We start from the raw sequence: 517,132 nt of genomic DNA on the forward strand, positions 1-517,132 counted from the left end.
TTTTTGAATGCCTCAGACTCCACCAGCTTGTATGGTAAAAGTTGGCGGGCTAAGAGTTCAGACAAGCCAGCTGTCAGACGCCGGGCAAGGGGGTGACTTGGTGACATTGGCTTCTTACGCTCAAACATGTCCTTGACAGACACCTGACTGTGGGCGGATGAGCAGGAACTGCTCCGGAAGAGAGACGGATTGGCGGATGGTTGAGATGGGGCAAGGAGCACAGCAGTGGTTTACGTGGCTGATGATGCTGGACCAGGAGGAGGATTGCAGCTTTGAGTTTGTGTGCTGCTTGTCCTCATGTGTTCATCCCATAGGCGTTTGTGATGTGAGATCATGTGCCTTCGCAAAGCAGTTGTACCTAGGTGGGTGTTGGACTTCCCACGACTCAGTTTCTTTTGGCACAGGTTGCAAATGGCATTGCTGTTCTCAGAGGCAGACACATAAAAAAATGCCACACTGCTGAGCTCTGCGATGACGGCATTCTGGTGGTGGTAACAGCATGCGTTGATTGGCATGCTGTCTGGCTGACCCCGGGTGCCGATGCATGCTGTCTGACTGTGCCACTAGCTCCTTGTGACGACCTCCCCCTGCTTCCAACTCATCTCCTCCTCCTGCTCCTCTCTGTCTCCCCATCTGAACTTTCCCCCTGTTCTTCTTCTCTTCTACCAGGCGCCCACGTGACATCCACGGACGCATCGTCATCATCAACCCCTTCACTTGTATCTGACAACTCAACAACGGAAGCAACGGCGGGTACAACATCATCATCATCACACCGTGCATCGTCCATGTCTGTAATGCTGACTGACTGAGACATATCACAGTTATCTACATCCTCTGTCAATGATGGTTGCGCATCACTCATTTCTTCACACTGGTGTACATAACTTCTTACAGATCAAGTGAGGCGGCTGTGATGCTAGTGTCGGTGGTGGCGGCAGGCGGGCGAGTGGTAAGTTGAGAGGTGCCCGAAGCTAAGCTAGAGGAGGATGGTGCGTCAAGGTTAAGAGCGGAAGCTGTAGAAGATTGGGTGTCCTGTGTTATAAAGTCAACTATTTCATCAGAACTTTTCGTGTTCATGGTACGTGGCCTAACACTGGGCATTATTCTATGGCCAAAGGGAATCACAGCACCATGACCATGACGGCCCCTGCAGGTTGGCCTGCCTCTGTCTGTGATTTTTTTTTTCAATTAGTGATACTATAAGTGCAAGCTACTGTGAGTGGGCACAGTATACACTGTGAGCCTGACACAAAAAACCAGAATGATATTTAACAGTCAAAAAATTTTTATGTTTCAAATGTACACTGACACTACTATTAAACAATATAATATGAGTGGTGGCACTGGACAAGTGGGCACAGTATACGCTGTGAACCTGATACAAAAAAGCAGACTGTTTCAGAGTCAAAATAGTTGTTTTATTTTTAAAATGTACACTTACACTACTATTACACAAGATAATATGAGTGGTGGCACTGGGCAAGTGGGCACAGTATACGCTGTGAGCCTGACACAAAAAAGCAGACTGATGTTTCACAGTCAAAATAGTTTTTTTATTTTTAAAATGTACACTTACACTACTATTAAACAAGATAATGTGAGTGGTGGCACTGGACAAGTGGGCACAGTATACACTGTGAGCCTGATACAAAAAAGCAGACATGTTTCACAGTCAAAATAGTTTTTTTATTTTTAAAATGTACACTTACACTACTATTAAACAAGATAATATGAGTGGTGGCACTGGGCAAGTGGGCACAGTATACGCTGTGAGCCTGACACAAAAAAACAGACTAATGTTTCACAGTCAAAATAGTTTTTTTATTTTTAAAATGTACACTTACACTACTATTAAACAAGATAATATGAGTGGTGGCACTGGACAAGTGGGCACAGTATACGCTGTGAGCCTGACACAAAAAAGCAGACTGATGTTTCACAGTCAAAATAGTTTTTTTATTTTTAAAATGTACACTTACACTACTATTACACAAGATAATATGAGTGGTGGCACTGGGCAAGTGGGCACAGTATACGCTGTGAGCCTGACACAAAAAGCAGACTGATGTTTCACAGTCAAAATAGTTTTTTTATTTTTAAAATGTACACTTACACTACTATTACACAAGATAATATGAGTGGTGGCACTGGACAAGTGGGCACAGTATACGCTGTGAGCCTGACACAAAGAAGCAGACTGATGTTTCACAGTCAAAATAGTTTTTTTATTTTTAAATGTACACTTACACTACTATTAAACAAGATATGAGTGGTGGCACTGGTCAAGTGGGCACAGTATACGCTGTGAGTCTGACACAAAAAAAGCAGACTGATGTTTCACAGTCAAAATAGTTGTTTTATTTTTAAAATGTACACTTACACTACTATTACACAAGATAATATGAGTGGTGGCACTGAGCAAGTGGGCACAGTATACGCTGTGAGCCTGACACAAAAAAGCAGACTGATGTTTCACAGTCAAAATAGTTTTTTTATTTTTAAAATGTACACTTACACTACTATTAAACAAGATAATGTGAGTGGTGGCACTGGACAAGTGGGCACAGTATACGCTGTGAGTCTGATACAAAAAAGCAGACATGTTTCACAGTCAAAATAGTTTTTTTATTTTTAAAATGTACACTTACACTACTATTAAACAAGATAATATGAGTGGTGGCACTGGACAAGTGGGCACAGTATACGATGTGAGCCTGACACAAAAAAAGCAGACTGATGTTTCAAAGTCAAAATAGTTTTTTTATTTTTAAAATGTACACTTACACTACTATTACACAAGATAATATGAGTGGTGGCACTGGGCAAGTGAGCACAGTATACGCTGTGAGCCTGACACAAAAATCAGACTGATGTTTCACAGTCAAAATAGTTTTTTTATTTTTAAAATGTACACTTACACTACTATTACACAAGATAATATGAGTGGTGGCACTGGACAAGTGGGCACAGTATACGCTGTGAGCCTGACACAAAGAAGCAGACTGATGTTTCACAGTCAAAATAGTTTTTTTTATTTTTAAATGTACACTGACACTACTATTAAACAAGATATGAGTGGTGGCACTGGGCAAGTGGGCACAGTATACGCTGTGAGCCTGACACAAAAAAGCAGACTGATGTTTCACAGTCAAAATAGTTTTTTTATTTTTAAAATGTACACTTACACTACTATTAAACAAGATATTAGTAGTGGCACTGGACAAGTGGGCACAGTATACGCTGTGAGCCTGACACAAAATAGCAGACTGATGTTTCACAGTCAAAATAGTTTTTTTATTTTTAAAATGTACACTTACACTACTATTAAACATGATAATGTGAGTGGTGGCACTGGACAAGTGGGCACAGTATACGCTGTGAGCCTGATACAAAAAAGCAGACTGTTTCACAGTCAAAATAGTTTTTTTATTTTTAAAATGTACACTTACACTACTATTAAACAAGATAATATGAGTGGTGGCACTGGGCAAGTGGGCACAGTATACGCTGTGAGCCTGACACAAAAAAACAGACTGATGTTTCACAGTCAAAATAGTTTTTTTATTTTTAAATTGTACACTTACACTACTATTAAACAAGATAATATGAGTGGTGGCACTGGACAAGTGGGCACAGTATACGCTGTGAGCCTGACACAAAAAAACAGACTGATGTTTCACTGTCAAAATAGTTTTTTTATTTTTAAAATGTACACTTACACTACTATTAAACAAGATAATATGAGTGGTGGCACTGGACAAGTGGGCACAGTATATGATGTGAGCCTGACACAAAAAAGCAGACTGATGTTTCACAGTCAAAATAGTTTTTTTTTATTTTTAAAATGTACACTTACACTACTATTACACAAGATAATATGAGTGGTGGCACTGGGCAAGTGAGGACAGTATACGCTGTGAGCCTGACACAAAAAGCAGACTGATGTTTCACAGTCAAAATAGTTTTTTTTATTTTTAAAATGTACACTTACACTAATATTACACAAGATAATATGAGTGGTGGCACTGGAGAAGTGGGCACAGTATATGCTGTGAGCCTGACACAAAGAAGCAGACTGATGTTTCACAGTCAAAATTGTTTTTTTATTTTTAAATGTACACTTACACTACTATTAAACAAGATATGAGTGGTGGCACTGGGCAAGTGGGCACAATATACGCTGTGAGCCTGACACAAAAAAGCAGACATGTTTCACAGTCAAAATAGTTTTTTTATTTTTAAAATGTACACTTACACTACTATTAAACAAGATAATAAGAGTGGTGGCACTGGGCAAATGGGCACAGTATACGCTGTGAGCCTGACACAAAAAAGCAGACTGCTGTTTCACAGTCAAAATAGTTTTTTTATTTTTAAAATGTACACTTACACTACTATTAAACAAGATAATGTGAGTGGTGGCACTGGACAAGTGGGCACAGTATACGCTGTGAGCCTGACACAAAAAAGCAGACTGATGTTTCACAGTCAAAATAGTTTTTTTATTTTTAAAATGTACACTTACACTACTATTAAACAAGATAATATGAGTGGTGGCACTTGGCAAGTGGGCACAGTATACGCTGTGAGCCTGACACAAAAAAGCAGACTGATGTTTCAGAGTCAAAATATTTTTTTTTATTTTTAAAATATACACTTACACTACTATTACACAAGATAATATGAGTGGTGGCACTGGACAAGTGGGCACAGTATACTCTGTGAGCCTGACACAAAAAAGCAGACTGATGTTTCACAGTCAAAATAGTTTTTTATTTTTAAATGGACACTTACACTACTATTAAACAAGATAATATGAGTGGTGGCACTGGGCAAGTGAGCACAGTATACGCTGTGAGCCTGACACACGCTGGCAGTGGCAGGCTGGCCTGGCAACTGCAATAAGATTACACTAGCAGACTGATGTAAAAGTTTTTTTTTTTTAAATTTACACTACTGTTACACCAGCCAGATATGACTGGTGGTGGCACTGAGCAAGTAGGCACAGTATATGCTGTGAGCCTGACACACAGGCTGGCAGTGGCAGGCTGGTCTGGCAACTGAAATTAGATTACACTAGCAGACTGATGTAAAAGGTTTTTTTTTTAATTTACACTACAGTTACACCAGATATGAGTGGTGGCACTGAGCAAGTAGGCACAGTATATGCTGTGAGCCTGACACACAGGCTGGCAGTGGCAGGCTGGCCTGGCAACTGAAATTAGATTACACTAGCAGACTGATGTAAAAGTTTTGTTTTTTTTTAATTTACACTAATGTTACACCAGTTAGGAGTGGTGGCACTGAGCAAGTAGGCACAGTATATGCCGTGAGCCTGACACACAGGCTGGCAGTGGCAGGCAGGCAACTGCTATTAGATTACACTAGCAAACTGATGTAAAAGTTTTTTTTTTCTAAATTTACACTACTGTTACACCAGATATGAGTGGTGGCACTGAGCAAGTAGGAACAGTATATGCTGTGAGCCTGACACACAGGCTGGCAGTGGCAGGCTGGTCTGGCAACTGAAATTAGATTACACTAGCACACTGATGTAAAAGGTTTTTTTTTTTTTTAAATACACTAATGTTACACCAGATATGAGTGGTGGCACTGAGCAAGTAGGCACAGTATATGCTGTGAGCCTGACACACAGGCTGGCAGTGGCAGGCTGGCCTGGCAACTGAAATTAGATTACACTAGCAGACTGATGTAAAAGTTTTTTTTTTAAATTTACACTAATGTTACACCAGATATGAGTGGTGGCACTGAGCAAGTAGGCACAGTATATGCTGTGAGCCTGACACACAGGCTGGCAGTGGCAGGCAGGCAACTGCTATTAGATTACACTAGCAGACTGATGTAAAAGTTTTTTTTTAAAAAAATTACACTACTGTTACACCAGACAAATATGAGTGGTGGCACTGAGCAAGTAGGCACAGTATATGCTGTGACCCTGACACACAGGCTGTCAGTGGCAGGCTGGCCTGGCAACTGAAATTAGATTACTCTAGTAGACTGATGTAAAAAAATAAAATAATTTACATTAATGTTACACCAGATATGAGTGGTGGCACTGAGCAAGTAGGCACAGTATATGCTGTGAGCCTGACACACAGGCTGGCAGTGGCAGGCTGGCCTGGCAACTGAAATTAGATTACAGTAGCAGACTGATGTAAAAGTTTTTTTTTTTTAAATTTACACTACTGTTACACCAGATATGACTGGTGGTGGCACTGAGCAAGTAGGCACAGTATATGCTGTGAGCCTGACACACAGGCTGGCAGTGGCAGGCTGGCCTGGCAACTGAAATTATATTACACTAGCAGACTGATGTAAAAGTTTTTTTTTTAAATTTACACTACTGTTACACCAGATATGAGTGGTGGCACTGAGCAAGTAGGAACAGTATATGCTGTGAGCCTGACACACAGGCTGGCAGTGGCAGGCTGGTCTGGCAACTGAAATTAGATTACACTAGCACACTGATGTAAAAGTTTTTTTTTTTTTTAAATACACTAATGTTACACCAGATATGAGTGGTGGCACTGAGCAAGTAGGCACAGTATATGCTGTGAGCCTGACACACAGGCTGGCAGTGGCAGGCTGGCCTGGCAAATGAAAATAGATTACACTAGCAGACTGATGTAAAAGTTTTTTTTTTAAAATTGACACTAATGTTGCACCAGATATGAGTGGTGGCACTGAGCAAGTAGGCACAGTATATGCTGTGAGCCTGACACACAGGCTGGCAGTGGCAGGCTGGCCTGGCAACTGAAATTAGATTACACTAGCAGACTGATGTAAAAGTTTTTTTTTTTAAATTTACACTAATGTTACACCAGATATGAGTGGTGGCACTGAGCAAGTAGGCACAGTATATGCTGTGAGCCTGACACACAGGCTGGCAGTGGCAGACAGGCAACTGCTATTAGATTACACTAGCAGACTGATATAAAAGTTTTTTTTAAAATTTACTCTACTGTTACACCAGCCAGATATGAGTGGTGGCACTGAGCAAGTAGGCACAGTATATGTTGTGAGCCTGACACACAGGCAGGCAGTGGCAGGCTGGCCTGGCAACTGAAATTAGATTACACTAGCAGACTGATGTAAAAGTTTTTTTTTAAAATTTACACTACTCTTACACCAGATATGACTGGTGGTGGCACTGAGCAAGTAGGCACAGTATATGTTGTGAGCCTGACACACAGGCTGGCAGTGGCAGGCTGGCCTGGCAACTGAAATTAGATTACACTAGCAGACTGATGTAAAAGGTTTTTTTTTTAAATTTACCCTAATGTTACACCAGATATGAGTGGTGGCACTGTGCAAGTAGGCACAGTATATGCTGTGAGCCTGACACACAGGCTGTCAGTGGCAGGCTGGCCTGGCAACTGAAATGAGATTACACTAGAAGACTGATGTAAAATAAAAATAATTAAATTTACACTAATGTTACACCAGATATGAGTGGTGGCAATGAGCAAGTAGGCACAGTATATGCTGTGAGCCTGACACACAGGCTGGCAGTGGCAGGCAGGCAGGCAACTGCTATTAGATTACACTAGCAGACTGATGTAAAAGTTTTTTTTTTATAAAAAATTGCACTACTGTTACACCAGCCAGATATGAGTGGTGGCACTGAGCAAGTAGGCACAATATATGCTGTGAGCCTGACACACAGGCTGGCAGTGGCAGGCTGGCCTGGCAACTGAAATTAGATTACACTAGCAGACTGATGTAAACATTTTTTTTTTAAATTTACACTAATGTTACACCAGATATGAGTGGTGGCACTGAGCAAGTAGGCACAGTATATGCTGTGAGCCTGACACACAGGCTGGCAGTGGCAGGCAGGCAGGCAACTGCTATTAGATTACACTAGCAGACTGATGTCAAAGTTTTTTTTAAAAATTTACTCTACTGTTACACCAGCCAGATATGAGTGGTGGCACTGAGCAAGTAGGCACAGTATATGCTGTGAGCCTGACACACAGGCAGGCAGTGGCAGGCTGGCCTGGCAACTGAAATTAGATTACACTAGCAGGCTGATGTAAAAGTTTTTTTTTTAAAATTTACACTACTGTTACACCAGATATGACTGGTGGTGGCACTGAGCAAGTAGGCACAGTATATGCTGTGAGCCTGACACACAGGCTGGCAGTGGCAGGCTGGCCTGGTAACTGAAATTAGATTACACTAGCAGACTGATGTAAAAAAAATAAAAAAAATTTTACACTAATGTTACACCAGATATGAGTGGTGGCACTGAGCAAGTAGGCACAGTATATGCTGTGAGCCTGACACACAGGCTGGCAGTGGCAGGCTGGCCTGGCAACTGAAATTAGATTACACTAGCAGACTGATGTAAAAAAAATAAAAAAAAATTTACACTAATGTTACACCAGATATGAGTGGTGGCACTGAGCAAGTAGGCACAGTATATGCTGTGAGCCTGACACACAGGCTGTCAGTGGCAGGCTGGCCTGGCAACTGAAATTAGATTACACTAGCAGACTGATGTAAAAAAAAAAAAAATTACACTAATGTTACACCAGATATGAGTGGTGGCACTGAGCAAGTAGGCACAGTATATGCTGTGAGCCTAACACACAGGCTGGCAGTGTTAGGCAGGCAGGCAACTGCTATTAGATTACACTAGCAGACTGATGTAAAAGTTTTTTTTTAAAAATGTACACTACTGTTACACCAGCCAGATATGAGTGGTGGCACTGAGCAAGTAGGCACAGTATATGCTGTGAGCCTGACAAACAGGCTGGCAGTGGCAGGCTGGCCTGGCAACTGAAATTAGATTACACTAGCAGACTGATGTAAACGTTTTTTTATTAAATTTACACTACTGTTACACCAGATATGACTGGTGGTGGCACTGAGCAAGTAGGCACAGTATATGCTGTGAGCCTTACACACAGGCTGGCAGTGGCAGGCTGGCCTGGCAACTGAAATTAGATTACACTAGCAGACTGATGTAAAAGTTTTTTTTTTTTTTTTAAATTTACACTAATGTTACACCAGTTATGAGTGGTGGCACTGAGCAAGTAGGCACAGTATATGCTGTGAGCCTGACACACAGGCTGGCAGTGGCAGGCAGGCAACTGCTATTAGATTACACTAGCAGACTGATGTAAAAGTTTTTTTAAAAAAAATTTACACTACTGTTACACCAGATATGAGTGGTGGCACTGAGCAAGTAGGCACAGTATATGCTGTGAGCCTGACACACAGGCTGGCAGTGGCAGGCTGGCCTGGCAACTGAAATTAGATTACACTAGCAGACTGATGTAAAAGTTTTTTTTTAAAATTTACACTAATGTTACACCAGATATGAGTGGTGGCACTGAGCAAATAGGCACAGTATATGCTGTGAGTCTGACACACAGGCTGGCAGTGGCAGGCAGGCAACTGCTATTAGATTACACTAGCAGACTGATGAAAAAGTTTTTTTTAAAAAAATTTACACTACTATTACACCAGCCAGATATGAGTGGTGGCACTGAGCAACTAGGCACAGTATATGCTGTGAGCCTGACACACAGGCTGGCAGTGGCAGGCTGGCCTGGCAACTGAAATTAGATTACACTGGCAGACTGATGTAAAAGTTTTTTTTTTTAATTTACACTAATGTTACACCAGATATGAGAGGTGGCACTGAGCAAGTAGGCACAGTATATCCTGTGAGCCTGACACACAGGCTGGCAGTGGCAGGCAGGCAACTGCTATTAGATTACACTAGCAGACTGATGTAAAAGTTTTTTTTTTTTTTTAAATTTACTCTACTGTTACACCAGCCAGATATGAGTGGTGGCACTGAGCAAGTAGGCACAGTATATGCTGCTATTAGATTACAAAGAAAAAAAAACGACTGATGTAGCCCTAAAAAGGGCTTCTTGGGGTGCTGTCCTTACAGCAGAGATCAGATGAGTCCTTCAGGACTGTAGTGGACACTGAATACACTAGCCTAGCTATCGATTTCCCTATTAAATTAGCAGCAGCTACACTGTCCCTCCTCTAACTAGCAATGCAGCTTCCGAATGAATCTAAAATGGCTGCTGTCCATGAGGTGTAAGGGTCTAGGAGGTAGGGTCTGCTGCTGATTGGCTGGAATGTGCCTGCTGACTGTGAGATACAGGGTCAAAGTTTAGGCAATGATGACAAATAGGGGGCGGATCGAACATCGCATATGTTCGCCCACCGCTGTGAACGCGAACATTCTATGTTCGCCGGGAACTGTTCTCCGGCGAACTGTTCGCGACATCACTAGTCAGAATGTCTACCCATATTCCCAAAATCCCAAGCACATGATCACAACATAAATTTCACCTTCTGGTTAATTATAGGCGCCTTTTTCCAAGTCCACCCCCTCTCACATGATCCATTAAAGACCTTATTTAACTAATAAGAGTGCCATAATAAAACACACCTACAAGTACGTAACTTTAATCCAAAATTGCAACATAACATAATCCAGATATTATCCAGTAGTCATATATTGTTATTTTTATTCATACCATAATGATTTACTTAATTTATATTGAACAACATGCTCAGTAAATTGATTCTGTAAATGTTGTCCTAGTTCCAATATTAATCCACATTAGTATATTTGCAGTTTTACATTTCAATACCTAAGGGCCAATTTATTAAATGGCAGGCAGACATGATTCGATATAGTGAATCAAGTCCGCCCGATATCGCTAAATGCCGACTCTCGGCATTTAACATTGCACAAGCATTTCTAGTAATAATGCTTGTGCAATGCCGCCCCCTGCACTTTCGCGGCCGCTAGCAGGGGTGTCAATCACCCCGATCGGATCGGGATGATTGCACTCCGCAACCTAAAAAGTGGCAGACGAGTTAAGAAGCAGCGGCGGTCTTAAGAGGAGCGGAAGGGAAGACTTGCGCGGAAAAAGCAGAATCTGCTGCTTAGTAAATATACCACAGAGAACAATTAAAATCTAAAGCGCCAGTACAGGCAAAATATACCCAAGAAAAAGAGAGCATGCAATTTAGTGTTTATATAAAAAATAATTTATTCTTCAACAAATGTCACAAAAAGAACCTAAAAATAAAAATATGTATAACATGAGATGAAAATCTCCTAGGTATAAATTAAACCTTATACAAGAATTCAGACAATAAAATATGTGATTGGCCAATCTCTATTAAAATGTGAGTAATCTATAAAAGCATTTACACAAGGAAAATTACACATATATTGTAGGTTACTAATGTAAGCAACTAGAACTGTATGTATCAGAATATCAAGCAATTTGTAACACAATATCTATCATCAAATTATCTACTGATAATCTAAGAGTATGTGCGCTAAGTGCATAAACCAAATAGCTTCCGTTAATTGTGATTTACTGGTATCCGTGATTCCTTTAGTGTAGCACACTGTTTTTTAGTGCTCTAATGGATCCACTAGAAACTACAGGTACCTGTTTAAGTGATCCTTTTAAGTTCAGCTCTTAGAATGGAATGAGCTGTCTTCTTTGTCCGATGTCAACTTTTAGAAGAAAATGCCTCCAAAATAAGACAAGCAGTGTAACTGTTTTTGCTGATCTTGAAGCCGCGCTGTAAACCCCAGCTACAAACACTTCTGTCTCTTGCTCAGTTATCACCTATACCGGTTAGGGCACTGATTAGCTTAGTATTATGGGAGTGTCTTGTTTGAGCTGTGGGGTGCCGGCTCTACAGCTGATCCTTTCTTTTCTTCCTCTTGATGCACACTAGGAGATCCGCAACGCGTTTACGCTGAAATTACTTCAGCCTTTGTCAAGCTTGATCTCCTTTGAATCCTATGGCTTTAAATAGCCCTCCTTCCATTTCAATTGGTTAGGAATTTCAGCCAATGTGTGTCTAATTGGCTTCAGCCAATATGTGTCTAATTGGCTCAGAAATGTTTGTTAAACATTTATAAACATTATATTTCTTGAATTTATGTATATTCAGATATTGTATATTTGGTAAGTTCTAATAATTAGTCATAAACATGTATTTCTCTGAGATTTAAAATTGAATGATTGTATAAGATAATGAGAGATATTTTCAACAAACGTTGATAAAAGAACTAAGATGGAAAAAAAACAAAAAAAAAACATAATTTTGTTAAACTAAACATTTAAGATATTGAGGTTGGAATTAGTCATAAACAAGTATCTCTCTGAAAACTAAAATTTGATTAATTATATAAGATTGTAAGAGATATTTTCAAGAAACGTTGATACAAGATCTAAGATGATAAAAAAAAAAAAAAAAGTTTATTTTTGAAAAACTAGTCTCAATTGTAGAGATATTTAGGTTGGAATTCAGAGATGTCCTTGGTAAGGACTAAATGCTACACAATGGTCTAAATTTGTGGGAAAAAAGGTGGTGAAAACAATATATATGATAAAATTTGCAAAAAAGTTTTTAAAAGAGGATTGGGATAATTTCACTAATGTAATACAGTTTATACTGATTTGTATATAACTTTTCTCTAGAATTTCCAGCTTCTATTTTTATAGAAGGTACTAAATTTTGATATAATTTTAAATATATTTTGATTTTATTTAGGTTTTTAAGAAGCAGTTCAGGTTAAAATCTAAATTTAACCCTTTAGGCTTTAGGGTTTGTAATTCAAATATCCATTTGGCTTCTTTTTGCAGGAGTGCATCGGATAAATTACCACCCCTCTTTTTTTCTTTTAATTTAGTTATCGCTGTGAAGTTAAAATATTTCAAATTGTTATTGCAACACATCCTAAAATGTTTCGCGATAGGTAGATCTTTATTGCGTTCAAGATCAGCAAAAACAGTTACACTGCTTGTCTTATTTTGGAGGCATTTTCTTCTAAAAGTTGACATCGGACAAAGAAGACAGCTCATTCCATTCTAAGAGCTGAACTTAAAAGGATCACTTAAACAGGTACCTGTAGTTTCTAGTGGATCCATTAGAGCACTAAAAAACACTGTGCTACACTAAAGGAATCACGGATACCAGTAAATCACTCATATTCATCTGCACCTTTGTGGACATTTTACTGATATGCTGACTTAGCCATATTTAACAGAAGCTATTTGGTTTATGCACTTAGCGCACATACTCTTAGATTATCAGTAGATAATTTGATGATAGATATTGTGTTACAAATTGCTTGATATTCTGATACATACAGTTCTAGTTGCTTACATTAGTAACCTACAATATATGTGTAATTTTCCTTGTGTAAATGCTTTTATAGATTACTCACATTTTAATAGAGATTGGCCAATCACATATTTTATTGTCTGAATTCTTGTATAAGGTTTAATTTATACCTAGGAGATTTTCATCTCATGTTATACATATTTTTATGTTTAGGTTCTTTTTGTGACATTTGTTGAAGGATAAATTATTTTTTATATAAACACTAAATTGCATGCTCTCTTTTTCTTGGGTATATTTTGCCTGTACTGGCGCTTTAGATTTTAATTGTTCTCTGTTGTCCTTTCCCCTGGGGATTTAGGAGAAATATCCCCTTAAATCTTAAAGCATATATACCCTAACCTTTGCGCAGTCTGTATAACCTTTTGTAGATTAGTAAATATACCCCCAAGCCTTGATGGGCATTGTGCACTTAAGGATAAAAAAATCTAGTGCTGCAGAATCTGTTGCCACTCTAAAAATAACTGATAATATTAATAATAATATTAAAAATATCTGTTGTATACAAAACAAAATCACTAATAATATTTAAACGTTTAAATAGTCACATTTATTAAAACAAATAACTTAAATCACAAACAAAAACAATAATGGGAATAAATGTGATATAAAAGGATATCGTGTAGACGATCCTCAAATACTCAAAAGAGAAAAAGAAATGCAAATAGTGTGATATTGTTTAAACAACTTAATATAAATGGCTACTCCCATAAACCTGAGCTATCGTCAGCTCAGGTATGATTGCAGTCCTGAGTACAAAGCTGCCAGGATCAGCTGTTTCTGTGCCTGTGCCTCTTCACAATCTCCAAAGAAAAGAAAATGTAAAGATAGTGTGATATTATTTAATACCAACTCAGATACTACAGATGTTTGAAATATTACTCACACTTTCCGGGAGCTAGTCATAAGCTCCACTTCAAATGCAGACCTGATCTTTGGCTGTCAGGTAAAGCCTTAGTGAATGATTCCGGAACTGCTTCCAAACAAGTATTTATTAAAAATTATAAAATGTATCAAAATTAAAAAATGCAATCTGGATAGCGTAGTCATTCAGGGCTACAGTGCAAAAATGTTACAATTTACAAGTTACACTTGGGGCCCCATTTATCAATCTCCGGATGGAGCTTGAGGGCCGTGTTTCTAGCAAGCCAGTTATGAAGCAGCGGTGTAAAGACTGCTGCTCCATAACCTGTCTGCCTGCTCTGAGCAGGCGGACAGACAATGCGTCAAATTCAACCCGTTCGAGTACGATCGGGTTGATTAACACCCCCCTGCTGGTGGCCGATTGGCTGTGAATCTGCAGGGGGCGGCGTTGCACCAGCAGCTCACAAGAGCTGCTGGTGCAATGCTGAATATGGAGAGCGTATTGCGCTCCACATTCAGCGAGGTCTGTCAGACCTGATCCGCACTGTCAGATCATGTCCAACAGACCTTTCATAAATAGGGGCCTTAGTCTGTTACAGAGACAAGGACTCTGGCTAGTATACGGAGACATTGTTTTTTTTGTTTTTCTTTAATAAATACTTGTTTGGAAGCGGTTCCAGAATCATTCACTAAGGCTTTACCTGACAGACAAAAGATCAGGAGGGATATTTATCAAGCCGTCAACCGCAAATACGCTGGAATTCCACAGCGTAATTGTGGCGAGCTTGATCCGACCTAGTTATCAAAGCCTACAGACCGGCAAAAGTTTGAATTTGTGATGTAACATACGATCCACTGGTCTCAATCCGACACAGATCGATGCTTACGTCATTACAGATGTTCCGAATAAAAATTCAGCACTATTTGACACTTTTTCAAAGTTATCAAACTTCTAACAGGTACGCTCGCGGCTATTCTGGCCCAGCGTACTTGGTTTTCAATCCGCCACCCTAGAGGCCGCGGATGCCGTAGGAAACAATGTGAGTCTGAAAGCAGCGAAAGCTTATGTTCGCTGCTGCCCGATATCCCATTGATTTCTATGGTAGAATAAAATTACGTTTACACCTAACACCCTAACATAAGCCCCGAGTCTAAACACCCCTAATCTGCTGCCCCCGACATCGTCACCACCTACATAATGTTATTAACCCCTATCTTGCCACTCCCCTATCACTACCACTTACTAAACCTATTAACCCCTAAACTGCCAGCCCTCCACATCGCCATAAACTAAATTAAGCAGTTAACCCCTAAACCTAACAACTCGCTAACTTTACTTTAAATATTAACTCATCCCTATCTTATTATAAATTAAAACTTACCTTTAGAATTAAAATAAACTATATTAAACTATTAATTAACTTACCTTAACAATTATCCTACAATTATATTAAATTACAAATTAAATTAACTATATTACACTTCTAAAAACCTAACCCTACTCAAGTTATTTAAATCTACAAAAAAGAATTACTAAATTACAAAAAAATAACAACTAAGTTACAAAAAAATAACAACTAAGTTACACAAAATAAAAAAACACTGTTACACAAAATAAAAAAGAAATTATCAAATATTTAAACTAATTACACCTAATCTAATAGCCCTATCAAAATAAAAAAGCCCCACCAAAATAAAAAAAAAACCCTAGCCTACAATAAACTACCAATGGCCCTTAAAAGGGCCTTTTGCGGAACGTTACCCCAAATAAATCAGCTCATTTACCTGTAAAATAAAATATAAACACCCCCAACAGTAAAACCCACCACCCATACAACCATCCGCCCCAAATAAAAACCTATCTAAAAAACCTATGCTCCCCATTGCCCTGAAAAGGGCATTTGTATGGGCATTGCCCTTAAAAGGGCATTTAGCTCTTTTTCAGCCCAAAGTCCCTAACCTAAAATTAAAACCCACCTAATAAACCCTTAAAAAAACCTAACACTAAACCCAGAAAATCGACTTACAGTTTTCGAAGGCTGGACATCCATCCTCATCCAAGGGGCAGAAGTCCTCAGGGAAGCCGGCATAAGTATTCATCCAAGCAGGCCAAAGTCTTTATCCAACCGGGCAGAAGTTTTCATCCAGACGGCATCTTCTATCTTCATCCATCCGGCGCGGAGCGGTTCCATCTTCAAGACATCCGGTGTGGAGCATCCTCTTCTTATGACGTCTGTTGCAGAATGAAGTTTCCTTTAAATGATGTCATCCAAGATGGTGTCCCTTACATTCCAATTGGCTAATAGAATTCTATCAGCCAATAGGAATTAAGGTGGAAAAATCCTATTGGCTATTGCAATCAGCCAATAGGATTGATCTTTCATCCTATTCATTCTATTGGCTGATTGGAATAGCTAATAGAATGCAAGCTCAATCCTATTGGCTGATCCAATCAGCCAATAGGATTGAGCTTGCATTCTATTCGCTGCTCCAATCAGCCAATAGAATGCGAGCGCAATCCTATTGGCTGATTGGATCAGCCAATAGAACGAAAGCTCAATCCTATTGGCTGATTGCAAAAGCCAATAGGACTTTTTCCACCTTAATTCCTATTGGCTGATAGAATTCTATCACCCAATTGGAATGTAAGAGACGCCATCTTGGATGACGTCATTTAAAGGAAACTTCACGCCAGATGTCTTGAAGATGGAGCCGCTCTGTGCCAGATGGATGAAGATAGAAGATACCATCTGGATGAAGACTTCTGCCAACGTGGATGAAGACTTCGGCCCACTTGGATGAAGACTTCTGACGGCTTCGCTGAGGACATCTGCCGCTTGGATGAGGATGGATGTCCGGTCTTCGAAAACTGTAAGTGGATCTTCGGGGATTAGTGTTAGGTTTTTTTTTTTTTTTTAAAACAGCTTTATTAAACATAAAAAAGAATCAGAAATACAACAAAGAAATGGCATAACATAACATTATCTGTTGTAGAAATATTACACCACATAACAAGAGGTAGCATAAGACCTACACACAATGAAGTGCACATGTTCGTCTACAGTGTCTGACTTGTCCGACTCAAAGGAGCAAGCAAGATCGTACAATTGCATTTCCGAATGATAATGAGAACGGAGGGAGAGGAAAACTAGACACCCCTCCGAAGCAGTAAAGCATGGTATCAACAAATTTTTCAATTTTACAGAGATAAAAGAATATATAAAGATTCATAATAAGTAGAAGGGAATAGACAGAGAAGAAATAGGGGAAAGAAGAGAAGGATCCATACATTTGGAAAGGGGGAAGGAGGAGAGAGAGGAAGAAAAGAAGAGAGGGGAAAAAAAAAGGGGGAGGGGAAAGGGAAAGGGGGAGTGCTCGAGCATAGGACAATGTGTAGTAAATTAAGCGGTAATTGAGGCGGGCATGGCCTCAAATTGGGGTGTCCTTCCATACCGCCAGCATCATATCATGGGTTGCCAGCTGATTGATTTTAAAGTAATGCAGTCTCTCTAAGTTTAACAAGTCGTCCACTGAGGCATACCACTCATCCAGGGAGGGGGTTTGTTTGGACTTCCATTTACAAGGAATTAATCTCTTGGCTCCCGTAATTATTATTAGGAGAAGCGCTCTAGCAAAGTCATTTTTTAATTTAGGAATCTGCAACAGGAGTAAGGTCTCAGGGGCATCAGGTATCAGAGTCTGCACTTTGTGTGACATTGTCTTAAGGACTGTCAACCAGAAATCCCTTAGCAAGGGGCAGGACCACCAAATATGCATAAGAGAGCCAAGTTCTCCGCATCCCCTCCAGCAGTAGGGGCTTGCCGAGGGAAAGTACTTATGCAGTCTCACTGGGGTGTGATACCACCTGGTTAATAATTTCAGGTGTATTTCTTGTACTGTCGCCGATACTGACGACCGCCGCGCAAGGGTAAATGATTTCAGCCAATTGTCTTCGTCAATAGATCTGTCGAGGTCTCTGCACCAAGCTTATGTAAAGGAGGGGAGTTGAACATCTGGGGGAATGAGTAAGAGTTTATAAACTTTTGATATCAGCCGTTTGGGAGGTGTAATATTTGTGCACAGCTGTTCAAATGAAGTAAGGTCCCTGTTAAACTTATCTTTGTGTTTATGATGCATGAGAAAATGCGCTAACTGGTGATATCGCAGCCATGATGAAAAAAGAGTACCGCAATGTGTCGACATGTCTAGTTGTGTGCGCAGCCTGCCCTCATGTATAGCACAGTGTAGAATACCGTCTCGCAAATGGTAAAACGTACTCAATCGAGTGCCCAAAGAGTGATATGGAATATCAGGGTTTTCAATTATTGGGATCATGGGGGAGTGGACTGAGGAAACGTGGGTGGAGGTAGCTAATAACCTATCCCACTCCTGAAGGGTTGCTTGTGTTAAGTGATATTTCTGCACGAGGGCAGGACACCTCAGCGGCGGAAGCCACGCAAGGGCTCCAATGTTATGTTGTTTAAAAATGTAGCCATCAAGGCGAACCCATTGCTTTTGCGTGTCATTTCGCGACCACTCAACCACTCTCTGCAAAAGAATTGCTCTCCTATACAGTGATAGATCAGGGAATCCCAGCCCTCCTCTCTCGCAAGGAAGATATAATGTCTTCCGAGGCACTCTTGGTTTCACTCCTGACCAAATAAATTGCTCAAGAGATCGTTGTAGCTGTAGTAGGTAGTCACCAGGCAGGGCAATAGGCACAGTCTGTAGGATGTACAAGATTCGTGGTAAAACATTCATTTTAATCAAGCCTATTTTCCCTAGCCATGTTAACATTTTGCTCTTCCAGGAGGATAAGTCAGTGATAATATCCTGACAAAGGGGTAAATAGTTGTGTTTATATAGGTCAGAGGGGTTTGCGGACAGATATACACCCAGATATTTTAATCTGGAGGCAGCTACAAGTATGTGATAATTTTGGGCTATTTCTTGGACAAGTTCTGGGGGGGAGTTAATGTTCAGTAGCTCTGACTTGGATAAATTGAGATGAAAATCAGAAAGCTCTCCATATTTTTGCAACTCTCCGAGTAACTCTGGGATCAATGTGTCAATTTTGGTGAGGGTGTAGAGGATATCGTCCGCATAGAGTGCTTGTTTAAATTCTTTTTCACCTACTTGCATCCCACAAATCTTTGGGTTTTCCCTAATTTTTTGTGCCAATGCTTCAATAGAGAGAGCAAAGAGGAGCGGAGATAGCGGACAGTCCTGCCTAGTGCCGTTCATAATATGAAAGGTCTTAGACAAGGTGTTATTTATCCGGATCCTAGCATTCGGTGCAGAGTATAATGCGAAAGTCATGTTGATAAAGGGGTTACCAAAGTTCATCGCCTTCATGACCCTTCTGAGAAAAAGCCAATTCACCCAGTCAAAGGCTTTCTCCGCGTCGGTCGAGAGCAGGACCATTGGCCTACCCTCGACCCGCGTGTGGGATATCAATTGTAGGACTTTATTAGTGTTGTCCCGTGCCTCCCTGCCAGGGACAAAACCCACCTGATCCAACGATATCAGGGAAGGGAGAAATCTATTTAGCCTCTTTGCAAGCACCTTCGCATAGGCTTTAATTTCCGTATTCAGGAGTGAAATTGGGTGAAAATTGGCTGGGGAAGTAGGGGTTTTTCCCTGTTTAGGGATGACAGTGATGTGTGCCTCTAGGGACGTAGTGGGGAGTGTGGGGTGTTTAATAAGATTATTAAATAGTAGGAGCATGGAGGGACCCAGAGTGTCAAAAAAAGCACGGTAGTATTTGGGAGTAAACCCATCGGGGCCAGGGCACTTCCCGCCCAGAAGATCTGTCAGGGCTTGGGCTAGTTCTTCAAGAGTGATGGAAGCATCAAGAAACTCCCTGTCACTAGTAGAAAGCCGGGGGATAGACAGAGAGGACAGATAATTGTCTATCATGTCCTGTTTTTCTAACTCAGTCAAATCTTGGTGTCCGGCCTCGCGTGACTGCGAGATGTTATCGAGCTTAGTGTAATATGTATGGAAAGAATCTGCTATTTGTCTGGTTCCCTTCACTACTGTACCGTCTTCCCTCTGTATCATATAGATATGGGATTTAATTTGCTGTCTACGGATGTTTCTGGCTAAGAGTTTACCAGGCCTGTTGCCCCCTTCATAGTATTGTTGTTTTGTCTTAAACAGCTTATGTTGTAGCGTCTCCAATTGGTGATGGGTAAGAAGTGATCTAGCCTCGGTCAACGACCTGCCTATAGCCCCATTCGAGGGATCTTGTTTATGTGTGGTTTCTAGTTCAGACACTTTTTGTAAGAGTTGTGTATGTTTTATTCTCTGCTGTTTCAACAAATGGGCCTTATGTTTAAGGAACTCGCCTCGAATAACACACTTGTGCGCTTCCTAAAAGCTGGTGATAGAAGTATGTACAGGGTCGTTATGTGTCATGTAGTCCGTTAGTGATTTTTGGATTGCAGATTTAATGTCCTGTCTCTCTAGTAAGTGATCGTCCAGTTTCCAAATATAAGACGTAGGGGGAAGGTCAGGCCATTGGATGTTACAAATTTTAGGAGCATGATCTGACCATGTAATAGTGTCTATTTTAGAACTAATGGCCATGTCTAGTCCAGTCGAGTCAAAGAGAAAATAATCTATACGGGAATATTTATTGTGTGGAGGGGAGTAGTAAGTATAGTCCCTCCCAGATGGGTGAAGTGTTCTCCACACATCATGTAATTGGAGATTCGCAATGGTTGTCCTAACAGATTTAATTACTTTAGAGGGAATACTTGCTAATCCGTTGGACGTGTCTACGCACACATGCAAAGGTACGTTAAGGTCCCCTGCCAAGAACAAAGGGCCCTAAGAGTGGTCAAGAATTAACTTCAAGACTTTAGACATGAAATGATGCTGGTCGGCATTTGGGCAGTAGACAGTGGCCAGCGTGATCGGGTGATCATACAGTGTGCCAGTAATCAGCAGAAACCTACCCTCGGGGTCTCTTTCAACATGCATAATTTGCAGAGGGACTGAGTGGTGAATCATAATGCCCACCCTGCATTTCTTGGACGGGCCTGAGGTGAACAGGGCCACAGGGTACTGTTTATTCTGCCACTTTGGTTCGTGTCCCCTACGAAAATGAGTTTCTTGTAAAAAGAGGACATGACTATGGTGTTTTTGCAGTTCACAGAAAGCTATTGACCTCTTTCCTGGGTCATTCAGACCTTTGGCGTTAACAGAGACAAAAGTAAGGAAAGGGAGGGAGAGAAGGGGGTATAGGGATGAGAACATATCAATATAACAAAACCCTAGTAAAATGGTATTCCTGGCATTAGGCCAGAAGACCCTATGTCAACAGTATAAGGCAAGTAAACAACAGGGTAAATACAAGGTAAATAACATTTCCAAAGAATGCCGTTGTAACATGGAGGACCCATGATGAACAAAATTTACATGAGGTGATAGGGGAAGGGGGAGGGGTGAGAACAATATATAAGAAGGCTAGTGCTTTCCTAGTCTCATGTAAGACAAATAAACCTGACTTCAGTACAATAAGTGATACCTTATCTGGAGACTAAGAGCCAGAAGAGTCACTTAAAGGATACGAATGTCCGTGTAGATAAAAGTCAGAAAAGGTCCCTTCAAGCATTTAAGCATAAGGAGGATGTTATTTCTTCAAAAGACAAAAGGCAAAAAACTGCGGCGTTGAAAAGTTAATGTGGGGCATCATCATCAATGGATAAAGTGGCAAAGAAGGCTTGAGCATCTGATCCAGGACGGAGAACAGCTGTCTTGTTCTGCCAGGAGGCAATAATGGAAACAGGGAATCCCCACCTATATGGGATCTTGTGAGCTCTCAGTCTCTCTGTGATATGCAATAGATCTCTCCTCTTCGAGAGAGTGGTTGGGGAGAGGTCAGAGAAAATCTGTAGTGTTTCACCTGCATGTTGTACCGGTTGTTTGCTACGTGCACAACAAAGAATTTCTTCCTTTTCTTTAAAATGCAAAAAACTGACAATTATATCCCTAGGGGGCGCCTTAGGGGGTGGCTTTGCCCTAAGCGCTCTATGTGCCCGCTCTAATGCTAACTCAGGCGAGGCCGGGGTGTCTTTAAGAGTGCGAAACAGGCTCTGCAGGTAGCCTTCAATCGCCGGGGGATGGATGGTTTCAGATACTCCCCTGATTCTTAAATTGTTGTGGCGGCCTCTGTTATCAAGATCTTCTATCTTGTCAGACATGAGCTGTATGGTGTCAGATTGTCGCTGCATCTCAGTTTGCATTTGTATTATGGAGCTTGATGTCTCATTATGTTTTGCCTCAGATTGTGTAACTCTGTTGTCCAGAGAGCTAATGTCTTTTTTTAATTCATGAAACAGATTTCTCATTTCTTTAACAGCATTTTTAATGTCCTCTTTGGAGGAAAGAAGCTGTAGATCCTCTTTAGTGATAGGCTGTGAGGCAGGTAAATCAGAATTTTGCAAGATAGGAGGGGAAGCATTTTGGCTGTCCTCCATGCTGCTAGACAGCTCCATGTTAGGATGGTCAAGGTGTTTCAGGTAGCCACTAAGTGTGCGCACAGGGAGATCTTTTTCTGATTTAGATTGTCTTTTACAAGGCATAGATTCCCTATTAACTTGAATGTAGGAGAGAGCAGGATTGAGCAAAGCTGTAATAAAGTTCAAAAGTTTCCCACTGGGGAGTTAGGCTGAGGACCAGGTGACAGGCTCTAGCAAAGGAGATGTCACAGAAACAGTTAGTTCACAAAGCTGAATAATTGTAAATTAGGTGTTTTTTGTGAGCTCTGCGAGATGTCTGAGGAAAGTAATCTCACTGACCGTCATAGATGTGTCCCCCTGAACAAGGCTGTTGCGGTGTGTCACAATAAAAAATTTTAGCCAGGCCTCTCACCGCGCGCCAAACACATATACAAAAATGGGAAGCAGGCTAATTTATCAGGGCCACTGTTTTGAACTAATAGCCTCCGGCCTCTGCCATCCACTGCTATGAGCAAGTAGGGATCGGGTACCGCTAGAGAATGCTGATCGTGGTGCTAGGTAAGAGATTGTGCGGTCTGTTAGGGCCGGTGTTGTGATCAGGTGTGTGCGCGGTTAAAGTTACCCATATAGTTGCGGGCCTCCGATGTCACTCAGTAAGTTGTCTCTTCTGCATACAACTTTCAGGCAAATATGCCCAAGCGCTCCAGCGTTATGCACAGGGCTGCAGGCCTCTCCGGGAGCTCCGGTTTGATGCGTCACTCCTACAACTCCTGATTAAAAAGGCAGAAAAAGTTCCGGTTTTCACACAGAAAGCCTCTTGTTGTTTAGAGTAAGTGTTCCCATCAATGAACAAGGGAGATAGGGAAGGGAAAAGCCATTATATTGTAGATGCACTGCCTAGGGATTTAGGAGCTCACTCAGAAGACAGCCATCCGCCTGCGTGGCTTAGCTCCGCCCTCCTAGTGTTAGGTTTTTTTAAGGGTTTATTGGGTGGGTTTTAATTTTAGGTTAAGGACTTTGGGCTGAAAAAGAGCTAAATGCCCTTTAAAGGCATAACCCATACAAATGCCCTGTTCAGGGCAATGGGGAGCTTAGGTTTTTTAGATAGGTTTTTTTTGGGGGGCTTTTTTATTTTGATAGGGCTATTAGATTAGGTGTAATTAGTTTAAATATTTTGATCATTTATTTTTTATTTTGTGTAACTTAGTGTTTTTTATTTTGTGTAACTTAGTTGTTATTTTTTTGTAACAGTAAATCTTTATAGTAGATTTAAATAACTTGAGTAGGTTAGGTTTTAAATATGTAATATAGTTAATTTAATTTGTAGTTTAATGTAATTTTAGGATAATAGTTAGGGTAGGTTCATTAATAGTTTAATATAGTTTAATGTAATTGTAGGATAATAGTTAGGGTAGGTTAATTAGTATTTTAATATAGTTTATTTTAATTCTAAAGGTAAGTTTAAATTTATTATAAGATAGGGATGAGTTAATATTTAATGTAAAGTTAGCGGGTTGTTAGGTTTATGGGTTAATAGCTTAATTTAGTTTATGGCGATGTGGGGGGCTGGCGGTTTAGGGGTTAATAGGTTTAGTAAATGGTAGTGATGTGGGAGGCCAGGGGTTTAAGGGTTAATACATTTATTTAGTTGCAGAGGGGTCCGGGAGTGGCGGGATAGGGGTTAATAACTTTAATAGAGTTGCGGTGGACTCTGGGAGCGGAGGGATAGGGGTTAATAACTTTATTAGCGTTGCGGTGGGCTCCGGGAGTGGCGGGGTAGGGGTTAATAACTTTATTTAGTTGTGGTGGGCTCCGGGAGCGGAGCGATAGGGGTTAATAACTTTATTAGAGTTGCGGTGGGCTCCGGGAGCTGGGGGATAGGGGTTAATAACTTTATTTAGTTGTGGCGGGGTCCGGGAGCGGCGGGATAGGGGTTAAACATTTTAGTATAGTGGCGTTGTTTAGTGACAGTATAAATAAAGTTGGGAAAAAGCCGAATAGCAGTGAGATCGATGACTGTTAGTTAACAACAGTCCACTGCTCATCGTCCCGTACTTGGTGCACGGCTTTTTGACAGCTTTTTTTATAAATAAGGAGAGCGTATTCAGGTCCGCGGCCACAATGCTAGGCGATGTTAGGCGAGCGTATTGGTGCCGTCGAATGCAGCATAGTTGACGGCTTGATAATTCGACCTCTAGGTCAGCATTTGAAGTGGAGCTTATGACTAGCTCCCGGAAAGTGTAGCTCCCGGAAAGTGTGAGTAATAACATCTGTAGTATCCAAGTTGGTATTAAATAATATCACACTATGTTTACATTTTCTTTTATTTGGAGATTGTGAAGAGGCACAGAAACAGCTGATCCTGGCAGCTTTGTACTCAGGACTGCAATACTCAGGACTGCAAATGACAATAGCTCAGGTTTATGTGAGTAGCCATTTAACACGTACAATTTATATTAAGTTGTTTAAACAATATCACACTATTTGCATTTATTTTTCTCTTTTGAGAAATTGAGGATCGTCTACACGATATCCTTTTATATCACATTTATTCACAAATAGTCACATTTATGTAAGAACAAAAAAAGTAAAATTATTGTTGCTACTTAGAGGGATATGAAACCCAAACATTTTCTTTCCTGATTCAGATAGAATGCAAATTTTTAATAACTTTCTAATAGACTTCTATGTTAATTGTTTTCTTTGTTCTCTTGGTATCTGTTTTAACAGCAAGGACATATGCTTAGGAGCTTGCCCATTTCTGGAGCACTATATTGCAGAAGTTTTACAAGAATGTTATCCACTAGAGCACTAGATTGCAGAACTATTTCCTGCCATGCAGTGCTCCAGATGCCTACCTGGGTATTTATTCAACACAGAATAACATGGGAAAGAAGGGAATTTGATAGCAGAAGTAAATTGGAAACTTTTTTAAAATGGTTTGCTCTGTCTGAATCACAAAATATATCCCTTTAACTAAACATAATTTTAATGCTGACTTCCTCTCTGATGAAATACTATATATATAGGCTACAGAAAATGTAAACCATCTGGCTTTATGGAAGAATAACCATAGAAGTAAGTAGATTGTATTATAGTGATCTAAACGTAATATCTTGTATTGAGTGGCTGGTAACGAACTCAAATGGTATTATGCAGAAGATTAGTGATGTTGGCAGGCAGAACTGAGCATATTGCAATGTTCTTTGACTTTTTCTATTCAGAATTAAGATAGCCTGTGAGTAGATAAGAAAAAAAAATCTTTAGGTTATATGTTAAACAGAATGCTGATTTTCTGGTGCATTTCATGTAGTTCCATGACATAATGTAATAATATTTTTTTCATCTTGGCTTTGACATTGTTATGTAACAGTTGCCGTGTTACTGTGCACATTGTGTAGAATCAATGAACTGCCTAGCATTCAGCCAAATTCCCTCTAGCCTTGATATTGTGCTATAGTTGTAGTTTTTGCAATATAGCAGTATAGGAAAGCCACTATTATTAAAACAATGTGTAGAACTGAAGAAATATCTGAGGCTTGGTGGATAAACCTAATTTATCCACTTAGGACACAGAAAGAAGAATGTACATATAAGAAGAATACAAAGAACAAGAAGTCACAAACCCCCAGTGGGGAAGGCAAAACATATAAACAAATGCATGTGATAAACACAAAACGCTTTATTCTTGTGATGGCTACACCCAATAACTTATCCTGCAAGGTCAGCACAAAGAGATACTGCAAAGTTGTCAATAACCAGAGCTCAACATCAAATTAGTTTATATTTATAGATGCAGAAATTTTATTTCCATGCCTGTGATTTTTACAGATACACAAAAAATGTGCAACCTATGGATTACAGGGCCAAAAAACCGTACTGTCTTCTACAATGTCATAGCTGATTATATGACAAGTTAAATCATTCATGATCTAATAAATCACTAGGCGTTAAGCGTGCCGGGGTGCAGTCTATTGTTATAGAGTGTGGTTCTCCCATAGAGATCAATGAAAAATTAAGAATACAGATTTTTCATCTAACACTCGATCTCGCGAGAAATACACACTGCTCTGTCATGTTACGTATACAACATAATGAACAAGATAAACAGTCAGCTCAAATGTACAAACAGCAATCGCTCACACAACATAGCACATACGCATGCAACATTCATAATCATAAACAACAAATACTACACAACATTTACACTAAACAAGGAATAGGAAAATACGTTGCGATCTGCAACACGGAACAAAACAACATGAAAAAATAATTGCACACTGATACACAAACAAAATATTTGCATTGACGATTACGAAACATTATTACAAATAAACATTTACAACACTTAAAGGGATACTGAACCCAATTTTTTTCTTTTGTGATTCAGATAGAGCATGCAATTTTAAGCAACTTTCTAATTTACTCCTATTATCAATTTTTCTTCATTCTCTTGCTATCTTTATTTGAAAAAGAAGGCATCTAAGCTTTTTTTGGGTTCAGAACTCTGTACAGTACTTTTTTATTGGTGGATGAATTTATCCACCAATCAGCAAGGACAACCCAGGTTGTTCACCAAAAATGGGCCGGCATCTAAACTTAAATTCTTGCATTTCAAATAAAGATACCAAGAGAATGAAGAAAATTTGATAATAGGAGTAAATTAGAAAGTTGCTTCAAATTTCTTGATCTTTCTGAATCACGAAAGAAAAAATTTGGGTTCAGTGTCCCTTTAACAAATACAAGACCATCAGAAAGCAACATTTCGATTTGGAGATAAAAAATTTGGAGAATGTTATGCAAAACGATCACTTTGACATCATCACATTATACACATTCCACAAATACATATGTGCATTTACAAACTCAATATGAGCATGCACAAATTAAAACAACTACTACACATTGCACACATACAAATCAAAAATAAAGCACACCTGAACCTCGTTTATTTTGCAAACCGGTACATCATTAAAAATTTACATAGGGTATATAAGCACACTCTAAGCATGGCTTCTTCTGACTGTATTGCTTTTTCGAGTTAGGTACAGTTCTAGGCGTTGGAGGGTTTTGTGAGATTAAAGAGAGATTAGAGAGAGATTAGAGAGAAAGTTAGTGTGAGTGTGAGCATTAGTGTGAGAGTTAGTTTTTGAGAGAGTGAGTTAGTGAGAGAGAAAGAGAGTTTGTTTGGGTGAGTGTGCAAGTGCTGTTTTTCGGTACATTCCTTATATAAACACATTTACACACAAACACATTCAATACATACATACACTTATCACTAACACTACATGCACTCCATACCCCAATTTCTTTAATCCTACACTCCATATCCCATTCCCTTTCATCCCATACCCCATTCCCTTTCATCCCATACCCATCCCATAGTTAGATTTTGTTTGATTTACACCAATTTATTGTTTACATAGCCTCATTTTTGTCTTTTTTCCCATATACGTTTGTCTGTTTAATACCCCTTACCCTCTTTTTTATTTCATTCATACTTTGAGCACTTTTTACTTTTAGTTCATTATTTTGACCCCATTTCATTTGTGCACCTTAACCTTTTGATTGAGTATGGCGAGATGAAGGGATAGAGGGCAGATTAGCCCAGGGCTAGTAGAGCTCCTTAGGCAGGACTATAGGGATGATCTTAGGGAGGAGGTTATGCAGGAGTTTAGGCAGGAGAGAGGGAGGGGAAGAGGAAGGGGGAGAGAAACTAGAGAGGAAGGGGGAGAGGAAGAGGTGGGTGAACTCAGCCACATTGTGGAAGATGAACAAGTGGCTGGGCCCAGTGGTGTTCATCCTAGAGAAGGCGCTTCACAGTCCAGGGAACAGAAACTCACATCGCAGGGGAAGCCCAGGCAGAGGGAGGAGATATATGCCATGGAAGAGAAGGAGGCCCTTATAGAAGGTTATATGGAAAGGGCTACAAGGCTGCAGGCACACCCCAGTGGCATCACTAGGGTTGGTGCATTTCTACATTGTATTTCTTTGAATTTCAATAAAATAAAAAATAAAAAATCTTGTGTAGTCACCCCCTGGAGGGTGTCACCCGGGTGCGGCCCGAACCCCCTGCACCCCCCTAGTGACGCCACTGAGCCACCCCTTCAGATAAGAGGAAGTTTGGGATGGAGATCACAAATGCTGGTAATGCAGTGGGGGACTATCAGAGGGATGTCAAATCTATACAGCACTGTTACCGGGACTGCAGAGTTGAACTTAAGAAGAAGCTCACAAGGGATAGAGAATACCATTCAGGGACCAGTGGCAGTCCGGAACAAACATTTGTGTACTGCTGCTGGGAGGACATGCTGTGTCCCAACATCTCCAAGGTGGTCATAGTTGGTTTCGGAGGAGTTGATACCAGGAAACCTGCGCCTCTCATCTGCCGATAAGTTAATATACTAATCTCTTTTACATCTACCTCATAACCCATTAACACGCAAAAATCATTGCCTTCATTCGTTTCTTCCATGAGACAGCCAGCAATAGATATTTATTTGCTCTTTATCATCTATGTTTCAACAATGTACATGATTAACACAATCCATAATCGATGAAAATCACGGTTTGAAACTTGTGTTCTCATTCGCAAATGTGGCAAATCAAATATTGCGGGACAACGTAATCCAATCAATGGACAAATTTAACACCTTTGTATGTGATGTCTTACGCAACATGGCGCATCCGAGATCGTGTAAAAACGTAATTCAATCAAAGGACAGATTTAACACCTTTGCATGAAATGTCTTACACAACTTGGAACATCCGAGATCCAGTAAAAACATAATACAATCAAAGGACAGATTTAACACCTTTGCATGTGACGTCTTACAAAACATGGCGCATCCAAGATCACGTAAAAACGTAATACAATCAAAGGACGGAATTAATACCTTTGCATGTGAAGTCTTATGCAACATGGGGCATTCGAGATCGCGTAATAACGCCATCCAACCAAAGGATGGATTTAATACCTTTGCATGTGACGTCTTACCCAACATGGTGCATCTGAGATCACATAAAAACGTCATCCATTTGAAGGACGGATTTAACACCTTTGCATGTCAATAACAAACGTATTTATATTTAAAAAAATAGTATTTGCTATATTGTTATCTATGAAGCGTGTTTGTTTCATGTAATGCACAGCTTCATATAATGTAACGCTAGATAACATAATACTGTGATATATGAAATATAAACCATTGCTGGTAATAAGTAAATATTTCATTAGAATAGTAAGATTAGGAAATATTTAGGAAGCAGCAGGGTTTAACATAGAAATAATGCTACTATATACATTACGAAAATGTGGATTGTTTATACATTGTATGTTACCTATAGCTAGGGTGACCATATTTCCGCTTTAAAAAGGGACCCATATGAGAAAAACATATGTCAGGGATGTTTTCAGAGCTGTTTAAAGAAATAATTTGTATAAGAACCCTGACATATTATATGTGTCACTTATTAAAGCAGCAATATGGTTAGCCTGTAGCAATATATCGTTGGATAATTAAATATAATCACAAATAATATAAAGAGATTAATTATCTAAAATTTGTGCATTACACACAGTGATTTCTTTTGTTATACTACTACAATAAGATGTAAGGACAATTGGAATATATGTGTTGTCAACATTCAGATAATAGTCTGTTTTATATAAAAACAAAGGCCAACACAGCCCCTTTGGAGTCATCTAAAAAGGTGACATAGTGCATCACAGTCCTTTCAGGGAGTTGACAAGGGCAAACAAAGGCCAACATAGCCCTTTGTATAAATCTGACAAGGTGAAATAGTGCAACAGGAACAACAAGAACTTCAAAATGGGCCAAATGGCAACAAATAAAAATAACAATATAAAAACAGAACAAAATGTGGATGGAGGAGTTATTTGTGCTCCCTCGGGCCAGCTCCGGATCTTCCACTTACTGGGGCATCAGCATTACCTTCATCGTCCTGCGCCTCTCCAGCTGTGGCTTCATGCATTGCCTCTAACCACATTATTCTGTTCATAGTCATGCGATGAAGCCGCAGCTGGATAAGCATGGTGTTATGCATCCTTCCCAGCAACTGATTGGAATTCAGCATGGTCTGCTCAATACGCGCTAGAGCCTCTAGCGTCAACCATACTGAGTCACAACCTAAACAAAAATAAATATTACAGATTAATAGTAATTACAGAACATAGACAAATTGAGCAAAATTGTACGAATTAAAATACAAATCACTATTATAATAAAATATGATATAGAGAAGAAGAATTACACATTAAATATGTTCTTCATAGATAAACCATTAAGATATTAAGAAAACTCAAAACCCTATCAATCTGAAAAAAAGTATTTCTTTGGTTTATGACACACTGTGAAAAGGGCGGTAATAACAAATCCAAAATATTGGCATATATACATAATATATATCCAACAGGATGTTGATTTCCTAAAATGTAAATTGTAACTTGGAGACATTTACATTAATCTAATAAAGAAAAGTTTATTAGGGAGAAGTCAGGATGGGAAGGGGTGGGAGAGGGGTCAGGATGAAAAGGGCTGGGAGAGGGGTCAGGATGGGAAGGGCCAGGAGGCTGATGCCCAGAAATGGAAGTTCCATCTGAAATATATAATACAAATTTATAAATATATATATTATATATGAAAATATAGTATTATCTTGAGAGAAATCAATATTCACCATCATTTAAAATCTGTATTCTTGTTCTCATAAAATATTTATACAAAGTCACAATAATAACTATGTTTAAAGGTATTGATTGATTGGAATCAAGTCTAATTAATAATAATATTTAATTGATCCTTGAAACTCTGATTGTTCACTGGTACTTTTCATGGAATGTTTGATCAATACATTAAAAACCATATATGTCAAAGTCAACATTATGTGCTAATCTTTATGATTTTATAATATGATATTTATCTTTTTGATAATATATCAGTACGCATGTATGCATTTGAGATTAAAATGCCATAGAGTTCTTTAAGACACATGCCCGTGGATTGACTTTGGAGACTCCAATAAATGGATAATATGGGAGTGTGTAATATCAAATCTAAATGGCCACTCCACATAGCCTTTGAAACAAGGCAAATACTGATTACCATATAGATTAAGATGATTGCCTTTGTAATTTTAAAAAGAATTATTTTAAACTTGATGGTTCAATCAATTACTATTCAGAATCGATACACGGTAGATACTACCGTTCATATTAAATATTAAGAATAGAATGGTATCTATCTGACATTACTTTTACAGAGTATGTTTTGTGAATATCTCTTTTACATTAGGATTAAATGTATGTCATCCCAATATTAATAGACACATTCAGAATTGCATTTTTTAGGTTAAATGTTTGAGTGAAATTGACAGTCTACACATAAATCATTTGCCAATCCCTTTACATATCATACATCATGAAATTCAATCAATGAATTTCAACACGATTATGTTTTATGTATACTTAGAAGTGGCTGAGAAGCTCAGAACAATGATGACATAATGAGATCTGCATTTAGGCACTCAGATGAATAGCAATGGCTGTCTGTACAATCATAAGATTGGGGTTTGGATGTAATATGCATGTGACATCATGATGTCATTCATGACAATTCATACATAAATAGAAAAATAAATAAAAACATATGTACATGCTGCATGATATAGAAAGGGGGCAGTAGTGTATTTAAAAAATAATGGAATAATATATTTTAAAGGGACAAAGCTAGATACTATATTTTTCTTCAATAGTGTGATTTTGAAATGATAAACATTATATACATGTTATATATATTTGACGTACCATCAGACTCCGAGGGATCCACTTCCTCCTCCATTACACATGTTGTTACACCAATCTCTGTAAAACATAATATGTTTTGTACACATTAAAATCAAATATTATAACATGTGTTACTGGTGCTCAAGGACACACATCAGTCTTGCATTAAAGAGATACTGAACCAAAGTTAGTAATTTCATTATTTTGATTGAACATGCAAATAAAATAAAATATATAATTATCGATGATTAATAATTAAATGTGATTGTTTGTATTTTTAAAATCCAGAAAAAAGCATAGTACATGGAACATTGAATAGTTCTCATGTGTGTATCGCTTGATGATTGTTGTCTACATTTATACAAAATATCAACATGTGCTAGCCATGTTCTGAAGCACAAAGGTGTAGACTAAGAAGCTTTGAGATCTTAATATTAAACTAATAATATATATATATATATATATATATATATATATATATATATATATATATATATATATATATATATATATATATAATTAGAGGAGTACATTATAATTTTTATTTAAATGGAATGCTTCATCATAATCATGATCAGAATATTTCTGAAAAAGACACCTCTAATGAAGTATGAATGAGTCAATGGACTTACCAAAACCCTGCAAAGGCAGGTCTGCATCAGTGCTGGATCCCTCTGAACTTGTCTCAATATTTAGTTCTATTAATGATATAAATAAATATTATGTAACACAATTTGTACATAAGCTTTAAATATACATATTTGGTATTTAAAAATAACATTATTCTAAACTATTTAAAATAATATCTTTTGAAATGTGAAGACTAGACCACTAATATGAAAAATAAATTTATTAGTTCATCAAGGTGAGAGGAAAGTTATGTCTTTCACATATGTCCGATTTCTTCAAATATTAGACAGCCAATTCTTATCATATTAATCTATGGCATATCTAAAAATAACTATTGGCCCCTGTTTGTAAAAAAATCCAGACAGACAACACTTTCAATAACAACTGGTGACAACTAGAGCATAATACATGTGGCACATATATAAATGTGTGCAATGTACAGTAATCTGGTTTCTGACACAACACATATTGATCACAATGCAAGACATAAAATATATTTTAAACTATGTCATCATGGTGCTGTTAGAATTTGCTTATATATAAAGGTAGTCCGAGAGTGAAAAATGTGATTTAAATCACAGTATTGTTTCATCAAAACAGTGTAATAATTAATAAAGATATTGTTTATCTATAGATAAATTCAATATCAATATTTGAGAATGTCACTAAAGGAATTGTCTATTCCATATCTTGATGTAAACAATGGGGAAGAGCATGCAATTTAAATCAAATATATAATTTCCTTCTATCATCATGAATATTTTATTATCCTTCTCTCTTAATGATAAGAAGAAAATATCAAAGCATATGAGATGTATATTTATATATTCTGCACATGTGTAAGAATGTGTTAGTGTTGTCTAAATGTAGCCATCAACTGTCAAGCACTACCCAGGTGCAGAATACAAAATGGGCAAGACCCTAATATTACATTCAAATAAAGATAGCATGAATCAGAGGAATATCTTTGAATACTAATAAATTGAGATTTACAGGGAGTGCAGAATTATTAGGCAAGTTGTATTTTTGAGGATTAATTTTATTATTGAACAACAACCATGTTCTCAACGAACCCAAAAAACTCATTAATATCAAAGCTGAATAGTTTTGGAAGTAGTTTTTAGTTTGTTTTTAGTTATAGCTATTTTAGGGGGATATCTGTGTGTGCAGGTGACTATTATTGTGCATAATTATTAGGCAACTTAACAAAAAACAAATATATACCCATTTCAATTATTTATTTTTACCAGTGAAACCAATGTAGCATCTCAACATTCACAAATATACATTTCTGACATTCAAAAACAAAACAAAAACAAATCAGTGACCAATATAGCCACCTTTCTTTGCAAGGACACTCAAAAGCCTGCCATCCATGGATTCTGTCAGTGTTTTGATCTGTTCACCATCAACATTGCGTGCAGCAGCAACCACAGCCTCCCAGACACTGTTCAGAGAGGTGTACTGTTTTCCCTCCTTGTAAATCTCACATTTGATGATGGACCACAGGTTCTCAATGGGGTTCAGATCAGGTGAACAAGGAGGCAATGTCATTAGATTTTCTTCTTTTATACCCTTTCTTGCCAGCCACGCTGTGGAGTACTTGGACGTGTGTGATGGAGCATTGTCCTGCATGAAAATCATGTTTTTCTTGAAGGATGCAGACTTCTTCCTGTACCACTGCTTGAAGAAGGTGTCTTCCAGAAACTGGCAGTAGGACTGGGAGTTGAGCTTGACTCCATCCTCAACCCGAAAAGGCCCCACAAGCTCATCTTTGATGATACCAGCCCAAACCAGTACTCCACCTCCAACTTGCTGGCGTCTGAGTCGGACTGGAGCTCTCTGCCCTTTACCAATCCAGCCACGGGCCCATCCATCTGGCCCATCAAGACTCACTCTCATTTCATCAGTCCATAAAACCTTAGAAAAATCAGTCTTGAGATATTTCTTGGCCCAGTCTTGACGTTTCAGCTTGTGTGTCTTGTTCAGTGGTGGTCGTCTTTCAGCCTTTCTTACCTTGGCCATGTCTCTGAGTATTGCACACCTTGTGCTTTTGGGCACTCCAGTGATGTTGCAGCTCTGAAATATGGCCAAACTGGTGGCAAGTGGCATCTTGGCAGCTGCAAGCTTGACTTTTCTCAGTTCATGGGCAGTTATTTTGTGCCTTGGTTTTTCCACACGCTTCTTGCGACCCTGTTGACTATTTTGAATGAAACGCTTGATTGTTCGATGATCACGCTTCAGAAGCTTTGCAATTTTAAGAGTGCTGCATCCCTCTGCAAGATATCTCACTATTTTTGACTTTTCTGAGCCTGTCAAGTCCTTCTTTTGACCCATTTTGCCAAAGCAAAGGAAGTTGCCTAATAATTATGCACACCTGAAATAGGGTGTTGATGTAATTAGACCACACCCCTTCTCATTACAGAGATGCACATCACCTAATATGCTTAATTGGTAGTTGGCTTTCGAGCCTATACAGCTTGGAGTAAGACAACATGCATAAAGAGGATGATGTGGTCAAAATACTAATTTGCCTAATAATTCTGCACTCCCTGTAGATTACAATGGAATTCAATCTCTGAATCGTGATTCTTCTTTTTAAATACAATTTAAATCGAATTAGAGGATACATGTTAATATAGATCAATGTGAATGGATTAGGCAATGTTATGTCCAAATTTGTAAGACAAAAGTAAAGTATAATGAGACATACCAGAATGGGACAAACCCGGGCTAGATGGTCCAGCACCAACATCCATCTCTGTAAAATATTCAATCAGGATTGGATATCATTAATAAAAATCAGAACTTTGACACAAACAATCATACATTGTTTTTCAAATTGACAAAGATAAACATTTAAATTCTTCACGTGAGTTCATTGTTTTCAAAAATGTATTTATAAATAAAGAGATCATGCATATTTAGTTCCAAGCTTTTATGTTGTTGACTGTCCCTTTAAGTCATTTTATGTCTTCTTGCATTGTCATCAATTGTTAGACATTGAGCGGTCAATTTTTATTTTTATATTGCTAGTATAGCTTTTGTAATTTATAAGATTGAAAATCAGGATACTGTATTCTTCACATTTATACTTGTCAGGTTAGGTAAAGCCCGGAATCAGACCCAAATGCTAGAGTGAACTTAAATAACACGCTAGCACACAGTATAAACCAGGACCCCACGAAAGCTTCTATAAACAAGGTACTCACACTATAGTGAAAGGTTGCTCTCAGGTTTTAGAGTTGGTGTTCTAGGTAACTTGATAACAGACGGAGTGGGGTCAGGAATAGATGTAGTCGGACTGACTGTGTACAGCAATGTGTAATCAGATAGTTTAGGGATAATCAACAGTGTAGTCAGGTAAACAGTGGTTGGCAACTTGGAATGAGGCAGATTAGGGTTAAACAACAGCGTAGTCATGTGGGCAGAGTTTGGCAGCTTGCAACCAGGCAGATTTGGGTTTACCAATAGCGTAGTCAGGCAAGCAGAGGTTGGCAACTTGTTCTCAGGCAGATTAGGGTTAAACAGCAGCGTAGTCAGGCAAGCAGAGTTTTGCAACTTGTAATCAGGCAGATTTTGGTTTAGCAATAGCGTAGTCAGGCAAGCAGAGGCTGGCAACTTGTAATCAGGCAGATTAGGGTTAAACAGCAGCATAGTCAGGTGAGCAGAGGTTGGCAACTTGTAATCAGGCAGATTAGGGTTAAACAGCAGCGTAGTCAGGCAAGCAGAGGTTGGCAACTTTTAATCAGTCAGTAAAGTATTTGCATAAATGTAGTCAGGCAGGCATAAGTTTATAAACTTGATTGCAGGCTGAAAATTCAAAAACAAGTGTTCAGGAAGTTCAAAAGATTAGAGTACTCACGAATAAACGGGCACCAGAGGATCAAGCCGACAGAATAAGAACCCCGCCTGACGTCACCAGAGTAGGATGGATCAGTATGTAGCGCAAGAGACAGAACTGCAGGAAAACCTGGAAGATAGGAAGCGGAGCATGACAATGCCCCCTCCTCAAGGATCCCTCCAGGGGACACAACCAGGCTTGGTAGGATGCCTCAAGTGAAAAGCCTTGATAATAGCAGAAGCATGAACATGAGAGGCAGGTTCCCAGGATCGTTCAGTAATGGGATAACCCTTCTAATGAATTGGTAATACAACCGGCTGCACCGAAACTTGGAGTCCAGGATCTGACTGACCTCAAATTCAGAAGTCAGGGAGGAAGGAGAACAGCATACCTGTTTGTGGGGCATAACGTAAGATTTGCCAAATCTTTTCAATCCAAGTGATCATACATCCAAGCACTTTAGCCACCAGAAGAAATCTTTGTTGAAAAGACCTTTATTCTCAGTTAGTTGGGTCCGAAAGTTTACAGGAACAATGTTTCGAACCTACAATAGACTCTTAGTCATGTACCTGACTAAGAGCCTATTGTAGGTTTGAAACCTTGTTCCTGTAAACTTTTGGACCCAAATAATGAGAATAAAGGTCTTTTAAACAAAGATTTCTTCTGGTTGCTGAAGTTTGGATGTATGATCATTTGAATTCAGAAGTACCATCCACAAGTAGAGGTGGAGGAGGTTTGAGTTTGATGGAGAAACGTTTTTTTACTACCGGTTTGAGAAGAGAGATGTGAAATACTGGATGGATCTTAAGGGTCTTGGGTAAGGCCACTCGATAAGCTGAGGAACAAACGTTGGAAATGACTTGGAAAGGTTCAATGAATTTGGGACCTTATTTTGTACGGGTTTGCTTTAGATGAATAAATTTGGTGGATAACCACACCTTGTCACCAGTGCAGTATAAAGGAGCTTTGCAGCGTTTGCGATCAGCACATTTCTTGTATTTTCAGTAAGAAAGGAATAAGATTTGATGGATACATTGCCAATTTCTGCAGAGGTCGTTTACGGTACGATCAGCACCAGGAACTTCAGAAGTACTAGTAGACATAGGAAAGGTTGTAGGTTCGAATCCATAAGAAGCCTTGAAAGGAGATGTTTGTAAGGAAGAATTGAGGTGAGAGTTGTGAGCTAATTCCGTCAAAGGAAGAAGCTGTTACCAGATGGAGTGTTGATGGTTTACATAGTGCCTGAGGAAAGATTCCAGGGATTGATTCACACGTTTGGTCTGACCATTGGTCTGAGGATGATGTGCAGTAGAAAGAGAAATGTTGATTCCGAACTGTTTGCAAAGAGACCTCCAAAATCGTGGGACAAATTGGACTCCTCGATCAGAAACTATGTCTGATGGAAATCCATGTAATCGGGTGACATGAAGGATGAAAAGCTCAGAGAGTTTCTGAGTGGAGGATAGTCCTGGTAAAGGAATAAAATGAGCTGACTTGGAGAACCTGTCTACAACTACACATTGTCAGGGTTTTTCCCTGCTGTGATTGCCATGTGCTGCTGGCAGCCATTTTACTCGCCTCTCTTGCTGACTTTGGTGCATACTGTGTGATGCTGCTCATTTCCTGCACTTCCTTTTATGGCCAGACTGATACCTGGCTTGTTCCTTACTCTGCTGTTCTCCTTGTTCCTGATTCTGGCTCATCTGACTACTCGCTTTGGCTCCTGACTTGGCTCGTCTGACTAATCGCTTTGGCTCCTGACTCGGGTCATCTGACTACCAGCTCTGGTTTTGATTCCTGGCTTGTTATTTGTTTTGTGGACTTTTTATTATTTTTTGCTATTAATAAAGGTGTGATTATTTTTGCACTTCATGTTTCATTCTGATTCCTGGCACCCTGACATTATGCAAGGGCCATGAATCCTGATGGTCCTAATAATCCACCTTTACCTGCCATAATTTCCAGGATGGATGAACAATATCACCGCTTGGATCAATTTGCACTAGCCCTGCAAACCCTGCTGACTCGCACTGCACATTTGGACCAAAGTGTTCCACAATTTATGGCTGCTCCTGTTTCCGCTGCTGCATCTAGTCCTACCAGGAGCATGTCCGGTTCTGCACCTCTACCGCAGCGATATGGAGGCTATCCTAATCAGTGCAGAGGGTTTTTGAAGCAGGTGGGCATTTTCTTTGAGATGTTACCTCAGGCATTTCCCTCTGACAGAGCTAAGGTGGGATTTCTCATCTCGTTACTCTCTGACACAGCTCTTGCCCGGGCTAATTCCTTGTTGGAGACTAATAAACCTGTGATTTCAAATTACCCTGAATTTGTGGCCTCCTTTTGAAGGTTATTTGATGTTCCGGCTCGCTCCTCCACTGCTAAACGACTCATGTCCATTCAGCAAGGTACAAGATCTGTTACTCAGTATGCCATTAAGTTCCATACGCTTGCCGCAGAGGTAGGTTGGAACAATGAATCCCTTGTTGACACCTTCTTTCATGGACTCTCTGGTGCGATTAAAAACGATGTTGCTGTCAGAGATTTACCAGAAGATCTCGTGGCATTGGTGGGTTTTTTTATACTAATTTACATCAGACTAAGTGAGAGGCCCTCTTTCAAGGAGCGCTTGCGGAAGCCTCCTGTTCCGTTGTCTCCTACGTGTTCGTTCCCACCCATGCCTCCCTCCCCTCCCATGCCTCCTGGTCCCGAGTCACCAGGTACTGCTGAGCCGATGCAGTTGGGATTCACATGTCTCTCTGCGGCGAAGAGGGCCTTTAGGAGGAGGGAGGGGCTCTGCCTCTATTGTGGGTTACAGGGCCACCTTTTGAAGTCTTGTCCTACACTGCCGGGAAACGCTCACACCTAAGGTGCTGTCGGGGGCAGAACGTGGGTGGTTTATCCTCATCCCTGGAACCGCTTAAGGAGAAACCTTTGGTCACGGTTGTCCTTTCCTGGGTGGACTCCTCCATAGTCACCCAGGCTCTTGTTGACTCTGGTGCTGCAGGCTATTTCATTGACAGTGCTTTTGTATCAAAGCACTCCATTCCTGTTTTGCCTTGGTCTGTTCCACTTGCTATTGAGGCCATTGATGGCAGGCCCTTTCAGCCTGCACTTGTAACTCACAAAACTGCTCCGTTATCCATTGCTGTCGGAGCTCTCCATTTTGAAACCCTCAAGTTCCAGGTGATAAACTCTCAGCATTTCCGGTTATTCTGGGTTATCCCTGGCTCCAAAAGCACAATCCCAGTCTCGACTGGCGCAGGTCTGAAATTTTGTCGTGGTCTCCGCAATGTATTTCCACTTGTCTTTGGAAACCAGTTAAAGTCTTGTGCACATCTTCGGTATCTCAATTGCCAGAGGAGTACCGAGAGTTCCTAGACGTTTTTGACAAGGTGCGTGCCGGTACGTTGCCTCCTCACCGGTCTTACGATTGTGCCATAGACCTGCAACCCAGAGCCATTCCTCCTTGGGGCCGGGTTTACCCTCTGTCTGTCGCGGAAAATTATGCTATGGAAGAGTAGGTTGCCGATGCTCTGTTGCGGGGGATCATCTGCAAATCCTGCTCTCCTGCAGGGGCTGGCTTCTTCTTTGTGAAGAAAAAGGGTGGTGAGTTAAGACCATGCATTGATTATAGGGGTCTTAATGATCTTACCATTAAGAATGCTTACCCTATTCCACTCATTACTCTTTGACCGCCTCAAGGGAGCTACGGTCTTTACTAAACTTGATTTTAGAGGAGTGTAAAATCTCGTTAGGATCAAGGAGGGTCACAAATGCAAAACAGCATTTAACACAAGGAGCGGGCATTATGAGTATCTTGTAATGCCCTTTGGCCTATGTAATGCTCCTGCTGTTTTCCAGGAATTTATTAATGATGTCCTACGAGATATGTTGCAACAGTGTGTTGTGGTGTACTTAGACGACATCCTCATACACTCACCCACACTTGAGGCTCATCGTTCTGAAGTTACATGGGTTTTTCAGAGACTACGTGAGAACGGCCTGTTTTGTAAACTCGAGAAATGTTAGTTCCATCAGACTCAAGTAACCTTCCTAGGTTATGTTATCTCCGTTGCAGGGTTCTCCATGGATCCTGACAAGTTATCTGCAGTTCTGCAGTGGCCTCGCCCAGTTGGTCTTCGGTCTATTCAACGTTTTTTGGGTTAGAAAATTACTATAGAAAGTTTATTAAAAACATTTCTTCCTTGGTCAAACCTATCACAGACATGACCCGTAAAGAGAATGATCCACTCCATTGGTCACCTACTGCCATTAAGGCATTTGATAGTCTTAAGACTGCCTTTGCTGCCACTCCAGTTCTGGCTCATAATAACCCTGTCCTGCTTTTCATTCTTGAGGTTGATACGTCTGAGACTGGAGTAGGTGCCCTCTTGTCTCAACGTCCTACGCCTGACGGTTCCTTGCATCCGTTTGGTTTCTTTTCTAAGAAATTGTCTCCAGCAGAGTGCAATTATAAAATTGGTGACAGGGAATTACTGGCCACAATTTTGGCACTGAAGGAATGGAGGCATCTTCTTGAGGGTACTAGAATGCCAGTGCTCATTCTTACTGACCACTAAAATGTAACTTAGCTATCTGAAGCAAAACATTTGTCGCCTCGACAGGCCAGGTGGGCGCTATTTTTGTCTTGGTTTAATCATGTGGTCTCCTACCTGCCTGGTAGTAAGAATGTTAGGGCTGATGCCCTCTCTCGACAATTTTCACCTCTGTCCAAGGAGGAGTCTGTACCTACTCCAGTTATACCTCCTGAACATATTTTGGCTACCATACGTACTAATTTGACTTCTCCCTTGGGGGAGGAGATCCTTGCTGCACAAACCAATGCACCTCCTGAGAAACCTAGTGGTAAGTGTTTTGTTCCTGAGAATCTTCAAACTAAACTTTTGCACACTTACCACTATCCTTAAGCCGCAGGTCACCCAGGCAAGAACCAAATGATTTGGTCTGTCACTCGACAATTCTGGTGGCCAGCTCTTCGTTCTGATGTTGCTGCGTATGTTGCCTCCTGCTCAGTTTGTGCACAGAATAAGACTCCTCGACGTCTTCCTGTGGGTCTTCTTCAACCTATTGCTAATGGTGAGCATCCTTGGACACATCTTTCCATAGACTTCATTGTCGAGCTCCCTGTTTCCAATGGCAATGCTGTTATCCTTATGGTGGTTGACCGTTTTTCTAAAATGTCACGTTGCATTCCCTTGAAGAAGTTGCTTACCACTCAGGAACTTGCTTCAATTTTTGCCTGGGATGTCTTCCGTTTACATGGGTTACCCAAGGTGATAGTGTTGGGGTAGCCAGTTTGTCTCCAGATTTTGGCATTTCTTTTGTGCTCAAATGGGGATCCAGCTTTCCTTCTCCTCAGAATATCACCCTCAATCCAATGGGGCTGCGGAATGGTCTAATCAAGCTCTGGAACAGTTCCTCCATTGCTATGTCTCAGATCACAACAGTAATTGGTCTGAACTGTTACCTTGGGCAGAGTTTGCTTGTAATAGTGCTATTAATGCTTCCTCCAAGTTATCCCCGTTCATGGCAAAATATGGGTTTCAACCATCCTTGTTGCCCGATTCATTCATGTCTCAGGGTATTCCGGCTTTGGAGGAGCATCTCCGGCAACTCCGTTCCACATGGGTGCAGATTCAGGATTGTCTTCATCATTCTATGCAGTGCCAAATGTTCCAGGCTGATCGTAGGCGTTTGCCCGTGCCTTCCTACCAGGTTGGTGAGAGAGTTTGGCTGTCCTCCCGCAACTTGAACCTTCATGTGCCTTCCAATAAACTGGCTACCTGTTATGTTGGTCCTTTTCTAATACTCCGACGGATCAATCCTGTGGCCTACGCTCTTGACCTTCCTCCTGCAATGCACATCTCCAATGTTTTTCATGAGTTCCTCTTGAAACCATTGGTTTGTAATCGGTTTACCACTGTGTTGCCTCGTCCCCATCCTATCTTTGTTGACAACCATGAGGAGTATGAGGTCAGCAGCATTAGTGACTCTCGTATGTCCAGGGGCCGCATACAGTATTTGGTTCACTGGAGGGTCTACGGTCCGGAGGAGCATTCATGGGTTCCCTCCTCTGATGTTCATGCTCCCGCCCTCCTCCGTGCCTTCCATGCTCGTTTCCCCAATAAGCCTTTTGGCCTCCCGCAGGGGAGGGGTCGTTGAGGGGAGGGTACTGTCAGGGTTTTTCACTGCTGTGTTTGTCCTGTGCTGCTGGCAGCCATTTTACTCACCTCTCTTGCTGACTTTGGTGCATACTGTGTGATGCTGCTCATTTCCTGCACTTACTTTTATGGCCAGACTGGTGTACATCATCCATGTGAGACAGGATGCAGTCTCAGAATTGTGATGTCATCACTTATTACTTAAAGGGCCTCTGTTCAGTATGCTTTGCCCTTGCGTTGTCTCAGACCTGTTTGTGAGAGCTCCTGTGTATTACCTGGCTGTCTGACGTCCCTCCTGGTTCCTGATCCCTGGCTTGTTCCTTGCTTTGCTGTTCTCCTTGTTCCTGATTCCGGCTCGTCTGACTACTCGCTTTGGCTCCTGACTCGGCTCGTCTGACTACCAGCTCTGGTTTTGTTTCCTAGCTTGTTATTTGTTTTGTGGACTTTTTATAATTTTTTGCTATTAATAAAGGTGTGATTATTTTTGTACTTCTCGTCTCAGTCTGATTCCTGGCACCCTGACACACATATGTTCTTATTTCCAGCAGAAACAGGAAGATCTGTAATAAACTCCATGGATATGAGGGACCAGGGGTAATGTGGTACAGGTCGAGAAGACTGTTTTTTGGAAGCACAAGAGTTACAAGCTCCAATGTAATCCTTAACGTCTTTACTCATGGAGGGTCACCAAACATGTTGTCTAAGTTTCCACAGGGTATTGTTTACTCCAGGATGACCAGCCATTATACTATCATGAGCCCATCATAGAAGTTTAATGCAGAGTTCATGGGGTACATACAGGATTCCAGGAGGAAGTTTGTAAGAAGGCGGTACCTTATCTTGAGCTGAACATAGTGCCTGCATAGGGAATGAGGATAATTGAGCAAGAACACTGAATGGACATAGTATGGGTTAAAAATTAAACAGCACAGAATCAGTAGGTTGAAATAGCCTGGACAAAGCATCAGCCTTGGAATGTTTGGTACCAGGAACATAGGAAAGTACAAAATTAAACCTGGAAAAGAACAAAGCCCACCAAGCTTGCCGAGAGTTGGAGCATTTAGCTGTATGGAGGTACAGGAGATTCTTGTGGTCAGTTAGGATGAGAAACGGCTGACTAGTACCCTCAAGCCAATGTCTCCAAGTAACTCTTTGTTCCCTACATCATAGTTTAGATCAGCTAGATTGAATTTCTTAGAAAAGAACCCAACAGGATGTATTTTGCTGGTGATTGGGTTACGTTGGGAGAGAACAGCTCCAGGAGCTATAGAGGAGGCATCCACTTCAAGGATGAATTGGAGTTCAGGATTGAGATGACAGAGGATAGGTGCTGTAGAAAAAGCTGATTTCAGAGTTTCAAAAGCCTGAATTGCAGTGCTAGATAATTTCTGCAGTTTTGACCTTTCTTGGTTAGAGATGTGAGAGGAGAAGAAATATTAGCAAAATCTTTTATAAACTTTCGTTAGTAATTGGCAAAGCCAAGAAACCTTTGTAAGGATTTGAGGATGGTAGGTCTGGGCCAATTTTTGATTGCAGAATGTTTATCAGGGTCTATTTCAAATCCAGATTGGGAAATGATAATACCCAAGAAGGGAATAGAACTCTGGTGGAAAGAGCATTATCCAAGTTTGTTGAATAGAGAGTTCTCACATAGTCTTTGGAGTACCAATTTTACATGTTGAAGAAGTTCTTGTAAGATTCTGGAGTAGATTAGTATGTCGTCAAGATAAATGATAACAAATTGGTTTAAGTAATCTCTGAAGATCTCATTTACAAAGTGTTTAAACACAGCAGGTGAGTTGCACAATTCAAACGGCATTACGAGATATTAGTAGTGGCCGAATCTAGTGTTGAATGCAGTTTTACATTTGTCCCCTTTACAAATCCTAACTAAATTATAGGCCCCTCGAAGATCTAATTTGGAGAAGATGGAAGCACCTTGAAGTTGATCAAATAGCCCAGGGATGAGCGGTAGGAGATAATTGTTTTTAACAGTAATTTTGTTTAGGGCACGATAGTCAATCCATCTTTTTTTCCGATGAAGAAAAAACCTGCTCCTACTGGTGAGGATGAAGGACGAATAAACCCCCTGGCCAAATTGTCCTTAATGTATTCTTCAAGTGAAACATATTCCTAACAAGAAAGAGGATATGTTTCACCTCTAGGTAGAGGAGCTCCAGTTAATAGATCAATAGGACAATCAAATGTCCGGTGAGGAGGTAGAGTTTCAGCATCCTTCTTAGAAAAGACATCACAAAAAGCATGATATCGATTTGGTAATGAATCAGGGACGTCCAAAACAGCCAAAACTGAGCTAGAAGATTTGGAGGGACACTGCAAACAGTGTTTGAATCAAATAGTTCTCCAGGCGATAAGTTCCCCTTTGGACCAAGAGAAAACAGGATCATGGAGCTGTAACCAGGGTAGTCCCAAAATCAAAATAAAGTGGGGAGAATAGATGACATCAAAACTGATGATTTCAGAGTGGAGTATTCCCACAGACATGCATAGAGGTATAGTGGAATATTGAATGGATCCGGAGCCTAGAGGTTGACCTCTGATCGCAGTGATCTTGATCAATTGACTCTTGGCAAGAAGAGGAATCCTGAGAGAGTCGACAAATCTTAAATCAATAAATATTCCTGCAGCTCCTGAGTCTATGAGAGCTTGAGCTCGGAACTTGTTACTTCCAATATTGAGAGTAACAGGAACAAAGAGTTTTGGATTGAGGGATGACAAGGGGTTTTGGCTTTACTCTGTCCCTCGATCAGTAGTTAAGCCCTGGCTTTTGCTGGCCGGGTGGGACAGTCTTTCAACAAATTACCTTTAGTACCACAGTACAGACACAGTCCTAGAGTGCACCTTTAAAGGCGTTCTGCTTCGGTCAACTTGATTGCTCCAACTTCCATGGGTTCTACAGACTCAGATGTATTGGAGTTGGAGGTGGGCAGACTAGGAGAACGAGAAGGCAGACGAAAAGTTGATTTAGGATATGGTCTCCTGTTCTGGTCTCTCTCTTGAAGTCGCTCTGAGTACTGGGTGTCAAGTTGGATACATAAGTTGATAAGGTCTTCTAGAGAATCTGGAAGATCACGAAACACAAGTTCATCTTTTAAACGTTCGCAAAGTCCTTTGCAAAAAGCTGCATGCAGGGCCCCATGGTTCCACATAGTTTCAGCGGCTAAAGTCCGGAATTCTATAGCATATTGAGCTACAGAAAGGGAACCCTGTCTTAAATCCAACAACCCAGCCTCTTCTGCGGCAGACCTTCCAGATTTATCAAAAACTGAAGAAAAAGTTGACACAAACGATTCCACATCATTAAGCAGGTGGTTGTCTTTTTCTAAAAGAGGCAAAACCTAAGCCAAAGCTTTACCTTTCATGAGGGAAATCAAAAAGGTGATCTTAGAAGAAGAACTGAAAAACACATGAGGATTATTTCTGAAGTGTAAGCGACACTGGTTAAGGAATCCACAGCAGTCTTTAGGATTGCCGTCGTACTTATCAGGCAGTGGGATTTTAGGAATCAATTGTCCTACAGGTTGAGGCGGATAGTAGACAGTGTTAGAACTGGCAGCAGCTGTGGCAGGGGTTGAAGCAGCTTGAACAGGAGTGGAGAGATTATGCAGAAGAGCAGTAATCTGATCGAATATAGTATCTAGAGATTGCAGGTATGCAACGTGGGTTCCAAGAAGCTGTCCTTGGGGAGTCACCGCCCTGGATAACTCAATAGAGTCCATAATTGGACCGTTTGTTATGTCAGGTTAGTTAAAGTCCGGAATCAGACCCAAATGCTAGATTGAACTTAAATAACACGCTAGCACACTGAGTATAAACCAGGACATGACCCCACGACAGCTTCTATAAACAAGGTACTCACACCATAGTGAAAGGTTGCTCTCAGGTTTCAGAGTTGGTGTTCTAGGTAACTTGATAACAGGCAGAGTGGGGTCAGGAATAGATGTAGTCAGACTGACTGTGTTTGGCAATGTGTAATCAGATAGTTTAGGGATAATCAATAGCTTAGACAGATAAACAGTAGTTGGCAACTTGTAATCAGGCAGATTAGGGTTTAGCAATAGCATAGTCAGGCAAACAGAGGTTGGCAACTTGTAATCAGGCAGATTAGGGTTAAACAGCAGCATAGTCAGGTGAGCAGAGTTTGGCAACTTGTAACCAGGCAGATTTGGGTTTAGCAATAGCGTAGTCAGGCAAGCAGAGGTTGGCAACTTGTAATCAGTCAGATTAGGGTACAACAGCAGCATAGTCAGGTGAGCATAGTTTGGCAACTTGTAATCAGGCAGATTTGGGTTTAACAATAGTGTAGTAAGGCAAGCAGAGGTTGGCAACTTGTAATCAGTCAGTAAAGTATTTGCATAAACGTAGCCAGGCAGGCAAAAGTTCATAAACTTGATATCAGGCTGTATAGGGTAAGGCAATAGCGTTGTTAGGCAGGCAAAAGTTCAATAACAAGTGGTCAGGTTGTTCAGAAGATTAGAGTACTTACGAATAGCCACAGCAGTTTAAACAAACAAACGGGCACCAGAGGATCGAGCCGCCGGAATAAGAACCCCGCCTGACATCAGCAGAATAGGATGGCTCAGATAGTCGATCCATCTTTTTTTCCGATGAAGGGAAATCAAAAAGGTGATCTCAGAAGAAGAACTGAAAAACACATGAGGATTATTTCTGAAGTGTAAGCGACACTGATTAAGGAATCCACGGCAGTCTTTAGGATTGCCGTCGTACTTATCAGGCAGTGGGATTCTAGGAATCAATTGTCCTACAGGTTGAGGCGGATAGTAGACAGTGTTAGAACTGGCAGCAGCTGCGGCAGGGGTTGAAACAGCTTGAACAGGAGTGGAGCGATTATGCAGAAGAGCAGTAATCTGATCGAGTATAGTATCTAGAGATTGCAGGTGTGCAACGTGGGTTCCAAGAAGCTGTCCTTGGGGAGTCACCACCCTGGATAACTCAATAGGGTCCATAATTGGCCTGTTTGTTATGTCAGGTTAGGTAAAGTCCGGAATCAGACCCAAATGCTAGATTGAACTTAAATAACACGCTAGCACACTGAGTATAAACCAGGATATGACCCCACGACAGCTTCTATAAACAAGGTACTCACACTATAGTGAAAGGTTGCTCTCAGGTTTCAGAGTTGGTGTTCTAGGTAACTTGATAACAGGCAGAGTGGGGTCAGGAATAGATGTAGTCAGACTGACTGTGTTTGGCATTGTGTAATCAGATAGTTTAGGGATAATCAACAGCTTAGACGGATAAACAGTAGTTGACAACTTGGAATCAGGCAGATTAGTGTTAAAAAACAGTGTAATAAGGTGAGCAGAGTTTGAGAACTTGTAACCAGGCAGATTTGGGTTTAGCAATAGCGTAGTCAGGCAAGCAGATTTTGGCAACTTGTAATCAGGCAGCTTAGGGTTAAACAGCAGCATTGTAAGGTGAGCAGAGTTTGGCAACTTGTAACCAGGCAGATTTGGGTTTAGCAATAGCGTAGTCAGGCAAGCAGAGGTTGGCAACTTGTAATCAGGCAGATTAGGGTAAAACAGCAGCATAGTCAGGTGAGCAGAATTTGGCAACTTGTAATCAGGCAGATTTGGGTTTAACAATAGTGTAGTCAGGCAAGCAGAGGTTGGCAACTTGTAATCAGTCAGTAAAGTATTTGTATAAATGTAGCCAGGCAGGCGAAAGTTCATAAACTTGATATCAGGCTGTATAGGGTAAGGCAATAACGTTGTTAGGCAGGCAAAAGTTCAATAACAAGTGGTCAGGTTGTTCAGAAGATTAGAGTACTTACGAATAGCCACAGCAGTTTAAACAAACAAACGGGCACCAGAGGATCGAGCCGCCGGAATAAGAACCCCGCCTGACATCAGCAGAGTAGGATGGCTCAGTATGTGCATAACGTTGCTAGGCAATGTAGTGCAAGAGACAGGACTGCCGGAAAAAACGGAACCCCTTTACAAATTCTAACTAAATTATAGGCCCCTCGAAGATCCAATTTGGAGAAGATGGAAGCTCCTTGAAGATGATCAAATAGCCCTGGGATGAGCGGTAGGAGATAATTGTTTTTAACAGTAATTTGGTTTAGGGCACGATAGTCGATCCATCTTTTTTTCTGATGAAGAAAAACCTGCTCCTTCTGGTGAGGATGAAGGACCAATAAACCCCCTGGCCAAATTTTCCTTAATGTATTCTTCAAGTGACACATATTCCTAACGAGAAAGAGGATACGTTTTACCTCTAGTTAGAGGAGCTCCGGTTAATAGATCAATAGGACAATCAAATGTCCGGTGAGGAGGTAGAGTTTCAGCATCCTTCTTAGAAAAGACATCACAAAAAGGTTAGGTAAAGTCCGGAATCAGACCCAAATGCTAGATTGAACTTAAATAACACGCTAGCACACTGAGTATAAACCAGGATATGACCCCACGACAGCTTCTATAAACAAGGTACTCACACTATAGTGAAAGGTTGCTCTCAGGTTTCAGAGTTGGTGTTCTAGGTAACTTGATAACAGGCAGAGTGGGGTCAGGAATAGATGTAGTCAGACTGACTGTGTTTGGCATTGTGTAATCAGATAGTTTAGGGATAATCAACAGCTTAGACAGATAAACAGTAGTTGACAACTTGGAATCAGGCAGATTAGTGTTAAAAAAACAGTGTAATAAGGTGAGCAGATTTTGACAACTTGTAACCAGGCAAATTTGGGTTTAGCAATAGCGTAGTCAGGCAAGCAGAGGTTGGCAACTTGTAATCAGGCAGATTAGGGTTAAACAGCAGCATTGTCAGGTGAGCAGAGTTTGGCAACTTGTAACCAGGCAGATTTGGGTTTAGCAATAGCGTAGTCAGGCAAGCAGAGGTTGGCAACTTGTAATCAGGCAGATTAGGGTAAAACAGCAGCATAGTCAGGTGAGCAGAATTTGGCAACTTGTAATCAGGCAGATTTGGGTTTAACAATAGTGTAGTCAGGCAAGCAGAGGTTGGCAACTTGTAATCAGTCAGTAAAGTATTTGCATAAATGTAGCCAGGCAGGTGAAAGTTCATAAACTTGATATCAGGCTGTATAGGGTAAGGCAATAGCATTGTTAGGCAGGCAAAAGTTCAATAACAAGTGGTCAGGTTGTTCAGAAGATTAGAGTACTTACGAATAGCCACAGCAGTTTAAACAAACGGGCACCAGAGGATCGAGCCGCCGGAATAAGAACCCCGTCTGACATCAGCAGAGTAGGATGGCTCAGTATGTGCATAACGTTGCTAGGCAATGTAGTGCAAGAGACAGGACTGCCGGAAAAACCGGAACCCCTTTACAAATTCTAACTAAATTATAGGCCCCTCGAAGATCTAATTTGGAGAAGATGGAAGCACCTTGAAGATGGGCACGATAGTCGATCCATCTTTTTTTCTGATGAAGAAAAAACCTGCTCCTTCTGGTGAGGATGAAGGACAAATAAACCCCCTGGCCAAATTGTCCTTAATGTATTCTTCAAGTGACACATATTCCTAACGAGAAAGAGGATACGTTTTACCTCTAGGTAGAGGAGCTCCGGTTAATAGATCAATAGGACAATCAAATGTCCGGTGAGGAGGTAGAGTTTCAGCATCCTTCTTAGAAAAGACATCACAAAAAGCATGTTATTGATTTGGTAATGAATCAGGGACGTCCAAAACAGCCAAAACTGAGCTAGAAGATTTGGAGGGACACTGCAAACAGTGTTTGAAACAAATAGTTCTCCAGGCGATAAGTTCCCCTTTGGACCAAGAGAAAACAGGATCATGGATTTCAGAGTGGAGCATTCCCACGGACATGCGTAGAGGTATAGTGGAATATTGAATGGATCCGGAGCCTAGAGGTTGACCACTGATCGTAGTGATCTTGATCAATTGACTCTTGGCAAGAAGAGGAATCCTGAGAGAGTCGACGAATCTTGAATCAATAAATATTCCTGCAGCTCCTGAGTCTATGAGAGCTTGAGCTTGGAACTTGTTACTTCCAATATTGAGAGTAACAGGAACAAAGAGTTTTGGATTGAGGGATGACAAGGGGTTTTGGCTTAACTCTGTCCCTCGATCAGTAGTTAAGCCCTGGCTTTTACTGGCCGGGTGGGACAGTTTTTCAACAAATTACCTTTTGTACCACAGTACAGACACAGTGCTAGAGTGCGCCTTTAAAGGCGTTCTGCTTCGGTCAACTTGATTGCTCCAACTTCCATGGGTTCTACAGACTCAGATGTATTGGAGTTGGGGGTGGGCAGACTAGGAGAACGAGAAGGCAGACGAAAAGTTGATTTAGGATATGGTCTCCTGTTCTGGTCTCTCTCTTGAAGTCGCTCTGAGTACTGGGTGTCAAGTTTGATACATAAGTTGATAAGGTCTTCTAGAGAATCTGGAAGATCACGAAACACAAGTTCATCTTTTAAACGTTCGCAAAGTCCTTTGCAAAAAGCTGCACGCAGGGCCCCATGGTTCCACATAGTTTCAGCGGCTAAAGTCCGGAATTCTATAGCATATTGAGCTACAGAAAGGGAGCCCTGTCTTAAATCCAACAACCCAGCCTCTTCTGCGGCAGACCTTCCAGATTTATCAAAAACTGAAGAAAAAGTTGACACAAACGCTTCCACATCATTAAGCAGGTGGTTGTCTTTTTCTAAAAGAGGCAAAACCTAAGCCAAAGCTTTACTTTTCATGAGGGAAATCAAAAAGGTGATCTTAGAAGAAGAACTGAAAAACACATGAGGATTATTTCTAAAGTGTAAGCGACACTGGTTAAGGAATCCACGGCAGTCTTTAGGATTGCCGTTGCACTTATCAGGCAGTGGGATTCTAGAAATCAATTGTCCTACAGGTTGAGGCGGATTGTATACAGTGTTAGAACTGGCAGCAGCTGCGGCAGGGGTTGAAGCACCTTGAACAGGAGTGGAGAGATTATGCAGAAGAGCAGTAATCTGATCGAGTATAGTATCTAGAGATTGCAGGTGTGCAACGTGGGTTCCAAGAAGCTGTCCTTGGGGAGTCACCGCCCTGGATAACTCAACAGGGTCCATAATTGGCCCGTTTGTAATGTCAGGTTAGGTAAAGTCGGGAATCAGACCCAAATGCTAGATTGAACTTAAATAACACGCTAGCACAGGACATGACCCCACGACAGCTTCTATAAACAAGGTACTCACACTATAGTGAAAGGTTGCTCTTAGGTTTCAGAGTTGGTGTTCTAGGTAACTTGATAACAGGCAGAGTGGGGTCAGGAATAGATGTAGTCAGACTGACTGTGTTCGGCAATGTGTAATCAGATAGTTTAGGGATAATCAACAGCTTCGACAGATAAACAGTAGTTGGCAACTTGGAATCAGGCAGATTAGTGTTAAACAACAGTGTAATCAGGTGAGCAGAGTTTGACAACTTGTAACCAGTCAGATTTGGGTTTAGCAATAGCGTAATCAGGCAAGCAGAGGTTGGCAACTTGTAATCAGGCAGATTAGGGTTAAACAGCAGCATTGTCAGGTGAGCAGAGTTTGGCAACTTGTAGTAGCAGAGTAAAAAGGATGCTGGAGTCGCAATTGTGCAATAGATGTGACAGCTTTATTTCATCCGATAAAACAGGTTACAATAGTGACAGCCCTTCCATAGTGAACAAGCTTACGCGTTTCGGCAGTTATGCCGTTATCATAGCTCACAGACTCCCTCCTTACTTTGGGCTAAAAAAGGGTGTAAAAACAGACTATTGTTTGAAAGGCTGTGACCAGTTTAACTCATTCTTAACTGGTAGACTTAATGTCTCTATATGTAATGTTAAAGACCAAAATACGCTGCCTGTGATACTTAAGAATTATGTGCACTGTGAAAGATTAATTATGTTTTTATTAACCCCTGTGCGGGGGTCCTAGTATTTATATGACATAGTATTTAATAAGTATGCCGACTAATGTTATTGACCCTTATACTAAACTTAGTGGATCACTCAATCTCCTATTTCACTATCCTATACAATTTAGGTGCTCTCCCTTACTAACAACACTACTAAGTCTTAAATGTTATGCTTATACCTATTACCTTTGGTATTTGAAAAATAGATAAATATTATGTAATTTATACTGTTAATGCCAGTGTAGTTGAATCCTAGACCTAAGGATTTTTTTAGAACTGTAAATAGTTATTCATACTATATAAAGAACACTCTGATAGATTCTAAAAATAAGGAATAGTTGAACATAAATATTTTGCTTTACCTTTTTCTTTAGTTACTAGTATATACTAGTGTGAACAGAGTGTTTAAGGCTATGCTGTATTAGATCCAATGATTGATAAGATCATAAGCTGAATTTAGTCCTGTAGGATATCTTGTCTTCAATTTAAATATCCAGAAGACTTCTTTTTTTGCAAGTATGGATTTTCTGTCTCCTCCCCTCCGCCCAGCATCCACTGTTTCTATTATTGTCTATTTAAAGTGTGTACCTTCTTTGTTGTGGAACAATTTAAAATGCTGGACGAGAGGGGTGGTCAGAGAGCCTGCCTTGATGTCCAAAAGGTGTTCCCTAATCCGCTCCCGTGTCTCTCTTGTGGTCATACCCACGTATTGTAGGTTACACATGACACAGCCAGCTAAATAAATCACAAAACTGTTTCTGCAATTCATACACTGTTTGTGATTAAATGTTGCATTGGTGACACTACATCTGAACCCTTCTCCTATTAAGAGATGCTCATATGCTTTGCATGTTTGATTACTGCACCTGTATACTCCTTTGAACCGGAGCCAGGAGCTAGATTGCTCCCTCCTTGTACTTTTTAATTAAGTCGGGGCCAGTAAATTGCCCATGGTGACTCCCTTTCTAAATGAGCACTTACAACCCCTTTCCACCATGTCAGCTAGCGCATTGTCAGCGGCCAGTAATTTGTAATGCTTTCTTATTATTTGACATATTTTGTTATATTGGGTGCTGTAGTCTGTTACAAAATATATCTTTCCTCCCTTAACTGATTTTGATTCTGCTTTCTCCAGCAACTTCCTTCTGTTGGAGGAAGTTACTTCTTCTCTTGCTTTTCTGATAACGGATGATTGATATCCTCTCACTTTTAAGCGTTCTGCCGATTGATCAGCATGAATCTCAAACTGTTCAGAATTGCTGCAATTGCACTTAAGCCTGGTGAATTGGCCCTTGGCGACTGACTTAAACACCGGTTTCGGATGACTGCTCCTGGCGTGGAGTAGTGTATTTCCTGTTATTGGTTTTCTGTAAACCTCGGTCTCAACCCAGACCTTGGGAATGCCCCTCAATATGAGATCCAGGAAGTTAATCTGATTCCTGTTTAGTTCAAAAGTGAACTCCAACCCAAGGTCATTGTTGTTTAACCATTTCACAAAGGTCTCAGCTTCTGCCTCTGTGCCCCTCCACACCAGGAGCAGATCATCTATGTATCGCCGGTAGAATTGAATATTTCTCCTGAAGGGGTTCCCATCTCCATAGATGCGGGACAGCTCCCACCACCCCATGTAAAGGTTGGCGAAGGAGGGTGCAAACTTGGCACCCATGGCTGTCCCGCATCTCTGGAGATAGAAACCCCCCTCGAAGGAGAAATAATTGTGTGTCAACAAATACTGTACAATTCTAAGTATGTAATCTATTACTTCATTTGAAAAGCCAGTATTCCTACTCAAGAAATATTCAATGGCTTCTAAGCCCTTATCATGCGGTATGGAGGTGTAAAGTGCTCTAACGTCAATGGTGAGCCACAAATCAGTCTCCTCCCAAGCCATACTTTCCATCAATTTCAAGACATGTGTTGTGTCTTGCAAAAAAATGGTTAGTCCCCCCACCATGGGTTGCAGTATGCTATCAAGCCACTGTGAGATCCTCTCTAGGAGTGATCCTATGCCACTCACGATGGGTCTACCTGTGACCCCTTCCAGGGATTTATGTACCTTAGGTACATGATTAAAAATTGGGGTCACAGGATTGTCCACCAAGAGGAAGTCACAGGTAGACTCATCCAGGATTCCCAATTCTTTACCATCATTGAGGATCTGTGCCAATTCTCTCTTATACCTGGTGGTTGGATCCCCTCTCAAAACCAAATAGAATTTGTCGTCATGCAGCAGTCTTTCAGCTTCCACAACAAATTGGGTACGTGACATTACCACAACCGAGCCACCCTTGTCTGCATTTCTAATAACCAGGTTCTCATTGGTTTGAAGTTTTTTCAAAGCTTCTTTTTCCTATAGGATTACCATGAAGGGGTTTGTTTGTTTTTCTCATACTTGGGGGAACGGACTCTCAATGTTGGCAACTTGTAACCAGGCAGATTTGGGTTTAGCAATAGCGTAGTCAGGCAAGCAGAGGTTGGCAACTTGTGATCAGGCAGATTAGGGTAAAACAGCAGCATAGTCAGGTGAGCAGAGTTTGGCAACATGTAATCAGGCAGATTTGGGTTTAACAATAGTGTAGTCAGGCAAGCAGAGGTTCGCAACTTGTAATCAGTCAGTAAAGTATTTGCATAAACGTAGCCAGGCAGGCGAAAGTTCATAAAATTGATATCAGGCTGTATAGGGTAAGGCAATAGCGTTGTTAGGCAGGCAAAAGTTCAATAACAAGTGGTCAGGTTGTTCAGAAGATTAGAGTACTTACGAATAGCCACAGCAGTTTAAACAAACAAACGGGCACCAGAGGATCGAGCCGCCGGAATAAGAATACCCACCTGACGTCAGGAGAGTAGGATGGCTCAGTATGTGCATAACGTTGCTAGGCAATGTAGTGCAAGAGACAGGACTGCCCAAAAAAAACGGAAGATAGGAAGCGGAGCGTGACAATACTAATTAATGTATACATTTGACCAACAAGTCTAAGGTAATGCCACTGTTACAGCAAACACATGTTCATGTCTCTGCACAATTATATCTTCCATGATCTTTGCGCAATAATTAAAAGCGTAATTGTGCATCCGTGATTATGAATTGATTTGGATCTAGTAGTGGCTTTCGAATATATTTACAATTGTGTGTATCACGATATTCCAATAGGATCATTATAAAGATGGAATGATACTAATTAATATTTCTAACTTTTGTATGAATCGATATTAAATGTATGAAATTGCGGAGGATAGGGATTTCACAGATGCGCAATTCCATTTTAGCTCTGTGACGAATATATTTGGGAGAGCGCTAAAAAAACATTATTCCTATTTGATGTGTGACGAATCTAAATTCAGATGTCTACCATCATATGTAACATCTGTTGGGAGATCTATATAGGTTTAATATATGACTATATAGACATTGCTTAAATATATACTCAAATAATAATATATTATATGAAGTCTGATATTTACCTAGTTCAGCCTCTGTAGTGCCTTCTCCGAGGTCACTGATTGGAGCTACACTGGCCTCCGAGTCAGGAGTTTCAGAGCCAGCAGCTGGGGACTGTGAAGGGGCCGAGGAGCTTGCAGAAGCAAATCTGCGGGGGAAACGGAGATTGAGGATGGCGCATAAAGTCTCCTCATAAGGTGATAGGAAAAGTTTCCGTAGGGGTGGATCCTGATTCTCACCTCTACAACGGGCTTTTGCCCACTCCCTCATGAGGCGAACTTTATTGCAAAGCCGCAACCTCATATCCCAGAATCTCTGCATGATTTGATCCATGGTCCTCTGGACGTCATACACCAAATTCACAGAAACGGTGATAGACACCCAGAGGGCCCTAATAATCGATGGCTTCATCCAGTCCCAAACAGCTGTGGATAATACTCCTCGACTGCGTTGACCAGTGCAGTACTTTACCTGTGAGACATCCTGTTGGTTTTCTTGAAATAATATATATATATATATATATATATATATATATATATATATATATATATATATATATATATATATATATAAATATATATATATATATATATATATATATAAAATGTTATAAAGAGGAAAATAATGTAAACCCTATACAGCACTCTCACATATAGCCTAAAATAATAATGATAAAGTAGGAGCTGCAAGTGTCCCAAAGCAAACACACAAACACAGATGTCAGTTATGATGCAACAAAATAATTTAATTGTCAAAAATTTAAAAAATGTGCCTGAAAGTAAGTAAGGATAACACTATTCTTCATCCAAAAATAATACTAAGCATATGCGATTCATTCATTACCCAACATACAAACAGGGAAGCTCAAAAGTCCAGTTACACGGTGTGTCCACTGAATAAATAAAAAGTAAATCCTTACTATTGTAAAATTGCAGGCAATAACATGCAGCCAAATAAGCACAGTCCTCCTGATGTATACCTCTGGTTAAATCCTATGTGGGAAAATACCTAGTGGTTATGAGCGTACTTGCAGATATTAATGACACATGCGGGGCCAAACTTGAAACCAATAGTCCCTGTATTTTATCCCCACCACTCACTCAAATCCAGAGGGAGCTGACCAAATGCCAAAGGGGCTGAGTTTACCATTCAGCAGGGAATGCTGGCATCCTGCTCCATGTCAGATGTAACGCTTTCACATTTCTCGCTACCCAGTGTTACCTGAATATAGAGTCTCAAGGAATCTTCACCCCGTGTCTCCTCCGTGCAAGATTTGCCACCACTCACCACAAATCCGTTCGTGTCCACGTTATTACGAAGTTGAATAGGAGATCAGTCAGAGGTGATTGTTAGGATAGGACGCTGTAATTCCAGACAGCGTGGAAGTCGTCTACCAGCCGATTAACAACCGCTACACGTGTTTCACCCTACGTCATAGAGGGCTTCCTCAGGCACAGTGAATCGATATCCGCTCTAGAGATTCAGCTCTATTTACCAAGAGCCCCACAGGTGAATTGAAACAGCATTAATTATAGCAAAAAGTAACTAAAGAAAAAAAAACAAATGTAACTTGATTAAATAGAACAAACTAAAATAGTAACAAACACCGTTGCTCAACCTGACATAAATATAAATATATAGATTAACACATAGCTGCCAGATAATAATAAACAGTCTAAGCAGGCATGTGTGAATAGTATATTCAAATTATAATGACACCCATAAAGAGGATTCAAGGGACCTATCAAGTGAGTCCATAGACATCAATATAGTAATGGAGTAAGGATCAATATATCCTGATATGTACTATAGGTTTGGTGGTATATATAATATAACCACATGTACCCTACATACTATTATAATTATCCATTACTTTAAGTACTTAGAAAGGGAGCAAAGTTTAATTCTTCATTAAGTCCAAATGGTTGCAATGAATTTAAATTATATATCCATCTGCATTCAGATTTTAAGAGTAAATTATCCCAATCACCCCCTCTTTCACTGATGACTATAAATTCTAGGCCCATGAATTTTAAATCATGTACCACTGTCCTTAATTTTCTCATTGAGAATATCCCTTCTGTGCTCCTTTATGCGTTCCCTAAACTTTCTATAGGTTTTGCCTACGTAAAATCTGGGGCAGGAGCAAAAGGCGACATAGACTACCCCCTCGCTGCGGCATGTGATATGGCCCTTTATTCTATGGGGATGACCCCTGATGTCAATCATCAACTGGCCATTTAAGATATGTTTACACATTTTACACTTGCCGCATTTGTAACAGCCATCTTTCTTTTGGTGTTTGCCTAACCAGTCATTGTTTCCTTTATAATGGCTGTAAACTAGTTTGTCTTGAAGTGAGGGGGCTCGTCTGGCTGTCATTAAGGGATAATTCCCAACAATTTTGTGGATGTCTGTGTCTGTAGTAAGAATATTCCAGTGTCTACATAAAACCTTTCTTAGTTCTTCCCATTCTGAGCTCCCCTGTTTGTACATTGGGAAATGAATGAATCGCATACTGTATGCTTAGTATTATTTTTGGATGACGAATAGTGTTATCCTTATTTACTTTCATGCACATTGTTTACATTTTTGACAATTAAAATATTTTTTTGCATCATACCTGACATCTGTGTTTGTGTGTTTGCTTTAGGACACTCGCAGCTCCTACTTTATCATTATTATTTTAGGCTATATGTGAGAGTGCTGGATAGGGTTTACATTATTTTTCTCTTTATAAAATTAATTATCTTTTAAACCTCCGTGCACCTGGGTACTCATCTCAGCATTTAGGGTAGGTGGGTTCCAGATCACAGTCATTACAATCCTATGCTAGCTGGTATATCTAATCAATATATATATATATATATATATATATATATATATATATATATATATATATATATATATATATATATATATATATATACTGTATATAAGTACACCAACAGACATTAGAGAACTGCCAAAAATGGCAACATGTAATGGACTTTTATATGGGGAAGTAAACATGAGATACACCATGGGACATGGTATCTGTACATCTGATTGGATAAAATACTGTAATTTTGTTAGCATGTCTGCAAAGCCATACAGACTCAAGTCATGTTTTTGTGATGAACTCTGATTGGTCGTATCTTAATGGTTCATAGATTCATATCCTTGTAACTTCCATACAGATACCTCCTGGGGGTGCTGTTACTACATTTGTTATGTAGACTCATTTAGATTGTATTTTTACTCACGATAGTAAATATAATCCAGTCACATTAGTAAATGTTTATGACACATTTCGATGTTTAATATTGATCAAGTTCTTTAATAAAAGTTTACAAATATTTTATGTTTTCATTGTTTATTAAATAAATATTGTGAATCATTGTGAAGTATTGACGGTGCTCTATTAAATGTATTTACAATCCCAATAATGCACATCGATTGTGTGCTAGTGCGTGAAATTATATTCGACTTTACATAGATGCGAATCTCGTGTTGAAAGATACGTTTACCACGCTATATTTCAAAAATCGTGAAATGCGTAATTTGTATTTATAATGGACGTTACTTTGAGAAAATAAAGGGAATAATTTAAAATGGAAAATCAACGTTTCTGTTCCTTATTTATAAAAATCAAATAGAGCATGTATTTGTCTGAAATGCTCACATATAATTTTATTTTTCAAGGTGTCTTTATTGTTAAGGAGCAGATATGCAATAGTGTGAAGTATTTAAAGACATCTGGCTAACCATTGCAACTATGCATTGTTGCACACCCACAAATAAGTAGAATCTCCAAGTAATGGCTAAAGTCCATTTTTATTTTAGATTCAACTCTGCTCTGTCTGAATCATGGTTGCCTTTCCCTTTCACTACAAATGAAATAGTCATCACAAGCTATTAACTAAAACTAAATAGTTGACATAATAGCCGATATTCTAATAGTAAATATGCAATGGAAAATTTAAAAAAAAAAATATGAAGTCATGTCTAAATATAATATTATATTTAAATAGATGAGTGTATACCCCATGAAAGGTTATATACATTTAAAGGGACAGTAAACCAAAAATAGATATTTACTTTAATACACATTCCACATTTTGGCATACTCAATCCTGTTATATGAATAACACTTGACCTGTGTAAGGACGTTGTATGTAAAGTGTCCACATATCTCTATCCTTTGATGGAGCTTTTTAATGATTCATGGCAGACTCTTAAAGGGACAGTATACTATAATATTTTGATCACTTAATGTGTTTACAATTCCTTATTATTTTATTAGCAGCAGAGTATATAATGTATTACATTAAATTGTTCCTGTTTGTCTATGAATAGTTATTTTGAAGCCACGACAAAATAAAAATTTCTTAGCTTGTAGATATAATCTGATCTCCTAACTTTATCCCATTGTTTACATATACATACTTCTTAGGTATAGCCTGATGAAACAGTGCTGGGACACTGAGAAACGCGTTGCTGTTATTTTTAACCTTTTAATAAATTGTTGAACTCTCATTTTGCTGCTGAACCATCATTTGGAAACACTCCCCTTCTACCTGGAGGTTTATTTTTATTTTTATGTTTCCTTGACCTACTGGTTATTTGGCTTGAGCCACCTTACAGATTAATCCGAACTCTTGCCTCTGCCTATTATGTGTTGTGCACCCACGATCACAGAACCTGGGATCTCTGGACTCCCTCTGGTGGGACGAGGACACCATCTGTTTCCTGTATCTACACTGAGGTCTACCAGACGACCGTTTGGTTCCAGATTTTCTGTATTGCACAGTTGTGCTTTTTACCACGTGAGTAGGATTCCTTATCAATATCTATATCCTCTGTGTTACAGTCTGATTTGCACAATGTGGTGCCCTCTATCTCTTTTTCTCTAGATCATACTTCTTATATCTGCAAAATAATCAACCTATTTTTTTATTTTTATTTGTATTACCTTATATATTGTATGCCCCACTGGGAGTGAAGTGTCTTATAATGGTTGTGTTTACAAAGCTTTGCCTTAAGGACAAAAACATTATAAATAGGTAGAGATACCATAGGAGAAATAAACTATTTTAAAATAAAAATTAAGGGTAACAGAAATACTTGTAAACAATTTTATACACTCCAGCAGGTAAAGAGGATAATTGTGAGAAATTATGTGTTCAAATATCTATGAGTTAACTGTCCCTTCAAATAACTCCACTAAAGTGAAAAGTCATCAATTTGGCATACAATAACTAGCTCTGTCTAAATGTGAAAATAAACTTAGCTGTCATGTTTTCTTTAAAGATAATTTAATCTACCTAGGTTACCTTGCAAATAATGAGGCAATAATAACTAAGCTATATTTATTTTAAGATTACGTTAAAGTTTTTTTTTTTTAGAATGTGAATATAAAATTAAACTACACTGTCACTTTAAGCTAACAAGTTCCCCCTACACATTTCTTAAAAGTGACATGACCAAAGTTGTTATGTATACTTTATACTGCATAGCCTCGCCATTAACATTTTAGTATTTGTACATCTCTAAATCACACAACCAAAAATTAGATGGCTGTATCTAACTCCACCTTCACTTTTCTAAGATACAAGAATTTAACACTCATTATCTGCTTGAGCTGTGTTGATATTTAAATTTTTTACAAAAAAATTAAACTGTATTATATTTAATATTAGGCATGTGCTTGTAAAATAGATACTTTAACAAACAGTCATGGGACTAATATTTTGTTTACATGTCCTAATATTAGAACAATGTATTTCTTATTATCTTACTTGGATAGAGAATATATATATATATAAGAGATGTATTTAAATAAATGAAATTAAAAAATATACGCCTAGATTTAGAGTTTTGTCTGTAAAGACCCGCGGTGCTAACGCTCCTTTTTTTTACAGTGCACCCTTAAGACAATGCTGGTATTTAGAGTTGTCTGAATGGCTGTGTTAGCCTCAGAAAAGGGAGCGTTGAGCATAATTTAGCTCCACTTCAACCATCAATACCAGCGTTGCCTACGGTAGCAGTAAGCTGGAAAAACGTGCTCGTGCACGATATCCCCATAGGAAACAATGGGGCTGAGCTAGCTGAAAAAAAAACTAACGCCTGCAAAAAAGCAGCGTTCAGCTCCTAACGCAGCCCCATTGTTTCCTATGGGGAAACAAAAGTTATGTCTACACCTAACACCCTAACATGAACCCCGAGTCTAAACACCCCTAACCTTACACTTATTAACCCCTAATCTTCCGCCCCCGCTATCGCTGACACCTACATTATATTATTAACCCGCTCCGGACACCGCCGCAACCTACATTATAGCTATGAACCCCTAATCTGCTGCCCCTAACATCGCCGACACCTATATTATATTTATTACCCCCTAATCTGCCCCCCCAACGTCGCCACACTCCATCCTCGCAAACACTATAATAAATTGTATTAACCCCTAATCTGCCCTACCTAACATCGCCGCCACCTACCTACAATTATTAACCCCTAATCTCCCACCCCCAACATTGCTGCTACTATAATAAAGTTATTAACCCCTAACCTAAGTCTAACCCTAACCCTAACACCCCCCTAACTTAAATATAATTTAAATTAATCTAAATAAATTTACTATAATTAAATAAATTATTCCTATTTAAAACTAAATACTTACCTATAAAATAAACCCTAATAAAGCTACAATATAACTAATAGTTACATTGTAGCTATTTTAGGATTTATATTTATTTTACAGGCAACTTTGTATTTATTTTAACTAGGTACAATAGCTATTAAATAGTTAAAAACTATGTAATAGCTACCTAGTTAAAATAATTACAAAATTACCTGTAAAATAAATACTAACCTAATTTACTAATTAATTAAATAAATTACCTACAATTAGCTAAACTAAAATACAATTAAATAAACTAATCTATAATACAAATAAAAACAAACACTAAATTACAGAAAATAAAAAATTTTACAAGACGTTTAAACTAATTACACCTAATCTAAGCCCCCTAATAAAATAAAAAAGCCCCCCCAAAATAATAAAATGCCCTACCCTATTCTAAATTACAAAGTAATCAGCTCTTTTACCAGCCCTTAAAAGGGCTTTTTGCAGGGCATTGCCCCAAAGTAATAAGCTCTTTTACCTGTAAAAAAAAAAATACAACCCCCCCAACATTAAAACCCACCACCCACATACCCCTACTCTAACCCACCCAAACCCCCCTTAAATAAACCTAACACTAACCCCTTGAAGTTGCCTGTAAAATAAATATAAATCCTAAAATAGCTACAATGTAATTATTAGTTATATTGTAGCTATATTAGGGTTTATTTTATAGGTATTTCGTTTTAAACAGGAATAATTTATTTAGATTAATTTAAATTATATTTAAGTTAGGGGGTGTTAGGGTTAGGGTTAGACTTAGGTTTAGGGGTTAATAACTTTATTATATTAGCGGCAACATTGGGGCAGCAGATTATGGGTTAATAATTGTAGGTAGGTGGCGGCGATGTTAGGGAGGGCAGATTAGAGGTTAATAAAATTTATTATAGTGTTTGCAAGGTGGTACATTTATTATAGTGGCAGCGAGGTCCGGTCGGCAGATTAGGTGTTAATAAGTGTAGGTAGGTGGCGGCGACGTTGGGGGGGCAGATTAGGGGGTAATAAATATAATGTAGGTGTTGGCGATGTTAGGGGCAGCAGATTAGGGGTTCATAGGTATATTGTAGGTTGCGGTGGTGTCCGGAGCGGCAGATTAGGGGTTAAAAATTTTTATTATAGGGTTTGCGATGTGGGGGACCTCGGTTTAGGGGTTCATATGTAGTTTATGGGTGTTAGTGTACTTTATAGCACAGTAGTTAAGAGCTTTATGTTCCCACGTTAGCCCATAAAGCTCTACTGACTTTTTTTGGCGGTAGGAGTCTTGTCGGTAGAGGATCTACCGCTCACTTCTTCCAAGACTCGTAATACCGGCGTTAGGCAAATCCCATAGAAAAAATAGGATATGCAATTGATGTAAGGGGATCTGCGATAGCCTCGAGTCGCGGAAAGAAAGTGAGCGGTAGGCCCTTTCCTGCCTGACTCTAAATACCAGCGGGCGTTAAAAAGCAGCGTTAGGACCCCTTAACGCTGCTTTTGACGGCTAACGCCAAACTCTAAATCTAGGCGAATGTATGTAAAGATATTTATTACAATAAATCTATATTCATTTTGGAATTCATCAAAAATGAAAATCTGTAAGAAAAATAAAGAAAAATAAATATTAGAATATGAAATCAATTATGTTATTTAATGAACACATGACTAAACAAATATTATGTAAATATAATAATTGAAAATTCATTTTCTGTCTATGCTCTAACATGTATTGTTTGTTTTGATATTAAAGCCAGGTTCAGACTGGAGATCTAGATCTATATCATCTACAGTATATCTATCTATCTACACATAATTTAAAATTAATCCCATAAAATTGTCTAATCAAGTGTTGAATTACATATTAAAATTTAAAATTTGTCAAAATAATGCCTAATATCCAATTTGGTTCAAATATTCCTAATTATTCAATTGCATGAGGGACATAATTGAATGTAAAATTTCCTGTCCCTTCAAAAACTAATATACCTTAATGTCAACTATGAAATGTATCCCTTTATCTGTACGATTGATCACAATCTGGGTCCTCTCTAGCACAAAGTAGGGGGAATATATTAAATAAATGTCTTAAAAAATAGGACATGTTTAAAATTGTCTGACACATTCAATATATTATGAATTAGTTGCACATTATTCCTCCTATGATTCTTAATAGCATGCATTGTGCAAACTAACCTGGATGTATGGTCTTTAAAAGTAGATTCTATTTAAAATATCAGTTTATCTTCATTATGTGTCATATTTATCACTTTCAAAATAGAGGATTGTGAAATACAATCTAAAAGAAAAGAGGAAACATAAGTGTTTCCCAAAGGATGTATCCTGCATCCCCAGTCTTGTTCCAGAGAATTGTGTACACTTACTATTTGAATGTATTATTATTATTATTATTATTATTATTATCGGTTATTTGTAGAGCGCCAACAGATTCCGCAGCGCTATTAACAAAGGCGGAGTACAACAAAACAATTATAGGGATCAATTGTGTACAGGGCCTTGCCAAGAGTTGCACTGTTTTAGTCAGCTCTTGAGAAGGTAATCAACAAACAGCTGGACTCTTAGGCTTACATACTAAGGGGGTTCAGAGGATAGCAATGGAGGATAGGAACTGGCATAAAGAAAGGTTAGCGTAGGTTGTATGCATCCCTGAACAGTAGAGTCTTTAGGGAGCACTTGAAGCTTCAAGATGGGAGCCAGTCTGGAGTAGTCCTGTAAATGGGAGTGTGATGAGGTGACGAGAGAGGAGGAGAGTAGGAGGTCGTGAGCAGAGCGAAGGGGACGGGAGGGATAGTATCTGAAGACAAGGTCTGAGATATAGGGGGGAGCAGTGCAGTTAAGGGCTTTGTATGTCAGAGTAAAAATTTTGTGTTTGATCCTAGAGGCAAGAGGAAGCCAGTGAAGAGATTGGCAGAGAGGTGCAGCAGATGAAGAGCGACGTGTAAGGAAGATGAGTCTGGCAGAGGCATTCATTATGGATTGAAAAGGAGCTAGGCGGTAGGTGGGGAGACCAGAAAGGACAGGGTTGAAGTAATCGAGGCAGGAGAGAATGAGAGAGTGGATTCAAATCTTAGTTGTGTCTTGTGTAAGGAAGTGTCTAAATTTAGAGATGTTTTTAAGGTTGAAGTGGCAGGCTTTAGCCAATGACTGAATGTGAGGAGTGAAAGAAAGATCTGAGTCAAATGTGACCCCGAGACATCGGGCATGCGGGGTAGGGGTAATGATTGAGTTGTCAACAGTTATAGAGAGATTGGGGGTGGAGAGTTTAGAAGTAGGGGGGAAATAAGGAGCTCAGTTTTGGAGAGATTTAGCTTGAGGTAGTGAGAGGACATCCAGTTGGAGATGTGAGAAAGACAGTTAGTGACATGGTTTAGCAAGGAAGGAGAAAGGTCTGGTGCAGAGAAGTAGATTTGGGTGTCCTCAGCATATGATGATATTGTAAACCGTGGGACTTTATTAGGGAACCTAGTGATGACGTGTAGATTGATAAGAGAAGGGGACAGAGGACAGAGCCTTGCGGTACTCTGACAGAAAGTGGTGACGGGACAGAGGAGGAACCAGAGAAGGCTACACTAAAGTTACGGTTTGACAGGTAGGAAGAAAGCCACAAGAGGGCTGCGTCACATATGCCGAAGGATTGGAGGGTTTGGAGCAAGAGAGGGTGGTCAACAGTGTCAAAAGCTGCGGACAGATCAAGGAGGATAAGCATAGAGAAGTGGCCTTTGATTTTGCTGTAAGTAGGTCTTTGGTAACCTTAACAATTGCTGTCTCTGTGGAGTGATGGGGATGAAATCCAGATTGCAATGGGTCCAGGAGGGAGTTTATTGTAATGAAATGGGATAGGCGTGCATAAGCTAGTTTTTCGAGAAGCTTTGATGCAAGAGGGAGGAGGGAAATAGGGTGGTAGTTGGATGGGGAGGTAGGATCAAGGGAAGGTTTTTTTGAGGATAGGTGTGACCAGTGCATGTTTCAGCGATGAGGGAAATATACCAGTGCTGAGGGAGAGGTTGAAAGTGTGTGTGAGTATAGGGGTAAGGGTGGCAGAGAGGGAGGGGAGTAGCTGTGAGGGGATAGGGTCAAGGGGACAGGTAGTGAGGTGAGAGTGCAGTATAAGTGCCGAAACTTCTTCCTCAGTAATAGGGGAGAACGAGCTAAGTTTAAGGTTACGTGGGTTGTGGTTGATTGAGAGCATTTGAGGGGGTGAGAGAATGGAATTATGTTGAGAGCTGATTTCATTTCTGATGGAGTCGATTTTGTTATTGAAGTGGTTGGCAAAGTCTTGAGCTGACAGAGAAATTGTATTAGGAGGTGGGGAGGGTGGAGAAGAGTATTGACAGTGGAGAGCAAACGTTTTGGGTTTGAAGAAAGATTAGAGATAAGAGTAGAGAAGTAGTGTTGCTTATGGAAGGGAAGAGTAGTAGGAGTTCAAGATAACTTTGTAATGTTGAAAATCAGCAGAACTCCTATTTTTCTCCAGTGCCGCTCAGCAGTATGGGAACATCTGGTTAGGTATCGTGTCAGAGGAGTATGCCAGGGCTGAAGATGAGTGTTTGATTTCCGAGCTATGGTAAGAGGGGCGAGATTGTTAAGGACGGATGTAAGGGTGGAATTATAGTGGCAGATAGATTGGTCAGGGCATGAAAATGAGGAGAAGGATGAGAGGAGAAGTTTGAGGGAGTTAGAAAGCTGTTGTTGATCTAATGATATAATGCTTCTGTGAAGTTTGGAGTGAGGAGCAGAAGGAGGGAGAGTTGTAGGGAGGGATGATATGTAGCAAGTAAGGAGATGGTGGTCAGAAAGAGGAAAGGGGGAGTTTGTGAAGTTTGAGAGGGTGCTTCAATAGCTAAGGATCAGGTCAAGGGAGTGACCATCTTTGTGAGTGGTAGAATCAGTCCACTGTGACAAACCGAAAGAGGAAGTGAGTTGCAGAAGTTGTTTTGCAGAGGAGGCAGTGGGATTGTCAAGAGGGTTGTTGAAGTCACCAAGAATGAGGAAAGGGGTGTCTGAGGAAAGGAAATAAGGTAGCCAGGCAGCCAAGTGATCTAGAAATTGAGTTGAGGAGCCAGGAGGACGGTATATGACTGCAACACATATAGAAAGAGGAGAGAATAAGCAGTGGCCGGACTTTTAGCCAACGGACACTTGGCCGATGGACACTTGGCCGACGGACATTTGGCCGACGGACATTTGGCCGAAACACAAGTGGCTGTCAGATAACAGTCCGGCCACGAGATAGATAGATTTGATAGATAGATAGATACATAGATTAGATAGATAGATCAATAGATGCAATAGATACATTTGATAGATACGATAGATAGATAGATTTGATAGATAAATAGATAGATTTGATAGTTAGATAGATAATTTCCCAGACAGAGAATTACAAAACGTGCGCCCTGGGACCCATGGTAAGGTTCCCAGAGGCAGTTGCGGCGCCTGAGGCTCTGATTAGAACAGAGCACTGTGGAACGTATCTGCCCTCGGCCGAAATCGGAACATTCTTTAGCTTTCTGTCTGTCAGCCAAATGTCCGTCGGCCAAATGTCCGTCTGCCAAATGTCCTTCTGCCAAATGTCTTTCTGCATTTTGTCAGAGCACCGAATAAGCGAATCATGTGGGTTTCGAATGAGGAAAATGTGAGGGAAGAGATGGGATGTATTTGTTGAAAGGTGCAACGAGAGGAAAGTAAAATACCTACACCACCTCCTTGTCTATTACCAGACCTAGGAGTGTGGCTGAAGTGGAGACCCCCATGTGACAGAGCAGCAGTGGATGCTGTGTCTAGGGGAGAGAGCCAGGTTTCTGTTAGGGCCAGAAGGTTGAGGGAGTGGGAGATAAAGAGGTCATGTATAGAAGTGAGTTTGTTGCAAACAGAGCAAGAGTTCCAAAGTGCACAAGTGAAAGGGGAAGTGGCTTTTGATGTAAGAGGAATGTGAGTAAGGTTGTCAGAGTTTTGTTTTTTGAGTCTGTGGGATGTATACATGGATGTGCACGGCTAGGCAGTTGTTGGGGACCAAGATTAGGGGAGATGTCACCAGCAGTTAGTAAAAGCAAGAGGGAGAGTGACATGAGATGAGATACAGATTTGCAGTAGTGAGACTGCTTTTGACACAAGGTGCAGGGGGGAGAGAGAGTGTTTAGGAATAGGTAAAGTTCATGAGTACAAAAGTAAGGTGAGTTTAAGAGTGATGGGCTAATGAACAGTGCAGCTGGAGAAGGAGAAGGAGTAATTGAATAATGTAGTTTGTTACAGAAGGCAGCAAAAAGGAATAAGAAGATATTAGGCATTTTTACAAAAGAGGGAACCAGTTAAACACATAAGGCACAGTATTACAGTAGCAATTGCATAAGAAAACAGTAGGGTATATCAAACATAATATTACAAAAGTAACGTGTCTTTGTATTTTTTTCGAAGTCAGCACAGTTGAAAGACAATGCCAAAGACATGATCACATTGGTATTCTTCACTTTCAGTCTGGTATTCTTTATTTTCAGTCTGCTATTATTTACTTTCAGTCTGTAGATGAAGTCAATCTCCCTAATGGAAAATAAATTGTACATCAAATCTGTAATAAAATGTTACATAGTTCTGCATCCCTCCCTAACTATTTCCTAAAATATTTATATCAATAGCTTACTAAGCGTATGTAGCCTCTTACGTTTTATGTTCTAACAATCAAGTGTGAAGCAGAGTCACATAAATTATGCATACTCAACCTCTGATGTATGACTCAATTCAATGTGCTTCAGAGTATCCCTTTATCTGCTGTCACATTAATCCATTTCAGAATATATAAAATCTAATAATATATAAACTGAGTAAGACGTGTAAACTAATAGTGTGCCATATGATGGATCAGGGGCCACCCCCTCCCCACATCTGGTTCCATACAATGTGTATACTTACAATGTGAAGGTGTCTTTATATGTTTGTCAAAGTCAGCACAGTTGAAAGACAATGCCACAGACATGATAACATTGGTATTCTTCATTTTCAGTCTGTAGATGAAGTCATCTTCCTAATGTAAAATAAATTGAAAATCAAATATCTAAACAAATTGTACATCATTTTTCATCCTTCCCCCTAACACTACCTATTTCCTAATATGTTTATAGCAATAGCTTACTAAGCATATGTAGCCTCTTTTGTGTTATGTTCTAACAATCAAGTGTTAAGCTGAGTCACATACATTGTGCAGACTTAACCTATAATTTATGACTTTGGCAATATTATGTGCTTCAGAGTATCCCTTTATCTGCTATCTGTGGCATTTATCTCTTTCAGACTATCTAAAATCTTATAATGTCTAAACTAAATAATACATTGAAACTAATTGCCAATGCCAGAATCATCTGATGTATAAATTACCTATGATAATAAAATAAATTTTAGATTTTATTATAATCATTTCTTGAACAATCCTAACATGTTCATACGATTCTACTTTAATTTTCCTAAAAATCTCACATATTCGCAATGCTCCTATATAACATAGTATTTACCATCTGAAGTGGCGGTTGATGTTGTTGGCTCTGACATTGACCCCCTTGTTCCAGAATGGCCCCTCTAGAACTGGGTTGTCCTCCTTATCTTGGAGAAGGGCTCGGGGCACCTGGACGGCTTGCAGCATCCCAGCCCACTGAGCTATATTATGCAGGACGCTGCAGGCTATAACGATCTTCGCCACCTTACTAGGGCTGTATTGGAGGACTCCTTCAGACCTGTCTAGGCATCGTAACCACATTTTGAGGAGCCCAAACATCTGCTTCACTACAGCCCTAGTCCGCTTGTGGCACTGATTATTGCGTACCTGGGCGTCGTCTGTGGGGTTATGTATAGGTGTAATGAGCCAAGGCTGGCTCATGTAACCCGAATAATCTATAAATAATGAACATGACAAAATGTCAATATTATAAATATTGATATGAAAATACATTTAAATAAAATGATACAATGCATTTGTGCATACGAAAATCGCCTAAACTAGACATTTGCAGAGAGACAAATAAATGGTTAAATTGCATCCTATGTCTGCACATTTAAGCTATGACCTGCTACATATCTGTTTTCCACTAGACATTTGCTGAAAGAGACAAATAAATGGTTAAATTGCATCCTATAACCATTTATTTGCTGAAAGAGACAAATAAATGGTTAAATTGCATCCTTAAGCTATGACCTGCTACATATCTGTTTGGAGCTCAAACTAGACATTTGCTGAAAGACAAATAAATGGTTAAATCGCATCCTAAATCTGCACATTTAAGCTATGACCTGCTACATATGCATTTTTCGCTAAAACTAGACATTTGCTGAAAGAGAGAAATAAATAAGTAAATTGCATCCTATATCTGCACATTCAAACTATGACCTGCTACATATCTGTTTTGAGCTAAAACTAGACATTTGCGGAAAGAGAGAAATAAATGGTTAAATCGCATCCTATAGCTGCACATTTAAGCTAGGACCTGCTACATATCTGTTTGGAGCTCAAACTAGACATTTGCGGAAAGAGAGAAATAAATGGTTAAATCACCTCCTATGGCCCCAATTTATCAAGGTCTGTAGGACCTGATCCGACAGTGCGGATCAGGTCCGACAGACCTCGCCGAATACGGCGAGCAATACGCTCGCCATATTCAGCATTGCACCAGCAGCTCACAAGAGCTGCTGGTGCAATGCCGACCCCTGCAGACTCGCGGCCATTAGGCCGCCAGCAGGGGGTTGTCAATCAAACCGATCGTACTCGATCGGGTTGATTTCCGGCGATATCTGTCCGCCTGCTAAAACTAGATATTTGCTGAAAGAGACAAATAAACGGTTAAAGCGCATCCTATATCTGCACATTTTGCACATTACACAAACATTACAGTGGCAATTGTCTAACTTCTGAACCATGCTGTGCACAAGTACTCCCCAACGAGCCACCCATGGGGAAACTGTCTGTCCTCAAACTGCTGCCAGAGTGAGGACTGCCTGAGGATACGGGCACCATGATAGGCCCCCAAAATTCGCACACACCTGCATAATCCTCATACGTTAGTCGCAGATGAACTGCACGTTCAGACTATGAAAATGTTTGCAATTTCGGAAGGGCTGATCATCTGCTGGAGCACACAGCGCAATGTGAGTGCAATCTTTTGCTCCCAAGATATTGGGCATTTGAGCTATTGCATATAATTCCCTCTTAAATCGCCTCCAATCATCCTCATTTTGAGGAAATTCTATGTAAAGCTTACAAACTCGTACCATGGCGTTCAGAAACTTGTCAAAAACCACAGTGAAGGTACCCTGAGACAACCCATGCATGTACCCCTCTTTGGATTCTTCCAGAGGCCAGGACATGTATGCAGCATAGCATCTTGGTCATGCCAGGGATTGCAGTCTGCATACGTTTACGTGGCTCCAGATGAGGTTTAAGTACTTTGTAAAGGCCCATGAGTTGCTCTCCATTGAGCCTATACTTGTCAAAAACCTCAAAGTCGCTCATGTTCTCAAAGGTGGGCCTCACCCTCAACACGAGGACCTCTAATCAGACGTTTCCCATGCCTCTCTTGGAGACACTGAGCACGCCTGACTCTGTTGTACAAAACTTGTACAACAGCACCTGCACAATCTGAGGATCATCCATATTTGCAAAGCCAAGCAGCACAAAGCCAAACAGCAGAGCAAACACACAAGGAGTAACAAGGTATGCAAAAACACAAAAGCGATTTGATACAATGTCAATCACAAGGGAAGCTTTGGCCAAGTTGTTTGGGGATTTATAGTGCAAAATGTCCAATGGTAGCGAGTTCGTAATGATTGCTGATTGTATACACTTGATTGTACCTGAGCGCCGCAAATGCTTTCAAAGAGGGCGTTTTTTTTGTTTTTTGATGAAATTTTGTTTCCCCCCAAGAAATCCTAATGTTAAAGTGTAAAATGTAACATATACAGTGCATCTTCATGATGTTTGTTCATATGCGTAACAAATACTTAGTAAACGCGATGTTATAGTAAAAAAACATGTCCACGCTAACATGATTGAAAGTGCATACTTGTGTATAATGTGTTCATAGACATGGCATAGAATCTGATTGATCAATGTTGCTGCAATATTGTTGCAAAATGATAAAATAACGGCTGACATCTATAATATTATATATACTAGTCCTAAAGCCCGTTCACACAGGCCATTTTTGCAGTACAGCGGTCCCACCCCTTGCTCTCTCTCCTCCTCTCTTTTGTGCTCTCTCCCCCTCTCTTTTGTGCTCTCTCCCCCTATCTTTTGCACTCTCTCTCGCTCCAACTCTCTTTTGCTTTCTCTCCCCCTCTTTTGCGCTCTCTCCACCTCTCTTTTGCTCTCTCTCTCCCCCTCTCTTTTGCGCTCTCTCTCTCTTTTGCACTCTATCTCTCTCCCCCCTCTTTTGTGCACTCTCTCTCCCCCTCTCTTTTGCACTTTCTCTCTCCCCCTCTCTTTTGCGCTCTCTCTCCCCCTCTTTTGCGCACTCTCTCCCCCTCTCTTTTGGGCTCTCTCTCCCCCTCTTTTGCGCTCTCTCTCTCCCCCTCTCTTTTGCGCTCTCTCTTTCCCCCTCTCTTTTGTGCTCCCTCTCCCCCTCTTTTGCACTGTCTCCCCCCCTCTCTTTTGCGCTCTCTCTCCTCCCTCTCTTTTGCGCTCTCTCTCTCCCTCCTCTCTTTTGCTCTGTCTCTTCTCCTTTTTTTTGCTCTCTCTCTCCATCCCTCTCTTTTGTTCTTTTTCTCCATCCCTCTCTTTTGTTCTCTCTCTCCCTTCTCTCTTTTGCTCTCTCTCTCCCCCCTCTCTCCCTCTCTTTTGCTCTCTGTCTCCCCCCTCTCTTTTGCCCTCTTTCTCTCCCCCCTCTCTCCCCCTCTCTTTTGCTCTGTCTCTCCCCCCTCTCTTTTGCTCTCTCTCCCCCTCTCTTCTGCACTTTCCCCTCTCTTCTGCTTTCCCCCCTCTCTTTAGCTCTTTCCTATCTCTATTTCTCTCCATTCTCTGTCGCGCCGACCGCGCCTGGCCACACCCCATCATGCTCCGACCATGCTCAGCCCCGCTCGGTCACTCCCACAGTCCCGCACTGGCCACGCCCATGCTCCCGCCCGGCCACGCCCACTTTCACCGCAAACAGCATGGATTGTCAGGTAAGGCCAGGTGTTTTTGTCCTTGTGCTGTCTCTACTGCGCATGACAGCTTCGGACAAACACACTTGGCCTTTTATATAATAGGATAAGTGATTGGCGAGATGTCAATATTTTACGTGTCCTATTGAAATTGCAATAGTAATGAAGATCTTCCAACGCTCTCGACTACGTATATGTAATATTGTAGTATTGAGTGACAAACTGATGAAAGGGGCGGTACAGTCCTAATGCTGGAATCTGTATGGTTGAAGCTTAGAATTATGTCATCATATTAGCTACATGCCTGTCTTGTTTCCAAATCTTCGTTCTCTTGTTGTATTTTTCAATATTCTTATTGTGTGATGATTAAAATGATAAATGTGTGTTTTGCTGTCGTGTGATGTTTGTTATGTACATATATGTATGTATTGTGATTCTCTCCCACATATATTCATTTATATAAAGCAGTATAACATTATTGTTCCTTCCAAAAAAGCATCAACTCTAATATTTTCTAATGATATCTTATTATTCTATGTAATTCCTAATGGAATATAATTTTTACATTGTGATGTTAAAGGGACACTAAAGCCATAATTTATCTTTCATAATTCAGAGAGAGAATCCAATGTTAACCAACCTTCCAATGTACTTATCGGGTTAGCGCATATGAGAGTATGGGTTCGGGTTGGCGTGCGAGTCGGGGATTCTATGGGGCAATAGGTTATCTTTTGTGCAACCGTCTAAATGCACTAGAAGTAAGCTGTTTGCTCGTGTCTGGTTAGCGCAAGTGTGATAACTTTTTACTTTCAACTCATAATAACAGCGCAACCTGACGTGTGCAAAAAGTTTGCTTCAATTAGCGATTTAGTGGAAGTGCTAAATAGCGCTCCACTTGTAATCTGGCCCTAAATGGGTTATTTGGTTTTGTGACAGCTCATTCTGTATAAAAAGGCCACTCCTAACTCCTACATGGATACTTACTGGTTTTCTAGAGACCACAATTACTGTTTTTCTAGAAACCCAAAAACTATCCTTCAGCTTCAATTTTCATGAACATGCTCTGCTGATCAACATTCTGTTTCCCAGTGATATCAGCAAAAACATGGTAATAAATATCCGCATGTGCAGGTGACACAAGGATAAACAGGCAACTGTGGTCACTGGTTATAATCACCATTACTTTTGGAGGAAAGTGGAATATTTAAAGATATATACAGTATGTGTATATATATATATATATATATATATATATATATATATATATTTACAGGTGAACTAGAAGTGCATAAACATATTTGTTTTGGATGAATAATTCATCACGGAACATAATTATTTATTTCATCTGATAGTCATTAACCCTTTTCATGACAGAGTTAATTTGTCATCGGAACAACGCTAGGCATGCCCTCCAGACCACAATTGCATCCTGGAAGCAGTTGCCTTCAGGACAGCCAAACGGCTAGGACGTTCTATTCCGTCCTAACAGCGTTAAAGCCTATTCCGCCCTAACGGTGCTAAAGCCCAGCGTGGTTAAAACGGAATAGAATGTCAGAACGGCGTGAAAGGATTAAAGGGGTTGTTAACAAAAAGCCACTTGTCTGCTATTACCTATGGGAAATGACTGCACAGCAGCAGAAGAGCAGCTGGAGAGCAGCTTATACTTAAACAAAGTTAAGACAGTAGTTGGTGCTATTGCTATAAGCCAGTAGCTTTTATTATTTTTATTTATTTATTTTAATGGAGTCAGGAGTGGTCAATAACAGAAATGAAAGTTACATACTTATTGGCTGACTCCAGAATCGATCACCTGAAAAGGGCATTGCTAAATTGTTTTTGAATTGTGTCATTTTTTTGAAGGATTTATCACCTGAATAGTGTAAATTTAAACTTTTTAAAGCCTATCCCACATACATAAAAGCCTATCCCGCCTTTAAGATCATGAACTAAAACTCAACTCACATTTTTTTTGTTGTTGTTGTTGTTAAAAGGACATTCATTGATCCTTTTCAGACAAATGCTACAAATATGAACACATTGCTTGTTTTTGTGTTTATCCAAAAACAAATGCATGTGTCTAGTTAACATCTCAAAAAATAACATTTTGAAATGATGTATTTTAACAAATTACTATTTATTATTTAACTTTAAAATAAAAACATATGGCCTAGTTTCCATTGAGGTGGTAAAGCTTGGATACTGTATGTAACAGGAAAAATCTCTATTTAAAGGGCCATGATACCCACATTTTTTCTTTCATGATTTAGAAAGATAATGCATTTTGAAACATCTTTCTAATTTACTTCTATTATCTAATGTGTTTTATTCTCTTGATATTCTTTGCTGAAAAGCATATCTAGATATGCTCAGTAGCTGCTGATTGGTTGCTGCACATAGAAGCCTCATGTGATTGGCTCACCCATGTGCATTGCTTTTTCTTCAAATAAGGATATCTAAAAAATGAAGCAAAATAAATAATAGAAGTAAATTGTAATGTTGTTTAAATTTGAATGTTCTATCTGAATCATGAAAGAAAGATTTTGGGTTTAGTGACCCTTTAATGGAGATAAATGCTTTTATCACCAGTTTCAACAATTTACCATCTCAATGGAAACTAGGGGGCGTATTTATCAATGTGCGAGTGGACATGATACGCAGTAGCGTATCATGTCCGTCGCACATCGATAAATGACGACAGCATACACTGTCAGCATTTATCATTGCACCAGCAGTTCTTGTGAACTGCTGGTGCAATACCGCCCCCTGCAGATTCACGGCCAATCGGCCGCCAGCAGGGGGTGTCAATCAAACCGATCGTATTCGACAAGTTATGGAGCAGCGGTCTTTAGAAACAAGGAGCTTGATAAATATGCCCCTAGGCCTTTGTCTGTAAAACAACCATCATGCCACTTTAACCTGTTTTTCCTGTTTTAATATTTTGAAAGAGGTATTATTCATTGTGATTCAAAAATAAGAAATAGAAAATTCCACTTGCAAATCATATTTTTGATAGCGTTTCTGTAATACTGTGAAGTATATTCATTAATATTTATTGAAAGCATGTGTGTCACCTGGGATTAACATTGTCTTGTTGATTTAAATTGGATCAGTGATTGTCAAAAATATTCTGTAGATGATCTCCTTGTTATTATAAAGGAATTTAAGTCATCATGCAGGAAACCTGAAAAAAAAAATAAGCAAAAGTAATTAAATTTTATCCTAAATAGAGTTTCACAAGAATATTTTATGTACACTTGAGAAACTGAAATGTGCTCAGTGATGATAATTTAGGTAAATATGAAAAGCTAGGAGCATTGAATAATAAATAAAATTGGTTTCAACTATTTGAAGTCTCAGATAAGTAAACCATTATATAAACCCTCTATTTTGCATATTGTTACAGATATTTTACAATTAAAAAATTATATTACATATTTCTAAATGTCTAAAATGAACTAATTTATACTATGTACTAAACCGAAATAATCTTAATTTTTTTTACACATGGCAATATTTGAAGTACACAATTTTTTCCGTGTCTCTCTCAAGTATAAAAACATTTTAATGTCAAAAAACAAAAATAATTTAGTGCATGCATAAAATGTTTGGCAGGATTCTTCTGTTTTCAGCAGTTTTTTTCTAAAACCTTTGTGTTTTGTTAACATTATTAAACCCTTAAAGGGACACTGAACCCAAAAATTTTCCTTTTGTGATTCACAGAGCATGACATTTTAATCAACTTTCTAATTTACTTCTATTATCAAATTTTCTTCATTCTCTTGGTATCTTTATTTGAAATGCAATAATGTAAGTTTAGATGCCGGCCCATTTTTGGTGAACAACCTGGGTTGTCCTCGCTGATTGGTGGATAAATTCATCCACCAATAAAAAAGTGCTGTCCAGAGTTCTGAACCCCCAAAAAAGCTTAGATGCCTTCTTTTTCAAATAAAGATAGCAAGAGAACGAAGAAAAATTGATAATAGGAGTAAATTAGAAAGTTGCTTAAAAATGCATGCTCTATCTGAATCATGAAAGAAAAAATTTGGGTTCAGTGTCCCTTTAATGGCCATGCTTTTTCGCAGTTTCTGTTCTAAAATCACACAAGCAATTATGGCATTTTTCCACACTATTGGTTTCATCTTCAGTGTCCGTTCTCTAGTTAAAGTGATGGTGGATTTCAGACTATAAGAAAGTTGCAATAAAAAATATATTAGTATGCAAGTAAAACCACATTAATGTTTTTTGTTTTTTTTAAAAAACCTATATATATTTTATAATAAAGGATTTATAATCCTAATTGGTATTGTCTGTTATTCTGTCCCCCTTCATTTCCTCTTTTGGCTGGGCTGCAGGGCCGCCATCAGGGGGTGGAAGGGATGACTCCTGTCAGGGGCCCACTGGGCAAGGGGGCCCCATGAGGCAAGAACAAATATTATTAAAAAAAATAAAAAACATTTTTTTTGTTTTTAGATTTTGGCAGCCACATGAGGAGGCACTACAGCAGAGTGCTATTGAGCATGGGAAATGTCATTACAAGGAGTAAAGTATCAGCATTTGAGAGGATTTCTCAGTGTGCACTAAACCGCTATGCACAGTGTGAGACAGACTTGGCACTTCAGTTTGTACAGTGTGTGCCTGAGTCAGACGGCAGATCCCTTTCATTTGCAGAGGGGGTAGGACTTACTTAGTAAATGTTTTTTATTTCTTTGAGCAATTTTGGATTGTAACTTCAGTGTGGAAGTTGAGTATGGTGAGGCCATGGGTCCACAAAAACACATATTTTATAGCAATATGCAGAAGTGTATTTATGATTATTTGGCAATGCTCTAGAAATTCTATATTTAAAACCATGCAGAAATATTTTCCCCTCAATACACAAATGGTAGGTGCCCTTTTGGCAAATGATTTTTTTATTAATATATATATATATATATATATATATATATATATATATATATATATATATATATTAATTTCCCGTTTACTACCCCTTTATGCAAGGACTTTCCAGATGCCAGGAGGCATTTTATCTAAGATTTTTACATCTGCACAAAATGTTATACTCTCAGGCTAAGATTGATCAGTGTTTGAAATGAGACAGGTTAACTTAACACTGTTCAGTTTACACTACAGCTGACATAATTTTGAAATACATACAAAGAAGCCTAAATCCTGCATTTAACCAGATCTAATGGTATGAGACCACAGTTTATCGTTCCACCAAGACCATATAGAGTAGAGCATTTTCAAAAGCCATAAGTACAGCTGAAAGATGGGAACATTTGTACACCAGATTTTAAGTGGCGCTCTTGGTTGGGGAAAATGGGGAAAAAGAAAACCCAGCCATATGTCAACCTTTCAAAGGTACTTTTCTTCATCTACCCATTCTAACAGATCATTAATGTACAATTTTGAATTCACAGAAGTATTTTTGGTTGCACATTTAAAAATATGATTCTTTAAAATGTGATCTCTTAATTTCTGCTATTTTATTATCATGTCACACACTGTTGATTTAGGGGATGGCAATGTTCAGAAATGTTACCTCCTGTGAGTGTTTTATGTGGGTGCCTGTGTTTATGTCTTTGTGCTTTTGTTGGTGTCTCTATGAGTGTGTATGTATTTTTTTCTGTGGGTGTCTCTGTGAGGGTGTGTGTGTCTGTCTTTGTGCATTTTCTGTGGATGTCTCTGTGAGGGTGTGTGTATGTCTTTGTGCATTTTCTGTGGATGTCTCTGTGAGGAGGTGTGTGTGTGTATGCATATTTTCTGTAGATGCCTCTGTGAGGGTAGGTGTGTAAGTCTTTGTGTATTTTCTGTGGATGTCTCTGTGAGGGGGGTATATGTATGTCTGTGTTTCTCTGTGAGGGTGTGTGCGTATGTCTTTGTGCATTTTCTGTGGGTGTCTCTGTGAGGGTGTGTGCATAGATCTTTGCGTGTTTTCTGTGGATGTCTCTGTGAGGGGGGTGTATGTATGTCTGTGTTTATTTGTGAGGGTGTGTGCGTATGTCTTTGTGCATTTTCTGTGGGTGTCTCTGTGAGGGTATGTGTGTAGGACTTTGTGTGTTTCTGTGGATGTCTCTGTGAGAGTGTTTGCGTATGTCTTTGTGCATTTTCTGTGGGTGTCTCTGTGAGTGTGTTTATGTGTTTGTGTATTTTCTGTGGCTGCCTCTGTGAAGGTGGGTGTGTATGTCTTTGTGTGTTTTCTGTGGATGTCTGTGTGTCTGTGTTTTCTTTGGATGTCTCTGTCAGGGTAAGTGCATATGTCTTTGTGCATTTTCTGTGGATGTCTCTGTGAGTGTGTGTATGTGTATGTATGTCTGTTTTCTGTGGATGTATCTGTCAGGGTGTGTGCATATTTCTGTGTGTTGTCTGTAGGTGTCTCTCTAAGGGTAAGTGAATATGTCTGTGTTTTCTGTGGGTGTCTCTGTGCTGGTGTGTGCATATGCCTGTGTATTTGATGTGGGTGTCTTTGTGAGGGTGTGTGCATATGTCTGTGTGTTTTCTGTGGCTGTCTCTTTGAGGGTGTGTGTGTCTGTGTGTCTTTGCATTTTCTGTAGGTGTCTCTGTGAGGGTGTCTGTGTGTATGTCTTTGTGTGTTTTCTGTGGATGTCTTAGTGAGGGTGTGTGTGTATATGTCTGTGTGATTTATGTGGGTGTCACTGTGTGTGTGTATGCCTGTGTGTTTCTGTGGGTGTCTGTGTGTGTGTGTGTGTATGTCAGTGTGCTTTCTATGGGTGTCTGTGAGTGTGCATGTTTTTGTGTGTTTTCTGAGGCTGTCTCTGTAGATTTCCTTGGGTGTATGTGCAAGTTTGTGTTTGAGTTTGTGTGTGTGTGTCCATTGTCTCTTACTTTTTAGGATATTTTGACCTTACTACTGATTATTAACATTTTTCTACAGACTTTGAGACTAATGAGACCTTTCTGGAAGTCACTAATCCACCACTTAACCTTAAAATGATTGTTTAGGCAGTGCCCTTCCTTTCAGCCACTGCATGCTTTTTTCATCATATAGCTGTCATCTTCCTTGACAAAAAGATAATCAAAACCCCATATTTTGTCTTGTAAATCTCATTTTTTCACAAAACTGTAGTCTACCTCATTACTTGTCAGGTCAATGTAAACAAGTGCTCAGTGGCTGTGTGGGTGTCTGTATCTAAGTGTGTTTGTGTGTCTCTTTGCGTATCCCCTAGAGTGTCTATATGTGAATCCTTATGTGTGAGTGTGTGCTTCAGTGTATGAGTGTGTCTGTTTTTTTCTGTGTTTGTGTGTTACTACCTTTACAACATTTCCAAGTTTGACTACACCAGGGGCGTATTATGACCTAGGCTGACAAGTCATGGCCTAGGGAGGCAAATTTGAGGGGGCAGCACTTTTTGGAGACACTAAAGAATTGGCCCTTTAGTGGTGCCTGACTCCAAGGGCAACATTCAACATCATAGCAGCAGCCGCGCAACAAGCAGTGGATGCTGCTTAGAGCAGATGGAAAAGAATTGGCCAAAATAATGCATGAGGCTATGGAAGTAAAGATTGCTAAAATGCCGCTCCAGGTCCTTTCGAGCTCCAGCAAACAACTGACACTGATGGGCTTATGAGAGAGGAAATAGAATCCAGACAATGCAGTGTGGTGCATGCCATAACAACATAAATATTTATTCCTGACAATTTATATGGCACAGCGCTGGAAAACCCCTATACTGTATGGACAAAGATAAGTGAGTACCCAGGGGAAGAATAATACTAGAATGCTGCTATCAGAAAAAAGACAGAACTTTTAAGGCCACTACAATAACGGGAGTCTATACAGAAAACAATGCACAACAGAAGATCAGACAGCGCTTTCAGATATAAAGCCATAAGACAAGGGTTATAGTGAAGAAAAATAAATGGCAAAACAAAAACAAAAAGAGAAAACCAACAAAGTGTAATCTGATAATAGATAGATATCATAAATCTGAGTGAGTGGTGGTGCTCACCTGGCCAACCCTCAAGTACTATGAGGTATGGTAAATTTTATTTCCCAATGGTGTATAGTTTAATTAGCAAATAATAAGTAGCTAGAGATTAGATGCGGATCTATAGTAAAGGGACACTTCTAAATTGTCATAAGAATAGGACATGAGATAGTATCTCAGCTCAAAAACTGTAGAAAGCGACGTATATATAAATCTAAATATAAACACTGCAAAAATGGAAAATAATATAATTTACTTTAATTTTTAAATTATGATTGAAGCTTAAAAATAATAAAAACAAAATCCAAAAAATATATTTGTAATAAATTGTCCAAAAAATATATTTGTTATTTATTAACAAATTGTGCAAAATTGTAGATTCCAAAAAATAGTAGATATGAATCTGTGGCTTACAACTCACAAAAAGGCAGCTATGTTTATTTGGCACAGTGAAAAAAGATTTCCAAAATGGTAAAAAATAATAAAAAAACTGATGCGTTAATTGGTCCTGAAGTAACCAAATATCCTTTAATCTGGTTAATATTAAAGTGCAGAAATGCCAATAAGGTACGAGATACGTTCCCAAGGTTTTTAACCTCCAAAAAGTTGGTAGTTAAATTGAGGTAAAGTGCAAAGTGCAGTGGTAAACGGATTGGACAATTGAGGTAATGAAATCCAATATGTGCCAATAATGTATAATTGTAATGGATCCTGTATATTTTGTCCCCTAATTCAACCTGCTAAAGATGGCATTCCCAAGTAGAAGTAAAGTGCAAGGTGCAAAAGTTAACAAAACAAACTGACAAAACCAATCTTTGCCAAAAAAGTATACTTTCAGTAAATCTTGTATACTTATTGCTTGGTAGTCAGGTTCATGTAGGTTCAATGAGGGGCTCCTGGATGGTTGCTGAATAATAAATCCTGTTGGCAGTAGAGAAAAGCAGCTCCGGTGTTGGTCTCGATAATCCTACACCACTGGACCGGATGTGATGTCACGCTCTGAATAAGCTCCGCCCTTACGCGTTTCGGGAATTTTGATTAACTTCATCAAAGGGCACATGTGTATATACTTATATATACTAAGTGTGTTTGTGTGTCTCTTTGCGTGTCTCCTAGAGTGTCTATATGTGAATCCTTATGTGTGAGTGTGTGTTTCATGTGTCTATGTGTTTCTGTGTTTGTGTGTTACTACCTTTACCACATTTCCAAGTTTGACTACAGTACACTTAAGAATAAAGTGCATATATGTTTTAGTCACTTGGTCAAAAATTGCACATGTCAAAGGGGGGGGGGGGGCTGATCAATTGTTAAGTAAGGGGCCCCAAAATTTCTAGTGGCGGCCCTGCTGGGCTGTGATGTATAGAGCAGTCCCACCCACTCACTACATAAGCTTTCTAAGGTCTTTAAAGGGGCTTCACTTCAAGATTGTCAAATGACACACATGTTGATTGGATGTTCACTGGAATTGTCATTAAAAAAAAAAGAGTTAATCCAAGTGGGCCGGCATAACATTGCAATAGAAGCATTACTATATCAACTAATTTAACCCTTCAACAGATGGATTAAAAACAAAAAGGTACATATATACTTTTCCAATGCCAAAGATTAAAAATATGGCATTTGATTTGTTAAGGTTTATCATCACTTTAATTGCACCCATACATATTATGCACTGTTTTTTTTTTACAGACAAACAGTGATACCCTATATGGGTATATAAAATAATAAATAGGAATTTAACACTGAAAATGGGAATACATGGGGGAAAACATTTTTTGTAGTTTTCTTTATAGCTATTTCTACAAATCTAGTATAGCTAAAGAAAAATATTGCCAAATAGATTAATTATGTTCTCCTGATTTTAGGAATACATCTTATGTCTATCTTTCAAAATAATTTATAGCAAATATAGGCCAAATACTACAAAGAGGGAATTATTGGTTTAACCCTAAAATTTGCAATGTTTGGACTGTAAGTTAAATAGGGGTCACCCAATTCAAAATTGCTACAAAAGACTACATACCTGTAAAATCCCTGACTTTGTGCAAGTGTACCTAGAATTGATGCTGTTTTGAAGGCAAATGGTGGTCCCACCAAATATTGATTTGATTTTTCTTCTGTTCACTCATTTTAAATTTTGTTAATTGATAAAAATAAACTTTACATATTTTTTTTCACACCTGTTTGTGTTTTAATATCCACATAATTGCAAATGCTTCTGGAGAGGTGTCATAGAAACAGACAGTAGCTTGTGCAAGTGACAATAAAATAAAAATCCTGATTTTTTTTTTTTTTTTTAAATCTAAGCTTTATTTTCTAACTTACCGGTAGGTCATAAAAGGGAAATACAATACAATCAAAATTCTTATGTAGGGCTATATATATGAGTGACGATCTAACTGTAGTGCACAATTGATATTTTTTGTCTTTAATAATAAATAAGCAGCAGAGTGGGAGGGCCCTACGCTACAATTTTTTTTAAAGGAACAGGGAGGATTGGGGCAGCTACACTACAGATAAGGGGGTTTGGGGGTGTGGGGGGTACTAAATGGCGATCGCTGGAGGTGGTGGGATGACTACACTACAGAAATAAAATTAAAAAAGAGGTTTATAGGTTCTGGCAGACAGCTGCCAGTACCTAAGATGGCAGCAATAGTTAGAGGGTTAGAGCGTTGTTTGAGAGATCGGGGAGGTTGAAGGGTTAGGGGGATCCTACACTGCAGAAAAACATAATGTATGTAAGAATTTACCTGATAAATTAATTTCTTTCATATTGGCAAGAGTCCATGAGCTAGTGACGTATGGGATATACATTCCTACCAGGAGGGGCAAAGTTTCCCAAACCTCAAAATGCCTATAAATACACCCCCACCACACCCACAATTCAGTTTAATGAATAGCCAAGAAGTGGGGTGATAAGAAGGAGCAAAAGCATCAACAAGGAATTGGAATAATTGTGCTTTATACAAAAAAAAAAATCATAACCACCACGAAAAGGGTGGGCCTCATGGACTCTTGCCAATATGAAAGAAATGAATTTATAAGATAAATTCATACATAAATTATGTTTTCTTTTATGTAATTGGCAAGAGTCCATGAGCTAGTGACGTATGGGATAGCAAATACCCAAAATGTGGCACACCACGCAAGAGTCACTAGAGAGGGAGAGATAAAAATAAAGACAGCCAATTCCGCTGAAAAATTAATCCACAACCCAAATCAAAAAGTTTTAATCTTTATAATGAAAAAAACTGAAATTATAAGCAGAAGAATCAAACTGAAACAGCTGCCTGAAGTACTTTTCTACCAAAAACTGCTTCTGAAGAAAAAAAAAACATCAAAATGGTAGAATTTAGTAAAAGAATGCAAAGAAGACCAAGTTGCTGCTTTGCAAATCTGATCAACAGACGCTTCATTCTTAAAAGCCCAGGAAGTAGAAACTGACCTAGTAGAATGAGCCGTAATCCTCTGAGGCGGGGATTTACCCGACTCTAAATAAGCATGATGAATCAAAAGCTTTAACCAAGACGCCAAAGAAATGGCAGAAGCCTTCTGACCTTTCCTAGAACCAGAAAAGATAACAAATAGACTAGAAGTCTTTCTGAAATCTTTAGTAGCTTCAACATAATATTTCAAAGCTTTTACCACATACAAAGAATGTAAAGATCTTTCCAAAGAATTCTTAGGATTAGGACACAACGAAGGGACAACAATTTCTCTATTAATGTTGTTGGAATTCACAACTTTAGGTAAAAATTTAAATGAAATCTGCAAAACCGCCTTATCCTGATGAAAAATCAGAAAAGGAGACTCACAAGAGCAGCTAATTCAGAAACTCTTCTAGCAGAAGAGATGGCCAAAAGGAACAATACTTTCCAAGAAAGTAATTTAATGTCCAGAGAATGCATAGGCTCAAACGGAGGAGCCTGTAAAGCCCTCAAACCAAGTTAAGACTCCAAGGAGGAGAAATTGGCTTAATGACAGGCTTGATACGAACCAAAGCCTGTACAAAACAATGAATATCAGGAAGTTTAGCAATTTTCCTGTGACACAGAACAGAAAGAGCAGAGATTTGTCCTTTCAAGGAACTTTCAGACAAATCCTTATCCAAATCATCCTGAAGAAAGTGTAAAATTCTAGGAATTCTAAAAGAATGCCAAGAGAATTTATGAGAAGAACACCATGAAATGTAAGTCTTCCAAACTCGGTAATAAATCTTTGTAGACACAGATTTGCGAGCCTGCAACATAGTATTAATCACTGAGTCAGAGAAACCTTTATGACTAAGCACTAGGCGTTCAATCTCCATACCTTCAAATTTAATGATTTGAGATCCTGATGGAAAAATGGACCTTGAGATAGAAGGTCTGGCCTTAACGGAAGTGACCAAGGTTGGCAACTGGACATCCGGACAAGATCTGCATACCAAACCCTGTGTGGCCATGCTGGAGCCACCAGCAGTACAAATGAACGCTCCATTATGATTTTGGAAATCACTCTTGGAAGAAGAGGAAGAAGAACTTCCGCCTGAGGATCCCTGGACCTGGACAGATACCTGGGAAGTTTCCTGTTTAGATGAGAAGCCATCAGATCTATTTCTGGAAGTCCCCACATCTGAACAATCTGAAGAAACACATCTGGCTGAAGAGACCATTCTCCCGGATGTAAAGTCTGGTGACTGAGATAATCCGCTTCCCAATTGTCTATACCTGGGATATGGACCGCAGAGATTAGACATGAGCTGGATTCCGCCCATGCAAGTATCCGAGATACTTCTTTCATAGCTTGAGGACTGTGAGTCCCACCTTGATGATTGACATACGCCACGGTTGTGACATTGTCTGTCTGAAAACAAATAAACGGTTCTCTCTTCAGAAGAGGCCAAAACTGAAGAGCTCTGAGAATCGCACAGAGTTCCAAAATATTGATTGGTAATCTCGCCTCTTGAGATTTCCAAACCCCCTGCGCTGTCCGAGATCCCCAGACATCTCCCCAACTTGAAAGACTTGCATCTGTTGTAATCACAGTCCAGGTTGGATGAACAAAAGAGGCCCCCTGAACTAAACGATGGTGATCTAACCACCAAGTCAGAGATAGTCGAATATTGGGATTTAAGGATATTAATTGTGATATCTTTGTATAATCCCTGTACCATTGGCTCAGCATACAAAGCTGAAGAGGTCTCATGTGAAAACGAGCAAAGGGGATCGCGTCCGATGCTGCAGTCATGAGATCTAAAACCTCCATGCACATAGCTACTGAAGGGAATCACTGAGACTGAAGGTCCTGACAAGCTGAAATCAATTTCAGATGTCTTTTGTCTGTTAGAGACAAAGTCATGGATACTAAATCTATTTGGAATCCTAAAAAGGTTACCTTTGTCTGAGGAATCAAGGAACTTTTTGGTAAATTGATCCTCCAACCATGTCATTGAGGAAACAACACTAGTTGATTCGTGTGAGATTCTGCAGAATGTAAAGACTGAGCAAATACCATGATATCGTCCAAATAAGGAAACACCGCAATACCCCGCTCTCTGATTACAGAGAGTAGGGCACGGAGAACCTTTGAAAAGATCCTTGGAGCTGTTGCTAGGCCAAAAGGAAGAGCAACAAATTGGTAATGCTTGTCTAGAAAAGAGAATCTCAGGAACTGATAGTGATCTGGATGAATCGGAATATGAAGATATGCATCCTGTAAGTCTATTGTGGACATATAATGCCCTTGCTGAATAAAAGGCAGAATAGTCCTTATAGTCACCATTCTGAATGTTGGTATTCTTACATAACGATTCAAAATTTTTAGATCCAGAACTGGTCTGAAAGAATTCTCTTTCTTTGGAACAATGAACAGATTTGAATAAAACCCCAGACCCCGTTCCGGAAAGGGAACTAGCACAATTACCCCGGATAACTCCAGGTCTGAAATACACTTCACGAAATACTGAGCCTTTACGGGGTTCACTGGAATGTGTGAGAGAAAGAAACTTCTCACAGACGGTCTTACCTTGAAACCTATTCTGTACCCTTGAGAAACAATGTTCTGGATCCAATGATTTTGGATTGAAAAATCTTAGTCTGCCCCCTACCAGCTGCACTGGAATGAGGGCTGCACCTTCATGCGGACTTGGGGGCTGATTTTGATTTTCTAAAAGGCTTGGATTTATTCCAGACTGGAGAAGGCTTCCAATTGGAAACCGTTCCTTTAGGGGAAGGGTCAGGTTTCTGTTCCTTATTCTGACGAAAGGAACGAAAATGGTTAGCAGCCCTAAATTTACCCTTAGTTTTTTTATCCTGAGGCAAAAAGGCTCCCTTCCCCCCAGTGACAGTTGAAATAATAGAATCCAATTGAGAACCAAATAATTTATTACCTTGGAAAGAAAGAGATAGCAACGTTGACTTAGAAGTCATATCCGCTTTCCAAGATTTAAGCCATAAAGCTCTTCTAGCTAAAATAGCTAAAGACATATACCTGACATCAATTCTAATGATATCAAAAATGGCATCAGAATTGAAATTATTAGCATGTTGAATTAGCTTAACAATGCTATACACATTAGGATCTGGTACTTGTTGCGCTAAAGTTTCCAACCAAAAAGTTGAAGCTGCAGCAACATCAGCCAAAGAAATAGCAGGCCTAAGAAGATGACCTGAACATAAATAATTCTTCCTTAGATAAGATTCAAGCTTCCTATCTAAAGGATCTTTAAAAGAAGTACTATCTGCCGTAGGAATAGTAGTACGCTTTGCAAGAGTAGAGATAGCCCCATCAACTTTGGGGATCTTTTCCCAAAACTCCAATCTATCAGTCGGCAAAGGGTACAGTTTCTTAAACCTTGAAGAAGGAGCAAATAAAGTACCCAGACTATTCCATTCCCTAGAAATTACATCTGAAATAGCATCAGGAACTGAAAAAACCTCTGGAATAACTACATGAGGTTTAAAAACCGAATTTAAACGTTTACTGGTTTTAATATCAAGAGGACTAGTCTCCTCCATGTCTAATGCAATCAACAACTCTTTTAATAAAGAACGAATATACTCCATTTTAAATAAATATGAAGTTTTGTCAGTGTCAATATCTGAGGCAGAATCTTCTGAACCAGATAGATCCTCATCAGAGATAGATAAAGCAGAATGCTGTCGGTCATTTAAAAATTCATCGAATTTATGAGAAGTTTTAAAAGACCTTTTACGTTTATTAGAAGGTAGTATAACAGACAGGGCCTTCTGAATAGAATTAGAAACAAATTTTCTCACATTAACAGGAATATCCTGAACATTAGATGTTGAAGGAACAACAACAGGTAATGGATTACTACTAATGGAAATATTGTCTGCTTTTGAAAGTTTATCATGACAACTAACACAAACTACAGCCAGAGGAACAGTTACCACAAGTTTACAACAAATGCACTTAGCTTTGGTAGAACCGACATCAGGCAGCATGATTCCAGTAGTAGATTCTGAAACAGGGTCAGTTTGAGACATCTTGCAATATGTAATAGAAAAAACAACATATGAAGCAAAATTATCAATTTCCTTATATGACAGTTTCAGGAATGGGAAAAAATGCAAACAGAATAAGCCTCTGGAAACCAGAAGCAAAAAGAAATAATGACTTAAGTAATGTCAAGAATCTGGCGCCAAGTATGACGCCCACAACGGACAAAATATTTTTTGGCGCCAAAAACGTCTGCAACAAATACGAGCAACATAGATGACGCAACTATGTGAAAACTCTCGGCGCCAACTAAGACGCCGTAAATGACGTCATTACGTCAACAAACGTAATACTCACGCCAAAAAAAGTCTTGCACCAGAAATGACGCAATAAATTATAGCATTTTGCGCTCCCGCGAGCCTAACAGCCCGCAATTTAAAAAAGAAAGTCAATTTGAAAAATTTTCAGGTAAGAAATATTTTTTTTTTTCATATGTATTTCCCAAAATGAAACTGACAGTCTGTAAGAAGGAAATATACTGATTAACCTGAATCATGGCAAATATAAGTATAAACATATATTTAGAACTTTACATATAAAGTGCCAAACCATAGCTGAGAGTGTCATAAGTAAAAGAAAACAGACTTACCAAAAGACACTCATCTACATAGAGTAGATAGCCAAACCAGTACTGAAACGAGAATCAGTAGAGCTAATGGTATATAAGAGTATATCGTCGATCTGAAATGGGAGGTAGGAGATGAATCTCTACGACCGATAACAGAGAACCTATGAAATAGATCCCCGTTAGGATGACCATTGCATTCAATAGGTAATACTCCCTTCACATCCCTCTGTCATTCACTGCACTCTGAGAGGAACTGGGCTTCAGCATGCTGAGAAGTGCATATCAACGTAGAAATCTAGCACAAACTTACTTCACCACCTCCATAGGAGGCAAAGTTTGTAAAACTGAATTGTGGGTGTGGTGGGGGTGTATTTATAGGCATTTTGAGGTTTGGGAAACTTTGCCCCTCCTGGTAGGAATGTATATCCTATGCGTCACTAGCTCATGGACTCTTGCCAATTACATGAAAGAAATATATATATATATATATATATATATATATATATATATATATATATAAAAGTTTTATTTTTTTATTGGCAGACTATTTGCCAGTACTTAAGATGGAGGAGACCAGTGGAGGTGGGGGAGGGAATAAAGCTGTTTGGGAGAGATCAGGGGATGGGAAGAGTCAGGTGGGAGGGTAATCTCTACTCTAAAGCTAAAATTAACCTTACAAGTTCCCTAATTAACCCTTTCACTGCCAGTAATAATAGAAGTGTGCTGCACAGCTGCAATTAGTGGCCTTCTAATTACAGAAAAACAATGGTAAAGTCATATATGTCTGCTATTTCTGAACAAAGGGGATCCCAAAGAAGCTTCTACAGCCATTTGTGCCATGATTGCACAAGCAATATGTAAATAATTTTTAGTGAGAAACCCAAACTTTGTGAAAAAATTAACCTTTTTTTTATTTGATCGCATTTGGCAGTGAAATGGTGGCATGAAATATACCAAAATGGGCCTAGATCAATACCTTGGGTTGTCTACTTAAAATATATATAGTTTTGACAGGTAAATAAAAAAAAAACAAGGCTCTCTTTCTGTTGCAATGGAGTGATAGCAAAAATGCTGAAAATTCTCTGGTATTTTGGGCAAGTTTTTCTCTGAAAGTCTCGGTAGTGAAGGGGTTAAACAACTATTTAGTTTACTTTTATCATCAAATACGCTTTTTCTCTCTTGGTATTCTTTGTTAAAAGCAAAACCTAGGTAGACTCATAAACTGTTTTCTAAGAAGTGCATTTTGACAGTGTTTCACACTTAGACAGGGCTTGTTCAAGTGTGTCATATAAATAACATTGTGCTCACTCCCGTGGAGTTATTTATGAGTCAGCACTGGTTGGCTAAAATGCAAGTCTGTGAAAAACCTAAGGTAAGGGGGCAGTCTACAGAGGCTTAGATACAAGGTAATAACAGAGGTAAAAAGTTGGTTATGCAAAACTGGAGAATGGGTAATAAAGGGATTATCTATTTTTTTCAACAATAACAATTTTTAAGTAGACTGTCCCTTCAAAACTAACTAAGAACAATTTCCATAAAGAATAATTACTACCAAAACTGCCAATAAAGACTGCTAAAAAGGAGTTTGAGCACAACAAAAAACAAAAACAAAAATCTACTATTATGAGGATTTAAATTAATTTTAATTTTTCAGTGATAGAGTGCCAAAGTGAAAGTATCATTTAGTGTAGTAGATAATGGTATCTCTTCAAGTTGAATCAGTTCTAAAACTGTGTTCATTCAGTCATTCTTGGAGGGAGTTGTTTGTGACTTCCAGTGGTAAGGGATTAGACTCTTTGCCACACTTAGAATATTTAATAATAAGGAGTGAGCTGCTGGATATTGGAGTTTTAGGAGTTTGCGAAACAGTAAAAGGCAGGGGTCTGCAGATATATTTGTGCCTGCCACCCTGCTCATAACATGAAAGATTTTGGACCAATAATCTCTTAGCTTTGGGCATGACCACCAAATATGTAGTATTGTCCCTTCTCTACTGGATCCCCTCCAATATTTGTCACTTGATTTTCGGTATATGAGTTTTACCTTGATTGGCATCAAATACCACCTGCTCAGAAATGTATAATGCATTTCTTGGCTTGTTGTTGATATTGAGGCTTTAGGGCCTATTTATGATGGTGCGAGCGGACATGATCAGATATAGCGGATCATGTGCGCTGCACATCGATAAATGCCAACAGCATACACACTCAGCATTTATCATTGCACCAGCAGTTCTTGTGAACTGCTGGTGCAATACTGCCACTAGCAGGGGGTGTCAATCAACCTGATCGTATTCGATCTGGTTGATTTCTGTCAATTTCTGTCCGCAGCCTCAGAGCAGGCGGACAGGTTATGGAGCAGCGGTCTTTAGACCGCTGCTTCATAACTTCTGTTTCCGACGAGTCTAAAGGCTCGCTGGAAACATGGGGCATCAAGCTCCATATGGAGCTTGATAAATATACCCCTTAGTGTATAAGACTAAAGGCCCTAAGCCACTATTTAGGATTTACCTCCTCTTCCAGATCCTTGTTCAAGGAGGAGACAAATATTGGTAAGGAGGTTTCATCTGGTAGCAATCACAATTTGTATAGAATAAAGATGGTGTGATGCTGTGTCATATTCATCAAACACAACTCTCAAAGGCTGTAAGGGTCCTATTTAGTGTGACAAAGTAATGTTTTAACTGATCGTATCGGTAGCATGGGGAGAACAAGTTTTCATCCCAGTCCCGTAGGGCATCTTGTGGAATCAATCTACTGCTCTCTAAAGCTCCTGACAGTACACCTATCCTCAGCTCATATTTGTTGCAATTTATGCAAGGTTTCACATGATATAGAATTTTCTGTTTTTTCCTGATAGGTAAACATAGGGGAATAGATGTTTTAAATGTAGCTATTGGGTCTAATGAGCTTATCCCATTCTTCTTCTAATAAAGGGTAAGCTGTAATTTCTTTGAGGCATCTATCTTGTGCTATCCAGGCCAGGGTGCCCACATTTCCCATCCTTAAGATGTTGCGATGCAAATGGACCCATGTCTTGTGAGTTGATTTGTGACTTCACTCTACAAGCCTTTCCAAAATAATAGCTTTTTGGTATTTATATAAGCACAGCATCCAAAAGCCCCCTGTGTTTGGGGAGGTAGAATATGTTTTTTTGGGGTAGTATAAATCCCTAGATACTTTACTTTATTTTTGACAATTCTTATAGAATCTAAAAAAAAATACAAATTCTGACATATTTAAAAATTAAGACTTGAATTTATGATAATATATTAGCAACCTCAAATATTATCTCAACTGTGTAGTTCTGGGCATCTTGAGGTGCCTTTATTTTATTATGCAAAGTGCATCCAAATAATGCGACCACAAGCTCACATTTTTCAAAATTTACCTAAGAGCCAAACATTATATGTCTTTGACATTCCCTTCACTCAGGAAATTATTCCCAGTTCTTCAAAACTACTCAACTACCATAGTTTTACCAAACCTGTCTCCCTGGTTCTGCAATGTTAATGTCTGGTGGAATTCTCAAAGAAATGGTCCCTCATTATAAAGCTTGTAATTTCTATTGAACAATTTACTCTTCCCGATCTTAAAGAATTATGACATGACTGCAAATTATAGCCGATGTCAGCAGGTAACCAGCATAAAAAGAGGGTTCTTTAAAGGGACACTCAAATCAAAATTAAACTTTCATTATTCAGATAGAGCATGCAATTTTAAACAACTTTCCAATTTGCTTCCATTAACAAAATGTGCACAGTCTTTTTAAATTTAAACTTTTTACTCCTATTGAGCATGTGCAAGAATTCACTGAATAAACATGTATGCATTTGTGATTGGCTGATGGCTGTCACATGGTACAGGGGGAGTGGAAATAGACATAACTTTTAAAATTGTCAGAAAAAAAATCTACTACTCATTTGAAGTTCAGACTAAGTGCTATTGCATTGTCTTGTTATCTTGCATTTGTTGATTATGCAAATCTACTGTGTTGACTGGTCCTTTAAGGTCAACCTTCATTTCTGAGATATAAGAGATTCCTTTTTAATTACTAAGGTCTGTCGACTCTGTTCTTCCCTATGTTTTCCTTGCCCTAAATGTTGTAGCCTCCTCTGATGTAGATGAATCCAGAAATGTTGAGAAGCAAAGATTTTGTCAGGGCCCATAAAGTTTACTTGTGTGTGGCTTGAGTGATACTACAAAAGAAGATTTAGTAGCCTAGGGTGTGCGGTCTGCTATCTGATATATTTATAGTTCTTTTATGTCACAGTTTTAACCCCCTCCAAATTTTATTGTCTGTTTACTTAACTCATCTCACCCTGACCAGATTCTAACATTCCAATTGGCCTTACCAACTGTCTTTGATTAGAAATTAAGTAAATTTAGTGGACTCAGCTGACTGCCCTACCTGTATATATTGCAGACTAGCTTGGGGAAGTGCATTGCACAGGGGTGAGTGCATTGGTTACAGGGCTGTGTACTTTTAACAATAGCATATGTTCACATTTTCAAAGTGAACATTTTATAAGTGAGGCATTAATTTTTAAGAATTATACAAGAATTAAGTGAACATTTTATAAGTGAGGTATTCATTTTTAAGAATTATACAAGAATTAAGTGAACATTTTATAAGTGAGGCATTCATTTTTAAGAATTATACAAGAATTAAGTGAACATTTTATAAGTGAGGCATTAATTTTTAAGAATTATACAAGAATTGAACAAGGATTGGGCAAGGGGCAAGACACAAGGCAAGTACTCTTGTAATACTATGTTTTATGTATCTCATTGTATCCTTTTGCAAGTGCTGCTGTAACACTGTGTCTTATGTGTTTACTTGGTTCCCACTTTCAGAATAATGCTCAATATCTTCATACTCCTTTTTGCTACCTCTTGTCTCTACAACAAACTACATTACTCAGTTACTCCTTCTCCCTCTCCACCTGCACTGTTCATTAGCCCATCTCTCTTATACTCACCTTACTTTTGTACTCATGTACTCTACTTATTCCTAAATACTCTCTCTCCCCCCTGCACTTCAGTTAAACAACAGTCTCATTACTGCAAATCTGCTTCTCATCTCATGTCACTCTCCCTCTTGCTCATACTAGCTGCTGGCGACATTTCCCCTAATCCTGATCCCTCACAACCTCCTAACCTTTATATATATCCTTGTGTGCCTTTCAATAGACTTCATAAACTAAACTCTGGTAACCTTAATCGCATTCCTCTTACATCTAAAAACCCCTCCCCCTTCACTTGTGCACTCTGGAACTCTCGCTCCGTTGGCAACAAGCTCACTTCTATCCATGATCTCTTTATCTCCCACTCTCTTAACCTTCTGGCTCTTACAGAAGCCTGGCTCTCTACTTCAGACACAGCATCCACTGCTGCACTGTCACATGGGGGTCTCCATTTCAGCCACACTCCTAGGTCTGGCAATAGACAAGGAGGTGGTGTCGGTATTTTACTTTCCTCTCGTTGCACCTTCCAACAAATACAGCCCTTCTCTTCACTCACATTTTCTTCATTTGAAGCACACATGATTCGGCTATTCTCTCCCCTCTCTATACGTGTTGCAGTCATATACCGCCCCCCTGGCTCCCCAGCTCAATTTTTAGATCACTTTGCTGCCTGGCTTCCTTATTTCCTTTCCTCAGACACCCTTGCCCTCATTCTTGGCGACTTCAACATCCCCCTCAACAATCCCACTGCCTCATTTGCTAAACAACTTCTGCAACTCACTTCCTCTTTCGGTCTGTCACAGTGGACTGATTCTCCCACTCACAAAGACGGTCACTCCCTTGACCTGATCTTTAGCTATCGATGCACTCTCTCAAACTTCTCAAACTCCCCTTTTCCTCTTTCTGACCACCATCTCCTTACCTGCAACATTTCATCCCTTCCTACAACTCTCCCACCTTCTACTCCTCACACCAAACTTCACAGAAGCATTAGGTCTTTAGATCAGCAACAACTTGCTATTTCCCTTCAACCGCTCCTCTCATCCTTCTCCTCCTTTTCCTGCCCTGAACAATCTATCCGCCAATATAATTCCACCCTTATATCCGTCCTTGACAATCTCGCCCCTCTTACCACTGCTAGGAAATCACACACTCATCCCCAGCCCTGGCATACTCCTTTGACACTGTACCTACGAAGATGTTCCCGTACTGCTGAACGGCATTGGAGAAAATCAAGGAGTTCAGCTGATTTTCTTCATTACAAATTCATCTTGAACTCCTACTACTCTGCCCTTAATCTCCACAAGCAACACTACTTCTCTACTCTTATCTCTAATCTTTCTTCAAACCCAAAACGTCTGTTCTCCACTTTCAATACTCTCCTCCGCCCTCCTCCACTTCCTAATACAACTTCTCTGTCAGCTCAAGACTTTGCCAGTCACTTCATTAACAAAATTGATTCCATCAGACATGAAATCAGTTCTCAACACAATTCCATTCTCTCCCCCCCTCAAATACTCTCACTCAACCACAACCCTCATAACCTGAAACTTAGTTCATTCTCCCCTGTTACTGAGGACGAAGTTTCAGCACTTATACTGCGCTCTCACCTCACTACCTGTCCCCTTGACTCTATCCCCTCACAGCTGCTCCCCTCTCTCTCTCTGCTACCCTTACCCCTATACTAACACACATTTTCAACCTCTCCCTCAGCACTGGTACATTTCCCTCATCAATGAAACATGCGCTGGTCACACCTATCCTCAAAAAACCTTCCCTTGATCCTACCTCCCCATCCAACTACCGCCCAATTTCCCATCTCCCTCTTGCTTCAAAGCTTCTCGAAAAACTAGTATATGCACGCCTATCCCATTTCCTTATGTTAAACTCCCTTCTTGACCCGCTTCAATCTGGATTTCATCCCTATCACTCCACAGAGACAGCTATTGTTAAGGTCACCAACGACCTACTTACAGCTAAATCAAAAGGCCACTTCTCTCTGCTTATCCTCCTTGATCTGTCCGCAGCCTTTGACACTGTCGACCACCCTCTTTTGCTCCAAACCCTCCAATCCTTCGGCATCTGTGACACAGCCCTTTCGTGGCTCTCTTCCTACCTGTCAAACCGTACCTTCAGTGTAGCCTTCTCTGGGGCCTCCTCTGCCCCGTCACCACTTTCTGTCAGAGTACCACAAGGCTCTGTCCTCGGTCCCCTTCTCTTCTCAATCTATACGTCATCACTAGGTTCCCTAATTAAGTCCCACGGTTTCCAATATCATTTGTATGCCGATGACACCCAAATCTACTTCTCTGCACCAGAACTATCTCCTTCCTTGCTAACCCGTGTCACTAACTGTCTTTCTCACATCTCTTCCTGGATGTCCTCTCACTACCTCAAGCTAAATCTCCTTACACAAGACACAACTAAGATTTTAATCCACTCTCTCATTCTCTCCCGCCTTGATTATTGCAACTCTGTCCTCTCTGGTCTCCCCACCTGCCGCCTAGCTCCTTTACAATCCATAATGAATGCCTCTGCCAGACTCATCTTCCTTAAACGTCGCTCTTCATCTGCTGCGCCTCTCTGCCAATCCCTTCACTGGCTTCCTCTTGCCTCTAGGATCAAACACAAAACTCTCACTCTTACATACAAAGCCCTCAACTGCACTGCTCCCCCCTACATCTCAGACCTTGTCTCCAGATACTCTCCCTCCCGTCCCCTTCGCTCTGCTCATGACCTCCTACTCTCCTCCTCTCTTGTCACCTCATCACGCTCCCGTTTACAGGACTTCTCCAGACTGGCTCCCATCTTGTGGAACTCTCTGCCTCGCTCCACAAGACTCTCTTCTAGTTTTAAAAGCTTCAAGTGCTCCCTAAAGACTCTACTGTTCAGGGACGCATACAACCTACGCTAACCTTTCCTAATACCAGTTCCTCTCCCCCACTGCAATCCCCTGAACCCTCTTAGCATGTAAGCCTAAAAGTCCAGCTGTTTGTAGATCACCTTCTTAAGAGCTGACTACAACAGTGCAACTCTTGGCAGGGCCCTCTACCCTATAATTGTTTTGTTGTACTCCCCCTTTGTTTATAGCGCTGCGGAATCTGTTGGCGCTCTACAAATAACCGATAATAATAAAAAATAATAATAATAATATATATATATATATATATATATACAGCTATGATTACGCCTTGAGTGGCGAAACATGTCAGCAGCAGCCATTGTTTGTCAAGTAATACTTGTGATTCTCCATTGATCGTGTACAACATGGATTTTTAAACTAATAAATCGAGGTTGGAATTGGAGATACCTGCTTGCATCTTGTTTTTCTTCCTATATATATATATATATATATATATATATATATATATATATATATATATATATATATATATATATATATATATATATATATATATACAGGTGGCCCTCGTTTTAAAACGGTTCAATTTACACCGTTTCAAAATAACAACCTTTTTTTCCAGTCATGTGACTGGTTTTAAAATAGCCAGTACGTGCAGCCATGCACTTGTGTTGCAGCAAAGCCATGCAAGCTGAAATTAATCAGTTTAACCAGACCTGAGCTATCGAGCAGATTTAAAAACAGACAAGATCTTCCTGTCTATAACTCAGTACAGATTGGAATGCATAGAAAGAACTGTTTGCAGAAAAATGCAAGTGAAGTCTGTGTTAACGTTTTTTTTTGTAACCAGGGTAGTCCCAAAATTAAAGGAAAGTGGGGAGAAGAGATGACATCAAAACTGATGATTTAAGAGTGGAGTATTCCCACGGACATGTGTAGAGGTATAGTGGAATGTTAAATGTATCCGGAGCTCAGAGGTTGACCTCTGACCATGGTGACCTTGATTAATTGGCAAGAAGAGGAATCCTGAGAGAGTCGACAAATCTTAAATCAATAAATATTCCTGCAGCTCCTGAGTCTATGAGAGCTTGAGCTTGAAACTTACACAACCAACCCCCCAAATAAAATACTAACTAAAAAAACCTAAGTTCCCCATTGCCCTGAAAAGGGCATTTGGATGGGCATTGCCCTTAAAAGGGCAGTTAGTTCTTTTGCAAGCAAGGGTTGGTTGTGTGGGTGGTGGGTTTTACTGTTGGGGGGTTGTTTGTATTTGTTTTTCAGGTAAAAGAGCTAATTAATTTGGGACAATGCCCCGCAAAAGGCCCTTTTTTTTAAATCTTTTTTTCTTTATTAATCCAAATATGACATTACAAACTTTCTGATAAACAAAAACAAAGCGATAAAGCAGATACACATTCAATCTGCAGGAACAAAACTGAAAACAAACATTTGCATGATAAGTCCACACTATGTCCTATTTTGATTTCCGGAAATAACATAAAACACAGTGATGGGGAAGAAAAAAAAAAAAAAAAAATAACCACGCTGGAACCACCTCTCGCGCAACCCCCCGCCCATGCACCGTCTAACGACCGTCTCCCCGCCCGGGGCTCTGGTCCAGATACCCACCCAATCACGGACCCGAATTTATCCAGGACGCCGGAAATTTCCCTAGCAGGACTAGTTCAGAAAAGCTAACAGTGGATTGTACTGGGGCAAGAATCTGCCTTTGGAGCCGAGCGGGATAGGACATAATAATTGGTAACCTTCCCTGAAAAAACTCAACGATTCTCTTCTCAGCGGCATCCGGGAGATGATATGACTCAAATATAATTTGACCTTGGATTTCTTTAAAAGTCCTTGCAAGGCTCGGCACTACCTTCGCTTTCCAGTTTAAAAGGACAAGGTGACGCACTGCCAATATAATCGTATTCAAAATATGAACCACTGGTGAAAAGTTACTATCTACTACTGTAATTAATAAAATTACGTCCTGTAGTGTTAACACAAGATTTGCATCATATAAAGTATTAAACCAAAAACAAATTTTATGCCACAAACTGATTGATTTTAGGACAGAACCAAAACATGTGGAATAAATCAGCCCTTGGATTAGAACATCTGGGACAATTATTTAGTCCAAGAACCGAGAATTTTTGTAATTTAAGCGGATGCATATAGAAATTATTCAAGAGTTTCACGTGCGATTCCTTCCAGGTCATCGAAACCCTACACTTATACACCATGTTGAAGCTCTGGATTATCCTCTCATCAGTAATATCAGGAATAACTGGAAACAACCAGTTACTAATATTCTGCAAGAACTTATCACTTTGTTTAGAGAGCATGATGTCATACATTAAAGAGATAGAAGAGATTCCAGAACTAAATTTTTTGATTAAAGTTCTGATATCAGACCATTCTACCAACATACTACTTTCCCAATTCTGCTCACGCACAAAGTGGCGTATCTGGAAATAAGCAAACAGATCAGACCTGGGAAGATCATAAGATTGAAACAGAAATTCTGCTGTTTGAATCTGATTGTCAGCCCCCAACAATTGCTTGACTAGAGTCAGCCCCTTATGTCCCCATAATTTAAATACCTTGTGATAAATGCCAGGTATAAAATTAGGATTTCCCTGGATAGGGAGATATTCCAAAACAGAAGGATCTAGTCCTAGACAAATGCAAAACCTCTGCCAGGTGATAACAACATTTTTGAATGATAACATTCTACAAATATTAGATGGAAGCTGACTAGAATTACAGTGTAAAAGAGCTCTGAGCGAAAATGGACGTGTATAATAAGCTTCTTCTTGACTAACCGCTAACTAGTTGGTTTCCGCCACCCAATCCATGGCAAATTTCACCATGGCCGCAATATTGTATAACCTGACATTAGGCAATGCTAAACCAGCATGGTTTTGTTTCTGCATGAGCTTAGCTAATGCAATCCTGGGTTTTTTGTCTTTCCAGATAAATTTTGAAAAATAACCATGTAAATTTTTAATGTCTGAACTAGATATAAAGATGGGAAGATTCTGTAGCACATACAAGAGACGAGGGAAGACAATCGTTTTTATTAGGTTCACCTTCGCGAAATTGACAACGGATAAGATACCCAAAGCTGGAGATCAATTTTAATTTTTTTAAACAATGGGGCATAATTCGCGGCATACCATAACTTAGGATTTCTGTGTAACTCTAGCCCCAAGTATTTAATTGTATTAACAACTTTGAATGGAGTCTTTCCAAAACGAGGCGAACTATTATATACATAAGTTCACTTTTTTCCAGATTCACCAAATAACTGGAAAAGGAACTAAACTGGGCAAGAAATTGAAGAATTACTGGAATAGATTGAGATGGCTTACCTACAAATATCAGAATATCATCTGCATAAAGAAGAGTTTTTAAATGGTAGGAGCCCAGGGAGATTCCCGTCAGAGCATCACGAAGTCTAACCGCTAAAGGTTCTACTGCCACATTAAACAAGAGAGGAGCTAAAGGGCACCCCTGCCTGGTGCCACGATGCAGGACTATCTCCTGGGAACGGATTCCATTGACCAGAAGAAAAGAGATGGGTTTGGAATAAATCTTATGAATACAACGAATGAAATTACCAGTAAAGCCAAAATTTTGCAACGAGCAAAATAAATGTTCCCAAACAATGGAATCAAAGGCCTTAACTGCGTCCAAGGTTAACACAGCTAAATCAGAGATTGCGGCCAGACTGGACTCGAGTTCCAAATTCCACATGTAATCCAAGAACGTGATAACCTTTCATATATTTCTCGACGAGTTCCTAGAAGTCATAAAACCGGTCTGGTCCTGATGAATCAAATTCTGTAGACAGCGATTCAACCTGGCGGCAATAATACCGACCAGTATCTTATAATCAGTATTAAGCACTGATATTGGCCTATATGAGGCCATATCCTCTGGGTTTTTGTTTTTTTTAGCTATAAGTGAAATATTGGCCGCTGCAAAGCTTTTTGAGATACCATTTTCAGACAGATAATAATTATTAAAAAGGGCCTCCAGTGCTAACAACAATTCTGCCTTTAATAATTTGTAAAATTCAGCAGGAAGCCCATCTGGGCCCGCTGCTTTATTAAGCTTAAGTTTATCAATAGCGATACCAATCTCCTCTTGCGTTATCGGCTGATTCAGCATTGCCAACTCATCTACTTGGATCTTTGGGATATTAATAATGGACCAGAAAGCCTTTTGACTATCCTGATCGGTGCTAACTGACGAATACAATGACTGATAATAATTAAAAAATGCCTGGGAGATCTCCGCTGGCTTAAAAAGCCTGTCCTCGGCCTTTTTTATAACTGCAATATAATTTCTCTTCTTTCTATTCTTGGTAAGGTGAGACAGGTATTTCGCCGAACACCCGTGAAAACTGTTGTATTTAAGATTCAATCTTACCTCTTCCTCCATAGATTTCTGTTTTAAGAAAATCTATCTTTCCTTTCTGGCCTCAAAATATACTGCCCAATTCGTTGGAGAAGGATCCAACTGAATATTCCTGTAAGCCGCTCTAGCTTTAACAGAAAAAGAACTCCCCTGTTCCTTGATTTTTTTCGAGCGAGTACTCATATAGGCTATGATTTCACCCCGAATCACGGCTTTGGCAGCCTCCCAAAAGACTTCCGTCTTGTGACTATAGTTCGAGTTAAATGATACGTACTCGTCCCAAATACTCTTAATCCAAGATATAAATCTTGGATTAGTATATAAGAAATGAGGGAAGCCAAAGACCTGTACTGATGGGCATGGCTCATGAGTATTAAGAAGGGATAAAGAGATTATGGCGTGATCCGATATCAGAAACTCACCAATTCCCGTTTTTAAACTGATGAATTGACAAAGATTCAGAAATTAGAAAGAGGTCAATCCTCGAAAAAGTCCTATGCGCCTTGGACTCGCATGTGAAAGCTCTGACTGCAGGATTTTGAATACGCCAATTATCAGTCAAAGTCAATTTGCTGCAAAATCTTTTAAAATATTTGGCGTGGTACTTATATTTAGCATAATTCTTTTTTGAAAAACGATCTAATTCTGGGCACATGGTTATATTAAAATCCCCACAGATAATCAAATTTTCCCTTTGAAAGGGAAAAATTTTGTTTTGGATCTGGTCCCAAAATGATAATGAAAATTTATTAGGGGTGTAAATATTACAGAAGATATATTTAACAGATTTTATCATCACCTGTAATAACATATAGCGGGCAGAGGGATCTAACTCAACTTTAATGACTTGATAGTCCAGATCTTTATGGAATAAAACCGCCACTCCTCGCTTTTTAGCTGAAGAGGAGGAGGAAATAACCTCCCCAATCCATTTTATTTTAAGCTTAGCCGCTTCTATTCCGTATAAATGGGTCTCCTGTAAGAAAACCACCTCTGGTTTTTCTAAAGCCAGTGTTTTAATGACTAACTTGCGCTTGGCAGGAGAGGAAATCCCTCCCACATTCCACGAGAGAATTTTAAAGCCCACCGCTATTATCCAATCTATCTAAAACACGTAGCCCTGATCAAACCCATGACGGGAAGTAACAGCCGGGGAGGAGGGGGGGGAAGGAAATGCGCGAGACGGAGCGAGAGAGAAAAAAAAAAAGGACCCCACCAATCCAAAAAAAAATAACTATCAGAAATCTCGCTATTGGCGATTTTTTAGTGGACAAAATCACAAACTGCATAATTCTCACACAATAACAAGATACAAATACTGAGCATAACTTTACATTAAAACAGATAAAAAGAAAAAAAATTAATTGGCAAAAAATCAAACTCACCAAGGAGATTCTATAAACCTGACCTAAAGTCCTAGGTAGCTGCTACCCGTCGACCAGCTCACAGGCAGACCTATACCTAAGATTCTAGGGTTCTCATAAATTCTTTAATCTCGGAAACTTCGTTGAAAATAAATTTGGCTCCCTTATTTTCCACTATGATTTTAGCAGGATAAAATAAACTAGCTTTGATACCTTTGTTAATCAACTGGGAGCAAAAAGGGGCCATGAGTCTTCTACGAGCGGAGGTTTCCGCCGAGAAGTCCTGGAACAGCAAAATCTTGCTGTTCCCGAATTCTAATGTACCAGCTTTCTTAGCTAACTTCAGAACCTCAAGCTTGTCCTGGAACTTTAAAAGCTTGAAAATGCACATCCTGGGTTTAATCGGACCACTAGCTGACTCTCTTCTGGGACCCACTCTGTGGGCCCTTTCAATTGCTAGAGGGAGGGAATGAGGTGCTATACCAATAACCTGGGGGAGAGTCGAGGAGGTGAATTTAATGAGATCCTCAAACTCTGGGGATTCAGGTAGGCCTATAATCCTAATGTTGTTGCGCCTAGAGCGATCCTCTAGATCCTCCAGGCGCAACTGGATACTATTCAATTTAACCTCTTGGGCCTGAATAATAGCCTCTTGAGCTGTCAACCTATCTTCAGTAGCGGAGATTCTATTTTCCGCTTCCCCAATTCTGTGGGAAAAATGTTTAACTTCTGCCGAGAGTGTAACAATCTCTGAAGAGATAGCTCCCAAATCTTTCTTAATACCCTCCAGCTGGGGAGAAAAAAATAGCTGTAAGTTGACCAATCAGGACCTGGGTATCTATTGCTGTAGATATACTCTCAGATGATACGTCTAGACTTGTATCACCCAATTTGGTATTTCTTTTATCCCTGGATTTAACAGGCATTTTGGGTGAAATATTATTACCAAGGGTTACAATTTTTTCCATAAATAGTGAAACATAAAAACAACAAGCACTATGTGCAACAAACAAAAAATAGCTCCCCTGTATGAGGGAAAACAAAAACAGTGATATCACAATAAGTGAGTGGTTATTCTCCTCCTTTTTTTTTCTCTTTACTTTCCCTTTTTTCTCTTTTTCCTCTTTTTCTTCTTTTTATATACACCTATGTGAGTGAAGGTGAACTGATGTGTAACATTAAATCAGAATACCAAAAAAAAAAAAAAAAATATATATATATATATATATATATATATATATATATATAATTAGTGGACTTTACAATATCAGGTGCAATGGTGATAAACTCTATAAATGTGCAGTGACAAGGGCCTAGGCCCTGTGAAAAATGCCCTTTTAAGGGCTATTGGTAGTTTAGTTTAGGCTAGGGTTTTTTTTTTTATTTTGATAGGGCTATTAGATTAGGTGTAATTAGTTTAAGTATCTTGTAATTGGTTTATTATTTTCTGTAATTTAGTGTGTTTTTTTTGTACTTTAGCTAATTTAATTTAATTGATTTAATTGTTGTTAATTTAGTTAATGTATTTAATTATAGTGTAGTGTTAGGTGTTAGTGTAACTTAGGTTAGGTTTTATTTTACAGGTACTTTTGTATTTATTTTAGCTATGTAGTTATTAAATAGTTAATAACTATTTAATAACTATTGTACCTAGTTAAAATAAATACAAACTTGCCTGTAAAATAAAAATAAACCCTAAGATAGATACAATGTAACTATTAGTTATATTGTAGCTAGCTTAGGGTTTATTTTATAGGTAAGTATTTAGTTTTAAATAGGAATAATTTAGTTAATAATAGTAGGTTTTCTTTAGATTTATTTAAATTATATTTAAGTTAGGGGGTGTTAGGGTTTTAGATTTAGGTGTTAATAACTTTAATATTGAGGCTGTGACATTGGGGATGGCAGATTAGGGGTTAATAAGTGTAGGTAGGTTGCTGCGACATTGGGGGCGGGAGATTAGGGGTTAATAAATATAATGTAGGTGTCGGCGATGTTGGGGGCAGCAGATTAGGGGTTCATAAGTATAATGTAGGTGGCGGCGGTGTCTGGAGCGGCAGATTAGGGGTTAATAAATAAATAAAGGAATCAATGGGGCTGAGTTAAGGAGCTTTACGCTGCTTTTTTGCAGGTGTTAGACTTTTTCTCAGCCGACTCTCCCCGTTGATTCCTATGGGGAAATCGTGCACAAGCACGTTACACCAGCTCACCGCTGACTTAAGCAGCGCTGGTATTGGATTGCGGTAATGAGCAAAATTTTGCTCAACGCTCACTTCTTGTCTTTTAACGCCGGGTTTATAAAAACCTGTAATACCAGCGCTGCAGGTAAGTGAGCGGGGAGGGAAAACTGCTCGTTAGCACCGCATAGCCTCTAAAGCAAAACTCGTAATCTAGGCCATTACCTTTCTGATTACAGCATTGTACCATCCTTCTGATATGTGTTTTACATGTATAAGCTGTATTATGACATGTATATATTACCTAAATTAAATAGGATATCGTGGTTCACACTGGGTCCCATCCTATCTCCAAACTGTTCCATTTTACAGATGCAAATATTCCAAAATCCATACTATTCAAAAATCAAACCTTTTCTGGTCCCAAGCAGTTTTGATAAAGGGTTAAACAGTAATTAATAGTCTGGTATTCTGTGAATTAAATACAGTTTAATTATACATGCATGGTTTTATAACATCTGTAATTTAAACTTTTTAATCAACTTTTGCACAGTATCTTTATGTAATCACACAATTTCATACATACTAAAAATATATATATTCAGATTCAGTTACATAAAAATAATATAAATAGTATAAAATAAGAGTAAAATACAAATACATTTTTATACATGTATACGTAGATATAATATATAATAATATATTGTATATTTATTTATTTACATTAGAACATTTAGAATGATCAATGTCACTGTCTGTTCCATCATAGTACAACTCTCCCTTACTCTCTTATTATATTTCTTAGAACTGTAATATGCCTGTTGTAATCTATTAACACTTAATAAAAAATGCATTAATAAAAAAAAAGTTTGCTGTAGCATTTATGACAGGCCAGTATGCCAGTGATAAATTGAAATCAAGTTGAAAGAACACTGTAATAGTTGCAATTTATCACAACTGCAGTTACATTGCAAAAGCCCTGACTAAAAAACATAATTTATGCTTACCTGATAAATTTATTTCTCTTGTAGTGTATTCAGTCCACGGGTCATCATTACTTATGGAATATATTCCCTTCCCAACAGGAAGTTGCAAGATAATCACCCAAGCAGAGCTGCTATATAGCTCCTCCTCTCACATGTCATATTCAGTCATTCGACCGAAACTAGACGAGAAAGGAGAAACTATAGGGTGCAGTGGTGACTGGAGTATTAATTAAAATTTAGAACTGCCTTAAAAAGACAGGGAGGGCCGTGGACTGAATACACTAAAAGAGAAATAAATTTATCAGGTAAGCATAAATTATGTTTTCTCTTGTTAAGTGTATTCAGTCCACGGGTCATCATTACTTATGGGATACCAATACCAAAGCTAAAGTACACGGATGATGGGAGGGACAAGGCAGGAACTTAAACGGAAGGAACCACTGCCTGTAGAACCTTTCTCCCAAAAACAGCCTCCGAAGAAGCAAAAGTGTCAAATTTGTAAAATTTTGAAAAGGTGTGAAGCGAAGACCAAGTCACCGCCTTGCAAATCTGTTCAACAGAGGCCTCATTCTTAAAGGCCCAGGTGGAAGCCACAGCTCTAGTGGAATGAGCTGTAATTCTTTCAGGGGGCTGCTGTCCAGCAGTCTCACAGGCTAAACGTATTACGCTACGAAGCCAAAAGGAGAGAGAGGTTGCCGAAGCTTTTTGACCTCTCCTCTGTCCAGAGTAAACGACAAACAGGGAAGAAGTTTGACGAAAATCTTTAGTTGCCTGTAAATAGAATTTCAGGGCACGGACTACGTCCAGATTATGCAAAAGTCGTTCCTTCTTTGAAGAAGGATTAGGACATAATGAAGGAACAACAATCTCTTGATTGATATTCCTGTTAGAAACTACCTTAGTTAAAAACCCAGGTTTAGTACGTAGAACTACCTTGTCTGAATGGAAAATCAGGTAAGGAGAATCACAATGTAAGGCAGATAACTCCGAGACTCTTCGAGCCGAGGAAATAGCCATCAAAAACAGAACTTTCCAAGATAAAAGTTTAATATCAATGGAATGAAGGGGTTCAAACGGAACTCCTTGAAGAACTTTAAGAACCAAATTTAAGCTCCACGGGGGAGCAACAGTCTTAAACACAGACTTTATCCTAGCCAAAGCCTGACAAAAAGCCTGGACGTCTGGAACTTCTGCCAGACGCTTGTGCAAAAGAATAGACAGAGCAGAGATCTGTCCCTTTAACGAACTAGCTGATAAGCCCTTTTCCAAACCCTCTTGGAGAAAGGACAATAACCTAGGAATCCTAACCTTACTCCATGAGTAACTCTTGGATTCGCACCAATACAGGTATTTACGCCATATCTTATGGTAGATTTTCCTGGTAACAGGCTTTCGTGCCTGTATTAAGGTATCAATAACTGACTCGGAGAAGCCACGCTTTGATAGGATCAAGCGTTCAATCTCCATGCAGTCAGTCTCAGAGAAATTAGATTTGGATGATTGAAAGGACCTTGCATTAGAAGGTCTTGCCTCAGAGGTAGAGTCCATGGTGGACAGGACGACATGTCCACTAGGTCTGCATACCAGGTCCTGCGTGGCCACGCAGGCGCTATCAGAATCACCGATGCTCTCTCCTGTTTGATCTTGGCAATCAGTCGAGGGAGCAGAGGAAACAGTGGAAACACATAAGCCAGGTTGAAGACCCAAGGGGCTGCCAGAGCATCTATCAGCGCCGCTCCCGGGTCCCTGGACCCGTAACAAGGAAGCTTGGCGTTCTGGCGAGATGCCATGAGATCCAGTTCTGGTTTGCCCCAACGATGGACCAGTTGAGCAAACACATCCGGATGGAGTTCCCACTCCCCCGGATGAAAAGTCTGATGACTTAGAAAATCCGCCTCCCAGTTCTCCACGCCTGGGATGTGGATCGCTGACAAGTGGCAAGAGTGAGACTCTGCCCAGCGAATTATCTTTGAGACTTCTAACATCGCTAGGGAACTCCTGGTTCCCCCTTGATGGTTGATGTAAGCCACAGTCGTGATGTTGTCCGACTGAAATCTGATGAACCTCAGTGTTGCTAACTGAGGCCAAGCTAGAAGAGCATTGAATATTGCTCTTAACTCCAGAATATTTATTGGAAGGAGTTTCTCCTCCTGAGTCCACGATCCCTGAGCCTTCAGGGAGTTCCAGACTGCGCCCCAGCCTAGAAGACTGGCATCTGTTGTTACAATCGTCCAATCTGGCCTGCAAAAGGTCATGCCCTTGGACAGATGGACCCGAGATAACCACCAGAGAAGAGAATCTCTGGTCTCTTGATCCAGATTTAGTAGGGGGGATAAATCTGAGTAATCCCCATTCCACTGGCCTAACATGCACAATTGCAGCGGTCTGAGATGCAGGCGAGCAAATGGCACTATGTCCATTGCCGCTACCATTAAGCCGATTACTTCCATGCACTGAGCTACTGACGGGCGTGGAATGGAATGAAGGACACGGCAAGCATTTAGAAGTTTTGATAACCTGGTCTCCGTCAGGTAAATTTTCATTTCTACAGAATCTATCCCTAGGAAGGAGACTCTTGTGAGAGGTGACAGAGAACTCTTTTCCACGTTCACCTTCCACCCATGCGACCTCAGAAAAGCCAGAACTATCTCTGTATGAGATTTGGCAATTGGAAAGCTTGACGCCTGTATCAGGATGTCGTCTAGATATGGAGCTACCGCTATAACTCGTGGTCTTAGAACTGCCAGAAGTGAGCCCAGAACCTTTGTAAAGATTCTCAGGGCCGTGGCCAACCCGAAGGGGAGAGCTACAAATTGGTAATGCCTGTCTAGAAAGGCAAATCTTAGGAACCGATGATGATCTTTGTGAATCGGTATGTGAAGGTAGGCATCCTTTAAGTCCACTGTGGTCATGTACTGACCTTCTTGGATCATGGTTAGGATGGTCCGAATAGTTTCCATTTTGAATGATGGAACTCTTAGGAATTTGTTTAAGATATTTAGGTCCAAAATTGGTCTGAAGGTACCCTCTTTCTTGGGAACCACAAACAAATTTGAATAAAATCCCTGTCCTTGTTCCGTCCGCGGAACTGGGTGGATCACCCCCAGGGCCGCCACTAGAAATTTTGGGGCCCCTTACTTAACCATTGATCAGGGCCCCCCCCCCCCTTTGACATGTGCAATTTTTGACCAAGTGACTAAAACGTATATGCACTTTATTCTTAAGTGTCTATTTAAACTTGGAAATGTTGTAAAGGTAGTAACATACACTGAAACATACACACACACTCACACATAAGGATTCACATATAGACACTCTATCAAACATGCAAAGAAACTCAGACACAGACACCCAAACAGACACTTAGCACTTGTTTACATTGACCTGACAAGTAATGAGGTAAACTACAGTTTTGTAAAAAAAGGAGATTTAGAAAACAAAATATGGAGTTCTGATTATCTTTTTGTAAAGGAAGATGCCAACTAAATGATGACAACAGCATGCAGTGGCTGAAAGGAAGGGCCCTGAACTGCCTAAACAATAATTTAAAGGTTAAATGGTAGATTGGTGACTTCCGGAAAGGTCTCATTAGTCTCAAAGTCTGTAGAAAGATGTGAATAATCAGTAGTAAGGTCAAAATGTCCTAAAAAGGAACAGACAATGGACACACACACACACAAACTCAAACTTGCACGTACACCCAAGGAAACACCAACAGAGACAGCCTCAGAAAACACACAAAGACATACACACACACACAGAGACACCCACAGAAAACACAGAAAGACATACACACACCCTCACAGAGACACCCACAGAAAATACACACCCTCCCAGAGACATACACAGAAAACACAGACATACATACACACACACACACAGACGCCCACCCTCACAGAGACATCCACAAAAATCACAGACATACACACCCACCCTCACAGAGGCATCCAGAGAAAATACACAAAGACAAACACACGCCCACCCTCACAGAGACACCCATATAAAAAGCTCAAAGACATATGCACACACCCTCACATACATCCACAGAAAATGCACAAATACATACACACCCACACTCACAGAGATACCAACAGAAAAAAAAATACATACACACTCATAGAGATACAAACCAAAGCACAAAGACATAAACACAGACACCCACAGAAACACTCACAGAAGGAAACATTTATGCACCTTGCATCCCCTAAATCAACAGTGTGTGACATGCATGATAAAAAAAAATGCAGAAATTAAGAGATCAATTTTTAAAGAATCATATTTTTAAATGTTCAATCAAAAATAATTCTGTGAATTCAAAATTGTACAATAATGATCTGGGTAGATGGGTAGAAGAAGAAAATTACTTTAAAAGGTTAACATATGTTTGTTTCATATTTTCCCCATTTTCCCCAACCAAGAGCACCACTTCAAATATAGCGTACAAATGTTCCCATATGTCAGCTGTACTTGTGGATTTTGAAAATGCTGTACTCTATATGTTCTTGGTGGAACCATAATCTGTGGTACTCATACCATTAGATCTGGTTAAATGCAGGATTTAAGCTTGTTGGTATGCATTTCAAAATTAAGTCAGCTGTAGAGTAAACTGAACATTTTAAGTTAACCTCTATATGTTCTTGGTGGAACCATAATCTGTGGTACTCATACCATTAGATCTGGTTAAATGCAGGATTTAAGCTTGTTGGTATGCATTTCAAAATTAAGTCAGCTGTAGAGTAAACTGAACATTTTAAGTTAACCTGTCTCATTTCCAACACTGAGCAATCTAAGTCTGAGAGTATAACATGTTATGCAGATGTAAAAATCTTAGATAAAATGCCTCCTTGTATCTGGAAAGTCCTTGCATAAAGGGGCAGTAAACTGGAATGTAATATATATCATTTGTGTATTGAGGAGGAAATATTTCTGCATGGTTTTAAATATAGAATTTCTAAATCATTGTCAAATAATCATAAATACACTGCTGCTAAAAAAATGTGTTTTTATGGACCCCTGGCCCCACCATACAACTACTACCACACTAAAGTTACAATCTTAAATTGCACAAAGAAATAAAAAACATTTGCTAAGTAATTCCTACCTCCTCTGCAAATGAAAGTGATCAGCCGTTCTGACTCAGGCACACACTCTACAAACAAAGTGCCAAGTCTGTCTCACACTGTGCATAGCGGTTTAGTGCACACTCAGAAATCCTCTCAAATGCTAATACTTTACTCATTGTAATAACATTTCCCATGCTCAATTAGTACTCTGCTATAGTACCCACTGGTGGCTGCCAAAATTAAAAAAAAAATTTTTTTTTTTTTTTTTTTTTTTTTAGTCCTTGCCTCATGGGGCCCCCCTAGCGCATTGGGCCCCTGACAGGAGTCACCCCTGTCACCCCCTGATGGCGGCCCTGATCACCCCCATTACTAGGAGGTCTTGTACGCAGCGTAGGAATGCCGCTTTCTTTATCTGGTTCTCTGATAACCTCGAAAGATGAAATCTCCCTTGAGGAGGAGAAGCCTTGAAGTCCAGAAGATATCCCTGAGATATGATCTCCAACGCCCAGGGATCCTGGACATCTCTTGCCCATGCCTGGGCGAAGAGAGAAAGTCTGCCCCCCACTAGATCCGTTTCTGGATAGGGGGCCAACCCTTCATGCTGTCTTAGAGGCAGTAGCAGGTTTTCTGGCCTGCTTGCCCTTGTTCCAGGACTGGTTAGTTTTCCAGGCCTGTCTGTAACGAGCAACGGTTCCTTCCTGTTTTGGGGCGGAGGAAGTTGACGTTGCTCCTGCCTTAAAATTTCGAAAAGCACGAAAATTAGACTGTTTGGCCTTTGATTTGGCCTTGTCCTGAGGTAGAGTATGACCCTTACCTCCAGTAATGTCAGCGATAATCTCTTTCAAGCCGGGCCCGAATAAGGTCTGCCCCTTGAAAGGAATATTAAGCAATTTAGATTTAGAAGTCACATCAGCTGACCAGGATTTAAGTCATAACGCTCTGCGCGCCTGGATGGCAAATCTGGAGTTCTTAGCTGTTAGTTTGGTTAAGTGTACAATGGCATCAGAAACAAATGCGTTAGCTAGCTTAAGTGCTTTAAGCTTGTCCATAATTTCATCCAATGGAGCTGAGTGAATGGCCTCTTCCAGAGACTCAAACCAGAATGCTGCAGCAGCAGTGACAGGCGCAATGCATGCAAGGGGCTGTAAGATAAAACCTTGTTGAACAAACATTTTCTTAAGGTAACCTTCCAATTTTTTATCCATTGGATCCGAAAAAGCACAACTATCTTCCACCGGGATAGTGGTACGCTTAGCTAAAGTAGAAACTGCTCCCTCCACCTTAGGGACCGTCTGCCATAAGTCCCGTGTAGTGGCGTCTATTGGAAAAAAATTTCTAAATATAGGAGGAGGGGAAAAAGGCACACCAGGTCTATCCCACTCCTTGCTAATAATTTCTGTAAGCCTTTTAAGTATAGGAAAAACATCAGTACACACCGGTACTGCATAGTATCTGTCCAGCCTACATAACTTCTCTGGAATAGCAACTGTGTTACAGTCATTCAGAGCCGCTAAAACCTCCCCTAGCAATACACGGAGGTTCTCAAGCTTAAATTTAAAATTAGAAATTTCTGAATCCGGTTTCCCTGGATCAGATCCGTCACCTACAGAGTGAAGCTCTCCGTCCTCATGTTCTGCAAACTGTGATGCAGTATCGGACATGGCTCTTGTAGCACCAGCGCGCTCTATTCTTACCCCAGAGCAATCGCGCTTGCCTCTTAATTCTGGCAATTTAGATAATACTTCTGTCAGGGTATTATTCATAATAGTAGCCATGTCTTGTAAAGTGATTTGTATGGATGCCCCTGATGGGTTAGGCGCCACAATATCACGCGCCTCCTGAGCGGGAGGCGAAGGTACTGACACGTGAGGAGAGTTAGTCGGCATAACTTCCCCCTCGTTGTCTGGTGATAATTCCTTTATAGATAAAGACTGACCTTTATTATTTAAAGTGAAATCAATAAATTTAGTACACATGTTTCTGTGGGGCTCCACACTGGCCTTTAAACATAGTGAACAGAGAGACTCATCTGTGTCAGACATGTTTAAACAGACTAGCAATAAAAACTAGCAGACTTGGAAAACACTGTAAATAATTTTACAAGCAATAAAGAAAAACACTACTGTGCCTTTAAGAAGCACCAAAAACTGTCACCGTTGAAATAACAATGAACCAAATCAGTTATAGCAACAAAATTTTCACAGTAAATGTATTAAGTTAGCAGAGCATTGCACCCACTTGCAAATTGATGAATAACCCCTTAATACCCAAAACGGTTTTCTATAAGCAGTATAGAAAAAAACGTTTTTTAATACAGTCCAAACACCACTGTCACAGGTCTGCTGTGACTGATTACCTCCCTCAAAATGACTTTTGAAGTCCCTTAAGCTCTCTGGAGACGACCTGGTTCATGCAGGAAGAAGCAGGAAGATTAAGCCTAAATTTTTACTGCGTCAAAAAAGCGCTAAAATAGGCCCCTCCTACTCAATATTACAACATAGGGAGTTTCAGTTAACTGTTTCTATGCAGAAAAAAAACGGTCAGCTATGTGGAAAAATTTTTTGCCCCAATAAGTTTTTATCACCAAAGTACCTCACAAAAGATTACACATGCCAGTAAAATCGTTTTAAACCTCCTTTTGTTAAGAAGTATAAATTTCTATTGATAAGCCTGATACCAGTCCTCCTACTGCATTTAAGGCTTATAACATCACTTCAGTATTAATAGCATTTTCTCAGTCAAGTTCCATTCCTCAGAAAATTACTTTACTGTGTATATTTAAATCAGCCTCTTAACAGTCGCTTTCACTGTAATAAAGGCTTTACTTACATTACATTGGTATCAGCAGTATTTTCTTAGTCAATTCCATTCCTTAGAAAAATAATTTACTGCACATACCTCATTTGCAGGATTCCCCGCACGCTATTCCCTTTCTGAAAGTTACCCCACTCCTCAGAATGTGCGAGAACAGCCAGTGGATCTTAGTTACTTCTGCTAAGATCATAGAAAACGCAGGCAGATTCTTCTTCCAAACACTGCCTGAGAAATAAACAGCACACTCCGGTGGCATTTAAAATAACAAACTTTTGATTGAAGAAATAAACTAAGTATAAAAACACCACAGACTTCTCACAACCTCCTAACTAGTTGAGTTGCAAGAGAATGACTGTATATGACATGTGAGGGGAGGAGCTATATAGCAGCTCTGCTTGGGTGATCCTCTTGCAACTTCCTGTTGGGAAGGGAATATATTCCATAAGTAATGATGACCCGTGGACTGAATACACTTAACAAGAGAAAAAGGGAAAACATACTTGCCCTATAAAATAAAATAGAAATTTAGAAATAATCATTCAGAAATTATAAAGAAATAGCTACCACTCCTGTGGACTTTTTCTAAGTAAATCCTTTACTTAGAAAAGACTGCTATTAAGGGCTTAGATGTAAAAAAGCTGACTATGGTAAATAAGGAATACAACTCTAAATAAATCACATTAAAGAAACAGTAAACACTAAAAATGGTATTGTTTAAAAAGATAGATAATTCTTTTATTTACCCATTCCCCAGTTTTGCATAACCAACACTGTTATAGAAATATACTTTTTACCTCTGTAATTACCTTCTATCTAAGCCTCTGCTGACTGCCTCTTTATCTCAGATCTTTTGACAGACTTGCATTTCAGGCAATAATGAGTGCTGGCTCTTAACCCCTTAGCGACCAAGGACGTGCCAGGCACGTCCTACAATAAGTGTAAGTTAATGACAAGGACGTGTCTGGCACGTCCTCTGGTGTTTCAAGCACTGGAAGTGATCGTGATTGCTTCCAGATGCTTTTAGGGTATTGCAGTGATGCCTCGATATTGAGGCATCACTGCAATACCCTTTTTTACCCACCGATGCAGAGAGAGACACTATGCTTCTCTCTGTCTCAACCTCCCCATGTAATTCCTTTGGGTTGTAAGCTTGAGAGCCTCTCTAACTGTAGCTCACCTTGTATAAAAGTGCATCTACAACTGATGGGCAAGGCAGGGCAGGGCACTCCACTCCTTTTGCTTATGTTTGTCAATGTAATTGTAGTAATTTACATTGTACAGTCTTACACAATGTAAGTTTTTATTGTATTGTACCCTCATAATTGTGATGCATTTCTATAGTGCTCCATAAAATGTTGGCGCTTTATAAATAAACGCTAATAATAATAATAAATCACCTATAACACCCACACCTGATTATAACAGTTCTTATCAGCAGGGGTATAAACATAAAATTGTAGCTTTAAAGTCAGGAGACAAAATTAATTGCCCTCTCAATGCTTAATTTCTTTTTCATCCATTTCAGTTTTTTTTACTATTACATAACCAATGGACTCAAATTTACTGGCTACCTTGCTTGTCTGAAACCAAGAATAGGACATTCTTATCAGGATACTATAAATACACAAACAGATTATATAGGGTCCAAAGTCTAAAGCCACCAACTGGTTTTATTTGATCATTTATTAAAATGTAATAAAACAATGTTATCAGTTGATACATATTATTCAAGAATTTATTATTTAATATTGAGATAAATAATGTTGTATCTCTGTGTTAAATTATTATTAGATATTGGCATTTAGATGAATATCCTTTTCACACACCATTTGTGCATACCTTTTTAAACGGTTGTGACACTATATATTTCATTCAAAGAGTAATATCCTAGCACATGTGTGAATTGTATTTGTCTTATAATAATTAACACCTGACATTAATTATTTTAGTATGGTTCTGCTAGTACTTCTACAAATGCCATTGTTATGGCTTCTGTCTGTATAAAATAAGACACCATAGCTTCTGCTAGGAGCAAGGTTGGTGACAGCATAATAATCATCAGAATTTGCCTGTGGCCCTAGGCAACCAGTTGCCCACTAAAATAGTCAAACATTTACAAAAAAAAGCTAACATTAATTCTATACGTGCCTGAAAGGGACATGAAACCCAAAATGTTTCTTTTAGTATTCAGATGGAGAATACAATTTTAAAAAAGTTTCTAATTTACTTCTATTATCAAATGTGCTTTGTTCTTATATTATTCTTTGTTGAAGAGATACCTAGGTAGGTAGAATGCACATGTCCGAAGCACTTCATGACAGGAAATAGTGCTGCCAACTAGTGCTCTTGCTAATGTATAAATTGGTTGCAAAACTGCTGCCATATATTGCTGCAAACATGTGCACACTCCTAAACTTACATCACTGATTTTCAACAAAGAATTACAAGAAAATGACGAAAAGTTGAAGTAGATTGTCAAGTTGTTTACAATTGTATGCTCTATCTAAATCATTAAAGATTTTTTCATGTCCCTTTAATTCAATGGCTAAGCAACAATATTTACCATATACTGGCATGTTAGTTGTTATAAGAGACATATTTAGAAACAATCATTTCTTCACTGTGTTTTTTATTATGCCAGTAAAAATAAATATTGTGAATAACCACAGAAAATCTGAAAGCAAATAATTCCTATTTTTCAGATCCTTATCGGATCAATAAAGGCCCAGATTACAAGAGGAGATTACAAGTGGAGCACTATAGATCGTGCGCCCATGCTAAGAATAGCACACATTCTGATATTACAATTGACAGAGAATGTTAACAGGCCGACATGCTTTTAGCGCTATGTTATACAATATACTTTTAAAGGATAGCACAGCCATGCTAAATATGGCTTAAATTACGAGTTAAGTCAGGCAACACAAAACATCGGTAAAAAAAAGCTAGCACTACTGGAAACCTGAAGTAAAGTGTTTGCTGCAAAAAAATGATATCAAAACAAATGTACAATATCATAAAATAAATTATTTCACTCATATTTATAAATATTCATTGTCATTAATTTGATTAAAATAAATGTTTAAAAAGTGTTTTAAAGAGATATTGTATATGACAAGGTGTTGGATTGGGAAGGGCTCAAAGGTGTCCATCATTTTTCGATAGATAGATAGATAGATAGATAGATAGATAGATAGATAGATACTGTAGATAGATAGATTTGCGGATTTGCATGTGTGTATGTATATATGTGCATATACAGTATGTATGTATATATATATATGTATGCATGTATGCACATAAATATACATAAACATACACTTCTGAGCCCTTCCCAATTCAACACCTTGTTATATACCCTATCCCTTTAAAACTGTTGGAACAATAAAAATATTGTCATTTAGAGAATTTATTTGAAGAACTAGTCAAAATAACAAAAAAGATGCAGTTTTTTTCAGACCTCAAATAATACAAAGAAAACAATTTTACATTAATTTTAAAACAACACAATACTAATGTTTTAGCTTAGGAAGAGTTCAGAATCAATTTGTGGAGGAATAACCCTGATTTTTAATCACAACTTTCAAGTGTCTTGGCATTCTCTCCACTAGTCTTTCACATAGCTGTAATTTTATTACAAGACCAGAGACTCCTATTTTATGCATTAATCTTTCTTTACTACTCAATGCAGCCTTTTAAAGAACAATAACATTAAGATAAATAACATAATACATAATAAGAAGCTAACAGAAGCTTATTATAATGAGAGAAAAAACAGCCAATCAGCACAGAGAATAGGCTATAAACTGAGTACACAGCAAACACAGCACAATATTATATCCATAACATTGACTTTGTATATTTTATTGTTTATAATTCGTTGTTAAAAAAATTTGTAGCCTCATTTTCTAACCTTATTAATCGTTTTGCCTACTTTTCTCTTTTATCTTAATTTTTTCGTTTACAATAGTTTATTATTTTTTCCCTCATTGTATTCCGCTTGTCAGCTATGTGTTCCGGTTTTCCTATGGACCCCTCTGACTCTTTTTCCCTTTGTGGCTAAACCTTTATCTCAAAATTTTTTAACTTACTGTCTCCTCTCCCTTCCTGTTCTATCTCGGCCACTCCGACGCCATTTTGTGGGCTGTCCCCCCTCCCCTCCCTTCCCGCCCATTCACGCTGACGTCTCTGTATTTACCTCAGTCAATCAGCTGCAAATTCCTGGGAGGTCGAGTGGTAACATTGTTTGCCGTTACGCTCGACATTGCTTTCAGTCACTAAAAGATTTTCTCTGTTTCTAGGCTTATATTGCCATCTACTGGTTTCTTTATATATATTATAGGCGTTCTGGTAAAAATATTTTTAGGTGAACTAAACATTTGCTACTTAATGTAATAAAATCATTGGCCATAAACAAACTAACTATTAGTCAAAGATAAATCGTTTTGCCATAGAATATATTTCCTAATATAATATATTTTATATATTTACATATTATTAAGGGAGTTTATTTTAATTATATATTTATTCTTTCACTTTGCATTTGCTTCAGACATATTCTAATTACCATAATGTCTGAAATGCAAGCAGATACATCTCCCTTAACATTACAAACTGTACAGAATATGATAGATTCTTCCATGAATAATTTATTTAATAAAATGTCCTCTTTGATGGGAGAAAAACAGAAAAAGATTTCTTTAAAAAGAAAAAGCCCATCTATTGCCTATAAAGCAAGCAAAAAACTTATTGAAAAATCTTGTCAGCTCTTAACTGAGCCCTCTATTCCTCACAGCAAAGGAAGAAAAACCGCTATCAGTAGAACCCTGCACCCCGAGGGTAACCAAACGGGGGATACTTACATATGCAAAAAATTAAAATGTAATAATAAAGATTTTTCAAAAATCCCATCTTCAGAATCAGATGATTTAGATGGTGATGAATATACAGATATAAATTCTGACAATTTCAATGAGTCGGATAATTCTGACGGCTCTCCCGCAGCCAAAAAACAGAAGAAGAAATCTAAAAACTGTCACAATTACAGTGAAGACGAGGAAGATTTTATTGATTGCCTGGGCAACCCTAGATTTAAACCAGACGAACTACACCATCCCCGGTCCGCCGAGTGGTGTCCCCCCATTGACTTAGCCAAATTTATTGATCATCAGTTACGTAAACCCCTTAAGAAACAAACCCGTAACAAAATGAAGGCTGAATGTCCTCGCCCCCTTTTACCTAAAAATGCCTCTATCACTCCAGAGGTTGATCCCAAGATTTTAAAATTTATTGGCACCCCTGGGTACAAATTGAAAAAAGGGGTAGACAGATCCTGGAAAATTTGCCAGGACAAACTTCTGGATTCTGTCGGCCCCCTGACTAAACTGTTTGAACTGTCAGAACAGGGAGTTGCAGAAAATTGTCCTTTGGATCCCTACGTAGTAAGAGAATGGGTCCAAAGATTACTTTGCTTTATCGGAAATACCAACTGTGCCATGTCTGGTGAAAGACGCCGTAATATTTTAAGGAAAATAGACCCCAAAATCTCAGATTTTTCCTCAAGCAATATCGCATCTGATAAAAATGGTCTTTTATTTGGTGATTTATATTTAAAAGATCTTAGCCAATACGTAAACACTTTCTCCAATTTGAACAAAGTAAAGACTTCAGTGAAGAAAATTTTCTACCCTAACCACAGTTTTTCTGACAAGGCCGGGAGAGGCAGAGGCCGCTTTCCCGGCCGCCAATCCTATTTCTCAAGGTCTCACTACTTTCCCCATCAACCTCAATACCAACAACAGTTCCAGACTCAATTTCAAAGAGGTTATTCAGAACCATCTACCTCCTCCTTCTTCCCGACAAGAGGTCGCCCTTGGACCCAGAGAGGTTTCAGGACCAGAGCCAGAGCTAGACAAGCTCCTGGTAAGTTCACTATTTCCTCCTCTCCCTTTTTTCCCAGAAAAAATTGGTGGCAGACTCGCCCTGTTTGCCCAAAATTGGGCTTCAATTACTTCAGATCCTTGGGTCTTACAAACAGTTTCAGGTATTTTCATAGAATTCATTTCTCCCCCAGTCCAAGTCTTTCTTCCTCATCCCATTCATTTTTCTCAGGAAGACGCTCTTTTGGTCAAAAAGGAAATTTCAACTCTTTCTTCCAAAAAAGCAATTCTTCCGGTTTTTCAACCCCGAGATATTTACCTAAGCAATCTATTTTTAGTAAAAAAGAAAAACAATCAGTTCAGACCGGTCATAAATTTAAAGACTTTAAACGCTTATGTAGTATACCATCATTTCAAGATGGAAGGAATTCACTTACTAAGAGAGTGTTTAAGAGAAAACGATTGGTTGGTTCGTCTAGACCTTACAGATGCTTATCTAACTGTCCCAATCGCTCAAGAACATTGGAAATATTTGACTTTCCGTTGGGAAGACCAATTTTGGAACTTCACTTGTCTTCCTTTCGGCCTGTCTTCCGCCCCTTGGATCTTCACCAAGTTACTCAAACCTGTAGTGGCCTGGTTGAGACTTCGAGGTATTCGTCTGATAATTTACTTAGACGATATTTTAATAATGGACCAATATTTTTGTTCTCTTCAGAATCACCTAACTTCCACAATTTCCTTACTAGAATCCTTAGGCTTCATTGTGAACAAACAGAAGTCAGTTCTTTACCCTACGAAATCCTTAATTTTCCTAGGATTTCAAATCGATACAATGCTTTCCACTTTGAGCCTTCCGTCAGACAAAGTGAAGAACATCAAAAAAGAAATTTCCAAAACTTTATCAAAAGATTCAGTCCCCATCAGAACTATAGCCAGAATAGTAGGTTTACTATCATCCTCTATTCAGGATGTTTTTCCTGCCCCCTTACATTACCGAGAACTTCAAAGATTGAAAATTCTTCATTTGAGGAAAGGGTTTTCCTATTCTCATTTGATTCCTTTGTCTTCAGAAGCCAAAGAAGAACTCTCTTGGTGGCTTTCTCATTTGGAAGCTTGGAATGGGAGAGCCATTTTTGGCAGAACTCCCGATTTTGTTATAGAATCCGACGCCAGTCTTTCAGGCTGGGGTGCGCGTTGTGGTCCTTCCATCACGGGTGGCAAATGGACATTGGAGGAGAAACGTTTCCATATCAATTGTTTGGAATTATTGGCTGGCTCGTTTGCAGTCAAAAGTTTTGCCAGATTTTCTTCTCCAGTTTCTATTCTCCTGCGCATGGACAATATTTCCGCGGTGCAGTATCTCAATCGTTTGGGAGGCACCAAATCGAGAAATTTGTCCAACATAACCAAAGAGTTTATTCATCTTTGTTTAGACAGGAATATTTCTATCAAAGCGGAATATATTCCAGGTCAGTCGAACGCAGCTGCAGACTGGGGATCTCGTTATTTAACAGATTCCATCGATTGGAGATTAGACAGGAAGATGTTTCTTTCCCTTCAATCTATCAGAGGTCCCTTTTGTTTGGACCTTTTTGCGTCCAGGACCAATTTTCAAATTTGCCCATATTTCAGCTGGCGCCCGGATCCGGAGGCAGCGGCCATAGATGCTTTCCTTCATCCATGGCCCCCTCAGAAAGCTTATGCTTTCCCTCCTTTTTCAATGATCCCGAGGACAATTTCAATAGTTCGCAGGGATCTTTTATGCCTGACAATAGTGATCCCCTTTTGGCCAACCCAGTCATGGTATCCCTCCCTTCTGGAGATGTCCATCTATGCCCCAATTATTTTTCCTCCGCTTCCTCATCTGTTAGTCAACCCAGAGGGCGATTATCACAGTCTAATTCTCCAAGGGTCTCTTCTCCTGATAGCATGGACAATATCAGGGGACCCTGGTCCCTCCGAGGCCTTTCGGAGGGAGCTAGGTCCCTCATTGAAGATTCCTGGGCCCCAGGCACCTACAAATGCTATTTTGCCGCATGGTCAAGATGGTCTAGCTGGTGCCTGCGAAGGAACTTGGATCCCGTTTCTTCTGATTTGAATAATATTATTAACTACCTTTCCCATCTTTTTGACTCAGGTCTGGCTTACAGAACCATTAATGTTCATAGGTCAGCTATTTCGGCCAGACATAGTTTAATTAACAACTCTCCTGTCGGCAAGCACCCTTTAGTTTGTAGAATACTTAAAGCCATTAGATTAAAACGTCCTCCTGTTCCCAAACATGAGTTTTTCTGGGACGTTGATCTAATTTTTTCTCTTTTCAAATCTTGGCCTGATAATAATTTGTTATCTCTAAAACAACTTTCTGCTAAACTAGCTACTCTTCTCTGTCTTATGTCTTTCAGGAGAGTATCTGATGTGAAAGCTTTAGATTGGAACTCTAAACGTTTCTCTCCTGAAGGAGTTACCTTTTTTCTTTCTCGAAGAACTAAAACTTTATCTACATCTATTTTCTATCCTTATCTTCCTTCCGAACCTTCTCTGTGTGTGGTTGAATGTCTAAAGTCATATGAATCTAGAACCTTAACTTTTAGAAAATCTAACTTTAACCAACTTCTAATTTCTTTTATTCCTCCTCACGCTCCTATTACTTCTACCTCTATTGTTAGGTGGGTTAAATGAGTCATGAAAGAGGCTGGTATTAACATTTCTTTCACAGCTCATTCCGTCAGAGGTTCTGCTGCTTCAAAGGCCTTTTTAAAAGCGGCCCCTCTCCAACAAATTTTACTTGCTGCAGATTGGTCTTCTGACTCCATTTTTAAACAATTCTATTTCAGACCCATTCAACATGCCTCTCTTAACTTGTTTTCTTAATATGCTTTAAACTTGCATAAAATAGGAGTATCTGGTCTTGTAATAAAATTCCGATTATCCTAATATTTTGAAGGTATAATCTAGATTTTATTAAAGACACAGAGACGAATATTTTCCCTCCTCAGAAATAATTATGTATTTTTTCTCCCACCCTATCTTATTATTATATGTTATTAATATTTTTTGTCTTTAACAGTATCCATGTAATTTCAATCCACTTTCATCATCTGAATTCTTCCCTATAACTCAAAAGTTCCAACATCCAACCATTGAATTCTGGACACCTATTTGGTCTTCAATCAAGTTCAACTGTTCATGGAACTCCTTCTATCAATTCTACAGGAAAATGACTTTTACTATCCTTTGTTGTTTCAGACTTTTTGGTTTCTTCATGATGCTTAATATTTTATTTCTTTTGAGCATCAACTAGAAAGAGGGAGAGTGTTTGCTGTGTACTCAGTTTATAGCCTATTCTCTGTGCTGATTGGCTGTTTTTTTCTCTCATTATAATAAGCTTCTGTTAGCTTCTAATTATGTATTATGTTATTTATCTTAATGTTATTGTTCTTTAAAAGGCTGCATTGAGTAGTAAAGAAAGATTAATGCATAAAATACTCCTCTCTGTGTCTTTAATAAAATCTAGATTATACCTTCAAAATATTAGGATAATCGGAACTTTATGCCACTCCTGCCTCAAACATTCAAGCAACTCAGCTTTGTGTAATGGCTTATGTCCATCCATCTTCCTCTTGATCACATTCCAGAAGTTTTCAAAGGGATTCAGGTCTAGAGATTAGGCTGGTTATGACAGGGTCTGGGAATAAAAAGCAGCACTATTTTACGTTATTTTTATTTATTTTTCCAAGGGGACTACTGGGATACTCCTTTCCCCAACATTTTGATTTCAGAATTTAATTAAATGAGTTTGTAATAATAATAATAATAATAATAATATATCAGCATGCCTGTGGCTCTTACTTGAGTGCTACTTATTTACTTTTAGCTTGTAATGGGAGCTCAAGAATAAGAGTGCTATTGATTTAACTTGAGTGGTGTTAGTGCTCAATAGCACTAATATTTTAGCGCTCCATTTGTAATCTAGACCAAAGTGGGGTTTATGGGAACACCATCTGTTATTCTTTATTGATAATCTTTTTCGCTATGTTTGATTGTCCTTTAAGCAAAAACATTTGATGTGTAGTACTTATTTTATATGAATTTTTGCTTGAGGACAAAATAATAATATGATGCAGTCATATATTAGAGAAAAATAAATTTTTCATGTCTTGCACAGTTTTAAGCATAGCATTTCTACTGTTAAAGCCATGTTGCTGCTAGCATTATGTTTTCTTGAAAGGATTCATTACAGAACTGCTTGCTGATAAATTATTACTTTTAAGTTTAACAGAATAAGTTTTATCTGAACAAAAGACTGATACATATGCTTCTTAAAATAAAACTGTCTATGCAACCGATAATTCTGTATCAGGATATTGCTTCATAAATATGAAAGAGATTTATATGAGAACAGGTATATGTCCCTATTTGCAGAATTTCCCTTAGCTCCACCCATGGAACTCCCAGACATTCCGACAAACTACCCAGACACACCCACTGACAAACCAAACACACTCAAAATCCAACCCACTAATCCCCCATAATCTCAACCCTCCTAATACAGCCCCACCCACAAAATGGTGATAAGCCCCCATCAACCTCCTGTGACCCTGATACACAGCCACTTTATACGTGTACGGATTGTTATTTCACTTCTCACTGGTGAAGCACAGTTATGGGCTAACCAATTAATTCTTACTCACAGCCCTATCATTGAGTCTTGGAATCAATTATTACAAAGCCTTGAGTCACAATATTAAGACCCTTACAAGACCTCTACTGCACAAGCAAATGTCTGTGTCCTTAAACAAGTTGGAAGAATACATAATTGAGTTTCATCCCCTTACCACACTTACAACTTGGAATGAAGCTGTTCTCCTGGATCAATTCCTGATGGGCATGTCTGATACTCTGAAAGATTAACTAGCATGAGTAGGGGTCCCTAAGACTCTAGAAAGCCTAATCTCTTTGTTGATTCTGACTGGACGCCACCTTAGGGAGAGGTGCATGGAAAAAGCTGCTGCCTATAGCCCTCCGCTTGCCCTCTGCCTCCACTTTCACCAGCTGCCTCCACTGAAGAACCCATGCAAATAGGAGGTGTCCGGAGTCCCCTATCTAAACATGAAAAGCAAAGAAGAAGGCTGTTAAACCTTTGCTTGTACTGCGTTAAGTCTGGACATGTAGCTTGAATCTGCACTGCCAAGCCCAAGACTACTAGAAGTAAGCAACCTCTTCACCTCCGATCCATTGACCAAATTTCTCTCCTTGCAGTGGGACAAGGAGTTAGTTCATCTACTTGCCATGATTAATTCTGGGCCAGCTGATGTTTTCTGGACACCCAATTAGCCCAAAGACTGCAGATACCCAGTGTCACTTAAGGAAATTCACATACAGCTCATTAATGGGTCACCATTGAAAACTGGTCCAATCACAAAAGACTATTCCATTATTGATCACAATTGAGCCTGGGCATCAAGAGACTGTTATTCTTGATTGGGTAACTTTACCAGTGTCCCCTGGCCTCCCTGGTTAAGAAGAAATAATCCATTAATCAACTGGAAAACTGGAACTGTGCACTTTAAATCCCAATTTTGTTTCCAGCACAGTCCCTAATCAATGCTACCTTCCAACCTGAGATTCCAGTAAAACCTCTTGTTCAAATAACAGAGATGTACCAAGAGGGGGGTACTCTCCCTCCCCATAGGGAATATTATTGCAAAAATAGATCTCCTCCCTGGGGCTCCAATTTCCTTTGGTCGCATCTATCCATTATCCAAACCAGAGTTAATAGTGTTAAAATAATATATTGAAGAAAATCTTCAGAAGCGGTTTATAAACTGTTCAAGTTGCCTGCTGGGACTGGCATATTTTTTTGTCAGCAAAAAGGATGGAGGACTTTGTCCATGCATAGGTTGCAGGGACCTCAATACCATTACTGTAAAAAATAAATACCCATTACCACTTATTCCAGAACTTATGGATCTACTCAGATCAGCAGTTATCTTCAGTAAAATTGATCTAAGAGGTGCTTACAGTCTTGTAAAAGTAAAGAAAGAAGATGAGTGAAAAACTGCCTTTCGTTCCTGTTATGGGCACTATGAATCCATTGTGATGACCTTTTGTATGTGCAACACTTCTGCTACCTTTCAGAGGTTCATCAATTACATTTTTCATGATATCCTGGACATTTATGTAGTAGCCTACCTTGATGACATACTCATTAACTCCTCTTCTGTACAACAACATTATGATCATGTGAGAACTGTGCTATCCCGTATACGAGCTAATTGTCTATATGCTAAACTGGAGAAATGTATCTTTAATACTGATTGAGCAGAATTCTTGGGCTTCATGTTAGCACATGAAGAAATTTGTATGGATTCCAAGAAAATTGCAGATATAATAAACTGGCCCACTCCAGACAGTAAAAAAGCCATTCAATGTTTTGTGGGTTTTGCAAACTTTTACAGTAAGTTTATAAGGGACTTCTCTCATGTTATTCAACCTATTATAGTTCTCACTAAGAAGACCGTCAAATTTCACTAGACTGACAAATACTAGATGAAACAAAAAGCCTTTGATAACTTAAAGTGACTTTTCACCTCCTCACCCATCCTGATTGTACCTGAACCACAACATCCCTTCTATGTCAAAGTTGATGCCTCTGAGACAGCAATTGGAGTAGTATTACATCTACTGGAGGGTGCCGATCACCCCATTACTGTTTTCACGGACCATAGAAATTTGAAATATTTTAATTCAGCTCGTAGACTCAAAGCCAGATAGGCCCGGTGGGCACTCATCTTCTGCCGCTTCCATTTCTTCATTAACATATTGACCAGGAACCAAGAATGTTAAACCAGATGCCTTATAATGTATTGGAGAGGTTGAGAAGACAGAATCAAAGTCAACTTCTATTCTGCAACCAGAACATTTTCTATCTAACAAAGCTTCCTTATGAGACACTATTTGTCTAAAGACTCTAAATCCTGAATATGCTCCTAGTTCCTATCCAGCATCCATAGATCCAGAGTCAGGACAGTAAGGTGGTAGTGCTATCCTCTGAGTTGGTGGCCTGGCATGTGAAAAGATATAAAATCTTACGTACAGTCTTGTCCTGTGTGTATAGTTAACAAAGACTCACAACAACCTCCTACAGGTCTGTTACCAACCTCTTCCTGTGCCAAGCAGACCGTGGTCTGAAATTGCCATGGACTTTATAGTTGATTTACCCTTTGCTAAAGGCTACACTTCAGTTTTAGTGGTAGTTGATCACTTTACTAAAATGGCCCATTTTGTTGCCATCAAGGGTGTACCCAATGCAGATCACACAGCCACCATTTTAATGCTGCATGATTTACAATTGACGTCTAAATTTTGACAGCCCTTTACAAAAGACTGCACATTCACCGGGCCCTATCTTCCATCCCCAAACAGTTGGCCAAACTGAATGCACTATTCAAACTCTGGAGCAGTAGCTCAGATGTTACAATACCACGTTACAGGATAACTGTGCTCAATACCTTGCTTTGGTTAAATTTGCCTATAATAATCAAGTTTATAGACCTACATCCATGTCTCCTTTCCTGTGTACCTATGGGTACCATCCAACCATGTTACCTGGCTCTCAAGTTGGAAACAAAGTATATTTATCCACTGCTCATTTTCAACTTGCTCTTTCATCCAAAAAAAATATGTTCTTGCTTCATTGGACCTTTCACCATTGAGAAAAGTATATCTCCAGTCGCAATTTGTCTCCAGTTGCCATCTTCCTATTGCACCCATCCAGTTTTTCATGTCTCCCTTCTCAAACCTGCAGTGCCAGACCCCTTTCCATCTTGTAAACTACCTACAGTAGGGCCTGTCATGATAGATGGATCAGAAGAATATGAGGTTGAAGAAATTCTAAATGCAAGACTTCACAGAGGAAGACTGGAATACCTCATCCATTGGAAAGGACATGGTACCAGCATCTGAAGTGCATGCTCCTGCATGTATCAAAAACCTTAAAAGGAAGCATCTCAAGCATCTAGTTTTCAGTCGTCTCGCAAGTTACACTTAAGTCTCTGGGTGCTGTGGCTGCAGCCCTCTAGGCATGTGTGGTTGTGCGCTGCCTAGATTTAAAGTGATGGTAAAGTCATTAGTTTAACTTCTTACCAAACATTAACTTGATTACTACAAAATATAATAGTGCTTTTCTATGAACACTACCTTTACTGTAAGTTGTCATCGCTGCCTGTCAGAAATTGCAGCCATCCTATAACCACTACCAATTTATTTTCTGATGTTCCAATATCTTATCCAATCATATTCCTGCCCAACTGGCTCTCTGAAACTAATAGAGGGTGCTAGTGCGCATGCGGTTTGTTGCGAAATACATCAAATCATCTTTACTGTCTTTGTGTGACTGTCTGAGTTATTATACAGCACATGTGCTTATAGCAGTCCTCCTCGTGAGTGCACAAGTATGACATATAGAGGAGGTGGGACTGCTCTATACGTGAATTGGATGCAGGGCGGAAAGCATGAATTAGTGGAGGAAGGAAATACTAATGAAAAGCGATGTTGCAGTCAGTGTTTTTAACATATACATTTTATGAAAATACATTAGATTATATTTTGAAACAATTTATTTTTTGCCATCACGTTAAAAGGACCATGTCCTAATTACAGGAACTAGACGATAGTGTTCAGAGCACCTTACAAAGGAAAGGCTAAGGTACTGAAAAAGCTCCAAGGAGTAACTCCAAATTACTTGGTTAGATATTTGTGAAAAGTCTGCTAAGTAAAAATACAGAATGTTTATTACAACAATTAAAATAATAGCATTCAATATAACAAGATAAGAAACATGGATCCATGCACATATAAAGCATACAATATCCAACTTGTGTAAACAAAAAATCAAATCTAAAAAAAACTGTCTGTTGGTCAGCTCTAATAGTCTAAAGGAAATTAACTCTTAAGTGTCAGCGCTAAACTCGTACGTTCTTCATAGGCTTGCTCATAAGAAATAATAAAGTGTCCAAAATATAATAAGGTGTCCAAAAGATTAGTGTCCAAAGTCTAGTATAATGCCCAAAATAAATTCCTAGTAGAAAATCTTAATAAAAAAAAAATAAGAAAAAATTAAAATAGATGTGATGGCATCAATGGTGGTGAAAAATGTGTACACAAAAACACAGGCAATATGAGAAAAAAAGTCTCTCAGAAAGACAAAAAAAGGTGAATAATACAATGAAAAAAATGAAAACTAAAAAACTAAAAATTAAATTGAAAAAATAAAAAAGATAAATAATCAAACTTGTATTCCTGGTGGTGTGAATCCGTGTAGTGTCTTCTGTGTCCCAGAAGTCTGTGAAAGTCTTATTAAATTATCCTATGTAAAATAAAACACAATAGTGCAAATTGCTTCTAAATATTAATACATATTGGAAATAGGATTACCACTTTAAAGTCAATGCATTTCGGCCTCTTTATACAGGCCTACATGGATTCACACCACCAGGAATACAAGTTTGATTAATTATCTCTTTTATTTTTTCAATTTTATTTTTATTTTTTTATTTTTCATTTATTCATTGTATTATTCACCTTTTTGTCTTTCTGAGAGCCCTTCTTTCTCATATTGCCTGTGTTTTTGTGTACACATTTTTCACCACCATTGATGCCATCACATCTATTTGTTTATTTTGTACTAGTCCTAAAGCCCGTTCACACGGGCCATTTTTTGCAGTACAGTGGTCCCACCCCTTGTGTTCTCTCCCTCCCACTCTCTTTTGCTTTATCTCTCTCCCCCCTCTCTTTTGCGCTCTCTCTCCCCCTCTCTTTTGAGCTCTCTCTCTCCCCCTTTCTTTTGTGCTCTCTCTTCCCCCCCCCTCTCTTTTGCGCTCTCTCTTTCCCCCCCTCTCTTTTTCGCTCTCTCTCTCTATCTCCCCTCTCTCTTTCTCTCTCTCTCTCCATCTCCCCTCTCTCTCCCCCCCCCTCTCTCTCTCCCCTCTCTCTCTCTCCCCTCTCTCTCTCTCACCTCTCTCTCTCCCCTCTCTCTCTCCCTTCTCTCTCTCCCTTCTCGCTCCCCCTCTCTCTTCCCTCTCTCTCTCTCCCCTCTATCTCTCTCCCCTCTCTCTTTCTCTCTCCCCTCTCTCTCCCTCTCTCTTTCTCTCTCCCTCTCTTTCTCTCTCTCTCTCTCTCTCCCCCTCTCTCTCCCCCCCCCTCTCTCTCTTTCCCCTCTCTCTCTATCTCCCCCCTCTGTCTCTCTCTCCCCCCCCCCCCCTCTCTCTCTCTGCTCTCTCTCTCTCTCCTCTCTCTCTCTCTCTCTCTCTCTCTCTCTCTCTCTCTCTCTCCCCTCTCTCTCTCTCTCTCTTTCCCCTCTCTCTCTCTCCCTCCTTTCTCTCTCCCCCCCTCTCTCTCTCTCTCTCTCTCCTTTCTGTCTCTCCCCCCCCCTCTCTCTCTCCTCTCTCTATCTCCCCCCTCTGTATGTCTTTAACTAAAATATTTGTTTTCTATGTGCTGTGTAGCACATACATAAGTCCTGAGCAAATCGTTTGTTTTTTTAACTAAAATATTTGTTTTCTATGTGCTGTGTAGCACATACATAAGTCCTGAGCAAATCGTTTTTTTTTTAACTAAAATATTTGTTTTCTATGTGCTGTGTAGCACATACATAAGCCCAGAACAAATCTTTTTTTTTTATAACTAAAATATTTGTTTTCTACTGAGCTTTCAATTACATAAGTAAGTCCAGAGCAATTTTTTTTTTTTTTTTTAACTTTGTTTTCTATGTGCTGTGTAGCACATACATAAGTCCGGAGCTTTCAATTGACTGCGGCGTGCGGCCAAGTGTGTGGGTAGGTCCTGTCAGCTGTGCGCGTGCAAGGTATAGGTGCGCGTGCGGCCAAGTTTGTGGGTGTGTGGGTGCGAGGGTGTGCGCGTGCGGCCAAGTGTGTGGGTAGGTCCTGTCAGCTGTCAGCTGTGCGCGTGCGAGGTGTCGTCTCAGCTCGGAGGTGCGCGTGCGAGGATCTAAGGCCAAGTGTGTTTGTCTCTACTGCGCATGACGGCTTCAGACAAACACACTTGGCCTTTTATAATATAGGATTAAGATTTTCTACTAGGAATTTATTTTGGACACTACACTAGACTTTGGACACTAATCTTTTGGACACCTTATCATCTTTTGGACACTTTATTATTTCTTATGAGCAAGCCTATGAAGAATGTACGAGTTTAGCGCTGACACTTAGGAGTTAATTGCCTTTAGACTATTATAGCTGACCAACAGACAGTTTTTTTAGATTTGATTTTATATTTACACAAATTTGATATGTTTTTTATGTGCATGGATCCATGTTTCTTATCTTGTTATATTGAATGCTGTTATTTTAAATGTTGTAATAAACATACTGTATTTTAACTTAGCAGACTTTTCACAAATATCTAACCAAGTAATTTGGAGTTACTCCTTGGAGCTTTTTCAGTACCTTAGCCTTCCCGTGTTAGCCGCTCTGAACACTATCGTCTATTTTCTGTCTTCACATTGGTAAGCTAGGTACCATCTGTTCGGAGCTATATGGCGCTAGGTCTCCCGTACAAAAACTAATTACAGGAACTCCCACATGGAGGACTCAGGTGTGGGAGTTCCTATAAAAGCTTACTCAGCTCATCACTCTGGGCTGAGTTATTGCCTTACCTACCTTGTTTCTGGCTCCAGAGACCAAGCATATTACCTGATACCTGTGTATGCTCAAGTTGCTCCTGAAACCAAGCTACCTTATACCTGTGTATGCTCATCTTGCTCCTAAGACCAAGCATACTTACCTAATACCTGTGTATGCTCACCTTTCTCCTGAGACCAAGCATACTTACCTAATACCTGTATATGCTCACCTTTCTCCTGAGACAGCACTAGTGCAGTAAATTCAAAATGTATTCAAGTGCAACAAACAAAAGTGCAACGTATCAAACACTGTTGTCCTGAATCATGACTTTTTGTACCAGGGGAAAAATGGCTCGGATTGTCTCCATCTTGAAAGAAGGAACTCAGACAAATCTGTTCAGGGACTTTTTTTTTATTTTTTAAATGTACATTTTTATTGAGGTTTTCAACAAGTACAATAATAAAATCATGTACATCAAGTATTAGGAGTGTTATTAAGATATCTTAACAATAAAAAGGTTTGAACAATATAAATGTTATAGTACACATTAAAATCAGAACCTCTTTTTAACAAGTGTAGTTTCCTCCAATTACACAAGGAGACACTCAAGAACCCTAAGAAATTTTAAGAACTACAGAGGAGGCATTCTTTCCTATGTATGAGCAATATGGTGAAATATGTAGGTAAGTTACGGTGAATTCAAAAGCTGCAGTTTGACTTGTAATTTACTCATAGAAAAAAGTAGTTGGGGTGCGGTATAGTCGAGAAGAACCGCATAGTTAACCCTCCCAATTTAGGAGGTTCATTATATGGAGGGGGGATGAGGTAGGAGGTGGTAAATTGAGTGTGACAGGCAAAATATATCAAAGAATTGTGTCACTCAAAAAAGGCAAGGGAAGCTATGGTATCATAACTTAAAGTGAACAAGCTTTGATAAAACAAAGCGTCATATCTACATGAAAAGTCTCATGATCACTTGGGTTAATAGCGGATATATAAAAATAAATTAATTGCGTATTGGGTCAATGTTTTACCTGGTATACTAGAACCTAAAAAAACTCAGTGAATAAATTTGACGTGAGTTAGGTAGCTCAGTTAGGATATTATGAGGAGGGAGGCTGTACAAGGTCCAGGACCAGCCTGCACTAAAAACATGTCAAATGCTTAGGTGGAAAGCTGCGCATCATAGTATAGCAAGGATCATGAGGAGTTTTATGAATCATCCTTTGACGCTTACATGGTGAGCTAGATAAAGTAAGCTTGAACAGCTGCAAATTATAGAGCTATGTAACAAGGGTCTATGATAGATTCACAAGTTGACTGGAGTGAGGTCTAGAGGCAAATGGTGTATTGATCTATGGGATAACATTAGGGTATCATATAATGGGGTGACCTGCCCCAACCCTCAATAGTTTGAAGCTATAGGGGAGAGAGAGTAATCCCAATAAAACAAGCAACTATCAGGGTTTTTTCCCTGTTGTTTGCCATGTGCTGCTGGCAGCCATTTTACTCACCTTTCTTCCTGACTATGGTACATTGTGGGGGATGCTGCTCATTTCCTACACTTCCTTTTATGGCCAGACTGGTGTGCATCATCCATGTGAGACAGGATGCAGTCTCAGAATTGTGATGTCATCACTTATTATTTAAAGGGCCTCTGTTCAGTAGGCTTTGCCATTGCGTTGTCTCAGACCTGTTTGTGAGAGTTCCTGTGTATTACCTGCCTGCCTGATGTCCTTCCTGGTCCCTGATCCCTGGCTTGTTCCTGACTCTTTTTTCCTTGTTCCTGATTCTGGCTCGTCTGACTATTCACTTTGGCTCCTGACTCGGCTCGTCTGACTACCAGCTCTGGTTTTGACTCCTGGCTTGTTATTTGATTTGTGGACTTTTTATTATTTTTTGCTATTAATAAAGGTGTGATTATTTTTGCAATTCTCGTCTCAGTCTGATTCCTGGCACCCTGACATTACGCAAAGGCCATGAATCCTGATGGTGCTAATAATCCACCTTTACCTGCCATCATTTCCAGGATGGATCAACAGGATCACCGCTTGGATCAATTTGCACTAGCCCTGCAAACCCTGCTGACTCACACTGCACATTTGGACCAAAGTGTCCCGCAAGTTATGGCTGCTCCTGTTTCTGCTGCTGCACCTATGCCTACCAGGAGCATGTCCGGTTCTGCACCTCTACCTCAGCGATATGGAGGCGATCATATTCAGTGCAGAGGGTTTTTGAACCAGGTTGGCATTCACTTTGAGATGTTACCTCAGGCGTTTCCCTCTGACAGAGCTAAGGTGGGATTTCTCATCTCGTTACTCTCTGACACAGCTCTTGCCTGAGCTAATCCCTTGTGGGAGACTAATAAACCTGTGATTTCAAATTACCCAGAATTTGTGGCTTCCTTTCGAAGGGTATTTGATGTTCCGGCTCGCTCCTCCTCTGCTGCTAAACGACTCATGTCCATTCAGCAAGGTACAAGATCTATTGCTCAGTATGCTATTGAGTTCCGTACGCTTGCCGCAGAGGTAGGTTGGAACAATGAAGCCCTTGTTGCCGCCTTCTTTCATGGGCTCTCTGATGCGATTAAAGACAAAGTTGCTGCCAGAGATTTACCAGAGGATCTTGAGGCATTGGTGTCTTTTTTGATCCTAATTGACATCAGACTCAGGGAAAGGCCCTCTTTCAAGGAGCGCTTGCGGAAGCCTCCTGTTCCGTTGTCTCCTACGTGTTCGTTCCCACCCATGCCTCCCTCTCCTCCCATGCCTCCTGGTCCCAAGTCACCAGGTACTGTTGAGCCAATGCAGTTGGGATTCACGCGTCTCTCCGCGGCGGAGAGGGCCTTTAGGAGGAAGGAGGGGCTCTGCCTCTATTGTGGGTTACAGGGCGACCTTTTGAAGTCTTGTCCTACACGGCCAGAAACGCTCACACCTAAGGTCCTGTTGGGGGCAGACCTTGGGTGGTTTATCCTCTTCCCTGGAACCGCTTAAGGAGAAACCTTTTGTCGCGGTTGTCTTTTCCTGGGTGGACTCCTCCATAGTCACTCAGGCTCTTGTTGACTCCGGTGCTGCGGGCTATTTCATTGACAGTGCTTTTGTATCAAAGCACTCCATTCCTGTTTGTCCTTGGTCCGTTCCACTTGCTATTGAGGCCCTTGATGGCAGGCCCCTTCAGCCCGCACTCGTTACTCACGAAAATGCTCCGTTGTCCATGGCTGTTGGGGCTCTCCATTTTGAAACCCTCCAGTTCCAGTTGATAAACTCTCTGCATTTTCCAAAAGCAAAATCCCAGTCTCGACTGGTGCAGGTCCGAAATTTTGTCGTGGTCCCCGCAATGTATTTCCACTTGTCTTTGGAAACCAGTTAAAGTCTTGTGCACTTCTTCGGTATCTCAATTGCCAGAGGAGTACCGAGAGTTCCTAGACATGTTTGACAAGGTGCGTGCTGGTACGTTGCCTCCTCACCGGTCTTACGATTGTGCCATAGACCTGCAACCCGGAGCCATTCCTCCTTGGGGCTGGGTGTACCCTCTGTCTGTTGCAGAGAATTGTGCTATGGAGGAGTATGTTGCCGATGCTCTGTCGTGGGAAATCATCCACAAATCCTGCTCTCCTGCAGGGGCTGGCTTCTTCTTTGTGAAGAAAAAGGGTGGCGAGTTAAGACCATGTATCGATTATAGGGGTCTTAACCGTCTTACCATTAAGAATGCTTACCCTATTCCGCTCATTACGGAACTCTTTGACCACCTCAAGGGAGCTATGATCTTTACTAAACTTGATTTGAGAGGAGCGTACAATCTCGTTAGGATTAAGGAGGGTCACGAATGGAAAACAGCATTTAACACCAGGAGCGGGCATTATGAGTATCTTGTAATGCCCTTTGGCCTATGTAATGCTCCTGCTGTTTTTCAGGAATTTATTAATGATGTCCTACGAGATATGTTGCAACAGTGTGTTGTGGTGTACTTAGACAATATCTTCATACACTCACCCACACTTGAGGCTCATCGTTCTGATGTTTCACAGGTTCTTCAGAGACTACGTGAGAACGGCCTGTTTTGTAAACTCGAGAAATGTGAGTTCCATCAGACTCAAGTAACCTTCCTAGATTATGTTATCTCCGTTGCAGGGTTCTCCATGGATCCTGACAAGTTATCTGCAGTTCTGCAGTGGCCTTACCCAGTTGGTCTTCGGTCTATTCAACATTTTTTGGGGTTCGCCAATTATTATAGAAAGTTTATTAAACTTTTCTTACTTGGTCAAACCTATCACAGACATGACCCGTAAAGAGAATGATCCACTCCATTGGTCACCTACTGCCATTAAGAACTTTGATAGTCTTAAGACTGCCTTTGCTGCTGCTCTAGTTCTGGCTCATCCTAACCCTGTCCTGCCTTTTGTTCATGAGGTCGATGAGTCTGAAACTGGAGTAGGTGCCCACTTGTCTCAACGTCCTACGCCTGACGGTTCCTTGCATCCGTGTGGTTTCTTCTCTAAGAAATTGTCTCCAGCGGAGTGCAATTATGAAATTGGCGACAGGGAATTACTGGCCATAATTTTGGCACTCAAGGAATGGAGGCATCTTCTTGAGGGTACTAGCGTGCCAGTGCTCATTCTTACTGACCACAAGAATTTAACTTATCTATCTGAAGCAAAACGTTTGTTGCCCCGACAGGCCAGATGGGCGCTATTTTTGTCTCGGTTTAATTATGTGGTCTCCTACCTTCCTGGTAGTAAGAATGTTAGGGCTGATGCCCTCTCTCAACAATTTTTGCCTCTGTCCAAGGAGGAGTCTGTACCTACTCCTGTTATACCTCCTGACCATATTTTGGCTACCATACGTACTAATTTGACTTCTCCCTTGGGGGAGGAGATCCTGGCTGCACAAACCAATGCACCTCCTTAGAAACCTAGCGGTAAGTGTTTTGTTCCTGAGAATCTTCGAACTAAACTTTTGCACACTTACCACTATCCTAAAGCCGCAGGTCACCCAGGCAAGAACCAAATGATTTGGTCTGTCACTCGACAATTCTGGTGGCCAGGTCTTGGTTCTGATATTGCTGCGTATGTTGCCTCCTGCTCAGTTTGTGCACAGACGTCTTCCTGTGGGTCTTCTTCAACCTATTGCTAATGGTGAGCGTCCTTGGACACATCATTCCATGGACTTCATTGTCGAGCTCCCTGTTTCCAATGGCAATACTGTTATCCTTATGGTGGTTGACCGTTTTTCTAAAATGTCACATTGCATTGCCCGGGAGGTCTTCCGTTTACATGGGTTACCCAAAGAGATAGTGTCGGACCGGGGTAGCCAGTTTGTCTCCAGATTTTGGCATTCCTTTTGTGCTCAAATGGGGATCCAGCTTTCCTTCTCCTCGGCATATCACCCTCAATCCAATGGGGCTGCGGAACGGTCTAATCAAGCTCTGGAACAGTTCCTCCATTGCTATGTCTCAGATCACCACAATAATTGGTCTGAACTGTTACCTTGGGCAGATTTTGCTTGTAATAGTGCTATTAATGCTTCCTCCAAGTTATCCCCGTTCATGTCGAATCATGGGTTTCAACCATCCTTGTTGCCCGATTCATTCATGTCTCAGGGTATTCCGGCTTTGGAGGAGCATCTCCGGCAACTCCGTTCCACGTGGGTGCAGATTCAGGATTGCCTTCATCGTTCTATGCAGCGCCAAAAGTTCCAGGCTGATCGTAGGCGTCTGCCCGCACCTTCCTACCAGGTTGGTGAGAGAGTTTGGCTGTCCTCCCGCAACTTGAACCTTTGTGTGCCTTCCAATAAATTGGCTCTTTGTTATGTTGGTCCTTCTTTTTGAATACTCCGACGGGTTAATCCTGTGGCCTACGCTCTTTACCTTCCTCCTGCTATGCGCATCTCCAATGTTTTTCATGTCTCCCTCTTGAAACCATTGGTTTGTAATCGGTTTACCACTGTGTTGCCTCGTCCCCGTCCTATCTTTGTTGACAACCATGAGGAGTATGAGGTCAGCAGCATTATTGACTCTTGTATGTCCAGGGGCCGTGTCCAGTATTTGGTTCACTGGAGGGGCTACGGTCCGGAGGAGCATTCTTGGGTTCCCTCCTCTGATGTTCATGCTCTCGCCCTCTTCCGTGCCTTCCATGCCCGTTTCCCCAATAAGCCTTTTGTCCTCCCGCGGGGGAGGGGTCGTTGAGGGGAGGGTACTGTCAGGGTTTTTTCCCTGTTGTTTGCCATGTGCTGCTGGCAGTCATTTTACTCACCTCTCTTCCTGACTATGGTGCATTGTGGGGGATGCTGCTCATTTCCTACACTTCCTTTTATGGCCAGACTGGTGTGCATTATCCATGTGAGACAGGATGCAGTCTCAGAATTGTGATGTCATCGCTTATTATTTAAAGGACCTCTGTTCAGTATACTTTGCCTTTGCGTTGTCTCAGACCTGTTTGTGAGAGTTCCTGTGTATTACCTGGCTGCCTGACATCCTTCCTGGTTCCTGATCCCTGGTTTGTTCCTGACTCTGCTTTTTTCCTTGTTCCTGATTCTGGCTCATCTGACTATTCGCTTTGGCTCCTGACTCAGCTCGTCTGACTACAAGCTCTGGTTTTGACTCCTGGCTTGCTATTCGACTTGTGGACTTTTTATTATTTTTTGCTATTAATAAAGGTGTGATTATTTTTGCACTTCTCGTCTCAGTCTGATTCCTGGCACCCTGACAGCAACCTCTCCTAGGTTTAACACTATATAGTTATGAAAGAGGGAGCAGTATATGTGGTTAGATAAGGGAACCCTCACTTACTTCTAATCGGAGACAAAAAAGAAGGAGCACTGTGGCGGCATCTACAGGCTAAACCGCATATTTAGTTTTCGGCAAAATCACAGTCAGTGCCAGAGTACTTGGGTTGGGGGTGAGACGGTGGGGGGATAAAACAAGAGGTGACTGGGTATAGATATACATTTAACTACCTTACAGGATTAAAGGATTAAAGAATGGGCTATAGTGCCTATTCTTGACTCCTATTTGTGGAGCTGTAGAGAGCATATTACTAAGACATATATATTTAACCTGGCACAGCTTCTTTTTTTTTTTTTTTTTTCAAAAGGCACAGCTTCTTTTTAATAAGCATTGGAGCTACTCTCCTTCAATAAAATGTAGTTATGTGTGGTGCGCATGGGGCACCACCTCGGCCGCCGGCAGTGCACCCTCACAAAACAAGTAAACAGGAGGAGCAAGAATGCCTTAATTCTAAGGCTAAGCTGTAGGTAATGCTGGCTATAATATTGTAGGACAACAACTGTGTGGCATTATAGTAACCCAAGTAGAGAGAACTAACCCCTAACAAATCACCTGTCACCTTCTGATCCTGAAAGAAAGAAAATATGTGACACTTAAGAAGGTACAAACCTTTACAGTACTATCTGCACAGACTAGGCTCGAGGAGGAAACAGGCCAAACTAGGATATGTGGCTGGGTTGTATAATAAAAAGAAAAGTATAAGGTGCCGGCAAAATACCAAACTTTTCACTATCATATAAAAGGCAACAGAACATGCACAACAATAGGTTGTAAATGTGACACTGCATATACATTGGAAGGTAACATGGTACAAGCAACAGAAGTAAGAAAAGTCAATTCAATGCTAAAAGGTTAATTTAGCACGACAGTCCAATCATAAAGTAAAGAGACATCATGTTGTGTTATTGTCTGTGCTCAGAATAGGACACTTGTAAGTTAGTTTTGTATACCTGTGGTAGGATGGCCACAATCACACATAGTCTCTCTGACAGCCTTTAATCCGGGTGAGAGATAATGCAGTGAGGCGGTGTATCAAAAGGAGGAATCCTCTACCCCACTCCAGATCGCATGATTGGAGATACTCTCTGGGCTAACTGTAACGGCCATCTACACCCATCACCACTCATCACATGAGGCTCCAAAGATAGGTCTAATTGTACAATCAGGGAAAAGGTCCACTCGCTGATTTTAATGCTCTGTGGTTCTCCTAGGGCCTTCTCCGCTGTATACTGTATGTACATAGTCACTGTAGGCGATGTCTCTGCATGGTCCATTATGCTAGGTTAAAGACCCGACAGGTAGAAAGATGGATCTGCGCTAAAGGTCAAAGAACTGACACTAAAGCTAAATCAAAGAGGGTGATATTATTTAATAAGACTAAATTTAATTACATTGAATTATATTAAAAAATAGTAACTTGTTTAAAATCTTTCACAAAATACTCTTTAAAAATATATAATGCATTGGAGCTAAAATCATGGGTTAGTATACACAGTGGATTAGTACATATAAAAAGTTCACAATAAATACAATTGTACACACAGAAGAATAAGATATACGATTGTAGTAATATAAACAAAATAACAGTTAATTGTATTCTAGTGTGCGAACAAACAGTTAAATAAAATAAAAAGCTTGCACAGTAGCGTTATAAAAACTAGATACAGGGGGATAGATACAGTTAATTCAGACACATTTGTGCTATGTTGAAAATTCTGCAGACAAAGGTATACTTTGCAGAGAGTATTGTTTTTTTGTAAGCAGACAAGGTTGTTATGCAAAAGACGAAGGTATACTTTGCAGAGAGTATTGCTTTGCGTAAGCAGACAAGGTTATTATGCAAAAAAGGAAGCAAAAAATCAGAAACGGCACTTTCTTAGAGAGAATTCCTTATCTCATACAAATGTCATAAAGAGGATATCCAAAACTGCATATAGGGTAAAACAGATTTCATCCAGCACTATGTTGCCACATCAAATTCACTGATCAAGTCGAAAACTCTGTAAATATAGACAGAGAGAGAAGCTTTCTCAAAAGTATGCTGATATGGTACACTTGTAAGTGTCAAGCCGAACTTACAGTTTAAGTTTTCTGTAAACCGCTCCGTTCCAACGGGACGCTGTGTCCGCGTCTCATCAATCCTATTTCAAAAAGCCAGATAAGTGGAAATAGTCTGATGATACAGACTATGGTGGCCTAACTCTGCCAAAAACAAGAAGCAACGCATTTCGGATAAGTCCTTTCTCAAGCTTCTGATGAAATGACGGCAAACAGGCTCCTTTTATAGCGGAGCAGTGAGTATTTTAAAGAGGTATCTCACATACGGTATCAAACGGCTCCTACTAACAAGGGATGTACAGTATATAGAATAGAAATAATATAACTTAAAGCATTTTTGAATTTACAGAATTTAAAATTTCCAGTTTAAAACTTGAAATATTTTTTATAAAAAATCAGATTTAGTTTAAGATGACTTCACTAGAAAATTGGGGAAGGAGATTTGATACATAATGCTCCATACCACTTTCACAGAAGGATTATTTCAAAAAATGAATTAATGATAGTTAATATCATTAGACATTTTTTGACATTAGACATAAATTAAATAGAAATAAAATTGATGTCATAAAAAGCAAATAAAATTGATGTCATAAAAAGCAAATAAAATTGGTGACATAAAGAACACACAGAAAAAACACAATAGTAAAAAACACCAAAAATACCTAAAACCTTAAAAGATTTATAAATCAAGAGGAGGCTGGTCTGATATACAGATCTATAGAATAGTCTCTATGGGGATTTTTTCATGTATTATGGTAATAATTCTCCAAAATTCTAAAAAGAAGATGAAATAACATGTGTATTTGTCATATGAAATAATATGAATAATGACACACTTCACCAATGTTACACCATATAGGACCCCTTTGGAACCCGAGACGTCCATCAGAGGACTCAAAAAAGCCTGTATGTGAGATACACATAGTGACACTGTGTGGTCATTCATTAATTCAAAAAACTGCCTAAATCAAAATCTAAATTTATGCCTGCTGGAGCTAAGGTATCTAAATCAAAGATCCATTTTGCTTCAGCTCTTAAAATGGCATTTGTTGGATTTCCTCCTCTCCAATTTTTTTGTAGTCTATCAATAATAGTGTAGTTAAAATATTTTAAATTCCCATTGTTACATTTTTTTAAATGTTTTGGTACTGGGGGGTCCTTGTTTCTATCCTCATTCATATTTTCAATAGATGAAATATTTTCTTGAATGCGATCACGAGCTGACCTCTCCGACTCTCCTACATATTGTGCCCCACAACTACACTATAAAAGATATACAATGCATCTATCGGTACATCTATATGTTCCTTTTATGTTATATTCTTTACCTGTAGCTGAAGATTTAAAAGATTTTTTCTTTGTTGCATATTTACAAGATTTGCATGAGAGACATGGAAAAAATCCTCTTAAATCCTTTCCCCATAAATCTTTTTGTTTTTTTATATTTTGTTTCTTTTTCAGATCAGTAGGCACCAACCTATTTTTTTATTTTTGTTTACTTTTTATAAACATATATATATTGGGGTGTTCAGGTAAGATTGGACCCAAAACTACATCTTTTTTGAGAATGTGCCAATATTTTCCCATAATTTTTTCAATAAACCCTTTATTACAGTTATACTGAGTTATGAAAGGTAAAAGTGCTCCCTTACAAATAACATATTTTTCTTTTTCTTTCTGTTCCTGTTTGCATAGCAATTGTACTCTTGATTTATTCAGACAAAGTAATCTGTCAGCTTCAATTTGTTCTTTTTTGTATCCCCTTTCTTCAAAAAATTTTTATGAAAATATTAGACTGTATTAGATAGTCCTCCTCATTATTGCAATTTTTTCAGATTCTAGTAAACTGACTTTTCGGAATGTTGTTTTTCCATCTATCTAGATGGCAACTGGATGCATGGATGTAGTTATTTGCATCTATTGGTTTAAAGTAGGTCTTAGTTAAAATGTTATTATTTTCTACTCTAATGTCTAAATCTAAAAATTGAATGTTTGTGGGGCTACTGATATAGGTGAAACTTAAATTACTCTCATTATTATTCATTCTTGATACAAAGCAATCTAGATCTTCCCTATTTCCTTTCCAAACAATCAAAATATCGTCAATGTATCTTTTATAGAAAACCAGGTTTGCTCCCAGATCCCCGGGGTCTAAGAAAATATGTTCCCAAAGACCCATAAATAAGTTTGCATAGCTGGAAGCAAACCTGGTTCCCATTGCTGTACCACATAGTTGAAGATAAAAATCTTCATTAAAAGCAAAAAAATTATGATTAAGAATATATTCTATACTATCAAGAATAAATTCCTTTTGTTCTCAAAGTAAGGAATCATCTTTATAACGATAAAATTTCACAGCTTCTAAGCCTTTTTGATGTTCTATGCATGTATATAACGCTGATACATCACATGTTGCCAGAATATAGTCGTCTTCCCACTCCAAATTGCATAAAAAGTTTAGAACTTCTGTTAAGACCCGACAGGGCCAATGCTACAGATCCCCCTGTGATGAGATCCTTGCTGTGTCCAATATTTGTTAGGTGCACAGGAAGAGTAAAGCTCATAGCAATCACCTCGGTTTCTCCTCCGTGTCCCTGTGGCCCATCGGATGCAATCACGTTGGCTGTGGTTACCTTACGTTGCTGAGCCAGGTTGGTGGCAGTTGCCCGCTGTGTAGTTGTATCCTGCCCAGGTTCAGATTGAGTTGTGTCAGTTATTTCCCAATCTATCTGTTCAGCCTTAGGTTTCAAAATTGGAGCATCCCCAGGAGCTGCCTGTATAACACGCTGGGTGTCTGCTTCTGTAGTTCCTCCCCATGCTGCCGCCATGCTGCTCTCGAGACTTAAGAAATGGTTGCGCAGCAGGCTGTGTACCGACTCTAAAAAGGTATAGCTTAAAAGTTCCATTATAGCTGTACCTCGTTTTGCCAACTTCCATACGAGCCCACCGTCCAAGTGAGTGATAAAGGTGATCGTGGCAGTACGTTCTCAGTAATTAGGCCTTCACAGGATCCTGAAAATGGCCGCTCCACGGAGCGCCCATACAAGGGCCCCACATAAAATGCGTTGTTTTGCTAGCTGCAAATGACTCCTAGCCTCTGTGCTTCTTGTTTAGGTGCCTTCAGAATCTAGCTACACTATTTATTGTAAGTTGGGCTAGTCTGAGCGGTCAATTATGATTTTAAAAGTAGTAGATAGTCAGAGCTGTCAAAGCATGCGACCGCTCCGTTTCAGCGTTGGCTCCGCCCCTCCTGTTCACAGACTTTAGAATGGTTTGAATAAAAACCTCTTCCCTGTTGAGAGACTTGGACTGGTTGATAAAATCCCAAATTCTCTAAATCCTGAATACATTGTAAAAAGGCAGCTGACTTTTGCAGCTCCTTTGAAACGTGAGACATATGAAGTCATTTCCAGGGAGGTCTGGTGTGAAATCCTATCTGGTAAACCTGGGAAATAATGTTGATAACCCAGGGATCTTGATCCTATATGTGCCAGGCTTCCTAAAATCAAATTAATCTGCCCTCTGGAAAGGGGGCTGTCCCTTCCTGCTAACTTCTGATTTTTTGCACTGTTTACTCTTGGACCAGGAGGAGCTTGGCTTCCAGGAAGTTTTGTGGGAATCAGACCTTGGTTGGAAGAGTACTTCTGATCTCTGGCAGAGCGAACGGTACTAAAACAATTAGTTTGTTTATAAGTTCTCTTAGACTTCTTGTCTTGAGGAAGGAAAACTCATCTACCTCCAGTAACAGTCTTAATGATAGAGTCTAATTCAGATTCAAAAAGCAATTTACCCTTGAAGAGAATTGAAAAAAGTCTATTCTTAGAGACCATATCAGCAGACCAGGATTTAAGCCATAAGACTCTCCGTAGCAGGATAGCAATGGACATATTTTTTATATAAATTTTAATCATGTCAAAAACTACATTGCAAATAAAATCATTAGACATCTTAAGTACTTTAATGCAGTTACGGACATCAGATAACTGTTTAGGAAGCATCTGAGAATCACACCAAAAGGAAGCTGCAGCGGAGTAAAATAAATGCCAGGTTTCTTCCATTCCTTAGCAATATAATCTGTTGAAATAGCTCCACCTACTTTAGGAACCACCTCCCAGACAGATTATTTTCTGCAAAAGGATACAACCTCTTGAATCTGTTAGAAGGAGTCAAAGGAATGCCAGGTTTCTTCCATTGCTTAGCAATATAATCCATCACCAAGTCAGGAGCTTCAAACACCTGGGGAGCCTTTGGCAGAGCTTTGAAAACCTGGTTTAACTTATTTACAGGTTTTAAAATTTCTGTATTCTGTTCTGACAATTCTAGGGTGTTCAGAACTTCCTGTAGAAGGAAACGGGTATGATCCACTCTAAGGGGTAGATTTATTAAGAGGCGAGTGGACAAGATTCGGTGTATCGTATCATGTCCGCTCGACCTTGCTAAATGCCGACAGCAATCTAAAACAAATGGGGGAGGGGTGCGCTCAAATCAGAGCTGTGAGTGGGACTATCTATAGCTAATAGCTAATAATGTGGTTTCTATTCGTGAAATGTAAATATTTAATATATATTTAAAGGCTCATTACTGGTAGCCTATATGTGTGTGGTTATCCGTGATTTTAGACAATATATATTGTGGGAGATTCCTCAGTAGGATATGTATCAAATATTGTGGGAGATTCCTCAGTAGGATATGTATCAAATTGGTGTGCAATGTGATGTGATACAAATTGGTGTATGTATACACTGTGATACAAGATAGCAATGCTATAATAAAGCAATATTCAAATAGCGGAGAAAAGCGATGTGTAATGTGCAGAAAAAAGACAGGTGCGTATAATGAGTAAAATATATTTTACTACAAATAGATAATAAATCTGTTGTACAGATACATCCTGGTTAGTTTAAAACAAATATGCAAACAAATAAAATGAACAATTATATAGATCAAATCAAATAATGCACTGTGCCATTAAAATTGCTTGTCAGCATAGACAGAAAAGACGTACTAGGCTGGCTGATATATTATGGACACTCTTGTCCGTACAAATTGAGTCCTTGACAAATTATGTCCTTGAAAAGATATCACAATTACAGTTCAGCATGACATATAAAAGATTAAAAGTTTAAAAGTTGTGGCCACAACTATTTGTAGGGATCCAAGGAGCTAACTTCCTGTTTACGTAGCTTATAGTATCCTGTTAATGAAATAAAATATGCAAAGTTCTTATGATGCTCACCCCTACCGGACTACCGATATCCCTTACCTCCTCTTCCAATTCCGTGGGTTATGGGAAGGTTGTTATTGACCCGGGATGGCGTCTCCGTTCGGCGTGTTGCCGTGTAGCTGTGATAATTTGGGAGCGTCTCACCTTTGAATTTCCCGGTCAGTCCTTCCTACCCTGACGTTTACACAAAGTCGTCACGTGGTTCTCGGAGGTCCAATCGGATAGCCGGGTCGTTGGGGGAGTGGTGCAATAGCGGTTTGTGTGGTTTTCTTGCTGGAGCCAAATTCGATCACACTAGATTATAAAATCTACGCGTTTCAGCGCTGGGTATGCGCCTTTATCAAGACTTCCTATTCTTGTGTGTTTCCTCTGGCTCTATTTCTAGTGTTCTGGGCGTTGAAAAACTCCTCCCAAGATATCAAATGACAAGCGATAATTGTCTAGCGATAATTGTCTATGCATCTGGTAGAATTAATGGTAGTAAGAAACTGATAATATCAGAGTAAAATAATGGCACACAAGTGTATAAAAACAATGACATATAAAATAATAACATATAAAATAATAACAATATTGCGCTCAAACATAGAGAGACCCTATTAGAAAGGAAATAGAGACACCAGGACTACATCCAAGACTGGGATAATAGAAAGGAAATAGAGAGACCCTATTATAGACACAATAGAGAGAAATATAACTCAAATTGGAGAAATAGAGAAGAATACAATAAAGACTGGGATAGGAGACACTATTGGAGGGCACCAATATATAATCAAGATACACATTTTCAAAGAAGACCAGATGATAGACACTACTATCATAATGAACACAACTCCTACTACAATAGACAAAACCACTCTAGACATAATGACGACAGACATTACTATCATGAGGGACACAAATCAAATTATAATGGACGTCAAGGAAAAAGTGAGAGAACAGGTAATACACACCAAAACATTGAACTCAAAAACAGATATGAAGTATTAAGTACTACAAATGAAAACAAAAATAACCCCCATTTTTTAGAGATAAGACAAGAACAACCATCCACATCAAAAAATGTCAAGTTAGAGAATCAGGAAAGGTTAAAAAACCAAAAGAGAAGAAGACCAGAGGATGTAGAGGAGGGGGGGGGGAAGAACCCACAGGAAACCACAAGAAATCGAGATAAAAGATAATAAGATTGCAAAAAGTGAGAACGATACCCCCGATAGTAATAATGGTATATTTAATCTAAGTGATAAAATATTAAACAAAGAACAAAAACACATTTTAACAAAAGGATTATCCTTTGCTCCATCTACTAGATTAAATAAATTTAACACCCTAATTAACGCTAACCAATTCATACGCAAACTAACCCTTAAAAGACATTTTTTGAAAAATCCACTAGAAAGGCAAACACCTAAAACAGAATATTTACATACATCACTTAAACCGAAATCACAATACTATCCAACACAAGATAAAGGAAAACATATTGAGATGTTTGAGAAATTGATAAAAGAAGACATACAAAAATGTGAAATTAATAAAAGGAAACCATTAAATCTCACTAAGAGAGAAAAAATTATCCTCAAAGAACTTAAAGATGACCCATCAATTACAATAAAGCAAGCTGATAAGGGAGGAGGGGTAGTAGTATTAAACACTAAAGATTATATAAAAGAAGCAGAAAGAATATTAGGAGACACAGACACCTACAAAAAACTACCATTTAATCCCATTCAAAAACAAATAAAAAAAGTTTGAGAGTATCTTGAATGAAGCTAAACAAACAGAAATAATAAACAATCAAGAACATCAATTCTTAAATATTACACATCCAAAAACTCCTGTTTTTTACTACCTCCCAAAAATACATAAAACTTTAGACCACCCGCCAGGACGAGCCATAATTTCAGGGATAGGCAGTTTAACCTCCAACATGTCACAATATGTAGATACATTCCTACAAAGATATGTACACGATTTACCATCATACCTCAAGGACACCACTGATTTTCTGAATACCATAACAAATATAAAGTGGCAAACAGATTTCACATTAGTCACTTGCGATGTGAATTCGCTTTATACTAATATACAACATGAATTAGGTATTGCAGCTTCAGAACATTTCCTCAATTTAGATTATGAAATGAAAACACCACAAATAAAATTTATTATAGATTGTATAACATTCATTTTGGAAAATAACTACTTTAATTTTAACAACACTTTCTATTTGCAACTAAAAGGTACCGCTATGGGCACGAGGTTTGCACCCAGTTATGCAAATCTATTTATGGGGAGGTTTGAAGAAAAACACATTTTACACTCCCCATGGGGTGCAAACCTCGTGCTCTACAAGTGATTTATCGATGATATATTTTTCATCTGGAAAGGTGACGTTGAATTACTACACCTGTTCCTTGAAGATATCAATTCCAACAATTGGGGAATAAAATTTACTCATGAATACAGTAAAGAACACATACACTTTCTTGATGTCCAAATTAAGATTACTAATAATACTATCACGACTGAAGCATATTTCAAACCCACCGATACTAATAGTTACTTACATCCAGATAGCTGTCATCTCAACAAATGGATCAATAATATACCTAAGGGTCAATTTTATAGAATAAAGAAAAACTGTTCAGAAGATCAAACTTTCCTTACACAAGCTAAGACACTAGAAAAGAAATTTCAGGACAAAGGATATGGAGATAATATAATCAAAGAAGCAAAAGCACAAGCAATAAAAAAGATAGAACAGAATTATTAAAGTATAAGAAGAAGGATGCCAATAAAAATACAAATAATCAAATATCATTCATAACAGAATATAATGAAGATCATAAAACTATAAAAGAGATCCTAGATAAGCACTGGCATATAATTAAGAAAGATCCAATCCTGACAGACATTATAGACCCATACCCTACCATAATATATAGAAAAACAAAAAATTTAAAGAGCATATTAGCACCTAGCCAGTTCAATAAAAACATGAAATCAAGACAACAAGATTTACTAGGAAATAATCTCCAAGGCTTCTATCCTTGTAACAGCTGTAAAGCTTGCAAATTTGGTAAAAAAGATAAAGAAGTGATATCCTCCAACAATAATTATAAACATCTGATAAGAGAAACAATCAGATGTTCAGACATTAATGTAATCTACCTAATACAATGCCAATGTAAATTACAGTATTTTGGACAAACTAGTAGACCTCTATACGACAGAATAAGAGAACATCTCTCAAATATAAAACGTGGTAACTGTAAACACTTACTCTCAAAACATTTTACAGAAATACACCATAAAAAAACAATAGGTTTTCAATATTGGGGTATTAAAAAAGTTTCGAATAACAGAGGAGGAGATATAGAAAATATTTTACTATTAAAAGAAGCAGAATTAATATTCAAATTTAACACATTGACACCGAATGGTCTCAATGCAGAACTTAACTTGAATCCTTTTATATAGAATTAACACAAATAGTTCTATATAATATGTAATTTCCTAACATATCCCAATAGAACTATCCACCATTCTTGTACCATATACAAATATAACATATACATAGAATATAAGGTATAATCTCAACCTTAACATATGGCAATCTATTGACCTATAGTTCCCCTACTAGTGTGATCCTTTTAAATATATACTCATTGTGTCTTTCCATAATTAATTATTTTGATGTACATTCCCATCAATACATCGGTATAGACTCGAATTTGTGTAACAGTAACTATATGCAATTTATAAGCATTTAGCGTAACAACTGTTTGAGCGCAATATTGTTATTATTTTATATGTTATTATTTTATATGTCATTGTTTTTATACACTTGTGTGCCATTATTTTACTCTGATATTATCAGTTTCTTACTACCATTAATTCTACCAGATGCATAGACAATTATCGCTAGACAATTATCGCTTGTCATTTGATATCTTGGGAGGAGTTTTTCAACGCCCAGAACACTAGAAATAGAGCCAGAGGAAACACACAAGAATAGGAAGTCTTGATAAAGGTGCATACCCAGCGCTGAAACGCGTAGATTTTATAATCTAGTGTGATCGAATTTGGCTCCAGCAAGAAAACCACACAAACCGCTATTGCACCACTCCCCCAATGACCCGGCTATCCGATTGGACCTCCGAGAACCACGTGACGACTTTGTGTAAACGTCAGGGTAGGAAGGACTGACCGGGAAATTCAAAGGTGAGACGCTCACAAATTATCACAGCTACACGGCAACACGCCGAACGGAGACGCCATCCCGGGTCAATAACAACCTTCCCATAACCCACGGAATTGGAAGAGGAGGTAAGGGATATCGGTAGTCCGGTAGGGGTGAGCATCATAAGAACTTTGCATATTTTATTTCATTAACGGGATACTATAAGCTACGTAAACAGGAAGTTAGCTCCTTGGATCCCTACAAATAGTTGTGGCCACAACTTTTAAACTTTTAATCTTTTATATGTCATGCTGAACTGTAATTGTGATATCTTTTCAAGGACATAATTTGTCAAGGACTCAATTTGTACGGACAAGAGTGTCCATAATATATCAGCCAGCCTAGTACGTCTTTTCTGTCTATGCTGACAAGCAATTTTAATGGCACAGTGCATTATTTGATTTGATCTATATAATTGTTCATTTTATTTGTTTGCATATTTGTTTTAAACTAACCAGGATGTATCTGTACAACAGATTTATTATCTATTTGTAGTAAAATATATTTTACTCATTATACGCACCTGTCTTTTTTCTGCACATTACACATCGCTTTTCTCCGCTATTTGAATATTGCTTTATTATAGCATTGCTATCTTGTATCACAGTGTATACATACACCAATTTGTATCACATCACATTGCACACCAATTTGATACATATCCTACTGAGGAATCTCCCACAATATTTGATACATATCCTACTGAGGAATCTCCCACAATATATATTGTCTAAAATCACGGATAACCACACACATATAGGCTACCAGTAATGAGCCTTTAAATATATATTAAATATTTACATTTCACGAATAGAAACCACATTATTAGCTATTAGCTATAGATAGTCCCACTCACAGCTCTGATTTGAGCGCACCCCTCCCCCATTTGTTTTAGATTTCTACACTTTCTGATACTGGGAGCATATCAGAATTAGGGGCTGCCCAGTTGAGTTCTGCACATATATCACCACGCACCCGAATAGCAAATGCCGACAGCAATGCCAGCCCCTGCTCACTTTTGGGTGGAATGTCCCTTTAAGCATGTACATATTACAAGTTTCCAAAAAACTTACTTTGTGCCAGCGTTAACCTGAATAATTTTTTACGTGCGCATGCATGTATTCACCCATAGAAATCAATGGCGAAAAAATACCTAACACCCGTGATCGGACAAATGCCATTGCATTTTTGCATTGCCCATAGAAGTCAATGGAGGAAAAGATTGCTGAAAAAACAAACAAACACCCATCGCAACATAGCATATTTGCATTAGAAGATGTGAAATATTTACAGTAAATAGATAGTTAAAAACTTTAATGAATATGAATATTGCATAAATATGTTTTATCATGTTTTCAGCCACTTAATGGCAAAGGGATATAATGCACTTATATATATGTTTATATATGTGTACATATACTGTATATTAATGTTTTTATATGTGTATATATGACTGTAAATACATATATACACATATAAATACATAAATATATATGTACACACACATATATATATATATATATATATATATATATATATATATATATATATATATATATATATATATATATATATATATAGATGCTCAAAAAACAAAGTATTGCAGTATGCAGTGATACCTTTTTTATTGGACTAACATAATATTTAAAAGACAAGCTTTCGAGAGTTTTCCTCTCTTCCTCAGGTCTAAAGCAATACTGATCATTCTGATATAGATACACATCACATACAACAAATGGAAGGGAGGGAGGGGGGTGAGAGGGGGGTCATAAAAGCAGAGAATGTGTCTGAAGGAGAAAATAGCTGAGAATAGCCAGAAAGAGTAAATAAACAGAGGAGAGTAAATAGGCCAGATGAGAGGAAAAACAAAAGGAAAAAGAAACCAATATAGGACAATAAGATGAGAGATTATAGAAAGTTATGGAAGTGTGTGAGAAAGCCAGAGTCTACATTAAGTCCTTCATTTCTGGTATTGAAAATGAAGGACTTAATACTACCACCATTGGTAACGTGTTGTGTCATTTGTTGATGCTTTGAAAATAAAAGTCACTACATATTAAAGGGATAATCAAATCAAAATTAAACTGTCATGATTCAGATAGGGCATGCAATTTTAAATAACTTTCCAATTTACTTTTATCATCACATTTGCTTTGTTCACTTGGTATTCTTTGTTGAAAGCTAAACCTAGATAGGCTCATATGCTATTTTCTAAGCCCTTGAAGGCCACTTCTTATCTCAGTGCATTCTGACTGTTTTTCACAATTAGACACTGCTAGTTCATGTGTGCCATATATGAAATTGTTTTCATTCCCTTTGAGTTATTTATGAGTCAGCAGCAATTTGCTAAAATGCATGTCTGTAAAACAAACAGAGATAAGGGGCAGTCTGCAGAAGCTTAGAAGCAAGGCAGACATCCCAACTCTCCCTGAAGTTCAGGGAGTCTCCCTGGTTGTAATAGTGCCTCCCTGATGCCAGCAAATGGAGTGCAATCTCCCTGAAACTCCAAGTACCATGATCCAATGTGGCCCAAATTCGGAACAGTGTTTCTTTAAGGAATGCTTTTAGTTGCTGGGATGTTATAGAACCCTTAAAGCATGCATCAGTAACCAAAAAGCCCCCACTGATTTTAATAAAATAAAACACAAATACTACCTTATTTACTGCATGTAATTAAACTTTTTATTCTAAAATATTTAGCCATTCAACAAGCATACGATCACTGGAAAATAGGTTTGTTGTATGTGGTTGTGCAATTAGGCTACTTTTTTAATGTGACTTTAGTGGGAAGCTACTTTAATGACAAGTCTATCTTATTTAGGGTTTCAAGGTGTCCAATATATAACTGAGATGGAAGGGGGGTGGCGGTGCAGTAGCGGGTAAAGCCACCTCCCTGAAATGAGTTTTTGCAGGTTGGGATGTCTGGTAAGGTAATCACAGAGGTAAAAAGTGTATTAATATTACAGTGTTGGTTTTTGGTTATGAAAAACTGGGGAATAGGTAATAAAGGGATTTGTGATGAGAGTGGGAAGTGACATCACCAGATTGGGGGCGGGGCTTAGGGCCGTTTGTCTGTGTCGCAGTTAGTTAGTGAGATCAATGCTACCAGATGTATATTCCCATGCTCTACAATAAAATAGAGTTGTACCATCCTTGCTGTGTCCTGCATGTGTCCTGCATCTCATGACATGGTGTCAGAAGTTCTTGCCTGCGCTTCTGTTTCCTGATCGATGACGATGTCAAAGTTTACTCCACCTGAGTCTTTTGACTTCTCTCAGCCTGCAGCTTGGCCCACATGGCGTCAGCGGTTTCAGCGCTTCAGGATTGCTTCCAAGCTGGACAAGGAGAGTGGTGAAGTACAAGTTAATTCTCTTTTATACTCTATGGGGAAAGATGTGGAGCCAGTGTTCAATGCTTTTACTTTAAAAGAAGGGGAAGAATTTGACTTTTAAATAGTTATGAATAAACTCAGTGCCCACTTTGTGCCCAAAAGAAATGTGATTCATGAGAGGGCTTGTTTTCACAAATGTGCTCAGCGTGTGGGAGAATCTGTGGAGTCATTTGTGCGCAGCCTGTATGAACTAGCTGAATTCTGTGAGTTTGGTGTTGCTAAAGAAGAGCAAATCAGAGACAGAATAGTTATTGGAATTGTAGATGCTGAAGTCTCACTGAAGCTACAGTTAGAGTCTGATTTAACATTAGATGGGGCTATTAGGATGGCCCGCCAGAGTGAACTGGTGAAAAAGCAAAGTGCTGATCTAAGGTCTGAGAGTATTGTGGATGAAGTGCAGCAGTTCAGGAGAGCTGCTAGCGAAAGGCACAGTGTGAGCGGTAGACCTAGGGCAACAGATAGGCCCAGAAGTGGATGGGCGCAGCATGCCCGATGAACACGGTGCAACCGTGCCCATGATCAGAGTGTCATATGCCCTGCTAAAGACAAAAAATGTAGAAAATGTAACAGGATGGGTCATTTTGAAGTGGTGTGTAAGACTGAATATATTAAGGAGATGCAGGTGGATAGCGACCAGGAGGGTCAAGAAGTGTCCTTTGTGGGGTCTGTTGTTGAACGGCCGGTTCAGAAGATGATTGGAGGGTTACCCTTACTGTAATGGGAGCCAAAGTGCCTTTAAGATTGACACAGGAGCAGACATCACTGTAATGTCGCTTGCAGCGTTCATAAAACTGCCTCGACAGCCCCAGCTGGCAAAAGTTACAACAAAAGTCCATAGTCCTGGTGGCCGCATTGATTGTGCGGGGAAATTTCTTGCCAGCTGCGAGTACAAGCAAAGGAAATTCACCATGTGGGTGCATGTGATTAGAGGTCAGTGTGTTAACAACTTATTGAGCAGAAAAGCAGCCTGTGGTTTGGGCCTAGTGGCCAGAGTAAATGAGATCTCAGAAGATATGTTTGGTGAATTAGGCCTACTGAATTGCAACCCAGTCCGTATATCACTTAAAGGTGACGCAGTCCCATACAGCATTACCACTCCCTGTAGAATTCCGTTCCCGCTCATGCCTCAAGTGGAGAAGGAGTTTCTGCGTATGAAGAATATGGGGGTTATTGAAGAGGTTGTTGAAGCAACTGACTGGTGTGCACCTATTGTGCCCGTTGCGAAGAAAAACGGGAAGGTACGCATCTGCGTAGACTTGAAAATTCTGAATGAGTCGGTGAAAAGAGATTGATATGTGCTGCTGACACTTGAAGACATAGCTCTGAAATTGGCGGGGGCAAAGTTCTTCTCTACATTGGATGCTTCTAGCGGCTTCTGGCAGATACCTCTAGATCCAAAGTGCCGCAAACTGACTACCTTCATTACACCAGTAGGTTGGTTTTGTTTTTGCAGACTCCCCTTCGGGATATCCTCTGCTCCTGAAATCTTCCAAAGAGAAATTAGTTCTCTCCTAAGAAACCACGTAGGCACGGCAGTCGTCATGGACGACATCTTAGTGTATGGGTCTACATTGGAGGAACATGATCAGCGATTGAGCTGTGTGCTGCAGACTATCAGAGAGTCCAGGCTGAAGCTAAACAAAGAGAAATGCCATTTTGGGAAAGCTGAGTTATGTTACTTTGGGCATATCATCAATAGGGATGGCATCAAGCCAGACCCCGAGAAAATTTGTGCTATTGAACAGATGAAAAATCCTTCTGATGTACATGAGCTGAGACAAATATTGGGCCTTGTAAATTATGTGGGCAGGTTCCTTCCAGATTTATCCAAAATACTACACCCTATCACAGAGTTGCTAAAGAAAGATGTTGCCTGGGTCTGGGGACCTCCACAGGAAGAATCTTTTATGCAGGTCAAGTCCCTGCTGGGGTCTGCCCCAGTGTTGGGGTTCTACGACCCTTCCAAAAGACTGTGGTTAGTGCTGATGCGAGCAGTTATGGGAGCGGCCGCCCTCCTGCAGCTGAATGAAAACAAACTACAGCCCATTGCCTACTGTTCCCGTACACTGACGGCTGCTGAGTCAAAATACGCCCAAATTGAGAAAGAGTGCTTGGCTGCAGTTTGAGCCTGTGAGCACTTTCAGCATTACCTAGTGGGTTTAGAGAAATTTAGTCTGGAGACTGATCATAAACCGCTAGTCCCTCTAATCAATTCCTATGATATTAACAAAACACCCCTAAGATGCCAGAGATTTCTAATGAGGCTGCTCAGATTCAACATTCAGGCAGTGCATGTGCCAGGGAAACAACTGGTTGTGGCAGATACACTATCCAGGCTCCTGCTGGCTGCTGCTGAAGAGTCTTCAATGGAATCAGGTGTGAAAGTGTATGTAGATTCAGTTCTGGCCTCCAAATCCATTTCTTCAGGAAAGCTAGAACAAATAAAGAAAGAGACATATTTAGATACAGACCTTCAAGAAGTTATAAAGTACATATAAGAAGGTTGGCCCGAGAGTCGGGCAGCCTGGATGTCTTTAAGTTCTTACCAGTCAGAAAGGTCGCAGCTCTCGGAGCTGGATGGGTTGGTGCTGTTCCAGGACCGCATTGTTATTCCTGTTAGCATGCGGCAGGAGATGTTAAACAGGATTCACGATGGCCACTTAGGCATTACAAAGTGCAGAGAAAGGGCAGCTACGGCTGTATGGTGGCCTGGTATCAGTTGCGACATTGCAAGCCATGTGTCTAAATGTGCCTTTTGCCGGGAACGCCGGCCCACTCAGAGAAGGGAGACCTTGATTTCTACTCCGCTGCCTGCAGGCCCGTGGCAGAAAATAGCTGCTGATTTGTGCGAACTGCACGGGAAAAAGTTTTTAGTTGTGATTGACTACTATTCCAGGTATTTGGAAATTGCACCTTTGAATGAAATCACAAGTCAAGCCGTTATCACTCGCCTATAAGAGCTTGTTCGCCCGGTGGGGCATACCAATGGAACTGGTGAGTGATAACAGAATGCAGTTCGCTTCCACAGAGTTCAATTCTTTCAGCAGGGAATATGATTTTATACATTCCACGTCAAGTCCACATTACCCGCAGGCCAACGGAATGGCTGAAAGGGCAGGTCAAACAACAAGATTCAATTTAAAGCAATCTGAGCCGTACCTGGCCCTCTTGTCCTATAGGGCGACTTCCATTCAAGCCACGGGGTTTAGCCCGGCACAGCTGATGCTAGGATGCCAAATTCGCACCACCTTACCCTCTGTGGGTGTATTCCGGCCAACTAGCTCTATTCCTCGGGACGAAGTCCTTAGGAGGGATGAAGAAGCAAAGAGGGGCTATCGATTCTTCTACAACAGGAGACATTCTGTGAGGCCCTTGCAGGAGCTGAATGCGGGGCAAAATGTCAGAATTAAACTGGATGATGAGAAGAAATGGAAAACGCCTGCTACGGTAATTGGACGCTCTCCAGAACCAAGGTCTTATGTAGCCCTTACAGATGGAGGGACAGTTACACGCCATAACCGAAAACATCTTCAGCCTGTACCTGAGAGTTTGGAACTGGATGCCTCAGTACCACCGCCGGTGGGATCCCCTGTTTTAAAAGGGATGCCTTCCCCTCAGCAAGATAACAGCGGGGATATGTCTTTGCCTCCAGCGCACTCTCAATCACCTTATTCTGTATCAGAGGACAGTTCATGTAGAGTTACATCAAGCGGAAGAGTGGTGAAACTTCCGGCCCGATATTGGGATTAACTTTAGCTAGAACAGTAACCAGAAGTATGGGCAGAATAATCCCATGGTCACTGTGGACTAGGGTAGTCTACCCCAATGTTCAAGTCAGGATGTAATTCATGTTGTAAATATTTTCTGTAACTTGTTATTTGTTATATACTATACAAAATTGGTGTATTCTTTGTTATTTGTTATATTCAAATGGGAAAAAAAATTGTATGCTGTCAGTATATTTATAAGAATCCTAGCAGTATTTTCCAAATAATATGTTAATATATAGCAGGGTTATAACGGATGTATTTAACAATCTTTCTTTAAACTAAACTCGCAATCAAACATACATTTGCTAAGACAATAAAATTAATCTAAATATCTGAATTCTTTATTATTAGTAAATAACTATGAACACATTTGATATATATATAATTGTAAAGGTCAAAATAGGAGTCAATATTATATGCGTTAAAAGAAAAACTATTTAAAATATGCTATGCAAAGCTCATGCAAATTTATCTTTAAAAATCAGCCTTACTCACAATTGAATTTCGTTCAGTTAACACAATGAGGCTAAATATAAACCACTAAACATTCAGACTGGCACGATTCTAAACAGTGCTTAAAAAGATTGGAACAATTCTTAATTGCTTATAATTAAGACCAATTCTAAGATAACTATATATATATCCTATATTTTACACAGATGAATTATTTAGCATGCAAGATACAAACTTAGCCTTATATCAGATTATGAGCACAGTTAAAATACTGAGTGCTCTTAAATTTAATTGGTATAGCAATCTCTTAATACATTACCAAAATGATATTCAGCTTCAAGACTTGTCCCACCTCATATAAAATAAGTGTAATTGCAATGGAAAAGGAGAAGTATGGCCCACTTTGTTTTATAGTTTGACTGTGTCCCATGCAAACAGTTTCAGTCAGTTACAAACTCAGCAGCCAGTGTACTTTTCTCTCTCCTGCATACAACTTTATTGTGTAATCATAGATGTTGAATATGGGCGGCCCTTCGAAACCTTGTCCCTGCTATTGGTTCACCTTGTGAGTGTGCGTTGCTAAGGAGATGCATCCTTGCAACAACCAATCGTCTCCTGGCTGCAATACCTGCATCTGTCCATCGGGGGGCCACATGACACACAAAACAAATACACCTAGCCATTTCTAAACATTTGAGATTATTTCTTTAAAATATGTAATAACTACCATAATTATCTTCATATTAATAAGTTCGCAATACCAATCACAGACGGGTAAGATCACATTACCTCTCTGGTCATTTTGATATGAAACATGTGTCTAACATTATTTATATTGAATAATTTATATTGCTAACTATTCAATTTTTCGTATTAAACATATTATATTTTACTGCATTAGTAAATTACTTTTGTTAACACAATTGAATTGAATTGAATTTCGTTCAGTTAACACAATGAGGCTAAATATAAACCACTAAACATTCAGACTGGCACGATTCTAAACAGTACTTAAAAAGATTGGAACAATTCTTAATTGCTTATAATTAAGACCAATTCTAAGATAACTATATATATATCCTATATTTTACACAGATGAATTATTTAGCATGCAAGATACAAACTTAGCCTTATATCAGATTATGAGCACAGTTAAAAAACTGAGATCTCTTAAATTTAATTGCTATAGCAATCTCTTAATACATTACCAAAATGATATTCAGCTTCAAGACTTGTCCCACCTCATATAAAATAAGTGTAATTGCAATGGAAAAGGAGAAGTATGGCCCACTTTGTTTTATAGTTTGACTGTGTCCCACACAAACAGTTTCAGTCAGTTACAAACTCAGCAGCCAGTGTCCTTTTCCCTCTCCTGCATACAACTTTATTGTGTAATCATAGGTGTGGAATATGGGCGGCCCTTCGAAACCTTGTCCCTGCTATTGGTTCACCTTGTGAGTGTGCGTTGCTAAGGAGATGCATCCTTGCAACAACCAATCGTCTCCTGGCTGCAATACCTGCATCTGTCCATCGGGGGGCCACATGACACACAAAACAAATACACCTAGCCATTTCTAAACATTTGAGATTATTTCTTTAAAATATGTAATAACTACCATAATTTTCTTCATATTAATAAGTTCGCAATACCAATCACAGACGGGTAAGATCACATTACCTCTCTGGTCATTTTGATATGAAACATGTGTCTAACATTATTTATATTGAATAATTTATATTGCTAACTATTCAATTTTTCGTATTAAACATATTATATTTTACTGCATTAGTAAATTACTTTTGTTAACACAATTGAATTGAATTGAATTTCGTTCAGTTAACACAATGAGGCTAAATATAAACCACTAAACATTCAGACTGGCACGATTCTAAACAGTACTTAAAAAGATTGGAACAATTCTTAATTGCTTATAATTAAGACCAATTCTAAGATAACTATATATATATATCCTATATTTTACACAGATGAATTATTTAGCATGCAAGATACAAACTTAGCCTTATATCAGATTATGAGCACAGTTAAAATACTGAGTGCTCTTAAATTTAATTGCTATAGAAATCTCTTAATACATTACCAAAATGATATTCAGCTTCAAGACTTGTCCCACCTCATATAAAATAAGTGTAATTGCAATGGAAAAGGAGAAGTATGGCCCACTTTGTTTTATAGTTTGACTGTGTCCCACGCAAACAGTTTCAGTCAGTTACAAACTCAGCAGCCAGTGTACTTTTCCCTCTCCTGCATACAACTTTATTGTGTAATCATAGGTGTGGAATATGGGCGGCCCTTCGAAACCTTGTCCCTGCTATTGCTTCACCTTGTGAGTGTGCGTTGCTAAGGAGATGCATCCTTGCAACAACCAATCATCTCCTGGCTGCAATACCTGCATCTGTCCATCGGGGGGCCACATGACACACAAAACAAATACACCTAGCCATTTCTAAACATTTGAGATTATTTCTTTAAAATATGTAATAACTACCATAATTTTCTTCATATTAATAAGTTCGCAATACCAATCACAGACGGGTAAGATCACATTACCTCTCTGGTCATTTTGATATGAAACATGTGTCTAACATTATTTATATTGAATAATTTATATTGCTAACTATTCAATTTTTCGTATTAAACATATTATATTTAACTGCATTAGTAAATTTCTTTTGTTGACATTTATATTTTATTTAGCCTAACAGAAAATTTTTATTTCAATATCAGATGTCAATATTTCATAGTCATATCACATCAAAGCAGCCTCCATACATCCATCTCACCACACTTCAAGGGATGCATTCAAAACTCTACAAACATTTATTTCAAATTCATATGATATGACTTATCTCATCCCATGTATCGTCCTGTGTGTGTCATCTCTTAGTTCCACCTGGAAAACAGGAAAGCATGTTATATATACTATTTTTATATATACTATATATATATACTATATTTGAATTATTTTAAACATACATGGAAAACTGGCATTGTTCCCTTTGCAAAATGTATTTAATTCTATTTGAGTCACCTTCCCCCCAGCTGTGTGTCTGCAGCATATGTCTTACTTTGAATCCACAAGGATTTAGGTGAAAATTCCAGAGGGCTCCCGAGCACATTCTTTTCTCTCATCACCAAATGTCTTGGAGTTATAAAACTCTGCATATATAGTCAAATGAATAGGGTCACTGAGTTATAGTTCCTTTAGGAAAATTTGTTTGTGTGCTTTACACAGCAGGAGGTTGTGCTTCAAAAGCTATGCTGATTTTCAATCCTAATAAACGTACATGCACCTAGCCAAAATCAACTTGTAGGGGGTTTTGAGTTAAATCCTGACATCAGAATTTCTATTCTACAGCACATCTGATAAAATAGACAGCTTTCTATTGTCAGGATTCCATTTCATTTTTTACTTCTCTCACTTCTCATCACATGGTTCTCTCACTTTCATGTTACTTAAGGCTCCACCTGTCAGCAAACAGGTGCTTAGTTATTTTCATTAGCAGGAGTAACAGCTTACACACAGTCTCTGAGCTGCATTGTTTTTCTCAAACCAACTGCTTTCACAAAGGATTGTTTGCTTGGATTACTCTGGACTATTTTCTACAAGGATTACATCCCCTGAAATATCCTGTTTGCATCCTTGGACTTACAGCTAAGTTACCTCTTAATTTTATTCCTTGCATACTATTTGAGAACTTAACTGCTGAATTGCTATTGTACACTTACAGCATCACTCTTAATTTAACTGGAGCTGACAGGCACTGCAGTTTTCTAAATTACTCTGCACACTATTTCATACTGGGGAATCACTGTCTCCTTTCTCACTTCATAAATATATGCTGCTTTAAGAACAAGACTTTGAGCTCTAAGTTTACAAGCTTGAACTGAAGAGGATTTAACTATTTCAAAATAAAAACTGTTACTTGGTTTTGCAACTGCAAGTCTGGGCATCTTGCCAAATTCCTCTCTTACTCTGCAGCAGCTGCTCTCAATAAACACAGTTACAAAGTAGCAGCTACAAGACAACTGAAGCATTCTCTGTGACTTGTTAAAAGTATATCTCTTGCAAACCAAGCTTACTTCTTACAAGGATTAACCAACTCTCTCCTGCATTACATGTTTATTTAATGTAAGCTTAAAAAATAATTTTTGTTCTCTCAAGTTCTTTAAATTAGAAGCATATTTTTCTTCTATAATTTTTTCATTAATTTTTCCATACTGTGCCAGTCTAACAGTATTGGAAATATTGTGCTTAGAATGATTCATGTTGTGATAGTACTAACAGCATTGAACCTCTAACTTAATATTAATTCACCACAGGTTTACTGGTCTATGCTCACCTAAATAGCCCAAAAACCCTGGTGATACAAAACAATAATTGATCTGCAGTTGCGTTCCACTTACATAGTTGAAATAGACTTTACATAACTCCAAGCTATATATCCCAGAATCTCTCAGGAATGACTTGATTAAACAACATCATGATCCTCCTTTGCTTGGACACCCTGGTATCAAAAGGACATTAGATCTCTTATCAAGACTTTATTGGGGGCCAAACATGTCTGATTCCGTCCATAATTATATACAACACTGTGATATCTGTATCACTTCTAAAAAGGATAGAAATAAACCTTATGGTCACCTAATACCTATGGATATCCCTGAAAGACCTTGGGCTCATATAGGTATGGACTTTATTGTTGAACTTCCTTTAAGTTCTGGATTTAATACTATTCTTGTTGTTACAGATATTCTCACAAAGATGGCTTTATTCATTCCGTATCACAAGGTACCCACATCCACGGAGACTGCTCAACTTTTCCTGAATTCGGTTGTACGCTTCCATGGGATCCCGAACATCATAACAACCGACAGAGGAGCTCAATTTACTTCAAAATTCTGGAAATCCCTCGCCCAACATCTACAGATTGATCATCGACTTAGTACAGCCTTCCATCCGCAGACCAATGGTCAAACTGAAAGGTTAAACCAATGGCTTGAACAGTACATCCGCTGTTACTGCTCATACCAACAAACAGAGTGGGCCCAGTACCTATACATGGCAGAATTTGCATATAATAATAGTAAAAACAGTTCAACCAATTTGTCTCCATTCTTTGCGAATTACGCTTTCCACCCTAACTTCTTCATCCATGACTCAATTGCCCCAACTTCTCAACCGGTTGATGACCTTCTACAAAAGATAGCGGAGAATTTTCATTCCTTGCGTCTAAACATCCAGAACGCACAAGCTATACAAAAGAAGTACTATGATCTCCATAGAAGACATAGAAGACCTTCTCCTGTCTATGCAGTAGGAGATAAAGTCTGGCTTTCAACCAAAAATATCAAAATACCTGTTCCCAGTAAAAAATTAGCTGGCTTATTTATCGGACCCTTTACAGTAAGCAATATTGTTAATGCCAATGCAGTTACTCTTGATCTTCCATCATCATTACCTATTCACCCCACCTTCCATGTCTCGCTCCTAAAACCAGCTTCCTTTACCTCAACAACTAAAACTATTCTTTCCCCTGATCCGGTGACCTTGGATGTTGACATATTTGAGGTCCAAGACCTATTGGACTCTAGATACTACAATGGTCAGTTGCAATACCTTGTGAGGTGGAAGGGTTTCTCACCAGATGACGACAGTTGGGAACCGCACACCCACATCAATGCCCCTCGGTTGCTCTCCCGCTTCCATAGAAGCTATCCACATAGACCCAGGCATCAAGCCGAGGATCGGCTTCCTTGAAGGGGGGGGCTTATGTCAGGATTCCATTTCATGTTTTACTTCTCTCACTTCTCATCACATGGTTCTCTCACTTTCATGTTACTTAAGGCTCCACCTGTCAGCAAACAGGTGCTTAGTTATTTTCATTAGCAGGAGTAACAGCTTACACACAGTCTCTGAGCTGCATTGTTTTTCTCAAACCAACTGCTTTCACAAAGGATTTTTTGCTTGGATTACTCTGGACTATTTTCTACAAGGATTACATCCCCTGAAATATCCTGTTTGCATCCTTGGACTTACAGCTAAGTTACCTCTTAATTTTATTCCTTGCATACTATTTGAGAACTTAACTGCTGAATTGCTATTGTACACTTACAGCATCACTCTTAATTTAACTGGAGCTGACAGGCACTGCAGTTTTCTAAATTACTCTGCACACTATTTCATACTGGGGAATCACTGTCTCCTTTCTCACTTCATAAATATATGCTGCTTTAAGAACAAGACTTTGAGCTCTAAGTTTACAAGCTTGAACTGAAGAGGATTTAACTATTTCAAAATAAAAACTGTTACTTGGTTGTGCAACTGCAAGTCTGGGCATCTTGCCAAATTCCTCTCTTACTCTGCAGCAGCTGCTCTCAATAAACACAGTTACAAAGTAGCAGCTACAAGACAACTGAAGCATTCTCTGTGACTTGTTAAAAGTATATCTCTTGCAAACCAAGCTTACTTCTTACAAGGATTAACCAACTCTCTCCTGCATTACATGTTTATTTAATGTAAGCTTAAAAAAGAATTTTTGTTCTCTCAAGTTCTTTAAATTAGAAGCATATTTTTCTTATATAATTTTTTCATTAATTTTTCCATACTGTGCCAGTCTAACAGTATTGGAAATATTGTGCTTAGAAGGATTCATGTTGTGATAGTACTAATAGCATTGAACCTCTAACTTAATATTAATTCACCACAGGTTTACTGGTCTATGCTCACCTAAATAGCCCAAAAACCCTGGTGATACAAAACAATAATTGATCTGCAGTTGCGTTCCACTTACATAGTTGAAATAGACTTTACATCTATATACACACATCCTTTTCATATTATTTTCATTTATGTATATATATTAGTATATATGTCATTGACCTGTACCCTGACATAATTCCCCCTTTCAAATTCAAATATATGTAGGACACATGTGTTTGAATTGGATCAAAGTCAGTGGTACTCGGTGAGGATGTTGGCCATATACATCATAGACAGTCTCTTATGTAGAAAGTTTGTTATTTTGAGCCTTCATGTCCTCATCAGTTAGGCATCTTTAACTACAGTATGTCTTTATTGCATTTGGGGATATGACACTTCATTCTCCCTCTATGACTTGTAGTTGGGATCTGGGGTGACATGTCCGCAATTTATTGATATGGACCCATTTATCTATGAAACTTTCATTTTTGGGGATCCTTATTTTATAGGCCACTGGAGATATTTTGTCACTAATGACAAAAGGACCTTTCCATGAGGGAAGACATTTCTTCTCCCTACCCTGATCTCTTCCAAAGTTATAAAGATAAACTTTATCATTTATTTCATATTCCTTTTTGGACGTTTTGAGATCATAATAGGTTTTAGTGGCAGTTGCGGCTCTTTCTAAATTCCTTTGAGCAAATGCAAAGGCATATTGCAGGTGCTTTCTTAGGTTCTCCACATATTGATGTGTATTGGCAGCGTTTATCAAGTATTGGTCTGATGTACGGTACAGTAGCTGCTAGGTAGAACCATTCTTCTACCAGTCATCAGTTCAAAAGGTAGAAGTATGAATCAGCGCTTATTTCTACCACCCAAGTACAAAAATGGTCCCTCTCACAGAGACCAAGGGAAGTAGAAATATAGGGAGAGACAGTACTGGCGCTAACAGCTAAGTAGTGATTAAACCAATAAAGTGAGTAATTCTCAAAGTAGGTAAGAGGGAGTGATTATACCCAAATAGGAAAGGTAACAATAGTCTATTATTATGGATTTATTCACAAGCAAATAGCAAAAGAGACAAAGTTCAAATATTAATAAAAAACTTCAATATTTATTGTAAAAAATAGGAAGAGATAAATATGCCTAAATAGGATTGCACAAGGAGTGTCTGGTATATAGTGGATGAATTTAAATAACCTAGCTCTAAAGATGAGCTCGAACAAGCAAATTACAATAGGTAGGTATATCAAAACTACACACTAGTGCCTGGTTAATCCTAAATAATCCTAAATAAGAACAATAATAGCAAAGATATCAATAGTAGTTTCAGAGCTACACTTAAGCTAAAAATGATAAAAATACATATAAAAATACAATTAAAAATATATGCAGACTGGACGTCCAGTTGTAGTGATAAAATAGGCACAATAGTAAAATAAGCAGAGATTAAAACCAATTATACAAGTACTAGCTGCCCAATAATAACAGAGTCTATCTATATAGACAGGGAGTAAAGTAAGATTGACCGGTCATAAGTACAAGTTGTGTTGGACGATCAAGTATGGGTTACTGCAAATTGTGAACAGTTCACTCTCATATGCTGTTGATCTTGCTCAGGCGAGCATTGGATCACACTAGCATATGAGAGGGGTACCTGAGGTGGCCGGCGTTATATCCGTTGATGGGGGTGGCTGCCAGGAGCCGTGCACTCTTAGCAATACTCGAGTGCTGTGGGAAATCCCCTTGTTGGATCTTTAGTTTTCTGGGTCTTATCGCAAGCCGCTTGCTTTACCGCTGTCTTTACCGCTGACTTCTTGAAAAAGCCCCAAGGAAGGGGGGAAACGCGTTGAAGTTGGCCCACTGCTTTACTACCAAAGGAAAAGAACTTTATTACCCCAAGCGTGAATTTAAATACGTTTGGTAAGCCCTGCACCTGAATCGGATCTTTTTTGGATACAGTCCAAACCTGAGCCCAGCTGTTGACGACCGCACGCAAACCTCAAACACGTAAGCGGAGACGTCACTTTGTTGCAGCCAAGGGAACCGGAACAGCCCCAGCAGCCTGCACCACACTCGCCTTCATAGAAGACAGCGGTAAAGCAAGCGGCTTGCGATAAGACCCAGAAAACTAAAGATCCAACAAGGGGATTTCCCACAGCACTCGAGTATTGCTAAGAGTGCATGGCTCCTGGCAGCCACCCCCATCAACGGATATAACGCCGGCCACTTCAGGTACCCCTCTCATATGCTAGTGTGATCCAATACTCGCCTGAGCAAGATCAACAGCATATGAGAGTGAACTGTTCACAATTTGCAGTAACCCATACTTGATCGTCCAACACAACTTGTACTTATGACCGGTCAATCTTACTTTACTCCCTGTCTATATAGATAGACTCTGTTATTATTGGGCAGCTAGTACTTGTATAATTGGTTTTAATCTCTGCTTATTTTACTATTGTGCCTATTTTATCACTACAACTGGACGTCCAGTCTGCATATATTTTTAATTGTATTTTTATATGTATTTTTATCATTTTTAGCTTAAGTGTAGCTCTGAAACTACTATTGATATCTTTGCTATTATTGTTCTTATTTAGGATTATTTAGGATTAACCAGGCACTAGTGTGTAGTTTTGATATACCTACCTATTGTAATTTGCTTGTTCGAGCTCATCTTTAGAGCTAGGTTATTTAAATTCATCCACTATATACCAGACACTCCTTGTGCAATCCTATTTAGGCATATTTATCTCTTCCTATTTTTTACAATAAATATTGAAGTTTTTTATTAATATTTGAACTTTGTCTCTTTTGCTATTTGCTTGTGAATAAATCCATAATAATAGACTATTGTTACCTTTCCTATTTGGGTATAATCACTCCCTCTTACCTACTTTGAGAATTACTCACTTTATTGGTTTAATCACTACTTAGCTGTTAGCGCCAGTACTGTCTCTCCCTATATATCAGTTCAAAAGGTGACATCTTGGTAGCACTACTTGGAGTTGCTCTTAATGCCATAAGGACTAGAGGTAGTTTTACATCCCAGTCTTTACCCGTTTCACTCACAAACTTTTTGAGGATTTTAACAATGGACTGGTTGTAACGCTTTACACCACCACTTGAGGCAGCTCTATAAGCAATATGGAGCTTTCTTTTAACCCCTAGTATTTTCCACATTTTGGTCATCACTTCGCTAGTGAAGTGGGTCTCCTGATCTGACTCGATTCTTTGGGGCAAACCAAATCTTGAAAATACGTGGTTGATGAGCAATGCTGCGCATGTTTCAGCATTATTGTTAGGCGCACTGATGCACTCTACCCATTTAGTGAACAGGCATGTCACGGTTAACATGTATTTGTTACCTCTTGATGACCTTGTTACCGGACCAATAAAATCAATTTGTATGTCTGACCATGGCATTACCATCCCCCTCTTCTGCAATGGCGCTCTATGTGTTGGCACAGTGGGTTGGAACTGTGGACAGATTAAACAACCTTGACAGTAGGTTTGAACATCTTTCAACATGTGTGGCCAAAAAGCGTAGTCACGCAATATTTCATACGTGAGTTTGGCACCACGATGACCAGATGTGGGAGCATCATGGGCATGTTGAAGCATTAGACCTCTGAACTTGGTGGGCACTACCCATTGCTGAATGCCAGTTTTAGAGGTTCTAATTAACAACCCATCCTGTAACTTGAATTGTGACCTAGATTTTATTAAGATTCTAAGATCTTCTTTGCCAATACAATCATCTTTTGAGATGGGGTTGCTTTCAGGATCTTCTATGTGTTTATAGAAGATGCCTACAATGGGGTCTTCTTTTTGACTAGTGATCAGGTCCTCACTAGGAGAATCCTGACTCCATTGTACCAAGTTAGGCTCACTCTGTTGTTTTGCCTGGTTTCTGGTAATGGCTTCTACCTGAATTGCACCCATTAAGTGGTCAATATTAAGGAGTTCTCCAGTTATGGCTCCTTGTTTGGCTAATGAATCCGCAAGATCATTGCCTTCCTTATCAGGACCTAGAACTTTGGAATGACCCTTGGTCTTTTTCCAGTGTATGGTTAAATCATTGGATACCACCAGATTATCAATCTCGCAGAACAACTTGCCATGCTTGACTGGTTTGTTATTGCTTTTCTGCATGCCATTTCTCTTCCAAGTTGGCAGGTATTCAACAAAACTGTCACGCACATAATTTGAGTCAGTTATGATCACAAATTCATGAATACCATGTTCAATAGCCATTTCAATGGTTTTGAAAACGGCAGTTAGTTCTGCAACTTGACTGGATCTTGGTCCAATGTTGAAACCTATAGATATATTTGAGAATCCATTTGCCCAAGTTATACCAATGCCAGCGACTAATCTGCGCTCATTATCTATAGTGGCATGGTAAGAACAACCATCAACATACACCCAAGGTAATGTTTGACAATGGTCCTCATTGTACATTTTATATGGAGAAAGCAATTGTTCCTCCAGAAAATCATCTTCTGATAATTCTTCCCCAGGATCTCTAGCAGTACAGTCGTGGAGCTCAGCAAGCCCTTGTGCGACTGGATTCTTTTTATTCTGCTTGTAGTGAATTTCTAGTGGCCAGCCATGTAAGGAAAGAGTCCATGCTGTTATGCGGCTATTTGACAAATTCCCATCTCTTATTCTTTCACTTTGCAAATATAGCAAAGATTGGTGGGCCGTTTCTACAATAATTTTCTCGCCCTGTATATAGCTGCGGAAATTTTGTAGAGCCCATACAGTAGATAAGAGGGCTTTTTCGCAATTGTTAAACTTTATTTCTACTGGGGATAGATTTTTGCTCGCATAAGCAATGGCTTTGTTTAAATTATCATGATTTTGGTATAAAACAGCACTCATGCTTACATCTGTGTACCCTGTTTCTAAGTAGAAAGGTTTACCACCTTCAGGGTATGCTAAGCAAGGTGCTTGTGTGAGTTTTCTCTTGAGCTCTTTGATGGCTGTCTCTTGAGATTCACTCCAGTGCCATTTCACATCTTTCTTTATAAGAAGTAGTAGTGGTTTAGCTAATTCCGCATAATTATCAATGAATTTGCGAGAATAATTTGTCATACCCAGGAATGATCTCAATTCCTTTAAGTTAGTTGGGTTTTTAGAATTCACTATAGCTTCCACCTTTTTCTTCTGGGGATTTAATCCTTCAGAAGTAACTTCATGTCCCAAGAAGTTTACACGAGTGCGGCACCATTGAGCTTTTTGTAGGGATAATTTGACACCTGCCCTTTTAAGTTGGCTGAGGACGTGTTTAAGCTCTGCGATGTGTTTTTCAAAGTCTGTGCTTTTGATTAAAACATCATCAACATAAGATAAGGTCCCCCTTTCCAGTGCATCAGGCATAGCCTTATGCATGAATACAGCAAATTCATGTCCAGAATTTATGTATCCAAATGGAAGTCTCTGGAATGCATATTGAACCTTTTGGAAGGAGAATGCCAGCTTATACTGGTCCTCCTCATGTACCTTGATGGTCCAATATCCCTGTGCACAATCAATGGCAGTGAACATTTTGGATCCCTGCATTTGTGCTAGGCATTGGTCAATATATGGCACAGGCCAGCCAGACATGTACACTCGTTTGTTTAGCTGTCTTAAATCAGCACACAAACGCCATTGTCCTTTGGGCTTGAGAACACCTAGAATAGGATTATTATATGAGCTGTGCACCTGTCGTATGATACCCCTTTCTTCCAAGTTCCTTATGATTTCCGCGAGAGAATCATATGAGGCTAAAGGAAGTCTGTATTGTTTAACAAAGACAGGTGGTGCATTGGGATCTGTTTGTATTCTTGCAATGTGCAAGTCTGTAGTACCACAATCGTAAGAATCCCTAGCGAAAATATCCTTGTACTCCATCAGGAGTTCTCGCAGCTGTTGGCGTTCATCATCGCTGGAACAGCCATTAGCTAAGGATATTTGCTCTTCGACTATTTGCTGCAATCCTGGAAAGATTTCAGGCTGTCCTATTTCATAGGCTTCTTCTAACCTAGAGGTGAGATCCCCTTGATTATAATTTACATTGCTCCCATGACTCTGGGTATTGGGGTAATCTTGCTGTTTGATTGGCTGATCAAACACTAGAGAGGCTTCTTCAATTTTACAGATGCCTTCCTCTGAGCTGAAGGGATAAATAGACTGAATATTAAATAGACCCTCTGGCATAGATGCAAAGGATTGTTCTATTAATTGTTCATCAGTATCCTTCAGGGAACAGCCCAATTACATTATTCTGGAATCCAAAAGTGTAATAACTTGATTCCAGTGCATATCCTATGGTAGTTCCCTTGGATAAGGTTATATCCTGTGGGGTCATGTTATGCACAATAATATGTAATAACAGTTCCAATATTCACCATAGGAGTGTAGGTTACTGTGACACCCAGATTTTGTATTCTATGGGAGATGCAAATCAGTGTTTCAGAAGTTTTTAATTTCTGACCTCTCTTTACCTGTAAGGGTAAAAGAAATTTATCAGTTCCAGCAGGAGTTATAACATTGCTAGATACCTGCATATTCACAGCATATGGCAATTGCTGGTTTGATTTCAGGGCTGCATTTTCATCCTGAAATACTTCAGGGTCCCCCTTTAACCTGCTCCTGAGGCAAGAGTTTCTCAAATCTATTTGTATGGCATATCTATGTAAGATATCATTGCCAATGTATATTTGATTATGGGGAGTATTTAAAACTAAAAACAGGTGCTTCACTGACTTATTTCCTATAGAGATAGATAATAAGCACTTAGCTGTGATGTTATAGCTTTCAAACCTGTCATCCAGGTTGCTGACACTGTGGTCTTGGGGAGAAAGATATTTAATCACTATTTCAGCTATTTGCGCTAATAAACCTTCGCTTATATAGCTAGCTTCCTGTTTTAAGTTTAATTTAGCATACTTGGTTTTACCAAGGTCATGCACTTGTATAGGGATAAATAGATCCTCTTTAACTCTCTCAATCCCTGTGAGGTATTGAGCGTGGCCTCCCCCCTTAGGGATTTTATGATCCCCCTTGTGGAGTGATATGGTTAATACATCGCCCTCTAGGGAAATATTCGCAATCTTTCCAGGTGAAATTTTAAAAGTATTACCATCAGAGCCACTTAAAGGAGTCTGATCATTGATTTGTAAAATAGTGATTTCAGGTACAGAGTTATTCCTGAAATGAATCTCCACAGCATCTGGTTTCTCTTCCACCACGTGACAGCTATGTCGGGTGCGAGATATACCAGATTTTTCATAATCTATAGGCCTTTTAACTTGTGACCAAATTACATTATTTATGCAATCAATTATGGTGCTTAATCACTTCAGGAGATCACTACCAATATAATGACAGGGTGTCTTATGACCCTGTTCCCCAATTTAAATTTTAACCAGGCCGTACCGAAGACTTTTAGAGAATCACCCCCAACTCCTATTAGAGAACCGTCAAATTCTTTTATTTTAGGTTTGTGGGGTGTTAGCTCATTTAGCTGTGTGTAGTACCTGTGGGATAAGATAGTTGCCTGAGATCCGGTGTCAATTAATCCCATGATAGGGTTGGAGACTGAATCTTGCAGCTCAACTAATACATAATACCTTCCTGCATTTTTTACCATTTCACACATAAAGTTGGCGTTATCATACATCTGTGGGCTTCCCACGTGTTACCTGAATTCGCCACGTCATTCGATGCAGAGGAAACTTCATACCTACCTGTTTCCTCTATGACAGGGTCGGCTGGATTCTTTTGTACTGCATCTGTGGAAATAAGGTTAAGAGAGTGCTGCAAAGGAAAGGATTTGTTAATTTTTCCAGGATGAGGTTGCTTGTCATCACGGCTAAATTGTCTGTTTCCGGTCTGTGGGGAGAGAACATGGTTAGTATCATTTATATTTATTATAACATTTTGTATATCTCTCCCCTCCCTTTCAGGTGATACTGCAGTGTTTATGACTGTGCCTGTGGTCCACTGCTGACCACTGGCTGTACCCCTAAAAAAGTATTGTTCGGTTGCTGAGCCGTAAGTTTTTGACTCATATTAGCGACTTGTTCGCTTAACCGAATTTGCTGGGTACTAAGCTGATTTACTTGATTGTACAAGTTACCCCTACTCCTGGGCCTATCTCTTGATGCCCCATAATAATGATTCTTGGACCATTGGTTCCCCTCAGAATTAGAGCTGCTATTTCTATCCTGGCGTGGTTGTTCCTGGGGTGCAATTTGTTCTGCATTATTATTTTGGGGAGCATTATTTACTTGGGGTGTCTGGTTATCCTGAGAATACCTTTGCCGTCTATTGTATCTACCTTTGCGGGGGTACCCATTATTCAGTGGGTATTCTCTTTGGGCGTAATTATTCGCCTGAGTATGTTCCCCGCTTTGGTTATAGTCTCTCTGCGCCTCATCCCGTGTTGGGGGAGGGGTAGAGTTAAACCTCTGTGGAGATGGCCCGTTTTCTCTGGCCACTTCCGCATAGGTTTTCTTTTTAGACTCCAAATTTAGGGGTTCAGGTGACACCCTAGTTTCGGCCACTATTTTAGGATTGGGCTTCTTCTCCCTTTTATCCCCCTGTTCACTGGAATGCTGAATAGAGTATAATTTCGTACTCTCTTTGATCAGCCATTCCAATGAACAGTTCTCCTCAAAATCTCTAGTTAAATTGATTTTGATGGGTGTGGGTAGTGCTTCAAAAAATATATTCACAAACTCTGAGCCTTCAAATACGGGATCATCTTCAGCCATGCTGTACGCATTCTTCAATATAGAAAGGAATTCGATTGGACTTTGATTCGCACTACATTTTAAACCATATACAGCCTTTCTCGCTGCCGTTTTAGTGCGATGTTGTCCAAATTCTTTTCTGCATTGTCGTTTTGTTTCACTCCAGGAACGAATATTCATATCCTTTAGTGAAGCAAAGAATTTGTGATGCTTACTTTCAAATACCCAGGGTAGAAATTCAATTTTTAACTGCTCACTTGTAACACTCATTATAGATAATGCATTTTCAAAGGCCTCTAAGTGGTCAATTATGGAAGTGGCCCCCCCTTTAGAAAATTGGCGTACTGTATTCTTTAGGAATTTAATTATTGTGGGGGTGTCATACACTTTATTTGGTACATCACTGGATCTTACTGGGGACTTCTTGTTTGAGCTAGAGTGCCTTTCATCTGAAGCGTAAAAATTTTCTGGTCCCCCAGAATTATGTAGTTGCCTAGGGGAAAAAGTTACCTCTGGGCCTGAATTAGGGCTATAGTTTGGGTATCTTTGTCTATCCTCCCGCCTGGGATCTTGACTCTCATTTCTGTCCCAGTCCTTATAGCTGCTAATTTGTCTCTGTAATTTATTTATTGCCTGTTCGTATGCTTTTTCAGCCTCATGATATCTAGCTTTTAAAGTTTTATTTTCATCTTGGCACTTTTTATATTCTTCTTCGAAAGCTTTAAAATCAGCTATTAGTTCCTGATTATATTTATCTAAGTCAGAAGACTTTTGGCTAGCATGGAAAACCTCTGTCTTTGCCTGAATAAAGGCATCTTGAAATTCTCGTAATGAATTATTTTCATCCCTTAGCCGCCCTAATTGTCTGTTCTGTCCTGCCATTTGGTTAGACATTTCACAGCCCAAATACATTAGGATCGGCCAAGTTTCGAAAATTAATTCATCATGCCCCCTAAGTTCCGTGCATCTATTTAGTTGCAGTAACATTTGGTATAATTCCCCATCTTCAAACCACATATCTTTAACTAAATGTTTGGCCTTATCTTTACACTCATTAATATACCTGGAGACATCATCCCCAATATCAAGTCTAGTCATGATGTGATTCATGGCGTCTAATTTGAGCGTTTTTTTCTGAATCACTTCATTGACGGAGGACCTTGGGGAGGACACAATTTCATCTTACACAGAAACGCTAGCATTACTTTTTGCTGAAGACATCGTTATTTTAGCGTTGTACTTAATAAGATAAAACGAGAGGGAGAATTTTTTTTTTTTATATCTTTAAAATATCAATATCAATTTTGAAATATGACAAAATTAATATTTTTTATGAATTTTGAAATATGAAAAATTAATATTTTTGATTAATTTTGAAATATGAAAAATTTATATTTTTATGAATTTTGAAATATGAAAAACTAATATTTTTAAGAATTTTGAAATATGAAAAATTAATATTTTTATGAATTTTGAAATATGAAAAATTCATATTTTTGATTAAAAAAAATTATGAAAAATTAATATTTTTACTAATCTTTCAAAAAAATAATTTTTAATAATATTTCAAAATATTAATATTAATCTTGAACATGAAAATCAATATTTCAATTTAAAAAAAAAAAAAAAAAACTTTAATATTTTCAAAATATCAATTCGAAATATGAAAAAAAAAATTCTCTCTTCTATAATAATTTCTAATTACCACAAATATACTATATCAATATGATAATTATTTATAATATCTTGCACAATGCCTCCATACAATATGTCAGTATATTTATAAGAATCCTAGCAGTACTTTCCAAATAATATGTTAATATATAGCAGGGTTATAACGGATGTATTTAACAATCTTTCTTTAAACTAAACTCGCAATCAAACATACATTTGCTAAGACAATAAAATTAATCTAAATATCTGAATTCTTTATTATTAGTAAATAACTATGAACACATTTGATATATATATATAATTGTAAAGGTCAAAATAGGAGTCAATATTATATGCGTTAAAAGAAAAACTATTTAAAATATGCTATGCAAAGCTCATGCAAATTTATCTTTAAAAATCAGCCTTACTCACAATTGAATTTCGTTCAGTTAACACAATGAGGCTAAATATAAACCACTAAACATTCAGACTGGCACGATTCTAAACAGTGCTTACAAAGATTGGAACAATTCTTAATTGCTTATAATTAAGACCAATTCTAAGATAACTATATATATATATATATATATATATATATATCCTATATTTTACACAGATTAATTATTTAGCATGCAAGATAAAAACTTAGCCTTATATCAGATTATGAGCACAGTTAAAATACTGAGTGCTCTTAAATTTAATTGCTATAGCAATCTCTTAATACATTACCAAAATGATATTCAGCTTCAAGACTTGTCCCACCTCATATAAAATAAGTGTAATTGCAATGGAAAAGGAGAAGTATGGCCCACTTTGTTTTATAGTTTGACTGTGTCCCACACAAACAGTTTCAGTCAGTTACAAACTCAGCAGCCAGTGTACTTTTCCCTCTCCTGCATACAACTTTATTGTGTAATCATAGGTGTGGAATATGGGCGGCCCTTCGAAACCTTGTCCCTGCTATTGGTTCACCTTGTGAGTGTGCGTTGCTAAGGAGATGCATCCTTGCAACAACCAATCGTCTGCTGGCTGCAATACCTGCATCTGTCCATCGGGGGGCCACATGACACACAAAACAAATACACCTAGCCATTTCTAAACATTTGAGATTATTTCTTTAAAATATGTAATAACTACCATAATTTTCTTCATATTAATAAGTTCGCAATACCAATCACAGACGGGTAAGATCACATTACCTCTCTGGTCATTTTGATATGAAACATGTGTCTAACATTATTTATATTTAATCATTTATATTGCTAACTATTCAATTTTTCGTATTAAACATATTATATTTTACTGCATTAGTGAATTTCTTTTGTTAACATTTATATTTTATTTAGCCTAACAGAAAATTTTTATTTCAATATCAGATGTCAATATTTCAGAGTCATATCACATCAAAGCAGCCTCCATACATCCATCTCACCACACTTCAAGGGATGCATTCAAAACTCTACAAACATTTATTTCACATTCATATGATATGACTTATCTCATCCCATGTATTGTCCTGTGTGTGTCATCTCTTAGTTCCGCCTGGAAAACAGGAAAGCATGTTATATATACTATTTTTATATATACTATATATATACTATATTTGAATTATTTTAAACATACATGGAAAACTGGCATTGTTCCCTTTGCAAAATGTATTTAATTCTATTTGAGTCACCTTCCCCCCAGCTGTGTGTCTGCAGCACATGTCTTACTTTGAATCCACAAGGATTTAGGTGAAAATTCCAGAGGGCTCCCGAGCACATTCTTTTCTCTCATCACCAAATGTCTTGGAGTTATAAAACTCTGCATATATAGTCAAATGAATAGGGTCACTGAGTTATAGTTCCTTTAGGAAAATTTGTTTGTGTGCTTTACACAGCAGGAGGTTGTGCTTCAAAAGCTATGCTGATTTTCAATCCTGATAAACGTGCATTCACCTAGCCAAAATCAACTTGTAGGGGGTTTTGAGTTAAATCCTGACATCAGAATTTCTATTCTACAGCACATCTGATAAAATAGACAGCTTTATATATACACACATCCTTTTCATATTATTTTCATTTATGTATATATATTAGTGTATATATATATATATATATATATATATATGTAATTGACTTGTACCCTGACAATGCTTTGTCCTTTGAAAAGGGGGAAGATGTGATGAGAGTGGGAAGTGACATCACCAGATTGGGGGCAGGGTTTAGGGCCGTTTGTCTGTGTCGCAGACTCGCAGTTAGTGAGATCAATGCTACCAAATGTATGTTCCCATGCTCTACAATAAAATAGAGTTGTACCATCTTTCCTGTGTCTAGGGTTGCCACCTGTCCCTTAAAATACGGAATAGTCCCGTATTTCAGAAAAAAATAGAGCGTCCTGTTTTGAATCAATACGGGACGGGGTTTGTCCCGTATTTTCTACTGGTTGGCAGCTAGAAGTTAAATTAATTACAAGTGCACGTAAATTCAGCTACTATAAAACCACTCTGAAGTGAAACAAAGTTTGTCCGAAAAACAACGAGCGTTGCATATGGGGAAGTTTTGTTCGTTGCTAGGAGACAGTTATGAAACCGGAAGTGCTATTCACCCACGTAGGTACTACAATTCCAAATGGAGGAGAAGCGCCCCAGAACTCTTCAGGTGGGTGTATTACTGTGTTTTACCGTATTACTGCAGCACAGCACTGTACATATAAGTATATAACAGCTATAATATATGGTTTTCTATTCCTTATCACCAGTGGTTGGTTGGTATAGAGGCTTTAGTACACAATGATTAAATTCTGGGTTTTATGTTCTTATAACGTTGGAACGATAGATGGAATACATTATGTTCTATAGTTTTGCCTAAATACCTGCGCAGTGTCACATTTACAATTCCATTTTTATTTATTTTGTTTCACACATTGCTGAGCTGCATGATTTACATGCATTTGTAAGAAGTTTCCTATCCACTACATTTATAATCTCCGTACAGCTCCACGTTATTACATTACACTGCTCAACTGGAACTGAAGAAAACTACTACATGGCTCAGGGTTATGATACAGGATTAGTCCTAGAGACAGGTAGCAAAAACCAGTGGAGGGGGGCGGCGGTAAAGGCGCAAGTTAGGATGAGCAGATGACACATTGCATTCTACTAATAGTGCATTGTAGTGAGGGATTGGGAGTTGTGGTACATTGTTCTGTGGATAGAAAAAACAATAAATCTGTAAGAAAAACTCTGGTTACGCATAAGGATAATGCAGTCAGGGTGCAGAACTGTGGAATAGAAACACAAGTAATGTAGCATCACGTGGGTGCAAATGGATGTACATTTGCAGGATACAGCAGAGCTTTACTTCATCTAAGAGCTGAGTTATATTATGTGTCCTATACAGGCTCACCTTATCATAAGGCTGGTTTCCTCTGGCAACATCATACTGACCTGACGTTTATCCTTGATGGCTTACATGTTCCACTAGACTCTGTGCTTCTTTTCTACTCAGCTATATATACTGTGTGTATTAATTATACCAGCAGCAGTTACCAGCAGCACTGTAGTGTACATATAACAGCTACAATATAACTATATCCTGTGTGTATTATACTAGTAGCACTGTACATATAATAGCAACAGTATAATATAACTATATGCTGTGTGTATTATACCAGTAGTACTGTACATATAACAGCTATAATATAACTATATACTGAGTGTATTATACCAGCAGCACTGCACATGTAACAGCTATAATATAACTATATACTGTGGGTATTATACCAGTAGTACTGTACATATAACAGCTATAATATAACTATATACTGAGTGTATAATACCAGCAGCACTGCACATGTAACAGCTATAATATAACTATATACTGTGTGTATATACTGTGTGTATGTAGTAGTACTGTACATATAACAGCTATGTACAGCTGCTGGTTTAATACACACAGTATATAGTTATATTATAGCTGTCATATGTACAGTGCTGCTGGTTATAATACACTCAGTATATAGTTATATTATAGCTGTTATATGTACAGTGCTACTGGTATAACACACAAAATATATAGCTATATTATAGCTGTTAAATGTACAGTACTGCTGGTATAATACACACAGTATATAGTTATATTATAGCTGTTATATGTACAGTACTGCTGGTATAATACACACAGTATATAGTTATATTATAGCTGTTATATGTACAGTACTGCTGGTATAATACACACAGTATATAGTTATATTATAGCTGTTATATGTACAGTACTGCTGGTATAATACACACAGTATATAGTTATATTATAGTTGTTACATGTACAGTGCTGCTGGTATAATACACCTAGTATATAGTTGTATTATAGCTGTTATATGTACTATTCACAGAACAGATTAGTCTGATATTATTATTAAATGTAACTTTAATGATTCAGATAGGGTATGCAATTTTAAACAACTTTCTAAGTTACGGCTATTATCAATTTTGCTTTGTTCTTTTGGTATCCTTTGTTGAAGACTAAAGTCAGGTAGGCTGATAGGAGCTTAGGACTGTGCACGTGTCTATAGCAGTCTATGGCAGCAGTATGTATGTATGTAAGGGGGGCGGTCCTTTTTGCAGCCACAAACAAGGATCAAGGCTTAAAGGGACAGTATACACTCATTTTCATATAACTGCATGTAATAGACACTACTATAAAGAATAAGATGCACAGATACTGATATAAAAATCCAGTATAAAATGGTTTAAAAACGTACTTAGAAGCTTTCAGTTTAGCTCTGTTGAAAAGGCAGTTGGAAAGCCCACTGCAAGTGGGAAATAAGACACTCCCCCCTCCCCCTTATTTTGCATATGAAAAGACCCTTTACACAAACAGGAGCAAGCTGGAGAAGGTAGCTGACGGTATTCAAATAAAACTTTGGGGCTTGGTTAGGAGTCTGAAAATCAGAACAATGTTCTTTAACCCCTTAATGACCGCAGCACTTTTCCATTTTCTGTCCGTTTGGGACCAAGGCTATTTTTACATTTTTGCAGTGTTTGTGTTTAGCTGTAATTTTCCTCTTACTCATTTACTGTACCCACACATATTATATACCGTTTTTCTCGCCATTAAATGGACTTTCAAAAGATACCATTATTTTCATCATATCTTATAATTTACTATAAAAAAACATTATAAAATATGAAGAAAAAATGGAAAAAAACACTTTTTCTAACTTTGACCCCCAAAATCTGTTACACATCTACAACCACCAAAAAACACCCATGCTAAATAGTTTCTAAATTTTGTCCTGAGTTTAGAAATACCCAATGTTTACATCTTCTTTGCTTTTTTTGCAAGTTATAGGGCCATAAATACAAGTAGCACTTTGCTATTTCCAAACCACTTTTTTTCAAAATTAGCGCTAGTTACATTGGGACACTAATATCTTTCAGGAATCCCTGAATATCCATTGACATGTATATATTTTTTTTTCAAAGACATCCCAAAGTATTGATCTAGGCCCATTTTGGTATATTTCATGACACTATTTCACCGCCAAATGCGATAAAAAAAAATAAATTGTTATTTACAAACAACTTATGCAATTATAGCATAAATGGTTGTAAATGCTTCTCTGGGATCCCCTTTGTTCAGAAATAGCAGACATATATGGCTTTGGCTTTGCTTTTTGGTAATTAGAAGGCTGCTAAATGCCACTGCGCACAATACGTGTATTATGCCCAGCATTGAAGGGGTTAATTAGGGAGCATGTAGGGAGCTTCTAGGGTTTTAGCTTTAGTGTAGTGTAGTAGACAACCCCAAGTATTGATCTAGGCCCATTTTGGTATATTTCATGCCACCATTTCACCGCCAAATGCGATCAAAGTAAAAAAAAACGTTCATTTTTTCAAAATTTTAGGTTTCTCACTGAAATTATTTACAAACAGCTTGTGCAATTATGGCACAAATGGTTGTAAATGCTTCTCTGGGATGCCCTTTGTTCAGAAATAGCAGACATATATGACTTTGGCGTTGCTTTTTGGTAATTAGAAAGTTGCTAAATGCTGCTGCGCATCACACGTGTATTATGGCTAGCAGTGAAGGGGTTAATTAGGTAGTTTGTAGGGAGCTTGCAGGGTTAATTTTAGGTTTAGTGTAGAGATCAGCCTCCCACCTGACACATCCCACCCCCTGATCCCTCCCAAACAGCTCCCTTCTCTCCCCCACCCCACAATTGTCCCCGCCATCTTAAGTACTGGCAGAAAGTCTGCCAGTACTAAAATAAAAGTTTTTTTTTTTTTTAAGAAAAAAAAAAGCATATTTACATATGCTGTGTTTAGGATCCCCCTTAACCCCCAACCTCCCTGATCCCCCCCCAAAACAGCTCTCTAAGCCTCCCTCTCAGCCTTATTGGGGGCCATCTTGGGTACTGGCAGCTGTCTGCCAGTACCCAGTTTGAACAATCAAATGTGTATTTTTTTATTTTTTTTATTTTTTTTTCTGCAGTGTAGCTCAATCCCCCCACGAACCAACCCCCACCACCTAAATCACACCTAAGGGTTTTTTTTAAGCATGAAATGTCCCACTTTTATTTTGTTTTGGGACACATTTTTTCCGTAGTGTAGCGGTTCCCACCCGCTCCCTCCCCGTGCGCGCGCCCGCGCGCGCCCCCGGACTTACCCGCCCACGATCCCGCTACCCCTCCACATGACCAGGGCCATCGATGGCCGCCACCCACCTCCCACACCGGCTCCCACCCACCAACGATACCGGCCATCGATGTCCGGTGCAGAGAGGGCCACAGAGTGGCTCTCTCTGCATCGGATGGCCGTAAAAGGTTATTGCAGGATGCCTCCATATCGAGGCATCACTGCAATAACCGGAAAGCAGCTGGAAGCGAGCAGGATCGCTTTCAGCTGCTTTCCACACCGAGGACGTGCAGGGTACGTTCTCAGACGTTAACTGCCTTTTTTCTGAGGACGTACCCTGCACGTCCTCGGTCGTTAAGGGGTTAAAAATAAGCAAAATTATACATTTAAAAAAAAAAAAAAAAAAAACTTTATGGGCTTTATAAATAGATCATCTACAAAACATTTATGCAAAGAAAAAATGAGTGTATAATGGCCCTTTAACTGCATCTAGATCTGGGAATTTTAGAATATTCACTGATATAAATAAAATCCCTGGCAGTGAGGTTAATTATACTGCATGGCATTAACAATGTGACAACTGCACATTCTTCTTGCTGCATGCATCCTATGGGAAAAAGCAAGTTCTCAATGTATACTTTAAGGGGTTCTCATTGGGTAAGCTTGGCACGTAAGGTGACCACGTGTCCCATATTGCCCGGGACAGTCCCGCATTTCAAAGGTCTGTTCCGGGTCCCGGTTGGAGGCATTCATTGTCCCGGACTGACTGACTGAAACTGACAGCAGCACACTGATAGCACTGACAGCCACGCAAATTGACTCACTGACTGACTAGACTCCAAGCTTGACTTCCCGCAGCGCAGATAGAGGTGTTAAGACTCCTCCTAGACCTAGACTGTAACATAATCGCAGGGGGCAGACCAGAGGCGCCAGTGGCCAACTGGCTAGTAAATTGAGGGAGCCACTTAATCATATTAATTTATCTTATTATTCACTCACACACACTGCAGGATTGATTCCCCCAAAACACCAACGCCACCCCCTCTGCCGGCGTCTAGTCTACTTTAGTGTCTAGCTTCAGAATCAGCCTCTATATAATGTGATACAATGTCGCTGGCTGCTGCACTGACTACTGGACTGGACCAGACCTGCGTGGAGGACATTACTTAGTGGAGTCAGTGTTGGAGTCGAGACCGGTGCTGGAGACTGACGAGAGAGTGACTGCTGTGCCTGACAGAGTTGGACTGGAGCCAAGTATTAGGTAACGGTGGTTAGGTTACCTCAGTATAATATTTACAATACTGGGTCTAATAGCCTCATGTCTCTACAATGTAGAGTCTACATAGTGCACAACATAATTTTGGATAATGGATTTGAGTTGATACCTAAGCCTTAACCTATTGATTTGATGTCATGTGTGTTAGATGTCATTAGTGTTGCTAATGCTAACGGTGCAGACACATTATGTAATTTCACCTCAATAGATCAATGTCATTTTTTGTCAAAGTTATCTGGAGCAGTTCCAGATAACTTTGATAAAAAATGACACTGATCTGTTGAGGTAAAATTAAATAATGTGTCTGCACCGTTATGAACTGCATACTAAAAAAAAATTACATTTATTTTTTATTTGTTTCATGTTAAAGGGTTAGTCGTATTTAAAAAAATATAATTTTTTTTTCAAGAGCAGTTGTTTTTGTGCATATGTAAATATTTGTATGTGTTTATTTTTGTAAATGCTTGCCCTGTCCACCCAATAGCATTGCAGGAGGTGTCCTTACTAGCCAGGTAGCAACTGAGTCTCAAGTATCACCTGCAGATATTTCCATGTGTACAAAAACAACTGTTCTTGAAAAAAAATTTTTTTTTTAAATATGAATAACCCTTTAACATGACACAAATACAAAAATAAATGTAATGGTTTTTTTAGTATGCAGTTCCATAACGGTGCAGATACATTATTTAATTTTACCTGAATAGATCAGAGTCATTTTTTGTCAAAGTTATCTGGAATTGCATAATAAAAAAAAACATTAAATGTCTTTTTCATTTGTGCCATGTTAAAGGGTTAGTTGTATTTAAAAAATATTTTTTTTTCAAGAGCAGTTGTTTTTGTGCATATGTAAATATTTCTATGTGTTTATTTTTGTAAATGCTTGCCCTGTCCACCCAATAGCATTGCAGGAGGTGTCCTTACTAGCCAGGTAGCAACTGAGTCTCAAGTATCACCTGCAGATATTTCCATGTGTACAAAAACAACTGTTCTTGAAAAAAAATTTTTTTTTTAAATACGACTAACCCTTTAACATGACACAAATACAAAAATAAATGTAATGGTTTTTTTTAGTATGCAGTTCCATAACGGTGCAGATACATTATTTAATTTTACCTGAATAGATCAGAGTCATTTTTTGTCAAAGTTATCTGGAATTGCATAATATAATAAAAAAAAAACATTAAATGTCTTTTTCATTTGTGCCATGACTTAAAGGGTTAGTTGTATTTAAAAAATATATATTTTTTTAAAGAGCAGTTGTTTTTGTGCATATGTAAATATTTCTATGTGTTTATTTTTGTAAATACTTGCCCTGTCCCACCCAATAGCGTTGCAGGAGGTGTCCTTACTAGTCAGGTAGCAACTGAGTCTCAAGTATCACCAGTGCACACATATGCAGCCAGCACTTCCTGCTTGTCTTCATAAATTAAAGGGACAGATTATCATATTTTTTTCTCCCCCTTAATTTATTTCCAATGATCCAGTTTACCTGACCTGAGGGCTAGATTACTAGTGGTGAACTGCACTAGCTGCTGCACGCATATTACAAGTTGTAAGTAAATGCGTTCATTCAAGCACAAACTAAATTTGCGCTCGCCAGAGCAAGGATAGCGTGACTGAAGAGCTTAAAAAAACTGGTACACTCATAAATACACAATCTGATAAAAAATTATTAATATCAATTTTTTTGATAAAGGTTTAAATGTATATGGTTTATGACAAGCTATTTGAATGGAAAGGGCTATATTTTCTAAATATGTGTATGGATATATATATATATATATATATATATATATATATATATATATATATATATATATATATATATATATATATATATATATTAGGTGCAACATATCAGCATGTAATTTAATTGTGCTGAAATCAAGATAATAGACCTACTTACTGTTTGTGACTTAATTTTTTATTTATTTTTGTATCAGTTCATAACAGTATTAAAATCTAATTCCCTTATACCTATCCCTTTAATTTGGACAAAACTTACTTAGAATCAATTTTACACTGATAGTCACCTCTCTCTCTATGAGTACAGACACACACACATGTACTATTTACCTGTATAAATAGGCACACTCACTGATAATCACTTACTAGTAAGTGACTATCAGTGACTGTTCATATTTATACAGGTAAATAGTACATATGTGTGAGTGTCTGTACTCATAGAAAGATAGGTGAGTGTGTATATTTAGTATTTACCTGTATAAATATACACACTCACTCATACTCATTTCTCTCTATGAGTACAGACACTCACACATAGGTACTATTTACCTATATAAATATGCACACTTACTGATACTCACCTATCTTTCTAGGAGTACAAACACTCACACATATGTACTATTTACCTGTATAAATAGGCACACTCACTGATAATCACTTACTAGTAAGTGACTATCAGTGACTGTGCATATTTATACAGGTAAATAGTACATATGTGTGAGTGTCTGTACTCATAGAAAGATAGGTGAGTGTGTATATTTAGTATTTACCTGTATAAATATACACTCACTCATACTCATTTCTCTCTATGAGTACAGACACTCACCCATATGTACTATTTACCTATATAAATATGCACACTTACTGATACTCACCTATCTTTCTAGGAGTACAAACACTCACACATATGTACTATTTACCAGTATAAATTCTAAGCATGCCTGATTCCCAAAATGTCCTGACTGCTTGCAACACCTTACAACATGAAACATAATCAATGAGTACAACAGTGTCAGTCTGCCTGAGTGCCACTATGTCAGTCTGCCTGAGTGCCACTGTGTCAGTCTGCCTGAGAACCAATGTTATATACATGTGAACGCTCCTAAACTCCTATAATCCTATCTCGGTTTAGTCTTTAACAAAGAATACAAAGAAAACAAAGCAAATTTTATAATAGAAGTAGGTTGTAAAGTTGTTTGAAATGACAAACTCTATGTTACTCACGGAAGATTAATTTTGACATTACTGTCCCTTTTTTAAAGAATTTAAGCTGTTCATTTATATATATATATATATAACATCTGCGATCTGAATCGTGCGATTGGTGCTAATATGGATAGCAGCGGGGATGAACAAGGGCCTTCGACTTCTGGAGCAGCAAAATCAAAGAAGATAAAGCGAATGTGTCGTTTCAGAGACTCATGGAAAACAACATACACATGCATTACAACAGTGGCTAGTAACTATCATAGAGCATATTGTACTCTGTGTAGGCGGGAGTTTGGAATTGGTCATGGTGGTGAAGGTGACATCAAAATTCACATATCTAGTGAAGGTCACAAAACTGCTGATCGGGCTGCAAAACAAAGTGGAATGCTTTCCAAATTCATGATTCCCTCTAAGGATATGGCAATGCAAGAAGAAATAATAGCATCTGAAATCTCAATGGTTTACCATTCCGTGTGCCACAGTCATTCATATAGATCTTTGGACTGCACCATGAAACTTCTTCCTGTTATATTTCAGGATTCTGCTAAAGCCACTAAGATGTCATGTGGTCGAACCAAAGCTGAAGCCATTGTGACAAACGTGCTGGCTCCTTACAGTGTGGAAATGGTAGTTAACGATTTGAAAAACAGTTATGCTTATTTCAGTGTTGCATCAGATGCATCTAACCATAGACACACTAAACTTTTCCCCTTAGTTCTGCGTTACTTTAAGCCTTCCAAAGAAGTGGTAACAAGTTTGTTGGATTTTTATGAAGGTGATGAAAGTGCTGCTTTAATTACAGAGCAAATTTTAAATGTGCTTAAAACAAATGGCCTATCTGTGGATATGATGTCTGCATATTCTGCTGACAATGCAAGTGTGAACTTTGGTAAGCATAACGGTGTGTACCAGAAGCTTCATGCTGTAAATGATCGGATATTGCCAGCTGGCTGTCCAGCTCACATACTCCATAATACAGCTAAAAAGGCTTCAGATGTTTTAAATTTTGACGTGGAAAGTCTAATTTTAAAATTATATAATTATTTTTCAATATCAGCCAAGAGAGTTGCCACACTGAAAGAAATGTTTGACTTTGTTGACCTTGAGTGGTCAGAACTTCTTCGCCATGTACCAACAAGATGGCTGTCTCTTTATCCAGCAATTGACAGAGTTTTAAAAAATTGGCCAGCTGTAAAAGCTTACATACAAAGCATTGGTGAGGATGAAACGCCTAAAGTTATATGGCAATTTATTGTGGATGAAGACAGTGAGACAACAGAACAGGACCCGCCATCAGTTCCTGAGTTATATCTCCAGTTTTTACACAACTGCTTGCCTATTTTTCAGACAGCCATATTAAAACTGGAGCGTAATGACTTGATTGCAGTTGAGATTTATGAGATCATGACAACACTGAAAGGCAAACTAATCCAAAGACAGACAGACCATTTTTTTGGATACCTTGTTGGGAAGTCTTTAAAAAAACTACCTAATCTGCAAGCAAGAAAAATAGAATTAGAATTCCTAAACTTTTATGAAAAAGCTGTTCAGTATTTAGAACAGTGGTTTGATTTTTCAGAAAACAACTATTTATCTAAAATCCAGTGCTTAAACTTGAAGGAGAACCTTACATTTAATAACCTGGTGGCAGCAGTTGAAGCTCTAAATTTAGACTCTCTTTCAATAGATGACCTTTATGAGGAATATGCTTGTGTTTGTCCACACTTTGCAACGATTTTTAACAGTACTGAGGCGGATGATTATCTTAACATGGATGTTAAATGGTCAACAATATTCATGAAAGCTGGACCTGAGAAACTTCCAAACCTTTTGAAAGTGGTTTCATTTGTCATCAGCATTCCATGCTCAAATGCAGCAGTTGAAAGAGTCTTCAGCATGATGGGATTGTGCTGGTCTGACACAAGAAATAGATGTAGAATTGAGCTAATAAAATCGGAACTTCAGGTGAAAATCAATTTTGACATGGGTTGTAATTCTTTTTACAGCTTCGTAAAACAAAATAAAAAACTCCTTCAATGTGCAAAAAGTGACAAGAAATACACATTTAGACATCAGTGTTGAAAATAAGGTACTAAGCTCGTGCCATGTGGTCTACTATGGAAGGATTTGAGTACAGTGAGAAAACCATAAAAAATTCTGCTACTTTATTGCAACTTGTTTTGTCGTCTTTTTCTATTTCTTAAGAGATGTCTAACTCATTAAGTATGATATGTTTAGGTAGACACTACCTAGAATCTTATCGGCGGCAATCACAAATAATAAAAACTGCACAGGCAGAAATATGTTTATAGCACTAGAGCATAAATTCGATACAGTGCACTAATGAAAATAAGGATCCCTGATGGGATGGATGGGCAATGTACAAAGTATGCCACAGCTGACTTAGTTAAAGCAGGTACACATTGTGTAGACATGTCTAAAGCGGTGTCCATTTTTTTCCCCTTTCAAAATGTGGCACAAAATTAAAAAGGTATCAAAATCACTTCTTTTTTTGGGGGGGGCGGCCCGGGGGGGGGGGGGGCATCCCTGAATGGCAGTTTGGATATGTGGTCACCCTATTGGCACGTCATCGGACCTGTGGTCATCATAGCCCCCGCTGTTGCAGGTGTCCCTTATTTTTCTGTATTGAAGGTGGCAACCCTAGCTGTGTCCTGCATCTCATGACAGGATTATCTATTTTTTTTTTAAACAATAAACGTTATCAAATAGACTGTCCCTTTAAGTAATAATAATCCTGCTTTGTTAGTGACTGTGTCTAAAGGGGTAAAACCTCTTGGGAGCCGCAGAGTTCTAAAGCTGGTGTTCTAATCTAAAGCTGATATAGCCTGTGAGCTGTAGCGACAGATGCATGAACCAGCTAGTGCTAAATGAAAAGTTAACAAATTAGAGCGTTATTTTTGTTATTTAATCAATATAAAATGGTATTTGGAATGCACACGATATTTCTGACATCATGCTTCGCTAATTTTAAAATAAAGTCAAAGTAAGCTCTATGGCAAAGTAAAAAAATAGACTTGGTGTTTTCAAAAACGCTTGTACTAAAATACTGGGAATAAGCAAGAGAGAAGCTATAATAGTTTATAAACAACAAGTTATCCCGCGTAATTGTTCTTAAATAATGAGAATAAGTAACGTTGCAGTTAAATCTGGACGATTCGGCAGGTTATGGGGATGTGCATTTGTATACTACAATTACAGCATGGTGAAAACGGAACTAATGAAGGAGTTGACTGCAGCCGTCGGATTACTATTTTGAACACACACTGTTTACAACGTCACTAGACCCACGTGTGTACAGCCTGAACTGGGGGAATACCGAGCGAGTTTGTACTGTAAAACAGAATACGTAACGATGGTGAGTTCTGACATAATTGTCTACACGAGTTTGATGTAATCATTACATTAAGTGAATTATATACGGAGTGAAACTTACTAATAAATACTTTGCTTATAATAGGAATTTTAAACTGATACACTAAAGTATGAATTGTTGTATCTGGTATAAGTGATAGAGGAAAATTTGGTTTTCATTTTTTGTTGTGTCACACACGTTGCAGCTATACTATAGACATATATAAAATTCTCTGCTTCTGAAGTTTTCCTATACAGTGCATCCCCAGTTGATAACTTCTTGGATGTAGATTCATACCTTCCAACATTTGTGGCTAGGTATTAGGGACTCAGGACATTTTTGTGGTGGCAGGGGCATGTTTAGAGGGGGTGAGTTTGTGGTTGATTGTGGGAATTAAAGGGATACTGAACCTAATTTGTGTTCTTTCATGATTCAAATAGAGCATGCAATTTTAAGCAACTTTTTAATTTACTCTTATTATAAAAAAATATTCGTTCTCATGGTATCTTTATTTGATAAAAATCAGGAATGTAAGCTTACAAGCTAGCCCTTTTTCTGTTCAGCACCCTGGATAGTGCTTGCTGATTGGTGGCTAAATTTACATTTGCAGCACCACTTTAAAGTATACTTAAAGGGACATGAAACCCAAATGTTTTATTTTATGATTCAGGTAGAGAATACAATTTTAAACAACTTTGCAATTTACTTCTATTATTTAATGTGCTTCCTTCTCCTGTTATCCTTTGCTGAAAGGTTTATCTGGTTAAGCTTAGGAGCAGCAAATAACCTAGGTTCTAGCTGCTGATTGGTGGCTGCAAATTTATACTGATTGTCATTGGCTCACCCATTTAGTTAGAAACCAGTAGTGCATTGCTGCTCCTTCAACAAGTGATACCAAGAGAATGAAAAAATTAGATAATAGAAGTAAATTAGGATTCTCTATCTGAATCATGAACAAAGTTTTTTTTGGGGGGGTTTCATGTCCTTTTAAATAAGTTAAGATTTACATAATTGCTGTTAGGAAGAGACAGTGAACACAAATTAGCGCTGTAGGGGAGGGCTATACACGCAACACAGACCCTGTCAGTCTCTAATAGAGAATTAGTGCAGAAAGCCACCGGCTGGCTAGGACAAGGTTAAAATGTGAGTTAATACTATGTGGGCAGCAGGTTCCAGAATAGCAGCTGCGCACAGAAAAAAACAACTGTGTGCAGCTGTTTAAAAATGCGTTAGATTGTGCCAATAGATAACATTAAGTGGAAGTTAGATATAATTCATCTAGCTATTAGGGCTGCGCATCTTCACTGTTCTCACGATTCGATTACGATTATCATGGTAACGTTTCGATTCGGCGATGCATCACGATTACTGCCCATGATTTTCATGAACTTGTTCTATAATATATATATATATATATATATATATATATATATATATATCTACACACAAAATATATATATATATATATATGTATATACACACACACACATATATATATATATATATATATATATATATATATATATATATATATATATATATAAAAAGCAAAAGAGAGTTCAGGACAAAGTTAGTTGTTAGCTGGATTCATTTGTTGGCAAACAAAATGTAAAGTGTATGAGGTTGCCTGTGTTGCGCTGAAAAAGTTGTAACGAGGAGTAATCGATTGTGGAAGGAGGAGTTAATTCTTACTCTCACCAAGTACCCGCCTGTCGGTACCGCCACCGCTGCACCTCAGGAAGACCGGTCAAGCTTCTACCTCCACACCTTCTACGAACTCTGTTTCTGAGAACCAGGCTCAGACTCCAGTACACAGGCTCAGACTTCAGACACAGGGCACGCCAAGCACGTCCGTGACGTAGATCAATCCATTCCTCCAATCCAGAAGGTGTTCCAGACTTCGGTAAAGGGAACAAAAAGGCTGAGAAAACCGCCTTACATTCCACTGCTTAGCTTTGCTGACAGGCTTACTCATAAAGGGAAAGTTAATTGTAGAAATAAAGGAGCGAGTAGCCAACGTCTAAAAATAAAAGTTCCAATTTTTAATGGTCAATTCTAAAAAGTTTTAACAGGATTCAATAGAAAAGTCTGACATGTTTCGGCCAATGGCCTTAATCTTAGACAGTGATTCTATGTAGAAAACCGCCAACATTTAAAAGCAGTACTTGAACCCTATTGGTTGCTTGAAAAATGGTAATCAATCAGTAACAATTGTGATTACACACATGAATGCAGAGGATACAAACAGAAACAAATTGATAAATTAATTAATTCATCTTAGGTACAGTATAACTTATTTCTGGCACATAGACAATATAAGTTCAATTAGTTAGAATACCTGTTTGCAAAGTTCTCTATACCTTTAGTACACAATTATTAGTATAATTGAAATATATAACTTCATAAAATGAAGAAAGAGAAACCAAATTGAGTTAAATGCAAACGGCAGAATATACATAGAAAAATAATAATAACCAGAAAACAAAACAAAAAATGGGGGAAAAAAAGGAATATAGTGGAACATATACATAGTTCAGGAATATTGGCCTATTAATTAGTGAAGGAACAGGGGCCAAATCGTAATATCCATCTTATATTTAAACAGATTAATAAGCAAGTTGTTTTTATGCTAACATAATAGCAATAGTTAACTGGAATATAGACAGATTATGAACTTTTTATTAGTTCTAATTTAAATAAGAAATAACAATTACTAAGATGTAAAACATAATAAAAATATGTATGAGTATATATATAGTAGAAAAACAAACAAACCCCCCCCATAAACAAAGGGGGAGCATCGGCCATCCATAATTGGATATAAAGATTATGTATATATATACACACACATATATACATATATATGCATGTATGTACAAACATGTGCTGTGTAGTTAGAGAGCGTGGTCTCAAACAATGGAGTACTACAATGCTCCTGTGCACAAGTACATAAATGCATACAGTGTCCCATTGATATGTCCTAATTCTGGTTATTATATGTATATTATATATATATATATATATATATGTGCATAAGAAGACCTAAGAATAAATGAAAAACTAATTTATAATGTGTGATTAAGATGGCAAAAGTGTTGAAAAAAGGAATACATAAGGATTATTCCCAAAAGTTTATTACATCATGTACAGAGTTATAACCTTTTGGAATGCGTGTTTCCAATGTAAAGATCCAAAAAGCCTCTTGTTTTAACAGAGCCTTATTAGTATCGCCACCTCTGGAGGCTACTTTAACTTGCTCAATGACTTTCCATTTGAAAGTAGTATTACTACTATTGTGCGTTTGAATAAAGTGTTTAGCCATGTCTGAGCATGGATCTGACCGTTTTATATCTGACAAATGTTGCCTAATGCGTTCTCTAACTTCTCTTGTGGTACAACCCACATATTGCTTATTTGTGCCTGTGCACCAAATCAGATATACTGCATTTCTGGATCTGCAATTTACACATCCATTAACTTTATATGTTTTATTGGTGACAGCAGATGAAAAATCATCTCCCTTGTGTATAAAGCTGCATGGAATGCAAGCACTATACCCACATTTATACATCCCCTTAGAATTCAACAAGGAGTTGGAACTGGATGGTTTTGTGGGCAATACACTGGGCGAGATCTGATTACCTATAGTCACACCTCTCCTATAGGAAAATTTACACCCTTTTTCTAAAGTTGTTGTTAAGCCTTCGTCTGCTTGAAGCATAGGCATGTGTCTACGTATGATTTTGCAGATTTCTTTGTAGTCCGAGGAGTACTGTGTGACAAACGTCACTTGGTCAACAGGCTCCTTTTTTGTTTTTGATTTATCCGTAAGCAAAATGCTTCTGTCTATAGAGTCAACCTCTAATTTTGCCTTTGTAACGGTTGTCTTACTATAGCCTCTTTGTGAGAGTCTTTTGGTAAGATCTTTACTTTGAATGGCATAATCAGATTTCTCTGAACAGTTTAGTTTAACTCTGATAAATTGTCCTTTAGCAATTGCATAAGGAACTTTGGGTGGGTGGTTGCTCTTACCATGCAAGAGTGTGTTTCCAGATATTGGTTTTCTATATATCTGTGATTTGACTTTATTCGTGTCAGGAGCAATACTGAGTTCAACATCTAGAAAATTGATTTTCATTTGATTAGTTTCAAAGGTGAATTGTAGATCCCAATCATTACCATTTAAGAATTCAACAAAATTCTTAACAGTGGTAGTGCTGCCCTTCCAAACCAAAAGTAGATCATCAATATAGCGATGATAACTCTTTATGCAATGAATATATGGATTAGCATCTCCATAAATCATATGGAGCTCAAACCATCCCATCACCAGATTGGCATATGAGGGCGCAAATTTCGCCCCCATCGCGGTACCTTGTAACTGTAAGTAAAGCAAATCTTCAAATTTGAAGTAATTGTGAATTAACAGATATTGCAGAATTTCTAAAATAAATGCTATAAATTCCTCGGTGTAATTAGACCTTTGTTCAAGGAAGAATTTTATAGCTAGCTTGCCCATGGTGTGTGGGATGGAAGAGTAGAGTGCTACAACGTCAATGGTAAGCCAGGTGTAATTGTCTTCCCATGTGAAATCATCAAAAATCTGAAGCACATGCTTGGTATCTTTAAGAAAACTGGGTAAGGAATAGACTATAGGCTGCAAAATGCTGTCTAGCCATTCAGACAGAGGCTCACAAAGTGAGCCTATGCCTGACACTATAGGTCTACCTTTAACGTTGATGATACTTTTATGAACTTTGGGCAGCACATGGATGATAGGGGTAACTGGGTTATCCACTACAAGAAACTCAAAAGTTTTTGCATCAATATGGCCACTTTCTAGGCCATCATCAAGAAGAGATATTAATTCTTTCTTGAAACTCTGCACCGGATTACATGGTAAAACACGATAGTCATTTGGATTATTGATTTGTCTCATAATCTCACCTTTGTAGGACTTGACGTCCCACACCACCACACTTCCACCCTTGTCAGCATTTTTAATTACAAGGTCAGAGTTAGATTTTAATGAAGACAATGCTAGTTTCTCAGATTTTATACAGGGAAAAACAACTTGACAAAATCTGAGAAACTAGCATTGTCTTCATTAAAATCTAACTCTGACCTACACATTGTCTTCATTAAAATCTAACTCTGACATACACACAATAGTAGGGTTACATATATTCTCAGAACCTCTGCAGTAGGATTACAGTTCCCTGTCAGACTCGCCTGGCATGTATGGGGTTAATGGTGCCTATCTGGGAGTTGCCTGTTCTATGTCACCTGTCTTTATATAATATAAGCCTTTCCAAGCCGCCTCCTCCCCTGTATGTCAGTTTGTTTATTTTTTTTATTGCAAGTACTGTGAGTTTGCCCTCCCTTCACTGACTGCTGCTTTATTTAATACTATTGGTATTGGTAGTACTAGCAGTCAGTGCCTATCGCTGTTCTACGTTAGCAGCTAATTCAGAGGGATTATATGAATTCCTGTGACACTGGCTACCGAGAGCCTCTCTCTGACGTGCACAATATTGCACTACGTAGAACAGCGATAGGCACTGACTGCTAGTACTACCAGTACCAATAGTATTAAATAAAGCAGCAGTCAGTGAAGGGAGGGCAAACTCACAGTACTTGCAATAAAAAAAAAAAAATTTGAACTGACTCGTGCACGCCCCTGAGTCTACATATGTTTTCTCATAGAAAGGATGGAAGTTTAATTCGAGACAGAGGTAAATTTGATGAAAGCAGTAAACTGGGATTTTTGTTTTACAATTGTATTCTCTGTCTGATTACATGTCAGCAATACTGTAAGCAGTGATAAAATGAAATGTATACAAGGGCAGGACAGTGTAGAACAGGGTATTTATTGTGCCGTGGTCCTGTGATTACAGCTTCCAGCCTTGGGTGAGGGTTGTGTAAACCATTTAGTATCACTGATTTCTAATTAGTTTAAGACCTGTGACCACAAGGGCTCCGGCGCCAAAGGAGCTGAGTCTTAGGGCCAGCTCAAACACATCTCTCCCAGTTCGGACCTAGCATTAAATAAAGCAGCAGTCAGTGAAGGGAGGGCAAACCAAACTCACAGTACTTGCAATAAAAAAATAAACGAACTGACATACAGGGGAGGAGGCGGCTTGGAAAGGCTTATATTGTGGCTCCAGAACAACAGTGAAGTTTAAAAACGGAGCGATGAGTAAACCAGAGTGTTCCATTTCCTCACATACCGCGGGGGTCAGGTAAGACACCAACGATTGCTGCTTGCAATAAAAAAATAAACTAACTGACATACAGGGGAGGAGGCGGCTTGGAAAGGCTTATGTTGTGGCTCCAGTACATTAGTCAAGTTTAAAAACGGAACAATGAGTAAAACAGGAAACCGACAGTACAAGACCCATTTCCTCACATACCGAATCCCCTGCCCATGACGTCACTGACCCGGAATCGATTCAGATCTTCACTGCATCGATGCAGAATCGTTCACTGCTGCATCGTGATGCATCGGTGTGACGATTATTTTTGACAGCCCTACTAGCTATTAGCTATTTTTTTATATGAGGGACCAGAATGTACTACAGCTGCAGTGGTGGAATTCAGCAGGTTCTCACAAATTCTTAAAGGGACAGGAAACCTAAAAAAATTCGTTCATGATTTGGATAGGACATACAATTTTAAACAGCTTTATAATTTATTTATATTATCAAATTTGCTTCATTCTCATGTTATCCTTTGCTGAAGGATCTGCATTGCACTACTGGCAGCTTGATGAACACATCTAGTTAGCCAATCACAAGAGGCAAATGTGTGCAGGCACCAATCAGCAGCAGCTCCCACTAGTGTAGGATATGTGTGTTTTCTTTTTCGACAAGGGATACAAAGAGAACGAAGCACATTTAAAAATAGAAGTGAATTTAAAAGTGTCTTAAAATTACCATTCCCTGTTCCTTAAAAGGACACTGAACCCAATTTTTTTTCTTTCGTGATTCAGATAGAGAATGCAATTTTAAACAACTTTCCTATTTATTCCTATGATTAATTTTTCTTCGTTCTCTTGCTTTCTTTGTTTGAAAAAGAAGGCATCTAAGCTATTTTTTGGGTTCAGAACCATAGAAAGCACTTTTTTATTGGTAGGTGATTTTACCCACCAATCAGCAATAACAACACAGTGTGCTCACCAAAAATGGGCCGGCATCTAAACTTACATTCTTGCATTTCAAATAAAGATACCAAGAGAATGAAAATAATTTGATAATAGGAGTAAATTAGAAAGTTGCTTAAAATTGCATGCTCTATCTGAATCGCAATAGAACAAATTTGGGTTCAGTGTCCCTTTAAATTTAGAATGTGTGAAGGTTCTACTATTGCAGCGCAAATTTCCTAACTTTTTGTATTATACAGAAGTTAGAGAACCTGTTGCTAAAATTTTGAAATCCCACCAGAACCTGTTGCGATTTTGGAATCCCACCATTGACTACACGGCTTACATGACACCTAAAATTCTCATTCTACCTTCTTATTTTTTTTTAATTCTTCAGTCTGCATCCATATATTTAATCATTCCCTGGTTCCGCCATTCGTCAAGCGCAACCCAGGTTCTGAACCAAAAATGGGCCGGCTCCTTAGCTTAGATTCCTGCTTTTTCAAATAAAGTTAGCAAGAGAACTAAGAAAAAATTGATAATAGGAGTAAATTATAAAGTTGCTTAAATTTGCACGCTCTATCTGAATTGTTAAAAAAAAAAAATGGAATTTAGTATCCTTTTAACCCTTTGAGTGCTAAGCACTTTCCCACCTGGGTGTTGAGCTGTTTAAAAGTTTTTGTTTTTTTTAGTTTTTTTTAAATACTTTTTAACTTTTTTTTTCCTTCACAGATCCCCAAGACTTACACTGTTGGAAAGGTAAGGCGATTATCTTTCCAACAGTGAGTCTTGGGGGTCTGTAACTGCTTAGATGCCTGAGATACAGGCTTCTAAGCAGCATGCCCCCTTTTCCTATACAGAGGTTTACAAATTCAGCAACATATCTTTTTGTGCAAGGCTATTTGTTTAGATATACTAACCATTTTGGGAACACTAAACAGAATTCTGAGAACCCATGGCTTTCTGTTAGCATTGTAGACAACCCAAAAATTTAAAATCCATAAAATTTTGGATGCTGCATGATCACATCTGTGCAGCTACACATTCAGAGCATATTTGCTTGAGAGTATTCACAATGGCTTGTACCACTGTAAATATGGGTGAAACCCCAACATTTTCTTTCATGATTTTAATTGAACCTACAATTTTAAGCAACTTTTCGATTTACTTCTTTTATCGAATTTGCTTCATTATCTTGTTATCCATTGCTAAAGGAGCACTGGCAGTTAGCTGAACACATCTAGTTATCCAATCACAAGAGACAAATGTGTGCAGGCACCAATCATCAGCTAGCTCCCACTAGTGTAGGATATGTGCATATTCTTAACAAGGGATACTAAGAGAACAAAGCACATATGAAAATAGAAGTTAATTTAAAAGTGTCTTAACATTGCATGCTGTATCTGAATCATGCAAGTTTAATATTGACTTTCCGATCCCTTTAAGAGACAAGAATTTGCTATATACAAAGGGGCAGGGGGCATTTTTTAGTCACCATTGCAAGCTAGTCCTGGTATGTAGTACAGAATAAATGTGTATTAGAAAAGAACATATGTCAAGGTTTTTTCGCCATGCAGACCCACACACTACAGGCTTGGAGTCCTTGAGAGTGCTGCTACAAACATTTAAGATCCTTTATTTGACAGTGATCACCCAGCAGAACAAAACTTGTCTTCATTTGTACTTTGGTACTCAGATGAGCCCTAATGTTTTTTTGACAGTCCCCAAAAACCTGTATGGGCCTCTTTTTCAAATTTGGATACCCTTGATAATCATTTAGTAAGGTTATCACAGTAGCAACATGAGTCACCTGGCTATTTTCAATGTTTTTAACTAAATGTAACAAAAATATAAATTTTTCGGTTGCATTTTGTCACATGCAATGAAATATAAATATAGTAATGGTATATTCTAAATCTGCTGGGCCTTAGGGAAAAAAAAATACAATTAAGGGTTAAACATGACTTCATTCTCGGGAAAACCATAGACCTATTAGCTCAGCCCACACTGCCCCCAGAGAGACTTGAGGTCATTCTATGACATTTAGAACTTACTGCACAGTAATTGTGCACAAGCTCATATATATCCGTCCCAAATAATTACAGCAACATAAACAACACTCAAGAAGTTTATCAATACGCTTATCCCTGTAATACAAAGCGATACAAATCATGCTGAAATGTAACGGTTTGAAATGTTTTTAAAATAAGAACAGAAGGCCTTGTGTATACAATTTGTAGCAAAATGCTAGAGAATAAAAAAAAAAAAAATAAGTCACTGACACTCGGGAACTGCCAACTCCTGCTGAGGGCTCACCTAGCCAGCAAAAGAAGAATTTATACTTATAATGTTTCTGCCTTTGTAGAGAGAATATTTTTTCCCATTTATTTTTTTCATTATTCACAAACTTGTGGGGACTTGAAGTCTTATAACTACAGTTTGTGTAACTTAGTAAGTCACAGGGGCAACAAATCTGTTTAAAGTTTAGGAGCCAGATGGTCATATGTATAGAGATATATGGTGAATAACCCAAAAAGTTAGGAGCCAGGGGTAAAATTTTAGGAGCCAGTGGCTCCCAGGCTCTTGATTTTGTCGAGCTAGAGTTAATGTAAGAGATTTAAAAAATGAGAGCACTAAACTTTTACAAATGTTATCTTGACAGTAACTGTAGCAGGGAAAACTAATTGTGAAATGTTTTGCATGCTTGTTTTTCTACAGGATAAACTATAGGAAAGTAAAAAATACACTTGCAGGATTTCAAGAGAACATGACATTTTTTGACACTTTTAAATATTTTTTTTTATCAAAATGTCTTTGTTCTATTGGTATCCTTTGTTGAAACAAATATGTACATATCCTCAGCAACAGTAATGCACTGCTGGGAGTCATTGGCTCACAAGATGTGTTGAGCTAGCTCCCTGTAGTGCATTGCTGCTCTGCAGTGTTCTCCACTGAAAATGTTGCCAGCTGGGTGACGTTATGAAGTAGCCCGATGGGTGCAGTGTAATATTTTCTAGTATTATATCATTTTCGACTATCAAAACCACAAATTAATTGCATAGATTAACATAAATATATTTAATGCTAATTTGTGTAATAAAAAATCAACATTTTTAATACTGGTTAATTTTAGATTAATGTTAGCTAAAAAAAAAATTGCTGGGTGGTCAGCAAAATCAGCTGGGTGGTGCACCCGCTGAAAAGGTCCTGGAGAGAACACTGCACTGTATTAAACACATATTAATATGCATGCAATATTGCAGTAATAAAGTGCTGTAACACATTAATTCATTTTCTTTGTACAATTTTTATATTCCTTTATTTTTTAGCTTTTGAAGGACATATTTCATGTAGAAGAAAATGTAGGGGCCACTGTGTCTCTTCCAATTCGTACTTATTATTGTAATGTTTGGCTCAAGAATTAAGTGCTGCTGCTATGGCAACAAAAAACAGCATCAATTTAAATATATATTGCAGTATTGGTTTCCATATACTAGTTGCTTGGTTTGGCAGATAATTAAAAAAAGAAACTTTCTACATACATATATTCTTAGCAAATATAATTTTTTAATATAATGTGTTGGATTTGATTCAGTTTTAATGGCTCTATCAAAGGCTTCTGTTAAGACACTTTTAAACCAGTTGCAATTTGTTGGAAAAACATTGTTCTGATAATAAATTTTTACGTTGCTAATGAGTTTGTTCGGATTAGTTATGAATCAACAACAGATTCAATTTATTTACCTTTTAACAAGCCAAAATTAAAATTAGCGTATCAAAGATATTTGTCTTTAATTATGTATAAGGTAGCTGTCAACAAAATACTTAAGTTCTTTTAAAGGGACATAACAGTCCGAATTAAACCTTAATAGTTCATACAGGTCATTCAGTTTTAAAGGGATAGGAAAGTCAAAATTAAACTTGCGTGATTCTGATAGAGTATGTAATTTTACAATACTTTTAAATTGACTTCTATATTCAAATGTAATTTGTTTGTTTGGTATCCATTCTTGAGAGAGAATATGTACATATCCTACGCTAGTAGGCGCTAGCTGGTGATTGGTGCCTGCACACATTTGTTTATTGTGATTGGCTGACTAGATATGTTTAGCTAGCTCCCAGTAGTACATTGCTTCTCCTTCAACAAATGATACAAAAATAACACACATTTGATAATAGAAGTAAATTAAAAGGTTGTTTAAATTGTATTTTCTATCTGAATCCTAGAGAGAAAAAAATAGTTTGATGTCCCTTTTAAGAGAATTTCCATTTATTTTTATTATCAAATAAACTTTGAGAGCTTGGTATCCTTGGCAATACACATATGCCTCTTAAGGGCTCACCAGATATGTCCAGCTAAGTTCCAGTAGTGCATTGTTGCTCTGACGCTTACTTTAACTATGTGTTTTACCCGTTTGCAAGCAACAGTGCAATAATAAAATGCTCTAACACATCAGAGCATTTTCTTCTTTCTACTTTCAGGGTGGTTTCTTGTGAAAGTTCAACACACTAAGGTCTGGATTTACACAGAACTTTCACACCAAGAAATCCGGCTCCGAAAAGAGATGAATGCCACAAGTGGCTGCCTTCTTCCACATTTGGATCCTAATGAAAGATCCAAATGCACCCCCTAATAGGATATATGAAGAATAACCCAAAAAGCTAGGATCTTCTGGGTTTGTCAAGCCCCGAAATAATGGAATTCATATACCAAATAATTTCAGCATTGCAGACATAATACATAGCTTTATGCTAAAAACTAATCCTTATTTCCGGATGAATTACATTTGATCTATAATGTGTCTTAAAGGGATAGTCTTGTCATAATTAACTTTTATGATTCAGATAGAGCATGCAATTAGAAAGTGCTACCCAGGTGCAGAACCAAAAATAGGCCAGCTCCTATGCTTACATTCTTGCTTTTTCAAATAAAGATAGCAAGACAATGAAGGAAAAATGATACTAGGAGTAAATTAGAAAGTTGCTTAACACCTTAATGACCGACAACGTGCAGGCGACGTCCTCAAAAGAAAAAATACAGTTAACGCCTGAGGACGTACCCTGCACGTTGTCGGTCTGGGAAAGCGGTGGAAGCGATCCTGATCGCTTCCAGACGCTTTCCGGTTATTGCAGTGATGCCTTGATATCGAGGCATCCTGCAATAACAGTCCTTGGCCATCCGATGCAGAGAGAGCCACTATGTGGCCCTCTTTGCACCGGACATCGATGGCCGGTATTGTTGGTGGGTGGGAGCCGGTGTGGGAGGCGAGTGGCGGTCATCGATGGGCCTTGTGATGTGGAGGGGGGTGGGATCGTAAGCGGGGGTAGCCGGGGGCGTTCAAGTGCACGAGGGGCGGGGGTGGGCGCGTGCACGGGGAGGAGGGAGTGGGTGGGAACCGCTACACTACAGAAAAACTTTAGTAAAAACAGGGGGAATAAATTACAAAAAAAATTATCAGTCAGGGGGTGGGGGGCTGGTCTGTGTGGGGGGGGGAGTACAGAAAAAAAAACACGAAAAAAATAAAAATAAAACCCATTTTTTTTGCAAACTAAGTACTGGCAGACAGCTGCCAGTATCCAAGATGACACCCAATAAGGCAGAGAGGGAAGGTTAGAGATGTTTGGGGGGGATCCTACACAGCAGCATATGTAAATATGCTTATTTTTTTTTTTAAGATACCTTTTATTTTAGTACTGGCAGACTTTTTGCCAGTACTTAAGATGGCGGGGACAATTGTGAGGGAGGGAAGGGAGCTGTTTGGGAGGGATCAGGGAGTGTAATGTGTCAGATGGGAGGCTGTTCTCTACACTAAAGCTAAAATTAACTCTGCAAGCTCCCTGCAAAGTACCTAATTAACCCCTTCACTGCTAGCCATAATACACGTGTGATGCGCATTTAGCGGCCTTCTAATTACCAAAAAGCAAAGCCAAAGCCATATATGTCTGCTATTTCTGAACAAAGGGGATCACAGAGAAGCATTCACAACCATTTGTGCCATAAGTGCACAAGCTGTTTGTAAATAATTTCAGTGAGAAACCTAAAGTTTGTGAAAAAATGAAATGTTTTTTTTTTTTATTTGATCGCTTTTGGCGGTGAAATGGTGGCATGAAATATACCAAAATGGGCCTAGATTAATACTTTGGGTTGTCTACTACACTAAAGCTAAGATTAACCCTACAAACTCCCTACAAGCTCCCTAATTAACCCCTTCACTGCTGGGTATAATACACATGTGGTGCGCAGCTGCATTTAGCGGCCTTCTAATTACCAAAAAGCAACGCCAAAGCCATATATGTCTATTTCTGAAGAAAGGGGATCCCAGAGAATTATTTACAACCATGTATGCCATAATTGCACAAGTTGTTTGTAAATAATTTCAGTGAGAAACCTAAAGTTTGTGAAAAAGTGAACATTTTTTTTTTTTTTTTTTTTTGATCACATTTGGCGGTGAAATGGTGGCATGACATATACCAAAATGGGCCTAGATAAATACTTACATATATATATATATATATATATTTCCAAAAAGCAGGCACTCACTGGACTTTTCTTAAAACATATAAATTTATTTAAAAAAGTTAAAAGACAAACGTTTCGGCACAGCATTGTGCCTTTGTCAATGTCATAACAAAAAATGAACAAGCAGAGTGCAGCTCCACACCCCAAAATCAAATTGATTTTGTGGTGTGGAGCTGCACTCTGCTTGTTCGTTTGTGTTTTTTATATTTTGTGTAAATATCTCCTGTATTTTCAGTTTGTATCTTTATAAAGAGATCAAAACATAAATATGGATGGTCATTAAAACTTTGCTAAAATAACATATCTAATAGTGGCCTGTCTCAATGAAATTTGCAGCAAATGACAGTGGAGATTTTTATATACACATTGAATATATTTATGCAGGAAATAGTATATTGATTATACCCCAATATGCATATCTAGTTGTGACAATATTCCTATAAATTATTTTAACTCAAAATGAATTGCTTATTAAATTTCACACAGGGATTATACTAGAATAATTTATAAATAGCCAGAACGTTTAATCAATTCAATATATATAATAATATAATTCACTATTTTCAACCCAATATAATCTAATACACTTCACTTATACCCACAGATTGTTACACAATGCTACCAATTCAACATAAACCAATTAATCTAGCATGAAATAACTTCCTATTTAGCCACAATAAAACAAATTCTTAAATATCATAAATACAAACAACTTATGGCATTAAAATACATAAATCCTTTCTTAATAACAATATTTAACACTAGTATACTTACTATCCTGATAATATTAATATTAAATATATATATATATATATATATATATATATATATATATATATATATATATATATAGAATAAGATACCTATTAAATTACAGCTTCAATTGAACTATGGCTATAAAGAATATCTTTGCTATAAAATATTAAATTATAAAAATCCCATTACATTACCAAATACCCATATGAGAGTTCAGCTTTTTCAATCAACATTATTTTCACTGTCATATAAAAGCGTGTGCACAAATCTGGACGTAACTTTGAAATTTGATAGAAAAAAAATCTACTACTCATTTGAAATTCACAGTAAATGCTATTGTATTGTCTTGTTATCTTGAATTTGTTGATTATGCAAATCTACTGTGTTTACTGGTCCTTAATAGGATAACTTATTGCATCTGTATTTATTTCAAAAACTAATTTTCACACCAGGGGCTCCATTGCATATGCAGCGTAGCCCGCAAAAGCCGGCAACGCCAGATTTTACGCGATTTTGGTATTACATATACGGCGTAGCATACAAGTTATGCGCATATTTTTTACCCTTCGGACGTTTTTTTTTTTTTTTAGCCATAGACTAACATAGAACAGACGCGCAATTTGGTATCCAATATACAGCGTAAGGACTTACACGCGCAGAATTCAGAAAATCTACTCCATTTTCATCTCACGACATATTGCAGGCGCAGGAACCCTTGCACTGACTAAAAAAGCAACGTAACTCCCTGGAAGCCTTAACAAACACATACATTTAAGCAGCATCTCAAGGTTAAAGGGACATTATACTATGATATTGTTTTTTTAAGGTTTATTTGTGTATTTGAAATAGTTTGAAGCCACAACATAATCAAATGGATTGAGCTTGTAGGTACTTTATCACATTGTGGACATATACTTGCTTATTTACTTTAAATTTCTTCTCAAAACAATCAACAATACTTGGAGAAGAGAACAATGGGAAATCATAATTGTATTACCGTCATCTCTTTATATATAGGTTTATATATGAATTTTGAATAGCGTAATTATGTGTCATATTTTTATATGAAATCGCGGTTCATTTTTACGAGTGTTAGCCTAATTTGCATAAAACTACTATTTTGACACTTTCCGTGGATAAAATACTGGCTACTTGAGACGACTAAAATGTGTATTTGCGCACATTTCAGAAGATCGTCAATTTGTCCTACTTACGCCAGTTTAGCATCTAACGGCGCAGTATATGTAATACCCCGATGTGCAAGGTGAAATCATGGGTGGCGCTGGTTCCCACGCTTGCGCCGAAACCTGCGCCGTATATGTGATCGTGCCCCAGATTCTGAAAAATAAAAATAAATGTAATTTTATTCTAAAATGTCGTCAATCATTTTAAATTCACTAAAGTAGCTATTTATTTAATATAGCAGACATCCATCCAATATAGTATATTAGGCCTAAGACAATCTTCTAGATTCATATATATATATATATATATTATTTATATAATCTGAGTATTTTAAATAGATCTGAAAATTATACAATTCATTTCAAATTAACTTTTCATATGAACTTTTAACTTCCCCCTATAATACCCAGGGCATTTGAAGCTGACATCGAGTCTAGGGTCTGTGTATTGGAACTCCGTATGGAACATTTAACACCTAGATAATAGATATTTACATTTCCTGGTCATCCTGGAAATGTATCTAAAACTGCAGACTTCCGGTCTCTCTGACCACAGGGGTTCAGGTGAAAAATCCTTTGAAAATCCCCATCTTCCTATCTAAACAAATATCTGTTTCTTTGTACTCTGATGTGTAATCCGCAAACGGGGGTGGTGTCACCCATTTCAGTGTTAGTTACAAATGCTCTGCTGTGATTACAGCCAAATCAAAGTAGATATTAGCTAAAATGAAATATTAATTTATGTGATACATATATAGTTTATCCCATGCCACTCAGCAATACACTAACTTGTGAGAATAGCTGGTGACAGTTACAGGATCATTATACAAGAGCGTGCAGATGTTAGGAAAGGGGGTTTGCAAAAGATCATTTAATAAGAAATGGACTAGAAAGGAAAAATGAACATATACTCAATATTATTCATAATGATGTATTCATACAATTGTTTTCTATAGTAAAATCATGTATTTGAATATTTTTTGTTCTCAGTTATGATTGTAGCTTCAGTGCTAAATAAATATGATGTTTGCTAGATTAAAAAGGATTAAAAAGAAATAAAGGGCTAAATGACAAGTTTTGCGGTATGGTGCAATACGGCTATACCGCTGAAAAATTGGCCATTGCGCGTGGAATGGCCGGTCTCCTGTATTACAAGCTGCGGCGGTATAGCTATACCACAAGTATTTTAGCCTGTAACGCAATGATCCATTCCACACTCAAAAAATTACTTTTGAGTGCGTGATTTTCAAAGTGCTGTATTACAGTTTGTGCGGTCCGGCTAAAATGCTTGCGTTATAGCATATACCGCCCTGATCCATTCCGCAACCTGAGATCAGTAGTTATGGATTTTGCAAAACAAAAATGTTTCACAAAACTCATAACTAAAAGGTTACAAAGTACAAACTACCTGTTAAACCCTAAACTGCCACCCTCCCGCATCGCCAATACTTTATTAAACTTATTAACCCCTAATCCGCCTCCCACCCACATAGCAGACACTAAATAAACCCATTAACCCCTAAACCACCGGAACCCCACGTCGCTACTACTATTATAAACCTATTAAACCCTAAACCGCTGGCACCCCAAATTGCAACTAATAAACTAAACATATATTAATTCCTAAACCGCTGGCCCCCCACATCGCTACTACTATAATAAACCTATTAACCCCTAAACTGCTGATCCCCCACATCGCAACTAATAAACTAAACCGATTAAACCCTAAATCGCCGGCACCCCAAATAGCAACACACTAAACCTAATACCCCCCTCATTTTAAATTAAATTTACAATATAACTATCTTTAAATAAATAAATAAAAACTTATCTGTGAAATAAAAAACAAATAAGTTTAAACTATAAAGTAACCTAACATTACTATTTTAAAACAATAAAATTAACAAAAAATAAAAAAAACTAAATTACAAATTAAAAATATCTTAACACTGCAAAAAAATTAAAAAAAAAAGACATTTACAAAAAATAAAAACTCTAAAATTCCGAAAAATAAAAAAACTCTTAGATTACGAAATTACACCTAATCTAATACCCCTATAAAAAAACAAAATAAAAACACCCCTTAATTTAACAATAAACTACCTATAGCCCTTTAAAGGGACACAAAACCAACAAAACAATTGACCTCCAATAGCCAGATCACTATAAATATGTGCATTTTGTAATTACAATAGCGCTTCATATATTAACCATTTTTTACTTATGGTAGAGAAAAAAAGAAAGCGCCTCATGGTGTGGATAACTCTGAACAGTTGTATAGTAAAATGACAGTTAACGTGTGAAATGATACTCACATGGAAATTGGCAGGCTGACGTTTACAGCAGTCAGTACGCTGAGGTAGGCAAGCTTTGGTCTGTCTCGAAACCAGCTGTCAGCTCTCCACAGAAGACGATCAGGAGTCCATTTTGTTTGCAAGTGGTAAATGCAAATTGCTTCTGGTAGATGCCGTAAGCACCACCCTGGCTGCAGACAGTTTTTGAGGAGGAGGCTACTGATACAATATCGGCAACAGTGTTGACAACATAGGATGAATGCTTAAGAAAGCTGGAAACAGAATGCCCTGAACTGTGCATGGAGATGAAAGTACTTCCTGGTTACATATTCTATTGCATTTTCCCAAAAAAAAACAAGGCTCGCGGGTGCAAAAATTGCTAGAATTTATTGCGTCATTTTTGGCGCGAGACTTTTTTGACGTGAGAATTGTTTGTTTGACGTCATTTCCGGCGTTGTAGTTGACGCCGAGAGTTTTCACGTAGTTGCGTCATCTATGACGCTCGTGTTTGTTGCAGATGTTTTTGGCGCCAAAAAATTTGTCAATTGTGGGCGTCATACTTGGCGCCAGTTTTTTTGACATTATTTAAGTCTTTGTTTCTTTTTGCTTCTGTTTACCAGAGGCTTATTCTGTTTGCATTTTTTCCCATTCTTGAAACTGTCATTTAAGGAATTTGATAATTTTGCTTTATATGTTGTTTTTTCTATTACATATTGCAAGATGTCTCAAGCTGACCCTGTATCAGAATCTACTTCTGGAAAGCTGCTGCCTGATGTCGGTTCTACCAAAGCTAAGTGCATTTGTTGTAAACTTGTGGTAACTGTTCCTCCGGCTGTAGTTTGTGTTAGTTGTCATGATAAACTTGCAAAAGTAGACAATATTTCCATTAGTAATAATCCATTATCTGTTGTTGTTCCTTCAACATCTAATGGTCAGGATATTCCTGTTAATGTAAGAGAATTTGTTTCTAATTCTATTCAGAAGGCCCTGTCTGTTATACCACCTTCTAATAAAAGTAAAATGTCTTTTAAAACTTCTTCAACATGCTAATAATTTCATTTGTGATGCCATTTTTGATATCATTAGAATTGATGTCAGGTATATATCTTTAGCTATTTTAGCTAGAAGAGCTTTATGGCTTAAATCTTGGAATGCAGATATGACTTCTAAGTCAACGTTGCTATCTCTTTTTCTTTCCAAGGTAATAAATTATTTGGTTCTCAGTTGGATTCTATAATTTCAACTGTCACTGGGGGGAAGGGAGCTTTTTTGCCTCAGGATAAAAAATCTAGGGTTAAATTTAGGGCTGCTAACCGTTTTTGTTCCTTTCGCCAGAATAACGAACAGAAGCCTGACCCTTCCCCTAAAGGAACAGTTTCCAATTGGAAGCCTTCTCCAGTCTGGAATAAATACAAGCCTTTTAGAAAATCGAAACCAGCCCCCAAGTCTACATGAAGGTGCGGCCCTCCTTCCAGCACAGCTGGTAGGGGGCAGATTACGATTTTTCAAAGATGTTTGGATCAGTTCAATTCAAAATCATTGGATTCACAACATTGTTTCTCAAGGGTACAGAATAGGTTTCAAGGTAAGACCGCCTGTGAGAAGGTTCTTTCTCTCACGCATTCCAGTAAACCCATTAAAGGCTCAGGCTTTCCTGAAATGTGTTTCAGACCTGGAGTCATCTGGGATAATTGTGCCAGTTCCATATCTGAAACGAGGTCTGGGGTTTTATTCAAATCTGTTCATTGTACCAAAGAAAGAGAATTCTTTCAGACCAGTTCTCGATCTAAAAATTTGAATCATTATGTAAGAATACCAACATTCAAACTTGTGTCTATAAGGACTTTTCTGCCTTTTGTTCAGCAAGGGCATTATATGTCCACAATAGATTTACAGGATGCATATCTTCATATTCCGATTCATCCAGATCACTATCAGTTCCTGAGATTCTCTTTTCTAGACAGGCATTACCAATTTGTTGCTCTTCTTTTTGGCCTAGCAACAGCTCCAAGGATCTTCTCACAGGTTCTCGGTGCCCTTCTCTCTGTAATCAGAGAGCGGGGTATTGCGGTGTTTCCTTATTTAGACGATATCTTGGTACTTTTTCAGTCTTTACATTCTGCAGAATCTCACACAAATCAATTTGTGTTGTTTCTTCAAAGACATGGTTGGAGGATCAATTTACCAAAAAGTTTCTTGATTCCTCAGACAAGGGTAACCTTTTTGGGATTCCAAATAGATTCAGTATCCAGACAAAAGACGTCTGAAATTGGTTTCAGTTTGTCGGAACCTTCAGTCTCAGTCATTCTCTTCAGTGGCTATGTGCATGGAAGTTTTAGGTATCATGACTGCAGCATCGGACGCGCCCCCCTTTGCTCGTTTTCACATGAGACCTCTTCAGCTTTGTATGCTGAACCTTTGGTGCAGGGATTATACAAAGATATCACAATTGATATCCTTAAATCCCAATACTCGACTTTCTCTGACTTGGTGGTTAAATCACCACCGTTAAGTTCAAGGGGCCTCTTTTCTTCATCCAACCTGGACTGTGATTTCAACAGATGCGAGTCTTTCAGGTTGGGGAGCTGTCTGGGGATCTCTGACAGCGCAGGGGGTTTGGAAATCTCAAGAGACGAGATTACCAATAAATATTTTGGAACTCCGTTCGATTTTCAGAGCTCTTCAGTTCTGGCCTCTTCTGAAGAGAGAATAATTTATTTGTTTTCAGACAGACAATGTCACAACCGTGGCGTTTGTCAATCATCAAGGTGGGACTCACAGTCCTCAGGCTATGAAAGAAGTATCTTGTATACTTGCATGGGCGGAATCCAGCTCCTGTCTAATCTCTGCGGTTCATATCCCAGGTATAGACAATTGGGAAGCGGATTATCTCAGTTGCCAGACTTTACATCCGGGAGAATGGTCTCTTCACCCAGATGTGTTTCTTCAGATTGTTCAGATATGGGGGCTTCCAGAAATAGATCTAATGGCTTCTCATCTAAACAGGAAATTTCCCAGGTATCTGTCCAGATCCAGGGATCCTCAGGCGGAAGCAGTGGATGCGTTGTCAGTGTCACTTCCTTGGAATTATCAACCTGCTCATATCTTTCCGCCTCTAGTTCTTCTTCCAAGAGTGATTTCCAAAATCATGATGGAACGTTCGTTTGTACTGCTGGTGGCTCCAGCATGGCCACACAGCTTTTTCTATGCGGATCTTGTTCGGATGTCCAGTTGCCAACCTTGGCCACTTCCGTTAAGATCAGACCTTTTATCTCAAGGTCCCTTTTTCCATCAGGGTCTCAAATCATTAAATTTGAAGGTATGGAGATTGAAAGCTTAGTGCTTAGTCATAGAGGTTTCTCTGACTCCGTGATCAATACTATGTTGCAGGCTCGTAAATCTGTGTCTAGGAAGATTTATTACCGATTTTGGAAGACTTACATTTCATGGTGTTCCTCTCATAAGTTCTCTTGGCATTCTTTTAGAATTCCTAGAATTTTACAGTTTCTTCAGGATGGTTTGGACAAGGGTTTGTCCGCAAGTTCCTTGAAAGGACAAATCTCTGCTCTTTCTGTTCTGTTTCACAGAAAAATTGCTAATCTTCCTGACATTTGTTGTTTTGTTCAGGCTTTGATTCGTATCAAGCTAGTCATTAAGTCAATCTCTCCTCCTTGGAGTCTTAATTTGGTTTTGAGAGCTTTACAGGCTCCTCCGTTTGAGCCTATGCATTCTCTGGACATTAAATTACTTTCTTGAAAAGTATTGTTTCTTTTGGCTATCTCTTCTGCTAGAAGAGTTTCTGAATTATCTGCTCTTTCTTGTGAGTCTCCTTTTCTGATTTTTCATCAGGATAAGGCAGTTTTGTGAACTTCATTTAAATTTTTACCTAAGGTTGTGAATTCCAACAATATTAGTAGAGAAATTGTTGTCCCTTCATTGTGTCCTAATCCTAAGAATTCTTTGGAAAGATCTTTGCATTCTTTGGATGTTGTAAGAGCTTTGAAATATTATGTTGAAGCTACTAAAGATTTCAGAAAGACTTCTAGTCTATTTGTTATCTTTTCTGGTCCTAAGAAAGGTCAGAAAGCTTCTGCTATTTCTTTGGCTTCTTGGTTAAAACTTTTGATTAATCATGCTTATGTGGAGTCGGGTAAATCCCCGCCTCAGAGGATTACGGTTCATTCTACTAGGTCAGTTTCTACTTCCTGGGCTTTTAAGAATGAAGCTTCAGTTGATCAGATTTGCAAAGCAGCAACTTGGTCTTCTTTGCATACTTTTACTAAATTCTACCATTTTGATGTTTTCTCTTCTTCAGAAGTAGTTTTTGGTAGAAAAGTTCTTCAGGCAGCTGTTTCAGTTTGATTCTTCTGTTTATAATTTCAGTTTTTTTTTTCATTAAAACTTTTTTTATTTGGGTTGTGGATTCTTTTTTTCAGCGGAATTGGCTGTCTTTTTTTTTATCCCTCTCTAGTGACTCCTGCGTGGAGTTCCACATCTTGGGTATTTGCTATCCCATACGTCACTAGCTCATGGACTCTTGCAAATTACATGAAAGAAAACATAATTTATGCAAGAACTTACCTGATAAATTCATTTCTTTCATATTGGCAAGAGTCCATGAGGCCCACCCTTTTTATGGTGGTTATGATTTTTTTGTATAAAGCACAATTATTCCAATTCCTTGTTGATGCTTTTGCTCCTTTCTTATCACCCCACTTCTTGGCTATTCGTTAAACTGAATTGTGGGTGTGGTGGAGGGTGTATTTATAGGCATTTTGATGTTTGGGAAACTTTGCCCCTCCTGGTAGGAATGTATATCCCATACGTCACTAGCTCATGGACTCTTGCCAATATGAAAGACATTAATTTATCAGGTAAGTTCTTACATAAATTATGTTTTCTTCGCCATGCGCATGTGCGATTTAACCTTCTCATCATAACGGACGTCACCGCAGGAAAACGTGCAGACCAGCATAATCTATCGGTAAATGAGGAGTCATTGAATACATATGCGCATGCGTGGGTAGACAAATCGATATGTGCATGGTCAGAAGAACGCTAAATAATGAGATGCAAAATGTTTAATTTCTATTGGTAAGTTTGTCGGATCGCGCGCCTCCCATATTTGAGGGTTGTCTGATGTGACGTAATATCCGAAAATACAAATTATTTTTTCTCAAGTTTAAAAGCTTTGTTACAAGCAGCAAATAGGTATGTCATAATATTTATACATGCAAAATTTCATATTTGTGGTCTGTTGGTGCAAAAAATTAGAAAGTTCTTGAATCCTTTAAAAGGGCCTTTTGTAGGGCATTGCCATAAGTTAAACAGCTCTTTTACCTAAAAATTACAAAGTCCCACTTACAGTACCCCCCGCCAACCACCCCCCAAAATACAAAAACTAAGTCTAAAAAAAACCCTAGTCTAAATACCAGTAATCCACCGACACTAAATAAAGTTATTAACCCCTAAACTGCCACCCCGCCATCGCCAACACTAAATACACCTATTAACCCTTAAGCCGCTGACCCCCCACATCGCCAACACTACAATAAACATATTAACCCCTAATCCGCCGCCCCCACATCACAAATACTATACTAAATCCATTAACCCCTAAACCGCCGGCCCCCCACATCCACCAGGCCCCCACATCGCACTACACTAAATTAACCTCTAAACCTAACACCTCCTAACCGTAAATTAAAGTTACAATATAACTACCTTAAAATAAATAAAAACTTACCTGGAAATAAAAAAAAAACCTAGAGAATGGTTTGAGTGGCGCTCATACAAGCTGAGGATACTAGGACATCAAGTTAATAGAATACAATCATCCAAATATTTGTAGTAAAAATAAAAAAAAATGTAATTATCCTTATTATAAGATACTGCGCAGTGTAAATACAATGACACAATTAGTTTCATAAAAAGATGGTAGAAAAGTTGTGGCCACAACTATGTATATTCTAAACAGTATTAAAAACAGTATAAAAATTACAAAAAAATACATCTGAAAGGAAAGTTTAATAGGAAATCAAATATTGTATAATTCTGTAGTTATGTAAATAAACCTCTGAGATGAAAAAATATCTTTTGAAAAAGAATTTAAAATATTTTTTCTTTTTTATTAATAAGTAATTATTTATAGAAATGATAAAAATTATAATATTCTCAAGAGCAGATATGTAGCAATGTTGTGACTTTTATACTACCAAAAAGGAGATTTTTTATATATAAACCATTAAATATGTCATATTTACATCTAACAGATATCTGATTGAAATAACCAAACCTTATGCTTTCAAGATAATATGTGTAAAAAATTGTATTATATAAAATAATAAAAAAATCTTTTTGAAGGTAAAATTGAAATGAGTATAGCTTTAAAAGTTCTAACATATGGGTAACACATACGGGTATTCAAAACCATATAAGAGGAAGAAGCCGCTCCACGAAAATCATCTTGATAAAGGCACTCTGAAACGCGTAGAAGCTGAACTGTGGAGTAATCTTAAAATCTGGCACAAAGATTGCACAACCTGATAGTGACGAAGCGGAACACAAAATTTGAAGAAAGGAATACATCGACGGGACTCTCTAATCGGCTGCTTTAAGTCAACCAACAAAGCTGTGATACCAAGGCAGTGAAGACACTGTGAGTATTCCGCCTGCACACGGAGAATGCCTCTGGCCTGGAAACACAGCTAGGTAAGTCTGCCGCACAGCGATTAAAAACAGCGGATAAGCCTGAAACAGAGACCCGACAACTTGACCGGTCAAGCAGCACACTTACAATTATTCTCAACTTGATAATCGCCTCATACACATTGTTTTCACTGACTTAAAAGATCACTTGTATCTTCACAAACATATCTTGTTTATAAGCGCAAAGAAAAGGATATAAAGCTGTACCTTTAAGGCTATATTTTTTTCGCACATTCACCCGTAACAACATTTCTTATTTTGGACACATTAGGGAAATCAATACAAAGTAATTGACTTATTTGGATACATAGTATCATCATTTTTGATGTTATTTAACTCACTTAAGTATGCTATGTTTTGATACTTTCTTGGACATAACCGAACATTTATAAGCAACTTTGGAGATTTTTTTGTTAAATATAACTTGGTGTTATAATATATGTTAATGAGATATCTGTTTATTTTTGAACTAGCATATCACCAGTCATTAAATCACTCTTTGGATTGCACATTCATCTATTAGATAATATTGATAATAGATTTCACTTATGTGATTGCTAAATATTGTGTACACCTGCTTGAGATATAGCTCAAGTTTCATTTCCCAGCAACTTTTTAATTCACTCCTGTTACCATTTTTTCTTCATTCTCTTGCTATCTTTATTTGAAAAAGAAGGCATCTAAGCTTTTTTTCTTGATTCAGAACTCTGGACAGCATTTTTTTATTGGTGGATGAATTTATCCACCAATCAGCAAGGACAACCCAGGTTGTTCACCAAAAATGGGCCGGCATCTAAACTTACATTTTTGCATTTCAAATAAAGATACCAAGAGAATAAAGAAAATTTGATAATAGGAGTAAATTAGAAAGTTGCTTAAAATGTTATGCTCTATCTGAATCACGAAAGAAAAAGCCAGGTGTGGACAGCGTAATACTTTGTTCTGTTATTTATAAATGTTACTTAAGCTATCCAAATCACAAATTAATTGCATAATTTAACATAAATGTATTTCATAATGACATTGGGCATCAAATGTTAGCTGATTTTGTATTAATATTGGCTTAAATTATAGCCGGGTGGTCAGACTGCGGATTTACTATTATTACTAAGACTCAGAGAATATGAATAAAGAGAATACATGTCCAGTCTGCCTCACTGAAGGTGACTGGGCAGAATAAACAAGCAGCAGAGAAAGTATGTGTCAGTGGGGAAAAATGTGGCAGGGGAGCAACATCCAAAGTAGGGTCATCCCTTGGTCCCACTGACTGGTTAGACCCTTCACTCGCAGGGCAGATTCTACTGTAGGCAGGTGGCATGGCAGTTTACTGGGTGCTGGAGTCTATATTTTTAGGTCTTCTGATGCCTAGTGGTGTTTTTTTTTTTTTTTTTTTTTTTTAATTTCCAATCTACAACTTCCTTTGACAAAGTGATTTAATTTTGTTCAACCAGCTTCAGACTGTACAAATGCTTTACATGCTGATAGTTGTGAGGAAAACAGACTTGGTAACAATATCCTAGTGTTGCATATAACATTCAAAAAAATATCTTAAGAAAATACTATAATGTCTTTTACCTAGTTTGCTTCACGAGGCATGTACCATATGTTACCTCAAGCTTTTTCTATCTTTTATTATTGTTAAAAAGTGGCAGGTTTCTGTGTAGCCTGTGCTGACAGACTAATTCTGAGATTTTGACCATTGTGTTTTTGACAACTTGCCTTACACTTTGAAAAGCTTTCAAAATTAAAGCTGTTTATTGCTGTTTGCGGAGGAGTTTCCCTGCGGAGCCGCCAGCACATTTTTCTTTTGATGGTACATGTCACAATACAGAATAAAACTATAAAGAAAAATGTGTTGATATTTTGGATGATTTTGTCTCTGATTTATGGGCAGGAGTTATGTGGAAGAATGTCTGCTCTTTCTCTTGCAAGGTGTATCCAGTCCACAGATTCATCCTTTACTTGTGGGATATTCTCATTCCCTACAGGAAGTGGCAAAGAGAGCACACAGCAGAGCTGTCCATATAGCTCCCCCTCTAGCTCCACCCCCCAGTCATTCTCTTTCTTTGCCGGCTCTAAGCACTAGGGTCTCTCTCGGGAGGGTAAAGTGAATGTGGTGTTAGAATTGTAGTTTTTATTATCTTCAATCAAAAGTTTATTTTAAATGATACCGGTTTGTACTATTTACTCTCTAGCAGAAAAGTGATGAAGATTTCTGCTGAGAGGAAAATTATTTTAGCATGTTGTAACTAAAATCCACTGCTGTTCTCACACAGGACTGAGGAGTACCAGGAAACTTCAGTTGGGGGGAACAGTTTGCAGGGTGATCTGCAATAAGGTATGTTCAGTCATTTATTTCTAGACAAGACTGAGATAATGCTAGAAGAGACTGACAATATCCCCATGAGGGGAGGGTAAGCTATGTTCACAGACTTAGTAAGGAATTGAATGCTTACATAATAGGGCTAATATACTGGTTGAAACTTATTAAGGGCAATCGATTGTTTAGCTAAGGAAAATCGTTTTGCAAGACACTTTGAAAGCCCTTTTGGGTTCTTTCTGGGGTTATTACCCACATGGCTGTTTTTTATTCACTTAGGAGTGATTTAGTAGGCCTCACAACTCCGGAGTAGAGTGGGAGGGGCCTAATTTCGCGCCTCAGATGCGCACTTAGAATTACAGAGAAGTTCATGCTGCTTCACTTGGAGGGTCCTGCTGCTGTTTGAGGGCCTTAAAGAAGCTATATTCCCCAGATCTGATCCCTATGGGCAGCTACGGCCACAGCAAGGCTGTGGCAAGGTGCTGTAGTAATTTTAACCGGGTGTTGGCTTTAAACTGCTCCGGTTTGGGCATTAAGGGGTTAATCGTTCTGCAACTTGTGGTGCAATCTTTTTAAGGCTTTAGGAACATACTGTGAAAATTTCAAAAGGATTGCTGCATTTTTCACTGTTTTGTAAAATTGTGTGCTCTTTTTATCTCTTAAAGGCACAGTAACGTTTTTTCAAATTGTGTTTTTTATTTGATTAAAGTGATTTCCAAGCCTGTTTGTGTATACTACTAGTCTGTTAAACATGTCTGAACAAGGATTTTCCTTAGTGTCAATGTGTTTAGAAGCCATGGTGGAACCCCCACTCCGAATGTGTCCCACTTGTACTGATATGTCTATACACTTTAAAGATCATATTGTTGCACTTAAGAATGTGGCCCAAGATGATTCTCAGACTGAAGGTAACGAGGGTAGCCCGTCTGCCTCTCCCCAAGTGTCACAACCAGTTACACCCGCGCAAGCGACGCCTAGTACCTCTAGTGCGTCTAACCCTTTTACATTACAGCCTTCTTATCTAAACTGCCCGTGTTACCTGCAAAGCGTGATAGCTCCGTTTTTAAGAACAGATTATGAGCATTTTGACGCTTTGGTAGGCGTATCCGATATACCCTCACAATGCTCTGAAGTAGGAGCGAGGGATTTGATGTCTGAGGGAGAAGTCTCTGATTCAGGAAGGGTTCCTCCTCAGACAGATGCAGATACATTGGCTTTTAAATTTAAACTAGAACACCTCCGCGTTTTGCTTAGGGAGGTATTAGCAACTCTGGATGACTGTGACCCTTTGGTGATCCCAGAGAAATTGTGTAAAATGGACAAGTACCTAGAGGTCCCTGTTTACACGGATGCGTTTCCGGTCCCTAAGAGGATTGCGAATATCGTTACTAGGGAGTGGGATAGACCAGGTGTTCCCTTTGTTCCCCCTCCTGTTTTTAAGAAATTGTTCCCCATATCTGACCCTGTGCGGGACTCGTGGCAGACGGTCCCCAAGGTGGAGGGGGCTGTTTCTTCACTTGCTAAACGCACAACCATACCAATTGAAGACAGTTGTGCTTTCAAAGACCCTATGGATAAGAAGTTAGAGGGTTTACTTAAGAAATAATTTTTTCAACAAGGTTTTCTTCTCCAGCCTATTGCCTGCATTATTCCTGTAACTACTGCAGCCGCTTTTTGTTTTGAGGCGCTGGAAGACTCGCTCCAGACGGAGACCTCATATGAGGAAATTATGGATAGAATTAAGGCTCTAAAGCTAGCTAATTCTTTTATCACTGACGCCGCTTTCCAAATAGCTGTTAGCGGCAAAAAAAAAATCAGGTTTCGCCATTTTGGCGCGCAGGGCGCTATGGCTAAAGTCCTGGTCGGCCAATGTGTCGTCTAAATCCTGGTTTCTCAACAGCCGGGCCGTGGCCCAGTACCGGGCCGTGATAGCCCTGCTGGTGGGCCCAAACCTGTCATGCCCCCACTGCACACTCTTACCCCACTGCACACCAGGTGCAGACTGAGACCAAACAAGGCCCCAGGAAAACTGTCTCACACTGACCCAAATGTATTCAATGTTATGTAAATGAACATGGTAGCCTCCCTGCCCTGCCCCCAACATGCCCCTCAACCTCCAGAGCCAGGACCCCCAACATTAAAGGCCAGATAAAGGGCCTCCAACCTTCAGGGCCAGACCCCACACTCCATGGCCCTCACAGCAACAGACCCCCGGCAGGACCCCCCACACTCCAGGGCCCCCATTAAACCCACACTTAACTGCTTAGTTACTGATAGGGCAACTGAAAACTCCAGCTTAAAGGGACACTGAACCCAAATTTTCATTCGTGATTCAAATAGAGCATGACATTTTAAGCAACTTTCTAATTTACTCCTATTATCAAATTTTCTTCATTCTCTTGGTATCTTTATTTAAAAAGCAAGAATGTAAGTTTAAATGCCGACCCATTTTTGGTGACCAACCTGGGTTGTTCTTGCTGATAAACAAGTGCTGTCCAGGGTCCTGTGCCTTCTTTTTCAAATAAAGATAGCAAGAGAACAAATAAAAATTGATAATAGAAGTAAATTAGAAAGTTGCTTAAAATTGCATGTTCTAACTCCTGGTTTCTCAACAGCCGGGCCGTGGCCCAGTACCGGGCCGTGATAGCCCTGCTGGTGGGCCCAAACCTGTCATGCCCCCACTGCACACTCTTACCCCACTGCACACCAGGTGCAGACTGAGACCAAACAAGGCCCCAGGAAAACTGTCTCACACTGACCCAAATGTATTCAATGTTATGTAAATGAACATGGTAGCCTCCCTGCTCTGCCCCCAACATGCCCCTCAACCTCCAGAGCCAGGACCCCCAACATTAAAGGCCAGATAAACGGCCTCCAACCTTCAGGGCCAGACCCCACACTCCATGGCCCTCACAGCAACAGACCCCCGGCAGGACCCCCCACACTCCAGGGCCCCCATTAAACCCACACTTAACTGCTTAGTTACTGATAGGGCAACTGAAAACTCCAGCTTAAAGGGACACTGAACCCAAATTTTCATTCGTGATTCAAATAGAGCATGAAATTTTAAGCAACTTTCTAATTTACTCCTATTATCAAATTTTCTTCATTCTCTTGGTATCTTTATTTAAAAAGCAAGAATGTAAGTTTAAATGCCGACCCATTTTTGGTGACCAACCTGGGTTGTTCTTGCTGATAAACAAGTGCTGTCCAGGGTCCTGTGCCTTCTTTTTCAAATAAAGATAGCAAGAGAACAAATAAAAATTGATAATAGAAGTAAATTAGAAAGTTGCTTAAAATTGCATGTTCTAACTGAATCACAAAAGAAAAAAATTGTGTACAGTGTCCCTTTAAGGAACGCACCAGGATCAGTGGAGATGCCATTTGTGGGCCCCCCTATTTGCCTGGCTGATCAGTCTGCTTCAGCTGCTTAATTAATATATATATATATATATATATATATATATATATATCTATCTCTCTACCGGGCCCTGGACATGTCCAACTCAAATTAACCGGGCCTTGAGATCACTTTGGTTGAGAACCACTGGTCTAAATCCAAGATTTTGAACATCCCTTTCAAAGGAAAGACCCTCTTCGGGCCTGAATTGAAAGAGATTATTTCAGAAATCACCGGGGGAAAAGGCCATGCTCTCCCTCAGGACAAGTCCTTTAAGACAAAGAACAAAGCTAATTTTCGTTCCTTTCGTAATTTCAGGAATGGCCCCGCTTCATCCTCTCCTGCTGCAAAGCAAGAGGGTAACGCTTCACAGCCCAAGGCAACTTGGAAACCTTACCAGGGCTGCAATAAGGGGAAACAGGCCAAAAAGCCTGCAGCTGTCACCAAGACAGCATGAAGGGGTAGCCCCCGATCCGGGACCGGATCTAGTAGGGGTCAGACTCTCTCTCTTCGCTCAGGCCTGGGCAAGAGATGTACACGATCCTTGGGCGTTAGATATTTTATCCCAGGGATATCTTCTAGAATTCAAGGGTTCTCCTCCAAGGGGGAGGTTCCACATTTCTCATCTGGCTACAGATCAGACAAAGAAAGAGGCGTTTTTACGCTGTGTAGAAGATCTACATACAATGGGAGTGATCCAACCAGTTCCAATCGTGGAACAAGGGCTGGGTTTTTACTCAAACCTGTTTGTGGTTCCCAAAAAAGAGGGAACTTTCAAACCCATCCTGGATCTAAAAATTCTAAACAGATTACTCAGAGTCCCATAGTTCAAAATGGAGACCATTCGGACAATCTTACCAATGATCCAGGAAGGTCAATATATGACTACCGTGGATCTAAAGGATGCATACCTACACATTCCTATCCACAAAGATCATCACCAGTTTCTCAGGTTCGCCTTTCTGGACAAGCATTACCAGTTTGTGGCTCTTCCTTTCGGCTTAGCCACTGCTCCCAGAATTTTCACAAAGGTGCTAGGGTCCCTTTTGGCGGTACTAAGACCGCGGGGTAAAGCAGTGGCGCCTTACCTAGACGACATTTTAATTCAGGCGCCGTCTTTCCAAAGAGCCAAGTCTCACACGGAGATTGTGTTGGCCTTTCTGAGGTCTCACGGGTGGAAGGTGAACATCAAAAAGAGTTCTCTTTCCCCTCTCACAAGGGTTCCCTTCCTAGGGACTCTAATAGACTCGATAGAAATGAAAATATTTCTGACAGAGGTCAGAAAATTTAAACTCTTAACTACTTGCTGAGTTCTTCATTCCATTCCCCGGCCATCTGTGGCTCAGTGCATGGAGACAATCGGATTAATGGTAGTGGCAATGGACATAGTCCCTTTTGCTCGGATATACCTCAGACCACTGCAACTATGCATGCTCAAACAGTGGAATGGGGATTATGCATTATCTCCTCAAATCCAGTTGGACCAGGAGACCAGAGATTCTCTTCTCTGGTGGTTGTCTCAGGACCACCTGTCTCAGGGAATATGTTTCCACAGGCTAGAGTGGGTCATTGTAACGACCAACGTCAGTCTGTTAGGCTGGGGTGTGGTCTGGGACTCCCTGAAAGCTCAGGGATTATGGTCTCGGGAAGAAACGCTTCTCCCGATAAACATTCTAGAACTGAGGGCGATATTCAACGCTCTTCAGACATGGCCTCACCTAGCTGCGGCCAAATTCATCAGATTTCAGTCGGACAACATCACAACTGTAGCTTACGTCAATCATCAGGGGGGAACAAAGAGTTCCCTAGCGATGACGGAAGTAACCAAAATAATCAGGTGGGCGGAGGACCACTCTTGCCATCTCTCAGCAATTCACATCCCAGGAGTAGACAACTGGGAGGCGGATTTTCTAAGTCGTCAGACTTTTCACCCGGGGGAGTGGGAACTCCACCCGGAGGTATTTGCTCAGCTGACTCAGCTATGGGGCATTCTAGAATTGGATCTGATGGCGTCCCGTCAGAACGCCAAACTTCCTCTCTATGGGTCCAGGTCCCGGGACCCCAAGGCGGTATTGATAGATGCTCTAGCAGCGCCTTGGTCCTTCAATCTGGCTTATGTTTTCCCACCGTTTCCTCTCCTCCCGCGTCTGGTCGCCAGAATCAAGCAGGAGAAGGCTTCGGTGATTCTGATAGCACCTGCGTGGCCACGCAGGATTTGGTATGCAAACCTAGTGGACATGTCATCTGTCCCACCATGGACACTGCCAATTAGGCAGGATCTCCTAATACAGGGTCCGTTCATGCATCCAAATTTAGTTTCTCTACGTCTGACTGCTTGCAGATTGAACGCTTAATTCTATCAAAGCGTGGGTTCTCCGAGTCAGTTATAGATACTCTGATTCAGGCTAGAAAGCCTGTCACCAGGAAAATCTACCATAAGATATGGCGGAAATATCTCTGTTGGTGTGAATCCAAGGGTTACTCATGGAGTAAGATTAGGATTCCCAGGATATTATATTTTCTCCAAGAAGGATTAGAGAAAGGATTGTCAGCTAGTTCCTTAAAAGGACAAATATCTACTTTGTCTATCCTGTTACACAAGTGTCTGGCAGAAGTACCAGACATTCAAGCGTTTGCTCAGGCTTTATTCAGTATCAAGCCTGTCTATAAACTTGTGGCTCCGCCATGGAGTTTGAATCTAGTTCTTTCAGTTCTTCAAGGGGTTCCGTTTGAACCTTTGCATTCCATAGACATTAAGTTGTTATCTTTGAAAGTTTTGTTTTTGGTAGCTATCTCTTCTGCTCGAAGAGTTTCAGAATTATCTGCCTTACATTGTGATTCACCTTACCTGGTGTTCCACGCAGATAAGGTAGTTTTGCGTACCAATCCTGGTTTTCTTCCTAAAGTTGTTTCTAACAAGAATATTAACCAGGAAATAGTTGTTCCTTCTCTGTGTCCTAATCCATATTCGAAGAAGGAACGTCTTTTACACAATCTTGATGTAGTTCGTGCTTTAAAGTTCTATTTACAAGCAACTAAGGATTTCAGACAAACATCTTCCTTGTTTGTTATCTATTCTGGTAAGAGGAGAGGTCAGAAAGTGACTGCTACCTCTCTTTCCTTTTGGCTGAAAAGCATCATCCGTTTGGCCTATGAGACTGCTGGCCAGCAGCCTCCTGAAAGAATTACTGCTCATTCTACCAGAGCAGTGGCTTCCACGTGGGCTTTCAAAAATGAGGCTTCTGTTGAACAGATTTGTAAAGCAACAACTTGGTCTTCACTGCATACTTTTGCCAAATTTTACAAATTCGATACTTTTGCTTCTTCGGAGGCTATTTTTGGGAGAAAGGTTTTGCAAGCAGTGGTGCCTTCCGTTTAAGGTACCTGTCTTGTTCCCTCCCTTCATCTGTGTCCTAAAGCTTTGGTATTGGTATCCCACAAGTAAAGGATGAATCCGTGGACTGGATACACCTTGCAAGAGAAAACAGAATTTATGCTTACCTGATAAATTACTTTCTCTTTCAGTGTATCCAATCCACGGCCCGCCCTGGCATTTAAGTCGGGTAAATTTTTTTTTTAATTTAAACTACAGTCACCACTGCACCCTATGGTTTCTCCTTTTTCTTCCTAACCTTTGGTCGAATGACTGGGGGGTGGAGCTAGAGGGGGAGCTATATGGACAGCTCTGCTGTGTGCTCTCTTTGCCACTTCCTGTAGGGAATGAGAATATCCCACAAGTAAAGGATGAATCCGTGGACTGGATACACCGCAAGAGAAAGTAATTTATCAGGTAAGCATAAATTCTGTTTTTATGATATATATCAGGCCTCTATACGGTTATTGTGTAGCTTAATTTCATTCCCAGTTAGGACATGTATACATGCAGATTGCTAAAATAACATTTTATTATTTGATGCTGTCTAATATAAAATATATAATACAAATAAATATAGCCCCCACACTAAATTATATTATAACTTTATTTTGTTCAAGTGTCACTTCACACAGAAAAAGAATCACGTCAACGAATAAAAACACAAAGTCTGTATCATCAAATGCAGAAATCACAGAACTGAATGCAATGCAAATCACAAAGTATAATAGCAAAAAGCGATTTATATAATATAGCAAAATACAATAAATCTGTGATACAAGTGTTAACGGCGAGTGCTCGGTATATTGAGAATACAATCTAAGGCAAAGTTCAGTTATGGCTTGATATATACTGCAGTGACAGTAATGAATATTCCAATTTATAGATGGCATATCTAGTCCTATTAATTAATACAAATCGATCAACAGTCACTGTAATATGCATTGCACATTTTTGATAAAATGCTTATTGGGCCCAGTATGCTCATTGTAATTTATGTTGATAAAGTTCAGACATAAACTGTGTGTATATTCGGCACTTAAGGAACCATTCCCACTGGGCGCAACGATGTAGATAATGAAAATTTTAAAGCAGTCTTTAAATCACTATAATTTTCTTTCCAATGGCATTGAGAGTCCACAAATCCATTCTAATTACTAGTGGGAATTCAACTCCTGGCCACCAGGTGGAGGCAAAGAACACCCCAGCAGAACTGTTAAGTACCACTTCCACTTCCCATAAACCCCCAGTCATTCTTTGCCTTGTACATCAGGAGGATGTGCGAAGATGGTGTCTGAAGATATTAATCCTTTAATGGGTACTTTTCCCTGCAAGCAAGGATTTAGGCTATGCCATGTAATCCTCTTTAGTAAGAATAATGGTGGCTTTTAGTAGTTGGAAGATGGTGAGGTAGTTCCTGCTTACCTTCCAACATTTATGCTACCCTTATATAGAAAACCAGGGTTGGTTACTCTGTTTTTTTTATTCTCCAGGTGCCTATCAGATATCGTCTGGATCTGTCACACCTAGGATTAAGTGTCTACCCACAGCTGAGGTTTCAAGGTCCCTGTCAGAAGCCAGTAAAACTGGCAGACCAGAAGCTGGAGTAGAAGAAAGAAGACTTCTAAATGTGAGTCTTGTATCCCTGCCCTCATGGCTTGTTGTCTAAAGGGCTGATGAGGGTAAGGGACATTTTCATATTTTACTCCTGTGTGGGTGGACATTGAGGCAATTTTCTAGTGAGCTAATATGCTTTGAAAACCCTCTGTGGCGGCAACTGTCTGAATATAGGGACATCAGCTTGCAGGTATCAGGTGTTAATGTGGGTCTGCAGTTAATCCTTTTATGTTAAGGATTTATATGGGACCTTCCTATGGAGTCCTTTTAGGGCTAAGGGTTAATTTTATGGATCACAGTATTGGTCTCCTGGGCAGTCAAGGACCCCTTTATCTGTGTTAATCTTTCCCTTCTATTCTAAGATATACTATTTTATACACACACCTGGGCTCGGCTGTGATTTTTTTTTTTTGGCCTTTTCTCAGTTCTATTTTATGCAGAATCCATATTACATAGCATGTGGACATGTAAGGGAGTTGGTATTTCCTACCTAGGTCTGGCGCGATCAATTTGCTCGCTGCCTAAGAGTGATACACAGCTACTGACGATCCTGGCTCCTCTCAGATCATGGTTAGGACTTTGACTGATTTAGGTTAAGGTAAAACAGCTGTTTAGGAGTTATGCCTTTAAACCCTTAGGGAGCGATCAGTAACGAAGGACCGTTACTAAGAGTGGCCTCCTATTCAGCGGTTTCTAATATTGTTTTTCCTAACCGCTGTTCTTTCGCTTCTAATGCCGGCTTCTTCCTCTGATTGCGGTACTCGTATGGTACACAATCATGTGGTGTATTATGGTGTCAGGGCTCTATCAGAGGGGATTTTGAGGCATAGATTTATTTATTTATTCACTGTAGTACAGTGGTTAATTTTGGAGCTACGAATTTAGGGTTGATTCTAGGTTCTGACAAATGCGTCTTCCAAAAGTGATTAGCTCTTTTACTATTTGAATTCTAGTTAAACGGCTCAGCTGTATGATGTATTATATTTTTAAACAATTGTCACATGGTCTGTGTCATAGTTATAGGCTCAGCCGTGGCGATCACATTGCGTGTCAACTGTGAATCTTGCATGTTTTCAGCAAAGGGCTCTTAGGTACAGTTTTGTGCCCATTAGAGGAGACATAATTTATTATCTTTATACGCATTAAAGATTTCAGTTTCCCGCCATATCCCCATAGACATCAATGGGGAGAGCCGGTGTCTTAAATTAATCCCTCTACCATAGGCATTTGTATACTACGTCACTTCCGGTGACGTTTTATCAGCTGGTGGAGGTTTGTGGCGCTCACTGCGCATGCGCTAGAGGCCCAAACTCCTTACATCAGCTGATGCGAAGATTCAAAGAATGATGTGGCACGTGCACGTTACTGGTTACAAAATCCCAATGAACGTGTTTGTTCATTGGATTTTGTAACCAGAAAGGGTCGCAGAATATGTACACCGCGGTCAACTGTTACTAAATACACACACCATGTACTAGTGACAATTTTCACATATTCACTGTTCATATATATATATATATATATATATATATATATATATATATATATATATATATATATATATATATATATATATATATATATATATAGTGTTATATATATATATATATATATATAACACTATATATATATATATATATATATATATACTATATATATACTATATATAAATATATATATATACTATATATTCATATATCTTCAATACAATGTCAGTACCGTTTCTGGTTACAAAATCCAATGACACGCCGCTTGTTCATTGGGATTTTGTAACCAGTAACGTGCGCGTGCCACATAATTCCTCATCAGCTGTTGTAAGGAGTTTGGGCCTCTAGCGCATGCGCAGTGAGCGCCACAAGCCTCCACCAGCTGACAAAGTGACGAGGTATACACATTCCTACGGGTAGAGGCATAACTTTAGAACACCGGCTGAGAAAAAGCCTAACACCTGCAATAAAGCAGCGTAAAGCTCTATAACGCAGCCCTATTGATTTCTATGGGGAAACAAACCCAGAGTCTAAACACTCCTAATCTGCCACCCCCGACATCGCAGTCACCTACATTATACTTATTAACCCCTAATCTGCCGATCCGGACATCGCCACCACTATAATAAACATATTAACCCCTAAACCGCTGCACTCCTGCATCGCAAACACTAGTTAAATATTATTTACCCTTAATCTGCCACCCCTAACATCGCCGCCACCTACATACATTTATTAACCCCTAATCTGCCGCCCCAACGTCGCCGCCACTTTACTAAATTTATTAACCCCTAAACCTAAGTCTAACCCCAACACCCCCTAACTTAAATTTAATTAAAATAAATCTAAAATTATGCCTGATTATGAAAGTAAAAAAAAAAGACAGATGTGGAAGCAGGGGGATCTTAGTTATTTAGTAAGGGATCTGGGAGGGGGAGGGATGTAGATCATTTAGGGGGGGCAGCTACACTACAAAAAACAAGTATTTAATATAAAAAAGTAAACAAAAAAACTATTTTGGGGGGCAAATTGGGTACTGGCAGACAGCTGCCAATACCCAAGATGGCAGGAAAAATAGGTAGAGGGGGAGGTTTAGAGTTATGTATTGGGGGGGGGATCAGGGAGGTTGTGGGGTAAGGGGGGATCCATCACTGCAGACTGTATGAAAAAAATAAAAAAATAATAATAATTTATTTTTATTTCAGTACTGGCAGACTTTCTGCCAGTACTTAAGATGGCGGTGACAATTGTGAGGTGGGGGAGGGAAGAGAGCTGTTTGAGGGGGGTCAGGGGGGGATCAGGGGGTGGGATGTGTCAGGTGGGAGGCTGATCTCTACGTTAAAGCTAAAAATTAACCCTACAAGCTACCTAATTAACCCCTTAACTGCTGGGCATATTACAAGTGTGGTGCGCAGCAGTATTTAACGGCCTTATTATTACCAAAAAGCAACGCCAAAGCCATATATATCTGCTATTTCTGAACAAAGGGGATCCCAGAGAAGCATTTACAACCATTTGTGCCATAATTGCACAAGCTGTTTGTAAATAATTTCAGTGAGAAACCTAAAATTGTGAAAAATTTAAGTTTTTATTTTTTATTTTATCGTATTTGGCGGTGAAATGGTTGCATGAAATATACGAAAATGGGCCTAGATCAATACTTTGGGATGTCTTCTAAATATAAATATATACATGTCAAGGGAGATATCAGTGTTCCAATGTAACTAGCGCTAATTTTGAAAAAAAGTGGTTTGGAAATAGCAAAGTGCTACTTGTATTTATGGCCCTATAACTTGCAAAAAAAGCAAAGAACATGTAAACATTGGGTATTTCTAAACTCAGGACAAAATTTAGAAACTATTTAGAATGGGTGTATTTTGGTGGTTGTACATGTGTAACAGATTTTGGGGGTCAAAGTTAGAAAAAGTGGTTTTTTTTTTCAATTTTTTCCTCATATTTTACATTTTTTTTATAGTAAATTATTAGATATGATGAAAATAATGGTATCTTTAGAAAGTCCATTTAATGGCGAGAAAAACGGTATATAATATGTGTGGGTACAGTAAATGAGTAAGAGGAAAATTACATCTAAACACAAACTCTGCAGAAATGTAAAAATAGCCATTGTCATTAAGGGTAAGAAAATTGAAAAATGGTCCGGTCATTAAGGGTAAGAAAATTGAAAAATGGTCCGGTCATTAAGGGGTTAAAACTAAATGCTTACATGTTAAATAAACCCTAAGCTAGCTACAATATAACTAATAGGGTTTATTTTTATTTCACAGTTAAGTTTGTATTTATTTTAACTAGGTAGAATAGTTACTAAATAGTTATTAACTATTTAATAACTACCTAGCTAAAATAAATGCACATTTTACCTGTAAAATAAAACCAACCTCAGTTACACGAACACCTAACCTTACACTACAATTAAATTACCTAAATTAAATACAATTACTTAAATAAAATAAAAACAAACACTAAATTACACAAAATAAAAAATGAAATGATCAAATATTTAAACTAATTACACCTAATCTAATAGCCCTATCAAAATAAAAAAGCCCCCCCAAAAAAATAAAAATAAAACCTAGCCTAAACTACCAATAGCCCTTAAAGAGCCTTTTGCGGGGCATTGCCTCAAATAAATCAGCTCTTTTACCTGTAAAAAAAAAATACAAACAACCCCCCAACAGTAAAACCCACCACCCACACAACCAACCCCCCAAATAAAATCCTAACTAAAAAAACCTAAGCTCCCCATTACCCTGAAAAGGACATTTGTATGGGCATTGCCCTTAAAAGGACATTTAGCTCTTTTTCAATTGCCCAAAAGCCCTAATCTAAAACTAAAACCCACGCAATAAACCCTTTAAAAAAAAAAAAAAAACACACTAACCCCCGAAGATTCACTTACAGTTTTGAAGACCGGACCTCCATCCTCCATGAAGCCGGGAGAAGTCCTCAGCGCAGAGGCAAAAAGTCCTCAACAAAGCCGGGAGAAGTATTCATCCAAGCCTGCAGAAGTGGTCCTCCAGACGGCATCTTCTATCTTCATCTGGCACGGAGTGGGTCCATCTTCAAGACATCTGGTGCGGAGCATCCTCTTCAATCGAAGTCTTCTTCCAGAATGAAGGTTCCTTTAAGTGACGTCATCCAAGATGGCGTCCCTTGAATTCCGATTGGCTGCTAGAATTCTATCATCCAATCGGAATTAAAGGTGAAAAAATCCTATTGGCTGATGCAGTCAGCCAATAGGATTGAGCTTCAATCCTATTGGCTGATCTGATCAGCCAATAGGCTTGAGCTCACATTCTATTGGCTGATTGGAACAGCCAATAGAATGCAAGCTCGATCCTATTGGCTGATTGGATCAGCCAATAGGATTGAAGCTCAATCCTATTGGATGATTGGATCAGCCAATAGGATTTTTTCACCTTTAATTCTGATTGGCTGATAGAATTCTATCAGCTAATTGGAATTCAAGGGACACCATCTTGGATGACGTCACTTAAAGAAACATTAATTCTGGAAGAAGACTTTGTATTTTTTTTTCAGATAAAAGAGCTAATTTCTTTGGGGTAATGCCCCGCAAAATGCCGTTTTAAGGGCTATTGGTAGTTTATTGTAGGCTAGTTTTTTTTTATTTTGATAGGGCTATTAGATTAGGTGTAATTATTTTAAATATCTGATAATTTCTTTTTTTTCCCTTTTAGGTTATTTTTAGTTAACTTATATTGATAAATGGACTTTAAAAAAAAAAAAAATGTTAACTAAGATTCTCTTTGGAATGAGATATGTTGATATGTTTTAATTGTAATCGTTTGTCTCTACAAACCATATGTCAGTACTATTTTTATCTTGTGCATGGCATTTTGTAATATTTTTACAATAATCCATCATGACTCTACTCTTTTATTTTCAGGACGTGTTTGTCTTAACAGAGTGTGTTCCCTTAGTATGTACAACCATTTGGTGGCAGTGCACTGTAAATGCATGATCAATTAAATATTGTCATGTATAGCAGGCAATCTCATTTGAGGAGTTCATTTTTTTATGTCATGTACTTAATTTTTAGGGTCTCTAAGAGAATTCCACTATATACTTGGTTATCAGTGTGGCCCTCAGACTCTATTAGTTTATGAAGACTCTCAGGTGGCTCAGTGGAAAATCACGGAGATATTACTTGGGAGACCAGAGTTCCAGGCCTCATGAGGACATGAGATCTCCTATGGCAGAATGGAAATTCTTGACCATATTTTGTATAATTATACATTATAATGTTTTCTACTGGAACTCTGTATAGTTTTCTCTCTCATACTGAGGTGATTTTTCTAGTGTCATGTATGTTGCCTTATTTTAAAGTTAAGGGCTTGTTTAATCTTCTCATATTGAGGGATATATTAAATTGCTCAGGGACTGTAACACAATTTTCCTTTTATTTAGCCTATAGTAGCCTAATGGTTAGCTTGGCTTCCTAGTAAGCGTAAGGTTTGCATTTTGAAACCTGCTGCACCTCCTTGGCACCTTGAATGTGTGCCAGCAATCTGTTTTTAATTAGATTTTTAAGACTTCTTAAACCTTTTTCAGAAGGTAGTCTTTGACATCCTCCAGGATTCTGGCCCTGGTGGCCACTTAAGGACCATTTGTCTCACGGCGCATGCTTCTTGAGACCATTTGAGAGATTGGGAGTCCTGTTATCAACCTTCTGGCTGGGGAACAGTTTGGGGTTCCTCAATAGCATATGTCTACTGGGAGAAAGCAATATGATTCACCCTTTGATCTGTCCTGGGAGCAGGTCCAACTAAGAATGTTCTCTAAGTAACTAACATTTAAGGAGATTATCTGAGCAGACAGACTTTTGCCCAGGGTATAAGTTATTCTTCTTAGTGGGCTATCCATTTGGATCTTTTCTAGATAATCGTTCTCAGACGGGGAATTCCGGAGTTGGATCTGATGGCGTTTCATTTAAACACAAGGTTTTCTTATTCAGATTCAGAGATCCACAGACAGCTCTGGTCTATGCTCTAGCGGTTCCATGGGTCTTCGGTTTCCTTTCCACATTCTTCCTCTTGACTTCCTTTTTCAGGCATAGCTCGTGTCAATCTGGAGCAGGTTTCGGTGATTCTAAATGCTTAAGCTTGGCCTCGCAGAAGTTGGTTTTCGAACCTGGAAGAGATGTTATCTTTTCCTCTGTGAAATTTAACTCTGAGGAGGGACCTTCTACCATGGTCTTTTTCTGCATCCAAACCTAGATGTTGTTCAGACAAGGTTTTTTAGATAAGGTAATGGATTTTTAGTATCACGCTAGTAATCCGGTAACTCTATAGATATTCCATAGAGTAAATTCCCTTTCAGGTGTGAATTTAGAGGTTTCTCTTGGAGTCCAGTGTGGGTTCCTCTCATTCTGTCCTTTCTTTGGGAGGGCCTGGAGAAGGACTTATCGGTCAGTTCTCTGAAAGGCTAGATTTCTGCCCTTTCAATTCCTTAATGTAGGGATGACCTACCAGATGTTCAATATTTTGTCAGGCCTTAGTCAGATTCAGGCCTGTGTTTTAGTCTGTAGCTCCTGCTTGGAGGCTTCTCTTGTTCTTATAGTTCTACAGCAGACTCCGTTTGAGCCTGCACTCTGTTGATATTAAGTTATCTTGGAAGGTTTTGTTTCTTCTCGCTATTTTTTCCGCTCGTAGGGTCTCAGAGCTCTCAGCTTTGAAGTGTGATCCTTACCTTCTTTTTCATGCGTATAAGGCAGTTCTTAATACCAAATTGGGATTTCTTCCTAGGTGGTGTCGGACTGCAATATCAATCAGGAAACTGTTGTTCCTTCGTTCTGTCCTAATCCTTCTCAGAAGGAATGTCTGTGCATTAGCTGGATGTCGGGCGTGCTCTGCAGTTCTGTCTGCACGCATCTAGATATTTTCTTCAACCCTTTTTTGTTATATTTCCTGTAGATGTAGGGCAAGAAGGCCACTTCTCTTCTATTTCCTTTTGGTTGAGAAGTGTAATTCAGTTGACTTATGAGACCGCTAACAAAACAGCCTCCTGAGAGGATTGTGGCTACTTCCACTAGGGCTGTCTCTTCTTCCTGGGCCTTTACAAATGAGGCTTCTGTGGAACAGATCTGCAAGACGGCCTCTTGGTCCTCGTTGCATACTTTTTATAAGTTTTATGTTTTTGCCTCAGCTGAGGCTTTCTTGGAATACCTTTCTTTCATGTAATTAGCAAGAGTCCATGAGCTAGTGACGTATGGGATATACATTCCTACCAGGAGGGGCAAAGTTTCCCAAACCTCAAAATGCCTATAAATACACCCCTCACCACACCCACAAATCAGTTTTACAAACTTTGCCTCCCGTGGAGGTGGTGAAGTAAATTTGTGCTAGATTCTTCGTTGATATGCGCTTCGCAGCAGGTTGGAGCCCGGTTTTCCTCTCAGTGTGCAGTGAATGTCAGAGGGATGTGAAGAGAGTATTGCCTATTTGAATTCAATAATCTCCTTCTACGGGGTCTATTTCATAGGTTCTCTGTTATCGGTCGTAGAGATTCATCTCTTACCTCCCTTTTCAGATCGACGATATACTCTTATATATACCATTACCTCTGCTGATTCTCGTTTCAGTACTGGTTTGGCTTTCTACTACATGTAGATGAGTGTCCTGGGGTAAGCAAGTCTTATTTTTTGTGACACTCTAAGCTATGGTTGGGCACTTTTATATAAAAGTTCTAAATATATGTGTTTAAACATTTATTTGCCTTGATTCAGGATGTTCGATATTCCTTATTTCAGACAGTCAGTTTCATTATTTGGGATAATGCATATGAATAATCAATTTTTCTTACCTTAAAAATTTGACTTTTTTTCCTGTGGGCTGTTAGGCTCGCGGGGGCTGAAAATGCTTCATTTTATTGCGTCATTTTTGGCGCAAAAATTTTCTTTGTCATTTCCGCCGTCATACTTGTCGCCGGAAGTTGCGTCATTTTTTTGACGTTTTTGCGCCAAAAATGACGGCGTAACCGGATGTGGTGTCATTTTTGGCGCCAAAAGCATTTAGGCGCCAAATAATGTGGGCGTCTTTTTTGGCTCTAAAAAATATGAGCGTCATTATTGTCTCCACATTATTTAAGTCTCATTGTGTATTTGCTTCTGGTTGCTAGAAGCTTGTTCATTGGCATTTTTTTCCGTTCCTGAAACTGTCATTTAAGGAATTTGATCAATTTTGCTTTATATGTTGTTTTTTCTATTACATATTGCAAGATGTCTCAGATTGACCCTGAATCAGAAGCTACTTCTGGAAAATCGCTGCCTGATGCTGGATCTACCAAAGTTAAGTGTATTTGTTGTAAACTTGTGGTATCTGTTCCTCCGGCTGTTGTTTGTGATGAATGTCATGACAAACTTTCTAATGCAGATATTTCCTTTAGTAATGTTCCATTACCTGTTGCTGTTCCATCAACATCTAATACTCAGGGTGTTCCTGTTAACATAAGATATTTTGTTTCTAAATCTATTAGGAAGGCTATGTCTGTTATTCCTCCTTCCAGTAAACGTAAAAAGTCTTTTAAAACTTCTCATTTTCCAGATGAATTTTTAAATGAACATCATCATTCTGATTCTGTTTCTGATAATGATTTTTCTGGTTCAGAGGATTCTGTTTCAGAGATTGATACTGATAAATCTTCATATTTATTTAAAATGGAATTTATTCGTTCTTTACTTAAAGAAGTCTTAATTGCTTTAGAAATAGAGGAATCTGGTCCTCTTGATACTAAATCTAAACGTTTAAATACGTTTTTTAAACCTCCTGTAGTTATTCCGGAAGTTTTTCCCGTCCCTGATGCTATTTCTGAAGTGATTTCCAGGGAATGGAATAATCTGGGTAATTCTTTTACTCCTTCTAAATGGTTTAAGAAGTTGTATCCTGTGCCATCTGACAGATTAGAGTTTTGGGACAAAATCCCTAAAGTTGATGGGGCTATCTCTACTCTTGCTAAACGTACTACTATTCCTACGGCAGATAGTACTTCCTTTAAGGATCCTTTAGATAGGAAAATTGAATCCTTTCTAAGAAAAGCTTACTTATGTTCAGGTAATCTTCTTAGGCCTGCTATATCTTTGGCAGATGTTGCTGCAGCTTCAACTTTCTGGTTGGAGGCTTTAGCACAACAAGTAACAGATCATAATACTCATAGCATTGTTAATCTTCTTCAACATGCTAATAACTTTATCTGTGATGCCATCTTTGATATCATTAGGGTTGATGTCAGGTATATGTCTTTAGCTATTTTAGCTAGAAGAGCTTTATGCCTTAAAACTTGGAATGCTGATATATCTTCTAAGTCAACTTTGCTTTCCCTTTCTTTCCAAGGGAATAAATTGTTTGGTTCACAGTTGGATTCTATTATTTCATCTGTTACTGGGGGGAAAGGAACTTTTTTACCACAGGATAAAAAATCTAAAGGTAAATATAGGGCTGCTAATCGTTTTCGTTCCTTTCGTCACAATAAGGAACAAAAACCTGATCCTTCCCCTACAGGAACGGTATCAGTTTGGAAACCATCTCCAGTCTGGAATAAATCCAAGCCTTTTAGAAAGCCTAAGCCAGCTCCCAAGTCCACATGAAGGTGCGGCCCTCATTCCAGCTCAGCTGGTAGGGGGCAGTTTACGATTTTTCAAAGAAATTTGGATCAATTCGATTCACAATCTTTGGATTCAGAACATTGTTTCACAGGGGTACAGAATAGGCTTCAAGATAAGGCAAGAAGATCCTGCAAGAAGATTTTTTCTTTCTTGTGTTCCAATAAATCCAGTGAAGGCTCAAGCGTTTCTGAAATGTGTTTCAGATCTAGAGTTGGCTGGAGTAATTGTACCAGTTCCAGTTCTGGAACAGGGTCTGGGGTTTTACTCAAATCTATTCATTGTACCAAAGAAGGAGGATTCCTTCAGACCAGTTCTGGATTTAAAAATATTGAATCGTTATGTAAGAATACCAACATTCAAAATGGTAACTATAAGGACTATTCTGCCTTTTGTTCAGCAAGGGCATTATATGTCCACAATAGATTTACAAGATGCATATCTGCATATTCCGATTCATCCAGATCACTATCAGTTTCTGAGATTCTCTTTTCTAGACAAGCATTACCAGTTTGTGGCTCTGCCATTTGGCCTAGCAACAGCTCCAAGGATTTTTACAAAGGTTCTCGGTGCCCTACTATCTGTAATCAGAGAACAGGGTATTGTGGTATTTCCTTATTTGGACGATATCTTGGTACTTGCTCAGTCTTCACATTTAGCAGAATCTCATACGAATCGACTTGTATCGTTTCTTCGAGAACATGGTTGGAGGATCAATTTACCAAAGAGTTCGTTGATTCCTCAGACAAGAGTAACCTTTTTAGGTTTCCAGATAGATTCAGTGTCCATGACTCTGTCGTTAACGGACAAGAGACGTCTGAAATTGGTTTCAGCTTGTCGAAACCTTCAGTCTCAATCATTCCCTTCGGTAGCCTTATGCATGGAAATTCTAGGTCTTATGACTGCTGCATCGGACGCGATCCCCTTTGCTTGTTTTCACATGCGACCTCTTCAGCTCTGTATGCTGAACCAGTGGTGCAGGGATTATACAAAGATATCACAATTAATATCTTTAAAACTGAATGTACGACACTCTCTGATGTGGTGGACAGACCACCATCGTTTAGTTCAGGGGGCTTCTTTTGTTCTTCCGACCTGGACTGTGATCTCAACAGATGCATGTCTGTCAGGTTGGGGAGCGGTATGGGGGTCTCTGACAGCGCAGGGGGTTTGGGAATCTCAGGAGGCGAGATTACCAATCAACATTTTGGAACTCCGTGCGATTTTCAGATCTCTTCAGTCGTTGCCTCTTCTAAAGAGAGAGTCGTTCATTTGTTTTCAGACGGACAATGTCACAACCGTGGCATATGTCAATCATCAAGGACGGACTCACAGTCCTCTGGCTATGAAAGAAGTATCTCGAATACTTGTATGGGCGGAATCCAGCTCCTGTCTAATTTCTGCGGTTCACATCCCAGGTATAGACAAATGGGAAGCTGATTATCTCAGTCGCCAAACATTACATCCGGGCGAATGGTCTCTTCACCCAGAGGTATTTCTTCAGATTGTTCAAATCTGGGGACTTCCAAAAATAGATCTGATGGCTTCTCATCCAAACAAGAAGCTTCCCAGGTATCTGTCCAGATCCAGGGATCCTCAGGCGGAAGCAGTGGATGCATTGTCACTTCCTTGGAAGTATCATCCTGCCTATATCTTTCCGCCTCTAGTTCTTCTTCCAAGAGTGATTTCCAAGATTCTAAAGGAGCGTTTGTTTGTTCTGCTGGTGGCTCCAGCATGGCCTCACAGGTTTTGGTATGAGGATCTTGTTCGGATGGCTACTTGCCAACCGCGGACTCTTCCGTTAAGACCAGACCTTCTATCGCAAGGTCCTTTTTTTCCATCAGGATCTCAAATCCTTAAATTTGAAGGTATGGAGATTGAACGCTTGATTCTCAGTCATAGAGGTTTCTCTGACTCCGTAATTAATACTATGTTACTGGCTCGTAAATCTGTGTCTAGGAAGATATATTATCGAGTCTGGAAGACTTACATTTCTTGGTGTTCTTCTCATCATTTTTCTTGGCATTCTTTTAGAATTCCTAGAATTTTACAGTTTCTTCAGGATGGTTTGGATAAAGGTTTGTCTGCAAGTTCCTTGAAAGGACAAATCTCTGCTCTTTCTGTTCTTTTTCACAGAAAGATTGCTAATCTTCCTGATATTCATTGTTTTGTACAGGCTTTGGTTTGTATAAAACCTGTCATTAAGTCAATTTCTCCTCCTTGGAGTTTGAATTTGGTTCTGGGGGCTCTTCAAGCTCCTCCGTTTGAATCTATGCATTCGCTGGATATTAAATTACTTTCTTGGAAAGTTTTGTTTCTTTTGGCCATCTCTTCTGCTAGAAGAGTTTCTGAATTATCTGCTCTTTCTTGTGAGTCTCCTTTTCTGATTTTTCATCAGGATAAGGCAGTTTTGCGAACTTCATTTAAATTTTTACCTAAGGTTGTGAATTCTAACAACATTAGTAGAGAAATTGTGGTTCCTTCATTGTGTCCTAATCCTAAGAACTCTAAGGAAAGATCGTTGCATTCTTTGGATGTAGTTAGAGCTTTGAAATATTATGTTGAAGCTACTAAAGATTTCAGAAAGACTTCTAGTCTATTTGTTTTCTGGTTCTAGGAAAGGTCAGAAGGCCTCTGCCATTTCTTTGGCGTCTTGGTTAAAGTCTTTGATTCATCATGCTTATGTTGAGTCGGGTAGAACTCAGCCTCAAAGGATTACAGCTCATTCGACTAGGTCAGTTTCTACTTCCTGGGCATTTAGGAATGAAGCTTCTGTTGATCAGATTTGCAAAGCTGCAACTTGGTCTTCTTTGCATACTTTTACTAAATTCTACAATTTTGATGTGTTTTCTTCTTCTGAAGCAGTCTTTGGTAGAAAAGTACTTCAGGTAGCTGTTTCAGTTTGATTCTTCTGCTTATAATTTCAGTTTTTTTCATTTTAAGATTTAAACTTTGTTTGGGGTGTGGATTATTTTCAGCAGGAATTGGCTGTCTTTATTTTATCCCTCCCTCTCTAGTGACTCTTGTGTGGAAAGATCCACATCTTGGGTAGTCATTATCCCATACGTCACTAGCTCATGGACTCTTGCTAATTACATGAAAGAAAACATAATTTATGTAAGAACTTACCTGATAAATTCATTTCTTTCATATTAGCAAGAGTCCATGAGGCCCGCCCTTTTTTTGTGGTGGTTATGATTTTGTATAAAGCACAATTATTCCAATTCCTTATTTTTTATGCTTTCGCACTTTTTTCTTATCACCCCACTTCTTGGCTATTCGTTAAACTGATTTGTGGGTGTGGTGAGGGGTATTTCTCCAACATAGGTGTGTCCGGTCCACGGCGTCATCCTTACTTGTGGGATATTCTCTTCCCCAACAGGAAATGGCAAAGAACCCAGCAAAGCTGGTCACATGATCCCTCCTAGGCTCCGCCTACCCCAGTCATTCTCTTTGCCGTTGTACAGGCAACATCTCCACGGAGATGGCTTAGAGTTTTTTAGTGTTTAACTTTTCCATCCAGGAAGGTCAATTCATGACCACAGTGGATTTAAAGGATGCGTATCTACATATTCCTATCCACAAGGAACATCATCGGTTCCTAAGGTTCGCATTCCTGGACAAGCATTACCAGTTCGTGGCGCTTCCTTTCGGATTAGCCACTGCTCCAAGGATTTTCACAAAGGTACTAGGGTCCCTTCTAGCTGTGCTAAGACCAAGGGGCATTGCTGTAGTACCTTACTTGGACGACATTCTGATTCAAGCGTCGTCCCTTCCTCAAGCAAAGGCTCACACGGACATTGTCCTGGCCTTTCTCAGATCTCACGGATGGAAAGTGAACGTGGAAAAGAGTTCTCTATCTCCGTCAACAAGGGTTCCCTTCTTGGGAACAATAATAGACTCCTTAGAAATGAGGATTTTTCTGACAGAGGCCAGAAAAACAAAACTTCTAGACTCTTGTCGGATACTTCATTCCGTTCCTCTTCCTTCCATAGCGCAGTGCATGGAAGTGATCGGTTTGATGGTAGCGGCAATGGACATAGTTCCTTTTGCGCGCATTCATCTAAGACCATTACAACTGTGCATGCTCAGTCAGTGGAATGGGGACTATACAGACTTGTCTCCGAAGATACAAGTAAATCAGAGGACCAGAGACTCACTCCGTTGGTGGCTGTCCCTGGACAACCTGTCACAAGGGATGACATTCCGCAGACCGGAGTGGGTCATCGTCACGACCGACGCCAGTCTGATGGGCTGGGGCGCGGTCTGGGGATCCCTGAAAGCTCAGGGTCTTTGGTCTCGGGAAGAATCTCTTCTACCGATAAATATTCTGGAACTGAGAGCGATATTCAATGCTCTCAAGGCTTGGCCTCAGCTAGCGAGGGCCAAGTTCATACGGTTTCAATCAGACAACATGACAACGGTTGCGTACATCAACCATCAGGGGGGAACAAGGAGTTCCCTAGCGATGGAAGAAGTGACCAAAATCATTCTATGGGCGGAGTCTCACTCCTGCCACCTGTCTGCTATCCACATCCCAGGAGTGGAAAATTGGGAAGCGGATTTTCTGAGTCGTCAGACATTGCATCCGGGGGAGTGGGAACTCCATCCGGAAATCTTTGCCCAAGTCACTCAGCTGTGGGGCATTCCACACATGGATCTGATGGCCTCTCGTCAGAACTTCAAAGTTCCTTGCTACGGGTCCAGATCCAGGGATCCCAAGGCGGCTCTAGTGGATGCACTAGTAGCACCTTGGACCTTCAAACTAGCTTATGTGTTCCCGCCGTTTCCTCTCATCCCCAGGCTGGTAGCCAGGATCAATCAGGAGAGGGCGTCGGTGATCTTGATAGCTCCTGCGTGGCCACGCAGGACTTGGTATGCAGATCTGGTGAATATGTCATCGGCTCCACCTTGGAAGCTACCTTTGAGACGAGACCTTCTTGTTCAGGGTCCGTTCGAACATCCGAATCTGGTTTCACTCCAGCTGACTGCTTGGAGATTGAACGCTTGATCTTATCGAAGCGAGGGTTCTCAGATTCTGTTATCGATACTCTTGTTCAGGCCAGAAAGCCTGTAACTAGAAAGATTTACCACAAAATTTGGAAAAAATATATCTGTTGGGGTGAATCTAAAGGATTCCCTTGGGACAAGGTTAAGATTCCTAAGATTCTATCCTTCCTTCAAGAAGGATTGGAAAAAGGATTATCTGCTAGTTCCCTGAAGGGACAGATTTCTGCCTTGTCTGTGTTACTTCACAAAAAGCTGGCAGCTGTGCCAGATGTTCAAGCCTTTGTTCAGGCTCTGGTTAGAATTAAGCCTGTTTACAAACCTTTGACTCCTCCTTGGAGTCTCAACTTAGTTCTTTCAGTTCTTCAGGGGGTTCCGTTTGAACCCTTACATTCCGTTGATATTAAGTTATTATCTTGGAAAGTTTTGTTTTTAGTTGCAATTTCTTCTGCTAGAAGAGTTTCAGAATTATCTGCTCTGCAGTGTTCTCCTCCTTATCTGGTGTTCCATGCAGATAAGGTGGTTTTACGTACTAAACCTGGTTTTCTTCCAAAAGTTGTTTCTAACAAAAACATTAACCAGGAGATTATCGTACCTTCTCTGTGTCCGAAACCAGTTTCAAAGAAGGAACGTTTGTTGCACAATTTGGATGTTGTTCGCGCTCTAAAATTCTATTTAGATGCTACAAAGGATTTTAGACAAACATCTTCCTTGTTTGTTGTTTATTCTGGTAAAAGGAGAGGTCAAAAAGCAACTTCTACCTCTCTCTCTTTTTGGATTAAAAGCATCATCAGATTAGCTTACGAGACTGCCGGACGGCAGCCTCCCGAAAGAATCACGGCTCATTCCACTAGGGCTGTGGCTTCCACATGGGCCTTCAAGAACGAGGCTTCTGTTGATCAGATATGTAGGGCAGCGACTTGGTCTTCACTGCACACTTTTACCAAATTTTACAAGTTTGATACTTTTGCTTCTTCTGAGGCTATTTTTGGGAGAAAGGTTTTGCAAGCCGTGGTGCCTTCCATTTAGGTGACCTGATTTGCTCCCTCCCTTCATCCGTGTCCTAAAGCTTTGGTATTGGTTCCCACAAGTAAGGATGACGCCGTGGACCGGACACACCTATGTTGGAGAAAACAGAATTTATGTTTACCTGATAAATTACTTTCTCCAACGGTGTGTCCGGTCCACGGCCCGCCCTGGTTTTTTTAATCAGGTCTGATAATTTATTTTCTTTAACTACAGTCACCACGGTACCATATGGTTTCTCCTATGCAAATATTCCTCCTTAACGTCGGTCGAATGACTGGGGTAGGCGGAGCCTAGGAGGGATCATGTGACCAGCTTTGCTGGGCTCTTTGCCATTTCCTGTTGGGGAAGAGAATATCCCACAAGTAAGGATGACGCCGTGGACCGGACACACCGTTGGAGAAAGTAATTTATCAGGTAAACATAAATTCTGTTATTTATAGGCATTTTGAGGTTTGGGAAACTTTGCCCCTCCTGGTAGGAATGTATATCCCATACGTCACTAGCTCATGGACTCTTGCTAATATGAAAGAAATGAATTTATCAGGTAAGTTCTTACATAAATTATGTTTTTTCATGTGGTGGTGCCTTCTGTTTTGGTCCACCTGTCTTGTTCTTCCTCCCTTCCATTCTGTATCCTCTAGCTTGGGTATTAGTTCACACTAGTAATTAGAATGGAGTTGTGGACTTTCCATGCCATTGAAAGAAAACACAATTTATGCTTACTTGATAAATTATTTTCTTTCCTGGTATGTAGAGCCCACAACCTGCCCTTAATTTCATTTTAATGCGGCTTTTCTCCTTTTCAAACCTCAGGCACCTCTATACCTTTGGTATCTTCTCTTTCCGTATTCCCTTAGCTGAATGACTGGGGGTTTATGGGACATGGGAGTGGTACTTAACAGCTCTGCTAGGGTGTTCTTTGCCTCCTCCTGATGGCCAGGAGTTGAATTCCCACTAGTAATTAGAATGAATTTGTGGACTCTACATGCCAGGAAAGAAAATAATTTATCAGGTAAGCATACATTTTGTTACTCTGATCCCTATATGCATAAGACTGTTGTATAATGTCCTGTATGGAAAATAGTATTGTAATCGGCTTTTAAAGGACAGTACCCACTGTTGTTACAACCGCCTATTTAGAACTGTATTAAGACGTGTTCTGGCAGAGTAAGGAACAGTCTTAACCATTTCATGTGCGATCATCCAGTTGTCATCAATGCTACTCGTGTACTGGCGTCTGGCTTGTAAGTGTTGTCAGACGGCTGTACACAAGTGTAAGTCTATTGGCTAGATTACGAGTTGTGCGTTAGAGGCTATGCGGTGCTAATGAGCAGTTTTCTCTCACCGCTCACTTACATGCAGCGCTGGTATTACAGGTATTTACAAACCCGGCGTTAAAAGGCAAGAAGTGAGCGTTGAGCAAAATTTTGCTCCTTACCGCACTCCAATACCAGCGCTGCTTAAGTCAGCGGTGAGCTGGTCGTACATGCTTGTGCATGATTTCCCCATAGGAATCAATGGGGAGAGCCGGCTGAGAAAAAGTCTAACACCTGCCAAAAAGCAGCGTAAAACTCAGTAACGCAGCCCCATTGATTCCTATGGGGAAATAAAGTTTATGTCTACACCTAACACCCTAACATGAACCACAAGTCTAAACACCACTAATCTGCGGCCCCCGACATCGCCGACACCTGTATTATATTTATTAACCCCCTAATCTGCCGCTCCGGACACCGCCGCCACCTACATTATACTTATGAACCCCTAATCTGCTGCCCCCAACATCGCTTACACCTACATTATATTTATTAACCCCTAATCTGCCGCCCCTAATGTCGCCGCAACCTACCTACACTTATTAACCCCTAATCTGCTGCCCCACGTCGCCACCACTATAAAAAACATATTAACCCCTAAACCGCTGCCCCCCACGTTGCCACTATACTAAATGTATTAACCCCTAAACCTAAGTCTAACCCTTACACCCCCTAACTTAAATATAATTACAATAAATCTAACTAAAAATTCCTATCATTAACTAAATAATTCCTATTTAAAACTAAATATTTACCTATAAAATAAACCCTAAGCTAGCTACAATATAAATACTAGTTACATTGTATCTAGCTTAGGGTTTATTATTTATTTTACAGGCAAGTTTGTATTTTTTTTAACTAGGTAGAATAGTTATTAACTATTTAATAACTACCTAGCTAAAATAAATACAAAAGTACCTGTAAAATAAAACCTAACCTAAGTTACAATAACACCTAATGTTACACTATAATTAAATAAATTAACAACAATTAAATACATTTATTTAGCTAAAGTACAAATAAAACACACTAAATTACAGAAAATAATAAACAAATTACAAGATATTTAAACTAATTACACCTAATCTAATAGCCCTATCAAAATAAAAAAAGCCCCCCCCAAAATAAAAAAAAAACCCTAGCCTAAACTATCAATAGCCCTTAAAAGGGCCTTTTGCAGGGCATTGCCCCAAAGTATTCAGCTCTTTTACCTGTAAAAAAAAAAATACAAACAATCCCCCCAACAGTAAAACCCACCACCCACACAACCAACCCCCCAAATTAAAATGCTATCTAAAAAAACCTAAGCTCCTCATTGTCCTAAAAAGGGCATTTGGATGGGCATTGCCCTTAAAAGGGCAGTTAGCTCTTTTGCAGCCCAAACCCTAATCTAAAAAATAAAACCCACCCAATACACCCTTAAAAAAAATCTAACACTAACCCCTTGAAGATCGACTTACAGTTCTGAAGACCGGACATCCATCCTCAAGGAAGCGGCAGAAGTCTTCATCCAACCGTGCCGAAGTCCTCAACAAAGCCGGGAGAAGTCTTCATCCAAGCCGGGCAAAGTGGTCCTCCAGACGGACAGAAGTCTTCATCCAGACAGCATCTTCTATCTTCATCCATCCGACGCGGAGCGAGTACATCTTCAAGACATCCGACGCGGAGCATCCTCTTCAAACGAAGTCTTCTTACTGAATGACGGTTCCTTTAAGTGACGTCATCAAAGATGGCATCCCTTAGATTTCGATTGGTTGATCGAATTCAGATACAATCAGCCAATCGGAATTAAGGTAGAAAAAATCCTATTGGCTGATGCAATCAGCCAATAGGATTGAGCTTGCATTCTATTGGCTGTTCCAATCATCCAATAGAATGCAAGCTCAATCCTATTGGCTGATTGCCCTGGCCCTTACACTTTCTAGAAAATGCCACAAACAAGGAGGAAGTTTGTCTAAAATCCTTAGTAGCTTAAAGATAAAACTTCAAGGCACGAACCACGTCCAAATTATGAAGGACTAGGACACAAAGGGAGCACAATTTCTTGATTGATGTTGCGGTCTAACACGACTTTAGGGAGAAACCCTAACTTAGTACGTAGGACAGCCTTATCCGAATGGGACACCAGATATGGAGGCTAACATTGCAAGGCAGCAACAACTTAATATCAATTTCATGCATAGGCTCAAACGGAGCCCGTTGCAAAACTTTAAAAACCAGATTCAGACTCCAAGGGAGAGCCGAAGATCTGAACACAGGTCTGATCCTAATCAGAGCCTTAACAAAAGTATGATATCTGGAAGCTCAGAGAACATCTTGTGTAGTAAAACAGACAAGGCCGAAATCTGTCCCCTCAGGGAACTGGCCGAAAAACCCTTCTTCAGACCATCCTGGAGAAACAGAATCATTATGCCAAGGACATCCACACTTTTCCCACCAGAATAAGTAGGTTCTCCACACCTTATGATAGATTTGACAAGTAACCGGCTTACGATCTTGAATGAGAGTATCAATAACTCTCTCAGAAAAACCTCTCTTGGCTAGGATTAAGCGTTCAATCTCCACGCAGTCAGCCTCAGAGAATCTAGATTTTGATGAACAAAAGAACCTTGTTCCAGCAGATCCCTGCGACAAGGTAACATTAAAAGGAGAAGATGACATCCCCACTAGGTCTGTGAACCACGTCCTTCGGTGCTACAATGGAGCAATTAGTATTACTGACGCCTGCTCCTGCTTGATTCGGGCCACTACCAGAAAAAGAGGTGGTAATGGCGGAAAAAGGTAGATTAGATTGAACCTCCAATGCACCGCTAATGCATCTATTAGCTCCGCCTGAGGATCCCTGGACCTTGATCCATATCTGGGTAGTTTGGTATTGAGACGACACGCCATGAGATCTATCTCCAGCGTCCCCCACCTGAAGCATATCTCCACAAACACTTTGGGATGGAGAGACCATTCCTCCAGATGAAAGGATTGTCTGCTTCCCAGTTGTCCACACGTGGAATGTGGATCGCTGACAGCAAATAGCTGTGGGCCTTCCGAGATACTTCCCTCATCGCTAGGGAGCTTCTCGTTCCCCCCTGATGGTTGATGTAAGCCACCAAGGTTATATTGTCTGATTTGAATCTGATAAACCAGGAGAAACCCAGAAATGGCCACGCCTTCAGAGCATTGAAGATTGCTCCAGGTTCCAAAATGTTGATCGGTAGGGAGCGTTCCTCCTGAGACCACAGGCCCTGTGCCGCCTTTGCACCCCAAACAGCTCCCCATCCTGAGAGGCTCGCGTCCGTAGTCACAATCTCCCAGGATGGTCTGAGAAAGGATGTCAAATGATCTGGACAGAGCCACCAAGAGTGATTCTCTCAACCAGTTGTCCAGGGAAATCTGTTGAGACAGATCCAAATGATCGCCATTCCACTGCCTCAGCATGCACAGCTGTAGTGATCAGACGGAACCTGGCAAAAGGAATTATGTCCATTCTGGACACCATGAGACCAATTACCTCCATACACTTTAAAGGGACAGTACACTGTAATTTTTTTTTATATTAATGTATTTTCAATGACTTGCTATACCAGCTGCAGAGTATAAAATTTATGAGAAATTGCATTTTCAGGTTTATTTGTGTTTATGAAGTAGCTGGTTTTGTGCTTTTAAACCACAGCCCATTGCAATGGGTTGAGTTTCAGGTAATAGCATATCTCATTATGTTATCGGTTTGCGTACACAGACTTGCTTTCTTATCTTAAATTTGTCTGGAAAACAAAAGCTCAATACACAGAGAGAACAACGAAAATGAACATTTTATTACTTAACTATCCTGCACCCCACTGTGAGTGTCATTTATTCTGCTGGCTGTATTTACTTAGGCTATTCAATAGCTGATACTCCAGTATCAAAACTTTCAGTATAGGTTGGGAAACTACAAGTTAAATCCGCTTTTTAAAAGGCCAAAATAGGGGTAAAGGGGCTACTTGTAAACAATGTAATACACTCCAGCAGGTAAAATGGATCATTGCGAACAATTTAAATGGGAGACATTTTTTGGGTGAACTGTCCCTTAAATACACTTTAAATTTAATAAAATTAAGTTTTGTACATTTTACAAAAGAGCAGTAATTAGATATGGGTTGATTATAACACCTTGCATAAAATGTTTTTGTCAGCAAATTTTGATTTAGTTTTAGTCATAGTCTTTTGACTAAAATGTAATTTTTATTTAGTTTTAGTCAGTCTTTTGACTAAAATGTCATTTTAGTTTTAGTCGTATTTTAGTCATCAGAATTTCTTTAGTTTTATAGTCATTTTAGTCGACAAAATTAACACTGAAAGGGACACTGTATCCAAATTTTTTTTTTTTTTTTGTGATTCAGATTGAGCATGAAATTTTAAGCAACTTTCTAATTTACGCCTATTATCAAATTTTCTTCCTTCTCTTGGTATCTTTATTTGAAATGCAAGAATGTAAGTTTAGATGCTGGCCCATTTTTGGTGAACAACCTGGGTTGTCCTTGCTGATTGGTGGATAAATTCATCCACCAATAAAAAAGTGCTATCCAGAGTACTGAAACAAAAAAAAAAGCTTAGATGCCTTCTTTTTCAAATAATGATAGCAAGAGAACAAAGAAAAAATTATAATAGGAGTAAATTAGAAAGTTGCTTAAAATTGCATGCTCTTTCTGAATTACAAAAGAAAAAATTTGGGTTCAGTGTCCCTTTAACCCCTTAATGACCACAGCACTTTTCCATTTTCTGTCCGTTTGGGACCAAGGCTATTTTTTACATTTCTGCGGTGTTTGTGTTTAGCTGTAATTTTCCTCTTACTCATTTACTGTACCCACACATATTATATACCGTTTTTCTCGCCATTAAATGGACTTTCTAAAGATACCATTATTTTCATCATATCTTATAATTTACTATAAAAAAAAATATAAAATGAGGAAAAAATTGAAAAAAAACACACTTTTTCTAACTTTGACCCCCAAAATCTGTTACATATCTACAACCACCAAAAAACACTGTGCTAAATAGTTTCTAAATTTTGTCCTGAGTTTAGAAATACCCAATGTTTACATGTTTTTTGCTTTTTTTGTAAGTTATAGGGCCATAAATACAAGTAGCACTTTGCTATTTCCAAACCATTATTTTTCAAAATTAGCGCTAGTTACATTAGAACACTAATATCTTTCAGGAATCTCTGAATATCCATTGACATGTATATATTTTTTTTTAGTAGACATCCCAAAGTATTCATCTAGGCCCATTTTGGTATATTTCATGCCACCATTTCACCGCCAAATGCGATTAAATACAAAAAATTGTTCACTTTTTTACTAATTTTGGTTTCTCACTGAAATTATTTACAAACAGCTTGTGCAATTATGGCTTAAATGGTTGTAAATGCTTCTCTGGGATCCCCTTTGTTCAGAAATAGCAGACATATATGGCTTTGGCGTTGCTTTTTAGTAATTAGAAGGCTGCTAAATGCCACTGCGCACTACACGTGTATTATGCCCAGCAGTGAAGGGGTTAATTATGGAGCATGTAGGGAGCTTTTAGGGATACTTTTAGCTTTAGTGTAGTGTAGTAGACAACCCCAAGTATTGATCTAGGCCAATTTTGGTATATTTCATGCCACCATTTCACCGCCAAATGCGATCAAATAAAAAAAAACGTTACATTTTTCACAATTTTAGGTTTCTCACTAATATCATTTACAAACAGCTTGTGCAAATATGGCACAAATGGTTGTAAATGCTTCTCTGGGATCCCCTTTGTTCAGAAATAGCAGACATATATGGCTTTGGCGTTGCTTTTTGGTAATTAGAAGGCCGCCAAATGCCGCTGCATTTCACACGTGTATTATGGCTAGCAGTGAAGGGGTTAATTATGTAGCTTGCAGGGTTAATTTTAGCTTTAGTGTAGAGCTCAGCCTCCCACCTGAAACATGAGACCCCCTGATCCCTCCCAAACAGCTCTCTTCCCTCCCTCACCCCACAATAGTCCCCGCCATCTTAAGTACTGGCAGAAACTCTGCCAGTACTATAATAAAAGCTATACTTGGGCTTTTTTTTGTTTTGTTTTTTTTGGCATATTTACATATGCTGCTGTGTAGGATCCCCCTTAGTCCCCAACCTCACTGATCCCCCACCAAACAGCTCTCTAACCCTCCCCCTCTGCCTTAATGGGCGCCATCTTGGGTACTGGCAGCTGTCTGCCAGTACCCAGTTTAGTAACAAATTTGCCTTTTTTTTTAAAAAAAAATGCCCTTTTCTGTAGTGTAGCTTCCCCCCCCCCCCCAAGACCAACCCCCCACCCCTTCCAGATCCCTTAGCTGTTATTTATAACTTTAAAAGTTTTTTTTTTTTAGCTTTTACCAGCTTTATTTTTCTGTAGTGTAGCGGTTCCCTCCCGCCCCGTGCACGCGCCCGCTCGCCGCCCCCCGTGCACGTGCGCGCTCCCGGCTGTTCCGCCCCCGATCCCGCCCCCTTCCCTCCACTCAGCACATCAATGGACGCCCACCCGCCTCCCAGACTTGCTCCCACCCACCAACGATACCGGCCACCGATATCCGGTGCAGAGAGGGCCACAGAGTGGCTCTCTCTGCATCGGATGGCCAAGGGGGGTTATTGCAGGATGCCTCGATATCGAGGCATCACTGCAACAACCGGAAAGCAGCTGGAAGCGAGCAGGATCGCTTCCAGCTGCTTTTTAGACCAAGGACGTACGCCACACGTCCTCGGTCATTAACTGTATTTTTTTTGAGGACGTGTGGCGTACGTCCTTGGTCATTAAGGGGTTAAGGAGGTCCGGGAGGGCAAGACATGCCGAAGCTAGTTTGCACCGTCTCTGGTCAGTTAGAACTATCCTCATGGATATTGAATCTATTATAGTACCCAGGAATTCTACCCTGGTGCTTAGACTTAGAGAAGAGTTCTCTCATTCCATCTTCCATCCATGTGATCGAAGAAGAGAGAGAAAAGAAACCTGAATGGTCAACTGCTAGACAAAAGGATGGTGCTTGAACCAGAATGTCGTCCAAGTAGGGAGCTACTGCTATAACTTGGGTTCTGGCAACAGCCAGGAGAGCTCCTAGAACCTATGTAAAGATTCTTGGGACTGTAGCTAGACCAAATGGAAGTGCAATGAACTGGAAGTGCTGATCCAGGAATGCAAACCTTAGGAACTAGAAGTGGTCCCTGTGGATTGGAACGTGAAGGTAGGCATTCTTCAGATCTATAGTGGTCATGAACTGTCCTTTCTGAGCTAGAGGAAGATTGGACCTTATTGTCTCCATCTTGAACGAGGGGACATTTTGAAACTTGTTTAAGCTCTTTTGGTCCAGAATCAGGCCGAAAGTCCCCTCCTTCTTTGGGACCACAAACAGGTTTGAGTAGTATCCCAAACCTCTTTCTGCTATAGGAATCAGGACAATGACCCCTAAGGAGGACAGATCCCGCACGCACCCCAGAAAGGCTTCCCTCTTTTCTGGTTTTGAAGGCAGACTTGAGAGGAGAAATCTGCCCTTGGGTGGATGAGATTTGAAACCTATCTTGTATCCCTGAGCTATGACATCCATGTCTCACAGATCCTGCACGTACCTGGACCAAGCATCTGAAAACAGCGACAGTCTACTTCGTACACGATCCAACTCTGGATTGGGGGCCGCCCCTTCATGCCGACTTGTTCTCGGTGGGCACCTTTCTCTGCTTGGATTTATTCCAGGATTGAGCCGGCTTCCAAGTGCTCTTGGTTTGCTCGGGCTTAGAGGAGGACTGCTGGCGTTGGGACTTTTCAGAACGAAAGGAACAAACATTAAATTCTTGTCCTTTAGATTTGTTCTTTTTATCCTGCGGTAGGAAGGCACCCTTGCCCCCTGTCATCGTGGAAATAATGGCGCCCAGGCCTGGACCAAATAAAATGTTTCCCTTAAAGGGGAGGGAAAGTAGTTTAGACTTAGAAGTCATGTCCGCAGACCCGACGCGTCTGCACTGAGAAACTAGAGATTTTAGCATTCAGGCGAATAATCTGCATGTTTGCATCACATATAAAAGAATTAGCAATTCTCAAAGCCTTTATTCTTTCTTGGATAACATCGAAGTTGCACCAGTAGGCCGCAGCTCCAGCAACCAAGGCAACACCCGCTGCCGGTTTAAATAATTATCCTATATGCTGAGAAAAGTTTCCATTTTCTTATCCATCGTCTCTTTGAAAGACAAGCTATCCTCAAAAGGGATAGTAGTATGCTTAGCTAACTTGGAGATAGCACCGTCTACCTTAGGGACGGAACCCCACAACTCCTGCCGATAGTCCGTGACCTGGAACAATTTTTTAAAGCCAGACGAAGGGGAAAAGGAAGATCCCATTCGTTTTTATATATTCACCATCTTTACAGGTACAGAAAAAGTTAGCGGTGCTACCCTGTCCTTGTATACTCTGTCTAATTTAGGGATCAAAGGTTCATCAGGCAACTTGACCGTTGGAACCTCTAATGTCGACAGAACCTTGCTGTTGTAGAAGACACTGGCTTTGGATGACTGACCTTGCTGTTGTAGAAGACACTGGCTTTGGATTCAAACATTAACCTTAACCAGTCCACCACCAGCAGTAATGCTTGAAATCTAAAATGGTAATACATAATCATATGTTTTTTTTTTTTTATCCAAAAACCTAACCAATCAGTAAATAATGCAATTATTTTTAAAGCTATATATTCTTTATGCTATTCTCAGATTTTAAATATATAATATTTAGTAAATAATAATATGATATATTATGTTATTACATATTATATTACTAAATTATTTACGAGTACTACAAATTACAAATCATCAGAATTTCTTCCTGGGCCCTTTTGTTACAAGCTCTACATCCTTTTTTTTACGTTTGTACTTAATGTGTCACTCACTATAACTAACCCATTGTGATATTGTCAGCTCAAAATTGATTCACATTTCCCACCTGTGTGAAACTGTGCATGCACTTTGTGCACTGACTGCAGTCTAGATGTAGGGATGGCCAATTCCATAGCCAGGGCAGATTCTACTTCCATATTCCAATGTTTAGTATTGTATTATCTGTTTTATTTTTGAAAAATGTACTCGTACTGTACTATGCTGCACTATGCTGCTGCTATAAATTGATGTATGGATGTTAAAAACTGGTTGCAGGATTGACCTTCTCAATGCCACATCCCTCATGTTTTTCTGGACAGTCACTCAGCTAAATGACTAACACATGAATCAGTGTGCATTGTACTACCTTTACTGCACTTAGAAACACAAATCATGCTGCTGGACAGTCAGCACTTTTCAGGTTTCTCCATGCACTCTGCTTCATATGTTACTCATACCACAGCTATACTGACTTCCCAAGAAAACATTTTCATTTCAATTAGCTGTGTGGTTGAGTTCACTTGTTTGTTTATGTACTCTAAGTATAACTGTTCTTAGTCTTCTGTTCTGTACTATAGCTGTAAATTAATGTAATATGACAGGCTGCAGGATGTCAGTATTGACCTTGTCAATGACACATCCCCCATGTTTTTATGGGCAGTCACTCAGCTAAATGACTAACATATGAAGCAGTGTGCATTGTACTACCTTTACTGCACTTAGAAACACAAATCATGCTGCTGGACAGTCAGCACTTTTCAGGTTTCTCCATGCACTCTGCTTCATATGTTACTCAGACCACAGCTAGACTGACTGCCCAAAAAAACATGGACAATGTGGTAAGAACTAGCCAGCTAATTTAATTTCAATTACCTTTGTATATGTTGAGTTCACTTGTTTGTATTATGTACTGTAACTATAACTGTTCTTAGTGTTCTGTTATGTACTACAGAATAGCTGTGTGATGTAATATGACAGGCTATAGGATGTCACAAATGATCTTGTTAATGCCACATCCCTCATGTTTGCCTGGGCAGTCACTCATCTAAATTAATAACAAATGCAGCAGTGTGTGCATTGTTACTACCGTTACTGCACTTATACACAAATCATGCTGCTGTAAAGTCAGCACTTTTCAGGTTTCTCCATGCTTACACTACTTCATATGTTAATCGTACCACAGCTAGACTGACTGCCCAAGAAAACATGACAATGTTGTGTCAGAAGACCTAAGAACTGTCTATATCACCCAGCCCTACTAAGTACTAATAAGTATTCTGCTGTGTGCATTTTATGACTTATCAATTGTTTCTGTTACACAAGCACATACAATAGGATTGTTGTGTTCATTACTCCACTCATCAAGACTTGGGTGCTACCATCTAGACTTGTTGCTTCATGTCTCTGTTATACACCTTATTCAGCAGTTTCCCTGCAACATCTGATCTGATAGGTTGTCTGTATCCTGGTCTCAATGACTGAATTATATTAATGAAGTGTGGGTTTTCAGTGATTTTATATACACAGTATATCAAGTAAAAGGGAGTAAAACCCTGACCATCCAGTAACCATCGAAGATAAGTCTCAATTACTGAATTATATTAATGAAGTGTGGGTTTTCAAGCAGAAATTAGGAAATGTTTGTTGTATAAACAGATTGGGCATTTTTTTCATTAGTTAACTTTTTTCTAATCTGCTGGTTTTTATCACAAACATCTTTGGTTACTGGATGGTCAGGATTGTTTCTCTCTTTTTACTTGGTATACTGTGGATATAAAATTACTGAAACCCTATCATGGACAGATGACTCTGAAACTGTAGAACAAGAGGATGGTGGTCTTGAAGGTGGATAGTTTCCAGAGTATCTTGTTGATGATGGATTCCCCTAAAGAAAAAAAGTCAATGATGTTAATTTATTATTTATATAATCTCTGCTTATTTAGAATTACCCATTGTATTTGCTGCACACAAAGGGAATATGTGCTTGTGTCAACTCTTTATTAGTTTGTCAACTGTATGAAAATGACAGTAAAATACAATAACAAATATATTTTTCCTCAAACACGGCAAAACTTCAATACAGTCTTTAAGAAATATGATGAAATAAAAAAAGTTTACCAACCTTAAGATCCTGCCTGTTCAAGCATGTTTTTTTTTGTTGACTTTAACATTAATTCTCATGATGTTTCATTCGGGCCACCAGGCCTTACATTTCTTTGTTGCAGTTTTTGCATTTGGTATGCCTGCCTGTCTTATCCATAGGTAGAGGGACTTCATTAAAATATTACCAAACTGTGTTTCTTTTACGGCCTGCTGCCTTTATAGGTTTTCTCCTTAATAGAGAGAGCAATGTGCTCAAGCTATACTTTCAAATATTCCAAGACTTCTGGTGTTTGCTGCTCAAATGTTTGAACTCCAAACAATCTTCTATTTATTGAACTTCTTGAAACGTATCACTTAAAGTTCCGTTATCCTCTATCAAGTATTCTATTAATTAAATAAAATTAATATGTTTCATTCATCATTTTTTATATTTCGGTGTCTAAAGTTATAAACTTATTATCATTCAATTTTTAAACTTATTTTATTCAAACCGGTAAAGTTTAAGATATGGAGAGTCCACGATGTCATTCAGTTACTAGTGTCTGAAGAAATTAATTCCTTTTTCGGGTACTCTTCCCTACAAACAAGAATTTGGGTTTAGCTGAGTCCACGTCAATCTCTTCAATAGAGTAGTGGTGGCTTTTCAACAGTTAGGAAGTTGTGAGGTAGTCCTTGGTTTGTTTCCTATCCTAACACATTGCTGCTCATGGTACAGAAAGCCACACACTTAATTAATAACCTATTTCCAAAAAGAAAAGGATATTAAAAAACTCACAGCGCTGTGAAAAACGGCTTAAATTAGTGACTAAGTTGTAATGTATGACCAATGTCAAGCGGGCACAATGAGTTAACAATTGTATAAACCAATATGTCCCAGAGAAAATGATTGCATCAAATAGAAATGTATAAAAACTAATTTATTACAATAAATAATAGCAGAGGAAATAAAACACTAATTAGATACGCTGATCAGGCATGTAGGCAAGATGAAGATGACAACACGATAATCCAGTGAGAACAGAAAGGATCTCCAGGTGATTTTCTTTCAGTGTCAGAAGGGAGCTGGAATGAGAATGGATTCCAAATAAAAAACAAGCATAGAGCCACATCAAAGGTGTTCAATTTTACTTACACCGTAGTGGTTCTCTGCGATGGTCCAGGGTACTCCACTGTATGTATGCTTATTTTATTAAATGTTTGCTGTGATAAAGAAGCATGTTATCTCTGCAGACACAAATTCACAACCAGGCATCTGTAACAATTTCTTCTAGATTTTAAAAATGTCCAAAATAATCTTACAGAAACCTCTGAAAGAGTATGCCATGGTAAATGGATTCATGGAATTAAATTACCAAAAAATGTAAACATTGCATGAATATACATGATCATGTTGCATAATTTAAAAACAAATCCTCATTTAATAATGAATAACGATGGACTATAATGTTTCATAAATAGAAAACTATCTTTAGATTCTTCCTCAAAAAGAATATTATAAAAATAAGATTGCTTTCTTTCATGTAATTAGCAAGAGTCCATGAGCTAGTGACGTATGGGATATACATTCCTACCAGGAGGGGCAAAGTTTCCCAAACCTCAAAATGCCTATAAATACACCCCTCACCACACCCACAAATCAGTTTTACAAACTTTGCCTCCTATGGAGGTGGTGAAGTAAGTTTGTGCTAGATTCCACGTTGATATGCGCTCCGCAGCAGGTTGGAGCCCGGTTTTCCTCTCAGCGTGCAGTGAATGTCAGAGGGATGTGAGGAGAGTATTGCCTATTTGAATTCAATGATCTCCTTCTACGGGGTCTATTTCATAGGTTCTCTGTTATCGGTCGTAGAGATTCATCTCTTACCTCCCTTTTCAGATCGACTATATACTCTTATATATACCATTACCTCTACTGATTCTCGTTTCAGTACTGGTTTGGCTTTCTACTACTTGTAGATGAGTGTCCTGGGGTAAGTAAGTCTTATTTTCTGTGACACTCTAAGCTATGGTTGGGCACTTTTATATAAAGTTCTAAATATATGTATTCAAACATTTATTTGCCTTGACTCAGGATGTTCAACATTCCTTATTTCAGACAGTCAGTTTCATATTTGGGATAATGCATATGAATTAATCAATTTTTTTCTTACCTTAAAATTTGACTTTTTCCCTGTGGGCTATTAGGCTCGCGGGAGCTGAAAATGCTTCATTTTATTGCGTCATTCTTGGCGCAGACTTTTGTGGCGCAAACATTTTTTTCTGTTTCTGGCGTCATACGTGTCGCCGGAAGTTGCGTCATTTTTTTGACGTTTTTTTGCGCCAAAAGTGTCGGCGTTCCGGATGTGGTGTCATTTTTGGCGCCAAAAGCATTTAGGCGCCAAATAATGTGGGCGTCTTTTTTGGCGCTAAAATATATGGGCGTCTCTATTGTCTCCACATTATTTAAGTCTCATTATTTATTGCTTCTGGTTGCTAGAAACTTGTTCACTGGCATTTTTTCCCATTCCTGAAACTGTCATTTAAGGAATTTGATCAATTTTGTTTTATATGTTGTTTTTTCTATTACATATTGCAAGATGTCTCCGTTTGTCCCTGAGTCAGAAGCCACTTCTGGAAAAATGCTTAGCTGAGTTTCAGTTCTACCAAAGCTAAGTTCATTTATTTTAAATGTTATAAATGTTTATCTTTAGCTATGGTTTGTAATAAGTTATTATGATATACTTTTACATGCAGATTCCATTAGTATTTATGCTTTATACATTTCCATTCTTAAGTGCAAGAAATGTTTAGAAGATTTATACGAAATATTTTTTCTGATTAAGGCTATGTCTGACTTTGTGCCTTCTAATACGATTTTTAGGTCTTTTTCACTTCTTTTTTAATTATTGAAGTTTCAAATGACCAACAACATACTGATTTATCCTTCTCTGATGATGTTTTTTTCTCTTTCAGAAATTCTCTTCATCAGATATTAACACTAACAAATCTACTTTTTTATATAATTTTTTTTATTATTAAAGTACATTTGTTCTTTGTTGAAGAGGTGTTGATTATTTTGGATATTAAGGTAACTAGTTCTTTAAGACTAGCTGACACTATTTCTGCCTTTTTATTTCTTCTGTGATTTCAGAGGTTTTCTTTCCAATTCCCCATACTAGGGAATGGAATAGGCTGAGAATTTTCTTTTATTTTTAAACTATATTCTTTGTCAGCAGTTAAATTCAATTTGGAGGGTTCTCCAGTTTATTGGAGCTATCTCTACTCCTACTAATTATGCTATTGTTTTTATAGCAAAATAGTATTTATTTTCCTTTATATAGTTGTATCTTATTTTTGGAAAATTATTTAGTATCAGGTACTTTTCTTGGTCCTGTGATATTGCAATTGCTTCATTTTTTCTGTTTATTTTAAGATCAAGTATCAGATCATGATTTATTTTAGCATTGTTAAGGGACAACATTTACTAGACTAGGTGCCGTTGCATTTGTCTTGTTGTTTTGCATTTTGCAAGTCCTCTGTTTTGACTGGTCCTTTAAACTGGACTATCATGCTAATGATTTCATTTGTGTCTTCATTTTATTGAATATATTCGCAAATGAGGGTTAATCTATGTCTTTAGCTATTTTAGCTAGAAGAATTCTGTGATTTAAAAAAAAAAAAAAGAAAATCCATATTTCTTTTGTTCTAAGATAATCAATTATAATTTGATTCAATTCTTAACTGTTACTATGGGCTTCAAGATTGAGTTCTAAGACTAAAACTTTAAGCTTATACTAGTTTGGTTGTTCTTATTAAGGAACGAATCCTGAATTCTTTCCCAAGTAACATGTTTTTAATTGGGGTTCGAAATTAGCTCCCTAATGTTGCGATGCACGTGCCGTATTCCAGCTTGGCTGGTAAGGGGCAGGTTAAGACTTCTTTGAAATTTATTTGGTTCTATTTTGTCCAAATTTCTTTGATTTTATTCCAGTAAGGCTAACACTTTCTTTCAGTGTGTTTCTGTCCTATATATTTTGGATACTGTTGAGGCATGGCTGGGTACCCATGGGGTTCAAGCGCTGCTCAGACCTGGAATCTTCTGGGGTTTTTATTCCAGTTCATTTTCTAGTTACTGGGTTTTGGAGTTTTATTCAAACTTTCTTCTGTTATGTGTGATCAGTCCACGGGTCATCATTACTTCTGGGATATTATCTGCTCCCCTACAGGAAGTGCAAGAGGATTCACCCAGCAGAGTTGCTATATAGCTCCTCCCCTCTACGTCACCTCCAGTCATTCTCTTGCACCCAAAGACTAGATAGGAGGTGTGAGAGGACTATGGTGATTATACTTAGTTTTTAGAACTTCAATCAAAAGTTTGTTATTTTACAATAGCACCGGAGCGTGTTATTACCTCTCTGGCAGAGTTTGAAGAAAAATCTACCAGAGTTTTTCTTATGATTTTAACCGGAGTAGTTAAGATCATATTGCTGTTTCTCGGCCATCTGAGGGAGGTAAAAGCTTCAGATCAGGGGACAGCGGGCAGTTGAATCTGCATTGAGGTATGTAGCAGTTTTTATTTTCTGAATGGAATTGATGAAAAAATCCTGCCATACCGTTATAATGAACATGTATGTATGCTTTACACTTTAGTATTCTGGGGATGGTATTACACCGGAATTACTCTGTAAAAGTACATTAAACCTTTTATTAGGTATTTTTCATGTTAAACGTTTTTGCTGGAATGTAGAATCGTTTGCATTAATGAGGTACTGAGTGAATAAATATTTGGGCATTATTTTTCCACTTGGCAGTTTGCTTGTGTTAATTATGACAGTTTCGTTTCTCTCTCACTGCTGTGTGTGAGAGGGAGGGGCCGTTTTTGGCGCTCTTTGCTACGCATCAAAAATTTCCAGTCAGTTTTTCTGCATGATCCGGTTCATCTCTAACAGAACTCAGGGGTCTTCAAACTTCTTTGAAGGGAGGTAGATTCTCTCAGCAGAGCTGTGAGACTTATATAGTGACTGTGATTTAAAACGTTGCTCTGTAATTTTTATGTTTAAAATTTAATTAGTGTTATTTTACTAATGGGAACAAACCTTTGCTAAAAAGTTGTGTTGTTTGTTAAGAGTGATGCTATAACTGTTTTTTCAGTTCATTATTTCAACTGTCATTTAATCGTTTAGTGCTTCTTGAGGCACAGTACGTTTTTATTAAATAAAATTGTAACCGAGTTGCATGTTTATTGCTAGTGTGTTAAACATGTCTGATTCAGAGGAAGATACCTGTGTCATTTGTTCCAATGCCAAGGTGGAGCCCAATAGAAATTTATGTACTAACTGTATTGATGCTACTTTAAATAAAAGCCAATCTGTACAAATTGAACAAATTTCACCAAACAGCGAGGGGAGAGTTATGCCGACTAACTCGCCTCACGTGTCAGTACCTGCATCTCCCGCCCGGGAGGTGCGTGATATTATGGCGCCTAGTACATCTGGGCAGCCATTACAGATAACATTACAAGATATGGCTACTGTTATGACTGAAGTTTTGGCTAAATTACCAGAACTAAGAGGCAAGCGTGATCACTCTGGGGTGAGAACAGAGTGCGCTGATAATTCTAGGGCCATGTCTGATACTGCGTCACAGCTTGCAGAGCATGAGGACGGAGAGCTTCATTCTGTAGGTGACGGTTCTGATCCAAACAGATTGGATTCAGATATTTCAAATTTTAAATTTAAATTGGAAAACCTCCGTGTATTACTAGGGGAGGTCTTAGCAGCTCTCAACGATTGTAACACTGTTGCAATACCAGAGAAAATGTGTAGGTTGGATAAATACTTTGCGGTACCGGCGAGTACTGACGTTTTTCCTATACCTAAGAGATTAACTGAAATTGTTACTAAGGAGTGGGATAGACCCGGTGTGCCGTTCTCACCCCCTCCAATATTTAGAAAGATGTTTCCAATAGACGCCACCACACGGGACTTATGGCAAACGGTCCCTAAGGTGGAGGGAGCAGTTTCTACTTTAGCTAAGCGTACCACTATCCCGGTGGAGGATAGCTGTGCTTTTTCAGATCCTATGGATAAAAAATTAGAGGGTTACCTTAAGAAAATGTTTGTTCAACAAGGTTTTATATTACAACCCCTTGCATGCATCGCGCCGATCACGGCTGCGGCAGCATTTTGGATTGAGTCTCTGGAAGAGAACCTTAGTTCAGCTACGCTGGACGACATTACGGACAGACTTAGAGTCCTTAAACTAGCTAATTCATTCATTTCGGAGGCCGTAGTACATTTAACCAAACTTACGGCTAAGAATTCAGGATTCGCCATTCAGGCACGTAGGGCGCTGTGGCTAAAATCCTGGTCGGCTGATGTAACTTCTAAGTCCAAATTACTTAATATACCTTTCAAGGGGCAAACTTTATTTGGGCCCGGTTTGAAAGAAATTATTGCTGACATTACAGGAGGTAAGGGCCACGCTCTACCTCAAGACAAAGCCAAAGCTAAGGCTAGACAGTCTAATTTTCGTCCCTTTCGGAATTTCAAAGCAGGAGCAGCGCCAACTTCCACTGCACCAAAACAGGGAGGAGCTGTTGCTCGTTACAGACAAGGCTGGAAGCCTAACCAGTCCTGGAACAAAGGCAAGCAGGCCAGTAAACCTGCTGCTGCCCCAAAGACAGCATGAACCGAGGGCCCCCGATCCGGGACCGGATCTAGTGGGGGGCAGACTCTCTCTCTTCGCCCAGGCTTGGGCAAGAGATGTCCAGGATCCCTGGGCGCTAGAGATCATATCTCAGGGATACCTTCTAGACTTCAAATTCTCTCCCCCAAGAGGGAGATTTCATCTGTCAAGGTTGTCAACAAACCAAATAAAGAAGGACGCGTTTCTACGCTGTGTACAAGATCTATTATTAATGGGAGTGATCCATCCGGTTCCGCGGTCGGAACAAGGACAAGGGTTTTACTCAAACCTGTTTGTGGTTCCCAAAAAAGAGGGAACTTTCAGGCCAATCTTGGATTTAAAGATCCTAAACAAATTCCTAAGAGTTCCATCGTTCAAAATGGAAACTATTCGGACAATCTTACCCATGATCCAAGAGGGTCAGTACATGACCACAGTGGATTTAAAGGATGCTTACCTTCACATACCGATTCACAAAGATCATTACCGGTATCTAAGGTTTGCCTTCTTAAACAGGCATTACCAGTTTGTAGCTCTTCCATTCGGATTGGCTACGGCTCCAAGAATCTTTACAAAGGTTCTGGGTGCCCTTCTGGCGGTACTAAGACCGCGAGGAATTTCGGTAGCTCCGTACCTAGACGACATTCTGATACAAGCTTCAAGCTTTCAAACTGCCAAGTCTCATACAGAGTTAGTTCTGGCATTTCTAAGGTCGCATGGATGGAAAGTGAACGAAAAGAAGAGTTCTCTCTTTCCTCTCACAAGAGTTCCATTCTTGGGGACTCTTATAGATTCTGTAGAAATGAAGATTTATCTGACAGAAGACAGATTAACAAAGCTTCTAAATGCATGCCGTGTCCTTCATTCCATTCAACTCCCGTCAGTAGCTCAATGCATGGAGGTGATCGGCTTAATGGTGGTAGCAATGGACATAGTTCCCTTTGCACGCCTACATCTCAGACCGCTGCAATTGTGCATGCTGAGTCAGTGGAATGGGGATTACTCAGATTTGTCCCCCACTCTGAATCTGGATCAAGAGACCAGAAACTCTCTTCTATGGTGGCTTTCTCGGCCACATCTGTCCAGGGGGATGCCGTTCAGCAGGCCGGACTGGACAATTGTAACAACAGACGCCAGCCTTCTAGGTTGGGGCGCTGTCTGGAATTCTCTGAAGGCTCAGGGACAATGGAGTCAGGAGGAAAGTCTCCTGCCAATAAACATTCTGGAATTGAGAGCAGTTCTCAATGCCCTTCTAGCTTGGCCCCAGTTAAAGACTCGGGGGTTCATCAGGTTTCAGTCGGACAACATCACGACTGTAGCTTACATCAACCATCAAGGAGGGACAAGAAGTTCCCTAGCAATGATAGAAGTATCAAAGATAATTCGCTGGGCAGAGTCTCACTCTTGCCACCTGTCAGCAATCCACATCCCGGGAGTGGAGAACTGGGAGGCGGATTTCTTGAGTCGCCAGACTCTTCATCCGGGGGAGTGGGAACTTCATCCGGAGGTCTTTGCCCAAATACTTCGACGTTGGGGCAAACCAGAGATAGATCTCATGGCGTCTCGCCAGAACGCCAAACTTCCTCGCTACGGATCCAGATCCAGGGATCCGGGAGCGGTTCTGATAGATGCTTTGACAGCACCTTGGAACTTCAGGATGGCTTATGTGTTTCCACCCTTCCCACTGCTTCCTCGATTGATTGCCAAAATCAAACAGGAGAGAGCATCAGTGATTCTAATAGCGCCTGCATGGCCGCGCAGGACTTGGTATGCAGATCTAGTGGACATGTCATCCTGTCCGCCTTGGTCTCTACCTCTAAGACAGGACCTTCTGATTCAGGGTCCATTCAAACATCAAAGTCTAACTTCTCTGAAGCTGACTGCTTGGAAATTGAACGCTTGATTTTATCAAAACGTGGTTTTTCTGAGTCGGTTATTGATACCCTGATACAGGCTAGGAAGCCTGTTACCAGAAAGATTTACCATAAAATATGGCGTAAATACCTATACTGGTGTGAATCCAAAGATTACTCCTGGAGTAAGGTTAGGATTCCTAGGATATTGTCTTTTCTACAAGAAGGTTTAGAAAAGGGTTTATCGGCTAGCTCATTAAAGGGACAGATCTCAGCTCTGTCCATCTTGTTACACAGGCGTCTGTCAGAAAATTCAGACATCCAGGCCTTTTGTCAGGCTTTAGCTAGGATCAAGCCTGTGTTTAAAACTGTTGCTCCACCATGGAGTTTAAACTTAGTTCTTAACGTTTTACAGGGTGTTCCGTTTGAACCCCTTCATTCCATTGATATAAAATTGTTATCTTGGAAAGTTCTATTTTTAATGGCTATTTCCTCGGCTCGAAGAGTCTCTGAGTTATCAGCCCTACATTGTGATTCTCCTTCTCTGATCTTTCACTCAGACAAGGTAGTTCTGCGTACTAAACCTGGGTTCTTACCTAAGGTAGTCACTAACAGAAATATCAATCAAGAGATTGTTGTTCCATCCTTGTGTCCAAATCCTTCTTCAAAGAAGGAACGTCTTCTACACAATCTGGATGTAGTTCGTGCCCTCAAGTTCTACTTGCAGGCAACTAAAGATTTTCGCCAAACTTCTTCCCTGTTTGTCGTTTGTTCTGGACAGAGGAGAGGTCAAAAAGCTTCTGCTACCTCTCTCTCTTTTTGGCTTCGTAGCATAATACGTTTAGCCTATGAGACTGCTGGACAGCAGCCTCCTGAAAGAATTACAGCTCATTCCACTAGAGCTGTGGCTTCCACTTGGGCCTTTAAGAATGAGGCCTCTGTTGAACAGATTTGCAAGGCTGCAACTTGGTCTTCGCTTCATACTTTTTCCAAATTTTACAAATTTGACACTTGTGCTTCTTCGGAGGCTATTTTTGGGAGAAAGGTTCTTCAGGCAGTGGTTCCTTCTGTATAATGAGCCTGCCTATCCCTCCCGTCATCCGTGTACTTTTGCTTTGGTATTGGTATCCCAGAAGTAATGATGACCCGTGGACTGATCACACATAACAGAAGAAAACATAATTTATGCTTACCTGATAAATTCCTTTCTTCTGTTGTGTGATCAGTCCACGGCCCGCCCTGTTTTTTAAGGCAGGTACATATTTTTTAAATTATAATTCAGTCACCACTACACCCTTGGTTTCTCCTTTCTCGTTGGTCTTTGGTCGAATGACTGGAGGTGACGTAGAGGGGAGGAGCTATATAGCAACTCTGCTGGGTGAATCCTCTTGCACTTCCTGTAGGGGAGCAGATAATATCCCAGAAGTAATGATGACCCGTGGACTGATCACACAACAGAAGAAAGGAATTTATCAGGTAAGCATAAATTATGTTATTTTGCCTTTTTGTGGTCATTGATAGCATTATTTGTTTTCTTTAGATACAATAAATGCATATTCTTCATTTTTTCTGTTTTCATTCAGATTATTTCCTGAGGATGCGGATTCTCATATGTTTCACTTGCTCTTCAGGACATAGTTAGAGGATCTTTTTTCAAAAGCTCTTGATTCCTCACACAAGGGTCACCTTTTTTTTTTAGGTTTCCAGATGGTTTATTTCACTATCTTTGTCTCTATCAGACAAGGGACAATTTGTATTGGGTTCCGTCTGTCGGTACCTTTAGTCTCTATTATTTCCTTCAGTTGCTATATATGCATAGAAGTTTTAACAGCATTGGATTCAATTCCCTTTGCTCATTTTCAATGGAAAGATCCTTTCCAGCTTTTTATGAGTGTTGTTTCTTCAAGAACATGGTTGGAGGATCAATTAACCAAAAAGTTTGTTGATTCCTCAGACAAGAGTAACCTTTTTTTAGATTTCTGGATAGATTCAGTGTCCATGACTCTGTCTCTGTTGGAGAGGAGACGTCTGAAATTGGTTTCAGCTTATCGAAACCTTCAGTCTCAATCATTCTCTTCGGTAGCCTTATGCATGGAAATTCTAGGTTCTTATGACTGCTGCATTGGACGTGTTCCCCTTTGCTCATTTTCACATGCGACCTCTTCAGCTCTGTATGCTGAACCAGTGGTGCCGGGATTATACAAAGATTTCTCATTTAATATCTTTAAAACTGATTGTTCGACACCCTCTGACGTGGTACAGACCACCATCGTTTAGTTCAGGGGGCTTCTTTTTTTCTTCCAACCTGGACTGTGATCTCAACAGATGCAAGTCTGACAGGTTGGGGAGCTATATGGGGGTTTCTGACAGCACAAGGGGTTTGAGAAATCTCAGGAGATGAGATTACCAATCAATATTTTGGAACTCCGTGCAATTTCAGAAGCTCTTCAGTCATGGCCTCTTCTAAAGAGAGAATCGTTCATTTGTTTTCAGACAGACAATGTCACAACTGTGGCATATATCAATCATCAAGGAGGGACTCACAGTCCTCTGGCTATGAAAGAAGTATCTTGAATACTGGTATGGGCGGAATCCAGCTCCTGTCTAATCTCTGTGGTTCATATCCCAGGTATTGACAATTGGAAAGCGGATTATCTCAGTCGCCAAACGTTACATCCGGGCGAGTGGTCTCTTCACCCAGAGGTGTTTCTTCAGATTGTTCAAATGTGGGGACTTCCAGAAATAGATCTGATGGCTTCTCATCTAAACAAGAAACTTCCCAGGTATCTGTCCAGATCCAGGGATCCTCAGGCGGAAGCAATGGATGCATTGTCACTTCCTTGGAAGTATCATCCTGCCTATATCTTTCCGCCTCTAGTTCTTCTTCCAAGAGTAATCTCCAAGATTCTGAAGGAATGCTCGTTTTTTCTGCTGGTGGCTCCAGCATGGTCTCACAGGTTTTGGTATACAGATCTTGTCCGCATGGCTTCTTGCCAACCGTGGACTCTTCCGTTAAGACCAGACCTTCTGTCACAAGGTCATTTTTTACCATCAGGATCTCAAATCCTTAAATTTAAAGGAATGGAGATTGAACGCTTGATTCTTAGTCAAAGAGGTTTCTCTGACTCTGTGATTAATACTATGTTACAGGCTCGTAGATCTGTATCTAGGAAGATATATTATCGAGTCTGGAAGACTTACATTTCTTGGTGTCTTTCTCATCATTTTTCCTGGCATTCTTTTAGAATTCCGAGAATTTTTCAGTTTCTTCAGGATGGTTTGGATAAAGGTTTGTCTGCAAGTTCCTTGAAAGGACAAATCTCTGCTCTTTCTGTTCTTTTTCACAGAAGGATTGCTATTCTTCCTGATATTCATTGTTTTGTACAAGCTTTGGTTCGTATAAAACCTGTTAAGTCAATTTCTCCTCCTTGGAGTTTGATTTTGGTTCTGGGGGCTCTTCAAGCTCTTCCGGTTGAACCTATACATTCACTGGACATTAAATTACTTTCTTGGAAAGTTTTTTTTTTTCTTTTAACCATCTCTTCTGCTAGAAGAGTTTCTGAATTATCTGCTCTTTCTTGTGAATCTCCTTTTCTGATTTTCCATCAGGATAAGGCGGTGTTGCGAACTTCTTTTACATTTTTACCTAAGGTTGTGAATTCTAACAACATTAGTAGAGAAATTGTGGTTCCTTCATTATGTCCTAATCCTAAGAATTCTAAGGAGAGATCATTGCATTCTTTGGATGTAGTAAGAGCTTTGAAATATTATGTTGAAGCTACTAAGAATTTCCGAAAGACTTCTAGTCTGTTATCTTATCCGGTTTTAGGAAAGGTCAGAAGGCCTCTGCCATTTCTTTGGCATCTTGGTTGAAATCTTTAATTCATCATGCTTATGTCGAGTCGGGTAAATCTCCGCCTCAAAGGATTACAGCTCATTCTACTAGGTCAGTTTCTACTTCTTGGGCATTTAGGAATGAAGCTTCGATTGATCAGATTTGCAAAGCAGCAACTTGGTCTTCTTTGCATACTTTTACTAAATTCTACCATTTTGATGTGTATTCTTCTTCTGAAGCAGTTTTTGGTAGAAAAATACTTCAGGCAGCTGTTTCAGTTTGATTCTTCTGCTTATAATTTCAGTTTTCTTCATTATAAGATTTAAACTTTATTTTGGGTGTGGATTATTTTTCAGCTTAATTGGCTGTCTTTATTTTATCCCTCCCTCTCTAGTGACTCTTGCGTGGAAGATCCACATCTTGGGTAGTCATTATCCCATACGTCACTAGCTCATGGACTCTTGCTAATTACATGAAAGAAAACATAATTTATGTAAGAACTTACCTGATAAATTCATTTCTTTCATATTAGCAAGAGTCCATGAGGCCCACCCTTTTTTGTGGTGGTTATGATTTTTTTGTATAAAGCACAATTATTCCAATTCCTTGTTTTTTATGCTTTCGCACTTTTTTCTTATCATTCCACTTCTTGGCTATTCGTTAAACTGATTTGTGGGTGTGGTGAGGGGTGTATTTATAGGCATTTTGAGGTTTGGGAAACTTTGCCCCTCCTGGTAGGAATGTATATCCCATACGTCACTAGCTCATGGACTCTTGCTAATATGAAAGAAATTAATTTATCAGGTAAGTTCTTACATAAATTATGTTTTTTATAAAAAAAAATCTGATTTTGTGTTTTATTTAAAATAAAAAAAGATTTTTATCCATCCTGGAATGTATTTAAAAAAAAACAACCTTCTCTGGTTTATCAATATTTTTACTGCCTCCTAAAATTTTATGTGAAGTATAATGTTACATATCTCAAATGAATATCTCTATAAATCAGTGATTTACCAGAACACACATGGGTAATCAGGAGGTTAAATCTCTCCAGCATAACACACTTGCCTCAGTGATTTAACCTCTTATTTAACAAAACACCTTTTGATTATCCAGGCATATGGTAACCAAGCAGTGGATTAAGGCCATGATTATAAGATATAGGGCAATCATGGGGTTAAATCACTGCATAACATACTCCAGTGATTTAACAGACATGAGGCCGTGTTTGTTTCTGGGATATTGTGTCATGGTCTGCTGTCTGTGCAAGCAGTGCCCACCAGTACACTGTGTACTACTGCTCCATAAACTGGGTAGAACAACTTGTTGGAAACCTTATTTCTCCTGGCAATCTCAGAGTGCATCAAAGGTTGGTTTAGTGATAGGAAATGAGGGTGACCACTTTAGATTCCCACATCTAGACACCAGGCCCAACAAATTAATCAATTATCTGCATTGGATATGTATCAAATTTTGAAATTCAATTTATGATAATCATTATAGAATCTAATTGTGCCATCAGGTGTTGCCACAAGAACAATCAGACTACTCCAGTCACTTTGATCTTTTTGTATATTACCGAAATCTAACATTTGTTTTACCTCAGCTTTAATGACTTGCCTATGAGCCTCATGTATTCTATATGAGATGAGATATATGAGGTATTCTTTCCTGGTTCTTTTACAATCTGATGTTTGATTAGTTTTACCAGGGATGGTGGAAAAAACCTCTCTGTTTACTCTGAGAAACCCTTACCTCACTTCTGATGAGCATACAAGTTTTCTGAAATATTAACTTCAGGATCACTTTTATCCTCAACAGTATATGTCTTTACCTCTGTAGTAACCAGGACCTCCCTTTCTTTCCATGGCTTCAATAAATTAACATGGTAAATTTGCTCCTCCGTTCTTCTACCAGGCTGCCTCACTTTGTGATTCACTTCACCTGTTCTTTCAATTACCTCATAGGGTCCCTGCCAGGTTGCCAAACATTTGATTTGTACAGTAGGAACCAAAACTAGAACTCTGTCTCCTGGTTGAAACACCCAAACTTATTCTTATTGTAGCTCTTCTTTTGTTCTTGTTGGGCCTTTTCCATGTGTTCCTTAACTATAGGCATAATAGCTGCTATACGTTCCTGTATCTGAGAAATATGTTCAATTACACTGCGATGTGGAGTAGCCTCCTGCTCTCATGTCTTTCTAGCTATGTCCAATATAGCACTGAGATGTCTACCATACAATAACTCAATGGGTGAAAAAAACAGTAGATGCTTGAGGCACTTCTCTAATTAAACAATTGGAAAGATGCACCAAAGCAAACTTCCCATAGGGGGCACTTCCTCACTGATGGCTAACCAATTAAAAAAAAACATACAATAACCATACAATATACAGAATATATATGATACCTATACAGATAAATATATACAACAGACAAGTATATAGAACAGATGGTAAATCAAAGAACAACAATAAAGAGTCCTTGGTATCCAAATAGGAGGCAGCACTCTGTCACAGGATGGTCAGTCTCGGGAGGCGCCAACATGGCCTAGTATTGTCAAACCAGGGGATAAGCAATAATAAATAATACTAGATAATAATAGGTACTCACGGAAATGCACCCAATGGTGTTAATGGGACGGACTGGAACTTTGCAGTGGTCCAGCTCACTGTAGGCAGACAGGCGTGGCACCCACACAGGAAATTAGCACAGGAGTGTCACTGGTGCCTATATTGAGATTAGAAAGCAGAGCTACCATATAACAGGTTTTCTAGCTTTCATGTCAGGTGTATTCACTTTTGTTTCATTGAGTTTCTACTTTGGAGCCTGTATATTTTTATTACATAGCATTGCAACAATAGCCAAATATAGCAGTACACAGATGCAAAACTTGTTGCATAACAATAAAGATGCAAATGTAGGTCGTACAAGAGTACAGGAGATTGTTATCACAATGCTTTCATGCAAAACCACAGTGATGCAGGTCTTAAGTCTCTTATATCTGGAAAGCCTTCTGTGTTCAAATAATAAAATATGTGTAAGCAAACATTGTAAAATTCTCGCCTGCATCCTGTATGGGTTGTTGATCTAATCAATGTATAACAAGTCAACTAGTTAGGCTATTATTGAACCTTAATGAATAACTGTAAATATATATGAATTTAGAGGGATTAACTTTACATGGTTTGTACATAAAAGTATAATTATGGTTGCGACATTGGCGAGAGAAACCGCAGAGTTAGCCTCTGGACACATTTAAGCAATTCCACAGTACATTAGTGGGTGGGGGGAGGGGGTAGAAAGGAGCCATTCGGGTAGTTTTAAATTATATATAGTACCCTATAGATATGACCCATGTGGGCAATGTTAAGGATTATACGTAATAGTAAAGAACCAAGCTCTATCACTGGGAGGGAAAGAATAAGCAAATGCTTTAAGCAATTATGCAATTGGACATAGGCTGGGAATTGGAATTAGCTCACCAGGGCTATTTGTGAGTATAATCATGTAGCTATAAGGCCCCATGTCGTGTGAACTATGGTTAGAATTCTAGGACAATATTTACGTACATGTAGATTGTATTCTTAGGTATTCTGAGAACTGTAGGGATTATTTTGACTCAAACTAAAATACATTGGAGGTATAACCAACCTTATTGTAAATAAAATCTGACAGTACAATGAGATAAGATGTAAAAGAGACATTAGTAACTATTTACCAGCTATACCACATTATAGTTAAGATGTGCAACTTTACATAAAGAATCCGCAGACAAAGTAAGCAACTTAATATAAATTAATTAATAGAATTTGCATAAGTGAAGGAATAAAGTAGGTGAGATTGTTATGTATGCATTTAAGCTAATAAATTCAGGTAAGATGGAAGTAAACAACAGATATTGTCTTGCTAACTTTTGAGTCTATAGCATTACTATATGTGAGTTGAGTACTGAAAGGCTATATGCATAGAAATGTAGGACTGTAGTCTCCAAGAATCATACTCGCTATAGACAGACACTAGTATTTGTTGGGTGTTAGATAATATCTAATTGCTGGGAGATGTGCATCTACTGTGTCATATGGGAGAGTAAAAGGCAGATGTGTTCTAGACTTAACTAAGCCAGAGAGACAAGCCCCCGTAAGGGAATCTTTTGAAGCCATGCAGCTTCGGCCGCAAGCAGCACAGCAACATGCACTGGCATATATATACAGGGGAAATCAGTATATGCTGTAGGTAACATTTCAGCTAATGAAAGTAGGTGAATGGAGCCCCGGAATTTTTGTACCCCTTCAATAGCTATGAGGTAGTGGTGGGAGGTGAAAGTGAGGCCTACAATCCCACAAGATATATTGTGTTCCCATAACTCGAACATCCAGCTGTATGAGGAAGACACATTCTCTCTCTGCCCCAAAGTCACTGCTGGAGGACAATGATATGTGTCAAACACAGACGATAAAAAAACGATACTACTGCTATTTTGACAATACAAAAAAGGATGCATATTTAGTTTAAATGTCTTAGTTATCTCTTAAAAACTATGTTTATTAAAAGCCTGAAATATGCCCCAAAGTCACTGCTGGAGGACAATGATATGTGTCAAACACAGACGATAAAAAAACGATACTACTGCTATTTTGACAATACAAAAAAGGATGCATATTTAGTTTAAATGTCTTAGTTATCTCTTAAAAACTATGTTTATTAAAAGCCTGAAATATGTTCTAAATAATGTTGTTTACCTATGCGACTATTATGCATACTTTTTTCAATAAGGAATGGCTGAAAATAGAGCTGTTTACAATTTAAACTACACTGTGACTGAAATAGCTTATGAGCATTCAGAGTGCGATAACAAAAAAACCTATTTAAAGGATGATTTACCTACTTACCACTGAGCTTGAGAAAGGAGGGTAACCTCAAAAACGCGTTGCTCATACACCTCTTGTGAACTTTGTCCTAAAGGAACACCTGTAACTGCAGGTGTAAGAAGGGGAGCTGTGACGTGTCTGTGCTTGAAGCGTGAGCTATGCTGTGTGCAGGACGCTTATCAGCTGTTTGAAAAAAAAAAATCAATTTTTCCTCAAAGTCTTTTGAAAACTGAATACAGGTACAGGAGAATCAAATCCTGTGAAAGCGGATATTACCTGTGGCATTTTGATAATTGCCAGGAGCCAATATCAAGATTATCTGGTACACACTCTATTTCTGGAAACATTTAATCATGGACTTTTAATTATGGACTTTTATGTCATGGATTTTATTTAGATGTGATTGGGTTTTTTATACTTTTGTGTGTGTTTTAAAATTACTAATTGATTTTGCAAAAATTGTATGAATAAATTGTATTTATTTTACTTTGCATAAACCAATTAGTATAACTAATTTTGTTTTATTGTGATAATACATTTTGAAAATACTGGCTAGCAGGTTAAAAATAGGAGGGCTGGTTAAATTTCAATTACCTCCTATTTCTTATACCAGCACTTTCTTTTTATTGTCAAAATAACTATTCTTTATTTTTGACCTGTTCTCTGGATCAATATTTAAAAGAAAGCACAGTATCTCTTATATTTTTGCGCTGAAAACAAAGTTTTTACCTTTTTCTATCTAGATTTAGTGTAGCAGCCTAATTTGAATTTAATTTCAAAATGACTTCCTGAAAAATGTTTCGCTAAAATAAAATCTAATCGCAGAAAGTAAAACAGTTCTGCCTCTGGGTATTTAAGTGATATTGCACAGGGTTGTTCTCACTTCTGTTGTATGCTGTACACACAACTAACAAGTTGTAAACTTTGTAACAGAATTTTTTTTTTTTTTTATTCAGTGTTTACATATACACTTAACTTAATTTTCTAGGAAAGTGTACAGGATTTGTGACCATAGAAACTACTTCTGGACTTTTCTCTGCAAACAATCTTAAGTTTCTCCCTGCTACAGATACAAGTGCCAATTAGGTTATACAATATTTTGTTGCTGTGGAAACAAATCCACATTATAAAATGTGATATTCTAAATTTAGCAGGCAACAAGTAAGAAAGATAAGTCACACATTTCCACATATGGATAAATGTGGTAAACAGTTTTGTTGCCAATGGTTTTTTTGCATCTAATTTTAGGCCTAAACTGCAGCCTTTTCTTGGTGATGCAACAGTAAACAATATTGCCAGGGCTGGGAAAATAAAAAAATCAGTATAACTTAACAATCAGTTGATGTAAAGTATCTAGTCTATTCAATGCTATATCCTGATTTCTTACTTATGTGCTCCGATTTGTAACTAGTTAAATTGTTAGCCGATACTGTTACTAACATAAAGCTAGATTACGAGTTTTGCGGTACGGCTTTTAACACTGAAAAACGCATATTACGAGTCCTGGCAGTATATCTAATAATGCAAGCGTTTTAGCTTGTAACGCATGTCCATTCCGCACTCAAAAAAATGACGTTTGAGTGGGATTTTCATAGCGCCCGTATTACAGGTTGTGTGTTCAGGCTAAAAAGCTTGCGTTACAGCCTATACCGACACGATCCATACCGCCACCTGAGACCAGTAGTTATGGATGTTGTGTAACAAAAATGTTTCACAAAACTCATAATTAAAATGATACAAAGTTCACTAACAACCATTAACTACCTATTAACCCCTAAACTGCCAGCCCCCCACATCATAACTACTAAACTAAATATATTAACCCCTAAACCACCAGCCCCCCACATCAGAAAACACTAAACTTAACACCCCTAACTATATAAATAACCTTACCTGTGAAATAAAAATAAACCTAACATTAAACTATAAATTAACCTAGCATTACTATTCTAATAAAATAAAAATAGATACTAATTAAAAAATCTAAATTACAAATTAAAAAAAAAACTAACACTACGAAAAAATTAAAAACTTAAATGAAAAATTAAAAAAAAAAAAAATCTACGGAAAAAATAAAGAAATCTAAGATTACAAAAAATAATATACGAAATTATCAAAAATAAAAAAATTACACCTAATCTTATAGCCCTATAAAAATAACCACTCCCCAAATAAAAACACCCCCTAACCGACAATAAACTACCAATATCCCTTTAAAGGACCTTTTGTAGGGCATTGCCCTAAGTTAAACAGCTCTTTTACCTGTAAAAAAAAATACAGTGTCCCGCCAACAGTAAAACCCCTCACCCAACCAACCAACCCCCCAAAATAAAAAACCTAACTCTAAAAAAACCTGAGCTTTCCATTGCCCCTAAAGGAGCATTTGTATGGCATTGCCCTTAAAAGGGCATTCAGCTTTTTTTCACTGCCTTAAAAGGGCATTCAGCTTTTTTTCACTGCCTTAAAAGGGCATTCAGCTCTTTTACACTTTGCCCAAAGCTCTAATCTGAAAAAAAACACCCCCCAAAAAAAACACCTAACCCCAGAATATCTACTCAAGGTTCCTGAAGTCCAGACATCCATCTAGGCGGCGAGAAGTCTTTATCCAGATGGCGACATCTCAGTAGGGCTATTAGATTAGGTGTAATTGTTTTTATTTTTGATAATTTTGTTTATTATTTTTTCTAATCTTAAGAGTTTTTTATTTTTCATAATTTAGTGTTTATTATTTTTTGTAATTTTAGATTTTTTTTAAATTTTTTCGTAGTGTTAGTTTTTTTTAAATTTGTAATTTAGATTTTTTAGTAGTAGTTTTTTAATTTTATTTGAATAGTTATGTTAGGTTAATTTATAGTTTAAACTTAGTTTTCTTTTATTTCACAGGTAAGTTTTTATTTATTTTAAGATAGTTATATTGTAATTTTAATTTAAAGGTAGGGGATGTTAGGTTTAGGGGTTAATAGTTTAATTTAGTGTATTGCGATGTGGGAGGCCGGTGGTTTAGGGGTTAATAGGTTTATTTAGGTGTCGGGGAGTGGCAGCATAGGGGTTAATAATTATATTTATTGTTGGGGAGCAGCGGATTAAGGGTTAATAACTTATTATTGTTGGGGAGCGGAGGAATAGGGGTTAATAATTATATTTAGTGTTGGCGAGTGGCGGATTAGGGGTTAATGACTTTAATTCGTGTCGGGGAGTGGCAGAATAGGGGTTAATATCTATATTTAGTGTCATTGATGTTGATGAGCGGCGTATTAGGGGTTAATAACTTATTAGTGTCGGCGATGTCGGGGATCGGCGGATTAGGGGTTATTAACTTTTATTAGTGTAGTGGAGTGGCGGAATAGAGATTTATATCTTTTATTAGTATCTGCGATGTCGGGAGCAGCGGATTAGGGGTGTTTAGACTAGGGGTTTATGTTAGGGTGTTAGGTTTAAATGTAACTTTCTTTTCCCCATAGACATCAATAGGGTTGCATTACGGCGATTTGCCATTCCGAGTGCAATAATGCAATTATTTGGCATTCGTTTCGCATCCTGTTTAGCACAAAACTCGTATTTAAGGTGATACATGCTTAGGGTTATTTTGATTGATTGTTTTTTTCTTTACAGGTACAAATCCCCAAATCTGGAATTGCAAAACTCAAACATATTCTGAAATCCAAACTTATTCTAAATTCCAAGCTTATTAATTAATATTTTTTTAAAATAAAATTATTAAAATTACTATTTTATCCATTCTATAAGTCACAATCTTGTTTGCCTTTGTGCAAATAATGGTCTATCTATATTTATTTAAAACAACTATTACTTTTCTGATTACAGTACATACAGTATTATCTTTATGAGGGTACTATGTATACAAATGTATTAAGAATGATATAAAACTAACTTAAGGTTGCACCTATAAGCAGTATTATGACATATAAATATTGCCTAAACGACATAAGATATTGTTGTTTACACTTGGGTCCATCCCCTCTCCAAACTGTCCCATTTTAAAGATGAAAATATTCCATATTCCAAACATTTTCCGGTCCCAAGCAGTTTGGATAAGGGGTGCTACCTGTAATCAGATTTTGCCCCCACTTTAAGGTTTATATGCACATTGCTCATACTGTTGAACTGATAATTATTCTGCTTTGTTACTTTTCAGAATGCTGAACCATTTTGTGCTGAAGATGTTTTAGCCTGTTATATTGAGTTCTTTTTCTGAGTTACAGATACACACTTTGTTGTTGTTTTAGGTTTTTTTAAGCACCAGTCCGAGAGAAAATAACTTTAGCTTGCAAGAAAGACACTGCAGTAATGAGCAATAGGCTATTATTCTGGGTTTAGCTTATTATTACCAGTGAGATCTTATATGGCAAGAATGGTGAAATGTTAGCTGTGCCATATTTACTAGTTTTTTTCAGCCATTAAAAAAAATCAGAACTATGAATATGTACCACAGTGGTCCCAGGAAAACGCTGAACTAAAATATGTTCTTTGGCAATGGGCAATCAAGGTGGCTACAGTACATCTGGAGGAGAGTACTGCAGATTGATGGTACCTTACAACCCTACCTGGCTCTGTGTCACATTATATCATTAGGAAGTATATTATTTCTTTCTAATGACACGATGAGTCTACGGATCATTATCAATTACTGTTGAGAATATCACTCCTGGCCAGCAGGAGGTGGTAAAGAGCACCACAACAAAGCTGGTAACACTTCCCTTCACACAAACTCCAGTCATTCTCTTTGCCGCTAGTGCAAGGAGGAGGTGAAGTAATTAGGTGTCTGATAAAGATTCTTCTATCAAGATTTTTTTGTTTTGAAGTCAGAGCAGACTTGCTCTGATCTTCCATCACAGTCTGGGTATAGCCGTACTCCACATTAGTCTCTTCAGTAGGGCAGTGGTGGCTTTAAAGCAGTTAGGAATTTGTGAGGTGGGCCTTGCTGAGTTTTTCTGACATGTTGCTGCCCTGGTATAGAAAGCCTGAGTAAGTTTACTCTGTGTTTCTTTGTTTAACAGGTCTTTGTGAGGAACGGCATCCTCTCATGTCAGGTGAGCTGTCCTCCTGCTGGACGGCTAGATGCAGGTAAGTGCTGGTCTTCTATGTTTGGGGGACATGCACTTCTGATGTTAGTTTATGCCCCATATTTTCTGGGACACAAATATTTCCTGAGGCAGGATATCATAGGCACTTATGGTGACTTAAGAGACTAAGGAGGTTAATTGCTCAGGATGATGTTTATCTCAACATTTTTTCATTATATGTGATTTATATGGTTATTTAGTTCAGAGCTTTATTGTTCCTAATAATCCTTGTTGAATTAACACAGTGGAAATAGGAATTTTAAGGATTATTCCTTTATGGAAGACCGGCTCCTAGCTTAAAGTGAATGTAAACTCTGCTTCATCTCTCAAGTTCTGCGTAATAAAGACCTTTAAATAACATGAGTTTCATTCATCATTTTATTTATATATTCGCAATTACCGTTATTTTGCAATGTTTTTCGCTTGCCTCCGTCATTATAATCCACCCGGCATTTGCGTTCACTCGTTGTCCTGTTATCCACGATCAGCATAACCAATAACAGCGCTAACCACAGGGGGACCCAACCCCTTTGCGTGTCGTCACGCTTCCTTATTGCGCTTGCGTTAGACTCTGCTTACAACATGCTTCTCAGAAGCTCGTTCACAATTCGCGCATGCGCTATACAACGATAGTATTCAGTGAATGTACTGATTCACTGAATACTATGTTGATTGACAGCGGAATCGGTGTTTGACGCATGCGCAGTGTGGAACTGAGACTGGAGCGCGCTTTGACACTACGTAAACAGCGGGTGGGACCGCTGTATATGTAATATTGCAGAGAATAAGGAAGTGGAGAGTGGGAGGAGCAGGTATAGTGAAAAAACAATATTTAGACATGAAGATAAAAAATAATTTACACATTTTATTAAAAAAAGAAAGTGGCGGTATGATTAATATGCTTATTCTCTATATAATTATAGTTTCAAAACAGTAAAACTTGACAATCACTTTAAGCATCAGATATGTAAGGGTGGAGAGTAAATGTTCACGCCTTTAATAATGTGTTGCAGCTCTTTGTAATTTTTACTATCCTAGAGGTTCTAACAGTAAGTCAAGAAATGTTTAGGTTTCTTATGTAGTACAGCGGGTGTTGCTGATTTTTTTATTAGGCAGTGAGAGACGCGCAGCTGAATTAGTTGTGCGCTATTTCTGCGGGGTACGTTTGTTCCCGCCCTCCTCTCATTCTCTCTGTATGGCGGTTAAGCACCATTTTCTTCAGAATGGAACAATGTGTCTGAAAAGGTACACACCTTCCTTTTTATTCTCCGTCAGAACGGATCTGTTTGCCGAAAATGTGATGCTTGTTTTAATAGGAGCTGTGCCTTAATTATGTTAAGCTACTGTGTTGCCGGGGAGATCCCCAGGGGACATGGTCCAGGGTACCTTACAAAAATCTGGCTACATATTTTGACATTATATCTAATAACTTTCAATCCCTAAATTTTGCAATAAAAATTCTGCAGTTTATAAGTTTGTTTTTTCTGCAAAATTAGTATTGTATTAACAAGTAGTTTTTGCCCACTAATGTTAGTGAGGCTACTCCCTTAGTTATAAGTTGTTTCAACTTGTATGCATCAGTCCATAGCCTCCCGGAGGTATATTTCTTTACATTCTTAAAGTGACAGTGTCATTTTAAATATTTTTAAATGTTTTTATATAATTTAATTTGTAACAGAATTTTTTTTTTTTATTCAGTGTTTACATATACACTTAACTTAATTTTCTAGGAAAGTGTACAGGATTTGTGACCATAGAAACTACTTCTGGACTTTTCTCTGCAAACAATCTTAAGTTTCTCCCTGCTACAGATACAAGTGCCAATTAGGTTATACAATATTTTGTTGCTGTGGAAACAAATCCACATTATAAAATGTGATATTCTAAATTTAGCAGGCAACAAGTAAGAAAGATAAAAGTCACACATTTCCACATATGGATAAATGTGGTAAACAGTTTTGTTGCCAATGGCTTTTTTGCATCTAATTTTAGGCCTAAACTGCAGCCTTTTCTTGGTGATGCAACAGTAAACAATATTGCCAGGGCTGGGAAAAAAAAATCAGTATAACTTAACAATCAGTTGATGTAAAGTATCTAGTCTATTCAATGATATATCCTGATATCTGGTCCTGGGAGAAGTCTGCTCTCCCCTTCATCATTTGTAGTTGAGAGTGATTTACAATGTTCTGATGTTTTGGCCTCAGTTTCCTTTAGCCCAGTTTATCGGGTTCCAGTAAGATAACTTAGCCTCTGTAGGTTACCAGAATGGGTTCTGATGGGGTCTCATCAGAACATCAGGTTTCCAAGTTCGGTTCGAGGTCAAGAGATCCTCAAACCTTTCTAATAGATGCTCTGGCAGTTTCTTGGAACTTCAGGTTGGAGTGTCCTCCTCTTCTATTTGTTCTCCTTCCGCGAGTCATCGTCAGATCAAGTAGGAGAGAGCATTGGTTTTCTCCTAGCTCCTGCGTGGTCTCGCAGGATCTGGTAGGTGGATCTAGTAGAGATGCCGTCTCTAATTCCGTGAAAACCTCCGCTGAGGAAGGATCTTCTGCTTCAGGGGTCCTTCCTTCATCTAACTATCGTTTCTCTGAGGCTAACTGCTTGAAGATTGTACGCTTGTTTTTAGCTAAACGTGGGTTTTTCGAATCTGTTGTTGAGACCACAATTCAGGATAGTAAGCCTATCACTAGAAAGATTTTCTATAAAATATGGCAGGATCCCAAGGATCTTATCTTTTATTCAGGTAGGCCTTGAGAAGGGGTTATCTGTTAGTACCCTCAAAAGTCCGATTTTGGCTCTTAATTTACTGCTGCTCAAGCGTCTGGCGGACGTGCCGGATGTTCAATCCTTTTATCAGGTCCTGGTCTGAATCAGGACTGTGTTTGAGTCAGTTGCTCCCTTGTAGTCTTAACCATTGTTCTTAAAGTTTTTCTTCAGGCTCTGTTTGAGCCTAGGCAAACAAGAACAGGACACACGCACATAATTTTAATTACTACAAAAATATCCAATTTATTTTCACAAAATTCAGTTACTAAGAGAAAATAATTCACACAATCCTAAATTACAAGCAGCTGAAAAAACATAATTTATGCTTACCTGATAAATTTATTTCTCTTGTAGTGTATCCAGTCCACGGATCATCCATTACTTGTGGGATATTCTCCTTCCCAACAGGAAGTTGCAAGAGGATCATCCACAGCAGAGCTGCTATATAGCTCCTCCCCTCACTGCCATATCCAGTCATTCGATCAAAACAAGACGAGAAAGGAGAAACCATAGGGTGCAGTGGTGACTGTAGTTTAATTAAAATTTAGACCTGCCTTAAAAGGACAGGGCGGGCCGTGGACTGGATACACTAAAAGAGAAATAAATTTATCAGGTAAGCATAAATTATGTTTTCTCTTGTTAAGTGTATCCAGTCCACGGATCATCCATTACTTGTGGGATACCAATACCAAAGCTAAAGTACACGGATGATGGGAGGGACAAGGCAGGAACTTAAACGGAAGGAACCACTGCCTGTAGAACCTTTCTCCCAAAAACAGCCTCAGAAGAAGCAAAAGTGTCAAATTTGTAAAATTTTGAAAAGGTGTGAAGCGAAGACCAAGTCGCAGCCTTGCAAATCTGTTCAACAGAGGCCTCATTTTTAAAGGCCCAGGTGGAAGCCACAGCTCTAGTAGAATGAGCTGTAATCCTTTCAGGGGGCTTCTGTCCAGCAGTCTCATAGGCTAAGCGTATTATGCTCCGAAGCCAAAAGGAGAGAGAGGTTGCTGAAGCTTTTTGACCTCTCCTCTGTCCAGAGTAAACGACAAACAGGGCAGATGTTTGACGAAAATCTTTAGTAGCCTGTAAGTAAAACTATAAGGCACGGACTACGTCCAGATTATGCAAAAGACGTTCCTTCTTTGAAGAAGGATTAGGACACAATGATGGAACAACAATCTCTTGATTGATATTCCTGTTAGAAACCACCTTAGGTAAAAACCCAGGTTTGGTACGCAGAACTACCTTGTCTGAATGAAAAATCAGATAAGGAGAATCACATTGTAAAGCAGATAGCTCAGAGACTCTTCGAGCCGAGGAAATAGCCATCAAAAACAGAACTTTCCAAGATAAAAGTTTAATATCAATGGAATGAAAGGGTTCAAACGGAACTCCTTGAAGAACTTTAAGAACCAAGTTTAAGCTCCACGGGGGAGCAACAGTTTTAAACACAGGCTTAATCCTAACCAAAGCCTGACAAAATGCCTGGACGTCTGGAACTTCTGCCAGACGCTTGTGCAAAAAAATAGACAGAGCAGAGATCTGTCCTTTTAAAGAACTAGCTGATGAGCCTTTGTCCAAACCCTCTTGGAGAAAGGACAATATCCTAGGAATCCTGACCTTACTCCATGAGTAACTCTTGGATTCACACCAATAAAGATATTTACGCCATGTCTTATGGTAGATTTTCCTGGTGACAGGCTTCCGAGCCTGTATTAAGGTATCAATGACTGACTCGGAGAAGCCACGCCTTGATAGAATCAAGCGTTCAATCTCCATGCAGTCAGTCTCAGAGAAAGTAGATTTGGATGATTGAAAGGACCTTGTATTAGAAGGTCCTGCCTCAGAGGCAGAGTCCATGGTGGAAGAGATGACATGTCCACTAGGTCTGCATACCAGGTCCTGCGTGGCCACACAGGCGCTATCAGAATCACTGATGCTCTCTCCTGTTTGATTTTGGCAATCAGTCGAGGGAGCAGAGGAAACGGTGGAAACACATAGGCCAGGTTGAAGAACCAAGGAGCTGCTAGAGCATCTATCAGCGTTGCTCCCGGGTCCCTGGACCTGGATCCGTAACAAGGAAGCTTGGCGTTCTGGCGAGACGCCATGAGATACAGTTCTGGTTTGCCCCAACGATGGACCAGTTGAGCAAACACCTCCGGATGGAGTTCCCACTCCCCCGGATGAAAAGTCTGATGACTTAGAAAATCCGCCTCCCAGTTCTCTACGCCTGGGATGTGGATCGCTGACAGGTGGCAAGAGTGAGACTCTGCCCAGCGAATTATCTTTGAGACTTCTAACATCGCTAGGGAACTCCTGGTTCCCCCTTGATGGTTGATGTAAGCCACAGTCGTGATGTTGTCCGACTGAAATCTGATGAACCTCAGTGTTGCTAACTGAGGCCAAGCTAGAAGAGCATTGAATATTGCTCTTAACTCCAGAATATTTATTGGGAGGAGTTTCTTCCTCTGAGTCCACGATCCCTGAGCCTTCAGGGAGTTCCAGACTGCTCCCCAACCTAGAAGGCTGGCATCTGTTGTTACAATCGTCCAATCTGGCCTGCGAAAGGTCATACCCTTGGACAGATGGACCCGAGAAAGCCACCAGAGAAGAGAATCTCTGTTCTCTTGATCCAGATTTAGTAGAGGGGACAAATCTGAGTAATCCCCATTCAACTTAGTTAGCATGCATAATTACAGCGGTCTGAGATGCAGGCGCGCAAATGACACTATGTCCATTGCCGCTACCATTAAGCCGATTACTTCCATGCACTGAGCCACTGACGGGCGTGGAATGGAATGAAGGACACGGCAAGCATTTAGAAGTTTTGATAACCTGGACTCCGTCAGGTAAATCTTCATCTCTACAGAATCTATAAGAGTCCCTAGGAAGGAGACTTGTGAGTGGTGATAGAGAACTCTTTTCCACGTTCACTTTCCACCCATGCGACCTCAGAAATGCCAGAACTATCTCAGTATGAGACTTGGCAATTTGAAAGCTTGACGCCTGTATCAGGATGTCGTCTAGATACGGAGCCACCGCTATGCCTCGCGGTCTTAGAACCGCCAGAAGTGAGCCCAGAACCTTTGTAAAAATTCTCGGGGCAGTGGCCAACCCGAAGGGAAGAGCTACAAATTGGTAATGCCTGTCTAGAAAGGCAAACCTTAGGAACCGATGATGATCTTTGTGAATCGGTATGTGAAGGTAGGCACCCTTTAAGTCCACTGTGGTCATGTACTGACCCTCTTGGATCATGGGTAGGATGGTCCGAATAGTTTCCATTTTGAATGATGGAACTCTGAGGAATTTGTTTAAGATCTTTATATCCAAGATTGGTCTGAAGGTTCCCTCTTTCTTGGGAACCACACACAGATTTGAATAAAATCCCTGTCCTTGTTCCATCCGCGGAACTGGATGGATCACTCCCATTACTAGGAGGTCTTGCACACAGCTTAGGAATGCCTCTTTCTTTATCTGGTTTGATGATAACCTTGAAAGATGAAATCTCCCTTGTGGAGGAGAAGCTTTGAAGTCCAGAAGATATCCCTGAGATATGATCTCCAACGCCCAGGGATCCTGAACATCTCTTGCCCACGCCTGGGCGAAGAGAGAAAGTCTGCCCCCCACTAGATCCGTTTCCGGATAGGGGCCGTTCCTTCATGCTGTCTTGTGGGCAGCAGCAGGCTTCCTGGCCTGCTTGCCCTTGTTCCAGGACTGGTTAGGTTTCCAGGCCTGTCTGGAATGAGCAACAGTTCCCTCTTGTTTTGAAGCGGAGGAAGTTGATGCTGCTCCTGCCTTGAAATTTCGAAAGGCACGAAAATTAGACTGTTTGGCCTTTGATTTGGCCCTGTCCTGAGGAAGGGTATGACCCTTGCCTCCAGTAATGTCAGCAATAATTTCCTTCAAGCCAGGCCCGAATAAGGTCTGCCCCTTGAAAGGAATGTTGAGTAATTTAGACTTTGAAGTCACGTCAGCTGACCAGGATTTAAGCCATAGTGCCCTACGCGCCTGGATGGCGAATCCGGAATTCTTAGCTGTTAGTTTAGTCAAATGAACAATGGCATCAGAATGAGTTAGCTAGCTTAAGCGTTCTAAGCTTGTCAATAATTTCATTCAATGGAGCTGTCTGGATGGCCTCTTCCAGGGCCTCAAACCAGAATGCCGCCGCAGCAGTGACAGGCGCAATGCATGCAAGGGGCTGTAAAATAAAACCTTGTTGAATAAACATTTTCTTAAGGTAACCCTCCAATTTTTTATCCATTGGATCTGAAAAAGCACAACTGTCCTCAACCGGGATAGTGGTACGCTTTGCTAAAGTAGAAACTGCTCCCTCCACCTTAGGGACCGTCTGCCATAAGTCCCGTGTAGTGGCGTCTATTGGAAACTTTTTTCTAAATATAGGAGGTGGGGAAAGGGCACACCGGGTCTATCCCACTCCTTGCTAATAATTTCTGTAAGCCTTTTAGGTATAGGAAAAACGTCAGTACACACCGGCACTGCATAGTATCTATCCAGCCTACACAATTTCTCTGGAATTGCAACTGTGTTACAGTCATTCAGAGCAGCTAATACCTCCCCAAGCAATACACGGAGGTTCTCAAGCTTAAATTTAATATTAGAAATCTCTGAATCAGGTTTCCCTGAGTCAGAGATGTCACCCACAGACTGAAGCTCTCCGTCCTCATGTTCTGCATACTGTGACGCAGTATCAGACATGGTTCTAACAGCATTTGCGCGCTCTGTATCTCTCCTAACCCCAGAGCTATCGCGCTTGCCTCTTAATTCAGGCAATCTAGATAATACCTCTGACAGGGTATTATTCATGATTGCAGCCATGTCCTGCAAGGTAATCGCTATGGGCGTCCCTGATGTAATTGGCGCCATATTAGCGTGCGTCCCCTGAGCGGGAGGCGAAGGGTCTGACACGTGGGGAGAGTTAGTCGGCATAACTTCCCCCTCGACAGAACCCTCTGGTGATAATTCTTTTATAGATAAAGACTGATCTTTACTGTTTAAGGTGAAATCAATACATTTAGTACACATTCTCCTATGGGGCTCCACCATGGCTTTCAAACATAATGAACAAGTAGGTTCCTCTGTGTCAGACATGTTTAAACAGACTAGCAATGAGATTAGCAAGCTTGGAAAACACTTTAAAACAAGTTTACAAGCAATATAAAAAACGTTACTGCGCCTTTAAGAAACACAAATTTTCCCAAATTTAGAAATAACAGTGAAAAAATGCAGTTACACTAACGAAATTTTTACGGTGTATGTAATAAGTTAGCACAGCATTGCACCCACTTGCAAATGGATGCTTAACCCCTTAATACCAAAAACGGAGTAACAAATGACAAAAACGTTTTTTAAACAGTCACAACTGCCACAGCTCTACTGTGGCTTTTTACCTCCCTCAATACGACTTTTGAAGCCTTTTGAGCCCTTCAGAGAAGTCCTGGATCATGCAGGAAGAAGCTGGATGTCTGTGTCTGTAATTTTTGCTGTGCAAAAAAATGCCAAAATAGGCCCCTCCCACTCATATTACAACAGTGCGAAGCCTCAGGGAACTGTTTCTAGGCAAAATTCAAGCCAGCCATGTGGAAAAAACTAGTCCCAATAAGTTTTATCACCAAACATATGTAAAAAACGATTAAACATGCCAGCAAACGTTTTAAAATACATTTTTATAAGAGTATGTATCTCTATTAATAAGCCTGATACCAGTCGCTATCACTGCATTTAAGGCTTTACTTACATTACTTCGGTATCAGCAGAATTTTCTAGCAAATTCCATCCCTAGAAAAATATTTTAACTGCACATACCTTATTGCAGGAAAACCTGCATGCTATTCCCCCTCTGAAGTTACCTCACTCCTCAGAATATATGAGAACAGCAAAGGATCTTAGTTACTTCTGCTAAGATCATAGAAAACGCAGGCTGCCTGAGATAAACAGTACACTCCGGTACCATTTAAAAATAACAAACTTTTGATTGAAGAAATAAACTAAGTATAAAACACCACAGTCCTCTTACGACCTCCATCTTAGTTGAGAGTTGCAAGAGAATGACTGGATATGGCAGTGAGGGGAGGAGCTATATAGCAGCTCTGCTGTGGGTGATCCTCTTGCAACTTCCTGTTGGGAAGGAGAATATCCCACAAGTAATGGATGATCCGTGGACTGGATACACTTAACAAGAGAAATGGGGTTTAACATTACATAGTCTGGCAATTTAAAATGTTAACCATCTCAGATTTGAATGATTTGTCTGTATATGTGTTTATATAATACTCTGCACAATAGTGCCACTAGTTTTACATTTACCAGACTATTCAATGTTAAACCCCATTAACATACATCAGAATGGTTATTAGTTCTGAAAGCAACACTGGGGGAAGGAATGAAATGTAAAGCAGTGAGTTCACAGTAGAGCACATAACAATGACCGCTTGTGCTATGCCTGCTATTTGCAATCATAGAAAAGTACCAGATATGTAAAAACACATCCAGTTTTCATGGATATGCCCCTGTTTATGTCAGATCTGGTTACAGGCTGCATGAGCTCTGATACATTTCAGCAACTGAGCATCATGATGCGCTGTGGGAGGAGCAAAAACAAGGTAATGACTTATTTACTGTGCAGGGCAAGGAGTGAGGTAATAAGGGGGTAGAAGGGGGGTTAAGGTATCAGATACAGAGTACATCACATAACTATATATGTAGTTTTGTTGTGTATTTTTGTGTCCCTACAAACAAGATCTGCACCTCTATTTTACAGGTGCCATAGGGCCCTTGTGCTCAATATATGTCAAACCATCTGTGCCTAAATCTCATATGCAGTCAATGGCAGAAAATGTGTGATGGCAAAACGAGGCGGCCAAGGTTCTAAAGGGTATCTGAACCAATTTCACAACAAGCTGCTATTTATACACTTCAGTTTGCCAAGAAAGTACCTGTGTACCCTGACAGCGTCATTCTGCCACGGATATGCACAGAACAAGCTGAAAACTTGTCTAGTAAAAGCTTCTTCTCCATAATGGAACAGCACAATGATACATGGGTATTACCATTGCTTATTGTAACATTTAAACAGAACTTGTTTGTTAGTTTCACAGCTTCTGACCTTAACTGTGGGACAGCAGTGCCCTTAAAGTTTTATTGAGTATTTATTTTTATTTTCTGTTTAAATTTTACTATAAGCAGTGGTAATACCCATGTATCATTGTACTGTTCCATTTGAAGCTGGTTAAAGGGGGGGTTCCCCAATGTTCTGGTGGGGGACTGCAATACTTAGCAGCTGCCTAATGTATGGGCTAATGCTAGATACTTGCATATAGTGGCTAATGCTAGATACTTGCCTATAGTGGCTAATGCTAGATACTTGCCTATAGTGGCTAATGCTAGATACTTGCCTATAGTGGCTAATGCTAGATACTTGCCTATAGTGGCTAATGCTAGATACTTGCCTATAGTGGCTAATGCTAGATACTTGCCTATAGTGGCTAATGCTAGATACTTGCCTATAGTGGCTAATGCTAGATACTTGCCTATAGTGGCTAATGCTAGTTACTTGCCTATAGTGGCTAATGCTAGTTACTTGCCTATAGTGGCTAATGCTAGTTACTTGCCTATAGTGGCTAATGCTAGATACTTGCCTATAGTGGCTAATGCTAGATACGTGCCTATAGTGGCTAATGCTAGATACGTGCCTATAGTGGCTAATGCTAGATACGTGCCTATAGTGGCTAATGCTAGATACGTGCCTATAGTGGCTAATGCTAGATACGTGCCTATAGTGGCTAATGCTAGATACTTGCCTATAGTGGCTAGGGTTGCACCGATACCATTTTTTTAAGACCGAGTGCAAGTACCAATACTTTTTTAAAAATACTCGCCGATACCAATTACCGATACTTTTTTAATGTCATGTGAGTGTCCCAAGCACAATAAAGACTAATGATTTAAGATAGCTTCTTTATAATTATGAAGAACTGTAACTCAAAAGATATTATGAAATAATAAAACAGTTTTATTTGCTTGATGTCACAAAGTTCTAAAAAAAAAATTCACAGAACACGTTTATAAATAAAAATATTACATTCAAATATATTCATAATAACAACAATAAATAACAAATGTAATATTGCAACCAACCAAAAGTGCAATGCAGTAAAAAATATACCAGTGCACTGTTTAAACATGGGGAACAACACTATGGGCTAGCTTACATTTGACTGGTAAGCTTTACCAATGCTCATTGCATGTGCAACTCTATTAAAGTCTATTGAGTTGGAAATGTGAACAGAGCATTGGTAAAGCTTACATATCAAATGTTATCTAAATCTAGTCCTATTATTGTAAGATGTGTGTTCATAGGATTTAACTTAATTTTTTTCTATGAACACTCTTCCTGCAATTATATAAGCTAAGGATGTTCCTCAGAGTACAGTAAGTTTTGAGCATAATTGTGCAAGAGAAGAACTACCAGTATAACAGGCAATCTAGCAATTATAATAATTTTTGAAAAGTTAGTAGCAAGTTCTTTTTAAGGAACTGAAGCATCTCTGTATGTTCAGCTATACGTCTGTTTCTGCTATCAGTAATGTCGCTTGATGCTAAGTTTAACAGTCTCATTTTCAGCACTATTGCATGGGGCAGAAAGATCATTTTGGGCCATTTTAGCCAGAGCTTGAAATCTCAGTTTATTAACTACTTAGTACTTTAGGGGTTTGTCTGAACAAGGTACAGTGATCTCTCTTACAATAATACAATACAACAGCAATTTGTATTGGAAGAACAGAAGTGAACCATTTTTAGTTGAGTCTCCACTACAGCTTAAAATGAAATGGGAACATGCAGTTTGAGTATGGGTAGGAAGTGCAGGTATCGGTTTAAGTATCGGTGCATTTGCATGAGTACAAGTACTCACGCAAATACTTGGTATCGGCACCGATACAGATACTAGTATCGGTATCGGTGCAACCCTAATAGTGGCTAATGCTAGATACTTGCCTATAGTGGCTAATGCTAGATACTTGCCTATAGTGGCTAATGCTAGATACGTGCCTATAGTGGCTAATGCTAGATACGTGCCTATAGTGGCTAATGCTAGATACGTGCCTATAGTGGCTAATGCTAGATACTTGCCTATAATGGCTAATGCTAGATACTTGCCTATAGTGGCTAATGCTAGATACTTGCCTATAGTGGCTAATGCTAGATACTTGCCTATAGTGGCTAATGCTAGATACTTGCCTATAGTGGCTAATGCTAGATACTTGCCTATAGTGGCTAATGCTAGATACTTGCCTATAGTGGCTAATGCTAGATACTTGCCTATAGCGGCTAGTGCTCTTTTGCAGCACTTTTACATGAACCTGTGCTTATTTATGTATATAGTCCTGAGGACTTGCAGACTATGAAGTTTTATTTTTTAAATACTTTGTCTTTAAAAGACATCCCTTTAGTGTGTAACAAGGCAGGACAGAGTCTAGGTGTGCTGTAAATAGTGGCCAGACCTCCTTGGTATACCTAAAGTAAACTTCATGTTCTGACTCTTTAAAATAATATCCTAAGAAGTTCTTGAAATAAAAATGTTTATATTGTCCTTTTCTCCAACATTGGTGTGTCCGGTCCACGGCGTCATCCATTACTTGTGGGATATTCTCCTCCCCTACAGGGAAAGGCAAGGAGAGCACACAGCAGAGCTGTCCATATAGCTCCCCCTCTAGCTCCGCCCCCCAGTCATTCTCCTTGCCGCTCTGAACAAGTAGCATCTCCTCGGGGATGGTGAGGAGTTTGTGGTGTTAGTTGTAGTTTTTTATATCTTCTATCAAGAGTTTGTTATTTTAAAATAGTGCTGGCTTGTACTATTTACTCTACAACAGAAAAGTGATGAAGATTTCTGTTAAGAGGAATATGATTTTAGCACAAGTAACTAGAATCCATTGCTGTTACCACGCAGGACTGTTGAAACAAGAGAACTTCAGTTGGGGGTAACAGTTTGCAGACTCATCTGCTTCAGGTATGACTAGTCTCCTTCTAACAACACAGGCTAATGCTAGATGACAGTCATTTTTCCCCTCAGGGAAAATGGTAAGCCATTTTTCTTTCACCTCAGCAAAAAAGATAACAGGCTTCCCCTTTTTGATTTTTATGCTGGTAGACACTGTTAGGGGCAAAATCGATTGGTTTTTATTACAATATCATGGCATTTGAACTGTTTTATAAGCTCATATACACTTGGGAACGTTTTTTATTGATCTGGCATGTTTTAGACACCTAAATCTAGTCAGGAAGGCCCCTTCACTCTAGTGTGCTGAGGGAGGAAGCCTCATTTTGGTGCTTCAGCTGTGCAGTTGATTTCAAGGCAGTGCATGCAGTTTTCATGTGAGAGGGTCCTGTGACTCAGAAAGTGACTCCAGAAGGCTTATTTCTGTGGATGATTGACCCCTAAGGAAGGTAAAATGCTGCAGCAATACTGTAGCAGGGATTGTAGTGTATAAAAACGGTTAAATCCAACAATTAGCTCTGGTTTGCTTGTTTTAAGAGCTAGAGTCTCCATATTTGCTGTGCAATACTTTCTAAGCATTAAGACACTGGGGTCCAAATTTCATAAAAATCGGATATTGCCTTCATAGTTTTTTGAACATTCAGAAATAAAGTGTGTAATGTTATTATTTAAAGAGACAGTAACGTTTTTGTTTAAAATCGTTTTTATTGCATTGCTTGCCTGCCTAAATCTGTTTAACATGTCTATGCCATCAGATAACCTATGTTCTGTGTGTGTAGAGACAAATGTGTTCCCCCTTTGAGTGTTTGTGATAAGTGTGCCATAGCGTCCAAACAAAATAAGGACAGCTCTGTTACATTTCATAATGTTGCCCAAGATAATTTATCTAATGAAGGTAGTGAGGATAATTCTACATCCTCTCCTTCTGTGTCTACACCAGCTTTGCCCGCGCAGGCGACACCTAGCGCGCCAGTGCTTATGTCTATGCAACAATTAACAGCAGTAGTGGATAATTCTATAGCAAATCTTTTATCCAAACTGCCAACATTTCAGAGAAAGCGTGATTGTTCAGTTTTAAATACAGATAAAAAAAGGATGAACAATCAGACGCTGACGATGCGTTATCTATTTTACCCTCACATCAATCGGAATTGGCTGTGAGGGAAGGGCTGTCTGAGGGTGAAATTTCAGACTCAGGAAAAATTTCTCAACAGGCAGAACCTGATATAGTAGCATTTAAATTTAAGCTAGAACATCTCCGCGCTTTGCTTAAGGAGGTATTAGCTACTCTGGATGACTGTGATTCTGTAGTAGTACCAGAGAAGTTGTGCAAATTGGACAAATTTTTAGAGGTCCCAGTGCACGAAGACGCTTTCCAATACCCAAGAGGGTAGCGAGCATAGTGGATAAGGAGTGGGAGAAGCCAGGTGTACCCTTTGCCCCACCTCCTATATTTAAGAAAATGTTTCCCATAGTAGACCCTAGAAGGGACGCATGGCAGACGGTCCCGAAGGTTGAGGGAGCTGTTTCAACACTAGCGAAGCGCACAACTATTCCTATAGAGGACAGCTGCGCTTTCAAAGATCCTATGGATAAAAATTGGAAGGATTGCTTAAAAAAGATTTTTGTTCAACAAGGGTTCATCCTTCAACCAGCTACGTGTGTGTTATTACTGTCACTTCAGCGGCGTCCTTTTGGTTCGAGGAACTAGAAAGGTCGCTCCAGAAAGAGACTTCCTATGAAGAAGTCATGGACAGAATTCACGCATTAAAGTTAGCTAATTCCTTTATATTGGATGCCGCTTTTCAAATAACGAAATTGGCGGCGAAAAACTCAGGTTTTGCTATAGTAGCGCGGAGGGCGCTTTGGCTAAAATCCTGGTCGGCAGATGTGTCGTCCAAGACTAAGTTACTTAATATTCCTTTCAAGGGTAAGACCCTTTTTGGGCCGGAATTGAAGGAAATTATTTCAGACATCACTGGGGGTAAGGGCCATGCCCTCCCACAGGGATAGGCCTTTTAAGGCTAAGAACAAGTCTAATTTTCGTTACTTTCACAATTTCAGGAACGGACCGGCTAATAACTCCACTGCCGCTAGACAAGAAGGTAACGCGGCCCAGCCCAAACCCGCTTGGAAGCCCATGCAAGGCTGGAACAAGGGTAAACAGACCAAGAAACCTGCTGCTGCTACCAAGACAGCATGAAGGGGTAGCCCCCGATCTGGGACCGGATCTGGTAGGGGGCAGACTATCTCTCTTCGCTCAGGCTTGGGCAAGAGATGTTCTGGATCCCTGGGTACTAGAAATAGTCTCCAAGGGATACCTGCTAGAGTTCAAGGGACTTCCTCCAAAGGGAAGATTCCACCTGTCTCACTTATCTTCAGACCAGATAAAGAAACAGGCATTCTTACATTGTGTAAGAGACCTATCAAAGATGGGAGTGATAAACCCAGTCCCCTCCGGGGAACAAGGTCTAGGTTTTTACTCAAACCTGTTTGTGGTTCCCAAAAAAGAGGGAACTTTCAGGCCAATCCTGGATTTAAAGATATTAAACAATTTCCTCAGAGTTCCATCCATCACGTGGCTCTTCCATTCGGTTTAGCCACCGCTCCCAGAATTTTCTCAAAGGTGCTAGGGTCCCTTCTAGCGGTCCTAAGGCCGAGGGGCATCGCTGTAGCACCTTATCTAGACGACATCCTAATCCAAGCGTCATTTCTTTCCAAAGCGAGGGCCCACACAGACATTGTGTTGTCTTTTCTCAGATCTCACGGGTGGAAGGTGAACATAGAAAAGAGTTCACTGTCACCGTCCACAAGGGTTCCGTTTCTGGGAACAATAATAGATTCTATGGAAATGAAGATCTTCCTGACAGAAGTCAGAAAGTTAAAGCTTCTAAACGCTTGTCAAGTTCTTCATTCTATTCCTTAACCCTCCATAGCTCGGTGCATGGAAGTAATAGGACTGATGGTCGCAGCAATGGACGTGGTTCCTTTTGCTCGAATTCATCTAAGACCATTACAGCTGTGCATGCTCAATCAGTGGAATGGGGACTATACAGACTTGTCTCCCCAAATTCAAGTAGACCAGGTAACCAGGGACTCACTTCTCTGGTGGTTGACCCAGGATCACCTGTCTCAGGGAATGAGTTTCCGCAGACCGGAGTGGGTCATTGTCACGACCGACGCCAGCCTCTTGGGGTGGGGCGCGGTCTGGGACTCCCTGAAAGCTCAGGGCCTATGGTCTCGGGAAGAGTCGCTTCTCCCGATAAACATTTTGGAACTAAGAGCAATATTCAATGCGCTCCTGGCTTGACCTCAGCTAGCGAAAGCCAGGTTCATAAGATTTCAGTCGGACAACATAACGACTGTTGCGTACATCAATCATCAGGGGGGAACAAAGAGTTCCCTAGCGATGAAGGAAGTAACCAAGATCATCCAATGGGCAGAGAATCACTCCTGCCATCTATCTGCTATTCACATCCCAGGAGTAGACAACTGGGAGGCGGACTATTTGAGTCGTCAGACTTTCCATCCGGGGGAGTGGGAACTCCACCCGGAGGTCTTTGCTCAGTTAACCCAATTATGGGGCATTCCAGACATGGATCTAATGGCGTCCCATCAGAACTTCAAGATTCCTTGTTACGGGTCCAGATCCAGGGATCCCAAGGCGATTCTAGTGGATGCATTAGTGGCGCCTTGGTCGTTCAACCTAGCGTATGTGTTTCCACCGTTTCCTCTCCTTCCCAGGCTCATAGCCAGGATCAAACAGGAAAAGGCCTCGGTGATTCTGATAGCTCCTGCGTGGCCACGCAGGACTTGGTATGCAGACCTGGTGAATATGTCATCGGCTCCACCATGGAAGCTACCTTTGAGACAGGATCTTCTAGTACAAGGTCCATTCGAACATCCAAATCTAGTTTCTCTGCAGCTCACTGCTTGGAAATTGAACGCTTGATTTTATCCAAACGTGGGTTTTCGAATTCTGTGACAGATACTCTGGTCCAAGCCAGAAAATCTGTGACTAGAAAGATTTACCATAAAATATGGCGTAAATATATCTGTTGGTGTGAATCCAAGGGATTCTCCTGGAGTAAAATAAAAATTCCAAGGATTCTCTCCTTTCTCCAAGAAGGTTTGGATAAAGGGTTGTCCGCTAGTTCTCTAAAGGGACAGATTTCTGCTTTATCTGTCTTGTTACACAAACGACTGGCAGCTGTGCCAGATGTACAAGCTTTTGTTCAGGCTTTGGTTAGAATCAAGCCTGTTTACAGAACCATGACTCCTCCTTGGAGTCTAAATTTAGTTCTTTCAGTTCTTCAAGGGGTTCCGTTTGAACCTTTACATTCCATAAATATTAAGTTATTATCTTGGAAAGTACTGTTTTTGGGTGCTATTTCTTCTGCTAGAAGAGTTTCTGAATTATCTGCTTTGCAGTGTAATCCACCCTATCTGGTTTTCCATTCAGATAAGGTTGTTTTGCGTACTAAGCCTGGTTTTCTTCCAAAAGTTGTTTCCAACAAGAATATTAACCAGGAAATAGTTGTTCCTTCTCTGTGTCCGAAACCAGTTTCAAAGAAGGAACGTTTATTACACAATTTAGATGTTGTTCGTGCTTTAAAGTTCTATTTAGAAGCAACAAAAGATTTTAGACAAACCTCATCTTTGTTTGTCGTTTACTCTGGTAAGAGGAGAGATCAAAAAGCTACTGCTACCTCTCTCTCTTTCTGGCTAAAAAGCATTATCCGATTGGCCTATGAGACTGCCGGACGACAGCCTCCTGACCGAATCACAGCTCACTCTACTAGGGCTGTGGCTTCCACATGGGCCTACAAGAACGAGGCTTCTGTTGATCAGATATGTAAGGCAGCGACTTGGTATTCTCTGCACACTTTTGCCAAATTCTACAAATTTGATACTTATGCTTCTTCGGAGGCTATTTTTGGGAGAAAGGTTTTGCAAGCCGTGGTGCCTTCCATTTAGGTAACCTGATTTGCTCCCTCCCTTCATCCGTGTCCTAAAGCTTTGGTATTGGTTCCCACAAGTAATGGATGACGCCGTGGACCGGACACACCAATGTTGGAGAAAACAGAATTTATGCTTACCTGATAAATTACTTTCTCCAACGGTGTGTCCGGTCCACGGCCCGCCCTGGTTTTCCTAATCAGGTTGAAAATTTTTTTGTCTTTATACACTACAGTCACCACGGCACCCTATAGTTTCTCCTTTTTCTCCTAACCGTTGGTCGAATGACTGGGGGGCGGAGCTAGAGGGGGAGCTATATGGACAGCTCTGCTGTGTGCTCTCCTTGCCTTTCCCTGTAGGGGAGGAGAATATCCCACAAGTAATGGATGACGCCGTGGACCGGACACACCGTTGGAGAAAGTAATTTATCAGGTAAGCATAAATTCTGTTTCTCCAACATAGGTGTGTCCGGTCCACGGCGTCATCCTTACTTGTGGGATATTCTCTTCCCCAACAGGAAATGGCAAAGAGCCCAGCAAAGCTGGTCACATGATCCCTCCTAGGCTCCGCCTACCCCAGTCATTCTCTTTGCCGTTGTACAGGCAACATCTCCACGGAGATGGCTTAGAGTTTTTTAGTGTTTAACTGTAGTTTTTCATTATTCAATCAAGAGTTTGTTATTTTCAAATAGTGCTGGTACGTACTATTTACTCAGAAACAGAAAAGAGATGAAGAATTCTGTTTGTATGAGGAAAATGATTTTAGCAACCGTAACTAAAATCCATGGCTGTTCCACACAGGACTGTTGAGAGCAATTAACTTCAGTTGGGGGAACAGTTTGCAGTCCCTTGCTGCTTGAGGTATGACACATTCTAACAAGACGATGTAATGCTGGAAGCTGTCATTTTCCCTATGGGATCCGGTAAGCCATGTTTATTACGATTGTAAATAAGGGCTTCACAAGGGCTTATTTAGACTGTAGACTTTTTTTGGGCTAAATCGATTGATATTAACACTTATTTAGCCTTGAGGAATCATTTATTCTGGGTATTTTGATATAATAATATCGGCAGGCACTGTTTTAGACACCTTATTCTTTAGGGGCTTTCCCAAAGCATAGGCAGAGTCTCATTTTCGCGCCGGTGTTGCGCACTTGTTTTTGAGAGGCATGGCATGCAGTCGCATGTGAGAGGAGCTCTGATACTTATAAAAGACTTCTGAAGGCGTCATTTGGTATCGTATTCCCCTTTGGGTTTGGTTGGGTCTCAGCAAAGCAGATACCAGGGACTGTAAAGGGGTTAAAGCTTTAAACGGCTCCGGTTCCGTTATTTTAAGGGTTAAAGCTTCCAAAATTGGTGTGCAATATTTTCAAGGCTTTAAGACACTGTGGTGAAAATTTGGTGAATTTTGAACAATTCCTTCATGTTTTTTCGCAATTGCAGTAATAAAGTGTGTTCAGTTTAAAATTTAAAGCGACAGTAACGGTTTTATTTTAAAACGTTTTTTGTACTTTCTTATCAAGTTTATGCCTGTTTAACATGTCTGAACTACCAGATAGACTGTGTTCTGAATGTGGGGAAGCCAGAATTCCTATTCATTTAAATAAATGTGATTTATGTGATAATGACAATGATGCCCAAGATGATTCCTCAAGTGAGGGGAGTAAGCATGGTACTGCATCATTCCCTCCTTCGTCTACACGAGTCTTGCCCACTCAGGAGGCCCCTAGTACATCTAGCGCGCCAATACTCCTTACTATGCAACAATTAACGGCTGTAATGGATAATTCTGTCAAAAACATTTTAGCCAAAATGAACCCTTGTCAGCGTAAGCGTGGATGCTCTGTTTTAGTTACTGAAGAGCATGACGACGCTGATATTAATATCTCTGAAGGGCCCCTAACCCAATCTGAGGGGGCCAGGGAGGTTTTGTCTGAGGGAGAAATTACTGATTTAGGGAACATTTCTCAGCAGGCTGAATCTGATGTGATTACATTTAAATTTAAATTTAAATTGGAACATCTCCGCATTTTGCTTAAGGAGGTATTATCCACTCTGGATGATTGTGAAAATTTGGTCATCCCAGAGAAACTATGTAAAATGGACAAGTTCCTAGAGGTGCCGGGGCTCCCAGAAGCTTTTCCTATACCCAAGCGGGTGGCGGACATTGTTAATAAAGAATGGGAAAGGCCCGGTATTCCTTTCGTCCCTCCCCCCATATTTAAAAAATTGTTTCCTATGGTCGACCCCAGAAAGGACTTATGGCAGTCAGTCCCCAAGGTCGAGGGAGCGGTTTCTACTTTAAACAAACGCACCACTATTCCCATAGAGGATAGTTGTGCTTTCAAAGATCCTATGGATAAAAAATTAGAAGGTTTGCTTAAAAAGATGTTTGTTCAGCAGGGTTACCTTCTACAACCCATTTCATGCATTGTCCCTGTCACTACAGCCGCATATTTCTGGTTTGATGAACTGATTAAGGTGCTCGATAGTGACTCTCCTCCTTATGAGGAGATTATGGACAGAGTCAATGCTCTCAAATTGGCTAATTCTTTCACTCTAGACGCCTCTTTGCAATTGGCTAAGTTAGCGGCTAAGAATTCTGGGTTTGCTATTGTGGCGCGCAGAGCGCTTTGGTTGAAATCTTGGTCGGCTGATGCGTCTTCCAAGAACAAGCTACTAAACATTCCTTTCAAGGGGAAAACGCTGTTTGGTCCTGACTTGAAAGAGATTATCTCTGATATCACTGGGGGTAAGGGCCACGCCCTTCCTCAGGATCGGCCTTTCAAGGCTAAAAATAGACCTAATTTTCGTCCCTTTCGTAAAAACGGACCAGCCCAGGGTGCTACGTCCTCTAAGCAAGAGGGTAATACTTCTCAGGCCAAGCCAGCTTGGAGACCAATGCAAGGCTGGAACAAGGGAAAGCAGGCCAAGAAACCTGCCACTGCTACCAAGACAGCATGAAATATTGGCCCCCGATCCGGGACCGGATCTGGTGGGGGGCAGACTCTCTCTCTTCGCTCAGGCTTGGGCAAGAGATGTTCTGGATCCTTGGGCGCTAGAAATAGTCTCCCAGGGTTATCTTCTGGAATTCAAGGGACTTCCCCCAAGGGGGAGGTTCCACAGGTCTCAGTTGTCTTCAGACCACATAAAAAGACAGGCGTTCTTACATTGTGTAGAAGACCTGTTAAAAATGGGAGTGATTCATCCTGTTCCATTAAGAGAACAAGGGATGGGGTTCTACTCCAATCTGTTCATAGTTCCCAAAAAAGAGGGAACGTTCAGACCAATCCTAGATCTCAAGATCTTAAACAAATTTCTCAAGGTCCCATCGTTCAAGATGGAAACCATTCGAACTATCCTTCCTTCCATCCAGGAAGGTCAATTCATGACCACGGTGGATTTAAAGGATGCGTATCTACATATTCCTATCCACAAGGAACATCATCGGTTCCTAAGGTTTGCATTCCTGGACAAACATTACCAGTTCGTGGCGCTTCCTTTCGGATTAGCCACTGCTCCAAGGATTTTCACAAAGGTACTAGGGTCCCTTCTAGCGGTGCTAAGACCAAGGGGCATTGCAGTAGTACCCTACCTGGACGACATTCTGATTCAAGCGTCGTCCCTCCCTCGAGCAAAGGCTCACACGGACATCGTCCTGGCCTTTCTCAGATCTCACGGCTGGAAAGTGAACGTGGAAAAGAGTTCTCTATCCCCGTCAACAAGGGTTCCCTTCTTGGGAACAATTATAGACTCCTCAGAAATGAGGATTTTTCTAACAGAGGCCAGAATAACAAAGCTTCTGGACTCTTGTCGGATACTCCATTCCGTTCCTCTTCCTTCCGTAGCTCAGTGCATGGAAGTGATCGGGTTGATGGTAGCGGCAATGGACATAGTTCCTTTTGCGCGCATTCATCTAAGACCATTACAACTGTGCATGCTCAGTCAGTGGAATGGGGACTATACAGACTTGTCTCCAAAGGTACAAGTAAATCAGAGGACCAGAGACTCACTCCGTTGGTGGCTGTCCCTGGACAACCTGTCACAAGGGATGACATTCCGCAGACCAGAGTGGGTCATTGTCACGACCGACGCCAGTCTGACAGGCTGGGGCGCGGTCTGGGGATCCCTGAAAGCTCAGGGTCTTTGGTCTCGGGAAGAATCTCTTCTACCGATAAATATTCTGGAACTAAGAGCGATATTCAATGCTCTCATGGCTTGGCCTCAGCTAGCGAGGACCAAGTTCATACGGTTTCAATCAGACAACATGACGACTGTTGCGTACATCAACCATCAGGGGGGAACAAGGAGTTCCCTAGCGATGGAGGAAGTGACCAAGATTATTCTATGGGCGGAGTCTCACTCCTGCCACCTGTCTGCTATCCACATCCCGGGAGTGGAAAATTGGGAAGCGGATTTTCTGAGTCGTCAGACATTGCATCCGGGGGAGTGGGAACTCCATCCGGAAATCTTTGCCCTAGTCACTCAGCTGTGGGGCATTCCAGACATGGATCTAATGGCCTCTCGTCAGAACTTCAAAGTTCCCTGTTACGGGTCCAGATCCAGGGATCCCAAGGCGGCTCTAGTGGATGCACTAGTAGCACCTTGGACCTTCAAACTAGCTTATGTGTTTCCGCCGTTTCCTCTCATTCCCAGGCTGGTAGCCAGGATCAATCAGGAGAGGGCGTCGGTGATCTTGATAGCTCCTGCGTGGCCACGCAGGACTTGGTATGCAGATCTGGTGAATATGTCATCGGCTCCACCTTGGAAGCTACCTTTGAGACGAGACCTTCTTGTTCAGGGTCCGTTCGAACATCCGAATCTGGTTTCACTCCAGCTGACTGCCTGGAGATTGAACGCTTGATTTTATCGAAGCGAGGTTTCTCAGATTCTGTTATCGATACTCTTGTTCAGGCCAGAAAGCCTGTAACTAGAAAGATTTACCACAAAATTTGGAAAAAATATATCTGTTGGTGTGAATCTAAAGGATTCCCTTGGGACAAGGTTAAGATTCCTAGGATTCTATCCTTCCTTCAAGAAGGATTGGAAAAGGGTTTATCGGCAAGTTCCCTGAAGGGACAGATTTCTGCCTTGTCGGTGTTACTTCACAAAAAGCTGGCAGCTGTGCCAGATGTTCAAGCCTTTGTTCAGGCTCTGGTTAGAATCAAGCCTGTTTACAAACCTTTGACTCCTCCTTGGAGTCTCAATTTAGTTCTTTCAGTTCTTCAGGGGGTTCCGTTTGAACCCTTACATTCCGTTGATATTAAGTTATTATCTTGGAAAGTTTTGTTTTTAGTTGCAATTTCTTCTGCTAGAAGAGTTTCAGAATTATCTGCTCTGCAGTGCTCTCCTCCTTATCTGGTGTTCCATGCAGATAAGGTGGTTTTACGTACTAAACCTGGTTTTCTTCCAAAAGTTGTTTCTAACAAAAACATTAACCAGGAGATTATCGTACCTTCTCTGTGCCCGAAACCAGTTTCAAAGAAGGAACGTTTGTTGCACAATTTGGATGTTGTTCGCGCTCTAAAATTCTATTTAGATGCTACAAAGGATTTTAGACAAACATCTTCCTTGTTTGTTGTTTATTCAGGTAAAAGGAGAGGTCAAAAAGCAACTTCTACCTCTCTCTCGTTTTGGATCAAAAGCATCATCAGATTGGCTTACGAGACTGCCGGACGGCAGCCTCCCGAAAGAATCACAGCTCATTCCACTAGGGCTGTGGCTTCCACATGGGCCTTCAAGAACGAGGCTTCTGTTGATCAGATATGTAGGGCAGCGACTTGGTCTTCACTGCACACTTTTACCAAATTTTACAAGTTTGATACTTTTGCTTCTTCTGAGGCTATTTTTGGGAGAAAGGTTTTGCAAGCCGTGGTGCCTTCCATTTAGGTGACCTGATTTGCTCCCTCCCTTCATCCGTGTCCTAAAGCTTTGGTATTGGTTCCCACAAGTAAGGATGACGCCGTGGACCGGACACACCTATGTTGGAGAAAACAGAATTTATGTTTACCTGATAAATTTCTTTCTCCAACGGTGTGTCCGGTCCACGGCCCGCCCTGGTTTTTTTAATCAGGTCTGATAATTTATTTTCTTTAACTACAGTCACCACGGTACCATATGGTTTCTCCTATGCTAATATTCCTCCTTAACGTCGGTCGAATGACTGGGGTAGGCGGAGCCTAGGAGGGATCATGTGACCAGCTTTGCTGGGCTCTTTGCCATTTCCTGTTGGGGAAGAGAATATCCCACAAGTAAGGATGACGCCGTGGACCGGACACACCGTTGGAGAAAGAAATTTATCAGGTAAACATAAATTCTGTTTTTTTTACTGGAAGAGATGCAAATGTATGAAGTGTTTACAGATCTCTTGTATTATACTTTTTTCTTTGGCTTCACTAAGCCTACAACTATTAGTAAGCTAGCACTAATATCTTATTTTAGCTATATTATTAATAATGGTACAGCTATTACTGAGCTAGCATTAATATCTTATTATAGCTATTCCTATTATTAATACTGGTACAGCTATTACTGAGCTAGCACTAATATCTTATTATTGCTATTCCTATTATTAATACTGGTACAGCTATTACTGAGCTAGCATTAATATCTTATTATAGCTATTCCTATTATTAATACTGGTACAGCTATTACTGAGCTAGCACTAATATCTTATTATAGCTATTCCTATTATTAATACTGGTACAGCTATTACTGAGCTAGCACTAATTATATCTTATTATAGCTATTCCTATTATTAATACTGGTACAGCTATTACTGAGCTAGCACTAATTATATCTTATTATAGCTATTCCTATTATTAATACTGGTACAGCTATTACTGAGCTAGCAATAATTATATCTTATTATAGCTATTCCTATTATTAATACTGGTACAGCTATTACTGAGCTAGCAATAATTATATCTTATTATAGCTATTCCTATTATTAATACTGGTACAGCTATTACTGAGCTAGCACTAATTATATCTTATTATAGCTATTCCTATTATTAATACTGGTACAGCTATTACTGAGCTAGCAATAATTATATCTTATTATAGCTATTCCTATTATTAATACTGGTACAGCTATTACTGAGCTAGCAATAATTATATCTTATTATAGCTATTCCTATTATTAATACTGGTACAGCTATTACTGAGCTAGCACTAATATCTTATTATAGCTATTCCTATTATTAATACTGGTACAGCTATTACTGAGCTAGCACTAACTATATCTTATTATAGCTATTCCTATTATTAATACTGGTACAGCTATTACTGAGCTAGCATTAAACCAGTATTAATAATAGGAATAGCTATAATAAGATATAATTAGTGCTAGCTCAGTAATAGCTGTACCAGTATTAATAATAGGAATAGCTATAATAAGATATAGCTAGTGGTAGCTCAGTAATAGCTGTACCAGTATTAAAAATAGGAATAGCTATAATAAGATATTAGTGCTAGCTCAGTAATAGCTGTACCAGTATTAATAATAGTAATGACTATAATAAGATATTAGTGCTAGCTCATTAATAGCTGTACCAGTATTAATAATAGGAATGACTATAATAAGAATTAGTGCTAGCTCAGTAATAGCTGTACCAGTATTAATAATAGACGTAATAGCTATAATAAGATATAGTTAGTGCTAGCTCAGTAATAGCTGTACCAGTATTAATAATAGACGTAATAGCTATAATAAGATATAGTTAGTGCTAGCTCAGTAATAGCTGTACCAGTATTAATAATAGACGTAATAGCTATAATAAGATATTAGGATTCTAGAAAGAAAGAAACGAGGAACCAAGAAATTGATGCCAAGTGGTTTATTGAATACACAAGGTGAGTGGCACTGTCACAGGTGTGCAAGGGGTGCTAGATCTTACGCGTTTCCCGCATGCTCACATGTGCTTCATCAGATATTAAGTAAGATATTAGTGCTAGCTCATTAATAGCTGTACCAGTATTAATAATAGTAATAGCTATAATAAGATATAGTTGTGCTAGCTGCTAGCACTAATCTCTTATTATAGCTATTCCTATTATTAATACTGGTACAGCTATTACTGAGCTAGATCTTATTATAGCTATTAATATTATTAATACTGGTACAGCTATTACTGAGCTAGCAATAATTATATCGTATTATAGCTATTCCTATTATTAATACTGGTACAGCTATTACTGAGCTAGATCTTATTATAGCTATTAATATTATTAATACTGGTACAGCTATTACTGAGCTAGCAATAATTATATCGTATTTTAGCTATTCCTATTATTAATACTGGTACAGCTATTACTGAGCTAGATCTTATTATAGCTATTAATATTATTAATACTGGTACAGCTATTACTGAGCTAGCAATAATTATATCGTATTATAGCTATTCCTATTATTAATACTGGTACAGCTATTACTGAGCTAGATCTTATTATAGCTATTAATATTATTAATACTGGTACAGCTATTACTGAGCTAGCAATAATTATATCGTATTATAGCTATTCCTATTATTAATATATATAATAGGCTTTGTGAAGCCAAAGAAAAAAGTATAATACAAGAGATCTGTAAAAACTTCATACATTTGCATCTCTTCCAGTAAAAAAGGACAATTTAAACACTTTTTTTTTTTTCAAGAACTTCTTAGGATATTATTTCAAAGAGTCGAAACAGAAAGTTCACTTTAGGTATACCAAGGAGGTTTGGCCACTAAAGGGATTAAAAGAACACCTGAAAAAAACATGGATGCTTTATTTAGGCTGCTGGTGCCTGTTCGAATATAGCTGGCACTCTTTATGTCCTAGTTTGGCCAATTCTAAAGTTATACCTATGTGGTGCTGCTCAGGCTCAGGAATTGCAGCCTACATGGGTCCCGGATCGCAACACACTGAACTTGACCCTGAGTTCAGACGAGAGCCGTTAGACGCCGCGGTCTGAAAATCTCTTACCTAATATCGGTGTCTCTGCTGTCTCTGCTGTCCGACAGTCACTACGGTGTTTCCCGGATATGAGTTAGACTCACTTGTCCTATGTTCTGGCAGGTATGGTGTGGAGATGGGGACGACGACGAGACCCTTTGCCTAATATTACACTAATGCGCGCATACGTAATAGCACTCACCCCCCGGCACTAATTGGATTAAAATTCAATGGGTAGTAGATTATTCAGATGGCTGGCGGAGGACCAAGGTAGAGTGGAGGTGTGAAAAGGGACACTAGGAAACAGAAGGGAAATAAAATGAAGGCCCCAGATAATTTGCACTGTGCTGTTAAATTACTGTTAAATTACACCGGATGCAGTCTGCTTCTACTTGCCCGCAGCAGGGCTAAATGGGGGGAAAAACACATGCCCTGCGCCCAGAACTGCTTGTCCCGGGCGTCGGGCGATAGGAATTGCACATCCCTGTATTATGAGGGTCAATAGAGTAGCTGTACCCATGGTTTAGTTCTATATGCATATTGTTCGGTCAGGTAATATATTTTGCCATGGTGATTGCCTGATTACTACCTGGGTATAATATGATCCCTCATTTGAAGGAAAGGGCTCTCCTTTTTTTACTAAAAAAGGTACTAATTGCCTCATTTTAGTGTTTAGATAGGGTGCTAGAGCTCTTTTTTAAAGCACAAAATAGGTTACCGCAATTGATTTGTTTCTTTCATGTAATTAGCAACAGTCCATGAGCTAGTGACGTATGGGATATACATTCCTACCAGGAGGGGCAAAGTTTCCCAAACCTCAAAATGCCTATAAATACACCCCTCACCACACCCACAAATCAGTTTTACAAACTTTGCCTCCTATGGAGGTGGTGAAGTAAGTTTGTGCTAGATTCTACGTTGATATGCGCTCCGCAGCAGGTTGGAGCCCGGTTTTCCTCTCAGCGTGCAGTGAATGTCAGAGGGATGCGAAGAGAGTATTGCCTATTTGAATTCAATGATCTCCTTCTACGGGGTCTATTTCATAGGTTCTCTGTTATTGGTCGTAGAGATTCATCTCTTACCTCCCTTTTCAGATCGACAATATACTCTTATATATACCATTACCTCTACTGATTCTCGTTTCAGTACTGGTTTGGCTTTCTACAAACATGTAGATGAGTGTCCTGGGGTAAGTAAGTCTTATTTTCTGTGACACTCTAAGCTATGGTTGGGCACTTTTATATAAAGTTCTAAATATATGTGTTCAAACATTTATTTGCCTTGATTCAGGATGTTCAACGTTCCTTATTTCAGACAGTCAGTTTCATATTTGGGATAATGCATATGAATAAATCATTTTTTTCTTACCTTAAAATTTGACTTTTTCCCTGTGGGCTGTTAGGCTCGCGGGGGCTGAAAATGCTTCATTTTATTGCGTCATTCTTGGCGCAGACTTTTTTGGCGCAAAATTTTTTTCTTTGTTTCCGGCGTCGCCGGAAGTTGCGTCATTTTTTACTTTTTTTGCGCCAAAAGTGTCGGCGTTCCGGATGTGGCGTCATTTTTGGCGCCAAAAGCATTTAGGCGCCAAATAATGTGGGCGTCTTTTTTGGCGCTAAAAAATATGGGCGTCACTATTGTCTCCACATTATTTAAGTCTCTTTGTTTATTGCTTCTGGTTGCTAGAAACTTGTTCACTGGCATTTTTTCCCATTCCTGAAACTGTCATTTTAAGGAATTTGATCAATTTTGCTTTATATGTTGTTTTTTCTATTACATATTGCAAGATGTCCCAGATTGACCCTGAGTCAGAAGATACTTCTGGAAAATCGCTGCCTAGTGCTGGATCTACCAAAGTTAAGTGTATTTGCTGTAAACTTGTGGTATCTGTTCCTCCAGCTGTTGTTTGTAATGAATGTCATGACAAACTTGTTAATGCAGATAATATTTCCTTTAGTAATGTTACATTACCTGTTGTTGTTCCATCAACATCTAATACTCAGAGTGTTCCTGTTAACATAAGAGATTTTGTTTCTAAATCCATTAAGAAGGCTATGTCTGTTATTCCTCCTTCTAGTAAACATAAAAGGTCTTTTAAAACTTCTCATTTTTCAGATGAATTTTTAAATGAACATCATCATTCTGATTCTGATAATGATTCCTCTGGTTCAGAGGATTCTGTTTCAGAGGTTGATGCTGATAAATCTTCATATTTATTTAAAATGGAATTTATTCCTTCTTTACTTAAAGAAGTCTTAATTGCATTAGAAATAGAGGATTCTGGTCCTCTTGATACTAAATCTAAACGTTTAAATAAGGTTTTTAAATCTCCTGTAGTTATTCCAGAAGTTTTTCCTGTCCCTGATGCTATTTCTGAAGTAATTTCCAGGGAATGGAATAATTTGGGTAATTCATTTACTCCTTCTAAACGTTTTAAGCAATTATATCCTGTACCATCTGACAGATTAGAGTTTTGGGACAAAATCCCTAAGGTTGATGGGGCTATCTCTACTCTTGCTAAACGTACTACTATTCCTACGGCAGATAGTACTTCCTTTAAGGATCCTTTAGATAGGAAAGTTGAATCCTTTCTAAGAAAAGCTTACTTATGTTCAGGTAATCTTCTTAGACCTGCTATATCTTTAGCGGATGTTGCTGCAGCTTCAACTTTTTGGTTAGAAGCTTTAGCGCAACAAGTAACAGATCATAATTCTCATAGCATTGTTAATCTTCTTCAACATGCTAATAACTTTATTTGTGATGCCATCTTTGATATCATTAGGGTTGATGTCAGGTATATGTCTCTAGCCATTTTAGCTAGAAGAGCTTTATGGCTTAAAACTTGGAATGCTGATATGTCTTCTAAGTCAACTTTGCTTTCCCTTTCCTTCCAGGGTAATAAATTATTTGGTTCACAGTTGGATTCTATTAACTCAACTGTTACTGGAGGGAAAGGAACTTTTTTTACCACAGGATAAAAAATCTAAAGGTAAATTTAGGTCTAATAATCGTTTTCGTTCCTTTCGTCACAATAAGGAACAAAAGCCTGATCCTTCACCCGCAGGAGCGGTATCAGTTTGGAAACCATCTCCAGTCTGGAATAAATCCAAGCCTTTTAGAAAACCAAAGCCAGCTCCAAAGTCCACATGAAGGTGCGGCCCTCATTCCAGCCCAGCTGGTAGGGGGCAGATTACGATTTTTCAAAGAAATTTGGATCAATTCAATTCAAAATCTTTGGATTCAGAACATTGTTTCAGAAGGGTACAGAATTGGCTTCAAGATAAGGCCTCCTGCAAAAAGATTTTTTCTTTCCCGTGTCCCAGTAAATCCAGCGAAGGCTCAAGCATTTCTGAAATGTGTTTCAGATCTAGAGTTGGCTGGAGTAATTTTGCCAGTTCCAGTTCTGGAACAGGGACTGGGGTTTTATTCAAATCTCTTCATTGTACCAAAGAAGGAGAATTCCTTCAGACCAGTTCTGGTTTTAAAAATATTGAATCGTTATGTAAGAATACCAACATTAAAAATGGTAACTATAAGGACTATCTTGCCTTTTGTTCAGCAAGGGCATTATATGTCCACAATAGATTTACAGGATGCATATCTGCATATTCCGATTCATCCAGATCACTTTCAGTTTCTGAGATTCTCTTTCCTAGACAAGCATTACCAGTTTGGCTCTGCTGTTTGGCCTAGCAACAGCTCAATGGATTTTTACAAAGGTTCTCGGTGCCCTTCTGTCTGTAATCAGAGAACAGGGTATTGTGGTATTTCCTTATTTGGACGATATCTTGGTACTTGCTCAGTCTTCACATTTAGCAGAATCTCATACGAATCGACTTGTATTGTTTCTTCAAGATCATGGTTGGAGGATCAATTTACCGAAAAGTTCATTGACTCCTCAGACAAGGGTAACCTTTTTAGGTTTCCAGATAGATTCAGTGTCCATGACTCTGTCACTAACGGACAAGAGACGTCTAAAATTGATTTCAGCTTGTCGAAACCTTCAGTCTCAATCATTCCCTTCGGTAGCCTTATGCATGGAAATTCTAGGTCTTATGACTTCTGCATCGGACGTGATCCCCTTTGCTCGTTTTCACATGCGACCTCTTCAGCTCTGTATGCTGAACCAGTGGTGCAGGGATTACACAAAGATATCTCAATTGATATCTTTAAAACAGATTGTACGACACTCTCTGACGTGGTGGACAGATCACCATAGTTTAGTTCAGGGGGCTTCTTTTGTTCTTCCGACCTGGACTGTGATTTCAACAGATGCAAGTCTGACAGGTTGGGGAGCTGTTTGGGGGTCTCTGACAGCACAAGGGGTTTGGGAATCTCAGGAGGTGAGATTACCAATCAATATTTTGGAACTCCGTGCAATTTTCAGAGCTCTTCAGTCATGGCCTCTTCTAAAGAGAGAATCGTTCATTTGTTTTCAGACAGACAATGTCACAACTGTGGCATATATCAATCATCAAGGAGGGACTCACAGTCCTCTGGCTATGAAAGAAGTATCTCGAATACTGGTATGGGCGGAATCCAGCTCCTGTCTAATTTCTGCGGTTCATATCCCAGGTATAGACAATTGGGAAGCGGATTATCTCAGTCGCCAAACGTTACATCCGGGCGAATGGTCTCTTCACCCAGAGGTATTTCTTCAGATTGTTCAAATGTGGGGACTTCCAGAAATAGATCTGATGGCTTCTCATCTAAACAAGAAACTTCCCAGGTATCTGTCCAGATCCAGGGATCCTCAGGCAGAAGCAGTGGATGCATTGTCACTTCCTTGGAAGTATCATCCTGCCTATATCTTTCCGCCTCTAGTTCTTCTTCCAAGAGTAATCTCCAAGATTCTGAAGGAATGCTCGTTTGTTCTGCTGGTGGTTCCAGCATGGCCTCACATGTTTTGGTATGCGGATCTTGTCCGGATGGCCTCTTGCCAACCATGGACTCTTCCGTTAAGACCAGACCTTCTGTCTCAAGGTCCTTTTTTCCATCAGGATCTCAAATCCTTAAATTTGAAGGTATGGAGATTGAACGCTTGATTCTTAGTCAAAGAGGTTTCTCTGACTCTGTGATTAATACTATGTTACAGGCTCGTAAATCTGTATCTAGGAAGATATATTATCGAGTCTGGAAGACTTACATTTCTTGGTGTCTTTCTCATCATTTTTCCTGGCATTCTTTTAGAATTCCGAGAATTTTACAGTTTCTTCAGGATGGTTTGGATAAAGGTTTGTCTGCAAGTTCCTTGAAAGGACAAATCTCTGCTCTTTCTGTTCTTTTTCACAGAAAGATTGCTAATCTTCCTGATATTCATTGTTTTGTACAAGCTTTGGTTCGTATAAAACCTGTCATTAAATCAATTTCTCCTCCTTGGAGTTTGAATTTGGTTCTGGGGGCTCTTCAAGCTCCTCTGTTTGAACCTATGCATTCACTGGACATTAAATTACTTTCTTGGAAAGTTTTGTTTCTTTTGGCCATCTCTTCTGCTAGAAGAGTTTCTGAATTATCTGCTCTTTCTTGTGAGTCTCCTTTTCTGATTTTTCATCAGGATAAGGCGGTGTTGCGAACTTCTTTTAAATTTTTACCTAAGGTTGTGAATTCTAACAACATTAGTAGAGAAATTGTGGTTCCTTCATTGTGTCCTAATCCTAAGAATTCTAAGGAGAGATCATTGCATTCTTTGGATGTAGTTAGAGCTTTGAAATATTATGTTGAAGCTACTAAGAATTTCCGAAAGACTTCTAGTCTATTTGTTATCTTTTCCGGTTCTAGGAAAGATCAGAAGGCCTCTGCCATTTCTTTGGCATCTTGGTTGAAATCTTTAATTAATCATGCTTATGTCGAGTCGGGTAAAACTCTGCCTCAAAGGATTACAGCTCATTCTACTAGGTCAGTTTCTACTTCCTGGGCGTTTAGGAATGAAGCTTCGGTTGATCAGATTTGCAAAGCAGCAACTTTGGTCTTCTTTGCATACTTTTACTAAATTCTACCATTTTGATGTGTTTTCTTCTTCTGAAGCAGTTTTTGGTAGAAAAGTACTTCAGGCAGCTGTTTCAGTTTGATTCTTCTGCTTATAATTTCAGTTTTTTTTTCATTATAAGATTTAAACTTTATTTTGGGTGTGGATTATTTTCAGCGGAATTGGCTGTCTTTATTTTATCCCTCCCTCTCTAGTGACTCTTGCGTGGAAGATCCACATCTTGGGTAGTCATTATCCCATACGTCACTAGCTCATGGACTCTTGCTAATTACATGAAAGAAAACATAATTTATGTAAGAACTTACCTGATAAATTCATTTCTTTCATATTAGCAAGAGTCCATGAGGCCCACCCTTTTTGTGGTGGTTATGATTTTTTTGTATAAAGCACAATTATTCCAATTCTTTATTTTTTTATGCTTTCGCACTTTTTTCTTATCACTCCACTTCTTGGCTATGCGTTAAACTGATTTGTGGGTGTGGTGAGGGGTGTGTTTAAAGGCATTTTGAGGTTTGGGAAACTTTGCCCCTCCTGGTAGGAATGTATATCCCATACGTCACTAGCTCATGGACTCTTGCTAATATTAAAGAAATGAATTTATCAGGTAAGTTCTTACATAAATTGTTTTTTCACAAGCTACCGAGAGGATTATGACACCCATCTTTTGAAAGAGAGCATTTGATATTTTGTCTGTTTTGGTGTATGCAGTCTTTAGGAGTCAGGGACTCCATCAGAGTCATTATACCCCATGCAGTAAGTTTAATTTTCTATTTCTATGAGAATCATCTACCTTCACTCTTAATAGAACTACTCATGTGAGCAAAAAATGTACAGTATGTTTCATATTGCAGCATTCTTTCTTATTGACTGGCGGTGGCAATTCCCACAACAATCTTGATTGCCCTGGACAGCTATCATAACTTTGACAAAGTGGGAACACATACACCTATACCGTCATATACAGATTTTTTTTTTTCCTTAAAAAAAAAAAAGAAAAGAAATAAGAATAATATTCTTTAAAATCAATATATATTAGTAAATATTTGATGCAGAAGTAAAATACAGAGTAATATATTTTAATTTCAAAACGTTATAAATTAAACAGTTTAAAAGTTTTCTTATTTCAAGAGAAATACTAATGCCACTAATGCAGTATACTTACCTTGAAATAAACACAGTTCAGTATCTAACATCATCAGTTTAAAATTAAAAGCAATGATGAGAAAAACAAACATGTCTAACTTTTATCCAAGTAATATTTTCTGCTTATGTTGAACAAAAAAAGAGACAGTGATTTATTAAGAGAGAAAAAAGCTTAAAAATACTTGTTTCTTGTCCTACAGCCTAAAGCTCTGTCAAATAAAGGGAAAACAGAGAAGAAAGTAATTCACCCTTACAGTAGAAAAGCTGCCCAGCTCACAAGAGAAGCCCATAAGCAAGACAGAAAGGAAAAGTAAGTGACTTGTTGTATGTCTATATGTCATGTTTCTAATTTACAGTATACTTCTGTAGGGACTTAACTCTTTTTCCTAATAATTCTGTTTTGTAGTCCTGCAATTTGTTATATGTTAGCTATTAGAAAGTGTTACAGGTCACTGAAATAAAATGCAAATGATATTATATTCCTTTCTGGCAGTTAAATGGTAAAAAATACTTTCATTCTTTTTTCTTTACATTTAAATGGTTAGATTTTTGCATAAAGGCATTTGCTGATATCAAATACATTTGTAGTGCCATTTGTAAAATAATAAATTATGCATTTTTTGGGTTCATTTATATTTTATATGACGTTTATCCGTGTTTCTGTAGCCTCCAGCCACACCCAGTTGTGTCTCCTAACTTATTTTCTAACATATGCTGCAGGAGGTACAGTCAGTCAGAGGTTGTATGGCCTGAGACATTATTCTCAATGGAATTAAGCTCTTGAATGTTTGTTTCCTTAGTAGAGTAAATGTGAAGAACTGTATAATCAATAACTGCTTAAAGGCGCAATTATTGTCAAACCATTTATATAATCATTACTTTTAAGACTATGTACTATATTAATGCTATATGTTTAAACCTAGAAATGGATTAATAGTTGACATATTGCCGGGTTCTGCAGAGCAGAAACTGCCGCTGATCCAATCTTTAGTACTAGTCACTCATCAGAGGCAGTTTCCTCAGGTCCCGAATAGCACATCTGCTATGTGTTTAACCCCTTTCTGGGGGTTAATCGTTAATTAGGGTCCCTGGCATTTTAGGGTCCCTAGTCCTTAAAAGTACATGTTCTAACAAATTACAGCATGTAATTTTTTTCAGGAGGCGAAAGTCCACAATCCATTACTCATGGGAATTAACTTCCCTACCACTTGGAGGAGGCAAAGATTTCCAAACCCCAAGAGCTCTATATAAACCCTTCCACCTCACACATACCTCTTTTCTCAGTTTATTCTTTGCCTCTGCTGGAGGTGGTTGAAGAGTGAAAATGTGTATGATTTTCTTTAGAGAGATGGGTTCTCAGCCGTCGTCAGACTTTATATCCGGGGAAATGGTCTCTACATCCAGATGTGTTTTTTTCATCTTGTACAGATCTGGGGTCTTCCAGAAATAGATCTGATGGTCTCTCGTCTAAACAAGAAACTTTTCAGATGCCTTTCCAGGTCCAAGGATCCTCAGACGGAGATGGTGGATGCTCTAGCATTTCCTTGGTTTTTACCAACCTGCTTACATTTTCCGCCTCTGGTTCTTCTTCCAAGGATGATCTCCAAGATCATAATGGAACAATCTTATGTGTTTCTGATAGCACCAGCTTGGCATCTCAGGTGTTGGTATGCGGACCTTGTCAGGATGTCCAGTTGCCAGCCTTGGCCACTTCCTTTAAGGCCAGACCTTCTGTTTCAGGGGCCGTTTTTCTATCAGGATATCAAATCTCTTAATTTGAAGGCATGGAAATTGACTGCTTAGTGCTTAGTTATAGAGGTTTCTCTGACTCCGTTATTAGCACTATGATACAGGCTTGTAAGTCTGTTTCAAAGAGAATTTATTATCGGGTTTGGAAAATCTATATTTCATGGTGTTCAGCTGATGATTATTCTTGGCATTCTTTTAGAATTCCTAGGATTTTACAGTTTCTTCAGGATGGTTTGGATAAATGTCTGCAATACGTGCAATACGTTGAAAGGACCAATTTCTGCTCTTTCTGTCTTTTTTTTTTTTTTTTTTTTTTTTTTTTTATAGAAAGATTGTTAAACTTCCTGATATTCCCTGTTTTGTTCAGGCTTTGATTTATATTAATCCTGTTATTAAATATATTTCTCCTCCTTGGAGTCTTAATTTTGGTTTTGAAGATTTCACAGGCTCCTCCTTTTGAGCCTATGCATTATCTGGACATTAAATTACTTTCTTGGAAGTGTTATTTCTATTGGCTATCTCTTCTGCTAGAAGATTCTCTGAATTGTCTGCTCTCTTTTGTGAGTTTCCTTATCTGATTTTCCATCAAGATAAAGCTGTTTTGCGGACTTCATTTTATGTTTTGCCTAAAGTTGTTAATTCTAACAACATCAATTAGGAAATTGTTGTTCCTTCTTTGTGTCCTAATCCTAAGAATACTCTTGAAATGTCTTTACATTCTTTGAATGTGGTCAGAGCTTTGAAATATTATGTTGAGGCTACTAAAGATTTCAGAGAGACTTCTAGTCTATTTGATATTTTTTCTGGTTTCAGAATAAGTCAGAAAGGCTCTGCTATTTCTCTGGCTTCTTGGTTGAGACTTTTGATTCACAAAGCTTATTTGAAGGCGGGGCAGTCTCCACCTCAGAGAATTACAGCTCATTCTACTAGATCAGTTGCCACTTCTTGGGCTTTCAAGAACGAAGCTTCAGTTGATCAATTTGCAAAGCAGCAACTTGGTCTTCTTTGCATAATTTTACAAAATTGTACCTTTTTTATGTGTTTGCTTCTTTGAAAGCAGCCGTTGGTAGAAAGGTTATTTAGGCAGTTGTCTCAGTTTGATTCTAATGCCTTTGATTTGAGTTTTCTTTAAATTTTTAAGAAAACTAAATTATTTTTTGGTATTTAATTTCTCAGCGGAAATAGCTGTTTTTATTTTATCCCTCCCTCTCTAGTGACTCGTGGACTTCCACATCTTAGGTATTATATCCCATATGTCACTAGCTCATGGACTCTTGCCACTTACATGAAAGAAAACATAATTTATGTAAGAACTTACCTGATAAATTAATTTCTTTCATAGTGGCAAGAGTCCATGAGACCCACCCTATTTTTTGTGGTTATGATTTTTTTGTATAAAGCACATTTATTTTGTCCAGTTCCTCTTTTTGTATGCTTTTTACTCCTTTTTTACACCTCACTTCTTGGCTATACGTTAAACTGATGTATGAGTGAGGTGGAAGGTGTATTTATAGGCATTTTGAGGTTTGGGAGACTTTGCCCCCCCTCCTGGTAGGAATGTATATGCCATACGTCACTAGCTCATGGACTCTTGCCACTAGGAAATAAATGAATTCATCAGGTAAGTTCTTTCATAAATTATGTTTTTTTGACAGTTCGGTTTTATTACTTAAGCTACTTAGGAGGTGGTAGGTTTTTCCATTCCTCAAGAGTTTATTTTAGGGGGTTATAGTGCTTTATGCATTGTTTTATGCTATAATGGAGCCTTCTGATTCTGTTCCTACTCCAGAAACTGAGTCCCCTGATCACCTTTCTACCAATAGGTCTGCTAACTATAAGAAATATAAAGTACTTTCCTCAGCTCATTTATGTGACTCAAAATTTGTTGATGCAATCAGACCAATCTGATGTTGTTTCTGTGGGTAATAATGCTCCTGTTTCTTCATCACAGGAGAAAGCTGGTGGAACTTTCAACTAAATTGAGAAAGTCAATTACAGCAGCAGTATCCGAATCTATGGCTGCTCTCCTACCTGCAAACAAGTGTTAAAAGGAACATGAAACCCATTTTTTTCTTTCACAATTTAGAAAGAGCATGCAATTTTAAACATTTTCCCAATTTACTTCTATTATCTAATTTGCTTCATTCCTTTGATATCCTTTGTTGAAAAGCATATCTAAATAGGCTCAGTAGCTGCTGATTGGTGGCTGCACATAGATGCCTCATGTGATTGGCTTACCCATGTACATTGCTATTTCTTCAACAAAGGATATCTGAAGAATTAAGCAAATTAAATAATAGAAGTAAATTGGAATGTTGTTTAAAATTGTATTCTTTATCTGAATCATGAAAAAAATATTTTGAGTTTTATGTCCCTTTAAGGTCAGTACTTCTACAGGAACTATGTGCCCTGGGGCCAGGGAAACTGTTATGTCTTTAGAGGGTAACGTTTATTCTGCTGATTAGCAATGTTCATCTGATTTTGAGCCTGATATTTCCTTTTCTTTGTTTAAAGGTGAACTTATTTGTACTTCTTTAAATTATGTCCTAATTACTTTAGGGGTTAAAAATCCTAAAGCTTCTGATGAAAAACCTTGTAATCGTTTAAATTCAGTATTTAAGACTGTTGTTAAACTCCCTGAAGTTTCTCCTATTCCTGATGCTGTCTCTGACATGATTTCTAAGGAGTGATCTAAGCCTGGAAATTCATTTAACCCTTCTGCAAGGCTTAAGAAATTATATCCTTTGCCAGTTCCTAATATTGAGTTATGGGAAACTGTTCCTAAGGTTGATGGGGCTTTTTCCACTTTGACTAAGCACACTACTATTCCTTTGGAAAATAGTACTTATTTTAAAGATCCTCTAGACAAGAAGTTAGTCTTTTCACAGTAGGGCTTTTTTACAAGCAGGTTACTTACTTAGGCCAGCCATTTCTAAAGCTGATGTGGATTCTGCTTTAACTAAGTGGTTATCCAGTCTTTCTGAACAGTGTTTTGAGGATCCTGTTTGTGAAAATCTTTTAACTTTACTTACAAATGTTAATTCTTTTATTTGTGATGCTGTTTTTGATATTATGGACATTAATGTCAAAACGTAGGTCTTTGGCAGTTCTTGCCAGGACAGCTTTATGATTTGAATCCTGGTCTGCTGATATGGTGTTTTAAATATAGATTGGTATCCATTTCCTTTCATGGTAAGAAATTATTTGGATCAGATTTAGATTCTATTATTTCTTCCGAGGCTAAAGGGGCTTTTTTGCCCCCTCAGGATAAGAAAAAATCATAAGGGTAAAGCTAAGGCCTGTAACCATTTCCATTCTTTTCACCAGAATAAAGAACAAATGAGCAAAGTTTCCTCTAACAGAGTACTTCTGGTTCAGTTTGGAGACCCAATACTAAGTGGTATAAGTCTAAGCAGGCTAAGAAAACAACTCCTGCATCTAAAACTGCATGAAGGCGTGGCCCTAAATCCAGATTTTCTGGTAGGGGGCAGGTTAAGTCTCTTTTAAGAGGCTTAGTTTCAGTCTGTTCTATGCACTAACCTTTCTTTTAAAAGATTAGGTTCTTTTCTAGTCCCTTTTGAAACTGAGAATTAAGTTTTTACTTTTAAGGATTATCTGGAGGTTTCTATGAGTACAATTGGTCTGGTTTCCTTGGGAGGTGAGGTTTCCAATATAGATTCTGAGTCTTCAAGGTTCTTCAGGTTTTAGCCTGTGTTGAAAAGTTTATTTTCCTCTTGCTGTTAGACAGGGTAACAGTAGGGACTTATGTCTTCCATCTGAGGGGAACTCAGTTTCCCGGTGATAAGGGTAATGTTTGGAATTCCCTCTTAGCTAAAGAACAGTTGTTGTCTAGCTTTGGTAGTTCTCATTCTAGGGAGGATCATTTGGGAAATGAATCTTTACAGTCCTCAATTTTGTCTCCTAGAGGAGTGGTTTCTACTACAGAATGTGTTCAAACAGATTGAACAAACTTCTCAGGCACTTGGTAAGGATCAGCGTCCCTATCATAGTATTAGTAGTTGTTCTTCTACTTCTCTTCTTGTTTCAACCTGTATATCTGTTGGTACGTTTACTCAGAATAGTTTTCAGGCTGAGTCTAGAAAGAACATTAGTGGTCTTCGTAATCCTACTGTGATTTTACAGGATTTGGTATCTAAATCTAGACCAGAGGTTCAGTTGACTTCTTTCTCCTCTGTCCTTGGGGCTCAGCCTTCTTTTTTAAATGTGCTTTCCATCCGGTTCTTAAGTGTCTTTACTCGATGATATGGAAATTGAACGTTAATTTCTAAGACATAGGGGTTTCTCTGATTCTGTGATTGAAACCTTAATTCAGGCTCGGAAGCCAGTGACTAGAAAAAAATTACCATAAAGTCTGGAAAGACTTTATTTGTTGATGAATAGACCGTGGTTTTTCATGACATATTTTTTGAATTCTTGGATTCTACAGTTTTTACAGGATGACTTGGATAAGGGTTTTTCTTTTTAATGACACGGTGAGTCCACGTGATCATCAATTACTGTTGGGAATATCACTCCTGGCCAGCAGGGGGAGGCAAAGAGCACCACAGCAAAGCTGTTAAGTATCACTTCACTTCCCACAAACCTTAGTCATTCTATTTGCCTCTAGTGCAAGGAAGAGGTGAAGTAATGAGGTGTCCTGATTTAAGAGTCTTCTATCAAGATTTTTTTAATTTGAAGTCTGGGCAAGATTGCTCTGGCCTTTAATCACAATTTGGATCTAGCTGTACTCCACATTAGTCTCTTCAGCAGGGCTGTGGTGACTTTAAAGCAGTTAGGAACTTGTAAAGTGGGCTTGGCTGCATTTTCCTAACATGTTGCTGCCCTGGTATAGAAAGCCTGAGTAAGCTTACTCTGTCTTTCTTTTTACACAGGTCTCTGTGAGGAGTGGCATCCTCTCATACTTTGTGAGTCGTCTGACTGCAAGACGACTGGATTGCAGGTAAGTGCCTTTTTGTCTTCTGGGGCTAGGAGGCTGGCACTAAAGGGGTTAAGGGACCCTGGTTAGTATCTCTAACGTCTGAATGCCTGTACTTAATTTGTGACTCAAATCCTTAGCAGGATGGTTAATGGCAGTGGGCAGGCATAAGTCTGGCATGTGTTATGGAGACTTGGAGTTAATCTTCTTCTAGGTAGGAAGAAGTTAACTCTCCTTGGGGCTCAGATTTTGTAGGGCAGGAGTTTTAATACTCTCTTAACTATGATGTCTTGTTCAATTTTTAGTTAACACGGACCCTAATGGGAGAACACTCTTTTTTGTGACGCCTTACTAGGAGAGGATCCGGTGAAGCGTAGATGCTATGTTTGTATTATGTCTACCCACGGCAGTGAAAGATCTGAGTGGGTAAGGAGACACCTGTATATCTCGAATTTGTAATTTTTTTTGCATCTATGCCTGGCGGCAGTATGAAGCGTGATATATGCGCACTTTATCTCTGTTGTATTCAGCCCCGCCTCCTTCTCAGGGTGGCACAATTTTGGGCTAGCATGATTGGCAATTTCCCAGCGTCGTTCTCCGGCTGTGAACAGAGTGGCGTTATGTTTTCAACAGGCTCTGAGTTTGTCAGAGCACTAGTAATATTTATGTCTAGGATATATGTTTCTCTTTTTCCGATACAGAGAGTCGGAATTTGCAAGAGTTTTAAGGATATGTCGGTCCCCTCCCTGTGAAAATGTTATTTACCACAGTAGTTTAGTGTTTACACGGGACTGCTCTAGCAATTCTTTTTAATCAAGTGTATATGATGGAAGCACACATACTGGTCACATATGTTTTAAAAAAATAAATAAATCTTTTAGTTGGATATGTCTTTAGATAGAATTATAGACAATATCCTCTATACATTACGACTGCTTAAGTAACAATATGGTTAAGTAAGCAGTCATTGTCTGGAAGTTCTGTCTTGTTTTTCCTATTCTGGGTTAACAACTTAAAATGTACTTTTTTTTTTTTTTTTTTAACGCACATTTGAATAGAGATCAAATAGATTGTTGCCCTCTGAGCCTTATGTCTCCCAGGAAGATGCCGTTTAGGCAAAGCCGTAGCTTTATCCTTCTACGTCCCAAGCCTCTATGGCGTCTCATGCAGTGCCCTGCAGTTCCTCTTAAATCTCCTGGAGGAGGTTATTTGCCTGCAGAAATTATTGCTCAGGTATCTTAGCGGTATCTGTGGCATTATCTGTTTTACCTATACTAAAGGGAATTTGCAAGAGGAATATTTGAAATTTAAATAGCAAGGTTTCTGTTCTCTATGCTCTACATAGATTGTTCTTCCTCCATAGGTCTGATATGGAGGATATGTTGGTAGCCTCTGAGGGCGAAATCTCAGATTCGGTCAGTATAATTCCTTCATCTGAGGCTGAAGTAGTATCCTTCAGACTTAAAGGGACAGTCTAGGCCAAAATAAACTTTCATGATTCAGATAGAGCATGTAATTTTAAACAATTTTCCAATTTACTTTTATCACCAATTTTTCTTTGTTCTCTTGGTATTCTTAGTGGAAAGCTTAACCTAGGAGGTTCATATGCTAATTTCTTAGACCTTGAAGGCCGCCTCTTAAGAATGCATTTTAACAGGTTTTTCACCACTAGATGGTGTTAGTTCATGTTTTTCATATAGATAACACTGTGCTCATGCATTTGAAGTTACCTGGGAGCCATCACTGATTGGCTAAACTACAAGTCTGTCAAATCACTGAAATAAAGGGGCAGACTGCAGAGGCTTAGATACAAGATAATCACAGAGGTAAAAAATATATAAATATAACTGTGTTGGTTATGCAAAACTAGGGAATGGGTAAAAAAGGGATTATCTATCTTTTAAAACAATAACAATTCTGGTGTAGACTGTCCCTTTAAGCCTGGACACCTTTGTGTATGGTAAGGGAGGTTCTGGCTACTTGGAGCGACTCCAATACGTTGTCATTATCAACCATAAGGAATCTTGTAAACTTTATAAATGTTAGGATTCCTCTGTGGGAGTTTTTTACTGTTCCAGTTCGTGCTAGGAGACTGGTCACAGGAATGGGCGCTGTCTCCATTATATATCAGGGCGCATGGTGCCTAAGCAGTAGGACATTTCTACTCTGGCTAAGAGAACTACGGTTCCTAGAGAGGATAGCTGTTCTTCAGGATCATTGGACTAAGCCAGTGGCTTCTGGGGTTTGTATTGCCACTGTGTCAGGTGCAGCATTTTATTGGTGCAATGCCTTCCTAATTCCAAATTGATAAAGATCCTTTTGGAGCAGAACTAGTTCAGAATTGAGACCCTTAAGTGGGCCAAATCTTTATTTCATACAAATCTAATCTGGTACCAACTCAATGTTTCTGGAAGTTGCATTCAACACCAGGGACAGAGTAAGGTGTCTCCACCAATTCTTCCATAGCAGGCTGTAATAAAAAAAAATGTCAGCAAGGAAGTAGTGTTGATTGGTGGGTAAAATGACAGCCACCATTCTTGTTCAACGGGCAAGATGTCCTTTTCTGAATCGCTTTTTGCAAAGATATAGAATCAATCAAGGTCTATCCCAAAAGACTCCATTTACTCATCTTCATGAGACAGCAAGGAACAAAATGCCAGTGATGTCTTATGTAAAACTTCAGGGAGAAACACACAGCAGTTGGTGCTTCGAGAAATAGCTCCAATCGTACAATAGGTTCAAACAAATCTATTGTTTCTAATAACAGGCTATCCTTCAGGGCTACAGCATTTGTAACTGGATTATCTCAGTCACAGTCCTTTCCAGCAGGCGGAATAAAAATTGAATGTTCATCTTTTCAATCAAATCCTCTCTAGATAGTGGTGTCAAAATATGGGCCTGATGGCATCCTATCTCAATTACCAGCTAACTTACCTCTTCAGGTTCTTTCCTTCTCCTCTGTGGATGGGAATTTCATCTCATTTATGCGTTCCCTCCATTTCCTCTCATTCCAAAGTTACTTTGAAAATGCAACCTTTCTAGCAGTAATTCCTTTCTACTAGTTCCCTCTGCTGCTGATGTTGATCAAAAACCTCCATGTTTTCTACCAGTGACTCCAGACATGCTGCAGTAGGGTCCAATTTCAACATTATTGCAGCAGTTATTTCAACATTATTGAAAGCTAAGAAAAGACTACTTCATTTTCATTTTACAGAATATGCAATTCCATCTTCTCTTGGATGTAGCCTTGGAATCGCTCTATTTCAGATTTCCTCAATTTGAAAAACATTTTCCTCATGGCAATTACTTCTGCTCCGATAGTTTTAGAATTTCAAGACCTATCTGAAATTTGTATATCTCTTTACATTAGGATAAAGTGGTTCTCCGGACTGTATCCAATTTTCTCCCGCAGGTGGTTTCTCAGTTGTATTGCTCATAAGACATGATTTTACCATCTTTCTGTGCCAGCCAGTAGTCCAGCAAGAAAGGTCCATTTTGGTATATTTCATGCAACCATTTCACCGCCAAATGAGATCAAATAATAAAAAAAAAAGTTCACTTTTTCACAAATTGTTTCACAAACTTTAGGTTTCTCACTGAAATTATTTGCATACAACTTGTGCAATTATGGCATAAATGGTTGTAAACGCTTCTCTGGGATCCCCTTTGTTCAGAAATAGCAGATATATGGCTTTGGCGCTGCTTTTTGGTAATTAGAAGGCCGCTAAATGCCACTGCGCACCACACATGTATTATGCCCAGCAGTGAAGGGGTTAATTACGGAGCATGTAGGGAACTTCTAGGGTTAATTTTAGCTTTAGTGTAGTAGACAACACCAAGTATTGATCTAGGCCCACCTTGTTATATTTCATGCCACCATTTCACTGCCAAATGCGATCAAATGAAAAAAAAAACGTTACATTTTTCACAATTTTAGGTTTCTCACTGAAATTATTTACAAACAGCTTGTGCAATTAAGGCACAAATGGTTGTAAAAGCTTCTCTGGGATCCCCTTTGTTCAGTAATAGCAGACATATATATGGCTTTGGTGTTGTTTCTTGGTAATTAGAAGGACGCTAAATGCAGCTGTGCACCACACGTGTATTATGCCCAGCAGTGAAGGGGTTAATTAGGGAGCTTGTAGAGAGCTTGTAGGGTTAATTTTAGCTTTAGTGTAGAGATCAGCCTCCCACCTGACACATCACACCCCCTGATCCCTCCCAAACAGCTCTCTTCCCTCCCCCACCCCACAATTGTCCCCGCCATCTTAAAGGGACAGTCTGCACCAGAATTTTTATTGTTTTAAAAGATAGATAATACCTTTATTACCCATTTCCCAGTTTTGCATAACCAACACAGTTATAATAATATACTTTTAACCTCTGTGATTATCTTGTATCTAAGCCTCTGCAAACTGCCCCTTTTTTCAGTTCTTTTGTCAGACTTGCAGTCTAGCCAATCAGTGCCTGCTCCCAGATAACTTCTCGTGCACGAGCACAGTGTTATCTATATGAAAAATGTGAACTAACACCCTCTAGTGGTGAAAAACTGTTAAAATGCAATCTGAAAGAGGTGGGCTTCAAGGTCTAAGAAATTAGCATATGAACCTCCTAGGTTAAGCTTTCAACTAAGAATACCAAAGAACAAAGCAAAATTGGTGATACAAGTAAATTGGAAAATTGTTTAAAATTACATGCTCTATCTGAATCATGAAAGTTTATTTTGGCCTAGACTGTCCCTTTAAATACTGGCAGAAAGTCTGCCAGTTCTAAAATAAAAGGTATCTTTTAAAAAAATATATATATATTTTTAGCATATTTACATATGCTGATGTGTAGGATCCCCCCTTAGCCCCCAACCTCCCTGATCCCCCCCCCCCAAACAGCTTTCTAACCCTCCCTCTCTACCTTATTGATAGCCTTCTTGGGTACTGGCAGCTGTCTGCCAGTACCCAGTTTACTAAAAAAAATGCTTTTTTTAAATTGTATTTACTTTTTCTGTAGTGTAGCTTCCCCCCCCAAAGACCAACCCCCTCCCAGATCCCTTAGATGCTTTTTTAAATTAAATTTGGGACCCCACTCTATCGCACTTTTTTATTCAAAAAGATTTCTGTAGTGTAGCCATTCGCACGCGCCCCCCCCCCCTGTGCATGCGCGCCACAATGCACGCCCCTGGCTATCCCGCCCACGATCCCGCCCCCCTTGACGCCATAGGGCCCATCGATGGCCGTCCACCCACCTCCCACTTCAGCTCCCACCCACCAACGATACCGGCCATCGATGTCCGGTGCAGAGAGGGCAGAGTGGCTCTCTCTGCATCGGATGGCCAAGGGGTGTTATTACAGAATGCCTCAATATCGAGGCATCACTGCAATAACCGGAAAGCGTCTGGAAGCGATCAGGATCGCTTCCAGACGCTTTAAACCCCTAATGTCGTACAGGGTACGGTGCTGGTCTTTGTTTGTGCAAGACGTACCCTGTACGACATGAGTCGTTAAGGGGTTAACCCTGCAAATGGGTTAAACATACAGTAGATGTGTTGCTCGAGACTCTCAGAGCACTGCTGGTCCAGAGCGGAAATTGTTGCTGATCCAATCAGCAGTGGTAGACTCATATGTGTATCGGCGGCGGGTTATGCTCGAGAGTATAAAGACAACAAAAAAAGCTGTTTGTTATTCGTCAAGGACCCCATCAAGGTCAGGCTGCTTTCAAAACTTCACTTTCCAGTTGGATTACTCAGGCTATTTCCAGGGCCTGCAAGCAGAAAGCAGTTCCTGTTCTGCATGAGCTCAGGGTACATTCTGCGAGAGCTGTTTATGCATCATGGGCTTTTCAGGCAAATGCCTTATTGGCAGAACTTTGTCAAGCAATTTGGAAGTCTTCACATAGCTTCATTTCTCATTACTAGTTGCATGTGTGGAAATTCACCTCAGCAAAATAAGGGTGCAAGGTGTTATCTTCAGTGGTTTCCTAGATACATTTTATGGTGAGAAGTGTATTTTGTTTTGCTTGTCTTTTTTGGTCTCCTACTTATTATACAACTTCTTGTCGTTGCGTTGTCCCATTAGTCCTATTGGTGATTATTAGCCATATGCCATTAAATCATATCCCTGGAGAATAATTACCAGTTTCCTCCCCTTGCTTTTTCTTGTCAATTTACTTCTGTACATACCTAAGAGTAAGAGGGGTCTAGTGCTCATTATATACTAAGTAAATGATATTATGATATTTGGAAGCCCCAGAATCATCACCAGGAAAAAGCATATTTCCATCTAAAGGGGAGGAGAGTCCACGGCTTCATTCATTACTGTTGGGAATTAAGAATCTGGACACCAGGAGGAGGCAAAGACACCCCAGCCAAAGGCTTAAATACCTCCCGCACTTCCCTCATCCCCCCAGTCATTCTTTGCCTTTCGTCACAGGTCAACTATCAGGGGGGTACAAGGAGCTCCCTAGGTGTCTCGGATATTTTAGTGGGGCGGAGTCCCACAGCTGCTCGTTCTCAGCAATTCACATTCCAGGTGTGGACAACTGGGAAGCGGACTTTCTCAGCAGGTAATCCTTCCATCCGGAGGAATGGGCTCTCCTTGAAGTGTTTGTGGAGATTTGTTTCAGGTGGGGGATGCCGGAGATAGATCTCATGGCGTCCAGACTCAATTGCAAAACTACCCCATTACGGGTCGAGGTCCAGGGATCCTCAGGCAGAGCTGATAGATGCCTTGGCGGTGCCTTGGGGATTTAGCCTAGCTTACATTTTTCCACCTTTAACACTTCTACCTCGTGTAGTGGCTCACATCAACCAGGAGCGAGCTTCTGCCATTCTGATTGTTCCATTGTGGCCGTTAAGGACTTGGTTTGCGGATCTGGTGGGGATGTCATCCTCTCCGCCGTGGAGGTTACCCTATCGCAGGGATCTGCTGGAACAGGGCCCATTTCTACATCAAAATCTAGATTCTCTGAGGCTGTCTGCGTGGAGATTGAACACCTAGTCTTGGCCAAGAGAGGTTTTGCTGAAAGTGTGATCAATACTCTAATTCAGGCAAGGAAGCCAGTCACTCGTCGCATCTACCATAAGGTGTGTAGGACTTACTTGTCCTGGTGTGAGAAGCATGGATATCTTTGCCATAAGGTGAAGGTATCCAGGATTCTGTCTTTTCTCCAAGACGGTTTGGAGAAGGGTCTTGCTGCCAATTCCTTAAAGGGACAGATTTCGGCATTATCAGTCTTGCTGCATAGAAGACTCGCAGAGTTCCCTGACATCCAATCTTTTGTTCAGGCTCTGTCTAGAATCAGGCCTGTCTTTAGACAGTCTGTTCCCACATGGAGCTTAAACTTGGTCCTAAAGGTATTGCAGAGGGTTCTGTTTGAGCCTATACATTCCATTGACATTAAGATTCTGTCCTGGAAAGTTCTCTTCCTGTTGGCCATTGCATTGGCACGCAGAGTATCTGAACTGGCTGCCTTGCATTGGTTATCTGGTTTTTCACATGGATAAGGCAGTGCTTTGCACTGGTTTGAGGTTTCTTCCCAAGGGGGTGTCTAACCGTTACATCAATCAGGAAATAGTGGTTCCTTCTTTGTGCCCTAACCCTTCTTCCAAGGAGAGGTTACTTGATAATCTGGATGTGGTTTGTTCCCTAAAGTTCTATCTTCAGGCTACGAAGGATTTCAGACAGTCTACATCTCTTTTTGTGGTGTATTCAGGGAAGCGCAAGGGGCAGAAAGCCTCTTCTACTTCTTTGTCCTTTTGGTTGAGGAGCTTGATTTGCTTGGCCTATGAGACAGCGGGACATAAGCCTCCTCAGAGGAAAACGGCTCATTCAACTAGAGCTGTGGCTTTGTCTTGGGCCTTCAAGAATGAGGCCTCTATGGAGCAAATTTGTAAGGCGGCTACCTGGTCCTCCTTACACACTTTTACAAAGTTTTACAAATTTGACGCTTTTGCTCCTGCGGAAGCTGTTTTTGGGAGAAAGGTTTTGCAGGCTGTGGTACCCTCAGATTAGGGTCCGCCTTTTCCCTCCTGGTTTTATTCAGTGTCCTCTAGAGCTTGGGTATATGTTTCCAACAGTAATGAATGAAGCCGTGGACTCTCCTCCCCTTTAGATGGAAAACATAAATTATGCATACCTGATAATTTCATTTCCTTCAAGGGGAGGAGAGTCTGCGGCTCCCGCCCGTAACTCTGATGGGCGGACTTAAATTTAATTTATCTTCTGGCACCATTTATACCCTGATATTTCTCCTACTATTCCTTGTTCCCTTGGCAGAATGACTGGGGGATGAGGGAAGTGGGGGAGATATTTAAGCCTTTGGCTGTGGTGTCTTTGCCTTCTTACTGGTGGCCAGGTTCTTGATTCCCAACAGTAATGAATTAAGCCGTGGACTCTCCTCCCCTCAATGGAAATGAATTTATCAGGTAAGCATAATTTATGTATTTTTTTCTACTAATAGAAGCATTGACTTTAGGTGAATTTGAAAAAGTAGTAGGGTTTGATTTAGAGATTGGAAAAGATTAATATAAAAAAATGTATTCTGTTACTTTTCCGTTTTTTAAAACATTTCTTTTAGGGCTCTGTGATATCATGAAAAATAATCAAATTTTTTGATGAAATATTACAATTTTATTAAAAAAATGCATTTGACTGTTAAAAACAGCAACATGTTTCCTTTGCAAATTGCACTGCAGATTAAATAGGCAAGAAAAGGACCCCATCAGTCTGCCACCTTCCATACATGTGCATTCCTAAGGATTGGAGCAACAAACCATGAAGCAAAATGGCAGCGTTAGTGTTACCTGCTTAGTTCTGGTTAATTTTGTCCACACCCTTTGACAGGCGGTTTCTTACATGGTACATATTACACAGGGAGAGCCAAGATATCATGAGTCCAAAGTTTGTTCTCACTATACTTAATTAAACCTTTTATAGTGAATCCAGTTTTGAGTTTTATACCCCTTGAAATATTTGTAAGCATAATAAATCATATCTATAAATGTACATGATCCTTAGCATCTAAACAGTAGACCTGGATTTATGTACTTATTATTTTTATTTTGTCATTTGTCCATGACTTTTTCCCACAGTCAAAATAATTTTTTTCAGACATTGCCTTGAGTAAATGTCAAAATTCAGAGCTTTTTGCTCCATGTGATAAAACCAAAATAATTATTTTCATAGTTTAAATCCTAGGAGAAGCATTTAACCTACATATTGCTCGACCTCTACGAGATGATAGATTTACTGATTACATGTTCAACATTAGTTTTAAGTACGTATTTATTTTTATTTTCCTACAGCAATGGGATTGATAATTTACTGACATTAAATGTAATTTAGACCAAATTAGTATGCTCATTTTCTATAAAAGGATTATTGTGAAGAGCATGCAATTTTAATAGTCGTGTGGCCCTTGACATTTCATTTGTAGTTTCATTATTTTTGTTTATCTTGTTTACAACATTACGTTTTCGGCTCTAGTTATAACAATTCACAAGCATTTAGGATAGCTTTAACACTGGGATCTTCCATCACTGGGCAAATGCAAGAAATACAATTAATATAGCCAAATATACCATAGTGTAAACAAAATGAAAAAGTTCAATAGCTTTGTAAGATTTTTTTTTTTTTATAAATAGTTTTGCTTGCTCAAGCACTGGCAATGATGGCACTGGTGCATGTTAACTCTGATGTGTCTTAATATTTTTTAAAAATATTTTTATTTAAAGACAGCAGAAGAGAGTTTGGGTATGCAATAGAGTATCAGAAATATTAGAAACGTGAACACATACAAGGCAAAACAAATAAAATTGGATGATGTTTATTTTTGGTGTCAATAGATGTCTTAAAGGGCCATTATAGTGATAAAAATGACATGCTCTAATTTTTTCACTAGTAAAGTTGCAGCGCTGTGTGTTTAAAATCTGCAAAATGGGGGGCGGAGCATGACCATGGAAGCGGATGGTCGCACGTAGGTGAAGCTCCGAGTTTAGAGTCACTAAAACCTGCTTATTTAGTGTTTAAGGGATAAGAATTACTTTAAAATTGCCCCATTTAACAATAGAGAGACCGAAACTGCACATAAGAGATCCCCAAAACGGATCGTAACTTTTGAAACAGACGGATCTTCCAGGCGATTGTAAGGCCCAATCCAGCCTCCAGTAACTATGCAGTTTAAGTGTCAGTAAACCTAAAATATAATGTTTTATAATTCTGCACATAGTTCACAATTATATAACATTATATTAGTGTTATCGTTATAAAACCTTATTTCCCCTTTGAATTTTTTTAAAATATGTCAGTTTTTCAGACCCGCTCTCTGAGCTCTTCTGAGTGGGTCTGTTTTTATTACACAGCGCATCGGGCCAGCTGTATAGTCACAGCCCGGCCCGACCCCGCCATAACACATAGTGCAGAATTATATAACATTATATTAGTGTTATCGTTATAAAACCTTATTTCTCTTGTAGTGTATCCAGTCCACGGATCATCCATTACTTATGGGATATTCTCCTTCCCAACAGGAAGTTGCAAGAGCATCACCCACAGCAGAGTTGCTATATAGCTCCTCCCCTCACTGCCATATCCAGTCATTCTCTTGCAACTCTCAACTAAGATGGAGGTCGTAAGAGGACTGTGGTGTTTTATACTTAGTTTATTTCTTCAATCAAAAGTTTGTTATTTTTAAATGGTACCGGAGTGTACTGTTTATCTCAGGCAGTATTTGAAAGAAGAATCTGCCTGAGTTTTCTATGATCTTAGCAGAAGTAACTAAGATCCTTTGCTGTTCTCACATATTCTGAGGAGTGAGGTAACTTCAGAAGGGGAATAGCGTGCAGGTTTTCCTGCAATAAGGTATGTGCAGTTAAAATATTTTCTCCAACATAGGTGTGTCCGGTCCACGGCGTCATCCTTACTTGTGGGATATTCTCTTCCCCAACAGGAAATGGCAAAGAGCCCAGCAAAGCTGGTCACATGATCCCTCCTAGGCTCCGCCTACCCTAGTCATTCTCTTTGCCTTTGTACAGGCAACATCTCCACGGAGATGGCTTAGAGTTTTTTAGTGTTTAACTGTAGTTTTTATTATTCAATCAAGAGTTTGTTATTTTAAAATAGTGCTGGTATGTACTATTTACTCTGAAACAGAAAAGAGATGAAGATTTCTGTTTGTAAGAGGAAAATGATTTTAGCAACCGTTACTAAAATCCATGGCTGTTCCACACAGGACTGTTGAGAGGAATTAACTTCAGTTGGGGGAACAGTGAGCAGTCTTTTGCTGCTTGAGGTATGACACATTCTAACAAGACGATGTAATGCTGGAAGCTGTCATTTTCCCTATGGGATCCGGTAAGCCATGTTTATTCAGCAAGTAAATAAGGGCTTCACAAGGGCTTATTAAGACTGTAGACTTTTTCTGGGCTAAATCGATTCATATATTACACATATTTAGCCTTGAGGAATCATTTAATCTGGGTATTTTGATAAAATAATATCGGCAGGCACTGTTTTAGACACCTTATTCTTTAGGGGCTTTCCCTAATCATAGGCAGAGCCTCATTTTCGCGCCGGTATTGCGCACTTGTTTTTGAGAGGCATGACATGCAGTCGCATGTGTGAGGAGCTCTGATACATAGAAAAGACTTTCTGAAGGCATCATTTGGTATCGTATTCCCCTTTGGGCTTGGTTGGGTCTCAGCAAAGCAGATACCAGGGACTGTAAAGGGGTTAAAGTTAAAAACGGCTCCGGTTCCGTTATTTTAAGGGTTAAAGCTTCCAAATTTGGTGTGCAATACTTTTAAGGCTTTAAGACACTGTGGTGAAATTTTGGTGAATTTTGAACAATTCCTTCATACTTTTTCGCAATTGCAGTAATAAAGTGTGTTCAGTTTAAAATTTAAAGTGACAGTAACGGTTTTATTTTAAAACGTTTTTTGTACTTTGTTATCAAGTTTATGCCTGTTTAACATGTCTGAACTACCAGATAGACTGTGTTCTGAATGTGGGGAAGCCAGGGTTCCTTCTCATTTAAATAAATGTGATTTATGTGACACTGAAAATGATGCCCAAGATGATTCCTCAAGTGAGGGGAGTAAGCATGGTACTGCATCATTCCCTCCTTCGTCTACACGAGTCTTGCCCACTCAGGAGGCCCCTAGTACATCTAGCGCGCCAATACTCCTTACTATGCAACAATTAACGGCTGTAATGGATAATTCTATCAAAAACATTTTAGCCAAAATGCCCACTTATCAGCGTAAGCGCGACTGCTCTGTTTTAGATACTGAAGAGCATGAGGACGCTGATGATAATGGTTCTGAAATGCCCCTACACCAGTCTGAGGGGGCCAGGGAGGTTTTGTCTGAGGGAGAAATTTCAGATTCAGGGAAAATTTCTCAACAAGCTGAACCCGATGTGATTACATTTAAATTTAAGTTGGAACATCTCCGCGCTCTGCTTAAGGAGGTATTATCCACTCTGGATGATTGTGAGAATTTGATCATCCCAGAGAAACTATGTAAAATGGACAAGTTCCTAGAGGTCCCGGGGCTCCCAGAAGCTTTTCCTATACCCAAGCGGGTGGCGGACATTGTAAATAAAGAATGGGAAAGGCCCGGTATACCTTTCGTCCCTCCCCCCATATTTAAAAAATTGTTTCCTATGGTCGACCCCAGAAAGGACTTATGGCAGACAGTCCCCAAGGTCGAGGGAGCGGTTTCTACTTTAAACAAACGCACCACTATACCCATAGAAGATAGTTGTGCTTTCAAAGATCCTATGGATAAAAAATTAGAAGGTTTGCTTAAAAAGATGTTTGTTCAGCAAGATTACCTTCTACAACCAATTTCATGCATTGTCCCTGTCACTACAGCCGCGTGTTTCTGGTTCGATGAACTAGTTAAGGCGATCGATAGTGATTCTCCTCCTTATGAGGAGATTATGGACAGAATCCGTGCTCTCAAATTGGCTAATTCTTTCACCCTAGACGCCACTTTGCAATTGGCTAGGTTAGCGGCGAAAAATTCTGGGTTTGCTATTGTGGCGCGCAGAGCGCTTTGGTTGAAATCTTGGTCAGCGGATGCGTCTTCCAAGAACAAACTACTTAACATTCCTTTCAAGGGGAAAACGCTGTTTGGCCCTGACTTGAAAGAGATTATCTCTGATATCACTGGGGGTAAGGGCCACGCCCTTCCTCAGGATAGGTCTTTCAAGGCCAAAAATAAACCTAATTTTCGTCCCTTTCGTAGAAACGGACCAGCCCCAAGTGCTACGTCCTCTAAACAAGAGGGTAATACTTCTCAAGCCAAGCCAGCCTGGAGACCAATGCAAGGCTGGAACAAGGGAAAGCAGGCCAAGAAACCTGCCACTGCTACCAAGACAGCATGAAATGTTGGCCCCCGATCCGGGACCGGATCTGGTGGGGGGCAGACTCTCTCTCTTCGCTCAGGCTTGGGCAAGAGATGTTCTGGATCCTTGGGCACTAGAAATAGTCTCCCAAGGTTATCTTCTGGAATTCAAGGGGCTTCCCCCAAGGGGGAGGTTCCACAGGTCTCAATTGTCTTCAGACCACATAAAAAGACAGGCATTCTTACATTGTGTAGAAGACCTGCTAAAAATGGGAGTGATTCATCCTGTTCCATTAGGAGAACAAGGGATGGGTTTCTACTCCAATCTGTTCATAGTTCCCAAAAAAGAGGGAACGTTCAGACCAATCTTAGATCTCAAGATCTTAAACAAGTTTCTCAAGGTTCCATCGTTCAAGATGGAAACCATTCGAACAATTCTTCCTTCCATCCAGGAAGGTCAATTCATGACCACGGTGGATTTAAAGGATGCGTATCTACATATTCCTATCCACAAGGAACATCATCGGTTCCTAAGGTTCGCATTCCTGGACAAGCATTACCAGTTCGTGGCGCTTCCCTTCGGATTAGCCACTGCTCCAAGGATTTTCACAAAGGTACTAGGGTCCCTTCTAGCGGTGCTAAGACCAAGGGGCATTGCAGTAGTACCTTACTTGGACGACATTCTGATTCAAGCGTCGTCCCTTCCTCAAGCAAAGGCTCACACGGACATAGTCCTGGCCTTTCTCAGATCTCACGGATGGAAAGTGAACGTGGAAAAGAGTTCTCTATCTCCGTCGACAAGGGTTCCCTTCTTGGGAACAATTATAGACTCCTTAGAAATGAGGATTTTTCTGACAGAGGCCAGAAAAACAAAACTTCTAAACTCTTGTCGGACACTTCATTCCGTTCCTCTTCCTTCCATAGCGCAGTGCATGGAAGTAATAGGTTTGATGGTAGCGGCAATGGACATAGTTCCTTTTGCGCGCATTCATCTAAGACCATTACAACTGTGCATGCTCAGTCAGTGGAATGGGGACTATACAGACTTGTCTCCGAAGATACAAGTAAATCAGAGGACCAGAGACTCACTCCGTTGGTGGCTGTCCCTGGACAACCTGTCACAAGGGATGACCTTCCGCAGACCAGAGTGGGTCATTGTCACGACCGACGCCAGTCTGATGGGCTGGGGCGCGGTCTGGGGATCCCTGAAAGCTCAGGGTCTTTGGTCTCGGGAAGAATCTCTTCTACCGATAAATATTCTGGAACTGAGAGCGATAGTTGCGTACATCAACCATCAGGGGGGAACAAGGAGTTCCCTGGCGATGGAAGAAGTGACCAAAATCATTCAATGGGCGGAGACTCGCTCCTGCCACCTGTCTGCAATCCACATCCCAGGAGTGGAAAATTGGGAAGCGGATTTTCTGAGTCGTCAGACATTGCATCCGGGGGAGTGGGAACTCCATCCGGAAATCTTTGCCCAAATCACTCTACTGTGGGGCATTCCAGACATGGATCTGATGGCCTCTCGTCAGAACTTCAAGGTTCCTTGCTACGGGTCCAGATCCAGGGATCCCAAGGCGACTCTAGTAGATGCACTAGTAGCACCTTGGACCTTCAAACTAGCTTATGTATTCCCGCCGTTTCCTCTCATCCCCAGGCTGGTAGCCAGGATCCATCAGGAGAGGGCGTCGGTGATCTTGATAGCTCCTGCGTGGCCACGCAGGACTTGGTATGCAGATCTGGTGAATATGTCATCGGCTCCACCATGGAAGCTACCTTTGAGACGAGACCTTCTTGTTCAAGGTCCGTTCGAACATCCGAATCTGGTCTCACTCCAGCTGACTGCTTGGAGATTGAACGCTTGATTTTATCAAAACGAGGGTTCTCAGATTCTGTTATTGATACTCTTGTTCAGGCCAGAAAGCCTGTAACTAGAAAAATTTACCACAAAATATGGAAAAAATATATCTGTTGGTGTGAATCTAAAGGATTCCCCTGGGACAAGGTAAAGATTCCTAAGATTCTATCTTTTCTCCAAGAAGGATTGGAGAAAGGGTTATCTGCAAGTTCCTTGAAGGGACAGATTTCTGCCTTGTCTGTGTTACTTCACAAAAAGCTGGCAGCTGTGCCAGATGTTCAAGCCTTTGTTCAGGCTCTGGTTAGAATCAAGCCTGTTTACAAACCTTTGACTCCTCCTTGGAGTCTCAACTTAGTTCTTTCAGTTCTTCAGGGGGTTCCGTTTGAACCCTTACATTCCGTTGATATTAAGTTATTATCTTGGAAAGTTTTGTTTTTGGTTGCAATTTCTTCTGCTAGAAGAGTTTCAGAATTATCTGCTCTGCAGTGTTCTCCTCCTTATCTGGTGTTCCATGCAGATAAGGTGGTTTTACGTACTAAACCTGGTTTTCTTCCAAAAGTTGTTTCTAACAAAAACATTAACCAGGAGATAGTCGTGCCTTCTTTGTGTCCGAAACCTGTTTCGAAGAAGGAACGTTTGTTGCACAATTTGGATGTTGTTCGCGCTCTAAAATTCTATTTAGATGCTACAAAGGATTTTAGACAAACATCTTCCTTGTTTGTTGTTTATTCTGGTAAAAGGAGAGGTCAAAAACAACTTCTACCTCTCTCTCTTTTTGGATTAAAAGCATCATCAGATTGGCTTACGAGACTGCCGGACGGCAGCCTCCTGAAAGAATCACAGCTCATTCCACTAGGGCTGTGGCTTCCACATGGGCCTTCAAGAACGAGGCTTCTGTTGATCAGATATGTAGGGCAGCGACTTGGTCTTCACTGCACACTTTTACCAAATTTTACAAGTTTGATACTTTTGCTTCTTCTGAGGCTGTTTTTGGGAGAAAGGTTTTGCAAGCCGTGGTGCCTTCCATTTAGGTGACCTGATTTGCTCCCTCCCTTCATCCGTGTCCTAAAGCTTTGGTATTGGTTCCCACAAGTAAGGATGACGCCGTGGACCGGACACACCTATGTTGGAGAAAACAGAATTTATGTTTACCTGATAAATTACTTTCTCCAACGGTGTGTCCGGTCCACGGCCCGCCCTGGTTTTTTTAATCAGGTCTGATAATTTATTTTCTTTAACTACAGTCACCACAGTATCATATGGTTTCTCCTATGCAAATATTCCTCCTTAACGTCGGTCGAATGACTGGGGTAGGCGGAGCCTAGGAGGGATCATGTGACCAGCTTTGCTGGGCTCTTTGCCATTTCCTGTTGGGGAAGAGAATATCCCACAAGTAAGGATGACGCCGTGGACCGGACACACCGTTGGAGAAAGTAATTTATCAGGTAAACATAAATTCTGTTTTTCTAGGGATGGAATTTGCTAGAAAATGCTGCTGATACCGAAGTAATGTAAGTAAAGCCTTAAATGCAGTGATAGCGACTGGTATCAGGCTTATTAATAGAGATACATACTCTTATAAAAGTGTATTTTAAAACGTTTGCTGGCATGTTTAATCGTTTTTTTATATATGTTTGGTGATAAAACTTATTGGGGCCTAGTTTTTTCCACATGGCTGGCTTGAATTTTGCCTAGAAACAGTTCCCTGAGGCTTCCCACTGTTGTAATATGAGTGGGAGGGGCCTATTTTGGCATTTTTTTGCACAGCAAAAATAACAGACACAGACATCCATCTTCTTCCTGCATGATCCAGGACTTCTCTGAAGGGCTCAAAAGGCTTCAAAAGTCGTATTGAGGGAGGTAAAAAGCCACAGTAGAGCTGTGGCAGTTGTTGTGACTGTTTAAAAAAAAAAACGTTTTTGTCATTTGTTATTCCGTTTTTGGTATTAAGGGGTTAATCATCCATTTGCAAGTGGGTGCAATGCTCTGCTAACTTGTTACATACACTGTAAAAATTTTGTTAGTGTAACTGCCTTTTTTCACTGTTATTGCAAATTTGGACAAAATTTGTGTTTCTTAAAGGTGCAGTAACATTTTTTATATTGCTTGTAAACTTGTTTTAAGTGTTTTCCAAGCTTGCTAGTCTCATTGCTAGTCTGTTTAAACATGTCTGATACAGAGGAACCTACTTGTTCATTATGTTTGAAAGCCATGGTGGAGCCCCATAGGAGAATGTGTACTAAATGTATTGATTTCACCTTAAACAGTAAAGATCAGTCTTTATCTATAAAAGAATTATCACCAGAGGGTTCTGTCGAGGGGGAAGTTATGCCGACTAACTCTCCCCACGTGTCAGACCCTTCGCCTCCCGCTCAGGGGACGCACGCTAATATGGCACCAACTACATCAGGGACGCCCATAGCGATTACCTTGCAGGACATGGCTGCAATCATGAATAATACCCTGTCAAGGTATTAGCCAGATTGCCTGAATTAAGAGGCAAGCGCGATAGCTCTGGGGTTAGGAGAGATACAGAGCGCGCAAATGCTGTAAAGAGCCATGTCTGATACTATGTCACAATATACATAACATGAGGACGGTGAGCTTCATTCTGTGGGTTACATCTCTGACTCGGGGAAACCTGATTCAGAGATTTCTAATTTTAAATTTAAGCTTGAGAACCTCCGTGTATTGCTTGTGGAGGTATTAGCTGCTCTAAATGACTGTAACACAGTTGCAATTCCAGAGAAATTGTGTAGGCTGGATAAATACTATGTGGTGCCGGTGTGTACTGAGGTTTTTCCTATACCTAAAAGGCTTACAGAAATTATTAGCAAGGAGTGGGATAGACCTGGTGTGCCCTTTTCCCCACCTCCTATATTTAGAAAAATGTTTCAAATAGGCGCCACTACACGGGACTTATGGCAGACGGTCCCTAAGGTGGAGGGAGCAGTTTCTACTTTAGCAAAGCGTACCACTATCCCGGTTCAGGACAGTTGTGCTTTTTCAGATCCAATGGATAAAAAATTAGAGGGTTACCTTAAAGTGATGGTAAACTCTTTTATTTGTAAATGACATATTTACATTGTTAATGTTATGTAATATCAAACCGCATTATTACTTTTTCATTTTCAAATGTAAATTATCAGTAATCTTACTCTTATTTTGTTCTCAAGTTTGCAACACAGCTCCTCGCCTCGCTCCGCCCCTCTTACATGTCCGTAACCAAACTTTCTATTTACTCCTCTCTCCTCCCTCTCCTTACGTCATCCGTAGTGCTCGTTCATATAATATATTTTCAGAACAAACATAGTGACACTAGAAATTAGTGTGATGTACTTACTGGCACTGCTCCAAGTAAGGAATGTATCCTAAAGTAAAAGTATACAATACATTCCTTACTTTCGAGTGCAGAGAGTGCCGTGTGAAAACTGACATAAGACGCATGCGTGAAATGGACTGTGCACGCGCAAAGTCTTATCCGGATTTTAATGCTTTATATTGGTTGGTAGTATCGTCGGGAATGCGCTAACTGTTATATTGCTAACAGCCTGTCTAGCGACTGGAGAGATGATTGGGCACAGGCAGGGGAAATCAATGTGACGTCACGGTGGGCTGGCAAATTTACGGAACGGAGACATTCTGTATATGAAAAATAAAAGGTAAACAGCTATTTCATGTTTAGATGGAAATTGCACAGGACATTAATATAGAGTATGACAATCCAAATTACAAATTCAAACGATACTGAGTTTACCATCCCTTTAAGAAAATGTTTATTCAACAAGGTTTTATTTTGCAGCCCCTTGCATGCATTGCGCCTGTCACTGCTGTGGCGGCATTCTGGTTTGAGGCCCTGGAAGAGGCCATCCATACAGCTCCATTGGAGGAAATTATTGACAAGCTTAGAACGCTTAAGCTAGCTAACTCATTTGTTTCTGATGCCATTGTTCATTTGACTAAACTAACGGCTAAGAATTCCGGATTCGCCATCCAGGCGCGTAGGGCGCTATGGCTTGAATCCTGGTTGGCTGACGTGACTTCAAAGTCTAAGTTACTCAACATTCCTTTCAAGGGGCAGACCTTATTCGGGCCTGGCTTGATGGAAATTATTGCTGACATTACTGGAGGCAAGGGTCATACCCTTCCTCAGGACAGGGCCAAATCAAAGGCCAAACAGTCTAATTTTCATGCCTTTCGAAATTTCAAGGCAGGAGCAGCATCAACTTCTTCCGCTTCAAAACAAGAGGGAACTGTTGCTCATTCCAGACAAGCCTGGAAACCTAACCAGTCCTGGAACAAGGGCAAGCAGGCCAGAAAACCTGCTGCTGCCCCCAAGACAGCATGAAGGAACGGCCCCCTATCCGGAAACGGATCTAGTGGGGGGCAGACATTCTCTCTTCGCCCAGGCGTGGGCAAGAGATGTTCAGGATCCCTGGGCGTTGGACATCATATCTCAGGGATATCTTCTGGACTTCAAAGCTTCTCCTCCACAAGGGAGATTTCATCTTTCAAGGTTATCATCAAACCAGATAAAGAAAGAGGCATTCCTAAGCTGTGTGCAAGACCTCCTAGTAATGGGAGTGATCCATCCAGTTCCGCGGACGGAACAGGGACAGGGGTTTTATTCAAATCTGTTTGTGGTTCCCAAGAAAGAGGGAACCTTCAGACCAATCTTGGATCTAAAGATCTTAAACAAATTCCTCAGAGTTCCATCATTCAAAATGGAAACTATTCAGACCATCCTACCCATGATCCAAAAGGGTCAGTACATGACCACAGTGGACTTAAAGGATGCCTACCTTCACATACCGATTCACAAAGATCATCATCGGTTCCTAAGGTTTGCCTTCTAGACAGGCATTACCAATTTGTAGCTCTTCCCTTCGGGTTGGCTACAGCCCCGAGAATCTTTACAAAGGTTCTGGGCTCACTTCTGGCGGTTCTAAGACCGCGAGGCATAGCTGTGGCTCCGTATCTAGACGACATCCTGATACAGGCGTCAAGCTTTCAAATTGCCAAGTCTCATACAGAGATAGTTCTGGCATTTCTAAGGTCGCATGGGTGGAAAGTGAACGTGGAAAAGAGTTCTCTATCCCCACTCACAAGAGTCACCTTCCTAGGGACTCTTATAGATTCTGTAGAGATGAAAATTTACCTGACGGAGTCCAGGTTATCAAAACTTCTAAATGCTTGCCGTGTCCTTCATTCCATTCCACGCCCGTCAGTGGCTCAGTGCATGGAAGTAATCGGCTTAATGGTAGCGGCAATGGACATAGTGCCATTTGCGCGCCTGCATCTCAGACCGCTGCAAGTATGCATGCTAAGTCAGTGGAATGGGGATTACTCAGATTTGTCCCCTCTACTAAATCTGGATCATGAGATCAGAGGTTCTCTTCTCTGGTGGCTATCTCGGGTCCATCTGTCCACGGGTATGACCTTTCGCAGGCCAGATTGGACGATTGTAACAACAGATGCCAGCCTTCTAGGTTGGGGTGCAGTCTGGAACTCCCTGAAGGCTCAGGGATCGTGGACTCAGGAGGAGAAACTCCTCCCAATAAATATTCTGGAGTTAAGAGCAATATTCAATGCTCTTCTAGCTTGGCCTCAGTTAGCAACCCTGAGGTTCATCAGATTTCAGTCGGACAACATCACGACTGTGGCTTACATCAACCATCAAGGGGGAACCAGGAGTTCCCTAGCGATGTTAGAAGTCTCAAAGATAATTCGCTGGGCAGAGTCTCACTCTTGCCATCTGTCAGCGATCCACATCCCAGGCGTAGAGAACTGGGAGGCGGATTTTCTAAGTCATCAGACTTTTCATCCGGGGGAGTGGGAACTCCATCCGGAGGTGTTTGCTCAACTGATCCATCGTTGGGGCAAACCAGAACTGGATCTCATGGCGTCTCGCCAGAACGCCAAGCTTTCTTGTTACGGATCCAGGTCCAGTGACCCGGGAGCGACGCTGATAGATGCTCTAGCAGCTCCTTGGTTCTTCAACCTGGCTTATGTGTTTCCACCGTTTCCTCTGCTCCCACGACTGATTGCCAAAATCAAGCAGGAGAGAGCATCGGTGATTCTGATAGCGCCTGCGTGGCCACGCAGGACCTGGTATGCAGACCTAGTGGACATGTCATCCTTTCCACCATGGACTCTGCCTCTGAGGCAGGACCTTCTAATACAAGGTCCTTTCAATCATCCAAATCTAATTTCTCTGAGACTGACTGCATGGAGATAGAACGCTTGATCCTATCAAGGCGTGGCTTCTCTGAGTCAGTCATTGATACCTTAATACAGGCATGAAAGCCTGTCACCAGGAAAATCTACCATAAGATATGGCGTAAATATCTTTATTGGTTTGAATCCAAGAATTACTCATGGAGTAAGGTTAGGATTCCTAGGATATTGTCCTTTCTCCAAGAGGGTTTGGATTATCAGCTAGTTCTTTAAAAGGACAGATTTCTGCTCTGTCTATTCTTTTGCACAAGCGTCTGGCAGAGGTTCCAGACGTCCAGGCATTTTGTCAGGCTTTGGTTAGAATTAAGCCTGCGTTTAAAACTGTTGCTCCCCCGTGGAGCTTAAACTTGGTTCTTAAAGTTCTTCAAGGAGTTCCGTTTGAACCCCTTCATTCCATTGATATTAAACTTTTATCTTGGAAAGTTCTGTTTTTGATGGCTATTTCCTCGGCTCGAAGAGTCTCTGAGCTATCTGCTTTACAATGTGATTCTCCTTATCTGATTTTTCATGCAGATAAGGTAGTTCTGCGTACCAAACCTGGGTTTTTACCTAAGGTGGTTTCTAACAAGAATATCAATCAAGAGATTGTTGTTCCATCATTGTGTCCTAATCCTTCTTCAAAGAAGGAACGTCTCTTACATAATCTGGACGTAGTCCGTGCCTTGAAGTTTTACTTACAAGCTACTAAAGATTTTCGCCAAACATCTTCCCTGTTTGTCGTTTACTTTGGACAGAGGAGAGGTGAAAAAGCTTCGGCAACCTCTCTTTCCTTTTTGGCTTCGGAGCATAATTCGCTTAGCCTATGAGACTGCTGGACAGCAGCCCCCTGAAAGGATTACAGCTCATTCTACTAGAGCTGTGGCTTCCACCTGGGCCTTTAAAAATGAGGCCTCTGTTGAAGAGATTTGCAAGGCTGCGACTTGGTCTTCGCTTCACACCTTTTCAAAATTTTACAAATTTTATACTTTTGCTTCTTCGGAGGCTGTTTTTGGGAGAAAGGTTCTTCAGGCAGTGGTTCCTTCCGTTTAAATCCTGCCTTGTCCCTCCCATCATCCGTGTACTTTAGCTTTGGTATTGGTATCCCATAAGTAATGGATGATCCGTGGACTGGATACACTTAACAAGAGAAAACATAATTTATTCTTACCTGATAAATGTATTTCTCTTGTAGTGTATCCAGTCCACGGCCCGCCCTGTCCTTTTAAGGCAGGTCTAAATTTTAATTAAACTACAGTCACCACTGCACCCTATGGTTTCTCCTTTCTCGGCTTGTTTCGGTCGAATGACTGGATATGGCAGTGAGTGGAGGAGCTATATAACAGCTCTGCTGTGGGTGATCCTCTTGAAACTTCCTGTTGGGAAGGAGAATATCCCATAAGTAATGGATGATCCGTGGACTGGATACACTACAAGAGAAATACATTTATCAGGTAAGCATAAATTATGTTTTCCCCTTTGAATTTTTTTAAAATATGTCAGTTTTTCAGACCCGCTCTCTGCGCTCTTCTGAGTGGGTCTGTTTTTATTACACAGCGCATCGGGCCAGCTGTATAGTCACAGCCTGGCCCGACTGTGCCATAACACTAAGTGCAGCTCGCTCCTGCTTTCAGACACTGCGCTCACTTTAACAGACCCACTCAGAAGAGCGCAGAGAGCGGGTCTGAAAAACTGACATATTTTAAAAAAATTCAAAGGGGAAATAAGGTTTTATAACGATAACACTAATATAATGTTATATAATTCTGCACTATCCTGCTAACCTTCCTACAAAGGCAGATTTTGACACACTTAAAAATATAATTACATCAGAACTTTCATCCATGAAAAGGGATATAAGGGATATTGGGAACAGAATAGAATGTGTGGAAGAGAGCCAAGAAACTATAAATAATTTATTCGACAATGTATCCACCCACGCTAATGTACAAATCTCCCAGATTGAAGAGCTGCAAGAAAAGCTAGAAGATCTGGATAACAGAGGGCGCTGCAATAACCTAAGGATAAGAGGTATACCGGAATCTGTGGTCCACGCTGACCTCCATAATTACATACAAAACCTATTCAAACACCTACAAGAAGACCCACAAGCAGAAGAGGTGGTATTGGATAGAGCTCAGAGAGCACTTCGCCCTCCACTTGCACCAAATGCTCCCCCTAGGGATGTGATCCTGAGGTTCCTCAGGTTCACAGATAAAGAAATCATATGACAGGTAGTCCACACCTCTCAATCCATTCGACACCTAGACCACAACCTCCAAATATTCTTGGACTTAAGCACATCCACAATTCAAAAGCGAAAGGAAATTAGATATATCACAAAATCACTCCACAACCGTAAAATAAAATACAGATAGGTCTTCATATCTCCCATGAGGGACGAACCTTTACATACAGAAATGAACAGGATCTGCATCCTCTGTCGGAGGCTCTCGGCATAACCTTCCAACGCCCACACCCCTCAGATGTCTCTATCAGAGACGAAGCCCACACGACTTTACGACGTCCCAAAAGGGACCCCCTTGGGAAGTGGATGAGAGTACTACCTAAATCAAAGAAAAGTAAACCATACACGCCAGATCAAGCTTTGGACACTAACAATGTTACCTGATACATCTGATGAACTCCTACATGGTTGAGATAAATCCTGTATAGATGCCACCACTGTTTGATTTGATAACCCATTTATAGATATTAAGTACAATCTTATCTTGCATATACACCCCGGACTACCTGGACTCTCCGTAGATATAGTCACGGATTAAGAAAGTTACAAGTCTGATACAATTACAGGCTTAGGGTAAATTTAAATCAACCCACCACATGTGCTGATATTTTCGTATATGTCTCCATATATGCTGATACCAACAGCTATGTTTCTTTCATGTAATTAGCAAGAGTCCATGAGCTAGTGACGTATGGGATATACATTCCTACCAGGAGGGGCAAAGTTTCCCAAACCTCAAAATGCCTATAAATACACCCCTCACCACACCCACAATTCAGTTTTACAAACTTTGCCTCCCGTGGAGGTGGTGAAGTAAGTTTGTGCTAGATTCTACGTTGATATGCGCTTCGCAGCAGGCTGGAGCCCGGTTTTCCTCTCAGAGTGCAGTGAATGTCAGAGGGATGTGAAGAGAGTATTGCCTATTTGAATTCAATGGTCTCCTTCTACGGGATCTATTTCATAGGTTCTCTGTTATCGGTCTTAGAGATTCATCTCTTACCTCCCTTTTCAAATCGACGATATACTCTTATATATACCATTACCTCTACTGATTCTCGTTTCAGTACTGGTTTGGCTATCTACTATATGTAGATGAGTGTCCTGGGGTAAGTAAGTCTTATTTTTTGTGACACTCTAAGCTATGGTTGGGCACTTTTATATAAAGTTCTAAATATATGTCTTTAAACTTATATTTGCCTTGATTCAGGATGATCAATATTCCTTATTTCAGACAAGTCAGTTTCATTATTTGGGTTAATGCATATGAATAATCAATTTTTCTTACCTTAAAAATTGTTTTCAAATTGACTTTTTTTCCCTGTGGGCTGTTAGGCTTGCGGGGGCTGAAAATGCTTCAATTTATTGCGTCATTCTTGGCGCGGACTTTTTTGGCGCAAAAAATATTTTTGTCATTTCCGGCGTCATACTTGACGCCGGAAGTTGTTCGTGATTGCGTAATTTTTTTGACGTTTTGCGCCAAAAATGTCGGCATTACCGGATGTGGCGTCTTTTTTAATTTAATTTAAGGCGCCAATAATGTGGGCGTCTTTTTTTGGCGCTAAAAAATGTGGGCGTCATTCTTGTCTCCACCTTTTTTTCACATTATTTCAGTCTCATTTTTTCATTGCTTCTGGTTACTAGAGACTTATTCATTGGCATTCTTTCACATTCCTGAAACTGTCATTTAAGGAATTGATAATTTTGCTTTATATGTTGTTTTTTCTATTACATATTGCAAGATGTCTCAGATTGACCCTGGATCAGAATCTACTTCTGGAAAGATGCTGCCTGATGCTGGTTCTACCAAAGTTAAGTGCATTTGTTGTAAACTTGTGGTAACTGTTCCTCCGGCTGTAGTTTGTGATGAATGTCATGATAAGCTTGCTAATGCAGATAGTATTTCCATTAGTAATATACCATTACCTGTTGCTGTTCCCTCAACATCTAATACTCAGGATGTTCCTGTTAATGTAAGAGATTTTGTTTCTAAATCCATTAGGAAGGCTATGTCTGTTATTCCTCCTTCCAGTAAACGTAAAAGGTCTTTTAAAACTTCTCATTTTTCAGATGAAATTTTAAATGACCGTCATCATTCTGATTTGTCTGTTTCTGATGAGGATTTTTCTGGTTCAGAGGATTCTGTCTGAGATATTGACACTGATAAATCTTCATATTTATTTAAGATGGAATTTATTCTCTCTTTACTTACAGACGTTTTAATCGCTTTAGAGATGGAGGAATCTAGTCCTCTTGATACTAAATCTACTAAGCGTTTAAATTCGGTTTTTAAACCTCCTATGGTTATTCCAGAAGTTTTTCCTGTCCCTGATGCTATTTCTGAAGTAATTTATAGGGAATGGAATAATATGGGTACTTCATTTACTCCTTCTCAAAGGTTTAAGAAATTGTATCCTGTGCCATCTGACAAATTAGAGTTTTGGGACAAAATCCCTAAAGTTGATGGGGCTATCTCTACTCTTGCTAAACGTACTACTATTCCTACGGCAGATAGTACTTCCTTTAAGGATCTTTTAGATAGGAAGATTGAATCCTTTCTAAGGAAAGCTTATTTATGTTCAGGTAATCTTCTTAGGCCTGCTATTTCTTTGGCTGATGTTGCTGCCGCTTCCACTTTTTGGTTGGAGGCTTTAGCACTACAAGTATCAGACCATAATACTCATAGCATTGTTAAACTCCTTCAACATGCTAATAACTTTATTTGTGATGCCATCTTTGATATCATTAGAGTTGATGTCAGGTATATGCCTTTAGCTATTTTAGCTAGAAGAGCTTCATGGCTTAAAACTTGGAATGCAGATATGTCTTCTAAGTCAACTTTGCTTTCTCTTTCTTTCCAAGGTAATAAATTATTTGGTTCCCAGTTGGATTCTATTATTTCAACTGTTACTGGGGGGAAAGGAACTTTTTTGCCTCAGGACAAAAAATCTAAAGGTAAATACAGGGCTGCTAATCGTTTTCGTTCCTTTCGTCAGAATAAGGAACAGAAGCCTGACCCTTCCCCTAAAGGAACGGTTTCTGTCTTTTATAACCTTCTCCAATCTGGAATAAAACCAAGCCTTTTAGAAAGTCAAAACCAGCTCCCAAGTCCACATGAAGGTGCAGCCCTCATTCCAGCACAGCTGGTAGGGGGCAGGTTACGATTTTTCAAAGACATTTGGATCAATTTGATTCACAGTCTTTGGATTCAGAACATTGTTTCACAAGGGTACAGAATAGGTTTCAAGGTAAGGCCGCCTGCGAGGAGATTTTTTCTCTCTCGCATTCCAATAAACCCAGTGAAGGCTCAGGCATTTCTGAAATGTGTTTCAGATCTAGAGTTGGCTGGAGTAATTGTGCCAGTTACAGTTCTGGAACAGGGTCTGGGGTTTTACTCAAATCTATTCATTGTACCAAAGAAGGAGAATTCCTTCAGACCATTTCTGGATCTAAAGATATTGAATCGTTATGTAAGAATACCAACATTTAAAATGGTAACTATAAGGACTATTCTGCCTTTTGTTCAGCAAGGGCATTATATGTCCACAATAGATTTACAGGATGCATATCTTCATATTCCGATTCATCCAGATCACTTTCAGTTTCTGAGATTCTCTTTTCTAGAAAAGCATTACCAGTTTGTGGCCCTTCCGTTTGGCCTAGCAACAGCTCCAAGGATCTTTTCAAAGGTTCTCGGTGCCCTTCTCTCTGTAATCAGAGAACAGGGTATTGCGGTATTTCCTTATTTGGACGATATCTTGGTACTTGCTCAGTCTTTACATTCTGCAGAATCTCACACGAATCAACTTGTGTTGTGTTGTTTCTTCAAGAACATGGTTGGAGGATCAATTTACCAAAGAGTTTGTTGATTCCTCAGACAAAGGTAACCTTTTTGGGTTTTCAAATAGATTCAGTGTCCATGGCCTTGTCTCTAACAGAAAAGAGACGTCTGACATTGGTTTCAGCCTGTCGAAACCTTCAGTCTAAATCATTCCCTTCGGTAGCTTTGTGCATGGAAATTCTAGGTCTCATGACTGCTGCATCGGACGTGATCCCTTTTGCTCGTTTTCACATGCGACCTCTTCAGCTTTGTATGCTGAACCAGTGGTGCAGGGATTATACTTAAGATATCACAAGTAATATGCTTAAATCCCAATGTACGACACTCTCTGACGTAGTGGATAGATCACCATCGTTTAGTCCAAGGGGCTTCTTTTGTTCGTCCAACCTGGACTGTGATCTCAACAGATGCGAGTCTGTCAGGTTGGGGAGCTGTATGGGGATCTCTGACAGCGCAGGGGTTTGGGAATCTCAGGAGGCGAGATTACCAATCAACATTTTGGAACTCCGTGCGATTTTCAGAGCTCTTCAGTTTTGGCCTCTTCTGAAGAGAGAATCGTTTATTTGTTTTCAGACAGACAATGTCACAACCGTGGCATATGTCAATCATCAAGGTGGGACTCACAGTCCTCAGGCTATGAAAGAAGTATCTCGGATACTTGTATGGGCGGAATCCAGCTCCTGTCTAATCTCTGCGGTTCACATCCCAGGTGTAGACAATTGGGAAGCGGATTATCTCAGTCGCCAGACGTTACATCCGGGCGAATGGTCCCTTCACCCAGAGGTATTTCTTCAGATTGTTCAAATCTGGGAACTTCCAGAAATAGATCTGATGGCCTCTCATCTAAACAAGAAACTTCCCAGGTATCTGTCCAGATCCAGGGACCCTCAGGCGGAGGCAGTGGACGCGTTGTTGCTTCCTTGGAATTATCATCCTGCCTATATCTTTCCGCCTCTAGTTCTTCTTCCAAAGGTGATTTCCAAAATTCTAGTGGAAAGTTTGTTTGTGCTGCTGGTGGCTCCAGCATGGCCTCACAGGTTTTGGTATGCGGATCTCATTCGGATGGCCAGTTGCCAACCTTGGACTCTTCCGTTGAGACCAGACCTTCTATCTCAAGGCCCTTTTTTTCCATAAGGATCTCAAATCATTAAATTTGAAGGTATGGAAATTGAACGCTTGATTCTTAGTCATAGAGGTGTCTCTGACTCAGTAATTAATACTATGTTACAGGCTCGTAAATCTGTGTCTAGGAAGATTTATTATCGAGTCTGGAAGACTTACATTTCTTGGTGTTCCTCTCATAAATTCTCCTGGCATTCTTTCAGAATTCCTAGAATTTTACAGTTTCTTCAGGATGGTTTGGATAAAGGTTTGTCTGCAAGTTCTTTGAAAGGACAAATCTCTGCTCTTTCTGTTCTGTTTTTCACAGAAAGATTGCTAATCTTCCTGAAATTCATTGTTTTGTACAGGCTTTGGTTCGTATCAAACCTGTCATTAAGTCAATCTCTCCTCCTTGGAGTCTTAATATGGTTCTGAGGGCTTTACAAGCTCCTCCGTTTGAACCTATTCATTCTCTGGTCATTAAATTACTTTCTTGGAAAGTTCTGTTCCTTTTGGCCATCTCTTCTGCTAGAAGAGTTTCTGAGTTATCTGCTCTTTCTTGTGAATCTCCTTTTCTGATTTTTCATCAGGATAAGGCAGTTTTGCGGACTTCATTTAAATTTTTACCTAAGGTTGTGAATTCTAACAACATTAGTAGAGAAATTGTGGTTCCTTCATTGTGTCCTAATCCTAAGAATTCAAAGGAGAGATCTTTACATTCTTTGGATGTAGTAAGAGCTTTGAAATATTATGTTGAAGCTACTAAAGATTTTAGAAAGACTTCTAGTCTATTTGTTATCTTTTCTGGGTCCAGAAAAGGTCAGAAGGCCTCCGCCATTTCTTTGGCGTCTTGGTTAAAGTCTTTGATTCATCATGCTTATGTAGAGTCGGGTAAATCCCGCCTCAAAGAATTACGGCTCATTCTACTAGGTCAGTTTCTACTTCCTGGGCGTTTAGGAATGAAGCTTCTGTTGATCAGATTTGCAAAGCAGCAACTTGGTCTTCTTTGCATACTTTTACTAAATTCTACCATTTTGATGTGTTTTCTTCTTCTGAAGCAGTTTTTGGTAGAAAAGTACTTCAGGCAGCTGTTTCAGTTTGATTCTTCTGCTTATAATTTCAGTTTTTTTCATTATTAAGATTAAAACTTTTGTTTGGGTTGTGGATTATTATTCTTTTTCAGCGGAATTGGCTTTCTTTATTTTATCCCTCCCTCTCTAGTGACTCTTGCGTGGAAGTTCCACATCTTGGGTATTTATTATCCCATACGTCACTAGTTCATGGACTCTTGCTAATTACATGAAAGAAAACATAATTTCTCCAACATAGGTGTGTCCGGTCCACGGCGTCATCCTTACTTGTGGGATATTCTCTTCCCCAACAGGAAATGGCAAAGAGCCCAGCAAAGCTGGTCACATGATCCCTCCTAGGCTCCGCCTTCCCCAGTCATTCTCTTTGCCGTTGTACAGGCAACATCTCCACGGAGATGGCTTAGAGTTTTTTAGTGTTTAACTGTAGTTTTTATTATTCAATCAAGAGTTTGTTATTTTAAAATAGTGCTGGTATGTACTATTTACTCTGAAACAGAAAAGAGATGAAGATTTCTGTTTGTAAGAGGAAAATGATTTTAGCAACCGTTACTAAAATCGATGGCTGTTCCACACAGGACTGTTGAGAGGAATTAACTTCAGTTGGGGGAACAGTGAGCAGACTTTTGCTGCTTGAGGTATGACACATTCTAACAAGACGATGTAATGCTGGAAGCTGTCATTTTCCCTATGGGATCCGGTAAGCCATTTTTATTACAGAGTAAATAAGGGCTTCACAAGGGCTTGTTAAGACTGTAGACATTTTCTGGGCTAAATCGATTCATATATAACATATTTAGCCTTGAGGAATCATTTAATATGGGTATTTTTGTAAAATAATATCGGCAGGCACTGTTTTAGACACCTTATTCTCTAGGGGCTTTCCCTAATCATAGGCAGAGCCTCATTTTCGCGCCGGTATTGCGCACTTGTTTTTGAGAAGCATGGCATGCAGTCGCATGTGTGAGGAGCTCTGATACATAAAAAAGACTTTTTGAAGGCGTCATTTGGTATCGTATTCCCCTTTGGGCTTGGTTGGGTCTCAGCAAAGCAGATACCAGGGACTGTAAAGGGGTTAAAGATAAAAACGGCTCCGGTTCCGTTATTTTAAGGGTTAAAGCTTCCAAATTTGGTGTGCAATACTTTTAAGGCTTTAAGACACTGTGGTGAAATTTTGGTGAATTTTGAACAATTCCTTCATACTTTTTCGCAATTGCAGTAATAAAGTGTGTTCAGTTTAAAATTTAAAGTGACAGTAACGGTTTTATTTTAAAACGTTTTTTGTACTTTGTTATCAAGTTTATGCCTGTTTAACATGTCTGAACTACCAGATAGACTGTGTTCTGAATGTGGGGAAGCCAAGGTTCCTTCTCATTTAAATAGATGTGATTTATGTGACACTGAAAATGATGCCCAAGATGATTCCTCAAGTGAGGGGAGTAAGCATGGTACTGCATCATTCCCTCCTTCGTCTACACCAGTCTTGCCCACTCAGGAGGCCCCTAGTACATCTAGCGCGCCAATACTCCTTACTATGCAACAATTAACGGCTGTAATGGATAATTCTATCAAAAACATTTTAGCCAAAATGCCCACTTATCAGCGTAAGCGCGACTGCTCTGTTTTAGATACTGAAGAGCATGAGGACGCTGAGGATAATGGTTCTGATATGCCCCTACACCAGTCTGAGGGGACCAGGGAGGTTTTGTCTGAGGGAGAAATTTCAGATTCAGGGAAAATTTCTCAACAAGCTGAACCCGATGTGATTACATTTAAATTTAAGTTGGAACATCTCCGCGCTCTGCTTAAGGAGGTGTTATCCACTCTGGATGATTGTGAGAATTTGATCATCCCAGAGAAACTATGTAAAATGGACAAGTTCCTAGAGGTCCCGGGGCCCCCAGAAGCTTTTCCTATACCCAAGCGGGTGGCGGACATTGTAAATAAAGAATGGGAAAGGCCCGGTATACCTTTCGTCCCTCCCCCCATATTTAAAAAATTGTTTCCCATGGTCGACCCCAGAAAGGACTTATGGCAGACAGTCCCCAAGGTCGAGGGGGCGGTTTCTACTTTAAACAAACGCACCACTATACCCATAGAAGATAGTTGCGCTTTCAAAGATCCTATGGATAAAAAATTAGAAGGTTTGCTTAAAAAGATGTTTGTTCAGCAAGGTTACCTTCTACAACCAATTTCATGCATTGTCCCTGTCACTACAGCCGCGTGTTTCTGGTTCGATGAGCTAGAAAAGGCGATCAATAGTGATTCTCCTCCTTATGAGGAGATTATGGACAGAAGAGAACAAGGGATGGGGTTCTACTCCAATCTGTTCGTAGTTCCCAAAAAAGAGGGAACATTCAGACCAATCTTAGATCTCAAGATCCTAAACAAGTTTCTCAAGGTTCCATCGTTCAAAATGGAAACCATTCGAACAATTCTTCCTTCCATCCAGGAAGGTCAATTCATGACCACGGTGGATTTAAAGGATGCGTATCTACATATTCCTATCCACAAGGAACATCATCGGTTCCTAAGGTTCGCATTCCTGGACAAGCATTACCAGTTTGTGGCACTTCCGTTCGGATTAGCCACTGCTCCAAGGATTTTCACAAAGGTACTAGGGTCCCTTCTAGCGATGCTAAGACCAAGGGGCATTGCAGTAGTACCTTACTTGGACGACATTCTGATTCAAGCGTCGTCCCTTCCTCAAGCAAAGGCTCACACGGACATTGTCCTGGCCTTTCTCAGATCTCACGGGTGGAAAGTGAACGTAGAAAAGAGTTCTCTATCTCCGTCAACAAGGGTTCCCTTCTTGGGAACAATAATAGACTCCTTAGAAATGAGGATTTTTCTGACAGAGGCCAGAAAATCAAAACTTCTAAACTCTTGTCAAATACTTCATTCTGTTCCTCTTCCTTCCATAGCGCAGTGCATGGAAGTAATAGGTTTGATGGTAGCGGCAATGGACATAGTTCCTTTTGCGCGAATTCATCTAAGACCATTACAACTGTGCATGCTCAGTCAGTGGAATGGGGACTATACAGACTTGTCTCCGACGATACAAGTAGATCAGAGGACCAGAGATTCACTCCGTTGGTGGCTGTCCCTGGACAACCTGTCACAGGGGATGAGCTTCCGCAGACCAGAGTGGGTCATTGTCACGACCGACGCCAGTCTGGTGGGCTGGGGCGCGGTCTGGGGACCCCTGAAAGCTCAGGGTCTTTGGTCTCGGGAAGAATCTCTTCTCCCGATAAATATTCTGGAACTGAGAGCGATATTCAATGCTCTCAAGGCTTGGCCTCAGCTAGCAAAGGCCAAGTTCATACGGTTTCAATCAGACAACATGACGACTGTTGCGTAAATCAACCATCAGGGGGGAACAAGGAGTTCCCTGGCGATGGAAGAAGTGACCAAAATCATTCAATGGGCGGAGACTCACTCCTGCCACTTGTCTGCAATCCACATCCCAGGAGTGGAAAATTGGGAAGCGGATTTTCTGAGTCGTCAGACATTTCATCCGGGGGAGTGGGAACTCCATCCGGAAATCTTTGCCCAAATTACTCAATTGTGGGGCATTCCAGACATGGATCTGATGGCCTCTCGTCAGAACTTCAAGGTTCCTTGCTACGGGTCCAGATCCAGGGATCCCAAGGCGACTCTAGTAGATGCACTAGTAGCACCTTGGACCTTCAAACTAGCTTATGTATTCCCGCCGTTTCCTCTCATCCCCAGGCTGGTAGCCAGGATCAATCAGGAGAGGGCATCGGTGATCTTGATAGCTCCTGCGTGGCCACGCAGGACTTGGTATGCAGACCTGGTGAATATGTCATCGGCTCCACCATGGAAGCTACCTTTGAGACGAGACCTTCTTGTTCAAGGTCCGTTCGAACATCCGAATCTGGTCTCACTCCAACTGACTGCTTGGAGATTGAACGCTTGATCTTATCAAAGCGAGGGTTCTCAGATTCTGTCATTGATACTCTTGTTCAGGCCAGAAAGCCTGTAACTAGAAAAATTTACCACAAAATATGGAAAAAATATATCGGTTGGTGTGAATCTAAAGGATTCCCTTGGGACAAGGTAAAAATTCCTAAGATTCTATCCTTTCTTCAAGAAGGTTTGGAGAAAGGATTATCTGCAAGTTCCTTGAAGGGACAGATTTCTGCCTTGTCTGTGTTACTTCACAAAAAGCTGGCAGCTGTGCCAGATGTTCAAGCCTTTGTTCAGGCTCTGGTTAGAATCAAGCCTGTTTACAAACCTTTGACTCCTCCTTGGAGTCTCAATTTAGTTCTTTCAGTTCTTCAGGGGGTTCCGTTTGAACCCTTACATTCCGTTGATATTAAGTTATTATCTTGGAAAGTTTTGTTTTTGGTTGCAATTTCTTCTGCTAGAAGAGTTTCAGAATTATCTGCTCTGCAGTGTTCTCCTCCTTATCTGGTGTTCCATGCAGATAAGGTGGTTTTACGTACTAAACCTGGTTTTCTTCCGAAAGTTGTTTCTAACAAAAACATTAACCAGGAGATAGTCGTGCCTTCTTTGTGTCCGAATCCAGTTTCAAAGAAGGAACGTTTGTTGCACAATTTGGATGTTGTTCGGGCTCTAAAATTCTATTTGGATGCTACAAAGGATTTTAGACAAACATCTTCCTTGTTTGTTGTTTATTCTGGTAAAAGGAGAGGTCAAAAAAGCAACTTCTACCTCTCTCTCTTTTTGGATTAAAAGCATCATCAGATTGGCTTATGAGACTGCCGGACGGCAGCCTCCTGAAAGAATCACAGCTCATTCCACTAGGGCTGTGGCTTCCACATGGGCCTTCAAGAACGAGGCTTCTGTTGATCAGATATGTAAGGCAGCGACTTGGTCTTCACTGCACACTTTTACTAAATTTTACAAGTTTGATACTTTTGCTTCTTCTGAGGCTATTTTTGGGAGAAAGGTTTTGCAAGCCGTGGTGCCTTCCATCTAGGTGACCTGATTTGCTCCCTCCCTTCATCCGTGTCCTAAAGCTTTGGTATTGGTTCCCACAAGTAAGGATGACGCCGTGGACCGGACACACCTATGTTGGAGAAAACAGAATTTATGTTTACCTGATAAATTACTTTCTCCAACGGTGTGTCCGGTCCACGGCCCGCCCTGGTTTTTTAATCAGGTCTGATAATTTATTTTCTTTAACTACAGTCACCACGGTTTCATATGGTTTCTCCTATGCAAATATTCCTCCTTTACGTCGGTCGAATGACTGGGGAAGGCGGAGCCTAGGAGGGATCATGTGACCAGCTTTGCTGGGCTCTTTGCCATTTCCTGTTGGGGAAGAGAATATCCCACAAGTAAGGATGACGCCGTGGACCGGACACACCGTTGGAGAAAGTAATTTATCAGGTAAACATAAATTCTGTTTTATGTAAGAACTTAACTGATAAATTCATTTCTTTCATATTAGCAAGAGTCCATGAGGCCCACCCTTTTTTGTGGTGGTTATGATTTTTTTGTATAAAGCACAATTATTCCAATTCCTTATTTTTGATGCTTTCGCTCCTTTTTTATCACCCCACTTCTTGGCTATTCGTTAAACTGAATTGTGGGTGTGGTGAGGGGTGTATTTATAGGCATTTTGAGGTTTGGGAAACTTTGCCCCTCCTGGTAGGAATGTATATCCCATACGTCACTAGCTCATGGACTCTTGCTAATATGAAAGAAATTAATTTATCAGGTAAGTTCTTACATAAATTATGTTTTTATTGCATTTCTCATCCCCCCCCATCGGTTTTCCTTAAACGGTTATCTAGTTTGTGTTATATTGCATCAATGAGCTGCCTGTTTCACTACCACCTCTTTTGTTATCAACATGTCCCTAATACATTCAGTTTTCTTAAGGTGACTGTGCTGTCTGAACATTCCCCCATTGTGAGAAATAGACATGGCACAACCATGTTATGTATATTGTATGTTATTGTTAATGATTAATATGTTATATGTTATTATAAACTTAAAGTCAGAAAACCTCAGTACATTTCTGGTACACATTGTGATGTGTAAGACAATAGTCGAACCACATAGAGCTCATTTTCTCATTCGGCAATGGAGGATGTACTAGCGGTGAAGAGATCTGACATGGGAAAGCCCGCTCTCCCAAGGAGATGCACCACAATGCTTATTGGTTTCCAACCTTCTCAAACGTAAGCTATATGGGGTTACGAACAACTGATTTTGCCCTGCAAATGTTATAAGTTGCTTGAAAGCAGAGATGGGAAAGAACAGCAGTTCTCGGTTACAAAGTCGCCCAGCTCCATATTTAAAAACCTTACTATATAGGTTGGATGGTAGTGATTGAGTTCAGCAGGCAGGATGTTATTGATACAGATAAGTGTCACTTTCACACCCTATTGACACCACTATTACATCAGAATCCGCAATTATTAACCAAAACGAAAATTAATCAATGGAAGTATTTAGTGTAGATGATACAACCACTAATCTGACAATGCCCCAACAGTGAGATATACAATATAAATTCAGACCAAAAAAACATATATGAGATACCAACATTATAATAGCCATAATTATTCTAACATGTATAACAGACCAATAATTAATTATGAAAATGGTAAACAAAGAGGTAGACCTAGAGGCAACAGGAGATTTGAATCCTTTGACACACATAATAATTACCATAGTGAGAACGGAATAGAGGTTATAATAGACATGACAACATACAATGGGAATAGATTTAATAGAAGGCAAGATAACTATTGGGATAAACCAAGCATCAAAGACAATACTACTCAACACAGACACCCAGATATGAGGAACACCATAGGGATTGGAGAATCAAAACAACAAATAGATTCCAAATATTAGATGAGGAAAGCTATTCATAAAATGAGAATAATTTTTTAGACATGACCTCCCAAAAACCAGCAACATCCAAAAACATAGAACACAAAAACGATCCACCAATAAGGAATAGAACAAGAGAGGGACAAGAGCAGGTAGAAAAAGAAAGGGAAGTAAAAAGAGTGAAACAAATCCTACAAAGGGGATCTTTAATTTGAGTGATAAGATATTGAACAAAGAGGAAGAAAAAGTCCTAAATTTGGGCTTAAATTTTGCTCCTGCAGCTAGACTTAACAAATTTAATACACATATTAATGTAAGCCAATTAATTAGAAAAATTACACTCAAACGGTATTTTAAAAAAAATCCAATTGAGAGGAATTAGAAAAATACTACTAAAGAAACCACCACGCTGACCACATTTTATTACAAACATTCAGAACTGAAACTGAAATCTAAATTATATCCGGCAAAAGAGAAAGGTAGGAATTTAGAATTGTTCAAAATATTAGTACAAAAATACATTAAACAGGCCAAAATAAAGAAGAACATTCCAAACAATGTATCCTATCGCGAAAGATCAATACTGAAAGATCTACAAAATAGTAAAGATATAATTATCAAGCCAGCAGATAAAAGTTGTGATGAATAGATCACAATATGTACAAGAAGCATATAGATTAAGTGACAACAACACACATAATGTACTTCAGTTAGATCTGACAAAATAATTCTCTCTCAGATTAATTAATTTACTAGATGAAGTTAAAGCAGAAAATTTTCTCAATCTGAAAGATTTTAGTTTCCTATACCTAAAATTACCCAAAATCCCAATCTTCTATTATTTACCGAAGAATCATAACAATCTAACTAATCCACCTTGGAGACCGATAATATCCGGCATCAAATGTATCTAAATATATAGACATATTCATTCAAAGCTAGGTAAAACAACTCGCCTCCTAGTTAAAAGATACTATAGATATTTTGCAAAATTTAAATTAACTTAAGTTGGAACAAGATTATACTCTAGTGACATGCAATGTCACTTCCTTGTATACCATCATACAACATGAGCTTGGAAAAAACTCAGTAAGGGTATATATAGAAATAGATCCCTCTTTAAGAAAAGAAAAGAATGAGTTTATGCTCAAAGGTATACATTTTATACTCAACCAGAATTATTTCTCATTTGAAGGACATTTTAATTTACGAATGACAAGAACAGCTATGGGCACAAGTTTCGCTCCCAGCTATGCTAACCTCTTCATGGGGAGTTGGTAGGAATATTTCTACCCCAGTCATAGACTGGGTGCGAATTTTGTGCTATATAAAAGGTACATTGATGATGTCTTCTTTGTATGGAAGGGAGACACAATAGAATTAAAAGAACTTTTGGAAGATATGAATAAGAATAATATGGGCATTCATTTCACACATACATGAAATTGAAGTTGTCAATTAACAAATTGTAACTAAATACAATTATGATCACAAACTAGTTAATAAAATCTTAAAAAGACACAGGCATTTAATTCAGACTGACCCTGTAATAGGGGTAAAATGCATGAATATCCAAAAATCATTAATAAAAAAGCAAAAAAACTCTAAAATGCTCTAGCCCTCGAGTGAATTATAACAAGTTAAGAAGGGAATCCTCTACATGGCTTCTTCCAATGTTTTGGATGTCAAGCATTCCAATATAGTAGTAAGATCAAGGAAATTAAATCAAACACAAACAATTTAATTTTTAAAATTAAGGACACAATATGATGCCAAGATAAAGGTGTGATCTATATCATACAGTGTTCATGTAACAAATAATACATAGGATAAACAACAATAACACTCAGAGAGAGAATTAGAGAACACCTCTCATTCATAGACGGGCAATTTAAATACCCATTTATATACCCACTTTAGGGAAGCTCATAATAATAATCTTAAACATTTCAAATGTTGGGGTAAAATGAAAATAAAACCACATTGGAGGGGGGGGGAGAAACACAGAGGAACACCTCTTGAAACTGGAAGCAGAAATTATTTATAATATAGATACACTATAGCCATCAGAATTAAATGCAGATCTTGACATATTCTTTTTTTGTAGACCCTATTAGTACTTAACAGCAGCACATACTGTCAGTTTTTTCGACACACACCTTTCTACCCAGATCACTAGACATACCATCCTCTTGAGTTATATTTTCTAGATGGCTGACTATAAATTTATATTTCATATTTTATAAACGATCCGCATTTAAATAGGATAATTTGGTTGTATGTTTTTGTTTTCAGAGAATGCATTTTTATGCAGTACATTATGTATTATGGATTTTAAAGTGTGTTTATTATATGTCTATTACTAAATTTTCATTGTGACAATGATCCACCTTATGAAACAAAATAGGTGAAGAAATATTTTTGAGAATGCAATGTCCAATCAAAAGTGGCGAGTGTGTTTAAAAGACAGCAAAGTGACACACAAACATATGTCTTAATAAAGCCTGAGGGCGAAACACGTTGACCTGAACATCAGTCACTTTGTTCTTTGTGACCACTAAGGTTCTTTCCTTTCCCACCCACCCTGAGGAGTTCATATGATGAACAGAGGGAGGTGATGGTTACTGAGCACAAGATTCAGAGCCGCAACCCAGATGCAAACAGAGTTGTGAATACAGAGGGTAACCTAGTTGCACTTAAATCTACTTTGTATCAAGTACTGGATATCACTACAATATCATCTATCACTGAGCCGCTCCACCTTTGACCTCAGATTACGGCTGTCAGATACAAGCGACCGCTACAAACGCGGAGAGCTGAAAAAGATACGCACACAAGTTATACCCTAGCTAGAGGTAATATTGTTCTTTTTTCAGCCCCTTCATACTTCGCAGAAGAAATTGGCGGACTGCCAGCCACAGGTACATTTTGTATCATGTTTTAACAGTACACAGTGCCACGGAATCCCACACAGTGTCTTATTGCAGATATTTACCTATTTTATTCATTCTCATTACCCGGGTACACATAACAGACCTTTTTATCTCTAGCTGTTATTATACAGTGCATTTAATAATAGGAAGACGTCCCTTTTAGATTGCTTATTTTATTTGATGTTTGTTACCTCCATTTTTAGATTGTGATTAAATATTTTATATTGCTTAATCTTATCATCCCTATTATGTTTATTTGTCTATAACATTATTAGTTATTACCTATCTATCCACGCTTTTAGCGCTGACTCTTACTAGTATCACCGCTATTACGTGTGCTAAAGTGGAGATGTGGAATCCGCTAATTTTGATTTGTTTAGTGCAGGGAGGATCTGAATAGCCTTTCACCCTTGAAATAATATGTTGAACTCATATAGACTGAAGTTTATTGACTCTGCTGTACTATACTCTGTTGATCACTGTTAGAATATTACAGTAAGATATATGAAGGTTACATAGTTTATACCTCAGGGAATTTATTACGTCAGGCTGCTGTTTCCCCCAGGGGTAATCTGTTTAGCTTTGTTACTATTGTTAATTGCTTGGCTTCCTTGGAATTTTATGAAAGGTACAAATACCTATTTACCATGCAAATCCTTTGAATGATTAGGTAACTGATATTTAATATCTGTTAACTGCTTTTTTTGTATTACTCTCAAGATGTTATATGTCACATCTAGTTTAGGTACGATAACAAACAACTATATTTATCACTTCAGGGTCCTATATTACATCTGAATCTCTTTCATCATCGTATGTGTAGAGTAAGTAGAGTAAAGTAATTTTTCTTTTATTGAGGTTATACAGGGAGTGCAGAATTATTAGACAAGTTGTGTTTTTGAGGATTAATTTTATTATTGAACAACAACCATGTTTTCAATGAACCCAAAAAACTCATTAATATCAAAGCTGAATAGTTTTGGAAGTAGTTTTTAGTTATAGCTATTTTAGGGGGATATCTGTGTGTGCAGGTGACTATTACTGTGCATAATTATTAGGCAACTTAACAAAAAACAAATATATACCCATTTCAATTATTTATTTTTACCAGTGAAACCAATATAACATCTCAACATTCACAAATATACATTTCTGACATTCAAAAACAAAACAAAAACAAATCAGTGACCAATATAGCCACCTTTCTTTGAAAGGACACTCAAAAGCCTGCCATCCATGGATTCTGTCAGTGTTTTGATCTGTTCACCATCAACATTGCGTGCAGCAGCAACCACAGCCTCCCAGACACTGTTCAGAGAGGTGTACTGTTTTCCCTCCTTGTAAATCTCACATTTGATGATGGACCACAGGTTCTCAATGGGGTTCAGATCAGGTGAACAAGGAGGCCATGTCATTAGATTTTCTTATTTTATACCCTTTCTTGCCACGCGTGTGATGGAGCATTGTCCTGCATGAAAATCATGTTTTTCTTGAAGGATGCAGACTTCTTCCTGTACCACTGCTTGAAGAAGGTGTCTTCCAGAAACTGGCAGTAGGACTGGGAGTTGAGCTTGACTCCATCCTCAACCCGAAAAGGCCCCACAAGCTCATCTTTGATGATACCAGCCCAAACCAGTACTCCACCTCCACCTTGCTGGCGTCTGAGTCGGACTGGAGCTCTCTGCCCTTTACCAATCCAGCCACGGGCCCATCCATCTGGCCCATCAAGACTCACTCTCATTTCATCAGTCCATAAAACCTTAGAAAAATCAGTCTTGAGATATTTCTTGGCCCAGTCTTGACGTTTTAGCTTGTGTGTCTTGTTCAGTGGTGGTCGTCTTTCAGCCTTTCTTACCTTGGCCATGTCTCTGAGTATTGCACACCTTGTGCTTTTGGGCACTCCATTGATGTTGCAGCTCTGAAATATGGCCAAACTGGTGGCAAGTGGCATCTTGGCAGCTGCACGCTTGACTTTTCTCAGTTCATGGGCAGTTATTTTGCGCCTTGGTTTTTCCACACGCTTCTTGCGACCCTGTTGACTATTTTGAATGAAACGCTTGATTGTTCGATGATCACGCTTCAGAAGCTTTGCATTTTTAAGAGTGCTGCATCCCTCTGCAAGATATCTCACTATTTTTGACTTTTCTGAGCCTGTCAAGTCCTTCTTTTGACCCATTTTGCCAAAGGAAAGGAAGTTGCCTAATAATTATGCACACCTGATATAGGGTGTTGATGTCATTAGACCACACCCCTTCTCATTACAGAGATTCACATCACCTAATATGCTTAATTGGTAGTAGGCTTTCAAGCCTATACAGCTTGGAGTAAGACAACATGCATAAAGAGGATGATGTGGTCAAAATACTCATTTGCCTAATAATTCTGTACTCCCTGTAAAGTGAAAAAATCACAACAACTTATGATTGTCAGCATAATACAACGTAAATGTAAGACTTACCGATTTATTGTCCATGTGGTATCACAAAAACATAGATATAAGATTTTTGAAACAGCCACTTTCTAAAAATACCTTAGATAGCCTATCAGTAGGCATCCTAGGTAAAAGAGATAGTAAACTATCTTGACACACTTTAAAGTAATCTAAGCTGGTATTAGTTATATTGACATAGCTATGAAGTTCTGACTAGGTAATAAACTATAAACATATTATCTGGAAACATAGAAGACAACATGTCTGTAGTAAAAGTAAGCTGACAGAGATGAGACCTCATTTTTAGATATAAGATCCTCCAAATGATCAGTGGGTCGCTCTTGGACCCCAACACTCTTACGTAAACTGGAGGATGGAGACTGCTCAATCTTAAAGGCCACTCTTGGACCTTCATGTTCAATAGATTTAAAGCATAACAATATTTATTATGTGGTATCTCAACTTATCGTTAATAAATTAAGTATATCTAGTATCTCAACATGTGTAAAGTAAATTAGGACATCTTATTGGGTTGCTTACAAGTCTATAGATGGGAACAGTGTGACTGAGTTTGTAATCTTCATAGGGTAGTAGTGAGAGAACAAAAAAGGAAAGAAATTATGCATTTTACCAATGTAGACAAGGTACTATTTTCTAAGTCATTGGTGTTGTTTACTTAGCTCTAGGGGGGTGATAGGAAAAACTGTGTACTGGGATGCTACCGGAAGTTTTGCTTTCTTACATTAATTTAGACTAACAAATTAAAATCATATCTATAAGGTGGGCATCAGAGACCCTATTAAGTGTAAAGGCTAGTAAGGGTAGGCAGCTCTATGAGTAGAGCACATATATTTAAAAGAAGTATCTGCTTACTATTATATAATAAAAAATGAAGGGGCACCTTAATATGTACATATAATGATTATGGGAACTTATTCTAAGAGAATACAATAGTCTAAGAACCTTAAAATCCTCTATTAAGCGTGGACATAATGGAGATCAGGGGTTCCTAAAAAAACAACTTATCTCTACCTCATAGAAAAGTTAAATAATAAAGGTTAAGATTGCCACACCACAACGTCCCGGCCACAGACGATGTAGCGGGAACTAGGAGGTTATTGTTTACATACAACTGAGCCATTAGAATAATGAGGAAAGAGCCCCAATCCTGCATGATATTTTTTGTATTGATATAGAGATATGCAAGGCAAAATTGGGAAAAATATAAGCATGTGATAATGGGTTTGTAAAGAGGTAATAACGGTACAAGCTATTGGTATTAGCAGGCAGTATGCCCAAAGTTATTACATGTTAATCCATTTCCTTTTGTTTCTTCTGAAAGATAGGGAAAAACTTTAAGTTGGTGGTATCCCAGACTATTTTAATGTCCAATGCTGAATGAGTCTAAAAACAAAGTGTCTCATATATAAGGATAGCTAGATAAGGTTGGAGGGGTGTAACTATCATAACAAGGGCTAAATTAACTAGAATCTAGTTATATTAATAGAACATCTACCCCACTCCAATTTTCCAAGCTGTTTGCGGGCAAAGGTGGAGGCCTACAACAGTGCAAACTGTACCCGTAAACATGTCCAAAAGAGTGAGCCATTTATCAGGGCAACGGTTGAGGGTTAGGTCTAAGCAGCTAGAGCGTAGTGCTGTTGCTTGTCTCCTAGCGAGAAGTCCCGGTTGCATGTTCTGGATCTCTGGGCCTATTAAGTGTTTCCTGTAGCTAGCAGGCCATGAGAGACTTGGCCGATCAGGAACCTCTGTGCAAATCTTCTTACACTCAACAGCTGTCGCAGTATGAGGGAGTGGTTAGTCACCATTGATACTTGTGTAGTGGAGGTTTCCTCCGGAGCTGTGGATTCCGTGAGTAGATCTCTGCTTCCCTTGTTGTTCTCACGTAAGCCTACTCCATCGGTTTCTTGACTGCAATTCTGGGGTAGATAGGTAGCGTGTTCATCAAAGTTGCGTTCAGGCAACAGGCTCCCTAGCAATTGAAGAAGATGTCCTGGTCATCTAGCAGCTGTTGTACATGAGCCTCGAATCTGTCTAAGATAATTGAAGGTCTTAAGGCAGCCGGTTCTTGACATTCGTCCTTCAAGCACATGTTGAGTAGGTGTGAGTTTTATGTACCTGTTTTTGCTCTTGGTAAAGAATGTTTTAGCAGTCTCCTTTGTGTTTCTTTACACAACAAGCCGGCGGGGGGAATAGATGAATACTGTATGTTAGGCCATTGCCAAATATCTGTCCGCCCAGTCCAGCCTCCTTGAGATGATCTATAGTAAAAAATATATGTCCGTGCTCAAAGCCCTCTCATACATCCAAATAGATAACTTTCAATTCTGAATATCTTAATAATGATCAATTCAGACTTGTAAATACAGCACAAAGGTACAAGAAATAGAATGCACAAATAATATCAGTAGTAGACTCTGTGAAAGACTATATTGCTTGTTGCAAGAGTCTAAAGATGTGAGTGTCCCAATACTTAATCATTGTAAGGACCATATTCAATGCAACAGATATAATAAAAAATGTATTAATATGCAAACACACATACACACGGCTATTTAGTTTCAGTAAACAATGTAAATGATGTATGCTTTATTTTTTATTTTCTGTTTACTTCATAGGTTAAAGAATGAAAAAGCCTTGCGTCTAAACATCATAGGTAAGATTCTAGCTTCTTTGTATTTTTACACATTTTTCCATTTTTGTAATTCTGTTAATTTTATTTGCCATTTAATTATTTTACCTTTCCCATCAGTAATAATTAGTCATAAACATCAAAACATGTTCTTTTTCATTATACTACCTATGTTGTGCCATTGTCCCCATCTGCGCGAGGATAAACAGTTCTTACTGTGTTTCTGGCATTTATTGTAATTGGTTTACTCTTTAAACAACTCTGTTTAATTAATTGTCGGACTGGCAAAAGACGGTAGTGAGCATATGTGCTTATATTTAATATTGTTTTCTGACCACATTCTTTGTACTCTTTAATTCAGTATTGGTGCATAATATTATTACAGTATTTATTTTTTATGTAATGCTGAGACCATTAGCTTTTTATTTAAGGGACATTCCAGCCCAAACGGTAATGTACATCAATGCATTTCCCTTTCGTATATTAGCATTTTTGCAACTTACTTGCATTAGTAAATACACTTGTAGTGAAAGCTACCACTGTTTTAAGTGAGAACTTTTGCTGTGCATGTGCAGGTGAAACCTATGTAAATATGCTTGATGCAACAGGCTTTTCAACAGTGTGTCTTCTCAGAGAGCTGTTAGTACCTTGCTATCGTGCTTGTGATTTACATGGTATGAGTCACTGCCTGCAATAATGTTTCTATTCAATAGTGTAATGTATTAATGTGCTTTTTGATTTTCACTAGAATGTTCTTTTAATGATATTTCTTCTGTTATGTGTGATCAGTCCACGGGTCATCATTACTTCTGGGATATAACTCCTCCCCAACAGGAAATGCAAGAGGATTCACCCAGCAGAGCTGCATATAGCTCCTCCCCTCTACGTCAGTCCCAGTCATTCTCTTGCACCCAACGACTAGATAGGATGTGTGAGAGGACTATGGTGATTATACTTAGTTTTTATGACTTCAATCAAAAGTTTGTTATTTTACAATAGCACCGGAGCGTGTTATTACTTCTCTGGCAGAGTTTGAGGAAGAATCTACCAGAGTTTTTTACTATGATTTTAACCGGAGTAGTTAAGATCATATTGCTGTTCTCGGCCATCTGAGGGAGGTAAAAGCTTCAGATCAGGGGACAGCGGGCAGATGAATCTGCATTGAGGTATGTAGCAGTTTTTATTTTCTGAATGGAATTGATGAGAAAATCCTGCCATACCGTTATAATGACATGTATGTATACACTTCAGTATTCTGGGGATGGTATTTCACCGGAACTACTCTGTTAAAAGTCACTAATCCTTTTAATAAGTATTTATCATGTTAAACGTTTTTGCTGGAATGTAGAATCGTTTACATTTCTGAGGTACTGAGTGAATAAATATTTGGGCATTATTTTCCACTTGGCAGTTGTTTGCTTTTAATTGTGACAGTTTCGTTTCTCTTCACTGCTGTGTGTGAGGGAGAGGCCGTTTTTGGCGCTCTTTGCTACGCATCAAAAATTTCCAGTCAGCTACTCTTATATTTCCTGCATGATCCGGTTCATCTCTGACAGATCTCAGGGGTCTTCAAACTTCTTTGGAAGGAGGTAGATTCTCTCAGCAGAGCTGTGAGAATTTTATATGTCAAATTTAATTATTGTTATTTTACTAATGGGAACAAACCTTTACTAAAAGTTGTGTTGTTTTAAAGTTTGATGCTATAACTGTTTTTCAGTTCATTATTTCAACTGTCATTTAATCGTTTAGTACCTCTTTGAGGCACAGTACGTTTTTGCTAAAAAAGATTATAACCAAGTTGCAAGTTTATTGCTAGTGTGTTAAACAGGTCTGACTCAGAGGAAGATATCTGTGTCATTTGTTCCAATGCCAAGGTGGAGCCCAATAGAAATTTATGTACTAACTGTATTGATGCTACTTTAAATAAAAGTCAATCTGTACAATTTGAACAAATTTCACCAAACAGCGAGGGGAGAGTTATGCCGACTAACTCGCCTCGCGCGGCAGTACCTGCATCTCCCGCCCGGGAGGTGCGTGATATTATGGCGCCTAGTACATCTGGGCGGCCATTACAGATAACATTACAAGATATGGCTACTGTTATGACTGAAGTTTTGTCTAAATTACCAGAACTAAGAGGCAAGCGTGATCACTCTGGGGTGAGAACAGAGTGCGCTGACAATACTAGGGCCATGTCTGATACTGCGTCACAGCTTGCAGAGCATGAGGACGGAGAGCTTCATTCTGTGGGTGACGGTTCTGATCCAAACAGATTGGATTCAGATATTTCAAATTTTAAATTTAAATTGGAGAACCTCCGTGTATTACTAGGGGAGGTTTTAGCAGCTCTCAATGATTGTAACACCGTTGCAATACCAGAGAAATTGTGTAGGTTGGATAAATACTTTGCGCTACCGGCGAGTACTGACGTTTTTCCTATACCTAAGAGACTAACTGAAATTGTTACTAAGGAGTGGGATAGACCCGGTGTGCCGTTCTCACCCCCTCCAATATTTAGAAAGATGTTTCCAATAGACGCCACCACTCGGGACTTATGGCAAACGGTCCCTAAGGTGGAGGGAGCAGTTTCTACTTTAGCTAAGCGTACCACTATCCCGGTGGAGGATAGCTGTGCTTTTTCAGATCCAATGGATAAAAAATTAGAGGGTTACCTTAAGAAAATGTTTGTTCAACAAGGTTTTATATTGCAACCCCTTGCATGTATCGCGCCGATTACGGCTGCGGCAGCATTTTGGATTGAGTCTCTGGAAGAGAACCTTAGTTCATCTACGCTAGACGACATTACGGACAGGCTTAGAGTCCTTAAACTAGCTAATTCATTCATTTCGGAGGCCGTAGTACATTTAACCAAACTTACGGCTAAGAACTCAGGATTCGCCATCCAGGCACGTAGGGCGCTGTGGCTAAAATCCTGGTCAGCTGATGTTACTTCTAAGTCCAAATTACTTAATATACCTTTCAAGGGGCAGTCTTTATTGGGGCCCGGTTTAAAAGAAATTATCGCTGACATTACAGGAGGTAAGGGCCACGCCCTACCTCAAGACAAAGCCAAAGCTAAGGCTAGACAGTCTAATTTTCGTCCCTTTCGGAATTTCAAAACAGGAGCAGCATCAACCTCCACTGCACCAAAACAGGAGGGAGCTGTTGCTCGTTACAGGCAAGGCTGGAAACCTAACCAGTCCTGGAACAAGGGCAAGCAGGCCAGGAAACCTGCTGCTGCCCCAAAGACAGCATGAACCGAGAGCCCTCGATCCGGGACCGGATCTAGTGGGGGGCAGACTTCTCTCTTCGCCCAGGCCTGGGCAAGAGATGTTCAGGATCCCTGGGCGCTAGAGATCATATCTCAGGGATACCTTCTAGACTTCAAATTATCTCCCCCAAGAGGGAGATTTCATCTGTCAAGGTTGTCAACAAACCAGATAAAGAAAGAAGCGTTTCTACGCTGTGTACAAGATCTGTTATTAATGGGAGTGACCCATCCGGTTCCGCGGTCGGAACAAGGACAAGGGTTCTACTCAAACCTGTTTGTGGTTCCCAAAAAAGAGGGAACTTTCAGGCCAATCTTAGATTTAAAGATTCTAAACAAATTCCTAAGAGTTCCATCGTTCAAAATGGAAACTATTCGGACAATCTTACCCATGATCCAAAAGGGTCAGTACATGACCACAGTGGATTTAAAAGATGCTTACCTTCACATACCGATTCACAAAGATCATCACCGGTATCTAAGGTTTGCCTTCTTAGACAGGCACTACCAGTTTGTAGCTCTTCCATTCGGATTGGCTACGGCTCCAAGAATCTTCACAAAGGTTCTGGGTGCCCTTCTGGCGGTACTAAGACCGCGAGGGATTTCGGTAGCTCCGTATCTAGACGACATTCTAATACAAGCTTCAAGCTTTCAAACTGCCAAGTCTCATACAGAGTTAGTTCTGGCATTTCTAAGGTCGCATGGATGGAAAGTGAACGAAAAGAAGAGTTCTCTTTTTCCTCTCACAAGAGTTCCATTCTTGGGGACTCTTATAGATTCTGTAGAAATGAAGATTTACCTGACAGAAGACAGGTTAACAAAGCTTCTAAATGCATGCCGTGTCCTTCATTCCATTCAACACCCGTCAGTAGCTCAATGCATGGAGGTGATCGGCTTAATGGTAGCGGCAATGGACATAGTACCTTTTGCACGCCTACACCTCAGACCGCTGCAATTGTGCATGCTAAGTCAGTGGAATGGGGATTACTCAGATTTGTCCCCTACTCTGAATCTGAATCAAGAGACCAGAAAGTCTCTTCTATGGTGGCTTTATCGGCCACACCTGTCCAGGGGGATGCCATTCAGCAGGCCAGACTGGACAATTGTAACAACAGACGCCAGCCTACTAGGTTGGGGCGCTGTCTGGAATTCTCTGAAGGCTCAGGGACTATGGAATCAGGAGGAGAGTCTCCTTCCAATAAACATTCTGGAATTGAGAGCACTTCTCAATGCCCTTCTGGCTTGACCCCAATTAACAACTCGGGGGTTCATCAGGTTTCAGTCGGACAACATCACGACTGTAGCTTACATCAACCATCAGGGAGGGACAAGAAGCTCCCTAGCAATGATGGAAGTATCAAAGATAATTCGCTGGGCAGAGTCTCACTCTTGCCACCTGTCAGCAATCCACATCCCGGGAGTGGAGAACTGGGAGGCGGATTTTTTGAGTCGCCAGACTTTTCATCCGGGGGAGTGGGAACTTCATCCGGAGGTCTTTGCCCAAATACTTCGACGTTGGGGCAAACCAGAGATAGATCTCATGGCGTCTCGCCAGAACGCCAAACTTCCTCGCTACGGGTCCAGATCCAGGGATCCGGGAGCGGTTCTGATAGATGCTTTGACAGCACCTTGGAACTTCGGGATGGCTTATGTGTTTCCACCCTTCCCGCTGCTTCCTCGATTGATTGCCAAAATCAAACAGGAGAGAGCATCAGTGATTCTAATAGCGCCTGCATGGCCACGCAGGACTTGGTATGCAGATCTAGTGGACATGTCATCCTGTCCGCCTTGGTCTCTACCTCTAAGACAGGACCTTCTGATACAGGGTCCATTCAAACATCAAAATCTAACTTCTCTGAAGCTGACTGCTTGGAAATTGAACGCTTGATTTTATCAAAACGTGGTTTTTCTGAGTCGGTTATTGATACCCTGATACAGGCTAAGAAGCCTGTTACCAGAAAGATTTACCATAAAATATGGCGTAAATACCTATACTGGTGCGAATCCAAACGTTACTCCTGGAGTAAGGTTAGGATCCCTAGGATATTGTCCTTTCTACAAGAAGGTTTAGAAAAGGGTTTATCAGCTAGTTCTTTAAAGGGACAGATTTCAGCTCTGTCCATCTTGTTACACAGGCGTCTGTCAGAAAATCCAGACGTCCAGGCCTTTTGTCAGGCTTTAGCTAGGATCAAGCCTGTGTTTAAAGCTGTTGCTCCGCCATGGAGTTTAAACTTAGTTCTTAACGTTTTACAGGGTGTTCCGTTTGAACCCCTTCATTCCATTGATATAAAATTGTTATCTTGGAAAGTTCTGTTTTTAATGGCTATTTCCTCGGCTCGAAGAGTCTCTGAGTTATCAGCCTTACATTGTGATTCTCCTTATCTGATTTTTCACTCAGACAAGGTAGTTCTGCGTACTAAACCTGGGTTCTTACCTAAGGTAGTCACTAACAGGAATATCAATCAAGAGATTGTTGTTCCATCCTTGTGTCCAAATCCTTCGTCAAAGAAGGAACGTCTTCTACACAATCTGGATGTAGTTCGTGCCCTCAAGTTCTACTTGCAGGCAACTAAAGATTTTCGCCAAACTTCTTCCCTGTTTGTCGTTTGTTCTGGACAGAGGAGAGGTCAAAAAGCTTCTGCTACCTCTCTCTCTTTTTGGCTTCGTAGCATAATACGTTTAGCCTATGAGACTGCTGGACAGCAGCCTCCTGAAAGAATTACAGCTCACTCCACTAGAGCTGTGGCTTCCACTTGGGCCTTTAAGAATGAGGCCTCTGTTGAACAGATTTGCAAGGCTGCAACTTGGTCTTCGCTTCATACTTTTTCCAAATTTTACAAATTTGATACTTTTGCTTCTTCGGAGGCTATTTTTGGGAGAAAGGTTCTTCAGGCAGTGGTTCCTTCTGTATAATGAGCCTGCCTATCCCTCCCGTCATCCGTGTACTTTTGCTTTGGTATTGGTATCCCAGAAGTAATGATGACCCGTGGACTGATCACACATAACAGAAGAAAACATAATTTATGCTTACCTGATAAATTCCTTTCTTCTGTTGTGTGATCAGTCCACGGCCCGCCCTGTTTTAAGGCAGGTAAATATCTTTTAAATTATACTCCAGTCACCACTTCACCCTTGGTTACTCCTTTCTCGTTGATTCTTGGTCGAATGACTGGGACTGTCGTAGAGGGGAGGAGCTATATGCAGCTCTGCTGGGTGAATCCTCTTGCATTTCCTGTTGGGGAGGAGTTATATCCCAGAAGTAATGATGACCCGTGGACTGATCACACAACAGAAGAAAGGAATTTATCAGGTAAGCATAAATTATGTTTTTTTCCTGTTAAGTGTAGTCAGTCCACGGGTCATCCATTACTTATGGGATTATATCTCCTCCCTAACAGGAAGTGCAAGAGGATCACCCAAGCAGAGCTGCTATATAGCTCCTCCCCTCTACGTCATACCCAGTCATTCTCTTGCACCTAACTAATAGATAGGACGTGTGAGAGGACTGTGGTTATTAAAATTAGTTTTTATATCTTCAATCTAGTTTTGAGGGAGGTAATCACTCACAGCAGACCTGTGAGACTGTGCTTTTGACTGTGATAAAACGTTTATATTCTGTTATCCGTTTTTTTGGGTATTAAGGGGTTAATCATCCATTTGCTGGTGGGTGCAATCCTTTGCTAACTTAATGCATTTACTGTGAAAATTTGGTTGCTATAACTAATTTGGTTCATTGTTATTTCAACTGTGACAGTTTATTTGTGCTTCTTAAAGGCACAGTAACGTTTTTTATATTGCTTGTAAATTTATTTCAAAAGTATTTTCCAAGCTTGCTAGTTTCATTGCTAGTTTGTTAAACATGTCTGACACAGAGGAAACTCTTTGTGCAATATGTTTAAAGGCCAATGTGGAGCCCAATAGAAATTTGTGTACTAATTGCATTGATGCTACTTTAAATAAAAGCCAATCTGTACATGTAAAGAAAATTTCACCAGACAACGAGGGGGAAGTTATGCCGACTAACTCTCCTCACGTGTCAGTAACTTCGTCTCCCGCTCAGGAGGTGCGTGATATTGTGGCGCCAAGTACATCAGGGCGGCCCATACAAATCACTTTGCAAGACATGGCTAATGTTATGACTGAAGTATTATCTAAATTGCCAGACTTTAGGGGTAAACGCGACCACTCTGGGGTGAGAACAGAGTGCGCTGATAATATTAGAGCCATGTCTGATACTGCGTCACAATTTGCAGAACATGAGGACGGAGAGCTTCATTCTGTGGGTGACGGATCTGATCCAAGTAAACTGGACTCAGACATTTCAAATTTTAAATTTAAGCTTGAGAACCTCCGTGTATTGCTAGGGGAGGTATTAGCGGCTCTGAATGATTGTAACACGGTTGCAATTCCAGAGAAAATGTGTAGGCTGGATAAATATTTTGCGGTACCGACGTGTACTGACGTTTTTCCTATTCCTAAAAGGCTTACAGAAATTATTAACAAGGAGTGGGATAGACCTGGTGTGCCCTTTTCCCCCCCTCCTATATTTAGAAAAATGTTTCCAATAGACGCCACCACACGGGACTTATGGCAGACGGTCCCTAAGGTGGAGGGAGCAGTTTCTACTCTGGCTAAGCGCACCACTATCCCGGTGGAGGATAGCTGTGCTTTTTCAGATCCAATGGATAAAAAGTTAGAGGGTTACCTTAAGAAAATGTTTGTTCAACAAGGTTTTATATTACAACCCCTTGCATGCATTGCGCCTGTCACGGCTGCGGCAGCATTCTGGTTTGAGTCTCTGGAAGAGACCATTAGCTCAGCTACATTGGATGAGATTACAGGCAAACCAGATAAAGAGAGAAGCGTTTCTACGCTGTGTACAAGACCTTTTACTAATGGGAGTGATCCATCCAGTTCCGCGGTCGGAACACGGACAAGGGTTTTACTCAAATCTGTTTGTGGTTCCCAAAAAAGAGGGAACCTTCAGACCAATTTTGGACTTAAAGATCCTAAACAAATTCCTAAGAGTTCCATCGTTCAAAATGGAAACTATTCTGACAATCTTACCTATGATCCAAAGGGGTCAATACATGACCACAGTGGATTTAAAGGATGCCTACCTTCACATACCGATTCACAAGGATCATTATCGGTACATAAGGTTTGCCTTCCTAAACAGGCATTACCAGTTTGTAGCTCTTCCCTTCGGGTTAGCCACGGCTCCAAGAATCTTTACAAAGGTTCTGGGCTCTCTTCTGGCGGTACTAAGACTGCGAGGAATTTCGGTAGCTCCGTACCTAGACGACATTCTGATACAAGCGTCAAGTTTCCAGACTGCCAAGTCTCATACAGAGTTGGTTCTGGCTTTTCTAAGGTCGCATGGGTGGAAGGTGAACGTAGAAAAGAGTTCTCTATTGCCACTCACAAGAGTTCCCTTCTTGGGGACTCTTATATATTCTGTAGAAATGAAAATTTACCTGACAGAAGACAGGTTAACAAAACTTCTAAATGCTTGCCGTGTCCTTCATTCCATTCAACACCCGTCAGTGGCTCAATGCATGGAGGTAATCGGCTTAATGGTAGCGGCAATGGTCAGCAGACCAGATTGGACAATTGTAACAACAGACGCCAGCCTACTAGGTTGGGGCGCTGTCTGGAATTCCCTGAAGGCTCAGGGATCATGGACTCAGGAGGAGAGTCCCCTTCCAATAAACATTCTGGAATTAAGAGCAGTTCTCAATGCTCTTCTGGCTTGGCCTCAGCTAGCAACTCTGAGGTTCATCAGGTTTCAGTCGGACAACATCACGACTGTGGCTTACATCAACCATCAGGGAGGGACAAGGAGTTCCCTAGCGATGATGGAAGTCTCAAAGATAATTCGCTGGGCAGAGTCTCACTCTTGCCACCTGTCAGCGATCCACATCCCAGGCGTGGAGAACTGGGAGGCGGATTTCCTAAGTCGCCAGACTTTTCATCCGGGGGAGTGGGAACTTCACCCGGAGGTATTTGCACAACTGCTTCGGCGTTGGGGCAAACCAGATCTGGATCTCATGGCGTCTCGCCAGAACGCCAAGCTTCCTTGTTACGGATCAAGGTCCAGGGACCCGGAAGCGGTTCTGATAGATGCTCTGACAGCACCTTGGGTCTTCAACATGGCTTATGTGTTTCCACCCTTCCCGATACTTCCTCGACTGATTGCCAGGATCAAACAGGAGAGAGCATCGGTGATTCTAATAGCGCTTGCGTGGCCACGCAGGACCTGGTATGCAGATCTAGTGGACATGTCGTCCTGTCCACCATGGTCTCTGCCTCTGAGACAGGACCTTCTGGTTCAGGGTCCTTTCAAACATCCAAATCTAATTTCTCTGAGGCTGACTGCATGGAGATTGAACGCTTGATTCTATCAAAGCGTGGATTCTCGGAGTCAGTGATTGATACCTTAATACAGGCTAGGAAACCTGTTACCAGGAAAATTTACCATAAAATATGGCGTAAATACTTACATTGGTGCGAATCCAAGAATTACTCATGGAGTAAGGTTAGGATTCCTAGGATATTGTCTTTTCTACAAGAAGGCTTAGAAAAGGGTTTATCTGCTAATTCGTTAAAGGGACAGATCTCAGCTCTGTCCATTCTTTTACACAAGCGTCTGTCAGAAGTTCCAGACGTTCAGGCTTTTTGTCAAGCTTTGGCCAGGATTAAGCCTGTGTTTAAAACTGTTGCTCCGCCATGGAGCTTAAACTTAGTCCTTAACGTTTTACAGGGTGTTCCGTTTGAACCCCTTCATTCCATTGATATCAAGCTGTTATCTTGGAAAGTTCTGTTCTTAATGGCTATTTCCTCGGCTCGAAGAGTCTCTGAGTTATCAGCCTTACATTGTGATTCTCCTTATCTGATTTTTCATTCAGACAAGGTAGTTCTGCGTACTAAACCTGGGTTCTTACCTAAGGTAGTCACTAACAAGAATATCAATCAAGAGATTGTTGTTCCTTCATTGTGCCCTAATCCTTCCTCAAAGAAGGAACGACTTCTGCACAATCTGGACGTCGTCCGTGCCCTGAAATTCTATTTGCAGGCAACTAAAGATTTTCGACAAACTTCTTCCCTGTTTGTCATTTATTCTGGACAGAGGAGAGGTCAAAAGGCTTCGGCTACCTCTCTCTCCTTCTGGCTTCGTAGCATAATACGTTTAGCCTATGAGACTGCTGGACAGCAGCCTCCTGAAAGAATTACAGCTCATTCTACCAGAGCTGTGGCTTCCACTTGGGCCTTTAAAAATGAGGCCTCTGTTGAACAGATTTGCAAGGCTGCAACTTGGTCTTCACTTCACACCTTTTCAAAATTTTAAAAATTTGACACTTTTGCTTCTTCGGAGGCTGTTTTTGGGAGAAAGGTTCTTCAGGCAGTGGTTCCTTCCGTGTAAAGGTCCTGCCTGTCCCTCCCGTCATCCGTGTACTTTTAGCTTTGGTATTGGTATCCCATAAGTAATGGATGACCCGTGGACTGACTACACTTAACAGGAGAAAACATAATTTATGCTTACCTGATAAATTCCTTTCTCCTGTAGTGTAGTCAGTCCACGGCCCGCCCTGTTTTTACGACAGGTCTAAATTTTAAATTAAACTCCAGTCACCACTGCACCCTATAGTTTCTCCTTTCTCGTTCGGTTTCGGTCGAATGACTGGGTATGACGTAGAGGGGAGGAGCTATATAGCAGCTCTGCTTGGGTGATCCTCTTGCACTTCCTGTTAGGGAGGAGATATAATCCCATAAGTAATGGATGACCCGTGGACTGACTACACTACAGGAGAAAGGAATTTATCAGGTAAGCATAAATTATGTTTTTTAACATATAGAAAAAAATGTAAAATACTAAAATCTATTAAGCTTTACAAATACATAGAATTTATAGATAAATGAAAGAGCTACACTTAAGAAAACAATAGCATCCTAAAAAAGTAATAATTTTCTGTGCTTCAAACACTGAATCTAGCTTAGATGAAAAAAACAGTTACTAAGAGTCTAGATCATTGCTGGGTAACTTCCTAACATATAGGGACTTCAGATCAGTTTTTTAGAAGCCTTAAAGATACAGTCTAGTCAAAATTAAACTCATGATTCAGATAGGGCATGCAATTTTAAACAACGTTACAATTTACTTTTATCATAAAATGTACTTTAGGGTTGAGACTGCAAGGAGCTTATATAGTTAAAGGGACAGTCTATGCCAGAATTTCTATCATTTAAAAAGATAGACAATCCCATAATAAAGCACAAGGAGTTTAGAAAGATCCATAATACAGCCACGTCACAGTCATGTGACAGACACATCACTTAATTCGTATCAACTTGTATCATTGAAGGCTTAAAGTGAATGTAAACTTTCACAAATGAGTGCCCGGTTTTTAAAAATACTATTAAAAACAGGGACACTTGAAAGTTTACATTTCACCGGTTTTGTTAAAATACTTACCTTTTCTTCTTGCAAGCCGGAGCAGCCATTCCCCCGCCTGCCACTTGTCTCTTCTTACATCAGCAATGACGAATCATTGCCAGAGGCCATGCCGTGATTGGAGGAAGCCGGATTCTTCATTGCTGACGTATGAAGAGACGAGCAGAGGGCAGGGGAATCGCTGCTCCGGCTTGCAAGAAGAAAAGGTATTTTAACAAAACCGGTGAAATATAAACTTTCATGAATGAAAGTGCTCCTGTTTTTAATAGTATTTTCTTCATAAATGTAAAGAGTCCACAGCTGCATTCATTACTTTTGGGAATTCAGAACCTGGCCACCAGGAGGAGGCAAACACACCCCAGCCAAAGGCTTAAATACTCCTCCCACTTCCCTCATCCCCCAGTCATTCTTTGCCTTTCGTCCCAAGAGGATGGCAGAGAAGTGTCAGAAGTTTTCGATAGTCTCTTATGGAGGGTAGTACTCTTTGGCATGGGACTGGAGTTTTAAGTAGTCCTGTCAGTCTCTCATTGAGGGCTTGGATGAAAGTTAGAGTCCGGAGATGCAGGGAGAGTCTTTCTGCGAAACCATCCAGACTCATATTAACAGCTCCACAAGCAATCATCGTTGACGGGTTTCACTGCCAGCTTTTTTCTCTCAAGTCCATGGCAGAAGCGACACTACTATCTGTCACACGTGAAGGGCCGTGTTCCTGTTCCAAAGCGTAGATTCCGGTAAGATCATTTAATTTTACTTTTATCATGGATGTATTGTAATTACAACTGTTTCTCCGAGAGGGGTTACAACCTTTTAGGGATAACTTTAACATAGGGTCTCAGTGAGGCTCCTTTTTGTATCTAGGAATCAAGGCTTAATATCTCCTGAGGGGGTTATTGAACAGGGGGGGGGGGTGTTTATAATCATGCTTGTTTTGTGATTCTGTCTGCTACTGTGTAGTGTTGCTTCGGCTCATGTCTAATTTGGAACATAACAGCCTATGTCTAGTGACGCATCCTTTACGGTCGGACACGCTTTTGCATGGACTGCACGGTTTACCTTGTGACTCCATTTCCGCATTCCTGACAGTGTGGCGATGGAGAAATCCTGGTTTGCTGGTGTCTGTTTCTCTGGAGGTGGTGAGTGCCCCAGCCATTGGGGGTGTAAGGTGCCGTTTAGATTTTTCTTATTGGTCCATTTTTATTCAGTGTCCCAGTTATGGAGGATTCTGATTTTTTTGGAGACGGATGTCTCTGATTCAGACTCTACTTCTTGCAAAGTATATGAATTGGCCCGGGTGATACATGCCCATCAGTTATGTTCCGAATGCCATTTTAGAGTGCTCTGTTCCTCGGGATCAGGGAATCAGGTGCCCACTGAGCCATCCGCCTCTGGGGATTCTATTTCCCACAAGACAAGTTCCCTACCACCAACTCTTACTACGCATGCAGGTAACCCAAACGCTACTTATCCTTCTTTGGCGCTGGCACATCTTCACCTCCTGGGAGTGTGCTTACGATATTGTCTGTGTTCCATTAACCGGGGCTCGTCAGGTGTGGGATCGCCTGGTCCAGTTCAGCCCTCCAGGGGAGCGACTGCCCCTGAGGCCTCAGGGGGTCAACCTTCGGGGCCGGTGTTCTTCTTTTTGCCCGCCGGAGGTATGTTGCACCTTTCGTTATAGACAGGCGCTCCTTTGTGTTCTACTAAGGCACGTTTTTGGTGTTGCTGGAGGATCCCACTCTTAATGGGTCTGTGGATTCTCAGTCTTAATCTTCGACTGGCTTGTATATATAGACAGAAGGGGATGAAGTAATCTCCTTATAGTCTTTGTTATTTGTGTATCCTTTTCCAGTTCTGAGCTTGGAAGTCTCGGACCTCTGTTGGGCTGGTCCTTCGAGTCTGTCCGGTCTTCTTGGGCGATAACCTACAGATTGCCTTATCTTATTTTCATCCGGTGAGGATGATTTTTATTTGGTCTAAAGCTCATGTTGTAGTGTGATGTTTCCTTCGGGAACTTCTTCTATGGAATTGATACTCGAGATTTTGTGGTTGCACTTTTTACAAAAGTCTGGTTGACTGTTTTTTATCCCTCCATCTCGGGGGAGACTCTATGTGGCCTTGACAGTGCTGGGGCCCTTGGTTTCAGGCTGGTCCTTACTGGGTACAAATCCTATCTTTGAGGTGTAGTTCAGACACGTTGCACCTTTTTTTGTCCGGTTGGTCCGGTGAGGGCACCTAGTGATCAAAATGTGATTTGTTGTTTTCTTTTTTTATTTTACAAGCTTCAACTAGCATCCTGAGAGGACTTGAGGGTCCGTGGTTGCTAAGGGGCATAGGGGATTGGTTCAGTCCTCATTTGCCTTTCAATCTAGTGGGCCGGGACTCTGTTGAGATCCGCAGCGACATACTCAGTCGTTTCCGATTTTTCCAGGAACTAGAGTGCTTCTTTCCGTTGTGGGTTGGGGGCTTGGAGGATTTAATTCTTTCATACCACCGTTCTTACAGTTTTGCCTTTCATGGTCTCTTTGGAAGTATCCTTTTAGGACTTGTTCCTTTTAGATGTTCTCTTCCTTTGGGTCGAAACTTTCTGGACTTCTTCCGGTTTTCTGGTGGTTTTGGCCGCTTAATTAGGAAGTGAAGGCTGTGAGTCTCTGTATTCATTTTGGTCCTGGGCCAGGGTTCTTGTCTTGGAACCTTCTTGGATGTCTGGAGACTTATGATCCTGTGGACTGGTTTGGGACGACCCATTTTTTTTTTCAGGGACCCTATGTTGCAAAAAAAGGGGCTAGCTCATTGGGCTTGCAAGCAGGAAGGCCAGCGTTCACTTCCACCTTCGGGTACTGGTTATAAACTTTAAGACCTAACTTGTCCTTCGGGCGGGGTGTGCTCCTTTTCATAGGGAGTTTTTTCTCTGTTGGACATGTACGCTGTTCTTATTTGTGCCCTTCCATTTTGAGGGGATAGTGTGTCTTCCTTTATGAGCTGGGGTTTCCTCTCTCTGGAGGGTCATTGTCCTGCCCTGTGGGTAGGAGGTTGGATCAGGTGGCTTATTTCTGTAAGGGGCAGCATCTGCTGCTCTGTGGACTCTGTTCCACCTGTTGGAAATTGATCTCTCTACGTAGAGACTGTATAAGAGAGTTGTGACAGGTCTTCCTACGGATCTATTGCACTTTTCTCTGTTCCAGGTCCTAGGGGGTTCTCCTTGGGAGAGCCTTATTTGGAGGAGCAGAATGGGTTGGCACCCAAACTCTGTTGGGGTGGGTGAGTCCCCCCTTTTTTAACTTGTGGTTGGGGACTTCTGTTCTCCCTGTCTATTGGACATGTCTGTCACTTGGGCTGGTTCAGTCTTGGAGCAGGATCTGAGATCTGTTGCTCTGCTATATCGTCCTCTGAGCATTTAAGGTACAGTAAGCCTCTTTGAGGTTTCTTCTTTCTCCATCAAGATTTGTGGGAAGGATAGATAGATAGCCTGCGACATTATCGGCTGGTTAGTGGATACTTAGCAATCTGAAGGATCCTATCTTCAGCTGCCTTCTACTTGCCCTGCAAGTATTTAAGTTTCAGAGTCATTTTTAGATGACTGCAGCGTGAAGTGTTTTTGCTTTAGATGTTGTTCGTCAGTCCTATCTGAGCTTGCTGCACGAGGTTTCGTTTCTGAATATTTTGGTATTCTGAGCTACCTGCTACTTGGGGACCTTCGTCTTCAGTTGCTTTCTAGAGTGCGGTTGCACTGTGTTAGGGTAAGATCCCCTCTCTGTTTCAGACTGCCGGCCTTATCCTGTGGTTTCTGTATTTCTGGGGTCTGGGCGTTGCCTCCCCTTGTTTCTATGAGACTGGTTGGGTCTCTTTTAGCCTAACCCGGTTTCTCTGTTTTTTTGCTCTGTGTTTGTGCCCTTTTTTAGTTTTTTTTTTCTGGAGTTCCTTATGCTAGCTGGACAGCTAGCTCAGCATACTAATGCACTGTGGCTACTTTACACTGTAGCAAACCAAGGGTTACTCGTTCGATCCCCAGCAAGGTCTACTCAGCCTTTCCTCATTTCGAGATTGATAAAATAATCAGCGCCTCGGGCGGAGCCGCCGCTTGAAGAAGATGACCGCACTATAGGTGAGCTCCAGTGCTTCAGCACATAAAAGTACAGTCATTAGCACACTAGGATCTACAGCAGCTCTAAAAACCCAACTTTCCTACTCATCGGAGTAAGAGCTGACCGGATGGGTGTTAGAAAAATTTCACAGCTGAAAGCCGTCATCGCTCTCATGAGAATTGCTATCACGCAACACGCCATGAGTGAGTAGGAGCACTGCCGTGTCTAGCATAAGTTATATGCTGAGCCCTTGGATTGACTTGATCAGTTCCTAAAAAGTTGGTAAGGGAAACCATTACATTGACCGTATGACATTCTACACACGCTAGGAAACAAATAAAAGTTGCGGGTGCCATCTTGGTCCTGCATATGCACATGTAATTAAAAATGTATGCTGCACTGATCTCTATACCACTCTAAAGTCTACTGGACTACAGTGCATTATCAAGAAATGCCCAAATTCACCTATATACCTGGGGGCAAAATTACAGCTAGAGGTTCCTTGGGCCAGGTCAGGATACTCGGCTATTAACGCAAATGCATTAGAGCTCTGACATCCTCTAAAGAGAATGTTCTAATAATTATCACAGAGGTAACAAGCTACAGAGCAGTTCTAGCAGACTATACACCAGCCAAATAGACATTACCATATAGAACCAAAGGGAAAAACTGCATCTTGCCCCACCAGGGGATAGGGGATGATTTGGTTAGCATTATTGCAGGTGTGTGTTTTGAAAGTTGAGGGCATTATCACAGAAATGACAACATAAATACACTTTACCCTTCAACTGGATACACAGCTGTTATATCACGACCCCATCAACTAATTCCAGATCTATCCTCAATAACAGGAGTAAAGGCATCTGATTTTGAGGGGAAGGACACATAAGGGCGGTTCTCAGTTGCAACACAGGCCTGGATAGCTGTAGCACAGGCCTGGGGAATCTAGAAACACTCAGGGTCACAGACTATTTCTGACAAAATAGAGAGACTATCCTTTACAAATAAACCTTGAATCACAATACCTATGGATATAAAGGGGCTGTTTATAGTTTTACCAAGCCGAAGTATAGGAGATGATTCAGAGAGCAATTCACACCATTCTTGCTCACAATTCAGACACACTTAGAAAAATACAGAAAATGTTGCCTAGGAAAAACATGCAGAAAGGGAAACCAAGTAAAGGAGGGGGATCAGCGACCCCATCTGTGGACAATTATTTTAATGCAACTTCCATACCGCCACCTAAAGAGACAACGCAACTGTCTTCTAGATCGCAACCATCCTCTGGAACCTCAGAATCGGATTCTGATGGAGAGATCGCCATGGTTTCAGTGCCAAAATCTGTAATATCTTCCATTCTATCAAAAAAAGACTTCTCAACGCTCATCACTCAGGTGAAGCAGTGCATCAAAGACGAAATATCAGACCTCAAGAAAGATCTCGTGGAGATCGGGAATAGGGTGGACAGTCTGGAAGAAACTGCACAGAAGCATACTGCAGATTTGACCAGATTGAATGATCAGATGGAACACCAGGACAAGACTATACTACAACTGGAAGACAAATTAGAGGATTTAGAGAACAGATCCAGAAGGCACAACATAAGGATATGAGGTATCCCAGAAGACATAGAAGCCAATGATTTACAGGACTATCTGCAATCTCTATTCTCACTTCTCAAAAACACAACTGAACCCCCTAATGTGGTCATATATAGAGCTCATAGAGCATATTGAGACCTAAACCTCCATAAGCAGCACCCCCCATGGATGTGATTGCAAGAATCAATAATTATCAGATAAAGGAACAACTTATGATAGCAGTGAGAGAGAAGCGTTCTATACAAAAAGACGGCATAACTCTGCAGTTCTTTGCAGACTTGTCTACCAGAACACTGTTCAGGAGAAAATAGCTATCACCACTCACGAGACACCTGCAAGCCAGGAATATAAATTACAGATGGGGACATCCATTCCAACTGGTGGCTATCTTGAAGAATAGGAGAGCAATATGTTCTTTGCCTTCAGAAATTGGGGAATTCTGCAAGAAACTATAAATACCACCCCCAACTATGGAACCAGACAACAGACAGGACCCCAACTCATTCTCCAACCCTCATACAACACCTCTGCCTCAGAGTAAAGAATGGCAGACCGTCCAATCTAAGAAAATGAAACACCAAACTTCCTTGGATTCTGGGGCCCAAACTTGCTGATAATGATATCTACAGGGTATCCTGTTTCAGGTGTAAGGTTAATATTACTATGTTTGTCGATTTAAGATGCTGTGGTAAAATGTTTGTTACCTATACATTGAGTCAAACGTTATGAAAAAAAGTCTGAAATGTACTTTATGTGATTAATTAATTTTGGCTGGAATTTGTTAGCAATTACATCAGGCCTCCATGGACCCTAGGGCCCAAACGGGTGAACAGCATTCATATAGTATCCTTTTTCAGGTATAAGAATATGTTCATATAATAATTACTTAGGCTTTTTTGATACTATAATTGGTATTTATATAGCAGGTTGAATGATGTGAAACATGTTTAAGATGTACTCTGAAATTTTTTTAAGTTGAAAGTTTTATTTGTTTATAGTGTTAGATTTTGTTTTGTTATTAAATGGCAGAGAAATCTTTCAAGGCAATTGGGATATGTTAACATAATCACAACAGGAATTCTAAATAAACTAAGATGACAGACACACATTCAACTCATATCGCAAAATGTGAAGGGGTTCAATGGGCCATATAAGAGGTCATTAAATCTAAGGGATATAATTCAGAAAAAGGGGGAAATAGTTGGCTTACAGGAGACCCACTTCAAGAGAGGTTCAATTCCCAAATTTATGCATAGCAGCTTCTCACAATGCTTCCATAGTGCGCATAATAAAAAAAAAGATCAATGGTGTAAGCATTTTAGTGCACAATTATATCCTGTTTAAATTGATAGATCAGAAAAAAGATGCAGATGTTAGATTTTTGGTTGTTAGTGACACTCTATACAACAAACCTGTAACATTAGTAAATGTGTACGCACCCAATCAAAGACAGGCAGCTTTTTTTACATCCTTAATCTCTCAGATTCAAGACATACACAAGGGTCAATTGATAGTAGTAGGAGACTTCAATTTACCTATAAACCCTAAGCTTGACAGCTCGAATCCACGTTTACATGTAGCAAAAAGCACACTTAAATCCATATGGAATTTGATTAAGATATTTGGCCTCCATGACCCTTGGCCAATATCAAATCCCGAGAAGAGAAATTACACCTTCTTCTCTAATCCGAACAAAACATACTCCAGAATTGATTTCATACTATTAGATCACCTAACTTTATCCCACGCGATAGACTCAAGTATCTCTCATACTGCATGGTCAGACCATTCCATGGTCAAGTGCAACCTTGGGTGACCTACAGCTCCATTAAAAGAGTTTATGTGGAGATTGGATGACTCTCTATTATTGACCCATCTATACATGAGACTATTGAATTGGAATTACAGGATTTATTTCAACACAATACTAAGGGGGAGGAAGCACCAACTACAATTTGTGAATCACACTATTATAAGGGGAGTTCTGATTAAACTCGGAGCTATCAAAAATATTCGACAAAGGGAGGAATATCAGCACATAGCCAAAGAATTAGAACAATTGTATTACCTCCATAAGCGCCACCCACTAGATGACATCCTTTTACAGCAATTAAAATTTTATAGAACCAAGATGACAACACATTTACACATAAAAACTCAAACAATATCATATAAATTGAAACAGAAATATTATTGTAATGCCAACAAACCGGGTCGTCTACTTGCCAGATCTCTCAAAACCAAGCAGTCTAAGACTTATATACACTCGATTAACAAACCTAATGGTGTAAAAGCTGAGGACACAAAACAAATAGCAGATATATTTAAAAACTATTATCATGTCAAGGTATTTGGAATATTATTAAATAATGTATAGAAGTATATTTGTCTTTATTTGGTAAGTCTGTGGATGTGCACACTGTTTGTAGAACAAAGGATTGTTTCTGGGAGATCTCACACACTCAATATGCTAAATTATGCAATTGTATAATTTAGCAAGGAACTGAAAATTAACACAGTTTCAGAAACCATCTGTGTGATTGTTTGGGAATGTGAGATAAAAGCTATTTACCCCTCCCCATATACCTAAGAATTTAGCTCAGGTGAGAGTTTCAGCATTTGCACTTCGGTGCATGGGATCCCATGTGGTGAGTAAGAGACAAAAAGTCTGGAATCTAAAGTTACTGAAAGGGCAATGAAGACATTAAGATAACGCAGAGAAAACACATGACTTACATGTTTCCAACAACTGTATTTAGATTTCAAATAAAGTATACTAGGAAAATAAATACAAGACATGCATATTTTGAAAGCATGAATATCTTAGCCTCTGTGTGTTTAAGAACATGAATAGATGTTTATGGACCTGAAGAGAAGTGATTATTAACATTTATTTTTATTTCAGATCTACATAGACAGGATTCATGTATTCAGAAAGAAATATACATAAATGTAACATGCTATATCTGAATGCATGCCCCAGAATGTATTAAATATAGAAATTGGGAAATTGTCTAATTCTCTATTATTACATGGGTATTTGCTAAGCTTGGGAGGTAACTATTTTAGTCAGTCAAGAATGTTTAATAACCTCTGTATTGTTTATATTTTTCAGACATATAATCTCAGATCTGCATGAAGAAGGTTCATACATCCTGGGCTTATTAGAAACATAAAATATGGCATATTCTTGTTGGAATACAGTACAATACTGAATTAAAAATAAGCTATTATTACATATAAATGCCAGGATACCGATAAAATTGTAATGCATTTTAAGCTAATAATTAGCAGTATTAAATTGCCTTAATATAATAAAATGTTAATAATATAACATATTTGGTATCAGAATAATAAAAAAAAAATAACCTAATATTAACCATCTGTAATTGGGGTTATATATGATTAATGCAGAGATTGTAATCTGATTAAATAATCATTTTATAAAAAAATAATTAAGTTGTTTAAAAATGTTCAGAAATGGTATTGCTACATTTATTGCTATGTCTGTTTGTAATGATGCCACCCGGTGTTGCCATGAGAGAACTACAGCCAGAAAGCCTTTTGGCTGTTAAAGATAAGATATTCCAATTATCCAATGACAAGGGACAAGGCTCCGTGGGCGTTTCCATAACAACAATGTATACTAAACCAATTATCCAATGACAAGGGACAAGCAAAAAGGGCGTGAACGAAACAGGTTATCAATGATTATATATAATGGGAGTAGTAAAGGCACAGGGGACAGTTGTCTGCAACTTGCTGAGAAACTACTGATCTGATTTTGGCTGTGAGATACCTGGGAAAATTTCACTAAGCAAGGAGCTCAAAACTTAACCTTGATTTATGCAAAAACCTTCCCTCGAATGAGATGACCTAAAGACCGCTACGAATTGGTTCAAAATTGGTGAAGTATATTGTATTTTAAATTGGTAGTCATAAGCCTAGGTATTGTTTAAATTTGTGTCTGGTAGACTAAGTGATTTATCTATGAAAGTTCTGATGTTTTAAGTCAATATTGTATTAGGATAAATTGCAATTAAATAGCAGAATATATATATTGTACTATTGTTTAAGTTAGCACTGTAAATCATATTGCTGAATGTTTGTTAGCTGCTATTTTAGATCTCATTGTAATATTTTAAATGCAGTCTGAATGAAAGGTTGGTTTTAAAGATAAGCGTGTATAAACTTTGCATAGCATATTTAAATAGTTTTCAAGCGCATATAATAATATTTCATATTCCTTTTATTGCAAAAATATTTCAAAAATGTTCATGGATATTAACTAAATAAAAGAATTCAGATATTTATATTAATTGTATGGTCTAGTAGGTGCATGTTGATTAAGGGTTTCTATTTTTAAGGAAAATTATTATTTGTATTGGTTATAACCCTGCCATAAGCTGATATATTATTTGGATAGCACTACTAAGATTTTCATAAATATACTGACAATCATATACTATATAATTTGTTTCCCAACAGGTCACAAGCAGAACATAGGACTAAATGCCTTACTTATTTAGAAAACATCCAAGTCCCACAAATTACTGAGATAGATAGCAAGAGATTACAATCACCAATTAGTAGCAGAGAGGTTTGCAAGGCGATTAAATTGTTGAAATCTGATAAAGCCCAAGGCCCAGATGGATTTTCTGGATCCTATTATAAATTATTTGGGCATCTATTAATTCCACATATATTAAAGGCATTTCATCAGATTGATAATGGAGGTTTATTTCCAGAAACAATATTACAGGCCTATATATCTGTACTCCCCAAACCGGGTAAAAAACATGATATGCCGGCCAACTTCTGTCCAATATCTTTATTGAACATAGACCTGAAGATATTTGCTAAGGTATTGGCGGCAAGACTCAATAGTATATTGCCGACACTGATCTTCTCGGATCAGATGGGTTTTGTGCCGCGGAGAGAGGCCAAAGATAACACGGTCAAAATATTAAATATTCTAGAACATATAAATAGAGACAAAATCCCCTCTGTTTTGCTTTCTACGGACGCTGAGAAAGTGTTTGATAGATTGGATTGGATCTTTTTAGAGGCTACACTAATCAAATCTAATTTCCCCATTCCCTTTATAAACAGAGCGATGGCCCTGTACTCTTTCCCCACTGCCCAAATCCATATTAATGGTACCCTATCGGAGCAATTCGAGATAAGAAACGGTACAAGACAGGGATGCCCCCTTCCCCGCTTTTGTTTATACTCTCCTTAGAAATACTGGCAAGCAAAATTAGACTCAATGAAAAAATAAAGGGCATAGTTATCAACCAGAGAGAATATAAACTTTCTATGTTTGCTGACGACGTACTACTGTCACTATCCTGCCCACTGGGGTCTCTCTCCACTGTACAGTCTGAATTACAGGAGTATGGGGAGGTATCAAATTTTTCAATAAACGCTAGCAAATCAGAACTCTAGCGCACGTGTCTGAAGTGGATATATCTAAGATAATCAAATATTGCACATATGAGGTGCAACTGACTTCCATTAAATATTTGGGTATACACTTGACGAGTAATATAGACTCCATCCGCACTATCAATTACAGCAAGCTCTTGACTGCCATTTCAAACCAGGCCTCATCTTGGTTGTCGAAAAATACCTTATGGATAGGGCGAATTAACACGGTTAAAATGATGCTCCTACCAAAAATCCTATACATCATGCAGACTCTACCTCTCTCAAATACCCACATATACATTCAGAAACTACAAAGAATAATATACGATTTCATATGGAATAAAAGACCACCACGGGTTAATAAATTATCCATGTATGCTCATAAGGAAATGGGAGGTTTGGGGGTACCTAACCTTTCATTATACAAAAAAGCAGTCCCCTTACAAAGAATAATAGACTGGTGTAGAAACGATACGGACAACCCAAAACACTGGATACAAATAGAGCATTATCTGGTGGGAGTTAATCAGTTGGGTAGTACATGTTGGACACCTAGACTTCTATCTAAGATACAAAGCAATGCCACATCCACAGTAGCGGCCACACTTACAGATTGGAAATATATTTGTGATAATTTTGGGGGCATATCAAGTAATATAGCTCAATATTGGTGAATCCAGAGTTCAATTCAGGCCTGGAACACTCTATCTGGGATCTGATCACAGCTTGGGGGGATGCATTCCCATATCCCTAATTACTAACATAGGTAAACTGAAACCCAGAGCTGAGCTGGAAGAAGTGGGGAATGGGTTCTTTAAGCAATGTTTGCACTATCACCAAGTTAACCACTTCATAAGCACGCACAGATGCAGGCCAAATCTCTTACGGTCATTAACACCATTTGAACAAGTCTGTAATTCCAAAATTCCACGAACAGGGCTCATATCCATTACATATATGCTCTTACTTAAAGCTACATCTCATAAACCACATAATTTTGTAAGGGGATGGGAGAGGGAACTGTTGGGAAGCCAGGAACCAAAGGTGTGGGAGGTGATCTTTCGAAACATAGCATATTCAGCTCACACAATAAATGCACTAGAGACAAACTATAAAGTGCTGTCCAGATGGTACATGACCCCGTGTAGAATTAAATATTTATTCCCAACAGCTAATGATAGGTGTTGGAGATGCTCACAGGAGATAGGCAACATGAGCCACATTTGGTGGATATGTCATGAAGCAAACACATACTGGAAGCAAATAATAGAGGAAATAAAAAGTGTGCTGTTGAGTAACATCTCTCTAACTCCATTAGTGTGCCTTTTTAATGAGCTAACGGAAGAAAAATGTACAATTAAGAGAAATTTAGGACATATCATGTTGAACACAGCTAAATAACTTATCGCCTCACACTGGAAATCAGCTAACATGCCTACAGTGGATATGTGGAGGGAAAGGGTCCAGGAGGCCTTGTCTTTAGAAAGATATTTCTACTTTAAGACAACTCGTTTAACCTATAATAATATGGTGTTTTATTGGGATTCTTATATAGGGTCTGGGAACAAATGTCCCCACCAAAATTAGATAGGAAAACAGGTGATATATCATATTGGGGTACTAACGTAAGAGAGTATATATATGTTACATGTTAAAGTATGAAATTGAATTATAAGTGTGTTCTCATCTTACTTAACCTATTGCATTACACAGTTTCAGTACACTCCAATTGCTAGTGTTTTTCAAATACAAATAATAAGCACTCTCTGCAAATTATTGTTTATTGTTAATGATCTTTAATTATTAGGGTTTTTATTGTTTGTACTGTTTTATTCTTATGTTGTTTAGTTATTGCTTCTGGATATTAAGAAGGAAATGTTAAATTAAAAGTCCAGACCCAGAGCACTTGGATAAGATATGGACACTCGCAACACAATATATCTGGGCAACAACAACGATTGTAATATATTGCCATTAGTAGCTGGCGACAACATGGACTTGTATACATGCTGTGTAAGAAATATATGGATTTAATGTTTGCATATATAATAACTATGTATATCTGGAAAATTCTAATAAAGAAAAAAAAAAAAATAAGCAGCGCGTTGAGTCGCTTAAGGGGGATTAGCCGCACTTTACAAGTACAATCTTGTTTTCTCCGTGTCTTTTCTTCTTTGTGGAAGAATGCAGTAGTTTGTTCCCTTTCTTTAGTAAGGGGTGTGTTGTTTGGAGACCGACTGCTGGCCGACGGTGTCTCTTGGAGGCTGTTGACTCGGTCGAGTCTAGTTCCTGCAGTCTCTAGCAAGGCATGTGGACTATCTGCAGGTCAGTGTCCTGGGCCTTTTCCATTGTTTCAAAGTTGTTCTCGGCTTCGGATGAAGCAAGATTTTGTTGGGTAGAGGTTTTCAGGCCTGGTGCCCTCAGAATGGGCCGCCTCTTTTACCCTCCTTTTTTTTTTTTTTTTTTTTTTTTTTTTCATTCGGTGTCCTCTATAGCTTGGGTATTGTTTTCCCAAAAGTAATGAATGCAGCTGTGGACTCTTTCCATTTATGAAGAAAAACTTAAATTGTGCTTACCTGATGATAATTTTTCTTTCATGTAATTAGCAAGAGTCCATGAGCTAGTGACGTATGGGATATACATTCCTACCAGGAGGGGCAAAGTTTCCCAAACCTTAAAATGCCTATAAATACACCCCTCACCACACCCACAATTCAGTTTTACAAACTTTGCCTCCCATGGAGGTGGTGAAGTAAGTTTGTGCTAGATTATACGTTGATATGTGCTTCGCAGCAGGCTGGAGCCCGGTTTTCCTCTCAGAGTGCAGTGAATGTCAGAGGGATGTGAAGAGAGTATTGCCTATTTGAATTCAATGGTCTCCTTCTACGGGATCTATTTCATAGGTTCTCTGTTATCGGTCGTAGAGATTCATCTCTTACCTCGCTTTTCAGATCGACGATATACTCTTATATACCATTACCTCTACTGATTCTCGTTTCAGTACTGGTTTGGCTGTCTACTATATGTAGATGAGTGTCTTAGGGTAAGTAAGTCTTATTTTATTATGACACTCTAAGCTATGGTTGGGCACTTTCTATGTAAAGTTCTAAATATATGTTTTTAAACTTATATTTGCCATGATTCAGGATAATCAGTATTCCTTTAAAATTCAGACTGTCAGTTTCATTATATGGGATAATGCATTTTAATTCAATTTATTTTTCTTTACCTTGAAAATTGAAAATGAGGTTTAATCTATGTCTTTAGCTGTTTTAGCTAGAAGAATTTTATGATTTCTAAAAATCCATATTTCTTTTTTTCTAAAATAATCAATTATTTGGTTTATAATTGGATTTAATTCTTAACTGTTACTCTGGGCTTCAAGATTGAGTTCTAAGACTAAAACTTTTAGCTTATTTCAGTTTGGTTGTTCTTTTTAAGGAACAAATTCCCAAGTAACATGTTTTTAATTGGAAATCTTTTAGTTCAAAATCAGCTCCCTAAAATTGCAATGTATGTGCCGTATTCCAGTTTGGCTGGTAAGGGGCAGGTTAAGATTTTTTTGAAATTTGTTGTTTTGCAAATTTCTTTGATTTTGGGTACAGAATTAAGTTCAGAGTAAACCGTCTGTGAGAAGTCTTTTTTTCTCTATGATATTCCAGCTATTCCAGTAAGGCTAACACTTTCGTTAAGGTGTCGGTTCCGGCGTCAGAGGATGTGGCGTCATACTTGGCGCCAAAAATATGGGCGTTGTCTTTAGCGCCAATAATGTGGGCGTCATATTTGGCGCCAAAAAATGTGGGCGTATTTTTTGTTCCACTTTTTTCCTCACATTATTTAAACCTCACTTTTTTATTGCTTCTGGTTTCTAGAAGCTTATTATTTTGCATTCTTTTCCCATTCCTGAAACTGTCATTTAAGGAATTTGATAATTTTGCTTTAAATATTGTTTTTTTCTATTACATATTGCAAGATTTCACTGTTCCTGTTTCAAAACGATCTAAGGGATTCCTGTTGACTGATTTCAGTCCTACCAAAGCTAAGTTCATTTATTTTAAATGTTATGAATGTTTATCTTTAGCTATGGTTTGTAATAAGTTATCATGATAAACTTTTACATGCAGAATCCATTAGTATTTATGCTTTATATATTGCTATTCTTTTTACATCTTATGTACAAGAAATACTTAGAAGATTTATAAGAATATTTTTCTGATTCTATTTTAAAGGCTTTGTCTGACATCGTGCCTTCTAATAAAAATTTTAGGTCTTTTTCAAACTTCTTTTTTAATTATTGAAGTTTCAAATGACCAACAACATTCTGATTTATTTAATTCTTAACTGTTACTCTGGGCTTCAAGATTGAGTTCTAAGACTAAAACTTTTAGCTTATTTCAGTTTGGTTGTTCTTTTTAAGGAACAAATTCCCAGGTCATGTTTTTAATTGGAATTCTTTTAGTTCAAAATCAGCTCCCTAAAATTGCAATGTATGTGCCGTATTCCAGTTTGGCTGGTAAGGGGCAGGTTAAGATTTTTTTTGAAATTTGTTGTTTTGCAAATTTCTTTGATTTTGGGTACAGAATTAAGTTCAGAGTAAACCGTCTGTGAGAAGTCTTTTTTCTCTATGATATTCCAGTAAGGCTAACACTTTCGTTAATTGTGTTTCGGTCCTATATATTTTGGGATAATGTTGAAGCGCGGCTGATCACCCGTTGGGGTTCAAGCGCTGCTCAGTCCTGGAATCTTCTGGGGTATTTCTTCCAGTTCCATTTTTAGGAACTGGGTTTTGGGGTTTTATTCAAAACTATTCTGCCTTTTGTTGGTCAGTGATGGCATTATTTGTTTTCATTAGATACAATAGATGCATATCTTCATTTTCTGTTTTCATTCAGATTATTTTCTGAGGCTGCGGAATCTCATATGATTCAACTTTGTTCTTTCAGGACATAGTTAGAGGATCTTTCTTTCAAAAGCTCTTGATTCCTCACACAAGGGTCACCTTTTTTAGGTTTCCAGATAGTTTGGGTCACTGTCTTTGTCTCTAATCAGACAAGTGACAATTTTATTGGGTTCCGTCTGTCGGTACCTTCAGTCTCTATTATTTCCTTCAGTTGCTATATATGCATGGAAGTTTTAGGTTTTATGGCTGCAGCGTTGGATTTAATTCCCTTTGCTCATTTTCATGGAAAACCTTTCAAGTTTTTTATGCTGAATAATGGTGCAGGGATTCTAGGATTTCACATTTTAAATCTTCAGATCCTAATGTTTAACTATCTTTATTTGATGGTTAAGTTCACCTTCATTTAGTTTTACAGGTCTCTTTGTTTCTTTCAACCTGGACCATGATCTCTACAGATGTGAGTCTTTTTGGTTGGGAGGCTGTCTGAGGATCTCTGTCAGCACAAGGGGTTTGGAAATCTCAGGAGGCGAGATTACCATTTGATATTTTAGAACTCCGTGCATTCTCAGAGTTCTTCAGTTAGTTTCTTTTGAAGAAGAGACGTTTATTGTTTTTCAGACAATGTCACAACTGTGGTATATGTCAATCATCAGGGTGGGACTATCAGTCCTTAGGCTGGGACAAAAGTATCTCGGATATTTGCTTCGGTTAAATCCAGCTCCTATCTAAATTCTGTGGTCTTTTTCCCAGGTATAGACATTTGTGAAAAGGATTATCTCTGTTAATCAAGCTTTACTTCCGGGCGAATGGTCTCTCTTACCCAGATATGTTTTTCAATTTTTCAGATGTAAGGGTTTCCAGAAATAGATCTTTTGGCATCTCATCTGAATAAAGAACTTCCCAGGGGCCTATTCAGGTCCGGGGATCCTCAGGCGGAAGTAGTGTATGCATTGATATTTCCTTGGAATTATCATTTTGTCTATATCCTTTCGCCTCTAGTTCTTCTTCCAAAAGTGATTTCCAAAATTCTAATGGAGTGTTTGTTTGTACTGCTGGTGGCTCCAGCATGGCCTCTCAGGTTTTGGTATGCGGATCTCATTTGGATGGCCAGTAGCCAACCTTGGACTCTTCCGTTAAGAACAGACCTTCTTTCTCAAGGCCCATTTTTCCATCAGGATCTCAAATCTTTAAATTTGAAGGGATGGAGATTGAACGCTTGATTTTTAGTCATAGAGGTTTTTCTGACTCATTGATTAATACTATGTTTCAGGCTCGTAAATCTGTCTCTAGAAAGATTTATTATCGAGTTTGGAAGACCTACATTTCTTAGTGTTTTTCTCAATTTTCTTGGCATTCTTTTAGAATTCCTAGAATTTTATAATTTCTTCAGGTTGGTTTGGATAAGGTTTTGTTTTCAGTTCCTTGATAGGACAAATTTCTACTCTTTCTGTTCTTTTTTCACAGAAAGATTGCTAATCATCCTGATATTCATTGTTTTGTACAGACTTTGGTTCTTATCAAGCCTGTCATTAAGTTAATCTCTCCTCTTTGGAGTCTCAATTTGGTGCTGAGGGCTTTGCAGGCTCCTCCGTTTGAACCTATGCATTTTCTGAACATTAAATTACTTTCTTGGAAAGTATTGTTCCTCTTGGCTATCTCTTCTGCTAGAAGAGTTTCTGAGTTATCTGCTCTTTTTTGTGAATTTCCTTTTCTGATTTTTCATCAGAATAAGGCAGTGTTGCTTCCTGATATTCATCATTTTGTTCAGGCTTTGCTTCGTATCAAACCCGTCATTAAGCCAATTTCTCCTCCTTGGAGTTTTAATTTGGTTCTGAAGGCTTTTCAGGCTCTTCTATTTGAGCATATGCTTGCTCTGGACATTAATTACTTTCATGGAAAGTATTGTTCTTTTTGGACATCTCTTCAGCTAGAACAGTTTTTGAATTATCTGTTTTTTCTTGTGAATCTCCTTTTTCTGATTTTTTCATCAGGGTGAGGTAAGGTGCTTTTTGCTGTCCTCATTTCAATTCTTACCTAAAGTTGTAAATTCTAACTACATTAGGGAGGAATTATTGTTTTCCTAAGACTTCTTTGACAAGATTCTTTCATTCTTTGGATATGGTAAGAGTTTTGAAATCCTATGTTGAAGCTATTCAGATTTCAGACAGGCTTCTAGTCTATTTGTTATCTTTTCTGGTTTTAGGAAGATCAAAAGGCTTCTGCCATTTATTTGGCATCTTGGTTAAACTTTTGATTCATCATGCTTATTTGGAGTCGGGTGGATTCCCGCCTCAGAGGATTACGGCTCATTCTACTAGGTAAGTTTCTACTTCCTGGAATTTTTAAGAATGAAGCTTCTATTGATCACATTTGCAAAGCAATGACTTGGTCTTCTTTGCATATTTTTACTAAATTCTGCCATTTTTATGTGTTTTCTTCTTCTGAAGCAGTTTTTGGTAGAAAAGTACTTCAGGCAGCTGTTTCTGTTTGATTCGTTTGCTTATAATTTCAGTTTTTTTCATTATAAGATTAAAACTTTTGATTTGGGTTGTGGATTATTTTTTCAGCGGAATTGGCTGGCTTTATTTTATCCCTCCCTCTCTAGTGACTCTTGCGTGGAAGTTCCACATCTTGGGTATCTGCTATCCCATACGTCACTAGCTCATGGACTCTTGCTAGTTACATGAAAGAAAACATAATTTATGTAAGAACATACCTGATAAATTCATTTCTTTCATATTAGCAAGAGTCCATGAGGCCCACCCTTTTTGTGGTGGTTATGATTTTTTTGTATGAAGCACAATTATTTAAATTCCTTATTTTTTGATGCTTTCGTTAAACTGAATTGTGGGTGTGGTGAGGGGTGTATTTATAGGCATTTTAAGGTTTGGGAAACTTTGCCCCTCCTGGTAGGAATGTATATCCCATACGTCACTTGCTCATGGACTCTTGCTAATATGAAAGAAATTAATTTATCAGGTAAGTTCTTACATAAATTATGTTTTTCTTCGGATAGGAGTCCACAGCTTCCCGCCCATTTTTTTATGTAGGATGGCCGTAATTTTGTTCTTCTGGCACCTTTTCACCCTGATTTTTCTTCTACTGTTCCTTGTTCCTCTGCAGAATGATTGGGGGATGAGGGAAGTGGGAGTAGTATTTAAGCCTTTGGCTGGGGTGTCTTTGCCTCCTCCTGGTGGCCAGGTTCTGAATTCCCAAAAGTAATGAATGCAGCTGTGGACTCTTTCCATCTGAAGAAAATAAAATGATCAGGTAAGCATAATTTGAGTTTTTTAAAACTGGGCACCCATTCGTGAAAGTTTACATTCACTTTAAGAGTGCCCACTTATCATTATTATTATTATTTTTTTAAATAGAAAACTATCTTTTGATTTTGTCCTCAGAAGGCTTTTTATTGAAAGTAACCTGATTTAAATAAATCCGATTTTTTTTTTATATCATTTATTTTCATCCACCCTGGTTATATGTGATCTTTTGCTTATTATGACAAAATTGCTCTCCTATAAGCTTATGCATATATTCATTCTGTTATAGGAAGTTAACAAATCACATGATTGAAATAAATATTATTTCTATACTTGGACAATGCAGATATTAGAGTTGAATTTTTCTGTTATATTTACAAATAATATTTTTTTATTTTCGTTGTTGTAGGTGAAAAACTACAGTGGTTTCAAACTCACCTTAATCCAGACAAGAATGAATATACAAAAAAGGAAGCATGTGAATTAATTGAAAGGTACAATGCATGCAGACTAATGTTTCATGTTTAATTTGAAAGGAGAATGTAATTGAAGCACCATGCTAGTTATGCTCTAATTCATTAGAGCAGGGCTCGACAAACCCAGGAGCCTGGGAGCCACTGGCTCCTAGAATTTTACCCCTGGCTCCTAACTTTTTGGGTTATTCTCCATATATCTATATACAAATCCAACTGTCTGGCTCCTAAATATTCTTACTGGCTCCTAATTTTTGAACATATTTGTCAAGCACTGCATAAGAGTATGTAATTTTAAGACTATCAACCTTACACTACTGTATGTTTAACCCCCCATGAAGGGGTTATAGGGACATTAAACACTAAATGAATGTTAGATAGAATGATGTATTCAAACAAAAAATGAGTCTGAGAATAACATGTATATGTATTTCTCCAACATAGGTGTGTCCGGTCCACGGCGTCATCCTTACTTGTGGGATATTCTCTTCCCCAACAGGAAATGGCAAAGAGCCCAGCAAAGCTGGTCACATGATCCCTCCTAGGCTCCGCCTACCCCAGTCATTCTCTTTGCCGTTGTACAGGCAACATCTCCACGGAGATGGCTTAGAGTTTTTTAGTGTTTAACTGTAGTTTTTATTATTCAATCAAGAGTTTGTTATTTTAAAATAGTGCTGGTATGTACTATTTACTCTGAAACAGAAAAGAGATGAAGATTTCTGTTTGTAAGAGGAAAATGATTTTAGCAACCGTTACTAAAATCGATGGCTGTTCCACACAGGACTGTTGAGAGGAATTAACTTCAGTTGAGGGAACAGTGAGCAGAATTTTACTGCTTGAGGTATGACACATTCTAACAAGACGATGTAATGCTGGAAGCTGTCATTTTCCCTATGGGATCCGGTAAGCCATTTTTATTACAGACTATAAATAAGGGCTTCACAAGGGCTTTTTGAGACTGTAGACATTTTCTGGGCTAAATCGATTCATATATAAACATATTTAGCCTTGAGGAATCATTTTAATCTGGGTATTTTGTAAAATAATATCGGCAGGCACTGTTTTGGACACCTTATTCTCTAGGGGCTTTCCCTAATCATAGGCAGAGTCTCATTTTCGTGCCGGTATTGCGCACTTGTTTTTGAGAAGCATGACATGCAGTCGCATGTGTGAGGAGCTCTGATACATAGAAAAGACTTTCTGAAGGCGTCATTTGGTATCGTATTCCCCTTTGGGCTTGGTTGGGTCTCAGCAAAGCAGATACCAGGGACTGTAAAGGGGTTAAAGATAAAAACGGCTCCGGTTCCGTTATTTTAAGGGTTAAAGCTTCCAAAATTGGTGTGCAATACTTTTAAGGCTTTAAGACACTGTGGTGAAATTTTGGTGAATTTGAACAATTCCTTCATACTTTTTCGCAATTGCAGTAATAAAGTGTGTTCAGTTTAAAATTTAAAGTGACAGTAACGGTTTTATTTTAAAACGTTTTTTGTACTTTGTTATCAAGTTTATGCCTGTTCAACATGTCTGAACTACCAGATAGACTGTGTTCTGAATGTGGGGAAGCCAAGATTCCTTCTCATTTAAATAGATGTGATTTATGTGACACAAAATTTAGAGAAAATGATGCCCAAGATGATTCCTCAAGTGAGGGGTGTAAGCATGGTACTGCATCATCCCCTCCTTCGTCTACACCAGTCTTGCCCACTCAGGAGGCCCCTAGTACATCTAGCGCGCCAATACTCCTTACTATGCAACAATTAACGGCTGTAATGGATAATTCTATCAAAAACATTTTAGCCAAAATGCCCACTTATCAGCGTAAGTTTTAGATAATACTGAAGAGCATGAGGACGCTGATGATATTGTTTCTGAAGGGCCCCTACACCAGTCTGAGGGGGCCAGGGAGGTTTTGTCTGAGGGAGAAATTTCAGATTCAGGGAAAATGAACCTGATGTGATTACATTTAAATTTAAGTTGGAACATCTCCGCGCTCTGCTCAAGGAGGTGTTATCCACTCTGGATGATTGTGAGAATTTGATCATCCCAGAGAAACTATGTAAAATGGACAAGTTCCTAGAGGTCCCGGGGCCCCCAGAAGCTTTTCCTATACCCAAGCGGGTGGCGGACATTGTAAATAAAGAATGGGAAAGGCCCGGTATACCTTTCGTCCCTCCCCCCATATTTAAAAAATTGTTTCCTATGGTCGACCCCAGAAAGGACTTATGGCAGACAGTCCCCAAGGTCGAGGGGGCGGTTTCTACTTTAAACAAACGCACCACTATACCCATAGAAGATAGTTGTGCTTTCAAAGATCCTATGGATAAAAAATTAGAAGGTTTGCTTAAAAAGATGTTTGTTCAGCAAGGTTACCTTCTACAACCAATTTCATGCATTGTCCCTGTCACTACAGCCGCGTGTTTCTGGTTCGATGAGCTAGAAAAAGCGATCACTAGTGATTCTCCTCCTTATGAGGAGATTATGGACAGAATCCGTGCTCTCAAATTGGCTAATTCTTTCACCCTAGACGCCACTTTGCAATTGGCTAGGTTAGCGGCGAAAAATTCTGGGTTTGCTATTGTGGCGCGCAGAGCGCTTTGGTTGAAATCTTGGTCAGCGGATGCGTCTTCCAAGAACAAATTGCTTAACATTCCTTTCAAGGGGAAAACGCTGTTTGGCCCTGACTTGAAAGAGATTATCTCTGATATCACTGGGGGTAAGGGCCACGCCCTTCCTCAGGATAGGTCTTTCAAGGCCAAAAATAAACCTAATTTTCGTCCCTTTCGTAGAAACGGACCAGCCCCAAGTGCTACGTCCTCTAAGCAAGAGGGTAATACTTCTCAAGCCAAGCCAGCCTGGAGACCAATGCAAGGCTGGACCAAGGGAAAACAGGCCAAGAAACCTGCCACTGCTACCAAGACAGCATGAAATGTTGGCCCCCGATCCGGGACCGAATCTGGTGGGGGGCAGACTCTCTCTCTTCGCTCAGGCTTGGGCAAGAGATGTTCTGGATCCTTGGGCACTAGAAATAGTCTCCCAAGGTTATCTTCTGGAATTCAAGGGGCTCCCCCCAAGGGGGAGGTTCCACAGGTCTCAATTGTCTTCAGACCACATAAAAAAACAGGCATTCTTACATTGTGTAGAAGACCTGTTAAAAATGGGAGTAATTCATCCTGTTCCATTAGGGGAACAAGGGATGGGGTTCTACTCCAATCTGTTCGTAGTTCCCAAAAAAGAGGGAACGTTTAGACCAATCTTAGATCTCAAGATCCTAAACAAGTTCCTCAAGGTTCCATCGTTCAAAATGGAAACCATTTGAACAATTCTTCCTTCCATCCAGGAAGGTCAATTCATGACCACGGTGGATTTAAAGGATGCGTATCTACATATTCCTATCCACAAGGAACATCATCGGTTCCTAAGGTTCGCATTCCTGGACAAGCATTTCCAGTTCGTGGCACTTCCTTTCGGATTAGCCACTGCTCCAAGGATTTTCACAAAGGTACTAGGGTCCCTTCTAGCGGTGCTAAGACCAAGGGGCATTGCAGTAGTACCTTACTTGGACGACATTCTGATTCAAGCGTCGTCCCTTCCTCAAGCAAAGGCTCACACGGACATAGTCCTGGCCTTTCTCAGATCTCACGGATGGAAAGTGAACGTAGAAAAGAGTTCTCTATCTCCGTCAACAAGGGTTCCCTTCTTGGGAACAATAATAGACTCCTTAGAAATGAGGATTTTTCTGACAGAGGCCAGAAAAACAAAACTTCTAAACTCTTGTCAAACACTTCATTCCGTTCCTCTTCCTTCCATAGCGCAGTGCATGGAAGTAATAGGTTTGATGGTAGCGGCAATGGACATAGTTCCTTTTGCGCGCATTCATCTAAGACCATTACAACTGTGCATGATCAGTCAGTGGAATGGGGACTATACAGACTTGTCTCCGACGATACAAGTAAATCAGAGGACCAGAGATTCACTCCGTTGGTGGCTGTCTCTGGACAACCTGTCACAAGGGATGAACTTCCGCAGGCCAGAGTGGGTCATTGTCACGACCGACGCCAGTCTGATGGGCTGGGGCGCGGTCTGGGGACCCCTGAAAGCTCAGGGTCTTTGGTCTCGGGAAGAATCTCTTCTACCGATAAATATTCTGGAACTGAGAGCGATACTCAATGCTCTCAAGGTTTGGCCTCAGCTAGCAAAGGCCAAGTTCATACGGTTTCAATCAGACAACATGACGACTGTTGCGTACATCAACCATCAGGGGGGAACAAGGAGTTCCCTGGCGATGGAAGAAGTGACCAAAATCATTCAATGGGCGGAGACTCACTCCTGCCACCTGTCTGCAATCCACATCCCAGGAGTGGAAAATTGGGAAGCGGATTTTCTGAGTCGTCAGACATTACATCCGGGGGAGTGGGAACTCCATCCGGAAATCTTTGCCCAAATTACTCAACTGTGGGGCATTCCAGACATGGATCTGATGGCCTCTCGTCAGAACTTCAAGGTTCCTTGCTACGGGTCCAGATCCAGGGATCCCAAGGCGACTCTAGTAGATGCACTAGTAGCACCTTGGACCTTCAAACTAGCTTATGTATTCCCGCCGTTTCCTCTCATCCCCAGGCTGGTAGCCAGGATCAATCAGGAGAGGGCATCGGTGATCTTGATAGCTCCTGCGTGGCCACGCAGGACTTGGTATGCAGATCTGGTGAATATGTCATCGGCTCCACCATGGAAGCTACCTTTGAGACGAGACCTTCTTGTTCAAGGTCCGTTCGAACATCCGAATCTGACCTCACTCCAACTGACTGCTTGGAGATTGAACGCTTGATTTTATCAAAGCGAGGGTTCTCAGATTCTGTCATTGATACTCTTGTTCAGGCCAGAAAGCCTGTAACTAGAAAAATTTACCACAAAATATGGAAAAAATATATCTGTTGGTGTGAATCTAAAGGATTCCCTTGGGACAAGGTAAAAATTCCTAAGATTCTATCCTTTCTTCAAGAAGGATTGGAGAAAGGATTATCTGCAAGTTCCTTGAAGGGACAGATTTCTGCCTTGTCTGTGTTACTTCACAAAAAGCTGGCAGCTGTGCCAGATGTTCAAGCCTTTGTTCAGGCTCTGGTTAGAATCAAGCCTGTTTACAAACCTTTGACTCCTCCTTGGAGTCTCAACTTAGTTCTTTCAGTTCTTCAGGGGGTTCCGTTTGAACCCTTACATTCCGTTGATATTAAGTTATTATCTTGGAAAGTTTTGTTTTTGGTTGCAATTTCTTCTGCTAGAAGAGTTTCAGAATTATCTGCTCTGCAGTGTTCTCCTCCTTATCTGGTGTTCCATGCAGATAAGGTGGTTTTACGTACTAAACCTGGTTTTCTTCCGAAAGTTGTTTCTAACAAAAACATTAACCAGGAGATAGTCGTGCCTTCTTTGTGTCCGAATCCAGTTTCAAAGAAGGAACGTTTGTTGCACAATTTGGATGTTGTTCGCGCTCTAAAATTCTATTTAGATGCTACAAAGGATTTTAGACAAACATCTTCCTTGTTTGTTGTTTATTCTGGTAAAAGGAGAGGTCAAAAAGCAACTTCTACCTCTCTCTCTTTTTGGATTAAAAGCATCATTAGATTGGCTTATGAGACTGCCGGACGGCAGCCTCCTGAAAGAATCACAGCTCATTCCACTAGGGCTGTGGCTTCCACATGGGCCTTCAAGAACGAGGCTTCTGTTGATCAGATATGTCGGGCAGCGACTTGGTCTTCACTGCACACTTTTACCAAATTTTACAAGTTTGATACTTTTGCTTCTTCTGAGGCTATTTTTGGGAGAAAGGTTTTGCAAGCCGTGGTGCCTTCCATTTAGGTGACCTGATTTGCTCCCTCCCTTCATCCGTGTCCTAAAGCTTTGGTATTGGTTCCCACAAGTAAGGATGACGCCGTGGACCGGACACACCTATGTTGGAGAAAACAGAATTTATGTTTACCTGATAAATTACTTTCTCCAACGGTGTGTCCGGTCCACGGCCCGCCCTGGTTTTTTAATCAGGTCTGATAATTTATTTTCTTTAACTACAGTCACCACGGTTTCATATGGTTTCTCCTATGCAAATATTCCTCCTTTACGTCGGTCGAATGACTGGGGTAGGCGGAGCCTAGGAGGGATCATGTGACCAGCTTTGCTGGGCTCTTTGCCATTTCCTGTTGGGGAAGAGAATATCCCACAAGTAAGGATGACGCCGTGGACCGGACACACCGTTGGAGAAAGTAATTTATCAGGTAAACATAAATTCTGTTTTTCTTTCATACAGGAGGTAAGAGTCTACGATCCATTACTCTATCATGAACTAGGAGGAGGCAAAGATTCCTAAACTCCAAGAGCTCTATAACCCCCCCACCTCAACTGAAGAATGAAGATGTGCATGTGAGACTTCAGTGATAAGGCTTCTCAGACTGAATTTTAGATAATTAGTGCTGACTCCTGAATAACTGCACCATAATGAGCTCAATGTTATCTATAAGGCACACATCAATGAGCAGTGTCTTGCTGTAAAAAGCTATAAAAATGCCCTGAGATAAAGGCAGCCCGTAGAGACCTAGAAACAGACAGACATTTAGAAGTTTAAAGGTTATAAAGTATATTAATAGAATCATGTTGGTTGTGCAAAGCTGGAAAATAGGTAGTATATGCGTTATCTATCTTTTTAAACAATCAAAATATTGCTGTAGACTGTCCCTTTAAGTCACAAGCCTTCCCCAGGTGTTGCAGTGACCTATTCTTTGTCTATTCCTGCTGAGTCTTCAGTATGCTCCTATTCCATATCCTCTGCGGATATATTTTAGCACTGGTTTAGCTTTCTACGTGTTTTTCCAGTTGGTTACTATCTTTTGGTAAATAATATTTTTATTTAATAGGCACTCTATAAGCCTTTTGGGTAATTGCTGTATATATATATTTTTTTTTTTTTTCCAAAGGCTTTATTGTCATCTTCAGTAAAAGTTACAATCATGATAAAAGCAAAGACAAGTATGAAAACTTTACTTATACAGAATATGTGATACGTCTCTTATCAACTGCAAATTAGATGACCTCTTCATATGTGTCTAATGAGAGGAAATAAAGGAGAGAACAGAAAGAGGAGAGAGAAAGAAAGAGAGAGGAGAGAAAAAGAAAAGAACTTTTGAAAGTTGATAGAAAAGAAATAACAAGTTCTATTGCAGAACACCATACCCTGAGGCACGAAACCTTAACTAATGCGTCAGTTTCATCTCCGTTGACGAAGCAACAACAAAGGGAATTACTACAGCGAGCCAGCCATTGTAGGACAGACTGTATAGGGTGTGGGGGAGAGTATGGAAGTGGACGTTAGGGAAAGGTAGATTCTACGTCATGATAGGAGGGTCAGTCTTTTGTCTAGCTAACAGGTCTTCCCATAAAAATTTGATGTCAGCGAAAAGGTTCAGTTTCTTCTTCTTAAAATAGACATATTCTTACAATGTCAGGATGTCTGTTACTCTATTAACCCAGTCCTCATGTGTTGGTGTGTGTTGTGTTTTCCAGTGCCGAGCTATAAGGATTTTGGCACCATTAATTCCCATTTGTAATAGTCTAAGCCTTAGTTGGCAGGGGAATGGTGGAAGGTCATTTAGTAGGGCCGTGCTTGGGGTCAGTATAAACTCGTCCGTCAATAGCTGTCGATAAAAGGATTCAATCTTATGCCAAAAAGGCTTAATCCTCTCGCACTCCCACCACATGTGAAGGTAATGTCCTTTTGATGTACATCCCCTCCAACAGTTACTGTTTGCTCCTGGGTAGATTGAGTGGATTCGAGAGGGAGTCAGGTACCACCTCATCATAACCTTGAAGTTCAGTTCAAGGAATTGAGGGGATCCCGAGGACCTCCTTGTATTACGAAAAATCCTGGACCAGTCCTCTCCTGTTAGGACTATGCCCAGCTCTTCCTGCCACCTCGTTGTATATGTGGGGAGTGTGTGTATGTGCTCTGACTGAAGGATCCGTCTAGAGAGGGATAGTGTATGTCGTAGCGCATCCTTACTTGTGCACAGGTTTTCGAATGGTGTCAACTCCCTGAGGTAGTCTGTTTGAAACGGGGATGTGTGTATAAAATGAGCAAGTTGAGAGTGTTTCAGCCAGGTGGAATATCTCCCACCTGCCACTAGTTTCAGGTCCTCTCTATCTGCCAGTCTCCCTGCTCGTGTAAACTCTTTTAGTGGCAATGTATACCCCCACTCCCCCAACCTCTGGAGACCGCTATCTAAACCACCTATCATCTCAGCGTTCATAGGAATGGGGAAAAGAGGTGAACGGGTTCCCGTGATATGTGGTCGCTTAATCTTGATGGTTTCCCAAGTGTCAAACACATGTTTATGTATCGCCAGTTCGCTACACTGGGGCGGTCTGAGGGATCTCGGGACCCAGCATAGTGCGCCTACCGATGGGACTCTAAGTATATGCGAGTCTAGAGACACCCATGCCTTCGTGTCTCCTGCCCTATGCCAATCCAGTAATCTTTGCAATGTTATAGCATTGTAATATGTTGTTAAGTTGGGTACTCCCAATCCCCCGTGTATTGTCGCCCTGTACATGGAGTCCCTGTTGATCCTGGGTTTAGTTTTCCCCCAAATAAATGAATTGATCTGCCTTTGAAGTTGGGATAGGAACCACTTCGGGAGGGGTATGGGGGCTGCTTGGAAAATATATAAGATCCTAGGCAGTGTAGTCATTTTGATGCATTGGGTACGTCCCCACCAAGAGATGGGTTTTAGGGCCCAGGTGTGTAGGTCATGTCTTGTTGTATTTAGAAGTTTAGTGTAGTTCTCAGTAAATAACAGTGGGAGGGTAGGGGTTAGATAAATTCCTAGGTATTTGATTGATTTGTTTCTGGGTATCATTGGGCATATGTTCGATAGTGTTCGGAAGTCTGACGGTGTCATGGAGATATTTAGAATTTCCGACTTCTGGGTGTTTACTGAGAAATTCGAAAACTGGCCAAAAGTGTTTATCTCGTCTAAAATTATGGGTATGGTGTGAAGTGGATCTGTGACTGTAAATAAAACGTTGTCAGCATATAATGCTATCTTAAAATCGTGTGGGCCTATCTCAATACCTTTCACCTTTTGATTTTGTCTGATGTGAGCCGCAAAGACTTCCATAGTGAGGATAAAGAGTATTGGTGACAATGGGCATCCCTGTCGTGTACCATTCTGTATTCTAAAGTGACTGGATAACATCCCATTTGCCCTGACCTTTGCTGTGGGATTCATATAAAGGCTAAAAATGCGCGTGATTGTGGGTGGGCCGAACCCCATTGCTTTTAAAGTTTCTCTTAAGAACCCCCAACTTATCCGATCGAACGCCTTCTCCGCGTCGGTGGTCAGGAGGGCAGCTGGTATTTTATTGTGTTTAGCGTAGGAAATGAGAGTTATCGCTCTAATGGTATTATCCCGTGCCTCCCTCCCAGGGACAAATCCCACCTGATCAGTATGAACTAAGGTCTGCAATACGGAGTTGATTCTTTTGGCCAAGATCTTTCCCAGGATTTTAATGTCCGTATTCAGTAAAGATATTGGTCTGTAACTGCTGGGGTCGGAGAGGTTTTTTTGGGGTTTGGGTATGACCGAGATATGGGCTGTCAGCATCTCTTGGGTGAATGAGCCCTCTTCCTCCAGTGTGTGGAAAAGCTTAAGTAAATGTGGGGCCAGAGCATCCTTAAATGATTTATAATGGGCGTTAGTGAAGCCATCTGGGCCTGGGCTTTTGCCTGACGGCAGGTCTTTTATAGCTATAAGAATCTCTGATAGGCTGATGGGGTTGTCTAATGTTGCCCGCTGATCTGGCTGTAACTTGGGAAGGTTAGCCTCTTTTATGTAATTCCGTAAACCCTCTTGGTGTTCGGGCGTTTCATTCCGTTCTAAATTATATAGTTTGGAATAATAATCCCTAAAGTGATTAGCAATTCCCTCACTATCTATGATGTCTGTGTTTTCGGGGGTTGTTAGTTTATGTATTTGTGACTTTAATGATTGGGCTATTAACGCTCTGGCTAACAGCGGGCCGGCTCTATTGCCTTCGAAGAAATAGAGTTTTCTAAGCATAATTGCCCTTCCCTGTGCTTCCTTCGTTAAAATCTTATTAAGTTCTTGTCTAGTTTCAGTTATTTGTAGGAGGAGGGTGTTGTCTGTCGGTGAGTTTTTATGTGTCAGTTCCAATTGGTTTAGTTGTGTGGTCAGTCTGTCCACTGTTTGATTATAAATCTTCTTTCTGTGGGCTGTATGTTTAATGCACTCCCCTCTGATCACCGCTTTATGGGCCTCCCACACTGTGTGTGGTGAAATATTTGGTGATGTATTTAATAGGAAGTATTCTTTTATGGATTTCGCTATCTCATCGGTGGTGAGTGGTTGGTGTAACAGAGATTCATCCATTCTCCAGATAAATGGTGTTATGGGGTGGTTTGGCCATTGTAATTGTGTACACACCTGTGAATGGTCCGACCAAGAGGTCGGTTGGATATCTGAATCCCGCAGCAAGGAGAGATGATTTCTATCTAACAGGATGTAGTCTATTCTGGTATATGCTGCCCAAGGGTATGAGTAGAAGGTGTAATTTCGTTGGGTTGGGTGCCTTATCCTCCATGTGTCTAATAGGCCTAAATATGAGAGGCATTTAAATACAGAGTTAGGGGGTCTTGTTTGGGCGTTAGGTCTGTTAGAGGAAGCGTCCAGGGAAGGGTCTAGTGTGACATTGAGGTCTCCCCCTAGTATAAGTGTACCTATTTTGTGTTCAGTGATTAGGTTTTGTAGGGATTGGAAGAATTGGGCCCTTCTGCTGTTGGGGGCATATACGTTGACTAAAGTCACCGGTCTATGAAACAGAAGACCTATTAGAATGAGTATTCTGCCTTCTGTGTCTGTCACCTTTCTCTGGAGTTGGAATTGGATGTTCTTGTGCAATAGCGTGCATACACCATTTTTTTTACTACTCCTGAGCTATAGTACCCCAGTGTGTAATCTTTCGAACAAAATTTGGGTTCCTTGTCTCTAACAAAGTGTGTTTCCTGTAAGAAAACAATTGAATTTTTTTGGCTAGCTAAACATCGTAAGGCTATCGCTCTCTTTGTGGGTGAATTAAGACCCTTTGTGTTCTGTGATATTATATTTATTACGGGGGTAGCCATTTGTATGTGTGTTTAGTTAGAATTTGTTGTAGTCTTACCCTCCTTAGTCCAGTCGATGGTCGGAGTTGGAATTTCCTGTCTAAAGGGAGGGAGCATGCTAGGTAAAGAGCGTTAGTAAGGTAGTCCGGTTTCTGCCTTCCAGGGTTGGTGGCTGCTAGAGTAATAAAAGGAGCATTGGTTTCTGTGCTGCAATAGATAAATAACAGGTATAAATATAACAACAATGTAATAAACGTTCAACAATAACTTTTCAAACAATAAACTGTATGATGCTTTCGCATCCTTCTAGAGGTGAGTCTTGGGGGGGGGGAAAGAGGGGAGAAGAGAAACGTGTATTCCCAGCGGATAACAGAGTAAGCAGGGAATAGAAACTAGTTACTGGTAGGGGTATAAGGCCGCAAACATGCCTGTCCACATATACAGCTATTTGAGTGGTTAATGTATCAAGATAGGGAGGGGGAGATTAAGATAGTATAGAAGAGGGAGAAGTGGAGAGAGGCAGGGGGATTCTATGCAAGAGGGCCCTCTAAGGGGGTTCAACATTGACTGTGTCCATGATGCATTCTAATTCAACAAGAGATTCGGGTCTATAACCCGTTGCAGTCTCTGGTAATTTAATGTCCCAAAATTGTACCATGCAACCTTCTTCATGGTGGTTCAATATCTATGTCTCTAGCCTGTGATGAGGTTGGGGTAGTGTTTCTTTTCTTTTTAGGCATAGTAGACCATTCAGATTGTTGGTTGTTGTTTGGGAGCTTCCTTTGTGTCGGTTTTTCTACCATTAAATATTTAATAGAAGGCAGAGAGGGTTGTGGGATGCCTAATTGCAGGCAGAATGATTCCAGGTATTCTGGGTCTTTATATATAAAAGTCTTGTCATTTTTGACGACTCTGATGGAGAATGGGAAACCCCACCTGTATGGGATATCCAGGTCTGTCAGATGTAAAGTCAGGTATCTTGCCTCTTTCCTTTTTGCAAGAGTGAGGGGACTGAGGTCTGCAAAAATCTGGAGGGAGTCTTCGCCAAACCTAATTGGGGATTTCTTTCTTGCTGCCATTAGGATTGCTTCTTTGTCTATAAATTTGTGGCAACATAGGATTATATCCCTAGGTGGTGCTGATGGCGATGGTCTGGCTCTGAGAGCGCGATGCGCTCTGTCTAAGAGTATGTTATCTTCTCTTTCTGGCCCCAGCAGGAACTTGAATAAATTTTGTAAATAGGATGGTATCTGTGGCGGCAATATTTGCTCAGGTACTCCCCTGATTCTCAAATTCTGTCGTCTCCCCCTATTATCTAGGTCTTCTACTTGGGATTGAAGCTGTAATATAGTGGAGTTCTGCTGTTGTAGGGTTATGGCCATGTCGTCAGAAGTTTTAGCACTTTCGTCTGCCTGCTCTTCCAAATGGAGAACCCTGTGGCCTAGGGCGTTTATGTCTTTTTTAACATCTGCCAAGCCATCCTTTATGAGTTTGCTGACTTGGGTCATAAAAGAGTTCAGGTCCTCTTTCGTGGGCAGGGAGCGCAAATCTGCTCTGGTGATGGGGGTTTGGTCTGCAGGGTAGTCTGTGGAATCCATGCTATCTGTCTGTGAGGCTTCGATTATGGCCTGGGACCCACTTTCAAATGTTTTAAAGAAGGAGTTTAGTTTCCCGCCGCCTGAAGCAGTTTGTTTCTGCATTTTGTCGGGTTTTTGTTTTCTGGCTGCCATAGCTAAATAATGTGTGGCGGTAAAAACTGGTTATCTGCAGAGCCCCTTCTGTGAGCCCAAATGTCAATTCCCCTTATTTTATCTGTTGATATGAAGGCAATTAGTGGCTGTTTTGTAGCAACAGTCGATAGAAAGTCTTTATAGGCCAGTCCTCTTATTTTATGAAAAGTAGCTCTGTTGCTGTATTCCCCTTTGTGTCTGGGCCCCAGCTTGGTTTAAGTGTTCGTTTTCCACTGGCCCCCTATTAAGCCCTTCGGCACACTAACCTTGTACGCAGCGGATCAGGCACTTGCCGCTCCGAGTCTTGGGTGACTTGAGTCTGTGCACCGTCTCCTTCTCTGCGTGTGGTAGGCCTAGCAGTCCTTAGTGGTGATTCGGTCACTCGCGCTGCGTGATCCGTTAGCGAGTTCTGGCTCTTAATGGTGCCGCGGCATGTCAATGTCCGGTTTCACTCGAACACAGAGGATGGCTGTTAGGTTGGTGTGTCCCCAATTAGGAGCTGCGTATGTGGTTCCGTTCCTCCGCACCAGGCCTCTGACGTGGCTCATCCAATTCCTGCTCCCCGGTAGTTCTAATCGGCACCCACGGCTCTCCAATCTCTCCTCAGATGTTAGTTTTAGTGATATGCCTTGAGTCTTGGCATTTTAGAACGTTTTTCTCCCTTTATCTTGTAGCTTTCAGTGGACAGAATCGGAGCTTCAGATTTATGCGGCCATGATCTTTCTCGGCCGGCTCCGCCCCCCCTGCTGTATATATTTTTAATATATATAACCCAAGGATGGAATTTTTATTTTTTGCTATTCTCCTTTAAATTTGAAATTAAATTATTTACAATAACATTTTTTCCCCGCATGTCGGCTTTCGGGTCTGCACTCGTCGGGTTAGCGCATATAAGTCCTTTAATTTCCCCATGTCTGTTTTTTTGCAAGTATAAGTAAAACAATTTTCATGTGTCAGCATTTGGGTCTGCGCATATTATGTTATTGCACGTATGGCCACTGGATTCCAGGTTTTTCCAGAGCATTTTGGCCCTCTGGTCTGCGCACGTCGGGTTAGCGTTCGCCTGGTATTTGCTGTCAGTTTCTTTCATGTAATTAGCAAGAGTCCATGAGCTAGTGACGTATGGGATATACATTCCTACCAGGAGGGGCAAAGTTTCCCAAACCTCAAAATGCCTATAAATACACCCCTCACCACACCCACAAATCAGTTTTACAAACTTTGCCTCCTATGGAGGTGGTGAAGTAAGTTTGTGCTAGATTCTACGTTGATATGCGCTCCGCAGCAGGTTGGAGCCCGTTTTTCCTCTCAGCGTGCAGTGAATGTCAGAGGGATGTGAGGAGAGTATTGCCTATTTGAATGCAGTGATCTCCTTCTACGGGGTCTATTTCATAGGTTCTCTGTTATCGGTCGTAGAGATTCATCTCTTACCTCCCTTTTCAGATCGACGATATACTCTTATATATACCATTTCCTCTACTGATTCTCGTTTCAGTACTGGTTTGGCTTTCTACAAACATGTAGATGAGTGTCCTGGGGTAAGTAAGTCTTATTTTCTGTGACACTCTAAGCTATGGTTGGGCACTTTTTATATAAAGTTCTAAATATATGTATTCAAACATTTATTTGCCTTGACTCAGGATGTTCAACATTCCTTATTTCAGACAGTCGGTTTCATATTTGGAATAATGCATATGAATAATTCATTTTTTTCTTACCTTAAAAATTTGACTTCCCCTGTGGGCTGTTAGGCTCGCGGGGGCTGAAAATGCTTCATTTTATTGCGTCATTCTTGGCGCAGACTTTTTTGGCGCAAAAATTATTTTCTGTTTCCGGCGTCATATGTGTCGCCGGAAGTTGCGTCATTTTTGACGTTCTTTTGCGCCAAAAGTGTCGGCGTTCCGGATGTGGCGTCATTTTTGGCGCCAAAAGCATTTAGGCGCCAAATAATGTGGGCGTCTTTTTTGGCGCGAAAAAATATGGGCGTCACTTTTGTCTCCACATTATTTAAGTCTCATTGATTTTTTGCTTCTGGTTGCTAGAAGCTTATTCTCCGGCATTTTTTTCCCATTCCTGAAACTGTCATTTAAGGAATTTGATCAATTTTGCTTTATATGTTGTTTTTTCTATTACATATTGCAAGATGTCCCACGTTGAAGCTGAGTCAGAAGATACTTCTGGAATATCCCTGCCTGGGGCTGGAGCTACCAAAGCTAAGTGTATCTACTATAAACTTGTGGTATCTGTTCCTCCAGCTGTTGTTTGTACTGTTTTGTCATGACAAACTGTTTATGTAGATAATATTTCCTTTAAGTACTGTTACATTACCTGTTGCTGTTCTGTCAACATCTAATACTCAGAGTGTTCCTGATAACATAAGAGATTTTGTTTTTAAATCCATTAAGAAGGCTATGTCTGTTATTCCTCCTTCTAGTAAATGTAAAAAGTCTTTTAAAACTTCTCATTTTTCAGATGAATTTTTAAATGAACATCATCATTCTGATTCTGATAATGGCTCTTCTGGTTCAGAGGATTCTGTCTCAGAGGTTGATGCTGATAAATCTTCATATTTATTTAAAATGAAATTTATTTGTTCTTTACTTAAAGAAGTTCTAATTGCATTAGAAATTGAGGATTCTGGTCCTCTTGATACTAAATCTAAACGTTTAGATAAGGTTTTTAAATCTCCTGTAGTTATTCCAGAAGTTTTTTTCCTGTCCCTAGTGCTATTTCTGAAGTAATTTCCAGGGAATGGAATAATTTGGGTAATTCATTTACTCCTTCTAAACGTTTTAAGCAATTATATCCTGTGGCATCTGACAGATTAGTTTTGGGACTAAATCCCTAAAGTTGATGGGGCTTTCTCTACTCTTGTTAAGCGTACTATTCCTACGGCAGATGGTACTTCCTTAAGGATCCTTTAGATAGGAAAATTGAATCCTTTCTAAGAAAAGCTTACTTGTGTTCAGGTAATCTTCTTAGACCTGCTATATCTTTAGCGGATGTTGCTGCAGCTTCATCTTTTGGTTAGAAGCTTTAGCGCAACAAGTAACAGATCATAATTCTCATAGCATTTTTATTCTTCAACATGCTAATAATTTTATTTGTAATGCCATCTTTGATATCATTAGAGTTGATGTCAGGTATATGTCTCTAGCTATTTTAGCTAGAAGAGCTTTATGGCTTAAGACTTGGAATGCTGTTATGTCTTCTAAGTCTACTCTGCTTTCCCTTTCTTTCCAGGGTAATGATCGTTTTCATTCCTTTTGTTACAACAAGGAACAAAAACCTGATCCTTCACCCACAGGAGCGGTATCAGTTTGGAAACCATCTCCAGTCTGGAATAAATCCAAGCCTTTTAGAAAATCAAAGCCAGCTCCTAAGTCCACATGAAGGTGCGGCCCTCATTCCAGCTCAGCTGGTAGGGGGCAGATTACGTTTTTTCTAAGAAATTTGGATCAATTCCGTTCACAGTCTTTGGATTCAGAACATTGTTTCAGAAGGGTACAGAATTGGCAAAGAGATTTTTTCTTTCCCGTGTCCCAGTAAACCCAGCGAAGGCTCAAGCATTTCTGAAATGTGTTTCAGATCTAGAGTTGACTGGAGTTATTTTGCCAGTTCCAGTTCTGGAACAGGGACTGGGGTTTTTATTCAAATCTCTTCATTGTACCAAAGAAGGAAAATTCCTTCACACCAGTTCTGGATCTAAAAATATTGAATCGTTATGTAAGGATACCAACATTCAAAATGGTAACTGTAAGGACTATCCTGCCTTTTGTTCAACAAGGGCGTTATATGTCTTCTATAGTTTTACAGGATGCATATCTGCATATTCCGATTCATCCAAATCACTATCAGTTTCTGAGATTCTCTTTCCTAGATAAGCATTGCCAGTTTGTGGATCTGCCGTTTGGCCTAGCTACAGCTCCAAGAATTTTTTACGAAGGTTCTCGGTGCCCTTCTGTCTGTAATCAGAGAACAGGGTATTGTGGTATTCCTTATTTGGACGATATCTTGGTACTTGCTCAGTCTTCATATTTAGCAGAATCTCATTCAAATCGACTTGTGTTGTTTCTTCAACATCATGGTTGGAGGATCAATTTACCAAAAAGTTCATTGATTCCTCAGACTTAGGTAACCTTTTTTAGGGTTTCAGATAGATTCAGTATCCATGACTCTATCTTTGATAGACATGAGACATCTAAAGTTGATATCAGCTTGTCGAAACCTTCAGTCACAATCTTTCCCTTCGGTAGCCTTATGCATGGAAATTCTAGGTCTTATGACTGCGGCATCGGACGCGATCCCCTTTGCTCGTTTTCACATGCAGCCTCTTCAGCTCTGTATGCTGAACCATTGGTGCAGGGATTACACAAAGATATCTCAATTAATATCTTTAAAACCGATTGTACGACACTCTCTGACGTGGTGGACAGATCACCATCGTTTAGTTCAGGGGGCTTCTTTTGTTCTTCCGACCTGGACTGTAATTTCAACAGATGCAAGTCTTACAGGTTGGGGAGCTGTGTGGGGGTCTCTGACAGCACAAGGGGTTTGGGAATCTCAGGAGGTGAGATTACCGATCAATATTTTGGAACTCCGTGCAATTTTCAGAGCTCTTCAGTCTTGGCCTCTTCTGAAGAGAGAATCGTTCATTTGTTTTCAGACAGACAATGTCACAACTGTGGCATACATCAATCATCAAGGAGGGACTCACAGTCCTCTGGCTATGAAAGAAGTATCTCGAATTCTGGTTTGGGCGGAATCCAGCTCCTGTCTAATCTCTGCGGTTCATATTCCAGGAATAGACAATTGGGAAGCGGATTATCTCAGTCGCCAAACGTTGCATCCAGGCGAATGGTCTCTTCACCCAGAGGTATTGCTTCAGATTGTTCAAATTTGGGAACTTCCAGAAATAGATCCGATGGCTTCTCATCTAAACAAGAAACTTCCCAGGTATCTGTCCAGATCCCGGGATCCTCAGGCGGAGGCAGTGGACGCATTATCACTTCCTTGGAAGTATCATCCTGCCTATATCTTTCCGCCTCTAGTTCTTCTTCCAAGAGTAATCTCCAAGATTCTGAAGGAATGCTCGTTTGTTCTGCTGGTAGCTCCAGCATGGCCTCACAGGTTTTGGTATGCGGATCTTGTCCGGATGGCCTCTTGCCAACCGTGGACTCTTCCGTTAAGACCAGACCTTCTGTCGCAAGGTCCTTTTTTCCATCAGGATCTCAAATCCTTAAATTTAAAGGTATGGAGATTGAACGCTTGATTCTTGGTCAAAGAGGTTTCTCTGACTCTGTGATTAATACTATGTTACAGGCTCGTAATTCTGTATCTAGAGAGATATATTATAGAGTCTGGAAGACTTATATTTCTTGGTGTCTTTCTCATCATTTTTCCTGGCATTCTTTTAGAATTCCGAGAATTTTACAGTTTCTTCAGGATGGTTTAGATAAATGTTTGTCCGCAAGTTCCTTGAAAGGTCAAATCTCTGCTCTTTCTGTTCTTTTTCACAGAAAGATTGCTAATCTTCCTGATATTCACTGTTTTGTACAAGCCTTGGTTCGTATAAAACCTGTCATTAAGTCAATTTCTCCTCCTTGGAGTTTGAATTTGGTTCTGGGGGCTCTTCAAGCTCCTCCGTTTGAACCTATGCATTCATTGGACATTAAATTACTTTCTTGGAAAGTTTTGTTCCTTTTGGCCATCTCTTCTGCCAGAAGAGTCTCTGAATTGTCTGCTCTTTCTTGTGAGTCTCCTTTTCTGATTTTTCATCAGGATAACGCAGTGTTGCAAACTTCTTTTGAATTTTTACCTAAGGTTGTGAATTCCAACAACATTAGTAGAGAAATTGTAGTTCCTTCATTATGCCCTAATCCTAAGAATTCTAAGGAGAAATCATTGCATTCTTTGGATGTTGTTAGAGCTTTGAAATATTATGTTGAAGCTACTAAGACTTTCCGAAAGACTTCTAGTCTATTTGTCATCTTTTCCGGTTCTAGAAAAGGCCAGAAAGCTTCTGCCATTTCTTTGGCATCTTGGTTGAAATCTTTAATTCATCATGCCTATGTTGAGTCGGGTAAAACTCCGCCTCAGAGGATTACAGCTCATTCTACTAGGTCAGTTTCTACTTCCTGGGCGTTTAGGAATGAAGCTTCGGTTGATCAAATTTGCAAAGCAGCAACTTGGTCTTCTTTGCATACTTTTTCTAAATTCTACCATTTTGATGTGTTTTCTTCTTCTGAAGCAGTTTTTGGTAGAAAAGTACATAGCAGCTGTTTCAGTTTGAATCTTCTGCTTATGTTTTCATTTAAACTTTATTTTGGGTGTGGATTATTTTTCAGCAGGAATTGGCTGTCTTTATTTTATCCCTCCCTCTCTAGTGACTCTTGCGTGGAAAGATCCACATCTTGGGTAGTCATTATCCCATACGTCACTAGCTCATGGACTCTTGCTAATTACATGAAAGAAAACATAATTTATGTAAGAACTTACCTGATAAATTCATTTCTTTCATATTAGCAAGAGTCCATGAGGCCCACCCTTTTTTGTGGTGGTTATGATTTTTTTGTATAAAGCACAATTATTCCAATTCCTTATTTTTTATGCTTTCGCACTTGTTTCTTATCACCCCACTTCTTGGCTATTCGTTAAACTGAATTGTGGGTGTGGTGAGGGGTGTATTTATAGGCATTTTGAGGTTTGGGAAACTTTGCCCCTCCTGGTAGGAATGTATATCCCATTCGTCACTAGCTCATGGACTCTTGCTAATATGAAAGAAATGAATTTATCAGGTAAGTTCTTACATAAATTATGTTTTTTGTGTGCGCGTCCTATCTGTTAGTGTGCTTTCTAGCTGTCGGATGTGGAGTTTGTCTCCTTCTACATTTTTGCTTTGTATTAGTGTGTCTGGCTTTGTAAGTTTTTTTTGAAGAACTAATTTTGGAAGGGTAAAATTTCCTTTTCCTCAAGAGCTCTTTTTTTGTTGGGATTTTGCAGCGATAATTGAGCTTTCTGATTCTGTCCCTAAATCTTCCTTAGAAGCTCGGCCCTCTGAACACTTTCCTACCAGTGTTAAATGTATTTATTGTAAACAAGCTGAGGCATCATCTCTACCTTATTTATGTGACTCATGTTTCAATATGTTAATGCATTCAGAACAACCTAATTCTGCTCTTATTTCTAAAGGTATTATTGCTCTTTGTTTCCTATGATATGGTGAGTCCACAGAATCATCAATTCCTAGTCGGAATATCACTCCTGGCCTGCAAGAGGAGGCAAAAAGCACTACAGCAAAGCTGCTATATATGTCACTCCCCTTACCCATAATCCCCAGTCATTCTCTTTGCCTGTGGGGCAAGGAGGAGGTGAAGTTTTGGTTTCTGATCTACAATCAAGATTTTTTTATTTTAAAAGCAGTGTAGGTTTGCTCTGATCTTTCTAAGGGTCTAGCCCTAGCCCATGTCAGTCTCTTCAGTAGAGCAGTGGTGGCTTTTAAGCAATTGGGAACTTGAGGGGTACAATCCTCGCTGTGTTTTCCCAAAACATTTTGCTGCCCTACTGTTTACTCAGTCTTTCTGTATTTCCACAAGTCCATGTGAGGGTTGACATCCTCTCAAACCAGGTGAGCTGTCCTACTGCCAGACAGATAAATATTAAGGTAAGTGCCAGTTTTATTTCTCCTGTTAAGTGTAGTCAGTCCACGGGTCATCATTACTTATGGGATATTAACTCCTCCCCAACAGGAAGTGCAAGAGGATCACCCATGCAGAGCTGCTATATAGCTCCTCCCCTCTACGTCACACCCAGTCATTCTCTTGCACCCAACTAATAGATAGGATGTGTGAGAGGACTGTGGTGATTAAACTTAGTTTTTTTTTTATATCTTCAATCAAAAGTTTGTTATGTTAAACGGCACCGGAGTGTGTTGTTTCCTTCTCAGGCAGAATTTGAAGAAGAATCTACTAAGATCCGTTTGCTGTTCTCGGCCATTCTGAGGAGTAAGGTAACTTCAGATCAGGGGACAGCGGGCAGGTTCACCTGCAAAGAGGTATGTTGCAGTATATTATTTTCTAAGGAATGGAATTGACTGAGAAAATACTGCTAATACCGATATAATGTAAGTACAGCCTTAAATGCAGTAGTAGCAACTGGTATCAGGCTGATATGTATATATGTTTACACTTAAGTATTTCTGGGGAATGGCACTTCACTGGGAAAATACTGTATGCATATAACTTTTAGCCTAACTTGCAGTGTGAGCGACTAGCAGCAGGCTTTTTAATGACATTTCATATATTAGATTTTAAACGTTTACTGGCATGTTAAATCGTTTAATTATCTGAGGTACTTGGTGAAAAATTGTTTTGGGCTTTATTTTCCACATGGCTGTCGTTTGTTTTAAATTAAAACAGTTTACTGAGCTTCCCTCACTGTTGTAGTGTGAGTGGGAGGGGCCTATTTTGGCGCTTTTACTACGCATCAGAAATTCAGTCACAGTCTGCCTTTTTCTCCCTGCATGATCCAGGACGTCTCCACAGAGCTCAGGGGTCTTCAAAACTAGTTTTGAGGGAGGTAATCACTCACAGCAGATCTGTGAGACTGTGCTTTGACTGTGATAAAAACACTTATATTTTCAATTGTTATCCGTTTTTTTTTTTTTTTTTTCCTGATATTAAGGGTTAATCATCCATTGCTAATGAGTGCAATCCTTTGCTAAATTTGGTTTCTATAACTAATCCGGTTCATTGTTATTCAACTGTGACAGTTTTTGTGTGCTTCTTAAAGGCACAGTAACGTTTTTACATATTGCTTGTAAATTTAGTTGAAAAGTATTTCCAAGCTTGCTAGTCTAATTGCTAGTTTGTTTAAACATGTCTGACACAGAGGAATCTCTTTGTGCAATATGTTCAAAAGCCAAGGTGGAGCCCAATAGAAATTTATGTACTAATTGCATTGATGCTACTTTAAATAAAAGTCAATCTGTACATGTTAAGCAACATTCACCAGACAACGAGGGGGAAGTTATGCCGTCTAACTTGCCTCACGTGTCAGTACCTGCATCTCCCGCTCGGGAGGTGCGTGATATTGTAACGCCAAGTACATCAGGGCGGCCATTACAAATCACTCTACAAGACATGGCTAATGTTATGACTGAAGTTTTGTCTAAATTTCCAGAACTTAGAGGTAAACGAGATCACTCTGGGATGAGAACAGAGTATACTGATAATGCTAGGGCCATGTCTGATACTGCGTCACAATTTGCAGAGCATGAGGACGGAGAGCTTCATTCTGCGGGTGACGGATCTGATCCAAATAAACTGGATTCAGACATTTCAAATTTTAAGTTTAAGCTGGAAAACCTCTGTGTATTACTAGGGGAGGTGTTAGCGGCTCTGAATGATTGTAACACAGTTGCAATCCCAGAGAAAATGTGTAGGTTGGATAAATATTTTGCGGTACCGACGAGTACTGACGTTTTTCCTATACCTAAGAGACTTACTGAAATTATTACTAAGGAGTGGGATAGACCCGGTGTGCCTTTCTCACCCCCTCCTATATTCAGAAAAATGTTTCCAATAGACGCCACCACACGGGACTTATGGCAAACGGTCCCTAAGGTGGAGGGAGCAGTTTCTACTTTAGCTAAGCGTACCACTATCCCGGTGGAGGATAGCTGTGCCTTTTCAGATCCAATGGATAAAAAGTTAGAGGGTTACCTTAAGAAGATGTTTGTTCAACAAGGTTTTATATTACAACCCCTTGCATGCATTGCGCCTGTCACGGCTGCGGCAGCATTTTGGTTTGAGTCTCTGGAAGAGACCCTTGACTCAGCGACATTAGATGAGATTTCACACAAGCTTAAAACCCTTAAGCTAGCTAATTCATTTATTTCTGATGCCGTAGTACATTTAACTAAACTTACGGCTAAGAATTCCGGATTCGCCATTCAGGCACGCAGATCGCTGTGGCTAAAATCCTGGTCAGCTGATGTAACTTCTAAATCGAAATTACTTAACATACCTTTCAAGGGGCAGACTTTATTCGGGCCCGGTTTGAAAGAAATTATCGCTGATATTACGGGAGGTAAAGGCCATGCCCTGCCTCAAGACAGAGCCAAACCCAGGGCTAGACAGTCTAATTTTCGTACCTTTCGTAACTTCAAGGCAGGAGCAGCATCAACTTCCTCTGCTCCAAAACAGGAAGGAGCTGTTGCTCGCTACAGACAAGGCTGGAAACCTAACCAGGCCTGGAACAAGGGCAAGCAGGCCAGAAAACCTGCTGCTGCCCCTAAGACAGCATGAAGTGAGGGCCCCCGATCCGGAAACGGATCTAGTGGGGGGCAGACTCTCTCTCTTCGCCCAGGCTTGGGCAAGAGATGTCCAGGATCCCTGGGCGTTGGAGATCATATCTCAGGGATATCTTCTGGACTTCAAAGCTTCTCCTCCACAAGGGAGATTTCACCTTTCAAGGTTGTCAACAAACCAGATAAAGAAAGAGGCGTTTCTACGCTGTGTACAAGACCTTTTACTAATGGGAGTGATCCACCCAGTTCCGCGGTCGGAACACGGACAAGGGTTCTACTCAAATCTGTTTGTTTGTGGTTCCCAAAAAAGAGGGAACCTTCAGACCAATATTGGATTTAAAGATCCTAAACAAATTCCTAAGAGTTCCATCGTTCAAGATGGAAACTATTCTAACAATCTTACCCATGATCCAAAGAGGTCAGTACATGACCACAGTGGATTTAAAGGATGCTTACCTTCACATACCGATTCACAGAGAACATTACCGGTATCTAAGGTTTGCCTTCCTAGACATGCATTACCAGTTTGTGGCTCTTCCCTTCGGGTTGGCTACGGCTCCAAGAATCTTTATAAAGGTTCTGGGCTCTCTTCTGGCGGTACTAAGACCGCAAGGAATTTCGGTAGCTCCGTACCTAGACGACATTCTGATACAAGCGTCAAGCTTTCAAACTGCCAAGTCTCATACAGAGTTAGTACTGGCATTTCTAAGGTCGCATGGGTGGAAAGTGAACGAGGAGAAGAGTTCTCTCTTACCACTCACAAGAGTTCCCTTCTTGGGGACTCTTATAGATTCTGTAGAAATGAAAATTTACCTGACAGAGGACAGGTTAACAAAGCTTCTAAATGCTTGCCGTGCCCTTCATTCCATTCAACACCCGTCAGTGGCTCAATGCATGGAGGTAATCGGCTTAATGGTAGCGGCAATGGACATAGTTCCTTTTGCACGCCTGCACCTCAGACCGCTGCAATTGTGCATGCTAAGTCAGTGGAATGGGGATTACTCAGATTTGTCCCCTACGCTGAATCTGGATCAAGAGACCAGAGATTCTCTTCTATGGTGGCTTTCTCGGCCACATCTGTCCAGGGGGATGCCCTTCAGCAGGCCAGACTGGACAATTGTAACTACAGACGCCAGCCTACTAGGTTGGGGCGCTGTCTGGAATTCCCTGAAGGCTCAGGGATCATGGACTCAAGAGGAGAGTCTCCTTCCAATAAACATTCTGGAATTGAGAGCAGTTCTCAATGCCCTTCTGGCTTGGCCTCAGTTAGCAACTCTGAGGTTCATCAGGTTTCAGTCGGACAACATCACGACTGTGGCTTACATCAACCATCAGGGAGGGACAAGGAGTTCCCTAGCGATGATGGAAGTATCAAAGATAATTCGCTGGGCAGAGTCTCACTCTTGTCACCTGTCAGCGATTCACATCCCAGGAGTGGAGAACTGGGAGGCGGATTTCCTAAGTCGCCAGACTTTTCATCCGGGGGAGTGGGAACTTCATCCGGAGGTCTTTGCCCAAATACTTAGACGTTGGGGCAAACCAGATATGGATCTCATGGCGTCTCGCCAGAACGCCAAGCTTCCTCGTTACTGGTCCAGGTCCAGGGACCCGGGAGCGGTCCTGATAGATGCCTTGACAGCACCTTCGACCTTCAGGATGGCTTATGTGTTTCCACCCTTCCCGATGCTTCCTCGTTTGATTGCCAGGATCAAACAGGAGAAAGCATCGGTGATTCTAATAGCGCCTGCGTGGCCACGCAGGACCTGGTATGCAGATCTAGTGGACATGTCATCCTGTCCACCTTGGTCTCTGCCTCTGAGACAGGACCTTCTAATTCAGGGTCCTTTCAAACATCAAAATCTAATTTCTCTGAAGCTGACTGCATGGAAATTGAACGCTTAATTTTATCAAAGCGTGGATTGTCGGAGCCAGTAATTGATACCTTAATACAGGCTAGGAAACCTGTTACCAGGAAAATTTACCATAAGATATGGCGTAAATACTTACACTTGTGCGAATCCAAGAGTTACTCATGGAGTAAGGTTAGGATTCCTAGGATAATGTCTTTTCTACAAGAAGGTTTAGAAAAGGGTTTATCTGCAAGTTCTTTAAAGGGACAGATCTCAGCTCTGTCCATCCTTTTACACAAACGTCTGTCAGAAGTTCCAGACGTTCAGGCTTTTTGTCAGGCTTTGGCTAGAATTAAGCCTGTGTTTAAGACTGTAGCTCCACCGTGGAGCTTAAATTTAGTTCTTAACGTTTTACAGGGTGTTCCGTTTGAACCCCTTCATTCCATTGATATCAAGCTATTATCTTGGAAAGTTCTGTTTTTAATGGCTATTTCCTCGGCTCGTAGAGTCTCTGAGTTATCAGCCTTACATTGTAATTCTCCTTATCTGATTTTTCATTCAGATAAGGTAGTTCTGCGTACTAAACCTGGGTTCTTACCTAAGGTAGTCACTAACAAGAATATCAATCAAGAGATTGTTGTTCCATCATTGTGTCCTAACCCTTCTTTAAAGAAGGAATGACTTCTGCACAATCTAGATGTAGTCCGTGCCCTGAAATTTTATTTACAGGCAACTAAAGATTTTCGCCAAACTTCTTCCCTGTTTGTCGTTTATTCTGGACAGAGGAGAGGTCAAAAAGCATCTGCTACCTCTCTATCTTTTTGGCTTCGTAGCATAATACGCTTAGCCTATGAGACTGCTGGACAGCAACCTCCTGAAAGGATTACAGCTCATTCTACTTGAGCTGTGGCTTCCACTTGGGCCTTTAAGAACGAGGCCTCTGTTGAACAGATTTGCAAGGCTGCAACTTGGTCTTCTCTTCATACTTTTTCCAAATTTTACAAATTTGACACTTTGGCTTCTTCGGAGGCTGTTTTTGGGAGAAAGGTTCTTCAGGCAGTGGTTCCTTCCGTATAGAGATCCTGCCTGTCCCTCCCATCATCCGTGTACTTAGCTTTGGTATTGGTATCCCATAAGTAATGATGACCCGTGGACTGACTACACTTAACAGGAGAAAACATAATTTATGCTTACCTGATAAATTCCTTTCTCCTGTAGTGTAGTCAGTCCACGGCCCGCCCTGTTTTTTATGGCAGGTTTAAATTTTTAAATTATACTTCAGTCACCACTGCACCCTATAGTTTCTCCTTTCTCGTTTGGTTCTCGGTCGAATGACTGGGTGTGACGTAGAGGGGAGGAGCTATATAGCAGCTCTGCTTGGGTGATCCTCTTGCACTTCCTGTTAGGGAGGAGTTAATATCCCATAAGTAATGATGACCCGTGGACTGACTACACTACAGGAGAAAGGAATTTATCAGGTAAGCATAAATTATGTTTTTTCTATGTAAGCAGGGAAAAATGTGGCACTTATTCAGCTGAAACGCTGCAGAGGGACGTTTTTTATTATTGCTGTCAGGGTGTAGGTTTTTATGGCAGTTTTTGCAGGCACTGTGTGAGAAGTTATTTATTTTATTGATGGCTCAGTGATCCATTTTTACTAACAAATTATGTACTTTTATTGGGGGTTTTATTGTTTGTTTGTAAGCCTGTTTTCAAGAAAGTTGTTTTACATTTATTTTTTAAAAAATGACTTTTTTGTCCGCTGTAGAACTGCCCCTTTTAGCGAGGTTCTGATTCTTTGATGTCAGAGTTTTTTTGGCGCTTTTCTTCACTTCCTGTTGAGTGAGGTGCGCATATTTCAGATGGCTCTGCTGTTTAGAAGGCTTCTTGCTGTTTTTGCTTCTCTGGAATCCGGATTGTAAACGGGATCGTTTTTTTCCTCTTTTTGCTGCTTCCTGGAAGTCTGGTCAGTCTTTGAACAAGAGAAAACAGTCTAAGAAAACTTAGGCAGACTCCAAGTCAGCATGAAGGGTCGGCCCAACGATCCAGGAATGGATCTAGTAGGGGGCAGGCTTTCTAAATTTGCTCAGGATTGGATACAAGATGTCCCAGACCTGTGGGCCGTGGAAATTATATCTCAGGGGTACAAGATATAATTCTAGAATTTTCCTCCCAGAGGCAGGTTTCTTCTATCAAGATTATCCATAGACCAGATAAAGAGAGAGGCGTTCTTAAATTGTATCAAGGATCCTTTTGCCCTGTGAGTTATGGTTCCTCCGCAGGAATAGGGTCTGGGATTTTTTTCAATTCTGTTGTTAAACAAGTTCCTCAGAGTACCATCTTTCAAGATGGAGACTATACGTTCCATTCTTCCCTTGGTTCAAGAGGGTCAGTTCATGACAGCTATAGACCTAAAGGATGCGTACCTTTTATGTTCCTATCCACAGGGATCATCTAAAGTTTCTGAGATTAGCTTTTCTAGACAAGCGCTTTCAGTTTGTGGCTCTTCCATTCGGCCTTGCCACAGCTTCCAGAATTTTTTCAAAGGTCCAGGGGGCTCTGTTGGCGGTTATCCGGTCTCGGGGCATTGCAGTGGCGCCATATCTGGACGACATTCATGTTTAGGCGCCGTCTTTTCAACAAGTAAACTCTCATACAGAGATCTTGTTGTCTTGTATTCGCTCCCATGGTTGGAAGGTGAATTATGGAAAAAGTTCTCTGATTCCAGCCACAAGAGTAGTGTTTTTAGGGACCATAATAGACTCCCTACTAATGAAGATATTTCTGACAGATTTCAGAAAAACAAAGATCTTCGGCTCTCGTCTTGTCCTTTAGCCCTTTCCTCGGCAGTCAGTGGCTCTATGTATGGAGGTAATTGGTCTGATGGTAGCTTCCATGGACATCATTCCGTTTGCTCGGTTCCATCTCAGACCTCTGCAGTTATGCATGTTAAGGCAATGGAATAGGTACTATGCAGATCTGTCTCCGCAAATTCTCTTCTGTGGTTGTTGTGTCAGGGACACCACTCCTAGGGAACTTGCTTTCGCAGACCTTCCTGGGTGATAGTGACCACAGATGACATCCTTCTAGTTTGGGGAGCAACTTGGGGGTCATTGAAGACTCAGGGTCTTTGGACTCGGGAGGAGTCAGTTCTCCCTATAAACATCCCAGAACTGAGAGTGATTTCTAATGCTCTACTGGCCTGGCCTCAGTTAGCCTTAGCCCGGTTTATCAGGTTCCAGTCGGACAACATAATATCAGTGGCGTACATCAACCACCAGGGGGGAACTCGGAGTTCCGTGGCCATAACAGAGCCGGCCCGGATAATCCAGTGGGCGTAGTCTCACAACTGTTGCCTTTCAGCGATCCACATCTCAGGAGTGGACAATTGGGAGGCGGATTTTCTGAGCCGACAGACCTTTCATCCGGGCGAGTGGGAACTCCATCCAGAAGTATTTTCCAGTTTAATCCTCAATTGGGGGCAGCCAGAACTGGATCTCATGGCTTCTCGGCAGAATGCCAAGCTTCTGAGGTACGGCTCAAGGTCAAGGGATCCACAGGCTTTCTTGATAGATGCTCTGGCGGTCCCTTGGAATTTCAGTCTAGCATACATATTTCCTCCGTTCGCTCGGATCAAGCAGGAGAGGGCATCAGTGATTCTCATAGCACCGGCATGGCCTTGCAGGATCTGTTATGCAGATCTAGTGGAAATGTCGTCTCTACCTCCGTGGAGACTCCCTCTGAGGAAGGACCTTCTACTTCAGGGTCCCTTTCTTCATCCAAATCTCATTTCTCTGAAGCTAACTGCTTGGATATTGAACACTTAAATTCAAATTCAGCGTGGGTTTTCAGAGTCGGTCATTGAGACCATGATTCAGGCTTGTAAGCCTGTGACAAGAAAGATTTACTTTAAGATATGGCGTAAATATCTGTATTGGTGTGAATCCAGAGGGTACTCTTGGAGTAGAGTCAGGATTCCTAGGATTTCTTATTTTCTCCAGGGGGGTCTGGAGAAGGGTTTGGCGGATAGTACTCTGAAAGGTCAGATTTCTGCGTCGTCTATTTTGTTGCATAAGGGTTTGGCGGATACGCCAGATGTGCAATCTTTTTGTCAGACATTGGTTAGGATCAGGCCTGTGTTTAAGCCTGTTACTCCTCCCTGGAGTCTTAACCTTGTTCTTAGAGTTTTACAGCGGGCTCCGTTTGAACCTATGCATTCCTTAGATATTAAGATGTTATCTTGGAAGGTTTTGTTTCTTGTTGCTATTTCTTCTGCTCAGAGAGTTTTGGAACTCTCGGGTCTGCAGTTTGATTCTCCTTATCTTATTTTTCATTCTGATAAGGTGGTTCTAAATACTAAATTAGGTTTCTTACCTAAGGTTGTTTCAAACAAGAATATTAATCAGAAGATTGTGGTTCCTTCTTTGTGTCCTAATCCTTCTTCTCCTAAGGAGCGTTTGTTGCACAACCTAGATATTGTGCGTGCATTGAAAAGTTTTATCTTCAGGTGACTAAGGACTTTTGTCAGTCTTCTGCTTTGTTTGTTGTTTTTCTGGGAAGTGCAAGGGTCAGAAAGCTACGGATTCTTCTTTCTCTCTGGCTAAGGAGTATTATTCTTTTGGCCTATGAGACTGCTGGACAGCAACCTCCTGAGAGAATCACTGCTCATTCCACGAGGGCTGTTTCTCCTTCCTGGGCATTTTAAAATAAAGCTTCTGTAGAACAGATTTGCAAGGCTGCAACTTGGTTCTCTTTTGCCTTAGCTGAGGCTTCTTTTGGGAGAAGGGTTCTTCAGGCAGTGGTGCTTTCTGTTTAGGTCTACCTGTCTTGTCCCTCCCTTATCATCTTTGTTCTCTAGCTTGGGTATTGATTCCCTCTAGTAATTGATGATTCCGTAACTCACCATATCTTAGGAAAGAAAACATAATTTATGCTTACCTGATAAATTTATTTATTTCCAGATATGGTGAGTCCACGGCCCACCCTTTATTTAAGACAGTTATTTTTTCTAAAACCTCAGGCACCTCTACACTTTTGTGTTATCTTCTTTTTCCTTTTTCCTTCTACCGAATGACTGGGGATTATGGGTAAGGGAAGTGACATATATAGCAGCTTTGCTGTAGTGCTCTTTGCCTCCTCCTGCTGGCCAGGAGTGATATTCCCACTAGTAATTGATGATTCCGTGGACTCGCCATATCCAGAAAGAAATACATTTATCAGGTAAGCATAAATTATGTTTTCTGTTTGTTCTTTACAGGGCAGTTCATCTGACTTTGCACCTGGTTTAAGGGACTTCATCTGTTCAACTGTTTCTGAAATGTTGGCAGGTATACCATTAAGTAAGCATAAAAATAATTTCTAAATTTGCCTTCTACTAGTTTTAATGGTTCTGAAGCTGACGCTACTGTTAATGTTTCTGATGAGTCTTCAGAAGGAGAATTTTTTTTTCTGATCAGGTGTCTTCCTTTGATCATGAACCAGAATCCTCCTCCTTTTTGTTTAAATTTGAACATATTGGTTCTATTTTAAAGAAAGCTTTGCTTAGTTTAGAGGTTAAAGATCCTACGGTTAATGAGGATAAATCTACTACCTGTCTAGATGCTTTAAGCCTTTGTTTAAAGCCTTTGGGGGTTTTCTTGTCCCTGATGCTGTTTCTAGGGAATGGTCTAAGCCAGGTAATCTTTTTAATCCTTCTGAAAAATGTAAGAAATTGTATCCTCTACCTGCTTCTAATATTGATCTTTAGGAGACTGTCCCTAAGGTAGATGGAGCCATTTTTACTTAGTATTAATATTCTTCTGGAAGATAGTACTTCTTTTAATAACCCTTTAGATAGGAAATCAGAATCCTTTCATAGATGGGCCTTTTTCCAAGCAGGTTATTTATTTAGGCCAGCTATTTCTATTGCTGATGTTGCTACTGCTTCTTCCATTTGGTTAAATTGTTTTCTGATAATTCTGCTAGTTCCTCAGACAAGAGTTGTTTCTCTTGTAAGGTGTATCCAGTCCACGGATTCATCCATTACTTTTGGGATATTCTCCTTCCCAACAGGAAGCTGCAAGAGGATCACCCACAGCAGAGCTGTCTATATAGCTCCTCCCCTAACTGCCACCTCCCAGTCATTCTCTTGCAGCTCTCGACAAGGGAAGCAGCTAGAGAGATGTGGTGCATTAATGTAGTTTATCTACAATCAAAAGTTTATTTTCAAATGGTACCGGAGTTGTACTATTTTAGCCTCAGGCAGAAAGTTGAAAGGTCGCATGGGTGGAAAGTGAAAGAAGAAAAAGGTTCTCTATCCCCTCTCACAAGAGTTTCCTTCCTAGGAACTCTGATAGATTCTATAGAAATGAAGATTTACCTGACAAAGGCCAGGTTGTCAAAATTTCTAAATTCCTGCCGTGTTCTTTATTCTACTTCTCGCCCTTCAGTTGCTCAGTGTATGGAAGTAATCGACTTAATGGTAGCAGCAATGGACATAGTGCCGTTTGCCCGCCTACATCTCAGACCGCTGCAACTCTGCATGCTCAGTCAGTGGAATGGGGATTACACAGATTTGTCCCCTATACTAAATCTGGATCAAGAGACCAGGGATTCTCTTCTCTGGTGGTTATCTCGGGTCCATCTGTCCAAGGGTATGACCTTCCGCAGGCCAGATTGGACAATAGTAACGACAGATGCCAGCCTTCTGGGCTGGGGTGCAGTCTGGAACTCCCTGAAGGCTTAGGGCTTGTGGACTCAGGAGGAGACACTCCTTCCGATAAACATTCTGGAACTAAGAGCGATATTCAATGCTCTTCAGGCTTGGCCTCAGCTAGCTGCGGTCAGGTTCATCAGATTTCAGTCGGACAACATCACGACTGTAGCTTACATCAACCATCAAGGGGGAACAAGGAGTTCCCTAGCAATGTTGGAGGTTTCAAAAATAATTCTATGGGCAGAGGTTCACTCTTGCCATCTATCAGCTATCCATATCCCAGGAGTAGAGAACTGGGAGGTGGATTTTCTAAGTCGACAGACTTTTCATCCGGGGAGTGGGAACTCCATCCGGAGGTGTTTGCACAGTTGGTTCAACTTTGGGGCAAACCAGAACTGGATCTCATGGCATCTCGTCAGATCGCCAAGCTTCCTTGTTACTGTTTCAGGTCCAGGGATCCCAAGGCAGCGCTGATAGATGCTCTAGCAGCGCCTTGGTCTTTCAACCTGGCTTATGTGTTTCCACCGTTTCCTCTGCTCCCTCGTCTGATTGCCAAGATCAAGCAGGAGAGAGCTTCGGTGATTTCGATAGCTCCTGCGTGGCCACGCAGGACTTGGTATGCAGATCTGGTGGACATGTCATTCTTTCCACCTTGGACTCTGCCGCTGAGGCAGGACCTTCTACTTCAAGGTCCCTTCAAACATCCAAATCTAATTTCTCTGCGTCTGACTGCTTGGAGATTGAACGCTTGATTTTGTCAAAACGTGGTTTTTCCGAGTCGGTCATTGATACCTTAATTCAGACTCGAAAGCCTGTCACCAGGAAAATCTATCATAAGATATGGTGTAAATATCTTCATTGGTGTGAATCCAAGGGTTACTCATGGAGTAAAGTCAGGATTCCCAGGATATTGTCTTTTTTCCAAGAAGGATTAGAGAAGGGATTGTCAGCTAGTTCCTTAAAGGGACAGATTTCTGCTCTGTCTATTCTTTTGCACAAGCGTCTGGTGGATGTTCCAGACGTTCAGGCGTTTTGTCAGGCTTTAATTAGAATCAAGCCTGTGTTTAAACCTGTTGCTCCGCCATGGAGTTTAAATTTAGTTCTTAAAGTTCTTCAAGGGGTTCCGTTTGAATCTCTGCATTCCATAGATATCAAGCTTTTATCTTGGAAAGTTCTGTTCTTGGTAGCGATCTCTTCGGCTCGAAGAGTTTCAGAGTTATCTGCCTTGCAGTGTGATTCCCCTTATCTGATCTTCCATGCAGATAAGGTAGTTTTGCATACCAAACCTGGGTTTCTTCCTAAGGTGGTATCCAATAAGAATATCAATCATGAGATTGTTGTTTCATCACTGTGTCCTAATCCTTCTTCAAAGAAGGAACGTCTATTACACAATCTGGACGTGGTTCGTGCTTTAAAGTTTTATTTACAAGCTATTAAAGATTTTTGTCAAACATCTGCATTGTTTGTTGTCTACTCTGGACAGAGGAAAGGCCAAAAGGCTGCAGCAACTTCTCTTTCTTTTTGGTTAAGAAGTATAATCCGCTTAGCTTATGAGACTGCTGGCCAGCAGCCTCCTGTAAGAATTACAGCTCATTCCACTAGAGCGGTGGCTTCCCCATGGGCCTTTAAAAATGAGGCTTCTGTTGAACAGATTTGTAAAGCGGCGACTTGGTCTTCGCTTCATACTTTTTAGTGGTGCCTTCCGTTTAAGCGCCTGCCTTGTCCCTCCCTTCATCCTTGTCCTATAGCTTTGGTATTGGTATCCCACAAGTAATGGATGAATCCGTGGACTGGATACACCTTACAAGAGAAAACAAAATTTATACTTACCTGATAAATTTATTTCTCTTGTAGTGTATCCAGTCCACGGCCCGCCCTGTCATTTTAAGGCAGGTGTTTTTTAATTTTTAAACTACAGTCACCACTGCACCCTATAGTTTCTCCTTTCTCTTGCTTGTCTTCGGTCGAATGACTGGGAGGTGGCAGTTAGGGGAGGAGCTATATAGACAGCTCTGCTGTGGGTGATCCTCTTGCAGCTTCCTGTTGGGAAGGAGAATATCCCACAAGTAATGGATGAATCTGTGGACTGGATACACCACAAGAGAAATAAATTTATCAGGTAAGCATAAATGTTGTTTTTTCTGGGGATGCAGAAGGATTCACTTTTCATGAGACTTTCTTTGACAGATCAAACAAGATTGAAGGTAGTGTCTTCTTGTCTAAAACTTCAGTCTCTTTCTTTTCCCTAAGTTGCTCTTTGCATGGAGGTGGTAGGTCCCATGATTGCTGCATCATATGCTATTCCATTTGTCTTAAATGATTAATCTGGGTCACAGAACAAGTCAGTCTGTCTTGATGGCTGAATCATGAGTTTAATAAGCAGGGGGGCTTCTTTTCATAATCCTATTTGGATTGTGATCAATATAGATGCAAGTCTTTCTAGAAATTTTAAATCAGAGAGTGGATCTTTGGGCGTTTCCCGGAGGTAGATTGGATGGCCTCTCAGTTAAACTGCGAACTTCCCAGGCACTGTGCGAGGTCCAGGAATCCTCAAGCAGAGTTTGTAGATACTCTGGTGGCTCCATGGTTATTTGACTAGCATATGTTTTTCATCCTCTGGTTCTTCTTCCCAGAGTGATTGCCAGAATCAGGCAAGAGGAGGCATCTGCAATTTTGATTGCTCCTGCTTGTTCTTGCAGAGTTTGAGCACAATTTGGTTCAGATGTCAATATTAACATTCAATCAAATAGTTTTAATACCAAAACGTTCTTCAAGAAAGTGGATTTCAACAATTTCATTCATGCTAACAGCTGCCACCTGGCTAGATGGAAAAGAGAATATACCAAAAGCCCAGTTTCTTAGAGTTAGGAAGAACTGTTCCAAGATTACTGACTATGAAGAACAAGCTAAGATTTTAAGTAAAAGATTTTCAGATAGGGGATATGATGAGAAATCTATTTCTTTTTTTTTTTACACGATGAGTCCACGGATCATCTTAATTACTAATGGGATATTCACCTCCTTGTCAGCAGGAGGCAGCAAAGAGCACCACAACAAAGCTGTTAAATAGCTACTCCCTTCCCTCCCACCCCAGTCATTCTCTTTGCCTACGCTAGATATAGGAAGTGGTAAAGTGAGGTGTAAGAAAAGATTCTTCAATCAAGAGTTTATTATTTTTAAAGTAGTGTAAGATTGTACTACTTTGTCCTGGAGTGTAGCCGTAGTCCATATCAGTCTCTTCAGAAGAGCAATGGTGGCTTTACAGCAATGGGAACTTGTGTGACATAATTCTCACTGCGCCTCCCATAGAGTGTATGCTGCCCTGTCTGAGGGAGAAATACTCAGTACTTTTGTTTCCACAGGCCAATGTGAGGAAGAGGACCTCGCAAGCCTGGTGAGCTGCCTTACTGCAGGACAGATTTCTAAGGTAAGTGCTAAATTTTATTTTCTGGAGGATACATTCACAGAAAATATTTGGCACTTTATATACTTTCATGGACACTAGATGACTTTATCCCTAGGAGGAAAGGGACAATTTCCTGAGGATATGTTATCGGGCAGTGAATGCAGGTACTGGAGGACGTGGAGAAGTGGCTCTGTTTTTATTTTGGGTGACTTAGCATACTTGCAACTCCCAACGGCTTATTTTACTAAGCAGCCGTCCGGGAGGTTTAACCTGTTTAAATATGAGGGGTACATAACAGCATGTTAGGTGCAATTACTACTCCCGTTGGCTTTCTTTTACTTTACTAGTCTACCGGGAGGTTTGTCTGTTTATCGCCATGTTGTGCGTTATGTCTACTGACGGCTCCATCTTTACATTTTAGCCGCCTGGGAGGTTTAGCTGGATACGCCCACGATGGGCGGAGCTAAGATACGCGCCATTGTTTGTGCGCCCTTTTTAGACTAATTTCCGGTTCATCGGAGTGATGGGGTAGTCTCTGGTCCTAAAAAAAGAGTGTTTTCTGTAGTCCGGATGCCTTCTCTGCTGCGTTGTGCCAGACAGCAGAGAGGTTTCTCACACAGTACAGAATGAGTATTTGGGTAGTGCGGATGCCTTCTCTGCTGCGTTATGAATAACATACAGCAGAGAGGCTTCCTACACAGTACGAAATAAGCATTTGAGTAGTCCGGATGCCTCCTCGGCTGTGTTGTGTCATACAGCAGAGAGGCTTTACATGCAGTACTAAAGTGCTTACAGTAGTCAGGAGGACTACTATTTGTTAGTGTCCCATCTGATGTCAGGAAGACTTTTCTGCAAAGTTTAGATGAGGTCTGGGGATTCTGTATATACGTTAAAGAATCATTTTTTGTTCCTAAGGTTTGCCTTTCTGGACAAACACTACCAGTTTGTGACTATTCCCTTCGGTCTTTCCACAGTTCCCAAAATTTTCACAAGGGTTCTGGGATCGCTGTTGGCGGTGATTTGGTTACGGGACATTGCAGTGGCACACTATTTGGACGTCATCCTAGTCCAGGTGCCATCATTACAACAAACAGGATCCCACACGGACATGGTGTTATCCTTCCTGCAATCTCACGGTTGGAAGGTAAATCTGGAAAAGAGTTCCTTAGTCCCAAATACAAGGGTAACTTTCTTAGGAACTATATTAGATTCCCTATCGATGAAGATTTTTCTGACAGAAGTCAGGAAATCAAAGATTATCAATACTTGTCTAGTCCTTCAGCCCTTTCTTTGGCCATCAGTGGTTCAGTGCATGGAGGTAGTTGGGCTGATGGTGGTGGCAATGGACATCATCCCGTTTGTTCGGTTTCGCCTCAGACCTCTGCAGTTAAGCATGCTCAGGCAGTGGAACGGAGATTATGCGGATTTATCTCCTCTAATATTACTGGAGCAGGAGACGAGATTCTCTTCAAGGGTGGTTGTCTCTGGTTTATCTTTCCCAAGGAACCTGCTTCGCAAACCTTCTTGGGTAATTGTAACAACAGACGCCAGCCTTCTAGGGTGGGGAGCAGTCTGAGGTTCTCTAAGGGCTTAGGGAGTTTGGACTTAGTCAGTCGGTTCTTCCTTTAAACATCCTGGAATTGAGAGCGATCTTCAATGCTCTTCTGTGAAGAGGATAGAAAGAAAGGATTTATTACATTATAAACAATAGGCCCCAGATCCAATAGATGACAATGGACAGGACTTGATAGTACCATTTATAACCATCTAAAATTGAGATTATAAGAAAGTAGAGAAGATAATTTGTAAACACTGGCACATAGTAAGGGAAGACCCCATTATAGGGGACAAACTATCAATAAGGCCACAATTTATATATAGGAAAGACAAAAACCTTAAGAGAATTTTAAAGGGATAAAACTGAATCTTATACAGAGAGATCTACTAGGCAATGAAGTGAATGACTTTTACCCATGCCACTGCTGTAGATCTTGCCATTACAGCTGCAAAATCAAACACCTGTTTGATGAGAAGAAAATTGACAAATGTACAATTAAAGACACGTTCAGATGTATAGAGAGTGGGGATCATATATATAATCCAATGTAGCTTCAAGTAACAGTATTTAGGCAAAACCACCAGAACTTAGAGAAAGAATTAGAGAGCATCTATGCCTAATTGAAAAAGGCAACAAAGACACCCATCTTTATAAACATTTTAGGGAGGTACATAATAATAGGCTTAAATACTTCACATTCTGGGGAATAGTGAAAGTAAAACCAGAATGGAGAGGAGGGAAATTTGAAAAGAAACTACTTAAAAAAGAAGCTGAACTAATATATAGGATGAGAACACTACACCTGTTAGGACTCAATTCAGAGTTGGATGTTACTCCCTTTATGTATGAATGATTCATGATAAAATCCCTTCATTTTCCAATGGATGCAGAACAAATTTTATTCCCTTTCTTGAACATATTTTAATATACTATAATAATATTTTTACATATGTATCATCTATTTTTTTTTATTTGATTTTATTTTATTGAGGATATTACATACATATACCATATAAACGTTCTTTTATACACATAGATCTTGTACAAAATATTAGCGACCATACATTGTTTAGGGAGCTAGAATACACGATTGATAGACTAGAGAAATACTTCCAAAAAATATGTAATACAGTCACAGAACTAATAACATATAGTGTATAGCTATCTTTCATGGTTTATACATGCTTATATAATCTTCCTAAACTTGTACAAAAGAACTTATGGAACTATTACCTCATTTTCGGTTAGAAAATAGGGAAGTATATATATATATAACTTCTATGGTTAGGCTTGCTTATAGAAAATTTAGGGAAATTAATATAGGATCTGTGTCCCTCAGTTTATTAACTAAACTATAGGGGGGAGATAATGGAGCCAGCACCATTATTGGAGGAGAATATGATATGCTATTATGTATGTCGTAGATGCCTCTTCTACACAGTAGCTATAAGGAAAAAATATATTATTTAAAGTGAAATTAATATTTACAGATTACAGTTAGTGTGCAAATATCTAATATAATCACTAGCTTATGCCCATTAGTGCATGAGGGAACTAGCATACTTTAACCAAAATGTATATATGTAAATTTGCACTCAATAATAAACCTTAGGTAGTCGTATTCCAATGATATAATACAGGATAATTACAGTTTTATTTTCCCTATCTAATGTAACATTAATGTATTATAGCCATCACATCTCTTATGTATCTTATAGATACTGACAACCTTGTTAGAAATATACACACTAGTTTCCTATAAAAAGACCCTAAGAACGTGTTGAAATAAGCTCTTAAACTATAAGGAACTTCTACTATGAAAAACATATTTAAAGTGAAGGTAAACTTTGGTGAATGAAAGTCCGTTTTTTAAAAATACTATTAAAGTATGAAATTCTAACCTAGATTATTGGACCTACCAATACAGGGCTCACATTTAGCTTACAAAAACAAAGAACATACATGTTACTGAATCATAATTCAATTCTGGTACTTTACAAATGTATGTTAACTACAGGTGGCCCTCGGTTTACAACGGTTCAATTTGCTCTGTTTCAGAATAACGCCCTTTTTTGCTATTGAAAAGCATTGAATGCTATTGAAATCATTAGCACATGCATACATTAAAATAGCCAGTAGGTGGAGCTGTCCGCTTGTGTTGCAGCAAACACATGCAAAGAAAAGCAAGCCAGACATGATCAATGGATCAGCTTTCAACGGAACAAGATCTAGCAGCCACTTCCCTTAGCTGCAGACTCAATGCAGAGAACTGTTTGCAGAAAAAGGCAAGTAAAAAACGTTTTTGTTCATTAAACTTAGTTTCATGATGATACAGTTTGTTGTGTGATTAAACACAGGCAGGCTAATCAGTGTATAACCAGACCTGAGCAATGGAGCCGTTTTTAAAGGTACAAGATCTAGCAGCCACTTCCCTTAGCTGCAGAAAAATGCAAGTAAAAAAACATTTTTGTTCATTAAACTTAGTTTGATGATGATACAGTCTGTTGTGTGATTATTTTGTTTTTGTTCATTAAACTTAGATTGATGATGATACAGTCTGTGTTTGTGTGATAATTTTATTAGGTGCGGTTTAGCAAATGTTTTTGTTCATTAAACTTAGTTTGATGATGATACAATCTATTTTATTAGGTTAATAATGCTGTTTCACATTTAAAGTCTTCATTTCACAGCTTTAAAAATAATGTATTAGGTGTTACTTATGTCAATTTTGAGAGGGGCCTGGAACCTAACTCCCTCACTTCCCATTGACTTACATTATAAACTGGGTTTCAATTTACAACGGTTTCGATTTACAACCATTCCTTCTGGAACCTAACTCCGGCGTAAACTGAGGGCTACCTGTATTTAGTTGGATTCTTTAGTGAAAGTTATCAGAAAACAAATTATATTTTTTTAGCAATATCATTCAAAAGATCCAGAGAATGGAAGGGGGAGGAACACAGCAGTCAGAAAATAACGACAGCTTTGATATTGTAAAACTGCTGGCTTATTTGCTATGAATAAATTTACACAAATGCAATGGGTATTTAATGTCCCTTAAATAAACAAGCAGACATTTTATTAGCTGTTAGAATGATAAAGAAATAGAATGGGTAAAATCAGCTGTACATCTGACCTAATAAACATTTCACAGATTATTATACAATTTTTAAAATACTTTATTTTTTTAATCTAACTAATCTGGGTCCCTTCTTGTGTTTTGTATATTTTGCCGTACATTCAGTAAAGTCTTTACTAAGTTATTCTGTGGAGCTAATTCGTTAACATATGAAACAATTATTAAACAAAGGGCTTTATACAATAACATTAGGAGTATATGTATATTACTTTTGTTCTCGGGGGGACATGAGGCCCACATTTTCTTTTTTGTGATTCAGACAGAGCATGCAAGTTTCCATTTTACTCAGCACCTGGGTGCTATTTGCTGATTGGTTGCTGCACATATAGCATAGCCTAGCTATGCTTTTCAACAATGATACCTACATAATGAAGCCAATTAGATAATAGAAGTAAAATGGAAGGTTGTTTAAAATTGTGTGCTCTGTCTGAGTCATGAAGGAAAAAGGGTTGGGTTTCCTGTCCCTTTAAGCCTTCTCATACTATGGTTAATATGTTAAAATATGTCTTCTTTTTTTTTTACAAAAGTTTTCTCCAACATAGGTGTGTCCGGTCCACGGCGTCATCCTTACTTGTGGGATATTCTCTTCCCCAACAGGAAATGGCAAAGAGCCCAGCAAAGCTGGTCACATGATCCCTCCTAGGCTCCGCCTACCCCAGTCATTCTCTTTGCCGTTGTACAGGCAACATCTCCACGGAGATGGCTTAGAGTTTTTTAGTGTTTAACTGTAGTTTTTATTATTCAATCAAGAGTTTGTTATTTTAAAATAGTGCTGGTATGTACTATTTACTTTGAAACAGAAAAGAGATGAAGATTTCTGTTTGTAAGAGGAAAATGATTTTAGCAACCGTTACTAAAATCGATGGCTGTTCCACACAGGACTGTTGAGAGGAATTAACTTCAGTTGGGGGAACAGTGAGCAGACTTTTGCTGCTTGAGGTATGACACATTCTAACAAGACGATGTAATGCTGGAAGCTGTCATTTTCCCTATGGGATCCGGTAAGCCATTTTTATTACAGAGTAAATAAGGGCTTCACAAGGGCTTGTTAAGACTGTAGACATTTTCTGGGCTAAATCGATTCATATATAACATATTTAGCCTTGAGGAATCATTTAATATGGGTATTTTTGTAAAATAATATCGGCAGGCACTGTTTTAGACACCTTATTCTCTAGGGGCTTTCCCTAATCATAGGCAGAGCCTCATTTTCGCGCCGGTATTGCGCACTTGTTTTTGAGAAGCATGACATGCAGTCGCATGTGTGAGGAGCTCTGATACATAAAAAAGACTTTCTGAAGGCGTCATTTGGTATCGTATTCCCCTTTGGGCTTGGTTGGGTCTCAGCAAAGCAGATACCAGGGACTGTAAAGGGGTTAAAGATAAAAACGGCTCCGGTTCCGTTATTTTAAGGGTTAAAGCTTCCAAATTTGGTGTGCAATACTTTTAAGGCTTTAAGACACTGTGGTGAAATTTTGGTGAATTTTGAACAATTCCTTCATACTTTTTCGCAATTGCAGTAATAAAGTGTGTTCAGTTTAAAATTTAAAGTGACAGTAACGGTTTTATTTTAAAACGTTTTTTGTACTTTGTTATCAAGTTTATGCCTGTTTAACATGTCTGAACTACCAGATAGACTGTGTTCTGAATGTGGGGAAGCCAAGGTTCCTTCTCATTTAAATAGATGTGATTTATGTGACACTGAAAATGATGCCCAAGATGATTCCTCAAGTGAGGGGAGTAAGCATGGTACTGCATCATTCCCTCCTTCGTCTACACCAGTCTTGCCCACTCAGGAGGCCCCTAGTACATCTAGCGCGCCAATACTCCTTACTATGCAACAATTAACGGCTGTAATGGATAATTCTATCAAAAACATTTTAGCCAAAATGCCCACTTATCAGCGTAAGCGCGACTGCTCTGCTTTAGATACTGAAGAGCATGAGGACGCTGAGGATAATGGTTCTGATATGCCCCTACACCAGTCTGAGGGGGCCAGGGAGGTTTTGTCTGAGGGAGAAATTTCAGATTCAGGGAAAATTTCTCAACAAGCTGAACCCGATGTGATTACATTTAAATTTAAGTTGGAACATCTCCGCGCTCTGCTTAAGGAGGTGTTATCCACTCTGGATGATTGTGAGAATTTGATCATCCCAGAGAAACTATGTAAAATGGACAAGTTCCTAGAGGTCCCGGGGCCCCCAGAAGCTTTTCCTATACCCAAGCGGGTGGCCGACATTGTAAATAAAGAATGGGAAAGGCCCGGTATACCTTTCGTCCCTCCCCCCATATTTAAAAAATTGTTTCCCATGGTCGACCCCAGAAAGGACTTATGGCAGACAGTCCCCAAGGTCGAGGGGGCGGTTTCTACTTTAAACAAACGCACCACTATACCCATAGAAGATAGTTGTGCTTTCAAAGATCCTATGGATAAAAAATTAGAAGGTTTGCTTAAAAAGATGTTTGTTCAGCAAGGTTACCTTCTACAACCAATTTCATGCATTGTCCCTGTCACTACAGCCGCGTGTTTCTGGTTCGATGAGCTAGAAAAGGCGATCGATAGTGATTCTCCTCCTTATGAGGAGATTATGGACAGAATCTGTGCTCTCAAATTGGCTAATTCTTTCACCCTAGACGCCACTTTGCAATTGGCTAGGTTAGCGGCGAAAAATTCTGGGTTTGCTATTGTGGCGCGCAGAGCGCTTTGGTTGAAATCTTGGTCAGCGGATGCGTCTTCCAAGAACAAATTGCTTAACATTCCTTTCAAGGGGAAAACGCTGTTTGGCCCTGACTTGAAAGAGATTATCTCTGATATCACTGGGGGTAAGGGCCACGCCCTTCCTCAGGATAGGTCTTTCAAGGCCAAAAATAAACCTAATTTTCGTCCCTTTCGTAGAAACGGACCAGCCCCAAGTGCTACGTCCTCTAAGCAAGAGGGTAATACTTCTCAAGCCAAGCCAGCCTGGAGACCAATGCAAGGCTGGAACAAGGGAAAGCAGGCCAAGAAGCCTGCCACTGCTACCAAGACAGCATGAAATGTTGGCCCCCGATCCGGGACCGGATCTGGTGGGGGGCAGACTCTCTCTCTTCGCTCAGGCTTGGGAAAGAGATGTTCTGGATCCTTGGGCACTAGAAATAGTCTCCCAAGGTTATCTTCTGGAATTCAAGGGGCCTCCCCCAAGGGGGAGGTTCCACAGGTCTCAATTGTCTTCAGACCACATAAAGAGACAGGCATTCTTACATTGTGTAGAAGACCTGTTAAAAATGGGAGTGATTCATCCTGTTCCATTAGGAGAACAAGGGATGGGGTTCTACTCCAATCTGTTCGTAGTTCCCAAAAAAGAGGGAACGTTCAGACCAATCTTGGATCTCAAGATCCTAAACAAGTTTCTCAAGGTTCCATCGTTCAAAATGGAAACTATTCGAACAATTCTTCCTTCCATCCAGGAAGGTCAATTCATGACCACGGTGGATTTAAAGGATGCGTATCTACATATTCCTATCCACAAGGAACATCATCGGTTCCTAAGGTTCGCATTCCTGGACAAGCATTACCAGTTCGTGGCACTTCCTTTCGGATTAGCCACTGCTCCAAGGATTTTCACAAAGGTACTAGGGTCCCTTCTAGCGGTACTAAGACCAAGGGGCATTGCAGTAGTACCTTACTTGGACGACATTCTGATTCAAGCGTCGTCCCTTCCTCAAGCAAAGGCTCACACGGACATAGTCCTGGCCTTTCTCAGATCTCACGGATGGAAAGTGAACGTAGAAAAGAGTTCTCTATCTCCGTCAACAAGGGTTCCCTTCTTGGGAACAATAATAGACTCCTTAGAAATGAGGATTTTTCTGACAGAGGCCAGAAAAACAAAACTTCTAAACTCTTGTCAAACACTTCATTCCGTTCCTCTTCCTTCCATAGCGCAGTGCATGGAAGTAATAGGTTTGATGGTAGCGGCAATGGACATAGTTCCTTTTGCGCGCATTCATCTAAGACCATTACAACTGTGCATGCTCAGTCAGTGGAATGGGGACTATACAGACTTGTCTCCGACGATTCAAGTAAATCAGAGGACCAGAGACTCACTCCGTTGGTGGCTGTCCCTGGACAACCTGTCACAAGGGATGACCTTCCGCAGACCAGAGTGGGTCATTGTCACGACCGACGCCAGTCTGATGGGCTGGGGCGCGGTCTGGGGACCCCTGAAAGCTCAGGGTCTTTGGTCTCGGGAAGATTCTCTTCTACCGATAAATATTCTGGAACTGAGAGCGATATTCAATGCTCTCAAGGCTTGGCCTCAGCTAGCAAAGGCCAAGTTCATACGGTTTCAATCAGACAACATGACGACTGTTGCGTACATCAACCATCAGGGGGGAACAAGGAGTTCCCTGGCGATGGAAGAAGTGACCAAAATCATTCAATGGGCGGAGACTCACTCCTGCCACCTGTCTGCAATCCACATTCCAGGAGTGGAAAATTGGGAAGCGGATTTTCTGAGTCGTCAGACATTACATCCGGGGGAGTGGGAACTCCATCCGGAAATCTTTGCCCAAATTACTCAATTGTGGGGCATTCCAGACATGGATCTGATGGCCTCTCGTCAGAACTTCAAGGTTCCTTGCTACGGGTCCAGATCCAGGGATCCCAAGGCGACTCTAGTAGATGCACTAGTAGCACCTTGGACCTTCAAACTAGCTTATGTATTCCCGCCGTTTCAATCAGGAGAGGGCGTCAGTGATCTTGATAGCTCCTGCGTGGCACGCAGGACTTGGTATGCAGATCTGGTGAATATGTCATCGGCTCCACCATGGAAGCTACCTTTGAGACGAGACCTTCTTGTTCAAGGTCCGTTCGAACATCCGAATCTGGTCTCACTCCAGCTGACTGCTTGGAGATTGAACGCTTGATCTTATCAAAACGAGGGTTCTCAGATTCTGTTATTGATACTCTTGTTCAGGCCAGAAAGCCTGTAACTAGAAAAATTTACCACAAAATATGGAAAAAATATATCTGTTGGTGTGAATCTAAAGGATTCCCTTGGAACAAGGTAAAGATTCCTAAGATTCTATCCTTTCTTCAAGAAGGATTGGAGAAAGGATTATCGGCAAGTTCCTTGAAGGGACAGATTTCTGCCTTGTCTGTGTTACTTCACAAAAAGCTGGCAGCTGTGCCAGATGTTCAAGCCTTTGTTCAGGCTCTGGTTAGAATCAAGCCTGTTTACAAACCTTTGACTCCTCCTTGGAGTCTCAACTTAGTTCTTTCAGTTCTTCAGGGGGTTCCGTTTGAACCCTTGCATTCCGTTGATATTAAGTTATTATCTTGGAAAGTTTTCTTTTTGGTTGCATTTTCTTCTGCTAGAAGAGTTTCAGAATTATCTGCTCTGCAGTGTTCTCCTCCTTATCTGGTTTTCCATGCAGATAAGGTGGTTTTACGTACTAAACCTGGTTTTCTTCCGAAAGTTGTTTCTAACAAAAACATTAACCAGGAGATAGTCGTGCCTTCTTTGTGTCCGAATCCAGTTTCAAAGAAGGAACGTTTGTTGCACAATTTGGATGTTGTTCGCGCTCTAAAATTCTATTTAGATGCTACAAAGGATTTTAGACAAACATCTTCCTTGTTTGTTGTTTATTCTGGTAAAAGGAGAGGTCAAAAAGCAACTTCTACCTCTCTCTCTTTTTGGATTAAAAGCATCATCAGATTGGCTTATGAGACTGCCGGACGGCAGCCTCCTGAAAGAATCACAGCTCATTCCACTAGGGCTGTGGCTTCCACATGGGCCTTCAAGAACGAGGCTTCTGTTGATCAGATATGTAGGGCAGCGACTTGGTCTTCACTGCACACTTTTACCAAATTTTACAAGTTTGATACTTTTGCTTCTTCTGAGGCTATTTTTGGGAGAAAGGTTTTGCAAACCGTGGTGCCTTCCATTTAGGTGACCTGATTTGCTCCCTCCCTTCATCCGTGTCCTAAAGCTTTGGTATTGGTTCCCACAAGTAAGGATGATGCCGTGGACCGGACACACCTATGTTGGAGAAAACAGAATTTATGTTTACCTGATAAATTACTTTCTCCAACAGTGTGTCCGGTCCACGGCCCGCCCTGGTTTTTTAATCAGGTCTGATAATTTATTTTCTTTAACTACAGTCACCACGGTATCATTTGGTTTCTCCTATGCAAATATTCCTCCTTTACGTCGGTCGAATGACTGGGGTAGGCGGAGCCTAGGAGGGATCATGTGACCAGCTTTGCTGGGCTCTTTGCCATTTCCTGTTGGGGAAGAGAATATCCCACAAGTAAGGATGACGCCGTGGACCGGACACACCGTTGGAGAAAGTAATTTATCAGGTAAACATAAATTCTGTTTTTATTGAAAATAGTTTAAAAAGTATGATGTCAATAGTTCAACTGTTCAGAAAAATGTTGCATGGGATACATTTGTTATTTAACTAACTGAAAATTAAAGATTAAAAACAAAAAAAACAAAAAAAAATAAAAATCCTATTAAAAACAGGGGCACTTTCATTCATCAAAGTTTACAAATCAGCCGTTTTAATTAAAAACTTACCTTTGTTTCTTTTCACAGCTACAGCAGCTTTCCGCTCCTTGAAATCCTCTCTTCACACGTCAGCAATGACTAATCCGGCTTCCTCCAATCATGACTTTCCCCCCAGGGTGGTCATTGCCCGAGGCCATGCTGTGATTGGAGGAAGCCGGATTAGTCATTGCTGATGTGTGAAGAGAGGATTTCCAGGAGGGGGAAGCTGCTCTGGCTGTGAAAAGAAACAAAGGTAAGTTTTTAATCAAAACGGCTGATTTGTAAACTTTGATGAATGAAAGTGCCCCTGTTTTTAATAGTATTTTTAAAAAATGGACTTTCATTCATCAAAGTTTACCTTCACTTTAACTGTTGGACTAAGGTCCTAAACCAGAGTGAACATCTACTTTCTAAGATAAATATGTGCGAATCTCAGTAATATGTTCCCTTATCTTATTCTATTTCAAGACTCTATGACTATGCTTCTGTAATTAAAGTATATAGGTCAACATGAGATATCCAGTAAATAACACATGACAAGCAATATAGACAATGAACTGCACATTTTCATATCAAATAACAAGCCAAGACATAAAGTCAAGATCATATCAGGAATGCCACAAAACTCTGTCCTATAGTACTAGGACTGTTCCAGCTATAGGGTTTCCTTTGCAGTTAAAGTATTATACATTGGGTTATAATTATCAAGACTATCTAGGCCTATGATCACGCCACCTCGGCCACCAGTGACACAACCACAAGCCCAGAAAACTATGTGGGTTAGTTTGTTCAGCATATAAGGCATATCTAATGACATGTGTACAATAGTAAAAAGATTAAGTGTTTCTATGGAATAGGAGTATTTATCTTTAGTGGAACTCTCTGCAAGGGACTTGTGAAATACAAACTAATAACTCAACATGTCAGTTTTTAAGACGAAGTAAGTTTATGAATATAGATATCCTGCTTGTTAGTTGCATAAATGATCTAGGACTATATTAACAGAACTACTATAATAAAATTAGACAGGCTGAAAATTTGACAGACCAGAGCATTCAGTCAGGGACCATCGTACAGTCAGATATGTAAAGTTCAGTCCAATTCAACCACGGCATGTCCCCTAATATTATATGTGATACCACTGCAAGAATACAACCTGGGTATGCAATTGTGTGGTAAACTCTATGACATCTTTACCCTACACCAACACGGACACCAGAGTACCATCCCCCAGTTCCCATACTAGGCTCTACTTTCATGTGGGGATAGACAAAGGCAGGTGTGGATTGTTGGCCAGCCGCCCTTGTGGGCAAAACCTTTGTCTGCGAGTGACCTCTTCCTCTGCTGTAGTCAGCCATCTTTGAATCGTTGGTTTCCGAATACTACCGGTGATATGACTTTCTCTTGTAGGATCATCTATTGATCCCTCCTTAAATCAGCTCCCTTACGACAGGATCTAGTGTCGCTGCTTCTTTATCTTTTATATGCGGCTGTCGCTTTAGTGCAGGGAGAGCCTCATTAAACGATGTCTCCATCGCTAAACTTGCCCACACTTTGCGGTTTGCTAAATCAGACGTGGTTGATCTCTGATCAGGAGGGGTCGAAGTGAGAATCTGCTGTGTGGTGCTCTTTAGGATATTTTCTGTGTCTGTAAAACACTGAGCTTGTAGTTATACTCAATGTCCTCCAGGAAGGTTAACAGCCCACTCATTAAAGATCCCAGCTTTCAAGCACACTCAGCTGCCTCGTGGTCTTTGCCAGGGATATTAAATCAGGCACCATGTACACTACAGGCTCCAAAGTTGCTCCAAGGCACACCTAGTCAGTCGATGCACTATAGACATACATGTCCTTTGTTTCAAGATTATCAAAATCCCATTTTAAACTTTTAAGCGACATTCAAAGCCAGGAGCTCCTGACTTGCATGACCTGCTGCTTCAGCTGCTGGCTCCGCCCCCATGTACCATCTATTTTAACATGTATTTTGAATAAAAATTTTAAATGTACTAATTTAAGTAATGGACCACAACTCCATTTTATGAATTAAGGTGGTATTTTCCACCTGAACTAATCTTTAAAAAGCCCCAGGATAGGGGTGAAACATGTTGATTGTGTCTATACTTCTACAGCTGTGTTATAAGTGACTTAATTTGTTCATAGAATTGGAGCCGATCAAACTCCTGTTGCTGTTGAACCCCTGTGTAATAACACACTGATTCTTGCCTAATATACGGCAAATTCAAACATAACGTTTGGGATAACTGCAACCACAACTTAAGAATCAGGAGACATCGTTGGCACCAAGGTCACACAGATTCTGTTTCACCAATAACTTTACATAGATTCTATTTTAAAATAATTGCCTGCTTCCACTATATTGTTTGAAACTTTCATAGTAAAACAAACAATCTTTGTGGGACAACCAGCTGATCTATGCATCACGTGACACACAGACGCAAAATGCGGAAGGAAGAAGCGTTCAACGGCGCATCTGTGTTGTTTGAGCCATCAGCTGCTGGAGAGGACTGATGAGTCTTGTTAGAGCCAAAAAGAGAAAAAAGGTGAGGCAGGGCAAGCAGGCAAAAAGTTAAAACTTAACGTTTATTGCCAAGATACAAGTGAATAAAATGCAACAGTGCAAAGCAGCATTAGTCAGAGTGAGCTAGAGCAGCAGCAGTCTTACATGTTTCGGCTCCTGCCTTACTCATAGATCGTGCTGTCTCTAGCTCACAGCCCTCTTAAATTAGAAAATCACTCTGACATAATAAACAGCATTTGAATGTTTAACTCTTGCTAAACCAATACAGAAGGACTAAGGAATACAAAGACACATTACATAATAAGGAAAAAAACCTGTTTGCTACTAGAGAGTCAATATTATTTGAATTTACAAAAACAGTTAATAATGTTATAACATACAGTGTAACCTAAAATGTATATATAATTTAAATATAAATGGCAAAACCTCTTATAAGGAGTCAAAAATAAAATGTTTCTCCTAAATTTAATGCCATAAGCAAAATTATAACAAAAGATACTCAACATATATTAAAGAAATTATCTTGTTGCAAAATTCATGCTCTCTATCAGATATGACTACACAGGATTCCTAAAGAATAGAAATAGATAGTACAGTATAATACTGGAAAATATTCTAAACTATATTTCTTTCATGTAATTAGCAAGAGTCCATGAGCTAGTGACGTATGGGATATACATTCCTACCAGGAGGGGCAAAGTTTCCCAAACCTCAAAATGCCTATAAATACACCCCTCACCACACCCACAATTCAGTTTTACAAACTTTGCCTCCGATGGAGGTGGTGAAGTAAGTTTGTGCTAGATTCTACGTTGATATGCGCTCCGCAGCAAGTTGGAGCCCGGTTTTCCTCTCAGCGTGCAGTGAATGTCAGAGGGATGTGAGGAGAGTATTGCCTATTTGAATGCAGTGATCTCCTTCTACGGGGTCTATTTCATAGGTTCTCTGTTATCGGTCGTAGAGATTCATCTCTTACCTCCCTTTTCAGATCGACGATATACTCTTATATATACCATTACCTCTGCTGATTCTCGTTTCAGTACTGGTTTGGCTTTCTACAAACATGTAGATGAGTGTCCTGGGGTAAGTAAATCTTATTTTCTGTGACACTCTAAGCTATGGTTGGGCACTTTGTTTATAAAGTTCTAAATATATGTATTCAAACATTTATTTGCCTTGACTCAGAATGTTCAACTTTCCTTTTTTTCAGACAGTCAGTTTCATATTTGGGATAATGCATTTGATTTAATCATTTTTTCTTACCTTCAAAAATTTGACTCTTCCCTGTGGGCTGTTACGCTCGCGGGGGCTGAAAATGCTTCATTTTATTGCGTCATTCTTGGCGCAAACTTTTTTGGCGCAAAAATTCTATTTCCGTTTCCGGCGTCATACGTGTCGCCGGAAGTTGCGTCATTTTTTGACGTTATTTCGCGCCAAAAATGTCGGCGTTCCGGATGTGGCGTCATTTTTGGCGCCAAAAGCATTTAGGCGCCAAATAATGTGGGCGTCTTATTTGGCGCGAAAAAATATGGGCGTCGCTTTTGTCTCCACATTATTTAAGTCTCATTTTTTATTGCTTCTGGTTGCTAGAAGCTTGTTCTTTGGCATTTTTTCCCATTCCTGAAACTGTCATTTAAGGAATTTGATCAATTTTGCTTTATATATATGTTGTTTTTTCTCTTACATATTGCAAGATGTCTCACGTTGCATCTGAGTCAGAAGATACTACAGGAAAATCGCTGTCAAGTGCTGAATCTACCAAAGCTAAGTGTATCTGCTGTAAACTTTTGGTAGCTATTTCTCCAGCTGTTGTTTGTATTGATTGTCATGACAAACTTGTTAAAGCAGATAATATTTCCTTTAGTAAAGTACCATTGCCTGTTGCAGTTCCTTCAACATCTAAGGTGCAGAATGTTCCTGATAATATAAGAGATTTTGTTTCTGAATCCATAAAGAAGGCTATGTCTGTTATTTCTCCTTCTAGTAAACGTAAAAAATCTTTTAAAACTTCTCTCCCTACAGATGAATTTTTAAATGAACATCATCATTCTGATTCTGATGACTCCTCTGGTTCAGAGGATTCTGTCTCAGAGGTTGATGCTGATAAATCTTCATATTTATTTAAAATGGAATTTATTCGTTCTTTACTTAAAGAAGTTCTAATTGCTTTAGAAATAGAGGATTCTGGTCCTCTTGATACTAATTCTAAACGTTTGGATACGGTATTTAAAGCTCCTGTGGTTATTCCAGAAGTTTTTCCTGTTCCTAATGCTATTTCTGCAGTAATTTCCAAAGAATGGGCTAAATTGGGTAATTCATTTACTCCTTCTAAACGTTTTAAGCATTTATATCCTGTGCCGTCTGACAGATTAGAATTTTGGGACAAAATCCCTAAAGTTGATGGGGCTATTTCTACCCTTGCTAAACGTACTACTATTCCTACGTCAGATGGTACTTCATTTAAGGATCCTCTAGATAGGAAAATTGAATCCTTTCTAAGAAAAGCTTTTCTGTGTTCAGGTAATCTTCTTAGACCTGCTATATCTTTGGCTGATGTTGCTGCAGCTTCAACTTTTTGGTTGGAAACTTTAGCGCAACAAGTAACACATTGTGATTCTCATGACATTATTATTCTTCTTCAGCATGCTAATAATTTTATCTGTGATGCCATTTTTGATATTATCAGAGTTGATGTCAGGTTTATGTCTCTAGCTATTTTAGCTAGAAGAGCTTTATGGCTTAAAACTTGGAATGCTGATATGGCTTCTAAATCAACTTTACTTTCTATTTCTTTCCAGGGTAACAAATTATTTGGTTCTCAGTTGGATTCCATCATTTCAACTGTTACTGGTGGGAAAGGAACTTTTTTACCACAGGATAAAAAATCTAAAGGTAAAAGCAGGGCTAATAATCGTTTTCGTTCCTTTCGTTTCAACAAAGAACAAAAGCCTGATCCTTCATCCTCAGGAGCAGTTTCAGTTTGGAAACCATCTCCAGTCTGGAATAAATCCAAGCCAGCTAGAAAGGCAAAGCCTGCTTCTAAGTCCACATGAAGGTGCGGCCCTCATTCCAGCTCAGCTGGTAGGGGGCAGGTTACGTTTTTTCAAAGAAATTTGGATCAAATCTGTTCACAATCTTTGGATTCAGAACATTGTTTCAGAAGGGTACAGAATTGGTTTCAAGATGAGACCTCCTGCAAAGAGATTTTTTCTTTCCCGTGTCCCAGTAAATCCAGTAAAAGCTCAAGCATTTCTGAAATGTGTTTCAGATCTAGAGTTGACTGGAGTAATTATGCCAGTTCCAGTTCCGGAACAGGGGATGGGGTTTTATTCAAATCTCTTCATTGTACCAAAGAAGGAGAATTCCTTCAGACCAGTTCTGGATCTAAAAATATTGAATCGTTATGTAAGGATACCAACATTCAAAATGGTAACTGTAAGGACTATCTTGCCTTTTGTTCAGCAAGGGAATTATATGTCCACAATAGATTTACAGGATGCATATCTGCATATTCCGATTCATCCAGATCATTATCAGTTCCTGAGATTCTCTTTTCTGGACAAGCATTACCAGTTTGTGGCTCTGCCGTTTGGCCTAGCTACAGCTCCAAGAATTTTTACAAAGGTTCTCGGTGCCCTTCTGTCTGTAATCAGAGAACAGGGTATTGTGGTATTTCCTTATTTGGACGATATCTTGGTACTTGCTCAGTCTTTACATTTAGCAGAATCTCATACGAATCGACTTGTGTTGTTTCTTCAAGATCATGGTTGGAGGATCAATTTACCAAAAAGTTCTTTGATTCCTCAGACAAGGGTAACCTTTCTGGGTTTCCAGATGGATTCAGTGTCCATGACTCTGTCTTTAACAGACAAGAGACGTCTAAAATTGATTGCAGCTTGTCGAAACCTTCAGTCACAATCATTCCCTTCGGTAGCCTTATGCATGGAAATTCTAGGTCTTATGACTGCTGCATCGGACGCGATCCCCTTTGCTCGTTTTCACATGCGACCTCTTCAGCTCTGTATGCTGAAGCAATGGTGCAAGGATTACACGAAGATATCTCAATCAATATCTTTAAAACCGATTGTTCGACACTCTCTAACATGGTGGACAGATCACCATCGTTTAATTCAGGGGGCTTCTTTTGTGCTTCCGACCTGGACTGTAATTTCAACAGATGCAAGTCTCACAGGTTGGGGAGCTGTGTGGGGATCTCTGACGGCACAAGGAGTTTGGGAATCTCAGGAGGTGAGATTACCGATCAATATTTTGGAACTCCGTGCAGTTTTCAGAGCTCTTCAGTTTTGGCCTCTTCTGAAGAGAGAATCGTTCATTTGTTTTCAGACAGACAATGTCACAACTGTGGCATACATCAATCATCAAGGAGGGACTCACAGTCCTCTGGCTATGAAAGAAGTATCTCGAATTTTGGTTTGGGCGGAATCCAGCTCCTGTCTAATCTCTGCGGTTCATATCCCAGGTATAGACAATTGGGAAGCGGATTATCTCAGTCGCCAAACGTTGCATCCGGGCGAATGGTCTCTTCACCCAGAGGTATTTCTTCAGATTGTTCAAATGTGGGAACTTCCAGAAATAGATCTGATGGCGTCCCATCTAAACAAGAAACTTCCCAGGTATCTGTCCAGATCCCGGGATCCTCAGGCGGAGGCAGTGGATGCATTATCACTTCCTTGGAAGTATCATCCTGCCTATATCTTTCCGCCTCTAGTTCTTCTTCCAAGAGTAATCTCCAAGATTCTGAAGGAATGCTCGTTTGTTCTGCTGGTAGCTCCGGCATGGCCTCACAGGTTTTGGTATGCGGATCTTGTCCGGATGGCCTCTTGCCAACCGTGGACTCTTCCGTTAAGACCAGACCTTCTGTCACAAGGTCCTTTTTTCCATCAGGATCTGAAATCCTTAAATTTAAAGGTATGGAGATTGAACGCTTGATTCTTGGTCAAAGAGGTTTCTCTGACTCTGTGATTAATACTATGTTACAGGCTCGTAAATCTGTATCTCGAGAGATATATTATAGAGTCTGGAAGACTTATATTTCTTGGTGTCTTTCTCATCATTTTTCTTGGCATTCTTTTAGAATACCGAGAATTTTACAGTTTCTTCAGGATGGTTTAGATAAGGGTTTGTCCGCAAGTTCTTTGAAAGGACAAATCTCTGCTCTTTCTGTTCTTTTTCACAGAAAGATTGCTATTCTTCCTGATATTCATTGTTTTGTACAAGCTTTGGTTCGTATAAAACCTGTCATTAAGTCAATTTCTCCTCCTTGGAGTTTGAATTTGGTTCTGGGAGCTCTTCAAGCTCCTCCATTTGAACCTATGCATTCATTGGACATTAAATTACTTTCTTGGAAAGTTTTGTTCCTTTTGGCCATCTCTTCTGCCAGAAGAGTTTCTGAATTATCTGCTCTTTCTTGTGAGTCTCCTTTTCTGATTTTTCATCAGGATAAGGCGGTGTTGCGAACTTCTTTTGAATTTTTACCTAAAGTTGTGAATTCCAACAACATTAGTAGAGAAATTGTGGTTCCTTCATTATGTCCTAATCCTAAGAATTCTAAGGAGAAATCGTTGCATTCTTTGGATGTTGTTAGAGCTTTGAAATATTATGTTGAAGCTACGAAATCTTTCCGTAAGACTTCTAGTCTATTTGTTATCTTTTCCGGTTCTAGAAAAGGCCAGAAAGCTTCTGCCATTTCTTTGGCATCTTGGTTGAAATCTTTAATTCATCTTGCCTATGTTGAGTCGGGTAAAACTCCGCCTCAGAGAATTACAGCTCATTCTACTAGGTCAGTTTCTACTTCCTGGGCGTTTAGGAATGAAGCTTCGGTTGACCAGATCTGCAAAGCAGCAACTTGGTCCTCTTTGCATACTTTTACTAAATTCTACCATTTTGATGTATTTTCTTCTTCTGAAGCAGTTTTTGGTAGAAAAGTACTTCAGGCAGCGGTTTCAGTTTGAATCTTCTGCTTATGTTTTTTGTTGAACTTTATTTTGGGTGTGGATTATTTTCAGCAGGAATTGGCTGTCTTTATTTTATCCCTCCCTCTCTAGTGACTCTTGTGTGGAAAGATCCACATCTTGGGTAGTCATTATCCCATACGTCACTAGCTCATGGACTCTTGCTAATTACATGAAAGAAAACATAATTTATGTAAGAACTTACCTGATAAATTAATTTCTTTCATATTAGCAAGAGTCCATGAGGCCCGCCCTTTTTTTGTGGTGGTTATGATTTTGTATAAAGCACAATTATTCCAATTCCTTATTTTATATGCTTTCGCACTTTTTTATCACCCCACTTCTTGGCTATTCGTTAAACTGAATTGTGGGTGTGGTGAGGGGTGTATTTATAGGCATTTTGATGTTTGGGAAACTTTGCCCCTCCTGGTAGGAATGTATATCCCATACGTCACTAGCTCATGGACTCTTGCTAATATGAAAGAAATGAATTTATCAGGTAAGTTCTTACATAAATTATGTTATTTAATACCAAGGGTATATCTTGTAACCCTTAACCTTATCAAGATATTTAGGAAACTATCAAAATTAAAGAAAAATACTCCTAAAAATATATATTCTATTCTACACTACTAGGAATGATTTTTATTCTTTATATTGATGTTGGCATATTACAATATACCATAGAAACATTAGAATTAATATTCCGTTGGCTTATCACCAACAGTTAATAAGATCATTTTGTATGTTAAATCCATCTGGTATTCGGGTCTTAAAGGGACAGTTAACACACAAAATAAACTTCATTCAATAGTTTACTTGCCACACGATTATGGGGCACATCGTTCTCCCTGTACTGCAGTCCTCAGTGATAAGCAATTTTTTTAAAAAAAAACCCAACTGCCGTTCATAGCAAAAAATGGAAGCCTAACTCTTCCTAACTTGACGTCATTTAGAAGCTGATTCTAACAGCAAATGACATGTGTCGGCCACGACGTTAACGCCCATTTGCGCATGTGCATTTGTTTAGTTTAGTCACTAGCAGCCTCATTATAGAATGAACTGAAAGAAGGTTCCTATTTCAGTAACGGACCGCTGTTTACATAGGTAAGAGCGATTTCCTCTTTTATATGACGCCCACTATACTCATGACAGGGCTTAGTATGCGATCATATTCAGATTCAATAATTGATAAATGCAGCTCACATGAGATCACTCGAACCAGGTACTCGGGTTATTTTCCTGCTTGGAATCGGCTACAGACTAAATGATAATTCAGATCTCAAGATAAACAAAATACAGTGGAACAGTGACTCCAAATTGGGACACCACAGGAGTAAAGCTGATGAGGGTGTTGCAGTAGAAATCGCCATCACCTGACAGAACTGTTTTATTGAATGAGACTGCAAAGGCTCATCTTTATTTTTCTCAGTAAAGTAGCAGTATAGTGGTAGAATCGTACTGCAAAATGTGATTAGTAAAATTATTTTATTTTTTTGTTTCTTGATGTCATACAAGTTCAATTTGATTACATGTGCCTGCACATATTGTAGAATTGTCTTCTATCAGCCCTCTCTGAAATCAGTGCATTTTATATGTTGTACATATATGTAACATAGATTTAGTATAAGATCCTTTTTTCCATGGCTGTAATGTTTTAAGTTTTACAAATTTCATAATCTGCACACAATAACTTTAGCTATATTAGGAAAGTAGAATATTCTAGTTTTGTTTGTAACATGGCTCCTATATCTTCATTTCTATAATAAAATACATAAATGGGTGATCATCCAAGCCATTATTAAAAATAATTTAACCCTTTAGCTGCCAGAGAGGGTGCAAAACATAGTAAGTGTTTAAGAAGCGCCCCTTTTTATTGGCCGGATTGCTCCGATTCTGCTGCTGCTAGCTAATCAGTGAGCTGAAGGGGGTATGTTTTGAAAATACATTAATATTTGTATGATTTTGCTTACATTTTTTTTATTCAACTGAACTTTGCTGCTGTTTCACTTTGAAGTTTTCCAGCGTTTTCTGTATTGGTAACAGAAAACGATGGAAAACATCAAAGTGAAACAGCAGCAAAGTTCATTTAAATAAAAAAATGTAAGCAAAATCATACAAATATTAATGTATTTTCAAAACGTACCCCCTTCAGCTCACTGATTAGCTAGCAGCAGCAGAATCGGAGCAAGCCAATCTCTATAATATAATCAGTGTATAGCAGAGCTGCGCAAGCCAGGAAATAGTGAGGAACAAGTTTACCACTCACCTCCACTGAACGCGGGGACTATAAGGCAGGAGCTGAGCAGCGTGAGACACGTTGTTAAACCGGCAGCGTGGTAATAAGGGGAAACCTGTACCGACTTACCTGATTATCCAAAGCGCGCTAACTTCGAAGGAGCACAAGAGAGCTAGATTCTGAATGGCTTCCGGTGCAGCACTAAAAAGGATCCTCACCGCATTCTGTATTAAAGCCAAAAAAATACCACTTTGCGCATGCGTTTAGCTAAAGGCTCGTTCAAGTTGGGCATGCATGATAAAATTTCAAAACAAGCTCCGGGGGAAGAAGACAATGGGAGGAGGAGTTAGGCTTCCATTTCTTCTGTTATGTGTGATCAGTCCACGGGTCATCATTACTTCTGGGATATAACTCCTCCCCAACAGGAAATGCAAGAGGATTCACCCAGCAGAGCTGCATATAGCTCCTCCCCTCTACGTCACTCCCAGTCATTCTCTTGCACCCAACGACTAGATAGGATGTGTGAGAGGACTATGGTGATTATACTTAGTTTTTATAACTTCAATCAAAAGTTTGTTATTTTACAATAGCACCGGAGCGTGTTATTGCCTCTCTGGCAGAGTTTGAAGAAGAATCTACCAGAGTTTTTACTATGATTTTAACCGGAGTAGTTAAGATCATATTGCTGTTTCTCGGCCATCTGAGGGAGGTAAAAGCTTCAGATCAGGGGACAGCGGGCAGATGAATCTGCATTGAGGTATGTAGCAGTTTTTATTTTCTGAATGGAATTGATGAGAAAATCCTGCCATACCGTTATAATGACATGTATGTATACTCTACACTTCAGTATTCTGGGGATGGTACTTCACTGGAATTACTCTGTAAAAAGTACATTAAACCTTTTAATAGGCATTTATTATGTTAAACGTTTTTGCTGGAATGTAGAATCGTTTGCATTTTCTGAGGTACTGAGTGAATAAATGTTTGGGCATTATTTTTCCACTTGGCAGTTGCTTGTTTTAATTGTGACAGTTTTGTTTCTCTCTCACTGCTGTGTGTGAGGGGGAGGGGCCGTTTTTGGCGCTCTTTGCTACGCATCAAAAATTTCCAGTCAGTTACTCTTGTATTTCCTGCATGATCCGGTTCATCTCTAACAGAACTCAGGGGTCTTCAAACTTCTTTGGAGGGAGGTAGATTCTCTCAGCAGAGCTGTGAGACTTATATATTGACTGTGATTAAAAACGTTGCTCTGTAATTTTTATGTTTCAAATTGAATTATTGTTACTTTACTAATGGGAACAAACCTTTGCCAAAAGTTGTGTTGTTTTCAAGGATTGATGCTATAACTGTTTTTCAGTTCCTTATTTCAACTGTCATTTAATCGTTTAGTGCTTCTTTGAGGCACAGTACGTTTTTGTTAAATAAGATTGTAACCAAGTTGCAAGTTTATTTGCTAGTGTGTTAAACATGTCTGATTCAGAGGAAGATACCTGTGTCATTTGTTCCAATGCCAAGGTGGAGCCCAATAGAAATTTATGTACTAACTGTATTGATGCTACTTTAAATAAAAGCCAATCTGTACAAATTGAACAAATTTCACCAAACAGCGAGGGGAGAGTTATGCCGACTAACTCGCCTCACGTGTCAGTACCTGCATCTCCCGCCCGGGAGGTGCGTGATATTGTGGCGCCTAGTACATCTGGGCGGCCATTACAGATAACATTACAAGATATGGCTACTGTTATGACTGAAGTTTTGGCTAAATTACCAGAACTAAGAGGCAAGCGTGATCACTCTGGGGTGAGAACAGAGTGCGCTGATAATACTAGGGCCATGTCTGATACTGCGTCACAGCTTGCAGAGCATGAGGACGGAGAGCTTCATTCTGTGGGTGACGGTTCTGATCCAAACAGATTGGATTCAGATATTTCAAATTTTAAATTTAAATTGGAGAACCTCCGTGTATTACTAGGGGAGGTTTTAGCGGCTCTTAATGATTGTAACACTGTTGCAATACCAGAGAAATTGTGTAGGTTGGATAAATACTTTGCGGTACCGGCGAGTACTGACGTTTTTCCTATACCTAAGAGACTAACTGAAATTGTTACTAAGGAGTGGGATAGACCCGGTGTGCCGTTCTCACCCCCTCCAATATTTAGAAAGATGTTTCCAATAGACGCCACCACACGGGACTTATGGCAAACGGTCCCTAAGGTGGAGGGAGCAGTTTCTACTTTAGCTAAGCGTACCACTATCCCGGTGGAGGATAGCTGTGCTTTTTTAGATCCAATGGATAAAAAATTAGAGGGTTACCTTAAGAAAATGTTTGTTCAACAAGGTTTTATATTGCAACCCCTTGCATGCATCGCGCCGATTACGGCTGCGGCAGCATTTTGGATTGAGTCTCTGGAAGAGAACCTTAGTTCAGCTACGCTGGACGACATTACGGACAGGCTTAGAGTCCTTAAACTAGCTAATTCATTCATTTCGGAGGCCGTAGTACATTTAACCAAACTTACGGCTAAGAACTCAGGATTCGCCATTCAGGCACGTAGGGCGCTGTGGCTAAAATCCTGGTCAGCTGATGTAACTTCTAAGTCCAAATTACTTAATATACCTTTCAAGGGGCAAACTTTATTTGGGCCCGGTTTGAAAGAAATTATCGCTGACATTACAGGAGGTAAGGGCCACGCCCTGCCTCAAGACAAAGCCAAAGCTAAGGCTAGACAGTCTAATTTTCGTCCCTTTCGGAATTTCAAAGAAGGAGCAGCACCAACTTCCACTGCACCAAAACAGGAAGGAGCTGTTGCTCGTTACAGACAAGGCTGGAAACCTAACCAGTCCTGGAACAAGGGCAAGCAGGCCAGGAAACCTGCTGCTGCCCCTAAGACAGCATGAATCGAGGGCCCCCGATCCGGGACCGGATCTAGTGGGGGGCAGACTCTCTCTCTTCGCCCAGGCTTGGGCAAGAGATGTTCAGGATCCCTGGGCGCTAGAGATCATATCTCAGGGATACCTTCTAGACTTCAAATTCTCTCCCCCAAGAGGGAGATTTCATCTGTCAAGGTTGTCAACAAACCAGATAAAGAAAGAAGCGTTTCTACGCTGTGTACAAGATCTGTTATTAATGGGAGTGATCCATCCGGTTCCGCGGTCGGAACAAGGACAAGGGTTTTACTCAAACCTGTTTGTGGTTCCCAAAAAAGAGGGAACTTTCAGGCCAATCTTGGATTTAAAGATCCTAAACAAATTCCTAAGAGTTCCATCGTTCAAAATGGAAACTATTCGGACAATCTTACCCATGATCCAAAAGGGTCAGTACATGACCACAGTGGATTTAAAGGATGCTTACCTTCACATACCGATTCACAAAGATCATTACCGGTATCTAAGGTTTGCCTTCTTAGACAGGCATTACCAGTTTGTAGCTCTTCCATTCGGATTGGCTACGGCTCCAAGAATCTTCACAAAGGTTCTGGGTGCCCTTCTGGCAGTACTAAGACCGCGAGGAATTTCGGTAGCTCCGTACCTAGACGACATTCTGATACAAGCTTCAAGCTTTCAAACTGCCAAGTCTCATACAGAGTTAGTTCTGGCATTTCTAAGGTCGCATGGATGGAAAGTGAACGAAAAGAAGAGTTCTCTCTTTCCTCTCACAAGAGTTCCATTCTTGGGGACTCTTATAGATTCTGTAGAAATGAAGATTTATCTGACAGAAGACAGATTAACAAAGCTTCTAAATGCATGCCGTGTCCTTCATTCCATTCAACTCCCGTCAGTAGCTCAATGCATGGAGGTGATCGGCTTAATGGTAGCAGCAATGGACATAGTACCCTTTGCACGTCTACATCTCAGACCGCTGCAATTGTGCATGCTGAGTCAGTGGAATGGGGATTACTCAGACTTGTCCCCTACTCTGAATCTGGATCAAGAGACCAGAAACTCTCTTCTATGGTGGCTTTCTCGGCCACATCTGTCCAGGGGGATGCCATTCAGCAGGCCGGACTGGACAATTGTAACAACAGACGCCAGCCTACTAGGTTGGGGCGCTGTCTGGAATTCTCTGAAGGCTCAGGGACAATGGAATCAGGAGGAAAGTCTCCTGCCAATAAACATTCTGGAATTGAGAGCAGTTCTCAATGCCCTTCTGGCTTGGCCCCAGTTAAAAACTCGGGGGTTCATCAGGTTTCAGTCGGACAACATCACGACTGTAGCTTACATCAACCATCAAGGAGGGACAAGAAGCTCCCTAGCAATGATGGAAGTATCAAAGATAATTCGCTGGGCAGAGTCTCACTCTTGCCACCTGTCAGCAATCCACATCCCGGGAGTGGAGAACTGGGAGGCGGATTTCTTGAGTCGCCAGACTTTTCATCCGGGGGAGTGGGAACTTCATCCGGAGGTCTTTGCCCAAATACTTCGACGTTGGGGCAAACCAGAGATAGATCTCATGGCGTCTCGCCAGAACGCCAAACTTCCTCGCTACGGGTCCAGATCCAGGGATCCGGGAGCGGTTCTGATAGATGCTTTGACAGCACCTTGGAACTTCGGGATGGCTTATGTGTTTCCACCCTTCCCGCTGCTTCTTCGATTGATTGCCAAAATCAAACAGGAGAGAGCATCAGTGATTCTAATAGCGCCTGCATGGCCACGCAGGACTTGGTATGCAGATCTAGTGGACATGTCATCCTGTCCGCCTTGGTCTCTACCTCTAAGACAGGACCTTCTGATACAGGGTCCATTCAAACATCAAAATCTAACTTCTCTGAAGCTGACTGCTTGGAAATTGAACACTTGATTTTATCAAAACGTGGTTTTTCTGAGTCGGTTATTGATACCCTGATACAGGCTAGGAAGCCTGTTACCAGAAGGATTTACCATAAGATATGGCGTAAATACCTATTTCTCCAACATAGGTGTGTCCGGTCCACGGCGTCATCCTTACTTGTGGGATATTCTCTTCCCCAACAGGAAATGGCAAAGAGCCCAGCAAAGCTGGTCACATGATCCCTCCTAGGCTCCGCCTTCCCCAGTCATTCTCTTTGCCGTTGTACAGGCAACATCTCCACGGAGATGGCTTAGAGTTTTTTAGTGTTTAACTGTAGTTTCTCCAACATAGGTGTGTCCGGTCCACGGCGTCATCCTTACTTGTGGGATATTCTCCTCCCCAACAGGAAATGGCAAAGAGCCCAGCAAAGCTGGTCACATGATCCCTCCTAGGCTCCGCCTACCCCAGTCATTCTCTTTGCCGTTGTACAGGCAACATCTCCACGGAGATGGCTTAGAGTTTTTTAGTGTTTAACCAAAGGGCCAAGTTCATACGGTTTCAATCAGACAACATGACAACTGTTGCGTACATCAACCATCAGGGGGGAACAAGGAGTTCTCTAGCGATGGAAGAAGTGACCAAAATCATTCTATGGGCGGAGTCTCACTCCTGCCACCTGTCCGCTATCCACATCCCAGGAGTGGAAAATTGGGAAGCAGATTTTCTGAGTCGTCAGACATTGCATCCGGGGGAGTGGGAACTCCATCCGGAAATCTTTGCCCAAGTCACTCAGCTGTGGGGCATTCCAGACATGGATCTGATGGCCTCTCGTCAGAACTTCAAAGTTCCTTGCTACGGGTCCAGATCCAGGGATCCCAAGGCGGCTCTAGTGGATGCACTAGTAGCACCTTGGACCTTCAAACTAGCTTATGTGTTCCCGCCGTTTCCTCTCATCCCCAGGCTGGTAGCCAGGATCAATCAGGAGAGGGCGTCGGTGATCTTGATAGCTCCTGCGTGGCCACGCAGGACTTGGTATGCAGATCTGGTGAATATGTCATCGGCTCCACCTTGGAAGCTACCTTTGAGACGAGACCTTCTTGTTCAGGGTCCGTTCGAACATCCGAACCTGGTTTCACTCCAGCTGACTGCTTGGAGATTGAACGCTTGATCTTATCGAAGCGAGGGTTCTCAGATTCTGTTATCGATACTCTTGTTCAGGCCAGAAAGCCTGTAACTAGAAAAATTTACCACAAAATTTGGAAAAAATATATCTGTTGGTGTGAATCTAAAGGATTCCCTTGGGACAAGGTTAAGATTCCTAAGATTCTATCCTTCCTTCAAGAAGGATTGGAAAAAGGATTATCTGCAAGTTCCCTGAAGGGACAGATTTCTGCCTTGTCTGTGTTACTTCACAAAAAGCTGGCAGCTGTGCCAGATGTTCAAGCCTTTGTTCAGGCTCTGGTTAGAATTAAGCCTGTTTACAAACCTTTGACTCCTCCTTGGAGTCTCAATTTAGTTCTTTCAGTTCTTCAGGGGGTTCCGTTTGAACCCTTACATTCCGTTGATATTAAGTTATTATCTTGGAAAGTTTTGTTTTTAGTTGCAATCTCTTCTGCTAGAAGAGTTTCAGAATTATCTGCTCTGCAGTGTTCTCCTCCTTATCTGGTGTTCCATGCAGATAAGGTGGTTTTACGTACTAAACCTGGTTTTCTTCCAAAAGTTGTTTCTAACAAAAACATTAACCAGGAGATTATCGTACCTTCTCTGTGTCCGAAACCAGTTTCAAAGAAGGAACGTTTGTTGCACAATTTGGATGTTGTTCGCGCTCTAAAATTCTATTTAGATGCTACAAAGGATTTTAGACAAACATCTTCCTTGTTTGTTGTTTATTCTGGTAAAAGGAGAGGTCAAAAAGCAACTTCTACCTCTCTCTCTTTTTGGATTAAAAGCATCATCAGATTGGCTTACGAGACTGCCGGACGGCAGCCTCCCGAAAGAATCACAGCTCATTCCACTAGGGCTGTGGCTTCCACATGGGCCTTCAAGAACGAGGCTTCTGTTGATCAGATATGTAGGGCAGCGACTTGGTCTTCACTGCACACTTTTACCAAATTTTACAAGTTTGATACTTTTGCTTCTTCTGAGGCTATTTTTGGGAGAAAGGTTTTGCAAGCCGTGGTGCCTTCCATTTAGGTGACCTGATTTGCTCCCTCCCTTCATCCGTGTCCTAAAGCTTTGGTATTGGTTCCCACAAGTAAGGATGACGCCGTGGACCGGACACACCTATGTTGGAGAAAACAGAATTTATGTTTACCTGATAAATTACTTTCTCCAACGGTGTGTCCGGTCCACGGCCCGCCCTGGTTTTTTTAATCAGGTCTGATAATTTATTTTCTTTAACTACAGTCACCACGGTATCATATGGTTTCTCCTATGCAAATATTCCTCCTTAACGTCGGTCGAATGACTGGGGTAGGCGGAGCCTAGGAGGGATCATGTGACCAGCTTTGCTGGGCTCTTTGCCATTTCCTGTTGGGGAGGAGAATATCCCACAAGTAAGGATGACGCCGTGGACCGGACACACCGTTGGAGAAAGTAATTTATCAGGTAAACATAAATTCTGTTTTTTATTATTCAATCAAGAGTTTGTTGTTTTAAAATAGTGCTGGTATGTACTATTTACTCTGAAACAGAAAAGAGACGAAGATTTCTGTTTGTAAGAGGAAAATGATTTTAGCAACCGTTACTAAAATCGATGGCTGTTTCCACACAGGACTGTTGAGAGGAATTAACTTCAGTTGGGGGAACAGTGAGCAGACTTTTGCTGCTTGAGGTATGACACATTCTAACAAGACGATGTAATGCTGGAAGCTGTCATTTTCCCTATGGGATCCGGTAAGCCATTTTTATTACAGAAAAAAAAAAAAGGGCTTCACAAGGGCTTTTTAAGACTGTAGACATTTTCTGGGCTAAATCGATTTATATATAAACATATTTTATACTCCATAGCCTTGAGGAATTATTTTAATCTTGGGAATTTTGTAAAATAACCGGCAGGCACTGTATTGGAGACCTTATTCTCTAGGGGCTTTCCCTAATCATAGGCAGAGTCTCATTTTCGCGCCTGTATTGCGCACTTGTTTTTGAGAAGCATGACATGCAGATGCATGTGTGAGGAGCTCTGATACATAGAAAAGACTTTCTGAAGGCGTCATTTGGTATCGTATTCCCCTTTGGGCTTGGTTGGGTCTCAGCAAAGCAGATACCAGGGACTGTAAAGGGGTTAAATATAAAAACGGCTCCGGTTCCGTTATTTTAAGGGTTAAAGCTTCCAAATTTGGTGTGCAATACTTTTAAGGCTTTAAGACACTGTGGTGAAATTTTGGTGAATTCCTTCATACTTTTTCGCAATTGCAGTAATAAAGTGTGTTCAGTTTAAAATTTAAAGTGACAGTAACGGTTTTATTTTAAAACGTTTTTTGTACTTTGTTATCAAGTTTATGCCTGTTTAACATGTCTGAACTACCAGATAGACTGTGTTCTGAATGTGGGGAAGCCAAGGTTCCTTCTCATTTAAATAGATGTGATTTATGTGACACAAAATTTAGAGAAAATGATGCCCAAGATGATTCCTCAAGTGAGGGGAGTAAGCATGGTACTGCATCATCCCCTCCTTCGTCTACACCAGTCTTGCCCACACAGGAGGCCCCTAGTACATCTAGCGCGCCAATACTCCTTACTATGCAACAATTAACGGCTGTAATGGATAATTCTATCAAAAACATTTTAGCCAAAATGCCCACTTATCAGCGAAAGCGCGACTGCTCTGTTTTAGAAAATACTGAAGAGCATGAGGACGCTGATGATATTGGTTCTGAAGGGCCCCTACACCAGTCTGAGGGGGCCAGGGAGGTTTTGTCTGAGGGAGAAATTTCAGATTCAGGGAAAATTTCTCAACAAGCTGAACCTGATGTGATTACATTTAAATTTAAGTTGGAACATCTCCGCGCTCTGCTTAAGGAGGTGTTATCCACTCTGGATGATTGTGAGAATTTGGTCATTCCAGAGAAACTATGTAAAATGGACAAGTTCCTAGAGGTCCTGGGGCCCCCCGAAGCTTTTCCTATACCCAAGCGGGTGGCGGACATTGTAAATAAAGAATGGGAAAGGCCCGGTATACCTTTCGTCCCTCCCCCCATATTTAAAAAAATGTTTCCTATGGTCGACCCCAGAAAGGACTTATGGCAGACAGTCCCCAAGGTCGAGGGGGCGGTTTCTACTCTAAACAAACGCACCACTATACCCATAGAAGATAGTTGTGCTTTCAAAGATCCTATGGATAAAAAATTAGAAGGTTTGCTTAAAAAGATGTTTGTTCAGCAAGGTTACCTTCTACAACCAATTTCATGCATTGTCCCTGTCACTACAGCCGCGTGTTTCTGGTTCGATGAGCTAGAAAAGGCGATCAATAATAATTCTTCTTCTTATGAGGAGATTATGAACATAATTCGTGCTCTCAAATTGGCTAATTCTTTCACCCTAGACGCCACTTTGCAATTGGCTAGGTTAGCGGCGAAAAATTCTGGGTTTGCTATTGTGGCGCGCAGAGCGCTTTGGTTAAAATCTTGGTCAGCGGATGCGTCTTCCAAGAACAAATTGCTTAACATTCCTTTCAAGGGGAAAACGCTGTTTGGCCCTGACTTGAAAGAGATTATCTCTGATATCACTGGGGGCAAGGGCCACGCCCTTCCTCAGGATAGGTCTTTCAAGGCCAAAAATAAACCTAATTTTCGTCCCTTTCGCAGAAACGGACCAGCCCCAAGTGCTACGTCCTCTAAGCAGGAGGGTAATACTTCTCAAGCCAAACCAGCCTGGAGACCAATGCAAGGCTGGAACAAAGGAAAGCAGGCCAAGAAACCTGCCACTGCTACCAAGACAGCATGAGATGTTGGCCCCCGATCCGGGACCGGATCTGGTGGGGGGCAGACTCTCTCTCTTCGCTCAGGCTTGGGCAAGAGATGTTCTGGATCCTTGGGCGCTAGAAATAGTCTCCCAAGGTTATCTTCTGGAATTCAAGGGGCTTCCCCCAAGGGGGAGGTTCCACAGGTCTCAATTGTCTTCAGACCACATAAAAAAACAGGCATTCTTGCATTGTGTAGAAGACCTGTTAAAAATGGGAGTGATTCATCCTGTTCCATTAGGAGAACAAGGGATGGGGTTCTACTCCAATCTGTTCGTAGTTCCCAAAAAAGAGGGAACGTTCAGACCAATCTTAGATCTCAAGATCCTAAACAAGTTTCTCAAGGTTCCATCGTTCAAAATGGAAACCATTCGAACAATTCTTCCTTCCATCCAGGAAGGTCAATTCATGACCACGGTGGATTTAAAGGATGCGTATCTACATATTCCTATCCACAAGGAACATCATCGGTTCCTAAGGTTCGCATTCCTGGACAAGCATTACCAGTTTGTGGCACTTCCGTTCGGATTAGCCACTGCTCTAAGGATTTTCACAAAGGTACTAGGGTCCCTTCTAGCGGTGCTAAGACCAAGGGGCATTGCAGTAGTACCTTACTTAGACGACATTCTGATTCAAGCGTCGTCCCTTCCTCAAGCAAAGGCTCACACGGACATTGTCCTGGCCTTTCTCAGATCTCACGGATGGAAAGTGAACGTAGAAAAGAGTTCTCTATCTCCGTCAACAAGGGTTCCCTTCTTGGGAACAATAATAGACTCCTTAGAAATGAGGATTTTTCTGACAGAGGCCAGAAAAACAAAACATCTGAACTCTTGTCAAATACTTCATTCTGTTCCTCTTCCTTCCATAGCGCAGTGCATGGAAGTAATAGGTTTGATGGTAGCGGCAATGGACATAGTTCCTTTTGCGCGCATTCATCTAAGACCATTACAACTGTGCATGCTCAGTCAGTGGAATGGGGATTATACAGACTTGTCTCCGACGATACAAGTAAATCAGAGGACCAGAGATTCACTCCGTTGGTGGCTGTCCCTGGACAACCTGTCACAGGGGATGAGCTTCCGCAGACCAGAGTGGGTAATTGTCACGACCGACGCCAGTCTGGTGGGCTGGGGCGCGGTCTGGGGACCCCTGAAAGCTCAGGGTCTTTGGTCTCGGGAAGAATCTCTTCTACCGATAACTATTCTGGAACTGAGAGCGATATTCAATGCTCTCAAGGCTTGGCCTCAGCTAGCAAAGGCCAAGTTCATACGGTTTCAATCAGACAACATGACAACTGTTGCGTACATCAACCATCAGGGGGGAACAAGGAGTTCCCTGGCGATGGAAGAAGTGACCAAAATCATTCAATGGGCGGAGACTCACTCCTGCCACTTGTCTGCAATCCACATCCCAGGAGTGGAAAATTGGGAAGCGGATTTTCTGAGTCGTCAGACATTTCATCCGGGGGAGTGGGAACTCCATCCGGAAATCTTTGCCCAAATTACTCAACTGTGGGGCATTCCAGACATGGATCTGATGGCCTCTCGTCAGAACTTCAAGGTTCCTTGCTACGGGTCCAGATCCAGGGATCCCAAGGCGACTCTAGTAGATGCACTAGTAGCACCTTGGACCTTCAAACTAGCTTATGTATTCCCACCGTTTCCTCTCATCCCCAGGCTGGTAGCCAGGATCAAGCAGGAGAGGGCATCGGTGATCTTGATAGCTCCTGCGTGGCCACGCAGGACTTGGTATGCAGACCTGGTGAATATGTCATCGGCTCCATCATGGAAGCTACCTTTGAGACGAGACCTTCTTGTTCAAGGTCCGTTCGAACATCCGAATCTGGTCTCACTCCAACTGACTGCTTGGAGATTGAACGCTTGATCTTATCAAAGCGAGGGTTCTCAGATTCTGTCATTGATACTCTTGTTCAGGCCAGAAAGCCTGTAACTAGAAAAATTTACCACAAAATATGGAAAAAATATATCTGTTGGTGTGAATCTAAAGGATTCCCTTGGGACAAGGTAAAAATTCCTAAGATTCTATCCTTTCTTCAAGAAGGTTTGGAGAAAGGATTATCTGCAAGTTCCTTGAAGGGACAGATTTCTGCCTTGTCTGTGTTACTTCACAAAAAGCTGGCAGCTGTGCCAGATGTTCAAGCCTTTGTTCAGGCTCTGGTTAGAATCAAGCCTGTTTACAAACCTTTGACTCCTCCTTGGAGTCTCAATTTAGTTCTTTCAGTTCTTCAGGGGGTTCCGTTTGAACCCTTACATTCCGTTGATATTAAGTTATTATCTTGGAAAGTTTTGTTTTTGGTTGCAATTTCTTCTGCTAGAAGAGTTTCAGAATTATCTGCTCTGCAGTGTTCTCCTCCTTATCTGGTGTTCCATGCAGATAAGGTGGTTTTACGTACTAAACCTGGTTTTCTTCCGAAAGTTGTTTCTAACAAAAACATTAACCAGGAGATAGTCGTGCCTTCTTTGTGTCCGAATCCAGTTTCAAAGAAGGAACGTCTGTTGCACAATTTGGATGTTGTTCGTGCTCTAAAATTCTATTTAGATGCTACAAAGGATTTTAGACAAACATCTTCCTTGTTTGTTGTTTATTCTGGTAAAAGGAGAGGTCAAAAAGCAACTTCTACCTCTCTCTCTTTTTGGATTAAAAGCATCATCAGATTGGCTTACGAGACTGCCGGACGGCAGCCTCCTGACAGAATCACAGCTCATTCCACTAGGGCTGTGGCTTCCACATGGGCCTTCAAGAACGAGGCTTCTGTTGATCAGATATGTAAGGCAGCGACTTGGTCTTCACTGCACACTTTTACTAAATTTTACAAGTTTGATACTTTTGCTTCTTCTGAGGCTATTTTTGGGAGAAAGGTTTTGCAAGCTGTGGTGCCTTCTATCTAGGTGACCTGATTTGCTCCCTCCCTTCATCCGTGTCCTAAAGCTTTGGTATTGGTTCCCACAAGTAAGGATGACGCCGTGGACCGGACACACCTATGTTGGAGAAAACAGAATTTATGTTTACCTGATAAATTACTTTCTCCAACGGTGTGTCCGGTCCACGGCCCGCCCTGATTTTTTAATCAGGTCTGATAATTTATTTTCTTTAACTACAGTCACCACGGTATCATATGGTTTCTCCTATGCAAATATTCCTCCTTTACGTCGGTCGAATGACTGGGGAAGGCGGAGCCTAGGAGGGATCATGTGACCAGCTTTGCTGGGCTCTTTGCCATTTCCTGTTGGGGAAGAGAATATCCCACAAGTAAGGATGACGCCGTGGACCGGACACACCGTTGGAGAAAGTAATTTATCAGGTAAACATAAATTCTGTTACTGGTGCGAATCCAAAGGTTACTCCTGGAGTAAGGTTAGGATTCCTAGGATATTGTCCTTTCTACAAGAAGGTTTAGAAAAGGGTTTATCGGCTAGTTCATTAAAGGGACAGATCTCAGCTCTGTCCATCTTGTTGCACAGGCGTCTGTCAGAAAATCCAGACGTCCAGGCCTTTTGTCAGGCTTTAGCTAGGATCAAGCCTGTGTTTAAAACTGTTGCTCCGCCATGGAGTTTAAACCTTGTTCTTAACGTTCTACAAGGAGTTCCGTTTGAACCCCTTCATTCCATTGATATAAAGTTGTTATCTTGGAAAGTGTTATTTTTAATGGCTATTTCTTCGGCTCGGAGAGTCTCTGAGTTATCAGCTTTACATTGTGATTCTCCTTATTTGATTTTTCATTCAGATAAGGTAGTTCTGCGTACAAAACCTGGGTTCTTACCTAAGGTAGTCACTAACAGGAACATCAATCAAGAGATCGTGGTTCCTTCCCTGTGCCCGAATCCTTCTTCAAAGAAGGAACGTCTTCTACACAATCTGGATGTAGTTCGTGCCCTCAAGTTCTACTTGCAGGCAACTAAGGATTTTCGACAAACGTCTTCCCTGTTTGTCGTGTACTCTGGTCAGAGGAGAGGTCATAAGGCTTCGGCTACCTCTCTCTCCTTCTGGCTTCGTAGCATAATTCGTTTAGCCTATGAGACTGCTGGACAGCAGCCTCCTGAAAGAATTACAGCTCATTCTACTAGAGCTGTGGCTTCCACTTGGGCCTTTAAGAATGAGGCCTCTGTTGAACAGATTTGCAAGGCTGCAACTTGGTCTTCGCTTCATACTTTTTCCAAATTTTCCAAATTTGACACTTTTGCTTCTTCGGAGGCTATTTTTGGGAGAAAGGTTCTTCAGGCAGTGGTTCCTTCTGTATAATGAGCCTGCCTATCCCTCCCGTCATCCGTGTACTTTTGCTTTGGTATTGGTATCCCAGAAGTAATGATGACCCGTGGACTGATCACACATAACAGAAGAAAACATAATTTATGCTTACCTGATAAATTCCTTTCTTCTGTTGTGTGATCAGTCCACGGCCCGCCCTGTTTTTTAAGGCAGGTAAATATCTTTTAAATTATACTCCAGTCACCACTTCACCCTTGGTTTCTCCTTTCTCGTTGATTCTTGGTCGAATGACTGGGAGTGACGTAGAGGGGAGGAGCTATATGCAGCTCTGCTGGGTGAATCCTCTTGCATTTCCTGTTGGGGAGGAGTTATATCCCAGAAGTAATGATGACCCGTGGACTGATCACACAACAGAAGAAAGGAATTTATCAGGTAAGCATAAATTATGTTTTTTTGCTATGAACGGCGGTTGTTTTTTTTTTTTTTTTTTTTAAATTGCTTATCACTGAGGACTGCAGCACAGGGAGAACGATGCAAGTAAACTATTGAATAAAGTTTATTTTGTGTGTGAACTGTCCCTTTAAGCTTAAAGATCCAGAATGCTTTCGCGTGTGCGAAGCATCCTATCTTTATCACCCCCTCTTTTTGGGGTTCTGACCCGTTCTATGACTTGCCATTGAAGTGTGTCTACATTGCCATTATGACAATATTTATAATGTCTGGCTACTTGAGAGTCTGGTTCCTCAGATTTTATGTCATAGATATGTTCTTTAATCCTATCCCTGACTTCCCTTGTCGTGAGGCCTACATATTGCTTCTGACAAGGTTGACATGTGACCAGATACACAACATAAGTACTCCGACAGTTAGTACAAGTATCCATCATAAAAACTTTGAGTATTAACAGACTGATTCTTATTAAAGCCGCTGGACCGGTTAAGACTTGGATACTCTATGGGTCTGAAGCTAATCAGCCGACCCGGAACGAAATCTACAAGTGCCGCTGGAGCGGACAAATATTCCTGACAGAGTTCGGCCTGACACAGAGAAAGACTCCACATTTGATGCTAAATAATAGTCATTCAAAGGCGTAAGTTACTACTCTAAGCGTAGAGTAAGTAACACACAGGTACTCTTGCAATATACAGGCAGCCTACATAAGGCTTAATCCTTCTATAACTTTTTTCACAAACATTTACACATTTAGTGTTTTGCTCATTAGGGTTTTGCACAGTGAGGCTGAGTCCTCGTATCTGAGATACTCCTTAATCCAGAGACATTTTTTTATTGATATTATTCTTATTTGTTATTTAAATAATATATATTATTAACTGGATGTTCAGTGTTTTAGTAGCGCTACAGCCATACTTAGTGTGATATTCTATTATATTCATTTTATGTGATATTTGCGTAACTTATTTTAACTAATTTTAAGAGTGTGATGTTATTGAGGTTAACTGTATATGTTTGGTTACATTTAGATTAATTAATTTCTTAAGTGCCTATAGACTGTATTCTGTCTAGACTTTTACTGCATTTTGGCGTTTTTTTCTTATTTGTATCTAAGTAGGAACTATTGTAATCTGCTTTTTTCGAGCTAGTCCTTAGTTTATAGTTTGAACTTTAGGGAAAACCACTTTATTGCTTAATATATTATATATTTTTATTTTATTTTTCTTTAACATTTTGCTGTCATAGGCCTAGATTTAGAGTTTGGCGGTAGCCGTGAAAACCAGCGTTAGAGGCTCCTAACGCTGGTTTTAGGCTACCGCCGGTATTTGGAGTCAGTCAGGAAAGGGTCTAACGCTCACTTTTCAGCCGCGACTTTTCCATACCGCATATCCCCTTACGTCAATTGCGTATCCTATCTTTTCAATGGGATCTTTCTAACTCCGGTATTTAGAGTCGTGTCTGAAGTGAGCGTTAGAAATCTAACGACAAAACTCCAGCCGCAGAAAAAAAGTCAGTAGTTAAGAGCTTTCTGGGCTAACGCCGGTTCATAAAGCTCTTAACTATTGTGCTCTAAAGTACACTAACACCCATAAACTACCTATGTACCCCTAAACCGAGGTCCCCCCACATCGCCGCCACTCGATTAAAAATTTTTAACCCCTAATCTGCCGACCGCCACCTACGTTATACTTATGTACCCCTAATCTGCTGCCCCTAACACCGCCGACCCCTATATTATATTTAACCCCTAACCTGCCCCCCACAACGTCGCCGCCAGCTACCTACAATAATTAACCCCTAATCTGCCGACCGCCACCTACGTTATACTTATGTACCCCTAATCTGCTGCCCCTAACACCGCCGACCCCTATATTATATTTATTAACCCCTAATCTGCCCCCCTCAACATCGCCTCCACCTGCCTACACTTATTAACCCCTAATCTGCCGAATGGACCGCACCGCTACTATAATAAAGTTATTAACCCCTAATCCGCCTCACTCCCGCCTCAATAACCCTATAATAAATAGTATTAACCCCTAATCTGCCCTCCCTAACATCGCCGACACCTAACTTCAATTATTAACCCCTAATCTGCCGACCGAATCTCGCCGCTACTGTAATAAATGGATTAACCCCTAAAGCTAAGTCTAACCCCAACACCCCCCTAAATTAAATATATAATTTTGTAATTATTTTAACTATTTTAGCTATTAAATAGTTCTTAACTATTTAATAGCTATTGTACCTGGTTAAAATAAATACAAAGTTACCTGTAAAATAAATATAAATCCTAAAATAGCTATAATATAATTATAATTTATATTGTAGCTATATTAGGATTTATTTTACAGGTAAGTATTTAGCTTTAAATAGGAATAATTTATTTAATAAGAGTTAATTAATTTCGTTAGATTTAAATTATATTTAATTTAGGGGGGTGTTAGGGTTAGACTTAGCTTTAGGGGTTAATACATTTATTAGAATAGCGGTGAGCTCCAGTCGGCAGATTAGGGGTTAATGTTTGAAGTTAGGTGTCGGCAATGTTAGGGAGGGCAGATTAGGGGTTAATACTATTTATTATAGGGTTAGTGAGGCGGATTAGGGGTTAATAACTTTATTATAATAGCGGTGCGGTCCGCTCGGCAGATTAGGGGTTAATAAGTGTAGGCAGGTGGAGGCGACGTTGTGGGGGGCAGATTAGGGGTTAATAAATATAATATAGGGGTCGGCGATGTTAGGGCAGCAGATTAGGGGTACATAGGGATAATGTAAGTAGCGGCGGTTTACGGAGCGGCAGATTAGGGGTTAATAATAATATGCAGGGGTCAGCGATAGCGGGGGCGGCAGATTAGGGGTTAATAAGTGTAAGGTTAGGGGTGTTTCCCCATAGCAAACAATGTGGCTGCGTTAGGAGCTGAACGCGGCTTTTTTGCAGGTGTTAGGTTTTTTTTCAGCTCAAACAGCCCCATTGTTTTCTATGGGGGAATCGTGCACAAGCACGTTTTTGAAGCTGGCCGCTTCCGTAAGCAACTCTGGTATCGAGAGTTGCAGTGGCATTAAATATGCCTGTACGCTCCCTTTTTGGGGCCTAACGCAGCCATTCTGTGAACTCTCAATACCAGAGGTATTTAAAAGGTGCGGCCAGAAAAAAGCCAGCGTTAGCTACGCGGGTCGTTACCGACAAAACTCTAAATCTAGGCCATAGACTTTATTTCAGTCATTATTCTACTAGCTCCCATTATTCTCTGTCATAGACATTTTTTATTTTTCGCCTTTATCCCTAGCTTTTAGCGCCAGTACTTTTCCCCTGTTTTCAGATGTCCAGAAGCCCACCTTGACTACTTCCTCTGCTCCCAGACCTTTTGTCTCAAGGACAGTTTCTATCTGGATCTCAGTCTCTAAGCTTGATGGAATGGAGATTGATTGTTAAAGTGATGATATATTTTGTAGAGGCTACTAAGGATTTTAGACAAACTTCTAGTTTGTTTGTCCACTTTTCTGGTTCCAGGAAAGGGCAGAAAGCATCTGCCATTTCATTGTCCTCTTGGTTAAAACGTTTGATCCATAAGGCTTTCTTGGAGGAAGGTCAGCCTCCACCTAAACAGATTACAGCTCGTTCTATCAGATCAGTTGCCACTTCTTAGGCTTTTAAGAATTAGGCTACAGTTGACCAAATTTGCAAGGGAGCTACTTGATCTTCTTTGCATACTTTAACTAAATTCTACCATTTAGATGTTTTTGCTTCTTCTGAGGCAGCCATTCCTTCAGACAGTTGCCTCAGTTTAAATATTTTGCCTGTCAGCTATTTTTAATTGCATATATGAAAAAAAATGAAGAACAAAAAAAGTAATGTTTTTTGTTTGGGTTCTATTTCGGTTGTAGATGTAGTTTCACTGTGAAAAAAAGATGTTCTTTATATCTTGTCTTTTATTTCTCCTTAATCTTGGATTCCACAGCTTTGGTATTAGTTCCCTGGAGTAATGGATTGTGGACTTCCTCTACTTGTATGAAAGAAAAAATAATTTATGCTTTTCTAACACATTCATTTCTTTCATGTGTTAAGAGTCTATGAGACCCCGTCCTGTTATTATTCTGATTATGTTTGATTTTTCTTTTTTCTTTCTTTTTGCACATCTTTTTTCCCTGCTTCCATTTTGTTGCTCTTAATTCTTTTCCTACATTTTTTGCTTGGCTGTACGTCACACTAGTTTCTAGTAAGATGGAAGCTGGGCTTTATAGAGCTCTTGGGGTTTGGGGATCTTTTGCTCCTCCTAGTAGCAGTAATTTCCAGGAGTAATGTATCGTGGACTCTCACCACCATGAAATAAATTAATTTATCAGGTAAGCATAAATTATGTTTTTTCTCCCTCTTTATATTTTGTACATTTTCCTTATGCTATCTCTTTATTGGTCAAATAAAATGAAAGAAGACATTTTATTTCTTGATTTTAAATAAACTCAATATTTGAAAATATTATGTTGAAAAAGTTAAGTTCCTTCTTAATACAAGGAGAGTCCATAGCATCATGCCTTACTGTTGGGAAATACTGAACCTGTCCACCAGGAGGAGGCAAAGACACCCCAGCCAAAGGCTTAAATACCTCTCCCACTTCCCCCATCCCACAGTCATTATTTGCCTTTCGTCACAGGAGGATGGCAGAGAAGTGTCAGAAGATTTCGGAGTAGTTCCTTTGGAAGGTTATCTGCCCTTCGATATGGGACTGGAGTTTTAAGTTGTTTTGTCAGCCTCTCAGTGAGAGCATTGACAAATGGTAGAGTCTTTCTGCGATCCCATCCAGACTGCCTGCTAACAGCTCCTAAGCAATCCGTGTTGACGAGTTTCACTGCCTGCTTGTTTTCTTACTCAGGTCCATGTCAGGAGCGATGCTACAAGATTGCCACACTTGAGAGGCTGTGTTTCTGTTCCATAGCATGGATTCTGGTAAAATTGTTACATTTTTTTACATGTGTTGAAAACTCTAGAAGACTGGGTTACAGTGTGGCTCTTTTTATCTTAATAGAATCATGGGTTAATATCTCCTAAGGGGGATTATTGAACAGTGGGGATTAATCAAATGTGATGCTTTGATTTTATGCTGCTTTATGTGTGAGATTTTATTGTGCTCAAAGGCTGTTTGTTATGTGGCTGGAAAGCACAGGTTTTTACTTTCACTTTGAGTGCTGCACAGCTTGTAACTTGTCACGCTTTTTCTCATAGTAGGGGCGGTCCTGCCTTGTGCACCATGTGACCGGGAGTGGTCTCACTTTCCTCTTTCCTGACCGAGCTGGCTGTCGGAGAAGACGCTATTTATCTGCATTGTCTGGGTCTTGGAGGTGGTGAGTGCCCCAGCCATTGGGTGTATTAAGGTGCTGTTTTTTGAGAAATAAAGATTGTCATCAGCTACTGCGGATTCTGAGATATTAGAGGGTACTCCCTCTATTCCAAATAGTAATACCTGTTTATATTGTTAGGAGGCCTTGGTATGCCCGCCCTCTCAACTATGTTCTACATGCCTTGACAATGTTATTCGGTCACCACTGAGCTGTCCACCTCTGAGGACTCGCTGTCCCGTGAGGTGCATACCCAACATTCATCTCCTTCAACATACGCAGCTTCCCATAGCACACTTAATCCTCCAACTGGAAGGGACCTTTTACCATCAGATTTTAACGCATAGTTAAAAACTGCGGTGTTTGAGGCCTTCAGTGCTTTACCTCGCCGTGTTAAACGCAAGTGAAAGGTTAAACATAGCTCTCCTGCCCCGGGTTCGTCATGTAATTTATTGGATTTTTCTGCTCCGTCTCAATTATCCGAGGATGAGTCACATTCTGAGGCTTCAGAGGTTGAACTTTCTGTGACGTAGTCTGCTGCCTCTAAGCCTCCTGCTGCGGAGGAACCAGCTTAAGATTGAACACTTATGTTTTCTTCTAAAGGAAGTCCTGTCTACATTAGAGGTTCCAGAGGCCAAGCTGCCTGATGAACCTTTGATTCCTAAATTAGACAGAGTTTACAAGGTCAGAAGTAGTGCCTTTAACTTTTCCTGTGCCTGTAAAGATGGCAAACATTATTAAGAACGAATGGGACAGAATTTGATCTTCCTTTTACCCTTCTTCTTCCTTCAAAAATGTTGTCCCGGTCCCGGACTCTCAATTGGAGTTGTGGGGTTCCGTCCCTAAGGTGGATGGAGCTATCTCCACGCCTGCCAAGTGTACTACTTTCCCGCTTGAGGATAGCTCGTCATTTAGAGAGACGATGGATAAGAAGGGAGACTCTTCTAAGAAAGATGTTTCAACATATGTGATATTTATTCCAACCGACAGCGGCCAGTGCCGCAGTTGCTGGAGCAGCTACCTACTGGTGCGACTCCTTATTGGAATTTATCGAGGTGGAGGGTTCTCTCGACGTTATCCAGGAAAGAATTAGAGCCTTGAGAATTGCTAATTCTTTTATCTCTGATGCAAACATGCAGATTATTCGCATAAATGCTAAGGCTTCTGGCTTTTCGGTTCAGATCCGTCGGGTGCTCTGGCTGAAGTCCTGGTCTGCGGACATGACTTCTAAGTCCAGACTTCTTTCCCTCCCCTTTAAGGGAAAGATTTTATTTGGTCCAGGCCTGGGCTCCATTATCTCTACGGTTACAGGGGGCAAGGGTGCCTTCCTACCACAAGATAAAAAGAACAAGTCGAAGGGACAAGTTTATAATTTTCATTCATTTCGTTCTGATAAATCCCAATGACAGCAACCCTCCACTAAGCCCGAGCAAACCAAGAGCACTTGGAAGCCGGCTTGGTCCTGGAATAAATCTAAGCAGAGCAAGAAGCCCGCCAAGACTATATCGGCATGAAGGGGTGGCCCCCGATCCGGCATTGGATCGTGTAGGGGCAGACTGCCGCTTTTCTCAGACACTTGGTTCAGGGACATGCAGGATCCATGGGTCCTGGAGGTCATAGCTCAGGGATACAAGATAGGTTTCAAGTCTCATCCACCCAAGGGCAGATTTCTCCTCTCAAGCTCGTCTTCCAGGCCATAAAAGAGGGAAGCCTGTCTGGGGTGCGTGCAGGATCTGTCCTCCTTAGGGGTCATTGTCCCGGTACATATAGCAGAAAGAGGTTTGGGATACTATTCAAACCCTTTCATGGTCCCAAAGGAGGAGGGAACTTTCTGCCCGATTCTGGACCTAAAGTGCTTAAACAAATTTCTAAATGTCCCCTCGTTTAAGATGAAGACGATAAGGTCCATCCTTCCCTTAGTTCAGGAAGGACAGTTCATGACCACTATAGATCTGAAGGATGCTTACCTTCAAGTTCCATTCCACAAGGATCACTTCCAGTTCGCATTCCTAGACCAGCACTGCCAGTTCATTGCACTTCCATTTGGTCTAGAAACTGCTCCGATGATTTTTATAAAGGTTCATGGGGCTCTTCTAGCCGTTACCAGAACCCGGGGTATAGCAGTAACTCCCTACTTGGACGATATTCTGGTACAAGCACCATCTTTTCGCCTGGCGGAGGTCCATTCGGAATCTCTTCGATCTCATGGATGGAAGATAAACCTAGAAAAGAGTTATCTTATTTCAAGCACCAGGGTGGAATTCATTGGTACTATAATAGACTCCATATCCATGAGGATATTTCTAACAGACCAGAGACGTTGCATGCTAGCTTCGGCATGTCTTACCCTCCGGACCTCCTTAAGGCCCTCTGTGGCTTAATGTATGGAGGTGATTGGTCTCATGGTGTCAAGCATGGACATCATTCCTTTTGCCAGGTTCCATCTCAGAACGTTGCAACTGTGCATGCTAAAGCAGTGGAACAGCGATCATTGGGATCTGTCTCAACAGATTTCTCTGGGCAACCGGTCGAGAGAATCGCTCTATTGGTGGCTCTGTCCAGATCATCTGTCCCGAGGGACATCCTTCTTAAGACCATCCTGGGAGATTTTGACTACGGACGCACGTCTATCAGGATGGGAACTGTTTGGGGTGCCAAGAAGGCAAAGGGCCTGTGGACTCAAGAGGAATGCTCCCTCCCGATCAACATTCTGGAACTTCAGGCGATCTACAATGCTCTGAAGGCTTGACCCCTTCTGGGTTTGTCCCAGTTTATCAGATTCCAATCAGACAATATAACCTTGGTGGCTTACATCAACCACCAGGGGGGAACGAGAAGCTCCCTAGCAATGAGGAAAGTACCTCGGATTCTGGAGTGGGCGTAGGCTCACAGCTGTTAACTGTCAGCAATCCACATTCCGGGTGTGGACAACTGGGAAGCTTATTTTCTCAGCAGACAATCCTTTCATCTGGGGGGAATGGTCTCTCTATCCTGAAGTGTTTGCGGAGATATGCAACAGGTGGGGTACGCCGGATATAGATCTCATGGCGTCCTGTCTCAATACCAAACTACCCAGATATGGGTCGAGGCCCAGGGATCCTCGGGCAGAGCTAATAGATGCATTAGCAATGCCTTTTGGGTTCAGTCTAATTTACCTTTTCCCACCATTACCCCTCCTTCCTCATGTAGTGGCTTGCATCAGTGATACTGATTGTTCCATCGTGGCTGCGAAGGATGTGGTTTGCGGATCTAGTGGGGATGTCATCTTCTCCATGGAAATTACCTTGTTGCAGGGATCTGCTGGAACAAGGTCCTTTTTGTTCATCAAAATTTAGATTCTCTGAGGCTGCCTGCGTGGAAATTAAATGCTTAGTTCTAGCCAAGAGAGGTTTTTCTGAGAGAGTTATTGATACTCTCATTCAAGCTCGTAAGCCAGTTACTCGTCGCGTCTATCATAAAGTGTGGAGAACCTACTTATTCTGGTGTGAAGAGCATGGATTTTCCTGGCATAAATTTAAGGTTGCCAGGATCCTGTCATTTCTCCGGGATGGACTGGAGAAAGGCCTTTCTTCCAGTTCCCTGAGGGGACAGATTTCGGCCCTGTCTGTTTTACTGCACAAGTGACTCTCTGAGCTTCCAGATGTATACAGTCCTTTGTTAAGGCTAGGATCAGACCTGTGTTTAGATCTAAGGCTCCTCCTTGGAGTCTAAATCTTGTTCTTAATGTGTTGCAACGGGCTATTTTTGAACCTATGCATGAAATTGACATTAAATAGTTGTCCTGGAAGGTTCTTTTTCTACTGGCTATTGTTTCTGCGCTCAGAGTATCTGAAATTGCTGCCTTGCAATGTGAGCCTCCTTATCTGGTGTTCCATTCTGATAAGGCTGTCCTACATACTAAGTTAGGTTTTCTTCCTAAGGTCGTGTCAGACTGCAACATCAATCAAGAGATTGTGGTTCCTTCCTTGTGTCCCAATCCTCCTCCTTCAAAGGAACATTTGCTTCATAATTTGGACGTGGTTCACGCCTTGAAGTTCTATCCTCAGGCTACTAAGGATTTTAGACATACCTTGTTTGTTGTCTATTCTGGGAAGCGTAAGGGTCAGAAGGTCTTTTCAACCTCCTTATCTTTTTGGTTAAGGAGTGTTATCCGTTTTGCTTATGAGACAGTGGGACGTAAACATCCGAGGATTACAGCTCATTCTACTAGAGCAGTGGCTTCCTCTTGGGCCTTTAAGAACGAGGCCTCTATGGATCAGATTTGTAAGGCGGCTACCTAGTCCTCCTTACATACTTTTTCTAAATTTTACAAGTTTGATGTTTTTGCTTTGGCTGAAGCAGCTTTCGAGAGAAAGGTTTTACAGGCTGTGGTGCCCTCAGTTTAAGGTCCGCCTCTCTTTTTGTTATCATTCAGTGTCCTCTAGAGCTTGGGTATAAGTTTCCCAACAGTAAGGAATGATGCAGTGGACTCTCCTTATATTAAGAAGGAAAACATAAATTATGCTTACCAGATAATTTAATTTCCTTCTGTATAAGGAGAGTCTACGGCCCCCTCCCGTGTTCTTCGATGGGCGGCCCTCTAAATTATATTTTTCTTCTAGCACCATTTATACCCTGATATTTTTCCCACTGTTCCTTGTTCCCTCGGCAAAATGACTGGGGAATGGGGGAAGTGGGAGAGGTATTTAAGCCTTTGGCTGGGGTGTCTTTGCCTCCTCCTGTTGGCCAGGTTCAGCATTTCCCAACATTAAGGAATCATGCCGAGGACTCTCCTTATACAGAAGGAAATTACATTATCTGGTAAGCATAATTTATGTTATTCCCAGTAAAATGTTTTTAACTTACAGCTACTTGCATCGGTTTGATGGTGAGCTGGAGCAAATTGAATTACAGAACAGCATAAAAGGCAGACAGGCAAGGCAGCATGGTTCCCGTGAGACTGTCATCAAGCAGACCATGGAGCGTGAAAGGCGCCTCTTTAATGGATATGGAATTGGTATGTTTTCTTTAAGTTTTCTCAAGTTAAACTATTCTTTTGTATTTGCATTTTTTTTTAGAATTGTCAAACAATGATCTGTGGTTTTGTTTTGCTTCATGCTCCCATGCTTGATATGACAGTAGACAGCACACTGCTGCAAGTTGTTGGCTGTTTATTAAAAAATTATAAGAAAATTGTGTTTCATGATGTACCAGTTTGAATCATTACATCACAGCTGAGAAAAATATTACAGATATATTTTTCCTCAACTGTAAAAAAAAATGTTTAAATAATTTCAAATTTTTGCTGCCTAGAGCGAACTGTATGTAGGAACTTTCAAGAAAAACATAGGCTCGTTAGGAAAAAGTATACATTATCTGGTAATTTCAGTGTCTCTAGAGGGCAAGAATGCTGACACATTTGCAATGTTAAAGCTTCAGGTACATTTAAACTAGCAGTTGACAGTGTAGTTATTGAAGTGGCAGGCAGCTGTGTGTCTATGGTACTCTGACAAAATGCAGACAGCATTCTGTCCGAGGGACAGAATGCCGAAGCATGTTCCAAGTTCGGCCGAGAGCAGATACGCTCCAGAGTGCTCTGTTCTAATCAGAGCCTTGGGTGCCGCAACCACCTCTGGAAACCTAACCATGGATCCTAGCCCGCACGTCTTGTAATTCTCTGTCTGGGAAATTATCTATTGAATCTATCTATTTATCTATCGATTCTATCTATCTATCGAATCTATTTATTTAATCTTACTATCAAATCTATCTATCTCGTGGCCGGACTGTTATCTGACAGCCACTTATGTGTTGGACTATTATCCGTCGGCCAAATGTCCGTCGGCTAACAGTCAGGCCATGGTGTCTACTGAGGGTTCCACTGATACTTAACATTTAAAAAGCCAGGACTGGCAACTATTTATGAGCACTTTGACCGGGTATGCCAATAATTATTTAACTATTAGGGATAAAAACAGATCCCTGGACCATCTGGCTGCTCATTGCTGCTTTGGTTGACCATGGCATGTTGTTTCTTGCACACAAATCTGTGCAGGTAGAGGAGGATGCCACACCATACTACTTTACAATCTGGCAAACATGTGACAAGAGTTTTTCTAAAAGTTGTGCGACCTCTCAGTGCTGTTAAAACCACTCTGAGTGTCAAACCTATCCATACAAATTTACACTTAAAAGGATAGAAAGGTAAACAAATTAAATGTGCATGGGTGCATTTCAGTTTGCAATATAAGCATTTTTGCAATATACTTTTCATCAGCAAAAATGCTTTTAGTAAAAGTTATTACTGTTTTTCAGCAACATATGTACATATCCTGTGAGGGCCTGTTCACCAGTATTCAAATACCATGCCTGCTCAGAGAGCTGGTTGTGCTGTGTGTTGCTTCCTGAGTCATCAATTGTCACATACAGGCCACTAATTACTCTCTGAGATGGTATGGTGTTTGAATACTGGTGCATGATTCTTCACAGGATATGTGCATATGCCGCAGGGAAAACAAACAGTAATGACTTTTGCTATAAGTATTTTTGCTAATAAATGTATATTGCAAAAATGCTTAAATGTCAAATTGAAATGCACCCATTCACATTTCATTTCTCCAACATTGGTGTGTCCGGTCCACGGCGTCATCCATTACTTGTGGGAAAGGTTCTCCCCCACAGGGAAAGGCAAGGAGAGCACACAGCAAGAGCTGTCCATATAGCTCCCCCTCTGGCTCTGCCCCCCAGTCATTCTCCTTGCTCTGAACAAGTAGCATCTACCACGGGGATGGCGAGGAGTTTGTGGTGTTAGTTGTAGTTTTTTATTCTTCTATCAAGAGTTTGTTATTTTAAAATAGTGCTGGCTTGTACTATTTACTCTATAACAGAAAAGTGATGAAGATTTCTGTTTAAGAGGGCTATGATTTTAGCACAAGTAACTAAAATCCATTACTGTTATCACGCAGGACTGTTGAAACAAGAGAACTTCAGTTGGGGGTAACAGTTTGCAGACTCATCTGCTTCAGGTATGACTAGTCTCCTTCTAACAACACAGGCTAATGCTAGGTGACAGTCATTTTTCCCCTCAGGGGAAACGGTAAGCCATTTTTCTTTCACCTCAGCAAAAAAGATAACAGGCTTCCCCTTTTTGTTTTTTATGCTGGTAGACACTGTTAGGGGCTAAATCGATTGGTTTTTATTACAATATTATACCATTTGAAATATTTTATAAGCTCACATACACTTGGGAACGTTTTTTATTGATCTGGCTTGTTTTAGACACCTAAATCTAGTCAGGAAGGCCCCTTCACTCTAGTGTGCTGAGGGAGGAAGCCTCATTTTGGCACTTCAGCTGTGCAGTTGAATTTCAAGGCAGTGCATGCAGATTCATGTGAGAGGGTCCTGTGGTTCAGAAAGTGACTCCAAAAGGCTTTTTTTCTGTGAATGGTGACCCCTAAGGAAGGTAAAAAGCTGCAGCAAGGCTGTAGCTGGGATTGTGGTGTGTAAAAACGGTTAAATCCAACAATTTGCTTGTTTTAAGAGCTAGAGTCTCCATATTTGCTGTGCAATACCTTCTAAGCATTAAGACACTGGGGTCCAAATTTCAGAAAAATCGGGTATTGCCTTCATAGTTTTTTGAACATTCAGAAATAAATGTGTCATTTTATTATTTAAAGAGACAGTAACGTTTTTGTTTAAAATCGTTTTTATTGCATTGTTTGCCTGCCTAAATCTGTTTAACATGTCTGTTCCATCAGATAACCTATGTTCTGTGTGTATAGAGACAAATGTGGTTCCCCCTTCAAGTGTTTGTGATAATTGCGCCATAGCGTCCAAACAAAATCAGGACAGCTCTGTTATTTTTCATAACGTTGCCCAAGATGATTTATCTAATGAAGGTAGTGGGGATAGCTCTACATCCTCTCCTTCTGTGTCTACACCAGCTTTGCCCGCGCAGGCGACACCTAGCGCGCCAGTGCTTATTTCTATGCAACAATTATCAGCAGTAGTGGATAATTCTATAGCAAATCTTTTATCCAAACTGCCAGTTTTTCAGAGAAAGCGTGATTGTTCAGTTTTAAATACAGATAAAAAGGATGAACAATCAGACGCTGACGATGCCTTATCTATTTTACCCTCACATCAATCGGAATTGGCTGTGAGGGAAGGGCTGTCTGAGGGTGAAATTTCAGACTCAGGAAAAATTTCTCAACAGGCAGAACCTGATCTAGTGGCATTTAACTTTAAGCTAGAACATCTCCGCGCTTTGCTTAAGGAGGTATTAGCTACTCTGGATGACTGTGATTCCATGGTAGTACCAGAGAAGTTGTACAAATTTTTAGAGGTCCCAGTGCACGACGACGCTTTTCCAATACTTAAGAGGGTAGCGAACATAGTGGAAAAGGAGTGGGAGAAGCCAGGTGTACCCTTTGCCCCACCTCCTATATTTAAGAAAATGTTTCCCATAGTAGACCCTAGAAGGGACGCATGGCAAACGGTCCTGAAGGTTGAGGGAGCTGTTTCAACACTAGCGAAGCGCACAACTATTCCTATAGAGGACAGCTGCGCTTTCAAAGATCCTATGGATAAAAAATTGGAAGGATTGCTTAAAAAGATTTTTGTTCAGCAAGGGTTCATCCTTCAACCAGCTACGTGTGTTATTACTGTCACTTCAGCGGCGTCCTTTTGGTTCGAAGAACTAGAAAGGTCGCTCCAGAAAGAGACTTCCTATGAAGAAGTCATGGACAGAATTCACGCATTAAAGTTAGCTAATTCCTTTATATTGGATGCCGCCTTTCAAATAACGAAATAGGCGGCGAAAAACTCAGGTTTTGCTATAGTAGCGCGGAGGGCGCTTTGGCTAAAATCCTGGTCGGCAGACGTGTCGTCCAAGACTAAGTTACTGAATATTCCTTTCAAGGGTAAGACCCTTTTTGGGCCGGAATTGAAGGAAATTATTTCAGACATCACTGGGGGTAAGGGCCATGCCCTCCCACAGGATAGGCCTTTTAAGGCTAAGAACAAGTCTAATTTTCGTTCCTTTCGCAATTTCAGAAACGGACCGGCTAATAACTCCACTGCCGCTAGACAAGAAGGTAACGCGGCCCAGCCCAAACCCGCTTGGAAGCCCATGCAAGGCTGAAACAAGGGTAAACAAACCAAGAAACCTGCTGCTGCTACCAAGACAGCATGAAGGGATAGCCCCCGATCCGGGACCGTATCTGGTAGGGGGCAGACTATCTCTCTTCGCTCAGGCTTGGGCAAGAGATGTTCTGGATCCCTGGGCACTAGAGATAGTTTCCAAGGGATACCTGTTAGAATTCAAGGAACTTCCTCCAAAGGGAAGGTTCCACCTGTCTCGCTTATTTTCAGACCAGATAAAGAAACAGGCATTCTTACATTGTGTAAGAGACCTATCAAAGATGGGAGTGATAAACCCAGTCCCCTCCGGGGAACAAGGTCTAGGGTTTTACTCAAACCTGTTTGTGGTTCCCAAAAAAGAGGGAACTTTCAGACCAATTCTGGATTTAAAGATATTAAACAAGTTCCTCAGAGTTCCATCCTTCAAGATGGAAACCATTCGGACAATCTTACCAACAATCCAGCAGGGTCAATTTTTTACTACCATGGATCTGAAGGATGCGTATCTGCATATCCCAATCCACAAATCTCATCATCAGTTCCTGAGGTTCGCCTTTCTGGACAAACATTACCAGTTTGTGGCTCTTCCATTCGGTTTAGCCACCGCTCCCAGAATTTTCACAAAGGTGCTAGGGTCCCTTCTATCGGTCCTAAGACCGAGGGGCATCGCTGTAGCACCTTATCTAGACGACATCCTAATCCAAGCGTCGTCTCTTTCCAAAGCGAGGGCTCATACAGACATTGTGTTGGCTTTTCTCAGATCTCAGGGGTGGAAAGTGAACATAGAAAAAAGTTCATTGTCACCGTCCACAAGGGTTCCTTTTCTGGGAACAATAATAGATTCTGTGGAAATGAAGATCTTTCTCACAGACGTCAGAAAGACAAAGCTTCTAAAAGCTTGTCGAGTTCTTCACTCTATTCCTCAACCCTCCATAGCTCAATGCATGGAAGTAATCGGACTAATGGTCGCAGCAATGGATGTGGTTCCTTTTGCTCTAATTCATCTAAGACCATTACAGCTGTGCATGCTCAATCAGTGGAATGGGGACTATAAAGACTTGTCTCCCCAAATTCAAGTAGACCAGGTGACCAGGGACTCACTTCTCTGGTGGTTGACCCAGGATCACCTGTCACAGGGAATGAGTTTCCGCAGACCGGAGTGGGTCATCGTCACGACCGACGCCAGCCTCTTGGGGTGGGGCGCGGTCTGGGACTCTCTGAAAGCTCAGGGCCTATGGTCGCGGGAAGAGTCGCTTCTCCCGATAAACATTTTGGAACTAAGAGCTATATTCAATGCGCTCCTGGCTTGGCCTCAGCTAGCGGAAGCCAGGTTCATAAGATTTCAGTCGGACAACATAACGACTGTTGCGTACATCAATCATCAGGGGGGAACAAAGAGTTCCCTAGCGATGAAGGAAGTAACCAAGATAATCCAATGGGCAGAGAATCACTCCTGCCATCTATCTGCTGTTCACATCCCAGGAGTAGACAACTGGGAGGCGGACTATTTGAGTCGTCAGACTTTCCATCCGGGGGAGTGGGAACTCCATCCGGAGGTCTTTGCTCAGTTAACCCAATTATGGGGCATTCCAGCCATGGATCTAATGGCGACCCGTCAGAACTTCAAGATTCCTTGCTACGGGTCCAGATCCAGGGATCCCAAGGTGACTCTAGTGGATGCAATAGTGGCGCCTTGGTCGTTCAACCTAGCATATGTGTTTCCACCGTTTCCTCTCCTCCCCAGGCTCATAGCCAGGATCAAACAGGAGAAGGCCTCGGTGATTCTGATAGCTCCTGCGTGGCCATGCAGGACTTGGTATGCAGACCTGGTGAATATGTCATCGGCTCCACCATGGAAGCTACCTTTGAGACAGGACCTTCTAGTACAAGGTCCATTCGAACATCCCAATCTAGTTTCTCTGCAGCTGACTGCTTGGAAATTGAACGCTTGATTTTATCCAAGCGTGGGTTTTCAAATTCTGTGATTGATACTCTGGTCCAAGCCAGAAAACCTGTGACTAGAAGGATTTACCATAAAATATGGAAAAAATATATCTGTTGGTGTGAATCCAAAGGATTCCCCTGGAGTAAGATTAAAATTCCAAAGATTCTCTCCTTTCTCCAAGAAGGTTTGGATAAAGGATTGTCAGCTAGTTCTCTAAAAGGACAGATTTCTGCATTATCCGTCTTGTTGCACAAACGACTGGCAGCTTTGCCAGATGTACAAGCTTTTGTTCAGGCTTTGGTTAGAATCAAGCCTGTTTACAGACCCATGACTCCTCCTTGGAGTCTAAATTTAGTTCTTTCAGTTCTTCAAGGGGTTCCGTTTGAACCTTTACATTCCATAGATATTAAGTTACTATCTTGGAAAGTTCTGTTTTTGGTTGCTATTTCTTCTGCTAGAAGAGTTTCTGAATTATCTGCTTTGCAGTGTGATCCACCCTATCTGGTGTTCCATTCAGATAAGGTTGTTTTGCGTACTAAGCCTGGTTTTCTTCCAAAAGTTGTTTCCAACGAGAACATCAACCAGGAAATAGTTGTTCCTTCTTTGTGTCTGAATCCAGTTTCAAAGATGGAACGTTTATTACACAATTTAGACGTTGTTCGTGCTTTAAAGTTCTATTTAGAAGCAACAAAAGATTTTAGACAAACCTCATCCTTGTTTGTCGTTTACTCTGGTAAGAGGAGAGGTCAAAAAGCTACTGCTACCTCTCTCTCTTTCTGGCTGAAAAGCATTATCCGCTTGGCTTATGAGACTGCCAGACGGCAGCCTCCTGACCGTATCACAGCTCACTCTACTAGGGCTGTGGCTTCCACATGGGCCTATAAGAACGAGGCTTCTGTTGACCAGATATGTAAGGCAGCGACTTGGTCTTCTCTGCACACTTTTGCCAAAGTCTACAAATTTGATATTTTTGCTTCTTCGGAGGTTGTTTTTGGGAGAAAGGTTTTGCAAGCCGTGGTGCCTTCTGTTTAGGTAACCTGATTTGCTCCCTCCCTTCATCCGTGTCCTAAAGCTTTGGTATTGGTTCCCACAAGTAATGGATGACGCCGTGGACCGGACACACCAATGTTGGAGAAAACAGAATTTATGCTTACCTGATAAATTACTTTCTCCAACGGTGTGTCCGGTCCACGGCCCGCCCTGGTTTTTTTAATCAGGTTGAAAAATGTTTTCTTTATACACTACAGTCACCACGGCACCCTATAGTTTCTCCTTTTTCTCCTAACCGTCGGTCGAATGACTGGGGGGCGGAGCCAGAGGGGGAGCTATATGGACAGCTCTTGCTGTGTGCTCTCCTTGCCTTTCCCTGTGGAGGAGAACATTTCCCACAAGTAATGGATGACGCCGTGGACCGGACACACCGTTGGAGAAAGTAATTTATCAGGTAAGCATAAATTCTGTTTTTTTACCTTTCTATCCCTTTAAGTCTTTCTATGTGATGATGTGGGAGTTAAACTAGTTGGAACTTTGATAGCCAGAGAACACTTCAAGTGTGTTGTGTTGTTTTTAACACTAATTTTGCATGGAAAGGACTATGAGATTTTGTTTTCCAGTAGAGGATACTTTTTGAAAGAAATATAACATTGTTTTTAAGAAACTTGTAAGTTCCTTATTATGTATTGTATTTATTTTTTTATTTTGAGGAATAAGGGTTCATTGGACAAGGTGGTTATTCTTGTCACATGCCTGTAAACCAAAGCTAAGGCTTACTTTTCTTTTTATCAGAGATAAGGAAGTTTGTTAGTATTGAATAATGTTCTGTATTTTTGTCAAAAGATACATAGTTATTACCTATCTGAAAGTCAATTGTTGCTATTTGAAACTTTCTAACCAACACCAAGATAACAAGTTGTGCACAAAACCGGGTGCATAAATAACACACAGAAATGAGCGGTATCGCACTCTCCATATCGCTGCTATTACAAGTTACTGAAAGCTCCATACCGCACAAAACCCAAGGCCTGACTTGACGTGCTTGTGCACATTTTCCCCCATAGACATCAGTGGAGAGAACGTGTTAGAAACACCTGTAATCGCAATCCCCATTGATGTCTATGGGGAAAAGAAAGTTATGTAACACCCTAACATAAACCCCTAGTCTAAATATCCCCAATCCGCCGCCCCCTGACATCGCCGACACTAAATAAAGTTATTAACCCCTAAAACGCCACCCCGCATTGCTAACACCTAATTAAACCTATTAACCCCTAAACCGCTGCCCCCTGACATCACCGACACAAAATAAACCTTTTAACCCCTAAACCGCCCCCCCCACATCACTACTACTATAATAAAACTATTAACCACTAAGTCACCGCCCCCGACATTGCCGACACTGAATAAACTTTTTAACAAAACACATAAACTGCCGGCCCCCCACATTGCTACTACTATAATAAATATTAACCCATAAACCGCCAGCCCCCACATCGCTACTACTATAATAAAAACACACTAAATTAAACTATTAACCCCTAAACCTAACTATGCCCTATACTTTAAATTAAATTTACAATATAACTATCTTAAAATAAATAAAAACTTACCTGTGAAATAAAAAAAAATAAGATTAAACTGTAAATAAACCTAACATAACTATTTTAATAAAATAAAATAAAAATAAAAAACCTAAATTACAAAATTTAAAAAACCTAAAACTACAAAAAAATCAAAAAAATCTAACATTACCAAAAAAACACACTAAAATTACGAAAAATAATAAATGAAATTATCCAAAATAATAAAAATTAAACCTAATCTAATAGCCCTATAAAAACTAAAAAGCCACCCCAAAATAAAAACACCCCCTAATCTATCTTTAAACTACCAATAGCCCATAAAATTGCCTCATGTAGGGCATTGCCCTAAAGTTACCAGCTTTTTTTGCAAAAAAATAAAGAAATTACCCCCTAACATTACAAACCCCCCGAAAATAAGAAAAAAACCTAATCTACCCATTGCTCCGAAAAACACTTCAGAAAAACATGAGGGTACCCTTGCATTCCTATTGGCTGAAAATTTCAAATCAGCCAATAGGATGAAAGCTGCTTACATCCTATTAATTGATTTGACTTTGATTCTTGTAAAATCTTGTTAAGGAGATAACTTATGGATTCTATAAAGAGTTCACTCTGTCAAGAGATATAACCAGTAAAAAATAAATAATCAGGGAAACTATTTAACTTGCATTCAGAAATGTAAACTATGATATGTATTGCAGAAATTATAGGCAATATGAATTAATCCTTTTCTTCATAAATGGAAAGAGTCCACAGCTGCATTCATTACTTTTGGGAATTTAGAACCTTGCCACCAGGAGGAGGTAAATACACCCCAACCAAAGACTTAAATACTCCTTCCGCTTCCCTCATCGGCCAGTCATTCTTTGCCGACCGTCCCAGGACGATGGCAGACAAGTGTGAAAAGTTTGTTTTCGTCTCTTATGGAGGGTAGTACTCTTCGACATGGGACTGGATTTTTAAGCAATCCTGTCAGTCTCTCAGTGAGGGCTTGGATGAAAGTTAGAGCCTGGAGATGCAGGGAGAGTCTTTCTGCAAAACCATCAAAATTTAAAGATATAAAGAAGGCGCTAAAAAAGCTCTAAGTGTTAAAGAAAAGGAGAGTAAATAAATGTAGTATTGTACCAACTGGATTCTACATAGAGCAAAAAGGTTAATCTTCAAACGTGATGATGGGGATATTAAAGTGTTTCTGCAGAGTTCTAATTTTTCTTTATACTTAATTTCAGATACTGTGTATATAAGCGATGCACCCCACGTGAACCTTATATAGATGTATATAAATGTATCAAAAAATACAAAATGAAACCACCTTCTAAGAACCGATATAAATGAATCAAATATATGGATATAAAAAAGGGATATTTTACTTCATAGATCCTAAAACAAACAATATTATATTTAATTACATATACCAAATACATGCAGATACAAGCGTTTCATATATGATCATAAAACAAGCATACAGTTGTGCACTTTCTGAATATAAAACCTTTTTTTAAAAAACCAAAATGCAGATACTCCTTAATGTATATTTCTCATGAAATAGCCCATAAGATTACAAGTGGTATTTGGCAGTATTCATAATACACCCTTCTGGGAGAGGGTAAAATGTCAATTCATATAGTACTTAATAGATTATCCCCTTCTATTGCGGTACATATAGTCCGTAAAATAGTAGTGGCCAACCACCATTGAACTTCTGATATTTCTTTATACATGCAGTAGGGGGAAAGTTCAAGTCAATACTGATAGTTTTTAGAAAACAAGTCCGTACCTTGGGAAGACTTCGTATATCGCCCGCTATGCAGGTTATTTTACCCGTTTTGTATATGCGGCTTCTTCTAACAGATTGACCTCCGCTAAGTAAGCGGTTGACGTGTGACTCTCACAGATTTCTTCGAACTTACGCAAGTTACCTTCGGGGCCCGGGTTTCCTCTCCTGCACTTAGTACAGATTGTACGCAGGATTTGGTGTAATCTTCTGTTTTAATCTTTGTAGCTCACAATTGCTGGTTCTCACCTCCGTGAGTGCACAGCCCCTGGCGGTTTCCTTTTGTTGGCTTCCAACAGCTCCAGAGACAAACTTTAAATGCACAGCTTCAACGGACAGCTTCAGAGTACCCAGCTTTAGAACATACACAGCTTCCACGCGTTTCACCCTAATTGCAGGCTTTTTCAAGATCCTCTGCAAAACCTTCCCGACTTATTTTAACAACTTCACAAGCAATCAGCGTTGTTGAACTTTGCTTCGCTGCCTGCTTTTTTCTTCTCAAGTCTATGGCAGAGGCGAGGCTACTATCCGTCACACTTGAAGGGCCGTGTTCCTGTTCCACAGCGTAGATTCCGGTAAGATTGTTTCATTTTACTTCTTTATGATTGAACTAATTTGTTACTGCGAACTCACATGAAAAATACAGGGTCTCAGTGGGACTCCTTTAGTATCTTGGAATTAAGGGTTACTATCTCCTGAAGGGGATTATTAAACAGGTTTTTTTTTAATCATGCTTGTTATGTGATTCAATCTGCTTATGTGTAGTGTTAACTGGGCTCATGGCTTTGGAACATAACGGCTTTTCAAGGTGGCGCAACCTTATGGTCTGAACGGTTCACCTTGTGACCGGGCGTGTTTACGTTCTGGTCTCCCATTTCCGCATTCCTGTCTGTGTGGCGACGGAAAAATCTAGTCCGGTTCATAAGAGGTGGTGAGTGCCCCAGCCATTGTGGGTGGCAGGTGCCGTTTAAATTGTTATATTTAGTATCCTTTATCCAGTTATAGAGGATGCTTATGTTAAGATTGTTCAAATTTTTGATTCAGATTCTTCGTCCTGTGACAAATGTGAATTGGCCCCATTGACTCAGGTCAGTCAGTTATGTTCTTTAGGCCATTCTAGAGCGCCTTGTTCCTCGGGCTCTGGGATTCAAGGGACAGCTGAGCCATCCGCCTCGGGGGGCCCTGTCCTCCGGGAGGCGAGTTTCTTACCGCTCCGTACTACTACACATGCGGGTAACCCAAGTTATGTTTTTTCCTCCTCGGAGGGTGAATTGTTCTCCCCGGAGGTTGTCTTGCATTTTTGCTTTTACATACTTTTGGCGCTTGCGTGTCCTCTCTGAGGGCGGATTTAGCCAGCTTGGCAGTTATGGCCCTGGTGCAGGCTGGTCCTGCTTGGGTTCAGATCTTCTGTCTTATTTAGACATGTGGCGTCTATTATACCTTGCTGGTCAGGTTGGGGTGCCGAGTGCTCTTAACATTATTTATGTTTCTTGTTATTTGTTTTACAAGTTTCAGCTAAGCATTCTCAAGAGGACTTGTGGGTCTGTGCGGCTCTCGGGATTGTTTCAGTCCTAAATAGCCGTCTCTCTGGTGGCTAGGTCAGTGAATTTTGCTGTGTCACTCTCTGTTGCTTCCGATACCCTCGGAACCTAGAGTATTCCTTCCCACGTGGTGGGAAAATTAGAGGGTTTAGCGCCTCTTTTCCGCCGGTCGGGGCAGTGTTGCTTTAGGAAATTGTCCTTTTTGGACTTGTTCCTTTAGTGGTTCTCTGCTTCATTGAGACCTCTTGGATCTGTCCGTTTCTCCTTGTGGATGGGTCACCTTTGGGGGACTTGGATTCCCTTCAGCAGTTGGTTGTTCTTTTTTCAGGATATTACAGTGAGGTCTTTTTGGGCTCCGGTTAGGGGTCCTTCCCCGGTGTTAGGAATGCTCTGCATCTCTTTCTTGGGATAGAAAAGGGCCTAGTGGTTTTCCACTCATATGGTTCAGGTATTGCCATCCAGGTGGCATCCAAACCAATGTTTTACTGTCCTCTGACTTCGAATCTGAGGTGATGTGGAGGCTTGATGTTGCTCTGTTCTGGTGACTTTTCCTCACTGTTCCCCTTGGGTCTGGAGCTAGTGGCTAGCTGGACAGCTAGCTCAACATACTAATGCTCTGTGGCTACTCTGTACTGTAGCAAACTCTCCCCGGCAAGATCTACTCAGCCTTTCCTCCTTTTGAAGTTGACAAAATGAGCGGCGCCTTGTGTCCCTTAGGGGGATTAACCGCACTTTCCAAGCACCCACATTTTTTCTTTCATGTTTTAGATAGAGCATGAAATTTTAAGCAACTTTCTAATTTAATCCTATTATAATTTATTCTTTATTCTCTTGCTATCTTTATTTAAAAAGCAGGAATTTAAATCTTAGCAGCCAGCCCATTTTAGGTTCAGCACCATGGATAGCGCTTGCTTATTGGTGGCTTACATTTAGCCACCAATAATCAAGCATAACCCAGGTTCTCAACCAAACATAGGCCGGCTCCTATGCATTACATTCCTGCTTTTTTAAATAAAGATACCAAGAGAATTAAGAAAAATTGATAATAGGAGTAAATTAGAAAATTGCTTAAAATTGCATGCTCTATCTAAATCATGAAAGTAAAAAATGTGGATTTAGTATCCCTTTAACCCCTTAGTGACCAGACCACTTTTCAATTTGTTGACCATCTGGGACCAAGGCTATTTTTGCATTTCTGCGATGTTTGTATTTAACTGTAATTTTCCTCTTACTCATTTACTGTACCCACACATATTATATACTGTTTTTCTCGCCATTAAATGGACTTTCTAAAGATACCATTTTTTTCATCATATCTTATAATTTACTATAAAAAAAAATATAAAATATGAGGAAAAAATGAAAAAAAATGCACTTTTTCTAACTTTGAGCCCCAAAATCTCTTACACATCTACAACCACCATAAAATACCAATGCTAAACAGTTTCTAAATTTTGTCCTGAGTTTATAAATACCCAATGTTTACATGTTCTTTGCTTTTTTTGCAAGTTATAGGGCAATAAGTACAAGTAGCACTTTGCTATTTCAAAACCATGTTTTTTCAAAATTGGCGATAGTTACATTGTAACACCAATATCTGTCATGAATCCCTGAATAACCCTTCAAATGTATATATTTTTTAAAAGAAGACAACCTAAGGTATTAAACTTGGGGTATTTTGACTTTTTTCATGCAACCATTTTACCACCAATCTATGCCAAAGTTTGGGGGGGAAAAAAAAATAATTTGATTTTTTGACAAAATAGCAATTTAAGAATACATTTACTGATAATATTAAGGGTTACTGCCAAATAACACCCTCATATGTCTTCAGCAGCATCTCCTGGGTACAGTGATACCACCCATGTATAGGTGTGTCGGGTTCTCGGGGGGCTAAAAGCTCTTATTTTTAGGGAGCGCATTCCAGTTTTTCAACTTGGAATTTTCACATCGGTCATCATGCACCCATGTCCTATTTGGGACATTTCTGAAGCTGGTCAATGGAATTTACCCCCATCAAACCATATATTTTTGAAAAGTAGACACCCTAGGGTATTTCAAATGCTTGTATTTTAACACTTTCCATGCACTAATTCAACCACCAGTCTTTGTCAAACTTTTGGGTAGTCATTATTTTGTGTTATTTTTCACACACATTGTACTTTAGGCATGGATTCTCAGTTCCTGTTATGTGTTACTGCCAAAAAAAACCTCAATATGTGTTCAACAACATCTCCTGAGTACAGTGATACCACCCATGTATAGGTGTGTCGGGTTCTCTGGGGGCTAAAAGGCCTTAATTTTAGGAAGCGCATTCCAGTTTTTCAACTTGGAATTTTCACATCGGTCATCATGCACCCATGTCCTATTTGGGACATTTCTGAAGCTGGCCAATGGAATTTACCCCCATCAAACCATATATTTTTGAAAAGTAGACACCCTAGGGTATTTCAAATGCTGGTATTTTAACACTTTCCATGCACTAATTCAACCACCAGTCTTTGTCAAACTTTTGGGTAGTCATTTTTTTTGTGTTATTTTTCACACACATTGTATTTTAGGCATGGATTCTCAGTTCCTGTTATGTGTTACTGCCAAAAAGCACCTCAATATGTGTTCAACAACATCTCCTGAGTACAGCGATACCACCTATGTATAGGTGTGTTGGGTTCTCTGGGGGCTAGAAGGCCTTATTTTTAGGAAGCGCATTCCAGTTTTTCAACTTGGAATTTTCACATCGGTCATCATGCACCCATGTCCTATTTGGGACATTTCTGAAGCTGGTCAATGGAATTTACCCCCATCAAACCATATATTTTTGAAAAGTAGACACCCTAGGGTATTTCAAATGCTTGTATTTTAACACTTTCCATGCACTAATTCAACCACCAGTCTTTGTCAAACTTTTGGGTAGTCATTATTTTGTGTTATTTTTCACACACATTGTACTTTAGGCATGGATTCTCAGTTCCTGTTATGTGTTACTACCAAAAAAAACCTCAATATGTGTTCAACAACATCTCCTGAGTACAGTGATACCACCCATGTATAGGTGTGTCGGGTTCTCTGGGGGCTAAAAGGCCTTAATTTTAGGAAGCGCATTCCAGTTTTTCAACTTGGAATTTTCACATCGGTCATCATGCACCCATGTCCTATTTGGGACATTTCTGAAGCTGGTCAATGGAATTTACCCCCATCAAACCATATATTTTTGAAAAGTAGACACCCTAGGGTATTTCAAATGCTTGTATTTTAACACTTTCCATGCACTAATTCAACCACCAGTCTTTGTCAAACTTTTGGGTAGTCATTATTTTGTGTTATTTTTCACACACATTGTACTTTAGGCATGGATTCTCAGTTCCTGTTATGTGTTACTGCCAAAAAAAACCTCAATATGTGTTCAACAACATCTCCTGAGTACAGTGATATCACCCATGTATAGGTGTGTCGGGTTCTCTGGGGGCTAAAAGGCCTTAATTTTAGGAAGCGCATTCCAGTTTTTCAACTTGGAATTTTCACATCGGTCATCATGCACCCATGTCCTATTTGGGACATTTCTGAAGCTGGTCAATGGAATTTACCCCCATCAAACCATATATTTTTGAAAAGTAGACACCCTAGGGTATTTCAAATGCTTGTATTTTAACACTTTCCATGCACTAATTCAACCACCAGTCTTTGTCAAACTTTTGGGTAGTCATTATTTTGTGTTATTTTTCACACACATTGTACTTTAGGCATGGATTCTCAGTTCCTGTTATGTGTTACTGCCAAAAAAACCCTCAATATGTGTTCAACAACATCTCCTGAGTACAGTGATACCACCCATGTATAGGTGTGTCGGGTTCTCTGGGGGCTAAAAGGCCTTAATTTTAGGAAGCGCATTCCAGTTTTTCAACTTGGAATTTTCACATCGGTCATCATGCACCCATGTCCTATTTGGGACATTTCTGAAGCTGGTCAATGGAATTTACCCCCATCAAACCATATATTTTTGAAAAGTAGACACCCTAGGGTATTTCAAATGCTTGTATTTTAACACTTTCCATGCACTAATTCAACCACCAGTCTTTGTCAAACTTTTGGGTAGTCATTATTTTGTGTTATTTTTCACACACATTGTACTTTAGGCATGGATTCTCAGTTCCTGTTATGTGTTACTGCCAAAAAAAACCTCAATATGTGTTCAACAACATCTCCTGAGTACAGTGATACCACCCATGTATAGGTGTGTCGGGTTCTCTGGGGGCTAAAAGGCCTTAATTTTAGGAAGCGCATTCCAGTTTTTCAACTTGGAATTTTCACATCGGTCATCATGCACCCATGTCCTATTTGGGACATTTCTGAAGCTGGTCAATGGAATTTACCCCCATCAAACCATATATTTTTGAAAAGTAGACACCCTAGGGTATTTCAAATGCTTGTATTTTAACACTTTCCATGCACTAATTCAACCACCAGTCTTTGTCAAACTTTTGGGTAGTCATTATTTTGTGTTATTTTTCACACACATTGTATTTTAGGCATGGATTCTCAGTTCCTGTTATGTGTTACTACCAAAAAAAACCTCAATATGTGTTCAACAACATCTCCTGAGTACAGTGATACCACCCATGTATAGGTGTGTCGGGTTCTCTGGGGGCTAAAAGGCCTTAATTTTAGGAAGCGCATTCCAGTTTTTCAACTTGGAATTTTCACATCGGTCATCATGCACCCATGTCCTATTTGGGACATTTCTGAAGCTGGTCAATGGAATTTACCCCCATCAAACCATATATTTTTGAAAAGTAGACACCCTAGGGTATTTCAAATGCTTGTATTTTAACACTTTCCATGCACTAATTCAACCACCAGTCTTTGTCAAACTTTTGGGTAGTCATTATTTTGTGTTATTTTTCACACACATTGTACTTTAGGCATGGATTCTCAGTTCCTGTTATGTGTTACTGCCAAAAAAAAACCTCAATATGTGTTCAACAACATCTCCTGAGTACAGTGATACCACCCATGTATAGGTGTGTCGGGTTCTCTGGGGGCTAAAAGGCCTTAATTTTAGGAAGCGCATTCAAGTTTTTCAACTTGGAATTTTCACATCGGTCATCATGCACCCATGTCCTATTTGGGACATTTCTGAAGCTGGTCAATGGAATTTACCCCCATCAAACCATATATTTTTGAAAAGTAGACACCCTAGGGTATTTCAAATGCTTGTATTTTAACACTTTCCATGCACTAATTCAACCACCAGTCTTTGTCAAACTTTTGGGTAGTCATTTTTTTGTGTTATTTTTCACACACATTGTACTTTAGGCATGGATTCTCAGTTCCTGTTATGTGTTACTGCCAAAAAACACCTCAATATGTGTTCAACAACATCTCCTGAGTACAGTGATACCACCCATGTATAGGTGTGTTGGGTTCTCTGGGGGCTAGAAGGCCTTATTTTTAGGAAGCGCATTCCAGTTTTTCAACTTGGAATTTTCACATCGGTCATCATGCACCCATGTCCTATTTGGGACATTTCTGAAGCCGGTCAATGAAATTTACCCCCATAAAACCATATATTTTTGAGAAGTAGACCCCCTAGGGTATTTGAAATGCTGGTATTTTCACACTTTCCATGAACTTATTTAACCACCAGTCTTTGTCAAACTTTTGGGTAGTCATTTTTTTGTGTTATTTTTCACACACATTGTACTTTAGGCATGGATTCTCAGTTCCTGTTATGTGTTTACTGCCAAAAAACACCTCAATATGTGTTCAACAACATCTCCTGAGTACAGTGATACCACCCATGTATAGGTGTGTTGGGTTCTCTGGGGGCTAGAAGGCCTTATTTTTAGGAAGCGCATTCCAGTTTTTCAACTTGGAATTTTCACATCGGTCATCATGCACCCATGTCCTATTTGGGACATTTCTGAAGCCGGTCAATGAAATTTACCCCCATAAAACCATATATTTTTGAGAAGTAGACACCCTAGGGTATTTGAAATGCTGGTATTTTCACACTTTCCATGAACTTATTTAACCACCAGTCTTTGTCAAACTTTTGGGTAGTCATTTTTTTGTGTTATTTTTCACACACATTGTACTTTAGGCATGGATTCTCAGTTCCTGTTATGTGTTTACTGCCAAAAAACACCTCAATATGTGTTCAACAACATCTCCTGAGTACAGTGATACCACCCATGTATAGGTGTGTTGGGTTCTCTGGGGGCTAGAAGGCCTTATTTTTAGGAAGCGCATTCCATTTTTTACACTTCCCATTTTCACATCCCATGCACCCATGTTCTATTTAAGACATTTCTGAAGCCGGCCAATGTAATTTACCCCCATAAAACCATATATTTTTGAAAAGTAGACATCCTAGGGTATTTCAAATGCAGGTGTTTTAACACTTTCCATACACTAATTCAACCACTAGTCTTTGTCAAACTATTGGGCATTCATTTCTTTGTGTTATTTTTCACATACATTGTACTTTAGACATGGATTCACAGCTCCTGTTATGTGTTACTACCAAAGAAGACACCAATATGTGGTCACCAACATCTCCTGAGTTCAGTGATACCACCTATGCATAGGTTTGGTGGCTTGTTTGGGCGATGCAATGCCAAATGTCTGACATGTGTTTGTGATTTTTTTTCACATTTAACATATTTTCTTTGCCTATCGTCTTTTTTTGGGGGTCTTTTAACATACCCCAATTTATTTGTTTTCCATAAATGTGATTATATTTAAAAAGTTGACCCCCCAAGGTATTATACATGGAGTGGTTTGATGACTTTGATGCAACCGTTTTAGCCCAAAAAATTGGAGAAAGTATATGGTGGTAATTTTTCAATTTTCATTGTTACAGACACATTGCTTTTTTACTATGATTTAGGAGAGACTGTTGTAAGTTATTGCAAAAGAATACTTTAGGTTGTTTTCTGCAAGGCACCCTGAGTACACCTATGCCCCCCATGCATAGGTTTGCCAGGATTTTGGGAAGGTTATGTTACATGATTTTAGTTATTAAAAATGAGAGTATTTCTTCTGATAGGCCTATCTTTAGTTTGGGGCCTATCACATACCCCACTTTTATTTATTGCATTCAAAGTGTATATTTTTTAAATGTTGACACCCCAAGGTATTGTATATGGTGTGCTTTGATGCCTTTGAAGCAACCGTTTTAGCCCAAAAAATTGGAGAAAGTATATGGTGGTAATTTTTCAATTTTCATTTTTACAGACACATTGCTTTTTGACTATGATTTAGGAGAGATTGTTGTAAGTTATTGCAAAAGAATACTTCAGGTTGTTTTCTGCAAGGCACCCTGAGTACACCTATGCCCCCCATGCATAGGTTTGCCAGGATTTTGGGAAGGTTATGTTACAATTTTATGACTTGTGATTTTAGTTATTAAAAATGAGAGTATTTCTTCTGATAGGCCTATCTTTAGTTTGGGGCCTATCACATACCCCACTTTTATTTATTACATTCAAAGTGTATATTTTTTAAATGTTGACACCCCAAGGTATTGTATATGGTGTGCTTTGATGCCTTTGAAGCAACCGTTTTAGCCCAAAAAATTGGAGAAAGTATATGGTGGTAATTTTTCAATTTTCATTGTTACAGACACATTGCTTTTTTACTATGATTTAGGAGAGACTGTTGTAAGTTATTGCAAAAGAATACTTCAGGTTGTTTTCTGCAAGGCACCCTGAGTACACCTATGCCCCCCATGCATAGGTTTGCCAGGATTTTGGGAAGGTTATGTTACATGATTTTAGTTATTAAAAATGAGAGTATTTCTTCTGATAGGCCTATCTTTAGTTTGGGGCCTATCACATACCCCACTTTTATTTATTGCATTCAAAGTGTATATTTTTTAAATGTTGACACCCCAAGGTATTGTATATGGTGTGCTTTGATGCCTTTGAAGCAACCGTTTTAGCCCAAAAAATTGGAGAAAGTATATGGTGGTAATTTTTCAATTTTCATTTTTACAGACACATTGCTTTTTGACTATGATTTAGGAGAGATTGTTGTAAGTTATTGCAAAAGAATACTTCAGGTTGTTTTCTGCAAGGCACCCTGAGTACACCTATGCCCCCCATGCATAGGTTTGCCAGGATTTTGGGAAGGTTATGTTACAATTTTATGACTTGTGATTTTAGTTATTAAAAATGAGAGTATTTCTTCTGATAGGCCTATCTTTAGTTTGGGGCCTATCGCATACCCCACTTTTATTTATTGCATTCAAAGTGTATATTTTTTAAATGTTGACACCCCAAGGTATTGTATATGGTGTGCTTTGATGCCTTTGAAGCAACCGTTTTAGCCCAAAAAATTGGAGAAAGTGTATGGTGGTAATTTTTCAATTTTCATTTTTACAGACACATTGCTTTTTGACTATAATTTAGGAGAGACTGTTGTAAGTTATTACAAAAACATACTTCAGGTTGTTTTCTGCAAGGCACCCTGAGAACACCTATGTCCCCCATGCATAGGTTTGACAGGGGTTTTGGTTAAAAAAAAAAACAGGCCCAATTTTAGAAAAAAATAGAGTAGTGAAATGTAAAAATCTGGCACAGTAAAAGTAAAAAAAACAAAAAAACATCTAACTATAAACATAACCAAAAAAATATATATATATGTAACAGCAAATGTATTTATTTTTTTTAAAAATTGACCATTGTATGGTACCGCTTGAAGCAGTCCCCAATGCAGAGTGCAGGCTGTCCAGGGCAATCAGGACAGTAATATATGGTGTCCCTTCTCTTCCCCCTCTTGGTACAGACTCTGCATTTTTTTTGTGGTTTCTGCTTTGTGGCATTAGGGGGGATTTTAAAAATAAAATGGGTAGCCCCAACTCTGCTCTCTCCCATCACCGCCCGGGGAGCAGGTGCATCATGGTACAAAATCCCCGTAATAATCTGGAGCTGAAACTGTAAAAAAGTCTTTTTAACTCTGGGGTTTGCTTTTTTGAACAACAAAAAAGCGTTGTGGGTTGCAATCTGCATTAGGTAAATTGCAACCTTTTTGTACCAGGCCCTTGTCTTCCGCATAATTAGATAGGGCTGCAGCAGCTGATCAGCCAGATCAACCCCACCCATATGCCGGTTATAAGACTTGATGCACACTGGCTTCCTTATGATCTCAGCTCTGCCACGTACAGAAACCGCCACCGTCCTCTCTGTGTGGATGGTGGTAAGAAGGTATACATCCTTCTTGTCTCTGTACTTCAGTGCCAACAGCTCCTCTTGGCGCAGAGCTGAGGTCTCCCCCCTTCGTAGCCGGGTGCGTACAAGCTGTCCTGGGAAACCTGCGCGGTTCTTTTTAATTGTACCGCAAGCTACTGTATCAAAGCAATACAGTAGCTTGAACAAAAGGACACTTGTATAAAAATTGTCTAAGTACAAGTGATACCCTTTGTTCATTAGGGGTAATATCAGGTCCCAGACAATCTTGCCAGTGGTTCCCATATGTTCTGGGCAACCTGGAGGGTCAAGGTGGCTATCCTTTCCCTCATACACCCGGAAGGCCTGAGTATACCCAGTCTCGCTGTCACAGAGCTTATACACCTTTACCCCATATCTGGAGCGTTTGGAAGGAATATACTGCTTGAATCCCAGCCTTCCCTTATACTTCATTAGGGATTCATCAACGCATATATTCCTTCCAGGTGTATAAGCCTCTGCAAACCTGGCAGAAAAGTGGGTTATCAGGGGGCGGATTTTATACAGCCTGTCAAATTGGGGATGCTCCCTAGGGGGGCACAGGCTGTTGTCGCTGAAGTGCATGAAATGCAGAATCATTTCATACCTCTTCCTCGACATAGTCTGGGAGAAAATGGGGGTAGAGCAGATGGGGCTAGTACTCCAGTAGGAGCGAATGGAGGGTTTCTTTATGATGCCCATCAGCATAGTCAATGCCCAGAATTTTTTGAATTCTGGCACATTGATGGGGGCCCATTGCTGCTTTGCCAAATATGTTCCAGGCTTTGCAGCACGGAACTGATGGGCATATAAATTAGTTTGGGCGACAATGTTCCCCAATATATCATCGCCCAGAAACACTTCCAGAAACTGCTGGGGGCTAAAACCTGCCACATCTATATTTATGCCAGCATTTGCTGTGAAGGGTGGGATATCTGGCCTCTGGAGATGAGGCGTTACCCACTCTTCAGCAGCAATGGCAGCAACACGCCTCCTTCTGGCAGGGGGGCTAGCAGGGGGGCTGGCAGGGGGGCTGGCAGGGGGGCTAGCAGCCACAGATACATCACTATCAGTTGAGACTGCATCTAGTGATGTATCTGAGCACATGGCAGGGTCAAAATTGGGGTCTGAGTCAGAAATAGAGGCATCTGACTCTGACGCAAGGATGGCATACGCCTCCTCAGCACTATATCTTTTCTGTGACATTTTTGTATCACAGAAAACAATTACTAAAAAAAATTAAATTAACTAAATTAATTAACTAAATTAACTAGCAAAAAAGTACATCTATGCTACTGCCAGTGATTTATAGCGATCACTGGCAAGCTAGAGGTTAATGGCTCTGAAAATTAAATTAAATTAACTAAATTAATTAACTAAATTAACTAGCAAAAAAGTGCACCTTTGCTACTGCCAGTGATATATAGCGATCACTGGCAAGCTAGGGGTTAATGGCTCTGAAAATTAAATTAAATTAACTAAATGTTTCTGAAAAGAGCCTTTGGGTTTTTAAAAAATTACAACAACAAAATTAACCCCTAAAAAAATGCACAGACAGCAAAATGCAGCAAAAAAAAAGTGCACCTTTGCTACTGCCAGTGATATATAGCGATCACTGGCAAGCTAGGGGTTAATGGCTCTGAAAATTAAATTAAATTAACTAAATGTTTCTGAAAAGAGCCTTTGGGTTTTTAAAAAATTACAACAACAAAATTAACCCCTAAAAAAATGCACAGACAGCAAAATGCAGCAAAAAAAAAAGTGCACCTTTGCTACTGCCAGTGATATATAGCGATCACTGGCAAGCTAGGGGTTAATGGCTCTGAAAATTAAATTAAATTAACTAAATGTTTCTGAAAAGAGCCTTTGGGTTTTTAAAAAATTACAACAACAAAATTAACCCCTAAAAAAATGCACAGACAGCAAAATGCAGCAAAAAAAAAAGTGCACCTTTGCTACTGCCAGTGATATATAGCGATCACTGGCAAGCTAGGGGTTAATGGCTCTGAAAATTAAATTAAATTAACTAAATGTTTCTGAAAAGAGCCTTTGGGTTTTTTAAAAATTACAACAACAAAATTAACCCCTAAAAAAACGCACAGACAGCAAAATGCAGCAAAAAAAAAGTGCACCTATGTTACTGCCAGTGATATATAGTGATCACTGGCAAGCTAGGGGTTAATGGCTCTGAAAAGAGCCTTTGGTTCTATATTTTTTAACAAATAAAAGAAATAAATCTCTCTCTCTGCTAAATACAGGTCTCTCTCTCTCTCCAACAAAATGGCAAGTGAGGAGAGGGAGGGAGATCCACACTGATCATAGTCAATATTTACAAATATTGACATGATCAGACAAATGGGGTATTTTATTATTATTTTTTTTTTTAGGGTGGGAGGCTCAGATTGGGTGACCCTAGCTTGCCCCTATGATGATGCAGGCTAGGGACACCCCCAGAGGCCCCATGATGCACTGGGCATCGCCATCTTGGATGCCTAGTGAAGGGGGAGGGGGGGGGGCTATTTAGGGCTTTTTTTTTTATTATTCGTTTTTTTTTTTTTTTATATTTTTATTTTAATTTATAACTAACTAAGTGCCTCGACCCACCGAGGCACTTAGCAAACAAGCAGAGCATCGGAAGCGTGTCCGATCGCTTCCGATGCTCTAAAACACTGCCGGGCTCCACGTGGAGCGAAACCGGAAGTGATCACTCGTGGGGGAGTGATCAATCCGGTCCCGGCACTCGGGAACAGTATTGCAGGATGCCTAGACCTCAAGGCAAGCCTGCAATACTGTTAGAGCAGCTGGAAGCGATTTCGATCGCTTCCAGTGCTCTGTTAAACCGACGACGTATGCCATACGTCCTCGGTCGTTAAGTGCTTTTTTTTTGAGGACGTATGGCATACGTCGTCGGTCGTTAAGGGGTTAATGTTGCTTGGACGACTGTTAGTTCTAGTGTCCTTTTATAGCCCTGGCTCTTTGGAGTGTTGGTCTCCTGCAAGTGGTGGTCTCTTTCCTTTGGGTCGGGACTTGCAAGGTCTTCTTGCTCTTGTTATCCGGGTTATTCTAGATTTTTCCCTGGGAGGTCTGTTTTTTATATCAGACGAGGGATTTATGTTCCTGGAAGATTGTTTAATAAAAAAATGTATGGGGCCCAGGCTTCTTGTCCTGATCATCCGGTTGTCGAGGGTTTTACTCTGCGTTTTCTCTTTGTGGATCCCGCTGTGGGATGTTACTGGACCTTATGATCTAGGACTGGCCTAGGGGTTCCAGTTTCCGGGGTACTTGGGTTTAGCCCTTGTTCTGGCTGTTCTGTTTTACAACTTGGCCAGATTTATTGAGAGCTGGGGCTCCTTGGGGCTTGTATTGTGCCGAACTATACAGTTCCCTTGGGACAGCCAACTAACGTGACCTGATGGTGGGCTTTCCTGCCTAGCAAACGGAAGGTTTGCTGTTGCTCAGCTGTCACTTTTGTGCCTGGTATGTATGCTAGCACTATGGCGTTTTAAGGGGTTCTTTTGTGTTTGTCAGTGGCGTGGCCTGGTGATCTCTCGGTTCTTTCTACGACTTCCTGTCTTATGGGCAGGTGTTTATCAACGCTCTCCTCTTCAGGGGGCTCGTTGTCTTCCTTACGGAGGTGTGGTTCCTTTTTTAGGGGCCTCTCCTGTGTTTGGGAGGTTGGAACAGATGTTTTATCTGGTTCGGGGATTGGTCTGCTCTTTGATTTGTTCCTTTCCATCTGGGGAGCTGCTGGCTCCGCATTGAGACTGGCTCGATTGTCTTTAGGTTGAAGTGGCTGTGTCCATTCTTCCGCCCTTTTGGGGGTCGATCTTTCGGTTCTCTTGCTTTCAGATCTGCTGTTGCTTGGGCTGCTCCGGCTAGGTGTAGGATCTGAGATTTGTTGTTCATCCTTAGGTCTTGGGGGTGACAGTGGACCTTCTTTTTTAGAGGTTATGTGCCTCTCCCCCTTTGAGATCTGTGAGTAGGCTTGGCAGCCTGGATTGCCTGGAGTGTGTCCTCTGTCTTGGAGGTCGGGCAGTCTGCTATTTTGTTTGGCCTTTTCTTCCTTACGGATAGTGTTTTCTCTGTGTCTTCCTATGGATGGCAGCGTGTTACTGGACTCAGATGTTTCTTTTCTGAGTTTGCTACTTGTAATTTTCTGTTTGCTCAGTCTCTGAGTTCTGACATTTTGAGGACTTTGTCTTCAGCTGTCTTTTTCAGTGCTGTTGCACGATGTTTGGGAGATGTTTCTTCTCCTTGATGATGCCCGGTTGCTCCTTGTTGGTTGGGCGTCGACTCACCTCATTCTCAGGATCCATTCTGGTCTTTGTGGACTTGGCCTTTCTTTGAAGGGGTTTTTTTCCTTTATGGATTTTGCTGTACCTTTTGGGTATCCCTTTGGCTATCCCTTGTCCTCTCCATTTTGGGGATTTTGGTACTGTACTATAAAGGGGACCGACTGCTGGGCGACGGTTCTCCTGGAGGAGTGTTGGCTCAGTGAGTCTGCTTGCGGTCTCTAGACTATCTGCGGGTCAGTGTACTTGGGGCCTTTTCCTTCTAGTTCTTTTGCCTGGCTCCGGCGAAGCGGGGTTTGGTTGGGTTGGGTTTTTTTCAGGCCTGGTGCCCTCAGAATGGGTCGCCTATTGTACCCTCCCGTTTTTGCATTCAGTGTCCTCTATAGCTTGGGTATTCTTTTCCCAAAAGTAATGAATGAAACTGTGGACTCTTTCCATTTATGAAGAAAAACTTAAATTATGCTTACCTGATCATTTCCTTTTCTTCAGATGGAAAGAGTCCACAGCTCCCCTCCCGTATTTTTTCTGTGGGGCGTCTCTTATTTTTTCACCCTGATATTTCTTCTACTGTTCCTTGTTCCTCGGCAGAATGACTGGGGGATGAGGGACGTGGGAGGACTATTTAAGCCTTTGGTTGGGGTGTCTTTGCTTCCTCCTGGTGGCCAGGTTCTTAATTCCCAAAAGTAATGAATGCAGCTGTGGACTCTTTCCATCTGAAGAAAATAAAATTATCAGGTAAGCATAATTTAAGTTTTCTGGCTATGATCTTTTGCATATCACAGTTGTGGAGGCAAACAGAGAGCATATGATACATAGAAGATATAAGAAATATTGATGTGGGTTCTCCTTCTTGGTCAGTACAGGAAACAATGTAAATGTAAGGAGTCTGTTTTGCGTGGGGACAAATTGAGAATGAGCAGGAACTGGTTCAAATAGCATTATCGCTTAGGTCAATAATCGGCTTATCACAAAGAGTAAGAGTCCAGCTAGCATTGTTCATCTTATGTTGATAGAGTGTATGTATAATGTTGTAGCATTAATGGCACTTTCTTTTTTCTTTTTCATTGTGATCTCAAAGCTATTTTTATTGAGTGAGATATTGTAAGATGCAATGGTAAACTCAGGGATGTGAAATTTCACTTCAGACACATCTGGATGAATTTATTATTGTGCAGATCTCTCGTATTGGTATCAAGTGTAGTGTCTCTTTACCATTCATAGTATGTGCTGTACTTTCCACTAAATATAAGCATAACAAGTGATCAGCGGGTGCTTTATCTAGTAATGCTTGCAGCAGAGCCTCTACCTGCTAATTTTTTTCAATCCAAGCACTGTGTTGTATCTTCTTCCTACATGCTTAACATTGTCAGCGTTACAGTTTAGAAGTATGGATCTTTAATAGTAAATATAAATGTATAGGGTGTAATTCCCCCGGTGTTCTAGGGAGAGGGAGTAATAGCCTGAAGCCGCTTAGGCCTGATCCTCTTATCCGTAAATTCTAGGTTATTAATATAGCATTTATTAAATAGAAATGTTCTGCACTTTGTGGAACAGTAATAAGAGTTAGATCTGTTGCCGATGCTGTAATATTTGTCCAGTAATCAGCGGATTATGAGCAGTTCTTTAGGTACTTTTAGACATGCATCCTTCCCTGAACGCTGCATCAGTCTCTCTGCATTTTTATTTTACAAATTGAGAACATAAAGGACCTTGGAATTAAGCATAATGTATTCTTTCCATGTTATTTAATGGGCTTAATTTATGAAGCCTTCTCGTTCCCTACGACTGCAGGTTCTCACAAGAGTCTTTCACATTGTTGTTGGGTGATTTTATCCCACTCGGGTTTGTTTCATAGCATGTGACCATCCATCTTCCTCTTGATTGCATTCCAGAGGTTTTTCAATGGAGTTCAGGTGTGGAGATTGGGCTGGTAATGTTAAGATCTTGATCTGGTGGTCCTCCATCCACACATTGATTGACCTGGCTATGTAGCATGGAGCACTGTCCTTCTGAAAAAAACAATCCCCGTGGTTGGGGAATATTGTCTTCCAGGAATACCATGTGCGTGGCTTGATTTATGCATTCTTCACAAAGATAAATCTGCCCGATTCGTTTACCAAATTTCACAGTGGGTGCGAGAGACTGTGGCCTGAAGGCCTCTCAAAGGTCTCTGTCTAACCATTAGACGACTCGGTGATGGGCAAAACTGAAAATTGGTCTCAGAGAAAATTATCTTACTCAAGTCCTCTACAGTCCAACCTTTTTGGTCTTTTGCAAACCTCAACGGGCTCTTCTTTGTTTCTCATTGATGAATGGCTTTTTTTCTAGCGTTGCACGACTGTCCTAGCTGTGCGCTTCACCCCAGCTGCTATTTCCCATTCTTTTGGTAGATCACTCAATGTCATCCTATGGTTGTTGTTTTTTTTTTTTTCCATGTTACTTTTTATTACAGGGTACAAGAGTTGAATAAAATTAGTATACAGAAGCAATAAACAGAGACAATTTTATAAACATGATATACATAAATCTTCAGAAACTATTCAGTTTATAATACCTGATTACATAAATCAAGATTTCAGTATTTTTTTTTTATATATCTTTATTTATAACCAGCAGTGAATACAGAAAAAAATCAAATCACCAATCTTGCGCCGCACAGGGCCCATAATCACATGTTACATATAACAAAAAGAAAAAAGAGGCACAGTTAAACAATTCTCGATATTAAGCAAGATTCTGCCAATGAATAACTTCCATAGTAGGCTGCATACGCTGCTGGGGTTTTTGTTTTTGGTTTTACACACCTAAACATCACAGACAACCTAAACATTCTAGGGCCAAATAATCTGAAAAATGTAGAGATAGTGGAGGAGATATAAAGAAACTAACAATAACCATCATATATAATAATCATGTCCTCTCTCAGGAGGATCAGTACCATCCCATTTCCTCCCGTTTTAATTGAAAATTCAAAAACATAATCATCTTAAGAACATCCTAATTATGCTAAGTATATTAAATAGTTAGATATCACACCTAAAGTAATACATTCAATCTTATCCAGCTCCTCCATGGAATCATGTGTCTAGTGCACATGACTAACATAATTCAGAGCGCGCTCCATATCGATCTTAAAAAGAAAACAATAAAATAAATGAGTAAATGAATCCAATTATCAAGAGAGTATAAAGGAGCTGGGCCAGTCAAGTATGAGAGCAGTGAGAGATATCAACACTATGGCACATCTAGGCCATGATTCACTGGTCAGGTTCCCTCAGAACAAAACACAGCACCCTCCCCTTAACCTCTCCTATTATCTAATAAGAAGTGATACCTATCTTGCATCACCTTCAGGGATCTATAACTGGCCCGTGCTAACCACTCACACCCAGTCACTCAAGAACACATATACCACATCGTAACAACAATAACAAAGAAAAAAGAGAAGAAAGGAAAGGGAGAGAAAAAAAAAAATGTAGTGTCCCCCTTCCCTTACTCCTCATCCAACCCCGCCACGATCCCTATGTCAATGTCAGAGCTAACTGCCCATCCTTGAGGGAAACGACCTATTAGGATATTCTGATATAGCTAATCAGTTGACTTTGAATATTATTAGGAAATGATTTAATTACACCCTCCCATTTATGTAAGAAGAGCTGGATCTGCTCATTGTTTAGATTATGTATATTATATTGTTCCATTATTATTTGTCTAGTGACTGCTTTCTTGAATTCTGAAAATTTTGGTGCATGTACCGCTTTCCAATTTTTTAATATAATGTTGCGGGCTAGAATCAGCAATGTGTTAATGAGTTTATAATCCTTACCACCCTTCGCATATTTAATAAAAAATACCATGTCATGTGGGCCTATTATTATTCTAGGATTGACTGAGCGCTTAATCCAGTAAACTATCTTGTGCCAGAATTGCAGGATCTTAGGACAGAGCCACATACAGTGCAAAATGTCTGCACTTTCTGTATTACATTTTGTACAAAAATGAGCTTTTTTGTACCAAACGGTCATTTTACTCGGAGTGATATATACATTATATAATAATTTTAAATGGACTTCGCGCCACACTGTGGGTACCCAGGTATCGTTGATTAATAAAAGGCTATCCTGTACATCTGTAATCTCTATTTCTGGAAAGTATCCTAACCAGATCCGCTGTATATATTTAATTTGTCTAACCTTATTATGAGTATTCAATATATTATAAAATGTAGAGATTGAAAATCTTCCGGTTTGATATATTTTTATCCCAACCCCTAATGGGCCTAAATTCCAATTAGATTTATGTTCTGATTGAACCCGAGATAAGTAGTATCGTATCTGGAGATAGGCAAAAAAGCCCTTGTTCTGAATTCCATATTTAGCTCGGATTGAGTTGAATGTGTCAATTAAATCGGGTTCTATCAGTAGCTGCCTGACATATCTCAAACCTCTCTCCCGCCAGCCCTGGAAGACTAGAGTCTCATATCCAGGTTGAAATTCTGGATTTCCTTGAATTGTTAGAAATTCTGTCGCGAATGGGCTAACCTGTATTTCCAGACAATATTTTTGCCATGCCTTGATGATGTTTTTAAATGTTATCAAGTTATCAACATTACAGGGCAAGTTCCTAGTTAGGCAATGTAGAATGGCGTTTAAGTCGAAAGGGGCAATAATACTGGATTCTAGCTGATATGAAGTGACATATTCCTTTTCGGTAATCCAGTCAATAGCATATTTTAGCAATGTGACCCAATTATAATATTTAATGTTAGGGAACGCTAAATCTGCTGCTGTATTAATGTTCATCAGCCTGTTTAATGCTATCCGGGGCTTCCCCCCCTTCCAAATGTATTTAGAACACATTTGGTTAAATTTCAAAATATCTCTATTTCAAACTTGCTTTGATACTCAGATAAACATATAGGAAATAAACACTAGCAAAAATCATATTTCATACCCTTTTTGTGTTTTTGTCTATACCATAAACTTCAGTACATCCCTTAATTAAACATAGTTGAGCTATATCAAAGAAAAAACAGGGACCCTTAGGTTATATAAACCATATAATAAGATAATACACTGTCATTCTCCATTTACGCCATAGTTAGATAATTTAACTTATTCATTGGTATGAAAATGAAGAATGACAGAAAACTTCTTCCTTGTTTGTGGCATATTCTGGGAAGCGTAATGGTCAGAAGGTCTCTTCAACTTCCTTATCCATTTGGATAAGGAGTCTTATCCACTTAGCTTGTGAAACAGCGGGACATAGACCTCCTCAGAGAATTATGGCTCATTCTACTAGAGCAGTGGCCTCCTCTTGGGCCTTTAAGAATGAGGCCTCTATGGATCATATTTGTAAGGCGGCTACCTAGTCCTCCTTACACACTTTTTCAAAATGTTATAAGTTTGATGTTTTTGCTTTAGCTGAAGCAGCCTTCGGGAGAAAGGTTTTGCAGGCTGTGGTGCCCTTTAGATTTAAGGTCTGCCTCTATTTTTGTCCCTCCCGTTATCATTTAGTGTCCTCTAGAGCTTGGGTATAAGTTTCCCAACAGTAAGGAATGAAGCTGTGGACTCTCCTTATATTAAGAAGGAAAACATAAATTATGCTTACCAGATAATTTAATTTCCTTCTGTATAAGGAGAGTCTACGGCTCCCGCCCGTGTTTCTCTAATGAGCGGCCTTCTAAATTGTTTTTCTTCTGACACCTTTTTATAACCTGATATTTCTCCTACTGTTCCTTGTTCCCTCGGCAGAATGACTGGGGGATAGGGGAAGTGGGAGAGGTATTTAAGCTTTTGGCTGGGGTGTCTTTGGTGGCCAGGTTCAGTATTTTCCAACAGTAAGGAATGAAGCCGTGGACTCTCCTTATACATAAGGAAATTAAATTATCTGGTAAGCATAATTTATGTTTTCTCTAGTTTAATGGAGACATGTAGTGTTTTACTCATCCAAAAACTGGTTCGTGACCAGAATTTCTGAATTTGGTACAATTCCAAAACGTGTATTAAATCGGCATTACAATTTGAACAGCGAGGACACCATTTCAGAAACCATTTATTGACAGTAGCAGGCGTTATGTAAATTCTGTTAATTAATTTAAGATGACTTTCTCTCCTTTCTCTCTTGCTTGCTACTAATGTTATCTACTTTATGGATACTTCTAATAATGTATTTTTTTTATCTATCTCTGGTAGTTCCATTTGCCAACTTGTCACTAAGTTTTGTAGATTTTAGACTCCAGAAAAGTTTATTATCATTTTATACCAATAGTTGAGTGAGTGAATGCCTGCAGTATATAAGACTAGACCAGAATGTATCCCTGAGTGTATCCATACATGGTTAGGATTTTAGTAACTTCATAAAACCAATGTCACACTTGTAGGTATGCATACAAATCGGAATTTGGCAAGTTATATTGTGATCTAAGATCGGCGAATGTTAAGCTTCTGGGAGAATCCGGATCTTTAAGTTGATACAGATATTTTAGGGCCATTATTAGCTCAGTCTTTGTACAATCCTTTAACGAAATCTGGCTTTCCGACGATTGGTAAGTGGTTTGAAATCAAGGGGTTGGTTTCTTTTAAATTAAATAGAATATGCCAGGCCTTAATAATTGAATAGATGGAAGTAAGCTTATTCACCTTTATTGGTAATTTTCTTATATGGCAATGTAATAACACCTGGTGAGAGTATGGAAATATACTCTCCTCAGCCACTCGGAACGCTATGTAATTACCTTCTGTAAGCCAATCTAGTGCAACTTTCCCAAGGCAAATAATATTATAGATTTCAAGAGATGGGAAGGAGAACCCTCCCATGTTTTTTGGCTAAATTAGTTTATAAAGTGCTATCTTTTTCCTTCCTTTTCCCTATAAGAATACTCTGAAGATTTTATGCACTGCCAACAGATCCTTTTTTTTTTTTTTAAATGTTATTTATATCCAACAATGTATACAATCATATATATTCCACATCTTTGCGTCACGCAGGGCCGAGCATTGTATAATGTACAAAAGAATATGTAAAACCCAAACAGGGTAATGTTAGCATTATGAGAGTTATGCTGATGTAGAATTTTTAACTTTCCATTACAGCTCCCATGGTTACCTTTTGCGGAAAATTTGTACACAACGTTGTTTTTTTTTGTTTTTTTTTTTAACATAAACTAAACAACAATAAACTAACTAAAATAAAACAAAACAAAACCCATACCCCCTCCCACTAGAAATATGGAAATATATGTCACCCTGCAAAGCAAGTGGATAAAATATCCTCATATTTAGAATTTCAGGGTCTTAGTGAATGATAATATATTGCTTATTTTAATCAACATAAAATACCCTGGGGCCTGTACCGTGAAAGCTAGGTCAGACAGATACATGGGTTGGTCAAACAACCCTACAAGTGCTTGCAGGTCTCATACCTAAGTGTTGTGGTAAGATATTGACTGATAACCAGTCCTTGTAGGGTAGGGCCTAACATACTATAGTTATTTATGAGTTAGGACTGGTAGTAATAAACATGGTGTAAAGGGGAGAAGGTGGGGGCTATGGTGGAGTTGGGCGAATACACGCAATCCAAGTTTTAAGGCAATTCCAGGGATGCAACTGTGAGGGTTGTTCCTTGACCAGGTGTTGTAAAATAATGTTATAGAAACTAAGGGGGTAGTACAGCATGGGGTTGTCCCTACATATATACAATAAATACCAAAAGAGATGTCACTGAAATTGCAGACCAATCAGGGCTATGCATCTTCCAAGCGCTAATGCTGTATAAATAAAAAGTATTTCTTTCATGTAATTAGCAAGAGTCCATGAGCTAGTGACGTATGGGATATACATTCCTACCAGGAGGGGCAAAGTTTCCCAAACCGCAAAATGCCTATAAATACACCCCTCACCACACCCACAATTCAGTTTTACAAACTTTGCCTCCGATGGAGGTGGTGAAGTAAGTTTGTGCTAGATTCTACGTTGATATGCACTCCGCAGCAAGTTGGAGCCCGGTTTTCCTCTCAGCGTGCAGTGAATGTCAGAGGGATGTGAGGAGAGTATTGCCTATTTGAATGCAGTGATCTCCTTCTACGGGGTCTATTTCATAGGTTCTCTGTTATCGGTCGTAGAGATTCATCTCTTACCTCCCTTTTCAGATCGACGATATACTCTTATATATACCATTACCTCTGCTGATTCTCGTTTCAGTACTGGTTTGGCTATCTGCTATATGTAGATGAGTGTCCTGGGGTAAGTAAGTCTTATTTTCTGTGACACTCCAAGCTATGGTTGGGCACTTTGTTTATAAAGTTCTAAATATATGTATTCAAACATTTATTTGCCTTGACTCAGAATGTTCAACTTTCCTTATTTTCAGACAGTCAGTTTCATATTTGGGATAATGCATTTTAATTTAACATTTTTCTTACCTTAAAATTTGACTATTTCCCTGTGGGCTGTTAGGCTCGCGGGGGCTGAAAATGCTTCATTTTATTGCGTCATTCTTGGCGCAAAAATTCTATTTCCGTTTCCGGCGTCATACGTGTCGCCGGAAGTTGCGTCATTTTTTGACGTTATTTTGCGCCAAAAATGTCGGCGTTCCGGATGTGGCGTCATTTTTGGAGCCAAAAAAAAAAAAAGCATTTAGGCGCCAAATAATGTGGGCGTCTTATTTGGCGCGAAAAAATATGGGCGTCGCTTTTGTCTCCACATTATTTAAGTCTCATTTTTTATTGCTTCTGGTTGCTAGAAGCTTGTTCTTTGGCATTTTTTCCCATTCCTGAAACTGTCATTTAAGGAATTTGATCAATTTTGCTTTATATATATGTTGTTTTTTCTCTTACATATTGCAAGATGTCTCACGTTGCATCTGAGTCAGAAGATACTACAGGAAAATCGCTGTCAAGTGCTGAATCTACCAAAGCTAAGTGTATCTGCTGTAAACTTTTGGTAGCTATTCCTCCAGCTGTTGTTTGTATTGATTGTCATGACAAACTTGTTAAAGCAGATATTTCCTTTAGTAAAGTACCATTGCCTGTTGCAGTTCCTTCAACATCTAAGGTGCAGAATGTTCCTGATAATATAAGAGATTTTGTTTCTGAATCCATAAAGAAGGCTATGTCTGTTATTTCTCCTTCTAGTAAACGTAAAAAATCTTTTAAAACTTCTCTCCCTACAGATGAATTTTTAAATGAACATCATCATTCTGATTCTGATGATTCCTCTGGTTCAGAGGATTCTGTCTCAGAGGTTGATGCTGATAAATCTTCATATTTATTTAAAATGGAATTTATTCGTTCTTTACTTAAAGAAGTACTAATTGCTTTAGAAATAGAGGATTCTGGTCCTCTTGATACTAATTCTAAACGTTTAGATAAGGTATTTAAAGCTCCTGTGGTTATTCCAGAAGTTTTTCCTGTTCCTAATGCTATTTCTGCAGTAATTTCCAAAGAATGGGATAATTTGGGTAATTCATTTACTCCTTCTAAACGTTTTAAGCAATTATATCCTGTGCCGTCTGACAGATTAGAATTTTGGGACAAGATCCCTAAAGTTGATGGGGCTATTTCTACCCTTGCTAAACGTACTACTATTCCTACGTCAGATGGTACTTCGTTTAAGGATCCTCTAGATAGGAAAATTGAATCCTTTCTAAGAAAAGCTTATCTGTGTTCAGGTAATCTTCTTAGACCTGCTATATCTTTGGCTGATGTTGCTGCAGCTTCAACTTTTTGGTTGGAAACTTTAGCGCAACAAGTAACACATCGTGATTCTCATGATATTATTATTCTCCTTCAGCATGCTAATAATTTTATCTGTGATGCCATTTTTGATATTATCAGAGTTGATGTCAGGTTTATGTCTCTAGCTATTTTAGCTAGAAGAGCTTTATGGCTTAAAACTTGGAATGCTGATATGGCTTCTAAATCAACTTTACTTTCCATTTCTTTCCAGGGTAACAAATTATTTGGTTCTCAGTTGGATTCCATTATTTCAACTGTTACTGGTGGGAAAGGAACTTTTTTACCACAGGATAAAAAATCTAAAGGTAAAAACAGGGCTAATAATCGTTTTCGTTCCTTTCGTTTCAACAAAGAACAAAAGCCTGATCCTTCATCCTCAGGAGCAGTTTCAGTTTGGAGACCATCTCCAGTCTGGAATAAATCCAAGCCAGCTAGAAAGGCAAAGCCTGCTTCTAAGTCCACATGAAGGTGCGGCCCTCATTCCAGCTCAGCTGGTAGGGGGCAGGTTACGTTTTTTCAAGGAAATTTGGATCAATTCTGTTCACAATCTTTGGATTCAGAGCATTGTTTCAGAAGGGTACAGAATTGGTTTCAAGTTGAGACCTCCTGCAAAGAGATTTTTTCTTTCCCGTGTCCCAGTAAATCCAGTAAAAGCTCAAGCATTTCTGAAATGTGTTTCAGATCTAGAGTTGACTGGAGTAATTATGCCAGTTCCAGTTCCGGAACAGGGGATGGGGTTTTATTCAAATCTCTTCATTGTACCAAAGAAGGAGAATTCAGACCAGTTCTGGATCTAAAAATATTGAATCGTTATGTAAGGATACCAACGTTCAAGATGGTAACTGTAAGGACTATCTTACCTTTTGTTCAGCAAGGGAATTATATGTCCACAATAGATTTACAGGATGCATATCTGCATATTCCGATTCATCCAGATCATTATCAGTTCCTGAGATTCTCGTTTCTGGACAAGCATTACCAATTTGTGGCTCTGCCGTTTGGCCTAGCTACAGCTCCAAGAATTTTTACAAAGGTTCTCGGTGCCCTGCTGTCTGTAATCAGAGAACAGGGTATTGTGGTATTTCCTTATTTGGACGATATCTTGGTACTTATTGGTTCCTTATTTGGACGATATCTTGGTACTTGCTCAGTCTTTACATTTAGCAGAATCTCATACGAATCGACTTGTGTTGTTTCTTCAAGATCATGGTTGGAGGATCAATTTACCAAAAAGTTCTTTGATTCCTCAGACAAGGGTAACTTTTCTGGGTTTCCAGATGGATTCAGTGTCCATGACTCTGTCTTTAACAGACAAGAGACGTCTAAAGTTGATTGCAGCTTGTCGAAACCTTCAGTCACAATCATTCCCTTCGGTAGCCTTATGCATGGAAATTCTAGGTCTTATGACTGCTGCATCGGACGCGATCCCCTTTGCTCGTTTTCACATGCGACCTCTTCAGCTCTGTATGCTGAAGCAATGGTGCAAGGATTACACGAAGATATCTCAATTAATATCTTTAAAACCGATTGTTCGACACTCTCTAACATGGTGGACAGATCACCATCGTTTAATTCAGGGGGCTTCTTTTGTGCTTCCGACTTGGACTGTAATTTCAACAAATGCAAGTCTCACAGGTTGGGGAGCTGTGTGGGGATCTCTGACGGCACAAGGAGTTTGGGAATCTCAGGAGGTGAGATTACCGATCAATATTTGGAACTCCGTGCAATTTTCAGAGCTCTTCAGTTTTGGCCTCTTCTGAAGAGAGAATCGTTCATTTGTTTTCAGACAGACAATGTCACAACTGTGGCATACATCAATCATCAAGGAGGGACTCACAGTCCTCTGGCTATGAAAGAAGTATCTCGAATTTTGGTTTGGGCGGAATCCAGCTCCTGTCTAATCTCTGCGGTTCATATCCCAGGTGTAGACAATTGGGAAGCGGATTATCTCAGTCGCCAAACGTTGCATCCGGGCGAATGGTCTCTTCACCCAGAGGTATTTCTTCAGATTGTTCAAATGTGGGAACTTCCAGAAATAGATCTGATGGCGTCCCATCTAAACAAGAAACTTCCCAGGTATCTGTCCAGATCCCGGGATCCTCAGGCGGAGGCAGTGGATGCATTATCACTTCCTTGGAAGTATCATCCTGCCTATATCTTTCCGCCTCTAGTTCTTCTTCCAAGAGTAATCTCCAAGATTCTGAAGGAATGCTCGTTTGTTCTGCTGGTAGCTCCGGCATGGCCTCACAGGTTTTGGTATGCGGATCTTGTCCGGATGGCCTCTTGCCAACCGTGGACTCTTCCGTTAAGACCAGACCTTCTGTCACAAGGTCCTTTTTTCCATCAGGATCTGAAATCCTTAAATTTAAAGGTATGGAGATTGAACGCTTGATTCTTGGTCAAAGAGGTTTCTCTGACTCTGTGATTAATACTATGTTACAGGCTCGTAAATCTGTATCTCGAGAGATATATTATAGAGTCTGGAAGACTTATATTCTTGGTGTCTTTCTCATCATTTTTCCTGGCATTCTTTTAGAATACCGAGAATTTTACAGTTTCTTCAGGATGGTTTAGATAAGGGTTTGTCCGCAAGTTCTTTGAAAGGACAAATCTCTGCTCTTTCTGTGCTTTTTCACAGAAAGATTGCTATTCTTCCTGATATTCATTGTTTTGTACAAGCTTTGGTTCGTATAAAACCTGTCATTAAGTCAATTTCTCCTCCTTGGAGTTTGAATTTGGTTCTGGGAGCTCTTCAAGCTCCTCCGTTTGAACCTATGCATTCATTGGACATTAAATTACTTTCTTGGAAAGTTTTGTTCCTTTTGGCCATCTCTTCTGCCAGAAGAGTTTCTGAATTATCTTCTCTTTCTTGTGAGTCTCCTTTTCTGATTTTTCATCAGGATAAGGCGGTGTTGCGAACTTCTTTTGAATTTTTACCTAAAGTTGTGAATTCCAACAACTTTAGTAGAGAAATTGTGGTTCCTTCATTATGTCCTAATCCTAAGAATTCTAAGGAGAAATCGTTGCATTCTTTGGATGTTGTTAGAGCTTTGAAATATTATGTTGAAGCTACGAAATCTTTTCGTAAGACTTCTAGTCTATTTGTTATCTTTTCCGGTTCTAGAAAAGGCCAGAAAGCTTCTGCCATTTCTTTGGCATCTTGGTTGAAATCTTTAATTCATCTTGCCTATGTTGAGTCGGGTAAAACTCCGCCTCAGAGAATTACAGCTCATTCTACTAGGTCAGTTTCTACTTCCTGGGCGTTTAGGAATGAAGCTTCGGTTGACCAGATCTGCAAAGCAGCAACTTGGTCCTCTTTGCATACTTTTACTAAATTCTACCATTTTGATGTATTTTCTTCTTCTGAAGCAGTTTTTGGTAGAAAAGTACTTCAGGCAGCGGTTTCAGTTTGAATCTTCTTGCTTATGTTTTTTGTTAAACTTTATTTTGGGTGTGGATTATTTTCAGCAGGAATTGGCTGTCTTTATTTTATCCCTCCCTCTCTAGTGACTCTTGTGTGGAAAGATCCACATCTTGGGTAGTCATTATCCCATACGTCACTAGCTCATGGACTCTTGCTAATTACATGAAAGAAAACATAATTTATGTAAGAACTTACCTGATAAATTCATTTCTTTCATATTAGCAAGAGTCCATGAGGCCCGCCCTTTTTTTGTGGTGGTTATGATTTTGTATAAAGCACAATTATTCCAATTCCTTATTTTATATGCTTTCGCACTTTTTTATCACCCCACTTCTTGGCTATTCGTTAAACTGAATTGTGGGTGTGGTGAGGGGTGTATTTATAGGCATTTTGAGGTTTGGGAAACTTTGCCCCTCCTGGTAGGAATGTATATCCCATACGTCACTAGCTCATGGACTCTTGCTAATATGAAAGAAATGAATTTATCAGGTAAGTTCTTACATAAATTATGTTTTCTCCTGTTAAGTGTAGTCAGTCCACTGGTCATCCATTACTTATGGGATTATAACTCCTCCCTAACAGGAAGTGCAAGAGGATCACCCAAGCAGAGCTGCTATATAGCTCCTCCCCTCTACGTCATACCCAGTCATTCTCTTGCACCTAACTAAAGATAGGACGTGTGAGAGGACTGTGGTGTGTTAAACTTAGTTTTTATTTCTTCAATCAAAAGTTTGTTATTTTAAACGGCACCGGAGTGTGTTGTTTGTTCTCAGGCAGCATTAGAAGAAGAATCTACCTGAGTTTGTCTATGATCTTAGCGGTCGTAACTAAGATCCACTTGCTGTTCTCGGCCATTCTGAGGAGTGAGGTAACTTCAGAACAGGGGATAGCATGCAGGGCCCACCTGCAAGGAGGTATGTGCAGTAAATTATTTTCTAAGGAATGGAATTGACTGAGAAAATACTGCTAATACCGATGTAATGTAAGTGCAGCCTTAAATGCAGTAGTAGCGACTGGTATCAGGCTGATATGTATGTATGTATACTCTGAGGTATTTCTGGGGAATGGAATTTCACTAAGAAAATACTGTCAATATTAAAGTAATATTTGAGCCTGCACTGCAGTGAAAGCGACTAGCAGCAGGCTTATTAATAACACTTCATAATTTTCAATTTTTAAAACGTTTACTGGCATGTTTTTTACCACATGGCTGTCGTTTTTTTCTGAATAAAACCAGTTTACTGAGCTTCCCCACTGTTGTAATATGAGTGGGAGGGGCCTATTTTAGCGCTTTATTGCGCAGTAAAAATTTAGTCAGTCTTCTTATTTCTTCCTCCATGATCCAGGACGTTTCTACAGAGCCCAGGGGTCTCCAAAACTAGTTTTGAGGGAGGTAATCAGTCATAGCAGACCTGTGACAGTGTGTTTGACTGTGATAAAAACGTTTATTATTTCAACTGTTATCCGTTTTAGGTATTAAGGGGTTAATCATCCTTTTGCTGGTGGGTGCAATCCTCTGCTGACTTTATACATTTTCTGTTAAAATTTGTTTGTTTTAACATATTTGGTTCATTGTTAATTCAACTGTTTCACATTTTTATGTTTTCTTAAAAACGCAGTAGCGTTTTTTATATAGCTTGTAAATTTATTTAAAAGTTTTTTTCCAAGCTTGCTAGTGTTATTGCTAGTCTGTTTAAACATGTCTGACACAAATTAATCTGTTTGTTCACTATGTTTAAAGGCCAATGTGGAGCCCAATAGAAATTTGTGCACTCAATGTATAGATGTTACTTTGAATAAAAGTCAAACTTTATATGTTAAAAAAATATCACCAGACAACGAGGGGGAAGTTATGCCGACTAACTCTCCTCACGTATCAGTACCTTTGCCTCCCGCTCAGGAGGTGCGTGATATTGTGGCGCCAAGTACATCAGGGCGGCCCATACAAATCACTTTGCAAGACATGGCTAATGTTATGACTGAAGTACTATCTAAATTGCCAGAATTAAGAGGTAAACGCGATCACTCTGGGGTAAGAACAGAGTGCGCTGATAATAATAGAGCCATGTCTGATACTGCGTCACAATTTGCAGAACATGAGGACGGAGAGCTTCATTCTGTGGGTGACGGATCTGATCCAAGTAAACTGGATTCAGACATTTCAAATTTTAAATTTAAGCTTGAGAACCTCCGTGTATTACTAGGGGAGGTATTAGCGGCTCTGAATGATTGTAACACGGTTGCAATTCCAGAGAAAGTATGTAGGCTGGATAAATATTTTGCGGTACCGGCGTGTACTGACGTTTTTCCTATACCTAAAAGGCTTACAGAAATTGTTAACAAGGAGTGGGATAGACCCGGTGTGCCCTTTTCACCCCCTCCTATATTTAGAAAAATGTTTCCAATAGACGCCACCACACGGGACCTATGGCAGACAGTCCCTAAGGTGGAAGGAGCAGTTTCTACTCTGGCTAAGCGCACCACTATCCCGGTGGAGGATAGCTGTGCTTTTTCAGATCCAATGGATAAAAAGTTAGAGGGTTACCTTAAGAAAATGTTTGTTCAGCAAGGTTTTATATTACAACCCCTTGCATGCATCGCGCCTGTCACTGCTGCGGCGGCATTCTGGTTTGAGTCTCTGGAAGAGACCCTTAGCACAGCTCCATTGGATGAGATTATGAACAAGCTTAAAGCCCTTAAGCTAGCTAATTCATTTATTTCTGATGCCGTAGTACACTTAACCAAACTTACGGCCATTCAAGCGCGTGGAGCGCTGTGGCTTAAATCCTGGTCAGCTGATGTGACTTCTAAATCTAAATTGCTTAATATTCCTTTCAAAGGGCAGACATTATTCGGGCCCGGCTTGAAAGAAATTATCGCTGACATTACTGGAGGTAAGGGCCATGCCCTGCCTCAAGACAGGGCCAAACCAAAGGCTAAACAGTCTAATTTTCGTGCCTTTCGTAACTTCAAGGCAGGAGCAGCATCAACTTCCTCCGCTCCAAGACAGGAAGGAACTGTTGCTCGCTACAGACAGGGCTGGAAACCTAACCAGTCCTGAAACAAGGGCAAGCAGGCCAGAAAACCTGCTGCTGCCCCTAAGACAGCATGAAGTGAGGGCCCCCGATCCGGAAACGGATCTAGTGGGGGGCAGACTTTCTCTCTTTGCCCAGGCTTGGGCAAGAGATGTCCAGGATCCCTGGGCGTTGGAGGTCATATCTCGGGGATATCTTCTGGACTTCAAAGCTTCTCCTCCACAAGGGAGATTTCATCTTTCAAGGTTATCAGCAAACCAGATAAAGAAAGAGGCGTTTCTACGCTGTGTTCAAGACCTCTTACTAATGGGAGTGATCCACCCAGTTCCGCGGTCGGAACACGGGCAAGGATTCTATTCAAATCTGTTTGTGGTTCCCAAAAAAGAGGGAACCTTCAGACCAATCTTGGACTTAAAGATCCTAAACAAATTCCTAAGAGTTCCATCGTTCAAAATGGAAACTATTCGAACCATCTTACCCATGATCCAAGAGGGTCAGTACATGACCACAGTGGATTTAAAGGATGCCTACCTTCACATACCGATTCACAAGGATCATTACCGGTATCTAAGATTTGCCTTCCTAAACAGGCATTACCAGTATGTTACTCCTTGAGCGTAGGAGCCCAACAACTTAGAAAACTTTAGTATAATTTCTCTGGTATCTGGTACTCTAGTATGCCCTCAGGGTTAACTTACCCATTGCAAGCTAGGTTCTTTATACAAAAGCTACCTACAGACCCTTATAGTAAGGAATGCATTTGAAAACAGTACTTATGTATTTCTAGACACTCTGACTTTACCTTGATTAATGGTTAACTGCACCATTATTATTGTTGTTAGGGTTTAGTCTTTATGTTTAGGGTCTTTTAACTATAGCTTAACATTTACATGACAAGTATGTCACTGGATGCAAACATCTGTTGTTCCATGTTTATATTATATTATTTGTATTTTTCATTTCAGCAACCATGAAGCGGTTTCCTTGCACCATAAATGCTTCCAGCTGGGTCCGGAGTTCTCTTTCCTCTCTCCCATCGTATATTTTTGCTCACTGCAAATGTTTATACATGTTAGATTGTTATTACACATAATGTAGCTAACTTTGTGCAGGAACTGTTTCTAATTCTAATTCTATATGTATTTACTGTGTGCTGACACTAGTTAATACCCCTGTGCTTTCTAAGGTGTTCACAGCTACGTAAATAAATACCCATTGGAGGATTAATTGAGGGGAGTGTTCCCAACTACCAATGGGAAGACTAGCTACTGCTTTTAAGTTCACTTCACTAAGTTTTAGCCAGGTAATGAGTAAGGTTGTAAGCTGAAACGCGTATACCTGTTCTCTTGTTGCTAGTCTTATTGATTTTCTTTTCAGTATTTACCCCGGGGTGTTTATCCCCTCTCACGTCTTTGTTTTTGTTTGTTTG

At 39.9% G+C, this 517,132-nt stretch overlaps 1 protein-coding gene across 1 annotated transcript; it reads left to right on the forward strand.

Annotated features, from left to right (window-relative positions):
- Positions 1–189,470: 189,470 nt before the first annotated feature.
- On the forward strand, positions 189,471–474,484 carry TMA16 (translation machinery associated 16 homolog). The gene is made up of 6 exons (XM_053700233.1): positions 189,471–189,598; positions 309,687–309,796; positions 360,697–360,734; positions 392,116–392,200; positions 473,899–474,047; positions 474,420–474,484. Exons 1-6 carry the CDS (start codon positions 189,596–189,598, stop codon positions 474,482–474,484), a joined length of 450 nt encoding a protein of 149 aa, XP_053556208.1. The 5' UTR covers positions 189,471–189,595.
- Positions 474,485–517,132: the final 42,648 nt, after the last annotated feature.

This window comes from Bombina bombina, chromosome 2 (genome assembly GCF_027579735.1).
Source record: "Bombina bombina isolate aBomBom1 chromosome 2, aBomBom1.pri, whole genome shotgun sequence".
In the NCBI taxonomy this organism is placed as follows: domain Eukaryota; kingdom Metazoa; phylum Chordata; class Amphibia; order Anura; family Bombinatoridae; genus Bombina; species Bombina bombina.

Excerpts from the sequence above, each read along its gene's own strand:
- TMA16 (XM_053700233.1), top strand. Across the intron at positions 360,735-392,115 it reads CTTGCGTCTAAACATCATAG|GTGAAAAACTACAGTGGTTT; the intron begins GTAAGATTCTAG and ends TCGTTGTTGTAG. Across the intron at positions 474,048-474,419 it reads CTTTAATGGATATGGAATTG|TGTCTCTAGAGGGCAAGAAT; the intron begins GTATGTTTTCTT and ends TGGTAATTTCAG.